Here is a 576716-nt window from a genome sequence, read left to right as displayed (position 1 = left end):
TTCACACCATAAGCCAAAATTATAAAGCTCTGTGAAAACAATATATTTATAAACTTTGGGTTAAATCTAAGAGTTTGTGAGTGTTTACAGGATATTCTTTATAAACCTTCAGGTTATAAATATATTGAGTATAAAGAATTTTTTTTAAACAAGTCAAAACAAAAGCATGAACAATAAAAAAGTGGGTTTTTAAAAGTGTATTTAAATTGAAAACTTCTGTTCATTGAGGGATATAAGGTATTTGGTAAAGAAAAGTCACAATAGGGCAAATATGTGTATAATTTGTGTAAATAATAAAATATCAGTATCCAGAACAGATATAAAAACCTCCTACAAGTTAAAAAGAGAAGAAAACTTTAAGAGTATTGAGTAAAAGGCTTAAACAATTCTTCACCTAAGAGAAAACCCAAATGGTCAATAACATATGAACAATTTGTTTAATATCATTAGTAGCTAGAGAAATGCAAATGAAAAGCCATGATAAAATACCAACATATTTACAACAGCAGAAAAATTAAAAACATTGAATAATATTAAGCCTTGATGAGAATATGGAGCAAGTGCAAACATGCACAGGTGGTAGAATGGTAAATGGGCAGGATCATTTTGGAAAACAGTTTGACACTGTCTAGTTCATTTGAGATGCACATATTTAGTGACTGAGCAATTTCATTCCTGTCTCAGAGAAGCTCTTGTCCAGGATACATACACAAGTGTTTACTCTGGTGCTGTTTGAGATAGCAAAACGCTGGAAATAAACCAAATATCCATTCACATGAGAACAGATAAATGAATTGTGGCATATTCATCTGATGAAATACTAGATCATTGAAAACGAATGAATTACAACTGGAAGCAAAAACTTAATTGATTCTCAGGTACATAATGCTGCAGAAAAATGCACTAAGTATGTTTATGCTTGTATGAAGTTTTGAACCATGCACAATTAAATAATGTATAGTTTAGGGTCACACACTCTGTAGTGAAGTAAACATGTGAAGGAGAATAATTCTATAACAACATTGCATTCCAAATAATGGTTACCCTTGAGGGATGTGGTGATTAAACTCTTTACTTTGGAAAACACAGGGCTTCAAAGGTGACGGTAAATTTTGTTAATTAAATTGTACATGGGTACCCAGATATTTGTGTTGATTATTTGCCTTATGCATATTTAATAAAAAAGATTTTGTATCTGTTCAATATTTAAAAGAATTAAACTACTGAGTTCAGTTAGAGGTATTTTGATACATCTACTTGCTTTCTGAGGATTATTTTAAAAATTATTCACAGTCCTTTCAAAACTAGGTAGTAAAAAATTTAAAAAGCCAATGGGAGAATGGATACATGTATATACATGGCTGAGACCTTTCGCTGTTCAACTGAAACTACCACAACATTGTTAATTGACCCCAATACAAAATGTTTTTGGTCTTAAAAAACTTTTTAAATGTAGAAAAAGTCAATGATTTTTAAAAGAGCACTTTTCTGAAAAATTATCCCAAATATCTGCTTCTCTTGTTGGATTTCTTTTATAGGCATACCCAGACTGTGTCTACTTAATTCCTACCAAGTTTTGGAAAAATTTATTGACTCAGTCATCATTGAATTCTGGGCTGTACATCCTCATAGACAGAGTACCCTTTGCCAGGAGCACTTAATGTGTATTCTCTATATCCCCTTCTCTTTCCTCATGTAACTCCTTACTGCTTACCTCGCAGAACTCAGATATTCTTTATAAGGTTACTTTCTCTGTTGAAGCTCTGGAAAATTCTTAAAGAGGTGGGAATATCAGACCACCTGACCTGCCTCTTGAGAAATCTGTGTACAGGTCAGGAAGCAACAGTTAGAACTGGACATGGAACAACAGATTTGTTCCAAATAGGGAAAGGAGTATGTCAAGGCTATATATTGTCATCATGCTTACTTAACTTACATGCAGAGTACATCATGAGAAACGCTGACCTGGATGAAGCATATGCTGGAATCAAGATTGCCAGGAGAAATATCAATAACCTCAGATATGCAGATGACACCACCCTTATGGCAGAAAGTGAAGAGGAACTAAAGAGCCTCTTGATGAAAGTGAAGGAGGAGAGTGAAAAAGTTGGCTTAAAGCTCAACATTCAGAAAACTAAGATCATGGCATCTGGTCCCATCACTTCATGGCAAATAGATGGGGAAACAGTGGAAACAGTGACAGACTTTATTTTTTTGGGCTCCAAAATCACTGCAGATGGTGACTGCAGCCATGAAATTAGAAGACGCTTACTCCTTGGAAGAAAAGTTATGACCAACCTAGACAGCATATTAAAAAGCAGAGACATTACTTTGCCAACAAAGGTCTGTCTAGTCAAAGCTATGGCTTTTCCAGTAGTCATGTATGGATGTGAGAGTTGGACTATAAAGAAAGCTGAGCACAGAAGAATTGATGCTTTTGAACTATGTTGTTGGAAAAGCCTCTTTAGAGTCCCTTGGACTGCAAGGAGATCCAACCAGTCCATCCTAAAGGAAATCAGTCCTGAATATTCATTGGAAGGACTGATGCTGAAGCTGAAACTCCAAAACTTGGGCCACCTGATGCGAAGAACTGACTCATTTGAAAAGACTCTGATGCTGGGGAAGATTGAGGGCAAGAAGAGAAGGGGGTGACAGAGGATGAGATGGTTGGATGGCATCACTGACTCAATGGACATGAGTTTGAGCAAGGTGTGGAAGTTGGTGATGGACAGGGAAGCCTGGTCTGCCACAGTCCATGGGGTCAAAAGAGTCGGACGTGACTGAGCAACTGAACAGAACTGAACTGACCCCACCTCATACAGAAGGAACAATAAAAATATGTTGACTAATTGAGTAAGTAATATGTGAAGGAATAATGAATAAGACTAACACCCTTCCCTCAAAGAGCCTGTAGTCTAGTAGACAGAGGTAAATACAAGTCAGTGGCATACCCTTCCACATTAGTAATAAAACAGAGTAAATTAAAAAAACAAGTAAAAAGAAATTATAATTATGTGGCATGATAAAGGTATTAGCTAAAGCTAAGGTGGTAATTGTATTGCAATATATAAATGTATTATCAATAGGTTGTACACCATAAACTTGTATAATGTTATATATAAATTTTATCTCCACTACAAAAGTAAAAGTGAAGGGTGGGTTTTGGTGCTTGTTGTTGGCAATGAATATATTATTAACTACAATTAATAACTTGGTCCCCTTAAAAGAATGAGTCGTTCTTTTTTAAAGAACATATATCTTAACATAGTCTACTGGACATACCAATGAATACTACTGATACCACAATCAGCATACTTAGCACCCAGATCTTGGTTTCTTTTTATTTTATTATTTTTTAAAATTTATGTTTAATTGGAGGATAATTGCTTTACAGTGTTCTGTTGGTTTCTGCTGTATACAGATCTTAGTTTCTAACTAAGATTTCCTATGAAAACAAACTCAGGCGTTTTGGATAAATGGCTGATTTATTGTGTGTTCCAAGAAATCAGTTCTGTTTTTCAATATGTATATACATTCTTTTTGTTAAAGTATTCTTTTCCATTATGGTTTATCAGGGTTTCCCTTGTGGCTCAGCTGGTAAAGAATCTGCCTGCAATGTGGGAGACTTTGGTTCAATCCCTGGGTTGGGAAGATCCTCTGGAGAAGGGAAAGGCTACCCACTCCAATATTCTGGCCTGGAGAATTCCATGGACTATATAGTCCATGGGGTCACAAAGAGTCAGACACGATTGAGCAACTTTCACTTTATCAAAAGACATTGAATATAGTTCTCTGTTCTATACAGTAGGGTCTTGCTGTTTATCCATTCTATATATAAAAGCTTACATCTGCTAACCCCAACCTCCCATTTCATCCTTCCCCCAATCCCCTCTCCTTTGGCAACCACTAGTCTATCCTCTATGTCCACGATTCTGTTTTTGTTTCACAGATAGATTCATTGTGTCATATTTTAGATTCCACATATAAAAGATATCATATTATATTTGTCTTTCTCTTTCTGATTGTATGATCTCTCGTTGCATCCATGTTGAAGCAAATGGCACTATTTCATTCTTTTTAAGGCTGAAGAGTATTCCATTGTATACATGTACCACATCTTTTTTATCCATTCATCCGTTGAGAGATGTTTAAGTTATTTCCGTGTCTTGGCTATTTCAAATAGTGCTGCTATGAACATAGGGGTGCATGTATCTTTTTGAATGAGAATTTTGTCTGTATATATGCCCAGGGTTGATGGATTACATGGTAGCTCTATTTTTAGTTTTCTGAGAAAACTCCACGCTGTTTTCCACAATGGCTACACCAACTACGTTCCCAGCAACAATGTGGGAGGGTTTCTTTTTCTCTATACCCTCTCCAGCATTTGCTGTTCATAGACTTTTTAATGATGTCCATTCTGATTGGTGTGATGTGGTACCTCAATGTAGTTTTGATTTGCATTTCCTTAGTAATTAGCAAGGTTGAGTCTTTTTTCATGTGCCTATTGGCCACCTGTATGTCTACTCTGGAGATTCTATTTAGGTCTTCTGCCCATTTTTTTTATTAGGATGTTGGTTTTTTTTCTGTTGTTGTTGTTGAGTTGTATGAGCTGTTTGTATATTTTGGAAATGAAGACCTTATCACTTGTGTTGTTGGCAAATATTTTCTCTCATTCTGTAAGTTTTTTTTTTTTTTTAATGGTTTCCTTTGCTGTACAAAAGCTTGAAAGTTTTATTAGGTCCCATTTGTTTATTTTTGTTTTTATTTTCTCTTGTCTTGGGAGAAGGAATTAATTCTTGAGCCTGGAACATCTTGTGTCAGAAAGTAAGGAAGGACTTTAAGACTGATGAGGACATAACAAAAACACATCAAAGCCAGCCTGAAGGGCTTTCCCCTGGCCACATTTGGAACAATTGGACCTTGAAAGAATGATGGTAATGAATATAATGCAGTGAATTAGAAAATAACTCGTGAGACCATAGTCAGGATGAAAAAGACAGGGAAGAAGGAAAGGGAGGCTCTTCTTTACTGGTAAAAAAAAAAAAAAAAGAAGATATAGGGAAGGAGGAAAGGGAAAGCTCTTCTTTACTAATGTATTCTGATATATGTGGTGAGAGTCACCAGATTGGAAAAAACAGTCACCATTTTGCAGCCCCAAATGTAATAATTGATTCAGGCAAGGATCATCTGGGCACATTTCATCCATGCTGAAGTTTTAGAGTGAAAAATTATTGGGAAACAGAATATGAACACAGTTTCAAAGTGCCAAATTGTCATATATACTTAATTACAGAGGTGCAATAGTACCATATAATGAAGTATGGCGCATCTCACCTTTCCCAAGTGATTGAACTTAATGTCACCAATAATAGGAGAAACAAACAATACTTGCTATCTGATGTCATGTACCAAGAAGAACTAACATCATGATATGACATTCTTGTCAAAAATACTTCATCTAAATCTATTCATGAGGAAACCACAGAAATATTCACCTGAGGGTCATTCTACAAAACAACTGGCTTCAACTTTACTGACTCTTAAAATATGTCATCAAGATGAAAAACTGCTCTGAAGGAGATCAAAGAGACTTGGCAGCCAAATGCAATGTGTGGTCTTTGTTTGGTCTCCAATGAGATCATACATAAAGGACATAGAGAAAACCAAAGGATTTTGAATATTGCTCCATTTTAGGTGATATTATTAATATATTAGTGTTAGCTTTCCTGAGTGTGTCAATGGCACTGTGGTTATATAGGAAAACGAACAGGTTTTTAGGAGTTTCACGCTGAAGGGTTGAAATACAAGGAGAGGCAACCTGCAGATCCAGCTAGTTTTCCTTGTCTGTCTTTACTTGTCTCAGCAGAGGCCCTGGAGATGTGGGTAAATGAGCCTTTAGTTGATTCCAAGGCATCCACTCCAGCCATCCAGTCTTTCCTGCTGAGTTCCCAGATATCACGGGATAGAGATAAGTCACCCTGACTCACTCTTCCTCACTGAGTTTCAGTTCTTCAGAATCTGTGAATCTAATAAAATGATTCTTTTAAGTCTCGATGTTTAGAGTTAATCTGTCATGCAGTGATTGTAATGGGAACAGAGAGATAAGGGGTAGGTAGGTTCTATTGATGGATTAATTGGAGTCTAATATTAGTGCTTCCTTTATATGATAGGTCCTTTTTTTTTTTTTTTTTTTTTTTTCCGGCCTAGTTCAGGGATAGCTCCATCTACATCCCTTATTGTTCTGTTGATACCAGGGATTCTCTGGGTTTGACCAGAAGACAGGAATAGCACCTTCCTAATTATCTTATCTAAGTTCTCCTTGATGACTGGCCTTTTCAATCTCTGTGATTAATTCTAAGTATTCGATTAGCCTGGAGGTGGGTGATGTACTTATGTTTGCAAAACCACTTTTTTTCAACCCTTTTCTAGTCTCAGACAGATGATCTTGCCCCTCACTTTTAGAATATAGGGGCAGGTTATCACCTGATTACATTCTCAGCTTTAAAGTTTAATCTCTGCACCACAGGAAATACTTGGCTACATGAGGATTTAGGTTTAACTTCCTCAGGATATATTTGAAAATCCATATTGCTCTTCTTTTTTATCTGACCGAAAGCTTTGAACCAGTAACTCTGTGTAGACAAAATGCTAACATATTATGATTTTGAGATATTATAATTCTGATGCTTAATATTCTTCATGAGTTCATGTGCTAAATTTCAAATGTTCTTTTCATTAGAGATGCTCTTAACTTATATTAAATGTGTATACGTACATGCCCAAATCCCCAATGTGGTTTCTTTTTTTTTTTTTTTAGTATTTAAAGTTTTAATTCTAGAGTAGTTTTATACTTACAGAAAAAATTGCAAAAATAGTATAGAGAGTTTCTTTGTACTCTATGTCCTTTGGAAACTATTGCTGACATCTTATATTACTATGGCATGTCTGTCATAACTAACAACTAACTCTGGTGTATTTTTATTACCTGAACTCTTTGCTTTGGTTTTTTATTGTCATTAATTTCCCCCTAATGCCCATTTTCTGTCTTGCATTCCTTTTTAAAATAACACATTACATTTAGTCATCATGTCTCCTTAACCTCCTCTGTGTTGTAACAGTATCTCAGATTTTTGTTGGTTTTTATGACCTCTACAGATTTGAGAAGTACCAGTCATGTATTTGGTAGTATGATCCTTGATTTGGGTTTGTCCAATCATTTGTTTTTAATGGTTAGATTTGAGTTATGAAGTTTTGGAAAGAAGACCATAGCACAGCATATCAAAAGTGAATGCTACCAACATGCCTTTCCACTGCTGACGTTGACCTTGGTCACCTGGATACAGTGGTGTTCGTCAGGTTTTTCCACTGTGTAGTTAGCTCCCTGCCCCCTTCCCACATGCTTTCCTCTGAAGGCAAGTTCACTGAGTGGCCCACATCTCCAGAGTAGGGAGTCATATTCCACCCTTTTAGGGAGCAGCATCTCCATAAATTATTTTTAATTCTTCTGTGTGTGAGATTTGTCTATTCTTGCCCATCCATTTATCTATTCTTTGATTCATATGAGTATAGGCTCAAGGATATTTACTTAATACTTTGGGTTATAATCAAATTCTATGTTCTTTATTCTGTCTTTCATGTTGTTCCAACATTTGCCAATAGGAGCTCTTTCATTTGGCTTCTGCTTCCTTTTAACATACTCCCATTATTTTGTTTTTGAGAATTCCCTTCCTTTTTGGAATGAGAAAATGCTCTAATATCAGGTTGCATATTCCCTGCCCCAACCCTGAAATCAGCCATTTCTCCAAAAAGCCCTAGTTTCTTTTATTTATCTCAATGTATTTTTATGTTTTTACATTATGTAAACAAGCACTATTTCTGGGTTTTTTAAGCCATTTTTTAAATTCTCAGTGTGCGTAATTGGTAATCTGCTGTGACAGTCCTGCTATCAGGGAAACTTCTAGCAGAATGAAGAACCCCTCCCTCCCTCTAATCTTCGCTTGTCAACCCTAGTTTCAATTATGATTGCTGTAGAGATTGAAAAATATACAGATTTTCAGGCTCCTCCTGAGGCCAATTAAATAAAAATGCTGGAATTGGAGCTCAAGCATGACTTTTTAAAAACATCTTTACGTAATTTCTCATTTGTAATCAAGCTGGGAACTACTACGTTAAGTCTTAATTCCATCAAATTCGTAATGGCTACTTTCAACTCTCAGTGTTCTTTCGTTAAGAACAGACAACGGGGCTAATTTTATTATTCAGAAAGTCTCCCAAAACATGTAAAATGAAAAAATTGAACATTCATGTTCCCCTACAAAGCATTTTGTTGCTCTGACAAACCTGTCATATGGGCTGTGAAAGATAGGTATTTTAATGTAGCAAACAGTGAAACTTTGAACAATTACCACTTAAAGTCTATAAACAATAGTTTTAGAGAAAAGCAACAATATTCTCAGAACTTGAAAAATATAAATCTTGTATATTGATTAGTATATTAATAATTGATTAATCATAATAAACTAGTAATTGATTAATCATACCATTAACCCAATGGTAACATTTATAATTGATGGTTTTCTATTAAAGAAAGAAAAAGATATTAATTTGATCAGTTAATCTAGTGTTTAATAACCCAATAGTTGGAAAATTAAACAACAATTTTTAGCACGTTACTGGGGTAATAGCAAATGAAAACCTCCCTTTCCTGATAAAATTTAGAAGTAATGGGCTCTAATGAGAGTTTGTCATGATTTGGGGTGAGCCAAATTCTTCTTACTTTCCACAGTTGAAGTAGCTGGGCCTTGCATAGGCATAGCTGGGTTTTGGGGGTCTGAAGGACTTTTCAAGTAAAACAGTACAACTAAAGACCTTTAATTATCGAAAAGTGCCACAAAGGGGCCTGTGCAAATGAGAGATCCTGCAGGTATCCTGGTTTCATCTAGAAAGGAGAGAAAAGCAAATGAATAGGGAGGCGAGTTCCTTGCCTCAAGACCTAGGTCAGGTCTTTGCAGGCAACATTTTTCAGTCACACCCAACTACAAAGGAGGCTGGGGAATGTAGTCTCCTGCAGAAAGGGCATATAGATCGGGAAAGTGTCAGTTGCTCAGATGTGTCTGGCTCTTTGCAATCCCACAGACTAACCCCACATAGCCCTCTAGGCTTCTCAGTCCATGGAATTCTCCAGGCAAGAACACTGGAGTGGGTAGCCATTCTCTTTTCCAGGGGATCTTCCCAACCCCAGGGATGGAACCCAGGTCTCCTGAATTGCATGTATTCTTTACTGTCTGAGCTACCAGGGAAGCCCAGATAGATTGGGAGACCACTGGCAGTCTGCCTCTTGGACGGAAAGGATGAGGACTCAGGAGTACAGACATTACAGAGGTTCTCAGTGGAAGGAGCTACTTCAAAGAGGCCAGCTGTTCCCAAGATCAAAGGTGAAAGTCCCAGGAGTGAGATTCCGATGAGCAGAGAGGAGGGCATATGGAAACAGGCTTGCTGGGGTGGGAAGGCTAAACAAAGCCTACTGGGCAAGGAGTCTCCAGGAGCTTTCAGGTAAGGGAGTGTGAGAACCAGAGCCTCAGAGATTATCATCTGACCGTGATTGACATCTATGGGGTAGAGAATTCCCCAGAAGGAAACTGGAGTGTTGTTAGGAGAGGAGACACACAGTTTTTATGTCCAAATGGGAACGCATGTTCTCCACACCCCCTTTGAGAGAGAGAGAGAGAGAGAGAATGAACTGGTAAACATATAATTATGGAATGTGATTAATTCTTTAATAGAAGAAACAGAGGATGAAATTTTCAATTATTTCTGGGATGACTGAAGGTGAGGGAACAGTGGTGAATTATAAGCTGAATCTTCAAAAGATCGGGAGTTTTCTAATTAGACGAGAGAGGGAAGTATGCCCAAGCAAAAAGATCATGGACCAGGATAGGTTTTGAATAGGGCCATCTTTTAAAAAATAATACAAGTTTACAACTCCAAAATTAATATATGAAAATGAATTTGTTTCTACAATGAGAAAACATATTCACAACAAATTACCAGTCTTGGAAATTCTCAGTCCCTTTCTTCTGAGATCCCTTTAGGTGATTTAATGGAGATGGCTTCCATAGACATATTTCTGGATTGTTTCTCTCCCTTCCTAGAATGTTCTAAAATACTCAACTACCTTCAGCAACTACAGGGAAAGACTGGAGGCTTGTGTCTCACTAACTTCAGAAGCAATAGGCCTTCCTTGGTTTGTGAAATGGTGTCATGGTTTCAGGAATTACAAATGGTTTGATTTCCTGGGATTATAGCTGGAGGTAAACACCCAGGCCAGTATCAATGGTAAAGTATTTTACATGTCATCCTATGGAGCTCTATCTTGTAGGACATGGATGCTTTGAAAGATTTTATGTGAAAAGTTACATGATTACATTTACATTCAGAAAGATGCTTCTGAAACATTTAAGGCCTAGGTAGAAATCCAGAGAAGTGAGTTTAGTAAGTATTAATGCTTGTTGGGAACCATTTAAAGTAGCCTAAAAATTAAAAAGATTCCTGAATAGTGAAAGCAGAAGGGATGGATTAAGGAAATAATCACCAAGTAGAATTGAAAAGAACCTATAAGAAAAAGAGGCAAGTATGCAATAACTGATGCAGTAAATAAAAATAGATGTCATTTGAGGACTGGCGGCCATTAATATTTATCTTGTATTTATATTTATATGAGATGAAAAGGTAAAATATAGCAGTAAGGTAGAAGTAGGTGAACACAATTTTAGAAAGGCTAGATTGTAATCTTTCTAGCAGGAAGAAAGCCTCCATCTAATTAGATAATGTGCTCTTCTAGAACAAGGAAGTTATTTTAAAGAAACAGGGAGTAAAAGATACTACATAAGTATAATTATTATTCAATTTGATACATAGTATAATATCTATGTTGTATCTTAATAAGCATGACAGCACTTATTACAGCTTAGCGAGGGAAAATAAAAATTGGTCTTTGCAATTAACCTTATCCACATGTAAATGAGATTAATTAGTAGTTTTTCCTTTCTAATCTTTTGGGGAAAGCAGATAATTGTAATTATACTGTTTATGCAAATTGTATCCAAATGTGCAACAGGACACAATAGTTTGCAAATTAAAGTTCAAATAGAAAAATTATTCTAAAATTTACCTTTAGAATACTAAGAAAGCTAATTAGAGCATATGAATGAAATATTACAAACAAATATGAATATTTTTCCCAAGGGAAGTAGCTTTTTATTTAACGTTATTAATGCTTTTGCTCCCCATTTGAGTTATTCAATGAGGCTTAACATGTGTTTCAAATTTTTCTTTTTCTTATAATGAAGTAAGTTTGAAATTCTAAGTAAAAAGTTTTTAAAAGTTAATATATTTTCTTCACAAAAATAGATTTTGGCTGAAAGACAGGAAAAGCTCGATCCCCACTTTCCGGAGAAGCGAGTAAAAACAAATTTGATATTGTTACAGAATTAAGATAAGAACTTTTGTGTTCTGATTTCTGGTTCATTGTTCTTTCCCACACATTCATGACCTACAGGAGAGGGAAAATCATTTTCTCCATTATTGGGGTTATAAGATTTCTCTTAATAATCTGTTTCTTTTTTTCTGTCTCCTTTTATTGTGGGGGAAATGAAATGCATATTTCATTTGCAGAATAACAGAAAACAGTTCTTTTGGTCAGTTTCAGAGAAGATCAGAATAAAATTTCTGTTCATGCTTTGAGTGAAACGATTAAGATATGCATTTATTGCTTTATTTAGTGAACAAACTTTAATATTTACTGTGATGAGGTCTAACATAGACCCTAGGGAAAGGGCAAGTACAATGCAGTTCCTACCCTCGGGGAGAAGGTGTGGAGACAAAGAATGTACATGATATGCAAACCTAACAGAGGTCTATACAGCAAAGTGCACAGAAGTAGAACAAGTAACTGGGGAAAAGATGTGCTAAAGAATGGTTGATGGAAGAAAAAAGTAGGAGACGGGGCATCAGGTAGACAGAACAAATGCAAGAGACGCATGTTGTGTCTACAGATAGGATTGTGTGCGGCGCAAAGACTGATGGGAATGTCAGGGTCAGTTGAATTCACTGAGTCCTGCTGACACAGTGTTTTTTCAGACCATATCTGTGTACCTCTCAGAGTTTAAGTCATCATCTTATTTGCTTGAAACAATGAAATAGCCACCCTGTCTGTCTCGCTGAAAAGATACTTGTCCACCCATCAATCCTTTTTCTGTAGTGCAGCCAAAGTAATCTTTATATAAAATGCTACAGATTATGTCATTTACCTGTTTTAAGCTCTTTAATTTCTTATTGTCCTTAAGATAAAAATAAAATCTTTAGATGAATTGTAGGCTCCTCTACAGCCTTTCTTGCCTACCCCTCCACACATGTATGTGCTCTTGCTCTTCCGTCTTATATCTCTTGGGGTTCCCTAATTTTTGTATTCTCCTATTTCTAATGTAAGTTAGTCACTGGATAATTGGAGTGAAGGCTGCCTTGAGAGATTCATTTTATTTAGGAATTTATTCATTTATTTGCAAAGGTTATGATCAAATGATACCCTACTCCATTTTTCTTGCCTGGAAAATTCCATGGACAAAGGAGCCTGGCGGGCTGCAGTCCATGGGGCCACAAAGAGTCAGACACAACTGAGTGACTGAGAACACATTATCAAAATAGCCTCAAGATGAGCCCCTTCTAGGGACTAAGCCGTTGTCACAGTCCTTTCTGATTTGGGAATAACCTTAGATACTAAGGTTTGGTATCTTTGGCCTGCTTGCTGTAAGCCCTCCTCTGGATGCTGAGGTTATGATAAAAACCCATTCTCTTCCTGAAAAGAGATGGTGACAAATATCCATAATTTGAGAATCCTGAATCCCTGTAATTAATAACTAGTATTTTAGGAATTGTCCTGTAGAAAATATATAATTTCATCAGTCAGGGTTAAACTGGAGAAGAAGAATCAGCATGTGTGTGTGTTTATCTACCTAGATTCATATACATTTTCTATCTACCTACACACATATATATGTGTTTCTATATGTGGTGGGAATCCAACCTCTGCACTCATATAGTTCCTTAGGAGGAGTTAGACTTCTATGGTGAAGAGTTGGGTGTCCCCTGTGGTTGAACCTGAGTTTTGGGGAAGATGAGAACAGTGTAGGAGCATCTCTGCAAGCTGTTAAGTGCAATCATGTTAGACAGTTGTGGAGGACTAAGACTTACTGAGACTTGTAGCAAAAAGAGCCAGGGTAACAGTCAATGATTAGTCATCTGAGCTTCCTGGGTAGCGTTAGTGGTAAAGAACCTGCCTGCCAAAGCAGGAGACATAAGAGATATGGGTTCCATCCCTGGGTCAGGAAGATCCCCTGGAGGAGGGCATGGCAACCCATTCCAGTATTCTTGCCTGGAGAATCCCATGGACAGAAGAGCCTGGCAGGCTACAGTCCATAGGGCCACAAAGAGTCAGACATGACTGAAGTGACTTAGCATGCATAGTCATCTAGTACTGATATTTTGGACTTTATTTAGTATAAGGAGCAATGAACATGATAATAAGGGATCATGAGTATTATCTATGCATTGAGGATTATCATTTGATCTAAAAGTGGGAGGGAACATTGGGTGACCTACCTGCAGTCTTATATGTATATATATATATATATAAGAAAGTTGCTCAGTCATGTCTTGACTCTTTGTGACCCCATGGATTATACAGTCCATGGAATTCTCCAGGCCAGAATACTGGAGTGGGTAGCCTTTCCCTTCTCCAGGGGATCTTCCCAATCCAGAGATTGAACCCAGATCTGCCACACTGCAGGCAGATTCTTTACCAGCTGAGCCACCAGCAAAGCACAAGAACTGGAGTGGGTAGCCTATTCCTTCTGCAAGAGATCTTCCTGACCCAGGAATTGAGCCTGGGTCTCTGGCATTGCAGGTGGATTCTTTACCAGCTGAGCTATCAGGGTGCCCTGTGGCTAATCTGAGGCAAGTTTTATTTCATTCAGTGTGTTAAAGAAGTATGGCACAGATATTTTGAATCCCTACCCCCAAATTACCAGAAAATTGAGAATCCTTATCCCACATAAATTTCTGAAGTCTGCCACAGTGATGATAACCCTGTTGGGGAATTGGTGTGTGGGGTATAAGGGGAGCATCTTGAACATCTTATCTTATTTGAATCTCATCAGATGACTGTCACACTGTTGAATTTGAAGGGATTCTACAAAATACCTATAAACCTCAAAGCAGAAATACAGTCTCATTGACAGAAGGTTCAGGATTAAGTAAAGGTTCAATGCAGCCTTATTGGCTGAAGGACTGGATTTCTTTGGAATTACCCATGAGGATACTGAGACAGGAATGAGATTAAAGATGATTTTAAAGGCCCCTCTTTCAGACATCACATTTCCAAAACTATTGGTCTTCTTTCTGAACAGGGAGCAGCTCACTGTGTCTGGGAGTGGAAAAGAAAGACTTGGACATGAGAAAAATCTCTGTTTTCACAAAGCTGGACAGAGAAGCTGAAACCCAGACTGAAGCACTGGCTTAGGTGGTGTAGGATGTGTGCAAGGCTTGTGGGTGCTCAGTTGCTCAGTCGTGTTGACTCTTTGAGACCCTATGCACTGTAGCCCTCCAGGCTCCTCTGTCCATGAAATTCTCCAGGCAAGAATACTGGAGTAGGTTGTCATTACCTCCTCCAGGGGATCCTCCCAACCCAGAGATAGAACTTCCATCTCCTGCGCTGCAGACCTGTTCTTTACCACTGAGCCATTTGGAGGCCCCTTGTATACAAGGCTATTCCTCTTCTAACGGAAAAGGTAAATGACCAGAGATGGAGTGTGCTGGATGGAGGAATTTGGTCTTTGACTACAACATTTTTTTTCAGACTAGTGCTTCAGTGTCATGTATTAGGAACTGAGGAATGCTAAGGATTGATGGACACTCTTACAGGCTCCAACTGTGGAGGCCATTTCTTTCCTCAAAGGGGATGAAGTTTTACTGACTGAGATGTTGCAACATAGCAGAACTAGTCCTCAAATTTTGTTTCTGAGCATTAATCACATGGTTTTATTTCATAACAAAAGGGCCCTGAATCTGTACTCTATGTCTTAAGATTTTTGACATAGCATTAAATATTTTAGAGTGAAATCTTATCAGAATGAACCATTATACCCATGGGTCTGGGGCTCTTTATCCCCTTTAAATGTGTGGCAGAAGGTGCAAATCCCCCCAGATCTGTATCCAACCCTAGTGACCCGCAGACAATAACACAAGGGGATGTTCCACCACTGAAAATCACAGGCTGCTTTTGCCCATCTTGAGATATCTGTAGGTATTTTACAACTTTCTGGCCTGATGACCGGATCCAAATCATGCACATTTCTCTCTGACTTTATTGCCAGAACCCACTCTCTGGTACCAATTTCCATTTAATATTCTTTGGATGAAAGCACAGAGAGTGATTCTAAGCCTCTCATAAAAATGATTGGCTGGTACCTGCCAAAACTGAACAAAAAGCTGAACAACCAAGTCTCAGAATATACAGAACCACTGCAGTTCTGGGGATCTCAGCCTAAGAATTTATAACCTTTATTCTTTTTAGCACCCGGTGTCAGACACCATCAGAAGATACATTGAAAACAAGGTTCCTGGTGGAAAGAACCTCGATTACTCTAACTTGGGTCAACCTGTCTTTAAAGCAGGAAGGCTGGGTATAGGACCAGGATGGGAGAGGAGATTAGGAGTATTGACCTGAAAGTGAGTAACTACTTTAGGTTACTATGTTTCCTTGCATCGCTGAAGATGAGTCTAGTGATCCACTTTAAAGACAAATATTGTATATTAACACATGAGTATGGAATCTAGAAAGATGGTACTGATGAACATATTTGCAGAGCAGCAACTGAGACACAGACGTAAAGAGCAGATTTGTTGACGCAGTGGGGGAGGGAGTAGGTGGGGCAAATTGAGAGAGTTGCCTGGAAATGTAAACATTACCATATGTAAAATAGATAACCAGTGGGAATTTGCTGTGTGACATAGGGAGATCAACCCAGTGCTCTGTGACCACCTAGAGGGATGGGATGGAACAGAAGATAACAGGGAGGTTCAATAGGAAGGGGACATATGTATACCTGTGACTGATTCACACTGATGTATGGCAGAAACCAACACAATATTGTAAAGCAATTATCCTCCAATAAAAATTTTTTCAAAAAAGCAATGGAATATTGTTGGGCCATAACATTTTGTGGGCCATATCCCTTAAGAATTGGAGTACACACACATACATATGTGACAAATGAATGTGACTATGTATATCATCCATTATGGAAAAAATTTGTCATTAATAAGCCCATGCATGTGTGCATGCTAAGTTGTTTCAGCTGTGTCCGACTCTGTGACCCTATGGACTGTAGGACCAAACTCCTTCGTCCATGGGATTCTCCAAGCAAGAATACTGGAGTGGATTGCCATGCTCTCCTCCAGGGGATCTTCCCAACCCAGGGATCAAATCAGCATCTCTTATGTCTCCTGCATTGGCAGGCAGGTTCTTTACCACTAGCACCACCTGGGAAGCCCTTAATAAGCCCGTATGCAAATACAAATTATGTGATTTTGACTTCATCCTGGATGATGGTGATGGTGATGATAATTATTTATACTAATGGCATCAGTGTGAGTAATTCCTAATTGTGTGGTGTCTTGCAAGCTAATCTTTCTAAAATAATTTCTTCCTTCATAAAGCAGAGATTACTATTGTAATATATCTGGATAATACATATAAATTCTGTTTCTGAGATTGGTAGCTGTCATTCCTTTAGACTAGGAAATGACTCTCCATTATTCTGCTTTCTTGGATTTATGAATTTCTCAACCTATTGTTTTCAAACATCATTTTTTGATCTGGCCACTGTATTTCTGAATCCAGCATGTCAAAATTGCCCATCTTGAATATTATTTCCCATAAGAAGATTATATCTTTTCAAGTGATATTAGAAAGAAGGTATGCTATTATTTATGTATGCTTAGAATGATTCTTGGATAATTGCCAGACATGCATTTAAAGTAGAATATTTTCAAAATTATATTTCTACATTATAGTATATAAACTTTATGGCATGCATTAAGTAAAGATGATGATTGAAATATGTATTATTGAAGACATTTTTATGGCATGCTTTTATAGTGCTTTATCTGTAAAGAGCCTAGATTCTCAATCTATTTGCCCTAACACATGCATATAAGTAATCATATCATATGTTTATATATTTGTTTAGTCTTATTGTCACTGTAATATTTCTTAGTTAACTGTTAGCATCCAAGCTATTTTTTTTATAAGCCCCTAAAGTCAAGGATATTTTGTTAATTTTACATGTACTACCCTAGTTGAAAATTATGATATTAGTTATCCAATGCATGCGAGCTAAGTCTCTCCCGTAGTGTCTGACTCTGTGGTAGCCTGCCGGGCTCGCTCCTCTGTCCATGGATTCTCTTGGCAAGAATACTGGAGTGGGTTGCCATGCCCCGCTTCAGGGAATCTTCCCAACCCAGGGATCGAACCTGCATTTCCTGTGTCTCCTGCATTGCAGGCGGATTCTTACTGCAGAGCCACCAGGTTATCTAGTGCTATATAACAAATCACGTCAAAAATTAGTGACTGTATTAGAATGATCTTTTGGTTGCTGGGGTGGAGGAGAGAGGGATAGGGAGTTTGGGAAGGTCATGTACGCACTGCTATATTTAAAATGGATAACCAACAAGCACCTACTGTGTATTACATGGAACTCTGCTCAATGTTATGTGGCAGCCTGGATTGGGGGGGAGCTCGGGGGAGAGTGGGTTCATTAATATGTATGGCTGAGTCCCTTTGCTTTTCACCTGAAACTATCACAACATTGTTAATCGGCTATACCCCTGTACAAAATAAAAAGTTAAAAAAAACTTTAATGGTTGTATTCATTTGCTAGGGCTGTCATAACAAAATAGCACAGGCTGAGTGGCTTAACCAACAGAAATCAACTTTCTTGCAGTTTGGAGGCTAGCAGCCCAGGATAAAGTGTTGTGATAGGTCTGATCCCTTTCGAGGGCTCTCCTTGGCTTGCGGATGGCCATCTTCTCACTATGTCCTCACATGGCCTTCCCTCACAGAGCCTTCAGTTAGCAACTTACTGATATCCCTTAAGAGTTTTAGCAATCACAAGAGTAATTATGAGTTGTAGTTTTATATTTGTTTTCATTTAAGGTAAATTTCCCACGTGCAATTTTAAAAGAAGGGGTTTTCAGACAGCTGGTGGGAATATAAACTAGTACAGCTGTATAGAAAATAAGATAAAGATTTCCCAAGAAATTGAAAAGAAAAATTACCTTATCATTCAATTACTCTACTTATGGGTATACATCCAAAGGAAACAAAATCACTGTCTTAGATACCTGTCTTCCTATGTTCAATGCAGCATTGTTCACAATAGTCAATGTATGAAAACAACCTAAGTAGCTGTTGACAAATGAATATAGATATAGCAAATGTAGCATCTATAAACAGCGGGATATTATACAGCCATAAAGAAGAAAGAAATTCTGATATTTGCAATGAAATGGATGAAACTAGAGGTCATTGTACTAAGTGAAAAGAAAGAAAGGCAGAGAAAGAAAGACAGATGCTACATGGTTTCACTTATATATGAAATCTAACAAAAGAAAACAAAAGCAGAAAAAACAAAGCAAAACAGGCCAACCTGTCAAAACAGAATATAAAACAGTTGTCACCAAGGCCTGGGAGACGGAGAAAGAGGGAGAGGTTATAAAATGAGTACAAACTTACAGTCATCAGAGAAATAAGTTTTTAGGATAAAATATATGGCATGGTGACAATAGTTAATTACACTATATTGTACTCTTGAAATTTGCTAAGAGGGTAAATGTTATGCACTCTCACCCCTCTCCAGAAAAAAAGGAAAAAGAAAACAAAGGAACTATGCTGGGAGATGGATGTTGACTTGATTGTGGGCATCCTTTCATAATGTGTCCATAGGTCAAACCATCATATTACACACTTTAAATATATTACAGTTGTATCAGTTGTATTTATCAACTATACCTCAATAAAACCAGAAAATGTTTTTAAAAAATAAGGGATGTATAGTAAAAAAAAAGAATGTAAACAATGCCATCTATGTACACTGCATTGAACGACAATGGATTTGACCTAGAATTCAAACCATATTAATCAAAGTATACTAATCTGTTGGGCCTTTATTACCTACCAATCTGCCCCTGTTCTAGGCATCTATCACTATTCTGTTTTGATAATGTTGTAGTATATTAATTTCCTTATTTTTAGAGCCCCCAGATTTGTTTACTCCATGCTTTGCAGACTTGATCTCCAGATTGAACCTGGGCACATTTTCTGATCATTTTATTATTCTGAAGAAAATAAATTAAGTTCTACCAAAATACGTGTACTATTTAGATGCTGGAAATGTAATTTGCTTGGGGAACTTGAATTTCCTAGGTAATTTCTCTCACTCTAAAACTCACCTGACTCTTGAGGAAACTCTTAGCATCACTGACACACTTTATACAGAAAACCAAAACTGATGCTCCGGTCTCTTCACGCATTAAGATGCTCAACTTCTTATTCCAATTAATTTTTTGTTTTAATATTTGGTTATGTATAGCAACAGAGTATTTATCAGTCATGTTATTAGACTTTGTCCTCTACAACTTAAAATTTTTTTCCATATTTTCCTTTTCTGAAAACTAAAACTAATTGTAGTTGTTTTGGAGCAATTCTTTTGTGGATGAGTAACACTGTCTTATTATAAGGATGTACCTTCAACCTTGAATTTTAACTGTCATGTTGACACTAGAATATTTATTTTTCTTATGGAACTTTGCACGTTATTAGGTTTTACCCTATTTCCATCTCCCTCTACTATGTCCTTGCAAGTATTATGGTGTCAAATAGCTGCTTTATTAAATTTTACATGATAGACCCGAGAGTCAAAACTTTCTAATAATATATACTGTCATTGGCACACGATGTCTTGAGTTTTCCTGTTAGGGGTTAGAAATTCAGTTTCTTTTCCTCTGGAATGGAAGGATTATAGCTGGTGTTACATATTTTGAATATTATCTTTTTATTCCAAGTAAATGAAACCCTAAACTTTGCTTAAAGTGTTGTATACATTACTTCTGCATATGTTCTAGTGCCTTTGAGAGCCCATTTACATATTATTAACTCTTGGATAGGGTTTCTTTGAAAGTAATGATTCTCCATCACATTAGAATTTCACATTAGTAGAGTCAAGGAACACTGTGTCCTTGGAATTTCTCTCAAAGCACATTGGTCCTTCTTAGGCAAGTGGCTTGTTGAAGATGGGTAGGAGAGTTGGGGGATTAGAGGGATGGGGAAAAAGGTAAAGACTTTAAGGAATACAGAATATAGGGCATTTCATTTTTTTAAAAAGTGGATGCTTATTTTCCTACATTTTCACTGAGTCTACAGTTTTCCAGTATGCAGAGTTCTCTGCTTTCAGAGTTTGACTGACTCTGAAAATAGCTTCTTTAATATGTGTGCCAGTGGTTTAGTGCAGTCATATTTTTTCTCAGTTTTAGTATAACATGCTTGCCAGATTGCCTTTGAAGCCTTTTATGTTTTTTTTTTTTTTCTTCAAACTTTGAAGAGTGGGATGATACCTATTTGATCTACGACTCATCGTGTTTCTTGCTGTTTGGGGACAAGTTCTTCCTATTCACATGGATACAAGGACGCAAAGAAGTTACCATGTTGGTATGCAACCCAGAGGGGAGAATAGCATTGGGATTAAAAGATGCCAGTCCAGTGTGGCTACTCATTTGAACAGAGAAAATGTACAGTTGGAGGTGGTATGTAGTGGCTGTTTTTCATCCTGAGATTTGGGGAGTAGAGCCCGCCTGTTTAGATGGTGGCAGGTGAGGTTAATGGAGCACAAGTTCAGAGAGACACAGGCCAAAGACGGAACGTGCAGGGGTTTGAGTCAAGGTTAAGTTGGTTCTTAGCCTCAGGGCATTTTTGTTTTCATGAGTTTATTGTTGCAAAATAAAGTCTATACTTTGCCTAAGCCAGTTTCCTCTGATATCTGCTATTATAGATGTCCAACCTACAGCATGCCCTTGTTCTCTTTGCTTTGGTTAAGAAACCTCTAGTTATCTATTTTTACTCTTCAGTTAGAATACGTTTTAGTATTCATTACCATTCATAATGGTGTGCTGTTTATTATCTTTTTAATGTGGTTCCCGAAGTGCATTTAATACACTTCCTTAGATGAAGGAGATATTTTTCTTACAGAGGTTACATATACAATATAATGATTTAAAAATTCATAATCATTTGACTAATTCAATATGACCACATTCACCCAGTCTATATAACATGTCTTTGGGCACTGAAAATAAATTCGGAAACAGCAGAGGGAAAGAAATGAGACATTGCAATATGAAAAATCCAGTTTAGAACAAGCACGATAAGATTATTTTGATAGTAAAAGCCTTGAGTCATCTATGTTGAACAAAGATAAGAATGCAGAAGTGCTTAGTCGTTAAGACTTCAAACTTATTTTTCAAGACCGTCAAGATGCTGCTGCTTTATGAGAACCATGATTAATGTATGGGATTGTTTTCAAGTTTAGTCAAACTTATTTTATATAATTGAACTAATCTTTATCTGTTCTTATCAGAATTGTTCTTTCTCAACAGTCCCCGTGTTTCTATGTTTTGGAAAACCATGGAGTTATTTGGTTCTTGTTTTGTTGACATACTGAAGTTATAGAGAATACAGAGATGAGTAACAAGGGTCTAAGGTGTTGAATTAGATAGTACACCAGTCTCTGTTTCCCAGCTGGTGGGCTATGTGCAATTTCTTGTTATGAGTCTAATTACTGTAGAGATCTTATAATGGGCTAGATTTCAACATGAATTTAGCAAATTCTTCCAGTTCCCTTGAGAGGCCTTTGACAAAAGCCATGGTAATATAGCAATTGACTCATATTCCACTATGATGGCTGATGGTGATATATCACGCAACTGATGTTCCATCAGCAACGATCAGGCAGGTCTGAATCATGACTTTTATCCCTTTTTTTGTTTGCTTGTTTTGTTTTTTAAAGATTGTGTGTTTCCTTGGCCACCTCTTCACTTACTTTCTTTAGGTCTTTTTAACAAATTACAATGTGATACAATGAAAAGAATTCTTGACTAGCATCAGACAACCTGTGTTTCATCCCTGACTGTGACCTTCTAACTATTTGACTTTGAATGCTCCACTGAACCTGTTTCCTCCTCTATCAATTGAAAATAAAATACCCATGTCACAGAGTTGTTGTAAGAATTAAGTGAAATATATATGGTATGAATTGCTTCATAAGATTAAGTTATGATTCTTGACAATGGTTTTATTTTCCCCTTAAAATAATAGTAATAAATAAATCTGCTTGTGGTTAAGAGCATGGAATCTGGACATACTATCTAAGTTTGAATCCTGTCTCTATTACTAGCAATCTGACTTGGGAAAGGCATTCCACATCTTTGTGTCTTACTCTAAAAAATGAGTATAAGAATAGCACTTCCTCATATAACATTGTGAACATTAAAGGAATTAATACAAAGCAATTGCAAATTTCTCTGTGTAGTAATTCTATATGTGTTTATTAAACAAAGAAACAAGCAATCAACTAAATAAGTAGAAGGGTTACCTGCCTTCCCTCAGTTGACCTGGGAAGTCCCAGATTTTGAAATAGACACTAAAGCACAGGGAACTCTTCTGCCATGGGGGTTGCTTCTCATTCTTTAAGACTTCTCCCAGGCAGCCCATCCAGAGCCTTGCCCAACAGCTTGTGACTTTAGAGAAAGTGGGATCCCACTCCCTCTGCATGGAATTCAGACAAGAGTGTCCTTAGACTCAGCTCTTCTGTCCCACAGCATCCATCTCCAATGGTCGCAGCTTCCTAGTGAGTATGAACCTGGACTATGAGCACTGTCCTTCCTTGTGGGCCCTTTGCCTTTCCTGGAATTCAGACTTCCAGTTTGGATTTTCCTTTGCACCACCAAGATAATAAAGCATGGATTATCTCCTCCCCTCCCCACCTCACCCAAACAATGCATTGCTCTTCCTTGCCCTACCCTGTTGGGTGATCTTCCTTGATTAATTCTCAGGCTCAAGTGGGTTCATTATACTCCCTTCCCCTGGATAGCTTTCTCCCAAGATAAAGCCTATAAGTCCTCTTGCCGTACTTCTAGGGAGCAGAGAGTGTAACCAAATGGGATAGCTTTCCTCAATGAGTCCATGTTGGCTTTTTGGAAAGACGGATCCTGGATCCTGTAAGCCCCCTTTTGAGTTGTTCAATCAGCTTTTGCCAGTCAGAAATTATCACCTATGTTTCTGACCAATACGTGTTGATATTGTCAGGTCATTCTGGATAAGTATGTGAAAAGTGAAAATGTAGTGTTAGTTGCTCAGCCATGTCCAGCTCTTTGCAACCCCATTATATCCAGCCAAGCTCTCTGTCCATGGAATTCTCCAGGAAAGAATACTGGGGGTGGGGGTGGGGGTGGCCATTCCCTTATCTAGGTACCACCTCCCAAATATAAATTATTCTATGCATAGTTACCAGTGTTGGTTTAGATGCATTCTTACTTGCAGTTCTTAACTGAGGTCTGGGCCTTCCCAGATAGCTCAGTTGGTAAAGAATCCACCTGCAATGCAGGAGACCCAAGTTTGATTCTTGGGTCAGAAGAGCCGCTGAAGAAGGGATCGGCTAACCACTCCAGTATTCTTGGGCTTCCCTTATGGCTCAGCTGGTAAAGAATCCGCCTGCAATGTGGGAGACCTGGGTTTGATCACTGGGTCGGGAAGATCCCCTGGAGAAGGGAACAGCTACCCACTCCAATATTCTGGCCTAGAGAATTCCATGGACTGTATAGTCCACGGGGTCACAAAGAGTCGGACACGACTGAGCAACTTTCACTCACTGCCTCAACTGAGGTCTAAGGTTTAAATTCCACAGCTGCCTAAATACTTTGCTCATGGAAGAGAAACATCTTTAGTAGCAAATGGCATTTAGGAATCTTTAAGAGAGTGCCTTGGGAAATGTAGAAGGTCTGGACAGGGTGAGGAAGAGAGAGGAAGTGATGTAGGGACAGTAGGGAGAGACTCGTAGAACTGGAAAAAGAGAATCGATATAGAAAACCGACCAGAGGAGAAGCATTGGGGTTCACTAGAGAAATGAGTCTAGTTTGTTGTTGCTGAAGTTTGTTAAATTCCTCATTAGCTTTTGCTGGAGAATCTTTAATTGAAGCAACTTTTGAATCAGAATTTTGTTTCAAGGTTTCTGCATACCAATTAAAAAACACTACTCACTATACTTGAGATGTCTTATTCCTTTTTTGTAATTAAGATTTAATAGACATACAATATCATATTAGTTTCAGGTGAACAGCATAATGATTTGCTAGTTGTATATATTGCAAAATAATCACCACAATGTATCTAGTTAACATTAATCATAATTAAAATGTTTTTCTTCTGAGGAAAACCTTTAAATTCTCTTTTAGCAACTTTCAAATATGCAACAATAGATTATTAACTATAATCACTATGCTTTAAATTATATTCCCATGAGTTATTTCTTTTATAGCTGGAAGTTTGTACCTTTTGACCCTCTCACTCCTTTTACCCACCAACTATTGCCCACCTCTGCAACCCGTCAAATCTGTTCTCCCTATCTATGAGCTTGGTTTTTTTGTTTGTTTATAGATTCCACATGTAAGTGAGATCATACTGTAATTATTTTTCTCAATTACTTATTATAATTTACATTGTAATTATTATAATTACATACTATATAATTATTATATAATATAATATTATATAATATAATAAGACTATTTCACTTGAATAAATGTCTGATTTAGTTTCACTTAGAATAATGCCATCCATCTACAGTCCATCTATGTGATCACAAATGGCATTTTAAGGATGTTTTTCAAGCAAACTATTTTGTTCAGGTCAAATATTTCTCAGAGTGACCATGGAAGTCTCAGTCACCTTGCTACAGTTATGCCATTTACAGAGAGAGATGTAGGCATTAAGAATGTAATGAGAGAATATATAAGTTGTGGGAATTTTCATTACGAGAAGATTTGGATTTAGATGACCTCATGAGAGCTGGCAATGGTCAGCTGAAAATGATGTGGGTACCCTTTGTGTGTTGGGTCCCCAGTCTGAGGGTTGGCTGCCTCTGTGGACAGACCACAAAAATCTGTACCCTGGTAGGTGGACAGCCAGGGAAAACATGCTCTTGGTATGGTGGCTCAGCTGGTAAAGAATCCGCCTGCTACGTGGGAGACCTGGGTTTGATCCCTGGGTTGGGAAGATCCCCTGGAGAAGGGAACAGCTACCCACTCCAGTATTCTGGCCTGGAGAGTTTCAGGGACTGTATAGTCCATGGGGTCCAAAAGAGTCAGACACAACTTAGCAACTTTCACTTTCACTTTCAGTACCAAAGATGAACTCTCAAGATAAAGGATCAAACATAAGAAGCACCAGTCAGGTTTTATTGGTGTCCCACAGCAAAGTTTATCCAAATGAACACTGGTCAGTGAGAACACAAACACAAACCTCTCCTTGGGGCTGGCTTAAACAACAAGCTTATAGGGTCTGTCTTGCCATCTTTTGCTTGTTTTCTGCCTCTTCCTTATGACAAATAACACTGTTAGGTAATACAACACAAAATGGAAGCACAGAATAGAATAAAAAGGAATGTTCTGATTCTACCTAGGAATGCCAAATAAATTGGAACCAGTAACAAAACCTGGGTATACCTACCAAACTGAGAAGAACTAGCAAGGAACTCAGCTCAAGTGCAGTGGACTCCAGACCTAGTTCTGACTTATCCAATCACAGACTTGTCAAGCCATGAGCAGCAAGACATAAGGAACCTCTCTGGGTTCTGCTCCTTGTCAAATGCCTAGGTCTGCTACCACCAGGTGGTATATACTGTATCTTGATGGAGCTTCTAAGAAAAGCTGTGGAAATAACCATGCAAAAGACAGCAGCATGAGGCTATTTATTCAGAGATTGCCATGGCAAGGGTGTCAACCACCATCAATTGTGTTTGGCAGTCAATGGCAAGCAAAAGTGTAGGAAGACTTTGTGGAGGCAAAACAGAGGAGGCTGCAGGTTATGTTCTGATTGGAGGGTGCTGGCATGGGAGAACTGAAGGTAGGCTTGCCAGAACTGGCCATCTTATGTGATTGGTCTGGAGCCTATACTTGTTTTTTCTCTGGTTTATCCTGAGTTGGAAGTGGGGGCAGGAAATAGAGAAACTGACACTGACTAAGTAAGCCCTGAGTGTTCTGAACCAATTACTGTAAAGGTTGTAGTTTGATTTCTTGGACCAGCTGTTGCAGAGGTTGTGGGTTGAATTTTTGTTGTCAAATATTGTACTGTCGCTGTCTTTGTATTCAGTCTCTTATTAGCTTTCATGGTAAGCTTTCTTTTGGTCATATGGATACAGTGCAAACCCATGAAACTCACATTTTCAATATGAAATTCATCATTTTCATTAAATTTACCAACTTCAATGCATCCTATAAAACTATAAATCTAGGGGTTGATCTTTTTTTCTCCTGTGTATTTTTTATCCATATTTAATTGATCACCAAATTCTTTTTTTTTTTTACCCCACCATTCCCTGACCAGGGATCAAACCCCTGCCCTCTACAGTGGCAGCAAGGAATCTTAACCACTGGACCACCGTGGAAGTCTCCACTGAGTCATATTAATTTCACATCTTTAACCTCTCTCCAGTCTGTACACTTACCTCCATTCCAGCGCTCACTGCCTTGGCCCCAAGTTATTATATTTTCTTAGGGCTCATTACTATAGTCAGATTTCATTCTCTTTCTTAGATTTAGTCTCAGGTTTAATTCTCGGTATTTCTGACAAAGAAGCCTTTTTGAACACACACATTCTTGAATGACTATAGGTCCATATCCTTGCCCTGGCTTATCAGTCATGCGTAACCCAATTACTGACCAGCTCTCTAATGTCATCTCTCCTTACTCCTGTTCCTACTCTGGGTTGCATCATGAAGAGAAAATTCAGTTCCCCACTTAAGTCCTGTTTCCATCATCCATGCCTTGGCATAGTGTGCACCCTAACTTGAATTCTCCTCTCACTCCATCTCACCTGCCCCATTCACAGATTTTGCACAGATAAATAGTACTTCCCCTTGAAGTCTGGGCTGAGGAATTCTCTCTTCTCTTAAGTCAGTCACAATTTCTCCCGGTGGAATGAAATTGCTCTCTGATATGCTATCATGGCAACCTGTACATACATCTACCATAGTTTATGGGCTTCCTTGGTAGCTCAGCTGGTCAAGAATCTGCCTGCAATGCAGGAGACCCCAGTTTGATTTCTGGGTTGGGAAAATGCCCTGGAGAAGGGATAGGTTACCATTTCAGTATTCTTGGGCTTCTCTGGTAGCTCAGATCGTAAAGAACCTGCCTGCAATGTGGGACATCTGGGTTTGATCCCTGGGTTGGGACGATCTCCTGGAGGAGGTCATGACAACCTACTCCAATATTCTTGTCTGGAGAATCCCTATGGACAGAGGAACCTTCTGAGCTACAATTCATGGGGTCCCAAAGAGTTGGACAAGACTGAGCGACTAAGCACAGCACAGTATCATGGTATATATTATATTTTCTATTTATTTGATTATGTTCCACTTAGAATATTAATGTCTGTACAGTAGGGATTATTTTGCAGAGTCCTCTTTCTTGAACTACAGTGCCTGGCTTTTAAGAGGTGCTTAATACATTTTTGTTGAAAGCATAAATGAAATGATGAAGTTGTAACTAGTTGCTGGATAACTTTGGGGCACATCAGTGCAACTTGGATTTCCATCCTCTCTTCACATGTGCCTTTCTTCAGAAAGCGGTTTTCTCTGACGTGTGGCAGAAGGAAGGTGCTGTTTTACTGCATCTCTGACATTGCTGCTCAGCGCCCTGCACTGAGCTGGCGGTCCCTCCTCTCTCTCCCGAGCATCTCTATGTGCTGACCACTTGCTAGTCAACAGCCATCACACTAGGAGACAGACTTTTTGACTTAATAATCTTTCTTCTCCACAGGAGAGCCGAAAAGGAAACCAAATGGAGCGTGCCTTATTTCTCCTCTTCCTATCTTGCCTCTCTACAACAGAATAACAATTTAGGAAGGAAGAGCTAAAGTTCTTAACGACTTGGACTTCCCCGAGGGCCCATGTGGGAAAGCATCTGAAGGGCAGTGGGATCATGGTGGCTACACCTTGCCTTCCATTACATTCCTCTGCTGGTTCTCAAACCCTCGCCCACATCCAACCTTATGGAGAGCTCTCTGTGAATCTCTCTCCTTGGGAGACTCATCTTGTCCTTAGGGCAACATCTCAGTCCCTAGATCTAATGTGTCATACCAGCATTTCGTAATCTTTAAATAACTGGAGTGGAGGAGGAAGGCCGCCCTAAGTAATTCCATGTAGGAATACTGTTTGTGTGTTTGTTTGCTTTTAGCACAACAGTGTTTTAAGACATCTGCTGTGATGTCTCTTAGGACTATATCACAGCATCATGTGTGTTTCAGATACCCACTTTGGTATTTTGTTTACTTAGCATTTACCTTCGGCGAAGACACCAGGGAATGGCTGCGGTTAGTCCACAACCTTTACTTGCTAAGGAGCATCAAGCAGTTTCTAGGTTTGCATTTCATTGTTCTGCTTCCTGATTTTTTTCTTCTTTGTCCCCTGGAAGTCAGCGTAAAAGGGACTGAGCATTGTGTCAACCTGTCACTGTGTTTTTCATACATGTGCTCACTCCCTAAAAAGGCAATTAAAGGCTGCTTCCTTAGAGAATGTTCATACAATAACAAACAAGCAAAATAAACAAACAAAACCCACAAAGAGTGATGTTCGTCCCTGTCATGCAATCTAGAGACTGCTCATCCTTTTCAATATTCCCAAGGGCATGAGAACAGACACGTCTGTGTGCTTATCTATGGCGCCTCTTGTTTGTTAGAGCAGAGCACGTGCAGCACCATTTCCAAGGACAGTCTCACTTTTTGTTTTGCGGGGTTTTTTTTCTTTTTTTTTTTAAAGAAAGGAGGGAGCTATAGTGTAACCCCATGTTGAGAACAGGAATATTTTTGTAAGCAGAACCGTTATGCTGAATCAGTTCAGTTAGCTCAGCCACTCAGTCCGGTCCGACTCTTTGCGACCCCATGGACTGCAGCATGCCAGGCCTCCCTGTCCGTCACCAACTCCCAGAGCTTGCTCAAACTCATGTCCATGGAGCCCGTGATGCCATTCAACCATCTCATCCTCTGTCGTCCCCTTCTCCTCCTGCCTTTAATCTTTCCCAGCATTAGAGTCTTTTCTAATGAGTCAGTTCTTCGCATCAGGTGGCCAAAGTATTGGAGTTTCAGCTTCAACATCAGTCCTTCCAATGAACACCCAGGACTGATCTCCTTTAGGATGGACTGGTTGGATCTCCTTGCAGTCCAAGGGACTCTCAAGAGTCTTCTCCAATACCACAGTTCAAAAGCATCAGTTCTTTGGTGCTCGGCTTTCTTTGTGGTCCAACTCTCACATCCATACATGACTACTGGTAAAACCATAGCTTTGACTATACGTATACAGAATAGACTGACTTTTTCCCTTACTTTTGTTTAGTTGCTAAGTTGTATCTGACTGTTTTGTGATCCCATGGACCTTGCCAAGCTCCTCTGTGTGTGGGATTTCCCAGGAAAGAATACAAGAGTAGGTTGCCATTTCCTTCTCCAGGGGATCTTTGAGATCCGGAGATCGAACCCATGTCTCCCGCGTTGGCAGGCAGAGTCTTTACCACTGAACTACTGGGGAAGCCCTTTCTTACTCTACAAATGAACTGTATTGCTCTTTAATACAGTTATCCCAAAAAGGCTTTTAACATTTGGGTGAAGGGTAAATTTCTCATCAGACTAGGATGAAATTATTTAGCTCTCCTGCATGGGGATGTGGTCAGTTAGGAGTGAGTCATGCTGGTGGCGGTAATTCATCTTGTTCCGTCTGCATGATGTTCATGCTCAGAGGCTAGATAACAATGTTTAAATAACGTCTAGTTGTCTTCTGAGAAGAATGTGGTATGGCTGGATCATATTATTAAACTGTTAAAAAATTTTAAGGACACCTAGTATATTCTTTCTCCTACTATTTTCGCTTCACCATCTCAGCAACTTGAGTTGTGTTTCAGCTGTCTCAAAAGAGGAGTGCACATGGCTGAATCTTACAGTTGGATAGAATTCCTGGCTTTTTATCTCCATAAATTATTCTTATTAAGAAGAACTGAGTTTGCAGGACAGAAAAATAGGACTTCTTTTGAGATTGGAAACAAACTCCTGAACATGAGAGGGAGAAATGACGGTGAATTTAGGAATAGCAGGGTTTTGTTCTTTCTTCTGGTGGAGCTCTTAGAACAGTTAATGGTAACTTGTGCAGAAATGACATGATAACACTGCCTTCGCCTTGGCTATCTCTCTTGGGGGGAACGAAGGAAAACTTAGATGCAATTTCCTTTAGCTAGTGGGAAGCAGGCTCAGATTCTTTTTTATTTCAAGAAGATGTGATAGAGCTGCAATATGTCTGGGACATAAAGTTAGGGGACTAATTGTAAATTAGCTTGCCACTTAATAACTCAGTAAAATAGCTTGGGCAAGTTTCTTAATTTCTCCAAAAGTATGTATCTGTAAAAGAGGGAGAAGAAACTAACCTTGAAAAATTGTTTTAAAAACCAAAGTAAATGAGCTAACATTTGTCAAGGACCAGCCATTATTAAATGCCATCTATTATTATGTTATTACTTTTACTTGTTATAAATTGACAATTATGTTTATGTAATAGTTTGATAAAAGGCTTGTTTGATCTGATGTGAACCTTTCATTACTATGCTGTCACCCTGCCTGGGTACAAATTTACATTCTCTGCAAATTTTTAAAGCTATAAATACAGTTTTATTGAGTGAGAAGCTCATTATTGGAGATAATGTCTCAAATTTGTGAAATTGACTTGGTGTTTAAGTCAAGAATTTAGGTAATCCAGCTTCTTTAAATGGCAGACATTTACTCATACTAAATTTGAATTTATTGCCTGTACATCTCAAATAAATTTATGAGAAATTCATTAAAAAGTGTGAAAATGTCAACATAGAATTGTAATTGTTGTACTTGCTGCATACTTGAAATGTCACAAAATATCAGGATTATATGAGCTACACACATTAAAAGCATCTTTAGGGAATAAACCGTTTCTAGTATAAAGTCACATGTCCTTATTCCCCCAAGGACTTGTTGTTCAATAAATGCTAATGGATGATGATACAATGTAACATTTTGTGAAATTAATTTTCTCAGTTTCTTTTTTCTGGGCAAGTGCATGGAAACTAGGCTTCCAACGGTTCTGTTTTTTTTCATGTTAAAGCTACATTTGCCTTTAGAGTGATTCTCTAACTACTTAATCTTTAGTCCCCTTAACCAGAGTTTTATAACTATTGATACACAACACATGAAAAATGGGTTACGAGTGTTCCTGGAGAGGATTCTTTCCAGCTCAAATTGATGAGTGGAGTCTCAGGATGGCAAGAGCTCTGTTGTCCCTCTAGCTAAAGTAGCTGCTTCCATCTGCATCCGTGTTCTGTACACAGATTATTATTAGCATATATACATATGTGTGTGTGTATATATATATCTGTATACGCTATGAAATGAAAAGTGTAGAAATTCTGACAAATAATTTTTTAAAAATCACAATTTAATTCTAACTAATTAAAAATATCTCATTTAGTCCTTTTTGTGTGTCTTTCCATATCTTAAACATTTGTAGAAATGTTAGTTATATTAGTTTGAGGTTTCTTTTCCTTAGATTTGGATACTTTTTTTTCTATGAAAAATAAAATGATAAAATCTAACAGCATCTTCCCTAAGAGTGAAAAATTAATAAGAACAAACAAGACCATGTAATTTCAAGATGTTGTACTGAAGTTAGTTAAAAGCTAACTTCCACATTATCTTAATATTTAATACTTTATTTTTATGATGATGTATTCATAGTCTAAAAATACTTCCCATTTATTAAAATCTTATCTTAGAATTAAATATTTTAGAAAAGTTGTGTAGAATTTCATAAAACATCCTCATAATGATATTTTGCACATTTACTTGCATCATGTCTTACTTTTCTGCTTTTACATAGTTTTATTTCAAATGGAAAAAATGGTAAAACAGGACACAATAATTTGTGAAGGACAGGGATGAGCAAATTTTTCTGAAGGAGTTTATTGAATGGATTATAGATTCAACATCTGTGAGAAGGACCCAAGTAACTGTGGTTTAAATAGATTATTTCTCTCACAACAGAATTCAGGGCAAACATAAATGATACTGAATGCCAGGGATCCAGGCTTCTTTATCATTTACTGTTTCAGGATCCTCAAAAAATTATTTTCACTTCTTGTTTCAAATGTCTGTTCCAACTCCAGCCATTATGTCAGTGATCTAGCTGTGGATGTAGAGAATATAACAATTTGTTTTCGTTGGTTAAGCTTGAAGTTTCACACTTCACTTTTTCTCACAATCTGTTGATCAGGATTTAGGCACATGGCCATGAAATGGATAGAAATGCAGTCCAGTTGAAAATCTGATCACTATGAAAGGGGAAAAGGGACATCATAAAGTGATTAGCAGTCTCAGCAGCAAAGGACTACTGTGGAGATCTCTATAAATGATCACCTATGAGACAATGGACATATTTATTGTGGACCTTAATATGCACTGGTTTTGCTGGAGGGCCAAAGGGCTTATGGATGCCGCATATATGGTATCTTTTCCTTCAGTCTAGTGTACGCTCTTTGAAAATAATTGTTTTCCATCCCAAGGTTATTTTTGCATAATAAAATAAAAATAAGGCAAATAAGGCAGTCTTCTCTTCAAGGAATTTATCCTCTATTAGTAAAAAGATAAAAATAAAAAATTAATGTCATGTGTTAAATGTACTGATAGAAGTTATGTATAAACAGGTGGGATAATAGTGATTAAAACAACTACTTGGTTCAAAGAAAATTTTTCAAGGATATATATAGTACTTGGGGCTTCCCTGGTGACTCAGATGATAAAGAATCTGCCTGCAATGCAGGATACCTGGGTTCGATACTTGGGTTTCAAAGATCCCCTGGAGAAGTGAATGGCAACCCCCTCCAGTACTCTTTTTTTTTAATTAATTAATTTATTTTAATTGGAGGTTAATTGATTTGCACACACTCACACACATAGAGTACTTGAGTTGGATTTGAATGTGAAAACATTTTTAAGTTTTTATCTATTTCTTGGACAAACAGCAATGACACACAGCTTTAGCTTGTTAAGGAATTATTTCTCATACTGAATGATCAGTCAGTAATACAAGTGGAACACAGGAGGGCATGTGAATAGTGAGATAATTCATATAGCATTCTTGGTCAAGGGTATATCATATTAGCAAAACTAAAGACCTTAAGGATTGAATTTTTATAAATAAAGAATTAATATAGAGGCATATAGTTTTGGAAATGTATTTTATGTTCAATGAACTGAGCTTATGATTTTAAATAATCATAAAACTCTTTAAATTAATCAGTATTAGAAGACTGAGAGCTATTAATATTTCCAATTATAGTGTGGACACTTTCTAATTTCAGTTCAACAAATTAAAAAATAAAATGATAAAAAATGTAGTAATTGTGTACTTTATAAATAAGCCCTTATTTTCACTGCTTAGGAGTTTAACCTCAATTACAGATAATGGCATATAGTCAATAACAAGATACTGTTATTCAAAACATATGTGGCAGTGTTAATGTAACACTCAGAGGTAAATTCATAATGAAAATATTTTCCATGTGCTAGTGAAAGATTGAAAATAAATAAGCTAAACATTAAAATGTGAAGAATTGAGGAATTTTTGAAAAGCTATGTAAGGGAAATATAAAGAAAATATTAAATTAAACAATAGAAATACTTATTAAATGATGAGTAATTCCAAGAGTTAATTTTTATTAAAAGTATGAAATATCAAATAAAATAATTTTTCTGATGAATCTAATAAATTTAGAGAGGGATTGCAGGAAACATATTTGGGAGGAGAACAGACAAAACAAATTAGAGAAAAATTTTTGGATCCTAATATTGTTTTCAAAAGCATGTGTTATCTTACAATGTGTTAAAAAAAAGTTTTAAAACATGAATTCTAGACGAATGAAAGAGTCTAATTTAATTCTGGGAAATATAAATTACCAAAATTGATTTAAGGAGAAATCAAAAGTCTAGATAAAAAGATAGTTAAAGTGTTTTAAGTTATAATCTCTAAATAATTTCCAGGTACTCTCTGGGTTAGAAAGTTCATTTAAAACACAATCAGTTGTCTTAAGAAAGACAAGTGGAAAGACAAAATACCACAAAATTTAGATTAAATTGCTTATTCCTGCACTAGAAAATCTGAGACCCTTGATGAAATGGATCTTTTTTATCTTTACAGAAGCATAATGATAGGAAGTTCTTTTCCAAAAACTTATTGATAATTTTCTTGACAAAGACTTAATGCACAAAGTAATCCTCATCAAACTATTGAATATTTTGACTTCTTCTAGTTATGATGAAGTAACAGAGAATAGATTTAACTTCATACAGGGAAGGGGGTCCAAAGGCAGATCATGCCCATCTCCCTGAGCTGAGGACCAGAATTTTAAGGGCAGACTTTCAGAAAGGGGGCAGCTCTCAACATTTAAGTGAAAAAAAGAGAAAAAACAACACAAAATTCTTCTAGAGACTTGAAAAATATAAAACATCCTCTATCTCTTTTGATGTACTCAACATAACTTGGAGAGCAAACTTAAAGGAACACTACTGAATAATGTCTATTCTAGTCATTTGACTCATGAATACTGATGCAGCAATTCTAACTAAAATACCAACAAACTAAATCCAGCAACATATTTAACTCCATACCATGTGGTAGGTTGATTATATATTTTTTCAGGAATGCAAAGTTTGTTCAATAGTCAACATTCCCTCTAGTCCCCATGAACAAAATAATGGGGAAAAATATCATAGCTGCCAAAATAACTACAGAGAAGCTTTGATAGTAGATATTTGGTTATGAAAACACTTTTATAACATTAGGAATAGAAGGGAACACTGTGAATATGATAAACTACAATTCCTGAACTCAGCACCATTCTTAGTGGTAAAATGTTGATAGCTTTCACTTTGGGAGTGAAACAAAGCTGGAATGTTTGCTATTAATTGCCTATCCTCAATATTATACTGGAGGATTAGGAAAATACTATTCAATAGAAAAGAAAAAACTATTAAAAATGGATAATTTTGACTGTTTTAAAGGTAAGACCTTGCATCCCTTAAGATAATCTTTTAAGAAAGTGAGTATTAAGCCAAGTAACAGAAGATATTTGTGACCTATATAAGTACACATGGCCCAGATTTTATAAGTAATGCATAAAAATCAATAAGGACAATATATCTGGTAGAAAATTGGGCAACAAATTTGAACAGACAATTTGTAAAATGTCCACATTGTGCAATAACTCTTCAACAGCATATGTGGTGCTATTTTATTAATAGTAATAGTGAAGCATAAAATAAAACCACAGTGAAATCCCACTAGATCCTACCAGAATGGCTAAAATTTTAAAAAGCCAGAAAATGCCAAGCTTTTTTTTTTTTTGCCAAAAATGTGAATCCATAGGAATTTTCATACAGCTTTGATGAAAGTGTAAACTGGTGCAACTATTTTGGAAACCAGTCTGTTGTTGTTGTTGCTTGGTTGCTAAGTCACGTCCCACTCTCCATGACACGTGGACTGCAGCATGCTAGGCCTCCCTGTCCCTCACTATCTTTCAGAGTTTGCTCAAGTTCACGTTCACTGAATCGGTGATGCTATCCAACCACCTCATCCTAAATATAAAATTTATGCGTTCATTCCTTATTACTCAAAATTCTATATTAGGAACTTTTCCAGCAGAGGTGTAAACAGATTTTTCCTAGAGGACACACACACAAATCCTCATAGTAACAGTCATAATTGCCAAAGTTAGAAATAATCTGAATATCTACTATATGGTGGGCCCATGAACTATGGTTTATAATTACAATGGAATACTATTCAACAAAATGAATGAACTTAAGATACAGGTAAAAATATGGAATAAAATGAATGTTTATTATAAACATATTGTTGAAAGAAACCAGAGTCAAAAAAATGCGCTCTACAATTTCATTTATATAAAGTTAAAAAATGGGTTAAATAAGCCATGTGTTTAGAATTGCATCCTGAAAAGTGTATAGAAAAGGAAGAAAAGGACTGCAATTAAAGGTCTATGGGAGAGAGTGCATGCTAGGCATTTTTGAGTGTCACAGGCAATGTTCTATTTCTTCATCTGTTTACATGGGGGTTTCAGTTCAGTTCAGTTCAGTTGCTCAGTCATATCCGACTCTTTCCGACCCCATGAACCACAGCACACCAGGCCTCCCTGTCCATCACCAACTCCTGGAGTTTACCCAAACTCATGTCCATTGAGTCGGTGATGCCATCCAACCATCTCATCCTCTGTCATCCCCTGCTCCTCCTGCCTTCAATCTTTCCCAGCATCAGGGTCTTTTCAAATGAGTCAGCTCTTCTATTCAGGTGACCAAAATAAGTTTCAGCTTCAACACCAGTCCTTCCATGAACACCCAGGACTGATCTCCTTTAGGATGAACTGGTGGGATCTCCTTGCAGTCCAAGGGACTCTAAAGAGGCTTCTCCAATACCACAGTTCAAAAGCATCAATTCTTCAGCACTCAATTTTCTTTATAGTCCAACTCTCACATCCATACATGACTACTGGAAAAACCATAGCTTTGACTAGACAGACCTTTATTGACAAAATAATGTCTCTGCCTTTTAATATGCTGTCTAGGTTCGTCATAACTTTCCTTCCAAGGAGTAAGTGTCTTTTAATTTCATGGCTGCAATCACCATCTGCAGTGATTTTGGAGACCCCCAAAATAAAGTCAGCCAGCCACTGTTTCCCCGTCTATTTGCCATGAAGTGATGGGACTGGATGCCATGATCTTAGCTTTCTGAATGTTGAGCTTTAAGACAACGTTTTCACTCTCCTCCTTCACTTTCATCAAGAGGCTCTTTAGTTCTTCTTCACTTTCTGCCATAAGGGTGGTGACATCTGCATATCTGAGGTTATTGATATTTCTCCCGGAAATCTGGATTCCAGTTTGTGCTTCATCCAGCCCAGCATTTCTCATGATGTACTCTGCACATAAGTTAAATAAGCAAGGTGACAATATACAGCCTTGACGTACTCCTTTCCCAATTTGGAACCAGTCTGTTGTCCATGTCCAGTTCTAACTGTGACCTCTTGACCTTCATACAGATTTATCAGGAGGCAGGTACGGTGGTCTGGTATTCCCATCTCTTTAAGAACTTTCCACAGTTTGTTGTGATTCACACAGTCAAGGATTTGGCATAGTCAATAAAGCAAAAATAGATGTTTTTCTGGAATACTGTTGCTTTTTCGATGATCCAATGCATGTTGGCAATTTGATCTGTTTCCTCTGCCTTTTTGAAATCTAGCTTGAACATCTGTAAGTTCACGAACTGCTGAAGCCTGGCTTAGAGAATTTTGAGCATTACTTTGCTAGCGTGTGAGATGAGTGCAATTGTGCGGTGGTTTGAACATTCTTTGGCATTGCATTTCTTTGGGATTCGAATGAAAACTGACCTTTACCCAGTCCTGTGGCCCCTGCTGAGTTTTCCAAATTTGCTGGCATATTAAGTGAGCACTTTAAGAGCATCACCTTTTAGGATTTGAAATAGCTCAACTGGAATTCCATCACCTCCACTAGCTTTGTTCATAGTGATGCTTCCTAAGGCCCACTTGACTTCACATTCCAGGATGTCTGGTTCTAGGTGATTAGAATTGTTTTTTAATCATACCCAGAGCTGAATTTTTTATATAAACACCCATATTTTCTCCTCTCTAGTTTTACATTTATCCTTGAAAGATTGTTTTATAAATATTTTGTACTGTGTTGCTTTTGAGGACGTTTGTCACAAGTGGGCATAAATGGATTTAAGTAGACATGGCCCACGAAACACTTTTCTGGCTTGTGTTCCACAAAACCCTGAGCAATTGAAGCAGTTTTGCTAAGGTGCAGAGACACTGGTTTTGTAAAGAAAAATAGACAAAAGGAGAGAATTCTGGTGTCTGCAGTGTCCAAAGTTCGTGTGTCCTGTGATTAAAGAGAATCATTTTTTGCACCATTTTTTCCCCAAGTACAAGGAAATTGAAGCCCTGAGAGTGATGAGGCTTCACTTATTGCTGCTTCAAGGAGAAGGGGCTCAGACTTAAATGTATGTTAATTGAATAATGATTTTCATTATGTATTTTGTGAAGGGCACAGGCAGAAGCCTTTAAAATTTGAGTTAATTTTTAACTTGGGTGGTGAATCTACCTGCAATGCAGGAGACCCGGGTTTAGTCTCTGGGTTGGGAAGAACTCCTGGAGAAGGAAATGGCTACCCTGTCCAGTATTCTTGCCTGGAGAAGTCTATGGCAAGAGGACCCTGGGGGGGCTACAGTCCATGGGGTCACAAAGAGCCGGACATGACTGAGCAACTAACACTCCCACTTTGGATTGTGATTGCATAAAAGTCTGCTATGTAGGATCTCTACTGTCCCTCTGCTTTGGACCTTGCTTCTCCTAGTTTTAGTCTGTGGTCTTTTGAAAATTATGTCAAATGCAGGGATTAAGTGCTGATGCTTCATTTGTGATGTACTACAAAAGATACAGAGGTTTGTTTGGTGAGGGGGGGGTCTCTTATACCTTACGCAGCAGTCGCCAACTTTTTGACACCGGGGACTGATTCTGTGGGAGACAATTTTTCCACGGATGGGTTGAGGGGAGGGTTTCAGGATGATTCAAGCACATTACATTTATTGTGCACTTTAGTTCTATTATTATTACATCAGCTCCAATTCAGACCATTGGGTATTAGATCCAAGAGGTTGGGGACCCCTTCCATGTTATCCCCAGGCAAGATCCACAGAGAAACTGCCTTGAGGTAGAAACTTGGCGAAGAAGGAGAGGGAATTTATAGAACTGATGTGTTTTTGTCTCTTGTCCCCACTGGGCAAAGTTCACTGCGTGAAATATCAATTCCCTTGCACTTGTAGTTTGCATTATTTGGCCCCTTTGGCAGCTATGTGGGAAGCCAGATATTATTCTCCTTGGTTTCTCTTGAGTGCAAGAAATTTTTGAGGAGCTGGGTTCTCCTAGACTATGGTTGTTCCTGTGACTGTGATCGAGTTGGAAATGCAGTGAGAGCAACTGCTGTGAAGCAAATAGGAGACGATCCATGGGGCAGGAGAGGCCATGAGGATATGTGAGAAGAAAATATTTTAAAATAAAAAACAAAGTCATACATATTTGGTATATACTTTATCTTATACATAAAAACTTACTTGAAATAAATTCCTCTCTCTAGCACACATCACTTTAAAATGTGTTCTTGCATGCTGATAAAAGAACTGTGCTAGGAAAAGTAAATTTTATTTCTGAGACAGAAAACAAATCAATTTGTAGCTTCATATGGGTAGAGACAGAAATTAGTTCATAATCATCTCTTTGTAATAGCTTCTTAAAATTTATGTTTGGTTTCCAAAGGATTGTACCATTTATTATTATTACTATATAAACTGTTTTGATACATTAAGTGCAAATTTCTATTCATACTGCAAGTTACTTATTTTCAATCACTGATGCTTCAATATTGTGGTTTTAAGGAGTTTTGAGAATAATTTCCTTTTTTCCCATCATGTTAGTTTTTGTTAATGGGAAAATATCTTGAAATACTTTCTTCACTTGGTTTCCAACACCACACTTGCCTGGTTTTCCTCTTAACATTGTGGCCACTTGTTTTCATTGTCTTTTGCTGGTTCCTGTTCATCTCCTCTATCTTTATGTATTGGAGAGTCCCAGGGTAGCGTGGTTGGACATCTCTTTTCTAGTCATACTTACTACCTAAGTGATCCACTCAAGTCACATGGCTTTACATATTATCTACATGTTGATGACTCCCAGGTGCTGGATTCCAGAAATGCATGTGCAACCATCATCTACGTTATCCCCATGACCACACCTGGTCAAAGCTTTCAACATTTTTTAAACAACATCATGGTAATATGCTTCAGATGGCCTCTCTGCTTCAGCCCTTCCCCATCCTCTCCCCTGTTTACACTGCAGACAGAATGATTCTGCTGAAATGTAGATTTTCTTAAAATTCTTCCACTGTTTTTTTATCTCACTCAGGAGGTCTGACAGGATCTAGTCCTTCGTTACCCTTCTGATTGCATTTTCTCCTCTTGTGTTGACTTTCCTCAGCTACTCTGAATTTCCAGCAGTTTTTTGAATGCACCAGGTACCTTTATACCCAGGGTCTTTTATTTGTTGTTCTCTTTGCTTATAGGCAGGACTTCCCTGGTGGCTCAGATGGTAAGGAGTCTGCCTGCACTCCTGGAGACCTGGGTTCAATCCCTGGGTCGGGAAGATCCCCTGGAGAAGGAAATGGCAACCCACTCCAGTATTCTTGCTTGGAAAATCTCCTGGACGTAGGAGCCTGGCAGACTATAGTCCATGGGATTGCCAAGAGTCGGACGTCACTAGGTGACTTCACTTCACTTCTGTTGTAGATGCATATCAGTTACTATGGGGAAGACAAGTAGACAGAGGTTTCTCACAAAGTCTCTACCACTGCCTCTGTCCTCTCTTCTCCTCAACCCCAAAATTTAAATTTTCAAAAAATTCCAATACTATTTTAAATTTAACTAAAAATATTTCAGAAATTGAGTGCTAAAGAGTAAGAATGAGGGGCAGAGAGAACTCAGGTGAAACAGCATAAACTACGTCCACTTGATAGAGTAAGACTGTTTCCTGGAAATACAAGATTATATTTCATGATGTCATTTTTAGCATTATCATTAATGAATGAATTAATTTTTAACCAAAAAACCCATTTGTGGTTGGAGGCAGCAATATTACTTAATGGTAAATATCATATATTTTTTGGAGTCAGACAGATATTGGGCTTAGATTCTGCCTTGAGGCTTTAATGGGCTGCTAGCAAGAACTTACAATTTAACTTCTCTTTAAGAGTCTCATTCTAACAGTCTCAGTTTCCTCATTGGCTCCATGGGCTAAATATTACCCAACTCCAAGGACTGGATTGAGGTTTAAATGACTCGGTACTTACAAAGATCATTGCACACTTTGCAAGCACTCAGTAAGTGAAACAGTAATAATTCTACCTAATTTTACTTTCTGAATTTGAAGGATTTAAACAGCAGCAATTTGCAACTCCTAATTAAACTCTAGTTCTGGCAAGAATTATCAATTAATGTAGAGACTATTAGGTTTGATATGTGTGTGTTTACTCTGTTGCGTCTGACTCTTTGTGGCCCCACAGATATAGCCCACCAGGCTCCTCTGTCCATGAAATTTTCCGGGCAAGAATATTGGAGTGAGTTGCCATTTCCTCCTCCACAGGGTCTTCCCAACCCAGGGATCAAACTTGTGTCTCCTGCATTGGCAGGCAGTTCCTTTACCACTAGCGCCACCTGGGAAGCCCCAAGACTGGATGTTTGAAGAATGCCAAAGTAAAACCAGGGCTTCCCTGGTGCCTCAGACAGTAAAGAATCTGCCTTCAATGCAGAGACCTGGGTTTGATCCCTGGGTCGGGAAGATCTCCTGGAGAAGGGAATGGCAACCCACTCCAGTATTCTTGCTTGGAGAACTCTAATGACAGAGGAGCATGGTGGGCTATAATTCATGGGGTTGCAAAGAGGAAGGCATGACTGAGTGACTTGCAAGCAAAAGTAAAACCACAGAGATAACTTTCAAGTCCTAAGGGAGAGAAGTAGCTGTACTTGAAGCAATCAGACTGTCATGATCTGAATTCATGTGGTTAATCATGTGGCAAATCTCAGTGTCCTGAATGATGAGTCATCCAGACATCTCCTGATGTGATGATGTGAACTTTATCTTCTATGGTGTATTCTGAATCCACCAACCATTTTGAGTCAAATTCAAGAGAAAAGAACAAACTAAATTACCCTACAGCACATCTAGAAGGTGAAATATTCTTCAGGAGAGCTGGCAAGGTCTCCTCAACAAGTCAATACTGGGAAGGAAAATAACAGAAGGGGGAAGTGTGTTAATTTAAAAAGAAGATATTCAAGGACTGTTAAAAAACAGATGCCAGTATCTGTTCTGGTTTAAATAAACCAACTGTAGTGAATATTTCTGGGTTAGTTGGGGAAATTAGAATATGTACTGTAGATTAGGTAAGATGAAAAGTTAATGGTAAGGAAATGTAAAGATTAAGCAACTAAAAAAACATGTGGGGTGTGTGTGTGAGAGATACCAAAATGTCTTGGAAGTTTGACCCTAAGGTCTAGTCCAGAGTGTGTGTGTGGTAATATGTGGGTGGTAGAAATATGGCTTTTTTTTATCTTCTTGCTATTGTTTATCTGAATTTCCTTACTTTTTACAATGCACACAGACTGCATTTAGACAATAAAGAGATATTGCCTTTGTAATCAAGCAAATTTTGAAATATTTTTTCGAGATAAATATCAATAGATATATTAAGGGACCTCATTGGCAGTGCATTTATATTGCATAAGTTAAGGATCATTTAAATTGAATGCACAGGCTTGAGGGAATGTGAGGGCAATTATAAACTTTTTGCGAGTTAGGTGCAGTCTGACCCTAAAACATCAGCCATTGTCAGTTACTCGGATCCCAACTCAGCCATCGCTGTTTTTCATTGTTTGGTCCCTAAACCATGTCCAACTCTTTGTGACCTCATGGACTGCAGCATGCCAAACTCCACTGTCCTCCACTATCTCCCGGAGTTTGCTCAAATTCATGTCTATTGAATGTTATCTAACCATTTCATCCTCTGTCACCCCCTTCTCCTTTTGCCTTCAATCTTTTTCCAGCATCAGGGTCTTTTCCAGTGAGTCAGCTCTTCACATCAGGTGGCCAAAGTATTGGAGCTTCAGCTTCAGCAACAGGACTTCCAATAAATATTCAGGTTTGATTTCCTTTAAGACTGACTAGAATACAGCTAAGTGTACAGTAGAGAAATTAATAAGCATCATTGATTCTAATTACTAAGGAAATTATAATTTTACTAAGATTTCTGTAAAGAACATATTTAGTCTGGCATTTAAATAATTAAATAAACTCAAACAACACTATAAATTGTTTTTATGTCAATCCTCTAACAATGAATCATATTTTTTCATAAAGTAATTACCAGCAAATTGTAATGTATCTAACTTGTCATGGTTCTTCAGAATGTATTTGCTAACAGGTTGCTGTTAGAAAATCACAAAGCAACCTCATATTTATAATGTTTTGAATTATAGTTTCCTACAATTTACTCTTCCCCTTCGAACTAGTTATTTTCTATCTTGTTAAAATGTAGCATTGCTAACCTTCACATACATTCCTTGCAATTTTCAATTATTTTCTACAAACCATTGGTAACCATTCCATTTTTTTTTTTTCATGAAATTATCATTGAAGAACAGGTACAGAGTTCCAATATGGGATACTGTTGTGGTTTTGATTTGCATTTCCCTAATGTTAAGCATCTCTTCATATATCTATTGGCCACTTTTATGTCTTCTTTCGACAAATGTCTATTCAATTCCTTTACCCATACTTTTGTATCAGCTATCTGTGTTTTTGCTATTAAATTCTAGGAGTTTCTTGTTTATTTTAGATATTAACCTCTTACCAGAAATTTGGTTTGCAAATATTTTCTCCTAATCCATAGGTCTTTCCTTTGTTGTATAGAAATATAGATATATTTGAAGAAACCTGTAAAATACAAGTTTAAGGAAGTGCTTATTGCTTATTATTATCTGTGTTTATATGACTGTTTCAGAATATTGATCAAGCCTCACTCACTCAATTTTTTAATAGATAAGGTCCTTGTCATCTAATCTTATCTTTGTAGATCTGTTCTTTAAGACAGCTGTTCTCAAACTTAAACATGCATCAATACCTGGAGGGTCTGTTATTAATGAAACCTGGATTGCTGAATCTCATCCTGAGTTTCTGATTTAGTAGATAGGTGGGGCCCAAGAAATTATTTTTTTCAGTTTGTTTGCTGATGGTGCCAATATGAAGCCCATGCTTTGAGAACCACTACTGTAAAGGAGGGGAAAAAAAAAATCAAATTTCCTTTACCTAAACCACTAGAATCCAGCTCATGGCCTTCCTTTTCACTGTTTCATTTTCTCATCCAAAATGACATCCAAGTTCTTAACTATCAGAACCCTTGACCTCATGGTTAATATCACCTCCCTGAAATGTCAGCCATGAGGGAAACTTCCTATCATAAAACATAGCTCCCAGTCACTCAAAAGTGTCTAATTCAGCTCTTCTGAACATTTTCTGTGTCTCCTTTTTCTGCAATGATTGAAACTTGCTTTCTGCTACGGGAATTAAGACATTACTCATCCCAGTCGTTTTTGGCTGAGGTCAAACTTCTCTCGGCAAACCAAAGTTGACTCTTTCCCACCATGTACTAAGCGGTCAGCTGCTTCAGTGCTCCTGCCAGCATTTCGGACTCCCCGCTGTGCCCTCCCCATCTCCAGCCTTGGATGCCTCCATGGTAAGCCTTCTGCTTGCAGACTGCAGACGGCTCCCAGAGAAAGTCCTGTGGCTTCATGCAGCTGGCGCCTTGCTGCTAGAGCCTGCTGTACAGTTTCAACTTGGCCAGGCCCTCCCGCTCAGCTTTCCTTTTATTTATCCCTTATTCACTCCCTGGATTATTCTTCGTAACTTTCCAGGACTTGTTTTATTTTTTTCTTTAAGACCTCAGTTTCATCATATCTCTCACCTCTAATTTGATCTACCTACCTATTCATGTTTATCCGTTCCTCAAGTCTCTGAAGAAGATATATCTTTCTCTCAAAAATTGTCTGATGTTTCCAGCAGATGTCTGCTGTTTCTTGGCTCTCATCTCTTTATACTTCTAAAGGAGCTTGTTTGACTCTTATCTTTTCTCCCCTTCGCTTTCATTCTTCCTGCTCTCTTCTAATTTCCCCTTTTCCCAAACTTGGACTCCTTTCTTTCTGCTTTGAAAGCTGTCTCAATCATCTCTATAAACATGAAATGTTTAGTGCATCCTGTTTCCTCTTCCTAATAGCTCTCTATCTATGTTATCAATCATGTTCTTTGAATAAATGGTTCTATTCAGTGCAATTCATAAATTTCCTAACACCTTTCCTTCAAACTTTCTGGCAATTTCAATGGGCATCCAATCACTCCGTGAAATTGCTTTTTCTGAAACTAGCTGTGGCAAATTCCATCTCTCCTCTCTTTCTATCGTAACTGCACTGAATGTCTGTCCTCAGCATTGATTCTCCTTGATTTCTCTGCTGTAATTGTGTCTACTTACTTTTCCATTTTCTTAAAAACATACTACTTTTTTTTACATCTGAGATACTATATTCTATTGTTTCCAGTTCTCTGGGCATTTCAGTTTTGTATTTTTTTCTCCTAACCTTAACTGTTCTCTCCACCACCTTCCCAGTCCAAGCTTCATCTTTGGCTTTCACATTCCATTACGCTTTGCAGGATATAGCCATCTAGTCTAGATGAATGAGCATCCCTGATGGTGCTAGTGGTAAAGAATCTGTCTGCCAATGCAGGAGACACAAGAGATGCAGGTTTGATACCTGAGTCAGGAAGATCCCCTGGAGAAGGAAATGGCAACCCACTGCAGTATTCTTGTCTGGAAAATCCCACTGACAGAGGAGCCTGGTGGGCTATAGTCCATGGGGACTCAAGGAGTTGGACATGACTGAGCACACACACACTAGACATTTGACTCAAAGTCTTAACTTTGGCCCAAATCCTTAACATGTCTAGATACTCACTGAATTCTTCCTTTGAAAATGTAAATATTTCCTATCAAAATATTCCCCTTCTTACCCTCTCTCCCTTTGTATTTACTTACTTTTTATTTATTTGGAGCAGCATCATTCACAGTCAATATCTTGAATTTTTTTTTTTTTTTTTTTGACTTGTTTGTTGACCTGTGCCTTCCACAAGCTGCTGATCACTGGGCTCATTTAGTGCTTTGGCTCTCTAAATCTTTCTTTCCTCTCTAAAGTTATGATCTTTGCTTTTTTTTTTTAATTGTAGTGGTTTTTGCCATACATTGACATGAATCAGCCATGGATTTACATGTGTACTGATGAATCTGATCACCAAGAAGAATAAAGAATCATGACAGATTTTCAGAACTCAATGACATGATACAAGCAGCATGACAACTCATTCATTGAGTTCTGAAAATCGTCATGATTCCTTATTCCCCTTGGTGATCAGGTTCATCAGCCTTTGGTTGAAGTAGGTATCAACTGGCCCCTCAAATGTCCTGCACCCCCCACGTCCCCCTCAAAAGAGCTGCACCTGTGGTCAGGATTATTCTCTCAGCAATCCTAAATACTTGTGTCCCCCTTCCATGTCTTACTCCCATCCCTGCCTTAAACTAAATTGTCTCTCTTTTTTTTCACCTTTCTTCATACTTTTCTTTGATAATCAAATGCCTGTGCTTCTGTTAGGATGAATACTCCTTTTGCCTGAAGCTTTTACTTATTACTGCAACCCACTGCCATTGTTCCACTACTCAACTTCTATAACTCTGTTAGAGTCTATCATTAAATTATGTACTCAACCGAGCCCTTTGTAAAGATTTCATATATGTATATCAGTTTCCCAGTGAAATATAAGTATCAGATTCTTGAGTTCTATTCACTGCAAATATGCATTGAATGGGCCCTCTATGGCTTATTCCATCCGGACCTGGCTCCTAGCCTTGTGCTGCATAAAAAAGGGGGCCTGAGATGGATTACTTTCCTATTATTTAGAAAGATAGAAGGGCTTACTTTCTGACTCCCCTTAGGCTTTCTGCATGGCCAATTTGCATGATTGACTTTTTAAACCACAAAGTACTAGGTAATCATTATTTGCAGTTGGTTCTTAGCTTAACACTCATAACTATCAGCATCATTGTTATCAGAAACTCAGCCTAAAGGACTAAATAACTGCCTCAAGGCACAAACCTTTGTAGCATAGATTTTGTAGACTTTTAAAAAACTAGAGCTGTAGTCTGATTCTTCGGTCTCTGAGTTTAGCACCTGGGGCCTAGTCAGACCTTAACAGTGGTGTCTCAGCACAAATTTCCTTCATGAGAATGAATTATGTAATATTTTAAAGCATTAGCTCAAAAGAACCTAGAAAGAAGAAAATGTTGATTGCTTAGAACAGCACATACCATTAATGGTACATTTTAATTTAAATAACAGTTGTTGTGTTTGTAAATCATGTCTCACTCTTTGTGACCCCCTGGGCTACAGCACACCAGGCTCCTCTGTCCTCCGCTATCTCCTTGAGTTTTGCTCAAATTCACATCCACTGAATCGGTAATCCTACCTAACCACCTCATCCTCTACAGTGCTCTAACCAAAGGTAAGTGAAAAAATATTACTTGGTAGTACAAGCCATATCTGTTTCGAACTTTAACAAATAACTTGTAGATTAAATATTTTAAAAATTAGTTAATTTATTTTAATTGGAGGCTAATTACTTTAAAATTTTCTGGTGGTTTTTGTCATACATTAACATGAATCAGCCATGGGTGTACATGTATCCCCCCATCCTGAGCCCCACTCCCACCTCCCTCCCCATCCCATCCCTCTGGGTTGTCCCAGTGCTTCGGCTATGAGTGCCCTGTTTGATGCATCAAACTTGGACTGGTCATCTATTCGGTGGTAAGAGATATTAATTTATTAATGAAGGTAGAATGAAATAAAACTAAATGTTATAATTTTTATTTTTCTGATATAAGGTAGTTCAGTTTATGAATGACAAGTGACATGGGAGAGTTTTATTACACTTATGTTAAAATGATCAGTGGTTTTTTTCCTATGTTTAAATAAGAAATACATAAAGATATTTCTGGAACGACCTGAAATCCTGCCACTGACTTGTCATGGCCACTGGATGTCACTAAGACCAATGACATGGATATGAGCCAAAATGTTCATGGATGGTTTAAATACTAGTATTTCATTTGATTTTAAATTTACTTTATTCTCCAAAGTGGGAAAATTCAAACTTTATTAGGTACAAGTGATTTATAAGGAGATAGAGAAAGGAAGACTAGGACGATAGTAAAAATAAAATATTAAAAAATTGGTAAAGGAAAACGGGAGATATGAATTATAACAAATCTCAGTGTGACGCCAATAGAGAGGTTTAGCTCTAGTAGGGTAGCCGTTTGTCTTAACTGATGGAGATACAACTTTAACTGAGCACTTAAATAATCCTGCCGAGGGAACAAGCCAGATAGAAATTGTATTTGGTATTAAAACTAAGCTGGACCCTGTAGGGGTCCTCCAAGGTACAAAAGCCCTCTTCTGGGTCCCTCATTTCTTTTTGTTTAAAAAAAACAAAAGGTTTTAGTCTCCTTGGCTTTTCCTGAGTTCCAAGGAGAAGGCTCAAACAGTTACTAATTAGGGATGTGAGGGAATGCAAAAACAAAGGAAAAGCAGTTAAGCCAGATAGCTCGAACAATAGCTCAATAAAAAAGAGTCCTAGTTCCCCCTCATCTATTTCCCATGAAGTGATGGGACCAGATGCCATGATCTAAGTTTTCTGAATGTTGAGCTTTAAGCCAACTTTTTCACTCTCCTCCTTCACCTTCATCAAGAGGCTCTTTAGTTCCTCTTCACTTTCTGCCATAAGGGTGGTGTTGTCTGCATATCTGAGGTTATTGTTATTTCTCCCGGCAATCTTGATTCCAGTTTGTGCTTCTTCCAGCTCAGCATTTCTCATGATGTACTCTGCATATAAGTTAAATAAGCAGGGTGACAATATACAGCCTTGACGTACTCCTTTGCCTAGTTGGAACCAGTCTGTTGTTCCATGTCCAGTTCTAAGTGTTGCTTCCTGACCTGCATACAAGTTTCTCAAGAGACAGGTCAGGTGGTCTGGTATTCCCATCTCTTTGACAGTTTTCCACAGTTTATTGTGATCCACAGAGTCAAAGGCTTTGGCATAGTCAATAAAGCAGAAATAGATGTTTTCTGGAACTCTCTTGCTTTTTTGATGATCCAGCGGATGTTGGCAATTTGATCTCTGGTTCCTCTGCCTTTTCTAAAACTAGCTTGAACATCTGGAAGTTCACGGTTCACATATTGCTGAAGCCTGGCTTGGAGAATTTTGAGCATTACTTTACTAGCATGTGAGATGAGTGCAATTGTGCGGTAGTTGAGCATTCTTTGGCATTGCCTTTCTTTGGGATTGGAATGTAAACTGACCTTTTCCAGTCCTGTGGCCACTGCTGAATTTTCCAAATTTGCTGTCATATTGAGTGCAGCACTTTCACAGCATCATCTTTCAGGATTTGAAATAGCTCAACTGGAATTCCATCACCTCCATTAGCTTTGTTTGTAGTGATGCTTTCTAAGGCCCACGTGACTTCACATTCCAGCTCAGACTTTATTTTTTTGGGCTCCAATATCACTGCAGATGGTGAATGTAGCCAAGAAATTAAAAGATGCTTACTCCTTGGAAGGAAAGTTATGACCAACCTAGGTAGCATATTAAAAAGCAGAGACATTACTCTGCCAACAAAGGTCCGTCTAGTCAAGGCTATGGTTTTTCCAGTAGTCATGTATGGATGTGAGAGTTGGACTGTGAAGAAAGCTGAGCACTGAAAAATTGATGCTTTTGAACTGTGGTGTTGGAGAAGACTCTTGAGAGTCCCTTGGACTGCAAGGAGATCCAACCAGTCCATCGTAAAGGAGATCAGCCCTGGGTGTTCATTGGAAGGACTGATGTTAAACTGAAACTCCAATACTTTGGTCACCTCATGCAAAGAGTTGACTCATTGGAAAAGACCCTGATGCTGGGAAGGATTGGGGGCAGAGGAGAAGGGGATGACAGAGAATGAGATGGCTGGATGGCATCACCGACTCGATGGACATGGGTTTGGGTAGACTCCAGGAGTTGGTGATGGACAGGGAGGCCTGGCATGCTGTGATTCATGGGGTCACAAAGAGTCAGACACGACTGAGTGACGGAACTGAACTGAGATCCCCCTCAGGGACTTCCTCAGTGGTTTAGCAGTAAAGATTCCACCTGCAATTCAGAAGTTGAAGGTGGGGAAGATCCCCTGGAGAAGGAAATGGCAACCCACTCCTGTATTCTTGCCTGGGAAATTCCATGGACAGAGGAGCCCAGTGCGCTACAGTCCATGGAGTCGCAGAAGAATCAGACATGACCTAGTGGCTAAACAACAGCAAAGTTCCCCCTCAAGAGATATACATAATCTGACAGATACTTTGGAGTTGTTACCAAGCTCAGGCTGAGGCTGGTGGCTACATTCTGACCACAAGCACCTATAGATCCTAGACCGGTTGAAATCAGAAGCTTGATGATTGAAATTCTTAAAACATAAGCTCAGTGTTTCACCACCAACCAATCATAAGAAAGTCACGAACCCTTCAGCCCTAACCTTATATATTGTCTTTAAAATCCTTCCCTGAAAACCAGAGGAGAATTCTAGTTTTCTGAACGTAAGAAGCTTGTATTCCTTGCCTGTGTGTTGTCACTTCAGTTGTGTCCAACTCATCGCAACCCTATGAACCATAGCCCACCAGGCTCCTCTGTCCATGGGAGTCTCCTTGCTTGGCGCCATGCATAGAAACATGTACTTCCCTTCACCACAACCAAGTGTCAGTAAATTGGCTTTGCTGTGTGGTGTGTGAGGGAACCAAAGTTCAGTTCAATAACAGTATTTGGATTCTTGGTCTCTTAAACAAGGTTAAGTTCCTTTTTTTTGGTTTTTGTTATGGGTTGAATTGTGTCCATCCCTAAAATTCATATATTTAAGTCCTAATGCCCAATAACTCAGAATATGACCTTATTTGGCCATAGGGTCTTTCCAGAGATGATCATGTTAAAATGAGATCAGTAGTGGATATCCTAATCTGAAATGACTGGGTCATCATATAAAGGGGGAATTTGGACATAGCAATATGCACAGAGGGAGGACCATATGAAGAGACACAGGAGGAAGATGGCTGCCCGCAGGACAAAGAGAGAGTTCTGGAACAGGTCCTTCCCTCATAGCCCTCAGAAAGAATCATGTAATTATCATCACAGCCTTATAAATAAAAACTATTCTGTCTTTTACTCAGGTAAAACTTAGAGAGATGTGAATTATAAAAGGCAGAGTTTATCTCAATATAAAACTACACTTTCATGACCAGAACACTTAACTATTTTTCTTTACCATTAAATTTACTATTAAAATTAAAAGGAACACTTACATCTTTATGAATAATTAGCATTACTTCTAATCATATTTACATAATACTAAAGACTTTTCTATTTGTGTTTCTAATTTCAATAAAAATATAAACTATAAACAATAAATCTAAAACACATTGTAAGTCATAATCCAAATAGAAATATTATTGCCCAAAGAAAATTGCAAAAATTTACATCATGTAGTAGATATTTTTTAGAAGTTGGCAATGGTAATTATTTGGATTAATAAAGTTTCAGTAGTAGGGACATTGTGAAAATGGTGCAACATTTTTTAAAATCAAGTGTGCAACAATGAGGAAATTAATTGATGGAAGTTGTTAATATAATTGGATTTTATTCTTTGAGCTCTCAGATTCATGCCTGGTAGTGGGGAAAAATACAATGAGGCATGTGAAAAAATTGCATACTATTACAGGATATGTAAAGGCACCATTACTATTTCTCCAATGATAGGTTAGAAACCTATACGCACTTAAATATTAACAACAATGAATAAATATTTTAGGGTTTTGGGAGTTCCATTAAAAAAACAAATTTGCTCCCAATTACCAAAATTAAACTTACTTACTAAAAAAAGGTTGAGATGACACAGGAAATGCAAACTGTTCTGCCTTTGCAATTTCACTGCCTGCTCTGCCACCTGTTACTAATGCTGATGCCAACTAGCTAAGTTTATGCCAATGCCCAATCCACATCTGAGATTTTTCTTGCAATCACTGCAAGTTTGATAGCATCTGTGAGCTTTTTTAATGTTTGGGCTAAAAGGGGGAATTAACAATGGACTTGAGCACATAATTCAATGTACTCATATGTGTATATAATATTGCATTTATGTAAATTTTTCAATAACACCTAAAAATGCTAAGTGGAACATAGATCATCTTGCTCATCTCAGTTTGCCCACTACATTTTCATCAACAATACTTGATCTATATTTAGACTTCAAAAACTTTGCAGTTGAAAAGTAGGTTCACTTTCCTAACCTGTTTCAGGGCTTCCCTGATAGCTCAGTTGGTAAAGAATCCGTCTGCAATGTAGGAGACCCCAGATTTATTCCTGGGTTGGGAAGATCTGCTGGAGAACTTGGGCTTCCCTTGTGGCTCAGCTGGTAAACAATCTGCCTGCAACGTGAGAGACCTGGGTTGGATCCCTGGGTTGGGAAGATCCCTTGGAGAAGGGAAAGGCTACCCATTCCAGTATTCTGGCCTGGAGAATTCCATGGACTGTATAGTCCATGGGGCTGCAAAGAGTCAGACACGACTGAGTGACTTTCACTCACTCACTCAACTTCTTCCAAACCTGGCTCAGAGGGTAAAGAGGGTAAAGAATCTGCCTGCAGTGGAGACCTGGGTTTGATCCCTGGGTTGAGAAGACCCCTGGAGAAGGAAATGGTTACACACTCCTGTATAATAATTCCATGAACTGAAGTGTTTGGCTGGGGTCGCAAAGAGTAGGACATGACTGAGTGACTAACACTTTCACTTTCTTTCCACTGAATTGAGTATCAAGAAAACATTTCCCTGTAATATTTGCATCCATGTTGATCAAGCTGATTTACCTCTTTTAGAAGAAATGATTTCATTTTGAAACTTCGAAGCAAAAGGATATCAATTTCAAAACTACACTTAAGTCAGTTAAATTTATTAATTCATGCCATTTAATTAATGACAGTATTAATTATATGGACTTCCCTCCTAGCTCAGTCGGTAAAGAATCTGCCTGCAGTACAGAAGACCCGGGTTCAATCTCTGGGTCAGGAAAATTGCTTGAAGAAGGAAATGGCAACCCACTCCAGTACTCTTGCCTGGAGATTCCCATGGACAGAGGAGCCTGGCAGGCTACAATCTATGGGGTGGGAAGAGTTGGACATGACTTTTTAGTGACTAAACCACCATTAATTATATAAAATTCAAAGGAATATTATATACATTAAAAAGGAACTCTAGATTTACCAATGTCAGCAAAACATTAAGATTTTTCTGGTATATATGTTTTCTACATGTATAAAATTTTATAAATAAAATTGTTCAAATTTATTTCTGCTTAGAATCATACATTTTGTTTTAAGGCAGCAGGTAATACTAACTTTGCAAATTCATGATAATATTTCTATTTTATTAAAAATTTATACTATATAAATAAAATATCAATATTTACCTTGAAAAAACAGTTTAAGTAGTGCAAGAAGCTCACTGAAAACATAGAATATATTCTCTTTGAGAAAGAAATTCAACACTCATCTTCTCTACTGGAGAGTTTTACCTGACATCGGGGTAAAAAAATAACATTAAATACCAAATATTGATTAGATCATCTGTCAGAAACTTTATGGGTGGAACTAAAGGTAACTTTTGATTTTTTAAGAACTTTAGAAACTCAGCATTCAACATCATACATTTGTTGAACAATTCATTCAAACTTTTTTTTTATGGGAGAAAGTGACAAAAATGTATGTCTTCATGAGAGAACTCTGTTTAATTAAGTTTATCAAGTGTTAGTCATAAACATGAGATGTTAATCTTCTTTTTCTATTTTATAAACAAGATAGAAAGGACAGTCTAAACTTCTACATTTATATTTCTACAAAAGTTAAACCCAGTCTTCAGTTCAGACATGACAATTTCAGCTGAAATGCTTTCCTTACAAGTGGATTAGCACTTGCCTATTGTGTTACGACAAAACCGGTTAATGATCTGCTTTTGTTCAGAAATATCAAAATTAAAACTAGAACCCTCATATTGTCGATGAGAGGCTGTCTTAGGCATTCATAACAGTCTAGAAATCAATATTTACAAGAACCATCTGAATGTTGAAAAAAAAATAGCTCAAGTTGTAACTAAATGACAGCTAATTCCCATCCAGATTTGAACAAGAATCTGGATGTTTGGCGTCATGTAGGAAAGTTCCAGATGGTTGACAAGACTTCGCACTTTTCATTTGGATGTTTTTCCCAAGAGTTTCATTCAGTTTTAATGTTCATCCATGGAGACAATTAGTGACAGACACATAACTTTCAGGCATAGTCTTACAATCTATTAACAGAACATGAGTCATATTTGGGCATGCCATCCTTCAGGAGATTAAAATAACGGTAGGAATTATTTTCATATTTGAGTTCTTTGGTAATCATTATTAAACTTGTTCCTTACAGTGACCTCGAGATACCAATTAACTCCATTTCAAGTGATATTCAGTGTCTGAAAGACAAAGGGCACTCAATAAAAGTTTAATTAATGTATAAAGAAAAATAACTAAAGATAGTTTCAATGGAAAATATCTATAATAGTTAAAATCTACAGATCAAAGTTAAAGGGGGAAATAGAAAATTAATAAGGTGTGTGAGGAAATTTAAATATTTGAACTACTAAGTAATATGTGGAGATGTTGTTTAGTCTGATTTGCAAAATTTGTCTGTCTGGCCATACTATATAATCATTGATCTTCTCTATTTGCTTTGTGCTGTGAAGCGGCAGACATGGCCTGAAGTACAACAATCTGGGGGTATTCCATTTTACCTTCTGGAGTGCTGGCTGACAGCAACTGGACTGGGATCTCTTTTTTTTTTTAGCACATGACATGAAATGTTAACAGATTATAAATACTGTTTTTCATGGGAATAGAAATGATTGAAAAGCAGTTCCCTTTTATGTCAAAAGCTATTAAACTGGGGACGTGTTAATAAACAAGTTACTGTTCTAACAAAATTTAGAGTGCTTGTGTAGAAATGCTAATTTAGGTTACTGAACAGGGGCTAGAATTGGGAAACTGGATTCTGGGCAAGATATTCAGTATTCTTAAGTATCAGTTTCCTTGTCATCTCTAACACTTACTTAGGAGTACATGCACTTATGAATATACAACTTGTGCTGATCAGATGGGTGTGAAAGTTCTTTAAACAAACCTGCCATTCAAAGCACAAGATGTCTGTCATTAATATGGAAGATTGTAGAACTTTCTGCACTAGACATCTCACCTAATTTCCCTCTAGATTAATACTGTGATGACAAGTAGGGGAACTTTGTAATCCACTGGCCTCTTTCACCTCCATGTAAATAGCCCAAATGTTCTGATATGCAAGCATCAACTTTCCTGAGAATGGCAGCCAATGGTGAGATTGCTGACTGGCAGTTCCAGCCGAAGGCAAACTTGTGGAATGAATCTCAGTAATTGGCTCTTACTGCATGCTTAGCTACCCATCTCACAATTTTATGTTTTGTTAATGAATCATCGACACCTCTTGTTAGCTCCTGAGGTTTGGTGTTGCCCTACTGGCAGCCAAGAATCCCAGATTTCAATTATTTTGGCTGGTAACTCACCACATATGTTTTTGGCATTGTTAACTGAAAAGGAAAAAGAACAAGTTGTGCAATTAAACCAACACTGTAGAAAGGGGTAGTGTATGGTTTTTTATTGTGACCAACAAAATCACAGATTTTCTTGTCAGTGGGATATATACTGCAGGTAAGTTGCTATTTAAAGACATTTAAAAGATACAGATTCTAAAAATTTGTATTTTTTCTGTAAGAGAAAGTAGTTTCACATTTTTTTTTTGAAAACAAAAAAGTAGACTATAGTAATCCAATCCTTGGAGACTCAAGAATGAATTCGAAAAATAATATGCCTCTGGTGTTTGCTAGAAGCAAGGAGAAAACTTGTAAAATAATACAACTGATAAATGTTAACTAAGACTGTTATGTGTTGGAATCTTTAGGTTTGCTAGTCAAGAAAATGACAAGTTCAAATATGCTCATCTTTATTAACAGTGAATAATTAAAAAACAATGACACTAGTAAAATATAAAACTTTTGTTTCAGAAAAAAGATTGAATTGTCATAGTAACACCACCAAATCACCTGAATCATTAAAGCAGGATCAATATGGACTCCTTCCCTCTTCCTCACCCCAAACCACACACAGTCTACTGTAAGTTCATTCATGTTTGCTTCTTTAATAGTTCTCACATCTGTTTCTCCTCTTCACCATATCTTTTCTGATGAAGTCACATGCTCATCTTCTGCTTGTAGGGCCCCCACAATTATTTGTGACATAATCTTCTGGTTTGTCCTTCCTACCTCATTCTTCTTTGAAAACTATTTCCATACAGTTTTCCTATTGTCTTAGTAATTGGATGCTTGTGTCCACATCTTTCCGCGATTTTAGCCAACCATCTTTTTCAGCATTATCATTTAATGCTCCCTCTCCATCTCTTTCTATTCAAACTTGGCCTTTTTCACATCTCCATGTAACTTTCTGTGTACCAGTCCAGTGGAAGCATTTGCAACTTCTTCTTGCATGCCATGCTCTTTTGTGGTTCAGGCTAATCTTTTGTGGTGGAATTATTCTTCCAATTCTGTTTACTTGGTGAACATGAACTCTAAGGTGGTCATCTCTCCTAGACCACATTTCTTGATCCCCTGCTCCTCAAGGGAAGAACCAGCCATATTCTTCTGTCATGTGTTTTGTTGTATTTTGAAATCATTTTCTGAACCTGTTTTAGTTTCTGTTTTATAGTTTCATTAAGAACATATTCATTGGCTATTTACCATGTGGAGTCCACTGTCTTTATAGTCCTGGCATTGAGTATAGTCCTTGGCATGCAGTAGGTACTAGAGGAGTGTAACATTTGAACTGAGGAGGGAATGGTGATGTGGGTCACAAAAGAGAACTGTGACACGAGGAGAAAATGTTTTTGCAAAGAAAGGGCTTTGTAATGGAAGCTTGGCTGGGAATTTCAGGGTATAGGGGAATTCTGTCTGGATATATGGGCTTTCCTGGTGGCTCAGATGGTAAAGAATCTGCCTGCAATGCGGGAGACCTGGGTTCAATCTCTGGGTGGAGAAGATCCCTTGGAGGAGGGGATGGCAACCCACTGCAGTATTCTTGCCTGGAGAATCCCTATGGACAGAGGAGCCTGGTGGGCTACAACCAATACGGTCTCAAAGAGTCGGGCATGACTGAGCAACTAAGTGTGGTACAGGGATCTGAGGCTGAGCGATACAATTATTTGAGTTACGCAGAAGCCAAGTCATGGAAGAATTTATGTTGGAAATTTGTTTCTATAGGTTATGAAGAGAATTTTCCAAGTATGTGAGTGCTATGACATGAAACCTTTTGGAAATATCAGTATGGTGGATGTATTTGGGGTGAGCATACTGGAGAAAGACATGGAGAAGCAGAATGATGCAGAGGTATAAGGTAAAATAAGCAATAGCTTGATCAGTTAGTAGCTCATTGCAGGATTCTAGAGAAGAGATAATTATGTTGAAGTAGGGTAATGGCAGTTGAAATGGAAGAAAAGGGGGTAATCAAAAAAGACTTAGATAGTCAAGAATTCATGCCCAACTCTATGCTTCATTATGATAATTGGAGGATAGAGGAACTTAAAATGACTCTCAGGTTTCTAGCTTAGACCACTGGATAGAAAGAGGCCCTTTATTTAAGACCGGAAATCGTGGAAGAATGGCAGATTTGGGGAAGGATTTGCATTGTGTTTGAAGAATGTAAACTTGTAGATGTTTATGGGCCCACCAGTTGGACATATCTAGTGGGCAATTAAGTATTATTGGTCAGAGATCATAAGAAAGATCTGAGAAGGAAAAAAGAGACTTGGGGGTCATCACAGTCTATAGCCTGAATTGATATGTATAAGGAAACTGCCTAGGGATAGCTTAAAATATGAGAGGTGAGTTGAAAGAAATGTGGAGAATGTATTTAGAGTCAAAGAACTAAAGGAACAAGACAGAGATTGAGAAATTCCTATGCCCCAGTGTCTAGAAATCCAGAAATTATTGGTTTTAATAAACCAAGTTAAGAGATATTTTAAAATAAAGGTGTGGTCTATAGTGCCAAAGAATGGAGAGAAATAAAGTAAGAAAAGAAAAATTTGAAAGTCAATTAGATTTTAACCATCAGACACCCTGAGATTTTAGAGGGCGCTTTCAAGGGAGTGGTTGGGATATGGCTCTTATGCAATGGGTAGAAGTTCAAGTGGATGTCAGCTACTAGGACATGTGGTAAAATGTTTATTTTCTAAAAATGTTGATGTAAATAAAAGGAGAATTGGGGTGACATCTTGGATAAATTGGCCAATTTAAGGGAGGTATAAACAAGGTCAAGTGAAATTTTCTTCTCTGAACCTCAACCTTTGGTCTCTTGCTCTAGGTTTTAATTGCTCCTTCTCTATCTAATTTTCTGCTCTCTATTCCTAAAGGTATGACAGATTATTTTCATCTTCAGTTTTATTCTTTTCTCTATTAGCTCATCTTTCAGAGATTTCCCAATCTGTAGCTTTCTTCCATATTAATTTCATTAAAAATATTTTATTTCAAATTCTAGTTCTTGATCCTAGGCTGCTTCTACTCTATAGCTTGAGCATTTTCTCCTGGATAAGATTTTGGAAATACCAAGTTAGCATTCATAAAGTAGAACTCTCCCCAATATATTTGACCCACTGCTTTTGTTATTTCCTGTTTTCAAGGTAATCATTCCTTCATTTGTGTTAAGACACCAGGTTCTATCTGGTGTCTTTTCCGTTGGTCCCATTTTTTTTTTCCAGGTCTTTTCCGTTGGTCCCATTTTTTTTTTTTTTTTCTCTTTCTATTGTCACTATCCTCATTAGTTTCTTATTATTCTTGCTGGGATACTGACAACAATCTCAAAAAAAAAATTATCTGGCAGGTTTGATGGTCTCTAATGCATTATTTTGATTATATCTGTTCATTAATAGAGAATCATGAATGTAGACTGTACACAATACTGAATATGTTAAGATTGGCTTTCCAAAAAGTTAATTACCAATGATGGGAAAGAATTTCATAAATAACTTACTTGAGAAAGACTTACTGTATGTGGGCAGAGAATTAGGCCTTGGGAGAACAATAATAACTCACGCTTTATTTATTTATTTATTTTTTTAATAACTCACGCTTTAAATAAGCATCTATTTAAAAAAAATTGACCTAGTTAACAGGATCATTTACCTGTGATCACATTACTATGTACAAAGAATAATGAAGAATTTGCTTTTACTGCTACCCAGATACATCCTATTTGGTTAGGTCATCCCAAACTGTCAGACTATCCTTGATGTCAAAAAAAGGAAGAGGGAGGTTATTAAGGCTTGTGACTGTGAGTGTCTGTGTGTCTGGCTCTTCTTCTGTTTAAATTCCCATTTGTGATCCCTAAGCCACAGTGCAGAGGATTTAGCTTCAGAAATATCTGGCCAAACAAGCGCATATCTAGTTAACAGCCACTTTTCCATTCCTACTACTTCCTTTGAATTTGAAATGCAACATGGGCTCTTTCCTGTGTCTCCATCCTAAAGGCCTTTAGACATGAACTGCATTGTTGCTCTTTCCTGGATCTGTAGCCTGAAGGCCTTTGACTTGACATGCAGGACTGTCCCTTCTCTGGGTCTCCAGCCTATTGGCCTACCCTGTTGATTCTGGATTTGCCAGCCTCCTTAATCATTTGCACAAATTTCTTAGAATAATTTATTGAAATAAATTTCTTAAAGTCTATCATCTACCTATCTTTCTCTGTCATCTATCAAACCTGTGCCTTCCTTTTCTCCAGAGGATCCTGAACTAAAACACTAAGCAAGAAATATTGCCTCTCGCCAGATAATGTTGTGTACAGGGGACCTCATTTTTGTCATCTAATTTGTTCCAAGACATAGGTCACAAGCTCAAGTATGGAAGTCAAGAAATGGTTCTGCTGATATTTGCAACAATTATTCTTTGGTCTTGCCTTTTCTTGTTCATCTTGCACATTGCAGCCAAAGGGGCTTTTTAAAAGCACAAATATGATATTACCTTCTTCTGTAAGATTATTTAATAACTCATCATAACCTTACAAAAATCCAAACCCATCTGTGTGGCACACCCGGCCTTTTGCATTCAGGCCACTGTGCCTCTCTGGCCTCTTCACTCACCCACCTCCCTCATGATCCAGCCCTGGGGAACTACCTGTGGCATTACACCTATTCCAAGCCTTCTTCCTCCTGTAAATCTTTAATCTTCAATCTGTTAATTCTGCTTAGAATACTTGCCCCTCATTTGTCTATCTGTCAGGCACCTACTTGGACTTTCCGGTGGCTCAGTGGTAAAGAATCGGAGACACACGTTTGATCCCTGGGTCAGGAAGATCCCCTGGAGAAGGGCATGGCAACCGACCCCAGTATTCTTGCCTGGAGAATCCCAAAGACAGAGGAGCCTGTGGGCTACAGTCCTTAGGGTTGCAAAGAGTTGAATGCAACTGCAACTGAAGCAACTTAGCACGCATGCGCCTACTCATTTTTCAGTTCTTACCTCAAACACTCCAAATGACATCAGTTCCTACTTGCTGTGGCCAGTGTTGACTATTTTCTATTCTGTACCGTCACAGAGCTGTTTTAGGCAGCTCATGATATCTCAAGTTCTCTCTGCCATCTATCTTTGCACATTCAAGGCTACACCCTGTACTGGAAGTGACGACCAACACTTGTTCACTGCAGCCTCAGGACTCCACGTGGACAGTGGTCACAGCCAGGGCTATTTATAAAAAAATGTATGCTTGTCTAGTCAACAGGAGCAATCTATACACCACTGAATCAGGCAATGATTTTAACAAAGGCACTCTGTATGTGAGAAAGTCTGTATGTATTTAAGAACAAAGATTGGGCTTCCCCTGTGGCACTAGTGGGAAAGAATCCGCCTGCCAAAGCAGGAGACACAGTTTGATTCCTGGGTCAGCAAGAAATCCTGGAGGAGGAAATGGCAACCCACTCCAGTATTCTTGCCTAGAAAATTCCATGGACAGAGGAGCCTGGCTGGCTACAGTTCATGGGGTTGCAGAGTCAGATATGGCTAAGCACGTTTGCATGCACATGAATATGGTGAAACAGCAAAAGAAAGTGTTTTCAGCTTGCATGGAGAAAATTTGGTCATATTAAGGGAGAGCTCGGATGCATCAGTAATATCAGAGATCAGGGTAAAATGCAAGTATCATCACAGGAGACTCCAGACTTAAGATCCCTTCATGATTCTTGTTAAGGAAATGAGTTACAAGTTTGGAGTCATCTGTACATTATTCACTCAGAGGCTTTGTAAGACTTCCTTTCATTAAAAAAAAAAATCTATTTTTCTCTAAGAGATTGAAGACTCTATTAAGGAAAGGGAACATTGCCTGAAAAGAAGAAAACAAGAAATACTGGGTTGGCCAAAAAAAAAAAAAAAAAATCATTGGGATTTTCCGTAAGATCTTATAGAAAAACCCAAAGGAACTCTTTGGCCAACCCAATATCTGTTGAGTAAATGAAGGAAAGGATGTAAGCAGATAATAAAAGCTTAACTAATCAGCTTTCGGTTGATTGTGGTAGTAACTGAAAATTAGTCATTTCAATTAGTAATTGAAAATTGAACCTCAATAATCTGTGCAGTGCTGATAATTGAAAGGGTTGACTTTTTCCTGTTCCTATGTATCTTCTCCTATTGTCCTTCCAGCACAGGAGTCACTTTTATGATATCTGGTTTGACCTTGACAACCAATACAAGAGGTAAATGTTATCTTCATTTTATAGATAAGAAAAATCAGGCTCTGAGGAGACAAATGATTGTTGGAAGTCTCACATCTCATAATAGCAGGGTTCCGCATCTCATATGCTCTTTCCAGCCTGTATGTAAAGACTGGCCACGCCTGTATAAAGCCCTTCACTCAAGTTAAACTGATCCACTTAGCACCCCTTAATGCTTCTGCCCTTTAGCCCTTTGTATTCATGATTCTTTACTTCCTTCTGTCATATCTTTTCTCTTTCATCCTTTAGCACTTTAGTAAAATCCCTTTTATGAAAACGGCTTAGCTTTAGTCCAGGGTTTCTCAACCTTAGCACTGCTGACATTTTGGCCAGATAATTCTTTTTTTGTGGGGAACAATCCTGTGCATCATAGGATGTTTAGCAGCATCCCTGGCGTCTAGCCATGAGACACCAGTAGCACTCCCCCGCCCAACTGTGACAGTCAAAAATACTGCCAAGCCTGCCTTGCTCAGCATCTTCAAGGGAGCCAACTACTCTCAGCTGAGAATTTTGTTCTCATATATCCCTGCCTGTAAGTCTTTGCAAGTCTTTCTGAGGCCTCTGCAAAAACCACAGCCCTTTATTGGTAATCTTTGTATTTAAAATTAAACACTCACGTCCTTAAGACCTCCCTCTCCTGGTTTTCTTTATATTTTCAGTGTTGCGTTGCTATTTAACTTTTCATGTGTAGAACTATCTCTCCAACTTTCCTAAAAGTTTTTTTCAAGTGGAAATGAAGCCCTTTCTGAATCTCTATAAGACTTTTTGTTTTGCACAGAACACCAATTTGATAATCTGTTTATTTTGTGGCATGGAAATTTGAATTAACTAATGATGCTAAATTATTTGACACACCTAATGATTAATGATGCCCAGCAGCAGCTCAAGTCCCAGTTGTCAAGTCACCTGGGAGGAAATTGACAAATGCCAACTACTCTTTAGTTTCCATTCGTGAACTGAGTTAATTCCTTGAACAATACCAAAAATCTGGATTTCTACATAGTTTCTCTATTATACTGTAAAAGGCAAAAGATTTTTTAAAAATGAGGTGAATTGATTAAATAATGAGATCATGTATATACTTTCATGGAAGAGCATAGTCACTGTTTGCTGGAGAAAAAAAGACTTTTTAAAAGCTGCAATTTTTTAACCTTATTGGAGAACACATGAGCATTTCTGCATTTCCACAGGTGTGAAAAACAAGCAGATTATAACTTCTTTCAGGTGCCTGGGCACATGGCCCATTTTAGAAATCTTAGGTTTAGGTTGTACTTATGATTTCACCATCTCATATAGCCACTTTGTTTTGTTAATGTGGTGAATATTCCTTCAGGACAAGAATAGAAGACTTCTATGAAATCTGTTTTTATTAAAAATATACAGAACATAAAATTTGTCATCCAAATCATTTCAAGTGTACAGTTTAGTTCTGCAAAATATCTTCACATTGTTGTACAATCTCCAATCATTTTTCACCTGGCAAAACTGAAACCCTATAGTGAGTAACAATTTCCCCCTTCCTTTTTTCAACCCCTCCCAACCATCATCCTACTTTGTCTCTCTATGGATTTGACTACTCTAGATACTTCACATAAGCGGGGGTCATACCTTATCTGTCCTTCTGTGACTAGATTATTTCACTTAACATAATATCCACATGGTTCATCCATGTTGCAGAATATGTCAGAATATCCTTCCTCTTTAAGGCTGCATTATGTTCCATTGCATGTATAGACCACATTTTGCTTATCCATTCATCTGTTGATGGACACTTGGGCTGCTTCCATCTTTTAGCTATTGTGAAAAATGCTGATATAAATAGTGTATACATATCTCTTGGAGACTGCTTTCATTCATTTTGGGGCATAATCCTAGAAGTGGAATTTCTGTATCATATGGTAGTTCTGTTTTTAATTTGTAGTAACCATCATACTGATTTCTACAGAGACTGCATCATTTTACATTCCTACCAAGAGTGAGCAAGGATTCCAGATTTCACCACATCCTTGCTGACTCTCGTTATTTTTTTGGTTGTTTGTTTTTGGACAATAGCCAGCAATGAGCAGTATCTCACTGTGGTTTTGATTTGCATCTCCTTAAGGATGTGTGATGATTTGAACAACAGATGATTTGAGCAATGTTTCTTGTGCTTGTTGGTCATTTTTGTATATCTTTTTTGGGGAAACGTCTCTTCAAGCCCCTTGACCACTTTTTAACTGAGTTGTTTGTTTTCTGTTGTTTAGTTCCGGTCATTCTTTACATATTCTGCAGAGTAACCATTTACGATATATAATTTGCAAATATTCTCTCCCATTCCATAGGTTGCCTTTTCACTCTGTCCATTGTGTCCTTTGATGCATAGAACTTTTAAATTTTGATGGAGTCTGATTTCTCTATTTTTTATTTTTTTCACATCTTATTTTTTAATAAAATCAGGGATCTCCAGGGGTATAATCCGGAAGCAGAACTGTGCTAAACACTATCGCTGATGGACTGCAGGCCTGCGGAGCCCTTGGTGAAACCAGCCTAAATAATACATAATACAGTATAATCTCTCTATTCTGATTCATACAAAAATTACAAAATATTCCCTGCCCCAAATCCTTACATTATGAAAATGAAATAAAACCCTAGAATGAGGTGGTTTGACAGATGTATTAGACTGAAACACGCAGCAAAGCTGCGCTCCGGCCAGCAGCTTCAGGCCGACGCGGTGGTGCAGGTCCGGGGGCGGGGGTCTCTTCTGGGGCAGGATGCCAGGCCCCCTGGAGCGCCAGGCCCCCTGGAGCCGCCGGCCCCGCTCACTGGCGCAGGCGCACCCCGAGCAGGGAGCCACAGCACTCAGCAGCCCCCACCTCTCCGCTCTGTCGTGGGCAGGCGGTACTGTTTCAGGCTGGGCTTCATGTCCTTCTGCGTGTCTGTCGTCTGGGCCTCCCTGACGCACTTCAGGGGTCTCACAGCGGTGGCACCTTCGGGCGAACACTCACTGCAGTGCCGGGCTGGAGTACGAGGATGGCTTGGCCGCCCCCGACAGCTTGAGCCCGGGCAGCTCCATTAGGTAGGCCGGTCCCTGTCTCCGGAAGTGGTCCTCCTCAGGCCTCGGGAGGGCTGTTTCTGCTTCCGGCCCTCCGGCGCCGTCTGCCAGGTGTTGCTGAGTAGTTCCGGTGCGATGGGGGCGCTCGGAGAGGAGAGCGGGGGGCCTTTCGCCTGTCCCTGGCCAGAGCTTGCTTCTCAGCGGGCCTCTGCTCCTGCAAGTAGGGGTGTTGCAGGGCCTGGTGGGCAGTGATTCTCTCCTCAGGCTCATAGGCCACCACTTCCGTGCAGGAGGGAGAGGCATTGCGGGGACAGCTTGGTTGTCAGTAGAGGTATCCCTGATCCCTTTTAAAAAGGAAAATCAAAACTCACAGCTCTGGACTGTTTGAACTTGGTGAGGATCTGCTCTGCAGGCGTGCCCATGACGTCGTGGATCCTTGAGATCTGGACCAGTTCATTGGCTCTGGGGAAGAGGGGCTGCAGGGTGGCCATCTTGTAGAGCACGCAGCCCGCACTCCACAGGTCCATCCTGTAGCTGTGGAAGCCATCGGTGAGGAGACACTCAGGGGCCCGGTACCAGCGGGTGGAGAGGTACTCCACCTATGGCTGCTTAGAGTAGAAGCTCCGGCACGACCTGAAGTCCCCTAATCTCAGGACATCCTGCTTTATTAATATATTTTCTGGTTTTACATCTCTGTGAAATATTCCATTTCTGTGCATGTGATCCAGAGACTTACACAACTGGTACATATAGTGCGTATTTTTTTTTCCCCCTGATAATGGGTGTCTTCTCTCATAAATATTCATGTCCATAAGTTCACATGTTAGTGCAAGAGAACCAGATTTTCTGTCAAAAACCACTTTGTGCAGCGTGAGAATGTTTGGGTATGGATTCAGGCATCTCAGTGCTTGTACCTCTCGCAGATTGTTCACTTGCTCAATACTTTCAAAATTGTTGTTTCATTTGTTTACATGCATAGTAGTTTCCATCTTGCAGGTATCTGCATCTTAGTAACTTCAGAAAACTTTCCCTCCTGTATTTTATTAATTGGTTTATAGTTCTTCATCCTGGATGCGGAAGTTGGCAACAACCCCTTGCCGATACTGGTTGGAGAAGAAAGGGTTAGAAAGTGGAGGCCCTGGCTTCCACTCTTTAGAGGCAGGGTCCCGAACATGGACCTTCATGGTGGTCCCTAGATGGAGAGTGTTAGGATCCGGCTGCCATGTGTATCTCTGTCACCCTAGCCTGATTTATCTCTTTATACTTTTATTGCCTATATTTTTGGTGTCAGATCCAACATATTACTTAAATCCAATGTCATGAAGGACTTCTGTCAAATTTATCTTCCTCACAGAACCTAGAGCTCATGAATTACTTCCATTTTTGTTGACTGAATGTTTTAAATGTTAAGTACCAACCAAATCTTCATAAAGTTTCCTCACTCCAATTCTACTATTTCTGTCCATGGAATCCCCCAGGCGAGAATACTGGAGTGAGTTGCCATTTCCTTCTCCAGGGGATCTTCCCAACCCAGGGATTGAACTCTGGTCTCCTGCATTGCAGGCAGATTCTTTACCAACTGAGCTACTAGGGAAGTCCTTTCACCAACCAAATCTTCATAAAGTTTCCTTACTCCAATTCTACTATTTCTAGAAACATTTCTATTGTATAATCTAGGGGAGAGTACGCTCTCTCTCAGTCTATCTTTCCCTCTCCACTCTGGCTTTTGTGTTCTCTTGTGTACTGAGAATGGAACCCCCTCTATTCTCTTTAATAGCAGTCTGTGTATAAAAATAAAAGAATTATACTATTACCTAACATTTTGTGAGAATTAAATGAAGAAAAAAATTTATGTGTAGGTTTGGTGATACTTGGAAACAGTAACTGCTCATAAACAATGGTGGTTGGTTATTGACGAAAAAGAAATCAGACTTACAGGACCTAGAAATTCCTTAAGACTTGCTGATACTAACATCTGCACAACACTGTCAAGGTATCATGTTTTTGTTGGGAAGATAAGTTTAAATTAAAACATGTGTATAAAAAGAAGCAAGATCATCAGTGAGTAAAGCAAGTACTGATGTCTGTCAAGAGTTCCAAGGAGAGATTATTACAAAATCGAGCAGCACGATAAAGTTTCATGGAGAAGATGAACTTGGGCATCATCTTGATGGACAGCTGAATTTAGATAACAGGAGAGGAAAAGAAGGATGCACCAAGACAGCAAACACATGAAGGATGGTTTGTCTGTCAATCGGTCTTCAGAGGATGGAAGGACTTAAACATCACACTATGGGTTTTGTACTTCATCTTCTAAACCAAGGGTTGGCAAACTTCTTAACTTTTTCTGTTAAAGGCTAGACAGGAAATATTTTAGACTCTGTACTTACAAGCATTCTCTGTCAGATATCTTCTATGCTATTTTTTTTCAACAACACTTTAAAAATGTAAAATCCATTTTTAGCTCTCAAGCTGCACAGAAGCAGGTCACAGACTGGATCTGGTATAGTTTGCTGACCGAGAGACTCTATCAAAGATTTTTTTGAACAGTCACTTGACATGACCAGAGGTACATTTGAGGAAAATGACTGAGGGTGGTGAGAATCACCTTACATATCTTTCCTACCTAGATTTTGTATCTTCAGAGAAAACATGTTTTATAAATTAAACTGGAAGGACAAAGCTTTATATTTTCTGGCTCTGTATATAGAGCAGAGAATTCTACCATCACTGAGAAGACTACAGTGTTATAAGTTCTTTAGGATAACATTTTCATTGCATCTCACCCTCTTGCTGGCTACAGCTGGCATCATAATTGCTATTAATAGCATTACAAATGGGTACATTGTTGGCACTTAATGGCTACTTTAAGAAGTGAATTTAGGAGGTGAAAATGCTTTATGAACTCTATAATAAAGAAGTTTTACTGCAGCTAGTTAAGAAACAAATGTTATGAGAAGAGCAGATTCTTCTAGTATGTATCATAAAATATGACAGTCTTTATGCTAGCAACTTAATTCTACAAGCTTCATGTGTTTGCCTTTAAAGGTATTTCCATCAAAATGACGATATGGAACCAAAGCCATATATTGTCCTTTTCCTGAGCTCCATATCAGTCAGTGATGACCAGGGAGATTTGGGGCAGCTTTATAGGAAGACTGATGAAGCATTTTGTTATATGAACAAAATTAAGGTTTCTTATCTTTTAATGCAGTATAGGAGAACCCAAACATTTTGAGTTTGTGATAGTTAATTTTATCCATCAGCTTGGCTAAGCTACAGTACCCGGATAAATATTTGGTTAAATATGATTCTAGGTGTTTCTGTGAAGGCATTGTATATATATGTATATATACACACACACACAGTTGGTTTTATTTCTCAGTTCAGTTCAGTTCAGTCGCTCAGTCATGTCTGACTCTTTGCGACCCCATGGACTACAGCACACCAGGCTTCCCTGTCCATCACCAAATCCCGGAGAATCCTAATACAGAGGGCACATGTGTGTGTATGTGTGTAGTATCTAACTTAGATACTAGTTGTGTGGTGTACTGGCATATACATAATTAATTTATGGCAATGGAGGGGTGAGCTGGTAGGTAAGAAGTCATCCCTCAGAGTGGTTGGAATCAGAGTCTGCTATTTGCACGTTCTTATACACTGCATGTATTAAGCAAGTGGACAAAGAGAATAAATAACAATTTCAACTATAAGTTTTCAAAATTGAAGTCATATGAACAGATGTTGAAGTATTACAAGCTGCGATGGGTATGATGTCAAGTATCCTTCATGGAGGGGAGCTAAGTCATGTGTTCTTCAGAGGGTCATTCAGGGTAACTATCTTGATAGTTCACCCCATGGACTGTAGCCTGCCAGGCTCCTCTTGTCTATGAGATTTCCCAGGCAAGAATACTGGAGTGCGTTGCCATTTCCTTCTCCAAGGATCTTCCCAACCCAGGGATCAAACCCACCTCTCCTTCTTGGCAGGCAGAGTCTTTACCACTGAGCCATCTGGGAAGACCTTCATGATGGCTATTAAGCCATTAAAAGAATGTCTATAGTAATGAGTACATAGCTTATATAGTCTAAATTCATAAATATCTATCTCGGAATAAGAAAAACTTTCATCTTAATCACAGTTTCTTTGACAGAGTGCATAAATGAAAGAAGCTAAAAGTTGAATTTCACCTACATGTTCTTTGGGAACAGAGTTCAGGTCATGGATGTTTTCATGAAGAAGACAGACAAGCAAGAACTTGGAGAAATGGCGAACTTGGAGAAATGGCCTCTTCAGAGACAGAAACATATGTGATGAGATCTATTGTGAGACATTAGGCAGATAAGGATGGAATCAAGCCCTGGGGGTTGTGAAGGGATGAAGGACCATAAGTGTGATAGGGGCTGGGGGAGAAAGGTGCTGCCTACTTGCTTTACCTTACTGATAGTTGTGTCTATAATCCTCCAAACACTTTGACTAAGCAGTTCTTTGATGAACACCCCCAAATGCTTCATGTGGAACTTAAATGAAACTAATATTACAAAAGGAAAGCATTTAGTTTTGTGCTGATTCTCTCTATCTAGTCTGTTACTGAGGCTGTAATTTCCCAGTGTTATCTATCCTTGCTTCTAATGTTTTATAGATTTTGTTTTTCTGTTAGAGCAACTAAATTTCATTGGTAGAGTCTGAAACACTTAACGGATTTTTAATCATAGAACTATCTTTTGCACAATCTCCTTGAGGAAAGTAACACCATTCTGGCATTTTATATTGTGGGAAGAGAAGCAATTTTATTTCTTCGAACACTGAAGCTGACAAAGAACCCATTGACTCACAAAACAGTCCTAAAATAAACTGTATTGCTATTTGAACCATGGGTACAATTACCTGTTTTCTACTTGTATTCGGAGGGAATTCAAATAATGGAGAAGAAAAAATATTGAATGTCAAAGTGCATTTGCCTTTGCAGAAATAGTCTGAGGTGTTATTAATGAGGATCTGCAAATAACCACAATTTTGCACAACTCAACATTCGTAAATAACTACTGGTTAAATCGAAGGAGCAGTTTCAGCTTTCATTATATCTTGCATATGAAGTGTACATGTTATCTTAACATCAAAGTGTGTATAGCATTACTAAAGGAAGAAATCTGATGATGGCAGTATTTTGAACCACAAGTTATCAATAGATCACTTAGTGGTATGGCAGCATTCCAACCAGGCAGAGTTTCTTTTATGCTGCAAACAAAGGTTGTTCCTTTGCCCGTGTTTGAAATCTGCACTGATATACATGATTAGTTCTACTAGGCTTCTGGCTGATTTAAGTTGATGAGTATTTCTGTTGATTTATATTGTAATATTATTATACCTGATGTGAAGAGCCAGCTCTTTGGAAAAGACCCTGGGAAAGACTGGGGGCAGAAAGAGAAGAGGGTGACAGAGAATGAGATGGTTGCATGGCATTGTTGACTCAATGAACATAAGTTTGAGCAAACTCTGGGAGATAGTGAATGACAGGGAAGCCTGGAGTGCTGTGGTCCATGGGGTCAAAAAGAGTCAGACACAACTTAGCGATGTGTATGTGTATGTGTGTATATGTGGGGCTTCCCTGGTGGCTCAGTTGGTAAAGAATCTGCCTGGTATGTAGGAGACCTGGGTTTGATCCCTGTATTGAGAAGATCCCCTGGAGGAGAGAATGGCAACCTACTCCAGTATTCTTGCCTGGAGAACTCCATGGACAGAGGAGCCTGGCAGGCAGCAGTCCATGGGATCCCAAAGAGCTGGACACAACTCAGTGACAAACATGCATATATATGTGATTAGTTCTACTAGGCTGCTGGCTGATTTAAGCATATGAGTATTTCTATTGATTAGTAATGTAATATCATTATTATTATATATGCATAATATATGTGTGTATGTATATGCATGTATATGTATGTGTACTGCATTGGGCAAAATGTTCATTGGGGTTCTTCTCTATGGTGTTATGGAAAAACCCAACAAATGTTTTGGCCAAATTTACATAAATTTTTTAAGTTGATGAATAACTTTTTGGTAACAGTATATGCTTACCTGGCTGTATTCAGAAATCTAGTTATTAGCTGGTAGGGGATAATGCTCCTTGTATAAATCAAATATTGATTACTTCTGTTAAATTGCCCCCTTTTAGGCTTTATTTATATTTTAATGTTTCAAGTTTGAAATTGGCAGACTAGCCGCCATGAGTTAAAATGGCTCTGTTTTTGGCTTCGGCGACAGTAGTTTAAAATTCCTGCAACTATCCACAACCTCAAATAGTTTCAACATGTAATTTTCTGTTGGATTCTTGCTATTATCCAAATTTGAAGTCGAATGTGATTTTGGATGTTGCAACTTTAATTCTAACTTGAACCCCATTGAGCCAAAGAAATTTTTACGTTTGATTTTATTTTTCTCTGCTTTAATTTTTGTTCATTGCTTTTCAGCCTTCATGGCCACTAGTGGCGTGTTGAGCTGTTGCTTGAGGCACATGCTGCAGATCACTGAATAATGTAATTATAGTCTGCTGGCTGAGCTCGCAACTCCTACTGCAGGCTGTATCTTGCAAAAGTGGTGACTCATGTGTACCATGTAGCACAGTGGGCTCAGAAAGATCAAAATGAGATCTGTTGAAAGTAAAGAGTCTTAAATTTGAGCTTAGATTTCTGATAAAATCCAAATTTGGCAAATTGTGTTTAGAAGCATTGTACAAGATGTGACAAATTGCTGAGCTACATGATCTTTCATATTTTGGTATCATACCATTGTTTGCTGCTGCTGCTGCTAAGTCGCTTCAGTCGTGTCCGACTCTGTGCGACCCCATAGACGGCAGCCCACCAGGCTCCCCCGTCCCTGGGATTCTCCAGGCAAGAACACTGGAGTGGGTTGCCATACCATTGTTTAGATGATTATAAATAGCATAGAAAAATGGATAATAAAAGATATATGGTGTTTTGGGTAAAGTTGTCTTCCAGAAATTCTTGGTACATTTTATGGAAGTCTTAAAATGCTCTTTTGAACCACTCTGGACATATTGGGCTTCCCAGCTGGCTCAGTGTGGAAAGAATCCATCTGCAATGCAGAAGTCATGGGAGACTCAGGTTCGATCCTCAGGTGGGGACTATCCCCTGAAGGAGGGCATGGCTACCCACTCCAGTATTCTTGCCTGGAGAATCCCATGGACAGAGGAGCCTGTGGGCTACAGTCCATGGGGTCGCAAAGTGTCAGAAACGACTGAGGCTACTGTGTATGCTCACACGCTGGATATATTGGTAGGAGGGAATCCTAATTTGGCCTTCTTTTAAATATTTAATGAACATTCACTGCTTGTGAAATTTTATATGTAAAATTGTTTTTCTGCTCCTTAGGGGTAACTTTGGGATGATACAGGCTTTAGCGTTTGGTTCCAATGGATTTCCACTCATATTCCATATCTGAAACTGTAGAATAAACAAACATCCTAACCAGGTGGCTCAGTGGTAAAGAATCCACCTGCAATGCAGGAGACCCAGGAGATGTGGGTTTGATTCCTGAGTCAGGAAGATCCCCTGGAGGAGGAAATAACAATCCACTCCAGTACTCTTGCCTGGAGAATCCCATGAACAAAACAGCCTGTGGGCTGCAGTCTATATGGTCGCAAAGAATTGGAAACAACTGAGTGACTGAGTATGCAAACAGAGAAATATATCTGTTTAAAAAGCTGGTGGATAGAGTTTAAGGAGAGTCAAGTAAATTATAATATCGAGATTATATCAGTTACAGTGTAGGTGGCCTAATTTTAAATAAGATGAATACAAATTTACAGAAGTATCTTTAAAGAGGACTCAGCTGAGGGGACTAGTCAGTATTAATGGCTTCAGTAAGATTAAATCTAGTAACCAGAGGAACAAAATTTTAGTTGTAATTTAAACGAAGTTTTTCATGATTTGGAGTGACATAGATATTTTAATATCCAATCCAACATGCCACCTACAAGTACAACAGAAATAGAAACACTGTGTTCTGTGTGCCAGGCCTTCCTTCAATGTTCTCTAGATATTCTATTGTTTGATGGAGAACTTTTTCACTGATCCCCTGCAATACATTTCTGTGTAGATATATTGTTATACAGACATGTATTGTTATCTTATGGATTTTACTTTTCTAGTATTCTAATCAGTTCTTCATCCTTGTGCATGTTGTAATCACATGCCTTGATGTTCAATGTGCCACTGATGTGAACTTGTCTGCTGCCTGTCTATGAATAATAGTATCAAGGATAATGGCTTGAATGGAAAGACCCTAAAAACAGCTTGAATAGAAAGACCCTAAAAACAGCTTGAATAGGAAACTTGAAATAGTCTTAACTTTTGCAACATATTGATATAACTTGGTCTACTTATACAGCCCAGTGGATTCAAAATGCTGTAAACTTCTAAGGAATCCTTTCATTCAAGACTACCTAATAGTTTAATAATTTTATGTTAGTGAAAGCACAGAATAATCTAAGATTTATTAGGCTGAGTGAACATAGTTAGAATAGCTTCAGAACTGATTTTACCACCTAAGTTACACTTTTAGGGTTGTAATTTAAAAAGGTGGATTGAGAAAATTTCAAGAACTTGATTTGAATGAGATCATCTAAGATTGGGTCAAAGAAAATCAGGGTGCATTGAGTGGAAATTCTAGGGAGAAAGAATGAAATAAAATTCAAATTATAAAAAAGACCTTCAAGGAGACAGCTAAAATATCCTTTAGTATTCCGAGGTTGAAATCTAAAGGACTTTAAAATTTGGGGGTCTACTTTAGCATCATCAGTCTAATATTATTCAAAGGAAAGGGAAGGGAGGAAATTTGTGAAACTTTTTGGAAAATAGTGCAGGACACTACACTAGAATGAGCGATGCATGTGTCTTTGCTTTGGGTATAAGGTGTGGTGATCAGGAGGACAGCATGTTAGATTCAGCAAAGATTGAAACTTATATATATATATTCTTTTAAAATGAAACAAGTAAATGTCATTGGGGAAAGTTTTTCTATCTCACAGACCTTTATATGTCACTGTAATCTCTGTCTGCATGGCCCAGTGCATACAGTAATTGGGCATCATTTCTTGATTTTAGCCTTTCTGTGTCTGAGAAGAACATTTCTTTCTTTGCTGTGGTTCAGGGATTTTTCTCTTGAGATTCTGGTTCTCCTCCAAACATAACACCTTCCACGTCAGTGTCATGTGCTCTAGATGTGTCTGCTTTTCTGTGGAGAGGTCTGTAACTTTTCATCAGCTTTTCGGAGGCATCCATGTACCCCTTACAAAGCTCTGCCAGTATAGGGTACAGACAGTATCTCTGAGTTTGTTCACACCTCTGAAACTAATTGTGGCTCAGCTGGTAAAGAATCTACCTGCAGGAGACCCCGGTTCAATCCCAGGTTTGGGAAGATCCCCTGGAAAAAGGAAAGACTATTCTCTCCAGTATTCTGGCCTGGAGAACTCCATGGACTGTATAGCCCACAAAGAGTGGGACACAACTGAGTGACTTTCACTTTCTGAAACTAATTCTTTTCATTAATGGATTTTATGTTTATATCTGGCTCTTAAGGAAACTCAACAGACTTTCTTATGGCTTCCCAATTTTTCAGTATCAACAGTCCCAAAGAATGATTATTTTCAATCCTACATACATATATGAATCACCTGGGAGACTTAAAGATGTGTGGTTCCTGGGTCCCATGCCCAGAGATTCTGAATAAATAAGCATCTGGGAACTGGCAAGGGGGTGGGGACAATATTGCATGTTTTTAAAAGCTTCTCTATACATCTGTGTCTCTTTTTCTGTTTTGCATATAGGGTTATCATTACCATCTTTTTAAATTCCATATATATGCGTTAGTATACTGTATTGGTGTTTATCTTTCTGGCTTACTTCACTCTGCAAAAACCAGTACAATATTGTAAAGCAATTAGCCTCCAACTAATAAAAATAAATGGAAAAAAAATGATTAAGAACAGAAGATAAATAAATAAATAAATAAATAAATAAATAAAAGCTTCTCTAGCCTAGTGGAACCGGCAGTATAGCACAGTGAGCTCAGCTCAGTGCTCTGTGATGACCTAGGTGGGTGGGAAATGGGGATGGGGTGTTGAGAGCCAGGACCAAGTAGGAGGGGATGTGGCTAAGGGGATATAGCAGAAACGAACACAACATTGTAAAGCAATTACATGCCAATTGAAAAAAAAATTAAAAAACAAACTTTAGAAACATTTCCATGACAATGGGAAAAAAAGAAAGCTTCTCTAGATTATTCCAAACTGCAGCCAGACTGAGAGAACCACTGACCTAAAGTGTTATGGAGCTTCACATTTGAATTAGTCGAGGTAAATTAGGAAGAATTCTGAAAATTAGCATGGAAATGTCTTTCTATGCTGCTTGTGGTGATCTGATTTGATTATGCAAATAAAGAGGAAAAAAGTGACTGTATCTATTATTTATATATTTCAGTGTTTAACACCTGCCTAAGATGGTGTTGCCTCTAAATTCATGGTAAAGTTGTGTTAATATGAAGAACTGTATCTTTTCCTTAATAAATCCTGTGTAAACAATTAACATAAATACAGATTACAGAAATTTGACTGTTCAGAAACATTTAACCAAAAATAAATATTGAATCATGCATGTTATTCATGAAACATTCGTCAATAAAATATTACCCTCCCCCATCTATTTCTGGAATCTGACTAGTTTTCAAATTAGGTCATTGACAAATCTCCTACAACTATGCTGAGATTTTAAAATAAATTGTTTCTAGTATTTGATGGAACCTGAAGTTGAGTACATTTTTATGTATATTAAAATATTTAAAAATTAAAAGACTACAAAAATAACATATTTCTAGATTTCATAAGTAAGATTCTTGAAATGCAGGTGAAAATTTTAACTTTTCTAGGTTTAGTGTTTTAGCCTGAAGCCCCTCCTTCCAGTCTTATACAAAATCCATATTTATTTTTTTCAATTTAATTAACAGAAATTTCTGCTTTGAAGAAAATATTTTCCCCTTTCTCTCCCTGTTTCCATTTCCCTTTAATTTTTAAATCAAGATTCAAACCAAGTATTATGCATTGATGAGCTAAATAAACTGTTCTCTAGCAAAGAGACTGCATTCTAATTAGCTGTGGGATATAACTAGTACATTCTCTGGGCCAGTAAGAACTGAATTTACCAGATGCCAGCAACTGATAATCTGGGCCATTGCTAGTGGTAAGCAGGCAGAAGTGTTGTGGAGAAATGGAAATAAAGGAGTATCCTTACCTCACCTCAGGTGGTGCTAGTGGTCAAGAACCTGCCTGCCAATGCAGGAGATGTAAGAGACATGAGTTCGATCCCTGGGTCGGAAGATCCTCTGGAAGAAGGCATGGCAACCCACTCCAGTATTCTTGCCTGGAGAATCCCATGGACAGAGGAGCCAGGTGGGCTACAGTTCATAGGATGGCAGAGGTCAGACATGACAGAGCGACTTAGCACCCACATCCTTACTTTAGGAGGACAAGGCTGTCAGGATTTAAGGGAGGAAATTTCTGACAACTTAGTTACTTGTACTGTTAAACATGTTAAAGGTTCAATTATCAATATACAAGACTACCAGACCAAAAGAAATTACAGAGGATTCTGCATCAATAATCACGTATTATGACAATTAATCCATGAAGTACAAAGCTGCCATAGATGTAAAGTATCTTAGCTGAAAACCAGAATCTTGGCTGTAAGTCAAAGTTTAATTTTTTGATAAAAGCCTGCAGTTGGCTTCAGTATTAGTCTAGCACCAGGACACCATGGACCCGTGATAAAATTTTATTACTTCTTAATAAGAAACCAGACCATGAAATAGTTTAACTCTACCTCATTTTCATGAAGTTCCAATTTATCTAATGCAATTGCAGACACACATATGCGGATCAAAATGAAGATCTAATAGCCTTTTGAGCTATTTTTTTTAAGATCTGAAATAGAAAGCAGCATATTAGATTTGATTTTGAAATAAAAGTACATTACTTACAAATAGAGCAAAAAGTTTCATGTTTGACTAAATCCTTAGAGAAATTTCTGGTGAACAGAAATGGGATCTAAAATGGGGCATTGCAGTACCCTATGAAAATAATCCCTAGGGTCCTTCAAGTTCATTTTATAATACTTGAACTTTTTACCAGTTGGTAAACAAAGAAGTGATAGTTACTATGAATGCTTTAAAATATTCAGAATTGCCTAGTATTCAAAGTATAATAGTATTATCAATATGTACTATAAAACCTTATTAACTGCAGCTTTATGTGCTAAATTGCTCCGGTCATGTTTGTGCTACTGGTGGGGAATTTATGAAAATACATTTATTCAATTCCTGCCACAAAATTTATGAGTTCTGGATAAGCAAGAGTCTTTGAGCAAATATATATGTATATATATATATTTTCCTAGGTATATATATTCCAAATATGTATTTAGACATACATGTATGTCTACATACCCATATATGTAGACCTAAATTTAAGTTTTAATTAGAAGGCAGGTGATGCAAACAATTCTAATTTTCTGAACAGTCAACTCAGGATAGATTAGAAATGGTTCAACATAAAAAATGTTTGAAGGGACTGATGATGTTTATCTTGAAGAAAGGATTTAGTAGGACTATAAGAGCCATTATTAAATATTTAAAGGCCTTTCATCAAGGACTGATATTATTAGGAGTATGTCTTTGTGAGAACTCAGGGAGTTATTCTTCAGTGCTCTGAACATGTGCCTAGCACTTGATCAGCCCTTGGTAGGTGTTACTATGTTTTACTATTAAGTATTTTAATCACATAAAGTGAGATAAACCTCATTCCAGAAAATTTAAGGGACTGATCACAGCTCACTCTCTAGCTTCTACAGTTGTCTGTGTTTCAGTATCCTATATGAGGGGGGGAAATGGTAGCTCAGACGGTAAAGAATCCACCTGCAATATGGGAGACCTGGGTTCGAAGCCTGGGTTGGGAAGATCCCTTGGAGAAGGGAAAGGCTACCCACTCCAGTATTCTGGCCTGGAGAGTTCCATGGACTATATAGTCCACGGGGTCCCAAAGAGTCAGACATGACTAAACAACTTTCACTTTCATATTCACTCAAAGGTATGCAAGGGCTTCCCTGGTGTCTCAGACAGTAAACAATCTGCCTGCAATGCCGGAGATTCGGGTTTGATTCCTGGGTTAGGAAAATCCCCTGGAGAAGGGAATGCGTACCCACTCCAGTATTCTTGCCTGGAGAATTCCATGGACAGAGGAGCCTGGCAGGCTACAGTCCATGGGTCATAAAGAGTTGGACAAGACTGAGTGACTAACACTTACTTAAAGATATTTGAGGTCCTAAACCCCAGTGAACATGAATGTAACCTTATTTGGATGTAAGATCTTTGCAAATGTCATCAAGATGAGGTCATTAAGGTGGACCCTAATGTGAGATGACTGGTGTCTTTAGAAGAAGGAAATTTGGTCACAGACTCAGGAGAATATCATGTAAAGACATGGAGACACAGAAAAAGGATGTCATATAAAGACAGACACACAGGGAGATGGCCATGTGATGATGGCAGCAGAGATCAAAATGCTGCAACTGTGCTCCAAGGCATGCCAAGGATTGCTGATAGACACCAGAAACAAGAAGAGGCAAGAAAGAATTATCCCCTCCAGGTTTCAGAGGGAGCTTGGCCCTGCTGGCCCCTTGATTTGCACTTCTGACCTCCAGATCTTTCAGAAAATATATTTCTATTGTTTTAACCACTCACTTTGGGGACTTCCCTGGTAGTTCAGTGGCTAAGACTCTGAGCTTCTAATGCAGGGTGCTGTGGTTCAATCCCTGGTTGGGGAACTAAATCTCATATGCTGCAACAAAAGATTCTGCATGCTGCAAGGAAAATAGGAGATCCTGAATGCTGGAAGGAAGACCTGGTGTAGCAGGAAAACAAAAACAAAACCAAAAACCCACCAGCTTCAGGTATTTTGTGCTAGATATCAGATGTATTTAATATTCCTTATCACTGGAGGGTTTGTAACAAGGCTAATAGAACCATCAGTTAAGAGTGTGATGGGAAAGAGCCCTTCCCTGTGTGGAAAGTAGACTAAATCTAGTCAATGTGACATATTTTAATTAAAAGCCCATAATTAGGAATGCAATGATGAGAAGTCATTGGTTCTTTTCCTCAGTTATTTCATAGTTTAGATCACTTCTAAAGTTTACATAACTCTATTGTATTATTTTATGGTAATTAAGGTGTATTAACTGTGGAAAATCAAATAGCTTGTCAAATTGCAGATAAATTTAATAATAAAAGCATACAAGGAAAGACCTAGTAGAATGAGTTTGCTTATCAAGAAAGGATTTTGATCCTAAAATGTCAGGTTATTAAAGATGAATCTTTTAATATGATACAACTTTTCTTTCTTAAAAAATTTTTTTTTTCATGTAGGCCATTTTTTAAGTCTTTATTGAATTTGCTACAATATTGCTTCTGTTTTATTTTTATTTTATTTTATTTTTTTGGTTGCAAGGCATGTGGGATCCTAGCTTCCTGACCAGGGATCCAACACCCCCTGCATTGGAAGGCAAAGTCTTAACCACTGGACCACCAGAAAGTACCAAACACAACTTTTTTATACAAATTATTTTCCAGTGTCAAAAAAAGGCTCCTTCTGATACAAAGTTTGATACATGAATATAACTAAAATAGCATCTGTGGTTTGAACACAGTTTATGTTTATGCAAGCATATTATTTCTCTGCATGTAAATAAAAGATTATATTTTCAAACTCTGTTAGTTGGAAAGTGTACATATAATAATTAAGAAAGGTTTAGAATTTTAGTTTTAGAAAACTAAACATTGTGGACTACACATGCTTTCACTGGTTCCACGTGAATTATTTGGTTTTACAATTTTTATCATGAAAATTTAAAAATATACCCTAAATTGGAATAATGTAATCAGTTCTCATGTAGCCATCACTCTGGTCCAACAATCAACACTGTAGAGTGTTTTAAATAACCATTTTCATGATTCAAGGACACTAAGCCTGGCATCAAATGAGCAAACCATAAATTTGTTAATACTTAAAATATTCCACACTGAGAATAATGCCAGGCTCATGGGAGACTCAATACTTTAGTGTTAATAATATTGCTGTTTTATAATCCAAGAGAGGTCTCTGCTTGCTTTGTAAGAGTGCATTTTGAAAAGTTAAAGGAAAGGCTGTAGATAAGTTACTATTGCAGTTGTCTTCAAAAATCACTCACTTATGATGTTCAGCAAGGTGAAAGACTATTGTCATTTCTCCTGGCAGGCACTTAGTCAAAGTAGGTTAGAATGTAGTGAGACTTTTTAAAGCATCATGCTTTTAAAAATCTCTCTCCACTTCAAAACACTGCTTAACTTAAAAAGTATATGGTTGAGATCCCAGGGCTTTTAAAAATATTATTATTCAACATTTTCCTCTATCGTCAAAATTAGTTTTCAAGCTGCATAGTTTTCCGTTGTGTGAACTATTTCTTATTCAGCCTTTCCCTGTTTTGGGCTGTTAATGGTCATTTCAGGTTTTAGCTATTATACAGAACACTGCTCTGGGTGTCCTTATGCATGAACTCTAATTGCATTCTTAATTATTCCTTATGACACACACCTGTAGGTGTAATTATATCTATAAAGATCCTGAAACATAATACTAAACGGCTTTCTAGAAGGATCACAGTATTTTAATCTCCAACCACCACAAATCCTTAGTAGCAATAGGTATTATTTTTTTAATCTAATTTACAGGGGAAGCCTTACATTTTTGCACGTTTTTTTTCCATTTATTTTTATTAGTTGGAGGCTAATTACTTTACAATATTGTAGTGGTTTTTGTCATACATTGACATGAATCAGCCATGGATTTACATGTGTTCCCCATCCCGATTCCCCCCTCCCACCTCCCTCTCCACCCGATTCCTCTGGGTCTTCCCAGTGCACCAGCCCTGAGCACTTGTCTCATGCATCCAACCTGGGCTGGTGACCTGTTTCACCCTAGATAATATACATGTTTTGATGCTGTTCTCTCGAAACTTCCCACCCTCGCCTTCTCCCACAGAGTCCAAAAGTCTGTTCTGTACATCTGTGTCTCTTTTTCTGTTTTGCATATAGGGTTATCATTACCATCTTTCTAAATTCCACATATATGCATTAGTATACTGTATTGGTCTTTATCTTTCTGGCTTACTTCACTCTGTATAATGGGCTCCAGTTCCATCCATCTCATTAGAACTGATGCAAATGAATTCTTTTTAATGGCTGAGTAATATTCCATGGTGTATATGTACCACAGCTTCCTTATCCATTCGTCTGCTGATGGGCATCTAGGTTGCTTCCATGTCCTGGCTATGATAAACAGTGCTGCGATGAACATTGGGGCATTTTTGCACGTTTTTATTCACAGCTTTATACTATTAGTAAGGTGGAGTATGCTTTTTCCTGTAAATAGAGCATTCGTATTTCATACTATGTATTCATTTTTTTTTTTTTAGTTTCTTTTTCTCATAAGGTCTTATTTTTAAAAATTACTTATTTATAAGCAATATTTAGATAATATAGGTATTCACCTAAAGGGTTATTCTGGAGATATATTTATGCAGGTAAAGTTCTTTTCTCTTTTTGGCCATTTCTTGTGGCACATGTTATCCTGACCAGGGATTGAACCAGTGCCCCCTGCATTGGGAGCTCAGAGTCTGAACCACTGGACCATCAGGGAAGTCCCTAGCAATATATTTATGAGTAGAGAGTTTTTTAGTTTATTTTTCTGTAAATCTTTAGACTCATCATCAAATGAATATTCAGTAGAATTATCTGCATACGTGATTCCTATGTATAAAAGCAGCCCAATAATTCCCTGTAGTGGATGAATAATGAAGTCTCCTCTCTATATATTTCACTCCCACCCCCACCCCCACCCCCACCCCCACCCCCACCAGTATCCCCACTCCCACCAGCATCCCCACCCCGGTGTGACCGCTGAGCAATTGGATGACGGACTTCGACTCTACGGGCAGCCCCAGGGTCTAATTTATCACAGTAATCTCGTTCTCCTTGCTAGGTAGGGATTGGTCAGGGTTCTAGGTCTGAGCCAATAAGGGCCTTGGATCTGATGACGGGGGGAATTAATTCTGCAGAAAGCAGGTGAATTAATTTGGCAATAAGATGTGAGTGTGAGTTCTCTGGACGCGACTTGGAACTGCTTGGAACTGCTCTGGAACAACGTGGAACCGCCGCTCCTAAGAGAGCATCACGTACTGAAAAGACCATTTCCTTTTCCCTGGACGCTGTCGTGAGTGGATGTGAAGTCCGAACAGTGGTAGTGGTTTAACAGCCAGCCTGAGGATACAGCGGGAGCAGACAGGAGGGCAGAGCCGGGAGGATAGCAGGGATCCAAGATGGAATCACGGGGTTAACCATGACCAGAATCGCCCGACCTCCAGGTAGGAACGCTGTTAATTTCCTTCGTGTTTTTTAAGCTTGAGTTGAATTTTCAATTAATTTCAAAGCAAATATTGAATCGATACTTATGTAAAATTACCTATTAAAGACAATCCAGATTTTACCTTGGCCTGTGATATCTCCGCCCATTTCCTGACTTATTCCCTGTATACTAGCCACGCTAGGGTATCAATTATGGCTTCCAGTTTCATTGTTTAAAATGTTTCTCAATCATAAGTTATAAAAGTTTAATTTTTCTTGAAGTTCTAGCTAAAATCTTAACGTCCTCTAAAGCAGGGGTCCCCACCCTCCCGGGTGTCAGATGGGTACCTCCTGTCAGCTCAGCCACAGTATTAGGTTAGAAACAAAGAATGCAATAAATGTTAATGCACTTGAATCATCCCTGAACAATCCCCTTTACTCTGGTCTGTGCAAAAATGTCTTCCATGAAACCAGTCCCTGGTGCCAAAAAGGTTGGGGATTGCTGCATAGGGCAGTCCATGATGACTTCAGCTGAAATGAATCATATGCACCTGTAAGTTATTACAACATTTACTCTGTTTTCTCATTTGTTCATTCATTTACCCAATGCCTAGTTTATGCATCTTAATTCTCACCTGTGTCACATGCTAGCTCATGGAGTTTATTCCTGTCCTATCCTTTCTACAAGACTGTTGGCTCCTTGAGGACAACTGTTGCATCTTTCTGTTTTTACCTATTGTATAAAGTGTAGCAATATCTAACTTTATTTTCTATTCCTCAAGGGTGTACATTTTTAAAACTCTGTGATATGAGAATAGTTGTTCTCTTTTATACAAAGGTGAAGGAAGTAGAAAGTCATTTCCTAAAATTAACCAGCAAATTATTTGTTCTATTGTAACCACTGATAAATATAATTTATAAACTGGAGGTGCAGCTACTGACAAGTTGAAGCTGAGTCCCATTGTATCCATGCTTTGAGTACTATATAGCATATAGTCAGCTCTCAATAAATGTTATTTGAATATGCAAAATGGGGCCTCCATTGAGGAAAAAGTAATGAGAACTTTGAGAATCACTGGAATGATATTAATTAGATGAGCAGATTTAAATGAGTTCTGACTTGCTTAAATAACAAAGCAAAATCTGCATGATTTAGAGCTGTGATTGGTTTCATGGGCTCTGTAGCCCATGAAATAACATGTTATTCAAAATTCACAAGTGATGAAGTTCCAGGTATTTTTAATGAGCTCCTGAAGATTAATTTTTACTCAATGCTTTTTATATGCCAAGCACTGTGCTCTAATGCTCATACATTTTACTGAGACAATGATTTCTGAGCACTAAATACATTGCCAAAGTCTCATGGCAAACAAGTAACAGAGCTGCGGCTGCGGTTCAAGCCTGTCCACCTTCAAGGACCTTGCTTCTTCCAAGGCGCACTTATGTCAACTGAGCAACTGCCAAGCAATCTGTGGTGAGGACTGTTCTGTGTAGTTTCCTGGGGGCAGCAGGAGGGACTGGATCAGGCCAGCCTCGGTGGCCTTCAATCCCTTAACTCATTCTGTATTCATTCAATCTGTAGTTACCAAGAGGCCATCCAGTGTTGGCTACTTCAGTTCAGTTCAGTCTCTCAGTCGTATCCGACTCTTTGCGACCCAAAGAACTGCAGCACGTCAGGCCTCCCTGTCCATCACCCATTCCCAGAGTTCACCCAAACCCATGTCCATTGAGTCGGTGATACCATCCAACCATCTCATCCTCTGTTGTCCCCTTCTCCTTCTGCCCTCAATCTTTCCCAGCATCAGGTCTTTTCAAATGAGTCAGGTCTTCGCATCAGGTGGCCAAAGTATTGGAGCCTCAGCTTCAACATCAGTCCTTCCAATGAACACCCAGGACTGACCTCCTTTAGGATGGACTGGTTGGATCTCCTTGCAGTCCAAGGGACTCTCAAGAGTCTTCTCCAAGACCACAGTTCAAAAGCATCAGTTCTTTGGCACTCAGCTTTCTTTATAGTCCAATTCTCATATCCATATATGACTACTGGAAAAACCATAGCCTTGACTAGACTTACATTAACTGTGTGTTAAGCTTCCAAAATGATTAAGGCATAATTTCTTCTCTGAAGGTGCTTTCAGAGTAGTAAATAAGGCAGATGTTCCTGCTGCTAATGTAGGAATCACCAGAGTCTATGCTTTTCTTTCTCTGTTAACACTCACTAATCCTTTATCATAAGCTCCCCTGTTACAACTGTTGATAGTTCTTTCCTATTCTTCCCGGAATCTTTATGTTGGTAACTACCAGGTTGACATGTATAGTCCTAACCTCTCAACTGCATCACAGGCTTTAACAGCCTACTCGCCATGTCCAACTGGGTGATCAGTAGATAACCACTTTGTCATTTCCAAACCACAGCACCAGAATCCTCATCCTCCCACTCCCAAACGTGTCCCGTCCTAGTCTTTTCCATCTTATCTGAATAAATAATTTCTTTTTACATCTCAGAATAATTTCATTTATTCAGTTGCTCAAGCCAAACATCATGGCCTCCTGACACCTTTCCTTCTTGTATGTGTCACATCTACAAAGCAAATCATGTTGATGCAACCTTCAAGTTATATTACAGTCTCCATGGCCGCAGCTCTCAGCCCATCTGGATGGAGGCCACAGCATCAGCACCCATCTATTTCCCCTTTCTCAAAGCCCTGATGCCTGTCGTCTTTTCTTCACCCAAAGACCACAGAAATTCTTAAAAAATAATAAGAAAACAACAACAACAACAAAAAACCAAACCAAAATAGTCAGAATCATGTTATATTACTTTATAGTGCCAAATGATTTAGCTGCATTCTGTTTCACTCAAAATATAATCCAAAATTCTTATCTTGCTTAAAAGGCTGTCCCAGTCTGACCCCAGGCTACTGTATAATCTCATCTCCTGCTACTCTTTTTTTTGTTTGTTACCTCAGCTTCAAAACTCTCTTTCTTACTAACCCTTGAACAGGTCAAGCTTGAACACTTATCTGGGGCTCTTCCTGGAATAATATCCTCTGATATCCATAGGACTCACTTCCTGACTTGATTTAGGCCTCAGCACAGAGACCAGTTGTTTAAATATTTCTAGGAAAAGCCTATCTAAAACATAGTGCCTCCCATCACACCCTATCTGTATATTCTGCTTTATTCTTTTTCTTAGCAGTTATCATCACCTAGAAGGTATCAAATTTTGTTTTCTGTCTTTAGTACAATAGAATAGAGACTGGGAGTTCGTTTTTTGAGTCCACTTGGCTAAGCTATTCAATTAAACATGAATCATGTGGCTATGAAGGAATTATTATGATGGTTAGCATCTGTAATCAGCTGACTTTAAGGAAAGATGCCAGCCTCCTCTATAATCCAGGTGGGCCTGGCCCAAACAGTTGATGATCCTTAAGAGAGCTACTGAAGCTTAAATATGAAAGAAATTCTACTTATGGACTTTAGCTTCTCTTGGAGAGTTTTGAGCCTGCCTTGTAGATTTGGGACTTCGCAGCTCCCTTGGTTTTGCAAAACTTGATGTCTTGAGACAGATCTCATTATAAATATGTATTTTAACACATATGTATATGCTACATGTATTTATATTTTAAATATATTATAGAGATTTATATATTTAAATATAAATGTATTTTTATATGACATATAAGTTATACATGTTTATATAAATTTCTGGGGGTGGGTGTGTGTATCCTACTGGTTCTGTTTCTCTGGTAGACCCTGACTGAAGGAGAGACTATGCTGAACATTTTTGCCCCTTCAGATCTCTCTCTGCTCCTCTTCACCATATCCTGTAGCCCTGCATGGCCCTGCTCTGATTGCACTGGGGTCCTCCTTTGCCTTCTAGTTGGAGTAAGCTGATGGGAGTGAGTTGGAAGAACTTGAGATCAGGAGATGGGCTATTTATTCACCAGAGTCACTCCCAGCTGTCACTGCAGGCTGATAGTGACCCTTTATTGAAAGCCGCACCTCGTATCAGGCAGCCCCTTTCCTGGGTCTTTTCCCCCGTTCTGAAAACTGCTCCCTTCCATGCTCCTTTCAAACCTTGAGATATTAAGTACTTCCCATGACTATTTAGTTCAGTTGCTCAGTCGTGTCCGACTCTTTGCGACTCCATGGACTGCAGCATACCAGGCCTCCCTGTCTATCACCAACTCCTGGAATTTACTCAAACTCGTCCATTCAGTCGGTGATGCCATTCAATCATCTCATCCTCTGTCGTCCCCTTCTCTGCCCACCTTTAGTCTTTCCCAGCATCAGGGTCTTTTCCAATGAGGCAGCTCTTTGCATCAGGTGGCTAAAGTATTGGAGCTTCAGCTTCAACATCAGTCCTTCCAATAAATGTTCAGGACTGATTTCCTTTAGGATGGACTGGTTGGATCTCCTTACTGTCCAAGGGACTATCAAGAGTCTTCTCCAACACCACAGTTCAAAAGCATCAATTCTTCAGTGCTCAGCTTTGTTTATAGCCCAACTCTCATATCCATACATGACTACTGGTAAAACCATAGCCTTGACTAGATGGACCTTTGTTGGCATAGTAATGTCTCTGCTTTTTAATATGCTATCTAGGTTGGTCACAGCTTTTCTTACAAAGCAGCAAATGTCTTTTAATTTCATGGCTGCAGTCACCGTAGGCAGTGATTTTGGACTGTATAAAAATAAAGTCTGTCACTATTCCCATAGCTTCCCCATCTATTAGCCTGGGGGTATTGCATTATCCTTTGCTAATTACCTTCAAAGCTGCTCACATCTTTGTCAACAGTCTTTAGATTGTACTCTTCCCTCTCACACTGTTCAGATAAGCTGTGTGTGCATGTTTCCTGCTGGGACTGTAAATGATACAGAAGTTTATCTTCGTTTTCTTTTGTTTCTTACTACTAACTAGGACTTCCCTGATAGTTCAGTTCGTAAAGAATCCACTTGCAATGCAGGAGACCCTGGTTTGATTCCTGGGTCATGAAGATCCACTGGAGAAGGGATAGGCTACCCACTCCAGTATTCTTGGGCTTCCTTTGTGACTCAGCTGGTGAAGAATTTGCCTGCCGTGTGGGAGATCTGAGTTCCGTCCCTGGGTTAGGAAGATCCCCTGGAGAAGGGAAAGGCTACCCACTCCAGTATTCTGGCCTGGAGAATTCTATGAACTGCATAGTCCATGGGGTCACAAAGAGTTGGACATGACCAAGTGACTTTCACTTTCACTTTTCACTACTAAATATATCCCGAGTATCTCGAATAGTAGGGTCTCCATAAATATTTGCTAAATTGATGACCAGATGAGCATGTAAGCTTCATTTTAGTCACTCTGTGATAAATACATTTTATTGTCTCAGAAGCAGCCCATGTTTACTTCCCCATCTCCCACTGAGAACAACTCTTCTCTCTCCCTCTACCTGTGTATTCAACCATTGAGATGGAGGTTAAATGTGAACTTTAAGTAAACATTCCCAGTTATTCCAATGGCCAGGATTCACCTTTTATCTCTTAAACAGAACGTAGAGTTTAATCATATCTAGCTTGTACTGGTGATTGTAAGTTCCTTGAGAGCAATGATCAGTTTTTAACTGTTTCTTTTATAAAGCCCAAATAGTGCTGATTATTTATTCAAAATGGCTTAGAAATAACATCCTTTGGTATTATTTCTGGGGACATGGAATCATTGGAATTTTCTCAGTTGATTTTGTGAAAGTAGTTTCTTCATCTTAGTGTGGTGAGAATTTTAAAATCTGTATGCATCTTGATTATAGGCACTACGTTTTATTTTAGGATATAATGCTGCATTTAAAAAAAACCTTTTAAGGCCAACTTCAATCTGTGACTGCACATCCTTCTGTAAGAAAGAAAAAAGCAAAGGCATTAAGTAACAGCAAGGGTAAATTGTGCTCTCTCTCACTTAATGGACAAAATACTATTTTTTAAGAATTTAGGATGCTACGTAGCCTGGAGCTTAGAGCAAAGTGTTGTAATCTGGGTTTCTGATTTGAATTGAGCTGTTATTTCTGAGAGGTCATTTAATCTTTTCTGTAGTTCTGTCAATCCAGCAAGAAAGCCTGCATATTTACAAAGCAATAATCAATTATACAACAAAACAAAACTAAACATACTATGTCTGGGTTAACAAATCATGCTTCACTAAGCTTTTAATAAACCTAATGCCTTGGGACTTCCCTGGTGGTCCAGTGGTTAAGAATTCACCTTCTAATGCAGAGGACGTGGGTTCGATCCCTGATGAGGGAACTAACATCCTACCTGCTGTGGGGCTACTGAACTTGCATGCCATAATGAAAAATCCCAAGTGGCGCAATCAAGAGCAGATACAGCCATAAATAGATATTAAAAAACAAACAAACAAGAAACCCACTAATGCCTTTAAATGCTGTTGTAGTATTAAAATGATATTGTCAGAACTTACCAGATACACAAAATAGGCAGTCCTAAGTGAAAGATTCCCTGGAGGAAGGAATGGCAACCCACTCCAGTATTCTTGCCTGAAAAATACCAGGGATAGAGGAGCCTGATGGGTTATAGTCTATGTGGTTCCAAAGCATCAGACATGACTGAGCATGCACACACATGCAAAAATGTCAGCCTATGTTTATGTGGAATAAATATGCCTGGAGAAAATACCCTTCTTGTCCATATTCCTAGGTTTCCCCCCTGTGAATAATAAAAATTCCTCCTCCCCTGAAATCATCAGAAGGACTAAGTGGTGCAGGGCTGAGCTGCTCTCTATAATATGCTTCGAAGGAGAGCAAATGTGTTTTGTCAATTAGTAGTTATTGCCTCTTTCCTTTTATAAAGATCAACTAGGGCTGATTAGAAAACTAGAGAAAAGGAACTTTTAACAGCAAGATGAGGACATTAAAGCCAATATTGTAGAGAACCAAATGGAAAGCTTAAGAATGGCATTATTGATTGTTCAGCCTGAAAAAAAAATACGGTAATTATTCCTCAAATAGCAGGAAAAATGGACCAGATTGTCTACTGTGTCTCTTCCAGCTCTGTGATCTTACCTAACTCTCTTGGGGTAATAAAATGTGAATGATACTTTCAGATGAATTTGGAGGTGTCTATATCTGTGGTGCTTGAATCATCCAGGCTTTCAAAAAACAGCATGTAATTTCTCAGCCATGTAGCTTACAGGACCAACATACCTGGTCTCTTACCTTAGACCTTATAATTTAATACAGTACCAGTAAGTTGAACCTAGAGGAAATCTGAGTCATGCTTTTGAATATTTTCATAACTTTTTGAAAGCAGTCTACTCAAACAAGTTATGTTTCTACTGACATTCAAATTTGAAACTAATGTCTCTCCATTTATCCTATTAACTTTTCCTTCATTGTTACTAACATGAGGATTTGATATTTTCAGAAAATACTATGTATTCCCAACACCACCTTTTATATTTCAAAAATTTACAATGTCTTTCTGAAACTCTCACGGTATTATCCTGTTAGGTGTCATTCCACTAAAACCATGTATCACTAATATATCACAGTGATGTTGTGACATTTTCACTTGCAAAATGTTTAAGATTTTCCAAGCAGACACCATCAAGTGCTCGCCTTCAATACAAATTTCCCCCTGGAGTTCCTTCCACAGAAAGCAATCTTCTTCAGTAGCCTGTTAACAGCACATTTTTTACATGAAGAGGTAAAGCCAATTGTTGGAAACTAATCCATATTGGAAACAACAGGGAGTGCACCTTACTGGGATCAAACAAAGCATTACTGAAATTTTATAAGGGATCACCAAGTCACGTTATTTCTAAAGCATCTGAAAAATACAACATTTAGCTGGAGAGAGAGGAGATGGAATCAGAGATAAGAAAGGATAGTCCCATAATCTTGGCAGGCCCATGAATGATATGGAAAATTCTCCCAAGCTGTAGGGCTTTTAGTCTGACAGCCCTGATATGTCATTCTTCCTGAATATACACATCCTAATTGGAGATGTGGCATTTTATGCACATGCACGCATGCAGTCAGCATAAAAGGGCAATACATGTCTTAGAGAAGATTCATTTTACAGAGATAATATTCATGGGGAAGGAATTGAGCAAAACACATCACAAATCACCTTTTTGTGGTTCTATGAGTGAGAAGGAACTTCCCTCCCTGTATTATCTATTGAGATTAAGGAATTCCACCCGCCCCCCCCCCCCACCATTACTTACCTTTAAATACTTATTAATTTATGAAGTGAATAAACACACTTTTGTGAAAAATATGAGTTTTGTTTATTATATAGCAGATCTTATGGACTAACATTATGTTCTTTCAGTAAATAATTTCTCGTTTGGAGCATATTAACCCAATACAGATGTTTTCCCTTTCTTCAGGGGGGAATACAATTGTTTTTCCTTATATTGTTTTAGTACAAAGAATGCTACAATGTAGAAGAACTAGGTAATCTTCTATCCTAATGACTTGATTTGATGCCTAAAATGGCAATTCTGCCTCCATCCATGAAAGGGGGTGGGCTTAGGGTCTGTCATTCAAAGTGCTAGGGAACACTGCAGAGTGGGTGACCAAACAGCTAGATGGTCAAGTCTCATCACTTACTAGTACCTTCTGGTCCAATGTAGTCACTGTCAAATTTGCAGAGAGGTATCTTTTATCTAAGCTCTTGGTGTCTGCTTAGTTGCTCAGTTGTGTGTGACTCTTTGTGACCCCATGGCTCTCTGTCCATAGGGATTCTCCAGGCAAGAATACTGGAGTGGGTTGCCATGCCTTTCTCCAGGGGATCTTCCTAACCCAGGGATCGAACCCAGGTCTCGTGCATTGTAGGTGGATTCTTTACCATCAGAGCCAACAGGGAAGCCCTTTATCTAAGCTAGATGGTCCCAAAAACCAGGGCCAATTATGACTGAAGCAGTGAAGCTTTCAGCTGTAATTCATGCCTGTTCCAAAGGCCTCTCTCTCTGTACCAATTCTGCCAGTCTGTAATTCACTTTAAATAATTTTAGAACCACTCCATTGTGTGAGACTTATTACAAATTGAAATGAAGATGTACCCTTGAAGTAGAACACTTTTAAAAATTATGATTTTAGTATTATGTTCTGGGCTCAGGCCATGAATGATGCTTTATGAGAAAAGGTGGAGGTTTTTTTTTAAAAACAATTACTCCTAAACTAAAATTATGAACCATCTGGAGAAAGTTTAGTAATACAGGGATATTATCCAAACAATACACAAAAAAAATATGTTTTGAGAAAATTAGCATTTTTGCCTTTGTTTGAGTATCTGGATAATTGTGTTAAACTCTAGCCAGAATTAATCACTAGAAACATAGTCATCCTGAGTTTTCATGATTACTTTCACTGTAATAATTGCTTGTCAAATGTCAAAACCAATCTGGCTTGTGTTCTGACTTTCTGCTCTTATGTACAACTTTTCTTTTGTTATATTAATTTTCAGACATGCTCATTTAGATCCACAAATAACTTAATTCATTCCAAAATTATACTCCCGAGATTCTTTCCTCTGAGCCTCCTAAAAGGTCTTCTTGCTGCTAATTCAATCTCCCCAAAGCATTTTCACAATCAACAAATATGAATCATGCTATAACATTTTGCTAAATCTAATAATCCACATTTTCTCAGTCTTGGATATCACTCACCTGCAGTTATCCCAGTGAAATGGACTTTTGTAATTCTTACAGAACCAGATAACCAGATTATGTGAATTAAAGTTGGAAGGCAGGGGCCATGTGGTGTGAGACACAGTGGCTATTTAGAAGATAAGATCTTAGAGGCCGATTAGTCTGAGACTCTCTCTTTGTTTTTACAAAATGAAGATACACTGGTTATTCTGTGGATTATGTGACTGTGTTGAAAAAATTCCAATCTCAGGATATTTCCATGTACACTTATTTCCTAATGAGCTATTTATGTATGGCAGCTTCTTCCAGATGTAATTTAAAAATACTGTCACTCATTTTATAGAATAGAATAGTGCTTAGAAGAAGCCAATGGATGTATTTTTTCTGCGTCATATTATCATCCTCAGTTGTCTTCATTTATTTAAAAAGTTGCTTTTCCCATATGGGTCATTACATAGTATTGAGTACTTCTCAGGTGGCGCTTGTGGTAAAGAACCCATCTGCCAATGCAGGAGACATTAGAGACGTGGGTTCAATCCCTGGGTTGGGAAGATCCCCTAGAGATGGAAACGGCAACCCACTCCAGTATTCTTGCCTGGAGAATCCCATGGGCGGAGGAGCCTGGTGGGCTGTAGTCCATGGGGTCGCAAAGAATTGGATATGACTGAGCAGCTTAGCATAGTACTGAGTGAGGTTCCCTGTGCTGTGCAGTGGATCTTTGTCGGTTATCTTTTTCTTTATGTAGTAGTGTGTGTTTTGCAGATAGTATTGTGTCTCCTGGTTTATCTCTCCTCCCAGTTCCCTCTTGGTAACCATGAGATTGTTTTCTGCATCTGTTTAGACTCTATTTCCGTTTTGTAAGTGGGTTCCATTTGTACCATTTTTCTAGATTCCACGTATAAGTGATCCCATACCATAAAAAAATAGCAAAATAAAAATGAAAAGTTTCTGATTTTTAAAATATTTTGTGTATAAAATACAGAGAAATCGAGTCTCTACACCTAAATAGTAGTCAGATATTTAATGGGGGCAGGAGGAACCCTCTTATATTTTCTCTTAAGACAATGCTACAATAAATCACATAATACCAAAAATGTAAGTTGGGTTTTGGTTTGGAATTGCATCTTACATGTTTAAAGAGTGAATATTGACAGCATAAACAAAGCATTCTCTTTCAATACTTGAATTCTTGCTTCCTGGGATTTTGCTGAGGTTGCTGGCATTTTGTATTGAAAAGCTTGATCTTTGATGAAATGCAGAAACATTACAATTCAAAATATTCCAGTAAAGGACAAATTGGGCAGTGTTTTTGATAGAAACAAACAGCAAGGTTTAAAGGTGTTGTGTATTTTTAGAAATACGGTTTACTCATCCGTTCAACATTAGACATTTCTCACACACTAAGTGCTCAGTAGGCAACGGGGATAAGAAAAGATGAAGAAAAATAGGCCTCTGCCCTCACTGAGTTCAACCTCTAAGGCAGTCTTTTTGGAAGGTGGGTTCTTTGCATTAGTTTAAAATGTAGGATGCTTGTTTAAAATGTAGGTTTCTGGCTTTCCTTTCTATCCTTGAATCTAATAGGAGAATCGGCACATGTTAACAAACTCCCTTGGCAATTCATTTGTGCCCCAGATTAAAGGAGACCTTGAATATTATTTAAACAGGAGTCAGAAGTGCAGTCTACCACTCCAATACCTGGGGTGAGCTTGGGACCACCATTCTGCCTTTTTTTACTTCAAATTTTTATTCCATAAAATGAGAGTGAAAGAGGTGACTTAGAAAATACTTAAGATTCCTTTGTCCACATTCATCTAAGGTAAGGGATGCTATTCCATATGGTACTCCATCCCAGGTACTCTGGTACCTGGTTTCCCTCTTTCTTGCAGTGTTACATCTTGCTGTTATTATTTCTAAAAAGGGACAACACAGCAAAACAACAAAGAGAAGGAAACGAATCAAACATCTGACTTTTGAGTTTCAAAAGCCCATATCCTGGCAAAAGACATTATTAGATTTAGAAGAATATGAAATAAATCAGAGGCATTGTTCTTTCTTGAACTCCCCAGATCAGATGAAAATTTTCTAGGCTGGTAGGAGAGAGACCAAATTACTCAGATTAAAAGACAGGACTAGGATATAGTGAGATACACTTGGTTATAGAAAAATGATATTTCATAGGTCCTGCTTTTATACTCTGGGATTCATGTCTTACTATACATTGTAAACATGTGTATGTTAATCACTCAGTTGTGTCTGACTCCTTGCGACCCCGTGGACTGTAGCCTGCCAGACTTCTCTGTCCATGGAATTCTCCAGGCAAGAATACTGGTGTGGATTGCCATTTCCTTCTCCAGAAGATCTTCCCCACCCTGGGATTGAACCTGGCTCTCCTGCATTGCAGGCAGATTTTTTTTTTTTTACCATTTGAGCTACTGGGACTCATGTCTAACTATACATTACAAACATAACACCCTGTGAATGCTTCCCTATCCTTCTCAATTCAGTTCAGTTCAGTCGCTCAGTTGTGTCCGACTCTTTGTGACCCCATGAATTGCAGCACGCCAGGCCTCCCTGTCCATCATCAACTCCCGGAGTTTACCCAAATTCATGTCCATTGAGTCAGTGATGCCATCCAGACATCTTATCCTCTGTCATCCCCTTCTCTTCCTGACCCCAATCCCTCCCAGCATCAGGGCCTTTTCCAATGAGTCAACTCTTCACATGAGGTGGCCAAAGTATTGTAGTTTCAGCTTCAGCATCAGTCCTTCCAATGAACACCCAGGACTGATCTCCTTTAGGATGGACTGGTTGGATCTCCTTGCAGTCCAACGGACTCTCAAGAGTCTTCTCCAACACCACAGTTCAAAAGCATCAATTCTTCTAGACCCAGGTTAAAAGTTTACATTTTTGTGAGGTCTTCTCTTTTGCTTCTATCAAACCACAGACATTTTTCCTTCTATATTCCCACTGGACCTTAAACCTATTTCTGTTATTTTTCATATTTCATTTTATGATCATTGTTGCTTGGATGTCTGACTTGTTCTGAGTCTCTGAGAACCTCTTTGGGATATTCCATCTGGCTTTTTGCCTGTGTGTTTTCATGAATGCAACAGATGACCACGTAGTTAAACTTCTCAGCAAATATGCCCAGGGCTTATTCCCATCAAATATGTGAAGTGTTTTGTAATATTGGAGAGACAAAGTGAAGTTTTACAAAATGAAAATTAGGGTGGAATGTTAAGAGTTGGGAAGTGGAGAAAGCTAGTAAAGAAAAGATCAGAAAGCATCACTTATCTTCCTAGTAGCCAGAATGAAAAGAAAAAATGTTTAACTGAATAATTCTCATTTATTAAATGATGCCAAGTCACTGGAAATAGCCAATATGTGTTGATTCTGAACCCAGAAAAATATATCATATGTATTATTGAGATGGAAGTTCATAATAAACTCTCATCATGTATAAACAATAATAAATGAAGCCATGTTCACCACTATGTCATATAGTGTCCAGGTAAAATTCAAGGTTCAGTGTTCAGTTGTTCTGAGAAGATATTTCTGTGTGGGAAAAGTTAATGTACTGTAATAAATGTATTTCTTTTTCATAATCTGACCTGATAAACAGGTGAAAACTAGAGAACCTGAGGGGAAAATGGCTAGCCTGTCCTTATCTGGAGCAGCATTATCTCCATGGGCTTTCTGATGGGAATCGGTCAAGTGTAGATGTTCTGTCTTACTGATTGAAAGGCGGCCCACTTGCTCTAGAATTTAGGCAACACTGACATTTGATGAAATAATTAAAGAGCTGAACTAGTGTTTCTTATCCTTGGAAGTCTATAACAGGAACACCTTCAGGAAGTGCCAAGACCTTTCTCAAAAAGCCTTTTCAGAGAAACACAAATGCTGTAAAACAATGCAAAATAAAATCTAGGATTTCCTACCATTGAGAATATACAAGACGAATTTAGCTAAGGGGGTGGAGGTACCAGAGGTTACCAGAAAGCTGCCTTTATTGTGATTGTGACCTTGATAGGTTTCATTATTCATCCTGATTGCATCATCATTCATGAGTCTGAATCAGGCTTCTCACTCATACATTCTGTGCATAGTAAATTTCTGTGTGCTCAAGTGTTTATATACAAATTCATGTAATTTGGTCTCCTGCAGTTTTTCTCAAATCTGTTTACTGCCCCTACAACCACAAGGTTATATTGCAAATATTTGGCTCATTAAAAAAGCATTATATGCTTATTCTGTTGGTGAACACTGAGAATGTGTTTATTCTTTCTTTCAGCCAATAATGAAGAGGTTCAATAAGATAACGACAAGGATCCTAATCCTAGAAATTTATATAGATAAAAAGATATCAAAAATATTTCCAATAGAGTTTTAACAGTTCAGTTCAGTTGCTCAGTCATGTCCGACTCTTTGCAACCCCATGAACCGCAGCACGCCAGGCCTCCCTGTCCATCATCAACTCCCAGAGTTTACCCAAACTCATGTCCATCGAGTCAGTGATGCCATCTAACCATCTCATCCTCTGTCGTCCCCTTCTCCTCCTGCCCTCAATCTTTCCCAGCATCAGGGTCTTTTCAAATGAGTCAGTTCTTCACATCAGGTGGCCAAAGTATTGGAGTTTCAGCTTGAACATCAGTCCTTCCAATGAACACCCAGGACTGATCTCCTTTAGGATGGACTGGTTGGATCTCCTTGCAGTCCAAGGGACTCTCAAGAGTCTTCTCCAACACCACTGTTCAAAAGCATCAATTCTTCTGTGCTCAGCTTTCCTTATAGTCCAACTCTCACATCTGTACATGACTACTGGAAAAACCATAGCCTTGACTAGATGGACCTTGGTTGACAAAGTAATGTCTCTGCTTTTTAATATGCTGTCTAGGTTGGTCATAACTTTCCTTCCAAGGAGTAAACATCTTTTAATTTCATGGCTGCAGTCACCATCTGCAGTGATTTGGGAGCCCCCCAAAATAACATCAGCCACTGTTTCCACTGTTTCCCCATCTATTTCCCATGACATGATGGGACCAGATGCCATGACCTTAGTTTTCTGAATGTTGAGCTTTCAGCCAACTTTTTCATTCTCTTCTTTCACTTTCATGAAGAGGCTCTTCAGTTCTTCTTCACTTTCTGCCATAAGGGTGGTGTCATCTGCATATCTGAGGTTATTGATATTTCTTCCGGCAATCTTGACTCCAGTTTGTGCTTCATCCAGCCCAGCGTTTCTCATGATGTACTCTGCATATAAGTTAAATAAGCAGGGTGACAATATATAGCCTTGACGTACTCCTTTTCCTATTTGGAACCAGTCTATTTTTCCATGTCCAGTTCTAACTGTTGCTTTCTGACCTGCATACAGGTTTCTCAAGAGGCAGATCAGGTGGTCTGGTATTCCCATCTCCTTCAGAATTATCCACAGTTTATTGTGATCCACACAGTCAAAGGCTTTGGCATAGTCAATAAAGCAAAATAGATGTTTTTCTGGAACTCTCTTGCTGTTTTGATGATCCAGCGGATGTTGGCAATTTGATTTCTGGTTCCTCTGCCTTTTTTAAAACCAGCTTGAACATCTGGAAGTTCACAGTTCACGTATTGCTGAAGCCTGGCTTGGAGAATTTTGAGTGTTACTTTACTAGGGTGTGAGATGAATGCACTTGTGCAGTAGTTTGAGCATTCTCTGGCATTGCCTTTCTTAGGGATTGGAATGAAAACTGACCTTTTCCAGTCCTGTGGCCACTGCTGAGTTTTCCAAATTTGCTGACATATTGAGTGCAGCACTTTCACAGCATCATCTTTCAGGATTTGAAATAGCTCAACTGGAATTCTATCACCTCCACTAGCTTTGTTCGTAGTGATTCTTCCTAAGACCCACTTGACTTCACATTGCAGAATGTCTGGCTCTAAGTGTGTGATTACATCATTGTGATTATCTGGGTCATGTAGATCTTTCTTGTACAGTTCTGTGTATTCTTGCCACCTCGTCTTAATATCTTCTGCTTCTGTTAGGTTTTAACAGTATCTCAGAGCTTAAACAGAAAATACTATAAGAAAACAAAAATCATAAATATGATTTTAGTAAATATGATGTAGTAAAATCATATTTATTAAAAAATTAAGATTTTTTTTGATGAAGAGGATTAAAAGATACATAAGACTCTATGGAAATTTATAAAATAATATTTTATTAAAATAATGCATGTGACATTTAGAGATTCCTACTGGTTATTAAAACTAGTTCTTATTTCATTCCTCAAACTAACACCTGTCCTAATTTGGGATTTATTTTTTTCTTTTAAATGGACTTTATTTTTGGAGCAGTTTGAATGTCACCACCAAGTTAACCACAAAATACTAGATAGTTCCCATATATCACCCTACCCTCCACACACTCAGAAGCTCTCCCACTGTGAGCATCTAGCACCAAGAGGGGTACATTTGTTCCAATGAATGAAGCCACACTGACACATCATTATCACCCGAAGTCCATACTTTACATTAGATTCACTCTTGGTGTTACATATATCCTGTGGGTTTTGACAAGTGTGTAATGACATGCATCCACCATTGCTGTATCAGATGTAATAGTTTCATTGTTGTAAAAATCCTCTGTGTTCCACGTATTCATTCCTCCTTCCCCCTTGCCCCTGGTAACCACTGATATTTTTACTGTCTCCAGAGTTTTGCCTTTTCTAGAATGTCACTACAGTTGGAGTTATACGGTATGTGGCCTTATTTCACTTAGTAACGAACACAAATTTGAGCTAACCTTGGGAGATAGTGACGTACAGGGAAACTTGACATGCTGCAGTCCATGGAGTTGCAGAGAGTCGGATACAACTTAGTGAACAGAATGTTCACTGAGGTTTCCTCCTTGTCATTTTGTGGTTTGATAGCTCACTTCTTTTTGGCACCGAGTAATATTCCATTGTTTGGATATACCACAGTTCAGTTATCCACTTGCCTACTGAATAACATCTTGGTTGCATCCAAGTTTTGGCAATCATGATAAAGCTGCTATAAACATCTGTGTGCAGGTTTTGTTATGGACTTAAGTTGAAAGGACTTTCAACTCCTTTCGGTAAATACTGAAAGAATATGATTGCTGTATCATATGGTAAGAGTAATTTTGTCTGGGAAGAAACTGCCAGATTATCTTCCAGACTGGCTCTACCATTTCGCATTCCCATCAGCAAAGAATGAGAGTTTCTATTGCTCCACATCCTTGCCGGCAGCTGGTGTTGTCACTGTTCTAGATTTTGGTTAGTCTTGTAGTTGCGTAGTGGTATCATACAGTGTACTTTCTATTTCCCTAATGACATCTGATGTGGAGCATGCTTTCGTCTACTTAATGGCCTTCCGTATATTATCCTTGGTAAGGTGTCTATTCAGATTTTTGTGTATTTTGGATAACAGTCCTTTATCAGGAATGTCTTTTGAAAATATGTTCTGCCAGTCTATGGTGTGTTTCTTAGTTCTCTTGGCATTATCTTTTACAGAGCAGAAATTTTTAATGTCCAGTTTTTCAGTTATTTCTTCCATGAATTATACTTTGGATGTTCTATCTGAAAAGTCATCACCCCATTGAAGATCATCTACATTTTCTCCTGTTATCTTTGAATTTTATAGTTTTGTGTTTTACATTAAAGTCTGTGAACCAGTTTGGGTTAATTTTTGTGAAGGGTGTAGGGTCTGTGTCTAGTTTTTGTTTTTGGAATGTGAATGTCTAGTTGTTCCAGTACCGTGTGTAGAAAAGATTATAATTTTTTCACTGTATCACCCTTGCTCGTTTGTCAAAAATCAGTTGATTATCTTTATATGGGTCTATTTCTGGGCTCTTTATTGTGTGTATTGATCTATTTGTCTATTCTGTTGCCAGTACCACACTGTCTTGATTATTGTAATAGGACATTTTTAAATAAAAGGGAAAAAGTTATGGGAACATGGTAAAGTAAAGGTTACAACAAAAGTAGAAATTCTTGCATGATTTCTACATCTAGATTAAAGATTTATGTATAAATATCCTGAATAATTTTCTTTACATTTCAAAGAAAAAGGTTTAGTGATTCCCATCTCTTCTCTTTACTGTTCTAATTTTCTCCTATCCCATAGCAAAATTCCACAAATACATTTGTTTACACTTGTTGGTTCCCGATTGAACTTCTCTACTCTCTTGTTTTTCCAACAGCTTATTTTGAAAAATTGCAAATCTATATGAAAACTGGAAAGTTAGTACAATAACTAATGTACATATGCATATAGCCATCACTTAGAATCACCAGTTGTTAACATTTTTCTACATTTGTTCTCTCATTTTCTGATTCTGTCTCTCTCTTTCATACACACAATGTTAATTTTGCCAAACTGTTTGAAAATAAATTGCAACTATCATAACATTTCACCCCTAAATACTATGGCATGTATGTTCTAGAAATGGTATATTCTTCCATGTAACTACAATACTGTAATTGCATAAGATAAAATTAAAAATAATTCAGTAGTACTATCATAATATGCAGTCCTTTAAAACAAATAAATAAACAAAAGAAGTCAGTGGTAGATTTATATATATAGAAAGAAACTGGTGGTTGCCAGAGGCAGGAGTGTGAAGTGTTGGGGGACAAAGGTGAAGAGGATTAAGAGATACAAACTTCCAGTTATAAAATAAGTATAAAGAAGACAGATAGCATAAAGAATACGGTCAATAATAGTGTAATAATTTTGTATGTTGACAAATGCTTACTGGACTTGTGAGGATTAGTTTGTACCATTTTTGATTGTTGGATCACTATGTTGTATGACTAACTTACTGTTAATAATCAACTATACATCAATTAAAAGAAGATAAAAAATTAAGGCAAGACTGAGAAGAAAAATCAAAAGTACAAATTTATTTTTCTAAATTGTGGGATAGAACATTTACAGTTCATAGTGAAGATTTGTGTGGACTTGTAAAAAGTCTTTGTCTTCGCCTCAGATGTCATTTGACTTTTGGGTCTTTGGAGATAGAAGCAATGTTGTTAGCTATTTCCCCCTATTTCCAGGAGAAGAGGGGGTTTATCTTAGGTAGTATTTTTCAAGAGAAATAGCTTGAAAAACAAACAAAGCGATTCTTCCCTCCCCCACCAAAAGAAGTTCCTCATTTTGAAAATGAATAGTGTTGCCAAAAGATACTAGAAATTGTTATTATATGTATGCCTATCATATAGAAAAATATATTCAACTTAAAACATATGTCCCATTCATTTAAGGTGATTCTTATTGACTTGCTTTTAAGTAATATTTTTGCTTTAAAGTGACATGTGTTTGTCACCAGATTAAAACTTTCTTAAAACTATCATGCATAATTTCTCCTTGAAAATTCAAGATCATGAATTTTGTGGACCTTATCAGTTTAAATGATTTCTTTAATGAATTAATAATTCAAAAGAAGGTTGTGTTGGAAGAAATTGATACACTATTGATTGTTACTTGATTTTAAGTCAATAACTAGAAAGGGACACTTTTATTGATGTGGATGCTTCCAGAAATTTCTGTGTGATAATTTTTTTTGCAGTTTCCTCAGCATTTTGAAAGTGAAGGTCTTGAGATTACAGTTCTAAATAACTCACTGTTCTAGGAAAAAAAAAAACCCACAAATGTCTCAATATTCTAATTTTGGTCCATTTCTGTTGAATAATATAAAGGGAAGTGAGCCTACTGCCATGTGGCTGGTAAGTTTTTATAGCATCTTAGAGAGTCAGGCAGTTGGGCGTGCCAAGCTCACACAATTTCATGACAGTAAAGTCAGAGGTGTGGTCAGAAACCCTGGTATGGGTAAAATGAACCATAATGAATACAGCTCACATCCTGTGAACACTGACCCTATGTTCTAATTTTGAGTAATAAAATCCAACTGCATAACTGACTGCCAGACACACTGTCCAGGCTTCTCTGATTCTTCTTCCTGATCAGAAGGAGAGAACCATATGTCTTCTCTGAGCCACTGGCCCATGTTATTAAGGAAAAACACAATAAAACCTGTGCCAGCACAAATTTAGAGTTGCCCACAACATAACCTACGTGATTGTGTCTGAGAAAATAGAAGCAAAATCCAGTAAGTAAATGCCTTTCCCTATTTCAAGGAAAATATAATTCTTGTAGGTGATATTTCCCAAGAGAAGTAATTTGAAAAAACAAGTAGCCCCTCCCCCAATTCATCACAATACTAATAGACTTCAAAGAGAGCTACTGTGAAATGTACATATGGAAATACTATATTGGCAGGTAGTTATGTGCTATGTAATCCCTGATCTGTTTTACTTATTAGGACAAAATGAATTTATCCTATATTTTTTTTCCCTGAGAAAATGATAAAATATTAAGCCGTGCTGCTCTTAAGGACCTTATCCACTTAATTAACTCATTAAACATTATTTCATTTTGCAGTTCTATGCTCTGAGAGCTAAGGAATATTTCGGCTTGCTTTTGTTGCATAACAAACCACCTCAAACACGAGTGGCTTAAAACAGCAGCATTTGTTGGCTGGCAGTTCTGTGAGTCAGCGGAGTGGCTTTGATCGGGCCAGCTTGGTTGAAGCTGGACCATCTAGAAAGCCACACTCATATCTGTGCCCTGAGCTGCACAGCAGGGCCTTTCCTTGGTATATCATCCTGGAGGAAGTCCGCTTGGGCCAGTTGACATGGTGACAAAGGAGTTCCCAGCTGCAAAGAAAGAGCCAACCCCACAATGCAAGCCCTGTTCATTCCTCCGCTTGAATCCTGTCTGTTGTGGCCTCACTAGATCCTCACAAGTCTCATGAGCAAGTCAAATGGCAGGAAAATAGACTCCATCTCTTGACTGGAATTAGTGGAAAATATTATGGCTGGGTTTTTGTTGTTGTCTTGTATGTACCAGAGAGAAATGTTGAGAGAGAAACAGAGAAGCCTTGCCTCCGTTTTTCTTTTCCTTAAACATGTAGGCTTTTTTTTGTTTTGTTTTTTTGGATTTGGAATTGACATGCCTTTGGATTGGAGTGGAAGAATGGGGGCATTCTCTGAGCTGCAGCTATAAACAGTGATTCCTGGGAATCTGAAATCTAGGTTAGATCAGGGAGTCTGCTCCTAAAATAGCACTTGAAGATGCTGCCGTTAGCCATTAAGAAAAGATACCTCTGTCCCACTCAATACCACCACATAGAAACTGTGTTCAAGACATAGAGTTGTCCTTGGCAGCCAACATCAAGCTGGGCCTCTGGTAGATTCCCAGCAGCCTTGCTGCAAACCCCGAAAGGTCTACTGATCTTTACCCTATGGCTAGCTGTTCTTTTCAAATGGCTCAGAGATGCTGAATCTGTAGCTACTACCTAAGTTGGTCACACAGATCAGGGGTGGTTGGGATGCTTCCTCAATGATCAGCTCTTTCTAGGAAGGAGATGAGGAAGAGCTGCAATGTGGACAGTGAGCATTCTACATCATGAGGCCTCTGCACTACCCAGGCTTCCCCTGGCCAGACTGTGATGAGAGTTGCAGAGAAGGAAAGTGTACTGGGTTCTAGTCTTTGTGCCTTGATACATCTCCAAAAGGTAGAAATGTTTGTTCTATAAGCATGCTTACATGTTTTTAATAGAGTAGATATAGTTACTCTTCTTCCCACCAGAAATTGGCTTAAAGCTCAACATTCAGAAAACTAAGATCATGGTATCTGGTCTCATCACTTCATGGCAAATAGATGGAGAGACAGTGGCTGACTTTATTTTTCTGGGCTCCAAAATCACTGCAGATGGTGATTACAGCCATGAAATTAAGACGCTTACTCCTTGGAAGGAAATTTATGACGAACCTAGACAGCATATTAAAAAGCAGACACATTACTTTGTCAGCAAAGGTCCATCTAGTCAAGGCTATGGTTTTTCCAGTGGTCATGTATGGATGTGAGAGTTGGACTATAAAGAAAGCTGAGTGCTGAAGAATTGAAGCTTTTGAACTGTGGTGTTGGGGAAGACTCTTGAGAGTCCCTTGGACTGCAAGGAGATCCAACCAGTCCATCCTAAAGGAGATCAGTCCTGGGTGTTCATTGATAGGACTGATTTTGAAGCTGAAACTCCAATACTTTGGCCACCTGATGCAAAGAGCTGACTCATTTGAAAAGGCCCTGATTCTGGGAAAGATTGAAGGCAGGAGGAGAAGGGGATGACAGAGAATGAGATGACTGGATGGCATCACCGACTCGATGGACATGGGTTTAGGTGGTCTCCGGGAGTTGGTGATGGACAGGGAGGCCTGGCATGCTGTGGTTCATGGGGTCGCAAAGAGTCAGACACAACTGAGTGACTGAACTGAACTGAACTTCCCACCAGAAGGGAATCCTGGCTTGGCTGGGGTGCAGGTTGTGTAGAATACAGTGTAAATGTTGTTGTTGTTGCATCACTAAGTTGTGCCAGACTCTTGTTGCAGTAGCCCACTAGGCTCCTCTGTCCATGGGACTTCGCAGGCAAGAATAGTGGAGTGGGTTGCCATTTCCTCCTCCAGGGGATGTCCCTGATCCAGGGCTCAAACTCATGTCTCCTGCATTGGCAGGTGGGTTCTTTACCACTGAGCCACCTGGGAAGCCCAGGGTATAAATAGAAATCAGAGTTTAGGGCTGCAGGTATGGGAGAGGTCTGGAAATTCTGGATTACAACCATAAAAGGAGAGTGGAATTAGCATTATTGTGGCCTTACTTTGGGTGAGGGGCCTTAATTACACATACCTCTTTAATCTCCCCTATAAACCAGAGTGACATCTGTAAAGCATTAGGCTCAGGTTTTAAAAGGGTTAAAAGAAAAAGCAGCGGCAAGGGGACCTTTGCACGTTAGTATCCGGTGCTTCCCTCTCGTTCACCTGTAGCCTTCTTTCCCAGGTGTGGCTATTACACCTGCAGCCTCAGGCTCAGAATGTTTTAGTGCCAAAGAAGAATCACTCCATGTGATGTTCTTCCTCGATTTTTACTGTAGTTATCATAAATTAATCATAAATAGCAAATCAACTTTTCTGTACAATGACCAAGCTTCTCATTCTTATACCTAGGGCTCTGCTTTGCCCCCATGATGCTTAGTGCCCTTGTGTTTCATCCTCCCATCCCTCTGTGACTGGGGCCTTCATCTCCCTTCAGAGGTTACCCCCTGAACCCTGGAGTGGAAGCTAACATCCAGTTTCTTGCTCTTAGACTTGATTCTTTCTGCTTCTTTGCTTTGAATTCTGGAGATGCCTAGCTCCTTTTCTCCATTACTCTTTTCAGGAATCCCAGAACATCTTGCATGTAGGATTGTGTGCATGCTAAGTCACTTTATTCACGTGTGACTTCTGTTCGACCCTATGGACTGTAGCCCACCAGGCTTCTCTGTCCATGGGGATTCTCCAGGCAAGAATACTGGAGTGGGTTGCCATGCCCTCCTCCAGGGGATCTTCTGGACCCAGGGATCGAACCCTTGTCTCTTACATTTCCTGCAGTGGCAGGCGGATTCTTTACCACTAGCTTTCACATAGGATTACCCTTTATTCAAGTTGGTTTCCAGAACTCTCACTGTTTAATAGTATTTATTGTCAGATGTCATCAATGTGCTTTGTCTAGAGGCTGGGTCTCTTTCCACCATTCAAAGCTCGGTCAGTTCTCCTATCACCTGCCTCATTTTCATGCCAGGGTTGGGTTCAGGTGTGAGGGTGGCCCCAAACATCTGTGCCTGCCATGAATGATGTGCTGTCAAGATACATAGGAGCATCACATTTACATCTTTACTAGTTATATGCAGAGAAATGTTGATGAAACCAGAGAAGTGTATTTTGTAAGGAAGTGCTACTCAGGGAAAATACTCAGAAAGTTAAAAGAACAAATGAATTCATTTTCAATCATGAAAGATAAAACATGCCTTTTTAAAAAGGTCTGTATAACCCCACAGAGGAGGTGTTTTTAGTTCTTTCAAAAGCTCGAAGTATTTACAATAAACCCAACTAATTAAAAAATTTTAGGGCTTTCTGACTATTAATGAGCTTGTATTTTATTTCATTAATTTCACATAAATGCCTTTTCAGATCACTCATGACCTAGAAGAGTGGTCCAAGGTATTTACAAATTGGATGGATCACTTGCACACTATTAAAATGATCAACGTTGCCTTGACTTCTTTACTTGTTCCCATGACTACCATATAAATTTCCTAGCAATCATTTAAACGGCCGCATAAAATTTTAGATGATTTCCTTTGGAAGGATAAGAGACCTTGAATTAATAGGACCACTCTTCTGGATGTTTAGGGTAAAAAAGGAATTATTCCCTCTCCTCTTTGAAATGGTAAGACTTATCACTATACTGTGTCTTACACACTGTCTTATTAAGGAATAGCAATTGCAGTTTGCCTTGTTTGGTTACTTTTTTTTTTTTAACTTTATAAGAATGGGCAAAAATGCTGAATTCTCTAAATGCAAAGAGATCTATTGCAGATTTCACTGAGAAAAATTATAATTATGACCTTCTACCTGGTTTTACAGTTATCGTATTTTAAATAAATTAGCCAGCCAAATGACACTGCAAATTTTACTTTTCATTTTGTAGTTACTTCTTTAAAAAGCTTATGTAAGCAGTTTAATGTGTCCACAGTTTTCTCCAAAGTGTGATTATAAAAATGAGCTTGTAAATTAGAAATTCTACTTTTATAGTGGGATGTCATTTTAAAACTTCTTTATAATAATAAGGAATTAATTTCTACTGAAAATTAAACACTACACAATCAAGATCTGCCTTATTGTAAATATTCCAATATCTGAATGAAAACAGATCACTCACAGATTTTTAGAATATGCAAAAAATATTCTTATATTCTTATAATGAAAATCTTTATATTTGAGTAAAATTTCTGTAGAAAAAGTTCTATCTGAAATATTTTTCTAATGTTATATGCATTCAATTTAAAAAAATATGATAAAAGGCATAAAAGAATGAGAAGAATAAAAACAACATAATTTGATTTAATATAGGATGAGATAGTATAAAATTATAATTGGCCTCTAATTTCAGTTATTTTAGAATAAAATATACCCAAATAAGCATCAGCATTTCTGAAAAAGTTGATGATAAAATTTTCCACTCTATAAATGTTGAGGCAGTAAACAATGTCTTATTTTCTCAAATTTTATATCACAGTCCAGAAGATATATAGCTATACATCTATATATTTCCCACGGCAGGCAGCTACAACTCCTGAGGCAACATATAATATTAATTCAGTTTAGCCTCCTGAATTTCAGGAAATTTTGATGCAGACCACATACTTATCTTATGTTTATGGTTTTTAGCCAAAGGATTAAATGATTTATTTCTGAAATAACTGTTTATCTCTTTCCTTTTTAAAACTAAACATTTTTTTCTATTTACATAACAAATAATGAAAAGTGAGCAAGTCTATATATTTATAGAAACATGTTACTAACTACTGACATTACTGTGTACTTTAATATACTTCTTTCCATGTTAAAAAATGAGATTATTTGTTTAATTTGAATAATTTATTTTAACAAGAATATTTTGTGATTTAAAACATAGTTTTGGAAAGATTAATCCAAAGAGACTGACCATATTTTGAAAACCAAAACACTGTCTCTTCCTGTTTTTCTAATTAAAAAGAGATAAATTATGATAGTAAAATTTATACTTTTCAGGCTTTCTGTTTGCATTAAGAAGTATGTATTTTTTGATCCCAGACTTGGGAAACGTATACTGTGATAGGAGTAGTCTGATGAGAAAGGGTATGAGGATAATTTGAAGAGCATTGTAAAGGTAATTGAATAAAATATCTCAACTTATACTCAGATTCTGTAATCAGATATTTATTTTGAATGGTTCTCCTGTAAAATACTTAAGACTGAATTATTTTATCCATGTTTTTTGAGGAAGCCACTGAGACTGTTTATTCTTACTAGAAGATGTAATCCATTCATTAAGATTAAATTTTTAGAAGTTGTGAAAAAATGGTTGTAGATTGGGAGTTGTATTTTTAGGATTCTGACTGCAAATAATAGAAAAAAAATTAGTTTAAGTAAACTGTAAAGAATTTATCAGACTTTAGGAATATTTCATTAATTCTTTTATCAGGAGTGCAACTAGACCTGGAGCCAAGACCTCAGACGCTGTGAAGGTTCTCTGTAGTTTCCTTTTGACTCCTTTCTGCATTTCTGATTCTGTTTTTCTCTCCGAAGACCTTAGTTCCAATGACAGGATGAAGGCTGCTATTCCATATTCTCAGAATTTTGAAGTCATGTGCTCAATGCAGTGGAAAGATTGGCTTCAGTGGATCAGCCCAACTCTAGTTTCCCTGGGACTGATTGTCCCATCTTGAATCAGGGGTCTATCTATGGTCAATTAGAAATAGTCTAGTCACGGAGTAGGGGAGTTCTCAACCCCACAGGAGAGAAATGAGGAATAGTTAACAGAGAAGAGTCAGTCTCCATGACTGGACAGATGCCACAGAACATTTCTTCTGTGAGAACTGTGGGTCCGAGTAGGAAAAAGATGGCATGACAATGCATATAAATTTTGTGTAAATTTGACTTTTTTATCCCTGGAATCAGTGTTTTTGCTCATCTTTTCCCAGATATTCCTCATTTCTTGTGTTTTGAACTCAGTTAAGAAAGGTATTTACTCATCACAGTGGCATCCATCGCAGGGAGGAGTTGCCTAAATAGGTTTAAAAAGAGTTGTTTTTTTTTTTTAATGTGCAGGGAAAGATGTACACATAGTAAGGGAGGTATAGCAGAAAGAAATCAGGCCTTGTAGTCTGAAAACCTTTTGTTATGCCACTTACTAGCTGTGGTCATTGTCAAGTTATTTAGTTTCTTTATTGGTCAAGATGGCTAAGATAAGAAATGGTAACATGTATCTTCCAAAATTTCAGCTGTATTATTCCCTCTTACATGGTCACTGGGTGTTTGTTGCATCATGTCATCCTCAAGCTGAGACTCAGTATCTGGAAGTTCTCATTAATCATCACAAAGGGAGAAAGAGCTCAAGAGGATCATTTGACATCAATTATATCTTACAATGCATTGCCTGGAAATAGTTAGATGGCCATACTTTACTAGAAAGAGAACCAGCAATCACACCTAATTATGTATTTAGAAGGCAGAGAATTGCACCATGGAACAGCATGAATGACTAACACAGCTTTCCTGAGATTCAGTTTTTTCACACATGAAATAGAAATGTTGGGAATAAAACATGATGATGTATGTAAAACAACTGTTAGGAATAGTGCCTTGTACATAATAATTTTAACAAAAGGCAATTAAGAATTTCATCAGTTATTATCATTAGGATACTTAGGGCTTCCCTGGTGTCTCAGACCGTAAAGAATCTGCCTGCAGTGCAGGAAACCTGAGTTCAATCCCTGGGTTGGGAAGATCCCCTGGAAAAGGGAATGGCTACTCAGTCCTGTATTCTTGCCTGGAGAATCCCATGGACAGAGGAGCCTGGCAGGCTACACTCAATGGGGTCACAAAGAGATGAGCACGACTGAATGACTTCTGCAGTTTAACTCACACTTTCACTCACAGGATATTTAAGCTCAGGGAAATCTAAGTATGTTCTAATGCATTACAAGAAGAATTTAAGAGATTCATAGGGATCCATGGGTCATAGGTCAAATCAGGCCCACCACCAGTTTTTATAAATAAAGTTTTATCGAAATGCAGTTCAGGCCCATTCATTGTGTATTGTCAATTGTTATTTTCACTCCAAAATGACAGAATTGTGTAGCAGCAACAAAGACCATATGAACTATAATCATTTTACAATCTGTACCTTTAGATAAAAATTTTATGGGTCCTTATTCTAAAGCAAGAACAAGTAGTAAACAAAGTTACCTGTCTTAGTTGTGTGTTTCCTTAAAAGTGGAACCTGAGACAAGGCCCTGGATGCAAGCAGTTTATACAAAAGGTGATCCAGGAGGCAGCGGTAAAGGAGCAGGTAAGACTGCACAGGGGTGTAATGAAGTTAGCGTGCAGGTGTGTAGCTGAAGTTGCTACTTTAGCCTGTGCAACATTTGATTGATTCCACCAGGTTGTCCCGAGAAGTAGACAGAATGTCTACCTGAGTTTCCTAAATTGCCAACCTAAATGGCAGGAGGCAGGAGCCTTTACCCACAGGCTCCTGTCCATCAATAGTTAGGGGTTGTCACTGGAGACTAACCCAGTACTTCTAGGTTGTGTTTACTTGTGGGGAAAGTGGACCCCATAAATGTTGACGAATATTCTGGGCAGAATGTAGAACTATATGGAGCCTGCTTGAGAAGGGTGGCCATCAGTGGGAACTTACACAGTGCTGTCCATCCCAGCTGAGGCTGAAATCAGAGTTGGAACCTTAGACATGGTACAGAGAGGCAAGAGGATGCATTTGCCTTATCTGATACCATGAAGGGGTCTCTCTTCTATCTGTTTTCATGTGTTTCTTGAGTAAATTAGATTGACCATAGTTGTGATGTGTAGTATAAGCAGTAGTGTATGTAGGAGCTATGAGAAAAGATGACTTCATCATTTGCAGAGTATGAAGGAATTGTAGTCTAAAGTGAAAGTGTCAGTAGCTCAATCGTGTCTGACTCTTTGTGACCCCATGGACTGTAGTCCACCAGACTCCTCTGTTCATGGAATTTTCCTGTCAAGAATATTAGAGTGACAAAATGGCTATACTACCCAAAGCAATCTATAGATTCAATGCAATCCCTATCAAGCTACCAACGGTATTTTTCACAGAACTAGAACAAATAATTTCACAATTTGTATGGAAATACAAAAAACCTCAAATAGCCAAAGTAATCTTGAGAAAGAAGAATGGAACTGGAGGAATCAACCTGCCTGACTTCAGGCTCTACTACAAAGCCACAGTCATCAAGACAGTATGGTACTGGCACAAAGACAGAAATATAGATCAGTGGAACAGAATAGAAAACCCAGAGATAAATCCACGTACCTATGGACACCTTACCTTTGACAAAGGAGGCAAGAATATACAATGGAAAAAAGACAACCTCTTTAACAAGTGGTGCTGGGAAAACTGGTCAACCACTTGTAAAAGAATGAAACTAGAACACCTTCTAACACCATACACAAAAATAAACTCAAAATGGATTAAAGATCTAAATGTAAGACCAGAAACTATAAAACTCCTAGAGGAGAACATAGGCAAAACACTCTCCGACATAAATCACAGCAGGATCCTCTATGACCCACCTCCCAGAATATTGGAAATAAAAGCAAAACTAAACAAATGGGACCTAATGAAACTTAAAAGCTTTTGCACAACAAAGGAAACTATAAGTAAGGTGAAAAGACAGCCCTCAGATTGGGAGAAAATAATAGCAAATGAAGCAACAGACAAAGGATTAATCTAAAAAATATACAAGCAGCTCCTGCAGCTCAATTCCAGAAAAATAAATGACCCAATCAAAAAATGGGCCAAAGGTCTAAACAGACATTTCTCCAAAGAAGACATACAGATGGCTAACAAACACATGAAAAGATGCTCAGCATCACTCATTATCAGAGAAATGCAAATCAAAACCACAATGAGGTACCATTACATGCCAGACAGGATGGCTGCTATCCAAAAGTCTACAAGCAATAAATGCTGGAGAGGGTGTGGAGAAAAGGGAACCCTCTTACACTGTTGGTGGGAATGCAAACTAGTACAGCCACTATGGAGAACAGTGTGGAGATTTCTTTAAAAACTGGAAATAGAACTGCCATATGACCCAGCAATCCCACTCCTGGGCATACACACAGAGGAAAGAGACATATGTACCCCAATGTTCATCGCAGCACTGTTTATAATAGCCAGGACATGGAAGCAACCTAGATGCCCATCAGCAGATGAATGGATAAGGAAGCTGTGGTACATATACACCATAGAATATTACTCAGCCATTAAAAAGAATTCATTTGAACCAGTCCTAATGAGATGGATGAAACTGGAGCCCCTTATACAGAGTGAAGTAAGCCAGAAAGATAAAGAACATTACAGCATACTAACACATATATATGGAATTTAGAAAGATGGTAACGATAACCCTATATGCAAAACAGAAAAAGAGACACAGAAATACAGAACAGACTTTTGAACTCTGTGGGAGAATGTGAGGGTGGGATATTTCAAAAGAACAGCATGTATACTATCTATGGTGAAACAGATCACCAGCCCAGGTGGGATTCATGAGACAAGTGCTCGGGCCTGGTGCACTGGGAAGACCCAGAGGAATCGGGTGAAGAGGGAGGTGGGAGAGGGGATCGGCATGGGGAATACGTGTAACTCTATGGCTGATTCATATCAATGTATGACAAAACCCACTGAAATGTTGTGAAGTAATTAGCCTCCAACTAATAAAAAAATAAAATAAAATAAAATAAATAAAAAAAAAAAAAAGAAAAGTACTCTGCGATGGATTATATAGGGAAAAATATCTCTAAAAAAATTACTGGATATATGTGTATATATAACTGATTCACTTTGTGTACACCTGAAACTAACACAACTTTGTAAATCAACTATACTTCAATAAAAAATAAAATTAAAAAAGAAGGCACAAATGTTTTTGTTTTCAAAATAATTTTCTTTAAAAAATTAAGAAGTAAATACAACTAGACACACAATGTAAAGAAGATAAGAGTGCTTTATATTAGCTGGCATAAAATGATCTATAATATTAAAACTGTATACAAGGACTTATTGCTTATATTTTTAAAATGAATGAATGAGTATGGAGTTCAGATGATGTGCCATGTCTAAGAAGTCCTGTAGAGTTCTTCCAAAGATCTTTCTAGTTAAGATGAAAACTGCTAAGAATTTTTATCCTAGTTAAACACACATGTACCTCATGTTGGCCCCTCACCAGGCCTGGGCACCATGCAGATCTGTACAATCTCCTTCCTGCCCTCCCACATATTAATACATACCTGTCTGTATTTCAAGGTTCTAAGTCAAGTCTACTTTTCCAGGAGGCCCTTTCACAACAGCTACTGCCTACATTAGAGATGAATGTATATTGTTTTTAAAATTTCATTAAGTAGATGATCTAGTCATAAAATTAATATTCTGTGCTGCTGCTGCTAAGTCGCTTCAGTCATGTCCAAGTCTGTGCGACCCCATTGACGGCAGCCCACCAGGCTCCGCCATCCCTGGGATTCTCCAGGCAAGAACAGAGGAGTGGGTTGCCATTTCCTTCTCCAATGCATGAAAGTGAAAAGTTAAAGTGAAGTCGCTCAGCTGTGTCTGACTCTTCGAGACCCCATGGACTGCAGCCTACCAGGCTCCTCCGTCCATGGGATTTTCCAGGCAAGAGTACTGGAGTGGGGTGCCATTGCCTTCTCAATATTCTGTGCTAGAACTTTACTTTTGACTGTATATATACATACGTATATTAATACAAATTTAATATTAATGTAATATTTATGAATTTAATGTTTTAGTATTATAGTAATGTTAAATTACATTATATAATTATATTAAATAATATATTAACATCATTCAATATATTAATTACTGTAATAATTGCATTAATTTTATTGATATTATAATAAAACAGTAATATTTAATAATCTATACATATATTTTAAATATTTGGTCTCCTAAATTGTTCTAAGTCCCTGCAAAGGAGCAGCCATGTCTTGTCTACTTTTTCTGTCACCTCATTGAACCTGTTGCTAGGTTGAATGTTTTATGTTGGCTTCATATACACTGTGCTTGTGCACACTAGTCAAGAGTTATTTTTAATGCATGCATTGATTATCTCTACATTGCCACAGTTGCCATGTTAACACAAGTCTAAAAGCGCCTTTGTCCTATATTCATGTGCAATTAAACAAAAAGTGTGATTTTCTTTCACGTATAAGATGATAAAATTGTCTTCTGAAACAGACAACTATACATATTTTTCTCTGAATTTATCTTGACTGTCTCTTAAACTCAAGATCTGCTCATTTCTTTCATAGGGAAACTAAGTGAAAAACAGTGTTCCTCAAATTAGCTGCATCTAAAAAAATCTTTGTAGATACTTATTTAAAATGTAGATTTTCTATCTCCATCCCAGACCCTACTGAATTAGAGACTTCAGAAAAGAAAGGGCCTGGAATCTGGATTTTATCAAGTAATTGTTAGTTCTTATATGCCTGCAAATCTGAAATGCACCTGTATATGGAAAACTGAGGATTGCTTTTTAAACAGTAAAATGGACACACTAGTACTCAATTTATACAGTTACAGTGGTGGTGGTCAGTGTGACTAGATATTAGATCTAGGATCGTAGAAAACCTTTGTTAAACTGCAGTTGAGATTTTCCTATTTCTTATCATAATAAACTTACTTTGAAAATATAAAAAACAGCTAAGTAAATCAATATGCATTTCCTTTAGAAATCTCCAATTTCACAGTTATTCTATTATTATCTGAGTTTATTGACTCATTCTCATCTCTATTATGTTTTTTGATGAAGCTAGTTTTGGTAGGATCTCTGGCTTCCCAGGTGGTGCAGTGGTAGAGAATCTGCCTGCCAATGCAGGAGACACAGGTTCAATCCCTGGATTGGGAAGATCCCCTGGAGTAGGAAATGGCAACTCACTCCAGTATTCTTGCATGGAGAATCCCATGGACAGAGAAGTCTGATGGGCTACCGTCCATGGAGTCACAAAGAGTCGGACGCGACTGACCACACACAGTTTCAGGAAGGCTTATATCTTTTCTTCCAGGAATTTTAACATCTGATAAGTCAAGAAGATATTAACTAATATTAGTCTGTCAATGGTACAAGTTAAATTTTGTGTCCACTTTTATCATCCTTTTACCTTGAAAATTACTTTTAATGAGTTCTGGGAATTTTAACAGGAATCATTTTCTCTTTCTTACTCAAACGCTCTCTTTCTCTGTCTGCCTCCCTACCTGTCATCTCAGGGCTATCTGAAATGAAGGTTATCCTAAACAAGGTAACATTCTTAGCTGCCAAACTGTTTTATATTCAAACGGATATTTACAGCAGGTATTCCAGTTATTTATTAATTTCTGTGAAAACTCTTAAAGGTCTGGCCTCCACCTATTTTCTTGCAGAGAGTGAGACTCTGTTTTTATTTATTTATTTATTTTTTGAGCTTCCTGAGGAGTGTCTTATTTCAGGTTACTTAAATATAGACATGGAGTTTGTTCACATAGCTAACTTAATTAACTATGATGAATTGAATGAGCTAGAATATTTTTTGGTACCCTAGGAAGCTCCAGTCAATCTTATCAATTTAATTCAGGAGTAAAAATTGAAGCTTTAAAGGTTCCTGAATTTATCAGAGTTTTATATATATATAAATATATATATATATATATATTTGTATCTCAACTGTCAAAAACCAACAGATAATTTGTCCCTGTATGTGTCTATGTAGCTAAGTATCTCTGTATCTATCACTTACTTAAGGATATTCAAGAAAGCTAAGCAAAAAGAATATAATGATAATATATTTGCTATTTAAAAATATTAACATTTTCCTACACTTGTCCTCTAGTAACTATTTAAATCTAAATCCTTGAGTATAATTTTTCATCCCTTTATAATGGTATAATTATAAATACACTCAAAGCATACAAAGCCAAGCTCCTGATTATACTGAAGGTTGGTTATGAAATACATTACAGCTTTCCCTGTATCATATATCTGGTCAAACTCTCAGAAAAAATTACTCAAGTGCCAAATGTATATTACCTTTTCATTTTAAAGTACTATTGCCAGAGGTTAGCGCAGCTTTTCTGGGCGTTCTAAGATTCTGATCCAAGGCCATGAAAAGAAACCACCATTTGCCTGATCGCATCTTGCACGTATGCTGTCAAGCCAACAGCAGTAACACCCCAGGGTACCCTGAGGGATCCATGACTCTGATAGTTCATATGGGAACTAACGTGAATTCTGGGAAATTTACTAAACATTTGAAGGATATTTTTTAACTATTAGTAAATGTTGGAAATCCTGGATGACAAAAGTAGAGTCCTGTTCAGTTCTGCAAAAGGTAATGTGTGACTCCATCTTCAGTGTTGCTAAGAATATTTCTTCAAACCCTTATGGTCTTGTTAGCGCCCTCATAAATGGTGAAATCACTGGGCAAAGGTAGGGAAAATGTATTTTGGAAAAAGAAACGTACTTAATTTAGTGTGAAAGAATTTAATTGACCAGGTATCAAAGATTACACAAAGCTATATAGAAAAAATTCTGCTTAGTTCATATTGAATAAAATACTTCAGTTATTTGAAGTCTTGGTAAGTTTAAGCTTGGGCAAGTTTCTTTTGTTTGCACTTAGTTTGGCCGTATTTTATTTTTAAAAATATTCTTTATTTGTTTGGCTGTCCCAGTTCTTACTTGCAGCACATAGAATCTTTGATCCTTATTTGCATCATGCAAACTCTTAGCTGAGGCATGGTCGATCCAGTTCCCTGACCAGGGATTGAACATAGACCCCCTGCATTGGGACTGCAGTCTTAACCACTGGACCACCAGGGATGTCTGGTCATATTTTAAATTTTGGCAAAAATACCTACGTTTCAGGCTTGACATGAAGGCTGAATGAGATCATGTAAGTCTGTCAGTACACTATCTGCCACAGAATAATGAATGGTACTGTTACATGATAACAGTGCTTGTTCTTTTAAAAAACATTTCACACAGTGGAATAGAATTGAACATATTGAAATAAATGCTTTGATGGAAATGTTTTGTTGGATATTCCCAGTTTTATTTTTTGAGATACTGCGATATATCTCAGTCCCAAATATTTTTTTTGCCTTTGTGTAGAACTTGTCTCTCTAGTCATTTTTACTCATGTTTATTAATAAAATGTAATGGAAACTCTAAGTCTCACAAAAATAATCTCAAGAGGGCCGATGTTGTTCTCAGACACTTCAGGTGAGAGGAAAAAAGAAAAACTGATAAACATGAAGAGAAATTAAAAAATTCTTGTATCTTTGGAACTTTGGATTAATGTAGATCATGTCATTTTAAGTTAAAGTTACTATACACCAAGATTTGTTTTAGAATATAAGTAACATAAATATTAAAAATTCAATATCTTCATATATATCTACTTGTATGCTTAGAATTTTTTGGAAATTTAGTGTCAGGCGCCACAGATTTTAATCAGAAATAGTTAATTTTATTCATAAAATTACAAAAATAAAATCATTTACATTGACATTACTTCTGATGACAAAGTTTAATAAAAGAAAAATCACTATTATATTTTGGGACAGTTTCCAGTTAAGATATGGAACATAATTTTCATAAGTTGCTTTTATCATGTTTTTAGACTAGTCTAAAACTAGAAGAAAATCTATGACCAACCTGGACAGCATATTAAAAGATAGAGACATTACTATACCAAAAAAGGTCCGTCTAGTCAAAGCTATGGTTTTTCCAGTAGACTTGTATGGTTGTGAGAGTTGGACTATAAAGAAAGATGAGTGCCGAAGAATTGATGCTCTTGAACTGTGGTGTTGGAGAAGACTCTTGAGAGTCCCTTGGACTGCAAGGCGATCCAACCAGTCCATCCTAAAGGAGATCAGTCCTGAATAGTCACTGGAAGGCCTGATGCTGAAGCTGAAACTCCAATACTTTGGCCACCTGATGCAAAGAACCGACACTTGAAAAGACCCTGATGCTGGGAAAGATTGAAGGCAGGAGGAGAAGGGGACGACAGAGGATGAGATGGTTGGGTGACATCACCGACATGATAGACATGAGTTTAAGTAAACTCGGGGAGTTGGCGATGGACAGGGAGGCCTGGCGTGCTGCAGTTCATGGGTTTGCAAAGTGTAGGACACAACTGAGTGACTGAACTGAACTGAGACTAGTGATGATATCATTTGTTGCACTTAAAAATGTAATTAAATAAAGAACTTTATTCTTAAAATGTAGTGATGGCCACATTAACTTTTAAATCATTTCTAGTAGGAAAAAAAATCTGTATGTAGGCTACAACAGGCAGTCAAAAATTGTTAAAGAAATCACATTTTTTAATCAAAAGAATAAGGTGATTAACATGTAGTCAGAATAAAATGCTAAGGAAACTGGTTGAGTGAAGCAGAATTGAAAAGAATTAATTCTGGTTGTTTTTTTATTTGATATTTCTCTTCCTTTTTCCTTTTGAGCCTTTTTTTTTTTTTGCATCAGACACCATACAAAATAACTCAAGCTATTTTGCGTTTTCACCACACAGAACAGCAAAAATTTAGCCTCACAGGATTTTAATATTTATTTTCTGAATTATTTATTCTATAACCATTCTAGTCATTGCCCAAACGTTAAGTTCATATACTCTCAGGTTTCAATAAATGAACAAAATATCACAGAGGACATTTAAAATATTTTATGGCTTTATCATGGGAAGAATGTAGAGAGAAGGATTCCACAGTGCCAACCAAACACTGCAGGATGTGAAATATTTTTAAAGCTTATAGGACAGGAAATTATTAAAGAAAGAAAGAAAGTGAAGTCACTCAGTTGTGTCCGACTCTTTGTGACCCCATGGACTGTAGCCTACCAGGTTCCTCCGTCCATGGGATTTTCCAGGCAAGAATACTGGAGTAGGTTGCCATTTCCTTCTCCAGGGAATTATTAAACAAGTATATGAAAATTTAGTAGAAAATAGAAAGGATTAAAGCTATTAATGTAAATTAATATGTGAAGGTCAAGTCAGGACCACCCCTAAATAGCACTCACAGAAATTTCTACACCCCTTATGCAACAATTCCTAGGTGGCACATAATTCTAAAGAAAGAAAAGATGAGAAAAGAAAGAAAAGAATTACTTATTTAACACTTGTATGAAAAAGGAAGTAAAGAAACTAAGGGGAGGGACTGAGATGATTAATTTTTAAAGTTGTATTTATGATTTAGGTGAAGCCTAAGAACACCAACTTGAAGGCCATTTGTGAAGGAGTATTATCTATTTTTGGCTTCCTTGGTGGCTCAGTGGTAAAGAATCCGCCTGCTGATGCAAGGAGACGTGGGTTTGCTCCCTGGGTTGGGAAGAGGGGAGAAGGAAATGGCAACCCACCCCAGTGTTCATGCCTGGAGACTCCCATGGACAGAGGAGCCTGGTGGGCTATAGTCCACGACGTTGCAAAGAGTCAGACACAACTCAGTGACTAAACAAAAACAGTAATCTATTTGGAAAGAATATTTAAGGAGAAAACTGAAGTAAAGTGGATGATTATGAGCATCTCCAAGTCTCTGGTTCACTTATCCATTGAGAAAAATAAAGAGGGATTTTCAAGATAAGTGTCTATTCTTGGATTCCAATTTATAGACTGCAATTTCTTAGGGAAGTTTATCTGTACATTGAAAGTATAGAATATGACAGACAGTAAACTACAGGAATTGGGATGCAGTTACAGGTTAAAGTGTATAATATTAAATTTTGTTCACATAACTCCTAGACCAGAACAAAGTCACTTAGGTAGCATATCTTTAATTATGTGTGGCATTCATTAGGGCTGTTTACATGGTTCCAGTTTTTATTCTGGGAACAAGGGAGAATTTCATTTTGTCTCTCCTTTGGAAGTTGGATGTGGTCAAGTAATTTGTGTTAGCCGATGAAATCTGAGTAGAAATATGTGTCATTCAAGGTGCAAGCTTAAAGAAACCAGTGCAGGATCACTATGTTCCCTTCTCCAAGACTAACATTTTAGAAGCACGTATAAAGATGGAGGGCTTCCCAGATGGCGCTGGTGGTAAAGAACCTGTCTGCCAATGCAGAGGATGTAAGAGATGCAGGTTCGATTTCTGAGCTGGGAAGATCCCCTGGAAGAGGGCATGACAACCCACTCCCGTATTCTTGCCTGGAGACACACATGGACAGAGGAACCTGGTAGGCTGTGGTCCATATGGTCACCATGATTTGTACAGGACTGAATTGACTGAGCTGGTGATAGACAGGGAGACCTGGCGTGCTGCGATGCATGGGGTTGCAAAGAGTTGGACATGACTGAGCAACTGAACTGAATTGACTGAGCGTGCCTGCACATATACATGCATGCATGCAACCTCTCTCATCCTGGGTGCCTGAAGAATGGATTCTCCCACACAGCAATCGTGTGAGGTTTTAGTCTCTTTAAATTGCCAAGAAGCCATGAAGTTGATATAATAATAATAGTACCTATATTCTAAGATGGTTATGAGAATAAAAAATAACTCATCTTTGTCACTTGGCATGATGTTCAGTAAATGTTCACTATTTGCACTACTGTTAAAAATGAAAACAAATGTAAAATGCTTAAAGCATTCTTGGGAAGTTTTATATTTTTCTTCCTACATGGTAATTTTTAAAAGTGAACCATCTTATTTATCATACTAATTTTGTAATATTTTTCCTTTTTCTTACATTGTTACTTGCCTCCAAAGGAAGAGAATTCAAAAGTCACAGTGTTTCCAGCTATGCTTAACATAGAATGATCTCATTAGACCGGAAACTAGCTGAGGTACCAACATTGGTGCTTAGATAGTTCATTTAGTGGTGTCTAGCAGAAAGGGCAGAGGAAAGAATTATAGTGGCTTAGTCTCTGGCTGTCTAAGGGGTTTATGGTGTTCTAGGAAACTAGAAGTGAATGGTCAAGAATTATATTTCCAATACTACCAAAAGAACAAGGGAGTTTATTGCTGAAACCTTGTAATTTGAATCTACCTGTACCTCAGAATCATTCAGAAATATGATAAAGAGTCAAGGTCATCGCTCTAGAGGTACTTTAACTGTGAATTTTACAATTGATAAGAAAAGAGTTAACAGTTTTGGAAAAGAAAGAGTACACATAGTAAGATATAATGTAAGCTAAGAAGGACAAGTTCCTTTTCTGTAGTAAATAATTTCAGTCTACACTGTAGACTTTGGACAAAGCTCAAGGATTGGCAGTAGAATGCATTTGGTTAGGAAGCTGCTGTAAATAAAGTCTTTTACCCACGCTGTTGCTGTTGACATTGTTGACTAAGGTGTTGCAATGCAAAACAGGGCTACATAAATCAATTTATTAGCAAATCATTGATGAATAGAGACGCTATGACTTACATATATTAATTGATTACGGTATGTAAGAGAGCTAGTTTATTTCCACATCACTTTTAAAGTGAGACTTTCTATAACATGCCGTCTGCTCAGTTATTTTCGTCACCTCTGTGTCTTAATATTTAGAAGAGCCTTGTAAATTTTTCTCAGATTTTTCCAGTACATACAAACATTTTACCAGTCCACTCTTCCAGTGGTGATTAATCTGTTAAATGAGATGAATGAAACTACTATTTAATCTTGTTTATTGTACATACAGTTCCTCTCCTGTGCTGGTTCTGAGAAGAAAACAGAACTTGATTCACTTTGGCACTACCGAAGTCCTCAATTGCCTTATACTCTATTCGGTTGTTTTTCTCCTCAACTCGCTAATAAAACAAATTTACTAAAGTGGGTTGCAGGCAATAGCTTTAGAGTGTTAAAGGCAACCACGAGGGCGGCTCAAATATTAGACAACCAGACTTTTTCTGCCTTAGAAAGCAGCACTTTGGACTTCTGTTATAAAATAGGCTGTTAGCATTCTGGAAACTTCTTGGCATAGTTTTACAGTTTAGGGCCCACCTTGCTTTTCACAGTGATTAAACAGAAGGTCGTTTATCTCTAAACCTTCATTTAGCTTACAATTCAAATGTACCCTTGATTAAAAATAAAATACTCAAAAATAACTGACATTTGCCCAGTACTTTGGGACTTTCTAAAGGCCATTACATAAGGTATTTTATTGCAGCCTTACAACAGTCTTGTTTGTGCAACATTATTACTTTGATTTACATAAAAAATAAAGTTCAGAGAGGTTAAGAGATTTGTTCACACACATATAAACTGAAGGATCCCAGGCTTAAATTTTACTCCATGTCAAATTTTGTACATATTCTACAGTACCAAATTTCCCCTTCATAGCTGTACAGAAATATAGAAATATAATGAGAGGCGCACATGACATTTATATTTTTCCTGGAGCCATATCACAAAAGGTAAGAAGTAATCATTGGAATAAATTTTAGTAATATGTATGTATTTAATTTGATCCCAAATATAAAAAATACCCTCATTTCAATGTGTAATCAATTTAAAAATTGATAATGACATTTCATGCTTTTTTTTTGGTACAGGATCTTTGAAATCCAATGTGTACTGAAACTGCATCACAGTTTGGATGCTAAATTTTTATGAGACATCCTTAACTTGTATATAACATAAAATTTAAAAGTTGAAAATGCAGATTCATATACTCGAATTATTCTAAGCATACTTAAATTTTTTTCCAACAATGAAATTCAGTGTTAGTTTTCAAATTTAAATTTAAAGCTTAGTTCTTCAGTTATACCAGCCATGTGGGAAGTGCTCCATAGCCACGTGTGGCTGCCATATAGACTGTGACCTCATAGTGTCTGATTGTGTATTAGCAGTAGAGTTTAAATGCTTCATAGTGGTGTTGGAGAAAACTCTTGAGAGTCCCTTGGACTGCAAGTAGATCAAACCAGTCTATCCTAAAGGAAGTCAGTCCTGAATTGGAAGGACTGATGTTGAAGCTGAAACTCCAGTACTTTGGCCACCTGATGCGAACAACTGACTCCTTGGAAAAGACATTGATGATGGGAAAGATAGAATGCAGGAGGAGAAGGGGACGACAGAGGATGAGATGTTTGGATGGCATCACCGACTCGATGGACATGAGTTTGAGCAAGCTCCAGGAGTTGGTGATGGACAGGGAAGCCTGGTGTGCTGCAGTCCATGGGGTCACAAAGAATCAGACACGACTGAGTGACTGAACTGAACTGAATGTTTATTTCATGTTTCACTTTCAATAATTATCAAGAAATAGATAACATATTAAAGGTGGGTACTCAAATATCGAGACGGGTTGATTTTCTTTCTTGGTTTCTAGATAAAGTTACAGACTAAGGTTTTCATGGAAATATGTAGATCTAGAAGAAAAAAGATTTCTTTGTAGGTCAACTAAATAAAGAATATTTAGGAAAATACCACTCATTACCTTTACGCCCTCAATCAAAATCCTGGCTTTTGGCAGTCAGTTCATACATCTTTGTTGACAACAAGCATAATTTGCTTCTCCCTGCGAATTATTGCAACCTTTTTAGCTCAGGGAATGCAGAGTTTATAAGAATCTTAATGAATTATTATAATATAAAATGTGTGTGTGTGTGCTCAGTTGTGTCTGACTCTTTGTGACCTCGTGGACTGTAGCCCACCATGTTCCTCTGTCCATGGGTTTTTCCAGGCAAGAAATACTGAAGTGGATTGCCATTCCCTATGCCAGGGGATCTTCCTGAACCGGGGATCAAACCCATGTCCCCTGTGTCTCCTGCATTGTATGAAGATTCTTTACCCACTGAGCCATCCGGGAAGTTCACGAAATGTTGGAATGTGAAAAAATAGATGAAATTTGCTTCACAAGCTGGAATAAACTTTTCCTTGCTTGTCTCTTCCTCTTGCGGTAATTCCTTCCCTGCTTAAATGCCTCAAGTTTCCTTGTTGCCCTCAGTCTTGAAGTCAGATGATTTTGGACTTAAGAATCTTTCCTCTTTTTTCTCTTCACTTGACTCATTCTATGATTTATTTCTCTCAGGAAGAGATGTTATAAACTCTTTCTCTAAAGGATTGTCTCCTTTCTAGAGATATTAAAAATGAGATGCGAACTTCAGGTAGAAGCAGGCTATTAAGTAATATTTGGGGAACAGGAGAGGTGTGAAGTAGAATCAGCGTGTTAGGAACTCCGTCCTGCCCTCCACTGGAAGCCTTCAGCCACTTCTGGTGGAGAAACTTTAGTACAGAAGATATTGCTTCTTTTTCTCATTTGAGATTTAATATTGCACAATCAATTTATGATCATTGTTAAGCTAGATAAAAGGAAGGCACCTTTAGTTCATAAAATTCAGTTCACACATCTATCTCCATAAGACAGTGATATAATATCCCATTGGTTTGGCTTGTAGGGTGCCTTGTTAGAATTTACTCTGTGCTGAGAGGTTTGTCCTTTGTGAGTACATTTCTTTTAAAATCCATAATAATTCATGACTAATCACTGGCCATTCCAAGATCCATCAGAAGGACTTCCTCTTGATTAGTAGTTATAATCTTCTGCCAATAATACACCATGTAAGTTTATGAAAGGGCTGTGGTTGCCAGAAATTGCTGAGTTCCAAATATTATGAAATATTCTGTCTAGGCTGTGGAGCCAGTGTACCATTTCTGGGAAATTATTGGCAAACTATTATGGCTACTTAGAGTCAGTCTAGAAGCGTATCTAAACTCTTCTTGAAAATTGTGCTTACTATTTGAATAGTTACAAAGGATATTTTAAAAACACATGTCAGATAGCAAGAACTAAGAGATATTGAACCAAAGTTAAAAAAAAAAAAGAACAAACCATTATCTTCAGATTCCCTAGTGTATCCATCAGAGGTAATCACTACCTGGCTTGTACTTTAATCATGACCTTATACTTTGTGGTTTTTTTTTTTTTAATGGCTTTACTGCATATGTTTATTTCCCTAATTGACATATGGCTTAGTTTTCTAAGTTTTGAAAAGTGAAAGTGAAAGTCACTCAGTTGTGTCCAACTCTTTGCAACTCCATGGACTATACAGTCCATGGAATTCTCCAGGCCAGAATACTGGAGTGGATAGCTTTCCCTTCTCCAGGGGATCTTCCCAACCCAGGAATTGAACCCAGGTCTCCTGCATTGCAGGCCGATTCTTTACCAGCTGAGCCACCAGGGAAGCCCTAAGTTCTGTTTTGAAACTTCATATAAATGAAATTATACTTTATGTTTGTTTGCAATTTGCTTTCTTTTTGTTCAAGAATAAGTTCTCCTACTGACACTAAATAAATGGTTCTAGTTGTTTTTCATCTTTTAGAGTACTTGGGTTGGTGAGGATTAAGTGTTATTTTTATTATGTTAATTTTTTCTTATTTATGTGTAGATGTTCTTTATGTATCTGAGTACTTATGTGCCACAAATACTTCTAGTCTATGGCTCTTCTTTTTATTTTATGATGTTTCGATGAAGAGTTCTTTAGTCATCAAATTTCTCACTATTTATCTTTTGCTGTTCTTATCAGTGCCTTGATTAAGAAGCCCCTCCCTCCTTTTCTGGAGATGATGATTGGACTTTACTGTCTTTCAAAATTTTGACTTTTACCTTTGCTTTAATTTGCCTGAAAACAGTATTTGTGGATGGTGTCAGGTAAGGGTTCAATTTCATATTTAGTCCTCACAAGGATACCCAGATATGTAGATATCTTTAATCAAAGTGTTAACTTTCTTTTCCCAGATAGCTGCAATACATGGTCTGCCATTAAAAAAAAAAAAAAAAATCTGTCATTTCTGGGATCTCCATGATCAAATGTGTTGATTTTTCCACTAATACAAAAATGCTGTTATTTAAGGGTATATTTTTGTTATATTGTAGGTCAAGTCTCACCTTTCTCTAATTTTTCAGAATGTTATGGCTATTTATAGATTTTTGTTTTTTGATATACGTTATAAAATTATCTCGTCACATCCCTTCTATTTCCTCCAAAGTTGTGATTTTGATTTAAAATGTCTTGATTGGAAACATCTTTGACTATAATATAGATTAATTTGGGGAAAAGTGTGAAATTTATAATACTGTCATCCAATCCACAATTATAGTACATTTTCTAGGTTATTTAATTCTCTAATGCCTTATAGTAATGCTTTGCAAGTTTATAAGTACCATGCACACCTATTATTAGATATATTCCTGAGGGTGTCATATATTTTGATGCTATTGAACATGATATATATTCATAATTTTAAATCTGCATCTGAATGAATGTTATATATATGATAACACATATCTTTTTATATTGTAAAATGCCCTTTTTGTTTCTAATACACTTCTTGCTTTAAAGTACAAGCAAGAATATATTATAAATAAATTTTCAAATGGCAATATTATTGTTTACATTCATTTAGATTTACTAACATATTTCAGTTCCGTTCAGTCACTCAGTTGTGTCCAACTCTTTGCAAACCCATGGACTGCAGCACACCAGGCTTCCCTGTCCATTACCAACTCCCGGAATTTGCCCAAATTCATGTCCACTGAGTCAGTGATACCATCCAACCATCTCATCCTTTGTCATCCCCTTCTCTTCCTGCCTTCAGTCTTTCCCAGCATCAGGGTCTTTTCGAAGCAGTCAGTTTTTCTCATCAGGAGGCCCAAGTATTGGAGTTTCAGCTTCAGTATCACTTTTCTTTATTCTAAATTTCTTGTAGCATCTCTGTTTTCTTTGAATAATTTTCCTTCTGCCTAGAGAACCCCATTTAGTGATTTCTTTCAGTTCAGTTCAGTTGCTCAGTTGTTTCCGACTCTTTGTGACCCCATGGGCTGCAGCATGCCAGGGCTCCCTGTACATCACCAACTCCTGGAGTTTACTCAAACTCATGTCCATTGAGTTGGTAATGCCATCCAACCATCTCATCCTCTGTCATCCCCTTCTCCTCCGTCTTCAATCTTTCCTAGCATCAGGGTCTTTTCTACTGAGTCAGTTCTTCGCATCAGGTGGCCAAAGTATTGGAGTTTCAGCTTTAGCATCTGCCCTTAGAATGATTATTTAGGACTGATTTCCTTTAGGATGCACTGGTTGGATCTGCTTGCAGTCCAAGGGACTCTCAAGAGTCTTCTCCAACACCACAGTTCAAAAGCTTCTATTCTTTGGTTCTCAGCTTTCATTATAGTCCAACTTTCACATCCATACATGACTACTGGAAAAACCATAGCTTTGACTAGATGGACCTTTTTTGGCAAAGTAATGTCTCTACTTTTTAATATGCTGTCTAGGTTCATCATAACTTTTCTTCCAAGGAGCAAGCGTCTTTTAATTTCATGGCTGCAGTCACCATCTGCAGTGATTTGGGAGCCCCCCCAAAATAAAGTCTGTTATTGTTTCCATTGTTTCCCCATCTATTTGCAATGAAGTAATGGGACCAGATGTCATGATCTTAGTTTTCTGAATGTTGAGTTTTAAGCCAACTTTTTCACTCTCCTCTTTCACTTTCATCAAGAGGCTCTTTAGTTCTTCACTTCCTGCCATAAGGGTGATGTCATCTGCATATCTGAGGTTATTGATATTTCCCCTGGCAATCTCGATTCCAGCTTGTGCTTCATCCAGTCCAACATTTCTCATGATGTATTCTGCATGTAAGTTAAATAAACAGAGTGACAATATACAGCCTTGACATACTCCTTTCATTGATGATGTCTCTCTTCAGTTTTTTTTACTCTGAAAATATTTTTATTTGCCTTAATTTTGATGAATATTTTCACTAGGTTGGCAGTTATTTTCTACTGGAAAATTGAAAATAGCATTACGTTGACTTCTGAATTGCTTTTTTTTTTTTTGGTTGAGAAATCAATCTGTAGAGTTTTAAGTCATTTGAAGATGGTATTTAATTATTTTGCTTCTTTTAACACTTTTATTTTCATCAGATTTATTATGATCTACATAAGTAACCATTCATTCCTTCTTATTTATAGTGGTTTGTAAAATTTCTTGGATCTATGCCTTGATAAGTTTTATCACTCTTGGCCATTATATCTTCAGATATTGTTTCTTTTTCATTACTCTCTCTTCTCCTGGAGTTTCATTTACATTATGGTAGAAGTTTTGACTATGTATCCTGTGATTTCTAAGTTTCTTTTAATATTTTTAACTTTTCTTCTCTTCAAGATTCGTTGTTATTGTCTTCTAACCTGTCTTCAATTTCATTAATTTTCCTTCACAGGTTTCTAGTTCTCTGTTAACAAAAAGTGTACACCCATTAAACTTTATTAATTTTTAAAGTATTATTTTCTTATTGAAGTATAGTTGACTTACAGCTTGATACTAGTTTTAGGTATCAGTTCAGTTCAGTTCGGTCGCTCAGTTGTGTCTGACTCTTTGCAACCCCATGAATTGCAACACGCCAGGCCTCCCTGTCCATCACAAACACCCGGAGTTGACTCAAACTCATGCCCATCGAGTCAGTGATGCCATTCAGCCATCTCATCCTCTGTCCTCCCCTTCTCCTCCTGCCCCCAATCCCTCCCAGCATCAGGGTCTTTTCCAATGAGTCAGCTCTTCGAATGAGGTGGCCAAAGTATTGGAGTTACAGCTTCAGCATCAGTCCTTATGAACACTCAGGACTGATCTTTAGGGTGGACTGTTGGATCTCCTTGCAGTCCAAGGGACTCTCAGGAGTCTTCTCCAACACCACAGTTCAAAAGCATCAATTTTTCAGCACTCAGCTTTCTTCACAGTCAACTCTCACATCCATACATGACCACTGGAAAAACCTTGAACAGATGGACCTTTGTTGGCAAAGTAATGTCTCTGCTTTTTAATATGCTGTCTAGGTTGGTCATAACTTTCCTTCCAAGGAGTAAGCGGCTTTTAATTTCATGGCTGTAGTCACCATCTGCAGTGATTTTGGAGCCCAAAAAAATAAACTCTGACACTGTTTCCCCATCTATTTCCCATGAGGTGATGGGACCAGATGCCATGATCTTAGTTTTCTGAATGTTGAGCTTTAAGCCAACTTTTTCACTCTCCTCTTTCACTTTCACCAAGAGGCTTTTTAGTTCCTCTTCACTTTCTGCCATAAGGGTGATGTCATCTGCATATCTGAGGTTATTGATATTTCTCCCGGCAATCTTGATTCCAGCTTGTGCTTCTTCCAGCCCAGCGTTTCTCATGATGTACTCTGCATAGAAGTTAAATAAGCAGGGTGACAATATACAGCCTTGACGTACTCCTTTACCTATTTGGAACCAGTCTGTTGGTCCATGTCCAGTTCTAACTGTTGCTTCCTGACCTGCATACAGGTTTCTCAAGAGGCAGGTCAGGTGGTTTGGTAATCCCATCTCCTTTAGAATTTTCCACAGTTTACTGTGATCCACACAGTTGAAGGTTTTGGCGTAGTCAAGAAAGCAGAAATAGATGTTTTTTCTGGAACTCTGTTGCTTTTTCGATGATCCAAAAGATATTGGCAATTTGATCTCTGGTTCCTCTGCCTTTTCTAAAACCAGCTTGAACATCTGGAAGTTCTCGGTTCATGTATTGCTGCAGCCTGGCTTGTATACAACATAGTTATTCAATATTTTTTAGATTACACTTTATATAAAGTTATAAAATATTGGCTATCTTAACTGTGATGTACATTACATTGTCACAACTTGTTTTATTTCTATTAGTTTGTACCTCTTAATGTCCCTCCCTGCAAACCTCTCCCCACTGGTAAACTCTAGCTGGTTCTCTGTATCTGTGAGTGCATTTCTGTTTGCTATTTCTGTTTTTGTTTATTAATTTTATTTTTAGATTCCATGTATAAATGAAAACATGTGGTATTTATTTTTCTCTGTCTTATGTCACTAACCTTCCAGGCCTATCCATTTTGTCATTGATGGTAAAATTTAATTATTTTTTTATGATATTTATATTTCTTTGTGTACTTGTGTATAGTACACAAGTACTATTCAGTCATAGTATTATTCAGTCATAAAGAAGAATATTTATCTCCACACACACCACATCTTTATCCATTCATCTGTTGAATACTTCCACACTGGTAAATAATGCTGCTATGAACATGGGGATGTATATTTTCTAATTTGTATTTTCGTTTTCTCTAGAAATACCTAGGACTAGTATTGTTGAATCATATGGTAGTTCTACTTTTAATTTTTAAGAAACTTCCATACTACTTTCCATAGTGGCTCTACCAGTTTACATTCCTACCAACAGTATACCAGTGTTCCCTTTTCTGCACATCCTAGCCAGTTTTAGTTATTTCTTCTCTTTTTAATGATAGCTATTCTGACATGTATGAGGTGATATCTCATTGTAGTTTTGATTTGCATTACCCTGATGATTAATGATGTTGAACATCCTGTCCCCAAATAGTGGGCAGATGCCTTTTAACTTTTATACTAGCTTATTTAATTGATCAATTCATTGCCTTTACTATATGTGCTTTACCGGTGAGATTTTTCAGTTCCTATATTTTAAAATTTCTTGTTATAGCCTTTTTGCATCCCCTTAAAAAGACCTTTAATATTTCTTGCAAGATCAGTTTAGAGGTGATGATCTCTTTCAGTTTTTGTTTGTTGGGACAACTCTTTATCTCTCCTTCAGCTCTGAATGATCCTGTACTGTGTAGATGTCTTAGGTTGTTTGTTTTTCCCTTTCAGCACAATATATCATGTCTCTTTTTGGTCTGAAAAGTTTGTGCTGAATAATCAGTTGATAGCCTTAGGGGGAGTCCCCTTGTTTTTGTGACTCTGTATTTCTCTTGCTGTTTTTAAAATTCTCTGTTTTTAACCTTTGAGATTTTAATTAAAGTCTTTTTGGTGTGGGTCTCTTCAGGTTTGGTGTGCTGAGTTGCTTCAGTTGTGTCTGACTCTTTGCAACCCCATGGGCTGTAGCCCGCCAGGCTCCTCTGTCCCTGGGATTCTCCAGGCAAGAATACTGGAGTGGGTTCACATTTCCTTCTCCACTCTTCAGGTTTATCTTTTTAAAAAAAATTATTTTATTTTTGGCTGATCTGGGTCTTCGTTGTCCTGCTCAAGCTTTTCTCCAGTTGCAGTGAGCCGTGGCGGGGTGGGGTGGGCACTACTCTCTAATTGTGGTGAGTGGGCTTCTCGCTGTGGGAATTCTCTCGTCACGGTGCACAGGGATCTAGTCTGCAGGCTTCAGTAATTTGCCGTTCCCAGGCTCTGGAGCACAGGCTCAATAGCTGTGGCACCTGGGCATAGCTGCTCTGAGGCATGTGGAATCCTCTCCGATCAGGGAGTTGAACTCTTGTCTCCTGCATTGGCAGGTAGATTCTTTACCACCGAGTCACCAGGGAAACCCTCTTCAGGTTTACCTCCTTTGGGATATTCTCTGTGCTTCCTATTCCTGGACATCCCTTAGGAAGGTTAGATACATTTTCAGCCATAATTTCATCAAAAAAGTTTTCTGTCCCTTTCTCTCTTCTCCTGGGATCTCTAAAATACAAATGTTAGGATGCTTGATGTTATCTACAAGGTCCCTTAGATTGTCTGAATTATCTTCTTTCAAACTTCTTTTTTCTCTTTTTTGTTCTGATTTGGTGATTTTTCACTGTTCTTTTCCCACATTGCTTAGGTGTTCTTTTGTGTTAGTTAACCTGCTCTTAACTCCTTCTAGTGCACTTTTAATTTTTTTATTATATTCCTCAGCTCTGACTGGTTCATTTAAAAATATTTTCTAGCTATTTATTGACATTTTTGGTGCGCTTCTCTATTCTTTCCTGAGTTCAGTGAGCATTTTTCTTACTATGGCTTTGCACTCTTTATCAGGTAAATTATTTATCTCTGTTTCATTAGTTGTTTTTTTTTTTTTTTTCTTTTTTTCTGGAGTTTTATCTTGTTTTTTGTTTGGAATACAGTCCCCTGTCTGCTTATTTCATTTTCCGACCCGGAGATTGAACCCACATCTCTTATGTCTCCTGCATTGGCAGACGGGCTCTTTACCAGTAGCGCCACCTGAGAAACCCCAATGAAATTAGGCAAAGCAGTTACCTATCCCAGTCTTGAAGGTGTCTCCTTGTGTAGGAGAGTCCCGATGCTGTCTGTGTGTACCCACTGGCTTTGGTTCGGGAGCTGGATCCGAAGTGAAGGGGATACATTATCTCCCAGGTTGCTCTGGCAGCCGCCACGTTGATGGGCGGCAGGGCTGGAGTAGAAGGGGCTAGAGGCAGAGCCAGGTGTGTCCCTGGGCTTTTCCCAGGCTCAGTCCAGTCCCTGCCCTCCTGGGAGGTGGGGTGGGGGCTGGAGGAGGTGTCCTGAGGAAATTGGGCTTTGCTTCAGAGCAGTAGGCGTCTTCACCTTAACTGAAGGCACGGCAGGGGCCTGAGGGCCTTGGGCTGCATTTCTAAGTTGGCTCTGCTTTTCCTGGTGCATATGCATGTGTGATGGCGATGGCTATTCCTGCCTTGGTTTGAGGCTTCTTTGGGGCCTGGTGGGTTACAGCTGCACTTCTGAGCTGGTTCCACTCTTCCCTCATTGTATGTGCATGTGATGGCAAAGATGCCAGAGAGGAGGGGCCGGGGCAGGAGCGTGGTCCCGCCTGGGTGTGGTGTGCTGCGGCAGTCCTGGCAGGCTGGCCAGGGCACCAGGCAGATTTCAATCTGCTGCCTCTGCCCTGGGACAGGGAGCAGGCAAGTGCATGCATGCACTATTTCAGAGCACATCTCAGGTTCTTGCAGCCCTATGGGAAGCCCCACTCTGTTTTCAAACCAGCTAAGGGGCCTTTTCTTCCTGGTGTTGGACTCCAGGGCTGGCATGCCTCATATGGGACTTGAACCCCTTGCTCCTTAGAGATGACCCCTGAGCCCATAGTATCCTCCCCCTTTTCTGGGTCACGTGCTAGAGGTATAGGTCATGACTAGATTTCTTCTCCTTCCTTCTTAACGAGACTGTGGATTGTTCTATCTTTAGAGTCTTGGTTGTAGAAGAGCTGTTGAGTTAGTCTTCAGATCATTGAGTTGCTCTACATGTGGTTGCAGTTTTGATGTGTTCCACTGGGGGAGATGAGCTCACAGTCTACTTACTCTGACATCTTCATCCTGCCTCCTATATTGCTTAATGTCAGCTTTGTATATATCCATTCAAGAATGCATATTTGATTCTTTTTTCATAGTTTTCAGTTATGAAATAACACTTTCCAAATTATTATTTTGGTTTTTAAATAGAAAAAATAATTATTTGTTTTTGTTTTAACTCTAACATCTAGGTGACCTGAAAGTGTTTTTATATCTTCTCATACTGGTGCTTGATCATTTGGTCTTGTGTCCTGGTGTTTTGGGTAATATTTTGGTGATGTTGAATATGAGGGACGAAAAGTTTTCATGGTAATATGAGTTTCTGGATGCTTTCTTGTCCCCTAGAAGGGAACAAATTAGACTGAGCCTCAGTCTTAGGAGATCTGCTCTATTTCTGGTTCAATTCTACTCCTAGCGTGTAGCCTTTCATTTGTTCCAGCTGAAAGCCTGAAGTATTTATTAGACGATTTTTCCTCCATGGAGAGCTCAGTTACACTAATTGCTGCCTCCTTAGCCCCTTAAGATTGCAGAAAGTTGTGTTTATAGCAAATCAGAAAACATGTTGAGACTAGAAGTGGGAATAAGTGAAATTCCAAGATATTTGCCCCTTAAATCTTCTGTGTTAGTGTGTCTTAAATGTATTTGGACTAATAGTTTTTATATTTTTTATATATAATAGTTTTTATATTTTTTCTGGGTTGGTCTACAATAAGAGAACCATTATTACCAGAATGAGAAATACCCTCTGTAAACTTGAGACTTATATGTTCTGAAATATTATGGTGCATTGTTATGTTTGTGTGTGCAGATCATTTATAAATGTTTGTGTTTACCTCTTTCATATTACTAATGATTTATTATGATGTGTCAAAATCTATCAGTGTGATTATGAATTTGTTTCTCTTGTTTTATTAATGTTTACTTTGTATATTCTGAAGTTATATATTATGATGTATAGTATATAATATACATACTATATATATACTATATAGTATATAATTACATATAATATAATCTATATTATGATAGAATCCATACATTTTTCTGGAGAATTAAAACTTTTAAAACTTTTCTCATTATTTAGTATCCTTCTTTTACAGTTAATAATATTTTATGTAATCTTGTATTTGTTTCAGACAAAGGTATATTTATTTCCAAGAAAACGTTTTCCTCTTTTTTGTTCTTTTTGGATTAATCAGGTGTATTTTCTCACTGAATTAATTATAATCCTCAATTCATGGCACATTATCATTATTACCTGTGGCTGTGTGAAGAATCTTATACCATGCACATATTTTTATATTTATTCCTTTTTCCTTATTTTTTCATCATGATTTACTTCATAAGAATCTTTTTTATTTTATTTGGTCTTATTGACTGTAGATTGTTTCCATATGCATGTATTTTTAACTTAGATAAATGTTATTATGCTAGATATCTTCATCTTTATATTTTTTTCACTCAGCATGAAAACTTTAAGATTTGCATTTTTACTCACTGTGCATCTTGTCTGACTTCTAATTACTGCCTAGAATTTCATGGTGTGCATCCACCACATTTTAACTATCCATTCTTCCTATTGTCTCTCAACACACAAAAAATGCAGCAGTGAAACTTATTCATATATAAATCCTAGAAATCTGTTTACTCTTCACATCCATTTTCTTGCCTCCTCCATCATAGTCTCTGCATCAGGAGACTGATAGGTAGGAACTGCATCAGTGTGTTTCTTGGCCACCTGTTACCTGGTAGGATTCGGCTAACGACAAACCCTGGCAGGACAATAATGATGGAGAGGGAAAGGATTCCGTGTATTTATTACTTTGTGTAGTCGTCTCTGGCTGACTTTGTCACCTTATTCACTTTTATAGTTCCTCTCACGGCTTTTTAGTTCCTCTTCACTTTTCTGCCATGAGGGTGGTGTCATCTGCATATCTGAGGTTATTAATATTTCTCCCGGTAGTCTTGATTCCAGCTTTTGCTTCATCTGGCCTGACATTTCACATGAGGTACTCGGCATATAAGTTAAATAAACAGGGTGACAGTGTACAGCCTTGATGTACTCCTTTCCCAATTTGGAACCAGCCTAGGGTTCCATGTCTGGTTTTAACTGTTGCTTCTTGACATGCATAGAGATTTGTCATGAGGCAGGTAAGGTGATTTGGTATTCCTGTCTCTTCAAGAGTTTTCCATAGTTTGTCATGGTCCACACAGTCAAAGGCTTTGGCATAGTCAGTAAAGCAGAAGTGGATGCTTTTCTGGAACTTTCTTGCTTTTCTATGATGCAACAGATGTTGGCAATTTGATCTCTGGTTCCTCTGCCTTTTCTAAATCCAGCTCGAACATCTGGAAGTTTTTGTTTCACGTACTGTTGAAGCCTTGCTTGGAGAATTTTGAGCATTACTTTGCTAGTGTGTGAGATGAGTGCAATTGTGCAGTAGTTTGAACATTCTTTGGCATTGCATTTCTTTGAGATTAGAGTGAAAACTGACCTTTTCCAGTCCTGTGGCCACTGCTGAGTTTTCCAGATTTGCTGACATATTGGGTGCAGCACTTTCACAGCATCATCTTTTAGGATTCGATTCCAGCTCAACTGGAATTCCATCACATCCACTAACTTTGTTCATAGTGATGCTTCCTAACGCCCACTTGACTTTGCACTCCAGGATATCTGGCTCCAGGTGAGTGATCACACCATCATGGTTATCTGGGTCATGAAGATCTTTTTTGTATAGTTCTTTTGTGTATTCCTGCCACCTCTTAATATATTCTGCCTCTGTTAGGTCCATAGTGTTTCTGTCCTTTATTGTGCCCATCTTTGCATGAAATGTTCCTTTGGTGTCTCTCATTTTCTTGAAGAGATCTCTAGCCTTTCCCATTCTAATGTTTTCCTCTTTTTCTTTGCATCTATCACTGAGAAAGGCTTTCTTATCTCTCTTGCTATTCTTTGGAACTCTGCATTCAGATGGGTATATCTTTCCTTTTCTCCTTTTTCTTGTGCTTCTCTTCTTTTCTCAGCTGTAAGGCCTTTATAAGGCCTCCCCAGACAACCATTTTGCCTTTTTGCATTTCTTTTTCTTGGGCATGGTCTTGATCCCTGTCTCCTGTACAATATCACAAACCTCCATCCATAGTTCTTTAGGCACTCTGTCTATCAAATCTAATCCCTTGAATCTATTAGTTATTTCTACTCTGTAATTGTATGCTCCTATTTATTGAAAATTTTTTGTTTCAGTATTGAGAATTTACATAATTTTTTTTCCTCCAGTAATGATTTACATTTGTTCCTTCCAGCAGTCTGAGGCATTTCCAATCCATGATCACTTTAAGTCAAATTCTTTCTTTTTAAAAAAAATTATTCATTTATTTGGTGCACTGTGTCTTAGTTGTGTTATAAATTCCCTGACCAGGGATTGAGCTCAGGTCCCCTACATTGGAAGCATGGAGTCTTAGCTATTGGACCACCAGGGAAGTCCCTAAATCAAATTCTTAAGTTGAATTTTTTGCACTGGTTGGAAACTGAGGGAAGACCCACTGTGGTTGATTCCCCGCAGTGGATGCTATCTCAGTCTCAGCACTAAGTTTTCCCTTGGCCAGTTTTCTGAAAATATTCCATAGTAGACATTTGGGGTTGAGGATTATACCTAAATCAAAGATGAAGAACTTTAAGTTCCCAGGAATATTGGGAAGTTTACTAGCAGCCCCTCTCCCTTGGATATTGCTTGGGATTTTCTTCTGGCATCCATTTTCTCAAAGACTATGAAAACTCAAGTGGAATTTCTCTTGGTCAACAAAATCTTTCCCTCCATTTGTAAGTAAGCTTCAGTGCATTGTTTAGTTCTCTGAGATACAGCTTCTACTTTCTTTTTAACCTCTTTATATTTCTTGGTGCTTTTGTCAGTTCATTAGTGTGCTTTCAAAGATTAGAAAAATATTTTATTCAGCGTTTTTAGTTGCTTTTCAGTGACAGGAGCAGGCAAAGAATCTAATCCACCATTACTCCTGGAAACACAGTTTTAATTTTGTGGGGCCTTGGCAGTACTATATATATTTCAGTTATTCAAACATTTATGTGATTGGCATGATTAATATTTAATTTGTTTAGAACAATATTTAGAACCTATTACTAAGAGAGACACATTTCTTTCTGGTTATTCCAGTTGTTCTTTTATCATTGCTATGGGCAATGGATTCTCCTGAAATGTGGTTTCACAAGGCAGTTTTCTATATTTGTCTTCTGTGATTCACTAACAGCTTGTTTGATTTTCATAACAGAAAATAATTCTCTCCATATGCCAAAAGACAACTCATTTAAATAAGCCTGGTTCATGGTTTATCAACTTGATTACATCAGCTCTTTGAAAATATAGGAGTTTATACTATGGTTTTAGAATAAATTGCCTTCTCTGGTGTCATTTATATTATACTAGAAAACAAACATGTAATTTGTAATGCTATGCCATTATACTAATAGAACAAGGAGGGATTTATCCCTCTATTGCATCAAAAAGTCAAACGCATAACAAATCAGTGTCAATGATGAAAGTATTTCTTGTGCATTGTCAGGATCAAAGTGAACTAAATGACTTTCTCAAGGCAAGGCTATTGTCACCTTATCAGAGTGAAGCAGAGACATGATGTAGGATGCAGAAAACTTTTGTATTTGTACTTGTAATGCCTATTTAAGTTAGGTATCTTCATCATGTAATTCATATCAAAGGAGTGCAAAAGCCTTTCCAAAATCAGAACATGGAGCATATGTTGATCAACTGTCCTTTTTTTTTTTTTTTACAAAAGTTGTATATTCTTACCTTCGCTAGTAAGTTTGTAGAGCCTGTGACAACAAAAGATGGTATTCCATTTGTTCTTTCCCACAAAGAATAAGAATAATATGAACTTAATATCAAATGTATGTACCTGGTTAGAAATAGACATGTAATGTTACATCTCTTAGTCTGATATTGTTATAATTTTGAAGTCTCTACCTAATTTTGAGTCTTCGATGGTTGTCATTACAGATAACTGATAAAGAAATATGAATCCGTTTCTACATTGGTTCTTTTCTACACATATTCTTTTTTTAATATATATTATATTTTATTGAGCCTAATTCTTTCCACAAATGGACAAAGAAAATGGTTTTGTAGTTATTTATTGCACATGGCATAATCACCATGAGAACAGTTACTCAACTGAAAAACTTTACACATTAATATATTTAATTGAACTATAGTTGGTTTAGAATATTGTGTTAGTTTCAGGTATAATGTAGGGTTTCAGTAGTTTTGGAGGTTATGCTCCGTTACAGGTTACATAAGATAACAGCTATGATTCCCTGTGCTATCCAGTATATCCTTGTTGCTTATCTGTTTTATATATACTAGTTGGTATCTGTTAATCCCATACCCATAACTGGTGCCTCCCCCATCCCCTTACCCTTTGCTTGCCACAGTTTTCTGTATCTGTGACTGTGTTTCTGTTTTGCACATACATACATTTATATTATTTTTTAGAGTCTACATATAGGAGATATCATACAGTACTGATCTTTGTCTTGCTTCACTAAGGGTAATATTCTCTAGGTCTATCCATGTTGCTGCAAGTGGCAGTATTTCCTCCTTTTTTGTGGCTAATATTCCTTTGTGTGTGTGTATATATATATCACATCTTCTCCATCTAATTGACTGTTGATGGGCACTTGGGTTGCTTCCCTGTGAATATTCATATTGTCAAAAAACAAACATCCAAGCAAAGCCAAACTGAAAGCTTAAAAAATAATTAACTTAGATTCATTATAACTTTATGAGTGTTTTGTCCTTCAAAAGTAAAAGAAGGCAGGGGCAAGAAGGTACAGCATTGGAGCTGGGTGCATGGAGAGTGAGGGCAGGTGGTCTGCCTGTAACATGTGAACTTGTGGGCCCAGCTGGCCCCCTCTATCCCCACAGAGAGAGCTCCCTCCTCTACTTAAAAATAAAAGGAATGGAAGTCCCACATTATTCAAATTCTGTACCAGCTTCAACTTTTTAATCTTACTGAAATCTATGAGATAATTGTGAAATAATTAAACACAGTATGTTTAAACTAGAATCTAATGCCTCTCACCCCTCCCTGACCCCAAGACTGTATCCATCATGTAAAACTAAACTTTCTTGAAATCACTGGGAATGCCTTTTTGGTATCTAGAGAAAAGCACACTAGGAAAATACAGGACAAGGGGAATAAAATGGCATTTGAAGTATCCTTGGTTTTATATAAAATAATAATGATGATGATGGAAGGACAAGAAGACATGATTATATTTTATTTGACATCTAGAATAGCACTGTTCCTTCTAATTTCCAAGTGGAATTTGTAGATTATGCACAATAAGGAATGTGTACAAAAAATACTATCTTATGGGTAATTTATTTCTGAGAAGTGTAGACAGAGTATCAAAAATGTCCCTGAGTTTTTTCTTCTGATTTTTTTGTAGAGTGATAAAACTATTTCTTACTTTTCACAATGCAAAATATCCTAATATAAATAAATATAAAGCATAGTTCTTATCCTCTGACAAGTTATAATCCAACTGGGAGGAAAATAATATGTAATTTTTATTCATGGAGATATCTTTGCCTAAATGTGTCCAGGTTGCTTTTTTTGACCAGCCATGAGGATAAAAGTTTGTCACTGAGGATGTTGGAGTAGAAGGTAAAGGAGGCTTGAATCCTCAATGACATTAAATACAATATCTAAACTGAGAGTGGGCAAGCTTTTCCTATAAAGGTTTGCAGCCTCTCAAGTCTGCTATTGCAGTAGAAGGCAGCTATAGACAATAGGTACATGAATGTCTAGGACTGTGCTCTTGTATGAAGGGCAGTGGTTTACCGATCTCTGCTCTATGCCCTCCTTGCACTGCCTACCACCATTTTTCATTTATCTGTTGAGATAAACCCTTTGGAGTTCAAGCCACCAGCATATTCATCTGAATCAGATTTAAGATAAAGAGTAATAAATAGCAACTGAAATAACTGGTAGAGATCATGTTGTGCATGATCTCCAGTTCCACCTGGAACTGTTTTCTTGAAGATGGGATCTAAAGTCCATCTTGAAGAAAGTCACTTTTGGTTCGTGAGAAAAGAATAGCATTTGGGGAAAAGAAAGAAATATAAGCGGAGACGTCAGAAAGGGCAGCATGTGCACTGAGGACTTTTTGACTAGGGTGAGGACCTCAAGTAAGAAAGAAATAAAAAAACAAAATTGGAATTCTATTCTGTGGTTTTGCTGTTTGAAGGCATTGAAAGCCAGGCTAAGAAATACAAAATTTCCCACTCTTGAATTACAACTCACTGTCTTTGTCCCTTCTTTGGCTCCTGTTCTTCCCCTTCCTCTTTCCCAGCTCTATTTCTTGATCAGTGGGTCAGCCTTGGATAAACAATAGGTAAGGTGACCTAATGATGTCATCAGTGAAGGGTTTACGTAGAAGTTGCTGCACAGTTATTCTCCCTTGCTGCTTCTTCCAGGGGTTTGAAAGGCACTTTCCATCTATCTTTTGCCATATGCACGAATACTGTAAGATTGTGTATTTTCTTTTAAGAGATTTTTAGGTATGAAAAGATAGTGCAGAGCAAGGCACAGTGTGAGATAATTTAGAAAAATCCAAAGGCCCTCTTCCTGTAGCCTCTGTATACCTCTCTGCCTAGTCAATTCCAACTAGTTTAAAATCTCATTTTATGTTTACTTTTCACTTTCCAAAATTGGCATGAAGTGAAAAAGTGAAGTCGCTCAGTCGTGTCTGACTCTTTGTGACCCCATGGATTGTACCCTACCAGGCTCCTCTGTCCATGGGATTTTCCAGGCAAGAATATTGGAGTGGGTTGCCATTTCCTTCTCCAGGAGATCTGCCCAACCCAGGGATTAAACCCGGGTCTCCCATACTGTAGGCAGACACTTTACTGTCTGAGCCATAAGATTAATTGTTATATATCAAGTACTAAGAATGATACTTTTTTTTTTCTTTTTTGGGCTGATGTGGTTGGGTTTAATTCTTGACATAGAGTGATAATGCAAGGATGTATTTAAAATTTATCCCTTAATAAAAGCCTGTAAACAGAATTCTTGACCTTTTCCTTCTCTTTTAATTGCTGAATTTTCTTAACTTTTAGTAACACACACGAAGTCAATTATGTCTGCTTAAATAACTTTAAGTTGGCCAGTCTTATTAGAGCATCATTTTTCCAATAGTCATGTACAGTATTTAATTGCTTGAAATAGTAGCTACACAGAAAAAAATCATGAAAAACTTTGGATTAAGACAGGGCAGAAGTGGAACTATGAGTTCCCTCCTTCCAGTTTTTTTTTTTTTTTTCCTTTTTGGCCAGATTTATTTTAAATAATTGCACTTGAGCCCTTTTCAGAGTTGCTTCACATGAAAGTAAATATGGGAGGAGACCCACCTGGATCTTCTTTATTCCTCAGATCAAGCCCTATGTGTGAAGAAAAGAATAGTGACCTCAAAGTAATAAGTGCTGCAGAGACAGTTTTTGCCTGACTTGTGATGAAGACTGCAGTGGGCACTCAATAAATGCTTGCTGAGTGGCTAGTCCCCAGGATATTGCTATCCTTAAATCATTTCTCTGAGGAGTGGATGTATCGCAAAGTGGTAGGAGTTAGTGTGTCCATGTGTCTGCCACATGTTCACTGGGTTGACCTGTGATACTCCATCACACCTATTCTACGGCTTTACAGATGAACACATCTGGGGTTAGGTTCTTAAGTACAAAGAGATACCTACTGAACCAAAGCTGCCTTTGCTTTAAAATCTCCTGAATGTACAGACTTCATTTGACACTTCTGTCTTTTGGCAGGACAGTCCTGCTTCCTGAATAATATTAAATAGTGCGCTGTAATAAATGTGGGCTTGGTAAGTGAATGGCATCCTTGTGTGTGCTCTCTCCAAGCCTGGGAAGATGAAACTGACGATTTATAGGAGAATAATATGGTGCCCAGTCCCTGTACAGAAATTAAGTATATGGCTTTTTAGTGGGTATTTCAGGAGGCTGTCATGCTTAAGAATTTTGAGAAATGATGATCAGATAAAGGACTCTAAGAGGTGTTAAATAATGATTTAGATAGGAGTATAGGAACTAAGAGGGGAAAATCTTGAATGATCCACTTTAAAGACTATTAATTGAAGGAGAAATTAGATTCTAAAGGTTATGATTATATTTTATATGCCATACAAAAACTCCCACTAAATCTACTTAAAAATTCTAGCCGGGGAAGAATGGAGTAGCACAATTATTATTAGAAAAATCATGGAGAACAAATGCAGCAGTTTCATTTAGTACTAAAATCCTATCTGTGCTGAGTTAAATAGCATTTGTCTTTTGGAAAAAACCAAAAATGTTGAAAGCAGTGCTAATTCTAGTTTGCAGAAGGCCACTTTTGTTCTTAGAAGAATAAAGAGCTAAAAACAAAAAGAAACATAAAGAAACCACAAACCATGATTTTGCCAACATGAAAATCTGATACTTTCATATGGACGACGTAAGCATATGTTTATATACAAAGAACACAGTATATTCAGTATTCACTAAAATATCTAAGCATATGGGCAATTCAAATGTTATTGTGATTTTAAAAACAGTATGCAAGAAAAACAAATCTCTAACCATGTAATAATCTTGGTCAAATTATATTGCCTTATATAATACAAATCTGAAATACAATGAAATTTGAATCATAAATCATTCCTATTGAGATGTTAAAAATTACACTTAATTGAATGATTTTATTCTCTTAAGGAAAATGACTTATTTCATTTTAGTGAAATAAGGATTCTCCTATTTTCATCATAAAATAATCATATGATTTTATTATATGTTACCTTTATGACATAAATATAGAATATAATATAAAAGTACTGTAAATTATCAATTTATAGCCATATCATTATGAAATAATTATTAAATTTTTAATAATAATAATAAGCAATAGTAATGCTTAAATGGATGGCTATTATCATCTTTACCCAGTATCTTGCCTAGTGTTCTTGCTTCCTTGGTGCTTTTTATTATAGACACTTTTTAGTCACTTACATTTTGCCTTCCATCCTAGATTTTATGCTTGTTGAAGGTATGACCCGTGATTTATTGTTTTTGCCACCTTCACATTGTATTAATAAAATACCTATTTTAAAACATGATTTTTATTTTCAGGTAGCTTCTTTTATCATAACTGAAGTGTCACAATGGAAAATTTACTGACTGCTCAATTGGCTTCTCATTAACTAACAAATTTGGAGTTAAGATACTAAGTCTTCTTGGCTCAGTATACGCTTCCCCTTCACTTCCTTTACATTTTCCAGTAATTCTGTTTCCTTTGACTTCATCTTTTATTCTCCACGCCGGTTCATCCATGGCTCTTGGAAGGCGGTACAATGACTGGCTTAAAATTCACCTTTGCTTAGTGTCAGTTCTTGGCTCTAACTGTTGTCTCCTATGGCCTTAGAGTGAAGTTTGTTAATCTCTCCTTACCTGGACACTGCCTACAAATCATGTTTACAAATTGTACAGAAAAAACATACACACATATAAGTTTGACTGAACAATTTAGATTTTTATAACTAATATAAAACTATCAGTTCAGTTGCTCAGTCATGTCCAACTCTTTGGAACCCCATGGACTGCAGCATGCCAGGCTTCCCTGTCCATCACCAACTCCCGGAGCTTGCTCAAACTCATGTCCATCGAGTCAGTGATACCATCCAACCATCTCATCCTCTGTCGTCCCCTTCTCCTCCCGCCTTCAATCTTTCCCATCATCAGCGTCTTTTCCAAGAAGTCAGTTCTTCGCATCAGGGGGCCAAAGTATTGGAGTTTCATCTTCAGCATCAGTCCTTCCAATGAATATTCAGGACTGATTTCTGTTAGGATGGACTGGTTAGATCTCCTTGCTCTCCAAGGGATTCTCAAGTGTCTTCTCCAGCACCACTGTTCAAAAGCATCAATTCTTCAGTGCTCAGCTTTCTTTATAGTCCAACTCTCACATCCATACATGACTACTGGAAAAACCATAGCTTTGACCAGATGGACCTTTGTTGGCAAAGTAATGTCTCTTCTTTTTAGTATGCTGTCTAGCTTTTCTTCCAAGGAGCAAGCATCTTTTGATTTCATGGCAGCAGTTACCCTCTGCAGTGATTTTGGACCCCCCAAATTAAAGTTTGTCATTGTTTCCAGTGTTTCCCCATCTATTTGTCATGAGGTGATGGGACCAGATGCCATGATCTTAGTTTTCTGAATGTTGAGTTTTAAGCCAACCTTTTCACTCTCCTCTTTCACTTTCATCAAGAGGCTCTTTAGTTCTTCTTCGCTTTCTGCCATAAGGGTGGTGTCGTCTGCACATCTGAGGTTATTGATATTTCTCCTGGCAATCTTGATTCCAGCTTGTGTTTCATCCAATCTGTCATTTCACAGGATGTACTCTGCATATAAGTTAAATAAGTAGGGTACAATGTACAGCCTAGATGTACTCCTTGCCCGACTTGGAACCAGTCTGTTTCCTTGTCCAGTCCTAACTTGCTTCTTGACCTGCATACAGATTTCTCAGGAGGCAGGTGAAGTGGTCTGATATTCCTATCTCTTTAAAAATTTTCCATTGTTTGTTGTGATCTACACAGTCAGAGGCTTTGGCATAATCAATGAAGCAGAAGTAGATGTTTCTCTGGTATTCTCTTGCTTTTTCGATGATCCTTATGAAAACTATAAGGCAGAAAAACAAAGCTACAGGGTAGGACATACCATGCATGTTACATAGGATCAAAAAAGAGAATGTTTTTACAGTCTTACTTTTTTTCCTCTCTTGTTTCCTTGAATTTTGTAGTGAAAAATTATGTAATTCTTCATCCTTCTTGACATTGAAACTCTTTTTTCTTATGAAATGACCTTTAGAAACTGTACTATTCCGTAGAAGAGTAAGTTTATAGATAATTTAGGAGGAAATGATTAAAGATAGTATCAGGAAATAATTGTTATTGCACTATTAATGATACTTAGGTAGGCTCTCATTTTTCATAAAATCAAAGCTTTTTATCAAGAAGTAAATATTTGGCCATTTTAAATACATGAGAAAATGTACATTTTTGAGCTACTTAGACATTTCTCTCTCCCAAAATATCCTGGAGGATTTTGACAGTAAATGCCAGAGTTATTGAAAGTTTTAACTTTTACCTTGTTTTGTTGTTATCTAGATCCTTCAACTAAATATGGTTTAAAAATAGAGTATTTTTTGTTTTTAAAAAGACTATTTCAAAAGTTTAAAAAATTACTTTAATCTTGCATTAATTCAAGACATCTGTATAAAATTTATTCAATCTTCCTGAAAGTATTCATTTTAATTCTGTGATTAATAAAAAATAAACTCAATAAAAATATCTAAGTAATATACTTTTAAAATTAATTATATAATGCCAAAAATAGTTTAATTTTTGTTCTTTGATCAGTGTTGTGACTATTTGTTTAATTCATGGATTAGTATAAACAATATTATTTTGTAGGATTTATTTATATGATTGAGTGATATAAAGTAAGGTGTCTTATTTTGTTTTATATTTTGCAGTAACTTTGGCCTTTTAAAAATACATTGAGATGTTAACATGCATATTTACTTCTCTCTCCTTTTTTTAGCAAGGCCATTTGTTGCAGACTTTTGTTAGCATCCCCTTGCAATATTTACCTTGAAGTTGGCATCCCCGAAGTGATGGTGTTAGGAAGTGAGGCCTTTGGGAAGTAATTATTAGGTTTCAATATGGTTGTGAAAGTAGGGCCCCATGATGGGATTAATGTCCTTACAAGAAGAAGAATTGATACCTCAATCTTCTTTTCTCTACCATGTGAAGACACACAGGAAAACAGGCTTCTGTAAGCCTTGATGGGAGTTCTCAAAGATATCAACTTTGCAGACACCTTGATCTTGGACTTCCCAGCCTCAAAATATATAAGGAATAAATATCGCTTGTTTAAGCCACACAATAGATGGTCTTCTGTATGGCAGCCCAAGCTAAGAGATAATTTTACATAATTACATAATTTTGTAATTATAAACTGAAGTGAGCAAGTGTGACTCCTCCAGCTCTGTTCCTTCTTAAGATTGTTTTGGCTCTTTGGGGTCTTTTGTATTTCGATACAGGTTTTTAAATTATTTGTTCTACTTCTGTGAAAGATGCCATTGGTATTTTGATGTACATTGCAGTCAGTCTGTAGGTTGCCTTGGGCAATATGGTCATTTTGACAATATTGCTTCTTCCAATACAAGAACACAGTATATCTTTCTATCTGTGTCATCTTCAGTTTCTTTCATCAGTGTCTTGTAGTTTTCAGAGTCTGGGTCTTTTCCCTCCTTAGAAGGTTTATTCCTAAGTATTTTATTTGTTTTGATGAGATGGCAAATAGGATTGTTTCCTTGACTTCTCTGATACTTTGCTATTAGCATATAGAAAGTGAAAGTGAAAGGCTTCAGTTGCGACTGACTCTTTGCAACCCCATGGTCTATCAGTTCAGTTCAGTCGCTCAGTCGTGTCCGACTCTTTCAGACCCCATGGACTGCAGCACGCCAGGCATCCCTGTGCATCATCAACTCCTGGAGTTTACTCAATCTCATGTCCATTGAGTCGGTGATGCCATCCAACCATCTCATCTTCTGTGCTCCCCTTTTCCTCCTGCCTTCAATCTTTCCCAGCTCAGGGTTTTTTCCAAGAAGTCAGTTCTTTGCATCAGGAGGCCAAAGTATTGGAGTTTCAGCTTCCAATGAATATTCAGGACTGATTTCTGTTACGATGGACTGGTTAGATCTCCTTGCTCTCCAAGGGACTCTCAAGAGTTTTTTCCAACACCACATTTCAAAAGCATCAATTCTTCAGTGCTCAGCTTTCTTTATAGTCCAACTCTCACATCCATACATGACTACTGGAAAAACCATAGCTTTGACTAGACGGACCTTTGTTGGTAAAGTAATGTCTCTGCTTTTTAATATGCTGTCTAGGTTGGTCATAACTTTTCTTCTAGTAACGAGTTTCTTAATTTCATGGCTTCAGTCACTATCTGCAGTGATTTTGGAGCCCCCCAAAGTAAAGTCTGCCACTGTTGCCACTGTGTCCCCATCTATTGCCATGACGGAACCAGATGTCATGATCTTAGTTTTCTGAATGTTGAGTTTAAAGCCAACTTTTTCACTCACCTCTTTCACTTTCATCAAGGGACTCTTTAGTTCTTCTTTGCTTTCTGCCCTAAGGGTGATGTCATCTGCATATCTGAGGTTATTGATATTTCCCCACTATCAGTTCAATTCAGTTCAGTCGCTCAGTTGTGTCTGACTCTTTGCGACCCCATGAATCCCAGTACGCCAGGCCTCTCTGTCCATCACAAATTCCTGGAGTTGACTCAAACTCATGCCCATCGAGTTGGTGATGCCATCCAGCCATCTCATCCTCTGTTGTCCCCTTCTCCTCCTGCCCCCAATCCCTCCCAGCATCCGGGTCTTTTCAAGAAGCCAGTTATTCACATGAGGTGGCCAAAGTATTGGAGTTTCGGCTTCAGCATCAGTCCTTCCAATGAACACCCAGGACTGATCTCCTTTAGGATAAACTGGTTGGATCTCCTTGCAGTCCAAGGGACTCTCAAGAGTCTTCTCCAACATCACAGTTCAAAAGCATCGATTCTTCGGTGCTCAACTTTCTTTATAGTCCAACTCTCACATCCATACACGACTACTGGAAAAACCATAGCCTTGACCAGACAGATATTTGTTGGCAAAGTAATGTCTCTGCTTTTTAATATGCTATCTAGGTTGGTCATAACTTTCCTTCCAAAGAGTAAGCATCTTTTAATTTCATGGCTGCAGTCACCATCTGCAGTGATATTGGAGCCCCAAAAAATAAAGTCTGACACTGTTTCCACTGTCTCCCCATCTATTTGCCATGAGGTGATAGGACCAGATGCCATGATCTTAGTTTTCTGAATTGTTGAGCTTCAAGCCAACTTTTTCACTCTCCTCTTTCACTTTCATCAAGAGGCTTTTTAGTTCCTCTTCACTTTCTGCCATAAGGGTGGTGTCATCTGCATATCTGAGGTGATTGATATTTTTCCTGGCAATCTTGATTCCAGCTTGTGCTTCTTCCAGCCCAGTGTTTCTCATGATGTACTCTGCATTAAGTTAAATAAGCAGGGTGACAATATACAGCCTTGACATACTTCTTTTCTTATTTGGAACCAGTCTGTTGTTTCATATCCAGTTCTAACTGTTGCTTCCTGACCTGTATACAGGTTTCTCAAGAGGCAGGTCAGATGGTCTGGTATTCCCATCTCCTTCAGAATTTTCCACAGTTTATTGTGATCCGTACAGTTGAAGGCTTTGGCATAGTCAAGAAAGTAGAAATATATGTTTTTCTGGAACTCTCTTGCTTTTTTCAATGATCCACCAGATATTGGCAATTTGATCCGCTATACAGTCCATGAAATTCTCCAGACCAGAATACTGGAGTGTGTGGCCTCTCCTTTCTTCAGGGATCTTCCCAACCCAAGATCAAATCCATTAGTGTATAGATTTGCAAACAATTTCTAGATGTTAATTTTGTATGCTACAACTTTACTGAATTCATTGATGAGTTCTAGTAGTTTTCTGGTAGCATCTTTAGGGTTTTCTATGTATAGTAGCATATCATCTGCAAACAGTGGCAGTTTTGCTTGTTTCTTTCCAATGTGGATTCGTCTTATTTCTTTTTCTTCCCTGATTGCTGTGGCTAGCACTTCCAAAAATATATTGATTTAAAGTGGTGAATAAGATAGTTGGATGACATTATCAACTCAATGAACATGAGTTTGAGCAAACTCCGGGAGAGAGTGAAGAACAGGGAAACCTGGTGTGCTGCAATCCATGGGTTCACAAAGAGTCAGACATGACTGAGTGACTGAACGTCAACAAAAGTGGCAAAAGTGGGCATCCTTGTCTTGCTCCTGATCTTAAATAAATGCTTTGACTTTTCACCATTGAGTGTAATGTAAGCTAAGAGTCTGTCATTTATGGCCTTTATTATGTTGAGGTATTTTTCCTCTATGCCTGCTTTCTGGAGAAATTTTTTTTTTAATCATAAATAAATGTTGAATTTTATTGAAAGCTTTTTTCTGCATCTACTGAGGTGATCATATGACTTTTATTCTTCAGTTTGTTAATATGGTATATGACATTGATTGATTTGTGGATATTAAAAAGTTGTTGCATCTCAGGATAAATTCTACTTGATGGCTGTATTGTTGAATTTGGTTTGCTAATATTTTGTTGATAATTTTTGCCTCTACTGAAGGTCTGTCTGAGGAATTGGCATTTTAGTTGGAACTGGATGGTAAAAGAATGGGATGATAGCAAAGAATGTTCTAGAGAGAGGGAAACTAGTGAATCAGGAAAGAGAATGGGTATAGATATAAAAGATGTATAGGGATAGACATAAAGCCAGTGTGGTTGAAGTATAGTGAACAATTTAGGGTGATAGAATGTGGTAACAAAAAGGAAAACAGGGTTTAAATTATGCAAAATCATGTAGGCTATAAGACGGAGTTTATATTTTTATAACTGTGGAGTGTCATAAGTGGGGAGAGGGGTTATTGTTCATTCACTAAGTTGTGTCCGATGACAGGACATTATTTAAACTTTGAAAGATCATTCTGTTTTCTGGGGAAGGGGAACAAGAATAGAAGCAAGACAAATTAGGAGGCTCTTATGGCATTCCTGGTGAATGATGATGATGGCTTGGCTCAAGATTCTACCAGAAACAATAATTAGTTTTAGTCCAATTCAAAATACATCCTTGGGTCAGTGGCTGATCAATTAGAATTAGTGTGTTAGGGAAGGAAAGAAACCAGGGACAAGTTAATTCTGAGCTTTAATGTGTTTTTCAGTTAAGATGTTCACTTGATACAGCTGGATATAAGAGACTGGAGGTCTTTGGTGAGGCAGGAACTGGAAAAATAATAACTTAGCTAAAATGATTACAGAGAGGGGAACTTTGATGAGCTGTTTTTTGTTTGTTTGTTTGTCTGTTTGTTTTTTCTGAAGAATTGAGAGTTGACAAGATATCTTTTTGGCTGCTGACCATCTTAGACCTTCACAGTGCAATATAGTATGTATTCAAAGCACATAACATGTCCAATGAATGCTTCCTGATTAAGTGGTTAATTAGTAGCTTATCATTCTTATACTCTTTACATTTCAGTTTTGATTGAGACATCTCTTTGGGTAAAGAGCTTACCTGGGCAATTTCTTAATCTATAAAATGAGTATAACAGTATATTTCTTGCAAGGTTGTCATTAATAAGGACTAGACACAGTAGGTATCAATGTGTAGTGACTGTTTAATATTATTGTACATTGAATTCAGGTCAATGTGAGTCTAACAGTAAGGCAGTCTGCGAAATTGTTTCTCTGAATTGAAAGAGCTCCAATTGAAATTGCCTCAGCAAAAGCATCATTTCAGGAAATAATGCTCAATAGTATAACTGAAGAAAATGGCTTCTGAGTCACCTGTGGTTTATTTGATCTTTGACTTGTATAGAATACTTGTATTGTTGGCTTCAAGAAACCCTATGCTAACACATTTGATATGTATTTTTATTAGTTATGGTTTTCCAAAGAAACAGAACTAATAACATGTGTATTTGTGTGTATATTTTATAATTAACCTTAAATTTAGATAATCCAAGGAACATAGTATGAATTTCCATGGTTCTAGTGTTTCATAACTCAGTAACCTTGTTATATTTTATCCATATATAAGAGGGGGTCAGTTAGTTTTGTCTAGATGCTATATAAATAAAAGACAAAATAATTTTAAGTGAATGAAAAAGAGATAAGGCAATTAAAAAGGGCAGGTAGAATTGAGAAACACCTGTTGAAGATAATATAACATACCACTATTTTTGTAGAACAAACTTATTGTTCCCAGTGGGGAAGGATGGGAGGAAAGGGTAGTTAGGGAGTTTGGGATAAACAGGTCCACACCTCTGTATTTAAAATAGATATCAAACAAGTGATAGAGTCAATTCCTAGGCAGATTGATAAGAAGTCCGGGGTCCCAGAAGAGGAGAAAGGAGTCTGGGGCTCTCGGAGAGGAAATAGGGGTCTGGGATTCTCAAGGAGGAGGAAAGGACATTTTTTTCTACATTTCTTAGTAAGGATTACATAACAACAATGTATCCTGCTTGAGGACAGTTTCTCCTTCTTGAAAACCTTCTGACTAATCCTGTTATCTTAAAGTGTGTGTTACAGGAATGGATCTGGTAAAATCTTTCTGTTGTTAGTTCTAATCCTGTCATTTTAAAATGTAAATTATGGGAGTGGGTCTAATAAGATCTTTACAACCTTGAGACATTTTTTTAATTTATTGTAATAACCAACTAAAAAAGTATATAACTCCCTTGCTTAGACTAGCGAGGGGGCACTGTCCATCTGCCTTCTGATGTCTATGTCAGAAACTTTCTCTGTCCCTTTTCATACTTTAATAAAACTCTGCTACACAAAAGCTCTTGAGTGATCAAGCCTGGTTCCTGGTCCCGAAGCTAAATCTTCTTTTTTGGAGATCATGAATCTGACATCGTTCACTGTAAGCTATCATCTTGGAGGCTCGTCATATTGGGGGAATCTTCAGGACAAGGTAAGAACACTCAGAGCTCTAGCCTCTCTGCTTTCTCAGTATACACGTTTTCTGCTTTACTAACTCTTCGGTGTGCTAGTGTGAATGAATGACATGACCTGCGTGAAGCAAATGATGAGTGGTTTTGCGGTGCCTTGTAATGACTGAAGGCAGCCCCAAAAAGGGGAGCCTTGTCGGGGGTTTATACTGACCTGCCAATGCCAAGAGACACCCACCATCCCTGCGAAGGGAGCAGCCAGAAATGGGCAGTGTGTGTGGACTGAAATTTCCTTTCTAGTTCACCTTTTCCTGGTCTCTGACCATTTCGTAATTGCATGGGAAATTAAAACTACTAACCTAATCTGTCAGATTATAGACTTTCAAGGGACTTCTGATCCATGCTGTTGCTATGTTCTTTTACTTAGACACCATGCATGGAAGCACCTAGCCTTGCTAGGAGCTGAAAGTTACAGGAGCATGTTTGGAAACGAAGTGGAACTCTAGCTTCAGCAGCGTCGTCTCTCTTGGCTGCATGCCTCAGGGGCCAGCGACCTGAAAGTGAGTCTTTGTCTTGGCTGTGCCTCTGATCTATGTGGTTAGAAGCACTGCTGGTGACCACGAGGTGTTTGAGGACACAGATCAGGAATTGCGGGGTCTGGTCAGATTGGAAGTGCAATGGGCTTCTTCCTTTGGTGGTGCTAGCTCTTAGCAGACCAGAGAAAGCTCTCCAGTGGCTTCTGCTTCATCTCCTTAGATTTTCTCTTTGTGGAATCTGTGGAAATGAACTGGAAGGATTGGCCCTAATAGCTTGAGGACAAAAAAATCACTTTTTCCTCTCTGGCTGACCGTCCACCACGTCTTTTGCCATCACATATACTCGTGTGGTGACTCTCAGAAGGGACATCTTGGTGGTTGTTCATCCCTTGGTGACTCACCATTTCTACTGCGGTCAGGACTGTACTCAGTAATGTGCACCGGCAGAGGGAAGCTGGATGCTTCCCCTAGTAGTCCTAGTTTGGGAAACACTTCAAAAGACTACTCTGCTCCACTCCAGGCGGCATCAGAGGAGGATAAGAAATCAAACAAAGGTCTTGGTGGTAAGGAGCTAAATCAGTTTGGGGTGCCATCAGACCTACCCCTGGTGCATTTCCACCCGCCTCGGTGGTAGAACCGGGAGGGTCGAGTAAGGCGCCAGTGTCAGTAAGGGACAGACTGAGTCTGACCAGGGAAGGAAAGCTTCGGTGGGAAGTCTGTCTACATCCCCATCTAGAGCAGGGAGGGACACCTCTGGTGGAAAGAAGCCATGGCTGTGGATGCTGCTTTTTTCTCTCTTACAGATGGGAGCTAACAGTTCCAGAAACACTCTTTTAAAACGTATTTAAAAAAAAAAAAAAAAAAAGCTGGGCCAAGTTTGATCCCCAGAGTTTATAAAAGACATGCCTGATCTTCTGTGATACTGAGTGGCCACAGGATCCTTTGGAAGATGGGGAACGCTGGCCTGTTGAAGGGTCTCTTAATTATAATGCTGTTTTACAATTAGACCTGTTTGGTTCTGTAGAAAACAAGAGAAGTGGGTAGAAGTGTCACATGTGTTGTTCTTTATCTCTCTGCAAGACATGCCAGACTTATGTCCTAAGGGTGCAGATTTGGGGTGTGAAACCTTTAGCTCCCTCCTGTCCTCTTACTTTGCCCTTGTATCTGGGGCTCCCAACTGAACAGGCTGAGAATCAGGGCACTCCTCCAGGAGGGGTTGCCTCAGTCTCCAAAAAAATTCAAACAGTACCAATTGTGGTCAAGACTGTTTAGAGGATCCAAAAAGTCCCTTTACGGGACTAGCTTTACTTTACTCAAAAACTTGAGTTTTGGGGGAAGCTACTACTTTTGGAGATGAATGACTTGAAGGCAAGGGGAAAGAAGGCACACAAAATCACTCTTCTCCCTCCTGGGAGCCAAGCGGTTCCCATAACAGAGCCACTTTGCCAGATGTATTCTTGAAGGACTCGAGCAAGCGTGCACTGTATAAACTATTCTACGTTTCCTAGATAGACTACAGGAGGCTCTGCAAGTTTACTGACGTCGATCTCGAAATTACAGAGGGAGAAGTAATTTTAAAAGATAGATTTCTTACTCAGTTGGCTCCAGGTATCTGCCATAAGTTACAAAAACAGGCATTTGGACCAAATCAGTCTTTAGAAAAACTGTTGCAGCTGGCCCAGATGATATATTATGGTAGAGAATATTAGGAGGAGAATGGGGAAAAAAAAAAAATCAGGCAAAAGACTGAAGCCCCAACAATGGCTGTTAGACCTGCTCTGAAACAGCCTGAGAAAAATGCCCAGAGGGACCCAGGTGAAAAGGGATGGACTTGCTACACTATGGAAAGGAGGGGCGTATGAAGAGGGATTGCCCTCAGGCATCTAAGCCACCCCTGGCTCCATGTCTGCTCTGCAAAGGACTAGAGAAGAGATTGTCCTCTGAGGTGTAGGCCCCAGGGGTCAGACTCGCAAGAAAATGGGGCCAAAGGTGCCCAGGGTCCCCACACAAGCCCCCATCCTAATAATACCCGAGGAACCCTGGGTATTAATAACTGTGGAGGGGCAGTCAGTCGTTCCTTTTGGACACTGGGGCAACTTTCTCTGTGCTCACTGAAGTCCCTGGTCCACTTTCCTCCTGATCCATTACTGTAATGGGACTGTCAGGACGAGCCAAATGCTACTATTTCAATCATCCTTTAAGCTGCAACTGGGACTCTGTGCTATTTTTCTCACGGGTTTCTAATCATGCTAGAGCCTCCCTTACCCATTCTGGGGAGGGATATACTGAACAAGGTCCATGCCTCTGTTTTCATGAATGTAGAATCTGCTCTTTTAAATTGAACAATGTAAATCCTAGAGTTTGGGCTGATGGAAAAACTATGGGTTAAGCACAAAATGCTAAAGCTCTAGCAATAGAATATTACACTGTTCCTGGAGACCCCAGTCTTCAGGAAAGGTAGAAAAAGGCTAATGACATTATTAAGAGGCATTTGCATAAGCTAACTCAGGAAACACAAGACAGCTGGTTTAAAGTTTTACCAATACCTTTAATGAGGGCTCGAACTGCCTCCCCAAAATGAGATTATCTCAATGACAGAGTTTTTATGCACAGATAACAGATATTGTCATAGATCCTAAAGCCTTAGAATTAGCTGTGTGACTCACCTTTCAGCTTTTCAACCTCCTTATCAATTGAAGGCCTCCCATGGTGAGTTTCTCTTCAAGGAAAGGACTTTCTTCAAGTCTGTGAATACCTTCACCAACAACCATCTTATGGATCACCTCTTCTTGATCTGATGACATATAACAGTCCTAAGATAGACTAATGTAACTGTGGACATAATGTGACTTTTAATTTTTATGTTTTAACTTGGTTTAATGACTATTTTGCCTTACATCTATAACTGTAAAATGGGGTTTGTTTCTAACTGTCTGAAAGCTTTTAAGTTACAAATGTCGTCCAGGCTCCTATGAGTGCCACAGCCTCCTCCAACTATTACTTGGGGCCCCTGGATCAGAGACCCTCAATATGAGGGTTAGGAAAATATGTTGCCTCAACATTTTAAGGACAATGCCCCATCACAGCAGGAAGTAATTATGGAATAAGAATGATGCCCCTTTGTCTTGGCAACATAATTCTCCTGAAAGAAAAGGGGTGGGGTGGGGAATGAGAGAATAAATTCCTAGGCAGGTTGATAAGAAGTCCAGGGTCCCCAAGGAGGGGAAAGGGGTCTGGGGCTCTTGAAGAGGAGATACGGGTCTGGAATTCTCAAGGAGGAGGAAAGGACAAATTTCTTTTTCTACATTCCTTCAGCTCAGTTCAGTCACTCAGTTGTTTCTGACTCTTTGCGCCCCCATGAATCACAGCACGCTAGGCCTCCCTGTCCATCACAAACTCTCGGAGTTTACTCAGACTCATGCCCATCAAGTCAATGATGCTATCCAGCCATCTCATCCTCTGTTGTCCCCTTTCCCTCCTGCCCCCAATCCCTCCCAGCATCAGGGTCTTTTCCAATGAGTCAACTCTTCACATGAGGTGGCCAAAGTATTGGAGTTTCAGCTTCAGCAGTCCTTACTACATTCCTTAGTAAGGATTATATAACAGCAATGTATCCTGCCTGAGGACAGTTTCTCCCTCTTGAAAACCTGACTAATTCTATTATCTTAAAATATATATTATGGGAAAAGAAAAAAAGAAAGAAAGTGAAGTTGTTCAGTCATGCCTGACTCTTTGTGACCCCATGAACTATAGCCTACCTGGCTCCTCTGTCCTTGGGATTTCCAGGCAAGAATACTGGAGTGGGTTGCCATTTCCTTCTCCAAAAGATCTTCCCGACCCAGGGATTGAACCTGGGTCTCCCACATTGTAGGCACACGCTTTACTGTCTGAGCCACTAGGGAAGTTCATGTTTTGGGGGTGGGTCTAGTAAGATCTTTCTGTTGTTAGTTCTAACCCTGTTATCTTAAAATGTAAATTGTGGGGGTGGGTCTAGTAAGATCTTTACAACCTTGAGACATTCTTTTGATTTATTGTAATAGACAATTTAAAAAGTATATAACTCCCTTGCTTAGACTAGCAAGGGGGCACTGTCTGTCCCCCTTCTGATGTCTATGTCAGAAGCTTTCTCCGTCCCTTTTTATACTTTGATAGAACTCTGCTACACAAAAGCTCTTGAGTGATCAAGCCTGGTCCCTGGTCTTGAAGCTAAATCTTCTATGGAGATCAGGAATCCAACATCATTCACTGTAAGTTATCGGAAGGATCTATTGTATAGCTCAGGGAATTCTGCTCCATCTTATGTGGTAGCCTGGCTGGGAGAGGAGTTTGGAAGAGAATGGATATTTCTATATGTATGGCTGAGTCCTTTTGCTATTCACCTGAAGCTATCACAACATTATTAATCAACTATACTCCAATATAAAATTAAAGGTTAAAAAAAAAAAAAACAAAACCAGAACTCTGGGCTGTTCCAGGGACTTTGTAGGTCGCAACTGATTTACAAAGTGTGAAACTTGCAAAAGGTCGGGAAAGTTGATGATTGAGATGACCTAGTAGGGAACTGTACCTTTTTTTTGGGAATACATATTAAATACAGATTGCTTGACAGCTTCCTGTTCACAGATGCAGAGGAGAAACTTAGATTAAGCAGCTTGTCTGAGGAAACCCAGCTTAGGAAGAGTAGAGGTGCTGATTGGAGGCCTTACTCTTTCTGTATTATCATACTAGAACACCATCTTGTTAATCCTCTTTTTCAGTTCTTTTCTAAATGGTCAGTAGCTCACTCTCTTAACAGTTAAATCCTTGGAATAAGGAGCAACAAATAAAGTTCCCACCATAACATAAATAACAATAGATTCTACTGCCAATAACACAGTATCTTTAATTCACATCTTTCTGACTCAGGAAACACACAATGCACTCAGATTCTCTCACTCTTTTTTTCTTTCCACCTAAATACTGTAATTTTCGTTATTTCCAAAGTAATATTACCATGTTTCTGCTGAATGAAGTTTAAAGTATTAACTTTGCTGGATTTAGAATACATGTTTTCTGCTTTATTCTTTCTCCTATTGCCACAAAGATGAGAAGGGTATTAACTGAAAGGAGATAACACTTTGGTGTCCACTGCATGTAACTTAAATATTCTGGGCTCCCACAGTGATATTTGGCCTGAACATTTTGGTAACTAAATCCCAATGTTTATAAAAATAACATGCAGTAACTTTATTCTCAAGACTCTCTTATATGTATTTTTCAACCTCTCTCTTAGTCACTTAGTTGTGCCTGACTCTTTGTGACGCTGTGGACTGTGACCTGCCAGGTTACTCTGTCTATGGGATTTCTCAGGCAAGACTATTGGAATGGGTTGACATTTCCTTCATCATGTTTTTCAAAATTCTTCCACAGCTTTTCAGGCTTATATCTTAAGGTCTGCAGTATTATATTCTAGAGGCTGGATAGCCAACCTTCTTTTAATTTCTTTTTAAATCTTTGAAAATTGCAAGTTTGTTTTAGTAGATATCTTCCATGATGAGACAGAGGGAGTGTTAGACTGTGAAACAAAAGGTCAAATTCTAGTTCGTTTCTAACACTTTTTTTTTTTTTGCTTTGTGACTCTCCCAGCTCAGCAGTCTATAAACTTTTATCCCTGAGGCTGTTTAGAGGAAGTAATGTGTATCACCCACAAATTTTGTTATACTCTGGGAAGCAAGATTCAAATTTAAATTAGAGCTATAAAGTTGCTCTTTTTGATGCTTTTGGTCATTGTAAGTGCATGAAGATCAGAGGAAGGTATAATCTAGGTAGAGGAAATATAAGGTGCTCAGGGCCTATTGAAAAGGGAGTACCCTTTGGATTATCAAGGAATTTAAAGAAGGCTAGTATGACTGGAGCACCATAAGTGAAGAGATGGGTGAGAGTTGACAATGGGAAGTAGGCAGGGGTCAGATCATATTGCACTTTGTATGTCATGGGAGAGAGTTAGGATTTTATTTTATGTGAAAAGAAAGGTTTATACACAGCAATGATCTGACCTGTTTCGTGTTTTCAAGTGGCTCTTCTTTAGTTAGAGTATGGGTTGTAGAGGGGTCAAGTGTAAACCTAAGGAATGAATGGGAGGTTACTGCAGATGAGAGATGCTGGTGGCTGGAATTAGAGTGGTGGGCATGGAGGGAGAGAGTAGCAGGAGATTTGGGAGTAAGGTCTGAAGCATTGCTGATAGGATGTAGTGAAGGATTGAGTGTGGTTTTTAAGTAAACAAGAAAAAAATATCTAGTAACTAGAGAGGTGAACATACTAATTTTGAGATGCAAATTTAGTTAGAATACTGTTGAAAAACATCTAAAAATAACAGTGGCTCAAATAAGATAGGCTATTTCTTTGCAACAATCTGAATATAAGTAGTTCCGGACTGAGGTGATAGGAAATGATGGGAACCTAGGGGTCTATTATTGTTTTCTTCTGTTATCGTCAACAATGGGCTTCCCTGCTGGTGCACGCAATGCAGGAGATGTGGGTTCAATCCTTGGGTTGGGAAGAACCCCTGGAGGAGAAAATGGCTACCCACTCCAGTATTGTCGCCTGGGAAACTTCCATGGACAGAGGAGCCTGTGTGGCTACAGTCCACGGGGTCACGAAGAGTCAAACATCACTGAGCATGCATGCACATATATCTTCAACATTAAATTTTTCCCTCTGGTTTATGATAAGTGCTTTGGATCCTTCTATCACTTTCCAAGCAGTGGAAAGGAAGAAAGGGAAGAAAGAGGGTGCATTTATTTTCTTCTTAAGAAAAGAAAACTCTCCAACTCTAGGGAATTTCCTGGTGGTCCTGAGGTTATGACTTGGTGCTTTCACTGCCAATGCCCTGGTTCAATCCCTGGTCAGGTGCCTAAAATCCTAAAAGCTCTAAGGTACATTCCCTCCTACGCCCCCCAAAAGAGTACAACTCTAAAGTTACATTTATCAATTCCACTCTTATCCCACTGTTCAGAATTATATGATCTCACATACCTGCAAGCAGGGCTTGGGGTTAGGAAACCGTGTCTTTAACTGGGTGGCCCCCATGACTCAGAAACATGACACCTACATCAATGTGGCATAACTAGGACTAAGAACTGAGGGCATCTGTGTCAACATGACTTAGCTGTTTGTTTCAGCCCAGAAGAGATAAGACTGTAAATCAATAAATAACTTCACTGTCTGCTTCAAGAAATTCTTATAAATCAATTTGCCTGAGACAACAGTCTGCTGCTCATCTGTTCAAACAGGTTGCTTATCAAAGTATTTCAGTACTTACTAAGACCCTTCCTTCCCTTACTATCTCTGCCAATCCTGAACAGCCCTGTCTTGAACTTTGATCCCAATCACTTCCCTTCTTTGGAGCTTTAAATCAGTTGAGGCCAGAATCCAAACTCTATAAATATCTCACTTCTAAAATCCCCCTTCTGATACCTTAAAACTTTGTCAAGATGGTATTTCTTTCTCCCTTACCAATGTGAGTTTAAATAATCTTAGCTTTTACTTTATTAAAGCTAGTTATTTTGGAAGTTTCAGCTATATTAAAGTTCACTGGAATCCAGCTAAGATGCCTCTCAAGGCCACAGTATAAGACCTGGGAACCTCCCCTGGCCAGAATGGTGGGGCAAGTCTTGAGTTGGATCTGAGTTCCAATTATTTTTCATTGAGCCACAAATGATAAGTTTATGTTGGGTCGGTCAGAAAGTTCATTTGATTCTTTCATACAATCTTATGGAAAAACCCTAATGAACTTTTGGCTAACTCAGTTGAGAATTCTTTGGTTAATAATTGTATTGATGAACTCTCATCTGTGGTTGAAAGTTGCCTTCTACAGAAGTAGACAGTCTGTTTCTGTATGTTTTAAATTTACTACAGTGAATGTATAAGAAGAGGATGGGTATAGATTTGATTGTCTATGAAAATAAGTTCAGAAAGTCTTGCTTTTTACCCTGGGTCATCTTATCTAGATATTAGGAGATGCTCCTCAGTCTTGTTTTTATACCCCCTACAACTATTTGGTTTAGTCCCATCTCCATACAGGCTGGAGTTCAGTCAGATTCTCTATCAGGGTGATTAGTCAATTGGTTACATTCTGGAGATGTGAAGTTGCACGCTCAGTGCTCTTACTAATCACAACAGTACTCTATAGACTGTCTTAGTCTGAATCTAAAGTTTGTTCCTCCCCTGGGTCACACCCATTACATGTATTTATTCTGTAATTTTACTCCATGTGACTATTGTACCAAATGGAACAATCTCACAAGCGTCATTTAGAATAATAACAGCCACTTTTGTAGATCTTTAACATGAACAAAATTTACGTGAGAAGTGTTATACTGTGAAAAGGTAGTAAAATTCCAAACATCCAATGGCCTTTAATTTTTTGATTAGTATGTAGAAACTTTCAAAGTAAATTTAGATTCTAAAATATCTTTCTTAGAAGAGTGTTTGGCAAAGGCAAATGAAAAGTGTGGAAAATCTAAGGAGATTTCTTTTAATCTCCCCAAATCAAGAGCTGAAGCTGCTGAGATAAACATTATTATTATCTTAAGTTGGCAGAGGAGGAAGCAGGCTTAAGGAGCAGATAACTTATCCAGTGACTGTCAGTGTGGTATACGTAATAATGACCTCTTCTCACTCCAAAGATGTCCATGTCCTAACCTCTAGAATCTGTGGATATGTTACCTTACATGTCTAGAGGAACTTTGCAGGAGTGGGTAAGGATTTTGAGATAGTGATATTAATCTGGATGACCTAAGTGGCCTCAATTTAATCAAAGGAGTCCTTGTAAGTGAAGCAGGGAGGTAGGAGGGTCAAAGTCAGAGAGAGGTTTAAAGATGCTACACTGCTGGCTATGAGGATGGAGGCGAGGGACATGAGCCAAGGAATGTGGGTGGCTTTGAGAAGCTGAAAAAGGCAGGGGAACAGATTCTTTCCTGGAGCATCCAGAAAATACGCAGCTCTGCTCACCCCTGCAAGCATGCCCAGTGGAACACATTTTGGGGTCTGACCTCAAGAAATGTGGATAAAAATTGTATTGTTTCAAACCACCAAGTTAGTGGTGATTTCTTACAGAGAAAGTGAAAGTTGCTCAGTCTTGTCTGAATCTTTGCGACTCCATGGACTATTCAGCCCATGGAATTCTCCAGGCCAGTATACTGGAGTGGGTAACTGTTCCTTCCCCAGGGGGTCTTCCCAACCCAGGGATTGAACCACAGTCTCCCGCATTGCGGGCAGATTCTTTATGAGCTGAGTCACAAGGGAAACCCGAGAATACTGGAGTGTGTAGCCTATCCCTTCTCCAGCGGATCTTCCCAACCCAGAAATTGAACTGGGATCTGCTGCATTGAGGCAGATTCTTTACCAGCTGAGCTACTTACAGTAGCAGTAGATAAATAACACAGCTTGTAAATGTTGAAGCAGGTATTTGTCTGGTTTAACATTGAAACATATATTTTCAATCAGCCCCCATATCTCCCCCCAAATGAAAAGCACCAAAGAAGCAAACCTCACAAAACCAAATGGGGCTGAAAACAAAAAGGAAGCCAAGGCAGAGGAACCAAAAGTAAAGTCCAGTTTAAAAATATGTGTTTGTGTTGTGTGTGTGTGTGACTGTGATGGTAGTGAGGGGAAGCTATGTAGTGAGGGAGCTATTTTATTGTTTAAGGCCTCAAATACACATTGGTTTTATTGCACTCTGTTCAAAGTGTGTAACTGGGATGTTCAAGTAAAAAGTATCCAATCAGGGGAGGCACTATCCACAATTTTCAACACTACAGAAATTGTTTCTTTTGAAAAATGCCCCTATTTTTAACTGATTTGCATCTCTCTATTCATTGCAGGAAAGCTCTTGCTAAATTTAATGTGATTCAGTTCAAAGATATTATCAATATAAAAATTTATTTATCATGTTTTCACATTCTCCTTTATGTCCTCCTGGTTAACAGAAGGATTTTTGACATTGGCTACTTCAGGCAAGTGGAGGTCACATGATAAACAAATTGGAAAGGAGTGTATTTGGTTTTCACAATATTATATCCTTGTACACCCACAATGACACAATAACAGCCTGTCTAATTATTCAGAAGACCTTGATCACCAGTGTTCTCAAGGTTCTGTGAGACTGATGCCTGTCACCTCTGCCCTCATTGCTAGAATTGCCTACAACAGGCTATAACCAGCACCCTCTTCACTCAACGTCCCTGATTTCAGTTACATTCTAAAAAAGCTGGAAAAAGAGAAATCTTACCTTAGATCCTACTCCATATTTATATATGCTGTTGGTCTGTCCCTTTCTCCATGACTTGTATTGATGAAAACAGACTTAGAGAATCCAAATTTCTACCAAATGTTTATCTTCATCTCTTAATCACTTATCTTTTTCTCTGGTTCCTAATTACATCTAGCGAAGATACTTGAGCAAATCAATGTATGGTATCATGAGCATTATGTGTATATAAATATTTCTTTATACGAAAATGTAAATACAGAATGTATAAATTTGTACCAAATCTTGTACCAAAAATACAAGGTTTTGGTTTAATTTAAACTGCTATAAAGACACCTGCAACTATTTTCAGTGATGGTGCTTATGTTAACACCCTGCATAAGGTACTCTTTCATGAAACTACGGTAATAAAGAGCCACATATTCTCACTAAAAAAGCAAATTCTAATCCCTTTCCTGCTCTTTCTATTTTCCAACTGAAATTTTTGGAAGAGTGTACATTTGCTTCTCTCTCCATGAAAGAAACCAAGCATGTAGTCTGGGGCCCTTTTCAGCACTGGATATGGACAGCACCAAGGATGACAGTCTATCCCAGACAGGAGTTGTTCTCCTCGGATAAAACAGATCCGGAGGCAGACGTTGGGAATTATAATCTTCCTTAAGTAATCTCCTTGCTGCATTGGCCACACATCAGAAGCTGCTCTTCAAATCACTGTGAGCAGGGAGAGTAAAATGTTGTTCTTGTATAAAATTTCTTTTTTGGTTCAGCAATGCATGCAAATGATATAAAATTCCCCAAAGTGCAAAAATATATTCTCTAGTCAATTAATTACCTTCCACAGAGCTTGCCACTGTAACCAGCAGGCACATATTTTCTTGATTGGGCACATCAAAGCCTTTTTGTGCTATGTAATTCCAACCAGCATTTGGGCACGATGGATGCTCAGTGGCTCAGTCATGTCTGACTCTGACTTCATGGACTGTAGTCTGCCAGGCTCCTCTGTCAATGGGATTTCCCAGGCCAGAATACTGGAGGGGGGTGCCATTTTCCATTCCAGGGGATCTTCCCAACCCAGGGGTCGAACCTGTGTCTCTTGCATCTCGTGCTTTAGCAGGTGGATTCTTTACCACCATGCCACCTGGGGAAGCCCCTTGGGCACTATGCTTGGGGCCATTTTAAACAGGAAAATCACCAACAAAAAGCATAAAAATACAAAGAATGAGGCATTAAGCAGAGGCCCCCCAAAATACTTCTTTACAGTATGAGAAATGAAATAAGGCAGAGAATCACTTTGCTTGACTTCAGCTCTGGACATGTTCACTAGAGGGTCTCAGATTTTTTTTGCTGCCCTGTCCATCTCCACATATGAATGCAGAAGTTCTTGAGTATTGATTTTAGAGTTACAAAGAGATTTTACCAAGTAGGTGAATCCACAAATGTGGAATCTGTGAATAATAAGGATCAGTTTCTTTAGCAATATACCTTGGCCATGTCTTTTAATAGTACACAAAATAGTTCACAAAGTTCTTTTAAATAGTTACATTTTATTCCATTTAGAAATGGAGCACAATGGATTCAACCAACTTCTTGTTAATCAGGATTTAGAGTATTATTTTTTGTTACTGTTGTAAACAATGCTACAAAGAAACATTCTTATAAATTTTATTTTGCCTGTTTGTAAGTGTAACCGTAGTATATGTTTCTAGAAATTGGAAACCCAGATCAGAGCATACCTAAGTTTTCCATTTTGATATTTTTCCTTTGCTATTTTGTTACTTTTAAATCATAAAGCAACTCCCCTGGAATATTGTTTTCCAGATTTTGTAAGCAAACATGTCATCTTTTAATAAGAGACATATAGCCTTCCTTTAAGTAGGAATAACATTCTCAGATGGAAAGCCTAACACTTGAATTGATTTCTATCCTCTAGGAGAAAAGCAAGATCCTTTTGAATTGATTTTGATGCTGTGAGACAAAAATAAGTTAAAAAATAAAGAAGGTGTGTTTTGCCTCATTTCATATTGGTTACTGGGATTTGGTAAAAGTCCAATGTGTTTCAAGCAGAACATGATGATTAATAAGGGATGACAAGGTTCAAAGGCAGTCACACACCCAGGCAGCTCCCATATCACCATGCTTCTTTTGGCAATAGACTTGTTGGTACTGGAGAATGGTAACAAGAATTCCATGAGTGTCCAGGGAAGCAGATATGCTGCAGTCTTCCTGTCAAATAAAAATGTGGAAGGAGATATAGAATGACCTTGTGCACATTATAGCTGGCCTATTGAGGACTGTAAAGTTACTTATAACTGTGAGAAAAAGAGTATATTTTGGCATTACTTTTTATCAAGGCACTCTGTTTCAACATAAACCCAAGCTGGATTTGCTAGTGATATTTGACCTGAATGTTGACTTTTCCTTCACTTGACCTGTATGACTGAGAGAAAGGGGGAAATTTGGCTCTCCTTCAGGGAAAGAGAGAACTTGATAAGATTCTCACTATACAGGGGTCTGGAGGCATAAAAGGTTTGAAATTCAAGAAATGTTCTTTAGATAAGAAGCCCAAAGCAAAATGTAGAATGTAGATTTAGGTAGGTGATAAATTCATGGGCTATTTATGCTAAGAAAAGAGTCAAATCAGAGCCAGGTTGCTGGAATCAGATGAACCACCAGAAAGAGGATGAAATATCAGAATTAGGTCATGAGCCAGAACAGACAGTCTTGGAGGACCAGGAAGGCATTGAAGTTTTTGAAAATGAACAAATGTCATGAAAATGAGCATGACGCATGTGGGTTATTAACTATAGATCTACTAAAAACGGAAAACAGTTTTGTAAAAGAAACGAAGGCAATTTGCATAGGTTAAAAATTTAATACAGTGGATCCACACATTGGCTTGGAGCAGGCAATGGCAACCCACCACAGTGTTCTTTCCTGGAGAATCCTATGGACAGAGGAGACTGGTGGGTTATTGTCCATAGCGGTGCAAAGAGTTGAACACACATTGACTAATGAACTGTCTCATCCTTGGTGCATTTAGGTTTCTGTCAGAGTTAAGAACTGATTTCTAAGTCTGACTCTCCTGGCTTCTCCTGGTTGAACTGAAGCGGGTGCACAGGGTAGTGAAATAGTCTCAAAAGCTTAAGGTACCATATTTGCTCAGTCTTAGAGAACTTCTATTATATCAATCTTAGAAATTATGCTTTAACAAATCCTTCAGAATTCTACTGCCTCTAGGATCAGTTAGAAACTCCTGAATATGTCACAGAAGGACCATCATTTTTATCCTCAGCCATCATTCTTGGCTCAGTTTCCAGCTCTCCACCACATCTTCCTTGATCTCTAGCCACTCGAGAACATTTAAATTTTTTTTTTTTTTTTTTTTTTACTGTGCCATGTTCTCTCTTGCCTAAGATGTTGTACATTCTGTCTCTTCTCACAACACCTCACCTCCAACACCTCACCCTTCCTGTTGTCCACTTGTGAGACTACCTACCAGTCAAGCATTCCTCCTCTTTGGAGTCTCCCCTGACCATCTAAGGAAGCTAGGGGCTTCTCCTCTTCTCCGTATCTTCACAAATCAATCTGTTAATCTCATCCTTGTGCTATTGATAGTGATGGAAACTGAAGCTCAAATGACAGCAAAAAGGCACCTGCCCTGAATATTGTTTTCCCAAGCCATGATCACTGACAGGTCTTCTCCAAGGGGTTTAATTGTCTCTACTTTCTAATATGAAGTATTTGATCCCCGGTCTCATTCTCTCTGAGTGGGATAACGTGTATGCATGATTTAAAAATACAATGATAGCTGAATTTATTTTTAAAGGGAAAAGGTCAATAACCTTGAATTAAATTCCATCAAATTATATATTTCTAATGTAAGAATTATTCTTATCTATCTCCAACTATATATCTAAACATCATCTGGTAATCTTATTTACATTCCCAGTCATAATCATTACAATAATACCTGGAGCTTGTGTGATTTACGAACTACTCAGAAATTCCCTGCTCTTTTTCTTCAAAGCAAGCCAATAGGATAGTTGTCTAAGAATTATTACAGACAAGAAAGTGTTTTGTATCCAAAGTAATATTGTCAATGGTGGCAATGGGACTTGAACACAACTTTTCTCATCCTTTGTATCCTGATCTCTCTATTATATTAAGTAAATAAACTTCCTGTTGATTGCCCACATAAATTCTCAACTAAATTTCTACAAATTGAGTATTATATGCTATCATAATAAAAAATGAGCACTTAGAATTTTCTATGGGCATGAAATCACTCTGAAAACTCAAGCAAACAAGAAACAGTACATTTCTCTATTTTCCATAGATGAGTTGATTCCCGTATTAAGCCCAATATCCTGCCCAGAGAGCATGGAATTTAATCTCAGTAAATCTTGGGCTTCCCTTCTTTTTCAAGGTTATGTAAGAGGCCCTCCTCCTTTCCTTCCCAGCACTAAGTGATATAAATATAGTTTGTGTGGGGGTTGAAAACATGGCTGAAGGATGTCTTTCTCTGAGCTCTTCAAATCAAACTGCCTCTACTTTCCAACTACTTTTTCAACAACTTACTAATTTTTCTACAGACTTAAGCTTTGGAAAACCAGAAATGTTGCAGGTTACTCATTTTTTGAGTTCTTTTATGTACTTTCTTTGCTCTGAGCTGGTTCCCTGTTTGCAATAGGAAGGAAGGCAGATGAAATATGTGTGGTGAGGGGAAAAGGGAAAATACAGCAGAAAAAACAAAAAACAAAAAACCCCTGTAAATCACTCAGAAATCTCAAAATCACAGTATCATTGCCAGTGTTTTAACCTTATAGTAAACCACTTTTCTGCATGATGAGTGCAGGAATACGGTATAAGACTAGGAGAAAAATAAAGTATATGCAGTGGCATAATTTTTAAGACATTTCAACCTCAAGCCATTGCCTCTGAAAATATGGTTATCACATCAGATATTGACAACCACATGACTTTAAAACCTGGACTAATCGGCAAATGTGCTCACGATATTTTAATGAAAGTTTAGTCATTTAAGAAAATCTGTTTGGCTTCTGAGCTCCCATAATTGATTTTTTTTAGGAAAGAGATGAATTCTTTCTAAATACTTGATGCTTTTGTGCTGTGTCAGTGTTGAACCCTAGGGCTTCTTAGTTCCACGATAAACTTGAGTTTCCTCATAAAACTTTTGGGTGGGAAGGAAACTTCCATGACAGTTTCCATGTAGGAGGATATTTTTTGTCTAAATACTCTCAACCTTGGGTCTTAACGTTTATTTCTCCCCAAGGAGGTGAGGAGAGTTCTTTCACTGTTGAGTTTGGCAGAAGTGGTGGGAATCCATCCCCCATCCTACTCTCTGGGGTCAACCTGCCTGTAGAAAACAGGCCTTTTGACCTCTGCCATGAATTAAGTTTGACAGAGAAGGGCTCCATGTGGGGAGTTTTGCCTTGCTCAGCCTCTGAGTGTGTGGGTGAATTGTCCAACTCTGGGCAGCCTCAAGGGAGCAGTTACAGTTCCCTTTGAAAGCCACATTAATCAGTTTTAGTTTTATCAGTAACACAGATGATTTTTTAAAATCTTCTCTCTGTCAGACTTTCTGTCTTATTTCTTAATTGGTTCACCCTTTGGGTGTGGAAAAACAACAATATAATTAATTGGGCTTCTTCTAAAATATTAACTATCGCTTTGAACAAGCTCTTCACTTTCTAGAGTTAGAAGCTGTGCTTCATATGGAACAAAAGCAACTGGCTGAAAAGTTCAAAGTGAAAAAAAAAGAGAAATTAATCAATTTTTCAACACATTGCCAAATAAGGATGACTGTATTGTTTTCTATTACTTAATTGAATTTATAAATTGAGGTCACCTAAATCTATCATTCATTTTGTTGTCATAGTTTCAGTGTCCTATACAGTTAAAATCGTTTTGGGTATTACTTTTAAAATTTCTAACTAACAGGCAGGCTCACTTATTTCATAAATATTTTTGAACATGGCTCTGAGCTCCCATGCACGTTTATAACCTTAAACCCAATCATTTCTTTTTCTCTTCTAGCTCTTCCTTCAAACACGTTTCCTACAGTGATACTGGTTAGAATAGTCTTTGCTTTTTGGATATTTTCAATAATACTGAAAGTGGAGAATAAAAAAATTGACTTGTCCACTCTAGATTTTATGAATATGACTGCAGCACCATTTCAGTACTAAATAGATATGACCTTCCCCAATATTGGTAAGCTATGATCTCAAGACAGAATTTTCAGCAGAAATCCCCAATGTTATTTGGTCTTTTTTGGTACTAATTAGAAAATGATCAGTTTGAACAAAAATAATAATGAGAATCTAATTTTATGCATTTTTGCTAGGCTTACAGATAGTCCAAATGTAGAGAACAAAGTCAATGCAGATAGGAGGAAGTTAAATTGATTTTCTCAATAACAGTTAACATTGACTTAAAGACAACCAAAATTTTTATAAAGTGATTAGCAACTGACTATGGCTATAATTTCAGACTTTGCTTATACATATATAAACCATGTATAACTTTCTTAGATTTCTCAGATTTTAGTAATAGTACTGTGTTGCTTGGTCTATGAATGTAATGGGAAAATAACATGAGTAGGCAATTAAGACTGAGGGCAGGAGGAGGAGGGAACAACAAGGGATGAGATGGTTGGATGACATCACTGACTTGATGGACATGAGTTTGAGCAAACTCTGGGAGTTGGTGATGGAAAGGATAATTGTGGTATGCTGCGGTGCATGGGGTTGCAAAGAGTCAGACTCAGCTGAGCAACTGAACTGATACAATTTAAATGGTTTTGTGCAGGTATTTTACTCATCTTATCTTTACTTACTAACTTTTCACTTAAGATGACATCATTGAAATGAATCACTGGTTTGTTCAGTTTTTACCTAATAGCAACTTAAAATCCTAATTTTTTAAATGTGTTGGCTATCTAAGAAGTGAATTTTGGACTGAAGGCCTTTTTCTTTTACCACCCTACCCACCTGACCATGCACTCCTTCAATACTCATCTGTTCATTTTCTTGGTAATGAGATTTTTATTTTTATAAAAATTTCCCTCATTTGTGAGATCAACTGTGATTATTCATTAATTATGATTAGCCCTAATAAGTTAGTAGTGGAGAAAGAGCTCTCTCTGCCATATTCTTTAGAAATGGGCAATTTAGCAGTGAGATTTTAAAGTGTTATATCAGGCTAATAGAAGACTTGTTTGTGGCATTTAGAATATAATAGGCCAATAGAATAGGTATTTGAGTATTTAAAGATTTATAACTTTCATGTTATCATCTAGTCAATAATTCATACATTGAACAAACATTTCTTCAGTATCAAGTATTGCCTGACACTATTGTACTAAAGGTTAAGGTTTCAGAGCCTCATACAAATTCTCAGGTCATCTATTTTAGTATCCATTCCATCCATCCATCCATCTCTCCATCTGTCCTTCTGTCTACCCATCTATCAATCCAATGAGTTATCCATTAATGTGTCAGTCACTTATTCAGTATTTGTCTTTCCTGTCAAAATATAAGTTTTACAGGGAAGGTTCCAGTATTACATGCTTGTGGTGGCTTAGATGGTAAAGAATCTGCTTGTAATGCAGGAGGCCCATGTTTAATCCCTGGGTTGGGAAGATCCCCTGGAGAAGGGAATGGCAACCCACTCTAGTATTCTTGCCTGGGAAATCCCATGGACAGAGGAGCCTGGTGGACTACAGTCCTTGGGGTCACAAAGAGTCAGACACGACTGAGTGACTAACACAACCTAACACAGTATTTCGAATATGGTAGCTTATTAAAGATTTGTTGACACAATGAATGAGTATGCCAAGTCTTGCCCTTAGTGATGGGAAAATATCAAATAGCACACTGCCTTTGCAGTACTATATCTTAATACCTATTTAGGAAATTATAGGAAGTTGAGTCTTGTCATCTGAGTGATTATTTCCTATCTCTTTACTGTAAGCCAATATTAATTTTCCAAGTGAAAGTCTCTTAGTTGTGTCTGACTCTTTGCAACCCCATGAATTATACAGTCCATGGGATTCTCCAGGCCAGAATACTGGAGTGGGTAACAGTTCCCTTCTCCAGGGGAATCTTCTCAACCCAGGGATCGAGCCCAGGTCTCCCACATTGTGGGTGAATTCTTTACAAGCTGAGTCACAAAGACTTTTTCATTAAGAGTAAAGAAAACCAGTGTCTACTGTTTAATTTCATAAGTTTATAAAGAATGTTTTACGCATCTGACTTATTGCTAACACTTTTGCTCTTTCTTTTGCTCTTCTAATCAAGTTAATATAAATAAAATACTTTATGTGCTAATAGCCTTTTCTTTGCCCCTCCACTTTCCTTCCATCTTTCCTTCCTTCTTTCTCCCCCCTAAAGTCACCATTAAACTGGAATAACTGAGTATAGTTCTGAATTCATACTTGGTTTTAGAATATATTTGAAGGCTGGATGAAAATCTGGCCGCCATCATTTCTTAAAAGGTTTTATGTCACAGTCACATTTGTATTTATCTACTGATATTGGAATATTGGTAAAATTCACATATTATACCAAACAGTTAAAGGTAAACCTGTCACAGAGGTTGCACTGATCCTTAAATTGTTAGTTCAGATGTGAAAAATTTGGCAGACTAAGCCACCTCCCCAGAACCTCCCTTGGCAATTCATAAAGCTTAATGTCTCATTGTGCACATGTTGGAGGTGTGTCTGCACTGAGGCTTGACCAAAGGACACACCTAATAAAACACATATTTGCATTGTTTGTGTTCACATTTAGAGCTGGCCCAAGGAATAAAGGCATCTTCAGTGTTGTCTCGGAACAGTTTTGATTTTTCTAGTTAAAATCAAAGTGTTTCCAAGAAGCTGCTATGATGCAATGACAAACATCTGAGGAAACAAAATGTCTGTTACTAGGAAAGTACCATTAGTAGAACAACCACTTGCCAGGTGTCAAGTTGAATTAGACCACAGTTAGAACTGGTAAAGCCTCAGGAAAAATGCTGAATTGTGGGGGGTGGGGTGGGGGCTCTTGGTGTTTTGGCCCCTTTGGACCTTTGCACAATTCAGTGACTTTTCATTAATTACGTGGTCAGTGCTGTAGACCCTGGTAACCTGAAAGAGCCTGCCTACTCCTCAGAGGAAAATATAATGGAAACATTTACAAAGTATTTGCCAACCAAGTACTTGTCAGAAACATTTACTTCCTACTTAAGTCAGTGTAAAAATAAAGGAAGTCAAGAAAAAAAATAGGATTTTTTTTTTTTTCTGACTGGAGATCCTTGTGTGCACAATGCAGAACATTTGAAAGGATTTGAATTGCTCGCATGCAAATTCTTTTCCTTCCTAGCCCTGGAATCCACTTAGCGTATGCAAATTTGGAAATGGTATTGTTAACACTGTAGACTGCCGTGAATCAGAAGTAAATCTGATTTCTTGTTTTCTACTCTTTGTTTAAGAAAACATGAAAAAATGAGCACTTCTGCAGTTCATCATAGAGATGAACGGGTTAGATATTCTATCCATATTGTCAAGTGGATCAAAGGAGGAAAATTTAAACCTAATTTGGATAAATAGAAAAATATAAAAGGTTAAAGCTAACTCAAACTTTTAGGGCATTTGTATAAACAAAATAATCAGTTTGGATGATATATCCGCACTAGGTAGTCACAGATATTAGCTTTAATTAGATACCATTAAATTTCCAGAAGAAAAGAACATATATATCTGGTGTACAGTTCTTAGCATTTCGTATTTCTCTTTATAGCACTCATGAGTTTCATTATTTTTCTAATCTTCTGTTATCTGGCAAACTAAATAGAGATGTGAATTTGATCTATTTTGCTTATCTTATTTCTAGTGCCTGGCACATAAAAGGATCTCAAGGTGTTGATGAATTAATTACTATTTTGAGAATCAATTCTCTTTACACTTGTTGTCATAATAGTTTGTTGTTTTCCACCTTGTTTATGTTAACTCTAGACTTCTTTGTTTGTTTCTTTATTTTCTAAATCTTGCTATATGATCTATTACCCAGTTCCTACCCACTACTACTGATCATTTGTTAGGTAGGCAGCATGTCCTCAGTTCAACTAATTATCACTGTTATAACTTCAAATAGTAATCTTAAATGTATAGTTAGTATATTTCCTAATTTATAAACTTCTGAAATTAAACAATAGACACTGACTTTCTTTATTTCCAAAGATGATGAAATTTTCCACTTCTTTTTTCCTTTTTTGGCTCCTTTTTTCCTGTTCATACTGTAACTTATTCATTTGTGAGTTTTTTTATTTGAATATGTTGGTTGCCTAGATTGGTTTAAACATTTTTCTCTCCAGGAAATGTCTGACTGTCTGTCTGTCTATTTTCACAATCCCTGAATATTTGATACTGTCTGTTTAATCCCTTCAAATATGATTAATAACTGGACCAGTGGAATAGATAATTTGTTAAAAGACTTTTCTCATCAAAACTTTGTTATCTGAGATTACTGAAAATAGGCAGTTCAGTCACATTTTTCTTCTCTGATTGGTAGATGATCTCTTTTTTCCCTATTAGGCAAGGTTTTCTTCTTGCCCCTTGAAGCTAAAGAATGTCATCATTAAGGTATATCTTTTTGTATCTCTTTTTGTGTGTGTATGATAGGGAGGCCCGTTCAACTGTAGATTCGGGTCTACCTTAATTTCTTGTATTTTTTTTTCCCTTATTTAAAAGTGCATTTTGCTTCATTTGTACACATCTCTTTTTTAGACACATCAAATAACCATATGTTAACTCATTTGTTTACCTTCAATATTCTTCACCTTTCTTCAAAATTCTACTCTTCTATTTATCTTTCTGTGTTTTTTCTCAGAATATCTTCCCTGTCAAAATAGTATATATTCTCTTCTCTATAAAGTTTCTATCCCTTCCAAGTAAGTCTGCCATTGCATTATTATCCACTGGATTTCTTTGCTCAGTCAAAAGCTGTTTGATCAGTCAGTACCTGCTTTATCTTGTTTTCTTGCTGAATAACCCATTCTCAAACTTTTATTTCAGTGTCCACATCTGCCTTTATGTCTTTGATAACATGAATCAGTTATATTAAAATTTCTTCTGTTTTCTGGAATAATGAATTAAATTTCTCAAAGTATGATCTTAACCTGCATTTCTTCATGGACTCTTTTTCTCCTTCCCCACACCCAAGACACAACTATAACCCATCCCGCCATACCTTTTAACTGTCAAATAGTTTTATATTTATTTGGTTTAACTCATCTTACAATAGAGACATTTCCCTTGAACTGTTATGTATTCTATTTCCCTGTTATCCAAACCTTGCTCTTAAACTGGAACAGAGCTGGATGTTGACAGTTTATATCATTTGTTCAGTATCTCATCTGTGTAATATGTTAGAACAGTACTTTAAGCTGTGAATGATTATTTGGGAATGATTGTCTCTGGGCTTTTCTAGAATCGTCTGTATTAAGAATTGCCTTTACAAACTGCTGACATACAATTTTGAATCAGAGAAAGTTTCTTAAAGTTTTCCATAAAATCTTTCTACTCAACCACACTGCTCTTATTGGTAAGATTTTTATTTGATTATTATAAATCAGGTTTGCAATAGCTATTACGCTCCATGGCTTCTGTTTTGGAGTAACTTTAAAACTATTACTGTTTCCCATGCTTGGTGTTAATAAACAACAATGTTTCCCTTAAAACTGTTTCCTAGCTATACTACTTTACCCACTTCTCAGATAAAATTTTTGCTTTTGGTAAACAATGGAATAACAGGGACAATATTTAACCTCCCATCAAAAACAGCTAGATAATAAGAAAATAATATGAAGAGTTTTTATATATTGGAAGACATCCAGTGCAATACTGTGATTCTTGGGAGTGGGTAAGGAGACAGGGTTAACCCTAAAATCATCTCTGCTTTCTCTTTGGAGGCACAATCTAAACCTTAGATCAGGGAGAAGGATCCCAAAATAGATCGTGGTTGAAAGTTGTGGGGGTAGATGTTGAAAACAAGGTATTTACATAGAACAAGTGTTCCATAAACCTGCCCAAGTACCGTATTGATTTTATTCTGAATATTAAACTGAACATGCGAAGGATGAAACTCCATAAGGTTGGACAAAGAAGTACGTGTGAGCTGTGAGCTGAATTGGTTTCAGATCTTGCACAGTGGGGTTGAAAGATATTTAATTTTCCAGTAGCCAGAGTTGTGAGTCCTCATTGATCACTCAGGGCATTCACTTGACATCCAAAAAGTTATTCCTTAGAAATGTGGCTAAAGATTCCATAGAGTATAAGCTATTATATAAGTACTATATACTGATATGGAAGTATATAGTACTTCTCTAGAAGTACTCCCAAAAGTTAATCTTGAAAGGATCAAGCTTAACTTTAAATAACAAAACTGATAAGCAGAACAATAATCAACACCTTTTAAAGGTAGTGAACAAAGACAAAACATTCAACCACATAAAGTTTACAGTGTCTGATTTTCAAAGAGAAGTCACTCGATATTCTGATAGATGAGGCACTTTAACATAACATTGGATGATTGTATAGAAAAAGATCCACAATTGAAAAATGAAGGGTTTACCAATATGTTATTACAAATATACTCAACAACATAAAAGAAAATATGATGATAGTTGGGAAATGTAAGATATAAAAAGAACAAAATAAAATAAAACTTACAGGAAAAAAACAGTATCTAAGATGAAATAGTCATTGATGGTATTAGTAGAAGGTTAGAAACTCCAGAAGAAAATCAGTGAACTTAAAATCCTAGCAACAAAAACTGTGCAAAATCAAGCACAGTTAAAAAAAAATTCTGAAAAAAATAATGAAGAGATCTTTAGTGAATGTGTGACAAAATTGTGTAATAAGACTCCATAAAGGGAGAGTATCAGAAAAAAGATTTAAAGTGTTATATAGTATAATAAATACTTGAACCTAATAATACTAATACTTTCATTAGATGTAAATAATCTAGCCACTTCATTAAAAATAAGAGATTGTCAAATTGGATGAAAAATCCCAGTTGAACTGTCCTCAAGACACTCTCTGAATATATGAAGAAACAGCTAGATGAAAATTAGAGGGATGAAACAAAATATACAAGGTTAACAATAAATCTTAGAAACACTGACTTCACAACAAGGGATGAAGAGATGAATTTCAAATGATAGAAGGTCAGTTTATTAATTAGACACGTGTGTATGTGTGTTTGTGTGTGTGCTCACTTGCTGTTGTGTCTGACTCTTTGCGACCTCATGGAGTATAGCCTGCCAGGCTCCTCTGTCTATGGGAATTTCCCAGGCAAGAATACTGGAGCGGGTTGCTGTTTCCTTCTCTAGGTGATCTTCCTGACCCAGGGATTGAACCTGCATCTCTTGCATCTCCTGCATTGGCAGGTGGTTTCTTTACCACTGTGCCACATGCTGCTGCTGCTGCTAAGTCGCTTCAGTCGTGTCCAACTCTGTGCGACCCCGTAGACGGCAGCCCACCAGGCTCCCCCATCCCGGGGATTCTCCAGGCAAGAACACTGGAGTGGGTTGCCATTTCCTTCTCCAATGCATGAAAGTGAAAAGTGAAAGTGAAGTCGCTCAGTCGTGTCGGACTCTTAGTGACCCCATGGACTGCAGCCTACCAGGCTCCTCCGTCCATGGGATTTTCCCGGCAAGAGGACTGGAGTGGGGTGCCATTGCCTTCTCCGGTGCCACATGGGAGACCCCATTTAATTAGTTAAACTTAGTAATTCTAAATATGTGTACAATTAACAGTAGAGTTTTAAAATGTGTGAATTAAATACTGACAAACTGAATGTAAAAACAGCTAAATCCACAATTATATTTGGAAACTACAACAGTCTTCTGCCAGCAATCAATAGAACAGGTAGACAGAAAATCAGTAAGGATATTGAAGACTAGAACAACATTGTCACCAACTTGACCTAACTGACATTACAGAATATTTCACCTAGCAATTGCAGAAAACACATTCATTTCCTTTGTGCATGGAAACACTCTTCAAGTTAGGCTATATGCAGCTATTTGAAAAGTCTCAATAAATTTAAAGGTCTAAATCCATACAAAATATGTTCTTTGCTCATTATAATTAAATTAGGAATAGACACAATAAGATACCTTGTTGTTCAGGTAAATAGTGTTCGATTCTTTGCAACCCCTTGGGCTGTAGCATGCCAGGCTTCCCTGTTCTTCACTATGTCTCAGAGTTTGCTCAAACTCATGTCCATTGAGTCAGTGATACAATCCAACCATCCCATCCTCTGTTGCCCCTTTCTCCTCCTGCCCTCAATCTTTTCCAACCACCAAGGTGTTTTCCAATATTCTAGGAAAGAGCCACATACCCAGAAATTTAAAAACATGTTTCTCTAACTAATGAGTCAAAAAAGAAATCACAAGGGAAATAAAAATATTTAGAAACGTGCAAAAGTAAAAATATAAACATCTGAAATTATAGGATGCAGTTAAGTTTTGGTTATTTTTTTTCCTGCTTCTATTAGAAATATTAGAGAAATTTTAGAGCTTGAAATATTTATAGTAGAAAAGCAACAAGGTCCAAAATAAATTACCTATGTTTTCAACTTACGAAGCAAGAAAAGAAAGGGCAAATTAAATTCAACCTCAATAGAAGTAGGGATGTAAAAAGAAATCCATGAAAGAGAAAATGAAAAGACTCAGTCTAAACAAAAGCTTTGAGAGTGATAAAATAGAGAAACTTCTCACCAGATTAAAGAAAGGAAAAGAGGAAGGCCACACACCACCAATATAATGAATGAAAGAATGTAACACAGATTCAACAGATATTGTAGGGATAAAAGGAAATATTATGAGCCACTGTATGTTAATAAATTATAACACCCTCATGAAATGAGCAAATTCCTTAACAGACACAAATTACTAAAATTGACTCAAGAAGAAATAAAAATCTAAATAGCTTTATATCTATTAAAGAACTTGAATTAATAACTAAATTCTTCCCACAAAGACAACTGCAAGCTAGATGCATTTGTAAATTCTATCAAACAATTAAACAAATAATAACACTAATTTTACCAAACTCTTTCAGAAGATAGAGCAGGAAGGAATTCTTTCTAGCTCATTTTATAAGGGCAGCACTTACTCAGATGTGAAAATCTGCCAAAGATATTTATAAAAAAGAAAACTCTATACCAAGATCCCTCAAAAATATGTATAAAAGCTTTTAAATTCTAGCAAATCAAATCCAGTAAAAAAAAAAAAAAGGTTGATAATATCAAGAAATTGACCAAATAATGTTAAATCAGGAATTTAATTTTGCATTTAGAAATATATTTCACCACATTAAACAGAATAAAGGAGAAAATCCATGTGATTGCCTCAATAGAAGCAGGAAAAAAATAACAAAAACTTAACCAATTTGTGAGAAAAACTATCACCAAATTAGAAACAGAAATTTTCCTCAATCTAATAAAGAACTTTTATGTAAAAATATAGCAGTGACCCCATGTTTAGTCATGACATTGAATAGTTTTCCTCTAAAATTGGTTAAACAGCAAGATGGTCCTTTCTCTTGCTCTTATTCAACATTTCAGCAATAACATATAAAAAAAAAAAGACATTCAGATTGAACAGGAAGAAGCAAAGGTGTCTGTTAATTGTTGCTTAAAAAACACTAAAAAATAGTCACTAAAGCTATTATATTTAATAAATAGGTGTAACAACATTAGAGAACAGTAAGTTAGTATCATTTACTAGCAGTAAACAATTGGATATAAAATCAATTGAGATAGACACAAATTTTTGACAGGACATAAATGCACAAACCATAAAAGTGTAAACTGATAAAGGTGTTTTAGTTAAAAAAATTCTCACGAAAGATAGTTAATATAATGACAGGCAAAAAATATTTCAATACATGTATCTGATGAATTATCTGTGTCCAGAATATGTACAAATTCTTACTACTTAGTAATAAGTTGAGCCAATTAGAAATAGGCAAAAGATTGAAAATACTTAACATAAAATACTATATACAAACGACAGACTATCACTTGGAAAGTTACTCAACATCATTAGTCTTCTAAAAAATGCAAAGTAAAGCCACAAATTCCATTCCATACTTACTATAATGATTGAATGAGAAGGTATAATATGTACCTATGTAAAAACTTGGGCAGACGTATTAGCATTTTTCATGATGCCCTTCTTTGGAAAAATATCTCAAACGTTCTTCAGTTGTTGGATGGATAAGCAGATGGCTATACATACAATGGAGTACTACTCAGCAGTGTAAAGGAACAAACACACTGATAAATGCAGCCATATGAATAAATCACAATTAAATCCTGCTGAGCTAAAGAAGTTAGATTCAAAGTCTGATGTAAAAATTTCATTTACATGAACCTTTGCAAAAAAGGCAAGCTTCATCTAGAGTGAAAGGAAGTTGTTCAGTGTTTACCTGGGGCTGGGGGCAGAAAGAGAAGGATTGTTGGCAAGGGGTACCTGGAACCTTTTGGAGTTATGGAAATGCTCAATATCTAGATTATTGATATTACCCAGGTGTACAAATTTGTCAAAAGTCAGTGGCATGTACACCTAAAGTGGATGCATTTTATTTTATATCAAGAAGACTTAAGATGCTGTCTTTAAGTATACTTGCAGGTACAAGGTATCAGTAAATATTCTGGAGGTGGAGAATATAAGTGGACTTATTTATAAGCATGCACAGTGCAGACTAGGGACTCTTAAAAATGATTCAGTAGCATTGTGGGGTGTGGAGGTTGGAGCTGTAGCAATTTATACAGGTGGATTACAGAACCAGTAAACTGTGATGTGGTAAAAAATCTGATCTGACCTCATTCATTTCTGCAGGCCAGTAAGGCCTGATGATATATGAGTCACATCCAAGGGTACAAAATCCTTTCTTTTTTCCCTTAACTTAAAAAAAGCGGTAGTTAATAGATTTTCTAGTGTAATCTAATTGTGGTCCTCTCCGGAAATAGAATAATAAATGTATTACATATCTTGAAGCATCTGTAGTGTGTTATAAATTTAATCTGCACAAATACCTATGATTAGTAGGATAATAAAAATAATTTGGAATGGTTAAGCAATATATTGAAAGTTTATTACAGAACCATAATTACAGAGCTAGAAAGAACCTAAAAATATCAAATCCAATTTATTCATTTCAAATATAGTGCTAGCAGGCTCACTGGGAGTGGTGGTGGTGGTGGATTGCATCATGGTCCTTGATTTTTTTTCAATCTTTCTATCTGGGCCCTTTGACATGTGGATTTTTCAGTTTCTCACATAAAAGTGAAGTGTATTCCCCAACCATTAGCTTCTGCATTTGGTAGTCTTCTGCACATGTGGTCATGTGATTTGCTTTGGTAAGGCAGAAGTGACAGGGTGCCAATGTCAGGCCTTGAGTGAATTCGGAGTGGTTCTGTTGTGTTTCTGTTATCCCCATATAGAGAACATGCCTGAGTTAACCTAACCTAGTAGAAGTAGATGAGACAGTTGAGCAAACTTGCCCCAGTGGAGCTGTCTCATCTAAGCCAGCTCTAGAATAGCAAATCCCTGCTGCTGCTGCTGCTAAGTCGCTTCAGTCCTGTCCGACTCTGTGCGATTCTCCAGGCAAGAACACTGGAGTCGGTTCCCATTTCCTTCTCCAATGCATGAAAGTGAAAAGTGAAAGTGAAGTTGCTCAGTCGTGTCCGAGTCACTCAGTCGTGTCCGACTCTTCATGACCCCATGGACTGCAGCCCACCAGGCTCCTCCATCCATGGGATTTTCCAGGCAAGAATACTGGAGTGGGGTGCCATTGCCTTCTCCGAGCAAATCCCTAGGCCACCTTATATAATTTATTGGTCGATTTAGGTGTGTGCATGTGTGAACTCTGGCTTTCCAGGAGACTTAGCTGGTAAAGAATCCACGTGCCAATGCAGAAGATGCAAGTTCAGTCCCTGGGTCAGGAAGATCCTCTGGAGAAGGAAATGGCAGCTCATTTCCATATTCTTGCCTGGGAAACCCCATGTACAGCGAGGCTGGCAGGCTATACAGTCCATGGGGTCACGAAAGAGTCAGACATGACTGAGTGACTGAACAAAAAAGCAACCTGCAGAAACGATGTCATCTTATCAGTGGTTCCTCATTACTTTTCCATTGTCTAATAAAAGAAGTTATTTGGAGAGCATCTGAGGTTGGGATAACGTAGGCCATAGGGTTAGAGTTCAGTTCAGTTCAGTCGCTCAGTCATGTCCAACTCTTTGCGACCCCATGGACTGCAGCGTGCCAGGCTTCCTTGTCCATCACCAGCTCCCACTGGAGAAGGGAATGGCAAATCACTTCAGTATTCTTGCCTTGAGAACCCCATGGACAGTATAGGGTTAGAGGTGCTCAGTATACTCTAGTGTTTCTCTATTAAATGGAGAACAGACTTTTACTGAAGTATATAAGAGTTGAAAGCCCAAAGCGAAAAAATGTAAAAAACAAAAACAAGTTGGCTTTGATGCATGTTTAATCTATTAGAAGGTAAGTATTTTCAGGTGACCTTTAGTCTGGACTTGGAGGAGGCCTAAGAAGTCAGTGTAAAGCATAGGAGACCCTAGCTAGGTCAGCTCAAATAACCCCACTGTAGACTGAACTAAGCACAGAAAATTCAATACATTAAAGAAAATGATTTTAAGAAATCACAAGTTTTCTGATCAGACAGAATAAAGTATCTCTGATTTAAGTAATGGGCTTCCCCGATTGGTCAGAGGTAGAGAGTCCACCTGCCAGTGCGGGAGATGTGGGTTTGATCTCTGGATCGGGAAGATCCCCTGGAGAAGGAAATGGCAACCCATTCCAGTATCCTTGGCTGGAAAATCCCATGGATGGAGGAGCCTTGCAGGATACAAAGAGTTGGACATGAATTAGTGCACGCGTGCAAACACACACACATGTACATACATTCATTCATACATACATACATGCTTTTAAAGCTGCTATTCTGCTACTAATACTATTTATCTCTTATATATTCTGCATTTGGCATTACTTCATTTTTTATTTTTTACCACTGCACCACCTGGGAAGCTCCTTTGAAAGCATATAAAGGATAATCCTTACATATTTGAAATCTGACATCAGTAAACCAAAGGGAAAGGAATTTTACAGTCAACAAAACTGAGAAGGAAAAAAAAAAAAATAGTCTACAGTCTGGTGAATCTACCAGGAACCCTGAATCGTTAAGACTTGGAGCGGGGAATGCTGACACCTCAACAGACTGACAGTGGGTAAAATGAACTAAGCTCTCTGGGTGAGGCTGGAGTTAGGGAATTAAGGGCGCAAAGGGGTAAGCCTCAGTGGGCGTGGCTAGCTGCTGCCCTGTGCTTTGGGCATTAGGAAACAAAGCCGACAGGAGCTAGCTAGAGCCAACAACATGACAACAAGAACAGAAAGGCATTTGTGGAGGAGATACAGAGTTCTCTTTTAGAGATGAAGATGGTGGAGGACAGTTTGGTCTTCAGCAGGTCTCATGGCTGGTCCGTGCAGTCGCTCTGAGCCTCACGCTTCCCAGGTCTCATGGCCTGTTGCCTCTGATTCTCTGCATGTTTGTGTCATTCTCCATTCTTTGCAGTCTGGCTTAACCCTCTCCTCTGTGATCTTAGCAGATAATGCTAATCTCATTTTCACTGTTTTTGCATGATCTCCTTGAGTAGACAGTCAGGTTGATCTAGAATCTCAAATTGGAAATTTCCAGGAGATATAATTTCACTGGTTTACTTTTCAATGATGTGCCCACTTCCAGTCTATCCATTATGCCCAGAGAGGATATCTGCATAGTCAGGTTGTATAGACAGACTGCCAGGGACTCTGCAGGTCAGGTACCATAGGAAGAAAGTTGTCGTGGGGTGGGAGACATTGTCTGAGGTATTTCCCTAGTATTTTTCCTTGGCTGCTCAACAGAAAAAATAACATTCTTCCCACATATTCACAGATGTTCTTGACTGCATCACTCCACCATTTCGTAATATACAACAATCCACAGGCCTAGGCAGCTGTAGTGTCCAGAGGAAATGCTGGCTTCCTTAGTGGCTCAGCTGGTAAAGAATCCACCCGCAATGCGGGAGACCTGGGTTCTATCCCTGGGTTGGGAAGATCCCCTGAAGAAGGGAATGGCTACACACTCCAGTATTCTTGCCTGGAGAATTCCATGGACTATACAGTGCATGGAGTTGCAAAGAGGCAGACACCACTAAGCAACTTTCACTTTCATAGAAGGAGAAGAGTAGAAGAGAAAGCTGTCATTAAAAAATTCCTACTAGCAAAGGGGGCTAAGCTGACATTTCCAAACTATTTCATGGAATTGTATATCCGAAGGATAAATAGCATGATGAAACAGGCACACAGGAAGGTAAATGAAAGGATCACTGTTCATTGTAGCAATCTGTATTAATTGGTTCATAAATATGAACTCTATTTTTTCCTTTACTGAGTGGCTTTTTCTTGGGTAGCGTCTTTAGGAACAATTGGAAAGATTTGGGGTAGAGTACTCTTTGGAGGTGGTAAAGGCACTGCTTTATATATTTGTAATCAGTCCTAGGACATGTAGAGGAGCTGTAACCCACTGCCCTAAGATTCCTCTTTTGTATGCGTGCCTGCTCAGTCGGGTCCAACTCTGCAACCCCATGGACTGTAGCCCACCAGGCTCCTCTGTCCATGGGATTTTCCAGGCAAGAATACTGGAGTGTTTTGTTATTTCCTCATCCAGGAGATCTTCTGTACCTAGGGATTGAACGCATGTCTCATGTCTCCTGCATTGGCAGGTGGATTCTTTAACACTAGCACCATATGTGAGCTTTGGTTTGCTGTAAGACCTCAAGAATTCCTAAAAAGCCATAAGCAGGGATGTGAGTTAAAAGCCAGCTTTGGACCATGCGTGCGTGCATGATACATTGCTTCAATCGTGTCTAACTCTGCAAGCCTATGGATTGTAGCCCACCAGGCTCCTCTGTGCATGGGATTTTCCAGGCAAGAATACCGGAGTGGATTGCCATGCCCTCCTCCAGGGAATATTCCCCATCTGGGGATCTTCCCGATCCAGGGATCGAGCTCAAGTCTCTTTCATCTCCTGCACTGGCAGGATCTTTACCACTTTTGGACTATAGGCAATAGAAGACTTCAGTTTCTTAGCAGCAAATTTGGATACAAGTATATTATTCATCTTCTCATTGGCCTTAATCCTACGGCATTATTGCAAATAAAAATGTGGGGATAGTGGAGACTATTTATATTCCATCTTTAGAGATCGAGGTGTTTTGTTGCTTGCTTGTTTGGATTTATTTAGGTTATTTTCATTACATTCAAGCTGGATACTTGGAGGGCCCTAGTAATGATCTCAAAGTTGGATCCTTTTAGTTATTTCTACTCTAATAGCCAAGCATCTACCTTCTGTCAGTCAGTTCATTAAACTTTTTTTGCAGTGTGTAAGTGGGGGAGAGTGATTTATTAGCAAAGATAATTCTAGAATTTGACAGATAAACTCCCAAATTTCAGTCTAACACTGTAGAAGTTTCTAACTCACAAGTCCAGTTGATTACTAATGGAGAAGACAGTCATTCAAGAATTTAAGCTAATTCTGCCATCTTAAAATATTTGCTTGCAGGGACTTCATGGGATTGTATCTCCAACTAATAGATGTGGGAAGAGAGAGATGATTGGTCCTGAGGGCTTTGCATTGCCTCTTCCAATTGAACAGAATTCAGTTACATGACTGCACTTAATAACAAGGGAGGAAAAGTTTGGTTGTGTGCCCTAGAGGAAAATCACATTAATTTGGTCAGTAGCAAGCCACTCTCTGCAACTGTTGAATCAGTAGTCTTTTTTGGTGACCAGGTATCTGTGTTACTCTTTTCCCCACACAGGGAGATTACCCAGAGTCCCACTGGGCTTGTCATCTTCATTAGACTAAAATTTGGCATCTTCATTCAATGACGTTAGAACTAAAGACAAGTTATCTAATCAACCTTTCCCCCACATAACCAGCAACAGATAATAGAAATCGAACTCCTATATGGAAACAGAAAAAAAATAGTAGAAATATGGCAATAATTGGTTCATAAAAGTTACAGAATTTTATCTGAAGAGTAAGGAAATGTCCTTGATTAGAACCTGATTCTGCTCCTTTGGAGAAAATGCTTTGTTTGCTTTCTATAAGAACTTAGGATCCATCTTCTGAAGATGCTTTCTTTTAAATTTTCCTTCATGGTCACGTCTAAAATTGACACTGAAGATTATTCTCTCATTAGTGGCCACATAGTTTTCAGACTATTTCCTGCTAGTGCAAATTTGAGAACCCCAAATTTACATTAAGCTTGATACAGATGAAGATGAATTAAGTCTGGGATTTGCTTTTGGAAATACAATTCCCTTATAAGTCTAGTAGGCTGCTGGTGTACTTGCTTGAGTAGGTTTCATATATCAGTGACCACCAGCCAATTCTTTCCTAGATATAATATCCAAGCTTGATTTATGTCTTCTTGCCCTCATGCCTCCTTCTCAGTTTGTATCTGGCCACTTTAATGCCTTCTGAAAGAGTAGATGGGATGGCTACACTTTGAATCTGATGATTTTTGTAGGGCTGAATATTAAGGGATTTTTATAGCTCAATATTTTTTTTTTTAGTCTTAACTCTTCTTGGGGTTTGAAGTAGGTGGTGCTTTAACTGTCAAGTCTCCAAAATTTTGAACTCTTTTCTTCCTCCATCTACTGCCTAGATTCAGAGGATTTAAAAAAACGAATCAAAATTAGGGCATAGTAGAGCTACAGATGGATGGGCTTTCCCTGGTGGATCAGACGGTAATGAATCTGCCTACAGTACAAGAGACCAGGGTTCAATCCCTGGTCTGGAAATATCCTCTGAAGAAGGGAATGGCTACCCATTCCAGTATACTTGCCTGGAGAATTTCATGGACAGAGGAGCCTGGCAGGCTATAGTCCATGAGGTTGTAAAGAGTTACTGATGGATGGAGTTTGTGTCCCTGGTATCTGTAGGATATCTTCCTAAACAGATATTTGCTTGAGTGAGAAATAATCTTTTAGCATGTTAAGCCTGAGAAATTTTGGTGTTTGTCACAGCAGTTAGCCTATATTTACTGATTACATGGGCAAAAAATAGAATTTTCTTACCATAAATTTATTGATCTAGACATCAGCCATCTCTTTGTATATGCACTAATTTTCTCTATGTTCAGTGTAAAAAAGCCTGGAATAGAGTTTATCTCTTTCTGGTTTGGTATACTCAAATTTCTGAGAGTTACCAAATAATGTTTCCTATTCTTCCAGTATAGTTCCAAAGAGTGCTAGCTGCCAGCTTGGTGCAGGGGAAATCCTCGTAGCTATGCTGTTTTGGCTCAGCCAATATAACACTTTCTCTTAGAGCCTGTTGGAGGAGAGGCAACAGGTATTTCCTGGTATGAGTGTGTGGTGAGGATTCAGAGGTATTTTATAGAAGGCAAAATTAGAAAATATAGAGAAACCTTGAAACTACAAAGTCATCAGGAACTGGAAAAAAATGCATAAGCAGAGCAGTGTCTTTTGCAGTCACCTGGTCTTTGCCTTTCTCGCTCTCTCCATGTCAGCTTTAGTCCTGTCTTCTGCTGACACTTTTCCTACAGTTCTTCATCTGGCTGCCCTGAAGTTCCAGAGTTTCCATTACTTCCATCCAAGTGAATAGCTCAGACTAGAAAGAACCTCTAAGTTCCAATTGTCAAATCCTAGAGTGAGAATGCTATCAGTCTCAGTCATTTCAGCTCAGTTGTGTCTGACTATTTGCGACCGCATGGACTGCAGCACGCCAGGCCTCCCTGTCCATCATCAATTCCCGGAGTTTACCCAAACTCATGTCCATTGAGTCTGTGATGCCATCCAACCATCTCATCCTCTGTCATCCCCTTCTCCTCCCACCTTCCCTCTTTCCCAGCATCAGGGTCTTTTCAAATGAGTCAGTTCTTCACATCAGGTAGCCAAAGCATTGGCGTTTCATCTTCAGCATTAGTCCTTCCAATGAATATTCAGAACTGATTTCCTTTAGGATGGACTGGTTGATCTCCTTGCAGTCCAAGGGACTCTCAAGAGTCTTCTCCAACACCACAGTTCAAAAGCATCAACTCTTCGGTGCTCAGCTTTCATTATAGTCCAACTCTCACATCCATCCATGACTACTGGAAAAACCATAGCTTTGACTAGACAGACCTTTGTTGGCAAAGTAATGTGTCTGTTTTTTAATATGCTGTCTAGGTTCATCATAACTTTTCTTCCAATAAGTAAACATCTTTTAATTTCATGGCTGCAGTCACCATCTGCAGTGATTTGGGAGCCCCCAAAGATAAAGTCTGCCACTATTTCCACTGTTTCCCCATTTTTTGCCATGAAGTGTTGGGACTGGAGGCCATGATCTTAGCTTTCTGAATTTCGAGCTTTAAGCTAACGTTTCCACTCTCCTCTTTCAATTTCATAAAGAGACTCTTTAGTTCTCTTCACTTTCTGCCATAAGGGTGGTGTCATCTGCATATCTGAGGTTATTGATATTACTTCTGGCAATCTTGATTCCAGCTTGTGCTTCATCCAGCCCAGCGTTTCTCATGATGTACTCTGCATGTAAGTTAAATAAGCAGGGCGACAGTATAGAGCCTTGACATACTCCTTTCCCGATTATGGAACCAGTCTGTTGTTCCATGTCCAGTTCTAACTGTTGCTTCCTGACCTGCATACAGGTTTCTCAAGAGGCAGGTCAGGCGCTCTGGTATTCCTCTCTCCTTCAGAATTTTCCACAGTTTATTGTGATCCACACAGTCAAAGACTTTGGCATAGTCAATAAAGCAGAAATAGATGTTTTTCTGGAACTCTCTTGCTTTTTTGATGATCCAGTGGATGTTGGCAATTTGACCTCTGGTTACTCTGCCTTTTCTAAATCCAGCTTAAACATCTGGAAGTTCACAGTTCACTTACTGTTGAAGCCTGGCTTGGAGAATGTTGAGCATTACACTGTTAGCGTGTGAGATGAGTGCAATTGTGCGGTAGTTTGAGTATTCATTGGCATTACCTTTCTTTGTGATTGGAATGAAAACTGACCTTCTCCAGTCCTGTGGCCACTGCTGAGTTTTCCAAATTTGCTGACATATTGAGTGCAGCACTTTCACAGTATCATCTTTTAGGATGTGAAATAGCTCAACTGGAATTCCATCACCTCCACTAGCTTTGTTCGTCGTGATGCTTCCTAAGGCCCACTTGACTTGACATTCCAGGATGCCTGGCTCTAGGTGAGTGATCACACCATCATGATTATCTGAGTTGTAAGGATCTTTTTTGTATAGTTCTTCTATGTATTCTTGGTACCTCTTCTTGATATTCTGCTTCTGTTAGGTCCATACCATTTTTGTCCTTTATTGAGCCCATGTTTGCATGAAATGTTTCCTTGGTATCTCTAATTTTATTGAAGAGAGCTCTGGTCTTTCCCATTCTATTGTTTTCCTCTATCTCTTTGCACTGATCGCTGAGGAAGGCTTTCTTATCTCTCCTTGCTATTCTTTGGAACTCTGCATTCAAATGGGAATATCTTTCCTTTTCTCCTTTGCCATTCACTTCTCTTCTATTCACAGCTATTTGTAAGTCCTCCTCAGACAACCATTTTGCCTTTTTGCATTTCTTTTCCTTGGGAGTGGCCTTGATCCCTGCCTCCTGTACAATGTCATGAACCTCTGTCCATAGTTCATCAGGCACTCTGTCAATCAGATCTAGTCCCTTAAATCTATTTCTCACTTCCACTGTATAATCGTAAGGGATTTGATATGGTCATACCTGAATGGTCAGGTGGTTTTCTCTACTTTCTATAACTTAAGTCTGACTTTGGCAATAAGGAGTTCATGGTCTGTGCCACAGTCAGTTCCCAGTCTTGCTTTTGCTGACTGTATGGAACTTCTCCAATTTTGGCTGCAAAGATTATAATCAATCTGGTTTTGGTGTTGACCATTTGGTGATGTCCATGTGTAGAGTCTTCTCTTGTGTTGTTGGAAAAGGGTGTTTGCTATGACCAGTGCGTTCTCTTGGCAGAACTCTATTAGCCTTTGCCATGCTTCATTGTGTACTCCAAGGCCAAATTTGCCTGTTACTCCAGGTATTTCTTGACTTTCTACTTTTCCATTCCAGTCCCCTATAATGCAGAAAAGGTAATGGCAACCCACTCCAGTACTCTTGCCTGGAAAAATCCCATGGACGGAGGAGCCTGGTAGGCTGCAATCCATGGGGTCGTGAAGAGTCAGACATGACTGAGCGATTTGACTTTGACTTTTCACTTTCATGCATTGGAGAAGGAAATGGCAACCTACTCCAGTGTTCTTGCCTGGAGAATCCCAGGGACAGCAGAGCCTGGTGGGCTGCCATCTATGCGGTCGCACAGAGTTGGGCACGACTGAAGTGAGTTAGCAGCAGCAGCCCCTATAATGAATAGGACATCTTTTTTGGGTGTTAGTTCTAGAAGGTCTGTAGGTCTTCATAGAACTGTTCAACTTCAGCTTCTTCAGCATTACTGGTTGGGGCATGGACTTGGATTACCGTGATATTGAATGGTTTGCCGTGGAAACAAACAGAGATCATTCTGTCATTTTTGAGACTGCATCCAAGTACTGCATTTAAGACTCTTTAGTTGACTATCATGGCTACTCCATTTCTTCTATGGGATTCTTGCCCTCAATAGTAGATATAATGGTCATCTGAATTAAATTCACCCATTCTAGTCCATTTTAGTTTGCTGATTCCTAAAATGTCAGCGTTCACTCTTGCCATCTCCTGTTTGATCACTTCCAATTTGGCTTGATTCATGGACCTAACATTCCAGGGTCCTATGTAATATTGCTCTTTACAGCGTTGGGCTTTTCTTCTATCACCAGTCATATCCACAACTGGGTGTTGTTTTTGCTTTGGCTCCGTCTCTTCAATCTTTCTGGAGTTAGTTCTCCACTGATCTCCAATAGTATATTGGGGACTTACTGACCTGGGGAGTTCATCTTTCAGTGTCCTATCTTTTTGCCTTTTCATACTGTTCTTGAGGTTCTCAAGACAAGAATACTGAAGTGATTTGCCATTCCCTTCTCCAGTGGATCACATTTTGTCAGAACTCTCCACCATGACCTGTGTGTCTTGGGTGGCCCTACATGGCTTGGCTCATAGTTTCATTGAGTTAGACAAGGCTGTGATCCATGTGATCATATTGGTTAGTTTCCTGTGATTGTGGTTTTCAGTCTGTCTGCCCTCTGATGGAGACGGATAAGAGAATTATGGAAGCTTCCTATGGGAGAAACTGACCATGGGGGAAACTGTTCTGATGGGTGGGGCCATGTTCAGTGAATCTTTAATCCAATTTTCTGTTGATGGATGGGGCTGTGTTCCCTGCCTATTATTTACCTGGGGCCAAGCTAAGAAGAGGTGGCAAGAATACACAGAAGAACTGTACAAAAAAGTACTCCATGACCCAGATAATCAGGATGGTGTGATCACTCACCTAGAGCCAGGCATCCTGGAATGTGAAGTCAAGTGGGCCTTAGGAACCATCACTATGAACAAAGCTTGTGGAGGTGATGGAATTCCAGTTGAGCTATTTCACATCCTAAAAGATGATGCTGTTAAAGTGCTGCGCTCAATATGCCAGCAAATTTGGAAAACTCAGCAGTGGCCACAGGACTGGAGAAGGTCAGTTTTCATTCCAATCCCTAAGAAAGGCAATGCCAAAGAATACTCAAACTAACACACAGTTGCACTCATCTCACATGCTAGTAAAGGAATGCTTAAAATTCTCCAACCCAGGCTTGAGCAGTATGTGAACTGTGAACTTCCAGATGTTCAAGCTGGTTTTAGAAAAGGCAGAGGAACCAGAGATCAAATTGCCAACATCCACTGGATCATCAAAAAAGCAAGAGAGTTCCAGAAAAACATCTATTTCTGCTTTATTGACTATGCCAAAGCCTTTGACTGTGTGGATCACAATAAACTGTGGAAAATTCTGAAGGAGATGGAAATACCAGAGCGCCTGACCTGCCTCTTGAGAAACCTGTATGCAGGTCAGGAAGCAACAGTTAGAACTGGATACAGAACAACAGACTGGTTCCAAATAGGAAAAGGAGTACGTCAAGGCTATATATTGTCACCCTGCTTATTTAACTTATGTGCAGAGTACATCACGAGAAATGCTGAGCTGGAGGTAATACAAGCTAGAATCAAAATTGCTAGGAGAAATATCTATAACCTCAGATATGCAGATGACACAACCCTTATGGTAGAAAGTGAAGAGAACTAAAGAGCCTCTTGATGAAAGTGAAGGAGGAGAGTGAAACAGTTGGCTTAAAATTCAACATTCAGAAAACTAAGATCATGGCATCCAGTCCCATCACTTCATGGCAAATAGATGGGGAAACAGTGGAAACAGTGACAGACTTTATTTTTCTGGGCTCCAAAATCACTGAGATGGTGATTGCAGCCATGAAATTAAAAGACGCTTACTCCTTGGATGGAAAGTTATGACCAACCTAGATAGAATATTAAAAAGCAGAGGGATTACTTTGCCAACAAAGGTCCATCTAGTCAAAGCTATGGTTTTTCCAGTGGTCATGTATGGATGTGAGAGTTGGACTATAATGAAAGCTGAGCACCGAAGAATTGATGCTTTTGAACTGTGGTGTTGGAGAAGACTCTTGAGAGTCCCTTGGACTGCAAGATGATCCAACTGTCCATCCTAAAGGAGATCAGTCCTGGGTGTTCATTGGAAGGGCTAATGTTGAAGGTGAAACTGCAATACTCTGGCTATCTGATGCAAAGAGTTGACTCATTTGAAAAGATCCTGATGCTGGGAGCGATTCAGGGCATGAAGAGAAGGGGATGACAGAGGATGAGAGGGTTTGATGGCATCACTTACTCGATGGAGATGGGTTTGGGTAGACTCCGGGAGTTGGTGATGGACAGGGAGGCCTGGTGTGCTGTGATTCATGGGGTCACAAAGAGTCAGACATGACTGAGCAACTGAACTGAAACTTCAGTATTCCTGCCTTGAGTACCCCATGAACAGTATGAAAAGGCAAAAAGATAGGACACTGAAAGATGAACTCCCCAGGTTGGTAGGTACTCAATATCCTACTGGAGATCAGTGGAGAAATAACCCCAGAAAGAATGATGAGACTGAGTCAAAGCAAAAAGAACACACAGTTGTGGATGTGACTGGTGATGGAAGCAAGGTCCGATGCTGTAAAGAGCAATATTGCATAGGAACCTGGGATGTTAAGTCCATGAATCAAGCCAAATTGGAAGTGATCAAACAGGTGATGGCAAGAGTGAACGTCGACATTTTAGGAATCAGCAAACTAAAATGGACTGGAACTGGTGACTTTAACTCAGATGACCATTATATCTACTATTGAGCAAGAATCCCTTAGAAGAAATGGAGTAGCCATCATAGTCAACAAAAGAGTCTGAGATGCAGTACTTGGATGCAATGTCAAAAATGACAGAATGATCTCTGTTCGTTTCCACGGCAAACCATTCAATATCACGGTAATCCAAGTCCATGCCCCAACCAATAATGCTGAAGAAGCTGAAGTTGAACAGTTCTATGAAGACCTACAAGACCTTCTAGAACTAACACCCAAAAAAGATGTCCTTTTCATTATAGGGGACTGGAATGCAAATGTAGAAAGTCAAGAAACACCTGGAGTAACAGGCAAATTTGGTCTTGGAGTACACAATGAAGCATGGCAAAGGCTAATAGAGTTTTGCCAAGAGAATGCACTGGTCATAGCAAACACCTTTTTCCAACAACACAAGAGAAGACTCTACACATGGACATCACCAGATGGTCAACACTGAAATCAGATTGATTATAATCTTTGCAGCCAAACATGAAAAAGTTGGATACAGTCAGCTAAAACAAGACCGGGAGCTGACTGTGGCTCAGATCATGAACTCTTTATTGCCAAATTCAGACTTAAGTTGAAGAAAGTAGGGAACACCACTAGATCATTCAGATATGACCTATATCAAATCCCTTACGATTATACAGTGGAAGTGAGAAATATATTTAAGTGAGTAGGTATGATAGATAGAGTGCCTGATGAAATATAAGGAAGGATATACCCATTTGAATGCAAAGTTCCAAAGAATAACAAGGAGTCAAAGCAAAAAGAACACACAGTTGTGGATGTGACTGGTGATGGAAGCAAGGTCCGATGCTGTAAAGAGCAATATTGCATAGGAACCTGGGATGTTAAGTCCATGAATCAAGCCAAATTGGAAGTGATCAAACAGGTGATGGCAAGAGTGAACGTCGACATTTTAGGAATCAGCAAAAAAGAAAGCCTTCCTCAACAATCAATGCAAAGAGATAGAGGAAAGCAATAGAACGGGAAAGACTAGAGATCTCTTCAAGAAAACCAGATATACCAAGGGAATATTTCATGCACAGATGGGCTCAATAAAAGACAGAAATGGGATGGACCTAATAGAAGCAGAAGATATTAAGAATGGGTGGCAAGAATACACCGAAGACTGCAAGGAGATCCAACCAGTCCATCCTAAAGGAAATCAGTCCTGAATTTTCATTGGAAGGACTGATGTTGAAGCTGAAACTCCAGTACTTTGGCCACCTAATGCAAAGAGCTGACTCATTTGAAAAGACCCTGATGCTGGGAATGATTGAGGGCAGGAGAAGATGAGGACGACAGAGGATGAGATGGTTGGATGGCATCACCGACTCAATGGACATGAGTTTGAGTAAACTCTAGGAGTTGGTGATGGACAGGGAGGCCTGGCATGCTGCAGTGCATGGGATCGCAAAGAGTCAGACACGACTGAGCAACTGAACTGAACTGAAGTGAAACTATGGTGGAAGAAATGAAGATAATGGTGACCTCTTTCAAAGGGTCCCTTGCATGCAGTGTTACTGTCGGTGCTCCCAGCCCTGTGGCAGGCCCCTTCCATCCCAAGCCTCCACCGGAGACTCCTGGACTCTTACGGGCAAGTCTGGGTCAGTCTCTTGTGGGGTCACGGCTCCTTTCTCCTGGGTCCTGGTGCACACAAGGTTCTGTTTGTGCCCTCCAAGAGTTTGTGTCCCTGTCCTGTGTGAGTTCTGGCCGCTCTATGGTGGGGTTAACGGCGACCTCCTGCAAGAGCGCTTATGCCATACCCAGGTCTACTGCACCCAGAGCCCCCACTCCTACGGCAGTCCACTGCTGACCCACACCTCCACAGGAGACGCTCAAACACAGTTTTATCTCAGTCTCTTTAGGGTCTCTGGGTCCTGGTGTGCACACGGTTTTTTGAGCCCTCTGAGCATTTCTGGCATATCAGTCTAACTCGGTCCAACTCCAGTGTCCATCCACAGCTTGTAAGCTGAAAGGTGGGTTACATAGTGTGAACTTGGTGGCAAGAGGCCCCGCCCTTTGAAATGTCAGGGAAATTCCCAGAAATAAAAAACAGTAGGTTACAGATCAGACGGATACTTTTTAAGATTTACATGCTAATCAACCACAATACCCAGGGAACTGTTACACTCATATTCAATCTGGGATGATGACTGAGGTCTGCATTTGAGAGAAAACAATTGTCCCATTGTATACAAATAAGTAGCTATGGAATTGGAGACCCTCTGGTGTGGTAAAAAATATTTGATTTCGATTTAAAGTCAGTCAACCTGAGATAAGTTATGGCTTTGCTTATGCCCGAAGTATGGCATTAGACAAACCATTTAACTTCTTTGGGTCTCATATTTTAGTGTTTGAAATTGGGTTAAGGGTCTCATGGTTTCTTTTGTAGATTTGATAGGCCCTAACTGGTTATTTTGATTATATAGTTTGATAAATACTAACTGTTGCTGTTCAAATGGGGATAGTTTTATTTTTAGGCCTCAGGCTGTCTTTCTAATGAACTGAGTGAACAAATGTTTTCCAAACACCAAGTTCATTAACCTTATACCAGTCTGTATACACTAATTACAGTGCAACAGGATCTTTCCCAAACAGGCACTAGTTTCTAAACAATCCAATGTGGAAAATATATAAATTAAACCTTAATTCATTATTAAAGCCATATTTGCTTAGATCAAACAACTGCCAAGTCTGAGAGCCTTATCTGCACAAATGAGATTTGTCTAAATGTGTTTTTAATCACTTTATTTTCCCTGTACCATAAGTGTCTTATCTAACCTAAATAAATGTTGGAACTAATTCATGGAGCAGTCAAACAGTTTCTTCCACTGTATGTTGATAGTGCTCAAGGACTCTTTGATTATGTCTCCACACTGTTTCAAAAGGATCAGGGGTGAAGTTGGTGAAGTGAGTGGTTTGCCTTGGTGTTCAGTCGCTAAATCCTATCCAGCTCTTTGCGATTCCATGTACTACAGCACTCCAGGCTAGTCAGTGCTTCACTATCTCCCTGTGTTTGCTCAAACTCATGTCCATTGAGTCAGTGATGCCATCCAACCATCTCGTCCTCTGTCTCTTCCTTCTCCTCCTGCCCTCAATCTTTCCCAGCATCAGGGTCTTTCCAATGAGTCAGCTCTTCACATCAGGTGGCTGAAATATTGGAGCTTCAGCATCAGTCCTTTCAATGACTTTTCAGGGTTGATTTCCTTTAGGATTGACTGGTTTGACTCCATGCTGTCCAAGGGACTCTCAAAAGTCTTCTCCAGCACCACAGTTTAAAGGTATCAATTCTTCAGTTCTCAGTCTTTTTTATTGTCCAGCTCTCACATCCATACATGACTACTAGTAAAACCATAGGTTTGACTATACGGATCTTGGTAGGCAAAGTAATGTCTCTGCTTTTTAATATGCTGTCTAGGTTTATAATAGCTTTTCTTCCAAGGAGCAAGCATCTTTTAATTTCATGGCTGCAGTCACTGTCCACAGTGGTTTTGGAGCCCCCCAAAATAAAGTCTGTCACTGTTTCCATTGTTTCCCCATCTGTTTGCATGAAGTGATGGGACCAGATGCCATGATCTTCGTTTTTTGAATGTTGAATTTTAAGCCAACTTTTTCACTCTCCTCTTTCACTTTCATCAAGAGGCTCTTTAGTTCTTCACTTTCTGCCATAGGGTGGTGTCGTCTGCATATCTGAGGTTATTGATATTTCTCCTGGAAATCTTGATTCCCGCTTCTGCTTCATCCAGCCCAGCATTTTGCATGATGTGCTCTGGTATAAGTTAAATAAAAGGTGCCAATATACAGCCTTGTTGTATTCCTTTCCCGATTGCAAACCACAATTCAGCAATGTTTACAACATTCACAATGTTGTACAACCGTACCTCTCTCTACTTCTAAAACAGTTTCATCATCCTAAATGAAAATCTTAGAAAGATTTAGAAATATCATTTTCATTCATTTATGACTTCAAAAATGTGGTAGGTGTTAGACCCACCAGTAGAAATTGTTATTTTATATGCAATTTAAATGTGCAAATATTATCATGTCATAATACTTAAAATATTTTTGTAACTGTATTTCAGTATAAGTAGTTTCCTTTGTAATCCTCTATATTTTATTTTATGCTTTAAGTTACTTTATTATTGGGGTATTTGTTGATTTACAGTGTTGTATTTTGGATCCCAAATGGTTTGAGTCGTGCAGCTTTAATTCTCCAATCCAGCCAGTTTACTAGCAACTTGTTGACTACCAACGTTAACCTGAACCTGTTATTAGAGTTCCCCATTATCCACTGTTATGGCTAGAGTTTGGTTATGGTTACCCTTGCCTCTTAAATGTCATGTCTTGCCACTAGATTCAGGATATTTTATTGTCTATTATTGCTTAACTCCCTCTACTTTCCAAGAAATCCCATACAGATTTTTTTGTCATTTCTCCTTGTAATCCTTTCTCCATACTTTCTACTAAGTGGACACCTAAAATTTTAAATACCATGCTTTGTGAAGAGTTGCAAATTAAGAAGAGTGATATATTAACCCTTCTTTGTGTCTCAGCTCTTCAATACTTATCTCAAAAATGATACTCAGCAAAATGTACTGCAATGGTTTATTTTCATGTTTAACATTCCACTAGATCATATGGACTATCGAGAGAAAAAAAAATTAATCATTTTTTAGTATGTACCCAGTCCCTACGAGGTTATCTGGCACTTACAGGGTGTTCAAAATATTCTTGTTGAATAAAGAAATAATAATCTTTGTTCAAATTCCTGAATAAAGAAATAATAATCTTTGTTCAAATTCCTGAGAATTAGGGTGTCAACTCCAAGAAAACAATGTTTCAGACAAGAAAAAATAAAATCCCTTAAGAAATTATGATGTTTAGATTTAAATCTTATCCAAGCATTGTTTCCTTCATCTATACTCATAAAATGATAGCACAAATATTGATCATTGGGTTTAGAGTTGTTGCTAGCATTAAATATTTGGAAAATCGTTGAAAGATTTTGTCATCTGGTGATCAGTTCCATGAGTAAATAACTTTGTATAGAACAACTGACACTTGGACTTTTATCCAGATGTTTGGGAATAATGGCAAGCACAATCACTGCTCCTACACAGCTTTGCATATTTGCTTATCATATTTGCCATGATTCAACATTTTCTCATGAGAAGAAGAAAAGAAGTCTAGCTATTTTTGCCAACTAGCGTATATAAGGAACATGAACCTATAAAACGATAAGAAATAACAGTTTTTTCTTCTTAGTATTAAATATGTAGAATAACAACTGAAAAAGTGTGTGTGTGTGTGTGTGAGTCACTCAGTCTTGTCTGAGTCTTTGTGACCCCCTGGACTGTAGGCTGCCAGGCTCCTCTGTCCTTGGGATTCTCCAGCCAAGAATACTGGAGTGGGTTGCCATTTCCTTCCCCAGGGGATCTTCCCTACTCAGGGATCGAACCCAGGTCTCCTGCATTACAGGCAGATTCTTTACTGTCTGAGCCACCAGAGAAGTCTAGCTATTTTTGATAACTAGCATATATAAGGAACATGAACCTACAAAATGATAGGAAATACAATTTTTTCCTTGTTAATATTGAATATGTAGAATAGCAACTGAAAAAAGTGTGTAGTAGGGTTCTTTCTAGAATGAAAGAATGCTTGACAATTTAAAAATATTGTATTTTATTAGCAGATGGTAGTGGTTGTCTCACCCCTGCCTCAATATTTTTCCTCTTAAGGGTGAACAAAATAGAACATTTTCTTTTGACTTTTTAACCCTTTAGGTAACACATACTTATACTGTCCTGGTTAAACCTTTAGAAGACTACTATAGATCATCAGTGTGCTCTGCTATTTTGGCTTGGAATTGTAACTGTGATTGCATGAGTATTTTGTGCTTAATTCTAGCTCTTTCATGGTAACTTTAACTGTATTAGTCACAGATTTGAGTTAGTAATTCTTTAAATTGCTCAGAAAAATGACTGATCCCCCCAAATTATAATTTAGGGAGAAAGGCCAAGGTACTTTAGCATGACGTGTTGTACTTAGGATCTTCTGAATCCTGTAAGTGTAAAGGAATGTTTTGTCTTTTCCTGTCTGTGTAGGCCTCTGAAATGGTCCTACCTTGCTGCATTTCTATGTTCTTTTGTAGTACTGATGATCTAAAAGTTGCTTTTAGGTGTTCGACCAAGTGAAGATACATTCTATTGGTGCATTGGTCCATTCAGGTGCTGTAACAAAGATGGTATAGACAGATGGCTTTAGCATCTAACATTTATTCTTTACAGTTCTGGAGGCATGAAAGTTCAAGATCAAAGTGCTAGTAGATTTGCTTGCTGATGAGGAGCCTCTCCTGGTTCATGGATGGCCATCTTCTCACTGTGTCCTCACATGGGGAAAAGGGTGAGGGAATACTTTGGGGTCTCCTTTATAAGGGAACTAATTTCATTCATGAAGGCTCTACCCTCATGACCCGATCACCTGGCAAAGTTCCCACCTCCTATTGCCATTATATTGGGGGTTAAGATTTCAACATACAGATTTTGGAGGCGGGGCATTAACAGAAAATCCAGTAGGTGATAAATCATGTATTAATATTTACATGATTAATATTGATATTAATCATGTATTATATTTACTAAGTTTGTTGAGGAAAGCTTAAGGAGTAAGGGCCTGATTCCAAAATTTCCTTAACTATTATGTTTTTTATTTTTTCTGAGCTTTGTATACAATTAAAGAACTATAGTGTTGAGCTTTTTTCTTTTTTAGTTTAATGTTTTACAGAGTCTTGCTGTCTCAGTTTGCATGTTCTTTCACCAGTGTAATGATCTAGGGTGGGAAGAGCGGGTGAGGTGGGTACCTAAGGGGACCCAGGTTATATTCAGCCATGAAGGACAAAGTAGACTTGGTATGATATTCTCGACTTCAGAGGTTTTTAATCAGGAAAGAGATCTGTTCTAGGTTAAACGCCACTTTGTGGCTTCAGCAATGTAGATATCCTCGAATGACATCTATGGCTGGAAATATTCATTCCTGAGTGTTCTTCTTTATGCTCCTTGTAGTTTTCACTATCAACTGCAGCCTTGGCTGCTAAGAGTGCTGTCAGCAGGTACTTTGCCTGGCAAATGCTGCTTTCCGTTCAGTGGCCCTGTGTTACCTCAATAAACCCAAATTGCCTATAGGGCAATTGCCATAGGAGATAAGACTTGGATGCCAGAGGAAAAGGAGAATGGATTATAATTGCCTCATGTAGCACTTTGTTTTACCTCGATATTTTTTCCCTGTGGCAGGTAACTAATAAGGATATGACTGAATGGGTACATTTTACTTATTTAGTTGTTCGTTCATTTTTGGCTGTGCTAGTTTTCGTCGCTCTGTGGCTTTCTCCAGCTGCGGTCTCTGGCCTCATTGCAGTGGCTTCTCTTGTGGAGTACTGGCTCTCGGTACTGAGTACCAGGCTCAAGAGTTGTGGCAAATAGGCTTAGTTGCTCTGTGGCATGAGGGATCTGCCAAGATCAGGGATCAAATCGGTGTCTCCTGCATTGGCAGGCAGATTATTTACCACTGAGCCACCAGGGAAGCCCCAGGTACACTTCTTGTGAGAAAAATTTTGATAAAGTTCCTAGGTATAGAATCAGGTCTTCCCTGGTAGCTCAGTCGGTAAAGAATCCACCTGCAATGCAGGAGACCCCGGTTCAATTCCTGGGTCGGGAAGATCCCCTGGAGAAGGGAAAGGCTACCCACTCTAGTATTCTGGCCTGGAAAATTCCATGGACGGTATAGTCCATGGCGTTGCAGAGAGTCAGACACGCCTGAGCGACTTTCACTTCACTTACAGAATCAGTGAAAGCTTTATCAAGTTCTCTCTTATTTTCACCCACTAGAGATTCATAGAATGAAATTCTTCTAGATAGAATACTATTAAATTGTAGCATGAAAGTTGGTTTATCTCCTGCAGAGGCAGCTGTTTAGAGAGAAATTGACCAACTAAAGAACATTCTTTCAAGTCATGCTTGCAGAAGACCTAAAACACTAGTTAGGAACAAAGAGACGAACCAAAATATTTAAGTCAAATGTAGACACACTCACACACACATCAAAACACAGAGCTTGTGTCCTAAAGCAATTCCTCCTGAATTTTTCACATCATGGCACACATAGAAAATGATAGCATTTGTATAGCGCACTCAGATAAAAAGGTTTGGCTGCTGGTTGAAGTAGGTGACTGTGACAGAATTCTGAAAGGTGAAGGATAGGACTAGTTAAGAAAGGTTACATGCTTATATGGCGCTTCTGAATAGACAACCAAAAGACAGTAAATACAGTTTATGAACATATCCATAGGGAAACAAATTTGTCTCTTTGAAATGTTTTCATTAACAGCACGTTTTTTTGGGTTAGCTCTCTAAAATGAGTACGTCACTCTTGAGAGGCTCCTCCTGTTACACTTGTTTACTGTAAATAGTTCAACAATCATCAAGATACAAGCTAGCAGGGGGCTGTGCATGGGATGAGGTTTAGTGCCATCAAAGTAGCCATGTTTACTCAATTTGGAAGATAGCAGGGTAATTTTCCACTTAAATTCCTGTCTGGGAGTCTATAATAGAAACTGTTTTCTTGTCAGTGGTTTTTGCTGCGTTAACATTGTAGTTGTTTCAGGTTTGCACTGCCAGCCTCACTTTCCTTTCATGAATTAGACACTTAATTTTATGAATTAGATTCTGCAATTGTGCAGCATCTTTGAGAATGTATCTTAAAGGGAATTTTCTGTTTTCCAAGACAAGGTTTTGAAGCGCCTCCCCTTGTTCAGGTAAGTATTTCTTACAGCTGTATTGATTTGGGTCTAATGACCCAATTGGTGTCATTTCTCTGTATTAAGGCTCTTTTATGGCTTTTGTCTCAGGCTTTTAGTCTATGCTTCATTAATGATGCTTTCTAAAGGTTACAGACATTTTCTATTGAAAAAAACTCTTCCTTAATTCATCATTTTTAAGATTTGCAAGTATATTTTCTAAGCATTAAATATTAGTAGTATCATTAATATTACTACCAGGATATTAGTGAAAAGTGAAAGTTGCTCAGTTGTTTCTCTTTGCAACCCCATGGACTATACAGTCCATGGAATACTCCAGGCCAGAATACTGAAGTGGGTAGCCTTTCCCTTCTCCAGGGGATCTTTCCAACCCAGGGATCAGACCCAGGTCTCACACATTGCAGGTGGATTCTTTACCAGCTGAGCCACAAGGGATATTAACAGGATATTAACCAAGTGTCAATACACTGGACAGGCTAGAGTACACAGAGAGAAATATTCTCTCTCTACAACCAGCTAAAATTTTGTAGGAAACATTATCTCCTTATCTCCCATTTAGTTGAGAAAACGAAACTTTTGGCTGGATGGAGGAGAAGCTCTGACACTTCATGCGTAGTGATTATTTCTTCAAATGTCTGTGGTGTGAGGAGGCCACTTGCCATACATCTGGGAGCATAATGAAGCAGCTGGCTCCAAGACTTGTATTTTGTTCTGTTGGCAGTAGATTCAAATTCTCCTTCCTTTTGGTGTGCGGTTTTTGATGTGGCATGCAGTGTTGCAGTAGTGGTAGGAGACACAGGAAGAAACATCCTGGCGTGTGAAGGATACAGGTGGACTCTGACATTTACTTCTGCAACCATCTACTGTCTTACCTGTAACATAGTCTTGAAAAATGCATACACAGGCTCCCTGAGCTTGTGCGTGGTAGAGAGCAACTGGCCAAGGTTCTTCTTCAGAACAGGTAGAAGACAGGGAACTTTGGACCAGGTATTTCCAATTGCTGTGTCTTCAATTCCACATCAGTGAAATCTTTCTTAGGAGTTTCATACACAGCTTAGTAACAGTCATGCAAGTCTGCTCACCGCTAAATTGTTCATCAAAGACCGTCGTGCTCACTTGGGACAGCTCCCTGGCTCTTGAATATTATAGTGATTCTTTCATGGAGTGTGTCAGGTCGTTTGAGTTTTCTTTAACTCTGTTCTCTTCCTTATCCCAGATCCAAGTGCAAGCATGCCTTTGTTTTATTGCACTTTGCTGCATTGCCTTTCAGAGATACGGCATTTTTTATAAGTAGGTTTGTGGCAACCCTGCGTCCAGCAAGTCTATCAGTACCATTTTCCCAGCAGCATTTCTCACTTGTTTCTTCATATCACATCTTGGTAATTCTTTAAATATTTCAGAACTTTTGTTATTATTGACATTTTATTGTTATGGTTATCTGTGGTTAGTGATCTCTGATGTTACTATTATAATTGTTTGGGGGCACCAAGAACCATGCCCATTATAAGATGGCAGATTTAAATGATAAATGTTGTTTGTGTTCTTACTGTCCAACCAGCCAGCCCTTCCCCATCTCTCTCCCTCCTCTTGGGCCCTCTGTTCCCTGAGACACACCAATTTGAAGTTAGGCCCATTAATAACACTGCAGTGGCTTCTAAATGTTCAAGTAGAGTTCCAGATCTCTCGCTTTAAATCAAAAGCTAGAAATGATAAGCTTAGTGAGGAAGGCATGTCAAAAACCTAGATACACTGACGGCTAGGCCTCTTGTTCTGGTTAGTCATGTTGTGAATGCAAAGAAAAAGTTCTTGAAGGAAATTAGAAGTGCTACTCCAGTGAACACACAAATGATAAGAACATAAAACAGCCTAATTGCTGATATGGAAAAGTTTTAGTGGTATGGATGGAAGAGCAAACCAGCCACAATATTCCCTTAAACCAAAGTCTAATCCAGAGCAATCCTACCTCTATTCATTTCCATGAAGGTTTAGAGTGGCAAAGAAGCTGCCAAAGGAAAGCCTGCCGGTGGCAGAGGCTGGTCTGTCGGGTGTAAGGAAAGCAGCTGTTTCCACAACAGAAGTGCAAGGTGAGGCAGTCAGTGCTGAGGTAGAAGGTGGAGCTTCCAGAAGTTATCCAGAACACCTAGCTAAGACAATTAATGAAGGTGGCCACACTAAACAACACATTTTCAGTGTAGATTACACAGCCTTATATTGTAAGAAGATGCCAAATAGGACTTCGTAGCTAGAGAGAAGTCAATGTCTGGCTTCAAGGCTTCAAAGAATAGGCTACCTCTCTTGTTAAGGGTTAATGCAGCTATGGGGTTTAAGCTGAAGCCAGTGCTCACTTAGCATTCCAAGAATTTGAGGGACCTTAAGAATTATGCTCAATCTACTCTGTCTGTGCTCTATAAATGGAGCAACAAAGCTTGGGTGACAACACATCAGTTTACAACACGGTTTACAGAATATTTTAAGCTCACTGTTGAGACCTACTGCTCAGAAAAAAAGAATCCTTTCAAAATATTACTGCTCATCAACCATGCACCTAAGCACTCAAGAGCTCTGGTGGAGACATACAATGAATTTAATATTTAATATTTTAATACCTGCTAACAGAACATTCATTCTATAGTCTAGGGTTCAAGGAGTAATTTAGAACTTCAAGAAATACCTTACCTAAGAAATACATTTCATAAAGCTATAGCTTCCATACATAGTAATTCCTCTGATAGATCTGGGCAAAGTAAATTGAAAACTTTCTGGAAAGCATACATCATTCTAGATGTCACTAAGAGCATTTGTGATTTCCTGGAAAGAGGTCAAAATATCAACGTTAAAAGGAAGTTGCAAGAAGTTGATTCCAACCTGCATGGATGACTTTAGGTGTTCAGGACTTCATGGAGGAAGTAACTGTCAATATGGTAGAGATAGCAACAGAACTACAATTAGAAGCGGAGTTGCAATCTCATGAGACGACTTTCATAAATGAGGGGTTGCTTTTTATGGATGAGCAAAGAAGTGGTTTCTGAAGATGGAATCTACTCATGCTAAAGAATGTTGAAATGACAACAGAGGATTTAGAGTATGATTATATAATTAGTTGGTAAAGTAGTGCTGGACTTGAGAGGATTGATTCAAATTTTGAAAAAAGTTCCACTGTGGATGAAATGCTATCCAACAGCATTGCATGAAAGGAAGGGTCGATTGATGTAGCAAACTTACTGTTGTCTTACTTTAAGAAACTTCCAAATCACCTCAGACTTCATCAACCACCATCCTGATCAGTCAGCAGCCATCACCATTATTGAGGCAAGACCCTCCACCAGCAAAAATTCACTGAAGGCTCAAATGATGGTTAGCATTTAAAAAAAAAATAATGAAGTATTTTAAATTAAGATCTTTAAAAGACATAATGTTATTGCATACTTAATACAGTATAGTGTAAATCTAACTTTTATTTGTACTAAAAAACCCAAACACTTGTATAACTCACTGCAGTAATTGCTTTATTGCAGTGGTCTTGAGCCACACCCGCCATATCTCCAAGGTGTACCTATAATCCAGAGCCTTGCCATTTTTGTCTCTAAACATTTTTTCAAGAATGTCCCCTTATTCTCCATCTGCAAATGCTATCTTGGGTGACACCCCCATCATCTTACAAGCTGATCGCTGAAACAGTCTTTTAACCAAATTTCCCAGCTTCAACCTTTCTCCCTTCAAATCTGCGAGATGGACCTAAAATAGAAACCTGACCCTGTCATTCTTTTGTTTAAAATGCTTGAGTGGTTTCTGTTGCCTGGAGGATACAATCTGTCTCTCTTTTTTTAATTTTTGGCTGCTCTGGGTCTTCATTGCTGTGCACGGGCTTTCTCTAGTTGCAGCGAGCGGGGCTGTTCTCTAGTTGCCGTGCATGGGCTTCTCACTGCAGTGGCTTCTCTTGTGGAGCACAGGCTCTAGCTCAGTAGTTGCAGCGCATGAGTTTTGTTGCCCTACGGCATGGGGATCTTCCTGCACGAGGGAGCCAACCTGTGTCCCCTGCATTGGTAGGTGGATTCCTAACCAGTGAACACCAAAGAAGTCTCTAGTCTAAGTTTCTTACTGTGCAGATCAAAGCTCCGCATATAGACCATCCTCCCCTCTGATTCACCTCCATTCTCTGCTTCAGCAGCACTGAACCCGTGTTGTGCAATTTCTGTCTTCATGGCTTTGCTCCCAATGTCCTATCTGCTTGGACTAGGTCTTTTCTTGTATTCATGTTTGAATCTTTCTCATCCTTTAAAACTCTCACAGTTATCAACTCCTCCAATGATGCTCGGGCCTCCCTCCCAGGCAGAGTTGGATGCTCTTACTCCGTGCCCCATGTGCTTGTAATGCACTTGCTTTATAGTGACACTCTCTCATCCGTGTGCTCATTTTCACCACTGTACTGCAAGCTCTTTGAGGACAGAGGATCTGTCTTATTCTTTGAATTCTTGGCCTCTTACCAAGTACATGACTCATTAAGAACACTCAGCACATATTTGTATAAAGAATGAACTAAAATGCCTTCTGTGGGTAGATGAAATTCCTATGAAGCGAAGCGAGCGAGAGGAGAGAAACCTGGAAGGAGCCTTTAGAAATTCTGACAAATTATGTTCTTTATTGTATTCTATTTCATCTGTCTGGTCTTCTTTTTACCTTTAGATCAAGGGCTATAGCTGATTTTGTGCTTTCTCAGAACCACTTCAAAAATGGATGGTATGGTTCTCAACACATACGCTGTGTATTCAGTGACTCTTTGTGATTGACTGATAATCCTTGGGACACCGCTGAGATATTGCTCTGTGTCAAGACTGAGCAATGTATAAGAAAAATTGGTTCAGAGCAGAGATATAAATACTCAACATTATATGGCAAGGAATGTTATTGTGCTTTATAGAAAAACATATGAGAACATTTGTGAAAGCCAGAAAAATGAAAAGCAGAAAGATCTATCCCTTTGGTCTATTTATCTTATAATTTATCATCCATCTGTTATCTTCCTCATCTATCTCACTTTACCCATCATCTGTTTTCCCACCACTGAACATTGCGTTGGTTTAATTCAGTGGCATATATTTTATTTCTGTAGCACCAGTTGGATGTATTTGTAAATAGGAGGGCAAACTGAAGGCCAGCTCTAATTATTTACATAATCCTACTACTTATATAGAAGCCAAGGTCATTATCTTCTTCATCTCATAACTAAGTAGGTAGACAACTCTACCTGGTGAAACAGGAGCATTTATGTCAATCTTATATACCTAGAAAATCAGAACTAAGTGCTCTCCATAAAATTGTTCCATGTGAAATTGGCATCAATTAATGCACCGAGCTGTTCTTACTCCCAGATGGAAATGTCATTTAAGAAATATGAAGATATTACCTCATTGTACTAAGAGAAAAAGCTAGGCATCAAGAGGATTCTTATTCAGGCACAGATAGCTATTAAAACCTCACCTGAGGTGCCCTCTAGCAGGGCCTCTGTCACTTCCTGTCTTATCTTTGACAGCCTGTCTTAATGCAGAGTCTTAAGGCCAGAGACAGGCCACAGCTCAGGAGGGGTGAACACTGTGTCTATTGCACTAGATTCTATAGTAAATACTTTTATCCACGAATTCCCAACAGTCACTAGCTTTCTTTATCACCGTATATGTCTATGAGGCTCATGGCCGTTGACATCTGTCAATCAGGAAGGGTTCACTCTCCCCGCTTGCCACTCACAAGGCGCTTATAGCATTGAGGCAACACAGTTCCATTGAATTGTATGTTTGGCCACAAAGGATGTTTCACATTTATCTGAAGAGCAGCAAGCAGCATGAAATGAGGCATGGTTAGTTCCAGTTATACACTTGATCCTGTCAAAAGAGATAAAATTCCTTGCTAGACTATCTGAAGCTCTTAATAAAAATTCCTGGAGGCCTGTGAACTTCTCGCCAGCATATGTAAATTTAGGAGAAAGAAATAGTCACAAATCTGCCATGCTGAAAGGGCCAATTGGGGTTCTGGAGGAACACTGGAAGAGCTATTAAACAGTGGTATAGTTCTTTTCTCAGAATAATGAATATATTTACTTTTCCCTGAATATTATCTATATTTCCATAAAATATATGATATATATGAAAGAAAGGAAAAGCTAATCTATAATGAAGCCATGGATCTTGAAAACCTCTTGACACACATTATAAGGAAAATCTGGCAGACACAGGGACATTTTGAACAAAATGAAAGAAAATACTGAAATTCACAATAACTGCAAAGTAGGGAATATGATGTTCTCAGTAAAGAAAATGATAGAGTTGGGGATCATAAAAACAGTAGTCCCTATCTTGGAAAGATAGGAATGAGGCCCAGGAAGGAGCCAAGAGTGAAGTGGAGTGAAGGGCACACTGCCTGAGGCCTATTTTCTTTTTTAGGAGAGCATGGAATTGGGCCTGAAAGAACTCTTTGAACTTCTCTATCATCTTAACTCTTCACTGGGTATAAACAGAGAGGTGGCCTGGGTGATGTCAAATGATGTTCTAGAGGAAGCAAAAAGAAGATAGGCATTGATGAAAGAACAGTAGGACATCTGACAAGAAATAGTTTCAGGAGGAAGTAATAAATGTCATGGCTGAGAGATGAAGGATGTCATCTAAAGCCAAGAACTGACCAGCTCTGTGCAGAGGACAGAACAGACTTGGAACTTAGAGACAAATGTTTATACATTAGCTGTGTGTTGCCCCGAGGCATTTATCATTTCCATTGTTTTCATGCTTCCAACACTCCACAGGCAGTTAAAGATGGAACCAGAGAAACAAAATAAACAAACGGTATCTAGTTTTCCAGCTGGAGACATAGAAGAATGATTCTAAAGACATGTTGCTTAAAGAAGAGGCAAGTCAATGAGGTTCACCCACACTATCTTTCTGTACATTGTAAATCAGATGCTATGGCCTGCGTTTAAGGATGATTAATAAATACAAAAGATCTGGAATACCTAAAATGGCACACAAACAAATGCAGAAATGGTTAACATTCAAAAGACTATGAAGATTGAATTTCAGAAGAACTTAGGAAAGAAAAAATTGTTAAAAAATTATCTGCATTCTCAAGGAAATTAAAGTGAGTATGGAATTTCTATGTAAAAAGAGATTATGTAAAATGGAATAACAGACAAATTCAGGAGAAGACATTGAAAAGAAACATAATGAAAATACTTAAAAACCACATTAGAATAAATTAGAACCTGTACAGTTAAAATAAAAAAAACAAATAACAGTAAATACTAAAAAACAAGAAAGTCATATAGGAGGTAGGGAAGGTAAGATCATACAGTCTGCAAAAAATTTTTTTAAATAACAAAAATGATTAGAGATAAAATGAGAACACACATGGAATGGTTATGTAAATACCTGTGCTATATATGGATAACTAATGGATAGTTAAGATTTCTTAGGAAGAGAAATCAACAATGAGGTTATAAAAAAAATTAAGGAAATATAGACAAAAACTTTAAATAAAGGGAGATTTAAATATGCATATTTATCATTATCTGGGCTTCCCAGATGGTAAAGAACCTTCCCAGTGGTAAAGAACCTGCCTGCCAAAGTGGGAGACTTAAGATACCTGGGTTCGATCCCTGGGTTGGGAAGATCCCCTGGAGAGGGCATAGCAACCCACTCCGGTATTCTTGTCTGGAGAATCCCATGTTCAGAGGACCCTGGCAGGCTACAGACCTTAGGGTCACAAGAGTTAGACATGACTGAAATGACTTTTTGTTATTGTTGTTCAGTTGCTCATTCATGTTCAACTCTTTGCGACCTCATGGACTGCAGCACTCCAGGCTTCCCTGTCTTTCACCATCTCCTGGAGCTTGCTCAGACTCATGTCCATCAAGCTGGTGATGCCATCCAACCATCTTGTCCTCTGTCATCCCTTTCTCCTGCCTTCAATCTTTCCCAGCATCAGGGTCTCTTCCAAGGAGTCAGTGCTTCTCATCAGGTGCCCAAATATTGGAGCTTTAGCATCGGTCCTTCCAGTGAATATCCAGGGTTGATTTCCTTTAGGATTGACTGGCTTGATCTCCTTGCTGTCCGAGGGACTCTCAAGAGTCTCCTCCAACACAACAGTTCAAAGGCATAGATTCTTCAGTGCTTAGCCTTCTTTATGTCCAACTCTCACATTCATGCATGACTTCTGGAAAAACCATAGCTTTGACTATGCAGACCTTTGTTGGCAAAGTGATATCTCTGCTTTTTAATATGCTGTTTACTTTTGTCATAGCTTTTCTTCCAAGGAGCAAACGCCTTTTAATTTTGTGACTGTAGTCACCATCTGCAGTAATTTTTGAGCCCAAGAAAATTTTATCTACATCATTATCTATTGATTTAGAAGAAATTAGTCCAAACCTTAAAGACTTAAAACAATAGCAACTTAAAAAACAAAAAAACAAAACAAATAAAACAAAAAAAACTCTTGTTTTCCTGAGTGTTTCTGGCTCAGGACTCTCAGGGGTAGCTAAAGCTAGAACAGCTGAGGCTGACCAGTCCTCTCTCTTTATGGAGATTATGGGCTACCCCTGGGGTCTCGTGGTGATCTAGTTTAGGACTCTACAGAGCATCAGGGCCTCAGGACACTTGGACTGTATATCCTGTGGCTGAAGACTTCTAAGAGATAATGCTTTTAAGAGAATGAGGCAGAAGTACAAAGCATTTTCATCACCTACTCTAAAAGTCACTTGGAGTCACATCTAGTCACAAAGCTGCCAACATTTCAGATAAAGGACCATATACTCTACCTCTGTATAAGTGATGGTGTCACATTTTAAGAAGGGCATGTGTTTTAGAGGATATTGTTATGGTGATTTTGAAAACATAATGTCGCCCATAATGAAAAGGGTTGCTATGAATGTAGTTTAGAGAAGGAGAAATTAATAGAGAATAATGAGCAGAGACATAACGGAGTGAAACTTTAGAACTGTAAGATTGAGGAAAGAACACTATAATCATTCTGGAAGAACAAATAATCACATGCAAAGGGAAATTCAGGATGCATTGAGATTTCCACACAGTATTGTTCAAGGACAGGAGATGATGCAACACTTTCTTCAGAGTTAGGAGAAAAGACTTTTGTCCCAATAACTTATATCTGGTCTATATATACAAGTGTTGTGTATAAAAATGACAGGAAGAAATGTTTAAATATGTAAACATTCAAAGTATATTTCATCTGTTAACCGTTATGAAAGATCTTCCTGAAGACCAAAACTAGCCACTTTAAAAATAGAAGAATGAAAATTCAAAATAAAGAAATCATGAATAGATTGTTTTGTTTGAACGTTAAAGTATAAAAATCAGCATTTTCCCCTTATCTCCTAGAATTTATCCAAAAGCACCAAGGAGAACAATGAAGGAAAGATAGAAATACCATGTCTGGTGAAACTGGATGACAACTAACGTCCAAGGTCACGAGGTATAAAGAACAGCAATAAATAAAGAGCATGGGGGCAACTTTTGGAGATGACGAATATGTTTTTAGTATAGGTTGTAGTGATAATTTCACAGATGTATCCTTATCTATAGGCTCATTAAGTTGTATATTTTAAATATGTACAACTTTTTGTTCTGGTTGTACATCAATAAAATAGTTTTTTTTTTAATTTTCCATTTATTTTTATTAGTTGGAGGCTAATTACTTTACAATGTTGTAGTGGTTTCTGCCATACATTGACATGAATCAGCCATGGATTTACATGTATTCCCCATCCCGATCCCCCCTCCCACCTCCTTCTCCACCCGATCCCTCTGGGTCTTCCCAGTGCACCAGCCCTGAACACTTGTCTCATGCATCCAACCTGGGCTGGTGATCTGTTTCACCCTAGATAATATACATGTTTTGATGCTGTTCTCTCAAAACATCCCACCCTCGCCTTCTCCCACAGAGTCCAAAAGTCTGTTCTGTACATCTGTGTCTCTTTTTCTGTTTTGCATATAGGTTTATCGTTACCATCTTTCTAAATTCCATATATATGCGTTAGTATACTGTATTGGTCTTCATCTTTCTGGCTTACTTCACTCTGTATAATAGTTTTTAAAAAATATCTGGAAGAATGGCTTAGAACAGAAATCATGCAGTGGGACGAGTAGAAAGATGCCAATAAATGATGATAGAGAGATCAGAAAAGAGCTTTGAATCAGAAAAAGAGCCAGCAAAAAATACAGAATCAAAGATGAAAGTCATGCAAGGTGATAAGCCCAAGTTCCTTATTTTCAGCATTAGATAGAGTGATGCATCTGGTGTTGGTTTTATTTGACTCAGTGTGGTCCCAGGAAGCAGAGGAATTGGGACTATAAATGAGCAATCCCATGGACAATCCATATGTGCAAGTGATATTGTTTCTGTTGAAGCAGAAAAGAGATTGAATTGAGAAGAGGTCCGGTGATGCCTGTCTTCATTGCAGGGGGAAAATAACACCCAGAATCCTTGATCACAAGAAGAATTCATGCTTATCCTGAATATTGTTTTCTGTCTGATATATACTCCTGGCTAATAGTTGATGCAGGAAAAACTCACCTTTTTCAATGTTAGAATTAATATAAGAAAGCAATAGCACAGGATCTGTTCAAAGACAGAATTGGAAAAGAGGAAGGAAATTCATCTCTATAATATTAAAAAGAAATCAGTAAATTAACTCTCCTATCAAGGGTACAAAGCAAAAATGCAAAAACTCTGGAAAGATATGTTGAGATAATAAAAATTATCAAGTAACTGAAATCAGGGAAGTATAGAAAAAACACAAAACTATTAAGCATATTAAGCTGAACTTAAGAAAATTCATTTAAGAACAGACTCTTCTTAAAACAAAGGCTACAATGGAAAAAGTAAATGAAATTAATTAGAAAAGTATATTCATATGAGAATTGTACAATTAAGGAAAAAATTACATTTAAAATGTGACTGGTTTGGAAGTTGTATGTATAGTTGGAATCCTCTACAAAGAAATGGAAACAGTGAAACAGAATGAATATATAAGGATATGTTAATAACCATTTGAAATAAAAGTAAATGAACTTGCAAATTGAAAGGTACTATTGTGTTGTTCCCAGAAGAAAATGATGGTTAACAACAGGCGTATTTTAGGACAGTTATTTATATGATTGTTTTCTCTTTGTGGTATTTAACCTGCTCCTTTATCACTCCTATTTTTTATAAACTGGAAATTAGATTTAGAGGCTTGACAAAAGAAGTTTTTTAACTTGCACAAACGTGGGGACTATTTTCCCATGAATTCTTTTTGAGGAATGTACTGGAAGAAAACTTTAGTTTATCAAGATGTGACTGGAAAATTTTCAAAAAAGAAAAATCAGTAATGATCATTGGATTTATTTTAGTATTGCTTACAGTAGAGGCTAGGGCTTCCCTGGTGTTTTAGCGGTAAAGAATCTGCCTGCAATGCAGGAGACCCAGGTTTGATCCCTGGGTCGGAAAGATCCCCTGAGAAGGGCACGGCAACCCACCCTAGTACTCTTGCCCAGAGAATCCCTTGGACAGAGGATCCTGGCAGGTTGCAGTCCTTAAGGGTGGCACAGAGTCAGATACGACTGAAGCAAGTAAGGGGTAGCAGCACAGTGGAGGTTAAGGCAGTGTAAGAGAAGGACCCCACATTCACTGATTTACGTTGGATCAGTTTTTGTTGTTGTTGTTCTCTTTTCATGAAATGATCCAGGGATGAGTAGTCAGAGCTGATGCAGAAGCTGTACTCTAGGGGATCTAAGTCTGCGCATCATACCTCTTCACCACCTCCCAGGCTAACTACAGACTTCATCTGCATGGCTTACACTGACTATCCTCAGTCCATGCTTCTAGGGGAATATGGATATCAAGAGCAAACAGCTTCTTCTTTAAGGAAATATCCTGGAAGGAGAACACATTGCTTTAGTCCATACTCACCTGGCTTGAACTTAATCAAAAAGACACACTTAAGCAGATTGGAGGCTGAGAAATGTAGCCTACTGTTTGGTGACTGTGAGCCCAGCTAAAATGAAAGGATCTCATGATTAAAATGGAAAATGGTGACGTTACTGTGGGGCCACTAGCAATCCTTTCTATAATTTGAATGTATTGATAACATTAAAAAGTATAAGGATGGGGAGACTGTAGAATATGAAAGTTAAATGCACTGGCAATGTACAAAATTAGAATTAAAAGGGAAGAGAAGTAATACATACTGTCAAACAAAATGGAGTATTATCAGATAAGATTACACACGAAGTTATAAGCATAAACACAGGATATATTGAAAACGTTAAAAGAAGAGAGTTAAATGTTTGAAAGTAACAAAATCAGAAAATATAGCATAAGCTAAATTAAACAATTAAAATCAAGTAATCTTGTGAATAAATGTAAATAACTAGACATATCAAAGAAGACTTTCAGATTAGATTACAAAGCAAAAGCATGTACCATGTTGTTTATAAGAGAATTGACCTCCCAATAATTTAGAAAGTTTGAAAATTAAATGTATAGGAATAGATACACTGAGCAAATGCCAAAAAAAAGTTATGATCTTACTTTCATTCAAGTTTGAATTATGATCTTACTTTCATTCAAGTTGGAATTAAAGAATTGAGACAAAGAGAGTGTGCTAAGGTGTGCAGTTAACAGGGAAGAAGAATTAACATAAATGTCTATGAATAAACAAACCTAACATTATGCATAAATTAGAAATTACATGAGATACAAAGAGAAATGAACATATTAGCAGTAAAATATAAATTTATAGATTTTGGTCTATGACATGTAAACAAAAATCATGTGAAGATATGATTTGAAGGCTCAAATGGTATAATTAATAAGATAGATATACTTGAAATATATCAAATTTTGTACCTATTAATAAAATTTTATATCCCTTTACCTATTCTTGAAGCAGTCATAAAAATAGGCCGTGTATAGATTTCAAGGAAAATCCTAATAAATTTAAAAGTGTCAATTTAAGAAAATACTGAAATATTTCAAATAAATTAAAAACAGTGATAGGAATACATCTCAAAATCAATTAAATACACAGGAAGTCACTACTTTTTCTAAATTAAGCAAATACATCTATAAAATAATAAAAAATTCTTTTACTGATTCTTGTTTTAAGAGAAAACCTAATTCTAAATTGCAAAACACCTGGACTATTAAAAAAATGGTAACACTACTAATTAGAAACTTAGCAATAGAGCTAAAGGAGATCTTAGAGAAATTTTATGTTACTAAATACTTATATTAGTAAGCAAACTATAATAAAAGCTCAGGATTTAACTAAAAAAGTAGGAAAAGAAAATTTTAAAAAGCTTAGGATATCATTCATGATGTTAGTAAAGATAAAAGTGGAAATCAATATTTTGAATACATGGAAAACTGGATCCAAGGAATAGATCCAGAATTGTGTTCTTTGAAAGAAAAAGTAAAGCAGATAAACTGCTAAACTGAGAGAAAAATGGGAGGACATACAAATAGTTAAGATAGAAATGAGAACCACAAGTACAGAGAAAGCAAAATTGCTCATTTTAGAGTATATAGTTAATTCTACTCAGAGATTAAAAAGAATTGAGAAACTAATTTTTGTAGGAAAATTAACCAAAACTATCTTTAGAAGTAGAAAAACAAAAACATATGTAAAGACAAATTATCACTGAAGACATTGAGAAAGATGTCAAAGCATGATTACCCAGTGTAACACTAAGCTTATGCAGTTTCAAGGGAGAATTCAGCCAAACCCTTATAATCAATATCTCCAGGGCTATTTGAACAATTACAAGACACAGAAAATTCTTTTATGAAGTAAAACATTAATTAAAAGAATAAAGCAAACTGCCAACAAATTATTTCATGAATATAAAAAAAAATTGATTATAAAGTTTATTTAGAGAGGCAAAGGCCCAGAATAGGCAGCGCAGTATTGAAGAACAAAGTTGGAATTCTGACTTAAAACTTACTATACAGCTGTAGTAATCAAGAAAATGGTGGCATTAATAAAACAATAGACAATAAACTCATGCAAGAGAATAGAGAACCCAGAAATGGACCCACATAAAGATAGCAACTGACATTTCACAAAGGAGCAAAGGCAACTCAATGAAGCAAATATAGTCTTTTCAACAAATGGTCTGGAACAACTGGACATCCATATGCACAAAAGACAAAAAAATAATCTAGATATATTTATATCCTTCACAAAAATTAAGTCAAAATGGATCATAGACCTAACTGTAAAACATGAAAATATAAAAATGCTGTAAGATAACATAGGAGAAAACCTAGATGACCTTGGGTATGGTGATGATGGTGATAACTTTTTAGATACAACACCAAAGGCATTATACATGAATAAATGATAAGCTGGACTTCATTAAACTTAAAAATGTCTGTTCTGCAAAAGACAATGTCAAAAGAATGAGAAGACAAGCCACAGACTGGGAGAAAATATTTGCAAATGACAAACTGATAAAGAACTGCTATTAAAAATAGACAAAGAACTTTTAAAACTCAAAATTAAGAAAACAATAAATAACCTGATTTTTAAAAAATGGACCAAAGACCTTAACAGACACTTCTCCAGAGAAGATATACAGATAGCAAATAAACATATAAAAAGATGCTCGACATAATATGTGTCATCAAGGAAATGCAAATTAAAATGAGTACCACTATATACCTACTGAAGTCTCGAACACTGACAAAACCAAATACTGGCTAGGAGATAGAGTAGGGACAGTAGTAGAAATACAATATAGTGAAACCACTTTTGAAGACAGTTTGACAGTTTCTTACAAAATGATACATAATTCTACCATATGATCCAACAGTTGTTTTCCATGGTATTTACCCAGAGAAGCTAAAAATGTATATACATACATAAACCTGCACACACAGGTATAGCAGCTTTATTCATATTGCCCAAACTTGGAAGCAACCTTGAAATGCTTAGTAACTGAATGAATACATAAATTGTGATTCATGCAGGCAATGAAATGTTGTCGTTGTTTTAGTTGCTAAGTCATGTCTGACTCTTTTGCAACCCTATGGGCTATAGACTGCCATCTTCCTCTGCCCATGGGACCTACTAGGCAAGAATTTTAGAGTGGGTTGCCATTTCCTTCTCCAGGGCATCTTCCTGACCCAGGGATTGAACCCTGTGTCTCCTTCATTGGCAGGTGAATTCTTTACCACTGAGGACCTCCATCAGGGAAGTCTGAACCAGGGAAGCTAAAAAACATGAGCTGTCAAGCCATGAAAAGACAAGGAGGAAACATAAATGCATATTACTAAGTGAAATAAGTCAATATTGAAAGTCTACATACTTGTATGATTCCAACTGTATGGCATTCTGGAAAAGGCAAAACTATGGAGACAATAAAAAAGTCAATGGTTGCCAGTGGTGTGGGGGGTAGATATGAATACAGAGAAAAAAGACTTTTAGGACACTGAAACTACTCTGTATATTATAATGATAGATATAAGTGATTAAGTGAAAATTGCTCAGTCGTGTCCGATTCTTTGCGACCCCATGGACTATATGAGACTGACGCGCTACCTACTGCGCTAACGAGGCACCTCCCATGGACTATAGAGTCCATGGAATTCTCCAGGCCAGAATACTGGAGTGGGTAGCCATTTCCTTCTCCAGGGCATCTTCCTAACCGAGGGATTGGACCCAGGTCTCCTGCATTGCAGGCAGATTCTTTACCAGCTGAACCACCAGGGAAGCCCAAGAATACTGGAGTGGGTAATCTATCCCTTCTCCAGCGGAACTTCCTGACCCAAGAATTGAACTGGGGTCTTCTGTGTTGCAGGCAGATTCTTTACCAGCTGAGCTATTAGAGGATGATAGATAGATATGGGTATTATGCATTTGTCCAAAACCATAAAACATGCAAAAACAAGGGTAAACCTTGAGGGAAACTATGGGCTTTGGGTGATTATGATGTAGTATCATCCTTGGAAAAAAAAACAAACGTGCCATTCTGGTGAGTGACGTTGATGATGGGGAAGCTATGCATGTGTGAGAGCAGGGGGTATATGAGAAGTTTGCATCATTTCCTTTTGATTTTGCTGTGAACCTAAGATTACTCTTAAAAATAACGTTTTTTTTTTTTTTAAGCAAAGAAGAATAGCAAAAAGAAAACATAAACCAAGGAAGTTTTATATTAAAAAACTACAAACCCATCTCACTATGAATATGGAAGCAAAATTCCAAAGTGATCAGCAGTTGGTATAAGACCATCATACCTTTGCAAAGTGCTATTAATTCAAGAAATGAAAGGACAATTCAATAATGACTAAAATTAATCATAGTAATTGATTTAAGCAGCAGCAGCCTACCATAATTTCCATGCTGAAAAAGTATTTTTCAAGATTATATGTCTATTCCTGATATGAATGCTTAAAAATAAAGTCAGAATTGATGAATACTACCTCAACATGGTAAAATAAGCATCTCAGACAAAAGGTTGAACCAATCTTTGTTGATAAAACTTTGGAAGTATTCTCGTCTATATCAGTAGCAAGCACATATTTGATTATTACCACCATTAATTGTGTAGACACTAACCAACATATTTATGTAAAAGAAAGAAGCTACAAATTTAGGAAAAAAGAGGTTATTACTATGCACAGATGATATGATTGTATTTTTGGAAACCTTAAATTTTTCAGCTAAAACTACTACTTCAGTCGGGAGTCAGTAAGGTGGTGAGGTACAAAATTAATATACACAATCAATAGCCTCCACTGATACAAACAATAAGTTACATGATATCATGCAATAAAAGATCTCATTTATATTAGCAACAGTAAAAGACAGAATGCCTAGTATATTAGCTTTTTATGGTGGTCATAACAAATTAGTGTTTTAAACCTAGTCACAAACTTAGTGATTAAAACAACACAAATTTATTGTCTCATACTTCTGGATGTCAGATGTCTCACTTAGAACCATGATGTTTCTAAGTGATGAGCTAAAAGCATGTCAGTCCTATTGCATTCCTTTTGGTTGCTCTAGGGGAAAACACATTCCTTGGCCTTTACAGCTTCTAGAGGCAACCCAGATTTCTTGGCTCAGAACCTTTTTCTTTCACTTCCAAAGCCTCTTCAGTCCAGTTCTTTTTGCAATGCTAGCTCTCTTTGCATCTCCTCCTCCGGCTTATAAAGGAACTTTGTGATTACATTGGGCATACCTGAGTAATCATGATAATCTCCATATTTCAAGGGCAGCTGATAGCAGTCATGATTCCATCTGCAACTTTTGTTCCCCTTTGCCATGTAACTCATATAGTCAGTTTCTGAGCATTAGAATGTAGACATCTTTGGGGCAGGAAGGGGCATTGTTCTTCCTACCATATCTAGTAATAAAATTAACAAAAAAAAGTGCAAAGTGGTTTATTATAAGAAAACTTTGTGATGCCTTAGAGAGCTACAAAACAGTGCTTGAGGAATTTGAAAGACATACTGTTTTCTCAGTAGTGCAGTAGCGTTAGTCGCTTAGTCGTGTCCGACTCTTTTGAAACCCCATGGATGTGGCCTGCTGGGCTCCTCTGTCCATGGGATTCTCCAGGCGAGAATACTGGAGTGGATTTGCCATTCCCTCTCCAGAGGATCTTCCTGACCCAGGAATCAAACCTGGGTCTCTTGCATTGGAGGCAGATTCTTTACCATCTGAGCTACAGGGAAAATCCACTGTTTTTTTCATTAAAGAGAAACAGTGTGTACTTTAATGGGAATAAACATTACAAAGTTATCAGTTACCCCTAAATTAATTTTTACATTTAATGTGTCATAATAAGAAACTAACCTACTCAATAATTTTAGAAAGAGACAGGTAATTCTTAAAATACATATGGAAAAAAAAAAAAACTAACAAGAATAAATAGGAAAATTCTGGAAAGGAAGAGTAAGGAGGTGTTATCAAATGTAGGTTCAGTGATTCAAACAGTGTCACATTACTCATAAATAAATAAACACATCAATGGAATCACATTAAAAAGTCCAGAAACAGGCCCTAATCAAATAGGAATTTACTAAATGATAAAAATCACAACTTGGTGAAAAAAATTATATCTTAAAACCAAACATGCTGGGACTCTTGGTAGTCATCTAGGCTGAAAAATTTTCTTCCATGTCTCTTATTTTATACCAGAGTACCTTCCAAATGAACAAAAATGTAAAGCTAGAAATAAAACCATGATTTACTATAAGAATCTATGAATAAAAGTTATAAGAACAAGAAAGATCATTCTATGACAGAAAAACCAGAAGCAATAAGAGAAGTGATTAAAATTTTCCACTACTTAACAATAAAAATAGCAATCAAAACAGGCCTAAATTCATCACAACTAAATTAAAAATTCAGGGTAAAACTATTTGTAACTCATAGACAGTAGTCTAACTTCCCTCACATGTAAAACATTCCTCCAAATTGAAAAGTGAAGACCAATAAACAATATTAAAAATTTAAAAGTCTATAAAAAGATAGCAAAGAAAAAGGAAAGACAATTTAGATTTTAGGTATGTGGAAATATGCTGTAACAAACTCATAGAGAAAAATAAGGAGTAAATCTATATTGAGATACCACTTGTCACCTTTTAGGTCATCCACAATGCAAGAAGTTAATAGACTCTGCTGTGGGTGAGGGTGAAGAGAAAAGCCACGTCCATTTATTGCCTGTAAGAATGTAAATTAGTACAGTCCTATTGTGGGGGAGGTATTGTCTACTAAACCTGCACATCACAAACTTGAGCATCCAACAATTCAACACCGACAATGTATCCAGTTATGTACAAACTGAAACCATTAGTAGCTGCAGCAATCCTTTTCTCTTTTAATTGGAGGGTAGTTGCTTTACAATATCGTGCTGGTTTCTGCCATACATCAGCACGACTCAGCCACAGGTATCCCTCTGTCACCTCCCTCCTGAACCCCTCACCCATCTCCAAACATTCTAAGTTGTCACAGAGCACTGTGTTGAGCTCCTGGTGTCACAGCAAATTCCCACTTGCTCTCTATTTTACACGTGGTAATGTATATGTTTGGAGAAGGAAATGGCAACCCACTCCAGGACTCTTGCCTGGATAATTCCATGGACAGGGGAGCCTGGTGGGCTGCCGTCTATGGGGTCGCACAGAGTCGGACACGACTGGAGCGACTTAGTAGCAGCAGCAGCAGTGTATATGTTTCCATGTGCATGTATATGTACATGTTTTCATGTATATGTTTCCATGCTATTCTCTCAATTCGCCCCACACTGTCCTTCCTACACTGTGTCCACAAGTCTGCTCTCTGTGTCTGTGTTTCCATTGCTGCCCTGCCCACAGCAATCTCTACTTTTAATACCGAAATATTTCATGAAACCTAAACAGTTCTCAGTAGGCGACTAGTTATATAAATTATGGTACACCAGACAATGGGTATTATTTAGCTATAAAACATAATCATGAAAGTATTTATGTAGAGTATGGAAAGATCTCCATGACATATTTTTAAATGAAAAAAAGCAAAAATAGACTAGTATGTACAACATTGAGTTTTGTGAAAACAAAGAATGCACTTACAAAACACTTTTTATCCATTTTAGTTAAGATCACTCTTTAAGGCAGGTACTGTCACTCCTTTTCTTATACCACAAGCAACACATCTGTATTATTTCCTGTTCCATCTTCAGTACCTACCACAGAACTTGACACAGAGAGAGAGAGCTCAATATTCGGACAATAAATGAATAAAGGATTTCCTGTTTAAAGATGAAAAAACTAAAGCTCAAATAGGTTAAACAGCTTGAACCATGTCATACAAGCCATGTCATAAGTGGAAGAGTCTCATTTCTGGTTAAACTGTCTTTTTGATTATATGAGTTTATGTATACCATATGCATACATGCCCCTCACTCAAGGACACAGACTCATCCCATTAGTCATCTGTGAAGACAGGAACTGGCTGGAGGGAGTTGGGGATTTGAATGTATTAACATATTTCAAAAAATGTACATGAAAACACAACTCATGAATACGAATGCTGACAAATAAAACACCAGAGATGAGCACAAAATTCCTTTAAAATAGAAATAATATGAATGAATTATGTAAGTAAACGTGGTTAATATTGTTACACAAAGGACAATTCTTGAATTGTATCTTAAGATAGTTATGATTTGAAAATAACAGGCTGAAAGGAAACCTCAAATATAACTACAAAAGCTAGGGTGGAAAATTACAAGAAAGAGAAGCAGTGGGCTTACTCTAGTTTCTAAGTCTCTCTTAGATGGTATGGTAGCCTCTCTACAGATTTTCTGAAGATGGTACAATGATACATAGGGACATAACTATTTTATTTAAATTATAATCTCTAATAGTATTAAAAACTATTTCCACTCCTGTGAGCAATGAAAACAAAGCATAACAAAAAATACCAGTGGAAGGAAAGGACTATTATATGAATAGTGAATGCACAATAAACCCATATGAACTTATAAATAAATTCCAAATTATGTTAGCAAGTTTTCCAAAATAACTCAGAAATTTGAAATAATGGTCTAAGATATAATTAGCATATGTAAACAAAAAGGGAATATCAAGGTTACCCAAAATATAACTTTAGAAATCAAAATTATTAAATGGGACCATGGTACCTTTAAAATTGTGATAAGTAAGTCCTCAATGAACCTTTCTATTCCACCGACATATGAGAATACCTGAAGAAAATATTGTGGGAAATGAAATGAGAAACAGATGGAAGAGCAACGGGAGAGAGAGAATTTGAGATAATTTTTTTGTCCTTGAAATATCATACACACACACACACACACACACACACATATGGTGGTGCTACATGAAAATCTAAGCAATCCTGTGTAAGATTGATATGTTCTAGTCAATAAGTAAACACATATATTAAAAGCTGTAATAAAAAGAGAATATTTTTTCAATGGCCCCTGGAGCATTTTACAAACAAAATGTAATCACATATTAGCCAAAAAGAAATACTCTTTAAATTCCAAAAAGGAAAAATACTTTAGATCATATTCTAAAACCACAATCTAATAAAATGAAAAATAAATGTCAAATTTTTTAAGAAAGAAAAATACCAAAGCATTTGACATTATAATGCCTTTCTATTCTAAAGAACTCTTGTAGCAAAAGGAACTAAAACCCCACAGTTTCAGAGTATTTATTAAATAGTAACAATAACCTCAATATTTTTATTGCAGGCAAAAATAATGAATAAAATCTATTAAGTGGTGAAAAAACAACACAGTGAACCTAAGGAATACAAATGGAAAAAAAATTAATGAAGAGAAAAGCATAAATTAATCAGGAAATAAAAATGATAGAATTGCCAACAGCTTATTTTTAGGGAAAAAGAGAATTCAAACCACTCACCCATGCAAGAGAAAAAGAGAAAATGTTGCATAAACATAAGGACATTCGATAGGAGAAAAGAAAATATTGACTACATTAAAGAATTTTAAGATAATACTTTATTTCACCCAACTGTGTTAGTGAATTGATATCCAAGATAGTTAAGTTATATTGTATTCAAAATTGGAATATTTAAAATGGACCTAAGAATGGGAAAAAAACATGAAACACAACAATAAAAATAACCAGAGGGAAAAACTCAAAAAATTTGTCTAAGAGTTAGAAACATTACTCAGTTCAGATAACTGTATGTTTTAACTTTGTCAATCTATAATCTTGGAACATCTAATTTTTATGTCAAATGAATGATTCCACCAAAACAGGCAAAAAGAGAAAAAGTTCTGCTTTCTGTTTCTTGTTGTGAAGTCATGTGTCTAAGATGGCAAAATTCAACAAATATGACACAATTCTAAAGACTAATATTTAAAAGCACACAATAGAGCTTAATATTAAATATAACTCAATATAACTCCAGTAGGGTTTATCCTAAGGTGTGCAAATATGGTTTAATATGAGGAAATTTTTTAGTATAATTTACCATAGTTAATAAAAACCATGTAATTATTTTGATTACACAGGAAAGGCTTTGGATAAAATTCCTTCTTTGTTCCTGATAAAACTTTACATATACATTATAGTAAGCAAACACTCCAAAACTTTAGACTCTTTTGGAAAAAAAAAAAAAAACCTGCAAGAACTTCAAACAAAGCTTTGAAACTCTTTGTTAAACTTCTAAACCTAACTTTCAGTTTATAGAAAGTAGAAGTGATAATGGAGTAAGTTAAACAACACCTACAGAAAGCAATCAAATAGAATTAAGTTTTGGGAAAATATGTAAGACAATTTATAAATATATATAATACACATATAGAGCTAGCAATTATGTTCATGTATATGAGTCTTAAGTGTTCAGTGATAAAACATTGTTAGAACTGAAAAATTATTAATCACTATTATTTTTTACATTTTTTGGTAGATACTTGCCAATGTCATTAAGCATGACAAAAAATAATTGGCAAATGTTTAAAAGAATAGGGAGAAAGTAATTATTTAGAGAGGTTATGCAAGAAGAAAGAAAGAAAGAAAGAAAGTGAAGTCGCTCAGTCATGTCCAACTCTTTCTGACCCCTTGGACTGTAGCCTACCACGCTCCTCCGTCCATGGGATTTTCCAGGCAAGAATACTGGGGAGTGGGTTGCCATTTCCTTCTCCAGGAGATCTTCCTGACCCAGGGATTGAACCCAGGTCTCCCGAATTGTAGGCAGACGCTTTACCATCTGAACCACCAGGGAAGTCTTGCAAGATGTAAAATTTAGACTAATTCCTTGAAGGCTTGCTTCTCTAGAGAGCTCTGAGGATCTGAGATGAGGTCCACAGGTTCTGTGCTTCTCTGTCAACTACAGTTGAAAAGTTTGAACTCCACTTTTTAGAGGAATGAATGAGTGGAGTTCCAAGGAACTCCACCTTTAGAGGAACTCCACCTTTAGAGGAATGTTTTCTTAAGCACGTAGTTAAAGACTTACAGCTTAAAGTCTGGGACCTCTCCCAGCGCCTGAGGTCCAGCTCTGCTAGATCTCTGTGCTCCGCACTAGAATACAGGAGGCAGGAGGAGAGCTGCTCCCTTGATCATCCTGCTAGCTCTGCAGTCACCTCAATAAAAGCTGTACTATCAATCTTGGGGAAATCCAAGTAAAACAACTAAAATGTTTATAAACAATGATAAAGTGTAATTAGATTTTAATTATTATGAAAATACCATTAGCTTTGCTGTGTACAAATCGGCATCTGTTAGAAAGAAAATGAAAGCCAATATCCATATCGGAAAATAAATATGCAGTCTGTGAAAAGAGAAAAATGGAAAAATGCAGATAGTGGTATGTATGAATACTAATAATCCTTGAGAATCGCCAAGTCTTAGGAATGGATCATAATCCTACCAGCCACAGATGTTATTTACAGATGCCAGCAGGGCAAGTGGAATCTGATTGAACAAGGAGCTTTTGAAATGATAAGAGACTAGAAGAGGTAGAATCTAGATAATCTTGATTCTTTTTTATACTATGAGGCTTCAAAAGTCATACCCTTTTCCCTTCCAATCCTCATGCCCAAATACCATCTTGAATATAAGCTGTTTTTTGGAGAACCTAAGACTAAGAAATCCTAGTGATTGAATTAGCATTGTTTTTCTCTAAGCACAGAACACATATACTGAGAGGGGCTCAAAGCTGCCCATGCAAAGACCAACCCATCTGAACTCTGGGGTGAGATTAAGCTGTCCATCAGATTGGACACCATTGCCTGTTTTATTCTGCCAGTTAGTTGTTGGGGATGCATGAGGAAGACTAGATTCACTGTGTAAAATGGGTGTGTTTACATTTTCTCTGAACAATTGAATTGTAGGGTGAGTTAAGTTTGTTATCAGAGATATATGAATGTTATAAAAGGTGCCAACAAAATATTAAAGAAAACAATAATATATGTCAACACTTTAATATGACTTTTTCAAGATTGGTTAAGATATCAGAGACCTTTCTCCTCTTATTTTTCACATCTTTCAAAATTTTTATAATATTGATTATTTTGGCAATTATAAAATGTAAACATAGCTAAATCTGAACAAAAATAGAGGATAGAAAAAAATGACAGCTAATAATTTTTAAGACATACTGCATTCCAGGTAGTATACTAGACCCTTAATATGTTGTTAACTTATTTAATTTTTCCATCAACTCCATGAATTACGTTATTACTGCTGTTTTACAGAATTGAGGCTTTGCAAGACTAAGGAACTTGATCATGGTCATAAAACTAGGTAAAATTGAATCATAGATTCAAAGTCGGACAGTCCAACTTCAGAGGATCTAAGTTTAACTAACTTGCTCTATTGCTTCCCCTGAGGCACTACAGACCTTCTATTCTATAGACTCAATCTGGCTATTGAACTGTTTTTCTCCCCCCTCTCATCATTTCTATGAACAAAATATCTGATTGGCTCATTTAGAACTCCAAATGTACATTTGGATATATGTATATGCTGGGGAATTGCCCACAAAATTCATTTAATGGAAATTACCAGTGGAAAAATTTGAAAGGAAGGGAGAACCTAATGCCACCTGTAATTTTATTGTTTATCAAACAGCATTGCTGGCATTTCCTCAAAAAAAAAAAAAAAAAAATACACCCACAAGAAAGATAAGACATCTAGACTACCATACTCAAATTACTTCAAATTATGGTAAAATGTGTTTACCAGTGCCTAGAGCTGTGCTGGTAATATATTAGAGGGATCGTATGATTTATTGCTGTTATATCAGTAGCTCTGGTCTTTGTATTGATCACATATTTTCACAGATCTTTCTGGCCTCTCTTGCCCTTTGGGTTTTATTTAAACAGTTCATTTATTGATCATGCATATTGTAACCATGTTTGTAGAGTGATACAAAAATAAGACTGGGTGCCGCCCTTCAGAGTGTTGTAAGCTAGTTGGGAAGATAAGGCATAGTTATACTCTAGGCAGAAGGCACTGGTGTAAATGTCTATGAAAATTTTGTGTTGAGAAAGATCCTTTTTCATCAGAGAATAAAGACAGCTTTATGAAGAAAGCCCCATTAAAAATGAGATATGGGTAGGATTTCAACTGGAGGAAATGGGAGAAATTATGCTGGATGGAAAATCCATATGGGCAAAGGCATGGGGATTAAAAAATGAAACATATGTGCAAAGATTTGTGAGTAATCCAGGTGGATTTTAATGAAGGTAGACTGGTAGAGTGGGAGAAGGCTAAAAACATAGAGAACAGACATATAGACATGGGGTGGGGAAAGAGGGGGAGAATTGGGAGATTGCAATTGACATATATACAGTGCCATGTGTAAAATAGATAGCTAGTGGGAAGCCGCTGTAGAAACTCAGGAAGCTTAGCTCGGTTCTCTGTGATGGCCTAGATGGGTGAGATGGGGGGGAGGGGAGAAGGGAGGGGGGAGGGGAGAAGGGAGGGGGGAGGGGAGAAGGGAGGGGGGAGGGAGGCTCAAGAGCGAGGGAATATATGCATGTATATATATAGCTGATTTACTTTGTAGTACAGCAGAAGCTAACACAATATTGTAAAGCAGCTACACTCCAACTAAAAAAAAAAACAAATGGAAATTGAGAACCCATTCAAACATTACCAAATATCCAGTAAGAGAGTGTGCACTATATTCATCAACAAGGGAAGTCATTTACATTTTTTCAAAAAGTAACTAAATCACAAGTAGAGATTTAACCCTATGACCATGTACTGTTTTCATTACAGAGGAGAGAAACTAAATGTTAAAAAAATACATCAGATGGGGAGGGAGATGGGAGGGAGGTTCAAAAGGGAGGGGATATATGTATACCTGTGGCTGATTCATGTTGAGGTTTGACAGAAAACAACAAAGTTCTGTAAAGCAGTTATCTTTCAATAAAAAAAATAATAAAAAAAAATCAGAAGTTCATTTAACAGCTCAGCTAAGAACCTATAAGGTAAAGGTAGTCCTAGAAAAAGGAAAAAAGAGAGCAAACAAGGCTGCAATGTCAAGAAAATATCTGTGGGACTTTGTGACTGATTGTGAGTCGTGAAAGAAATAAAAGCATATGATTCTGAGTTTGGATAGCAGAAAGAATTTGGTGTTTTTGAAGAAAATAGAAATTTAGGACTAGGAACTGGTCTGAGAAGGAGAAATTGCTAAATTACCTTTGTACATGAAGAATTTGAAATACTGTGGTACTTGGAGATCGATATTAAAGTCCTACAAGGGGTTGGACATATCATAAAACAATTGGAAAGAGTGGTTAATTTGGGGAACTATAAATTTTGGAGTCCTTCGCATTATGATAGTCATCATGTTGAAATGGTCAGGTTGTACAAGCTGGAAGATTGAAAGATAAAGCTGTGAAAAAATTTGAGGAATGTCTAGTTTTCAGCAGCAAAAGGATTAGAAGCAATTAGGAGAAGAGACAAATGAAATGGTCAGAGACTGAGAAAGAAAGTGAGAAATAATGGATATGTTAAGAGAGAGCTCTTCTTTCTTTTATGAAAGAGGAGTTGGTCACTAATTCCAAATGCTGGAAAATTTTCAAACTAGAGAAGGGAAGGCATTGGAGAATAGGAATAAGTATTATTCGAAGTTATTATTTACAAATACATCAAATAGGCTAATTGAGAGAAGTCAAAATGCAAAAGTTTGTGCCATGAGTTTATTACTCTCTGTTTCTTTCATTCTATAACTTGTTTTGTGTGCCGTGTAGTTTTGTGGGTGCTAATCTTATAATCTAATCTTTACTTAGATTTAGTAGCTAATAATGGCCTACCAGTTTTATTTTGTTTCAGGAACACATTTCACAAATGATATCAATTTTTTCAAGGATAGTAATGGTGAATAATTATTTGTTGAGAGGAGCTCTATTTAAAATATAGTGGAAATTTTAGATTGGAGATATTTTAAGACATGAAGAACATAAAATTTAGGTGTCCTTAAATCACAAATACTGTAATGCCTATTTCAACTGCTTGATAATCTACTTAGATTCTGTCTACTCAGAATATTCACACATCAACTATCAACTATCTTTGCACCCAAAACATGAAAACATGGGGTCACCATATCTTAAGAGCGATTAATTTGCTAAGCAAAGGAAGAGATTGTCTCTTGCATTCTTCTGACTAGGTGGAGATGAAATTTCTGAAACAACAAGCTATTCACTTGAGAAAAGATCATAGGTTATTCATTAGATGGTTAATTAACAGAGAAATACATTCTATTTTATAGATTACTCAGTTGAGATTTTTTTTTTTTGAAACCTTAGCAACTCTATTTTGAAATAGTTTCAAGATTCCAGGTAATTATTCAACCTTCAAAAACAGTGGTTAAAGCCTATGAAATTTCTTCCTGAAGATAAATATAGACTTTTAATTGTGTGTGTGTGTGTGTGTGTGTGTCCGTATGCATGTTTGGAGATGATAGGATATTAATAAAAATGAAGTGAGTTAAAAAGTGAATAATTCTTAAAGAAATCAAAACCTTCATAAAGGTGGTTTCAATATACTTTTATTAAGGACAAGTAGGAGAAAAGTAAGAATATAATAAAAAAGTCACAAAGGTCAATAGAATTCACACTGAATTTGAGAATTCTAGTTTTTTATTTCCTCTACTGCTTTCTGCAAATGGACACTGGTCTCAACTTCCTTTTTAAAATGTTATTATTTTATATTGTGAAGAAATGAAGGAATGCCTGTATGATTTGATGATACACTAGAGAAGTAATTCAGTAATTTTAATTTTAAAAAGTACATTCAAAATAACTTGGTGGGTTAATCAGACATGGGCATAATATCCAGTGGATTCAATTATAATCCAGAGGAATACATTTATACATCACCAATGACTATGATTGCTCTGCAGCAAGACTTAAATATGATTTCTAGCCTTGAGTTAATATTTTTCTTTGATTTATATGCAAAGTATTTCCCATAAAATAATTGTTTTCTTAACAGGCTTAATTGTTTTCTTTAACGAGCACTTTTAAAGGATAATTTAATAAAATAAAATTTATCCTTTTTAAAGTACAATTTATTGTTTTGACAAATATGTAATTTCTGTAATTACCACCATGATCATGATAGACAATATTTTGATTTTCCGAATATTTCCCGTATATCCTTCTGCAGTTAGTGTTTTCCCTATACCATTGGCCTCTGACAATCACTGATCAACTCTGTCATTGTACTTTTCCTTTTTTATATTTTCATGCAGATGAAACTATACAGTTTGTAATCCTTTGTATTGCCTTCTTTCACTCAGCAGGATGACTTTTGAGCTTTATCCATGTTGTTGCCTGTATCAGTAGTTTATTCTTTGAATTGTTGAATAGTATTCCATTGATAAATATGCCATGATTTGCTTTCCCGTGAGGAACATGTGAGAATTTCAACTGCTCCACGTTCTTGCCAGCATTTAATATGTTCATTTCCCAATGACTTTTCTCTTATTTCCACACTTGCCGCTTTCCTTAGGATGCAGTAGCATTCCTCTTTACTTAGGTAGTAAAATTTTGAGTTTATTTTCCTATCTCTATATAGCATGTGTGCAAAGTTGCTTCAGTTGTATTTGACTCTTGCAACCCTATGGACTGTAGCCTGTAGGCTCCTCTGTCCATGCAATTTTCCAGGCAAGAATACTGGAGTGAGTTGCCATGGCCTCCTCCAGGGGGATCTTCCCCACTCAGGGATCGAACCCACATCTCTTATGTCTCCTGCATTGGCAGGCAGGTTCTTTACCACTGGCGCCATCTGGGAAGCCCATCTCCCAGATGGGAGGCCCACCTTCTAATCATATCTGGCTAAATATTCTTTCAATGGCTCGCCATTATTTCACACTGAGTCCTGTTTCTTTAGCAGCACATAGAGCACTTAGTCTGATTTTGAAGTTCCTTATTTACTTCTACTAAAACTGAGCTCCTCAAAAACAGACGTCCTGTCTTCATGTAATTGTATCCCTTTTAGCATCAGCAAGTCATAGTAAATAGACCAGTGCCATTGGCTAGGGAAACAGTAGTTAGCAGTAGAAAGTTTTTGACAGAGTATCCTTGTTTTAAGAATTATTTTATATGATAGATTTATGTTTTGCATATAGGGTTATGGTTACCATCTTTATGAAGCAAGTTTCTCTGGAAGATATAAATGTGTTAGTTGGTCAGTCGTGTCTGACTCTTTGAGACCCCATGGACTGTAGCCTGCCAGGCTCCTCTGTCCATGGAAGTCTCCAGGCAACAATACCGGAGTAGCTTGCCATTCCCTTCTGCAGGGGATCTTCCTGACCCAGGTATCGAACCCAGGTCTCCTGCATTGTAGGCAGATTCATTACCATCTGAGCCACCAGGAAAGCCAGGAGGGTATCATGAAAGTCATTAAATGATCTGAGTACAAATTGGAGATGTTTAACAAGAGAAATGCTCCGTGCTTGCTGTGAAAATAACTTGTATAACTTACTTAGAGATGCCCTCTGTTCTGAATGGTCCAGAGAGTGAATATTTAGAGTGCTAAGGATTTGGGGAGTTATATGGATGGCTGACCTGGTTCACCTGTGCCTCTCTGTTGCTTGTTTTCTTTAAATCCACTAGTAAAGCTTGATACTAGCTGTGGTAAGCAGAATATTAGCCTATTAAGTATTAATATGTCCACATCTCAAATCTCAGTATCTGTGTATATGTTATGCCCTAGAGTGCTGAAGAATTGATGCTTTTGAATTGTGGTGCTGGAGAAGTGTCTTGAGAGTCCCTTGGACTGCAAGGAGATCCAACCAGTCCATCCTAAAGGAAATCAGTCCTGAATGCTCATTGGAAGGACTAATGCTGAAGCTGCAATACTTTGACCACCTGATGCAAAGAGCTGACTCATTGGAAAAGATGCTTTTGCTGGGAAAGATTGAGAGCAGAAGTGGGGAGACAGAGGATGAGATGGTTGGATGACATCACCAAGTCAATGGACATGAAGTTAGGGCAAACTCCAGGAAATAGTGAGGACAGGGAGTCCTGGCCTGCTGAAGCCCTTGGGGTTGCAAAGAGTCAGACACGACTCAGCGACTAAACAACAACAAAGGGCACAGAGGAACTAAGGCTGCCGATGTAATTAAGATGATTGTGAATCAGCTGATTTTGCCACAGGGTAATTAACATGGATCATCAGGATTGGTCTGAGATAATCACAAGACCTCGGACTGAAGCCTACTTATACTTCTTTATAAGAGGATGCAGATGAGTGAAAACTATAGAAATGGCAGAATGGTAAGGACTCAGACTGCTAACTTTGCTGCTGGATTTGAAAATGGGGACTAACACCACAAGGTGAGGAATGAAAGCAGCCTTGAGATGTTAGAAAAGCCAAGGTTATGGATTCTCTTCTCGTTCTCCCAAGAGGAATGCAGCCCTGTTGACACCTCGATTTTAGCCCAGTGAAACCTGTTTCAGACTCCTGACTTCAGAATGGTAAGATAACAATTGTGTTGTTTTTAAGTCACTGAGTTTGTGGTGATTTGCTACAACAGCAAAAGAAAACCAAAAGTAGATAAGACCTCTGATGCATGTAGTTCTAATGTGATAACCCAATCACTTGTGTTAGTTTAGTAACTAAAACATAAAATAAGGTTTTCAATAATGATTTTTATGGGTTAATGAGTGGTGCACTGTCTCTAAGATTAACTTAATCATTGTTAGGTTTTTAAGCATTTGGTATTAGAAACTCATTTATATAATGGTAGACAGGTTTACTGCTTGAAAAATTAATCTCTGACTGTTTTAAGAAGGCAAATTTGGGTAAGTGTGGTCACTATAACTCAGTTTAATTCAGTAAGTGTTAAACATGGTTTCTGTTCAAAGCATTTTAGCAAGTTCTATGAAGTACTTAAAAAAAAAAAAAAAAACAAAACTAAGAGTCTGTCCTCCATGAAACTATCATCTTTTGGTAGCTGTAGATAATATATGAGAATGTAAGAAGGATTAAAATATATCAATAGCTACAAAAACACTGTAAAAGTGTTGTGAAGAAAAATCTGAGGCTTTGTGAAGATATGCTCTTTGATTTAATAAATAAAGAATTAGTATAACTCGGTAAAAGTCAGAGGTGGGCTATCATGTAGACTCGTGTGGGCAAATATTGTGGAGTAAAGCCTTACTATAGGCTTTGAGATGACTATAGTTATAGGGTGCAACTAAGAAAAGTCAAAAATATTCTGCTTTGGTGGTATTACCAAAAGAGGAGGGGGTCTGGCTGCTTACTGCTTTAAAGCCAATAAGCAGGCCGGGTTGGTGGAAAGGAAAGTTTGCTCTATTTCAGATGTCAGCAGCTGGGGGCAGGGGTGGGTGAACATCTGTCCAAAGGCCGATGTTCCCCATCTCCCCACTCCCCCCGACCCTGGCAACCAGTGGGGCAAGAGCTTTTATAGACAGAAGTGGGAGAGGGGCCTACGTGTAGAAATAGCGCAGTCAGCTCTAACGGTCATTTTCAGGTTGGTCTTCAGTGGTCAGACCAGTGTCATCTTGATGGTTTTATGTATAGTTAGCCTTCAGTTCCAGGGTCCATGTGTTTTTTGAAGCTGCTTCTGGGAATTGTGACAGCTTATGTGGTGGGTACTGTCTGGTCCTCATGTAGTTAAATTCTTCCACCTGAGGTTTCAGTATCTGTAAAGACAACTCACTGGATATGGCTCATAATATTACCTATCACCCTTGAGAAAGAACTGAAGGTCCTTGACTATGCTTAATGACTGTGTTATTAGAATTTAGTCTCCTTTGACTGTTTTCCTTTGTTTACACGTTTCTTACTTCTCTGATTTTCTTTGACTAAGGTTTTCCAAAAGGCAGGCAGAAGATGTAGGGGTGGGGAGGGCAAAGACCACAGGGTCCTGCTCCATTTCACTATCTTGCCAAGCCAAGCCAAGCTGTGTTCTGTGCTCATTAGAAAGTGTGGGTCACAGCGTGCTGTGCCTGGGATCAAGCAGATGACATTCATTTCTTATAGCAGGTGAGGAGCTGCTGAAGATGTTTGAGCAGGGTACTGCTATGATTGTAACAGTATCTGATAGGGTTTTGTGGGCAGGTGGATGTAAGAGTGATTGAAAGTAGAATGACCTCTGAGAAGGCTATTACAATTTTCAAACAGAAATTTATCAGTGCCTCTCTAAGGGTACTGACCACTTCCATTCATACTGTGAGTGATAGCATCTGGAATGCTGATTTTGTACACGATCAATTCTTCTGTGTATTCTCTTACCTGCCCTTTGTAAATATTTTCTTTGCAAGATACACATTACTTTTAAGCTGTGCAATTAAATCCTGAAAATTAACAAGCAGCAAGAAGAAAAAGTAATCTTCTTATGTTAAGGTCTCCTGGATCATGTTATCACTGTAAACTCATGTTTACTAAGTATCTAGGGGAGATGTATGAACTCTACTGACTTTAGTATTATCAATTAACCAAAAGCTAAATATCTGCAGTCATAAGGAACCAAGATCTTAATACCATAGGAATAAAAAGTCTATGCTTTCTTGCACCAGTAATATACCTCTATTAGTAAAGGGAATAAAGAGCTCCATTAGTAAAGAGAAAATGCTATTTTAATATATTAATGGAATTTGTAGTTCTTTCTCATAAAACTAGCTCTTTCCTTCATTCCCAGCCATATAGCAACCAAATGTTTATTTGTTAAAGTCAGTAATAATGAAATTAACATCAGTGTGTGTCAGCTGTACTTCAGACATTGTTCTAAGAATTTAAATATATCAAATCATTTTATTTTTGCAACAATTTTAGGAGGTTCTATTATTAACCTTATTTAGAGATTTAGAAGTAGGAGCACAGAGAGAAGTTAAGTAACTTGTTTAAGATCACAGAGCTACTCAGAGCTGGAGCTGAGATTTGAACCCATTCAGCTGGGTTCAAATTCTTATTACATTGCCTTCCTTCCAACAGAATACTTCTCAGCAATTTTTATTTCGATCCCCCATGTATTGTATTATCTTCCCATACAGTTTCAATACTGGTGTACGTCCATCCTACCTGGCTCATTTGGTAGGAGCAATACTCAGGCCTAACACCGCAAATAGAGAAAGCAATAGCAAAGGGACAAGAGAGGCACGGAGGAAGAAAAAGGCATTGGTTGGTTGGTTTAGTTGCTGTCTGTCCTACTCTTTGCGACCCTATGGACTGTAGCTTGTCAATCTCCTCTGTCCATGGGATTACCCAGTCAAGAATACTGGAGTGGGTTGTTATTTCCTTCTCCGGGGATCTTCGTTACCCAAGGATCAAACCCATGTCTCTTACGTCTCCTGAACTGGCAGGTGGATTCTTTATCTCTGAACCACCCAGAAGCCCCCGAAGAAGGCATAGGTAATTGTTAATATAAGTAATGAAACCCATTCTTCAACACAACTAAAAGTTTGGATACAATATCATTTTATAACAAAATGTTCCAAAAAGAGTTTTAAGATGTTAACTAAAGACTATCATTTTAAAATAGGTGGAAAAATGGATTCCTGAGTGGTTAAGTTACTAGTCCAAGGCCATGTGCTATCCTAACTCATGAGAGCTTTCAGTCTAATGCCATACTTTGATAAAATTGACATGGGGGGCAAAAGCTCTTTAAAGAACTCTGGGTGTATGTGGGCCTTAGAATGATTTCATTGTTTGTCATTAGAGCATGGGAATTATCATTTCTTTTGTTGAGTTGACTTTGTTTTTTATCAAAGTTACAAATTCATGCTGTCTACACACATTCTATAAGTCCTCAGATGAAAAACAGCATCACCTCTTTCTCCAAATTTCCCTTTCCCCATGCTAAGTGGTTTCAGTTGTGTCTGACTCTGCAGCCCCGTGGGCTGCAGTCCTCCAGGCTCCTCTGTCCTTGGGATTTCCCAGGCAAGAATACTGGAGTGGGTTACCATTTCCTCCTCCAGGGGATCTTCCCGACCCGGGGATCAAACCCATGCCTCCTGCACCTCCTGCGTTGCAGGCAGATTCTTTACCACCGAGCCACCAGGGAAGCCCCACCCGTTCCTCAGAGGTAACCGATGTTTTCAACTATTAAAAAAAAAAAATTGCTATTCTCTCCATATCTTTAAATAACATGCTTTTTATCTCTACTCCTTGCTTTTTCAACTGCAAACATTAAGTGTTGACGTCTTACTGTGGAAGATGATTCAGCTTGATCACACACACATTTCCCATGTCCTGTCCTTCCAACTCTGTTACATCATCACTTTGGTTAGATCAGTACTCTGTGTACTTCGCAAATTGGATTGCTTCTTGGTTCTTTTTAGTGCTTGCTTGAATTCAACTTGTTTGTGTCTGCTGATTCATATTGCTTGTTCTATTTGGCAGTTGGCAAAATTGTGTGGCTATCACCTGATATCCCATTTTATTTATCTTTGTATGCTTATGTCTTTACACATATCTCCTTGCTGAGGGATATGTGTTTGTGGAAGGGATGGTAAATGTTCAATATGTTCTTTTCCCAGGTGTCCTTTTATTTCCATAGTATCCATTAGAAATCTGGGGCGAAACTATAATACAGTTTTCACTTACAGAGGATCAATGCCTTGAGGATAATCAAAACTCTGAGTCAGGTAAATAAAGACGGTAGAAAATGAGCTGTGTATTTTGTAAAATGGATTTAGAATGTGGAGAACTCTGCCGTGGTGCCAGACTTGTTAAGTGGCAATAGTTCTTTCATAAAAGGTGATTTGGTTTGTAACACAATATGAAAACAGCTCAAAGACTGATAATTTGGAAATATTTTTTATAAAAGTGGATTAAAATTTTGTTCACATGATGCTGTGCCTCCCTTCTGTACAAATAGTGATACAATTAAAAACCATGAAGCTGAAATTGGTAATCTCTCTTCTAAACTGACTCAAAGAGATATCATATTCAATATAAAAGATGAAAGATAGTGTAGAAAAGACTGGAGTTTATAATGCTTATGGCAAAGTATTGATTTGTATTTGTTAAATTCTCAGTTCATGTAGATAAATAAATTTGGATTAAATGTTCAGTTATTTTGAGGATTTCCTGAAAAAGCAATACTTCTTGGATACTCGTAAGTTATGAATCATTTGAACCTATCAAGATTGTACATATTTTACTTTCTTTTAATGACAGTTGTAAATTTTCGTATGTTGAATTTGGACATTCATATTCTAATACATTATGGTTACACCTTTTAAATATTGTAATGTTCTTGGATTTTTCCCTTTAAATGTTATAATATTGTTTCCTGGAATAAGCTAAAAATTTTGAAAAAAATCATAACATTTCAAGAATTTGTATTTTTTTCAGGGACAAATATGTCTGCAGAACTCATTCATATTTAGATAAAATTTTCAGTCATTCATTTATCACCTATAAGGCAATTAATTTATCCATTTATCTAGTATTTATTGAAAATATTCAATGTATGACATACCTTCATTGACCCTATCGATGTGATGAATGGCATACACTGTGGCCTTCAAAGAACTTTGAGTCTAAGAGAAATGCCATTGTTGATGTTCTTTTAAAGTAAAACCTGGAAAACTGTATTTTCTATGTTTTTACATTTCTAAGAGAATGTTAATGTAAAAAGGAAGGAATGTTGAGGACTTCAGTCTGTGACTTCGGAGCTACTCAAGCTTTAATCCCTAGCTTTGGCAGTTACTGCTTCCCTGATGAGTCAGTTGGTAAAGAATCTGCCTGCAATGTAGGAGATCCAGGTTCGATCCCTGGGTCAGAAAGATCCCCTGGAGAAGGGAATGGCAACCCACTCCAGTATTTTTGCCTGGAGAATTCCATGGACAGAGGAGCCTGATTGACATTTTTATAGGCATGAATATCCTACAGGCTCATTGTTAAGATTAAATAATTTAATATATGCAAAAGAGTGGATGTATAGTAAAACTTAGCAGTTTCCTTTTTTTCATTGATTTTGGCATATGCAGTATTCTCAATATAGCATAAGCTCCCTAGGTAGAGAATCGCCACTAAAGTGCCAACAATTTCCATGAGAACACTGCAAATATTTTGAAAAAAACTTCAAACTAGAAGGGACTTTAGCAATGATGTAATCCAGCTCCTTTGTAATTACCTGTCTCAGTCACACAGCTAACTGAATCAAAGCCAGGGCAGAGCAGAACTCAGATTCCTAAATTTTATGCTCTTCAACCTTTAAAATGTAAAAGATATGAAAAATAATTTTTAAATGATGGTCAATTAAAAATAAAATCAAAATAATTTGGGCATTTCAGGTAACAGTTTGAAATGAACGTCTTGCTGTGTAGTAGCTTTGGCGATTTAAGTGATGGAAAAGAGTTCACCAGATGTTTGTGCTATTCTTTCTGAGCTCTGTTTTGAAATTGTTGTGGTTGATACTGAATGTTCACTCCCAGTGCTCTGTGTTGTTAAATCAGAAACCATAAACAGCACCAGAAAACAACTTCTTTTTTTTTTCCATTTATTTTTATTAGTTGGAGGCTAATTACAATATTGTAGTGGTTTTTGCCATACATTGACATGAATCTCTTACTGCACTTGTCTAACTCAGTTGATAGTTAGCTGCTTTCAGCATTGTTCTCTTTGATACCCTTTCTCTAATCTGTTCCTCCTGAGAAGAAAAATGGTATAGCTGCTTCTGTTCAAATCAGATACCTGCGTGAGAAGAGGGAAAAAAAAAAGCACAATGAACTGTAAGAGCATCTGTTTCTGCGGGGCTGTAATAATTTGGAGAGGAATGGGACACTTCCTAATTGGGGCTTCCTCATAGCAGCTTTTAGAGACAGATCACAAAAAGCTGTAGTTTGAAGAACTTTCTACAAAAAACAGAGATGGAATCTGTCCATTCTCAGGGCACTCCCTGAGTTCAGTTCAGTTCAGTCGCTCAGTCGTGTCCGACTCTTTGCGACCCCATGAATCGCAGCACGCCAGGCCTCCCTGTCCATCACCAACTCCTGGAGTTTACTCAAACTCATGCCTATTGAGTCGTTGATGCCATCCAGCCATCTCATCCTCTGTCGTCCCCTTCTCCTCCTGCCCCCAATCCCTCTCAGCATCAGGGTCTTTTCCAATGAGTCAACTCTTCACATGAGGTGGCCAAAGTATTAGAGTCTCAGCTTCAGCATCAGTCCTTCCAAAGAACACCCAGGACTGATCTCCTTTAGGATGGACTGGTTGGATCTCCTTGCAGTCCAAGGGACTCTCAAGAGTCTTCTCCAAGACCACAGTTCAAAAGCATCAATTTTTTGGCTCTCAGCTTTCTTCACAGCGTTAGCTCCCTGAGTTAGGCTGGGTCTTAACACAATCACAAAACAGACGGAATCTTTTTTAAAGATGGAATTCTTATTGTTGCCTCTTATCCCTGGAAGGTGTTAGGGGAACACCATCCCTTAAAAGGAGCTGGACAGCTTCTTCTTCAGTCACCAAGCCTGTGAAGTTGTTCTGACTTAAGTTGACAGGTCATTGGATTTGGGGACCCCCTTTCTCCCTTGTTTTTGTTTCTCACTGGAATCAAGGGACTTCCATTGTGTGGATATCTAAATCTAAATCACAGTGATATAAGCCCATGCTGGGGCAGCTTAAACATTTGTCCTTTAGGGCTCTATCCAATTCTCATTGCTTGCTATAGAGCAGCCAGAAAATGCAGATTTACGAGGAGAATAAACGAAAGGTGGTCTCCATGGTCTTGTTTCATCCTGCAAAGCCATGATTTTTCAGATGCCTTAAGGATGAATTCCCTTCTTAAAGATGAATTCCCACCCCTTCTGTTGGAATTCTCTCCTCCTTCAGATCTGGGGACCGCGTAGGTTTTGCTCTTCATTTTCTCGAGACCCATACTTGATCAGAATTGAATGACCCTCTTTGGATGCATGTGTATTATATTATCTGTCATGCATTTTCCCTCTGCAGTGAGTTGAAATAAAAGCAATTATCCTATGACTCCCCTCTTTCATCCCTCTCTTGCACTTTCTGAGTACAACTAATCAGAACGAAGCCGACATTAGCATTTTCCGCAGCAGACACTGACCCAGTGTAGAAGCTCCTTTGAAGGAAGGAGCGTGATTGCGGCTCTCGTGTTGCTGTCATTCTCTTGCCCGAGTAAGAAATAGATGAGAAACCACCAATTCTCATAGGGAAGGTACTTTCAGACTTTTCGGTTGATGGTTAAAGGACTCTATTGCTCTCTCAAAACGTACACACTACTGATCTCACTTTGACGGCTGACATGTAAAATATACCGTGCAACTGGCGAGGGAAACCATTTTGAATAAAACAGAATGATGCCAGTGAAGGCTCAATGATTATGAAAACTGTTTCTGGAGCTCTTTTCCCTTCATTGTTCAGATTTATTTGGTCTTGCACTGTCCCATGTACATTAATTGTTGGCTAGAAATTTCCTTGTACAACGTGGGTGGGTCCTTGTAAGCTGGCTGTTGGGAAAATGATTACAAGACTGTTGACTCTCATTCTTTCTGCACGTGGGGGTGGGGAGTAAGTTGATGTAAAGAGCTTTTAGCGTGTCATAGTGAAATGAATTACGTCTGAACCCATGCCTCCCTCATCGCCTTTTTATCTTGATATGTAAGGTTCCCTATTTCTAGCAGCAGGCACAAGGCTTGCAGGAGGCCCTCAATACAGTATGTAACATGCTTATTTGTGACGGAAGTACAAAAAACACATATAATGCTTACACAGATACACACAGATACACACTACCCACATATACACACTTTATTTATTGACAGACTATGTGGCAGGCCTTACGTGTCAGTGAATTCATGACATATCTGTCTCTTTCAATTCATACAGTGGTTCTATTCCTTCAATTGACAAGTATGCCAAGGGTACCTATTCTGAGGAAGGTATTTGTATTCTCATTTAATGTGAGAAGACTTCAACCCAAGATGATTAAATTTTTTGCCTGAGTGATTGCAAAATCCTGCGTTCATGCCTCTTACTCTTAATTATGCCATCATAGTGCAATTCCACCTCCCTACCTCCTCTGACTGGGTACCAGAGCTTCTCAAGCTGATCAAGACATAGGCTTCTGATATATGACCTTGAGCACATTTTGCTTCACTGCTCACAGGTGCAGACGTGGAACTTCCATAGATCTGGTATTTTCAAATATTTTTTTGAATGTTCCATTCAAAAAATGTTCCATTCAATGTATAAAGGAAGCTATTTGAAAGGCCATTTAGCTGAAGCAGGACTGGGATCCAGGGCCCAGATGTTGACTTCTGACAAAGGGACATTTCCTCATCTTGAATCAGAACTAGCTGTTGGTCAACTTGGTTCTTTCCTATGTTTTTCCTTTTGAGTGTTTGCATGCTTTCTAAGTCGCTCAGTCATGTCCGACCCTTTCTGACCCCATGTACTATAGCCCACCAGGCTCCTCTGTCCGATGGGATTCTCCAGGTGAGAATAATGGAGTGGGTTGCCATGTCTTCCTCCAGGGAATCCTCCCAATCCAGCAATTGAACCCGCATCTCTTACATCTCCTGCAATGGCAGGCAGGTTCTTTACCACTAGTGCCACCTGGGAAGCCCTTTGAGTGTTTAAATACCTATAAGAGGAAATTACCTAGTTTTTGTTGGACAGTTAGTTGTGCTGTGATATATGTGTGTTTTAAAAGTTATTGTGCCATAAAAAATTATGTAATGAAACCATAGGGATGATTGAACAGAATGAGCTCAGGGCCAGTGTACTCAAAACCTGTCACTGAAACCTGGTGAAGCTAAAGAAGACCAACCACCCCAGCTCCTCAAAGGCAGGGGCCTGCCCTTATGGTCCCTTCCTGACCCTTTATACTAGCCATCAGTCTGACTGTCATAGTGGTTGAATGATGGGTACGGAGATAGTTATTACAGATAAAGTTTCCATTGCTATCTCTCTCTTTCCTTGTCATCCTCTGGGACCCTGAAAAACCAAGCTCCTGCTTTGCTTGCTCCCCAAATTTCATTTATAGACAATTCAACCTACATTCTGAAGGACTGATAACTAAAGATCTCAGGCTTTGCAGCTAGCATTAGTGAGAATGATCACCATGTAGCAGGCATCAGGTGAAGTTCTTTATAATCATTACTTCATTTCTTCCTCACAACAACATAGGAGGAATAGATGATTACTCTCCATCTAGCAGATACATAAAATTTTAGAGAGGTGTAGGAATTCATTGCAAATCTGTAGAGGAGATCAATAACTGATTTGAAGATTAAAACTCTGAATCACTTGCTACCTGACTGATGCACTCAGGACACTTCACTAAGCCCTGCTGTTTCCTGAGTGGAGTCCTGGGTAACAGGCATAACCCAAGATGTCTTCATTTACCTGTGTACTGACCCTATTCACTTCCGACTTGTAGCTCTTTTTGCCAGATTGGATGTCCTTTTTTCCTTCTCCCTTCCATTTCTCCTGCCACCAGCCTACCTTTCTTAACCAGATGTCTAAGGTTTCTGGGCTTGAGCTTCAGGTGAACAGCATCAATTGTCACTGTGTCTAGCCTGTCTGACTTGACCCAAGAGTCACCTCTGCCACTAATGTGGCCACCTTGTACCTAGCTGGACCTGGACCGTGTTCTCCCATTAAGGGAGCTGAGGCCCGACTTTTGGGCCAGTCTTCCTCCAAGGGCCCTTGCCTTATACCTAATTCTTGATGAGTCTTTTATGAAACATCATTTTTGAACGTGAAATAAGGTTCATCTCCTCTGCAGACATTAGTACTTCCCTACCAGAGTTGCCCCTGAATCTTAAAAACAGACCAAGAATGCTCATGTTTCAAGTAATGTAAAACAAAGGCAAAGTCTTTTTCTCTTTCTCAGGAACCTCTCACTTTCCAACCACAGTCCAGTTCTAGCATCAGAGTTTATTTGCTCCCCACTGCAGTTCAAGGAGCCAGATACCCTCCCTGCAGGTAGGTAAATACTGTGAGTCTTCAAGTAGGTTTGGTATCTATTTTTTCCCTTTATGTTGGAAGGTATTGAGCTTTGAACAAATTTGCACTGAATTGTTCATCACTACAGGGACATTTATTATCTTCCCTATTTCTGTTTTCAAAACCAGGACACCTACTGCCCCTTCACACTTAAAATGATAGCTGTCACACTGTCACAAGTAGAATTAATGAGCATCATCAGGTTGATTTGGAAAAGGCTGGAGCAGGGACAAGATAATTGTGTCATCGACGCTAAGAATGGGAGATCGAAGCCAACGAGTTAATTGATTTGTATGCCAAACCAATCTTTTAGAATTCAAATACTTTTCAAGATTTAGGAAAGGATGGTCAATTTTTCTTGGCAGTAGACCGTGTTTTCTGCTGCATAGAGTAATTGTGTGACAAACTGTCTATCCTCTCTGAGAAAAAGACTTTGCTGCCTTCAAATTGCTCTCTCATGTGCAAGTTAGATTTTTGCATTGCTGTTATTCCTCTTCTTTCTATTAGGATCTGAGACTTAAAAGAAAGTCTTATTCTCTGGGTGATTGTTTTGGTCTCAGTGTTTTAGTGTAGAAATGACTCTTCTGAGGTAGTCAAAAAAGAGGGCAAGCAAACTGTTCAAGCAAAACTAAACAGCAACTCAAGTGTTGGGGAAAGGGGGCAGGGCTGAAATGTACCATCTATACCAGCATCTCTTCTTTTGTCTCCATTTTATACCTTCAAAATAATTATGCACTGCATAATTATTTTCTGGGACAGAGAGACTCCCATAATGTACTTTTAAATGCCCTGAAGAAAAAAAAGACAGTGTGTCAGAATCTAATTGACAGAGAGAAATTGTTTTATGTTGTTTTTATGCATTGACAGCCAACACTTAGGGTTTTTTTTTTTTTTAAAGGAAATGAGTGCGTGTTTTTATGCTCAGAAAATGCTATTTCCTCCCTCATTGTAAAATGAGTGCTTTTTGGACAAAAAATTATTGCCTGTGTCCACAGGCTCCCCAAAGCACAGAATCTTGGTTGACTGATACAATAATAGACTTCCTGCTTTGTAAAGTAAGTCCTATTGAATATTCCAATATCCTTCTTTTATTAAAAGGAAACTTGGAAGTCATCTTTCCTCCCCTTCATTTTACAATAAATAAAAAAATCGAAACTTTGAGAAGGTTATCAACTCGCTGGAGTTCTTACAGGTCTTTAGAGGCTGATTGGACTATGCCATTGTCACATTCTGTGAAAAAGTAGAAATATTAGTTGCTCAGTCATGTCAGACTCTTTGCAACCCCATGGACTGTAGCCTGCCAGACTCCTCTGTCCATTGAATTCTTCAGGCAAAAACACTGGAGTGGGTTGCCATTCCCTTCTCCAGGGGATCATCCCGACCCAGGAATCAAAACTGGATCTCACATATTGAAGGTGGATTCTTTACCATCTGAGCTACTAGGGAAGCCCTACTTCTGATTATATTTTTTTTCTGTGAACCTCCATATACATATGGGCTTATGACTGTTAAATAAAATTTGCCCCCTGAAACTTTGCATTTTAATCCCAAGTTGGAATCAAGACTGCTGGGAGAAATATCAACAACCTCAGACGTGCAGATGATATGTCCTAGTGGCAGAAAGTGAAAAGGAATGAAAGAGCCTTTTGATGAAGGTGAACGAGGAGAGTGGAGGCTTAAAACTCAACATTCAAAAAACTAAATCATGGCACCCTGTCCCATCACTTCATGGCAAATAGATAGGGGAAAAATGGAAACAGTGACATACTTTATTTTCTTGGGCTCCAAAGTCACTGCAGCAGTGAAATTAAAGGATGCTTACTCCTTGGAAGAAAAGCTATGACAAACCTAGACAGTGAATTAGAAAGTAGGGACATTCCTTTGCCCACAAAGGTTTGTATTATAGTCAAAGCTAAAAAGACCCTGATTCTGGGAGGGATTGGGGGCAGGAGGAGAAGGGGACGACAGAGGATGAGATGGCTGGATGGCATCACCAACTCAATGGACATGAGTTTGGGTAAACTCCGGGAGTTGGTGATGGACAGGGAACCTGGCATGCTGCGATTCATGGGGTCGCAAAGAGTCAGACATGACTGAGCGACTGAACTGAACTGAACTGATGGTTTTTCCAGTAGTCATGTATGGATGTGAGAGTTAGACCATAAAGAAGGCTGAGTGCTAAAGAATTGATGCTTTCAAACTGTGGTGCTGGAAAAGTCTCTTGAGAGTCCCTTGGAAAGCAAGGAGATCAAACCAGTCAATCCTAAAGGAAATCAACTCTGAATATTCATTGGAAGAATTGATGCTGAAGCTCCGATACTTTGGCCACCTGATGCGAAGTGCCAACTCATTGGAAAAGCCCCTGATGCTGGGAAAGATTGAGGTCAAGAGGAGAAGGGGACTGAGGATGAGATGGTTAGTTGGCATCACCAACTCAATGGACATGAATTTGAGCAAACTCCGGGAGATGGTGAAGGACCGGAAAGCCTGGTGTGCTGCAGATCCTGGGGTTGCAAAGAGTTGGACATGATACAGAGACTCAACAGCAGCAACAGCTCCCCACTGGTGGAAATGCCCTGATACAGCCCCAATTCTGGACTAAGGAGACATCAAAGGAGGCTGGAGATATTCTTTAGGAAATATCCCAGGGCTTGCCCAAAAGCAGGATTATGAAGATTAAGAAAAACAGAATTCTCAAGATGAAGTCAATCCCTTATACCTTTCTTGTGCCCTTTCCCCTGTTAACTCCATTCAGTTATCCCCACTGTCTTGGGCCAGTTTCCTGGGGAAATTTATGGCTGCCAGGCCTTTTCAGTGAGGGGGGAAAAAAAGTACTATTGCCATTTCAATTTGTCAGTTAGTTCAGTTGCTCAGTCGTGTCCAACTCTTTGTGACCCCATGGACTAAGTGCTCAGGGCTGGTGCACTGGGAAGACCCAGAGGGATGGGATGGGAAGGGAGGCGGGAGAGGGGATCGGGATGGGGAACACATGTAAATCCATGTAATTAGCCTCCAACTAATTAAATGAAAAATAAAGTTTAAAATATATAAGATGTATTTATAGTTTAATAGAATACATATTTTCATATTTACATCAATAAGATTAAATTTACTATATATTTTAAATTAGAAAATATATAAACTAGCATGAAGCATCAATTTCAATATTACTAACACCAATTAATTGTTGAGTGCAGCTTGAAATTTCCTTCTAGCTTTTTGAGTACATTCTATTAAGGATGGACAATTAAGTACTGTTAATTGAAATATCTTTTTGTTTTTCTCTGAGGTGGTTGGCTTTTAATTTGTTATACATTAGGTTTGCTTGTTTTGTTTTAGTTTCCATTTTAGGGCTTGCTTTTTTGTTCATTTCAATTAGATTTTAAAATTTGAAAACGACAAAATGGTCTCCCAACTAGAGGTATAAAAAAAGGCGCACTTGGAAATCTGATCTGTGTCACCACTGCACTTTTCCAACTACAGTATGTATTGTATATAACCATTATTAATTTCTGGATTATCTTTTAGGGTTTTGTGGTTGTAGCAATTATTATTACAAGGATGTATGTATCAAGTTTGATCTTTTCCTTCCTTTTCTTATTAAACATAGCTTGCAATTTCTATTTTCCTGCATTGCATTATATTCACTTGACAGTTTGCTGTTGTTCAGTTGCCAATGTGTGTCTGACTCTTTGCGGCCCCATGGACTGCAGCACATTGCCTCCTGCATAGTATTATGGACCTCTGTCCATAGTTCTTTGGGTGCAGTGTTTCCTAGACCTAATCCCTTGAATCTATTTGTCACTTTCTCTGTATATTCATAGGGGATTTGATTTAAGTCTTACCTGACTGGCCTAGTGGTCTTCCCCACTTGACAATATATTCTGAAAATTATTCATATTAGTATAGAGAGATCTTCCATGATCTTTTTGTTGGTGGGGTGTGAGGTGGTTTTGATTTTCCAAAGTTTATTTCACCAACTCTTTATTAATCATCATTTGATAGATTTCCAGCTTTTGCCCATTACAGATAATGATGCAATGAATAATCTTTTCCCAGTGTCACTTTGTATTTATAGAATGTGCCTTTGGGATAGATTTCTAGAATTGGGGTTGCTGGATGAAAAAGAACATTGATCTGTAGTATTGCTAGGAGTTGGCAAATTCTTCTCAAAGGGGGAATTATTTTGTATTCCACTAGTAATGTATGATAGTGAGTTTTTCTAAAAGTGTTGACAACCCAGTTTATAGTCATTTTAAATTTGCCAGGCTGATACGTGAAAGGTGATAATTCAGTTTTATTTTGTTTTTTAAAAATCGAGTGACGTGAGCATCTTTTTATATGTTTAAATGTGATGATTTAAGGCTTGTTTTGAAGTTCAGATTTTTTTTAACAGAATAGGGTTAGTAGTTGTTCAGTCGCTAAGTCATGTCTGATTCTTTGAGACTCCATGAACTGCAGCACACCAAGCTCCTCTGTCCTCTGCTGTCATGGAGTTTGCTCAAATTCATGTCCATTGAGTCTGCGATGTTATCTAACCATCTCGTTCTCCACCGCCCCTTCTCCTTATGCCTTCCGTCTTTCCCAGCATCAGGGTCTTTTCCAATGAGTTGGCTGTTTGCATAGGTGGAGTTTGGCTCCAATGCCAAAGTATTGGACTTCAGCATCAGTCCTTCTAGTGATTATTCAGGCTTGATTTCCTTTAGGATTGACTGATTTGACCTCCCTGCTGCCCAAGGGACTCTCAAGAGTCTTCTCCAGCACGACAATTTGAAAGCATCAACTCTTTGGCACTCAGTCATCTTTATGGTTCAACTCTCACATCCATGCATGACTAATGGAAAAACCATAGCTTTGACTATATGGAACTTTGTTAGCAAAATGATGTCTCTGTTTTTTAATATGCTGTCTAGGTTTGTCATAGCCTTTGTTCCTTGGAGCAAGTGTCTTTATTTTCATGGCTGAAGTCACATCCTGCAATGATTAGAACTCTACAACAGACTGGTTCCAAATTGGGAAAAGAGTACTTCAAGGATGTATATTGTCACCTTGCTTATTTAAATTATATGCAGAGTACATCATGAGAAATGCTGGACTGGATGAACCACAAGCTGGAATCAAGCTTGCTGGGAGAAATATCAATAACCTCAGATATGCAGATGACACCACCCTTTTGGCAGAAAGGGAAGAAGAATTAAAGTGCCTCTTGATGAAAGCAAAAGAGGAGAGTGAAAAAGTTGGCTTAAAGCTCAACATTCAGAAAACTAAGATCATGCCATGCAATCCCAGCACTTCATGGCAGATAAATGGGCAAACAATGGAAACAGTGACAGACTTCATTTTTGGGGGCTCCAGAATCACTGCAGATGGTGACTGCAGCCATGAAATTAAAAGATGCTTGCTCCTTGGAAGAAAAGTTATGACCAACTTAGACTGCATATTAAAAAGCAGAGACATTACTTTGCCAACAAAGGTCTGTCTAGTCAAAGCTATAGTTTTTCCAGTAGTCATGTATGGATGTGAGAGTTGGACTATAAAGAAAGCTGAGCACTTAAGAATCGATGTTTTTGAACTGTGGTATTGGAGAAGACTCTTGAAAGTCCCTTGGACTGCAAGGAGATCCAACCTGTCCACCCTAAAGGAAATCAGTCCTGAATATTCATTGGAAGGACTGATGCTGAAGCTGAAACTCCAATAATTTGCCCACCTGATGCAAAGAACTGACTCATCTGAAAAGACCCTGATGCTGGGAAAGATTGAAGGTAGGAGGAGAAGGAGATGACAGAAGATGAGATGGTTGGATGGGATCACTGACTAAATGGGCATGAGTTTGAGCAAGCTCTGGGAGTTGGTGATGGACAGGGAAGCCTGGCATGCTGCAGTCCGTGGGGTCACAAAGATTCGGCCATGACTGAGTGACTGAACAGAGCAGAAAGCTTCACAAGAATATAATCCTTATTTGTGAATTAAAAGCAATTGCACTTTATATTATTAAAAAAATGGGGATATCACCTGAAAAAAAACAAAACTGTTTGCTAATCACTGAACATTTGAAAAGTATGTAGAAGTGAAGACAGTTATATCATTTAGAGCTAACATGTTTTGGAATATTTTCTTTGAGCCTTTTCTATTCTTCTGAAACACTGTTCATAGTAATATTTTTTTATTTTACTAGACTTAATTTTAAAGCACTTTTAGTATTAAAGAAAAATTGAGAAGAAAAAGAGTTCCCATGACTTTCCATGGAATATCTTTCCATTTGCTTAGATCTTTGATTTCTTTCATTTAATTTTTGTAGTTTTTCTCACATAGATCATGTATATATTTTGTTAGATCTGTACCTAAGTACTTGATCTTCTGCTGTTAATATGAGTTGTGTTGATTTTAAATTTCAATTTCTAATTGTTCATGGATGGTATTTGGGAAAGCAAATTTACTTTTGTATATTAACCCTGCATCTTGAAAAGTTGCTATTACATCACTTACTGGTTCTAGGAACTTTTGTTGATTCTTTGGATGTTTTTACATAGACAGCCAAGAAATTATGGAAAGAAGTGGCTTTATTTCTCCCTTTCTAATATGTATACCTTTTCTTTTCTTACTGCATTAGATAGGGTTTCCAGTACACTATTGAATAGGAATGGTGAGATTGTTTTTACCTTGTTTCTGTCCTTAGGGAAGATCATCTAGTTACTTACCATTAAATAAAATGCTAGCTGTAAGCCTTTTGTAGAAGATATTTGTTAAATTGAGGAAGTTGCACTTCTATTTCACTTGAATATTTTGTCCTGGATGGCTGTTGAATTTTGTGAAACAATTTTTCTGCATCTGTTAATAATCATTATATAATCTTTCATCATTTGTCTGTTTATATGATGGATTACATTAGTTGATTTTCGATTGTTAAGGCTTGTACAACTAGAATAAATCTCATCCAGTCATAGTGTATAAATTTTTTCATACACTGTTGAATTTGACTTACTGATACTTGGTTAAGGGTTGCAACTATGATCTTAAGAGATATTTGTCTGTGGCTTTCCTTTCTTGGTAATATTAGTACTTTTGTCTTATTTTGGTATTATGCTGGCTTCCCAGAATAAGTTAGGATGTATTCCCTTTGCTTCTATTTTCTGGAATAGATTGGAGGGATTGGTATCATTTCTTTCTTAAATATTTGGTAGAATTCTCTGGTGAAAACATCTGGGCTTGGTGTCTTGATCATTGATTTGATTCACTACGAAAATCACTCTCAGTCTCTGTGTTTTAACTGGTATGGAAGTGGAAGTGAAAGTCACTCAGTCGTGTCCGACTCTCTGCGATCTCATGGACTGTCCATGGAATTCTCCAGGCCAGAATACTGGAGTGGGTAGCCTTTCCGTTCTCCAGGGAATCTTCCCAACCCAGGGATCGAACCCAGGTCTCCTGCTTTTCAGGTGGATTCTTTACCAACTGAGCCACAAGGGAAGCCCTTTAACTGGTATATTTAGCACATTAATATTTAAAGTGATTATTGATACATTTGGGCCAATGTCTCCTCTTTTGTAGCTGTTTTCTATTTGTACTTTTTCCCTCCTTTGCCGTTTATGATTCCTCTGCTTTTTAAAATTAATTAATTTCAGGTAATATTGGTTATAACATTATCTAAGTTTCAAGCGTACAAACTATTTCAACATCTGTATTATATTACAGTGTGCTTACCACCAAAAGTTTGATTTCATTCTTTTACAATGCATTTGACTACCTTTACCCATTCTGCCCTTCCCTTCAGGTAACAACTAATCTATTCTCTGTGTCTGTTTGTTTGTTTTTGTTTTGTTTTTTCACTTTATTTAATATTCCACATGTAAGTAAAATCATATGTCATCTGTCTTTCTCTGACTGATTTTACTTAGCATAATGCCTTCAAGGTCCACCCATATTATTGTAAATGGTAAGATTTTATTTTAATGGCTGAGTTATATTTTACTGTGTGTATGTGTGTGTGTGTGTATCACATCTTCTTTATCCATTCATCCATTAGTGGGCACTTATATTGTTCATATCTTGATATTGTAACTAATGGTGTGATAAATACAGCACTGCATATATCTTTTTGAATTAGTGTTTGAAATTCAGTTTGCTAGTATTTATTGAGAAATCCCAGGTGGTGCTAGCAGTAAAGAACCTGCCTGCCAGTGAGGGAGACGTAAGAGACATGGGTCCAATCCCTGGGTCGGGAAGATGACCTGGAGAAGGAAATGGCAACCGACTCTAGTATTCTTGCCTGGAGAATCCCATGGACAGAGGAGCCTTGCAGACTGCGGTCCATGGGATCACAAAGAGTCAGACACGGCTGAAAGCAACTTAGCACTAGCACTACTGAGAAATTTTGCATCCATGTTCATCAGAGATGCTGACCTGTCATTTTCTGTTTTTGTGTTGTCCTTGTTTAGTTTTGGCATCAGGGTAATTGTTGTCTTGTAAAATGAGTTAGGAAGTATTCATTCCCCCTCTGTATTTTGGGAGAGTTTCAGTTGGATAGTTATTAAATCTTCTAAGAATGTTTGGTAGAATTTACCTGTGAAATCATATGGTCCTGAACTTATAGTTGCTTAGGAGATTTTAAATTACTGTTTCAATCTCCTCACTAGTAATTGTTCTACTGAGATTTCTATTTCTTCATGAATCAGTCTTCTAAGATTGTATAATTCTAAGAATGTATCCATTTCTTCTAGGTTGTCCAATTTTTTGACATATACATTTTTATAGTATTCTCTTATTCTTTGTATTTCTGTGGTACCCCTCATATATCTACTATTTTGCTTCTGATTTACCTCAATCTTCTCTTTTTTTCTCAGTCTAGCTAAAGAATTGTCAATTTTGTTTATCTGTCCAAGGATCAGCCCTTAGTTTCATTGACCAGCCCTTAGTTTCATTGATCTTTCCAGTTGTCTTCTAAATCTCTCATTTATTTCCACTCTGATCTTTATTATTTCCTTCCTTTGACTAATTTTGGGCTTCTTTTTACATTCTTTTTCTAGTTTCTTTAGATGTAACATTCAATTGTTTGATTTTTGTTTTTCTTGTTTTTGAGGTATGCCTGTATCGCTGTTAACTTCTCACTTAGTATTATTTTTGCTGCATACCATAGAATTTGGGATACCATGTTTTCATTTTCATTTGTCTTTAGATATTTTTTTATTTTGCCTTTGATTATCTCATTGACACAGCAGTTGTTCAGTAGTTTAGCAGCATGTTGCTTAGTCTTCACATACTTGAATTTTTTCACCTTTATTCTTGTAATTGATTTATGGTTTTATACCATTGTGTTCAGAAAAGATGTCTGATATGATTTCAGTCCTCTTAAGTTTATTGAGACTTGTTTTGTGTCCTTAAAAATGGTCTATTCCTGAGACTGTTCTGTGTGTACTTAAGAAGACTGTATTCTGCTGTATTTGGATGGAATGTCCTGTATAAATCTATCAAGTTTATTGGGTCTGATATTTCCCTTAAGGCTTCTATTTCTTTGTTAATAATCTATTGATATAAGTGGGCTGTTAAAGTTTCCTACCATTATTGTGTTGCTCTCAATTTCTCCATTTAGGTCTCTTATTATATTTCATATATTTTGATACTCTTCCATTAGGTGCATATTGATTAATGCTTGTTATGTCTGCTTGATGAATTGTACCCTTTATCATTATATACAATCCATCTTTGTCTGTAGTTATGTTTTCTTGGCTTGAAGTCTATTTTACCTAATCTGAATATGGCTACACCTACTTTATTTCAGCTGCTGTTTTCTTGGAGTATCATCTTCCATCCCATCACTTTTAGCTTATGTTTCTTTTCAGACCAGAGATGAGTTTCCTGGAGGCAGCATATAGTTGGGTCTTGTTTTTAATTCATTTAGCCACCCTTTGTCTTTGATAAATTTAATGCATTTACATTCACGTGATTATCAATGAGTGAAGACTTAAAACTGCCATTTTGTTTTTTGTTTTCTGGTTGTTTTATATCACCATTGTTTCTTTTTCCTTGTGTTTCTGTCTGCCATGTCTATGATGTTTTCTCAGTTTCCTATTTTTATGTTTTTTGTCTGCTCTACATCTATGCTTTGTGGTTCCCATGAGAGTTTGTATAAAGCATCTTATAAATAACAGTCCTTTTCCTGCTGATTTTTTTTTTTTTTTTTTTTTTTTACTATTTTTGCCTTTTAATCTTTGTGCTATAATTTAGTGATTAACCACCTTCTGATATTTAGAGCCACAGTTTTCTGATTCTGTCATCTTTCTAAAAGTTTTATGTGCTTATGCCTTTTTGTTTCAGGTAGAAGATCTCTTTTCAACGTTTCTTGTAAGGTTAGTCTACTGGTGATGACTCCCCTTAGCTTTTATTTGTCTGGGAAATCCTTTATTTCTCCTCCATGTATGAAGGATACCTTTGCTGGATAGAATATTTTTGGCTGACAGTTTTAACATTTAATATTTTCTGTGTGCCATTGCACTCTCTTCTGCCCAGTAGTTTCTCTTGAGAAGCCCTAATGAGGGCTTCTTTGTAGATTCAGTCAGTTCATTCACTCAGTCGTGTCTGACTCTTTGCAACCCCATGGACTACAGCACACCAGACTTCCCTGTCCATCACCAACTCCCAGAGTTTACTCAAACCCATGTCCATTGTGTTGGTGATGCCGTCCAACCATCTCATCCTCTATTGTCCCCTTCTTCTCCTACTTTCAATCTTTCCCAGCATCAGGGTCTTTTCAGATGAGTCAGTTCTTCATATCAGGTGGGCAAAGTATTGGAATTTCAGCTTCAGCATCAGTCCTTCCAATGAATATTCAGGACTGATTTCCTTTAGGATTGACTGGTTTGATCTTGCAGTCCAAGGGTCTCTAAAGAGTCTTCTCCAACACCATAGTTCAAAAGCATCAATTCTTAGGTGCTCAGCTTTCTTTATAGTCCAACTCTCACATCCATACATGACTACTAGAAAAACCATAGCCTTGACTAGACAGACCTTTGTTGGCAAAGTAATGTCTCTGCTTTTTAATATGTTGTCTAGGTTGGTCATAGCTTTTCTTCCAAGAAGCAAGCGTCTTTTAGTTTTATGGCTGCAGTCACCATCTGCAGTGATTTTGGAGCCCCCCAAAATAGTCTCTCACTGTTTCCATTGTTTCCCCATCTATTTGCCATGAAGTGATGGGACCAGATGCCATGATCTTTGTTTTCTGAATGTTGGCCAACTTTTTCACTCTCCTCTTTCACTTTCATCAAGAGACTATTAGGTCTTCTTCACTTTCTGCCATAAGGGTCATGTCATCTGCATATTTGAGGTTATATCTTTGTAGGTCACTGTCTTTTTATCTCGCTGCTGCTAAAATTCTTGTCATAGACTTTTGATGTTTTAACATAATGTGTCTTAGAGAAGATCTTTTTGCATTGAGGTAATTAGTTGTTCTCTTAGCTTCAGGGATTTGTTTATCTAGTTCCTTCCCCAGATTTGGGAAATTCTCAATTATTATTTCTTTGAATAAATTTCTGCTTGCTTTTCTCTGTTCTTCTTCTGGGATATCCATTATCTTTGTGTTGTCCTTTCTAATGGGGCCTGATAGTTCACATAGACATTCTTCTTTTTATGAAAGATCCTCTTCTACCTTATTTATTTTTAGATTTCTAACATTGGACTCATGAATTCTATCTTCCATATGGTCTGAGATCCACCATGAGGTACTTGTAATTAATTTTGGTAAAATTTCAGTAAATATTTCTTCAAATTTTCCTCTGACTCTTTCTCTCATTCTTCTCTTTCTCATGTTTCTATATGTGTATATTGCACATTTTGTAATTATCCTACAGTTCTTGGATATTCTATTCAGTGTTTTCATTCTTTATTTTTTCAGATTTGAAAGTTTTATTGACATATCTTCAAGCTCATTGAGTTTTTTCCTCAGTTGTGTTTAGTTTTCAGATGAGCCTGTCAAAGAGCAGTCGTCATTTCTGTTACAGTGCTTTTGGTTTCTAGCATTTCCTTTTGTTTCTTAGTGTTTCCGTCTATCTGTTTACACCACCCACCTGTTCTTGCATGTAATCCAGTTTTACCATCTGAGACTTTAGTATATTAATCAAAATTATTTTAAATTCATGGTCTGATAGTTCCAAAATTGCTGCCATATCTAAGCTTTGTTCTGAGGCTTGCTTTTTCTCTTCAACCTGCATTTTGGCCATTTATTATATCTTTTTTCTTGTTGTTTTTATTTAATTAAAAGCTGGACATGATGCATTGAGTAAAAGGAGATTAGGTAAATAGAGTTTTTATGGGAGGCTTTGTTATGGTTAGTAATTAGGGTGTGTTTATTCTTTGCTGTAGCTATAGTCTCAGATAATAAAATTTCCTTTAATGCCCTTATTTTTATCTCACTGCTGTCTTTGGCTTTCTCTAGAGACTCTTTCTTAAATAGAACTTGAAACTTGCTTTTCTTTTAGCTGTAATCTCCTCTTATACAGAAGCCTATTGTGAGGAGGTAAGGTGTGGGTGAAGGAAAAATATTTTATAATCCCTTGATTGCTGCTGTTAAGTCACTTCAGTCATGTCTGACTCTGTGCGACCCCACAGATGGCAACCCACCAGGCTCCTCTGTCCCTGGGATTCTCTAGGCAAGAATACTGGAGTGGGTTGCCATTTCCTTCTCCAAATCCCTTGATTAAGTCTTGGTATTTTAGTGAACCTGTGTGCTTGGGCTGTGACTGTCACAAATACTGCTTAGCTTTCACCCACACCCCTTCAGTAAGGAAATCTACAGGGTCTGGACTTGTGTATTTCTTTCCCTCACTTCAAGGGCTAGAGGGGGGTGGAGTTTGGGTATTTTCTTTCTAAGGTCAGTCTGGGTCTTGGAAAAGCCTAGTGGGTTTGACTTTGGTAAAATAGTTTTCCTTGAGGGTAGGCCCTTGTTAAGGAGAAGAGAAAGCTCTAGGTATATTTCAAAACAGTTACTTTTTCCCTACTCATGACAGAAACTTGAGGGGAATTTTCTCTAATCTTTCATCTGAGAATCTGGTAGGGCTCCAGGAGGTATGATAAATGTCATGGAAATGTGAGTATCCTTCTAACGACGGGGCCCCAGAAATTTTAAATTCTCAAGCTAGTCCATGCTCAGCCTCTAGTAATTACTTGAATTTACTGTAAGTGTTATCAATTGCTGGCTCCAATAACACTTCACAGGCAAGATGTGATTCTCTCTATTTGCATGTCTCTCCAGTTTTAAGTTTGTAGGCAGTAGTTTCTCATAACCTCAGTTCTCTGATGGATCTAAAAAATTGTTATCGACATTGTTTTAGCTTTTTTTGTGTGTATGTGCAGATAAAAGTGAGGACTTTCAAGCTGTTCACATGTCTGACCAGAAACCAATATATGCCACTAATATTTACAAACATTACAAAAAAGATGATAATCTGGTGTATTTATTTCTAGTTTTTGTTTTCCTGATATTTTTCAGGCTTTTTATTTACAAGAGAAAATCAGAGATATGGAGATTTCAGCACTGCCTTTTAACAACTGAGTGAATCTTAATTAAATGATACAAGATTAGAAGAACTTATTTGGAGTGCAAAGTTTTAGAATTTTTCTTGCTATCTTATATGCATATAAACCTATTTGTGAAATATTCCTAATTGAGATACCAATTGAAGCTTTTTCCAACCAAGCAATTTTCAAATATTTTCATATATGTAAATATCCACTTGATCTTGTGGGGGAAAATCATTCAAATTTTATGACTAACCTTTCTCAATGGCAACATCTATATCAATTATATATTGTATGGTTTCTCTTTTTATGGGTGCTAACATTCACAGTGTTATGACCAGCAGAACCTCCTCTAAAATTATTGGTGATGTTTCTCTGGAAAAATCAAATTAGACTTTGGTTTTAATCTGAACTTCTTAGTGAAGCAATACTCAATTAGTATGACCTCTTTAAAATCCAGAGATAACAAAGTCACATCCATTGGACCACTTTTGTTTCATAAAACAATGGATGCTTCCCAACTGCTGAAGTAATTCTATTAGAGTACATTGGAAAAATCTAAGTTATAAATTAGGCACATGGAGCCAACATCATCATCACTCTTTAGGGACAAAAGCACATATGGAAACACTTCATGGATTCATTAAATATCAATCTGAAATAACATAACATCAATATTGGTAGCTCAAAAATGGTAACAGCTGACAGATGGCAACCAATTAGAGCAATTAGCAATTAACTTGTGTGTCCCTGTCCCACCTTCATCCTCCTCTACTTGCTCCATGAATTCCTGCAATCCCTGGAAATGTGCCTGAGATCCAGTCTCTGCTATAGACTGTTGGGATAATATGTTTGGGGCAGCTATTGAAAATTGGTGTGGAGAGAAAGAGCATGTCACTTTTTAACTTTTGCTCAAAATATGACTGTTCTTTTTAGGGAAAATCTAATTTAAAATACACCCTAAGTTTTTTTTTTTTTTTTTTTTCCCCTAGAATGAAACAGTGCTATAAATATTTATAAAACTTTTGAAATATGTATATAACACATAGTTTCACTATACCAATGGCCATATAAAATAGTTCATTTCAAGAAAACCTTGCCAAATTTTTTTTTTCTTAAAAGCAAAAGAATAATTGTGAAACATAAGTCCACTACAACTTATTCCAAGACCCTCTCTTTTCTTTCGGGTTTCTTAATTGAGCAATGACTTTGTTCATTTCATGACAGTCATCATTGACCATTACCAAAATTTGTGTTCATATACTCAACCATAAGACAAGTAATTTCCTTAATGTTGAATGTGAAAAGACGCTGATGCTAGGAAAGATTGAAGGCAGGAGGAGAAGGGGATGACAGAGGATGAGATGGTTGCATGGCATCACCAACTCAATGGACATGAGTTTGAATAAACTCTGGGAGTTGGTCATGGACAGGGAGGCCTGGTGTGCTGCAGTCCATGGGGTCTCAAAGAGCTGGGCATGACTGAGCAACTGAACTGAACTTTTAAACTGATTTTATAATAGCATTTACAACGATGTTAGGTGTTTCACCTTTGACAACGTAAGCTTCCAAAAAATTAACTTACAAAATCTTTGACAATGTAAGATTCCATGAACTCAATGAAAACAAATGAATCATTATTGGAATTAACTGACTTTCTGGCTTGAAGCATCCAAAGTGACTGACATAACATTGGCATTATTAAACTCTTTGCAAAGTTCCCTAAAGAAATCAACACTGGCAAACCTCTCCTTTTAAAGATCATCTTAAATTATTTTTGCCATTTTAATTGTCCTCAATTAGTAAACGGAGGAACAAGAAGTTTAGAGCATGGCCACAGGGAAAGAAATGTGCGCTACAGTAATTTGAGCCCTGTACAGTTATTCCCTAGAAAAGAAACAATCTAGGTGACGAAATACAACCCTTTCTCTACTCCGAAGCCATGGTGTATCATCTTGAAGAAGTGGGTGAATTTAAAAATCAGCACAAAGTCACTGACAGAGCTGCTGTTGTCCAGATGGGCCTTTTTTCTAATTCACATGATGGTTCCCTTTAGTCTAGGTGTTGCTCTGAATACAAGAGTGAAGGAAAAACCTTTTGAAGGATCAGAAGAAAAATTATCCTTCCCCAAATCATTTCCATTTAGCTTCTAACATACTATATTCCCAGACACATTTAATTAATTTAAATTTTATTTATATAGCACTATCCTCTTAAAGTTCAACCAAGGCTACTCAACATGAAGCATGTTAAGGACTTTTTCATTATTTTTGGCAAGTTTTGTTTTTTTTTTTTGGTCTTTTTGAATGTGCTTCCATATGATTAGCTGTCAAGGAATACTATTGAAAAAGTACTTCCTTTAATTTTATGGTATGAGACACTGATTTGTTGACACATGTAATTTTTCCAAATATACCTTTATTTTTCTTTGAGGGCATCAATTACAAACCCTGTAAATTTATAGGGAATTAGCATTTCAATAAAGAAACAAGAAATCATTATCAGCTATAAACCAATCCAATTAAGTAGTTTTTAGAACTAGTCTTTTCCAAGTCTTTCCTAGCCTTGGGAGGGATACATGAAATTTCGGAAGAGTGAAGAGAGGAGGAGCTTCTTTCTTCTGTTCTTTGGACAAAATTTTGGTTGTTCTTTTTCTGGTTCAGAGAGATACTGAATAACAGCTGAAGATTAACATTAATATGAAGAATCCAGCTCTCAAAAAGAATGACTTTTATGATAAAGCAGCTTTTATCTATAGGAGTCCAAAGATTGAAAACATATACATAGGGCTTTTCCAAAACAGTGTGAACAGCATGACAGAATATATATCATTAACCAGATAACAATGGTGTTATCCAAAATCAACCCTAGCATAGCTTCCTTACACAAAACGTGCAAGATGAGGGCATGATTGTTTTCATTTTCTTCATGTTATTTTGTTCTCTTTTACTCACGCAAGATTTAAAAAAAAAAACAACAACATTGAGTTACTTATCATTCCTTTATTATTTGTGGTAGAGTCATCTTCATTCTGCAAAATAATAATAAAAAATCCCATATGAATTGAAATGGGATACAAGAGCTCAACAGATGTAGCTGTATCTCTCATATGAAAATAAACAGAATGTTTTCCTTAATCAATCAGAATGAATAATGTTGATGGGCTTGGCAGTGACTAAATCAGGGCTGCCAGCTCCAGCTTACCCAGCGTGATTTTGTCTTTCCAACCAGACTAAAAAATGCTCTCCCTCCCTCATGCTGGACGGCTTCATTTCCACTCATTCAATTTAACAAAACTCACCCGGAATTCTGAAAGCTTCGCCTGTCTCGTAAAATGTTTACCAGATATCTCTTACAGGATGGCAGATGTGCTACCAAGTTTCATGGTAAGAAGAACTCAAGTGGCCAAGTCTCCTCTACTGAGGAGCATAAACAGTCACATTGGTGGGAGGTTGTTTATTGTTGGTCATGCTACAAGGTCACGTTTTTCAGCACTTTTGTTTAAAATTTCATCTAAACAGCTGCCTGCTGTAGAACATCCTGGACAACTGGAAGGCTGCCTTTTGTTTAAATGAGCTTTGAGAGTAAGATTGAGTTGGTGACACCCCTTAACTTTCTGTTTTTAGCAGGCGTTCAAACACGTTTGTTTTTTGTTTTGATGTATATTTCCACAATTATTACCATAACAACCCAGTGTAAGCACATTAACAAAAAAAGGAGGCACTGACCTTCTTTACCAATCTTCCTGTTTGCCACATAGTTAACCTGGTAAGACTTTCAGGGAATAAGAGGTAAATGAATAATAAATCTAATATGTTAAGCATTTGTTTGTGTCTTTGTTATTATAAGGATTTAAATATATTCTAGTTTGAAATAATTTACATATATTAGATTATTTATTACTCTATTGTTATTCTATGAACAATAACATTATGAATTATATATTTTATATAATTGTTATTATGGAAATATCTGTTATTATTCACAATTCCATTTTCAAGATGAAGAAAACTAAGCCACAGAGATTTCACTTCCTTAACCAAAGTGACACTGCTTGTAAGTGGTGGCGAGAGATTCCGTCCTCAGCCAAACCTGATTACAGGACTCAAGCACCTGATCTCTACCCTAGTTTTGTGCAGATTGGTTTTTCGCTTTGTTTGATCTTCTTGAAGTATTCTTTTCTCCTCTTTCTGATGGTTCCTGGATCTCAGGGATTATCAAATCTAAGATAAGATTTACTTTTCTGTTTTCATGAGTGGTGTTGGGCTGTGAGTGATGAAGAAAGATGTAGACATAAAAGATTTCCAGTAATTACCTTCCTGGATTACTAGCAGTGAAGAGAAAGGAAGTCAGGCATATTCTTTCTTCTTGAATGCTGTCATGAAGTCACACTTTGGCAGTTCTAGACTGACCCACAAGTAAACTGTGGTTTTCATCATCTTAATCCAGTCTGTAACCATGTTATTTATTGCTAAAGAGAAGCACTCATTCTGTTATGACAGATGGTGCCTGAGATGTCACTAGTGGGCAGAGGGTCTTCTCTGAAAGCCAAGCAGCCTGTGGCCATGCAAAGAAGTATACATCCTAGAAGATGGTCAGTCATTGCCACCTGGTGGTTAAAGTGATTTAACCATCTGTGTAGGCAGAGAAATCAGCAATGCCATGGTAGGCTGGTTCACTCAGTTTTACCGACTTTTGGCAGTGGAGACACTTATTTAGTGACAGATGGTTTTAAATGTTAATCAGAGTTAATTCCTACCCCAAATTCATTTCCAGCTCCCATATTTTTATATCTCCTCTGATTATCTTGCTTTTCTCTTCCTGCTCTACTTTCATAGAGTTGGCAAAAGATCTCATCAAAGCTCTAGAATCAGGACTTTTCCCAATGCAGTCCATTCTGAGATATACTTTATTATTTCAGAAAGTATCTTGATTGCCTGAAGACATACCTATAAATTTTTAAGGACATTATTCAAAGATTTATAGTTTCTGAAGAACTCTGGAATCTGATCTAGGAAATGTATTCTTTAAAAATAGCCTGTTGGTTTGTTGAGATGTGTCAGAAGCCATACGTGTTTTGGGGTCCATAAATGAAAGAGTTATGGGTTAGACATCTAAATCTAAAATGAATTATTAAATTCTTGATATTAAATAGGGATTAAAAGAGAGGAGAACCAACAGAAAAACGTACAAAACTAGTATATATAAATTGCAACCCTTCTGATTTCATTTAATGGCAATGTTATGGTATATGTAAAAAAGATCATGGTGCTTAAAAGAAAAATATACTTTATTTACAAATATAAAGTAAACATCCTAGGTAGTTCTCACATTTTTTTGCCCCAAGGCAAGAAAAGAGAAATGACTAAAGCCACACAAATGTAACCAGCAATCCATGCCCTTCTTTCCTTGGCTGTTTCCTGTCTCCTCAGTGGTGGAAGCATTATGGTAAATCATGTCTCAGATGAAGTCTCTTCTTTAAGGTATGGGAATAACTTAGTCCACGTCTCACTCTTTTTGTGACAAATTACCACCTTAGAGAATGTTCAGTAGCTTTTATTCTGTACTGTGTGGGGTGTCTATTATTAACCCTGTTTAACCCTATTCCTTTGTCTTTTCCTTCTAGTAGGGACAGAGTGATATGAGAAAGTATTTAAAATAAACTCACATTTTCAGTGTTATTACTAGACAATCCCAGAAGCAAGCTTTGAGTCATTAAGCCAAACGACAAACAGATAATATTTTGACAACCGTTTTAGAAACCATACTTATCTCCTAATCTTGAGCTATGGTTTCACTATCTATTTATACACATACACACACACATAAATATATAATAGAACTAGAAAGGTTTTACATATATAATATTATATATAAATAATTTTTCTAGCTCTATAATCTTGCATAAAAATACAGTAAAGGGGGGTTAAATACCCTCTCCCTTGTTGTCAGCACCACATCTCATTGTACATTTTATTTCCACAGGATCCCATAAAGACAGCTATGCATCAGCAGGAAAATATACTTCCTAACATTCAAAGTCAATGATGCAGATAATAGGGAACCAGCATCCTGTGTGGGATACATACTGTCCTCGGTCCCTGGCCCAGATGTTGATAACAACCAATAAACTGTATTATACACATATATTAAAAAAGCAGCTTGAAGGAATGGGCTGCTTAGCTTAGATTTATTAGGAGAGATCTTGAACATGCCATATGGCAGCTTGGCTCTTCCGAGCAGCGCAGCCTTGGAAAGGAATGGATGGAAGTGAGATGGCCAGTCCCAGCACAAGCATGGATACCCCTCCAGGGGAACAAGTGCTTGGCTGAAGGATTTTTCACCAGTCTGTCACTCATGATACATGTCTTAGTAGTCCATTATGCCTCAATATGTTTTCAATCAGAGCTGGGATCTCCATTACCCCTACTGTTTAGAGAAATCTCTAGACATCTGTAGGATGGGAGATGAGAGGAAGAGAGGGCATGTCTGAGATCCATCATGCTATTTAACCTAGCTTCTGCCTTTTATTGAGACACTTTGTGTAGAAATACAAGCTAGAGGATTTGCAATGTTTTTAAAAGCTATTATTCAAGTAAATGGAAAAGTGGCATTGTGTAGGGTGTTTGGAATACCAGAGAGCACAAAATAGATTTTTCTTCTACTGAAGATGACTGTGTGAGAACTACTTTCCCTTATTAAAACATCAGGAGTTCCAAACATAAAGGCTTTTATTCAGTGATCTGTATCTGTTGTGTGCTTCCTTTTCATTAGCATGCAAGATAACTTTATTAATATATTAAAGCTGATAGGGAACAGTCACTATGATATATATGTAGTGACTGCATCTTTGCAAGTTAAAAATGCAAATATACTTTCTAGACAAAAGGTAGGGCAACTTTTATGGTTTAAATTTTTGTAAGTATTTCAGGTCCTTGCTGAGTCCAAGACCAGGGCTTATTAAAAAGGAATGGCATAACATGTTTTGCAAATGCAAACTCAGTGAATAGAGGCATATTTAAAATGAAGCCATGAGAAGAATACACATCACTTTTCTGTTAATTCTGCTAAAATGAAAAATTTGAGTCTAATCATGGGTAATATTGAGCAAATATAATTTGAGGAACATTCTGAAAAATAACCAACCTGTAATCTGCCGAACTGCCAAGGTCATGAAAGTCAGTGAATGACTAAAGAATCTTTCTGGAGTGAAGGAGATGTAAGAGACATGAAAACTAAATAAAATGTAGGATTCTGAAATGGATCATTTGGCTAATAGAGACATTACTGGGACAGTTGGTGAACTTTGACTGTTCACCAACAGTCAAAGGGATCTGTGGCATATATTAAAATAATAATATATTAATGTAAATATTCTGATGTTGATGGTTGTATTGGGTTATGTAGGAGGTGTCCTTTTTGGTAGGATATAGAAAATAAAACATTCAGAAGCGATGGAGTGTCATGTTAAAAATTTACTCAAATGATTCTGTAGGAAGTGTTCTTACTACTATTGAACTTTTCTCTGAATTGCAATTATTTCAAAATAATAAAAATTAAGCTACCTTTATCTCTGATTTAAAAATTTTTTTGTTGGGTTCTTGGGGATGGAAGCACTTGTTAATTCAATTGGTAAAAGCAACCAAGACTAAGAATTACATTAAAGAGATAACTAGCTAATTACTTATCATTACTTTTAGAATATATTAGTGATATAAAGTTAAAATAATTATGAAATAATTGCTTGAGTAAAAATAGCATTTAATATTCTAATTTGTTGCTAACTCATTTGATTAATTTTTAGGTAATATTATTAAACTGAAAATGTCACAGACTGTCTGTGAAAGTATTATGCTATTAAAGTGCAATGCATTCTGTTCAATTCAGTGAAAAGTTTTTCATTAACTTTTTAAAGTGCAATTTTCTCTTTGTAGCAAGGCCAACTTCATCTATAAATATAGTGTCTTTGACAGAAAACTTGTAGTACCATAGGCACTGTCTTGTTTAGCCTTTGAGCATTAACTGATCTTTGAGTAGTGATATTTGCAGAAGAGCTGCTATGGTTTCAAGTTGACAAGCCATTAACTCTTCTTTCCCTAAAGCAACAGCTAAACAATTCACTTGAAAATTTTACAATTAGATTTTCCACTTAACTGTTTACTGCTTATTGCTTCATTCTTCCTCTGGAACCTTTAAATTCTTTAAATATCACTAATATATTTGGCTTTTATTTTTCTGTCCATTTTTGCAGTTGATTGGCAACTAATAGTGGAATAAAAAACTCAACATGGGCATGCATTCAGTTTGATAGTATTCATGTTTATCTTTAATAGCAGTTTATTTTAATGTGGCAGGATGTTTACTTGGGCTTTTGAGCAAATACAGGCTAACTGAAACTTGTTGCTTGCTGAGGAATTAATAGGGTGATTGAATAAAGACTTTTTGCAATAATGAACGAAGTGAAAAATATAACTACACCTAGGCGGAAGTTGATAAAAATCTTAACAACCATTAAAAATTAATGGCTTTTGTTGTTGCCGTTCAGTCACTCAGTCATGTCTGACTCTTTGTGACCCCATGGACTACAGCATGTCAGGCTTCCTTGTCCTTCACTATCTCCCGAGTTTGCTGAAACTCACGGAGGTTGAGTCAGTTATGCCATCCAACCATCTCATCCTCTGTTGTCCCATTCTCTTTCTGCCCTCAATATCTCCCAGCATCAGGGGCTTTTCCAATGAGTCGGCTCTTCGCATCAGGTGGCCAAAGTATTAGGCTTCAGGATCAGTCTTTCCAATGAATATTCAGAGTTGTTTTCCTTTAGGATGGACTGGTTTGATGTCCTTGCAGTCCAAGGGACTCTCAAGAGTCTTCTCCAGCACCACAGTTCGAAAGCATCAATTCTTTGGCCAGCTTCTTTATGGTTCAGCTCTCACATCTGTACATGACTACTGGAAATCATATCATGTCTTTAGTCTTCTGATATGAAGACCCTTAGACTATTTGAAGTTACAGGAATGGTCCATGAAGCCTCAGGTTTTATCCATAGTGTTCCATGGAACCACAAGAACCAGATAGAGACAAAAGCCCATTTACAAATGTCATACTGAAATAAGCCTTAAGGACTTTTCTATGAAGGTCTTTGTAGAATTTTAAAATCTTCTTCATTACTCTCCTTTTTCCCTCCTTTTTTTTTTTTTTTGTATGTTAAGTGGGGACTTCTTTTTGGAGGGGGGGCATTATTTTCTTTTTATAATTTTAACCTGGTGGCCCTGGTAAGGCAAGAAACTCTGATGGGAAATTAGCTTTTAGTTATAAATTGGCAGTTTTAAGCTTAATGGGCCTTATTTTTCTTTGAGCTCCAAGCTGCTGACAACTTGGTCCTGTCTTTCTACAGTTGTGCTTGTTCCAGTACTAAAACTTGTATCTTTCTTTTTCTTCCTCTCAGAGGAACATTTTCAGAGGTTGGGCAGTTTTCTTCTTCCTGTGACAAAAGAAACACCTATGTTCTATCTTACTTCATCCAGGTTTTCTGTCCTGAACAGACTGGAAATAGTGTGTTGCCAGGTATTTGAGAGGACAGGGCAGAACTGTTCATATAGTCATGTTTCCATAAGTCATCTGCTACTGGGTACCTTATGGCATCTGTCATAGGCGTCCAGCTGTGAAGAGAGGTGGATGGAGGAAGTCCCTTTTACTCTCTGGTCTGAAGGATTTCTTAATTCATTTTGAGTGTAATAGGAATATCTAAGTGAGTTGATAATAAAACTTGTAGGAGACATATAATAGTAGGGTTATTACTTTATAAACCATATTTATAATTTTCCAAGTAAAGGGCAAAAAGAAAAAGTGTTGTTTATTTTCTTCGCTTTATATTTTCATGATGGGAAGTTTTTAGATAGATTATGTTTTCCTAATAAGCATTTTACCAATTAGATAGCAGAAATGTGGGAAGAATTTATTTTTGTCTAGTTTTGGGGTATAAGATCAGGAAGCAAAGAAATTATCTGAAATTTAACTTCCTTTTAGTTATGACTAGATCATTTTGGCGTTCAAAATAATTATGTATAGGCTTTATGTTCACACATTTTTGTCTAAAATTATTGACATGTTATTAAAATCAGAAGATACTGGGCCTTATTTTTTTAATCAAACTTTTTCATACTTTAACACATTGTGTACAGTACATTTAAATTCTAAAAGAAACTTCTGTTGTAGAGAATTTTTAAAGCTAAAATAAATACTATTTGAAGAAGAATATGGTCAAAGAAAAGCACCTTCTCAAGGAAATTGTTGTAGCAATAATGTTTTTCAAACTTTTAAGCTCAATAATGTTTACTCTAAAATCTGACACATTTCATCTGGAGGTGGGGTGCGAATATGAAATGTTAATTTGAAAGTTAGTATTTAATGCAGGTAAGTGATTTATTTCCATGAGACTTAAATATCTGATTTTAAAATGTTAAGCAATTGAAATATTGTTTAATATCACTGACTATTTGAACTCAACCAAAATTTTCAAGTTTTAAGTAACTTAAGAGTCCCCAAAACAAATATTATTGAAGTGGAGCTAAACAATTAAAAATTATAGACAAGTAAGAAGTAGATCATCAGAGCTTTCTTCGAAGTTTTAAAAAAATCCTCCTGATTATTAAAACGAAAATGTCGCTTTAACTCTTATAGCTATGAGACAGTTTCTGGTGGTCTGCTTCTTTTACATTTAGAAATATCCAGTAATGTCAAATAATTTAGCTGGTATGATTTCTTGATTCAAGTAAATTAAGAATATTTTTTCTTTGTATGTTTAAACATGCCCCTGGAGGGTCAGTTGGAAGTATTTGCCTGCAGTGTAGGAGACCCTGGTTCAATCCCTGGGTCCAGAAGATAAACTGGAGGAGGAAATGGCAACCCACTCCAATATTCTTGCTTGGAAAATCCCATGGATGGAGGAGCCTGGTGGATTATAGTCCATGAAGTTGCAAAGGAATGAGATAAAACTTAGTGACTAAACCAAGCATGCCCCAACCTCTGAATTAATTACATTCAAATATTATTTTAGTTGTTTTTTTGAATTTAGAACATATTATTCTGTAGAAACAATGATTTAAACAGTGATTTGGATCATGGCATATCTTATTTTATCCCTGTTTTTGGCTGAAAGGTGGTGTGTGTCAAGATGCTATAAGAAAACACCGTAGTCAGGAAGCTTATAAAAAAAATGAGAAATTTATTTCTCATGTATCTGGATCCTGAGAAGTTCAAGGTGCCAGCAGATTGTGTGTCTGATGAGCGCCCACTTCCTGGTTCATGGGCTAACATCTTTTCACGTGTTCTTTCTTGTTGGAAGGTGAAGGGGAATCTCTGGAGTCACTTTTACAAGGCACTAATCTCATTAATGGGGACTTTGCCCTGGTGACCTAAACACCTCTCTGAGCGAGCTAGCGAGGTGCTAAGTTGATTCAGTTGTGTCCAACGCTTTGACACCCTGTGGACTGTAGCCTGCCAGACTCCACTCTCCATGGGATTCTCCAGGCAAGAATACTAGAGTGGGTTGCCATACCTTCCTCCAGGGGATCTTCCTGACCCAGGGACAGAACCCACATCTCTTATGTCTCCTTCCTTGGCAGGTGGGTTCTTTACTGCCAGTGCCACCTGGGAGGTCCTGCTAATATCATGATATCAGGAATTAGCTTTCAAGATAGAGATTTCAGGGGGACACAGACCTTCAGTCCATAGCACAGTGCCAGTACTTTTCTAGCCCTTGTGTAATGTTTATAGCAACGTTTCTTATTATCTTAGAAATATTGGAGGTGCATCTTGATTCACAGGTGCACCTTTTTTTATTTGCCTACTCCCACTCCCCAAGTATTTGCCTACACTCTCTCTCTCTCTCTCTTTTTTTTTTTTTTTGCCTACACTCTTTACTACTTCCCCAGATCATGGAGGATAGTCAAGTGCTCAAACAGAAATTGATGTTAGATATCACAGCTCCAGAATTGTTAGAAAAGGAGCAAGGTCTCTCACTATTGAGATGGAGTAAAGCCTTCTCTGGAGGTTGAGGCAGGAAATATGGGTTTAAGAAATGGAAGAATGGCAGAAGAGTCCACAGAGGAAGCTAGGTTACTGCCGGTAGAAGAAATATGTCAGTATTAGAAGAAGGGTTTTGAGAGTTTTGCTACTCAAGGTGTGGTTCCTTGGCCCGCAGAGCAGCATCAGCATCATTGCAAGTCTTGTCAGAAGAGCAGAATCTTAGGCCCCACTCCAGACCTGTGAAATCAGAGCAACTCCACAGACTGTAGCCCTCCAGGCTCCTCTGTCCATGGAATTCTCCAGACAAGAAGACTGGAATGGGTCGCCATTTCCTCTTTCAGGATATCTTCTGGACCCAGGGATCAAACTTAGATCTCCTGCATTGCAAGCAGATTCTTTACCACCTGAGCCATACTTGTATATTATTTTGATTTAAGAAGAATTTAATTTGAGAAGCATTGCTTGGGAGGAGTGCAAGATTTTATGTCTGGGAGGACAGTGTATGCTCTCACTGTGCTCTAATCAGCCAAGCACACTCATGTATCTTTGAACAAATATTTTAGCATTGTTTTTGGAAACTGACCTAGATCCTCTGGATTATCACTAAATCAGTGGAGCGCTCATCCTAATTTCTTCTGTTTTTTTTTTTTTTTTCCAACTCTCAAGAGTCTCTACTCTTTGGACTTGACTTTTGTTTCTGTATTAACTCTTAGCTTCTGTTCACGGTTTTGATATATTCTCCCTTTATGTGCTTTTCTTAGAATTACCACTGGCATTTATTTTGTTTTCCTCCCCCAATTTGCTTTCTTAGACTCTGTGGGAGACAGTCTAATGGATAACCCCTGTGTTTGCCAGGCATCCTTTTGAGGTCAGAAAGCAGAACATGTGTCTCCTTTGCATCAGACTTGTCAGGGGGTGCAAAGACAGAGCAATAATACTCATCGAAGATTAGAAGGTGTCTTAGTTTGCTCTGGCTCCCATGACAAAGTATCATAGACCAGGTGGCTTATGAAACACAGACATTTATTTCTTAGAGTCCTTGAGGCTGGAAGTCTGAGATTAGAGTGCTAGCATGGTCAGGTAGGTTCTGGCAAGACCACTCTTCTGAGTAGCAGGTGCCTATTTCTCATGGTATCCTCACGTGGTTTGGAGCAGTGAGTGAGTGAAACAGGAGGTCTCATACAAGGGCGCTAGTTCCATTTGTGACTTCATCTTAATTATCTCCCAAGGTTTCTCCTAATACTATCATACTGAGGGCAGGGCTAGTGTCTCAGTATATGAATTTGGGGGCATCACAAAGTCCCTAACGGGAGGCAATAGAGTGAGTTCATATATATTCAGATGAAATATATAAGATGAAAGGGAATCTTGGGATCAAAGGTGGTCAAATGATTTAAAATTTTTTAGATAGTGAGAAGGATGAACTTGGTGCCCAATTCATTTTTATTCTATCACTGTGGTAACTGCTGGTTCTGAGGCTGACTTGTATTATATATTTAGATTAATAAAAAGACTAGTAAGAAGGAAGGTACTTGTTTTAATTTCTACTACCTATATGGCACTGTTTTGGGCACTGTATATCCATGTTTCTATATAGCTAGTATTATATATATGTGTGTGTGTGTGTAGGTGTATGTATTTTCTAATCTTCACGTTAACTCACTCAGTTAGGCATTCCTTTTTTAATTTTTAAAAGAGAAAACTAAAGTTTGGGAAAGTCAGTTCACTTATATCACATACTTGTTATTAACAGAATCAGAATTTGAACCCCTAACTTTAAATCATCTGGAAAAACTTTAAATCAAACTTTAAATCAATTTTGAACTCCTATCTAACTTTCATTATTCCTCGAGATTTATCTCTGATCATAGTTCCAACTTGGGTCATCAATTCATCTTAAAAGGTAGAATAATATAGTGGTTGGAATGCACAGACCCTGGAGGCAGAACCTGATGCAAATTCCAGATTTATGTTTGTCAACTGTGTGATCTCTAGCAAGTTATATAACCTCTTTGTGCCTCGGTTTCCTCAAATGTAAATAGGACTGATAACCAGAGCATTTATCTAATAGAGTTGTTATAAAGATTAATAAAAGGCATTTAGAAGAGTGACTGGTACATGAAAAGTGACTAATAAATGTTACCTAAGTGACTAATGAAATGTTATTATCATTAAAATGCATCATAATTATTATTTCTAAGCATAATTGGGAAGTAAAGATAGTCAATATATGTTTGTCACTTATTCCAATAAATTGTGATACTTGCAAGATCCTTTCCATTGTCTGTCTATACAGGTCACTGATGTATACAATAGTTACAATGATATGTGTTGATATAAATTTCAAGAGAGTTCTCAACTTGGTTGTGATTAGCAAGGTTAAAAAATACAAAATAATTTTTACATATAGAGTGTATTCTGAGGTGCGTTGTGATTATCCTCACCTTAAATAGATTTTGAAACCAATTATTGTTGTTCAGTTGCTCAGTCATGTCTGACTCTTTGCAACCCCTTGGGCTGCAGCATGCCAGGCTTCCCTGTCCTTCACTATCTCTTGGAGTTTGCTCAAACTCACTTCTTGAGTTGGTGATGCCATCAGCTATCTCTTCCTTTTTTCCTTCTGGCTTCAATCTTTCCCAGCATTAGGGTCTTTCCCAGTGAGTTGGATCTTCAGATCAGGTGGCCTAAGTATTGAGCTTCAGCTTCAGCATCAGTCCTTCCAATGAATATTCAGGGTTGATTTCCTTTAGGATGGACTGGATTGATCTCTTTGCTGTCCAATGGACTCTCAAGAGTGTTCTCTAGCACCACAGTTCAAGGCATCAATTCTTTGAAACCAGTAGTTAGTTTATTATTATTATTTATTTGGCTTTACCAGGTCTTAGTTGTGGCATGTAGCATCTTCTTTTTTCAATTGCAGCATGCGAGATCTGGTTTCCTGACCAGGAATGGATCTTGGGCCCCTTGCATTGGAAACTCAGAGTCTTAACCACTGGACCCCCAGGGTAGTCCAGAAACCAATAGTTTCTTTTGAAATAATATGTCAGCCTAGTTTTGAGCCCAAAAGGAGACGTGAACCATAAAATGATTAAACATCTAAACTTTTGACTTCCCAGATAGAAATTTATCACCTGGGATGGTAAATTATATAAAGATTGTATGAATTAGGGATCTTAAAGGGGTTCATGCAAAAGCCAAATCTCTATTTACCAGAGGAGATAGTATAGATATTCTGAAATAAATCCCACATGCACACATGTATTACAAATTTTTGTTTATGATCAATACTACAATCAACAGTCACTCCATTAATTTAAATCATGCTGGCTCAATGAACTCAATGACATTCACAGTTATTTATGTTTGCTCAGTACCAGAAGAAAATTTGCTTGGTATCAGTAATGTCACACAACGAAATGACGTGATTGCATATTTGAAATTATATCCTTCAGTTTCTTTCAAAAAAGAACTACACTGTAAGAATTGTTAAGTGCTTAGGAATGCAATAAAGACTAAAGGAAACCATTGTACTAATACTGTCAAATCAGTATTTTAGGTTTTGTTTTGTTTTTTTAAATCTCAGAATTTGAGTCTAACACCCAGCTGAAAGGTTTCAATAGAGAAAGTTTTCAAGGTCAATCTCTTTCCACCTTGTGGTTTAAAGCCAAGTCCTCTTATTAAGGTAGTCATTATTTTTTAAGTGGCCTTGAAGATTTGTGATCTTGGGTATAGAATATGTAATAAGTATTGATTACTTTTATTCTGTTCTAATTTAATTTTATCTTTGTGTCTTTTATACCTTAATGCTTTTATGCTAAAAATAAGGATCAAATAAGTAAAGTAACCATAAAAGATATTCATCAACTCATAGTTACATGCTCTTCTATTTTTAGAAAGAATTCAATCGAGATAGTTAATTTATATGTTCTCTTAAAAATGTAATTAGTAATAGAGCAGTTAAGTACCAAAATATAATCTCTTGCAAAAGTTGGATTGAGGCAACCCAACCCAGGCCCCTGTCCAGCCATGCAGTCATAATGGATCTCGCGTGCTGATGGTTTTCTGTCTGTCATTTCTAGAGTCTAGCTCTTGTGTCATAGTTCAGACTGGATTCATATTCTGTTACAGTAGGTTAGAGAAGGCAGGGAGAAGGGGAAAAGTGTAAGCTCTCTCCTCTCTCCTCTCTTTTTTTTTGTCGTGAGAGCAAGAGAAGATGGATGCCTCAACTTAAACAGAAAGAGTAAATTCACCCTTCCTGTGCCTTTTCGTCTGCATTAGGTTGAATGATGGCCCACCTGCTTTGGGGAGGGGCATCATCTTTATTCAGTTTATTGATTTGAATGCTAATCTATCACTTCTAGAGACCCCCGCTCCACAGACACACCCAGAAATAATGCTTTACCAGCTATCTATGCATCCTTTAGCCCAGTCAAGTTGACACATAAAATTAACCATCACAACTATGGCTTACATTTCATTGGTCAGAACAAAGTCATGGCCCTATCTAGCTGCAAGTGAGACACGGAAATGAGCATCCTCACTGAAAAATGAGTGCGTTCTATTACCAACGAAAGAAAGGGAGAGTGGATATTGGGTGTTTGTTAGCAGTCTCAGTCACCCATCTCCTCAATCTGCCTGAATAGTAAGTTGTTAAAGGGCAAGAGTGGCAACTGACTTTGTAACATTTTGCAAAGAGAAAACACATTTCCAGAAACCTTGTAAAGAAGATGAAACAATCTCAGGTTACCACACCTGGAGCACTGACACATCATTTTCAAATCAATGTTAAGAAGCCAACATTCACACTTCTAGACTAAAGAGAGGAACAATGACAAGAGGAAGAGTCAGAACATGTTTTATTTTGAGAGTAATAATATAAACACACATCAGCTTCTCAATCTGATAGCATCTCAGAGGGTGGCCTTGCCTTCATGGGATGAGTATCAGAGGGCAAGAGCCAGAAACCAGATTTTTGTCAGGGCATTTGGAATTAACACAGAAAGGATAACTATGCTCTCCAAATTAATAAGAACCTGGTCTATAAACTAGGAATTCCACTTGAAATTATAATATGCAGTTTGTAGCTTGTAATACTTTTGTTCATTGTCTTTCACCGATAAATATCATGCTGCATGGAAATCTCCTTCAGTGAGTAGAAGAGTCCTAGTAAGCAGAGAATCAAAGAACCATAAAATTGAAGAGCTTTCAAGGACAGTCCTGGTGATTTCTAATAAGCATCCTTGTCCCCTCAAAAGGGAACATCTTTCTAGTATTTTCTAAAACATATGTATACCAGTTAGGATCTTTCAGTATGCAAGGAATAGTAGCTTGCTCAGTTTACTTTAGTTACAAAAGGTGGGTATAGAGCTGAGGCCAGGAATTACAGTGAAACAGAATTCCTGTGCTAGGTCTTCTTACAGGAACTTGCAAAATTACACCTTCCTGCTTGTGTTACTCATGCCTGGCTTTGTGGTCTTCCTATTAATTACAATCACAAGCAGTCTTAGATAAAAGCATAACTGCCTGGGCAGTGGTAGTGAAATGTTAATCATCTGTATAGACTTCTGCCTAGGGATGTTCTGTGTCAAGGAAATGTGTTCAAAGGTCCCAAGCTGATAAAGCAGGATGGGGTCAAAGGCTCCTGTGTCAGATGGATGCCTGCAAAGACAGGGGATGCAACAACTGAGCAGATAAGAAAAACAAACTTAATGTATCAAAGAATTTTGCAACTAACTCCTTGGAAACCATGTCCCAGCACAGATGCTAAGTGTGGGTAACATAGGTATGGCAGACTTCACAGATTGGGGTGCAGATAATACCCACAAGCAGCATTCTAAAGTGAAACATAATCATACACATGGATGTCCAGGATATATAGTCTGCTTTCTTCAAGACATTCTTATCATGTAAATATTTGATGGGCTGAAGTACTTAATGGGTGGGATGGGGCAACTAGAAACAAAGAAGCAAGTCTTGATAGCTTTTACAAAGTGGAACTGTTAGGTAGTTAGAATGGGAAAAAGAGGTCCAAGATGGTGGTGACTAAAAGACAAAGAAGGGAAAAGCCCATGAAAATAGAACAAAGGAAGGTCCAAGGACCTGAGTGAGGACCTCAGGTAAAACAAACAGCTCTCCTGGCTAGCCCAGTTTACATAGGGCAGGCTGGTGGTGGGAGTCAGGGGGAGGTTGGTGAGTAGACAAATGTATAAAAAGAGGAAGCCTAGAAGGATTGAGGCCATTCTTCTCTTCGTCTTTTGGGTCTGCCTGCCCTCACTCCTCGAGGGTGTACTATCCTTTGTTTTTCCTAATAAAACTGAGCTATAACACCCATTCGTCCCTCACTTCAAATTTTTGGTGCAGCGAGACAGAACTGAGGAAATTACAAACTCCCCCGACAGAACTAAAATCCACCCTTGCATATTGTAAGCACCACCAAAAATTGCTCTGGGAAGGGCTGCCATATTATCCGCCTAGAGAGTTGGTGACTAAGTGAGAAGAGGGAAATTCAGGGAGATTTTCTACTCACTGGGAGATTCCTCTGCAGAGATTTTTACTATTGTTAGTTTGCTGGCTTTTTAGTTTGTTTAGTACTTGGCCACACTCGTGCTTGGCTGGAACTGGTATCTCTCTCTGCTTACCAACATGCCCAGTCTGGATCTTCTGCAGAACCTAGGAGGATGGGATCTGCTGGGACTGAACAGCTGCCAGATCCATCTGGAGTAACTGGGGAAGGTGGAAGCTGAACTCAATTTGCTTCAGAAAGAGGAACTGCACTCTTGACCCCAGGGTATCTTTTCTATTAAGTTGGAGTTAAGAGAGAGGTCTTTCCTGGTGGCTCAGTGGAAGAGAACCCACTTACTAGTGCAGGAGATGCAGGTTCCATCCCTGGGTTGGGAAGATCCCCTGCAGAAGGAAATGGCAACCCACTCAAATATTCTCGCCTGGAAAATTCCATGGATGGAGGAGCCTGGTGGACTACAGTCCATGGGGTCACAAAAGAGTCAGACATGACTTAGTCACTAAACAACAACAACCAGTGGGAGAAAAGGCATAGCTCCCAGGCTTTAGCTGTGGATGACCGCCTTTGGCTGACTTTACCCAGAATGGAAGGAAACGGGGGAGAGGGAGGGTGGGGCTAGATGGAAGCTGACTTTCTGCTGAGGCTCGCGTTAGAGCAGTTTCCCCCCAAGGCTTACCTGTGGGGCATGAATGCAATCCTGAATGGAATGCCACTACCTCACATTGTTCTTACTGGATTTTTTAAGATTTTGATGCTAAATGCTTCTCCATTTGTATAAACTCTTTGAGCAATCTCCGAAGAATTTGAATGACTATCATTGCTAATTTTGACCAACTCAATAGATGTGCCTTACGAGTCCCTCATAGTGCCATTCTGAAAATCTCAACAGTTTGTTAAAGGAAAAGAAAATTAATTACACTTGTAAACCTGTAAGGCAGACTTTTTTAGGGGGACTATTGTGATAGGCTGTAAAGACCACTGCAGTGGTGCTTTGTAACTGGCGAGAGAGGTTAGACTCAACACAGAATACAAGTCTGATGGAGGTCAGTTGATGGAAACATCATGGGTTTGGGGAATTTCTGGCTAGAGTGACCTAACAGGTTTCTTGCTGAAGGCAGTATTAAATAATCAGAGTCACCTGGGGGGTGGTAAAGGCTGATGACCCTGGAAATTGAGGGTGACCAGACATCACAGATTGAAGATTCTGGCTAAACTGACCTACCAGGATTCTTGCTAAAATTGGACAATGCAGAAACCAATATGGAAACCCAAAGGTCAGGGCCCAGTTGAGAGTTCAGAAAAGGTTGAGTAGAATTTGGTCAAGGAGAGAATCTCTGTGGTCTTCAGAGACAGCTCTTTCTTAGAACTTTCAACTCCTATCCATATTTAGAAGGACAAGTTTTGCTAATTCGTAAGGAAAAGGGCATTTCTCCAAGTTCATGTGTATTTTCTTGCTTCAGATTTATGATTAAGGGAGGCTTCTCAAATTTTTTTCTTTATTAATGATCATTTTTCCCAAGGTGCCTTGGTGTCTCCACCTCTCACCTATGTGTCCAATACAGTAGCCACTAGATCAGCAGCTGCAACACACTGTGTCCACATTGAGACATGCAGTAAGCACATGCTAGATTGCAAAATAATGAATATAAGAGTGCTGGGCATACACACTAAGGAAACCAGAATTGAGAGACACATGTACCCCAGTGTTCACTGCAGCACTGTTTACAATAGCCAGGACATGGAAGCAACCGAGACGTCCATTGGCAGACAAATGGATAAGGAAGTTGTGGTACACATACCCAATGGAATATTACTCAGCTATAAAAAAGAACACATTTGAGTCAGTTCTAGCGAGGTGGATGAAACTGGAACCTATTATACAGAGTGAAGTAAGTCAGAAAGAAAAACACCAATACAGTATATTAACACATATATGTGGAATTTAGAAAGATGGTAATGATGACCCTATATGTGAGACAGCAAAAGAGACACAGATGTAAAGAACAGACTTTTGGACTATGTGGGAGAAGGGTAGGGTGGGATGATATGATAGTATAGCATTGAAACGTGTATTACCATATGTAAAATAGATGACCAGTGCAAGGTCACTGCTTGAAGCAAGGCACTCAAAGCCGGTGCTCTGGGACAACACAGAGGGATGGGGTGGGGTGGGAGGTAGGAGGGGGGTTCAGGATTGTAAAGAAATTATTCTCCAGTTGAATAATTTAAAAAAGTTAATAGAAAATCTGTTACTGATTATTTTTATGGTTATTACATTTGGAAATGGTGGTAATCTGCATTGTTGTTTGTTTGTTGTTATTTACTCAGTTGTATCTGACACTTTGTGACCCCATGGACTGTAGCTCACTAGGCTCCTCTGTTCATAGGATTTTTCAGGCAAGAGTACTGTACTGAGATACCGTTTCCTTCTCCAGGGGTAATCTGTCTACACTGAGTTAAATGTACTGTTAAATATCAGCTGTATCTTTCTACTCTCCTTTTTCTTTTTTAGTGTGGCTACTAGGAAATGTAACATTTCATAGGTGGCTCACATTTCACATTACATTTCTGTTGGACAGTGCTGTCCTAGATCACCCCCAACCCTGTCAGCTATAAAGGGAAGGAGATCATATTTTAAATTTCCACCGAAGGCATTCTGAGCTTGGCAGGCACACAAGTCTAATAAACTCCTTCCCAGCACAGACGTCTTCAAAATGTTGTGGCTCTCAGGTTATATTTCACTATTAAGAGGTCAGATGTGAACTAATAAAAAATGTATAAACCCCCAGCAAATAGTTCATTTGGCACTAACAATTATAAATCTGTATTATTTTCCTATTGACAGATATTTTCATGTTAGTTTCTCATTTGCTCTCATTTCCTCTGATATAGGCAGGGATTAAGGTTAATCAATTATAACAAATAGAATAAATTAGCATCTTTTTGCATCCTGTCAAAATTAGATTTAACACATGTATTTGGACATCTACTAAGTTCAAAGGACTGTTACCACAAAGGATTCTGAAAGCCATTAGTAACCTTTAACCTGCCAGGAAAAATAAGATAAATACACAAATGATTGTAATCTGATTTTGTGGTACATTGATTTAAGGACAGAATTACCTTCAATTTAGGGGAATTAAGGAAGTATAATGGGACCAAAGTTTATGAAAAAAAAATGATTTATATCTTTATTGTTTGTTGGTTCTTGGCTATGCTGGTCATTCCAATTGGAATAAAGCATCTACTTTTTCTGTTCCATCTAAGGAAGGAATTCTGCAGATGACACTACCCTTATGGCAGAAAGTGAAGAGAAACTAAAAATCCTCTTGATGAAAGTGAAAGAGGAGAGTGAAAAAGTGGGCTTAAAGCTCAACATTCAGAAAACTAAGATCATGGCATCTGGTCCCATCACTTCATGGGAAATAGATGGGGAAACAGTGGAAGCAGTGTCAGACTTTATTTTTTTGGGCTCCAAAATCACTGCAGATGGTGATTGCAGCCATGAAATGAAAAGATGCTTACTCCTTGGAAGGAAAGTTATGACCAACCTAGATAGGATATTTAAAAGCAGAGACATTACTCTGCCAACAAAGGTCTGTCTAGTCAAGGCTATGGTTTTTCCAGTGGTCATGTATGGATGTCAGAGTTGGACTGTGAAGAAAGCTGAGTGCTGAAGAATTGATGCTTTTGAACTGTGGTGTCGATGAAGACTCTTGAGAGTCCCTTGGACTGCAAGGAGATCCAACCAGTCCATCCTAAAGGAGATCAGTCCTGGGTGTTCATTGGAGGGACTGATGCTGAAGCTGAAACTCCAATACTCTGACCACCTCATGCGAAGATTGGCTTATTGGAAAAGACCCTGGTGCTGGGAGGGATTGGGGGCAGGAGGAGAAGGGGATGACAGAGGATGAGATGGCTGGATGGCATCACCGACTCAATGGACATGAGTTTGAGTAAACTCCGGGAGTTGGTGATGGGGACAGGGAGGCCTGGCATGTTGCAATTCATGGGGTTGCAAAGAGTCGGACACAACTGAGCGACTGAACTGAACTGAACCAAAATGAAGGAAGGAAAACTAAGAGGATAATCATGTGTTGTGCTGTGCTTGTTGCTTAGTCATGTTCTGACTCTTTGTGATCCCATGGACTGTAGCCTGCCAGGTTCTTCTGTCCATGGGGATTCTCCAGGCAAGAATACTAGACTAGGTTGCCATGCCCTCCTCCAGGGGATCTTGACTACCCAGGGATCTAACTCAGGTCTCTTGCTTGGCAGGCGGATTCTTTGTTGTCTGAGCCATCAGGGAAGCCCAAGAATACTGGAATGGGTAGCCTATCCTGTCTCCAAGGAATCTTTCTGACCCAAGGAATTGAATTGGGGTCTCCTGAATTGCAGGCAGATTCTTTATCAACTGAGCTACCCGGGAAGCTCTCAGTATTTTAATCATGGAGGTGTGTAAAATTTAGTTTAATAAAGATTTTAAAAAACACTGCCTATGATATATTGTAAATAAGTTGCTCCACAGGGCATTGATTAAATAATTGATATTCATATAAAAATACTTTGAATCAGTTATGATTATTTTTAGGATTGTATTTATTGGCCTAAAAAAATTCATATTGTTAAGCAGTAATGACTGCTTAAAAAGAAAACATATAATCATGTCATAAAGTATCCTATCTTTATATATTTATGTAAATATATAATCCCTATATATATCTATCTCTTTACATATGTGTGTCTTCTGCTTAGATGAAGTAATTCATGTCTAACTCTGCGACCCCATGAACTGAAGCCTGCCAGGCTTCTTTGTCCATGGAATTCTTCAGGCAAGAATTCTGGAGTGGGTCACCATTCCCTTGTCCAGGGGATCTACCCTACCCAGAGGTCGAACCTGGGTCTTCCATATTGCCAGAAGATTCTTTACCATCTGAGCCAGCAGGAAATCCCCTTCTATATAGATCTCTGGATCTAAATATAATGTGTGTATATTTATACAGCCATATTTCTACAAGCTAGATTTTTTTTTAATGAGGCAAAATGAACAGAGTTGGAGAATTTTTGATATGCTATCTTCAAGATTTTTCAGTGGAAATATTTTATTTTTTAATCATAAAAGTTGATTAAAATAAAGTTTTACATGTGACCAGATAAGACTTGAAGGATAACATGAATGTAAAGTGTTCATAGTTATACCAGAGTTAATTCTATGAATATACTCTCCATTAAATTTTCTCTCTATCCTACATTGAAATTCATCATTTCATCTCTAAAGTTTCCTGTTTTGTATGGAGATGATTCCCTCTGTTTTAGAAAAAGGTAGCTAATAAGAGAAGTACAAGAGGAGCATTTTTCTTTTTCATCCCAAAGAAGACAAATAACTAACATCTCTGGATTTTAAGAGAAAAATAGAACTAGGAGTTAAAAGTTGCATAGTTCAACTATGGCTGACTTGCCCTCATGTTTTATAATAAAGTGAAATAATGATTTTCTAAAGGGAAGTTGTTTAGAAAGATTTAAAATATTCATATTTTCTCATTATTTTAAAATCACTAGAAGATGCTCTAGTGCAATAAACTAGCTTAATTTTTAAATAACAAAGAACTTCCAATTAAAATGAACATGAACATGATCTATTGATCTTCATGTTTCAAGATATAACCTAATTATAATCTGATACAGAGATGGTAAATCTAAAAATGGCACATAAAAATGATATGGTAGGGAACAATAACAGTGACATAGAAGAAATGTTTCTTTTAATACCTTTAAATGTGACATAAAACATATTTTAAGTTTATTTCCTATAATTTAAAAATAAAATGGTGATGAATTAAAAAATTGTAATCTATGTTGGAAAAGGTTATTTATCAAAGTGTCCCGAATACTTTAGCAAATTGGTAGGCTTATCAAGAAGCAGAATAGTTAATTTGGAAAGAGATGAACATTTATATTATAACCATTACATTCAAATTCTATTACATTATATGTACTATTTTAATCAATGTCATGGTAATGTTAGATTTTATAACTTCTCTAGGTAGCTTTATTTTCATTTTCTGAAAATCACAAGACCATACTCTCCCAAACTGGGATGTTTGCCTGTTTGTTTAGGCCCTGTAGTTGTTACTCTTTAGTTGCTAAGTTGTGTCCAACTCTTTGAGCAGATGGACTGTTCTCTATCCATGGGATTTCCCAGGCAAGAGAACTGTAGGAAGTCACCAATTTTTTCTCCAGGAGATCCTTCCTGACCCAGGGATTGAACCCATGTGTCCTGCATTGACAGGTGGATTCTTACCACTGAGGCATTAGGGAAGCCCAGTTATGGGGCTTCTGCTGCTGCTGCTAAGTCGCTTCAGCCATGTCCAACTCTGTGCGACCCCATAGACGGCAGCCCACCAGGCTCCCCCGTCCCTGGGATTCTCCAGGCAGGAACACTGGAGTGGGTTGCCATTTCCTTCTCCAATGCATGAAAGTGAAAAGTGAAAGTGAAGTTGCTCAGTCGTGTCCGACTCTTAGCGATCCCATGGACTGTAGCCCACCAGTCTCCTCCGTCCATGGGATTTTCCAGGCAAGAGTACTGGGGTGGGGTGCCATTGCCTTCTCTGAGTTATGGGGCGGGCAATTTCTGTTAAATTCTCGGATATACAAGCATGTAGTTTGATTCCATATGGTGCACAGAACTGCTCTTAAATAGCGAGTGTTTGCTGATCTTTTGTTTCAAAACAGTTGTGTTGTTACCTTGGGTAATTCATTTTTCTTTCCAGGTTTTAGTCTTCTCTTTGCAAAATAAAGAAATACATGATCTTCAGGTTTCTATATAGTTTTTTTTTTTTTAATTTTATTGGGAATATAGTTGATTTACAATATTGTATTAATTTCAGGTGTATAGCAAAGTGAATCAGCTATACTTTTACATATATCCACTTTTTTTTTAATCCACTCTTTTTTTGTTTGTTTGTCTGTTTTTAGATGCTCTTCCCATATTGGCCAATACGGAGTACTGAGTAGAGTTCCCTGTGCTGTAAGGTAGCTTCTCATTAGTGGGCTTCCCTCATAGCTCCGTCGGTAAAGAATCTGCCTGCAACGCAGGAGACCGGGGTTTGATTCCTGGGTCGGGAAGATCCCCTGGAGAAGGAAATGGCAATCCACCCCAGTACTCTTGCCTGGAAAATCCCATGGACGGAGGAGGCTGGCGGGCTACAGTCCCCGGGGCTGCAAGAGTCGGACACGACTTAGCGACGAAACCACCACCGTTAGTTATCTAGTTTATATACACCCTCATGCTTGCACTCGGTTGTGTCTGACCCTGTGACCCATGGACTGCAGCCCGCCAGGCTCCTCTGTCCATGGGATTTCCCAGGCAAGAGTACTGGAGTGGGGTGCCATTTCCTACTCCAGAGGATTTTCCTAACCCAGGGATTGAATTCACATCTCTTGTGTCTCCTTCACTGGCAGGTGGATTCTTTACCTCTGTGTCACCTGGGAAGTCCATTTTATATAGCATATGTCAATCCCACTCTCAATTTATCCCTCCCTGCCTATATCCCCTAAATGGCAACCCACTTTAGTATTCTTGCCTGAAAAATCCCATGAACAGAGGAGCCTGGCATGCTGCAGTCCATGGGATCTCAAAAGAGTAGGACATGACTTAGCAACTAAACAACAATAACAATCCTAATCCCCTGATAAGCATAGGTTTGTTTTCTACATCTGTGACTCTACTTCTCTTTTGTAAATAACTTCATTTGTACCCTTTTTTTTTAGATTCCACATATAAGCAATATCATATATTTGCCTCTCTGTGTCTGATTTCACTCAGTATGACAATCTCTAGGTCTATCCATGTTGCTAGAAATGACATTATTTCATTCTTCTTTGTTGCTGAGTAATATTCCATTATATATATGTACCACATTTTCTTTATACATTCCTCTATTGATGGACTTTTAGATTGCCTACATGTGCCTATTGTAAATAGTGCTGCAATGAATAATTTGCAGTGTATATTGCAGTGTATGTATCTTTTCAAATTATGGTTTTCTATGGGTGTATACCCACGAGTGGGATTGCTTCCATATAGTTTTAAAATCAAATGATTTTTCAACATATGTAGTGTGAAAAATTTCACCTAAAAGCATGCCTTGATAAAATGTTACCTCATGTTTACTTAATCCCACAGTGTGCCAGTCAATGTAGATATAACCACTAAATAAATCTTCCCAATATATCAGCCATGGGGTGGGGGAGATATGATCATCTCAATTTCACAGATATTTCAGAGAGTTGCTATTCAAAAGCAAGACTAGTCTTATTTCCAAGTCTGAGTTCCATTTCTCACAAAGTGTCCCATGCAGGCCCTGTGAGCAGAGATAACAAAGGCAGTGGGATACTGAAAGGTGAGCATCACTAAGGCAGAAGACAGAACAGCCAGTGACTTGAGGAAAATGAGGATACATTTGAGTTCCTTTAATTGTTATTACTGTCTTGCTCAGCTTAACTTCAGTTAGTTAATAATCTAAAAGCAAGTGAGTTGTTAAAAGCAACGGAGTTGTTACAGTTCACATTTTTACGTATTTAATAATAAGAATCATAAACTCTTTATGCTTGCATTATTCTCCAGGGAATAGTCTCTTAAAGATCATAGAATGTGTATACATAAGGCTGTGCCAGTGAGGCTTTCTGAAACATATGCCTATGTATGCATCCTCTTATTGCCATAGTGGCCATGTGTGCTCACTCATGTATAGTAAGAGCTTTGTTCAGTACTGATCCATTTGAAATGAAAGATGAAAGTCCATATGGGAAAATAATCAGAAGCAATTTTAACAAAGTTATCTATTGCACTGACCTTCTCAGTCTTTGATTCAAAAGCCAGCAATAATTGATATAAAGGCAAGTTTTATGAAAATGTAACATAAAAGCCTTTATCTGTTATATTTTATCTATTCATAAAGCACTAACACAGCAATAAACATGCAAATGTATGAAAATGTATGTACATTTTATAGATAAATAGAGATAAATGTGTATAAGTATTCACATATTTACATTTAATTATATCTATACTGTAATGAATGTGTCGCAAAAGTAGTAGTAAGGTAGAAAAATTTACTCTAAATTTATTGCAGTTAACCATCTGCGATGAAATTCTCATAGATCCTCATTAATATTTTTAATAAGCGAAGAAAACAAAACACTAAACTTACCGACTCACAACATTTAAAAACTATCTTTTTAGATAAGCTGCAATTGCCCGCTTCTCTCTGCTTGCTCACTGACTGATACAGAGTCTTTTCTCCAACTGTTGCACTTCTGGTCTCCTTTCATTTTCTGAATTAGCCCCTACACTTCAGGGGACCAGCTAACATGCTCCTGTGCCTGTCAGCTTGTTCTGCAATAAATCATCAGAGGCAGCACCATTTGTTTAGCCCTATTTAAGAGGGTCTCCTGGGAAAATGTGCGAGAAGAAAAAATTCTGTCAAATGCACTTTTATTACTTCCATCGCTGACTTCCCCACACTGTGATCTTTCAGACCCTCAGTGGTGCCACTGTATTCACTATTTGCTTTTAAATACTGTGAGACACTACTGCTGAATTACTGAAGACCCTAGATCATAGCTCCTGGAAGATTAGTGAAAACAAAAAGCAATTAATTGCTATATATTTAATGACAGGGTAAATCTCTTTGCTCAGGCATATTGTTCTCTCCATTAAATGAAAGCTCAGCAAACTTTATTCTTCCCTTCATTTATGAAGAGTATTCCACTCAGTCTTATGCAGAAAAGCCACAACACCATATGTGATAAACAAATTAGAATTACCACCATATGCATAGAGTTGTAACTAAAATCACATTTTATGCATTACTTTTAAGTGTCTTTTATGTATTAAGTAATAGTAGGTTATCATATAAGACATCAAGTAAATAGATACTCTTTTAGACTGGGAATTGACAGGGAAATGTAGTGACCATTTGGTTCAAGCACATTGTGTTCCAAATGAGGAACTGAATTCAGAGGGATAATGGGACTTGTTGAAGGTCATACAGACAGTTAGACTAAAACCTTTGAAGTTGTGCTTGTTCTGGTTTCTCCAGCATTTTTCGATGCCTGTGTGTCAATGATTCAGCCAGTCTCCCCATCAGACGGTCACACAAGGGCGTCTGGCATATGGGATCTCTTTAGGATGCTCACATTATTACTAGAGCTGAATTTGAGAAAGACAGGGATGAGAAAAAATATCCGAGAGACTAGATGAGAATAGAAAGTTTATGTAACAAAGGAAAATTTAAACATACCCTGTAAAACCTACAAATAACCTCAAAAAGATAACCTAACCTAATCAGCTTACAAATAACCTTAAAAAAATGACCTAACCTAATCAGCTTACTTTTCAAAAGGTTTTCTGAGTTCAGGGATATTGAGTGATTCAGTGGAAAGGGTTGACATCTCTCTTTAGAAATACAGTAAGTCCCTACATAAGAACCTTCAAATATGTGAACTTGCCCAGTTGTTAAACCTTTTCTCCTGTACTTTTCAAGGTACTGTACTGTAAAATTACAAGTATTTTCTTTGTGTTTGTTTTTTTAATGTACTATTTGTGTGAAAAGTATTATAAACCTTTTATAGCCCTGGTGACTCAGACGGTAAAGAATCTGCCTGTAATGTGGGAGACCTGGTTTTGATCCCTGGGTTGGGACCATCCCCTGGAGGAGGGCATGGCAACCCACTCCAGTAATCTTGCCTGGAGAATCCCCAGGGACAGAAAAACCTGGTGGGCGACAGTCCACGGGGTCACAAAGAGTCAGACACGACTGAGCAAGTAAGCACAACGCAGCATGTGGTACAGTACCATATAGCCTGACTGCGTTAGTTGGGTGCCTGGGCATAACTTTGTTGGACTTAAAAACAGATTGGACTTTCAAACGCATTCTTGGAACAGAACTCATTCATATGTAGGGGACTTACTCTACTTACTTTATTACCTGTTATCAACGTGAACTTAAGGAGATGGTCTTGCCTTCAGAAATCCACACTTGGTGGTGACTTTCAATCTGATACTGAATAATACACTGATTGCTCATTAATGATTAAACCTCATCTTGGCCTGAGCTCTGAGCGCTATCCCAGACTGTAGTCATTCTGAGATGTGGTCCGAAGACTCTGGTCAGGTAGACTTGCTGTTGCAGGGGCTGGCAGTTGAGGTCTTCAGTTTGTTACAGTTGGAGACAAATTCACTTGTAAACACTGGGTCAGGGCTAATAACCCTTTATAAATGCAAGACCACTCTAACTCCCTATAGTTTGGAAATACATTTTCCATGAATAAACTTTGTAGCCAGGATGAGGTTAAGCAAAACATGACAGATGAAACAGGCGGGAGTAGGTCTCTCCTGCAATTCTACTCTCTCTTATTCTTCCTCCTCCTTGCTGTTGTTCAGTCACACAGTCGTGTCTGACTCTTTGCGACCCCATGGACCTCAGCACGCCAGGCCTCACTGTCCCTCACCTTCTTCCAGAGTTTGCCCAAGTTCATGTCCATTGCATCGGTGATGCCATCCAGCCATCTCATCCTCTGATGCCCTCTTCTACCCTCAATGTTTCCCAGCATCAGGGATTTTTCCAGTGAGCCCTCCTTCTTAAGCTCTATTTATTCACACTCGAACTTTTTAAATGCTGTTTCCCTATCGAAAGCTTAGCCACAGGGAGAATTAATAATTTAATGGTGTGGTACTGTCCCATCCTGGGCACACATGCATTTTAAGAGAAGGCTTAATGGGAAAGGCACAAACCTGAAATTGCTAAGGATTACCATGTGCCAGGTGGGTCTTAAATATATGTTGCATTATCTAGTCCTGTTAAGTAATTCTGAGTTAGATCCAGCTAACTCAGTTATACAGATAAGAAGATAAAAAGGAAATAGAAACAATAGCAAGGGACTGTGAGGCATGGGTGTGTGTATGTTGGTGAGAAGGAGAGGAATGGGCGTGTGGGGTGAGTTGGAAAAGCACCATGACTTGACTAATTCTATTCTGGAAGTCTTTGACAATTTCGACCACGATTTTGTAAATTGAAATCCTTGTTTATCCTATGGGGGTCTTGTTATTCTGAAGAAATTACTGTTGGTAAAAATACTTACTGGTCAGTGCCTAGATTTCTTAAAGAAATAGAATAAGACAGGTGCTTGCTAAACACACTGTACTGCTCATAGCATTTGTTTCACAAACTTAGGCTTTTTGTTTGCCTCCTTATTGCTGCTGGCCTTGGCTGGGTAATCTGGCGAAAAGAGAGACTTTGCACTTCTCCTCCTTCTAAGACACTTAGTTCCTTCAGGGCACTGGTGCTCAACGGTGGGTACTGAAACTCACAGAAGTAGAATTTACTTACCAAATTACCCTAGTGATTCCTCTGGGTCAATTCCATTCCTTCTGTCTCCAACCAATTTGCTCCTTAGCTGTTCTCTGATCTGCTTTTAACTCTATGGCACTTCGAATTCCTCTATCCCCTTCCTCTTGCTCTGTGATAAAGGAAAACTTTCTTGGGAAGGTGAGATGCATAATCTCTTTATATATGTTGGGCTGGCCAAAAACTTCGGGTTTTTCTATTAAAATTCTACAGAAAATTTCCCACAAGCTTTTTGACCAACCCAATATTTCACAGTGAAGATGCTTCCAATGTGACAGTTGACAAGTGCAGGAAGGGGAGAGACTCTTGAATCAGATGTTTGCAAAGTTATCCACAAACTTCCATCCTGGCACTCTGTTCCAAATAGTTATTGCCATTTCTACTGTGAAGATGTGAATCATATTGTAATGGAATTCTTCAGTTTTTTTCTGCACATGGAAATAGGTTAGTTTAAGGACTCATTTGAGTGAAACTCCATTTACAAAATGATGATATAAGAGTAATTCAGTGATCATTTAATTCTAGCAAAGGCAAAGAGAGATTTCAAACCTGAGAAAATTTTGTCTATATTTTTCAGAAATGATTGATATACAACAGTCTATAATTAAAAAAAATATATGCCCAGTGTCATACCTAATAACATGAATTATTGCTGAATTTTCATACAACCCATATTTTTATATAGGATACCAAAGTTTGCAACCTAAAGAAATACTGATATCACAGACTGCTCAATGATTTATCTCAAAAAATTACAAGTCTGGGTTGAATGAATTCACTCAGGAAGAAACAATTTTGATTGTATCTGAAGTGTTCTGATGATAAAAACAATATTTTTAGTGATTGAAAACAATTAGCAGTAAACTAATTGAGTCCTTTTCAAAGCATCATTATTGAGTACTTTGGAAGAGCTGAGTATTGGGAGGAAATAGCGTATTAACTTCTGTCCTTTAATTAGAAAAGAACACTCTAGACACTACTTCATTGATAAGATGTTTCTGGACAAATAACAGGATAAAAGACATATCTAAGATTTTTATAAATAATGTTCTGCCACACGCTCCCTCCCTCCTTGTTTCTTATCTTTCTTTCCTTACATTTTTATGCCATCCTGTGTCTTATGGCCAAAGAAATGTTTAAACTCTTAAGTTGCTGAGAAAACAAAAAGAAATGTTATGATTCTGTGATAGAAAATATATATGTGTGTTTTCTCATTTTTGGTAGCTGATTTACTTTAGCAGTTGATGTATTTGAATGAAATTTTCACATGTGAGAGAGTAATGATTAGTACAAAAGAAAAGGTTCATGTTTACATTTTTCTTTTTTCCTATGCTTTTATACTAATCTACAATTTTATAATTATACATTAGGATTGTACAGTTAATTTTACTTGTTTTTTAAATCCTTGTTTAGAGACTTAAATCACCTTTGAATGACTTTTATGCTAACTTTAAGATTTTGTACTACTGTTCTGAAACTGTTATATATTTGAACCAAGAATGTATATGGTTTGTTTAGAGACATTACTCATGTGCTTGATTCTACTCTGACTAGTTGTATGACACCAAACAAAGTACATAATATTTCTAGCCTCAGTTTCCTCATTGGTTAAATGGAGATGATAATATTATTGGTGAGACTAAAGAAGATTTTGTGTAAGAGCATTTATCATGGTGTATATGCAAAGGAAGGGCCCTGAATTTTGGCTCAGATTAACTGATTCTTCCGCAATACATGCAGAATACTAGACTGTTTCAGATTAATTTATATAACAATAACTCAGAAATTCAAGAAAACTCCTTTAATTGATCCCAGTATAAAATATGACTATAACTGTGGAAGATAATTTAAAATACATATATATTCACCTGAATGTTATCCTTTAAGTCATCTCGGAAAGTAGACATGTATTCTAACAACTTTACCATTGCTTAAAAACTTTTTAACCTTACTAATGGAAAACTCTTATAAAGCAAATTCTGAGCCATATTAAAAGAAAACAATTCAATGTTATTGCTTTATTTGACTAAAAATTGAGCCCCTTCCACCCCCCCAAAAAAAAAAATTGAGCCCATCCTTTAGGATTGAGGAAAGTCAAATGATATGCTTTGTCTCCTCTGAAAGAGCCTTGTAAATTATAAAGAGCTATACAAATGTAAGATGGTTCAGAGCAGAGTGTTAAAGAATGACCCCATTGAGAATATTAAAAAAGTATGCCTCAGGCTCTTAAGGAAATTCTGAAAATCTCAAGTGTTTTGAGCTCTAGCTTCATCGTTTATGGTATGTGTATTATCTCCTAAACGTCTACATGGATGTAGACAGCACCCATTTTAGTATGTAAAATTTAATTGATAAAAAGATATTGATTCATACTATCGATTTTGTTACTACTCTGCTTTTAACCATTTCCTACAATATCTAAAATTATCTTTTATCAACTGATTTTATCCAGGTACATGTTAGACTGCTGAACCTTGTTCTTTATTTGGCTTTTTTGAAGACCCTTCAGGTTTGGGTCAGAAGTGTTGCCGTGGCAACCCAACTGTGGCTTGGGCTGGAGAGCCACAATTGGTTGACCTCATATTACACATTTCAGAGCTGTTTAAATAAAGAGTTGAAGTTGAAATTAAAATTTAAAAAAGTGTTAAGTTTATAATATTTGGAGTATGGTGGTGCAAATGCGCTCAAATCCAAGCAGATCATGTTAAGGTGGAGTGGAAGCCTGGGAAAATGGCATCCAGAATTGGCAGGTAGAATAGCACTTCCAATTCAGAGTCATATTTGAACAGACAAGAAAAATCTGGCTTATCTTGGCAGTTTAAAAATACTGTGGTGTAAGGTGACCATCACCAGGTTCTCATCAGTAATTGAAAACCTGAGGGAGAATAGGGTTTGATCATATAGTTTCCTTATTTGGACAGATTGATTTCATCCCACAAATGCTTGTTGTTGATTGAGTTCCCATCATTTCTTTTTCAGAGGTCATTTGAAATCTTTTTGATTTTTAAAAAATTTTATAAGTTCAGCACTTCTCTTTTCTATTCTGTCACTTTGTATTAATTATATTTTCTGGCTATTGACTGGATATGATACTTCCTAATAAATGATGACTTATCTCTTTCTCCTTAAGTACAGTGATTAGCACAGTGTCTGCTGAGGCATCTTATCTCAACTGGGAAGTCAGGGACTGTGGATTAGTGGCTCTGCTGCTATGAAAATATGAAAAGAGCTAAAATAGCGCATGCCATATTTTCTATATCAGTGCATCTTTAGATATCCATAGGAACTTTGGAAATTGTTCAATACCAAGTTTTAAAAAACAGCAAATTTTTGAAATAACGTTTTGAAACTGGATGAATATATCATTTTTTCTAGGAGAAAAGGATCAATATTCTTTAAAATTTTCCACCAAATAATTAACAGCTTTATTAGAGATATTCCTAGAGCAGGCATGTGCTTTGCAACATAGATAAATCCATTAGGAGGCAGAGAGAGAGGAGGGAACAGAGTCACAATACCAAAGATGCATTTTGTATATAATGGGATACAAATCAGATGCTATCAAAATACTCAGCTTTACGTTTGTCAGTGGCTTAGTTACAGTGGATAAAAATTATCAAGCATCTTCAGTGAAATTATGTGAAATGCTCCTTGCAATCTACTCTATAATTTATAGGCTTTCAGTCATTTCTTTCTATAGCATATAAAAATGGAAGAATATCTTGAAAATGCATGCATACTACTTGTCATTGTTTGTTTCTGATTCAGTTAATGAAATTCTGATTCCAGTACCTTAAGAAAAGCTATGTATTATTTTCATCATCCTGCAAGTACACCTTCAATTGAAAACATTTTTTACTTTTAAAAAGGAAGAGGTTGGAATTGAGAATAATAAAATTACAATCTCATTCAAAGTCACTTCCGTGCTCTTCACATTTGCAGGTTTAACATGTTAGCATTTAAGAACATTTAAGTTAGATTCATATTTTAGATTCAAAGAGACATGTTTTCAAATGGTCTATCATGTAAACGTTGATTTTTAGGTACTTTGTCAACATGCCAACTTGGCTTCCAAGAAGTTAGTACCTTCTCATAAATATAATTGTTACGTTTGAAAAGATACCTTATTCCACTCAGAGCAAGAGAAGGGAGAAATCAAGACTCCACTAAGACATGTGTGTCAGGGCAGAAGAGCTGTTACCAAAGCCCAGGAAATAACATCACTACACCCATCAGAGTCAGTGACATAGTTTCAGTTGCGGCCGTACATCCTGCTCCGGTTGTGTCTAAAGTACTACCACCGTCTGTTTGATGGATTTGCTTCACGTCACTGAGGTTCATCTCCTCTGGCATCCCTGTAGAGGCAAATAAGAAAATCACGGAATGATGGATACACCACCTCACCATGATCCTTCTAGAACGACTCTCTACCCAAATTGTGGACACGATTGTTTTTAATTTTTTTTGTGTAGCATTCCCTGTGTGTTTCACCTAACTCTAAAAGATGAATATGACACATATTTCTGCATTTCTTAAATTGGAACATATAAGACCTTGAGTGGGAGTGCTCAGAAACTTTAGGAGAACAAAGTAAAAAGCACTTTCTAGCTTTTTGAGAGCATTTGGACTATTTCTCTAATGTTATCGAAGTAAAGAAATTTAATTAAAATGTCCTGAGGTATAGTATCAGTGCATGGCCCAGAGACGTAACAATAGTAGGAACTGTTGTGAAATCTTTTCTTACAAAAATAAAGCCATGTAAGGACAGATAATTAAATTGGACATTTTTAAAAAGTAGAATTTATACAGATTGTACTTTGTATTAGGCTAAACTATGCACAGATCCTTATTGAAATATATCAAAGAATAATAACAAATATTAAATGATACCCTTTATACACATGCAGAGCTATGGGGATAGGGGTATAGACATATGTCAGTAGAACAAAGAATTTAGTAGTAGGATGGACTGGGGATTGAAGTTAGGGATGAAGTGTTTGATTAAAGAAAAAACATGTTGTACAACATTATAGACTAAAATCTAGTCACATCCTGGTTATTACTTCTGTGTGTTGTAACACCCAACAAACTGAGGGAGGAGGCTGTCTCCCCAGTTATTGGGGATGAAATAATTATTTCATCCTTTAAGATTATTTTCTTAAAGAAGTTTACCTTTCTATGATACACCTAAGAAATTCCTGGTTTATCAGTTATTATCTAGTGTCACCCATGTGCTGAGACTGTGAGACGGTCTGGACTATCTCATGGTGTGCCACTATCAGTCACAGTTAACAGGTTTAAATTCAGTGTTACTAGGGCTGCAAATATTGACATCGTAATTACAGTGAGACTGAAAAAAAAAAGCTTCATATAAGGAAAAGTCAATATTTATGTAATTAGGTCAATACATATATATATAATTCAGAAAGTAAGCTGCACTGCGTTCAGGGATGAGAGCATTAAAACGAAGCTCAGCTCTACTGATCTGACATATTGATTTTACAGTCTGAGCGCTTGTGTTATTATTCATTGTTTGGGTACTTGTTTTGCCCTTCTGTGTCATTAAGCAAGATGAATAAACTAGCAATTCCTTTTTTTTTTTTTTTTTAATAGAGACTGGAGTGGAGTGTGCATATTTTAGTCATGGTTTTATACTCCTTGTTATGTTAGAATATAACAAGGTGCTGTGTGGACTCTAGGCAATTAAAATTTTTTCCAAGATAACTACATAAATTTGAGCTTTAAGGGATTTACTTTTCTTTTTTAAAGCACTGTGAGGAGGTGCCTGGATTGGATTCATGAAAAACTTTTTTTTTTTAATGCCTTCTGGAGTCAGTATTTTCCTCATTCATGAGCCAGGCACTGGTCTGGGCTTGAGGGTACTGTGGTGAGTACAAATATGAAAATAGAAAGATGTTAAATCTTATGTCTGCGAGTCAGGCAATACGAGGAGGGATTATCTCATCTTCAGTCAGATGCCATTTTAACATTGGAGGTAGAGGTATTACCAATAAATGCGATCATTCTAAGGATGATGGTCCCTTGAGATAAGAATTATATAGAAAGAATGAAAGATCTCTTGAAGAGCCTAGCAGTCAAGGCTGCAGTTTCAGGTCAAATCACAACCTGGCCTGAACTTCTGTTAAGAAATCTTTGCATGCCAAAAAGGCCAAACCCACAATGATTTGATGTAGTGATTGTTTTCTTAAAGGAACTTAATTTACTAAGCTTATTATACTAAAGCTCAGCCAAAAACCCATAAAAGAAAAATCAGTTTGATGATTTCTCACATTAATAAATTAAACAAAAATGAAGTAATTTAAAATAAACTTTTCTATGCCTAATGGCAACACACAAAGATGACAATAAATTCCTATTTCTTCCCTTGCTGGCTTGCAGTCTGGTAGAGGTAGACAGACAGCCATGCTATTACAAAAAACAAAGGTAATGTGAAAACTCGGGCACTTGCCTGATGGCTGGTGCTATGAAGTAATATTATCTCACACAAGATGAAGTGTCAGTTAACCTACTGTCCAATTGACAAAGGCAGGACAGAGAGGTGATGACAACCAGTTTGGCAAGGATATAGCCCTTTATTAAGGAAGATTGCCAAAATATAGCAAAAGTGTTTAAAATGTACACTTACCTAGACACCTAAATTCTGCTTTAGTGGAAAAATTCCATGGGAATAATTTTTAAAATATGCTCATATTTATTCACAAAATGTTAATTTGTGCATTGATAGTGAAAAGTCATAAGCCATTAAGTGTCCATTAGTAGGGTACTAAGTTAAGAAAATTGTACATTTACTTATTTTAAAATATTCAAAAAGTAGACATCAGTACAGAAGAATGTTTTGATATTATTTTATACACATACTTGCATGGTCTTTAAGGATCTTTGAACTCAGTCTATGGCTGCCTTTCTTTGAGAATAGGGAATCTATTATTGATTTCTGTATTCACTGAATAGCAGTTAGTAATAAGTAGGAGAATGAATAAGTTGATAACTTTAATCCAGGACAGAAAACTGCAAAACCATAAAAATGTTTCTCCACTTCTAACATTATGTAAGTTTAATGTGTACAATATGTTGATTTGATGTACTTGTATTTTATAAAATGATTGTCACCATAGTGTTAATGTCTCCAGCATGCCACATAACTACCTTTTTTTTTTTTTTTTTGGTGGTAAGAACATTTAATTTCTACTCACTTAGCCCTTTCAAATATATAATTCAGTGTTAATCACTGTAGTCACTGTGCTTGACATTAGATACCCAGAACTTATTTATCTTATACCTGAAAGTTTGTACCCTTGACCAACATCTTATTTACCCTACATCCCAGTTCTTGGCAGCCATCAATCTACCCTGCTTCTGTGAGTTTGCTTTTTTTTTTTTTTTTTTAAGTTATAGATACAAGCGATGTAGCAGAGTATTCATCTTTCTCTGTCTGACCTGTTTCACTTAGGATAATGCCCTCAAACTTCATCTAAGTCATAGCAAATGGCAGGATTTTCTTTTTTCATGGCTGAATAACATTCCATTGTTTTTATATACAATACATCTTTATCCATTCATCTATTGACAGTTAGGCTGTTTTTGTATCTTGGTTATTGTGATTAATGCTGCAGTGAACATGGGAGTGCAGATATCTCTTTGAGATCCTGTTTTCATTTCCTTTGGGTATATATCCAGAGATGGAATTGCTGGATCATACGGTAATTCTATATTTTAATTTTTTGGGAACCTCCATGCTGTTTTCCATAGTGATTGGATCAATTTATATTCCCACCAAGAGTGCACAAAGATCCCCTTTTCTCCACATCCTTGCCAACACTTATCATTTGTCTTTTTGATAATCAGTCCAGTTCAGTCGCCCAGTGATGTCCAACTCTTTGCAACCCCATTGACTGCAGCATGCCAGGCTTCCCTGTCCGTCATCAACTCCTGGAACATGCTCAAACTAACGTCCATCGAGTCGGTGATGCCGTCCAACCATCTCATTCTCTGTTGTCCCCTTCTCGTCCTGCCTTCAATCTTCCCCAGCATCAGGGTCTTTTCCAAGGAGTCAGCTCTTCGCATCAGGTGGCCAAAGTATTGGAGCTTCACCTTCAGCATCAGTCCTTCCAATGAATATTCAGGACTGATTGCCTTTAGGATGGACTGGTTGGATCTCCTTGAAGTCTAAAGGAGTCTCAAGAGTCTTTTCCAAAACCACAGTTCAAAAGCATCAATTCTTTGGCACTCAGCTTTCTTTACACTCCAACTCTCATATCCATACGTAACTACTGGAAAAACCATAGCTTTGATTAGACCGACTTTTGTCAGCAAAGTAATGTCTCTGCTTTTTAATATGCTGTCCACGTTGGTCATAGCTTTTCTTCCAAGGAGTAAGCAAGTGTCTTTTAATTTCATGGCTACAGTAACCATCCTCAGTGATTTAGGAGCCCAAGAAATAAAGTCTGTCACTGTTTTCATTGTCTCCCCATCTATTTGCCATGAAGTGCTGGGACTGGATGCCATGATCTTAGTTTTCTGAATGTTGAGCTTTAAGCCAACTTTTTCACTCTCCTCTTTCTCTTTCATCAAGAGGGTCTTTAGTTTTTCTTCACTTTCTGCCATAAGGGTGGTGTCATCTGCGTATCTGAAGTTATTGATATTTCTCCAGCAATCTTTATTCCAGCTTGTGCTCCATCTAGCCTGGCATTTCACATGATGTACTCTGCATAGAAGTTAAAAAAGCAGGGTGACAATATACAGCAGCCTGGACGTGCTCCTTTCCAATTTGGAACCAGTTGATTGTTCCATGTACAGTTCTAACTGTTGCTTCTTGACCTGCATACAGATTTCTCAAGAGGCAGGTCAGGTGGTCTGATATTCCCCTCTCTTGAAGAATTTTCCACAGTTTTTTGTGACCCACACAGTCAAAGGCTTTGGCCTAGTTGATAAAGTGGAAGTAGATATTTTTCTGGAACTCTCTCGCTTTTTCAATGATCCACTGGATGTTGGCAATTTGATCTCTGGTTCCTCTGCCTTTTCTAAATCCAGCTTGAACATCTGAAAGTTCTCAGTTCACATACTGTTTTTGATAATAGCCATTCTAACCGCTGTGAGGCAATATCACATTGTGGGTTTGATTTGAATTTTCCTGATAATTAGTGCTGTTGAGCATCTTTTCATGTATATGTTCACATTTGTATGACTTATTTGGAAAAATATTTACTTCCTTAAGTTCAATCTCTTAATGTAAAGACATAAAATTACATCACAGCAACACAGAGTATAGAATAAAATATTAGAATTAGATGCAAACTTGGAATTTTACATCTGAGAGAAAAGTAGGGAATATAATAGCAAAGATTCAGTGTGAGAATATTAACTTAGCAAGTACTTGCTACATAAATTTGCTATGGATCTTGTAACATTCAATAAAAACTATTACCCTTGGTCATTACTTGATAGATTTGAATGGTCATTTATACTAAAATCAGCCATATGTATATTGACTGGACACTTGGGTGCCTAACAAATCTGATATGGTTTATGTAACAGTTTACCATTTTTTAAATGATTAATCCATTCTTATCTCTTTTTTTTTTTTTATTTTTTTATTTTTTTCCAGTGGGTTTTGTCATACATTGATATGAATCAGCCATGGATTTACATGTATTCCCAATCCCGATCCCCCCTCCCACCTCCCTCTCCACCCGATCCCTCTGGGTCTTCCCAGTGCACCAGGCCGGAGCACTTGTCTCGTGCATCCCACCTGGGCTGGTGATCTGTTTCACCATAGATAGCATACATGCTGTTCTTTTGAAATATCCCACCCTCACATTCTCCCACAAAGTTCAAAGTCTGTTATCTCTTAGGAAATATAATTGATAGACTCACCCAGACTATTGAGTCACTTTAATCTAGGGTGTATCCTGAAAAAATACTGTTATTTTCCAGTTTTCCTTGGGGGCTTCCATGTAATCCATAACAAGAGCAGAGTGACTGTATGGTTGAAGAGACAAGGTCTGTGATAATCATGAACACCCTTATGGAATGTCATCTCTGTGATCTTCTATTTGATATTCAGGGTCTGACTAATAAATGGGATTGTTATTCTGTTCTCTGTGAGAAAAGGTGTGAAATTTATTTATAGTTCTTTTGGTTGATGCTTTATAACCAAGAGTAGCCTTCCTTTTTGACAAATTATGTGAGAATAATGAAGTAATTTTAATTGTTAGTAAGTTAAACAATGAGTTAAAACATTAATGGGAGATTATGACTGTAAACCAAAGTTTACTTTAAAGTATTATGATGTATTGAGATATTTCAGTTCTGGGTAATATCAGGGATTATTATCACTTGTTACTGCATCAAATGGATTACTGGTTGCTCTCCAACAATTAACAGTAAATAGCTTTTATTTTTTACGATAGAGTTTTTAGCAGAGAAAATACTGCTTGGATTTTTTTTTTTTTTCAGTTTCTAATGTTATTTTTTATTCCATAATGACCATCCAGGTCTTTTTCCTCACTATGTGGTATAGATTTCTGAAGACTTTAGAAAGGAGACATACATCTCATATGAAAAATTCTTCCCTGGTGGCTCAGACGGTAAAGCATCTGTCTACAATGTGGGAAACTTGGATTCGATCCCTAGGTCGGGAAGATTCCCTGGAGAAGGAAATGGCAACCCACTCCAGTACTCTTGCCTAGAAAATCCCATGGATGGAGGAGCCTGGTGTCCATGGGGTTGTAGAGTTGGACACACATTTCTTTTCTTTAATTAGTTTAAGCAGTTTTATATTACTATTGTGAGTTTTTTTAAAACAAGTATTGTGAAACTTCTAGAAATAATTTTTAAATAGAAATTTTAAAATACCATTTTTGTGCAATTGATAATAAAGACTAAATATTGTGTGTGCTAAGTAACTTCAGTCACATTCGACTCTTTGCAACCCTATGGACTGTAGCCCTCCAGTCTCCTCTGTCCATGAGATTCTCCAGGGAAGAATACTGGAGTGGGTGGCCATGCCCTTTTCCAGGGGACCTTCCCACCCAAGGATTGAATCTATGTCTCTTGTATCTCCTGTATTAGCAGGGGGTTCTTTATAAGGTTTATTAAATATACTAGTCCTTATTTATATACTACAGACTTAGTTGTAAGAATTTACAAGTATTGGAGCAATTAAAATTAGTGATTCTGTAAATTATGTGTGAAGAGTATAAGACTGGTCAGATATTGCTAGTTAGTAAAGTCACAAAAGATTTGTATATCCTAAAGCCATGAAATTAAAAGACGCTTACTCCTTGGAAGGAAAGTTATGACCAACCTAGATAGCATATTAAAAAGCAGAGACATTACTTTGCCAACAAAGGTCTGTCTGGTCAAGGCTCTGGTTTCTCCAGTGGTCATGTATGGATATGAGAGTTGGACTGTGAAGAAAGCTGAGTGCTGAAAAATTGCTGCTTTTGAACTGTGGTGTTGGAGAAGACTCTTGCGAGTCCCTTGGACTGCAAGGAGATCCAACCAGTCCATCCTAAAGGAGATCAGTCCTGGGTGTTCATTGGAAGGACTGATGCTGAAGCTGAAACTCCAATACTTTGGCCACCTCATATGAAGAGTTGACTCATTGGAAAAGACCCTGATGCTGGGAGGGATTGGGGGCAGGAGAAGAAGGGGCCGACAGAGGATGAGATGGCTGGATGGCATCACCGACTTGATGGACATGGGTTTGAGTGAACTCCGGGAGTTTGTGATGGACAGGGAGGCCTGGCGTGCTGCGATTCATGGGGTCACAAAGAGTTGGACACGACTAAGCGACTGAACTGAACTGAACTTAGTGATAATATGGGGTTAAACACTGTTAAAAATTAAGATATACTAAAGATATACCTGGACACGTAGTAGTAATATTCAATGTACCAAAAATAGAAAAATTTTAAAGCACTCAAGAGGAAGGGCAGATTGCTTTTAACAGAACAAAATATTATATTAATTTTCAAGAGCAATAATAGAAGCTAAAATAAAAATTCTAACTGTGAAAGAATGTAGAATTCTATACAAAGTTATACAGTATGGAGAAAATAATGGCATAAATAAATGTATTTTAACACTCCCCAAATGATTCTAAAGTATTATTATAAATGTATGTAAAAATAAACAGCACAGATGGAGTGGGATGAAAGTTATTAATATAATAGTGTTCAAAGTAATTGGCAAACATCTAGCTAGGTTACTGTATATAAGCATGTTGGTTAAGAAAACAATAACAAAATGATTAATTTAGATATAATTTTAAAAGATATAATTAAAATATTTGCAAACAATTGTTAAAACATTCTAAAGTATTTGTATGTTCTGGAAAGAAGTGAGAAATAATTACTTTAGGTTTTGTGAAGAAAAATGTATACTTTAATGAATGTTAAAATTTCAAGCCCAAGAACTTAAAAACTTCATATGGAACATATATATTCCTAATCCATTAAAGCAAAGGGGGTTAATAAAATCCAGGAGAAGTCAGGAACGAATAAACACACAAACAAATATGCCCAAAGTGCAAAATCAGATGTTAAAGCCATATGCAAATAATTTAGTAATCTCTAAATGAAATGAACTGCATCAAATTAGAAAACAGACACTCAGTTTGGATTTCAAAAGAAATTTAGCACCATAATAAAATGATACATAAAGGGTGAGAGTAAAAGCTTGGAAAAACACACTGCAAGTAAATAATAACCAAAAGAAAGGTGATGTCATTATATTAATAAAAGACAAAATGAGTTTTGAACATTAAAAAGGGGTAAAGAAAGTCTTCACATAATAACAAAAGAAATAATTCAACATACAGATATAACAATTCTGTGCCTAAGAGCATATTTTCAAAATAAATCAATATTAATAAAGGAAAAGAATTGGATAAAATAACAAAGCAAAATGGACACATAAACATTCAGTGGGAAATTTTAATCCTGCTATCTCATTACCTGAAAGCTCAAGCAAATGAAAATTAGTGAGGATATGGATGACTTGGTCATCCACATCTTTGGGCCAAGAAAAGAACTCCACTGACTTCCAGTCATTATTCTAGTAATAATCCTAGGATCTCTTTGTATCCCCATTCCTTCACATGGAAAGAGAACAGATTGTCCTGATTACTAAGTTGGGATGAAGAGCAAAAATGTTAAACTTTAAAATTTGTCATCCTCTTTTGAATTGAGAAATGTGAGGATGCATATTATCCTGCTCTTCACCATGAATTGAAACTAACTCTTTCTGCAGGGAGGACCCATGATTTTCTAGCTATGCTTCTGACCTGACAGTAATTCTTGGATGAAATAATAGGTATCATATGTCAGGACATTCTCTAGTCCAGTTTTTAACAGTAAAATAGCAGATATTTTTATTTTTATGTGTCTGACGTGTAGTACTTATATTTCAATTGGTTCTAACCTCAGGAGTATAACTTATTACACCAGACCCAAATACCAAGTTTCACCAGTGGTCTAATAAATGAATAAATATAGCTAGCTAGCAAGATTAGATAGCCTAAGGTAGTTAATGACTAGTGGATATACTGTGTAAATATTGTTTTAAAGTATACCTAAGACATTAACAAAAGGGATCACATAGCAGGGCACAAAGCAAATAATAACAAGGAATTTTAAACAAAAAATATGAATTTTTTGGTAACACAATAAAATTAAACATCAATACTGAAGGAAAACCATGATCCCTACAGCAAACCTTATCTAAGGACATAAAATAAGACCTAAATAAAGAGATGTATCAAGCTCACAGATGAGAAAATTTGTTTATATTGTGTCTCTTTCACTATATTCTGAAATTTTATCATGATGTCCTTTGGTGTGGGTCTGTTGGGTATTGGATCCACTGTGCTGGGCTGTCAGTGAAGCCTACAAACTCATGTCCATCTTGGGAAATGTTCTTGAATTCTTTATTGATGACTTCCTGTTTACATTATTCTCAATGTCTGGGTGTCCCATTATTTAAGTGTTGGATTTCTGGGAAGTGTCCTCTGGTTTTCTTTTCTAGTTTCTATCATTTTACTCTAGTTTCTAGGGGATTTCTTAAACTTAAGTGTTTTTTTTTTTTTTTTTTTCTTTCCCTTGAGGTTTTCATTCTTGTATTCAGAGTTTAGATTTACTAAACTTGATATTTTTCCTCTATATATCCCCTTTGTTTTTGTTTGAGACTTCTCAGACTTTATTAAGACACTAATTACAGTATTTTTTCAAAGTACTGTAGTCTTTAATACAAATGTTTTTGTTTTTTTTTCTGCTTGTGGATATATAGGGGGCTCCATGCAACCCCTTAGATAAGTATAATCCCTGATTCATGGTTGTTTAAGAGGTCGAAGTGAAAATTTGGTTAGAACTTTGGGTGTGTGGATAGGGCTCAGTAATTAGTAGACAAATATGATCTTGTTTCCACGTCTGTTGAGGAAGCTGCCTATGACTTCCTTGAGGAAGTTGGATAGGGTAATTAAGGCTGAAAAATCAAATGACTCCTAAGTATTGGCAGCAGTGTCTGCTGCCAGTCCAGGTAGCCCTGTGCATTGTAACTAAGTACCTCACATCCCTATCGACACATCCATGCATGGTCAACAGAACCAAGGAAGATGAGGGGAGAAACAAACTGACAATTAGAAGCATTCATCTGGAAGGAGTACTTAACATTTCTGCTTACTAAGTTTATTGGCCAAAGCTAATCACCTGACTCTAACCTCAAGGGACAGCGATGTGTAGTCCTACTATGTGCATAAAGGGGGTGAAGAAACAGAAATATTGTAGACCAGCAGTCTGTCAGGTCCCCTTTAACTGTCTTTGTTTCTTCTTAAGCTAGATCTTCTCGGCAGAGACTTTTTGATATCTTGCCTAAGAGTAATTCCTTGCCTGCAGGAATTCTGGGAGCCAGGTGAGAGCAGGCTTGGGGGAAAGTATAGGTCTCAACATTCATTATTTAAATATATGTGTATATATGTGTGTATAAATTTTCCAGTTATCTTTTTTTTGAGAATAATACTCCTGCCTTCAGCTGTGCCCCGTCCAGAGACTCTTTCTAGATTATGCTTCCTGTAGCATACTGACATATGGGAGAGATGGACTGATCAATCGGGAGTGGAGAAAGAAATCATTGAATGGTACAGTTATTGACTAGTCCTTCTTTTGTTACGTGAGTTCCCTCTTACCAGAGGTGACAGATGATGCCTATTCCTGTATTTTTTGAAGATGCTGTTGAACAAATTTGGTTCGTTCTCTGCTTTCGTCAACGTTGCTTGTGAATTGCCTTCCCTGGGCTTCCTACATATTCATTACTCATCCATTAGCTTTATTGTTTCCAAGTGTTGTAATCATCACCTCTTCTATTTCCTTGGCTCTCAGTAAATTTTGTATTTTTGTTAAAAGTAATTCTTACACTGTATCTTAGTGGGGTGGCAGGAGGGAGTAAAATTAAATGTGTTTCATCAGTCTATCATCTTGAAGGCAACTTGCTCAATATTTCCAGCATCTGGTCACTGAAACTAGTTTTTTTAACTTGAGAAAATTTTAAAGTGTGAGAAACTTAAAATTTTTTTTTAAATTTTATGTTGGAGTATAGTTGATTTATGATGTTGTGTTAATTTCAGGTGTATAGCAAAGTGATTCAATTAAACATGTACACATGACAATTCTTTTTCATATTCTTTCCCATATAGATTATTACAGAATATTGAGTAGAGTTTTCTGTGCCATATAGAAGGTCCTTGTTGCTTATCTATTTTATATATAGTAGTGTATATATGTCAAACCCAAACTCCTGATTTATCCTGTCCTCTGTTCCCCTTTGGTAACCATAGGTTCATTTTCTGTCTGTGACTGCAGCTCCATCTGGACTCTCTGGATAAGTCTAGGTCTCTTTTGTCCATTCACACTGGTGTAGTTCAGGTGGTTCTGGTGATCAGTGTTCCTGCTTTTATGGTGATTAGTTTCATTAAAACTACTGAGCATTGTTCCATTTTAGCCAGGAAACTTACCAGTAAAGCCTGGCTGTTCACTCCCCACTGATAAAAAAACTAGTGCAAAACAGCCTGCTGCCTTATGGAAGAATGATTGAATGCATGTTGGAAGACTGGAAGGCAGGTTCTTTTGCCTTTGCATTGCCTAATCCATGGTACATTTGCTGTATAATTTTGTAAAGCTTGTTATATGTACCAGGAGAAGGCCTATCTAGCTACAGAGCTCTGGGAATAATTGGAAAATTGAGGCCTACCACAATTTGGGCCCTTTAAATATTCTCTTTTATTCAAACTTTTTGTTAGACCCATAATGCATATCTTTAAGATATTAGGTTGGGCCTTGATTAAATAGATGACATTTTTACTTACTGCTGCTGCTGCTCCTGCTGCTAAGTCACTTCAGTCGTGTCCGATTCTGTGCGATCCCATAGACGGCAGCCCACCAGGCTCCACCGTCCCTGGGATTCTCCAGGCAAGAACACTGGAGTGGGTTGCCATTTCCTTCTCCAATGCATGAAAGTGAAAAGTGAAAGTGAAGTCGCTCAGTCGTGTCTGACTCTTAGCGACCCCGTGGACTGCAGCCCACCAGGCTCCTCTGTCCACTGGATTTTCCAGGCGAGGATACTGGAGTGGGTTGCCATTGCCTTCTCTGTTTCACTTACTTACTAGTATTTGCTAAAAATTAGCTGCATCAAATAAAATGTGAACACTGAGAAGGAGATAGTTTTTCTCCCAATGAAATGTGAAAATTAACTTCAGACAAAATTTGCCTGTTTTACTTCAGTAACTGAAAAATATTAAGTAGCTAATGTTTAGAGCCTAAAATATTGTCAGAATATCTGAGAATGTTGTGCACGAGAGATTGTAAAGCTTATTACGTTTATTAAATGGGAATGAATTATCTTGACTTGGATATCTGAGTCATCATGTGTATTATTATAAATTAATATATTTAACTTAGTATTTCAAACTTTAAATATTTTGCATGTTATTTTTTAAGAAGAAATTCTATTGGCCCAAGGGATAGCTCAACAAAATTATAGGGAACTAGCCAGGGCTATCATCTCTGATAAAAATATAAATATTATTCATGAAAATAGCCAGAAAACACAGCACTTGTGAGGACAAGTATTTAGGTTGTTGAGCGGGGTTGTCTCTCTGTTTGCCCTTGTGGTGTTCTCAATTGGAGGTTGGTATTCAGATGGGACCATGTATGATTTTAAAGCGTATTATTTGCTCTACTTTGGGTTGACAAGACATTATGAAAATAACAGGTCCGTGTGTAAAGAGGGAAGACTCTCATATTGAAAGCAGGTGAATTATGCGGGTGCTGAAAATTACAGGATCACCTTCTCTGACCCCTTATGGAAATTCACCTGTTCTTGCGTTATATCTCCTGGAATAAATAAATAATCCATACTCATTCTCTCTCAAACCCATAATTCATTGGTGCCCCAGTATGTAATTCTATGTGATATATTCTAATAAATGGTACAGTTTTCCAAATACTGTAAGTTTTTTGGCATAAACCTGTCTGACAGCAGTCATGTGAATTCTTTCTGTCCTTGTCTCCATCTGTTGTGCAGTTGTTCACACTGCTGTGTTTTTTACTGTTGTCTTTTCTTGTCATCAACAGTCAGCTTAAGACTGCTTAAATATGTAGTTTTTATAACTTATATTTGGGTTTATAGATTGATCTCATTCACTTAATTTTAAGCCCCTCAAAGTCATGATTATGGCTTTATTTCTGAGTTTTTTATGGGCTTGTAAGTAGCTATACACAGTACCGTACATTTTGCAGAAACAATTTTTGAATATATGACTTACTGAAAATGTTTGATATGTAAATAAGCACTTAACGCTTTTTAATTCATTTAAATTAGAGCTACCCAGACTTCCAGAATTCATCCTAGAAAGCAATGGAGTATAGTAGACAGGAGCTGAGGTCAAGCCCCAGAAACCTGAGAAAATTCATATAGTCATTGAGATTCAGTTTCTTCATCTGTAATATTTACATGATAATAATGCCTTCTCCCAGGATAGATGTGAAAATTAAATGAAATCATAAATATGAAAAAGCACTTTGTGATTTTTTTTACATCGACAAAAATATGGTTATTATTTGAAGATTAGAGGCTAAGGCAGGCAAAGTGAGTTGAATGGCAGAGTTTCCTTGGAAAATAGATGATAGAACCATAAATAGGATGCCAGTCTCCTGATGCCCAGTCAGGACATGGCAAGGGGACTCGCCACCTGGGAGCAGATTACCTGCACTGTTCAAAAAGATATACTGATGCTATACAATGTAAATAGGAACCCAATAAGTTAGAATCATCTCTACTATCAAAGGATTGTCATTATAAAGATAATTCAGCTGCTTATATTCATATATATGTAGTTATTATAAGTACTTAAATTTCAGTGTTTAACCAGGATGATTCTTCGGTTTATGTGTAGTATGAGCCCCTATATAGTTGGCACTTGATAAATATTATTTTGAACAAATAAATTTATATGAAACTGTGGCCTCAATAAATATTAGCCAAACACAAAAAACCAACCTTTGCCACCACTGGCATAAAGAATCCCCTGTGCTCTCCATCTTCACTGTCCTAAAAAGTCCTCTGCACTTTCCCTCTCTCCTCTCCACACTGCTGGTAACCATGGGTCTTTTTAATTGCCTCCATGGTTTTGCCTGGTCCAGAATGTCATACATGGTATCACACAAAATGTAGCACTTTTAGATTAGTTTCTTTGTCTTAGTAATACCCATGTACAATTGCTCCATGTCTTTCTGTGGCTTGATAGCTCATTTCTTTTTTGCACCAAGTAATCCACTACCAGCATGCATCGCAGTTTATTTATCCATTCATCCCTTGAAGGACATCTTGGTTGCTTCCAAGATCTGGCGATCATGAATTAAGCTGCTGCTAACATCCTTGTGTAGGATTACATGCAGGGATAAATTTTGAACTCTTTTTGATAAATACCAGGAGTGTGATTGTTGGATCTTGTGGTAAGAGTATGTTTTCTCAATGGTAAGAGTATGTTTAATTTTATAACAAACTGCCAAAGTGTCTTCCAAAGTAGTTATACCATTCTGCATTGCCACCAGTGATATGAGAGTTCGATTTTTTTCACCACCTCACCAATGTTTGGTGTTGTCAGTGTTCCAGATTTGGGTCTTTCTAATTTTCTGGGCTCCAAAATCACTGCAGATGGTGACTGCAGCCATGAAATTAAAAGACGCTTACTCCTTGGAAGGAAAGTTATGACCAACCTAGATAGCATATAAAAAGCAAGGCATTACTTTGCCAACAAAGGTCTGTCTAGTCAAGGCTATGGTTTTTCCAGTGGTCATGTATGGATGTGAGAGTTGGACTGTGAAGAAAGCTGAGCACCGAAAAATTGATGCTTTTGAACTGTGGTGTTGGAGAAGACTCTTGCGAGTCCCTTGGACTGCAAGGAGATCCAACCAGTCCATCCTAAAGGAAATCAGTCCTGGGTGTTCATTGGAAGGATTGATGCTGAAGCTGAAACTCCAATACTTTGGCCACCTCATGCGAAGAGTTGACTCATTGGAGAAGACCCTGATGCTGGGAGGGATTGGGGGCAGGAGAAGAAGGGGATGACAGAGGATGAGATGGCTGGATGGCATCACTGACTCGATGGACATGAGTTTGAGTAAACTCCGGGAGTTGGTGATGGACAGGGAAGCCTGGCGTGCTGCGATTCATGGGGTCACAAAGAGTCGGACACGACTGAGCGACTGAACTAACTAACTAATAGATGTATGGGGGTATCTCACGGTTGTCTTAACTTGAATTTTCTTGATAATGTGATGTGGAACATCTTTTTGTATGATCAGATGCTATTTGTATATCTTCTTTGAGATGTCTGTTAAGATCTTTGGCCCATTTTTTATTCAGGTTGTTTGTTTTCTTATTGTGGAGTTTTAAGTGTTCTTTGTATATTTTGGATAGCAATCCTTTACCGGATGTGTCTTTCAAAATATTTTCTCCCAGTCTATGGCTTGTCTTTTCATTCTCTTGATACTGTCTTTTGTATCACAAGAGTTTTTATGTATTCTTTAAATCACAATGCTGTATATTAGAGTTCCAGAACTTATTCATCTTTTAATTGCACTGGAAGTTTTAAATATTCGTGAAGTCCAGCTTGTAAGTTATTTCTTTCACAGGTACTGTGTCTCTAGTGTTTTATAGAAAAAAGTTATTTTCCCAAGAATTTTAGTACACTGTTTCTCTGTAGATTTTCCATGGAACCTGTTTTCTCACCTTTTAGGCATGTGTAGGACCTTTGTGCAAAGAGAATCTATTGCCTCAAGAATATTCTGATGTAAAAAAGGAAACTGGGTCTTTAGATGATAGGTGTTATTTTGAGTAAGGGTCAGTTTCAACACAGAATGAGGTGGGAAAAAATAATTTCCAAGTGAAAATCCAGAGAGAATGTATCCATGGAGGTGAGGATGTAGGATACTGCACAGCAAAACATGAGTAAATGGGAACCAGAGGGAAATGATAGTCCCTGAGCATCTCTAAGTAGTCTTACAATATCTCCCTACTTCTGCATACTGGACAAAATATAAGTGTATATTTCTAATGCCAACAATGAATATATCATGAGTAAGAGTGGTGACAATGAAAGTATTAAAAATTGACTTTTTTTTCTATCCAGATAGAAAGCTGGATGTAACTTATATGTACCAACTCAAAAATTTTGTACACTTCTGTTTTCTAAATTTTTGGGAGTATGTGAAGTGAAATTTCAGCAGCTTGTGCAGATACAGCTTCGGGAAGTTTTTTAAATGTTAGTTGAACCATATTTATTGAATGAAACTGTTAGAGCCACATGGTGTAATTTACGCACATGATGAAGGTCTCTCATAACATTCTCATGGATATTAGCTTGTTTGTGGAATACTAAAGCTGGGACACAATCTGATAAGATCTGGGATGCTGCCATTCTAGACTCATCTCATTGTGCAGTGCACAGAGTAGCGTAGTGAGTGCTAGGTAAGACCTCAAAAATCATTTCCACAATAAGATTCAGTTAAGGAAAAAAACGAATCCCGTATTCAACATTAAACTTCTCCCTTAAACAATATCTATACTTTATTATTGTCTTGAGACAGCGGTTATCTTTCTATGTAACACAGTTTCTCAATCTTGTTTATGTAATTTATGGCCAATTTTAAAGGAAAAAACGTTTTTCCACAGCCCCAGTTTAGAAAGCTGGTTTTAACCACAGTGTTAGTTAAATACGTATAATGACGCAATTAGATGCAAACTTTTAATTTATGATGTAAAGCTAAAATGAACTTATAAATTAAAGTCAGTGATTGAATTAACACTAAAATTACCACTCAATGCGATGCATGGCAGTCCTCCCAACTCTAAACCCCCAAAATATTGTGAACACAGATAGTTGGTATGATGGTTAATTTTAGGTATTGACTTGACAGGACCACAGGGTGTCCACATATTGTGTCAAACATTATTTTAGGTGTTTCTGTATGGTTGTTTTTTGGATGAAATCAACATTCAAATGGGTAGGCTGAGTAAAGCAAATTGCCCTCCGTAGTGTGTGTGGGCCTCATTCAATCAGTTGAAAACCTGGCTAGAATAAAAATTCAGACCCTTCATCAAGTAAGAATTCTTCCTGCCTGATGGATGTTAAACTGGGGCTTTGCTTTTTTATACTTTCAGATTTGCATGGAAACATTGGCTTTTACTGGTTCTCGAGCTTACCAGCCTCTGGACTGGACCTTGCAGATTTTGGAAGGTACTGACCTCTCTGTGTGAGTCAATTTTTATAATATGGAATAAATCATCATAATGTATATATAACATATATACATCCTATTGGTTATGTTTTTTCTGAAGAACCCAAATAATAGAGATTTTGGTACCAAGAGTGATTCTGGAGGAATAGGGTTTTGATGAGTGTTCTGCTTGGTTCTGAGATTTCTAGATCGATTCACTAATCTGATTAGACTTAGAGATGCTGATGATTCCATTTCCATTGGTAAAGAGGACATTACTAGTCCTTGTTATGATCTGGCAATAGAGATACACAAAATATTTCCACTGGATACTTTCTTTTAATTACCTACTTATAAGAAGCAAAGATATGGTTAACAGTGTATTTGATACTTTTGAATATAGTGTCAAACTAGTGGATATAAGGGGATTGATTGTGTGGTTGCTCCTAGTGTTGATGGAAAAAGTAGGGGAAAAAAAAAAGATGAGTTCAAGTGCTGTTTAAATGACTTGAAATCTTCTACCTGCACCCTGAAGGATTCTTTCAATTTCTATAGATGCAGGTTTGAATTCATTGAAAATCAAACCTAGAATCTCATCCTGTCACTGGCTGAGCAAATTAAACTTTTGGCCTTGAAGGGTGTCAATTGTTAAAGTGATGGCATTGATTGGAAAGGAATGGGATCCTGAAAGTTGGAAAGGGGTTATGCGGGAAGACCATGATCAATCTGAGGACATTGGGCTCCTAAATCCTGACTGGTTGTCTTTGCCAGTAGAAGCAGTTTCCCCATCCTCAGTGGAACTGGCTTCTCTACCCACTTTTGAGGGAAATGACCCTGCATTGCCTGAGAGAAATACAGTGGCCTCCCCTGAGGCAGTTGACATTGAGACAATGTAATTCTCTGCAGGATCCTCCCCCAACTACTTTATTTTTTACTTCTTGACTTAAACTGGATTCAAGTTCTATCAGGCCCTGAACAAGAAACAAACTGTAGCTCATGAGGAGGTGCCCTGTATTCCAAAAGAACTATTTAAGTTTTCTAATTTATATGGCAGAAAGCTGCAAGGGAACATGTGTGAATATGAGTATATAAGATGTGGGTGAATGGTGGAAGGAACATAAAGTTGGATCTGGCTGAACTTATTGATAGGAGCTTACTAAGCAGACATTCTGCATGGAATGTTTCAGCTTGTGAAGTCTGAGAGGAATTTAATAATGTATTTGGTTGGTTAGCTGAAATATAATCCACAAGGTGAACAACAATGAATGGGTTAGAGATATCATATGGGATTTGGTTTAATGCACAGCAACAGGTTCAAAGGTTCAGGGGGATTCGAGTGTTAGAGTGGATTTGTCATTTAAGACTTAGTCATCCACCCTGGGTGCATCCAGAAGCAATTTTCACCACAACTATGAGAAATAAATTTATGTGGGGAGCTCCAGCATCCTGAAAAGATCTATGATTATTCTTCTGTGTACACCCATCTTTTCAGTGAAAACTGAGGTTGCTGAATCAGGAAACCTAACTGGGAGGGGAGTAATTGGACTTTGAGGTGGAAGGGGCCAAGCAGTGGTACTCAACCACCAAGGGCAGGGTGGGTATGGTTACCTTATTTTCAAAGGACTTATTTTCAGCAGTCAGAACGTTGTAGTCCTGTGGTCTAGTTTATTATGATGCTCTTAGAAGTGAAATAAGTAGGAAACCTACTAAATTCTTGTGTGATACACACACACACACATATAAGCACAGAAATTATTGGTCAAGTGAACAAATCTGAATCATAAAAACAGAGGTATGCCTCTTCAATCAATTCCTAGACTTGGACCAGTTTTTAGATCCAGAACCCTTTGAATGAAGGGGAAGCCAGGTCTCCTTAGGGAAAGATCTTGATATTCAATACAATGCCCCCAATTTTGACTTTTAGTCTTTCTCCCAACTTTCACCAAAGGGACCTATGGCTTTTTACGAGGGTAAGTGTGTATTAAGGAAAAGAAAATCAGATCTCTTAGGTATTACTGACATCGATTCTTAATTGACACTGATTCCAGGAGACTCAAAATGTCAGTGTGGTCTACCAGTCAGAGTAGGAACTTATGGAGGTCAGATGACCCATGGAGTTTTGGCTTGGATCCATCTCACAAGAAACACAGTGGGCCCCTGAACCCAGCCTGGGATTATTTCTGCAGTTTTAGAATGTATAATTGGAATAGAAACATTTAGTAGTTGGTAAGATCCCCACACTAGTTCCTTGACCTGAGCTGTGAGGACTGTAGTGGTGGAAGTCCAAGTTTGAAGCCTCTAGAATTGCCTCCTCTATGAAGGACAATGTGAAATAAAAGCGCTACTGAATTCCCGGAGGGATTGCAGAGGTTGGTGCACTATCAAGGACTTGGAAATATACGGGACTGATGATTTCTTCAACATCCTATTCAGCTCACCTATTTGGCCAGTGTGGAAGGCAGATGGATCCTGGAGAATGACAATGGGTTACTGTAAGCTTAGTCAAGTGGTGAGTTCAATTGCCGCTGCTGTGCTTGGATCGATTTTATTACTTGAGCCAATTAACACATCTCTAGGTACCTGGTAGGCAGCTAATGATCTGGCAAGTGCGTTTTTCTCTAGCTCTGTCATAAGGACCACCACAAGCAGTTTTCTTTCAGCTGGCATGGTGAGCAGTGATGCCTTCACTGTGTATCAGGGGTGTATCAACTGTCTAACCCTGTGTCCTGATTTTTGTCCTAGAGAAAGACCTTGATCATCTCTCTTCCTCAGGGTATTATGTTGGTTCATGACATTGATGACCTTCATGCTGATGGCCCTTAGTAAGAAGCAGCAACTTTTCTAGACTTAATGGTAAGATGTTTACATGCCAGAGAGTCAGAAATAAATACTAAAAAGATTCAGAGGCCTTCTGCCTCAGTGAGATTTCTAGTGCTTCAGTGATGTGGACTGTGTCAAATTACCCCCTTTAAAGGGAAGGATACAGGGGGCAATAATAGAAGTTCTGATTCGGGCATACTCATTCTTCTGTGTGTCACATGATAATTTTTCTCTGTGCATTTATATGATATATTCATTTTTACTGTGGACTATGATGACAGTTTGGACTTCACTTGATGTGAAGGATCAGACCGTTTTATTTTTAATCACTCTGTTCCTTTCTCAGTCATTCAATGTGGGCAAGTAAGTAGTGTTAATTATTTTTCAGTAAGATTCTAAACACAAACATGGATATTGACATTGATCCCTAATATTTAGTTTTTAAGCTGTTTCTTGGTAATTCAGAATGAACATGGATGTTGACATAAACTGGCATAAAATATTTACTCAAAAAATCAACTTTACAGTGGATCACAATTGATTAATTACCCATGGATAGTGCAGTGTTCTGAATTTTTCCATTTGAGAAATACTAAAGTGGAGTGGTTAAAATTTTAAAAAATAGAGTCAGACCAACCCCAGCTTAAATCCTAGGTTTTTTTTTTTTTTTTTTTTTAATTAGCTATGTGTACTTGAGAAATGAGACAGTGAATATATAGCATTTAACAAACACAGTGACCGGGACCTGATGACCAATAAATGCCAATGGTTATTATTAATAAATAATGAACAAGTCCAACCTTATGACTTTGGTGATATTTTTCTAATCCAGTGACTTTCTCTGCCAACCTACTACTCTGGGAGACCTGTTCTATATGTAATATCATTCGATCATTAACGTGAAAAAATTCTGTGTTCAAAACAGCAAGAGACGAGGGACTCTAGGAAACTGTGTACACATTCAGCCTGTTGTTTTCAGACTTCAGCGCATATTACAGTTATCCAGAGCATACAGCTTCAAACACTCAGCTCCTGTCATCAGAGATCTTCATCTGATTGGCCTGAAGTGAGGTCCTTATATTCAGTATTTTTAAAATGTAGATAGGCTTGGGAGGGCACCATTACTTAGTTCTTTTTCCTTCTCTTCTTATTTTTTAAGTATTAGTCATATTTAGAATTTTAAAGAATATACATATATACGTCCAATATATACTTGAACATACCTGTTCAGAAATGTCAAAGTTTTTCTGTAGAGCCTTAATAATTATGCAGTTGCAGAATGATGGAGTATCTTAGGCAAATTATATATGGTAGGCCTGTCAGAGCTAAGTGTTGGGCTCCTTTCCAGAGATGTCCTTTGGCAAGTAGGCACCAATGTTGCTAATAAGAATGTCCAGCAATTGCCAACTAAGTTCTCATCCCCAAACTTTAATGTGCAAACAAAAGAAAATAAAATGATTTTGTTGTAACTCCCAATAGTTTCAAAATACATCTAGAATGTGATTGAATTTGCTGAGTTGTTTTCCTTCTCTTTTTATGCTTCATTTGCTATGCTACCAAATATAATATGGCTGCTACTAATACTTAATTTAATGCTATTTTATTTCATATTTGTTTTCTGGAAAACCCAAAAGTATTTGGGATATCTCAGTAATATTTATGCTTCATGCCTAAAAATCAATAGACCATATTTAGGTTTCATAGGTGAGCTACCATGCCAAGTTATCATAGAGTGGAGATTTTATGTGAGGGTTCTATAAGCATAACCACTATGATAAAATTGAAATAAAAACCATCACTTTTAGAATTTGTGAGCAACAGAAAATCTTATTAAAACTACCACTTATATCACACATATATTTGTATAAATTAAGTGCTGGAATTTAAAATCACTGGAAGAAAATGTGTGTTCAGATGAATGTAACATAAATTTTGATTTTCAACATGTATTGCAATATCTCATCATTCTCCTTTGTTATAAAGGACATTCCTTTTGAATAGTCTCTATGTAGATTCGGATGAGAGGCTGAACGTTGGACCTGGTATTATTTAGAAAATTTGGACTCTTCTCTAGTAAATATGCTTTTCTAGTGTGACAATGTTGACATTGAGACTATTGAATAGAATTAATTAAACTATGAGAAAAAAATCACTGAGGGATAATTAGATTTACCTGACTTAGTCTATCAAATTGAATATTGTTCTTATTTCCACAAAGTGGATGGGGTCCTGTGTTATGAACCTGCAGGTAATCATTCTGATAGAGCCAGGTACTTTCTGCTACATTTTTATAAGACTAGATAATACATATAATACAATTTCACTCTTACAGAAACAGCACATGGATAAAGCTTTATCAAGCATAAGGGTGAGAACGTGGAGGGAGCATCTCAGTCGAGGACACATCAAGCCAGCATTCTCCAGAGGCGTTGTTTTTCATATTTTAAGTATGTGAAATATTCAGTTTACCAAAAGGCTCGTGCTCCAATTTTGCATTTTTTGAAACTCATAGTACAGTGTATTACATAAAAAGCATGTAATTTTCCTTTATGGACCACAGTGTATTCAGGAAGGGGATAAAACATTACAAGCTGTTCTGATCACTGAAAGGCAATTCCAGCAATTTTTGTCCCGAAATTTGCTGAAAAGGAAACATGGAAGCCTGTGGAACACTTATGTCCCCAGTTGTAGCTATGTTGGTTATGCAGCATGCACAGAGAAAGAAAACTAGAGACTCAAAAGTAATTTTCCTCCCAGTTGTATCTTTGAACAACATAGGCACGGAGGATATTGAAGTTCAAGGAAAACTTCCTGCTCTCAAATATTCCAGAGATAAGCCTTCTCATTTGGAAATGCATTGGACATTTACAGGTATACATATTTCAATTCAATAAACATGTGTTGGCTTCTTACATAGTTCCAGGAAATATATAGGTATATTTTGTACTTAATTGCCATATATTCATAATGTTTTATAGAAAATACTGATGAGAATATTCCGAAATGCCACGTTAGTTTACTTGTAAGTCAAAAATCATTAATTGTTTACTTAATGGTGTGAATGTTTGTGTCCAAGTCATCATACAGAATGAAGCGAACATAAGCATTTGCCTAAATGGATAAAATCAGGTACTCAACATACACACACCAACACACACAAATTGTCCTCCTGAAAATAAAATGAAACTGAAGATAGATTTGTTAGGAAATCTATTGTATTTTTGGTTTCTGTTGGAACTGACTCTGGTTAACCCCTCTGCCGGCTTTTCATTATATCTAAAATACTTTCACACTATGTGCTTGTGGACCCTGGTTTATTTCCATGTCTGTTTTATGTGGTAGATGATTTAATTAGCCTATTACTTAATATATCATATAGTAGCTGAGAGTGAGCATTCCAGCAGTAGAAATATCACTGAGTGAATTTCTCAGCTGTTGAAACAACAATACTGGCTATTAAACAATACTTTTGTTCACTATAAATTTCTTCTGGAGAATCAGTGTAAAAAGAAGGTTATAAGCAGAGTTCTTAAATAGGTCCATAACAAAATAATAAACAAGAGTCACTTAAAAAATCAGTCGGCCCATTTCTCTCACCAGCCTGGGCCTTTTAAGTCCTCAGTGTCCTCATTTGTGAGAAGTGAGGCATTTGGAGAAGGCATGGCCAAAGTCTCTTTCATTCTGTCATCCTAAATAGTCATTATTTGAATGCCATTACCACCTAACAGACAGGGGTCAGGATTGGGTAGGTAAGTTCTGACCATTGAAGTCCTGTTCCTCCATCGTTAGATCCTGTCTTCTGTATAAAGATAACCAGTTGCAGTGTTATTCTGTAAAGATGATTACTTTAAAAATAGTTAGGCTGCACAGTTACATCAGCTGTGTAATTTTCTGCCATGTCATTTAGCAACATTGATGACAGATTTAGTCAAATTACAGCTGTTTTTTCCAAGGACAAAGACGATGTCATGCACTTGTAATATTTGGAAGTAATGAGTGATGTATGGTTAATGAACCAAGGAACCTTTTCACTTTAGACATTATAAAATGCACAGCCACATCCTGCTTTTGATCTGTTTGTTCTTTGTGATCTAACCCTTCAGGTGTGAGCTATTTTTAAACGTGCTATCCATCTAAGATTCTCTCTAAGAATACCAAAAGAGTGGAGGGCAGGTGGATGCCTTTGGAAATGTCTTTGTCTTTCTTAAGTCCCATATTCAAGTCTGTACTGTTTATGTACTTTGCTCTCCCTTTTTTGCTCTCACTGACTTCATCTTTGGCATTGATTAAGCAAAGATATAAACCTAGACAGTGTATTAAAAAGCATATATATCACTTTGCCCACAATTCCATATAGTCAAAGCTATGAGTAGTCATGTATAGATGTGAGAGTTGGACCATAAAGAAGGCTGAGCACTGAAGAATTGAGGCTTGTGAACTGTGATGGTGCTGGAGAATATTCTTAAGAATCACTTGGACTGCAAGGAGATCAAACCAGTCAATCCTAAAGGAAATAAACCCTGAATATTTATTAGAAGGAATGATGCTGAAGCAGAAACTCCAATACTTTGGCCACCTGATGCAAAGAGCCAAATCACTGGAAAAGACTGATGCTAGGAAAGATTGAAGGCAGGAGGAGAAAGTGGAGATAGAGAATGAGATGGTTGGATGGTATCACCGACTCAAGGGACATGAGCTTGAGCAAATTCTGGGAGATAGTGAAGGACAGGGAAGCCTGGCATGATGCAGTCCATAAGGTCATAAAGAGTTGGACATGGCCGAGTGACTGAGCAACAACAAGCATAGATATACTTGGATCAATTTAATCCAAATAAACTAGACTCAGTTAAATTCAGTTTAATAAGTATTTGCTGAGAGCTGGGAGGATGAGAGAATTGTATCAGAAAATTAGACTGTTGTTCTAAGGGATTGGATTGTTGGACTGCATAGCATTAGTTGTTTCATAAAAGGAAGTATATCGTTTCAGCATGGAGGTAAAATTCATGGTTAACACAGACTAGGACGGTTAAGAGACTGAAGAAAGATAAATATTTACTGCCTTTAAATATGCTATAAAAGAATATTAAAATTGTAAAAAACTATACATATAATTATGTGATTTCATCCAATTTCAATTACAGAAAATAATTTGATAGATATTGCTTCTTGAACAGTTATAATCCCAGTAATAAGTAAAATACCTGGCACAAAGGAGGTCCTTAAGTAACATTTGTTGAAGGAGTAAATAAATAACTCTATGTGTCCTTCCATTGGGTTTAATTTTCTTTGTCCAGGCCAATTTTTTTCAATGAGAATCTTAGTGATAAAGTCTTATTTTAAAAAATCTGTTAACATCTTCCAAATGATTAGGCATTATATAAAATTTATTTTAATATTTTTATCAGCAATTTGAAAATGATATTTTCTGGCATTAATTTTTATTGATGAATATATTCCTATTTCTCTAATTGTAATACTTTCATAGTTAATTTTTCTTTTCTGGTTGTCATTTTTAGAAATCTCTTTTCTTATGTCACTGTACTTTGTCTAGGTTTAGATTTATTTTATGTGGGATTCATACATTCATTCATTATACATAGTTTTATTAACTCTAGAGAATTTTTATCCTCTCCCTTTTCTCTCAGTTGGGAATTCTTAACATGGGAATATCAGTATCTTTCCATTCTACTGGCCATAACTATAAATATCTCTTTGACAGTTTCCACTTCTTTATCTTTATGTTTTTGATTTTGGAGAATTTTTCTGGTTTGCCTTCTAGTATTAATCTTTTCAGTTTTGTCTGAGTTGAACCTCTCTCATTATTTGAGATTTTATTTTTCAGCATTTTTTTTTAGTTTTTAAAGTTTTAGTGTGTTATCAAATAGTTATTTTTCACCTGTTTGTAATTTGTTGTTTTATTGAAACTTTATTTTAAACACTTATACACCATAGACTCTATCAAATTCTTCTAATAACTGCAGGTCTTATCACGACTGCCATCTCTTGTTTCTAATTAATTATTTCCTTGTGTATTCTGTAATTTTTACATATAAGCTAATATTTCTTGGGATTTGAATCTCAGTAAATTTGTGACAATAGACTTGTAGTCCCCTATAATTGCTTTGTATTTGTTTATTTTAGGAATGCAGAAACATTATCTTGGGGGTTTCTCAATTATGCTAATAATGCAGAATTGAGGTAGTAAGTCACATTTTTGATGCAAGCACATGATTAGAAATTTATATTTTCCCTTACATTTAAACCTTAGTAGAGAAAAGCTTCCTAGTCACCATTCCCATGCTGCTAAGTTGATTTTCTTACAATTTACTCTTTTAAAGATGATATAAAGAATGCATTTCAGAAGCCTTAGATTTTAGTACTGGCTGTTTACCATGTGACCCTAATTCACACGGAGCCTTAATGTCCTTATTAGAAATCTTAGAAAACAGTCTATTGTATCCTATGCTAAAAGAATATCCTTTGTTGGACTCATAGCAATCCTACTTGTCTTTCTGGTTGCCTCTAAGACTCTGACCACTCTTCCATGGGTCATTTTTCAAGATTGTTGATGTACCTGGTGACTTTCAGAGGTGGGAGAATTACTTGTTTCCTAGACAAAGAGATGCTTGCTTACTGCTTGCTATAAATTTGGTCAATCCCCCAAGCTAAGTGTTACTCAGCTATGACAGAACCCACTGCATGTGCAGAATCCATTTGGACCTTTTCACATCACTCCCATGGAACTAAGAACAAAAGGAAAGCAACACAAATATGCTGATGTGCATGACACTTGTTGTCTGCTCTTTGCTCTCTGACCCAAGAGTCTGTTGTTTTCTGCCAGCATCAGTGAATGATAACAGGTTAACACAGGAGTTTGTAATTGGGTAAAATCAAGTTCTGGACCTAACACCTACCTTGCAGCAGTATTGTAAAGGTCAGTGTATTTGTGTATATGAAAGTAATTCAAAACTGTAAAATCCTATTCAATGGTAAAGAATTGTTACTCTAAAATAGGAAAAATATTTAAGGAAGAGGAAAGCTGCACTCATCTCACACACTAGTAAAGAAAGTGATGCTCAAAATTCTCCAAGCCAGGCTTCAGCAATACATGAACTGTGAACTTCCAGATGTACAAGCTGGTTTAGAAAAGGCAGAGGAACCAGAGATCAAATTGCCAACATTTGCTGAATCATTGAAAAAGAAAGAGAGTTCCAGAAAAACATCTATTTCTGCTTTATTGACTATACCGAAGCCTTTGACTGTGTGGAATCACAATAAACTGTGGAAAATTCTGAAAGAGATAGGAATACCAGATCACTTGACCTGGCTCTTGAGAAACCTATATACAGGTCAGGAAGCAACAGTTAGAACTGGACATGGAACAACAGACTGGTTCCAAATAGGAAAAGGAGTATGTCAAGGCTGTATATTGTCACCCTGCTTATTTAACTTCTATGCAGAGTACATCATGAGAAACGCTGGAAGAAGCACAAGCTGGAATCAAGATTGCCGGGAGAAATATCAATAACCTCAGATATGCAGATGACACCACTCTTATGGCAGAAAGTGAAGAGGAACTAAAAAACCTCTTGATGAAAGTGAAAGAGGAGAGTGAAAAAGTTGGCTTAAAGCTCAACATTCAGAAAACTAAGATCATGTCATCTGGTCCCATCTGGTCCCATCTGGTCCCATCACTTCATGGGAAATAGATGACGAAACAGTGGAAACAGTGTCAGACTTTATTTTTTTTGGCTCCAAAATCACTGCAGATTGTGATTGCAGCCATGAAATTAAAAGACACTTACTCCTTGGAAGGAAAGTTATGACCAACCTAGATAGCATATAAAAAGCAGAGACATTACTTTGCCAACAAAGGTCTGTCTAGTCAAGGCTATGGTTTTTCCAGTGGTCATGTATGGATGTGAGAGTTGGACTGTGAAGAAAGCTGAGCACCGAAAAATTGATGCTTTTGAACCATGGTGTTGGAGAAGACTCTTGAGAGTCCCTTGGACTGCAAGGAGATCCAGCCAGTCCATCCTAAAGGAGATCAGTCCTGGGTGTTCATTGGAAGGACTGATGTTGAAGCTGAAACTCCAGTACTTTGGCCACCTCATGCGAAGAGTTGACTCATTGGAAAAGACCCTGATGCTGGGAGGGATTGGGGGCAGGAGGAGAAGGGGACGAAAGAGGATGAGATGGCTGGATGGCATCACCGACTCGATGGACATGAGTTTGAGTAAACTCCAGGAGTTGGTGTTGGACAGGGAGGCCTGGCGTGCTGTGATTCATGGGGTCACAAAGAGTCAGACACGACTGAGCGACTGAACTGAACTGAAAGCTGCTTTGGGGGCTTCCCTGGTAGCTCAGACAGTAAAGAATCTGCCTGCAATGTGGAAGACCTGGTTTCGATCCCTGGGTTGAGAAGATCCCCTGGAGGAGAGCCTGGCAATCCACTTCAATATTCTTGCCTGGAGAATTCCATGGATAGAGGGGCCTGCTGGGCCCCAGTATGGGGTTGCAGAGTAGGACACGACTGAGCAACCAACACACACACACACAAAGCTGCTTTTTAGAGGAAATCAGTCATAAAACTCCTTTGAATGGAAGTATCCAAGACCATTTATGCAATATTCTTGACAAACACACACACACAAACACAACAAATAAAAAAAAAGCCCTGAATTTGTATCTGATCAAATTTTTAAATCTTGCCACCAATTTAAGGAGATATATGGAGAGGGACTATATCAAGCAATACCACAGGAATGCTATCATTAAAATCTAGACTATAGAAAACTCCTCTGGATAATTGACTAAATTTTTAAATAAGTTGTAGAAAAAGGGGAAATGTATAAATTACATAAAATGTAAGAAATGTAGCAACTAATTGCAACATGTAGACTTTTTTTTTATAGTTAAACAATCACCCTAAAAAATTATGAGACAATCCAGCAAATTGTTCCTATAGTATATATTTGATAATATTAAAGAAGAAGTGCTTAAAATTTTAGTGTGACTATGGTGTGATAATTAGTTTCTTCTTGTGCATATATTTTGAAATACCTGTGGATGGAATACTATCATAGAATCAATATATTCTGGAAGTAGGGAGAAATGAACGGGTATGTACATGGAACTAGACTGACCAGGATTGTGGCAGCTGGAGATGAGTATCTGAAGGTTCATTTTACTCTTAACTGTGTTTTTACATACATTAAATTATTTCCATCATAAAAATTTTAAAGATACTACTTTTGTTACTTCGTTGAAAAATATTCCCTTCTCATATCCTATCATTAAGTTGCTGATTTTAAACTTGAATGTATTGGAATATATAGGCTTTACTGCTCTGATGAATTGTTCAATAAGACTGTTAATATTATAAACAGACACAGTGACAATATCAAAAGCCAAATAATTAGTCACAAAAGCCAAACTTAACTATTAACCAAAAAGCTAGGCAACAGACTAAAAAATTGAGAATATAGGGAAATTAGACAAGAAAAATAAGTGAAAGCATACAAATTGAAAAGGAAGAGGTAAAATCATCTCTGTTCACTGATGATATAATTTTATATGTAGGAAAACCTAAAAATTCAACACTAACTGTTAAAACTAATAAATTCAACAAAGTTGCAGGACATAAAATTAGTAAACAAACATCTGTTGTTTCTATGCACTAACAAAGAATGATCCAAAAATAGTAAGAAAATAATTCCATTTATAGTAGCATCCAGAAGGTGGTGGAAGACTTTAATGCTGAATTCAACAAAAGACTCTTGGAAGAAATTAAGAAGACACAAAACAAGTGTTCATGGATGGGAAGACAACATTGTTAATATGTCCATATTATCCAAAGCCATCTATAGATCTAATGTAATAGCTATCAAATTCTCAATGGTACATTTTTCTATTGCCACAAAAATTATTCTAAAATACATGTGCAATCTCAAGGGACCCTGGATACCCAAAACAATTTTAAGAAAGAACAAATTTGGAAGATACGTACTTCTTGATTTAAAGCATAGTACAAAGTTACAGTAATCAAAACAATGTACTGGCATCAAGATAAACTCATAGACAAGTGAAATAAAATAGAGTCCAGCAGTAAACCATTGAACATACATGGTCAAATGATCTATAATTCAACACTAACTGCTAAAACTATAAATTCAACAAAGTTGCAAGACACAGAATCAATGAACAGATATGAGTTATTTCTATGCACTAACAAAGAATGATCCAGAAAAAGAAAAAGAAATGCAAAAAGAAAAAGACATGCAAAAAAGCAAAATGGCTGTCTGAGAAGGCCTTTCAAATAGCTGCGAAAAGAAGAGAAGCGAACAGCAGAGGAGAAAAGGAAAGATGTACCCATTTGAATGCAAATTTCCAAAAGATAGCAAGAACAGATGAGAAAGCCTTCCTCAGTGATCAATGCAAAGAAATAGAGGAAAACAATAGAATGGGAAAATCTATTAGAGATACCAAGGGAATATTTCATGCAAATTGGGCTCAATCAAGGACAGAAACAGCAAGGACATAAAAGAAGCAGAAGAGATTAGGAAGAGGTGGCAAGAATACACAGAACTGTACAAATAAGGTTTAAATGACCTGAATAGCGACAATGATGTGGCCACGCATCGTCTAGAACCAGACATCCTGGAGTGTAAAGTCAACTAGGCCTTAGGAACTATTACTAGGAACAGAGCTAATGGAGGTGATGGAATTCCAGCTGAGCTATTTCAAATGCTAAAAGATGATGCTGTGAAAGTGCTGCACTCAATATGCCAAAAACTTGGAAAACTCATCAGTGGCTACAGGACTGGAAAAGGTCAGTTTTCATTCCAATCCCAAAGAAAGGCAGTGCCAAAGGATGCTCAGATTATTGCACAATTGCACTCATCTCACATGCTAGCAAAGTGATGCTTAAAATTCTCCAAGCTAGACTTCAACAGTACGTGAACTGTGAACTTCAAGATGTTCAAGCTGCATTTAAAAAGGCAGAGGAACCAGAGATAAAATTGCCAACATCTATTGGATCACTGAAAAAGCAAGAGAGTTCCAGAAAAACATCTATTTCTGTTTTATTGACTATGCCAAAGCCTTTGACTGTGTGGATCACAACAAACTGTCTTCAACAAATTCTTCAAGAGATGGGAATATCAGACAACCTGACTTGCCTCCTGAGAAATCTGCATGTAGGTTAAGAAGTAATAGTTAGAACTGGACGAGGAACAACAGACTGGTTCCAAATAGGAAAAGGAGTACGTCAAGGCTGTATATTGTCACCCTGCTTATTTAACTTATATGCAGAGTACATCATGAGAAACGCTGGGCTTGGTGAAGCACAAGCTGGAATCAGTATTGCCAGAAGAAATATCAATAACCTCAGATAGGCAGATGACACCACCCTTATGGCAGAATGTGAATAAGAACTAAAGAGCCTCTTGATGAAGTGAAAGAGGAGAGTGTAAAAGCTGGCTTAAAACTCAAAATTCAGAAAACTAAGATCATGGCATCTGGTCCCATCAGTTCATGGCAAATAGATGAGGAAACAGTGGAAACAGTGACAGACTTTGTTTTTTTGGGCTCCAAAATCATTGCAGATGGTGACTATAGCTACGAAATGAAAAGACAGTTGCTCCTTGCAAGAAGAGTTATGACCAACCTAGACAGCTTATTAAAAAGCAGAGACATTACTTTGCCAACAAAAGTCCATCTACTCAAAGCTATGGTTTTTCCAGCAGTTATGTATGGATGTGAGAGTTGGACTATAAAGAAAGCTGAGCGCTGAAGAATTGATGCTTTTGAACTGGTGTTGGAGAAGACTCTTGAGAGTCCCTTAGGCTGCAAGGAGATCCAACCAGTCCATCCTAAAGGAAATCAGTCCTGAATTTTCATTGGAAGGACTGATGCTGAAGCTGAAACTCCAGTACTCTTGCCACCAGATGTGAAGAACCGACTCACTGGAAAAGACCCTGATGCTGGGAAAGATAGAAGGTGGGAGGAGAAGGGGACAACAGAGGATGGGATGGTTGGATGGCATCACCGACTCAATGGACATGAGTTTGAGTAAACTCCGGGAGTTGGTGATGGACAGGGAAGCCTGGCATGCTGCAGTCTGTGGGGTCACAGAGAGTTGGACATGACTGAGTTACTGAACTGAACTGAACTATAATAAGGGTGCCAAGACCACTTGATGGGGAAAGGATTGTCTCTTCTACTAATAGTGGAAACATGGATATCTACATGCAAAAGAATACCATTAGAACCATGTCTTACATGTAAATATTAGCTCAAAATGAATTAAACATCTAAATATAAGACTTAAAATTATAAAACTCCTAGGAGAAAACATAGAGAAATAGATTTATGACATTGTACTTGGAAGTGAATTCTTGGAAATGACATCAAAAGCAAAGGCAGAAAAGTAAAGAACATACAGTGGGGCTGTATCAAACTTAAACACCTTTGTGCACTAACAGACATAACGAGTGGAAAGGCAAACTATGAAATGGGAAAAAAAATATTTGGAAATTACATATCAGGTAAGGAGTTAATATCTAGAATATAAAAAGAAATTCACAACTGAGTAACAAAAAATCAAATTGCCCAATTAAAGAGTGAACAAAAGGCTTGAAAGGGCTGCCTGATAGCTCAGTTGGTAAAGAACTTGCCTGTGATGCAGGAGACCCTAGCTGCATTCCTGGGTTGGGAAGATCCCCTGGAGAAGGGATAGGCTATCCACTTCAGTATTCTTGGGCTTCCCTGGTGGATCAGCTGCTAAAGAATCCGCCTGCAATGTGGGAGACCTGGATTTGATCCCTGCGAGGGGAAAATCCCGTGGAGAAGGGAATGGCTACCCACTCCAATATTCTGCCCTGGAGAATTCCATGGACTGTATCGTCCATAGGGTCACAAAGAGTCACAAATGCCTGAGTGACTTTCACTTTCAATGGGCTTGAACAGATATTTCTTCTAAGGTGGTATAGAACTATCTAATAAGCATATGAAAAGATGTTCAACATTAGTAATCATGAGGGAAATCCTAATCAAAACCACAGTGAGATCCCACCTCATACTCATTAGGATGACTACTATCAAAATAACAGAAAATAACAAAAATTGTTGAGGAAATGGAGAAATTGGAACCTTTGCATCCTGTTGATGGGATTGGAAAATGATGTAATTGCTATGAAAAGCAGTATGGAGGTTACTGAGGAAAGTAAAACTAGAACTACTGCATGATTGAACCAATCCTACTTCCAGATATATATCTAAAAGATTTCAAAGCATACCAATGTTCTTTATAGCAGCACTATTTACAGAAGGTAGAAGCAAAACAAATGATGAGTGCATAATATAAAGTAATACACACATAGAATGGGATATTATTCAGCCTTAAAACAGGAAACTCTATATATTCCAACATGGATATACCTTGAGGACATTATGCTAAGTGAATTAAGTCATTCAAGAAAGACAAATTCTCTATAAGGTCGCTTATATGAGGTATCTAAAATAGATTCATCAATACAGAAAGTAGTATGGTGGTTACCAGGGCCTGGTAGGAGAGGCAAAAGGGGAGTTGTTTAATAGCTCTTGAGTTTCATGTTTGCCAAATGAAAAAGGCCTGGACGTCTACTTCACAACAACATGAATATATTTTACTATTGTTGTTCAGTCGCTCAGTTGTGTCTGACTCTTTGCAAGCCTATGGACTGTAGCATGCCAGGCTTCCCTGTCCTTCACCATCTCCTGGAGTTTGCTCAAACTCATTCCACTCAGTCAGTGATGCCATCCAACCACCTCATCTTCTGTATGTATTTTGCTATATACATATATATATTTGTACTGTATATATAGTATATACTATATATATTTTACTATGTATATGTGTGTGTGTGTGTGTGTCTCTCTCTCTCTCTCTCTCTCTCTATATATATATATATATATATTTTTTTTTTTTTTTACTATACTGTACACTTAAAAATGGAGAAGGAAATGGCAACCCGCTCCAGTATTCTTGCCTGGAGAATCTCATGGGCAGAGGAGCCGGGCTAGCTATAGTCTGTGGGGTCGCAAGAGTCAGACACAACTTAGTGACTAAGTGACCACCATCACCACACTTAAAAATGCTTAAGATGCCAAATTTGTTTTTTTTTTTCTTTATCACGCAGAAAAGTTTTTTGAAGACTCCTTTTATCTTATAAAATGTAGGTATTTCTGATAAGGGCAACTAATCAAGATGAAAATGTATTAGTAAAATAAAAATAAGTTAATTTGCAGCAGGTTCTTCATACAATTTCTGTTTGTAAAATATAAATACCATGCCATTTTGTATTCATTAGATAGCAAATGTGTGAAGTGAGTATAATAGTAGGTGTGTATAATTTAGCAAAGAGAAACTTTTGGGACCAACATGAAACTTGTAAATTCAAACACACTGAAATGGAAAACTAAGTTATGACATTCTGATCATAAGAAATGGTGAGCCAAGAATATAGCTGGAAGTCTACAAAACAGAGCAAACATTTAGACTGTATGCAAGCCCATATGGCTTGGGAAGATCCTGTGGATAAGAGAAAGGCTACCCACTCCAGTATTCTGGCCTAGAGAATTCTATGGACCATATAGTCCATGGGGTCACAAAGAGTCGGACACGACTGAGTGACTTTTACTTTCAAGCTCATATATGCAAGCTCCATTCTTGGTTATTTGTGTTAACAAACCCTGAATTTATGCCAGTAATATCACATGAACCAATTTTTAATCAACTAATAGGATAGTAAGCTTTTGGAGTGACATGTATGTTTGTGGATATTCCTATTCAGTGAGATCTCAAGTGGGGTTTAAAAGTTTACAGAGAGGACAGTGACTGAGAAGATAAAGTGGGAGAATTTGGATTATGGATAAAAGATAACATAGTTAAATGTTGGTTAGTCTGGCAATTCCTGTGCTTCATTAACAGGGTTTATATCTCTGAAGTATATTTTAAATGTAACAGACACATAAATACATATATAAATCTCACATATAATTGAACATTACAAGTAATATGTGCTTTTCTTGTGACTAGTCAGTATCATAGTATATATACTATCATCAGTGCTCAGTCTATTTTTTCTCTTGGATGTAACGTATATGTTTCCATCTTTTCATGTGTGTACCAAGTTTTTCTTGAATTGCGTGTAAAAGTTATAGAGGTACCAGGTGATACTATTATCTGTAGAGTAGGTTTCCCTTCCATCTGCTGGAGATGGACTTGAGGTCAGTAACCTTAAACCATTCCTACTGACCCTGACTCCCAAAGTCATTAAGGGGAAAGTTCTTTACAAGCAACAACACTATTGTCCATAATCAACTGCTGTCCCACAGAGTAAAAGACCAAGGAAAGTGCAACAAAAGCTTAATAAATGGATGCCATTCCTAATAGAGTCTTTTGCACTGTGACAAGGAACATAGCAGGGATAAATAGTAGAATAGCTAAGACTGATGGAAAGAGACTGAGTTGAACTTGGGTTATGACCTTGCTGAGACCCCTTTTTTCTCTGGTTCACCCAGGCCTCCAGAGTTCTAAAGAGGCTTGTGTATTTCCACAACTCTTCTTTCTGATAGGTTTTACACCCTGGCATTTGCTTCTTAAGATCATTGAGTGTGATAAATAGCTTTTTGGAAGCATTCTTAGGTTTTTGGTTCTATGTCTGTTTTGCCCAGGCTCAGAATTCAGCAAATACCTTGAGAAAAAACTTGGCCATTTTTTTTCTCCTCACAGTGGCATAGCTCTGTCGGTGCAAAGCCTAGGATCTCAGTCTGCTAACTGACTGTTAATGGCAAATACTCCTGTTCTGCAAATCAAAGCTGACCTATAAATTCAGTTCATTTTTCCAAAGTTGTTTGCACTCTAAAATCTTAGCCTCCCAATGACAGGTGTCTCAACAGTGCTCTGCTGTTTTCTAAAAGATGATTTGTGTTTGTTAATATGATTTGTACGACCTGCCACTCCTCGTTGGCAGTGTGGTCTCGGCTTACTATTCCACCTCCTAGGGAAGTAAAAAGCCTTGCTCACTGAATTCTTCCATGTATATGGTTTTTGTTAGATATCTCTTGGAGTGCATTTCTTTTCTCTCAGTAACCTACAGATGTCATTTTGGAAAGTCATATCTTTCACTGAAACAGATAGGAAGTTGAGACCAGTCTGATAAATTTATCCATGGAAAGTAACGCTATTGTTTAATCTGAAAGTTTGTATGATTTTCTTTTTTATCTTAGCTATTAGGTACTTTCCCAGAATGGGCCCAAATATTCAAACTTATTTTCATCAATTAGTCTTAGCTATTCAACTGTTTATTCCTGCTATATTCCTTGTCACAGTGTGAGGATTCTATTAGGAATGGCATCCATTTATTAAGCTTTTGTTGCACTTTCCTTGGTCTTTTTACTCTGTGGGACAGCAGTTGATTATGGGACTAATTTTATAATTTCTATACATATATTGTTGTTGCTTGTGGAGAACTTTTCCCTTAATATGATTTTGGGAGTCAGGGTCAGTAGGAACAGCCTTTGGAGGAATTATATAAAATACCCATTAGGGTGTAATAGTGGTATGCTTCAGTTCTTTTTCAAAAACCTTGTGAGTTATAATTTAATAACATGTTTGGGTAACATGTATATAATTTATTTCCTCCCACTGAAATAGAAAATAACTGTGGAGATTCTTTAGAAAACTAGGAATAAAACTATCATATGACCCAGCAACCCCACAACTAGGCATATACAATGAGAAAACCATAATTGAAAAAGAAAGGCTTATCTTGCATGTGGATGACACAGCTTTACTTCGTGAATTAAAGGCAAGTATAATAATGACTATTTTTTGTCTTAGTAGGCAATTTGCTTTTCATCTATCAACTGCCAGGAAGTAAAATCTGTCTTCGCTCCAATAAATCACTGAGTCTTGGCAATTTTACCTTCTGTCTCTTTAATCCATCTCCCTTGTCCAGCTCCTCTGTCACTAGCCTAATCTAGACCATCATTAGTTTCTTCTTGACTTCTAAGATGCTGCTTCTGCTGCTAAATCACTTCAGTCATGTCTAACTCTTTATGACCCCATGGACTGTAGCCCACCAGGCTTTTCTGTCCATGGGATTCTCCAGGCAAGAAAACTGAAGTGGGTGTTTCAGTTTCATGTCCTTCTCCAGGAGATCTTCCCAACCCAGGAATCAAACCTGCGTCTCTTATGTCTCCTTCATTGGCAGGCAGATTCTTTACCTCTAGCGCCACCTGGGAAGCCTGACTTCTAAGATAAGGCCACCAGAAACTGAAATCAGATTATACTGTCCTGCTACTTAACATATTTCAGTGGTTTTTATTGGTCTTCAGATAAAGTTCAAACCCCTTATGCGTTACAAGGTTCTGTATGAACAGGTTTCTACCTCTGTCTTCAATTTCAATTCTGACTCTTACCTTTTGGTCCCAGTTTGGACATAGCTTCTCCCATGAAACTGTCTCTGACCTCCTTAACCAGAGTAGCATTTTCTCCCATAATATCCCATAACACTGTATATTTCACAATAAATATCACAAAAATAAAATACCAACCACATTTCATTATACAAAAGCTTGTTTCATGACTGTATCAGTTCTAAGACTACAAGTTCAAGATAGAGAGACAGCTTTTATCTATAGAAGTGTGCAGAATAAAGAGAATAAAGAAAATCCAAACAAGTTCTCATGGGATGAATGAATGAATGAATTGATGATGGTTTTCTAAAACTGATTCCAAGGTTAGCCAGATAATCAGAGGGCCAGGTATTTGGATCATAGTGTTTTGACTCAACGTCAGTTTGCTTTTTGCCAAATCTGCTTAAATATCATGCTCTTGATATGAATGTTGTACCACTTCCTAGGAGGATGGTGTCCGTCCTGTAGTCAGGAGGTGTCTGGCAACAATTCTCTCTGGTTTTGGTACAGTCACAGTCATTCCTAAGCAACTGGTTTGCTTTTACCAGATTTTTCAGAATCTTGTAAGTGATCTACTTTCCCTCTTTCTGTTGACTCCTGGAAAGCTCAAATTTAAATAGCTACTCTGTCTTTCAAAGATTACAGAGTTTAAAAGAATCCATTTTTTTTTATAATAACCCAAATCCAGGTTTAAGTTTAATTTTTCAGTTGCTACAACTTCATGGTTAAATGCTATCTCATTGTGCTGTTTTACAGGTATTCCTGGAAACAGTCTTGAGTCTCTCAAATCATGGGGGAGGGTGAGAGGCAAAAGAGGTGAACAGGAACTAAAAAATGTAGAACTTCTTAGCTGTGGTAAATGGATAAACATCAGGTAAGGTGAAAATAAATATATAAAATATAAAATAGTTACTTTATTCACAGACTTGTGATAGCAACATTGCTCAGTGGTGTCCAACTCTGTGACCCTATGGACAGTAGCACTTCAGGCCCCTCTGTCCATGGGATTTTCCAGGCAAGAATCCAGGCAAGATGGAGTGGGTTGCCATTTCCATCTCCAGGGGAGCTTCCCTACCAGGGATCAAATCCACGTCTCTTGCATTGGCAGCTGATTCTGAGCTATGAGGGAAGCACATTAGAGAATATTAATATGGAGTTAAAAAAAAGATTAGTAATACAAATAAAATATCTTTAATCTTCAGGATCCATTATATAATTAATTGGAAAGTTATTCCACTGAGTTAGTGGTTTCTGCTCCAGTTTTTAGTTCTAACATCTTTCTTTGATGCCCAAGTAAATGCCAGAGACAAGAGTAGTTGCTTAAGAAATAGATGTAGACAAATGCCAAGTTGATCTTTAATAATTCACAGTCACACTGAGCTCTGTTTAACCACACTATATATTACATGTGTATTATGTCAATAAAGGTAGATAAATACTTACTAATTATTTTTTCTTGTATCTCTCTTTGAATTTATTTTGCTATCAGTTCATTATTTATTTTAGCTTTGTCTAACTATGCTAACTTATTGTGTGACTTATTGACTAACTTATTGTGTGACATTCGTTGTTACTTTTTTCTGGCCTCATTTTCTCATTTGGAAAATAAATGAGTGGATGGCTCCTAAGGTACTTCAGTAAATAACATATATTTTTTGCTGCCTATCTACTTCAAAAGTGGGCACATGTTTCAAAGAATACTCCACTGAGTATTCAGGGCTTTTCTGCCTCAGGTGTCAAAAATCAACCACAATTAGGTTTGTATATAAGCTCTACAAGTATCTAACTGAGGCTACATTTGTCCATCTTATCAGTGGAAGGGAGATCAACAGGCAAAGACAGTCACATCTTATTAATAAATACACTGTCGAGAGAACTTGGATGACATCTTTCAAACTCCTGGATCCAGACATGTCTGAAGTCAGACATACTCATAGACTTCTCTATTACATGGGTCAGTAAATTCCTTATTTGCTTAAGTTAGTTTCATTTTAATTTTTTTTTTTGTTTTTGTTTCTCGAGTCCAGATTATGATAACCTCCATCTCTATAATTGTATGACCTTTCCACATAAAAACTACTGATGTCACTTCATAATTTAACCTGCATTTAAGTGACTAGTTACCCTCATCATTTCTTTGAGTAAAAGGAAGAGGAGGGTTCTGAGCTCATGGAGCTCATAGACTGGAAATGGAAATAATCTTGAAATGACATATTATGGTACAAAAACTTGGTATTTGAATTAGATTTTTGGAGAATAAATAATCTCAAACTAATGTATATGTCCTAAGTAACCAAAAACTGAACATTAAAAAGCTGCACAAAACGACTCACAATTTATTAAGGTAGATCTCTTTAAGTCAAGAAATGGTGATTCCCTCTAATCTGGGGCCATTAAAATCTGTTACACATCTAATACACAAGCACAGGAGTTTAATTTTATCATTCTACTGATTCAAGCCAAACCTACTCATGAATACGACTTTGTATAATTTTCTCACTGGGATCATTTCCTGGTGTTATTTGCGAACATGAAATCTTTGTGAAAGTAAGCTTTCACCAACCGAATGAGGCTTACATCAAGTCCTAAACCTAGAGCAAACAAGTAGACTGTTCTCAGAACATTTTCTTTGGATTTGTAATCAAACAGATCTACGTCGAAACAGCCAAGTACCACTGCTCGAAAACAGAAAACTCTTATTTAAAAATAAAGAGGCACTTTTTCTTTCTCCAAGTTAAATATGTTCTACTTTTCTGACATAACTCTTTCTCAATTTACCCTAAGACAGATTAACCATATTTTAAAATTATTTGCCGTTAATATTTGGGAAATTCAAGTGTTTTACTATTTCATAATCTAAAAGCTTGTGCAATATTTGGATGTTTAAATTGTTCCCCGTATTTCATAGGATGCCAAGGGTGGCTGAAAGGAAATTGTCTTAAAATACTGACTTTTATGATTCTAAATAAATAAAACTCCTTTTTTACTGATTGTACCAAGTGTTAAAAATCTCATAATGTGCAAAATTCTGTAAATTTAAATAGCTGTGTTCTGAATATATATTTAAATATAGACTTTAGACTTCTGGAATGTGGCTTATTTTGTTTTACATCCATTATTATTCTGGAAATAACTGAAATAGAAAGCAATGCAGATTTGTCGTGTGTGTCTTTTGAGGCTCTGTATTCAGAAACACTTCTGAGTACTGGATCATGGAGCTTTATGAGTTTTTGACTGGGTGGGTAATCATGTAAACCAAGTTGCTGAATCCTTCTAGAGGAGAAAATCTGGAAATGCAAAGGAACATCATGAAGTAAATTTTGTAGCATCCAAGGATATGCACCCAACATTTCCAGCACATCCTATTTCAATTTGTTTTTGGCTTGTGTAGGCCAGTCTCAATGTAGAGACAAAACATGGAAAATGGTTAATCTGATTTGACATAAAATAGGAATTATGACATAGCCAAAGACGTTTACACAAGCACACATCATTAATCAAATATGGAGAGGCAGCTGTATATTCAATTAGGAACAGTGGCTCCTCTGGTTGTTAGGAGGTCATGAGAACCTCAGCTTGAATTTTCTAGACTTGCTTTTAACATGACACTTAATGCTTCCAACTGCCTGAATGACTCTTATCCTTTATATTCTGGGTTGAACGAAAAATCTCAACCTGCCTTACAAGCAGTTGACAAAATAATGTAAATTTTAAAAAATTAATTTCACAGGCAGATTTTACATTGTGTAAGATACAAATGCCCTAGGTAAAATAGATATATATATAGAGAGAAAGTTAGCCAAAATGTTTGTTTGGGCTTTTCCATATGATCTTATGGAAAAACCTGAAAGAACTTTTTGACCAACCCAATATATATATTGGTTGTCTTGTGAAACACTAAGCTTAATTTATTTGGAAATGACCTAGCTGTTCAATGCACTGTCATCACTTGATTCTATGGATAAATAACTTTAAGTGGACTTCTTTCAAGATCTAAGGCAGAATGTTTTATATATTAATTTTCACTTTTGAAGTTATTTTATATTTGAATGAATTATCCAAAGACAGTTTTTCTAAAGACAGCAATGAATGAAAGTATCACAAGATTAAAACTTCTCTGCTGAAAACTGTATTTTGTTTTGACTAACAGAAGATAAGACCTGAGGATGCTATATGTGTTTTGTTCTGCTGAAACCATGTTCTGTGAAAACTAAATATGATAATGGACTTGAGACTTTATTCCATGTCCTCATTCAGCCAATTCAGGATAAAGTGAGCAAACAATTACTTCTGTAGCAAGTCTGAACATCTTGTGATATAAAATGCATTTTAAATAAGTATATCTTAATTTGAAATAATACTTTATGATGTTCCTATGAACTGGCATCTTTATGGCAATAGCTTGTCATATCTAAGCAAACTCACTTTCCAGGAATACGTTTTTCCCCACATCAAAGACCGAAGGAAAATGATTCCTGTTTCAGAAAATCTGTTCTGACTTTGTGATGATTCTCTTTCAGTGTTCTGGACACAGACTCTGGGATACATATGGCCATTTATAGCCTCTTCTGGGCACGAGTGGGGTGCTATGCCTAGATATATTACATCTGTTTCCATTTCTCACTTGGATTCCCTGACTAGATTGGGAGATGACTCTTCATAGTACATTTGCCATGATGAATGTCTCCTGAGGGCGTGCTTTAATTTAAGGCCATGCTTGTGAAGTTTTAGTGGATATCTTTGAATGTGAAGTAGAGTGCTCTTCTCATTTTTACAAAGTTCCAGGCATAGGCTCATTCTAATAGTATGTTAGCTTTCAGCTGAGTTTTCCTACAGTACATGGTCACACTCCACCGAAGATCATCGTAAGACAAATGGAGGTCATGGGGAATCCAGAGCGGCATTAAATGATTCACAGCTGTGTTGGATTATGTGGTGATGTCTCTAAGTGTTGGACTGAGTCTATATCACATCAAACATACAGTGAAAAAGTGCAAAATTTTGCTCATCAGCCACATGGCTTGCATGCAACTGGGCAGACCTGTCAACATAGGGTGAAACATCTGGGAGTCTTAAGTGTGGCTTAACTGACATCATGAAAGAAGACATTCATATGAATAGCTAATTTTAAATAACTAAATGAAAACAAAGATGCTTTTAATGCTAAGCGGTCATAGTTTTTGGCCTCATATTTATATGAAGCGGGGTGGAATGTTTAAGTCACATTGCCATGCAGATGTGCAAGTGGAAAAAAGAAAACTGCTTTTTTTATTTTGTCTGTCATCAAACTAGTCTTCCTTCTGAGCCCTCAGCAGTCAGCGTGGGAAAGGAGTGGAGTAAGCTACAGAGTTAGCATTGACCTAAGAGTCTTGTTGGGCTGGAGCTGTTTCTTTTGGATCTGATGTGAGCTTCCTGTGCTTTGTATGATTATTTTCCTGTGTCATTGGAGGTGTGTGTAGCTAATGAGCCCTCAGCTAACAGGGGAAGGATTGAAGTCCTCAAGTGTGGTGCCTTGCAGCCCCCCTCAGGGTCTTTTGAGCCTCTTCCATCTGCCAGTGGTTGCTAAAGCTTGTCGTCAGTCTGTCTTCCTCCCTCCCTGTTCAGGTTCCACAGTGCTCCCTGGTTTATGTCATTCATCTCGTTTCCGGCTCTACTTCCCAGGCACGTTTCACCCTGGAGGTCTGTCCTGCAGCCTCCATGTCAGTGTTGCAGAGTCTCCATTGACTCTCCAGTTAGGTCTCTCAGCTACGCCAGGTTTCAACTATGCCATCAAGGAACCGAGAGGACTAGGAAAGTCGATGTGGTACGAACTACTGCCTGGAAGTAGAGCAGGTTGTTATGGGTGAACACACAAAGCAAGCCATTCCTGGGCTGTCAAACTGCAAATGAGGGCAGGAGGCTGCTCTCACCCCATTGTTAAATCATTTAGCCAAAGTTTCTTCCTTTCTCTGCCTTGAAGTGTAGAATTGGAAAACTTGAACATGCACCTGACCTACCCAATCTTTATCCAGCCTGATTTACCAGCAACTCCAAGTCTGGGAAGTTGTGAGTTTTTCTTCCTCCTTCTTCTTCCTGAGTGGCCTCCTTCTTCCAATCTCATGATTAAGAATAAATTCCAGAGGTGTTTTTGCTATGCTTTCAGAGGCTTTTGATTCTAAATCATCCAGAATTAGCCATTGCTGTGTTAAAGGTGCAATAATATAACAACAACAGAAAATCCTCTTTTAATAATCCTGTTTTGAAAGGCTGCTTTCTGGATGCCAAATCCAGACTGTCCAAACCTGTCCACACTCTACCTCCTGTGGTCCTCCTGTGTCTGCCTTCTGCCTGTTTCCTTCCTGTTTCTCACTACATGTTTTTTAGATGGGTGAGACCTCAGACTTGTTAGTCCTATGCATGTTCATGCATGCGTGCTAAGTCACTTCAGTTGTGTCCAACTCGTTGCAACCCTAAGGACAGTAGCCCACCAGGCTCCTCTGTCCACGGGATTCTCCAGGCAAGAATACTGGAGTGGGTTGCCATGCCCTCCTCCAGGGGATCTTCCTGACCCAGGGATTGAACCCACGTCTCTTAGGTCTCCTGCACTGGCAGGCGGGTTCTTTACCACTAGTGCCACATGGGAAGCCTATTAGTTCTACACAGATATCATATATTAGTCCTACACAGATATGTGATCAAATGGTAAGCTTCACTATTAAAATAATAATTTTCAAACTTTGAAGGAAAATATTAATGGATTTGACATTAAAAGTAAGGATTTACTCTAAAAGGTTAGCATGAAAATGTTTATAGATAGATGATGGATGGGAAAAAGATATTTGAAATGTCTCGGACTAATGAAGATTAGAATATGCAAAGAACTCTTGCAAAATAACAAAGTCAGCTAACCTTGTAGAAATATGTCAAAGGATGTGAACAAACAAACTATAGAAGGAAACCTTCCCAGATAAGGACATAAGTAAGCAAATGAAACTTGCCTAAACTCATAAGTAATAAGAGAAATATAATATCAATGAGATAGATTTTTACAGCAGTTATGTTGGAGAGAATTAAGGTATAGGCAAGGACAATGAAATTATAGAAGCCTTCATACTCTGATGGTCAAAACAAATATTACATGTACCTAGTGACCCAGAAATTCTGCCCTTTGAGTTGTATCCTAAAGAGAGTCTCAAACATGTCCAACAAGATATTATTAGTTTTTCATAATCATAGCACAAGTGACTGCTACCTTGATGGTTTCAAACAACACATATTTATTGTCTGACAATTTATGTGGGTCAGAAGTCTAGGTTTGGCTTGGCTGGGCCCTTTGCCTAGGGTCTGACAAAGCTGTGATTTAGATGTTGTCTAGGACTGTGGTCTCTTCTGAAACTTGAGGTTCTTTTCCAAGCTCATGTGGTTGTTGGCAGAATCCATTCCCTCACAGCTGGAGTACTTATGGCTGAATGGTTCTGCACAGTGAACAAGAGAATTGCTCTTCAGGAAGGATTAAGTTCCTCTTTTAGGGACTTTCATTATTAAGTCAGGCCCACCCTGGAAAATCTGTCCTTTGATTAACTTAAAACCAACTGATTTGGAACCTAACTACAAATTTGAAATCCTTTCCCTTTTGCTAAGTAAGGGAATCTAATCACAGGGGTGAAATTCCATCCTGTTCTGAGATCCCACCCATATTCAAAGGGAAGATTATACAAGGGTTCTTGAGGTTTATCTTAGGAATCTGTCTTCCACAAGAGATATATGCATGAGAACATTCACTGGAGCATTGTTTGTCCTGGCAAGATATTGTAAGCATTCTGAAAGGCTATCACTGGGGAATGGATAGATAAGAACTGAAAAATGTATTCCAAAAAAAATATGACATTTTTAGAATCAATAGATTTTATGTATTCAGAGCATCATGAATAAGTATGAGAAACAGCACTGAGTGGAAAAGGTATGAAGCAGAATGAGATCGATGGCATAATGCTATTTATGTATACCAAAAATGCATGTACTTTTAAATGATAGAGATTTTTATAAGGATAAAATTTAAAAAATGAAAACTAGTCATGAGCATAGAATAACAGGTCGGTGTGGTAAAGAGAATTAGAAGGGAGAGAGAGTTAGAATATGGTTAATTAAATCAATATATAAAATTCTTGGTAGATAGCATTCTTGGTACTCTGTTTGGTGTGCTTTTGATATTCATACCACATTAAGGTGGTTAGATACTTTGCAAATATATAATTCACGTTATACTGCATATACAATAATATATATCCAACATAAATTGGGGTTATTTTGGTACTTTAGTACCCTGGGAAAATGCCAACTAAAGTTCTAAAAGTGACAATATATAACCCATAATACATATTGCATTTATAACACTTTTGTTTCCTGCTTTAAAAATTATTTTATACCTCTTTTTCTTTTTCATTACTCATATCTTTGTACTGATTTAATCTTTACCACATATAAAATTTTAGGAATATCTGTAGCATCCTTAAAAATTCATTCATAAATATATATTTATATGCACATAAATTATGAATGTTTTACTGTTGAAAGTCTTCATTGTCAATGTTTTTTGGCTTCAACTGGAACATCAGAAATAAAGCTCAGGTACATAGTCTTCTGGTGATTCTGTCTAGAGGAGGGATCTTCCTAGGAATAAGACTATATAGATTTGATCAGAGAGTATAGAGATGAACAGAACTTCAAATTCTCTCTCCAGGAGGTGTCTTAGTTCCCTAAATAGAACTGGATGCCTAATGATACAGTCTGTCTAGCGTGTTAATAGATTCATGAAAAAAGAGTTTTAAAATTTCTACTTCACCTCAGACAAAAACTGAATCAAAAAGCTTCATAATAGTAAAACATTCAGAAAATGTTAGTTCTTTCTGATGCCATGCCATACAAAATATATAGGAATAAAAAAGAATTAAAGTTTTTTTTCTTCCAGATGAATGTAATTAGGGAGAAAGGCTTGCAGATTGTTTACCACAAGGGATGGTTTTCTTTCTGGAGTATATGTATGCTATGTTGGAACCAAATAATATTTTCAAGGTGTTTGCTGTTTTTTGTTAAAATAAGCCAGTGTTCACTTTACTGATACATTAATGTATGGATTAGAAAAGAAACTTTGGTTGTTGGAGCCAGAGGATGGTATTGTCCACCCCTTCCCCCTTCCTTCTTCTCCTTTCCCACTCCTTCACTGAACACCTTATACATTCCAGGGTGCTAAGAATTATGGAGTCATTCACTCATAAGCTTACATTCTAGGTAGCCAGTCCATAGGGCTTTCCATGAACCTGTAACAAGCAAGAGAAGATGATGTCTTAGAGGATCTGGGAGAAGCCAGAGATGATTGAGGGCTCGAAATAGCCAGGAATGACTTCCCAGAAAGCAGAAACCATCAGAACTGGGTTTTGAAAGGTGGGCCAGAGCAAATGGGTCACCTTAGAAAAACGTGTGTAAAGTTGGCTGCACTGTGAGAAGAGGGTTTCCCGAGAGGAGGTGTTTTGTATCCTGGGAGGAGAACTAGTACTGAAAGATAGGTGAAATGAGGGTGTGTAGACTGGTGAAGGGAGATGAGAGGAAACGGAAGCCAGGAGAAGAGACAGGAGCAAGCAACTGTGAGCAACTGTGCTTTAGGATATAAAACTTAACATGAAGAACAACATTAAGAGGAGGGAATAAAGAAGTGGTCTCTAGCCAGGACCCATCACTGTTTCTGATGGGAAGAAATCAGAATACAAAGTAGACAGTGTAGGTAGAATGGCAGCGCATGCGTGCCAAGTCATTTCAGTTGTGTCTGACTCTTTGCCACCCCATGGACTGTAGCCCACCAGGCTCCTTTGTCCATGGAATTCTCTAGGCAAGAATATTGGAGTGGGTTGCCATTTCCTTCTCCAATGCGTGAAAGTGAAAAGTGAAAGTGAAGTCGCTCAGTCGTGTCCGACTCTTAGCGATCCCATGGACTGCAGCCCACCAGGCTCCTCCATCCATGGGATTTTCCAGGCAAGAGGACTGGAGTGGGGTGCCATTGCCTTCTCCCAAGTTGATACTGAGATGAATGCTATTGCTGTGTACAGAAATATACAGAATTAGGAGAAAAAGTTAACTTGGATGTTGGTATTTTAATAGGATAAAGGATGTAGAGTATTTAGAATATTTCTTCACATACATATGACTTTAATATTTTCTACTACTCATTCGACCTCACTGTTGTTTTCTTTGCATGGTTTACCATTAGAGCTCATTGCAGTTTTTAAATTGCAAAGCTCGTAGTTAAGCACAGCTCACTATGTGTTTTAATATGAGTTTTTCAAGATCAATTACACTTTCTGCATGGTTCACATATTTAAAATGATTTTATTCTAGTACATTTCCTTATTGTTGGGCTTTTTAACTGTCCTAAACAGATGTTATGAGCATGGTAGAACATTCCATGGTATTTAATCCTTTTGGAGTAATTTCTCTCTCTGGTCACTTGAGATTTAATATAATTTTCTAGAGATACTCTCTTTTATTTTTATTAAGCTATGTGATAGCAAGCCAACTAGATCCAAATAATTATACCAATAAGTTGTATTTGTATGATCCTTTGTATTTTGCCAAGTCATTTCTTATACATTATGTCATCTGAAAGAAAATAGCATTTTAGATAGATAATGACATTTAGAAAGAATGCTTTATTTACACAGCTGGTTAATTTTTTTTTTTCCTCATAGGGAGGTTTGTTGTAGCCAACTATTTTTCCTGTGCATCTGGTTCACCTGCTTTTACAGGAATATAGTAATTCGCTACTTCTCAGTTTAAGTGACAGCAGCATTTTTGAAATGGCAATTTAATTTGAAAGTAAAAAAAAATGTGTAGTTGTTTTCACAGGGTGATCACTTTTGTCCTTTTACTATCATCGTCATCTTTAACCTTTTAGTGAGAAAAACAGCAAGAAATCTGGTATCTTCTGTGGCATTCTCATGATTTTTACACTTCCTCAGAAAAGCATTCACTGCAAAGAACCCAGTTTCTTTTCAAGCAATAATTTTTAATGAAAAAAATTTTATCTGGATTTTTGACTGTCTGCTGAAAAGTTGTCACTATGACAATATCCAAGATATGAGCCCTAGAAGCTTTACATTGTTTTTAAAATTTCTTTCCATAAAATACATCTGCTTCTCTTTGAAAAACCTGAGGATAATCAGACTATCCAATTTCTGATGTAATCGTCTTCTGCAGATAAAAATACAGGTATTTCATACCCTGGTGACTAAGATGGTAAAGAATCTGCCTGCAATGTAGGAGACCTGGGTTCTATCCCTGGGTTTGGAAGATCCCCTGGAGGAGGGCATGGCAACCCACTCCAGTATTCATGCCTGGAGAACCTCATGGACAGAGGAGCCTGGTGGGCTATAGTCCATGGGGTTGCAAAGAGTTGGACATGACTGACTGACTAAGCACAACAAACATAGCACATGATGTTATTGCCTTGGTAAACAACAGAAACAGCATTTAAAATCCTTCTATCTCTTCTGCCCTCTTAGTTCACCATTTCATATTGGTGATAAATTTAAAATCACTATAAGGTCAGTTTTTTTTAAGTTGCCTGTTCCTCACTTTAAACTTTGTATTGACTACAAATATCCTAGTCATTTACCACTAATAAGGCTAATACAGGGTTTCCCTGGTGGCTCAGACGGTAAAGAATCTACCCACAATACGGGAGACCTGGGTTTGATCCCTGGGTTGGGAAGATCTCCTGGAGAAGGGAATGACAACCCACTCCAGTATTCTTGCCTGGTGAATCCCATGGACAGAGGAGCCTGGTGGGCTGTAGTCCGTGTGGTTGCAAGATTCGGACACCACTGAGTGACTAACACTTTCATTTTCACAAGGCTAATATATTTTATAATCAGCAATGCAGAGTACAGTAAATTTCAAGTCATACTTTCTGGGTTTTAGGCAGAAGTCCCACCATTTAGTAACTTCTCTACATTTCAATTTCTTCATCTATAAAATGGGGATAATAATATATTATGTATCATAGAGCTGCTGTGAGGAATAAATGAGTGAATGTATAAAATGAGTATGTCCAGGGAGGGACTGCCATATTTTCATTGTGAAATAGAAGCTTCCTATGGTAATCATTTTACTATTGCATAAATTTTACTGTGAAAAAAAAGCTTGCATAATAAAACTTTATGAGACAAACAGTATTGATGTTAATAGAAAAAGATGTAATAATCAGGAGGCTGAATAACTTATCTAAAGTCTCGTGGGGATTGTTCACCCTTGCTCCAAAACTTCTGTGATTTCTAATGCATACCTGTCTTATTCTATCTTGGTAATCACATAAATCACAACTTATTTATTCTTTTCCATGGGCTTTAAAAAAAAATTGTGGGCACCCATACTTTGAAGGCTGTTGCAAACAAATCTCAATTCACGATAAGATTATGTTCTACGAATCCATTTCTAAACCCATGGTTGATATTGTTTAATTTTGCCAGATGAAAAAATACTAACGGTGTAAGAGTGGTTCCCAAGAGAATACAAAAATTATTTGATATGTGAAACTCTTCATTTAAAAGATATTTGGCCATTTCATTTTAGCAGTTTCCATATTTGGATCAAGTAAATATGTATGTGTGGGACAGGTCAGAGATGCTAACACACTTTAAAAATATTGGTTTATGAGAAAACTCATTCTAGGGCAAATGATAAGTGTGCAGCATAGAAGATGGAAGAAAACCCAGGCTTCCCACTGTAGCGGCACCAGCTGCTTGTTAAAAAGGGTAATTCTGCCTCTGATAGACACTGGCCGATGTACAAGCATCGCCAGGTGTAGAGTGAGAAAAGACAGGGAGACCATTTGTAACTCGTTGGAACTGTTGAGGTGAATGTGTTGAATTGTGAAGTATACACATGATTATGAATTGGCTATTTTTAGGAGGAAATGCCTACATAATTCTAATTTCACAAATTGTGAGAAGGAAGCACTGGTAATACAGATAAAACCTTTGCCTGAAGTCCCAGGAATCTTTAACAAATGCCAAACGGAGGGAGAAAGTTAATGGTTCTCTTTTGCTCATTCATTATCCATTCCTTTAATAAATGCAGTGCCTGCCCTTGAGAAGTATATAGCCTGGCAGGAAGGATAGTTCAAAGGCAGTGACTTAAAATGCTAGTGCTTTGGGAGTGGGGGCAGGTGACAGGATGTCAGAGGCATGTCAGGCGCAACAAGCCTGTCTGGGTTTGAGGGCGGTGGGTCAGGGACAGCACTGGTCTTAATGGGGAAGATGGCTTGAGCAGAATGCTCAGGATCATTGGGTCTGCCAGTTACTGCCTTTCTGATTTGGACAGTTCCTTAACTTCACTGCCTTTTTATTTATTTATTTATTTTTAACATTTCTCATTGTCAAATAGAGATAATAATAACAAATAGAGCTGTTATGAGAATTAAAGAAGTTAATATATGTAAAATGCTTTAGAATAAGCTTTGCACCTAGAAATTACCCCAACTACTTTAAGGACAATTATTTTCTGCCTCAACTGAGAGTTGAAAAGGAAGAAAAAGATTGTTTTCTAGGCAGAAGAAACATCCTACACAAAAGCCTTCAGAGACGAGAAAGGGATGACGCATTTTGGGAATTGAAAAAAAATTCATTGTGGCTGTGACCTTAAGTTAGAGGCAGGAAGAGGGGAGTGAGAGAAGCCAGGGGATAAGTGAATGTCAAGTAACGAAGGGTTTTATGAGTCTTGTTAATGAGTTCGGGTTTATTCTAATGTTAATGGGAGACAACGAAATGGGGTTTAAGTAAGAGAGCAATATGATCACATTTGCATTTTGGTAGATTCATTCTGTCTGCGAGGAGGTGAGAGTGAGGGGTAAGGAATGGATTTCATAGGGGTAAGACTGAGAACAAGATGCAGTTGAAAGAGAAGGATTGTTTGGATCCAGGGGTGAGAGTAGATTTGGGAGGAAAAAAAGAGTTTCAAGTTGTGCCTCTGAAAATAAAATCGATTGTACATGGTTGTTGCTTAATGTAGGTTTGAAGGAGAAGTTAGTGTTTTTGATGATGTAGAGGCTGATTGGTGGGTGGTGAAATTCACAAAGAAGCATGGCTGGGGTGGTGGGGCATGGTTTTTTATACATGCCGTGTTTTGTGCTTCTGAAACAGTCCAACAGGGGCATGCACAGGCAATTGTATATACTAGTTTGGGTCTCAACAGAGAGTTTGGGTTGGGACATTGATTTAGGCATATATTGATATTAATATTTGATTATTGAACCCTTGGGCACAGGGTAGAACACCAAACTTACGGTAGAACACCAAAAAGTGGATGAAAGTGAAAATTGCTCAGTTGTGACCCCATGGACTTTACATTCCATGGAATTCTCCAGGCCAGAATACTGGAGTGGGTAGCCTTTCCCTTTTCCAGGGGATCTTCCCAACCCAGGGATCAAACCCAGGTCTTCTGTATTGCGGGCAGATTCTTTACCAGCTGAGCCAGAAGGGAAGCCCAAGAATACTGGAGTAGGTAACCTATCCCTTCTCCAGGGGATCTTCCCGACCCAGGAATTGAACCTGGGTCTCCTGCATTGCAGGCAGATTCTTTACCAACTGAGCTACTAGGGAAGCCCAAAGTGGGTGAGCAGCAGGAAATAGAGACTTGAAGGAATAGTGGAGCAAGAGAAGAAAAGCCAAGAGGCTGGTTTCAGGAAAAAAAAAATGTATACACATATATACAAGCATTTTTTAAAATAAGGGTGGGGTTATGTTGACAGTTGTTCAGAATTTAAGTGAAATAAAGACTGAAAAGTGTCCACTGGATTTAACTGCAAATAATTCTGAAAAATATAAGCTAAAAAATTCATCTCCACCCTGTGTACTACAAATAAGATCATAAATTATACTGTGTCTCATATTCTGAATTCTATTAAATCTCTGGGTTTTTTTGTCAGCCAGTATCTACCCCAGAGAGATGAATCTGGAATGATAGATAATACAAACTGTCTGACACCAAGTGAAAACCAAAAAACCTTATGGCTTAAATGAAAAAAAAAAATGAGTAAAAGAAAATTTTATGCATAAAAATAAATTTAAATTTAGATACAAAAACTATTAGAATCAAAGACATTTTATGGTTTACCTAATCAAACAGTCTCATTTTTTAAATGATGGAATTAAAGTTCAGCTGAATTAGCCCAAACTTATTTCCCTTTTATTCTTTTTTTTTTCCCTTTTATTCTTTAGGATCAATTTCTTCATTCCTTTTGAATGTGGGCTGGAGTTTAAAAATTCTTTCAGTGCTTGTGAAGCCCACATACAGAACACTGGATAAAAGTAATTTGAGTCAAGCCATTCTAAGCATGTGCTAGATAATTTTTATATATAAATGAGTAGTAAGCATCCTATACATTTTAAAACCTTTGTTATACTATCACAGCGTTGTTAAATAAGACTGGTTCTTTATGAGGATTGAAGAAATGAAGGAATCACTTTTCATAGGTGAGGATGCAATATGAATAGCATCTCGCATACATAAGAAATATACCTTTAAAACAGTGGTTCTTTCTCTGCAGGATTTTTGTTTCCCTTTATATGTTTTTACTTTTGATGGAATGAAGCAAGCAGCAGGTAACAAACAACAAGAGAGACAGTCCAAATAAGCCTTAAGGAAACCTAATTTAAGCTCTTTTCTCATGTGATCTGTCTACAGTGCTTTAGAAAGAACTGTATATGCCAGTGGGTTAGAGCTATGTATTATTTTTGAATCAATCTTTCCTTTTTTCCAAGTTCCTAATACTTCTCATTCTACCCTAGTCAGACACTTGAATGAAGGAAGTTCTCTATTATTCATCAAATACCTCAAGCTGTTCCTGTCAAGTTTCTAAACTCATTTCCTACAGATATTCCGAAAAATAGAGCCAAAGAACTTCTCTGCCAGGTGTAAGCCCATCTGAATAAAGAACGCAGGAGCCAGATATTTGCAAAAAAAAAAAAACAACAAAGAGACTGAAAACCTGTACTTTTTCAATATCTACAGTTTGTTTACTTCGTACCAGCCGTTAAAAGCTATTTCCAGCAATCTGATTATTCATGTTTACCTCATTCAGCCTCCCTCACTAACAAGGGATAACTCCTTCCCCGGGAAAAAAAGCATACATTCATAAGGAAACCACAATTTCCTATGCTCTCTTTGGTTAGGTTAAGGGCATTTAGTTTTAAGAGTTAGCAAAATAATTTCTATAAAGCATATGCAATAAATAACTAAAGAGTTTAAAATTAACTTTAAAATATAACAAAACAGTATATGCAAGATGTTCATTACCTGGATGGCAAATTTTGTAAAAACTGTAGTTTGTATCCTAAACATTCTGCCATTTAAATTTTTTATTGTTAAAATTCAGAATATTTAAGTTAAACAAGAGATAAGTAGAAAGCCAAAATATTACTTTTCATTAAAACACTGTACTTCTGTGTGTTTTATGAGCAAATGCCATGATTTGAGAGACTGAAGTGTGAATAAAACATACCCCAAATGCTTGCTTTTCTTGATCAGTTTTAGTCTTCTTTCTCAGGCTTTCAGTAAAAGGGTCTGCTTAAAGAATCCACCTGCAGTGTGGGAGACATGGGTTGGGAAGATCCCTGGAGGAGGGAAAGGCTACTCACTCCAGTATTCTGGCCTAGAGAATTAGATGGACTGTATAGTCCATGGGGTCACAAAGTCAGACACAACTGAGCAAATTTCACTTTCACTATATGACTTGAAGAGGGCCCCAAGAAAAAAATAAATATGTTGGTTTCAAAAATAAAATTTCCAAAAAAATATTAGCAAAAAAGAAGTGGTTCTAAAGTAACTATCATAACAAATCTCATGAATTTTATAAAGATCAAAATACCTTCAAGAATTGGTATTTGTTGTTCAGTCGCTAAGTCATGTCCAACTCAACGATCCCATGGACTGAAGCAGACTGGGCTCCCCTGTCCTTTACTGTTTCCCAGAGTTTTCTCAGACTCATGTGCATTGGCTCTGTGATGCCATCCAAACATCTCATCCTCTGTTGCCCCCTTCTCCTCTTGCCCTCAATCTTTCCCAGCATCAGGGTCTTTTCCAGTGAGTTGGCTCTTTGCATCAGGTGGCCAAAGTATTGGAGCTTTAGCATCAGTCCTTCCGATGGATGTGAAAGTGAAGGTCGTTCAGCCATGTCCAACTCTTTGTGACCCCATGGACGATACAGTCCATGGAAGTCTCCAGGCCAGAATACTGGAGTGGGTAGTCTTTACCTTCTCCAGGGGATCTTCCCCACCCAGGGATTGAACCCAGGTCTCCTGCATTGCAGTCAGATTCTTTACCAGCTGAGCCACAAGGCAAGCCTAAGAATCATGGAGAATAGTCAGGCTTGGTTTTCTTTAGAATTGACTGGTTTGATTTCCTTCTGTCCAAGGGACTCTCAAGAGTCTTCTCCAGCACCACAATTTGACAGCATCAATTCTTCATTGCTCAGCCTTCTTTATGGTCCAACTCTCACAACCATATATGACTACTGGAAAAATCACAGCTTTGACTATATGGACCTTTGTTGGTGAAGTGATGGTATGCATTAAATAAAAAGTTTGATTAATATTGATACTTAAAGTAATTTTGTAGGCTTCATGGAGAACAGCCTTATAACTTAGAAAGTTATATAAACAAAAAGTTATTCTTCACTCATCCTTAATCACCAGTCAGTATGTTTCGCTTAAGATACAAAATTGAGGAAAAATTTCCTGATGAAAGAAAAGCTAAATATTAGAATTTTAAAATATGAAAAATGGATAGGCCAGATGAATTCTCCAAACCAACATTTAAAGTCTTAAATTCTTGATTTTAAAGATAACCAAGCAATTTAGATATTAAGCCATAACTTGATTAAAAGATTTACATTTTAAACCATAAAAATTCATAGGTAAATATTTTTACAGTGACTTTTTTGTATCCTTAGATGCAAAGGAGAAAGAAATGTCAATGAATTTTTCATTTCCTCTAAGAGTATACAGTACATCATGGGGAAAATTGTTATAAAAATAGTGAATAATATGAGACAGTGCTAGGGGAGTGCAGAATAAAGGATTATTAACATATGTTAAGGTCAGGAAATGCTTCATGGAGGGAAATTTGAGTGAGGAAAAGGCCCAAGGAAAGGGGGGCAAGCATACAAAAAGCAAATAAAACACTGCCTTTTAAAAGAGAGGTGAGATAGAAATATAGACAAAAGTTGAGGTGGAAACATCTGATATCAAAGGAGCTCTTATCAGGTCATTTCAATTTTTGCAGGAAAATATGAAATTAGTTTACTGGTGGAGAATAACATTGGTAAAGGTGAGTTTATGGGCTGTAAACAGTAAAACATAGTGGTTAAGAGTTTGGGCTTTGGTGTCAAGCAGTATCCTGATTCTGTAACTCATTGTTTATGTAACCCTGGGTGTAACCCTGTGTACTTCACTTTTGAAAAATTGAAGTACAGCTAACTTCAAATATTATGTTAGTTTCAGGTGTACAAAAGAGTGATTTGTTATTTTTTTATACATTGTACAACATGGAAAGACTACCCCCTCCCATGCTCTGGTGAAGAATTCCATAGACTGTATAGTTCATGGGGTTGCAAAGAGTTGGACACAACTTTCACTTTCACACCATACAAAGTTATTATAAAATACTTATAATATGCCTTGTGACTTATTTGTAGTTTGTAACTCAACCCCCTTCATCTATTTCACCCTTCCCCCAGCCCCTTTTCTCTTTGAAAACTACTAGTTGTGAGTCTATTTCTCTTTTATTTGTTCGTTTTTAAGATTCTACATATAAGTGAAAACACACAGCATTTGTCTTCCTCTATTTTACTTATTTGGCTAAGCATAATATGCTCCAGGTCCATCCATGTTGTCCCAATTGGCAAAATTTTATTCTTTTTTATGACAAAGTTTCTCACTTTTATTATCTGTGAAATGATATTATATTATCTGTGAAACTTGGTGAATACCAATAATTGATAGCTGATGTTACCATTATTGTTAGAAATTCTGGTAATAGTTTGGAAAAGGCTCTTCAAAGTTTATAATCAAAATAAATTAGTAATTATTGAAGAATTGTGAAGAAACTAGTTAGATTTTCAGTTATGTTTGGGTTGTGTGATTTCATATTTACTTAGTCTATTACATTATATATATTTGTTCTCTTACAGTATTTTTTTCTATTTTCTGTTATACTTACTTATATGCAAGTTCTGTTTTACCTGGGAGCTGTAAGATCCTAGAAGACAATGACTGACAGTACTAATTGATTTGCAAATTTTCAGAGCATATGGGATAGCACCTTACAAATAGTAGATGTTTATAGCTTTAGTTGAATGAATGAATGAATGAATAAATAAAAAATAGTTGTTGAAGTATGAAGTTTGTGTGGAATCTTTAAGCAGAGTTTAAAGGACTAATTCTTTGGACATTACCACTGTGAGAGAAGTAAGAGGAGGGGAAAGAGCCCACCAAGAAGGGAAATTAAAGAGATGGGAGGAGATCATTTTCTGTCCAAGTTCATTAACGTTGCACTTGTACCAGACTTTATATTTCAACACTCTGAAGATAGCAACAAATAGTTCTTTAAGAGTAACTCAAATGTATATCTATTATTTTTATTGGACGAATGAAAAATGACCAGCACTGTGAAATCAGCATGGACTTTGAATGCATATAGAACAAAGTAAAGAATTTACCTTGAATTGATTTTCCTAGTCTTGTAAATTTGAACCCTCCTTGCTGTTCCCGAAAAATTTTAAAGGCCATAAAGTGGTAGTTAATACTTTTGAAGAAAAATTAATGTCTTCTACTTATCTAATATTGATAGAAAGATTTAATGTGTTAGAAATTCATCCAAAAGCTAGGAAGAGATGTTTTTTAAAGGCTTCTTGGCCTTGCAGTCAAAATTCTCTTTTAGTTCTATGGGGAATTTGTATTAGTTGTGTTTGTGAGAAAATAAGACTTAAAATATGTCCTTAATGATTTTACCACATGTAAAATGTACTAATGAAAGGCTTTAACAATTATGTGCCCCAAACAAAACATTAAAAACATTTTGCTTTATATTTTAGAAAATATATATCATATTTATATTACTTGTACCTTTGCTGTTACATGATAATAACATTTGAATATGTGTAGGTGTGGTAAGCAAGGTGGATCAGAATAATTAAAGATAAATATGATAATTTAGAATAGTCCTTTCTTTCCTCCCTCCCTCCCTCCCTCCCTCCCTCCTTTCCTCTATTTTTTTCTTCCTTTCTTCCTTTCTTTCAATTAAAGCCATTCAGGGGTAGCTTCTTTCTTCTTTTATGAGATGTCATCAGAAGCTCTCAATCTGAAGGCTAGATTGTATGTTTTCTTGTATGTTTATACTATATACAAAACGTCCTCCTGCATACATAAACCTACTCACAGCTAACTAGACCAGGGATCGCAATTCACTGACAAAATATTGGAGGAGAAGCTGGGCAGAGCCAATTAAGTTCACTCTCCCGGATCGGAGACATATAGAGACTAAGTCAACTATCTGTGGAAACTGGACTTGTAAATTCACATATTTCAGGGATTTCGGTACTTGGTGAAGTCAGGTCAGAAATTAGAGAAGAACGACTGGGCTTCCCTGGCAGCCCAGTGGGTAAAGAATCCTTCTGCAATGCAGAAGACCCTGGTTGGATCCTTGGTTGGGAAGATCCCCTGGAGAAGGGATGGGATATCCACTCCAGTATTCCTGGACTTCTCCGGTGGCTCAGATGGTAATGAATCTGCCATGCAGGAGACTTGGCTTGGATCTCTGAGCTGGGGAGATCCTCTAGAGGAGGGCATGGCAACTGCTTCAGTATTCTTTCCTGGAAAATCCCCATGGACAGAGGAGCCTGGCGGGTGGCAGTTCATGGGGTCACAAAGAGTCAGACAGGACTGAGCAAGTAAGCACACAGGCTCACAAAGACTGACAGCCTTCCGCTTCCTGTTTCTCTCAGGAGACCTGGAAGCACTTCCTGCCCTTGAGCTTTGCGAGATACCCTGAACCTTTCAACACATTCTCTTTCTGCTCAAGCTAGTTGCACAGAGTTTCTGGTTTTTGAAATCAAACCATTCCTAAGTTATAGAACTATAAATTTAAGTGAAAAGCAACCGGAAGAAAGAAAGCCAGTACTACACAGAACAGCTGCAAAAGATTTAGTGGTCCTTACTGATGACACAGGTCAAGTTCAATGTAGCTAAATCTTCTTTCCCAAGCTAGTAGCTTTCCTGCCAGAGAACCAGTGAATCTCTAAATCTTAATGTTAGTTTTACTCTTTTCTCTATTCCTCCTGTTCAGTCAATAAGCTTTATTATTTTAATTTATAGTTGGTGAAACTAAAGGCCAAGGGAGGGAAGTCATATAGCTCACAGCCATGGGTCTAGTTTCCAGCAGATGCAGGGTTAGATGGCTTAGGTCCAGGACCTGCCTTATAGCCCTTCCTATCACCTCTTTATTTCTATGTCTATAATCCTATAGCAGAATAAAACAAAATGAAAAATTCTGTGTAACAGACACATTGAGAAAATCTGTCCTTAAATAGAAGCAATTTGGATACATTTCAGGGTTCAGTCTTTGGCCTTTTCTGTAAACATGCATTAACTACTTGACCTGATCCAGTCATATTGACTTTAAATATCTTCTATATGCTCATGACTCTCAAATTATATTTCTAGCTCTCATCTTTCACTTGGACTCTAGAGTTTTATCTCCCACTGTTTATTTGACATTTCCCCCCGGGTGTTTAATGGTTATCTCAAACTTGACAGGTAAACAGCCAAACCTAAAAAGAGTTTAGTTTCTCTCCCTTAAACTATTCTTTCCTGATGTTCCCATTTCTGAAATATGGCCCCTCCATTCATCAGCTATTCAGACCCCAAACCTGGGAATTACCTTGACTTTCACATTCCACATTCAGACTTACAGGCACAGGAGGTCAGCTCTGCCTTCAAAGTATCCTCCGAACCTGACTACTTTCCCCTACTTGGTCACTTCCACTGCAGTCCAAGCCACTGCCTCTGGCTTCTACTGCCCTTGTATAGTCTATGAGCAAGACTTGGACAAAATATGTTTTTATACTCACAAATATGATTCCTGTGACTTTGCTCCTTACAGTATCCCAGTGGTTTCCAATCACATGTGGAAAACAATCCCAAAGTCTACAAGGCCTTCATAATGAAGCTCTGATTACTTCTCTGCCCTGATTTCTTGTCCCAAATCATCTCCTCTGATTCTTTGCCCATCCACATGAGCCTCTTTGCTCTTCCTCTAACATAATAACATTTTCCTTTCTTTGGGCTTTTGTACTGGGGGATTCTTCTGCCTGAATGGCTCTTCTCTGTGTTTAAATGTCCCATCTCCAGGTAGCCTTTCTTTGATCTCCTTTCCTAACATAGTAGTCCCATGCCGTTCACCTTGATCTCCTTACACTGGCATCTCTTTCATAGCAGTTAATCCTGTGTGGCATTAAATGATATATTTTTCATTCATTATTGTTAATCTCTCTTATCAGAATTAAGCTCCAAACAAGAGACAATATTTATTTTGTTCACTGAAGAATCTCCAGAATCTAGAACCGCATCTGTCATTTCATCGGTACTAAAGAAATATGTATTGAATGTATCGAACCTTTCTAATATATATAATTGTTTTTCTTCTTAAACATTTTTTTCAAAATGTGACTTCAGATTTGGAAACATGGCTAAAACTTTTTAACACAGGATGTTTGACATATTTAAAATGTATAATTTATAAAATTTGTTTATGAAAAGATGTTTAGGGTATACAGGTTGTACATGTTTAAGTGTATAAATGACTATTTAAGGTGTACGACTTGAGTAGTTTTGACATATGTATATGCCTATGAAACAGCCAAAACTGAAACTATCCTTCATCCTCAAATATTCCCTCAAACTCTTTTGTAATACCTCTTTCCCTTCTTGCTCACGCACGTTACTCCATCACCAGGTAAACATTTACCTCTTCCTGTCACTGCAGGTTCATTTACATTTTCTAGAATTTTATATAAATGGAATCATACAGTATGTGCACTTTTAATTGTTTTTTTCTCACTTTTTATTTTATTTATTTTTATTTTATTTTATTTTGTTAATTTGGATTTTCTCTCTCTCTTCTTCTTGGTGAGTCTGACCAGAGGTTTATCAATTTTGTTTATACTTTGAAAGAACCAGCTCTTGGGCTGTTTTTCTGTTGTTCAGTCACTTTAATATGCTTTTTCTGTTAATTCTAACTTTCTGGTTTTAACTCTATTTCTTTTTTTTCTTCCTATTTCTCTCATAATGTCTATCTTCCAGGAGTGTTTTCTTGCTGTTGTACTTGTTGTTTAGTCCCCAAGTAGTCTAAGACTCTTTGCTACCACCATGAACTGCAGCATACTGGGATTCCTTGTCCTTCACTATCTCCTGGAGTTTGCTCAAATTCATATCCATTGAGTCGATGATGCCATCCAACCATCTCATCATCTGTCGCTCGTTTCTCCTCCTGCCCTCAATCTTTCCTAACATCAGGGTCTTTTCCAATGAGTCAGCTCTTTGCATCAGGTGGCCAAAGTATTGGAGCTTCAGCTTCAGCATCAGTCCTTCCAAAGAATATTCAGGACTGATTTCCTTTAGGATTGACTGGTTTGGTCTTCTTGCTGTCCAAGGGACTCTCAAGAGTCTTCTTCAACACCACAGTTCAAAAGCATCAGTTCATTGGCACTCAGCTTTCTTTTTCGTTCAACTCTCACATCCATTGGCTACTGGAAAAACCATAGCTTTGACTATACGGACCTTTGTCGGCAAAGTGATGTCTCTGCTTTTTAATACACTATCTAGGTTTGTCATAGCTTTTCTTCCAAGGAGTGAGTGTCTTTTAATTTCATGGCTGCAGGCACCATCTGCAGTGATTTGGGAGGCTAAGAAAATAAAATCTGCTGCTGTTTTTATTGTTTCCCCATCTATTTGCCATGAAGTGATAGGACCAGATGTCATGACCTTATTTTTTTGAATGTTGAGTTTTAAGGCAGCTTTTTCACTCATGACACCTTCATGATCCTTACCTCATCAAGAAGCTCTTTAATTCATCTTCTGTTTTTGCCATTAGGGTGGTATGATCTGCGAATCTGGGGTTGTTGCTATTTCTTCTGGCAACCTTGATTCCAGCTTGTGTTTCATCCAGCCTGGTATTTCATATGATGTACACTGCGTATAGTTAAATAAGTACACAGTATGACAGTATAGAGCCTTGACATACTCCTTTCTCAATTTGGAACCAGCTCATTGTTCCATGTCTGGCTCTAACTGTTGCTTCTTGATCTGCATACAAGTTTCTCAGGAGGCAGGTAAGGCGGTCTGGTATTCTCATCCCTTAAGAATTTTCCTGTTTGTTATGATCCACACAAAGGCTTTAGCATAGTCAGTGAAGCAGAAGTAGATATTTTTCTGCAATTCTCTTGCTTTTACTATGATCCAATGGATGTTGGCAATTTGATCTCTTGTTCTTCTGCCTTTTATAAGTCCAGCTTTTGTATCTGGAATTTCTCAGTTCTTGTATTGCTGAAGCCCAGCTTGAAGGATTTTGAACATTACCTTGCTAGCATGTGAAAACAGCACAACTTTATGGCAGTTTGAACATTCTTTGGCATTGCCTTTCTTTGGAATTGGAATGAAAACTGACCTTTTCCAGTTCTGTGGCCATTGCTGAATTTTCCAAATTTGCTGGCAAGTTGAGTGTGCCACTTTCACAGCATCATCTTTTAGGATTTGAAATAGCTCAGCTGGAATTCCATCACCTTCATTAGCTTTGTTTGTAGTAATGCTTCCTAAGGCCTACTTGACTTCACACTCCAGGATGTCCAATCCTAGGTGAGTGACCACATCATTGTGGTTATTCAGGTCATTTAAACCTTTTTTGTAAAGTTCTGTATATCCTTGCCACCTCTTCTTAATCTCTTCTGCTTCGATTAGATCCCTGCCATTTCTATCCTTTATTGAGCCCATCTTTACACGAAATGTTCCCTTGGTGTCTCTAATTTTCTTGAAGTGATCTCTAGTCTTTCCCATTCTGTTGTCACTTTTTATATTGCTTTTTTATCTCTTGTATGTATTTCCTCTCTAATCTTTATTATTTCCTTCCTTCTGGATGTATATTTTCAGTTCTTTTTGGTGTGGAATGAGAGGAGTGGAAAGTTTTGTCATATGGCATGGATTAAACTTTATGTAAAAGTTAAAGCATTTTTTCCAATGTGGTTGTACTATTTATATTTCCACTAGCTGTTCCACATTCTCACCAACATTTGAGATTGTGAGTCCTTTTAGTTTTGGACTTTCTAATAAGTGTGTATTGAAATGTAGTGGTTTTAACTTATATTTTTCTAATGACCATTGGTGTTGAGTGTTTTTCATGTGTTCATTTAGTATCCTTATATCTTTTGGTGAAGTATCCTTTCAGATTTTTAATTTATTTTTTGATTTATTTAGCTAAATGTGCTGGGCCTTAGTTGCAGCATGCAGGATCTTTAGTTGGGTATGTGGAATCTTTAGTTGCAGCCTGCAAACTGTTAAGTTGTGGCATGTGGGATGGAGTTCCCTGACCAGGGATTGAACCTGGGCCCCTGCCTAGACAGTGTGGAGTCCTAGCTACTGGACCACCAGCAAAGCCCCTTCTTTCAAATTTTTGTCCATTTTCAAAATTAACGTATTTTGTTTTTTACCGAGATTTGAGATTTATTTACATATTATAAATGAAAGTGGTCTGTCAGTAATTTGCAGTTTTTTTCCCCAGTATGTGGCTTGAGTTTTTAATTCACTTAATATTATCTTTCAAAGACCAAAAGTCCTTAATTGTGAAAAAATTTTTTCCCTTTTATGGATTGTGCTTTTGTTGACTTATCTAAGAAGTCTTTGCCTAACCCAAGTTGGAAGGATCTTGTTCTGCTGGCTTTATAGATTTAGGTCTGTAATAAGTATTGACTTAATTTCTGCACATATGTTAAGGCATAAATTAAAGTTTGTATATACATCCAATTATTCCAGGAATATTGTTAAAAATACTTTCTTTCTTCACCAAATTACCTTTCTATCATTGCAAAAAAAAAAAAAAAAAAATCAGTTGACTGTGTGTGTCAACACACACGCACATATTCTGTGCTTTCTGCTCGTTTCCTTTTATCTCTCTATGTTGATACCAATACCACACAATTAGTCACTGTTATTTTCTGCTAGGTCTTTAAGTCAGGTACTATAAGTACACCAACTTTACTCTTTCAAATTCTTCTACATCTTTGGCTTTTCTCTGTTAATTTTAGAATCTGCTTGTTAATTTCTACAAAGCCTGCAGGGATTTTTATGGATGTCATTGAATGTACAGATCAACTGAGGAAGAAGTAACTGCTTAATAATACTGTATTTCACAGTCCATGAACCCATGAACATACCATGTTACTTCGTCTAAGCCTTCTTTATTTTCTCTGAGCAATGTTTTGCAGTTTTCAATGTATAAAACCTCCACACTTTTGACAGTTTTGAATATTTTGATAAAGAATATTGTTTATGTTACTCCAAAGAAAGTTTTGACTAAAAATTTTATTGTTTCATCTTTGCATCTTCCATATATCCCCAACATGCCCTTGTCATTTTGTTAATTTATTATGTGCTGTCATGGTAAAGAATTCCTAAAAACAATTCTAATCCAAATATTTACATAAAAGCACTTAGGAATTATGAAGAATGGGGGGGGGAATATAAGTCGCAGAAATGTTAAATAAAAGATAGTCATTGTCACCTGAAGAAATTTTAAGGAACCCTGAGATTTAACATTATTGGAATTTTCAATTAAGTACAGTTCTGATTTTATTTAAAATATATTTACTTTGAATTGTGCCTGTCATTTTAACTATAATCAGTACTCAAAAAAGACTGCACAATTATTTTTACTCATATTCATGGCCTTATTAAAAATGGTTCACCAGTTTCCTTGGTGAATTCCAATCTTATTTAAACAAAAATGGAACAAGAAGATTTTCTCTGACACTTGCCAGGGTGCCTTGGGGTTCTGACCAGCTATCATTACAGAGCACCAACTCAGAGCAATAAAACCAGGGATCTATGAAAGGATTTTTTAAGACACTATATTTTCCTGTAATAAACTTGGAAACACTAGTATTTAAAATAGGAGTCTTTTAACTTTATTATCATTTTCCCCAAAAGATAAAAATACTAATTCACAATTAGTTCATTATATTTTAGATTTTTTTTTAGCACTTACTAGCAAAATCAGGAAAGAATTATCTGGAGGGGTCTGAGATGATGAAACTTGGGCAAATTAGGAACTATTCTAAATTTGAATTTATAAAACAAGTATTACATACAAATCTTAATTTCCTTTTAATGTTGTTCATGGCTGCTATATATTAATAGAAGGACAATGGATTTTTGTGTGTTGATCTTGTACTCTGCAATTTTGCTAAATTTATTTATTAGCTCTGGCATTCTTGTGGATTCTTTGGGATTTTCTGTGCATAGAATCATAACATCTGCAAGAGAGATAGTTTTTATTTCTCGCTTTTCAATTTGGATGCCTTTATCACTTTTTCTTATATAATTGCCTTAGCTGGATCTGCCAGTAATGTTCAACAATAGTAGTGAAGGCAGACATAGCTGTTTTGTTACTGATCTTAGAGGAAGGCTTTTATAACATTGAGTATGATATTGTGTTATTCATCATGCCCCTTTTCATATTGAGGAAGTTACCTTTGATTCTATTTTTGCATGGTTTTATCATAAAAAATATGTTAAATTTCATCAAATGCCTTTGCTACATCAGTTAAGATTATCATGTAGATTTTTTTCCTTCATTCTATGGTGTATACATTGAGTCAATTGTATTTTGTACACTAATAGTGAATAATCTAAAAAAAAAGTTTAAAAATACCACTTAAAACAGCATCAGAAAGAACAAAATACTTAGAAATAAACCTAAACCAAAGGAAATGAAAGATTTGTACACTGAAAAGTACAAAACACTTCTGAAAGAAATTCAGAAGACAAAACAAATGGAAAGACACCTTCTCCTTATGATTCAGTTCAGCTCGGTCATGACCAACACCTTGTAACCCCATGGACTGCAGCACACCAGGCTTCCCTGTCCATCACCAACTCCGAGAGCTTGCTCAAACTCATGTCCATCGAGTTGGTGATGCCATCCAACCATTTCATCCTCTGTTGTCCCCTTCTCCCCCTGCCTTCAACCTTTCCCAGCATCAGTGTCTTTTCAGATGAGTCAGTTCTTTGCATCAATTCTTCAGCACTCAGCCTTCTTTATGGCTTCTACATGACTACTGGAAAAACTGTAGCCTTGACTAGACAGACCTTTGTCAGCAAAGTGATGTCTCTGCTTTGTAATATGCTGTCTATGTTAGTCATAGCTTTTCTTCCAAGGAACAAACGTCTTAAATTTCATGGTTTCAGTCACCATCTGCAGTGATTTTGGAGCCCAGGAAAATAAAGTCTGTCTCTGTTTCCATTGTTTCCCCATCTATTTGCCATGAAGTGATGGGGCTTTTTTAAGATGCCATGATCTTAGTTTTCTGAATGTTGAGCCTTAAGCCAGCTTTTTCACTCTCCTCTTTCACTGTCATCAAAAGTCTCTTTAGTTTCTCTTTGCTTTTTGCCATAAAGGTGGTGTCATCTGCATATCTAAGGTTATTGATATTTCTCCCAGCTATCTTGATTGTAGTTTGTGCTTCATCCAGCTCGGCATTTCACATGATGTACTCTGCGTTTGTTAAATAAGTAGGGTGACAATACACGGTGTTGTCCTATTCCTTTCTCAAGTTAGAACAGGACATGGAACAATGGACTGGTTCCAACTGTTGCTTCTTGACCAGCATAGAGATTTGCTGTTATGATTGGAAGATTTAATATTGTCAAGATGTCAATACTACTCAAAGTGATCTGTAGATTCACTGCAATTCCTATCAGTTTTCTGAGAGCTTTTTATTTATTTATTGAACAACTGAAAAAGCCTATTCTCAAAATCATTTGGAATTGCAAAGGGTTCTAAATAATTTAAAAAAAATTGAAAAAGAAGAACACATTTGGAAAGCTCTTACTTCCTCCTTTCAAAACACTACAAAGCTACAGTAATCAAAACAGTGTGATATTGGCATATTTTAGGATATACAAACCAGAGGAATAGAGTTGCAAGCCTAGGGGAAAAAAAATCCTCACATATATGATCAGTTTATTTTCAGCAAGAACACCAACTCCTTTCAGTGGGGGAAAGAATAGTCTCTTCAACAGATAGTGCTGGGAAAACTGGATTTCCACATACAAAAAACTTATGTTGGACCCCTCCCTCACATATAAGAAAAAGTTAACTCAAATGGATCAGTGCCATAAATATAAAATCTAAAACTAAAAAACTCTTAGAAGAAAGCTTAGGGGCCTTCCCTGGTTGTTCAGTGGCTAAGAGTTAGCTTGCCAATCAGGAGACATGGGTTTGATCTCTGGTCTGGGAAGATCCCACATGCCGTGCGGCAACTAAGTCTGAGTGCCACAACTACTGAGCTTGCACTCTAGACCCTGGGAGCTGCAACCAGCGAGCCAGTGTGCTGCGGCTCCTGAAGTCCGCGTGACCTAGAACCCATGCTCCACGACAAGAGAAGCCGCCACAATGCTGCTGCTGCTGCTAAGTCGCTTCAGTCGTGTCCGACTCTGTGCGACCTCATAGAAGGCAGCCCGCCAGGCTCCCCGGTCCCTGGGATTCTCCAGGCAAGAACACTGGAGTGGGTTGCCATTTCCATCTCCTACGCATGAAAGTGAAAAGTGAAGTCGCTCAGTCGTGTCTGACGCTTAGTGACCCCATGGACTGCAGCCTACCAGGCTCCTCTGTCTGTGGGATTTTCCAGGCAAGAGTACTGGAGTGGGCTGCCATTGCCTTCACCGCCACCACAATGAGAAGCCTACAAACCACAACTACCAAACAGAATATGCTTTGTAGCACAAAGCCTACAGAGCACAACCTGCTCACTACAACCAGAGAAAAGCCTGTGCTCCAAGGAAGACCCAGCCAAAAAATAAAATAAATTAAAAAAATGAAAAGAAAGCTTAGGACAAAATCTTCATGACCTTGAATTTGGCAAAGGATTCCTAAATATGATGTCAAGAGAACAGGTTAATAACAGCAAAATAGATAAATTGGTAAAGAGACAACCTACAGATTGGAATAAAATACTGAAAATCATATATCTGCTAAAGTTTTAATACCAAGAATATATAAAGAATACCTACAACTCAACAACAACAACAAAACAATCAAATTTCAAAGTGAGCAAAGGATTTAAACAGATAAAATACTCAAAGAAGATATACCAATGGTCAGAAAACACATTGAAATAATTAGTTTCTATTATTAACGGTGGCATTATTCACAAGAGCCAAAAACTGGAAATAATCCAAGTGTCCATTAACAAATGAATGGATACTTGAACTATGTAGGTATAGCCCTAAGAAGGAATGAAGTTTTGATATATGCTGCAACATGGATGAACCTGGAAAACATTACTCAGTGAAATAAGATACAAAATGGCAAGTAGTATACGATTCCTTTTATATGAAATATCTAGAATAGGCAAATTTATAGAGATCAAAAGTAGATTAGAGGTTACCAGCGGGTAAAGAGAGTGGAAGATCAGTAATTATTGCTAAGTAAATGGTTACAGAGTTGTGTTTGGGGCAATTAAGAATGTTCTGAAATAGTCATTTTTAAAATAGTAATTGTGGTATAACATTGTGAATTAATGCCGTTGAATTGTATACCCTAAAATGTCTAAAGTGTAAAATGTATGTTTTACCACAATAAAAAAAAAATCATTTTTCAGGTAGCCCATCTTTTGATTAGTTAATCACTTAGAATTAAGGTTTTCTTATGCTAAGGTGATTTATTTACATAGATCACCCTTTGTGAAATTATGCTTTCCCTAGAGATGTGAGACTAATTTTTGTCTAATAACTTACTATATAAAGATCTTTATGGTTAATAACAGCTACTTACCAGGAATGATTAACAAAGGCACAACTTTGATTACTTTTAGAATTCACTGTTTTAAAAGTATAGGGGTTTTTAATTTATATAAATGAGAGTTTATTTGAGGATTTACTGTTAAGGCAGAATAGGGACATTCACAATGTGATCTAATTGTAAATGAGGTCTCTTATAAAAAGAAATATTCTCTTCCTTAAGCAAATGTTATACAATATATTTTCAATATGTGAACACAGTATCTAGAGAAAATGAGTTAATTCATCTTATTGGTACTATACTAACTACATATATTTTAAATATGTAATATGAGAGATTTCATATTCCAGCACTGTGTTTTTGCTAACTGGTTAGTTTAGTTTATCTATATTTCAGCACAAACATCAATTTTACTTTATAACAAAGATCATTTTAAATGAAACTTTTATGTGATATGATGAGATTGAGACTAAGTCACTCATTAGAAATCCCCACTGGAGCCCACATTATCATGATCCGTCCATCCAACAATATAATAACTGAGTGGACACTTTTTCCAAAGAAGATACACAGATGGCCTAGGGACACATGAAAAGGTACTCAACACCACTAATTATCAGGGAAATGCAAATCAAAACCACAATAACACATCACCTTACACTTGTTAGCATGGGTATCATCAAAAAGACGAGAAACAAAAAAATGTTGTTGAGGATGTGCAGAAAAGGGAGTCCTTGGTGACAGTGTAAATGGTATACCTACTATGGAAAACAGTATGGAGATTCCACAAAATACTACAAATAGCAATGCCACTTTGGGGTGTATGTCCAAAAAAATGAAAAGAGAAGCCCCAAGAGCTATCTGTACTTCCATTTTCATTGCAGAATCATTCACAATGGCCAAGATGTAGAACCAACACAACTGTCCATTGATAGATGAATGGATAAATAAGATGTATATATACACATACACACACAAAATGGATATTATTCTCCCATGGGAAAGAAGGAAATCCTACCACTTGTGACGACAGGGATGGATTTTGAGGGCATTATGCTAAGTGAAATATGCCAGACAAATAATGCATGATATCACTTATACGTGGAGTTTAAAAAAATTTTTTTCAGAACAGAGAGAAGGAAAGTGGTTGCCTGGAGCTTGGAGGTGTGGGAAATAGAAGGAGGTTGGTAAAGGGTATAAACTTTGAGCTATAAGGTCTGAGGATCTAATGTAAAACATGGTGACTATAGTTAATAACACTATTGTGAAACTGAAGTTTACTGAGAAGGTAGAGCTTAAATCTCCTTGCCAGATATATATATATATATATACACACACACATATATATATGTGTATATATATATATACACACACACACATACACATGTATATGTGTGTGTGTCAGGTGATGAATGTGTTAATTAATTAAATTGGAGGAAACCTTTAACAATATATACATCTATCAAGTCAAAACTATGTACATTTTAAATATCTTACAATTTATTTATCCATTTTACCTTAATAAAGCTGAAAAATAGAGAAAGTGCAATTGACGTTTTCTTAAGCATAGTATTCTTTGTTGTAACTTGAGTACATTGTATGTTCCTAAATTAATTAAAAGAATATATCAAACTGTTTATGAAGCAGTTGGGCAATTTAGTGTGTGTGTGCATGAGCGTTTATGTGTGTTTAATTTTCTGAAGGAGAAAAGCAGTTCTTTTTCAAAGCACTAAAAATGCAAGCAAGTAAACTTAGATCTAAACAATTGGGATATGTGTAATAAAACCTGTGCAGCATATTTCTAGAAATGTTTTATTCATTTTTTAAATGATTATATATGTTTTGGGAGAATAGTATATGCATTGTTACAAATGTTAGCTGACTTCTTCCTGTAACCTTGAACTGGTGCTGATGCATGCATATACCTAGTCAGCCCATTGCAATCCCTACATAAACATTTTAGCGATTAATAATTTTGATTTGCTGTTGATATGGTATATATATTCATGTGTACGACTGCTTTCACATTTAAAATAAATCACCCATTTAAAATAAATTAGGTAAAATCAGTATCTGGCATATTCATTCTGGAAAAAGCCAAATCAGTTATCCAGTGTTATGTATTAAAGTTCCTAAAGATAAATCAATGTACTTACAAACAGACACTTAAAAAAAATCCTGTCGTCATTCCAGTTTTACAATAAAGGAAATAATTTTTAGTGTCTGCAACTTCTCTCATGGTTTTCCCTTGGGATGAAAGCCCAAAGATCAAAAATGTTCCCTAACACCAAGTTACTCTATAAACAACGCTCTCAGTCACCCTCTTGCCACTTCTTTTTGCCAGAAGAAACAAATGCCAGTCGCTTTCCAGCCGCCAACACTGAATTTTGAAAAGGAGGCAAAATGATACAAGGCCAACAAATGCCAGAAGGATAACGCAAGGAATCTCACCTCAAACAGAGCACATAGTCAAGCAGTGGCCATGGGAGACCTGACTCTATCTCAGTTTTGATAATCTCCCTTAGGTTTCAAGCATAACTAAAAACTAATTCATTCTTTTCCATACACTGACCTTAGCAATGAGTGATATAGATGACTTATCTACCAAAATGGATATGTTGAGTTTTAACCCTTTTCCTCCTTTTACTTATTTGTCTTTACTCTAGTAGCTTCTCTATGAACTTCCCTGGTGGCACAGACGGTAAAGTGTCTGTCTACAATGCAGGAGATCCGGGTTCGATCCCTGGGTCGGGAAAGGCAATGGCACCCCACTCCAGTACTCTTGCCTGGAAAATCCCATGGATGGAGGAGCCTGGTAGGCTGCAGTCCATGGGGTCGTGAAGAGTCGGACATGACTGAGCGACTTCTCTCTCTTCTCAAGTGTCCCAAACTGCTGAAATCTGTTTTTGTGTGTGGGGATTATCAGTAACCAGCTCTCCTTTACCACACACAGTTATACAACCATGATATTAGCAATAAATATACAAATATAACAATAAAAATCTTTTTACTGTGCTTGCTAAATTTCAGATATTGTGCTAAGGACTTTACATATATGATCCCTTTTACTTTTCACAACAACTCTAGAAAGTATTAGAATCTCTGTTGAGCAGATGAACAGCTTAAAATGAAAAGAAAAAGTTGCCTTGTAATTCACAAGTGGAAGAGCTTTTCCTCAAACCTATACATATCTAATGTTGAAGGCTGCTTTTACTATTAAGTTCCACTGTGTCCTAATAAAATAAATAGCATTTTTTGTCACTTGAGGGCTCTAAGAAAGGTCTATTTTAGCATTAAATATTAGAGGACAAGAATATTTGTGTTTTACTTTAAGTAGTTTGAAGCATGCTTCATATGAGTGATCTGGATTTTGTTGTAACATGCTGATTACTGCAAAGAAATCCTAGTGGGTGGAGAAAATTCTGGGCCCCCAAAGTTGATTTCTTCTCAGTTACAAGAATCTTGAGTTCTCACCACCTGTCCACACCACCACTTCATTTCCTCTAAAGATCCAACTAGGACCTTCTCATTCAGAAAAGTCTTTGCATTGCCTTCCACTGGTTTAGAATATACAATTCTAGGTTAAAATGGATTACGTTTTTGGGTGAAAATATGAATATGGTATCTATGTGTTAAGCGAACCATTATTAAGAGACACAATGTATTAGCTTGCACTATGTAATACCTATCATCCGCTTATTAATTTTAGACAGATATTAGCCCTTTTAATGCAAAATTGGATTCTGTGGTCTTTTCAGATCAAAGTAAATGAACATAATCAAAAAGTTGAAGGATAAAATCTACAAAGAAAAGTTTAAAAGGTAGGCTTATATAAAATTTGAGAAGACAAAGCTGTTAAGGCAAAAGCCTAGCTTATAAATCATTTTAAGAACAGAACAAGAGATTTATATAGAAATACTACAATAAGAATGTAGATATTACACAAAAGAAAAAACTTTCTCAGTTGTAAAGGGAATTGGGCTCTGAAGTGTCTAAAATGGAGATTAAAAAAAATAAGATGTTACAGGATCACTCTGTTGACTAGTTTAATTGTTTAAGACAAAGAACTAGGCCACATCACTTGAGGTTGCTGTGCTTAGGCTTTGAGATCTGAATATTCATAATCATAGAAAGGCCATATTAGTCAGTGGTACATTATTGATACAGTGTTCAGGTCGGCATTATTTCTATAAAACATTTAACTACTCTTTAAAATAAATTTGACATACTTTCCTGAGTACCACTTTTATGCTGGCTCTAACGCAGAATATTTCTTATTTGCTTAATAAATATTAACCTATTTGAAAAAAGTGGTTAAAAAAAAAAAACTTCCAGCCAAGTTAAACAAAGAAATGACAGCATTTCCTTTTCCATTTTCCAAAAGTACTTAACATTTTGGGGAATGTGTTCAAAATCTAGAATATTCCAGCCCACATTCCAGGAAATTCTTTGGCAGTGTATAAATTATAAGCCTCAGACACCAAACACCTCAGTAAAAATGCTTTGTCCTGCTCATCGAGTAGACATGTGAATGTTTTTGAACTGCATTCATTTTGTGAGATCCCAAATACTTTGAAATGGTCATAAGTAATATTTAACCAAGGCAAGTGTGTTGAAAGGCTTTACTTTAGAAGTGGTTTCGATGATGAGAGAGAGATTTTATAGATAGAACATTTAGGTATATAAATGTATGTCCATTCATTTATATACACATATAATTTTAATCATAATTTTGGTAGATGTTCCTTTACAAAAAGGGATTTCTCCTCTTGTTTTGTCACATCTGAAAGTCAGGAGTAATTAGAAATACTTTCTAAGTTTTGAAATGACCTTACATTCTTGCTATAACCTTTCACACATAACAGTATGGAAATTGTCATCATTTAAGAGAACTATAAATGGATAAAAGAATACCAAAAATATTATGTTAGAGTTGGAAAATTTGACATTTCTTCACCCTGCTCTAAAAAAAAAAAACAACAAAACCCTTAAACTAGGGTATTTTTCAGAATTAATGTCAACGTTAAATTCTTGTTTGGCTCTTAACTAGTTTTCTATCATTGAAAGTCAGTAAATTGCTTAGGACTCGTTATCTTCAAATTGAGGGAAATGGGCATTGGAGGACCCTTTACCACTTATATCTGTATCATTCTTTGCCTCTGTTTCTTTTCTAAACTATCTCTTGTATTTTCCCCCAAAAAGGGAGTAACACCCACTAAAAGTTTAGTTATTCCAGTTATACAGGGTTTATTAGTTAGTGGAATTTCACACTTGGAAAGATTTAGACATGCTTCTATCAAAAACATGTGATAATGACAAAGCTTTCACATTCTACAAACTGCTGTTACATGTCTTATCTCACAAAGAGACATCCCACAGACAGTGTCATTAGGGTTAGACTTAAGCAAATGACTCAAAGAGGGGCTGACCTTTGGTTCTTATTAAATGACTTTCATAACTTCAGGAAGTGAGAAGAGGCCACAGATTGTGTATCAGAGAAATGATGGCAGTGTGCCCGTCTTGGTTCTGAGAAGAAAGTTTATTGACGTAAATCTCATAGTGAATATACCAGTGATTGAAATGCCAGTGGTTATACATAGCTTTTACTTCTGAAAAAAGGATATTTTTGTCAGAAGAGTGGAAGCTTTGAACATGCTATAAACAGAATACTTGGATCAAAGTAAATGGTTTTGTAATTTTTCCCTTGTGTGCAAGGGAAAAAGAGAGAGTGGTTATTTAGTTTTGGATAGATTTGAAGAACCAGAGGTGCTATCATGTCCTTGGAACTGGAATTGATAGTAAGGTAAGAACCAGACAACATCTCCAGGTAGGACAGGTTTGAAACTCTAGCAACATGATATAAAGTGATGGAAGCTTAAACCAGAGCTGATATTCTGTCATTTGTATTTCTCTTTTTCTTCTCTTCCCTGATGGCACACATTATTTGAATGCATACTTATCTACAGTTAAATGGCAAAGAAAAGGGGAAAATTGACACGTATTTAGAAAATGTAGGTGGAGAGTGTTGGGATGGTTTATTTCATTGAAATGACTCCATGGTTGTATCAGTGCTAACAAATAAATGCTAACATTTTATAGGACCCAACAAGATGCAGCAAACAATTTTATAATGGAAATCCACTGAAAGGACCCCTCTGAAACTTGGTACCCATTACTACCTCTCACCTCTCATTTCCTACCTGATTTTGCTTACATTTCATCTTAAATACCTTGTGCCTTTAAATTCATTTCCCAGACATTTCTGATCCCCTCCTCAACTTCCACTCCAAATCTTTAAATATCATGTGCACCATTCCTTGCTATATTTTCAGAAAAACTTGAGATTAATTTATCTGATCAGGTATCATGTGTTAATATGGTCATGGAATAAAGAACAATATCTAGCTCATGTAAACATTAAGTCATTTTGAAAGAATGAATATACAGAGCAGTCTGCCATTGTAACATAGAAACATTTTATATTAATATGTGTTCCCTTGGACATAGTAGCTTAATCTGAGATCTTTTTTTTCATTTATTTTTATTAGTTGGAGACTAATTACTTCACAATATTGTAGTGGGTTTGTCATACATTGACATGAATCAGCCATGGAGTTACATGTATTCCCCATCCCGATCCCCCCTCCCATATATATATATACACCATGGAATATTAATCTGAGATCTTTAAGTGGATGCGAGAAAGATTTTCTGGACAGGACAGGAGAGATTTTAAAGTATGTGAAATCAGTGTGAGGTCAGCCACTTTTCCACTTACGTGTATGTCAAGATGTTTATACACCCTCATTTACTCTAGGAAGGGGGAAGTAAGCTACAAGAGGGAATTTTGTTTCACTGAAAGAAAAGTGGAAGTCTTGCCAAGTGTTTCAACAGATTGCTAAGGAAAGAAGAATTGGAATCTTTTCTGAAGATCTTTTTAATTGACCTATTTCTAATGATTTTTATGCAACCTTTCTTGGAGACAAAGCAAAAAAAGAGGTGAGGGATCAAGGATATTACATATTTGCGGACTGGAGTTCATGTAGAACAGTTAATACAAATCATAAAAAATTTTTATCTTATATTGGAGTATAGTTGATTAACAATGTTATATTAGTTTCAGGTGTACAGCAAAGTGATTCCATTATACATACACATGCATCTATTCTTTTCGCAAGTTCTTTCCACATTTAGGTTTTTGCAGAATACTGAGCAGAGTTCTAACGCTATACAGAAGGTTCTCGTTGGTTATCTATTTCAAATAGAGCCATGTATTCGTCTCAATCTCAATCTCCCAATCTAATCCCCCCCTCAACCTCTACCACATGATAACTAGAGTTTGTTCTCTGAGTATGTTTTTGCTTCGTAAATAAGTTCATTTGTACATTTTTCTTGTGATTTGGCATATAAGTGATGTCATACAATATTTGTCTTTCTCTGTATGACATCAGTTAGTATGATAATGTCCAGGTCTATCCATGTTGCTGCAAATGACATTATTTAATTCTTTTTAATGACTGAGTAATATTTCATTATATATGTGTACCACATCTTTTGTTTCCATTTTTCTGTCAATGGACATTAAGACTGCTTCTATGTTTTGGCTATTGTTAATAGTGCTGCAATGAATATTGGGTGCATGTAGACTTTCAGAGCATGTTTTTCTCCAGATATTTGCCCAGCAGTGGGGTTACTGGATCATATGTTAGCTCTATTTTCAGTTTTATTGAACCTCCATACTGTTCTCCATAGTGGCTGTACCAATTTACACTCCTAACAACAGTGTAAGAAGGTCTCCTTATCTCCACACCCTCTCCAGCATTTATTGTTTGTGGATTTTTTGATGATGGCCATTCTGACCAATCTGAGGTGACATCTCATTGTAGTTTTGATTTGAATTTCTCTAATATAGAGATAATAAGTATATTTTCATGTGCCTCTTGGCCATCTGTATATCTTCCTTGGAGAAATGTCTATTTAGGCCTTCTGCCCATTTTTTTATTGGGTTGCCTTTTTTATATGAGCTGTTTGTAAATTTCAGAGGTTAATTCCTTGTCAGTCACATTGTTTGCAAATATTTTCTTCCAATTTGTGGGTTATCTTTTCCTTTTGTTTACAGTTTCCTTTGCTGTAAAAAAAAAAAGCTTTTGAGTTTAATTAGGTCCCATTTGTTCATTTTTATTTCCATTACTCTAGGAGACAGATCCAAAAAAATATTGCTACAATTTATGTCAGAGAGTGTTCTACATTGTTTTTCTGTACGAGTTTTATAGTATCTGGTCTTACAATTAGGTATTTAATCCATTTTGAACTTATTTTTCTATATGGTATCAAAGAATAATGTAATTTCAGTTTTTTACATGTAGCTATCCAGTTTTCTCAGCACTATGTATGTAAGAGACTCTTTTCTCCATCGTATAGTCTTTTTTTTTCCATTTATTTTTATTAGTTGGAGGCTAATTACTTAACAATATTGTAGTGGTTTTTGCCATACATTGACATGAATCAGCCATGGATTTACATGTGTTCCTCATCCTGATCCCCGCTCCCGCCTCCCTCCCCACCCGATCCCTCTGGGTCTTCCCAGTGCACCAGCCCTGAGCACTTGTCTCATGCATCCAACCTGGGCTGGTGATCTGTTTCACCCTGGATAGTATACTTGTTTCAATGCTGTTCTCTCAGAACATCCCACCCTCGCCTTCTCCCACAGAGTCTAAAAGTCTGTTCTGTACATCTGTGTCTCTTTTTCTGTTTTGCATATAGGGTTATCGTTACCATCTTTTTAAATTCCACACACATGCGTTAGTATACTGTATTGGTCTTTATCTTTCTGGCTTACTTCACTCTGTATAATGGAGAAAAGGGAACCCTCTTACACTGTTGGTGGCAATGCAAACTAGTAGAGGCACTATGGAGAACAGTGTGGAGATTCCTTAAAAAACTGGAAATAGAACTGCCATATGACCCAGCAATCCCACTCCTCGGCATTCACACCGAGGAAACCAGATCTGAAAGAGACACCTGTACGCCAGTGTTCATTGCAGCACTATTTATAATAGCCAGGACATGGAAGCAACCTAGATGCCCATCAGCAGACGAATGGATGAGGAAGCTGTGGTACATATACACTATGGAATATTACTCAGCCATTGAAAAGAATTCATCGTATAGTCTTAATTGACCATAGGTGCATGGAGTTTTTTCTGGGAGTTCTATACTGTTGCATTGACCTACATTTATGTTTTTGTGCCAGTACCATACTTTTTGATGACTGTAGCTTTGTAGTATAATATGAAGTCAAGGAGTGTGATTCCTACAGCTTAATTTTTCTTTCATAAGATTTCTTTGGCTATTTGGGCTTTTTGTATTTCCATACAAATTTTAAAATAGTTTGTTCTAGTTCTTTGAAAAATTCCAGTGGTAGTTTGATTGGAATTGCATTGAATCTGTAGACTGCCTTGGGTGTTATAGTAATTTGCGCAGGTTTATTCCTAGGTATTGTATTCTTTCTGATGTGATGGGAAATGGGATTGTTTCTTTAATTTCTCTCTCTGAACTTTCGTTGTTGTTGTTGTTCAGTCGTTCAGTTGTGTCCAACTCTTTGTCACCCCATGGACTGCAGCATACCAGACTTTCCTATCATTCACAGTCTTCTGTAGTTTGTGCAAACTTATGTCCATTGAGTCAGTGATACCATCCAACCATCTCATCCTCTGTTGTCTCCTCCTCCTCCTGCCTTGTCTTTCCCAGCATAAGGGTCTTTTCCAGTGAGTGGGCTCTTTGCATCAGGTGGCCAAAGTATTGGAGCTTCAGCATCAGTCCTTCCAATGAATATTCAGGGTTGATTTCCTTTAAGATTGACTGATTTGATCTTCTAGCTGTCCACAGGACTCTCAAGAGTTCTTCTCTAGCAACACAGTTCGAAGGTATCAATTCTTTGGTGTTCAGCCTATTTTATTGTCCAGCTCTCAAATCCTTACATGACTATTGGAAAAACCATAGCTTTGTGTATACGGACCATTGTTGGCAAAGTAATGTCTCTCCTTTTTCATACACTGTCTAGGTTTGTCATAACTTTTCTTCCAAGGAGCAAGTGTCTTTTAGTTTCATGGCTGCAGTCACCACCTGCAGTGATTTTGGAGCCCCAAAAAATAGTCTGTCAATGTTTCCATTGTTTCACCATCTATTTGCCATGAAGTGATGGGATCAGATACCATGATATTAGTTTTCTGAATGTTGAATTTTAAGCCAACTTTCACTCTCCTCTTTCACTTTCATAAAGAGGCTCTTTAATTCCTCTTTGCTTTCTGCCATAAGGGTGATGTCATCTGCATATCAGAAGTTATTGATGTTTTTCCTCACAATCTTGATTCCAGTTGTTAGTGTATAGGAATGCAAAAATCTTGCATCTATATTCCTCAGTGATATTGGCATGCAATTTTTTGATTTTGTGCTATCATGGTCTGTTTTTTCAGTATCAGGGTGAAGGTGGTCTTGCAGAATGAGTTTAGGAATGTTCCTTCTGCAATTTTTTTGGAACAGTTTCAGAAAAGTAGGTGTTAACACTTCTCTAAATGTTTGATAGAATTTGCCTGTGAAGCCATCTTGTCCTGGACTTTTGTTTGTTAGGAGTTTTTGAAAATCACAGGTTCAACTTCAATACTTGTGACTGGTCTCTTCATATTTTCTATTTTTTCCTAGTTCAGTCTTGGGAGACTGTATCTTTCTAATAATTTGTCCATTTCTTCCAGGTTGTCTATTTTATTGGCATTTAATTGCCTGTAGTCGTCTCTTATGATCCTTCATATTTCTTTTGTGTGTTGTAACGTCTCCTTTTCATTTCTAATTTTATTAATTTAGCCAGACCCATTCACAAAAAGGAAAAGATGCAATATATATCATTTTGTTTACCTTTTCAGAGAATTCACTTTTAGTTTCATTGGTCTTTTCTCTTGTTTTCTTCGTTTCTATTTCATTTATTTCTACTCTGATCTTTATGATTTCTTTCCTTCTACCGACTTTGGATTTTGTTTGTTCTTCTTTCTCTAGTTACTATAGGTGTAAAGTTAGGTTATTTATTTGAGATTTTTCTTGTTTCCTGAGGTAAGACTGTATTATTATAAACTGTCCTCTCAGAGCTTCTTTTGATAAATCCCATAGGTTTTGGATCATTGTTTCTTCATTTGCTTCTAAGTATTTTTTGATTTCCTCTTTAATTTCTTCAGTGATCCATTAGTTATTTAGTAGCATATTGTTTCGGAGAAGGCAATGGCAACCTACTCCAGTGCTCTTGCCTGGAAAATCCCATGGATGGAGAAGCCTGGTAGGCTGCAGTCCATGGGGTCGCTAAGAGTCGGACACAACTGAGCGACTTCACTTTCACTTTTCACTTTCATGCATTGGAGAAGGAAATGGCAACCCACTCCAGTGTTCCTGCCTGGAGAATCCCAGGGATGGGGGAGCCTGGTGGGTCTATGGGGTCACACAGAGTCGGACACGACTGAAGCAACTTAGCAGTAGCATGCATATTGTTTATCTTCCATGTGTTTGTGTTTTTTAGATTTTTTTCTTGTAGTTTTCCAATTTCATAGTATTGTGGTCAGAAAAGATGCCTGATATAATTTCAGTTTTCTTAAATTTACTGAGACTCGCTTTGTGGCCCAGCATATGATCAGGCCTGGAGAATGTCCATAGGCACTTGAGAAGAATTCTGCTGTTTTTGGATGAAATGCTCTATAAATATCAATTAAGTCCATCTGTTCTAATAGGCCTGTGTTTCCTTATTCATTTTCTGTGTGATCTGTACATTAATGAAAGTGAGGTTAAAGTCTGTGATATTATTGTCTTACTGTCAGTTTCTTCTTCTATGGCTGTTAGTATTTGCCTTATATATTGAGGTGCTCCTATGTTGACTGCATATATTTACACTTGTTATATCTTATTCTTGGATTGATCCTTTGACCATTATGTAGTGTCCTTTGTCTCTTGTAATAGTGTTTATTTTAAAACTTGTTTTGGCTGATATGAGTATTGCTATTCCAGCTTTCTTTTTGATTTCCATTTGCATGGAACATCTTTTTCTCTCGCTTAACTTCCAGTCTGTATGTGTCCCTCTATCTGAAGTTTATAGATTTTCTTATGGCAATGTTTTTTAACTAAATTATTATCACTTTAATTTTTGAGTATTTTGTCTTTTAATTTGTTTTCTTAATATCCATCTGACCATAAATTAGAAATATGTCAATGCTATGAAAAGGAAAATTTGCCACAGCCAAAAGTGAAATCTTTATTGTAAAGGTTAAAAGTTATAGCAAGGGAATCATACTTCATTGCTGGTATGAAATTTAAAGATTATATTAAAAACAGATATGAAAATTCCACAAACAGCTGAGATAATATTTCTGTCTGAATGCCTTATACTTTTATATCTTGAGAAGTAAATTTTCTTGAATTACAGTGTAGGTTATCATCATATAGGGCAAACTAACTAATTTTCCTTTCTCAAATACTCTGCAAGATCCTTGATAGGGAGAATATATAATTTCCAGTAGGAAAAACTTATATAAGCGATCCACTTTTTGTTTCAAACTCAGAAACCAAAAAAGTGTTGCATGCTATCTTCCTGCATCAATTTAGTATGAATTATGACAAAACAGAAAAAGTGCCTGTCCTACTGACTATTGTATCTTGCAAACTGCTGAATACCTTTTATATTATGATACTCAATAAATATCATAAACAAATATCCATAAACCATGACTGATATTGGAATTTGATAGAATCACAAATATATACCTAGGCTTCATGTATCTAATTTTCTCATGGGGAGACTTCCTCATCAATACTGTTGTGTATGGTGAATCTAAGACAAATGAAGCAGCATAGCTTGTGGTGCTGAATAATATGCTAGTGTTTGGAGATACGAATTTATCTATCTAATATCTAAAGTTATTAAGAAAGATGGGGAGACAGGTAAGATATGAAGAGGGATGGAATTAATAGTATGCATTCTATAGTCTACATTCTAGCTGTCTATTTTTCTATTACATTTAATGCCTAGCACTTAGTAGGTACAATTTTTTGAGAAGCATTGATTGAACTTACAAAACATTTTCACATCATTGAAAACTGAGATAGAATTAATTTTCTCCTTCCTTTCAGAGATGGAAGAGCTGAGCTAAAAGTATAAATAGCTTATGTAAAGTTATACAACTAGTGAATGGCAGAACTTGACTCAAGGTGAGATTTGTCGGATCCTCCAACCTATGTTCTTCAGTTGCATTTTAAGGGAAGCAAACTATTTGTATAAGAAACAAGGAGAAAATACAGAAGTTGAAAGAATAAAAGATGAATTGTCATGTAATTACTGAACTGGAAGAAATCCTAACTGTTATGTATTTCAATCACCTTATTTTAAAGATGAGAACATAAATCAAGAAACAGGTTAATAAGATTTAAGTCAAAAGTACAATAACAGAATATGCTCATATTTAAGTAATCACAAATTCTATAGAGAGCTGCAGTTCTTTGAGTTTTACAATTATGTTTTTGAAAACAGGTTTTACATTTCCTGGGTAAATTGTCATTCATTATAATTAGCCTTGATATTTTGATCCTCTAATCAGAAACCAAAATAGAAAGCCTTAGAAAAGTTTTCAGTGTTATCACTGTCAAAAATGTGGTCTTTAGAATGCCATTCTTTGAAATGTATTTGTATTTCTTTTCCATCTAATGTGTGGTCAACTTTTGTTAAGGTTCCATGTATGCTTTAAAAAGCATACTCTTTGTATTTGTGGAATTCAAATTTCTCTATTAATATAAATAATTTATTTTTGCTGGTTTTAAACGTCACATTGTCTGTATCTTTGTGGACTTTTTTCCCTACATGTTTTATCATCATCTGAGAGAGAGATTTTGCTATGTTCCTATATTTCTTTGTAAGTTCTCATGATTTTTAAAAACACTTATTCATGATTTTAGGTGCACACAAATTCAAAATTATTATATGTTCTCACCAGCCTCTTCCTTTTTCTCATTATGTAATACCCCTTCTTTTCCTTTCTAGTGTTTTATACTTAATAAATTACATATCAAGATAGAGATTTATATCTTATGCTATTCAGCAATAGATACAAATTTTCAACTAAAACCTCATGTTATTCTTTTACATCTGGAAAATTCTCATTCTTATAATATTTTTTATGCCACTCAATTCTTTCTTTTGTATTAAACATACTGTGGCACTTCTAATCTGTTTTCTGTGTTTAAAATGTTTCATTTAAAATTTTAAAAAAATTATTTCATTAAAAAATGATTTATTGTGTCCTACATGAGTTATCATTTATTACTTTCAACTTACTGCTTTCAATTTGACTGATTTAAGATAATTTTAATTGTATGCAATTAATTTTATTTTCATGTTAATAATTACAGTCTTTGTTTCCTGGTTTTCTGAGGGAATTTTTTTTTGTCCACTTCATCTTGGTTAATATGTGTCTGTTGTTTGTTTAACAATTTATCATTTTTTAAACAAGTATTACTAATGTTATACTTTGGGATCATACCTTTCATATTTGAAAGACAGTTTCTAATTGTTCTTATCTTCCATTTTGTCAGTGAATTAATTTTTCCACTGGCAATTTTGTTGGTCATTTTTCTTTTAGTTTTTCTTCTTCCATGGGGAGTATTCTTGTAGGGCACTTATGTTGGATACAATATTCCCTGTGCTTCAAGTCCAATTGTTGTTGTTCAGTTGCCAAGTGACAACTGTCTCTTTGTGACCCCATGGACTGTGGCATACCAGGCTTCCCTGTCTTCACTGTCACCCAGAGTTTGCTGAAGTTCATGTCCATGGAATGGATCATGGAATCAGTGATGCCATCCAACCATCTTATCTTTTGTTGCCCTCTTCTCTTTCTGCCTTCAATCTTTCCCAGCATTAGGGTCTTTTCAAATGAGTCTGTTCTTTTGCATCAGGTGACCAAAGTATCAGAGCTTCAGTGTCAGTCCTTCCAGTGAATATTCAGGACTGATTTCCTTTAGGATGGACTGGTTGGATCTCCTTGCTATCTGAGGGACTCTCGAGTTTTCCCCAGCACCACAGTTCAAAAGCATCAAAGTCAATATAGGTTCCAAGTTGTTCACTGAGGGCTTCTTCCCTCTCATAAAGTTGGTAATAAAAGATTAACTTGGATCAAGTTCAGCCCAGGTAACTTTTCATGCTTTCTTCAGGTATATATACCCGTATAAAAGCTGAAGTTCCAGTCAGCTGGGCAGCTGTGTTCAGGCTTTTTCCATGAAACAGTGAGATTCTTTGGCTGCCCACGTAGAACAGTGAATCTACTGTACTCCTGCATCACACTCATGGTTCTTGTTTTCCTCGTTACTCCAAAAGTCACTCTTCTTGCTTTTTATATTTTACGGAAGTGCAGTTGACTTACAGTATAGTTGCAGGTGTATGACACAGTGATTCAATATTTTTATACACTATGCACCATACAAAATTACTACAGTATTTCTGGCTATGTTCTGTGCACTGTACATCCCTGTGACTTATTTATTTCATAATTGGTAGTTGTTACCTCTTAACCCCTGTACCTATTTCACACCCCTCTGGCAACTTCTAGTTTGTTGTCTGTGTTGCTGAGTCTGTTTCAGTTTTCTCATATTTGCTCATTTGTTTTTTAGATTCCACATACAAGTGAAAATATACAATATTTGTCTTTCTCTGACTTATTTCAGTAAATGAAATAACTCTTCTTGCTTGTGAATCAAAATATTAGTGGATTGAAGCTTAATGTCAGAGTTCTCACCACTCTGGGTTTTTGTTTCTTTTCTGATCCATTGAGTATTGCCTTGTCTTTGAATATGGCTACATCTGATATTTATTATTTCATTTTATAAATTCTGCACTGTGTGTGCACTGTGTTTGGGATGCGAAAGTTTAAAGCATAAATTCAAAGCAATGTTTTACCAGAATAGTTTACCAAAAGTTTCACATAATTTTCCATACTACTGCCATATTATATTTCTAAAGATCAGATTCAATTTTATCTCTGTTCTGTTTAACACTTCTTCTGGCTTTCTTATCTCAATATTTAAGTTCCCTGACTTTCCTAAGCACAATCTAATCTATTTGTCTAAGCATCTCCTACTATACCTCTCTGACTCCTTAGGCACAAAAAAACTGCATTATCCAACCATATTCCTCCTTTCCAAAATCATACACATCTTTTACTCCAAATATTTCACACAAATTAAAAAAAAAAACTTGAAAAGTTTTTTTTTTTTTTTTTTAATTAGTTGGAGGCTAATTATTCAGCACTTTCTATACCCTACATTTTTATTACTTTCCATCATGGGATTATAATGTCCTTTACGGTAAAAGCCATGGATTATTTCTGTAAATATTTTATATAATTATTATAGGTCAACTGACCAAATTAAGTGACATTTGGAATCAGTCCTACCAATTTCTAATCCAATTTCCAATTCAATATTACAACAGCCATCACTGGGGAACATTTACTATCCATATTTCGAGGACTGATTTTTGAGTCACTGACATCTAGGGAGCACATGTAATCACAGCAATGGAAACTGATACTTCCATAAAACTTCTCATATACCAGATTCTGTGTGAGCACTTATTATATGATAACTTCTTTCATCTATGCAACAACCCTAAAAGGCAGGGACTATTAGTATCCTCATTTTACAGATGAAGAAACAGCCCTGGAGGCTGGTAATGCACAGAGAAGTGTTGTCTGAAGTTACACAGGTAATAAATTATAGGCTGGGGTTTGCACAGATGCAGTCTGTCTCCTGGGTCTGTGCTTTTTGCCACCATATTTTACCACCTCTCAATACACACATGTCACCTCTTAATGGACTAAACAAATGACTGGTAGGAAGAGCACCTCACGTGGCTTTCAGCAAGCAAACCAAACCACTATGTGAAGGATTCTTCAATTGATTGTGTGTTCCATGGACAACTGTAGTTAATGGTTTTACCCTGCCGTGATAATTACAACTCCATAGATGTGACATGTACTCTGTACTTTCTCTTATAAATGTTTGTGGCTGCATGACTTAGGAAAAATAATTTTCTCAACTACCTTGTTCTGTAGGGGAAAAAAAGTTCTTCAAACACAAAATCTAACTTAATTTGGATAAAGGGAGATGGAAAATGAATTAATGGTTGTCATCTCTCTATGTCCTATGTATAATTACATACAAGTGACAAGAAATATTTATTTTCTGAAGTGTCATTTCATATGTTTTCAGACTGGAGAAAAAAGGAGAAGCAGATATTAAGTATATAAATGATTTAATATGGTTTTTTAATAATACCTGTTACATACACATTTAACATTTTGATAATATTTGTTTGAGCTTGTTGCCTGTAAGAATATATGTTTCTAAAGAGTGGTCAGTTCTTTCAACACTAAAGGTATCCTGACGTATGTTGAGAGCCCTCGGTGAGTTTTTCATGTTTTAGTTTGACTGGTGGAAGCATCATCATCTGTTGATCTATTGCAGAAGGGAGATAAAAATAATCCCTGGCTTCCTTCTACATTGAGTGGCGAGAAGAATTACAATGGCTTGGCCTTTGCTAAATGGTTTTCAAAGTAAACTACACACAAGCATGACATTTACTCTTGTCTTAATATTGATGGAAGGATTACCAAAGGAATGTCACAGCTGGAATGACCTTTTAGATAGACTGGTACTATCAACCCATTCATTAATATTATGAAAAGATGACACTTGTGAATGCAGTGACTCTTCTCATATCTATGAATTTAATAATTAGTCATGCTCTCTTTGAGAGTTTTCATCATGGCTAAACTTACCACGCTTGTGGCAGAACACCTTTCTTTATAAACTTTACCCCCATGTAATAGATACTCACTTAAAACATGCAAGCAGGACATACCCACTAATTATAACTATAGCAGAGAAAATTAATTCAGTCAAAATTATGGTGACATTAGCTCTGTCTCTAAGTGTAAACCAACATACTTGTTTTTCTTTTGAGTGAAGGGAGCTCACTGTTATTAAATTGACCAAACATTCCAAACCAATTGTCAGTGATTCTTTACTATCAGAATAGTCAATGTTTCCCATGAAATATCTGTGTGCATTGCTTTTAGATAAGAGTAATTTGATTATAGTTTTGTCCTAAATTCTCTGTTCTTTTAAAAATAACTCGTCTACCATTGTTGGTATTATTCCAAGCATATTTTAAAGACCTGGCTTTAACTCCTAAAAGGAATGATCTTTTCCAGTTACATTGAAGCAGAAATGAAGTATGCTTCTAGTATATTTTCTTTCTTATAATTATTTCCTTGTATGACACATTCTTTCTAAGCTGAATTCTGCATTCACTCTTTTCTTTCTTTGAAGAGCCAATATTCCAGCTTCTTCTCAATTTATTTTAAGATGTCATACAGCATCAACTTTACCCCCAATAGGAAACTAGGCATGGGGCAAAACAAACACAAAATAAAGAAGCCCGAGGTTTGAGAAAATCTCCCAGTTTTATTATGTCTTTGGCCTATCCCTCCTAACTTCTTTGCTAAATGGCACCAGAAAATATTGATAGATTTTTGGCTCTTTTGTTGGGAAGGTGTCATTAAGTCATCCAACTCCTCACTTGTGGTACCTCTCTCTACAACTGGTTTAGCTCTTGGAGCTTGAACAATCCAACCTAGGCTGTTTAAAAGTCCCTTTATTTAAATTGAAGAATTAAAAAATATAGGATTTTCAGTTTAGTGATTCTCACATCATTGTGACTCACCATCAGAGATCAGAACAGGGAAGGTCTCCTATAGGACATTTCTTCCCAACATCAATGATGTTTTACTAAATCAATATTCATGCCCTCCTATATGCGATCAAAATGTTCACTAGTCTAGTGTAGCTGATGAAAAACCTTGTATAAACAACAGGTATAAAATGGTTGATAATAGATAATATATTGATAATATAGATGTAATGGTATCTAATAGGTCCAGAGAGAGGCATGAATAAGGGTGATTGGACATCTTCCTGGAGCAAGTGATTTCTGATAGACAGAGAGCCTGATGAACTATGGACAGAGGTTCATGACATTGTACAGGAGACAGGGACCAAGACCATCCCCATGGAAAAGAAATGCAAAAAAGGCAAAATGGTTGTCTGAGGAGGCCTTACTAATAGCTGTGTCATTTCAGCTTTCAGAGAAGCAAAAAACAAAGGAGAAAAGGAAAGATATTCCCATTTGAAAGCAGAGTTCCAAAGAATAGCCAGGAGAGATAAGAAAGCCTTCCTCGGCAATCAATGCAAAGAAATAGAGGAAAACAACAGAATGGGAAAGACTAGAGATCTCTTCGAGAAAATTAGAGATACCAAGGGAACATTTCATGTAAAAATGGGCTCAATAAAGGATAGAAATGGTATGGACCTAACAGAAGCAGAAGATATTAAGAAGAGGTGGCAAGAATACACAGAAGAACTGTACAAAAAAGATCTTCACGACCCAGATAATCACAATGCTATGATCACTCACCTAGAGCCAGACATCCTGGAATGTGAAGTCAAGGGGGCCTTAGAAAGCATCTCTACGATCAAAGCTAGTGGAGGTGATGGAATTCCAGTTGAGCTATTTCAAATCATAAAAGATGATGCTGTGAAAGTGCTGCACTCAATATGCCAGCAAATTTGGAAAGCTCAGCAGTGGCCACAGGACTGGAAAAGGTCAGTTTTCATTCAAATCCCTAAGAAAGGCAACCCCAAAGAATGCTCAAACTACTGCACAATTGCACTCATCTTACACGTTAGTAAGGTAATACTGAAAATTCTCCAAGTCAGGCTTCAGCCGTACGTGAACCGAGAACTTCCAGATGTTCAAGCTGGTTTTAGAAAAGGCAGAGGAACCAGAGATCAAATTGCCAATATCCACTGGATCATCAAAAAAGCAAGAGAGTTCCAGAAAAAATCTATTTCTGCTTTATTGACTACACCAAAGCCTTTGACTGTGTGGATCACAATAAACTGTGGAAAATCTGAAGGAGATGGGAATACCAGACCACCTGACCTGCCTCTTGAGAAACCTGTATGCAGGTCAGGAAGCCACAGTTAGAACTGAACATGGACCAACAGACTGGCTCCAAATAGGTAAAGGAGTACGTCAAGGCTGTATATTGTCACCCTGCTTATTTAACTTATATGCAGAGTACATCATGAGAAACGCTGGGCTGGAAGAAGCACAAGCTGGAATCAAGACTGCTGGGAGAAATATCAATCACCTCAGATATGCAGATGACACCACCCTTATGGCAGAAAGTGAAGAGGAACTAAAAAGCCTCTTGATGAAAGTGAAAGAGGAGAGTGAAAAAGTTGGCTTAAAGCTTAACATTCAGAAAACTAAGATTATGGCATCTGGTCCCATCACCTCATGGGAAATAGATGGGGAGACAGTGTCAGACTTTATTTTTTAGGGCTCCAAAATCACTGCAGATGGTGATTGCAGCCATGAAATGAAAAGATGCTTACTCCTTGAAAGGAAAGTTATGACCAACCTAGACAGCATATTAAAAGGCAGAGACATTACTTTGCCAACAAAGGTCCATCTGGTCAAGACTATTATTTTTCCAGTGGTCATGTATGGATGTGAGAGGTGGACTGTGAAGAAAGCTGAGTACCGAAAAATTGATGCTTTTGAACCATGGTGTTGGAGAAGACTCTTGAGAGTCCCTTGGACTGCAAGGAGATCCAACTAGTTCATCCTGAATGAGATCAGTCCTGAGTGTTCATAAGGACTGATGCTGAAGCTGCAACTCCAATACTTTGGCCACCTGATGAGAAGAGTTGACTCGTTGGAAAAGACCCTGATGGTGGGAGCGATTGGGGGCAGGAGGAGAAGGGGACAACAGATGGGATGGCTGGATGGTATCACCGACTCAATGGGCATGAGTTTGAATGGACTCCGGGAGTTTGTGATGGACAGGGAGGCCTGGTGTGCTGAGATTCATGGGATCGCAAAGAGTCAGACACGACTGAACTGACTGACTGACTGACTAAGTGATACCTGAAGCATGCTTTGGAATTTACCAGCTGGAAAATGGAAATAGAGGCAGTCTGTGCAGAAAGATCAGGGAGGTATAAACCAGCATGAGCTCTCTAATATGATAATAACAAATAGTAGCTAATACACAAACAGTATGAACTAACAGAAATAATATTAGTAAGAAGTTAGTACAACATTGAGGCTCATTGATAATTTGCTGCTGGGTTACTCTCTAAGCAAATATCTTGATTACAGTTTCTATCCTTTGCTAGAAAAAGAAATGAAACCATAACCATGTGGGGTCTCTGATTTATCTTTAAAATTGTGAGCTATGAATCACAGAAAAGAGAATGTATATTCACAAGTAAGTCTATATAAAGCCCATAATATTTTATGGTTCTAGCTATATCTGAATCAGTGGGTTGAATCTGAGCAAACAGTGGGAGACAGTGAAGGACAGCGAAACCTGGTGTGCTGCAGTCCATGGGGTTGCAGAGAGCTGACTTGACTTAGTGAACAACTACAATGTCTAAAGCTCAGAATTGCCTTTGATATCTTAGATTTTGGGTATGGTAACCAGAAACAAATCCGTCCTTAGTCACAACAGAGCTAATAGCATCTTGATTATCTTCAAGAAAAGTGAAAGAGAAAAGCAGTTTATTACATAGTATTTCACTGTGATAAATGTGTTTGGCCACCTTAGACTCTTGGTACATAACGTCCTCTCAGGTCACAGTGTAGCCCCTCCTTTTGTCAGAAAAGCTTCCTCCTTTCACATTCTTTAGGAGTCAGTTCAAGTCTCATTAAGACCTTCCTCAGTGCTATGCCACAGCCTCCACTCATTCTCTCCAAATTCCTGGACTTTAATTACCTTGTTTGTTTACATGCATCCTCTTTCTGGCATAGAAGTCTCATAGACACAAGAACTGTTCTTCTTTGTATGTTAGTATATACCTAAGACATAGGCAGCAATTCAATAAGGATTTGTGGGAGGACATGAGGAAAGAAAGAAAAATTGTTCAGAATCACTGTAGGGAGATGAATGGTAGTAAATTTCTGATTCCTTTTCTTCTTCCCACATTCATTTCTTCTTTTTTTCCCTTCATTTATTCATTCATAGGTCAATGGGCCAGAATGCCTTTCACACTGTTTTCAATACATAATAATATTATCCCTGAAAATTGTGCAGAAATTAATTTTTGTATGCATTATTTGTAATTATTTTGGCAATTAACTTGCTCTGCAGCATCACAGCTGCTCAATCTCAATTTCTAGTTGATTATCTTTGTTTATCTATCACATTTAACAATTTGTTTGCAAATATTTTTAAATGCCCGGGAGAATTTGCCATTTAAATGAAAATTTATATTAAGTTTGTAATAATGTAATCTTTAGTTTATTTTACACATCCTCACTTGCATTAATTGATGATATTCACCATGGAGCCTGAGAAATAGCAGTAGGGAGAGAAATACTCTTCCCCGTGTTAATTTTACAGATTGTCCTCTTAACCACTCAATCAGTGCTTTCTTATTTATATATAAGAGCTGGAAACATTGATTTGGTAGTGGTTATTCTGTGGGCTTCCCCAATGGCTCATGTGGTAAAGAATTTGCCTTCCATGCAGGAAACTCAGGAGACACAGGTTCGATCCCTGGGTTAAGAATATCTCCTGCAGTAGGAAATGGCAATCCACTCCAGGACTCTTACCTGGAAAAATCCCATGGACAGAGGAGCCTGGTGGGCTGCAGTCCACAGGGTCACAGAGTCGGATGTGACTGAGCATGCACACATGCACTGCTGCTCTGCACCCTCTGGAGCTCTACTGAACAGATCTATGCGTACAGATAGATGAAAATCACACTCTCTGAGTACTCATTATATTCGTGCATACAACATTCAGATTACTGGACGAGTTTGATTCCATAATGATATGCACATTGTATTCATGAAGACATTTTAAAGTATTTAGAGAAAGTTACCAGACATTCAGGAAAGTGTTAATATTTAAATTTACCACACTGTCATGTACGCTCTATGATTCTAAATGGAAAAAAAAGAAATACAGTCAGCCCTCTGTATTTGCAGTTTCTGCATCTTTGGATTTAGCCAACCATGAATGGAAAATATTTGGAAAAAACAATTCCAGAGAGTTCCAAAAACAAAATTTGAATCTGCTACAAACTGGAAACCATGCACACAGTATTTACACTGTATTTCCTGCTACTTTTACATAGCAGTTACATTGTATTAGGTATTGTAGGTAATCTAGAGATGATTTAAAGTACATAAGGTGTGTGTGTGTAGGGTACATGAAAATCCTACTGTATATAAAGGGCTTGAGTATCCATGGATTCTTGGAAACAATCCCCACAGACACTAGAGGACAAGTGTATACACAGAATAAAGCCATTTAGTAACTGTTTGTAAACTCTAGAAATGGAATGAATACATATAAATTCATATATTTACACATACATATGTATATATTGAACATAGAAATGTATATATTCTGCAGATACTGTATCAGTTCTTTTTTTAAAAAAAGCACTATTTGTTACTATAGAAGCTGAAGTATAAATTTCCAGAAATTCATTATGTTTACATAATCCCTTTATTGGTTTCCAGAATTCCAATTAGCCAGAGAAACTTGAAATGAACTTCTCTTTGTGTCAGTTATTACTTTTTTGTCTTGGTTCAATAACTCTGTTGTAAGGAATATTTCGTTTTATTCACCATAGCTACTTAGTTAAGAAAACTCCTATCAAAATTGTGATTCACTTTTTGATGTGAAGATGTGCATGTATGTGTGTGTGCATTTGTATTAGGTTTTCCAAGGTCAAATGTCAATGTCCTTTACTTACATAAGTTTTTTAAAAGAATGATGATATTGATTCACGTAATGTGGATATACAGACTAAAATCAATCCTGGGGTACATTTAAAAAATGTTCCTTTAAAAAAATATCTTCTATGGTTGAAATAATTTCACTTTCAACTTGGTTAAATAACATTCTAAGTCTGAATATATTTTCATGGTGTTTTCAGCTTATTAATCACCTTGCTGGTGATCTGTTGCTGTTATTTAAAGGCAATCATAATAATTATTTTGACAAAGTGTGTTTTACATGGAGAGTGTGTAGATTTTCTAGGAGGACATAATCTGGAGTCTAGATTCTGGACTAGAGTCTGAACTCAAGATTATGATGATATTTTCAGAAAACATCCCCTTGACCTTAAGGTAACGTGCACTCTCTTCATATTAAGTTTTATAAAGTATCTGGGAAGCAAAATCTCAGAAATTAACTAGAAATGATCACTTGACGAGAGCACTTTGAGATTTAAGTAGTAGAATGCAGTGATGTTAAGTGAATTATAAGTTAAATTAAGATATTGTAACAATGATTGACAAATATTTTGCTGATACAAATTTTGAGTTATAAGGAATTTTGAACAGGTAGATTTAAAGGATAATATTTAGTAACTGTATTTCTAGAAAAGTAGAATGAAAGAAAATTGTACTAGACATGCCCCTATGTTAATTAATCTACCTCTAATAAAGACAGGAAATTTGTAGCTTGGGGATGTAAAACAGATTGCTTAACTTCATTCACTGACTTGACTTTGAACTGTCAACTTCCTAATTTTAAAATTAGTATACAGCAGAGGTTATCTTCTATAAAGAAATAGCTTACTAACACTTGTGTTTTGAAGCACTTGGCATTAATATTTCTAAAAATAATGAATAAGCTGTCTGATTTATGAATTTGTCATTACAGTTTTAGTCAATCTGTATCATCTGTTGGAGACCAGTTACTCCTGGGTCAATTGATAAATTAATGTTTTGAATTGGTATTTTTTTTAAAAAACTAAAGCCTTAGCTCTCTGGTGATTCCACAAAACTTCACAGGGAAGTAGTTGTCATTCATATATGGTGGGTTTAAAAAATACACGGAGTAGCAAAACCCATCGATGTCCTCCAGGAAAGAAGGACCATTGCTAATACAGCCTGGGAAATAATGTAGACTCAACGTTTCATTCTTGCCTAAATGATGCTCAAATTAGAGGCTGCTTTTTTCAAACTAAATTATCAGGCTAGTCCAGGTAACCTCTCCCAGCTTTAAGGCATAGTTGGGAAGGAGAGAGGGAGAGGGAGAGAGAAAGAAGTGAGGAGGGAGAAGAGGAGGAATGGATGGGTGGTAATTATACACACACATGAGAATTACCCTTGTATGTTCTAGTATTTCATATTTGGAAACAAAGGCAAATAAGTAGGAAGGATTAAAGTGCTTTTAAAATTATTGATCGGATTTTTACTCTGTTATTTTGAGTGAATGCGATAGAAAAAGAACTGGTGATAGTGAGTAGAACAAGTTGAATACTGTCACCTTATTTAAATTGACCTACATAGAATGCAGACAAGTATCAGTGACAAAACTCAAACCAATCAAAGTAGAGGATGCCAGTGAGGCCAGAATAGACATGATTCCTTCCCCAGTCTTTTGGATACACCAATTCCTTAGTGGGGTGGGATTGGAACTAATATCAGGACAGAATGTCTTTGGAATTAATGTCACATGCATTAAGTACACATTAGCTGATTCATCAAAAATACATGGGTCAGTCCATAATGTAAATCAGTCTAGTTTCATATTTACTTTTAACAAAGACCCAGATTGAAATAACTTTTAAAGAACTGTTGTTCTGAACCTGTTGCACATGAGCAGGGAGCAGATTGTGAACAGATCATTTCAGTAGTGCTTCTTAGAAAAATAATACCTTTAAACCTGATTCATGTCTAGAAATCCACACATTAAAACCACACCATAAGATATAACCTAAAATAGTCAATAAGTAGAAACATTCTTTATAAAACATGTATAATATCATTAAAAACCTGTCAGTAAAAATTGTTAACCTGCCTTATATGTTAATAATTATTTTATTTGAATTTGAACAAAATATTCATGAAGATTTAGTTTGTTTACATTCACTTCAACATATGACTGGAAAATCTGCACTTTCAATGTTGTGTTACAACCTTCAGGCGTTGCTTCATACACATGTAAGCAATTTAAACATCCTAGTAGTTTGATAAATTTGCAATATCCTGTAGCCTTAAGGATGTATTAACAGACATATTTTTTAATGTACCTTTTCCAAAGAAATCTTATTTAGTAGCTCAAGCTTTTATTCAGTGGTGGTGTTGAGCACTATGATAGTGCTTGATGTACAGAGAGTCAAGGACATAATCCTTATCCAGGAGAGTGGCAAAGGTTCAACATAATTCTGTAAATTTCCAGAAAAGGGGAATTTATTCTCTGTAGGGACAAAGGAAGAAGTGTTCAAGCCCAAGTGTGTCAGGGAAGAGCTAGTAAAAGAATGACCTTTGAGTGAGGCATTTACCCAATCGAAAAGTTGGTGTTAAACTTTCCCAATTTCTATGTAAGAGACAGGATTATAACAAGGGAGAGTCGGGGAAGGGAACTGTGTGTCCTACTGTGTAGTCTAGCATATGTGACTAAAATGTATATCATGATGGAAAATCTAGATTTCAGTTGAGAAACTGATAGAGTATAATTTTTACAATTAAAACTTTTTTCCATAGCTAGAAAATTACTATTTGGGGGGGTGTGTGTGTGTGTGTGTGTGTGTGTGTGTGTTAGTTGCTCAGTCTTGTCCTACTCTTGACGACCCCATGAACTGTAGCCCACCAGTCTCCTCTGTCCATGGGATTTTTTAGGCAAGAATACTAGAGAGGGTTGCCATTCTCTTCTCCAGGGGAATCTTCTGGGCCCAGGGATGGAGCCTGGGTCTCCAGCATGGCAGATGGATTCTGTACCATCTGAACTAGAAAATTAATATTTATAGGTATGATAAAATTTGAAAAATATGGAAGAGTAAAAAGAATCTTAAAATGTCACTGAATAGCTGCCTATTCTATTAAACAATGATGGCAAGACACAGCAGTGCTGGCCTCCATACCCCCACCCCAGATGTCTGTTCTAATCCCCAGAACTTGTGAATATGTCAATTTAGAAGGCAAAAAAAACTGATGTGATTAAAATGAGGATTTTGTGACATGGGAGAATATCCTGGATTTCCTGGGCAGGTGTCCTGATGAGAGTTAGAGACAGAGAAGGAGATGTGCCTATGGAGGCCAAGGTGAGTGTCTCTGTGTGTAAGAGAGAGAGATTTAATGATGCTATACCTCTGTCTTTGAAAATGGAGAAAGGAATCTAGAGCCAAAAAAGGCAGGCGGCCTCTGGAAGCTGGGAAAGGCAAGGGAGTGTATTGTTCCCTAGAGCCTCTGGGAAGAAGGCAGTCCTTCTAGCATCTTGTTTACAGGACTTCTGACCTCCAGAACTATAAGATAATAAATTTGCATTGTTTTGAGCCACTACACTTCTTGTAACCATTACAATAGCAGTAGGAAATTAATGACCAGGTAAACTCCAAGTGGTCAGGGAACACATCTCTTTCACACAGTGATGAATCCCTGTTGGGCTTGCCACACAGAACATGCTGAAAACTGATTTGATGATGAATGAGAATTTCATCAAGAACACTCAAACTTACAGCCTCTAGGATTTTTTAGAAACTGACGTCAAAGAAAGTTTTTTAAAGCAGGGGCATGATATGATTAGATTTGTGCTTTAGAACTGTAGTTCTTGTGGATATGACCTAAATGAATGGGTGTGGCAGGAAAAGAACACAATTAAAAGCCTATCCAAAAAATTTAGGCAAGAAGTTATGAGATCTGTACCAAGACGGACGGAGGCTGGGAGGAGAGACAGGAAGGAGGCAGGCACAGGAAGTTGTAACTGAAGCTCTGTGATAGGCATGAGGACTTGGTGATGGATTAGTTAGTTGGACAACAGATTCTAGTGCGATGATGTTGGTTATTTTTTAGTCTCCAGGTGTCACCTGTAAGAAGGCATTAAGTGATTGCTAGCACTAGTTTTCTAGATTACTTTAGGGGAAAAAAAAGACAAGGATCTATTGATAAAACATATTAACATTGACTCACAGTTGACTTATTTGTGGTGAAAATTAAGCTGCAGAATTGTGCCACTTGGCTTTTCTTCAATGCTGAGTACTTATTTATTGGTCACTATTTTATGCTTCTTTTGCCATTTACCTCTTTGTTACTTGAGGAAAATTACACTTTATGCATTTTTACTCTCTTCTGTGAAATGCCATTATTTCCTGAAATGGCTTAGTTGCACTCAATAGTGAAGCTTAATAAAGAGCTCTCTTTTCTTCGTTTCAGACTGTCTTATATAAAACACAACAGCTGCAGGACAAGAACATCAGTGAATGATATTACTCAGTTCACAGCCTTCAAATACTGTGACTCATTAAAAACGCTTATGGGTAAATTGCCTGGTATCTCATTTTCAAGATAAAGAAATGGAAGACAGAGGAAGTATATTGCAATGTCCTTTCAGCCTAGACAAAACTTTCACGTCACATAAATAAGTTAATTTTGTCTTTGTCAGTGCCGACGAGGGGCAACGTGATTTTAAATTATTATTATTTTTAGTATATTTGAACTTTCCATATCGATATAAATTCTGCCTAACTGAAAATAAGGGTTCTCCTTTAAAAGAAATGATTCAAAAATTTTCATTATCAAAGGAACAAATTTTAAAAGTATTTTTCCTTAGGAAAGGCAAAAATATTCTGATGGTAATCAAATCTTTCATTATGTCTCAAACCTGTAAACACTGAGCTTGTCTCCTGTCTGTACTACATTGGGCCACATTCAAGAATAAAACAGAAGATAGAGAGAAGCTACTACCTGGAAAAGTACAGAGTGTAGTGATAGATGTACAAGGTAGGTGCATAGGAGGTAAGTTTCTTCAGTCACATCTGACTTCTTGCGACCCTATAGACTGTGGCCCACCAGGCTCCTCTGTCCATGGGATTCTCCGGGCAAGAATACTAGAGTAGGTTGCCATGCTCTCCTCCAGGGGATCTTCCTGACCCAGGGGGTGGAACCTGCATCTCTTATGTCTCCTGCATTGGCAGGTGTGTTCTTTTCTATTAGCACTACCTAAGAAGCCTGTTATAAGGCAGGAGCCTGATCTAGTTCTGATCAGCAAGGATTCAAAGGGGAGCAGGTGGAGGTGGTTTCACAGTCTGGGAGCTCCAGGAAGATGGGATCTATGTATTATTCAACTTTGGACAACTCACACTTAGGCAATGTCAGAACCTGAAAAGCTTTTCAGAATTTACCTTCAATACAGAATGTGACTTTTAAATCACCCTTGGAGAGGGAGGTGGGAAGGGGGATCAGGGAGGGGAATACATGTAAATCCATGGCTGATTCATGTCAATGTATGACAAAAACCACTACAATATTATAGAGTAATTAGCCTCCAACTAATAAAAATAAATGGAAAAAAAAAGCTACATAAAGATAAATAAATAAATAAATAAATCAACCTTGAAAAAATACACAGAAGCTATCAGTTAGGCAAGAAGGAAAGGTGCCTCAGGTAAAGGTATAAGATACTTGCAAGATGTGGGTTGTTAGAGACCTAAAAGACTATATTTGCCATGCTGGGTAGAGGTGATGTGGCTAGAGAAAGGTGAAGGGGGTTAACCCATGAATACCTTTGTTTGACATGTGAAAAATGTAGGAATTTTTTCCTTGGGCCTTTAAAAGCCACTGGAGTATCTCTGAAAGATAAACTTTGAGATCAAGGAACACTGTTGTAAAGAGAGAATGTGAAATGGCTTGCCAGGCAATTAATCTGGTGGCAAGAAAACCAGGTTGTAAATCATTGTACTTTTCTCAAGAAAACTTATAAGGCTTGATAAGACAAAACATGGAGGGATAAATTTTGTATATTGCAAAATAAGACTTGTGGTTTCCTTAATTATTCACTGAATTTCATTCTAACAACTAAATATACAGGAAAATCATAGGACACATCTGAAAATTTTAGTAGAAAAATCCTTTTTGTACATGTTCAATTATTTTTTCAGAATTTATTATGAAGAAAGTGGACTCTAACCTCAGAAATATATTTCTCTCCCGCTCAATAAGCAGAAATTCCCAGAAACTTTACAAACAAACTGGGGGGTAAAATGTAATACAAAAAACTCTAGCAGCTCATAGAGTAATGCTTCCATCTGCAATTAGGAGATTATAAATTCACAAAGAAATAGAAGTGAGCATAAGAATTAAATCCTACCATTAAAACTCATAAGCTGATAATAAGTATTAAAGACAACGTATATTTCACTCAGAAGTAATATGTGGTTCTAAATTCTGGCAACATTGCTTTTTCCTATTATTTTTCTATATTAGAGGAAAGAGTATTTTAATGGAAAATCTCTATTTCTAGCAATTTGTTTAAAAGAAGATAGACATTTCAATGTAATAGGAATATAATAATAACAACAGGCTCTGAATGCACAGACTTTTAATGAGAATGATCATTACTTGTTTTCCATTATAGTTTGGTGCTAATTTAAGTGCCTGCTACCTTGGGGGACAAAAAAAGGTGATACACAAAAGAGCTGAAACATTATGTGTTAAATATGTATCTTTGATTCGATCTCTCCTGTATTTGGCAGGGGATACATTAACCAGAAAAAACTTTTAATTGTGATAATAAGTATTTCTGATCAATTTAAAACTGAACAACAAATACTTACTGAGCATTTACATGTTCTAGGCACTGGAGCTTATCTTCCACAGAGAAAATCAGAAAGCAATGAATAAATAAAACTACTATATGCGAATTGGTGATAACAACTATGAAGAAAAATTAGGGTGAATGAGATTAAGAAAATTATATTGGGAGGGGACTAAACTAGGCTAGGTGATCTGAGAAGTTCTCTCTTATAAAGTAATGTTTGAGCAGAGAACTGAACAAAAAGTACTCAAGGTATCTGGGATAAGAGCTTTCTATATGCCTACAGCAACAATTGTGCAGGTCCTAGGCATAGATTGTATTTCACCTGTCCATTGATCTGTAGTGAGGCCAGTTTGGTAGCACAGTATGAACAAGGTGGATGGTAATAGGGATTGAGGCAGAACTTTGTACATTACTGTGAGTGAAATGCAGTGACTTTGGGAATTTTTGAAGAGAGGACTTGGTTTCCATCTTAAAATGATCACTCTAGCAACTGTGGGACTAGACTCAAGGAATAGAAAAGAAGGTTGGAAACAAGAAACCTGGAGGTTATTGCAGTGGTCCATGTGCAAAATGATGGTGGCTTAGGCTGCCATGATAGCAGTAGGATTTTTTTTTTTAATGGTTAGAAATATATCTTGAAACTTAAAAATCTAAGATTTCCTATGCGATTTACTCAGTGTATGAAGTTTTTAAAAAAGAGTTCATTGTTTCCAGCATGAGCATCTGAAGAATGATGTTGCTATTTTCTGAGAAAGCTAGGAGAGAAGCAAATGTGTGTGTGTGTGGGGGGGGGGGGGTGGGGTGGGGTGGGCGGGGTCAGCAGTAGAGATGGGAAGAATCAAATTTGCCTATTAGGTGTCAAAATGGAGATGTCACATAAGAAGATGTATATGTGAGTTTGGATTTCAGGAGAGAGACTGAGCTAGAGCTATAGACTTAGGGTCATTTATAGGTGTGGGGTTTGATGACATCATCTGAGGAATGAATGTAGATGGACAGGTAGGAGATTGTCATTTAGAGGTAGCTGTGTCAATCATTAATTCTTCAGAACAACTGGATATGAAAAGATCTTCTGAAAGATAAGTTAGACTTTCTTTCTTGCAATAGGTAGAAAGGTGGTCCTGAGAATCCTATGAAGCCAAGGAGAGAGCATAGAATGCCACCTCAGCTAGAAGGCTCTTCAAATTCCCTGCCAAGGTGGTGTCAGACAAGGCTGAATAGACAGGCTTTTATCCCTGCAAAGATGTAATGAGGTCCCACTCTTTTGCATTTGTGGAGACCAGAGGAGAAGACTTCACCCCTTCCCCACTAAGGGAGTGTCAGTAAAGCTTTGAGGAGATAGGGACATTCACTCCCACCAGTGATAATAACACCCCCACTGTCCTGGTGTTAGTGAAGGCCTAATGGTGGGGACCTAGAACTCATAACCCTACCAGAAGTAATGACAAATAACTGCCTCCCTCACCACGGTCAACTGAGTAAGTGGAGAACCTGGACTTTTGCCCACACCTATGAGTACCCAGGAGGTACCCTCCCCTGCAGAAATGCTGTCAGTGGAAGCCAACAAAACCAGTAGGCTGAACAAGGATCTAGAGTCTGTTAATGTAATACCCAAGGTGTCTGGGCTTCAAATGGAAACTACTCCTCAAACCAAGAACCAGGAAGATTCAAACATAAGGGGGTAGAGGAATGTTAATCAATAGATGCCAATACAGAGATGAGAAAGATGTTAGAATTATCTGATTAAGGTTTGAGATAAGCCATCATGAGAATGCTTCAGTCAGCAATTATGAACCTGCTGGGGGCAGATGAAAAAAATAAAAAGTCTCCAGAAAGAAACAGAAAATGTAAAAAAAAAAAAAAAAAGGGAGGGGGGAGGTCAGCTAAGATATACAGGATGTAGTTTACAGTCAGCAGAAAGGTTATTTTAAATGAAAAGAATATCATGGTTAAAGCTATGGATGTGAGAAGGTTCATAGTGTCTTTTCTGAGTGGAGAAGTTTTAGGATAAGAAAATAAGTGAACCATCAGGAAAATAAGATCTAATGGCATTCTTTAACTCAGTGATTGATCAGTGAGCACTTTTAGTCAAGACTAATATGTACAAGTCTTGGATTAGGGTCTGAAATTGCAAAGGGGTTTAAGCAATGCTTCTGCTGTAAAGAAAATTAAAATCAAGCTAATGAGACAGGACACACATACAAACACATTTAAGGAAAATGTCTTCTTGATGAACAGATAGAGCAGTATAGTATCACTTTGAGAATGAGTAAAAAGTATTCTATCATTTGGGAAGATCCCCCGGTAAAGGAAATGTCAACTCACTGCAGTATTTTCTGAAAACTTCCATGGACAGAGGAGCCGGGCGGGCTACAGTCCACGGGGTCACAAAGAGTCGGACATGACTTAGCGACTAAACTACTCCCTCCACCACTAAACTGTTATTTAACACAGTGCGATTAAACTGAGGTCCTCTGACATATTTTTAGATATATCACTTTTGAAGTTTTAAGTAATCTACAAAATAATGTAAACATACCGTGTGCCCTAGCCTCCTATCTGAAGACTGCAAGATTATTTCATTTGTGTGTTTTATCATTCATTGCACTGTAATCACGTAACACTACTTTATTTTAGTGAACTGATGAGAAAAGAATCCAGGTGGACCTAAGAGGTAAATGACGCATTTGAAACCACTGAAGGTAAATGATGGAAGCACGTGGAAGGCATGAATGTTTTGGAACATTTTGAATGTAGAGAAGTTTGGGGAGGATTACATCACCTCACAATACAGGGCATTATTTATAGTCCTGCCATAATACTGTGTTCCATGAGATGATGTAACCTACCCAACACTTTTCTTAGGCTTGTCAGTTTACAAAATGTAGCAATTATTCCAATATTCACATAGTGGGTGGAATTTTTTTTCATTCATCACAATCATTTGAATTATATTAGCTTCACGATTTTGTTAGTATTAGTTGACAATTTATTTGATTTCATAGTTACAGAGGGTCTGTAAGAAGGAGGCTTTATACATGGGCTAATGACAGTACTTATTTACATTACACTGTAATGAAAATCTCTTAGGTCAACCTTGGTGATCTATAGGGTGTGCTTGCTTTTAAAATGGATTCTTGCATTCTTGAAGAAGGAGAAAGAGTGATTTAAATTGTTCTGCAGAAGACTTGGCTAATGCCATCAGAGGTTTAGGGAGTTTATAGTAGATGGAGTGCAGCTGGGAGAGGGTGGACCAGGCAGGCATGTTAGCTCATCAGAGCAGCCAGGGCTCCGGTGATGAGAATATGAATTATGAGCAGCAGAGGGAAGACAGTGGGAAGGGTGCCCAAGGACTCCCACTGGTCAGTTTCGGGAACTGGTAAATCAACAGAAATGAAGGAGTGGCTAGGGGAAAATGGGGGAAATACTTTGTTTCATAAAAATAAGGTAAATCAAGCAAGAGGAACAATAAAAACCTCCTTCTTCCACCCAGAAAGTTTAAGTGAAATTAGTATTGTGCAAAGAAAACAGTTCAAAGATAAAACTGAATTACATAAGAAGAAAATTTTGCAAAGGAGCACAGAATAGATCAGAGAACAAAATGACATGAATGGAAATCCAAACAATATGTAACAGCCACCAGAGGAAAGGGAATTAATGAACCCTCAAAAATTAGGCTCCTGAAGTGTGGAGTAATGTAGATGAAAATTATAAATTTTCTTAAAGCAAAGCCATTCATCATGATGGACTCCTAGGCAAGTTTTAAATTCTACAGGGTATCAATAATCAGTAAAATATGCAAAACCTACAGTTCATTTTTAATTTACATTTTAGATCAGCCATTATATCTATACTTTGAATTCTATGTGAGAAAACTGCAATTATGTTAGATGACAAGAAAAACATCATTATTATTTTTTTTTTTTAGCTAATGCATTCTGTTAACATTAATCCATCTAGAAGGGAAGTTTTCATGTATTCTCTAGGGAGATGAATGAGCTGGATTTATAAATTTTGGACCCCAGATTGTGGCTGGTTTCTTTACATGTTACTTAAGAATATATCTAGTAAGTGGCAATAATTTTGAGCCAAAAGACACCACAGAAGACTATGATTGCATACAATTCTGTCCTATGGAGATATAAGTCATGGTAGTGTTTACCTCTGGGGTTGGTATTGCTTGGCAACAGTGCGGACAATATTCACTCTTGTGACCAGGGCATCACACAGGTATATATGTAAAATTTCGTTGAGATGTACACTTAAGATTAGAGCATTTTATGTATGCTTCCACATTTCTATTTTACCTCTTTAGACAATGAAAAAGAAAGAAGGATCAGGAGTTAATCTGTATGTAGCCACCAGAGAAAGCAGGAATACATTTATTCCTTTCTAAAGAGAAAGAAAGGACAGAAGCAGTATGGACCTAAGAGAAGCAGACTTAGGAATTAAAGGACTTCAAGGAGATCAAACCAGTCCATCCTAAAGGAAATCAGTCCTGAATATTCACTGGAAGGACTGATGCTGAAGCTGAAGCTCCAATACTGTGGCCACCTGATGCAAAGAACTGACTCACTGGAAAAGACCCCGATGCTGAGAAAGATTGAAGGCAGGAAGAGAAGGGGACGACAGAGGATGAGATGGTTGGATGGCATCACGGACTCGATGAACATGAGTTTAAGGAAGCTCTGGGAGTTGGTGATTGACAGGGAGGCCTGGCGTGCTACAGTCCATGGGGTTGCAAAGAGTCGGGCACAACTGAGTGACTGAACTGAACAGAAGAGAAGCAGAAGATATTAAGAAGAGGTGGCAAGAATATATAGAAGAATTATTCAAAAACGATCTTAATGACTCAGATAACCATGCTGGTGTGATCACTCACCTAGAGCCAGACATCCTGGAGTATGAAGTTAAGTGGGCCTTAGGAAGCATCACTACGATCAAAGCTAGTGGAGGTGATGGAATTCCAGCTAAGCTATTGCAAATCTTAAAAGATGCTGCTGCTAAAGTGCTACACTCAATATGCCAGCAAATATGGAAAACTCAGCAGTGGCCACAGGACTGGAAATGATTAGACTTCATTCCAATCCCAAAGAAGGGCAATGCCAAAGAATGCTCAAACTACCACGCAATTGCACTCATCTCACACGCTAGAAAGTAATGCTCAAAATTCTCCAAGCCAGGTTTCAACAGTACATGAACCATGAACTTCCAGATGTTCAAGCTCAATTTAGAAAAGGCAGAGGAACCACAGGTCAAATTGCCAACATCTGCTGGGTCATCGAAAAAGCAAGAGAGTTCCAGAAAAACATCTACTGTTTTATTTACTATGACTTTGACTGTGTGGATCACAACAAACTGTGGAAATGTATTAAAGAGATGGAACTACCAGACCATCTTACCTTCCTCCTGGGAAACCTATATGCAGGTCAAGAAGCAACAGTTAGAACCGGACATGGAAGAACAGGCTGGTTCCAAATTGAGAAAGGAGCATGTCAAGGCCTGTATATTGTCACCCTGCTTATTTAACTTACATGCAGAGTACATCATGAGAAACGCCGGGCTGGAGGAAGCCAAGCTGGAATCAAGATTGCGGGGAGAAAATCAATAACCTCAGATTTGCAGATTACATGACCTCAATGGCAGAAAGTGAAGAGAAACTATAGGGCCTCTTAATGAAAGTGAAAGAGGAGAGTGAAAAAGTTGGCTTAAAACTCAACATTCAAAAACAAAGATCATGGCATCTGTTCCCATCACTTCGTGGCAAATAGATGGGGAAACAGTGGAAACAGTGAGAGACTTTATTTTCTTGGGCTCCAAAATTACTGCAGATAGTGACTGCAGCCATGGATGTAAAAGATGTTTGCTCCTTGGAAGTAAGGCTGTGAAAAAACTAGACAGTATATTAAAAAGCAGAGACATTACTTTGCTGACAAATGTCCATCTAGTCAAGCTATGGTTTTTCCAGTCATGTATGGATGTGTGAGTTGGACCATAAAGAAAGCTGAATGCTGAAGAATTGATGCTTTTGAACTGTGGTGTTGGAGAGGACTCTTGAGAGTCCCTTGGACTGCAAGGAGATACAACCAGTCCATCTTAAAGGAAATCAGTCCTGAATATTCACTGGAAGGACTGATGCTGAAGCTGAAGCTCCAATACTGTGGCCATCTGATGCAAAGAACTGACTCATTGGAAAAGACCCTGATGCTAGGAAAGACTGAGGACAGAAGGAGAAGGGGACGACAGAGGATGATATGGTTGGATGGTATCACTGACTCAATGGCCATGAGCAAGTTCGGGAGATGATGAAGGACAGGCCTGGAGTGCTACAGTCCATGGGGTCACAAAGAGTTGGATACAACTGAGTGACTGAACAACAACAACAAAGAGAAATAATGGTGATTGAGACCTGGCTTGAAGTTATCCTTACAACTCCTTTTGAAAATTTTGCTGTGATATCTAATGCAAATATCAAAAGGAAGTGAAAGGAACTACTTTTCCACCCATTCAGGAAGACCTTTATAGTTTTACTTTATGAACCAAAAACCAGTGTTTTACCATTTCTTCTGTGTCCCATGCAGTTGACTCTCTGCCTCACACTGAGCAGCTTAACTTAGTTCTTAACAGATGCATACATACGTAATTCTTTCAGTAGATATGCTCACATGAGAATAGGGTGGGAGTTGGGGGTGGGGGGTGAACTGCGTTATCACATACTTTGAGGGGATACTGAATTTTTCTTCCACATAGCAGAGACCATAACAACCAGAGGCAGTGCACTGATTCTGAGTCAGGGGATCTGGAGAAAATGGAGCCAAGTGAGGTTTAAAACTGAATACTCATATCCTCATCAATGCCCTAATGAATGTATAAAGAAATTAAACTAGTCAATTGAATTAATTGCAGGAGGCAACCTCCAAGCCAAAGCAAATGAATTGATTCCACTAATTTGTGCCCTCTATTTTTACTTAAGATGGAAACTTTGATTAAAAAAGATATCCATTTCTCATATTCCCACCTGGATAGATAAAAGGGGATCTGAATAATATGTCTTATTCAGAGATTGATAATAGCTAATTGCTTGGGATATTAAGTTCCTGCTTATATCTTATTTAGAAGAACATATAGCTTTGATAGGTTTTATTTTGTTTAATCTCTGAAACACTGCTGACTTTTAACAGTCTTTGCCCCAATAGACAATAAAGACCACAAAGAATATTGCTGATGGATACCATATCATATTTAAAGTCTATGTATAAGACCATTACTTTGCTGACAAAGATCCATCTAGTCAAAGCTATGGTTTTTCCAGTAGTCATGTATGGATGTGAGAGTTGGACTATAAAGAAAGCTGAGCACCAAAGAATTGATGCTTTTGAACTGTGGTGTTGGAGAAGACTCTTGAGAGTCCCTTGGACTGCGAGGAGATCCAACCAGTGAATCCTAAAGGAAATCAGTCCTGAATGTTTACTGGAAGGACTGATGCTGAAGCTGAAGCTCCAATACTTGGGCCACCTGATACGAAGAACTGACTCATTTGAAAAGAACCCTGATGCTGAGAAAGATTGAAGACAGAAGGAGAAGGGGACGACAGAGGAAAAGAAGGTTAGATGGCATCACCAACTCAATGGAAATGAGTTTGAGTAATCTCCCGGAGTTGGCGTTGGACACGGAAGCCTGGTATGTTGCAGTCCATGGGTTGCAAAGAGTCAGACATGACTCAGCAACTGAGCTGATAAGACCATTGTTAGTTTTCCCCTTCACTCTGGCTGAATTCAATTCAGAAATACAAGAACCCATTTTGGATTTTATATTTATCCAGACACTGTTTAGTGAAGTAGCTCAGTCGTGTCCGACTCTTTGCGACCCCGTGAACTGTAGCCTACCAGGCTCCTCCCTCCATGGGATTCTCCAGGCAAGAATACTGGAGTGGGTTGCCATTTCCTTCTCCAGGGGATCTTCCCAACCCAGGGAACGAACCTGGGTCTCCTGCATTGCAGGCAGACGCTTTAACCTCTGAATCACCAGGGAAGCCCAGACACTGTTTAGTTTTTCTCAAATATATGTATATTGCTGTGGTGTTGGGTAGATGGGGTTAGGTTGAGAATGATCTATTAGGATTTACAATTTGGGTTCTTAATTTTTTATTCTTAAAATTTTTATTTTATATTGGAGCATAGTGGATTAACAATGTTGTATTAGTTTCAGGTATAACAGCAAAGTGATTCATTTATATATACACATGTATCTATTCTTTTTTAAATGCATTTCCTACTTAGGTTATTACAGAATATTGAGCACAGTTTCCTGTGCTATACATTAGGGCCTTGTTGGTTATCTATTTTAAGTATAGTAGTGTATATGTCATCCCCAAACTCCCAATTTATCTCCCTCTCCTACTTTCCCCTTCGATAACCATACATTTATTTTCTAAGACTGTGAGTCTTTTTTTAAAAAATAAGTTCATTTTGTATCATTTGTTTTAGATTCCACATAGAAGTGATATCATATGATATTTGATACAGATGTCATATAATTTGGGTTCTTAAATTTAATCTGAAGAAAAGGAAAAATTACAGGTAGTTAGAGAACTTGAGCAATGATTGAGGTAGACTCATAAATGGTGGAAATGGAAAGAACTGTAGAGATCTTCTATATCAGGAGTGGTAAACTCTGGCCTGCAGGCCAAATCCAGTGTGCACTCTGACTTGTATGGGCCAGGATCAAGGATGAATTTTATAGATGAATATAGGTAATTAATTTGATGAAGGGGACATTGACTTTGTACTCCAACTCAGCAAGAGTATCCTTCCTCAAAAGGGTTCTATTATTTTCATTAGTAGACATATACAACAAAAAATTGTCTTATCTATCACTATTACTGTTTTAAATTATGTCAAGAAAAAGTATTTTTTTCTATTTTTAAATAGATACCTGAGTAATATCCTTGATTCTGCTTCCCACAGAGCTTAAAATATTACCATCTACACCTGTAGAGAAAATATTTGCTGATCCCTGACCTATCATCGTGGTTCTCAAACTTTATTATGAATCAGAATCAGCTGGAGTGCCTGTGTAATCACAGCCATACTGGTCACATTCCCAGAGTACTGATCCACTGTGCCTGCTATGGGGACCAAGAATGTGGATTTCTAACAAGTTCCCAGGCAGTACTGATGCTGTGAGCCCTGACATTACTTGTTGAAAACAACTGATCTAGATCAGTTTCTACACTAGAGGAAACTGAGGCCCAAGAAATTAAATCACCTGTCCAGGCCAGAGCTCTAAGGTGGCAGAACCATATGGCAAATAGAGATTTCAGTCTCAAGTTTATTGTTCCTTTCAGTAGAACCAAACTTGTACAGGCACAATGAATTACATACAGATCAGCAATGAATTAAGAGAGAAAAGTCAAACTGAAAACTATTTGTCTGTGGAATGATGTCTCAAGGGTGCAAACCCTATTGGTTTGCAGGCCTAATGACTTTTGAAAGCTGTTTGCAAGGCTACATTAAGCAGTCATTAGATCTATTCTTAAATTCATCAGGCTGTAAGCAACATGTGTCTGGCCCAGAATCAATAAGAAGACTATGGGGAAAATACCTATGCGGTGAGTTTTACATGGCAGCTTATTAATCTAATGAGACTGCTCCATACTGATGTCAACAAAATCAGCAACCTGCCCATGGCTTCTTATTCTCAATGTCCTTTCTTATCCCCCAAATAAATGCTATAAAGAAGTCTGGGGGAAAAAAAAATCTCTGAAAAAATTTAAGGGAAGAGCTTGGTCATTTTGTCAGCATTGGAGAGTGATTTTTGCAATTAAATTCCACAAAGTGTGTGGCATTGGTCGTGACATATTAAATCAAATTTTCTATGACTTTTGCTTGGAAATGGGAGAGTGAAATTACTTTATCCATTGTAATGATGTAAATTTTAAGTCTTGAATCCTTTCCACATAAAATTGAACAATTTACTCCCATTGAATTTTGGCTTATTAATTGTTATAGGTAAAGAGAAAATCATTACTCAATATTATAGAAAAGAGAAATAAGATCAATATAATATATAATATTCCTGAAAATAAGTACAAACAGAGGTGATAACAACCCATCTCACAGCCAAATGGTTGCAATGGTCAAAGAATGGTCACACTATGTTCAGAGCAATTGTCACTCATAGTATTCTGCCCATGGTAATTATAATCCCACAGTTCTTGCATATACTATTTGCCAATGTTCTAAGCACTTAGATGTTTCAGATCTTCACAACAATTCCATCAAGTAAAGTACAATTATCATTTGTATTGTTGTCACAAGGGATGGAAAAAATAAGAAATTAGGTTATTATTAAAGTAGTGATTCTAAATTAGGAAAGGCTGGCATTGTGTGCCTGATGGGAGTACACATGTAAGTCTCCAAAATGAGATATTTTTTGTGTCACAATTATAGGGAAGGGAGTACCACAAGCATCTAGTGGGTAGAAACCAGGGATATTGCTCAGCATCCTCTAATACATAGGACAGCTCCCACAACAAATAATTATTTGTTCTGAAGTGTAATTGATGTTGAAATTGAGAAACTTTTGCTCTAGAAACTTTGCCTTCCACAATATCTAATTTAGAAGGACCAATACTCCTCCTGAAAGTGACTTGATGTATAAATTTGGCAGCTGCTAGGTAACTCCTCAATATATCTCAAGTAGAGAAGGTTTCTTGTATTTGTTAGACTGGGTGCAATACTAGGCTGCTTTCTTTTCTATAACATTCCAGATTTCACAACTGTAGAAATTAACCAAATATTAAGATTTTATGAGTTTGGAAGGTCGGCTTCTATCTTCTTTCTGATTTATTTTATGGAAAAGAACAATGAGGTTGTGATGGTCAAAGATTTTAGCTAAAACAAACGTTTTTCCCTTCAAACTTCGAAAACTTTCAGCTGGTATAGTATATCTAGTCAGTAGGTGTATGGAACGAAATGCTTATGCTAAGACTTTACCCATTTATTTTCCTTTCTGTACATATATCTGGCAAACTGAACTTTTAAAAATTCTTTTTACACATTTGTCTCACCCTACAGCTCTCACTTATAATAATCACCAATATATTCTCTGAATTTGTGAGTTTTATGTATATGAGACAGAGAGCACAGTATGTGTCCTTCTTTGATTCATTTCACTTAGCACAATGCCCTCAACGTCCATTCATGTTGTTAGAAATGGAAAGATTTCATTCTCTTTGTGGCTGAGTAATATTTTAACTACTAAATATCTCTCTGAGTTAGTGCCATACTGCTTTCCACAGTAGCTGCATCCATTTATATTCCGACAGTGCAAGAGGGATCCCCCTCTTATCCGCATTGTTACCAACACTTACTTCTTGTCTTTTTGATAATACCCATTCTAACAGGTATGAGGTGATATATCATTGTAATTTTGATTTGCATTTTCCTGATGGCGTAATGATGTTGAGCCATCTGTGTTTCATCTTTGAAAGAATGTGTATTCAGCTCTTATGCCCATTATTAAATCAGATTTTTTTTTGGCTACTGAATTTTATGAGTACTTTATGTGTTTTGGTTATTAGACCTTATCAGATTCATCATTTGTAAATATTTTCTCCCATTCAGTAGGTTGCCTTTACATTTTGTGGATGGTTTCCATTGCTGTGCAAAGCTATTTAGCATGATGTAGTCCCATTTATTTTAATTTCAGGACAATATCCCCGATGAACATATGTGCAAAAATCCTCTACAAGATATTAGCATTCCATCCAAAAACAGAATACACTCTTCAAGTGTACATGGAACATTCTCCAGGATTGAGCACATGCTGGGGCACAAAGTGAGCCTAGGTACATTTAAGGAAATTGAAATCACGTCAAGCATCTTTTCCAACTACAACACTATGAGATTAGAAATCAACTATAAAAAAATTTACAAAAAACACAAACACATGTAAGTTAAGTTTAATATGCTATTAAACAACCAGTGGATCACTGAAAGTAAAAAAATACCAAAGGTAAATGAAAATGAAAGCGCAACAATCCAAAACCTATGGGACATAGCAAAAGCAGTTCTAAGAGGAGAGTTTATAGTAGTACAATCTTAACTCAGCCAACAAGAAAAACCTCAAACAACCTAGCCTTACACCTAAAAAAACTAGAAAAAGAACAAACAAAACCCAAAGTTAGTAGAAGAAAAGAAGTCATAAAGATCAGAGGAGAAATATATAAACAAAACAACTGAAAAGATCCATGAAACTAAAAGCTTGTTATTTGAAAAGATAAACAAAATTGATAATCCTTTAGCCAGACTCATCAAGAAAAAAAGAAGGCTCAAACTAATAAAATTGGAAATGAAAAAGAAGTTACAATGGATACTACAGAAATACAAAAGATCATGGGAGACCACTATATGCAACCATATGCCAATAAAATGGACAACCTGAATGAAATCGACAAATTCTTAGAAAGGTGTAGTCTCCCAAGATTGAACCAGGAAGAAAGAGAAAATAGGAACAGACCAGTCGCAAGTACTGAAATTGAAACTATGATTAAAAAACTTCCAACAGAAGTCCAGGACCTGATGCTTCACAGGTGAATTCTATCAAACATTTAAGAAGACTGAACATCTATCCTTCTCAAACTCTTCTAAAAACTGCAGAGGGAGGAATACTCCCAAACTCATTCTATGAGGCCACCATCACCCTGATACCAAAATGAGACAAAGATATCACAAGGGAAAAAAAAAAAAGGCCAATATTATAGATTACCATAGACATAAAAATCCTCAACAAAATACTAGCAAACTGAGTCCAACAATACATTAAAAGGATCATACAACATGAACAAGCACAATTTATACCAGAGATGCAAGGATTTTTTTGATATCCACAAATCAATCATTGTGATACACTATTATCAACAAATTAAAGAATTCAAAACCATATGACCATCTCAGTATATGCAGAAAAATCTTTTGACAATATTCTCCACCCATTTATGGTAAAACAAAACAAAACAAAACAAAACAAAATGCTCCAGAAAGTGGGTATAGAGGCAATATACCTCAACATAATAAAAATCACATATGACAGACCTAGAGCTAACATCATATTCAGTGCTGAAAAGCTGAAAGACTAAACAAATTCAGTAAAGTTGCTGGATACAAAATCAATACACAAAAATCTATTGAGTTTCTACATACTAACAAATGCTCAGAAGCAAAAATAAAGAAAACAATTCCATTTATAATTGCATCAAAAAGAATAAAAAAACACCTAGGAATAAATTTAAGCAGGTGAAAGATTGATTAATTAAAGAAACTGTACTTTCCTCAGTTTCTTTAATTAATCAATCTTTCACCTGCTTAAATTTATTCCTAGGTGTACAGATGAATGGAAAGATATTCCATGAATATCTTGAAAGAATTGGAAAAATAAATATTATTAAGATTGACAACCCCCTACACAAACAAATCGACAGGTTCCATGCAATCTCACTGAAAATTCCAATGGCATTTTTCAAGGCAATTGAACAAATAATCCTAAAATTTGTGTGGAACCATAAATTGATGCTTTTGAACTGTGGTGTTGGAGAAGACTCTTGAGAGTCCCTTGGACTGCAGGGAGATCCAACCAGTCCATCCTAAAGGAGATCAGTCCTGGGTGTTCATTGGAAGGACTGATGTTGAAGCTGAATCTCCAATACTTTGGCCATCTGATGCGAAGAGCTGACTCATTTGAAAAGACCCTGATGCTGGGAAAGATTGAGGGCAGGAGGAGAAGGGGACGACAGAGGATGAGATGGTTGGATGGCATCACCGACTCAATGGACATGGGTTTGAGTAAACTCCGGCAGTTTGTGTTGGACAGGGAGGTCTGGTGTGCTGTGGTCCATGGGGTTGCAAAGAGTTGGACACGACCGAGTGACTGAACTGAACAAAAAACCCCAAATAGCCAAACCAATCTTAAGAATCACACAGCTGCATGTATCATGCTCCCCAATTTCAAACTATACTATCATGCTAGAGCAATTAATACAGTATGGTACTGGCATATAAACAGATACATAGATTAATAAAACAGAATAGAGTGCCAAGAAATGAATCCATACTTATGTGGTCAGTTTACGACGGAGGAGCCGAGAATATGCAATGGGAGAACGACAGTCTCTTCAATAAGTGATTCTGGGAAAATTGTGCAGTCATATGCAAAAGAATAAAACACCAATATCTTTCACCACACATAAACAATAACTCAAAATGGATTAAAGACTTGAATGTAACACCTGAAACCATAAAACTCAAAGAAAACAGGTAGTAAGCTCCTTGACATAGGCGTTGGTGGTGGTTTTTGAATCTGGCAACAAAAGCAGAAATAAATGGGACTACATCATACTAAAACTATTATTATGTAGGTACTTCTTCAAATGTTTCCACAGATTGGCACAGTCATGAGACAGTTTGCTTTCTCTAACCCAGTCTTTGTATAGTGTTAGCTCACAATAGGAAGAGAAAAATGTTCATATCTTAGGTTGTACTTCTAGTAAAAGATGAATTGTATTATGGTATAGCAAAAGGTTTCTAAGTATCAATTTTTCATAAAGAGTGCATTTTGTTCTTCATTATACCTTAGAAGAGCTATTTCCTACTGGAAACATGTCTATTTTAAGCAACTGGTGAAAATAAAAATCCTAGAACAATGTAATAAGTTATTTTCCTCATTTTTTTTTTGTTTCTATAGAAATGCTTTTAGTGTGGGAGTGTTGTAGATATAGTGTTGTTGAAGGTCACAAAACATACATATCACACTTGGCAATAAACAAGAGAGACGATAGGTAAGCTGATGGCTCAGATCTCCGAGAGGGAAAATGCAATAACATGACGCTGCACAGAGCTATACCCTTTCCATTGTTTTTGATTTTGTACCTAGTTCAGAATAAACTGAATTTAAGGATTAGTTCTCTTTGGGACTAAGGGTCATCTTAGCCTAAGTGATTGCCATATCATTTAACTACTTGGAGTGGTACAGTGATTCAAGAGAGCTTTAAGGAAGTAAAGACTAAAAAAAATTAAGACAATTTCCTTTCGTGAAACTAGAAAATGCTAGTTGTACTGCTGTACCTGGTCCCTTAATTCCTCTTAAGACTTATTGTCCTTTCATTTTCTGTGTTACCTGCTATGTTTTTCACATTATTTTTTCCCCCTCTTCTGATATTACATTTTATCCTCTGTAATATTGCTTCAAGGAGATCTAACTCAAGAAAGGAAAACTGAAAATGATATGTGCTGAGTTGCTCAGTCATGTCAGACTCTTTCCAACCCCATGGACTATAGCCTGCCAGGCTCCTCTGTCCATGGGGATTCTCCAGGCAAAAATACTGGAGTGCATTGCCATGCCCTCCTCCAGGGGATCTTTCCAACCCAGGGATCAAACCCAGGTCTCCTGTGTTGCACATGGATTCTTTACTGACCAGGGCAACCCCCAAAATGATATAATTCACTAATGCCCAATATATAATTACCTTGAGTTTAATTTGTCTAGAGTATATCATCATAGGTTGGAGATCTCATCAATACAAAATGATGGAGAGGAAACTTTCTTCTAGAATCTTAGGGATTAGCATTACTATGTCTTTTTTTTAAATCACTTTTTACACTGTGTAGAAAAGAAAACCTTAAAACTTTTCTAAATATTATTTGGAAATTAAAGAGAACATTATTGAGACACTCATTTAGACACTCCATTGAGATTATTCTGATTCAGCCTAACTTTTGTGTGTATGTGGATAGAGCTGAAAAAATATTCAGTCCAACTTCAATACTTGTGGCAATTATAAAGTTCAGTGAACCAGACTCTAACTCAGAGAGAAATAGTCTGGCTCAGGGACTTCTACTATAAAACTCCTATGGATTTTAGTGGATGGAGAATCTGGTCCTATATTCTCCAATACTGGCTATCATTTATGATCACTATGAGAAAGGTGAGTTGAATTGTCTGAATATGTTTCTTCTCTTATTGAATTATACAAACTAGTGGTTCTTGGAATGGCAGGAATCATTCAGCATAACTAGACGTTGGTATACTTTCTACCTATGTGCCTCCTGCATTTCATTGAATTAAAATTATAGTAAATATGCCCATTGAAGTATGTCATTGGAAACTGGACAGAAGCATATTAAAGTTAATATTTTTATGTACTTTAGAAATGTTAAAAAGTTTTGTCATAATAAATAGACTCCTTTGTGTCTGAAGGATAAATAATAATAATCATGCTTAAATAGTGTCTTTACTTAATTCTATCAAAAATCACACAGATCACACAACAAAACTAATACGCTTACAAATACTGTGAGAAATAAAAGAGCGTGCATTGTTTTATCATAAAAAAGAGAAAATGTCTTGTATGTAACAGCATTCTACATATTATCAGGTAGTTAATATGACATGATTTAACCAACTTCCACCTCTACTAGCAATACCTGGCAGTGATATGAATGTGATATAAGAGTATAATGAATATAATATACAAAATACTCAAAGGATGGCCTAATGGTTCCTTAATTAACATCTAAAATGTGCTTCTTCAAATAGTAAGGAAACTTCCTTTAGCTTACATTCTACCAATTTGATATAAAGCAGCTATCCTGTTGATTGGGGTTTCCTGGAAATACTTAGTAATCCAATAGATACCCTGAAATCCCTTAGGCTATAAAAGAATCCAAGGATTTATCAGCATATTTTTGCCTGACCAAGAACTCCCAAAATGCACTTCAAAAGACCCCCACAATCAGTGGTCCAAGTGGTCTGACAAATCTGTTTTTTGTTTTTACTTCTGAAACAAAAACTATAAAACTGCTGTTTTGAAGTAAAGGCTGAAACAGAGTCTTCTGACAAAATAATATTCAGAATTTCATTAGAACTTGAGACGTGAAAAATCAAGATTCTTATCATGTTTACTCATTCATCCATGACATCCATTCATTCATTCACATCATTACAGCAAACATTTAAGTGCCTGCTTGAAAGAGAATCAATCACTGGATGCTTAAAGTAGTTCTTACATTCATAAACCCAATAGTGTGGGAACAGACATTTCTGTCAAAAATTAAAGACAGAAATACCCTTTGAAATTTGAATGTATTCCAAAATCAGCCTTTTATAATTTAAATAAAATAAAAATAATTGCATATTTTAACATGTTCTTGGGGTTGAGTAAAATACAGATGCCATTTTCTTCAGCTTTTCAGTTCAGAATAAAACTAGCAGTATGTTGTTAGTATTTTGGCAATAATGCTGTATATCAGACTAGCTTAAGTGCCAAGTTGACAGTTCAGGGTTCAAACTCAAGGAGCAACTGGCAGCATGTCATTTTTCCATTTCCTACTTTTAGGATCATTTCTTGGGGTCCTTGGGGATGGTCCTGAAAAAGCAAAGGAGAAAAGGAAAGATATAACCATTTGAATGAAGAGTTCCAAATAATAGCAAGGAGAGATAAGAAAGTCTTCCTCAGCGATCAATGCAAAGAAATAGAGGAAAACAATAGAGTAAAAAAGACTAGAGATCTGTTCAAGAAAATTAGAGATGCCAAGGGAATATTTCATGCAAAGATGCAAACATTTCAATAAAGGACAGAAATGGTATGAACCAAACAGAAGCAGAAGATATTAAGAAGAGGTGGCAAGAACACACAGAAGAACTGTACAAAAAAGATCTTCACCACCCAGATATTCACGATGGTGTGACCACTCACCTAGAGCCAGACATCCTGGAATGTGAAGTCAAGTGGGCCTTAGGAAGTATCACTATGAACAAAGCTAGTGGAGGTGATGAAATTCCAGTTGAGCTATTTCAAATCCTGAAAGATGATGCTGTGAAAGTGCTGCACTCAATATGTCAGCAAATTTGGAAAACTCAGCAGTGGCCACAGGACTGGAAAAGGTCAGGTTTCATTCCAGTCTCAAAGAAAGGCAATGCCAAAGAATGCTCAAACTACCACACAATTGCACTCATCTCACACACTAGCAAAGTAATGCTCAAAATTCTCCAAGCCAGATTTCAGCAATATGTGAACCATGAATTTTCAGATGTTCAAGCTGGTTTTAGAACAGGCCAAGGACCCAGAGATCAAATTGCCAATATCTGCTGGATCATCGAAAAAACAAGAGAGTTCCAGAAAAACATCTATTTCTGCTTTATTGACTATGCCAAAGCCTTTGACTGTGTGCACCAAAACAAACTGTGGAAAATTCTTAAAGAGATGGGAATTCCAGACTACCTGACCTGCCTTTTGAGAAATCTGTATGCAGGTCAGGAAGCAACAGTTAGAACTGGACATGGAACAACAGACTGGTTCCAAATAGGAAAAGGAGTATGTCAAGGCTGTATATTGTCACCCTGCTTATTTAACTTATATGCAGAGTACATCATGAGAAACGCTGGGCTGGATGAAGCACAAGCTGGAGTCAAGATTGCCAGGAGAAATATCAATAACCTCAGATATGCAGATGACACCACGCTTGTGGCAGAAAGTGAAGAAGAACTAAACAACCTGTTGATGAAAGTGAAAGAGGAGAGTGAAAAAGTTGGCTGAAATCTCAACATTCAAAAAACTAAGATCATGGCATCTGGTCCCATCACTTCATGGCAAATAGATGGGGAAACAGTGGCTGACATTATTTTTCTGGGCTCCAAAATCACTGTAGATGGTGATTGCAGCCATGAAATTAAAAGATGCTTACTCCTTGGAAGGAAAGTTATGACCAACCTAGATAGCATATTAAAAAGCAGAGACATTACTTTGCCAACAAAGGTCCATCTAGTCAAGGCTATGGTTTTTCCAGTGGTCATGTATGGATGTGAGAGTTGGACTGTGAAGAAAGCTGAGTGCCGAAGAATTGATGCTTTTGAACTGTGGTATTGGAGAAGACTCTTGAGAGTCCCTTGAACTGCAAGGAGATCCAACCAGTCCAACCTAAAGGAAATCAGTCCTGGGTGTTCTTTGGAAGGACTGATGTTGAAGCTGCAACTCCAATACTTTGGCCACCTGATGGGAAGAGCTGACTCATTTGGAAAGACCGTGATGTTGGGAAAGATTGAAGGCAGGAGGAGAAGGGGACGACAGAGGATGAGATGGTTGGATGGCATCACCGACTCAATGGACATGAGTTTGGGTAAACTCCGGGAGTTGGTGATGGACAGGGAGGCCTGGCATGCTGCAGTTCATGGGTTCACAAAGATTCAGACACGACTGAGCTGCTGAACTGAACTGAACTTGGGATCCTATGAAGTAGATCAGTAGAGCATATCATATTAAATCATCTTTTCAACAAGATGCAGTCTTTATTACATATTCACACAGTTCATAGACTAGCTCAGGCCTCCATTTTTCTGGTTAGTTAAAATTGAAGTTGCTAAATAGTTACACACACACAAACATTTTAATTGTGGAATATAACTTGCAGTCAAAATGACTGCCTGCTATGTGTCGTATCACTGGCTCATCTTATTGTTGAGCTACAAGCGTCTAAAAAAAGGATTTATAACAGAAATGCTTACAAGCTCTTAGCTATGGCACTGTGAACAGCAATATCATAATATATTGTAGTGGTAGACACCCAATCAATAGCAGCTCTTTAAAGTCAGAAGCATCGATTTAATCAGGGAGAATCTACATGTTTTCAATGATCAGTGGAAGGTCCTGTCTATCAATGTCTAGTTCAATTCTTAAGTTGCCTCTGACATGTTACAATAGGTTTCATTAAGAGATTTGTGTGCAAGCTAATGTGAAGGCCATCTGTCATTTTAGTATATGATCAATACAGTCCATAACCAGTGTTCAGACTCATTTACTAAGGAGAAAGGAAGAGGTCAGTGCACACCCCAGGGACCTGCCTATTATTTCCACAGCTCTCACTTGCACTCTCTCTTGAAAACATAAAGTGTCTTCTCTTTTTCCAACATGAAACTAAATATAACCACTCAGAAGCTGAATCAAACTGTTATGTACTTGCTCTTTGATTTTTACATTTTTCCTCTTTTTCTTATTAATTTCCCTTCCCTCTGGTTCAAAGGTATAATCCAGGAGAATGCCAGTTGGTTTTAGTGAATGCAGTGCTTTTAGTTCTTGAAAGCTAGTTCCTCAGCCACAAAATAGGGATAATATAACTTACTCTGTGCACATAAAGCTAAGAGACTGTTAAGCCAGTTTAACAAAACATTAAAAATCCATGTGTCAGTGAGGAATATTCATATATGTGATAATGACTGAGGAACCGAATTCTACTATTGTGAGCATTTAGGATGATATCATATTAATAAAATTATGAGATGAATACTTAAATAGAATGTTATCATCAGGATATCCAATGTTGGTCCTTAAAAATCTGCCGTAAGGCCCTCCATATTGAGTAACTAAATGGAACTGCAATGAACTCACATTAAGCTTAAAATGAGACTTGCAGTTCTTGATAGACAAATTGGGTATAGTATAGTATAGATAGTAAAGCTATCTCACACAAATAGAAGGCAGATGGAGAAACCTATAGGAGTTCCTCTGTCTTCACAGGTAACTTCAAAAGGGCTATTGGGAAGATGTATCACACCCATGATTATTGTGTGTGTGTGTGGGGGTGGGGGGAGAGGGGTTTGGGGGAGAATTACTTAAAATGCAAATAATAATTAAATACAGGTAGTTCTGAAGAAAATATTGTTAGTTCTTTAGGTTTATACAGCCTTTCTATTTTGCTCTTATTACTTGAAAACTCTTACTTGAAATTACAGTGAGCAATTTATTTATTTTGTAGTTTCCAGAAAAACTAAAGTCAGAAATTATTAAATATTTAAAATTTCAAATGAAATTTGAAGTATCCCTATGATACCGTGTTCATTATGGCTTAATCTTTCAGCATGATAAGGTGAGATGTACGTGCTGAGTCAATACCCCATTTTGAGGAAAAAATTAGATGACAGTTTGGAGACCAATATTTTTATTGACAGAGAATGAATATTCTAGAACTCAAAACTCAAAAACTGAGGGATTATATAAAGACGTGTTTTTCTGAAGGCTTGTGTTCATCAGTATTGCTGAATGCTTGGAGAATTCTTTAATACAGACATGAGCTCAAATTTAAAAAGAGGGAAATGTGAATGAGAAAAGAACCAATGAGATGTGGTATATACAAATATACACATAGAGGAATACTGCTCAGCTGTTAAAAAAAAAAAAAAAGAATGAAAAATTTACCATTTGCAGAAACATGGATGGACTTGAAGGTCATTATCCTAAGGAAAATAAATCAGGCAAAGAAAAGCAAATACTGCATGATATCACTTACATGTGGAATCTGAAAAATACAAAAACACTAGTGATTATAACAAAAAAAAAAGACTCACAGATATAAAAAACAAACTAGTGGCTTCCAGTTGGGGAGAAGGCTGGGCAAGATTAGAGATAGAGGAATAAGAGGTATAAATTATTAGGTATAAAATAGGCTACGAGGACATATTGTACCATACTGTTATTTATAACAACTACGAATGAAGTGTAACCTTTAAGAACTGTGAATCACTATATTATTAACCTGCAATTTATGTTGTACATCAACTATAGTGAAAGTGAAAGTGTTAGTCGCTCAGTTCTGTCTGATTCTTTGCAACCCCATGGACTGTAACCCACCAGACTCCTCTGTCCATGGGATTCTCCAGGCAAGAATACTGGAGTGGGTTTCCATTTCCTTCTCCAGGGGATCTTCCCAACCTAGGGACCGAACCCAGGTCTCCTGCATGGCAGGCAGAGTCTTAACCGTCTGAGCCACCAGGGAAGCCATATATCAAGTATAGTTAAATTAAAATAAGAAAAAGTAAAATTAAAAAAGAATCAATCACATACTTAAGTCAAACAATCGTTTAGAGTGTAGGCTACTTAAAGGTAACTTTATGTTGAACTTGATGTTTACAGAATCCATGTATGTAAGTAACTAACGTGACTTTGAAAAATTGAATTACTTTTTTGCTTGTTGATGATCAGCCTAGAAAGTTTTTAAAATGCCTGCCACTAGTCAAGAATATCATGAGTTAAAAACTGTATATTCATGATCAATGAAGTGAATAATAGTTATGAGCAAGACTAGCCAAGGACTTATAAATAAATGCTATTTTACCTCCATGACCAGAGGAATCAGCTTGTTCAGAAAGGCAATGCCATCTGGAGTGGCAAGCTGGCTGGAGGGAAAGTTTCAGGACCATGCCAAATCTCTCTAAACCATATGAGTCCATATGAATCCAAAAATGAAAGAAAACACAATTATCTTAGACCTAAGCTTTACCAAGAGACCTTCTGCACCACTGATTCCGGAGGACTGAAATTCAAAATAATTGTTCTGATGTGACTCAACGTTTTCAAACATGCCAGGTGTGCTGTAGAAATGCACCCAGTGCATGGAGATGTCAAGTGTGCTAATGCAGGACGGAAAGTGTTTCTCGCTACTGGCATCTCAAATATAAATAACCACCTAGAAGTAATCAGTAAAATACCTATATTGCATCTATGCTGGGCTAGCAGAGTCCTAATTTGCTCCGGGCAGTGGATGCCATAGAAATAGGGAAGATGCTGGTCAATATTGTGGGTCATAATCTGAAATCCCAGGTGACCAGAGGAGTAAATTTGATCTTTTTCATAAAGAAAGCATCCTATATATCTCAATATATTATTAGTCAGTAATTTTTTTTTTTTTGCATTTAGCAGTTATCAATTTTTGTATTATACATTTTAGGATATTTATATAGTATAGACATACTGTGGAATGATATATCTCTATCTACCCACACCTATCTATCTATATTTCTATATAAAAGTCTCGCTATTTTTTTCTTGGGCAGAGGTGCGATATAGCCTGAATTAGACTTATTATCTTCTCTAGATAATCGCTCAGTCCCATTAGCCACTGCCATAGCTCCATTGACCATTTTTTTCAAACCTGGTATTATGTCATTGCTTTGACTGATTCCCTCAGTATCCTCATGTCTTTACTTTTCTGACCATCATCGCACGAATCCCAATCTTGCTTGTCACACTATGTACTTGGCAGCTTCTTTTTAGCTACTCTGGCTATTCCTGAAACATCTCTACTTGAGCTCTCAAGTTTCTATCTGATGTTTGTTTCTTTTTTTTCTCCCCTACACTCTTCCTAAAGTCAATCTCATTTCTTCTTAAGCACTCAATTATCACTTACAAATCAATGATTCCATAATCTTCAGCCTTGATCTCTCATCTGAGTCCAAAGTCATTCAGCCCCTGTTTACTGAGCATCTTCTCTTTGATGCTTATGGATACTGCAGACTTGTCTCATCTGAAAGGAGCCTCAGGACTTTTTCTCTCAAACATCTTTTGTTCTTACTTTCCGTCTTTCGTGGATGTTGCCTCTATCCATCTAGCTTTTCACACCAGGTAACTGTTATTTAGTCTTCTCCCTCATTCTCACATCTAGATAGTTACCAAATTTAGTGAGATTACTTTTGAAATCTGCCTGTCTGCTTCCTTCTGTCCCATGCCTAGTAATGTAGAGGATTATTTAACTTCTTCTCTGGATCTCTGGATTATTGCAATATTCTTTCCAATCCTTTCTTTGGTCTCTACTCCACTTGCCACCCACCCACCACCACTGTATAACCCAGTTTTACTGAGGCTGGGGACATTTCTAAAGTTCACATTAGACCCTGTTTCTCCAGTGTTTAAAGCTCTCTCAGTGTTCTAACACCTCATCAGGGTAGACAGAGACTTCCCTTGTATGGCCCCGGGTCTCTGATCTAGCTTCATCTGGTACCATAGTAACCCATGCTATATTTGTACAATATGCAGGAGGTTATACTAAATGTCTTGCTATGTTCTGTACTGAGTTTTTGTTCACAGTGCTATGACTTCCAGAAAACCTCCTTGCATACTTTCTTATTCACATTCTCTCCCATCTTGGAGTGGACAGAAGAGAGAGCACATATTTCTTTTAGGCAGTCACACCTTCCTTCTGAATTCTCATATTCCTCTCCAGAAACAGAAACAACAATTGGCTCATTTGTGCTCTTAATGAAAGATACAGATATTTCTAGCATCATAAGCAATACATATCTATGATTACTATATAGGAAGCACCTTGAGAGGTAGATATAAGTTTACCAAACTTTTAAGTCCATATACGTGGTAGTAAAGAAAAGATCACAGTGAATATCGGTTGACATGAATTAATACTTGATCATTTCTATAGTAATGCCTCAAACACAAGTTATTATTTAAACTCTGTCCCTGTGTGTGCGTCCTCAGTTGCTTCAGTCATGTCTGACTCTTTGCGACCCATGGACTGTAGCCCACCAGGCTCCTCTGTCCATGGGATTCTCCAGGCAAGAATACTGGAGTGGGTTGCCATGCCCTCCTCCAGGGGATCTTCCCAATCCAGGGATGGAACCCAGGTCTCCTGCATTCCTGGAGGATTCTTTACTACTGAGCCACCAGGGAAGCCCCACTAAACTCTGTCCCTATGTAGGGATAATTATTTTTATTTACTATTTGAATATATTTACTACTTATAGTTTCATCCAAATTTCTGCTAATTCTTCATCCACAAAATTCACTTGATTTCTCAGTTTCTACTTATATTCTTATTATGTATTTTCATTGACAAATCACACCTGCACTAATTCAAAAGCCAGCCTGTTGTAATTTTTTCTTTCTCACTTGACTGTAACTTATCAAAGAAGAAACAGGATAATAATCAACCAGAACTTGAATCATTAGTTCCTTGCAGGTGTACCCAAAATCTGTATTTTTAGTATTGATTTCTTCCGTTAAATTCAAATACAACTGCTGTTTCCTAAACATCTCTACCCAGATGGCCACAAGTACCCCAGAGTCTAAATCCCAAAATGAGTTTTATCAAAAACTGTCACATTTTCCTATTTCTGACAGTGGCTTGACTATACTTTAAATCTCTCAGACTTAAAAAAATTTTGATGGTAAAATTTTAAATTCTCTGATGTTCCCTAATGATAACCTCCTGAGTCTTATATCTGATACCTAAACAATAGTCTTGCTTTTCCGCCTCCCTTTCTCATCTTCATTTGTTCCACTCTATTTCAGATACTCATTACCTCTTAACTAGTTGAATTACCTATTGGAATTATCTCCCAGATTGCCTCCCTGTTCTGAAACCTCCCTGCAGCAATACAATCTATGATGCTGGATTGATCTCTCTAAAGTACAAGTTGGATTGTGACTTTCAAGTTTAAAAATCTTGTCTAGGCTTCTATTTCCTACTGACAAACTCCAACTGGCTAATGTTAGAGAACTTCTAAAATCTTTCCTCATTCTACCTTTTTAATATTTTAACTGAGTAATGTTGCAATTAAAGACATCTGCCTTTATTAATACCAGAAACTTTACTTGAATGACTACCAGGTAGAAGAAATCATCTTATGCATAAATGGAAAGAAGTAGATGAATTAGGTGGCTTTTATTTAATGCCTTTGAGGAACTTATTCTAGAACAGAGGATATACGTGTATACACGTGTGTGTGTGTGTGCTAAGTTGCTTCAGTCATGTCCGACTCTTTGCAACCCCTGGACTGTAGTCCACCAGGCTCCTCTGTCCTTGGGATTCTTCAGGCAAGAATACTGGAGTGGATTGCCATTTCCTTCTCCAGGGTAACATATATATTCATAAACATACCTACATATAAAAATAAGTAATAGTTCATGGTAAAAGTAGTCTAACTAGAAAGGATATACAATAGATACAGATAATGTAGGGATAGTCCCTGGTAAAATTAGTCAAACTAGAAAGGATATACAATAGATACAGATAAAGTAGGGATAGTCCCTATCTATGAATTAAAAAAACATAAATTTACAAATATTTGAGAGAAGGAGAAAGGCTATTGTGAAATTTGGGCTATTTTTTTTCAATATATCCAGTTTACAACTAAATAGCAAAAAATCCCCTAATACCTAGACTAAAAGATGGAAAAATACCTGAATAAACATTTTTTCAAAGATGTACAAATGGCCAGCAGGCACATGAAAAGCTGATCAGCATCACTAATCATCAAGGAAGTGGAAATCCAAACCACAATGAGATGTCACTGCATATCTGTTAGGTATCATCAAAAAGGCAAGAGATGATAGGTTGGTAAAAATGTGGAGAAAAGAGAAGAACCCTGGTACCCCACTGATGGGATTGCAAATGGTGCAGTCACTATGGAAAACTGTATGGAGATTCCTCACAAAATTAAAAATAGAACTACCATTCAAACCAGTAATCCACTTCTGGTTGTATATCCAAAGGAAATACAGTCACTATCTTAAAGAAATGACTGTACTCCCATGTTCATTGCAGTATTATACACAACACTCAAGGTATGAAAATAACCTAGTCTCTTGACAAATGGAAAAAGAAAATTATATATGTACAAATACTCATAATATATACATAATATTTATTTTTTTTATTTTTTAGTTTCTAAGTCATATCTGACATTATGTAACCCTATGGACTGTACCACACCAGGCTCCTCTATCCTCCACTATCTCCTGGAGTTTGCACAAATCATATCCATATATATTTTATACATACTTTCTACATATGATTACACATATATAATTATGTATATAATAGTCCACTTACATATATATGTAAGTATTTATATAAAAATGATATATATATATATATATATATATAAAATGTTCCATATTCAGCCTCAAAAAGAAAGAAGCTGTGCATTTGTGACAACATGACTCAACTTAAGGAAATTATACTAAGTGAAACAAGCCAGGCTCAGAAAGACAAATAATGAATGATCTGACTTTTATGTGGAATCTTAAAAAAAAAAACAAAAAAACTCATAATAACAGAGAGTAGAATGGTGGTTACCAGAAGCTGGAGGAATAGGAAAATTAAAAAAAAAAAATGATGATAGCCAGGAGCTGAAAGTAGGGGGTCCTGGGGAGTTACTGTTTAATGGGAACAGAAATTCAGTTTTTTAAGATGAGAAGAGTTCTGGAGAGGAATGGTGGTGATTGTTGCACAATAATATTAATCTAGTTAGTAATACTGAACTGTATGCTTAAGAATGGCTAAACTAGGAAATTTCATGATATGTGTATGATATCACATTTTCAAAAATTAGAAACAATAATTTTACTGGCTTCTCATCATTCTCAAAATCTGCCTGCAATGCAGGAGACCCAGGTTTGATCCCTGGGTCAGGAAGATCCTGTGGAGAAGGGAATGGCAACCTACTCCAGTATTCTTGCCCAGAGAATCCCAGAAAGAGGAGCCTGGTGGGCTACAGTCCTTGGGGTCAAAAAGAGTTGGACACGACTGAGTGACTAACACTCACTCACTCATCATTCTCAACCACACTATAGCTTGTTTTAGACAAGCTACATTAGCCAAATATTTTCCCAACACTTTTCTACCTCTGTGCTTTGTTTATTTCATGCTTGAAATTCTAAAGCATCTCCATGTGTGAATATGCCCCCTATCTTTCAGGAGGAGTCCAGTGTCATCCATAAGGTCTTCCTGGTACTCCTAGGTGGTATAGAACCATTACAAAGATCAAGAAACCTGTGTCATTCATAATTGAACTCTTAAACCCCTAATCTAGTATCTTGTGCATACCAAGCACTTGATATATGTTCACAATCATTAAATGAATAAGAATATGAGATCCCTTACAATTTCTAAATCAAATCCCTTATGATTATACAGTGGAAGTGAGAAATAGATTCAAAGAATTAGGTCTGATAGACAGAGTGACTGATGAACTATGGATGGAGGTTAGTGACATTCTACAGGAGACAGGAATTAAGACCATCCCCATGGAAAAGAAATGCAAAAAAGCAAAATGGCTGTCTGAGGAGGCCTTATAAATAGCTATGAAAAGAAGAGAAGTGAAAAGGAAAGGAGAAAAGGAAAGCTATACCCATTTGAATGCTGAGTTCCAAAGAATAGCAGGGAGAGATAAGAAAGCCTTCCTCAGTGATCAGTGCAAAGAAATAGAGGAAAACAGTAGAATGGGAAAAACTAGAGGTCTCTTCAAGAAAATTAGAGATACCAAGGGAATATTTCATGCAAAGATGAGCTCAATAAAGGACAGAAATGGTATGGACCAAACAGAAGCAGAAGATATTAAGAAGAGGTGGCAAGAACACACAGAAGAACTGTACAAAAAAGATCTTCAAAACCCAGATAATCACGATGGTGTGATCACTCACCTAGAACCAGACATCCTGGAAGGCAAACTCAAGTGGGTCTTAGGAAGCATCACTATGAACAAAGCTAGTGGAGGTGATGGAATTCCAGTTGAGCTATTTCAAATCCTGAAAGATGGTGCTGTGAAAGTCCTGCACTCAATATGTCAGCAAATTTGGAAAACTCAGCAGTGGCCACAGCTCTGGAAAAGGTCAGTTTTCATTCCAGTCCCTAAGAAAGGCAATGCCAAAGAATGCTCAAACTACCGCACAATTGCATTCATCTCACATGCTAGTAAAGTAATGCTTAAAATTCTTCAAGCCAGGATTCAGCTGTACGTGAACCAAGAACTTCCAGATGTTCAAGCTGGTTTTAGAAAAGGCAGAGGAACCAGAGATCAAATTGCCAACATCTGATGGATCATTGAAAAAGCAAGAGAGCTCCAGAAAACATCTATTTCTGCTTTATTGACTATGCCAAAGCCTTTGACTGTGTGGATCACAATAAACTGTGGCTAATTCTGAAGGAGATGGGAATACCAGACCACCTGACCTTTGTCTTGAGAAACCTGTATGGAGGTCAGGAAGCAACAGTTAGAACTGGACATAGAACAACAGACTGGTTCCAAATAGGAAGTGGAGTACGTCAAGGCTATATATTTTCACCCTGCTTATTTAACTCACATGCAGAGTACATCATGAGAAATGCTGGGCTAGAGGAAGCACAAGCTGGAATCAAGATTGCTGGGAGAAATATCAGTAACCTCAGACATGCAGATGACACCACCCTTGTGTGAAAAAGTTGGCTTAAAGCTCAATATTCAGGAAACTAAGATCACGGCATCTGGTCCTATCACTTCATGGCAAGTAGATGGGGAAACAGTGGAAACAGTGGCAGACTTTAGTTTTTTGGGCTCCAAAATCACTGCAGATGGTGACTGCAGCCATGAAATTAAAAGACGCTTACTCCTTGGAAGGAAAGTTATGACCAACCTAGAAAGCACATTGAAAAGCAGAGACATTGCTTTGCCAACAAAGATCTGTCCAGTCAAGGCTATGGTTTTTCCAGTAGTCATGTATGGATGTGAGAGTTGGACCATAAAGAAAGCTGAGTGCCAAAGAATTGATGCTTTTCAATTTTGGTGTTGGAGAAGACTCTTGAGAGTCCCTTGGACTGCAAGGAGATCCAACCAGTCCATCCTAAAGGAAATCAGTCCTGAATATTCATTGGTAGGACTGATGCTGAAGCTGAAACTCCAATAATTTGACCACCGGATGTGAAGAGCTGACTCATTTGAAAAGACGCTGATGCTGGTAAAGATTGAGGGCAGGAGGAGAAGGGGACAACAGAGGATGCGATGGTTGGATGGTATCACTGACTCAATGGACATGAGTTTGAGTAAAATCCTGGAGTTGGTGATGGACAGGGAAGCCTGGCGTGCTGCAGTCCATGGGGTAGCAAAGAGTCGGACACGACTGAGCAACTGAACTAAACTGTATATCAACTGTATTCCAGTAAAAATTTAAAAAATAAAAGGCCACAGGATGTTAATATGTAATCCTCTGAGAATGCAGAAAAAAATGTATAATAGCTCCTTCCAGGTTCTTGCTCTAAAGGAAGCAGAAAAGTGGTACAGGAGCTACAGAGGACTTTTGGACCAAGGCATTAACATCTGCATTATTACTTCTATTAAAGTAATACCAGAAATTTTATAAGGAAGTTCCAGAAGGGAGAGAGAAATTGATGGTGCTGGAGAGAGATGATGTAATGATGGTCTTGCAAAGTTGAGAACAACGGGATTTAGATAATACCTCAATACAAACATGTTTGGTTCATTTTGAGAAACAGAAAAGGCAGAGTGTGGATCCAGTGGCAGAGAGACTGGGATATGTAGTATAAACTTGCAGAAAGTCTTGCCCAAGTGTGCTCTTTGTTGAAGGCAATCTTCAAGTAGTCTTAAGAATTATGTTCCTTGTTTAAACAAAGAAAAACCAAAGCCTCCCAGTGGCTACAGCATGTAGACTCCTACTTTAAATTTCTCCTCATGCTCTTAACTCTTAGGTCAACTATTATTTATCCTTATCTAACTCACTGTATTTCTAATTTTCAGTTTAAAATTATAGCTTGGTTCAGGCACACTAATTTGTCAAATCCAGCTGGCAATCACTAAATTTAGAATGGAGAGTGAATACTCTGAGATAGCTTGGAGTTATTTTATACATATGAATTTGCTAAAAACATACAGAAACATATCTTTGTATGTTATTTAAAAGTCTATAATGACTTGCCAGATTACCATTTCATGGCAGCAGTAAATTAATTTAGAATAAATATTATGAAAATTGATTGCAGCCAGCAAAATTGTAATTAATGTAATGTAATCTTCATGGCTATTATGACAAAGCAAGGACCCCAAAAACTGTTCCTGTGTTTTTTTTTTAAACAGACCTCATAAGTAAAAAAGTAAATTTGCGAAATTCTAGGTTAAACTTTAAACTTCACTCCTGGATTTCTGTGATTCTTTTATTTTACTTTATGCATGTAAATTCTCAAAAGGGGGCTAGGCCATGCATGACTTCCCAAACCTATTGGACCATGTAGCCCCCTTTCCATGGAAAACCCTGTAGGATTACTTGTCTATAGAATAGACTTTGAGAATGCTAGTCTTGGTTTGGGAAGCAGAAAAACATAAGCAAAAAATATTCCCTTGAATTATGAGCTGAACAAGAATTGATCTTAAAGAAACCCTTGCCTTAAAGTTGTTATTTTTGAATAGTATCTCTATACTTAGCACATTTTCAGTATTAACTACAACAGGATTATTTTCTAATAGAACCATTCCTACATGTATGTTTTCTAAAATTTTCTATGTTTGATATAATTCATCTGTAGAATGTCTGATGAAAAATCAATAAAAAAATTTAAATATAAAAATACATGGTAATCTCCATATCTAGAAAAGCTATGGGGAAAGAAAAAGGCTGTCATCCTTTAAATGTTTTAAGAAGTGGTATTTGCTGTTGGAAGAGGAAAGGATCTTAGAAATTAGAGTTACATTTATTAAGAATTCTTACAACTATTCTTATAGTTTTAAAAATGTATGTGTAGCAGTCTTATCTCTTTGGAAAAGATAAAAACATCTGTTATCTGACATCAATATATACAGTACAATATGTATTTCAGTATGTCTATGGTCAATTTTATTCCCTGAACAGATAAATTCTAGAGGTGACACAGATTTCCAAAATACAGGAAGAGACAACTTTTAGGAAAACATACCATTTTTCATTTTAGAGTTACATATTTGCCACATACTTCAAAAAGTGGTATTTATTTGTATATTGATATTTTAGATGAAAAGACATAAGTAAAAAACAAACACATCTGCAGCATTCAAAAAGGAAAAAAAAATACCGAAGACATGAAGCAAAAGAAGACATGAAGCAAAACAGATTGTGAAAGTGAAGTCACTCAGTCGTGTCTGACTCTTTGCCACCCCATGGACTGTAGCCCACCAGGCTCCTCCGTCCATGGGATTATCCAGGCAAGAGTACTGGAGGGGGTTGCCATTCCCTTCTCCAGGGGATCTTCCTGAACCCAGGGACTGAATCCCGGTCTCTTGCATTGCAGGCAGACGCTTTACCCTCTGAGCCACCAGGGAAGCCCCAAAAACACATTGTAAATTGTATCTAATTGATATCACAATTCTAAGTAAATACTAAACTTTTATTCAAACTTGCTACATGATCAGTTTTCTTAATTTCATAGTGAACCCAATATCCTGTTTTAAGGAATGATTGATACGACAGCATGAACTAGATTTCCAGGCAATTTCTGATTCAGATTTTTCTTTCAATCAGATTTTGTATACAATTTCTGATATGCCCGAGATGAAGTTGATTCATAAATACCACAGAAGTATGAGCTACTTAAGTGGATATGTCTCCCTTCTGCTTTTTTCTGAACTATTTTCACTATAGTTTCATATTAAACATGGAAGGAATGAAATTTAATTCATGATATATTTATTGAGTATCCTCTGGGCCCAGGTATTATGGATGAAGAGATGAAAATATATATTCACAGTATATTTGCTGCCTAGAAGTTGTCAGTTATCTAGTTGGATAGGGAGATACTCTGTGATATAGATACAATGATGAATTCTTCTGTAACATGAAGCATGCTATGAATTTGCAAGTAGAGAAGGAAGTAACTTGGGAAACACAAAAGACCCTGAATAACAAAAGCAAACCTGAGGAATAAAAATGGAGCTGGAGCAACTAGGTTCCCTGACTTCAGACTATACCACAAAGCTAAAGTAATGAAAACTATATAGTACTGGCACAAAAACAGAAATATAGATCAATGGAACAAGATAGGAAGTTGAGAAATAAGCATATGTACCTATGGTCAATTAACCTATGACAGAGGAAGCAAGGCTACACAATATTGGTAAGACAGTCTCTTCAACAAATGGTGCAGGGAAAGCTGGACAGCTCTATGTAAAAAAGTGAAATTAGGTTGTTCCTTAACACCATACACAAAAATAAACTCAAAATAAAGATATCAATGAAAGACCAGATACTGTAAAAGTCTTAGAGGAAAATACAGGTAGAACATTCTTTTAAATAAATCCCTGCAGACTTTTTTGTTTTGACCCACCTCCTAGAGTAATGAAAATAAAAACAAAAATAAATGGGACCTAATTAAACTTAAAAGTTTCTGCACAGCAAAGTAAACCATAAATAAAATGAAAAGACAACCCACAGAATGGGAGAAAATATTTGCAAACAAAGTGACTGAAAAGATATACAAACACCTCATGCAGCTCAATATTGATAAAACAAATAACTCAATCAAAAATGGGCAGAAGACCTAAATAGATATTTCTCCAAAGAAGACATACAGATGGCCAAGAAGAACATGGAAAGATACTCAACATCACTAATTATTGAGAAATACAAATCAAAATTCAATGAGGTATCATCTCACACTGGTCAGAATGGCCATCATCAACAAGTCTACAAACAATAAATGCTGGAGAGGGTGTAGAGAAAAGAGAAACCTCCTACCCTGTTAGTGGGAATGTAAATTGGTAAAACAACTATGGAGAACTGTACAGAGATTCTTTCAAAACCTAAAAACAGAGCTATCATATGATCCAGCAATCCCACTCCTGGGCATGTATCCAGAGAAAAGCATAATCCAAAAAGATACACGCATCCCAGTATCCACTGCAGCATTATTTACAATAACCAAGACATGGAAGCAAGCTTAATGTCCATTAACAGGAATGGATAAAGAAGCTGTTATATGTATATATTGATGCAATGGAATATTACTCAGTCATTAAAAAGCGTGAAATAATACCATTTACAGCAACATGGGTGGACCTAGGATTACCGTACTTAGTGAAGTAAATCAGAGAGACAAATATCATATGATATCGCTTGTATGTGTAATACAAAAGATGATGCAAATGAACCTACTTATAAAAGAGAAGCAGACTCAGCCTTCAAAAACAAATTTACAGTTACCAAAAGGAAATTGTGGGGGGAGGGATAAATTAAGAATTTGGGATTAATATATATATACACTACTATATTTAAAACAGATAACCAACAAGCACCTACAGTATAGCACAGGGAACTATACTCAATAAATCTGTAATAACTTAGATGGGAAAAGAATCTGAAAAAGAATGGGTGTATCTATAACTATATTCCTTACTATACACCTAAAACTAATACAGCATTATAAATCAATTATAATTCAAAATAAAATAAAAATTAAATTAAAAAAAAATGACTAACAATCTTTGCAGAGGTGGCCTTTGAATAGTTACTTAAAATGTTAGGCCCAGTTCAAAATCTAGTTGTTTAGCAAAGCACTACTGAGAAAATATGGCCTATATAATTATGAATTTAGTCATTTAAAGTTTTTTCACTTATTAATTCAATCCATTAATCACTAAATATATATTTAGTGAGCATATGTATGTATTAGGAATTTCTTTTACAGGCTTTAGTTGTAAAGCTGAACGGGACAGATAAGAACTCTGCTCCCATGCATATTACATTCTCACGGTGGGGGAAGAGCAGGCAAGAATAGATAGGAAACATGTGTATGTGTGTATGTATTATTTATATATATATATATATATATGTACTATATATATACATACACACACACACACACACACACACACACACACATATATATATATAATCACGATGGTGTGATCACCCACCTAGAGCCAGACATTCTGGTATGTGAAGTCAAGTGGGCCTTAGGAAGCATCACTATGAACAAAGCTAGTGGACGTGATGGAATTCCAGTTGAGCTATTTCAAATTGTAAAAGATGATGCTGTGAAAGTGCTGTACTCAATATGTCAGAAAATTTGGAAAACTCAGCAGTGGCCACAGGACTGGAAAAGGTCAGTTTTCATTCCAATCCCTAAGAAAGGCAATGCCAGAGAATGCTCAAACTACCACACAATTGCACTCATCTCACACGCTAGCAAAGTAATGCTCAAAATTCTCCAAGCCAGGTTTCAGCTATACATGAACCATGAACTTCCAGATGTTCAAGCTGGTTTTAGAAAAGGCAGAGTAACCAGAGATCAAATTGCCAGCATCCACTGGATCATCGAAAAAGCAAGAGAGTTCCAGAAAAACATCTATTTCTGCTTTATTGACTATGCCAAAGCCTTTGACTGTGTGGATCACAATAAATTGTGGAAAATTCTTCAAGAGATGGGAATACCAGACACCTGATCTTCCTCTTGAGAAACCTGTATGCAGGTCAGGAAGCAACAGTTAGAACTGGACATGGAACAACAGACTGGTTCCAAATAGGAAAAGGAGTATGTCAAGGCTGTATATTGTCACCCTGCTTATTTAACTCACATGCAAAGTACATCATGAGGAACGCTGGACTGGATGAAGCACAAGCTGGAATTGAGATTGCTGGGAGAAATATCAATAACCTCAGATATGCAGATGACACCACCCTTATGGCAGAAGGTGAAGAAGAACTAAAGAGCCTCTTGATGAAAGTGAAAGAGGAGATGAAAAGGTTGGCTTAAAGCTCAACATTCAGAAAAAGATCATGGTATCTGGTCCCGTCACTTCATGGCAAATAGATGGAGAAACAGTGGAAACAGTGGCAGACTTTATTTTTTGGGGCTCCAAAAATCACTGCAGATAGTGACTGCAGCCATGAAATAAAAAGACACTTCCTCCTTGGAAGGAAAGTTATGTCCAATCTAGACAGCATATTAAAAAGCAGTGACATTACTTTTGCCAACAAAGGTCTGCCTAGTCAAGGCTATGGTTTTTCCAGTAGTCATGTATGGATGTGAGATTTGGACTATAAAAAAGCTGAGCACTGAAGAATTGATGCTGTTGAACTCTGGTTTGGAGAAGATTCTTGAGAGTCCCTTGGACTGCAAGGAGATCTAACCAGTCCATCCTAAAGGAAATCAGTTCTGAATGTTTATCGGAAAGACTGATGTTGAAGCTCAAGCTCCAATACTTTGGCCACCTGATGTGAAGAGCTGACTCATTTGAAAAGACCCTGATTCTGGGAAAGATTGAGGGCAGGAGGAGAAGGGGACAACAGAGAATGAGATGTTTGCATGGCATCACCGACTCAATGGACATGAGTTTGAGTAAAATCCGGGAGTTAGTGATGGACAGCGAGGCCTGGCATGCTGCAGTCCTTGGGGTCTCAGAGAGTCGGACATGACTGAGTGAATGAACTGAACTGTACTGATATTTTAAAAAGATAAAGTTACTGGAAGATCTAAACAGTATTGCTCAGATGGTAAAGAATCTGCCTGCAATGCAGAAGACCCAGCATAATCCCTGGGTTAGAAATATCCCCTGGGAAGGAAATGGCAACCCACTCCAGTATTCTTGCCTGGAGGATTCCATGGACACAGGAGCCTGGCAGGCTACAATCTATGGGGCACAAAGACTTACATGTGACTGAGTGACTAACACACACATATACAAACACACATCAGCAAAACAAGAGCTGCTTTCCTCGAACAGCTCAAGAAAAGCTTGAGAGAGTGACACATATGAACATGCACAGTACAAAAAAAGAGCTAGTTAGTCATAAAGTGTTGAGGGAAAAGTGTTCAGAGCAAAGGGAATATCAAATACAATAGCCCACAAGTGTACTTATACTGCAAGGACCCAATGAAGAAGGTGGGTGATGGGTAACTGGCCTTGGGGTATTAAGAGCTAGGGTAGGGTAGAAGTCTAAACAACAAGGGATTTCAATTTCATTCTACTTTCAGTGTGATCAGGTATGGTAAGCACTACCTAATTTACATTTTACAAAGGTAACTGGCTGCTCTGAGGAGAATGCATGTAGGCGAGGAAATAGGAAGGTGAGCAGGACATCTAGTTTGAGGACAATTAGTGCAATTTTAAAAACATGATGGTAGTTTTCTTGAGTGGCAGCAGTAGAAATAAACAGAAGTGTGAGAACTGAAAATACAGTTTGTTGGCTGATATGAATGACTGTCCTTTGAGAGAGTGGATGGGGGGTAAAAAGACGACTCAATACATTTAGGTTTTGTTTGTTTCTTTGTTTGAATAACTGGGTAAAAGGTGCTGTCGTTCTCTGAGGTAAGGAAGCCTGAATGGTCATTTCCTTGTGCTCGTGTCTATTTCATACTTAATATTATAGGATTTATCACACAATTGTGTACAGTGGAGCCTGTATCACATCACAGCATTCTTTACACCATGGCTAACACTCAACGGGGCAGAAGCTGCTGACCGAGGTGCTTTACTTATGTGTTCTGATTTCATTTTTCACAGTAACTCCATGGTGATGGCACTGTTATAATAACTATGATATAGATAAGAATGCTGACATATAAAGACCCATGATTTGCTTGTGCTGATTCAAGGAATGAATGTCAAGAATTCGGTCTTAACCGACGCCTGGATCTAGTTCCAGACATGGACTTGACTTTCTTTAGAAAAATGTGATGTGGGTAACAGTCCTCTTTCAATCTTCTCTCTGGAGGGATTGACTCTTTGTAGTAATTTTGTAGTTTAAAAGTATTTCATAATATTTTCTCATTCAATACAGTTCTCACATGATCTGTAAGGTATTGAAATTTAAAAAGGAAATGTATAGCGACAAATGTAATTTATCAAGATCATACTCTAAGAAGAATCAATGTTTAAACAAAGTCCACTGGATGGAATAATCTATGCTCAATCCTCAGCATGGCCTGTTGGGTTAAAAGATTGGCCAGATTCTGACTTCAATGGGAAAATCTCTGTCCGGAAGGAAAATGTAGTCAACTGTGCATTATTTGGCTGAAGAAATGGAGATGACATGGTGCTGAAAGCAAATAATTCTATAAAATAAACAGATATTTAATTTAACAGGATGACTATATTCTAAAATATCTTTGTACTATTTAAACAATAGGAAAATAAAAGTTCTTTGAGACTTTGTAAAGACTACAGATGTTACATTGTATGTATTTTGATTTTTAAGCAAATATTTTTCTATGCATCTGTCAACAATAGGTAGTTAAAAGAGAATTTGATAAAAGCATTGATTTGTTGATTCTAAAGCACAGAAACTTTGAAAGCTAAAACATTGTCATTGCCTGTATTTGTCCCTTCTGTATTCAAATATAATATAAATTATTGATAACAAAAAAGGGTATCTTTTAAAGAATGTTGCCAGGGTGATAGTTTCTGTAAATGTTTGTATGCATTTACAAGTGTATGTATGTAGAATAGAGAAGAATAACCAAGTTAATGTTTTTAGGAAGATTCCAAAATATTTGCATTTGATTTGACACATCATGGATAGTTTTCTGTGGAGGAGTCTAGCGAGAAAGACACATAAACTAAAGCTCTAAACCTGCTGCTTCAGCAATTTGTTTTCCACTGAAAACAACAAAGGAAAAGAAAACATTAAGTACACCAAATATGTTAACTGGAAAATAATGCTGTATTTTGTCAGCATCAATACAGTAGCATTCATAAAGCTGTTGGGGAGAACAGGAGAATGACTTCATAACATGTAGAAGGAAGTGATACAGACAAATTTTAGAATTCTACAAATAAAGATTGTTTGTCTCATTTAATTTGGAATTATTTTTAATATCACAAATTATTTTTTAGCAAAAATAATTTTTAAAACATTGTATTTTCTATTCATTTATATAACAAACAGTATTCTCACAGTATCTCCTAATGATTATGTCTCACCCTGGTTATACCTGATTTAGATCAACACTAACAGTATCTGTGTTATTGGAGATCTCAGAAAGGGGTGATAGGCAGAAGGGCTCCATTGGATTAGTCAGGGCTAAACTGGGAATGAGGAAGGGAGTCCCTGAGTCTCAAGATCTGAGAAATTTAGGGTTGGAAGCTACCATGGAGATCTTGCCCAAATCCATCCTTTCGACATGAAGAGACTGAGGGTCAGAGGGCGAGCAATCTGCCCAAGAGACGCCATGTTTGCGTTAGAGCTGTATATGGTGACCACAGACCAGCATCGTACAGAAAACTGAATAGAGACTTAGATGAAATGTGGAGATAAAACTAATGACTTCAGCCCATTTTCCCAGCTGCCTCAGCCATCCTCTGACAGTTAAAGAGCAACTCAGACACTTCACACTTTCAAATTTTAGTAAATACCTAACATTTATAGAAAGGGGTTTCCCCGATGGCTCATCAGGTAAAGAATCTGCCTGCCAATGCAGGAGACACAGGTTTGATCCCTCGGTTGGGAATAGACCCTGGAGGAGGAAATGGCAACCCACTCTCGTATTCTTGCCTGGAAAATTCCATGGACAGAGGAGCCTGGTGGGCTACAGTCCCTGGGGTCACAAAGAGTGGGACACAACTGAGCACATGGCAAACACACATAACTTTTATGGAAGCAGTTTTCCAGTGTAGAAAATTATTTCCCAAATTCTCACACCAAACTTAAATAAATGAATGGATGACCTATTTTAAAAAGAGATAATGGCTCATGATAGCTCAACTGGGACTTCCCTGGTGGCTCAGATGGTAAAGAATCCAGCTAGTTTCCATCCCTGGGTTGGGAAGACCCCCTGGAGCAGGGCATGGCAACCCACTCCAGTATTCTTGCTTGGAAAATCGCCATGGACAGAGGAGCCTGCAAGCTACAATCCACGGGGTTGCAAAGTGTCGGACACGACTGAGCAACACACCATAGCAAAGCAGTAGCTTAACTAAATGCCCTGTTGTAATAATTTTGCTGTTAAGAAAAAAAAGTTGTCCATAATGATTTAGAAAAGGAATAAGGGGAAAACACATGTTTTGTTGTTAAAAGACAAACCAAGACAAAGTCATCTACTTTAGTACCACATGGAGAGTACCTTATGTGCTGAAAGGATTCAATCCCCAGAGAAATATGAACTTCCATTGTAATTAGTGAAATAATCATTATATTCGAAATTCTGAAGGTTGCAGATTTCAGTCACACTCTCTTTTCATTATGTAAATATTGCTTGCATTTAATTTCATACAAATTGTTTTAATCAACTTAACTGAACAAGAGGAAGGTTACAGCTCAGAGGGTATCTAACCCAAGCAATTTACCAAGGATAACATTCACCAATCATGGGTGAATGATCGTAACAAGAGTAGCTTTCTAGCCTATTGGTACCAATGAATAAAGAACAAAATATTCGAAAACAAAAGTGATACACTTACTATAGAAAACTTCAATCCCCTCAAATGTAAGCAAGAAGAAAAGATCAAATTCTACTCTAAAAAGGGAAATGCTTTGCATATCAAATTTTGAAGACAAGCACAGTACTGTTTCAATCCTCTACATTTTCACTGTGGTATCAATTAACTCAACAATAACTTTAGGTATCTATTCTTTTTTTAAAAAATGTAAGTCAATAAATTTATTGTCCATAAAAATCTCTACTATATTATATATTAAAAAAAAGAACATGTATAAAAGGTAAAGCTAAATTTTAGACCACAATAATAAGATAGGATGCAAGCATTATGTGCGTGTGTGTGTGCTAACTCGTTTCAGTCGTGTCTGACTCTTTCCGACCCTATGGACTGTAGCCTGCCAGGTTCCTCTGTCCATGGAATTTCCCAGGCAAGAATATTGAAGTGGGTTGCCATGCCTTCCTCCACGGGATCTTCCTGACTCAGGGACTGAACCCATGTTACTTATATCTCCTGAACTGGCAGGTGGGTTCTTTACCAGGAACACCACGTGGGAAGCCCCACAAGCATTATACTCAATGTAAAAAGTGGTAGTTCCATATTATGTTCAAAAGAAGTATAAAAATACATAACAAGATTATTAATGAATGTTTATAGTGAAGTGCAGATTTTTTTTAAGTGAGGCTTCCCTGGTGGCTCAGATGGTAAAGAATCTGCCTGCAGTGCAGGAGACCCAGGTTCGATCCCGGGCCAGGAAGATCCACTAGATAAGGGAATGAAAACCCACTCCAGTGTTGCTGCCTGGAGAATTCCACATACAGAGGAGTCTGACAGGCTACAGTTTATGGATGTCAAAGAGTCAGACACGACTGAGCAATGATCATTTTCACATAGTTACTTTACTGTATGTATCTCACATAGTTGGTTTATAGTATATATCTCTTCTTGATGCTATTAGTAGTTTCCACTGTAGTTTTTCAATTACTTCTACTTCCCTTAAGTGATAAGTTAAATGATGGCACCATTATTATTCATGATAAACTTGTACTCATTAACTGCTTGAAAGCAAGATTATCAAATGAAGAATCCTTCAATTGTTCCCCTGTGTTGGTACAGTTCAGTTCAGTCACTTAGTCATGTCCGACTCTTTGAGACCCCATGGACTGTACCATGCCAGGCCTCCCTGTCAATCACCAACTCTTAGAGCTTACTCAGACTCATGTCCATTGAGTCAGTGATGCCATCCAACCGTCTCATCCTCTGTCATCCCCTTCTCCTCCTGCCTTCAATCTTTCCCAGCATCAGGGTCTTTTCTAATGAGTCAGTTCTTTGCATCAGGTGGCCAAAGTATTGGAGTTTCAGCTTCAGCATCAGTCCTTCCAAAGAATATTCAGGAGTGATTTCCTTGAGGATTGACTGGTTTGATCTCCTTGCAGTCCAAGGACTCTCAAGGGTTCTCTCCAACACCACAGTGCAAAAGCATCAATTCTTTGGTGCTCAGCTTTCTTTATAGACCAACTGTCACATCCATACATGACTACTGGAAAAACCATAGCTTTGATTAGATGGACCTTTGTTTGCAAAATAATGTCTCTGCTTTTTAATATGCTGTTTAGATTGGTCATAGCTTTTCTTCCAAAGAGCAAGCATCTGTTAATTTCATGTATTGGTATAGAAGAAAGAAATTGGGTGCTGAAAAACCTCAGGAAAAATGAGTAAAATCAGTTCCCAGATAGGATTTTGGAGAGGGACATAAGAATGTGGAAGCAAAATTGGAGTGGGAAGAATTAACTCTCAGGATGAGAGAAAACTAGAAATCAGATAGTCATGTCAGGGAACATTTAAGTGAGGTAGACAGCATTCGAGGTGCAAACAGTGGGTTTTCAGGACATTGAACACCATAATAGTAGATTCACCCTGTGAGTTCATGTGGAAAATCACCATTCTTCAGTAAATTACACAGCAGCCTTTGTAAGGAGGAGTTAGGGGCTGACAGATTCAATCCATCCATTTTTTTAAGATATAAATGATCTCTCAGAAGTTTTCTAGAGCTGATATTATTACTTTAAATCTCAAAATTCCCAAATCTCCTGTTTGCTTTGTTTTCTCTAAGTTATACACAGATATGTATCATAAAACATTCAAACTTACAGTAAGATCAAAGATACTAAGAAGATGCAACTATATGCATTAATATACAGTATTTGTTTTTTTCTTTCTGACTTACTTCACCCTGTATAATAGGCTCTAGGTTCAGCCACTTCATTAGAACTGATTAAAATGCATTCCTTTTTATGGCTGAGTAGTATTCCATTGTATATATGTACCACAGCTTCTTTATCCATTCATCTGTTGATAGATATCTAGGTTGCTTCCATGTCCTAGATACTGTAAATATGTACCACAATGACCATTGGGGTGTATGTATCTTTTTCAGTTTTGTTTTCCTCAAGGTATATGCCTAGAAGTGGTATTGCTGGTACTGATGAATCAATTTGCACAGCAGTAATGGAGATGTAGACATAGAGAACATACTTATGGTCAGTGGCTGGCAGGGGTGGGGGAGGAAGGTAGGAGACGTGAGATGAATGCAGAGAGTAGCATGGAAGCATATACTACCATATGTAAAATAGATAGCCAATGGAAATTTGCTGTGACTCAGGGAATTCAAACTGGGGCTCTGTAACAACGTAGAGGAGTAGGAAAGGGTGGAAGGTGGCAGGGAGGTTCAAGAAGGAGGGGACATATGTTCACCTATGGCTAACTCATGTTGATGTATGGCAGAAATCAAATCAATATCGTAAAGCAATTACCCTTCAATTAAAAATAAATTTAAAAATAAATAAAGGATGCAACTAGAGATCATCACACTGAGTTGATTAAGTCAGAAACAGGAAGACAAATATCATATCACTTATATATGGAATCTAAAATGATACACATGAACTTATCTATGAAGCAGAAATAGAATCACAGACATAGACAACACTGGTGGTTGCTAAGGGGGAAGGCATTGGGGAATGGATGGAATGGGGCACCTGGGTCAGCAGATGCAAGCTTTAATTTAGAGAATGGAGAAACAATAAAGTCCTACTGTATATCACAGAGAATTGTATTCAGTGTTCTATGAAAAACCATGATGGAAAAGAAAAAAGAATATATATATAAACTGAATCACTTTCTTGTACAGCAGTAATTAATCCAACACTATAAATAAACTATGCCTCAATAAAAATATTTTTAATGTCAAACCTTCCCGAAGCTCAGATTATCATCACAATAGTGATGCGGACAAGGGATAATATGAGGGAAAGTTGAGAGGTAAATTTCCTCCAAATATAAAACATTTACATAGTAAGATGGACAACAGTATCAATAACTGTTAGGAGGCAGATTATCCTCAGAAATTTCCCTTTTCATGAATTTGTTTTCATAAAATTTGAGAGCTCTGATGGAATTTTCCCCTTCAGAAACAGGCGATGAGTAAAGTCAAGATTTTGGAAAATCACTGAATTAATGAAGAGAAAGATAAATATTAAAATATAAAATATTTCCAGTGTCTAATTGTAAATATTGTATAATGCATATTTTAAAATTAAATCTGGCTCTTAAAAATACATAGATGACTTTGGTTAATAAGAATCTAACTTTTAAAATGAGGGAGAAAATAATAACTGAGAAGAAAACTAATCAACAAATCTAGAAAGAAATGACAAAATTAAACCAACAAGTACAAATAAACATTTGATTAAGATTTTGTGACTGCATTAATTTTAAACAACATCCAAGTAATGAAAGTATCTAAATATTATAGTTTTTTTTAAAGTTTATTGTCTAAAAGAGGAAAATGATGACATAAACTCAATAGTAAGTTTGAAAGTGTGAAAATTATATAATGAACTTATGGAGACTGTTTTTGGGATTTATTGGACTATGGTATATGAATGTGGGCTGTAAAATTTCTGGTTTTTGAAAATTCTTAAAGCTTTATTTGGAACCAAGAAGGAAATATTTTTTTGAAAGTAAATTGAACAGGAATGCTTTTTCTTTGTTTCTAGGTGTGCATATCATTAGTCTTTTGATCCTTAATAGTCATAGTCAATGCTACATATTTGTATTAAATATTTAAAATTAGAATGTATACTCACACCAAAAATGAGACTTGGTCCCCTCTACACATTCATGTCAAGAACAGATTTTTGTGGTGTTTTTATCATGACCCTATGCCCCACCAAACACTCTCACAGAATTACCTCATCCCTATATCTTTTGTTTTATTTTTGAGTTGTCCATTACAGGACAGCTCTTCAAGTTCAAAGAACCTGTCTTCATATGGAAGCTATAATTCCAAGTCACACTATCAACATTGATATAAATCATTTTTTGTCTAGTACTTTTTTACAACACATTTTCTTTACCCATCTTAAGATCTTTTATTTAGTTTTTCCAATTTTCTTGAGATTAAAATATTCCTCCTGGGATTTTTTCTGATAAGGTTTTATTTTCTTTATAAGTACTTTGGTCTAGTTGTCTGGAAATTTGTAAGATTTATGTCTAATTTAACCTATTTTTAATGCTTTATCAAAGTGATTTTTCCATTAATCTCTCTAAAATTTCAATGGTATCATTGAGTCTGAATATTCACCATCTTTAAAAGAACATCTGTTCTTTGATTCTTAATCCCCTCATCTATTATTTCTTTTTGAAACTGCCTATAATTTGCACAGTATTTGCATATCATTTATATATTCATCAACATTTCTTGTTTCTTTTTCTCATTATTTCATGTTTTACATATTTTTCTCTATTTTAAACTTAATTCTTCATCATGAACATCTTATTTTTTAGGACTACTAAATTTTTACATTTTAGAAATTCTAATCTAGCATTTCAAAAATTTTGAGTTCTAATTGTGTTAGACTTATCCTTGGTTTTTAATGTTTTCTTCTTCCTCTTCCATGATTTCTACTCAATAGGAGCAATCTGTTCTAATTATTCTCTTTGGTTTCTCCCTCAGCTTGCTGAGTTCTCTCTCTCTCTCTCATTTCCCTTTGACTAGTTGTGGAGGTAGATTACCAGCTACCATGTTGGCCAGGTGGTTGCAATTTCTCCTGTAGTCATTAGTAGAAGGCTGAAGAATATATGCTGGTCCTTGTTCCCGTGAGCCTACATAAAATATGTCAATGATCTGAGACCAGATCTGTCCAAAGGTAGAGGAGAGAGAGGTGGTACCTACAATAATACCACAAACGGGGAACAGTTCTCACCATGAAATTTCAAGGCTGTGTTTCATTTCAAATTTCAATTGACAAAGCAGATACCAAAAGCAGCCCATGGGGATCCTCAAGAAGAGAAGGGCACGTCTAGTGAGGGAAATAGAAAAACAAAAGGCATCTAGCCTGTGCAGGAAATGTTTTGCAGGTATACTGTGTGTGAAGTGGGTGGAGAGAGTTGAAGAGGCAAAGCACCAAACCTGGATGAACACTGAAACCTGGGGTAGTGTTACAGAAACAGATTTTATGAGAGGGTGAGTGAAAAGACTGTTTACACCAGTACTGCTTTTAACCAAACATGGGAACTGATTTAAGTCCTGAAACTTTGTATCTCCAGTTCTTAATTTTAACCATTATAAAATCAAGGAATTGAATTTGGTAATCTCTGTTTTTTTCAATTAAAAATCCATGTACAAAGATCACTAAGTATGAATTAAAATGGTTCAAGATTTAAATATATGCAAAAGTGTCAAAGATGGTATTTAGAAGGTAGAACCATATAATTATGCAACATGGCTATTTCAGCCTATTCTGGGAAAACGTTAAGATAGCAATTGAATTTTTATAATAATAATAGGAAATGTTTTATTCCATAAGTTATGATTTTTACCTCTCCTTTTCCTGGAAAGGGAAGCTATTTTAATATAGTCAGTTGTGAAATTTTCTCTAATTTTTCATGCTAAATGGAATTTGAGTTTTAAGCCCACTAAATCTGTGTATTTTGCTTAAATACATTATTCAGAAATAAAATTGGAAGTAATCTATTGACTGACTCAAAGGAAATCAACAAAAATTCATATTCAATTTCTATGTCTATTTCTGTACATAAGGTCAGTTAAAGAATCAAGAAAACTCTATAGAAATTTAAAAGACATTAATAAGAATTTAGGATATAAGTAAATTAAAATCATCTCTGATTGACACATTTAATCAAGATAGACATATCTATCGATTTTTCCCAGAGCCACCTGCAAGAGAAAGTAACTATCTTTGGCTTCAACATAAGAAAGATATTAGTTTATTTATACAAACGAATTTTACAGCAAATGGAGCATTGAGAGATGAGCTATGTATAAGGTAAGCAGTCCTAAAAGGTAACATACTAGAAATTATCTTCTAATTCTATGCTTTCTTAGAAAATTATAGTCCAAAGTCTTAAATGAGAATATGAAAAAATATCAAGGGTCATCAAATGAGCAAAAAACCCACAAAAGGTAAAAATGTAAAGCACTGAAAAACATATTTACATTTTGAAGTACGAAAATTGATTAAGTCAATGAATTGGAGAAGGGAAAACGTCTGTTAGAGAAGATGGAGATGTAAACATGTGGTGGTTGAGGGAACAGATGATATTATGGTAATGGCAGATAAAGAATGGAGGAGACAGTCCTCAAGGAGGCTGGTGTATAAAGAAGACCATCTCCAGTGAAGTCTTAAAAATGAATGGAGAGTCAGCAGAATCCATTAAGAACGTGTTTCTTTTCACAAAGGAGAGGTGGATCCAGACTTCTGCACAGCAAATGAAGCCTGAAGAAGTGTCTACTGAATTGAGAATCTATAAAGAAAGACAGTGGATAATAAAGAGATGAATTGCTTGGGATTTCTACCCAGATTGAGTGGGGCTACTTGTTACATTATTATGGAGCTTGTGAGGCATAAAAAGAATTCAAAGGTAGACATCCACACACAAATTGGTTGGAAGGGAAGCTCTCAATTTCTGGGAGGTCTGTTAGGAGACAGAGCAAAAAGCATTGTGAACAACGGCAACATCTGGACTGCAAAGAGAAATGGAGGAAATAGAATTGTGTTTACATTAAGTGAGCTCTCTCAGTGCTGAGGCCAACATCTGGCTTTGGTTACAGTTATCTGAACATAGTGAAAATGTTTGAATTAACCAAAAAAAAGATTAGACTAAATTTCATAACAGTGTTTACACAGCAGAATAAATGACAAAACAGATACATGGAAAAAAGTGTCTGTTTATGCACACATTTCAAAGAGCATGGATATAGCACCCCAAGCAACATTATCTTAGTGTGGTTGACATAAAACAGGGTTCCACATAAACTCCTAATGATGGCCATTACAAATTGTGTTAAGCCAAGGTGGTTTAAACACAGATATCCCATGTCTTTTGTTTATTACTATGATAAAAAGAGTTTGAGTGCCTTTCTGCTACAATTAAGGGAAAACATGGTGTAGGAAGTATACTTATACTTTATTTTCCCACTATCAATAACATTTCAGGTGACATGTTTATTCCTAGGAATTACAGCTCTCAATAAGTTTCCCCCCCTCTAATTTCTTTCCATAAATGAATGTATTTGGGGGCTTTAATTTGTTAGCAAATTCAGAACAGAGTATTTATCTTTACAGAAGCAATCTCAATTTTCTGTGGCCATATTGATGGGGTCTTTAACATCTCATGGACCACTAATAAAAGTCATTGTTTATTGCTTGACCTTATTTTGGAATCTGGTGTGCTCTCATCACTGCAACACCTGATTTTAACAAGGAAACAAAAGCAAGTAACATATGCTGGGGCACAAGCTGTGATCCTATATCTAGAGAGAAAGTGAATTTAAATACAAGAATAAACAGTTAAATTTGGAAGGCTTTGTCATTTTTTAAGAAATAGTTCAGAAGTCCTGGTTCTGAAAAGAAGCAATTAGGTTGAAAAGGTGTCGAGAACAAATATAAACATTATCTTTCAATGACTTGTGCTGTGCTGTGCTTAGTCACTCAGTCGTGTCCAATTCTTTGCGACCTCATAGACTAGCCCGCCAGACTCCTCTGTCCATGGGGATTCTCCAGGCAGGAATACTGGAGTGGGTTGCCATGGCCTCCTCCAGAGGATCTTCCTAACCCAGGGATCAAACCCAGGTCTCCCACATTGCAGGCAGATTATCATCTGAGCCATTAGGGAAGCCCAAGAATATTGGAGTGGGTTGCTATCCCTTCTCCAGGGAATCTTCCCAACCCAAGAATTGAACCAGGGTCTCCTGCACTGCAGGCAGATTCTTTACCAGCTGAACTATCAGGGGAGCCCTTCAATGGCTTAAGTAGATTTAACCTCACTGGGAAATAATCTCCAAAGATAAATTGATAGATTAATATATTGACAGAATCAATTCCTAGAATAGACTCCCTTATACACGCAAATCGATCCTAGGTTCCAAATTGCCAAACTAATGTCACTTATTTTAAAGAAGGGTTTTTAGTTTGAATTCATAGACTCTGCTTAGCCCCAATCAACTCTGAAACTGAATTGAGAGTTTCTAAGCATTTCAATTTAAGAGAAGCATAGAACAAATATGTACTTGGAAAGTTTATGTCATTAGGCAGTATAATAGTAAGTTTAAAGAGAGATTATAATTTAGGAAATAAATAAGCAGTGTGTGTCTCAGTAGCTCAGTCATGTCCGACTCTCTGCAACTCTCTGGACTGCAGCCAGGCTCCTCTGTCCATGGAATTCTCCAGTCAAGAATACTGGAGTCGGCTGCCATTTACTTCTCCAAAATAAGCAGTAACATAGCTGTTATAGTAGTCGGGCAAAAAAAAAAAGAAAGCTGGACTCTTATTGCAAACTGGTATCTTCTAAAGTTCAGTATCTAAATACTAACTTCAGAAAGGTGATAAAACTGTAGATGCCATGGTTGAATTTATTAGAGGCATTTGTAAAACTTTGCCCAAAGTTTATCTTAAAATCCACTCTACAGTCCTAAATCTGAAGCTTTCGATGTTGCATTTGTGAAGATGTGGTCCAACAGGTGATACAGTTAATCACCTGTAGACCATTAACTACACATTCTAAACATCTATGAAAGTACATTACTGTGACATGATAGAGAAGGCCAATGTCTTATTTTTATTAAGAAATTGGTGGGCCTGACTTCTTTCCTAAGAATTTTCTGCCAAATATTGAAGTACAAATCAGATAGGTTGAGTAAAATATAAAGAGTATAATATTATTTTTGATAAAACACTGTGATTCTGAAGAAACAACATTAACTTATTTCTGACATAGCACAACTTCAGAACTTAAAAAAGCTAATTATTCAATGATAAAAAAGAATGAAATTGGGTCATTTGTAGAGATGTGGATGGACCTAGAGAGTGTCATACAGAATGAAATCAGAAAGAAAAAAAATAGATGTCATATATTAATGCATATGCATGGAAAAAATGGTACAGATGATCTAATTTGCAAAGCAGAAAAGATACAGATGCAGAGATCAAATATATGGATGCCAATGGGGAGGGCAGGGTGGGAGGAATTGGGAGGTTGGGATTGACACATATACACTGTTGATACTTTGTGTAAGGTAGATTACTAATGATAACATCCTGTATAGGACTGGGAACTCTACTTAATGCACTGTGGTCACTTGAATGGGAAGGAAAGTCCAAGGAAGGAATATACATATATGTATGCCTATTCATCTCACTGTATAGTAGAAATGCAACATTGTAAAGCAACTATACTCCAGTAAAAATTAATTAAAAAACTTCTTTGAAAGCAATAATAATTTAACATATTTCTCCATAAAGTGAAATTTAGACTTATGGATTACAATCAATAAGACAAAATAAATCCTATTTGCAGTCTTAAAAAACCACTTATTTTTTCTTAGACTCCAAACCCATTGACAAAACACAAGAAAATTGTTCAATTAAGTCAGTCCTATTACTCAAAATGAGAGTTGGGGGTGTGTGGAAATAGGTTTTTCCAATGTGGTCTGTTATTCTTTAATTATTCCACTATAAGAGTCTCACCATATGGTAGAATATGATTTCAGACAAGATATACACCATTCTGACCTCAGACTGACCTAAAATTTTTTAGCTCTGGAAAATAAAAATGCAGTAAAGGCCTTAAGAAACTAACAAAAAAAAAATAGCACAAAACATGTAAAGACACATTGCCTATTACTTTCTATCCTAGCAACATCCTGACTGAGATGAAAGAAGGGGAAAAATAACAATAGAAAAAAATCTTTTTTATAGGAATATTTATTATGGACTCAAGTTCAAGTGTTCTCCAAAGTTTCCTTCCCTATTTACAACTAGAAAATAGAATTTACTTGCAGGGGGGCTGGGGTCAGTGAGAAGTCCTGCGGTGATTTTTAGTGAATTTATGAATCTGAGAGAATCACATCTGGGTAAAGTGATACATGGTCATTACACCAATATGGCCATAACACTGAAGCACTCTAAATATAAATCGTGATTTTCAGTAGCAAAAAATAATGAGGTACATTTGACTTTTTATCAGGTTTGTCCATGGATCTATGATGAGCTTAAATATTTTCTATTAGAGAAAGAAAATCAGGGATGGCATTTTGTCCAATGAATACTAAGAAGAAAGAGTTATTTGAAGAGTTAAGACACTGTATTTCTAATAAATCAAGATAGATTTATTCCTGTGAATGTAATGCTAAGTTAAAATGAATCTTAACCCTAATTGTTTGAATTATGAAAAATGAATTGTAATCCTTAGTAACAGGCCTGGATGTTTCATACAGCTATCTCTAATCCTCCTAATAGAACTAAAGTTAGATAGTATTATCCCATATTTTTCAAAAGAGAAAATTGAACTTCAGGTATGCTCAAAGTCATTTTGTTAATAAGTAGCAGACCTGGAATTTGTACCAATTTCAAAACCTGTGCTATTTCTATTATGTCTCATATCACTGAAGAACATATTTTTATGGCTTAGCCCGATTATATGGATTCAAAGTGAAAATACAAAACAGGAAATATGAGTCATTTACTGAGCTGCAATTTTTATAATTTCTGCTGGAGAATAACTTTAAAATTGGCAAGTTATCTAAACTTTGTATCTAAGATACAAGACAGTCTTGACTTTAGGCATTCCTAACTAAATTGGCTTTTCTTTGTGTAATTAAATCACACGCCGGAATTCTGGTTTTTATTTCTATCAAAACAAATCAACACTTTTTGTTGTTACAGTAGAGGACTTGCCCATAACCAATTAATCTGTTTTCCTTTTGTTTTATAATTCGAAAGAGAGGTTTGATAGAATGTTTTCCCGCTCATGTTTGGGAACTCTTAACTGGAGCCTATGTATTTCACAAGCCTTCTGAAAATATATGAAATATTTTGTAAAATGTGACTAAGTGCATTTTTCTGGCAATGAGTCCCTTGGATTTCACTGGATTACAAAATAATCCATGACTGTAAAGGAAGATAAAAACTGCAATACTTACTTTCCTAGTAGAGGCTTTTTTTTTTTTTAAATAGTGTCTGCATAAATAAATGAGATGCAAAGTACATTGATGTGTAGTTGTACCCTTTCAAACAAAAGCATTTTCCCTTGAAGCCATACATGAACTTCATACATACTAATAGGTTTTTTTTTCCTTCTTTTTCATCTGTCTAGGTCATTTGAAATAAGCTTACTTATTTAAAAAAAAAAAACTTTGGGGACAAAACTTTAAAAATTATTTGTAACCATGTAGTGTTTTCCCAAAACTGGAAGGAAAGCTGAAATGAAGTCTATTTTATACCAAGATATATAGCCCAAAGTTGTCTTGAATAAAGACTAAAATCAAAAGAAAGATAAATAAATAAAATATGATTAAAAATTAAAGGAAAGAGAGGAGGTTGGCAGTTTAAGGGTTTCTAATCAAAGTTTCAGCTAGGCGCCCATCTGTGTTGTTCAAATAGTCATTTCTCAAATTTACCCTTGAACTGGATAGTTAATGATATTTTTATAATGGCAATGACCCCTAAATAGGACATACGGAGGTTTTCCTTGCCTCATTAAACCTGGAGGAGGTCAATGTTATGAGTCTGTTTGATTTTCTTCCATAAGGTAGTGACTTAGTAGCGTGTGTGAGTAAGGCATTTACTTAATCTATCATGCTAGGATTCTTTTTCCCTAGATAATACTAATCCCAAATTATATATACCCCTTTTATTACAAAAGACTCCAGTCCATCACTTCCACAAGAGTTAGTTCTTTTCTAAGCCTAACTGTTCAAAGGGGATGCAGAATAATATTTTTCTGAGCACTTTAACCAAGTTGGCAGTACATGGAAAGGCACCGACGTGGTTTAAGGGGCTGGGGAGTTTGGTAAATTTTCTGGTCAAGAATTTGAGGTTTTGAAACTATCAATTATTTACTGTCTTGTTTCAGTTAGCCTAACATAACATTCATGCTTTATTTGGACTATAAGTTGATTTTGGGTATGTTTTTTAAAATAGGATTTTTTTGTTTTAACTGTTCTTGATTAATGATGAAATATGTGCTCAGTCGTGTACAACTCTTTGCTGCCCCATGGACTGTAGCCCGCCAGGCTCCTCTGCCCATGGAACTTTCTGGGCAAGAATACTGGAGTGAGATGCGATTTCCTTTTCCAGGGGATCTTCCTGACCCAGGGACTGAACCTGCATCTCTTGGGTCTTCTGCACTGGCAGGCAGATCCTTTACCATTAGCAACACCTGTGTTATTAAGAAATACAAATTCCTCAAGCTTAGAAATAAAGAAGTTACTTCTTCGCTCATTGTCTTACATTCTGCTGCAAAGTCTAACTTCTGCTTATTTGTGGAGTGGTATTATTTTGCAGTTTAAGTGGCCTCCAGCTGTGCAGTTTTTCTGGACATCACATACTTAGGATAAATTATGAAAAGATAAATTTTGCTTGTCTTCTCTGTGCACCAAGAAGAATTTTGGCATTTTACACTCAGTTCTCTGTGCATCTAGTTCTCTGTATAATGGATGGAGTTGTTCTGTTTACAAGGAGGGAAGAAAGATGTTCAGACCATTCCTATCCATTGACCCTTGCTGGATTCTTTCTTTGCCTGTATCCAAGTCCATCTCAACAACAGTCTGGAGACAGAGTATATAAAGCACTTTAAATACCCAGGAAGAGAATCACACACCAAGTGCAGAAAATCAGAACCAGACTCACATTTTTCTACACTTTGCCCTAAGTTTGAGTGTCTCCTTGGGCAACTCATCCTTGATTTTACTGCTTGATAACGGTGGGTAGAGGATAATACTTTGCACAACCTTGCAGTCCTCTGTAAATAGGAACATAACTAAACACATTACCTCTTTCACACTTTAGAAATTTTCCGCACATAATCTTGTCATAATTTTCCCCTATAACCATGGCCACATTCATCAGGCAATAGCAACAAAAACTTACCTATAAAAAAAATCACAATATATTTGATTTCAATATGTATTTGAATTTATGTGCATCATATAATACTAAACATTTCCTTATTTTGTTCATCAGGATTTATTTTTGATGACTGCAAAGAATAACGTTCTGAGGTTAATTATTTTTTCTGTTTATTATTTTAGGATAACTTAGTCACAAATTTTACTCAATCAAATATAGTTCCATAAAAATCAAATATTTTAAAGGCTTCATCTTTAAAGCAGAATCTATTATTGACTTTCTTTTCATAAGATTTCCAAATGCTTCTGTTTTTATGTTTATGAAAGCCTCTTTAAATTAATATTTTTCTCAGTCTAGCTTATTTAATGCACTGATCGCTGCCTATGTGTATGATAAATAAATATAAAGTGAAGGGCAGCCCTCCACTGGCATCTCAGGGCAGTGAAAAGGAGCAGTTTTCCTTTACCCTTGACTTATGTTAAGTATTTAGCTCAGGTTAGAGAAGATAGTTGTCTGATTGTTTGCCCTATTTTTCTTTGCCAGACTAGATAAAGTATGCTTATCTATTAAAAGCACTCCAGAGCAACATTAAGCCAGGACACCTGTGGAGCTTGTCAACTCAGGTTCTCAAACAGGTCACTGGCTGCTGGGGCAGCTTCAAGAACAGAATAACAAGCACTCTTTGGTATGGGAAGCAAGGATCTCACTGCCTTCCTGTGATCTGTGTAGAAGAGAAACTTATCAACAGCTAGAAAGAAAGGAAAAGATCATTTCTCACTGTTTATTAATCAATCAGCCTATAGCTTTATTTTAAAATTCATGTCCTAGAGTCCCATGCTAGTAGCAAAATGTATTATAAATATTTGAACAGGAGCTATATGGTTTATAAGGGCTCCACTTTTCTGAAGCTTGAAGATAATATGTGACTTCAGTTTATAGCAGACAGTACTTTAACTGGTGTTCCAAGCCTTTCCCTTTATTATAATAAAAATCAATGAATTAGGAAAATTTGGGGTATAACTTACTCTTTTGAGTTGTTAGGAGTTAGGAATTGTTAGAATCAATTGAAAGTAGATCATTGGGGATCATAAAATGTTTGAAATGAGATTCTGATAATTTTGGAAAGGTATAAAGTACAATAATTTTATGTTTAGACTCTTCAACTGACAGGCAGAATAAAATAAATTCTAAAGGAATAGAACACACCTAATTGTTCACTGTCCAATTATAGGATCACTATAGGAATTTATGTAGAAATTGTATTATGAGTAATATTGTTTTTTTTTAGAGAACTGGCTTTCGTGTTTTTTTTAGCTTAAAAGTGAATGGTTTTATTATTTTGGTAAATAGCATAGCTTTTTCTTTTACTTGTTTTCTTTTGTTTTCCTCATAGACTAAAAGCCCTCATTTTATATTTGTGCCATTTGTAAGCTAAATGTAGATATTGAGAAGTCAGCTAGGAATCAGATCACTTAAACTTACATTTTATGAAATAATCATTTGGGGGGCTCTATATATCATTTACGTATTTTCAACACATTTTATAGCAATTTGAAAAACATTATTTCAAATGAAAAATCGCAGTCACTACAAAATAGCAATGAATGATTTCCCCAAATTACCCACCTATAACCAATCCTCAATGTTTGTACAAATTGAAGGAAGAAGGAGAAAATGATTTCCAGCCCCAAATTATTTCCCAGAGGTTTTTGCTTCTGGCTTTTTAATACACTTTAAGCTTCTAAAACAAAATAATTTATTATTTGCTCTAACATCTAAATTGATAAGTGTTTAAGGAAACTGATGACTTGGGAAGAAAATAAACATTTGGTGTGTGTTAGGAATAAAATAAGAAAGCTAGAGAATTAAAATGTGGCAAGAGCTTCTCTGTAGAGTGAAAAATCTCTGGATGTATCCTTAACCTGGAAGTAATTTTTGGTGTGTGTTTAGTCACTTCAGTAGTGTCCAACTCTTTGCGACCCTCTGACCCCATGGACTGTAGCCCACCAGGCTCCTCTGTTCATGGGATTCTCCAGGTATGAATACTGGAGTGGGTTGCCATGCCTTCTCCAGGGGATTTTCCAGACCCAGGGATCAAACCCATATCTCCTGCGTCTCCTGCATTGCAAGTGGATTCTTTATCACTGAGCCATCAGGGAAGCCCAATTTTATTTGCATATGTGTGTGAATTAGAATAAAATTATTTAATATCTGAACATGATTGTGGGTCAAATTGATTTTTTAAAAGTATTACCCAAAAGTAAGTTACATATCATATCCATGTTATATACCCAGAAGCAAAGGAATGTGTGTGTATGCTTATATCTACATGTATACTTATACCTATTTTTTGTAAACCAGTGTTCTTTTTAAATTTCTCTTGGATGAATCCTTATGAGTAGCACTCCTGTTACACAATGAGGTGTATACTTAATAGAAAGTTTTTAACTTTCCAAAGTGGCTTCATTACTGTAGATTCTCACCAGCAATATGAGAATTCTAGTTATATCACATCCTCGCCAACTTTTAGTAGTGATCAGTCTTTAATTTCAGCTCTTTTAGTGGGTACATTGTGCTATCTCATTATGATTTTCATTTGCAATTTAACTATTAGTGCTGATAAACCTTTTAAAACATGCTTATTGACCATTTGAATATCTTTTTTGTTATTTCTGTTAAATTTTTGCTCATTTCTTATGTGCATATTATTTTCATTATTTAATTATAGTTCTTTATATAATTTGGATGTCAGTCACAAGGGGTATATTTGGTACAATCTAACGTTTAGGCAAGTGCTGAATTTAATAATTCCCATAAGTTGGATCTCTTGCTTTCCTGCTGGGGCCCCGGATCCTCATCAATAATAGACATTGATTCAATGCCTAGTGCTACCTTACCAAACACGGGTGTTTGCTGAACTTGACCAGCAGGTACAAGGGATGGACTAATATTTTGGAGGAGTAATAATATCCACATTAAAAAAGGTGTGATTTAAGAAGTTATATAGTCTCATGCTTCAGTGCACAGATTTGGAATGGGTCAGAACAGGGCTTGATACTCAGCCCTTCTGTTTATCATGCATACCATATTGTGAGGGTCATATAAGCTCTCCAAACTTCAATGATCTCACCTGGAAGATAGGGGAAACGTATTCTATGCCTCCCTCTGCAGAGTTGTCAGGAGGGGTAAATAAATATAAATGTCTTATCCACAGTCCTTGTATATTAAGTGGTACTAAGGGAAGCTGCTGCTTTTTTATATTTTAGTTTTGTTTATTTCAGTGTACAGAAAACTTGTTTTCAAGCCTAAACTTCAACACCTACCTAATGTGAAATGCTCATCTCTCTGAGCTTTAGTGTTTTCATTCTTCTCTAACTACTTCTCAAAGTTCAATAAGGTAACATACTGGGAGTCTGTAAGCTCTGTATTTTAAAGTAAAAGGTAATAAAGAAAAGGGAACTGTCCTGCATGATTGATGGGAATGTAAAGTGGTAGAGCTACTATACAGAACAGTATGAAGGGCCTTTAAAAACCTAAAAATAGAGCTAACATATGATCCTGCAGTCCCACTCTTGGCATATATCTGGAGAAAACTCTATAATTTGAAAAGACACAAGCACTCCAATGTTCATAGCAGCACTATTTACAATAGTCAAGACATGGAAGTAACCTAAATGTCTATCAGCAGATAAATGGATAAAGAAGATGTGTACACACATCTTTGGACACACACAATATTGAATATTACTCAGCCATAAAAAGAATGAAATAATGCCAATTGCAACAACATGGATGGACCTAGAGATTATCATATAAAGTGAAGTAAGACATATAAAGATATATCATATCAATATCACTTATCCATGGAATCTAAATATATGATAATAACATTTACAAAACTGAAACAGAGTCACAGACTTCAAAATCAAACTCATGGTTACCAAGAGGGACATTGTGGATATGGAGATAAATTAGGAATTTGGGGTTAACATACACACACTACTATATATATGACCTAATGTGTAACACAGGGGACTATAGTCAATATTTTTCAATAACCTATAATGGAAAAGAATCTGAAAGAGAATATATATATAATATATATATATAATATAATAAATATATAATATATATAATAAATATATAATATATATTTATATTATAAATATAATATATATTTAATATATATTAAATATATATTTAATTTAAATATATATTAAATATATTTAATTTAAATTTATATTTAAATATATATATTTAATATATATATAACTGAATATATATATATATATATAAAGTGAATCACTTTTCTTTACATTTGAAATTAACACAACATTGTAGATTAACTATACCTCAATTTAAAAAATCATACAAAAATCCATTGTGAGAAATAAAAGGGTAAGACTAGCCAGACGTTAAGACTCATCAGACATCTTTTACACATAACGTTGTGCCAGATACTGTGTTAAGCATCAGGAATACAGAGATGCTGAAATCACAGTTCTTCACTCCAAGGAGCTACACACCTAATAGGTGTAGAACACGTAGGTATTAAATCTAGAATGAAAGAGATTGAGAGCGGAAGCAATGGCAGCCCTGGCACCCTCAAGGGAGGATCACATTTCCAGATGTGATCAACCTGAAACTGAGTCTTAAAAGTGGAGAGGAAGACAGCAAGGCAAACAAGGCAGGAGTGGGATGGGGGGAGGACAACCCGAGGGCAAAAGAAAGAAAGCCGCCACAAGCACAGGATTTTCAGAGAAATGTCAACAACTCTGTGTTGATGGCTTATCAACCAGGAGGCGAGAAGTAGCTGAGGATGGAAAAGGAGTAGCAGCAGCCCACCTCATGTGAATATGAAAAAATTCACTATTTTCATTACTTTTATAATCAGTGACAGATGATATGAGGAATAAAGCTTTAGACAACAGGCTTCCAGACAGGGATGGAATGATTTCCTCTTGGCATATTCATTGAATTCACTGACCAAAGGCAAAGTCTTCAGTCATGACATCTTACACCCTCTACAGCCCTTATCTTTTAGAATGACAAGGAAGGAAAACTCTACAAGCAGAAGTGTGTGGTGAATTTTAGAAAAAATTTTTCAAGTAAGATATCTGCTATAAGAGTCACGTTTTGCACAACATCTGTTGGATCAGAATCCTCACTCACTAGAATAACTAATGATTTAAGTATTCTACGTGTGTACACACATATACAAGATCCAATTATAGCTGAGGAATTGATATCTGGATAGAATTGGTATGTGTTGTGGAAATCCCTGCCCTTCACTGTAACATAAGTTTTCTGTAATTGTCTTTTACTCTTTGCTTCTTGTTCCCTATGTACACTCTAGGGTCAGCTATGGTTCAAGATGTCTGTAATTTCATTACCGTTTACAGTGGTTAATTCTTAGTACAGTATAATAAGAGTTAAATGAAATTCCCCAGAGTTGGAAAAAAATTTATGAGAGATAAAATTCCAAAGCAACTGTAAACAGCCAAGTCAAGGACCCCATGCAGTCCAGATAGTATTATTACTGATCATGAATGAGGTCACTATATTTTCTTGTTAATTGTTAATTCTCTGTATTATTTGCTATCAGGAGACCAGAGACATACTGATTAAATTATCTTGTTTAGTTAATCATTTGGAATTGCTTATCCCTTCCTAAGCCTCCTTTAAGCTATATGTTTCCTGAATTTAGAGCTCAAGCGGCAAAAGGAAGAAACAGCAAACTCTGATACATAAATAGCCTTGAGGAATTGCTTATTAAGAAATGCTCAAAATATAAGAGTTTTCCAACCTCACAATCTATAATAAATACTTCCAGGGCCACATTTGCACAAGAAACATGCTGCACATACTGTCACTGAAAAGACAGATCTTTTATTTTCCAGCAACATGCCCTGCTAACTCCGAGCAACTCTTTTGAGAATAGTTCTTCATTTTATTTTTTTATTACGGAATGCATAGACATAATATTTGAGCATTCAACCGTAGAAGGAATGGAGTTATTGTGTTGCTTGACCAAGTCTTTTTATTATGTTCTTTGACCAACTCATTTTATTATGTTGCTTGACTAAGGTCTTTTTAGGGAAGCATTGTCATATGGGGTATGGAAAGAAAATTCACATTTAAGAGATGCCTCTGCCAATTACAACTGGAGTAACTTTATATATATCACTTCATTTTCCCAAGGCCCTCCTTCTTCATCTATACAATGGGAATGGTAAACACCTAAACAGAGTACTATTTTGTTTAAATGGATAATGAAGGTGGAAGAACTTAGTCAAGCGTGAAACTTCACATGAATCTAGGGTGCTGTCTTCCCACAATTGTTGGCAGCTTTATTCTTTATTCAGATAACCGAAGTAAACAAAACAAAAAGGAAGACAAAGAAAAAAAAATCCAAACTTAAGTGGGAGTTTCTAAGTCTATCTGGCTATAATTCCTTTGTTCATGTTTATATTAAAATAACATAGGTTGTATATGTGCTCAGTCAGTCAGTTGTGTCTGACTCTGCAACCCCATGGACTGTAGCCTGCTAGGCTCCTCTGTCCATGGAATTTTCCAGGCAAGAATACTGCAATGGGTTGCCATTTCCTATTTCAGGGGATCTTCTCAACGCAGGGATAGAATCTGCATCTCCTGGGTCTCCAGCAATGGCAGGCAGATTCTTTAACACTGAACCACCTGCGATGCCCTAACTACGGGTTACCTATCAACAATTTCCCTGGTTCTACTCTATGCTACAATGCCCTTTCAAAGGCTATATACACACCAGTACAGGAAAAGCATAACATAGTCAAACAGCAAACCTTTTAGTAGCAGAGGCAAGGGAAAGAGGATCTTTAACACAGTGACCCAGGAAATACCTAAATTCAGTGATCTCTGTGAAAACATGTCAGAATGTAGCAGGGAAGCTATCTTCTTCCCATCTAGAGTCAGAATGCCCCTTAAACCTACCTTCAGAGTATTACATGGCAAATGACAGTTAAAAAAAATTGGTCTGCAAATGAGAAATGTGCAGATCAAAAATAAATCTAGGAAGACAGACATCATCTCTTAAATGGGATTAGCTATTTTGAAGAATAAACCTCCTTTTAAAAGTTAATTACCTCCTTGAAGACTTTTTCCTAATATAGTCATATTTTGAGGGACTCAGAGTAAGAACTGTAACATATGAATTCGGTGGGGGAGAAATGTATTTCAGTCCATAAGGTGATTTGCAAATATTTTCTTTTAGTCTATAGTTTCTTTTTGTTCAATGAAAAGAATCTTTCACAGGGCAAGCATTTTTAATTTTGAGGAAGTCCAATTTATCAATTGCTTGAATTCCAAAGACTTTAGTCTATATTTATTCCTAAAAATGTTATAGTTTTACCATTTACAGTTAATTTTGACATCAGTTTGATCAATAAAATTAACAAGCCACAGGCAAGACTAACAATTTGTTTTGACTCAAATAATATCAGGAATGAAATGGGGTGTTACTAAAGACCTTGCAGACATCAAAATGATAACAAAGGAATGAATACTAGGAACAACTCCATATACATAAATTTTACAACTTAGATGGAAAGGGCCAATTTTTCAAAGTACAGCCTATCATACCTAATCCAAAATTAAAGAGATAATTTGAATAGCCTTATTAAGGAAATTTTATTTGCAATTTAAATGCCCCTGCCTAAACATACCCAAACCCAGTTAGTTCATTGGAGAATTCTACCAAACACTTTGGTATTAATACCAAATTCTAATTAACCTGCTCCAGAAAATAGAAGAAAATAAAATACTTCTGGATTAATTTTATGAAGCTGGATTTACCCTGATGCCAAAGGAGACAAAGACAGTAAAAAAGGAAGAACTGCAACCTCTATCCCACATATATTAGCAAATAAATTTTAACAATACATAAAAAGAATTATATATCTGGACAAAGGTGGTTTGTTCCAAGGATGGAAGGTTGGTTCAATATTTAAAACTTCCATCAATATAATCCACCATAATTACAGGATAAAGAACAAAAATCCCTTCAATATGTCAATCAATGCAGAAAAAAGCTGATAGGAAGTAAATCATGTGATGTTTCTCTTTTCTAATGCAAACATTTAGTGCTGTAAAAATTTCCCTCAGGTAAGCACTATGCCACAATATTGGTATACTGTATTTTAGTTTTTGTTCAGTTCAATGTATTTTCAAAAATTTTCTTGAGACTTTCTCTTTGAACCATGGATTAATTCCAACTGTATTTTTGAGTTGGTTGGGATATTCCCTGTTATCATTCTGTATGATTTCAATTCTTCTAAATTTTTTGAAGTTCATTTTATGTCACAAGATTCAGCTTATTTTTGCATATTTTCTGTGGGTACTTGAAAAGAACATGTATCCTCTTTTTTGAAGGACAGTATACTGTAATAAATGTCAGCCAGAGCCGAATAGTTGATCCTGATGCTTTCTTGTTGATTTTCCTTCTAGTTATATCATATCAGTTGTTGAGATAGAGTAATAAAGCCTCCAAATTGTTGATGTGTCCATTAAATACTAAACAAGGAGTTAAAAATAAAATTGTGATATTGAAATATATGTTATATAAAATATGTATTTTCTACCCTACGTACAAACTATGCTTTAACATCCAGACATGATAGAATACTTCACTGAGGCAAGCATTTTGATAAGCTTTAAAATTCACTCATACTAATTCAAATATTTGTGGAATATTAAGTTCAGTTGCTCAGTCATGTCCGACTCTGTGATCCCATAAACCGCAGCAAGCCAGGCCTCCCTGTCCATTACCAACTCCTGGAATCTATAAAAAAAACCATGTCCATTGAGTCGGTGATGCCATCTAACCATCTCATGCTCTGTTGTCCCCTTCTCCTTGCACCCCCAATCTTTCCCAGCATCAGGGTCTTTTCCAATGAGTCAGCTCTTTGCATCACGTGGCCAAAGTACTGGAGTTTCAGCTTCAACATCAGTCCTTCCAATGAACACCCAGGACTGATCTTCTTTAGGATGGACTGGTTGGATCTCCTTGCAGTCTAAGGGACTCTCAAGAGTCTTCTCCAACACCACAGTTCAAAAGCATCAATTCTTCGGTGTTCAGCCCTCTTTATAGTCCAACTCTCACATCCATACATTATTACTGGAAAAACCATAGCCTTGACTAGACGAACCTTTGTTGACAAAGTAATGTCTCTGCTCTTTAATATGCTATCTAGGTTGGTCATAACTTTTCTTCCAAGGAGTCAGCGTCTTTTAATTTCATGGCTGCAATCACCATCTACAGTGATTTTGGAGCCCAGAAAAATAAAGTCTGCCACTGTTTCCCCATCTATTTCCCATGAAGTGACGGGACCAGATGCCATGATCTTAGTTTTCTGAATGTTGAGCTTTCAGCCAACTTTTTCACTCTCCCCTTTCACTTTCATCAAGAGGCTCTTTAGTTCTTCTTCACTTTCTGCCATAAGGGTGGTGTCATCTGCATTTCTGAAGTTATTGATATTTCTCCAGCAATCTTTATTCCAGCTTGTGCTCCATCCAGCCTGGCATTTCACATGATGTACTCTGCATATAAGTTAAATAAGCAGGGAGACAATATACAGCCTTGGCGTACTCCTTTTCCTGTTTGGAACCAGTCTGTTGGTCCATGTCCGGCTCTAACTGTTGCTTTCCTAACCTGCATACAGGTTTCTCAAGAGGCAGGTCAGGTGGTCTGGTATTCCCATCTCCTTCAGAATTTTCCACAGCTTATTGTGATCCACACAGTCAGAGGCTTTGGCATAGTCAATAAAGCAGAAATAGATGTTTTTCTGGAACTCTCTTGCTTTTATGATGATCCAGCGGTTATTGGCAATTTGATCTCTGGTTCCTCTGCCTTTTCTAAAACCAGCTTGAACATCTGGAAGTTCGCAGTTCATGTATTGCTGAAGCCTGGCTTGGAGAATTTTGACTATTACTTTACTAGCGTGTGAGATGAGTGCAATTGTGTGGAAGTTTGAGCATTCTTTGGCATTGCCTTTCTTTGGGATTGGAATGAAAATTGACCTTTTCCAGTCCTGTGACCACTGCTGAGTTTTTCAAATTTGCTGACATATTGAGTGTAGCACTTTCATAGCATCATCTGTTAGGATTTGAAATAGCTCAACTGGAATTCCATCACCTCCCCCAGCTTTGTTCGTAGTAATACTTTCTAAGGCCCACTTGACTTCACATTCCTGGATGTCTGGCTCTGGGTGAGTGTGAGTGATACACCATGTGGAATATTATAACCATATTAAATGAAATTTTAATAAGTGGGTGCATGTGGCAAAATGTTCATATGTGGTTATATTACTAATAAAGACAACCTGTCTGTTGTGATAGACATATTTCTTTTTGATGTCAGGGAATTCTATTATTTTTTACTTGTCTATCTTCTGTATCACAAACATGTATCTAACACCCAAATATAAAATTACATTTATGAAATTGTACTGTACACATAATGTGCCAAACCCAATGATAAAATTTCAGTATATTACATGCTTTTGACTACAGCATAATTAGTAGCTTTCATAATAAAAACTGGTTTTTAAAACTTCAAAACAGGATAAAATGAATTTATGCAAACTAAATCATTATTCAGTCTTCATTTATTAAAATGTTTTCATAATTATCTTATAAAAATAACCTTCCCTGGAATACTATTAGACGTTAATCTAAAAAAAATATTTAAAAGATCTGATTTTTGTTTCTACCCTTCACTATTTCTCAAAACATGGTCATATCTCACAAGTGCTTATTAAAGTCTAGGCAACCAGACTCTATCAGGTCTGCTGAGTTAACATCTCTGAGCCACTGCCTGGGGAGTTCTGGGAAAAGTTCCCCAAATGGTTTCTCTGCATTGTACAGTTTGAGAATTTTTCCCTAATTGCTTAAAACCCAATGTGAGCTACCAGACCATTGACTAATAATTTAAAATGTTAATGGATAGAATAATGTTCTGGCTCTTCTATTTATTTTAATTTGTTCTAATCTCTACTATGTGTTACATTCAAAACTCTAATAAATGTTGTTCTCCATAGATTTTCCATGTTCAGCCTCACATCCCCATTACTCTGTATTGTTATTTCAAAATGTATTACCTTAGGATGGCAAATTATCTGAAGGTAAAAATATTAGTAAACAATATTTGTTTCCTACATTCCTTTGAATTAATAACACCAGTGATCTGTTCAATTTTCACTGCATCCTTTCAGCTATGTATAGTATTTTTAATTATTTACAGAGATGATCCCTATGTTTTCACAGATGCCGTGCCCTGTGTAACTGGGGTAGGATTATGTATGACTCTCCACTACTGTGTGTTTTGGAGCCTTTGTAGTTACTCTTGAAGTGAAAGCTGGAAACTTGTCTCAGTATCATTTCCCCCCACTCCGCCAGTGATATCTCTGCCAGTGGCTGTGAGTCCTTAGAAAGTCCAGGTGTCCTTTGAGAACCACTGAGATTTCATCCCCTTTATGCAAATTCCTTCTTAGATATCTCTGTCTCTGATGTTTTCTTAAGTTCTGATATTGACCTAAAACAATAGGAGAGGGTATCAGTTCAGTTTCAGTTGCTCAGTCGTGTCCGACTCTTTGCAACCCCATGGACTGCAGCACGCCAGGCCTCCTTGTCCAACACAAACTCCCAGAGTTTACTCAGACTCATCTCCATTGAGTCGGTGACGCCATCCAACCATCTCATCCTCTGTCATCCCCTTCTCCTCCTGCCCTCAATCTTTCCCAGCATCAGGGTCTTTCCCAAAGAATCAGCTCTTTGCATCAGGTGGCCAAAGTATTGGAGTTTCAGCTTCATCATCAGTCCTTCCAATGAACATTCAGGACTGATTTCCTTTAGCATGGACTGGTCAGATCTGGAGAGGGTATGGCCAGGACCAAACTGTGAGTCCCATTATTCTTGCATTTAGAATACTCTCTGTAGCAGAGTATATTGTTTTTCCCAGTTATTGGATCACTTCCTTAACAAAGGAGGACATCCCTGCTCATTGTCATATGACTTGAAGTGTCTCACTGATGGTGCATTACATAGTTCCACCCCATTACTAGGCTTGATGTGAAGCTGTAGGATGTGAGAAAAATTATAGAGAGCTAGACTGGATCAAAAACCTTAAGGGACATTCCTTGCTTCTCTTCTTATCAGCTTTTCCTCCAGTCAATCCTTACCCTCTGCTAATGAGGGTCCTAGAATGAGATGATTCGGGGTAGAGCAGCACTGGCTGACCTGCCCTCATTGACATAAAACATGAGTGAAATTAAAGTCTTGTCTTAGACAAATGGTGCGGGAACATCTGGACCTCCACATGAAAAAAGTTAATCTAGACACAGATATTATTTACTTCACAAAAGTTAACTCACAAAGGATCAGAAACCTAAATTCAAAATGCAAAGCTATAACACTCCTAAAAGATAACACAGGAAAAAAAATCTAGATGACCTTGGGTATGACAATTATTTTTTAAATATATAAAAATAGCATGATCCATAAAAGAAATGATTGATAAGCTGGACTTCAATAAGATAAAAATTTTGCTCTACAAAAGGTAATGTCAAGAAAAAGAGAAGACAAGTCACAGAATAGGAGATAATACCTGTAAAAAAATGCATCCAATAAAGAACTGCTCTCCAAAATATACAAATTCTTAAAACTCAACCATAAGAAAATAAACATCTAATCTAGCAAAAAGTGGACCAGAGACCTTACCAAAGAAGATATACAGATGGCAATAAGCTTATGAAATGATGCTCTATACCATATGTCATCAGGGAAATATAAATGAAAACAACAGTGAAATATAACTAACACCTATTAAAATTGCCAAAATTCAGAACATTGACAGGTTCAAATACTGGTAAGGATACAGAGCAACAGGAACACCCATTCATTACTAGCGGGAATGGAAAATGGTACAGCCACTTTGGAAGAGAGCTTGCAAGTTTCTTTCACAACTCAACATATGATGCAGCAGTTGTACTCCTTGGTATTTATGCAAAGGAGTTGAAAAACTAGGTTCACACAGAGACCTGTGCATGAATGCAGATAGTGTCTTTATTCATAATTGCTGAAACTTGGGAGTATCCAAGATGTCCTTCAGTAGGTGAATGAAGAAACAAAGTGTGGTATATCCTGGCAATGGAATATTATTGTGTGTGAAAAAGAAATAAACTGTCAAACCGTGAAAAGACATCAAGGAAAGTTAAATTCATATCACTAAATGAAGCAAGACAATCTCCATACTGTATGGCACCAAGTATGTGACATTCTGAAAGGAGCAAAACTCTGGATGCAATAGAAAAACCAGGTATTGCCAAGGGTGAGGAACAGAAGGGGATGAATAGGTGGAGCATGAGGATTTTTAAGGAGTGAAAATGCTCTGTATGATAGTACAATGATGATTACACGTCATACATTTGTCTCAATCCATAGACCATGGAACATCAAGGTAATCTATTGAGGTAAACTGTGGACTTTGGGTGATAATGATGTGTCAATATATGTTCATCCTCAGTAAAAAAAATAAAATAAAAAGCACCATTCTGGAGAGTAATACTGATAATAGAGGAAGCCATGTATGTTGGCGGTGGGCAGGGGGTTATAAAGAAAATCTTTGTGCTTTCCTCTCAATTTTGCTGGGAACTAAAACTTCTCTTTAAAAAGTCTTATAAAAATCCTTGTTATAAATCTCCAACAGAATGGAGAAATATACTAAACTCTCTGTGGACATTAATGCTATGTTGATGAGAGCCATTATCTTGAGAAAGATTTCCATAAACAGCTAAGTCCCACGGTCAATGATATCTCTGTGATTTTTTTTAACATATTTTACAGTGAGTATTTTAAAGATAGTTTTGTACTTGCTAGACTTCCTAATAACATCTCTTGTCCCCAACCTTACTTTTGTCTCCACAATTTTTTCCAGTCCCACTATCAAACTTTCACTCTGAGTTTTCTGTACAAGAAATTTAGCTCTACCAATAAATTAGAACTGTCTTTCTCATAAACACTATCAGGAAAAGGCCAACAAGGACTTTTGACCTTTCAATTGGAGTATGTCTTTTCCAATTTATGGTGTTTATATCTGCAGTAGAAAGGAGAATTGCTTCAAATGCCCAATATATCATAAAATATATTTTAAGCACCCAAGTACACTTGGTACTCTATTTGAAGCAGTAGAGGGTATATATCCAGAAGAACTGTATAAGAAGGATAAGAATTTTGACAGTCATTGAAACTTCTGAGTGTATCTTAGGGTAAACTGCTTTGTGAAAAGCATAAGCACAGATAAATCCAGGAATCATGGAAACACGTTCTATGAACCTGGGAGAGGCTATGAATTTTATCTAATCTACTCTCATCTTCACCAAATCATCAAATTGGACAAAATTAGCTTTATATCCTCTGTATTTGAAATTGGTTGAAAAATAATCCAGCCACCTGAGTTTGATGTCTGTTGGAAATCAGAAAGAGGTATTAAAAAAAATGGAGAAAGAGACATAGAGAATAGACTCGTGGACATGGGGAGAGGGGAGGAGATGGTGGGATATATGGAAAGAGTGTCATGAAAACTTACATTACCATATGTATAATGGATAGCCAACGGGAATTTGCTGTATGGCTCGGGAAGCCGGAACATGGGCTCTGTATCAATCTAGGGGGATGGGATGGGGAGGGAGATGGGGGGAGGTTCATGGAGGGAGGGGATATATGTATACCTATGGCTGATTCATTATGAGGTTTAACAGAAAGCAACAAAATTCTGTAAAGCAATTATCCTTCAATTAAAAAAATTAATTAATTAAAAAAATACCTACTCACATAACAGGGCCTATGACCATTAACCTCACTACATCTTTGGAAATACTCTGCTCTCTGTTTTGTTCACAAATTTCCAGAACTAATTATCCACTGTGCTGGTTTATCCCTGCACCACTTGATCATCCATGCCCAAGAGCTTCTGAGGTCTGGAACCTGATTGTCTTTTGTTGGCTCATTGCCTCTGCTCAAAATCTAATTCAGTGAACATTCAGAAAAAGAATCAGAGAGCCAACCAAGCAAAAGCCTTCTCATCTTGCCACTGAGATTGGGTCTCACCTCTGGTGATGAACATTTTTATTCTTTCCAGCCATATATACTGTATATTTTAGAGAACTGTAGCCCGAGTTTAGAGTCACTAAAACTGCTTTCATTAGAACCTGGCTGGTCTTTCTTGGATTAAGGGTGTATGTAGTTTCTTCGTACACATGTATACACAAAAATGAAGAGCTTGCATTTTAAATAATTATAAAGCATTACTCCCACTCTGATTATGTGGGGAAACTGGCTGTGTTTCCCAACTGAACTTAGTAGCGCAGTTTCTTCACTAGCACAGTGCAAATTATGTGCTGCCAGCAGTCACTCTCATTCTATTTGCACTCTTGGCTGTCAAGCAAGTCCAGGGCAACTGGAAAAACAACAAGGAAACAGATTCTAGAAAACTAGCAAACATATGTTCATTGAGTTCAAACTGCATTATGAAAGAAGCAGGTGGACAGTCAAGGGTGAATTTATTCCCTGGAAGAGTCAACTTTCCTTATCTACCTCTCAAGGACTTCTCTTTATGTTTTGGACTTTTTTTGTGACTTTTTTGTGAACTTAAAATACAGATATTATAAGGTAGCAAGATGGTAAAATAAGATGGAACATGAAACACAAATTACTGCAAGTGAGCAGAGTTTAACTAAAATGTTTTATAGTATGTTCTGTGAGTACTTCACTTTGTCTTGGGATTAAAAAATGTATGTATCAGTGGGTGCTTCATTACCAGGGGGAGACCAATATTTCCCTGAAGGTAGAAGAATTCTATTGGCAGTTCAGCTCTTCTTGCCAGAAAGTTCATGAGCAGGCAGAGTAACGAGCTGTCTAAAGGTCATTTTGGCTGAGAACAATAAATTGAGATTACTAACACTAGGGCAAAATAGAATCTGAGTAGACTTCCCTGGTAGCTCAGATGGTAAAGAATCTGCCTCCAATGCAGGAGACCCGGGTTCAATGCCTGAGTCAGGAAGATCCCTTGGAGAATGGAATGGCAACCCACTCCAGTCCTTTTGTCTGGAGAATCCCATGGACAGAGGCGTCTAGTGGGCTACAGTCTACGGAGTCACAGAGTTGGCTATGACAGAGGCTAACACACACATACAGAATCTGATCATGGCAGCTGGCTCCATACTTTCTTAGAGACTTCATCACTGTTTCATAATAATGTTATTATGAAAAAAAACTTCCTGTTGAAAAATCTCCACTTTTGCTCAGATTATCAGACCAATACATTTTAATAACATGCTAGATATAATCACCAATGAGGTAGAACAAAAATGAGCCTGTCATATTTATATTAAATTTGTATACAATTTGAATTATTTTAAACTTCTGGATTGTATATATAAGACATTTGCAAAATGCCTATGCTCTACAAATATGAAAAGTGAAACAATGTTACAATAAAGGAAGAAGACATGAAAGGAACTATTTTTCTAACCATTTAATTGGATATTAGTATTTACTGATGGATTATGTCTGGGTTAGGAATCTGAATTTGAGCAAGGGAAGAGGGCAGTGTAAACAAGAACCTTCCTATTTAAAAAGCTTATGATATCATTTTTGATGATACTTAATATGAGAGAGAAAGATGCTTAAAACAGCAATCTTATACAGTGCTGTCCAGTACCAACACATTGTGAACCACAAGTGCAACCTGCATATTATTCTGAATTTTTGAATGGCAACATTAAAAAAGTAGGTGAAATTAACTGTAATTTATATTTATTTCACCCAATACATCCTCATATTGCTATTTCAACATATAATAGATACAGAATATGATTAATGAGATAGTTTACCTTCCTTGTTTTTCAATATCAATTTTCCAAGTCGTGGTCACTTGGAAAATTACAGCCCATGTCAAGTTGAACTAGCCGTATTTCATGAGCTTCACAGCCACGTATGGTCAGTGACTACTATATTACATAGCACTGCCCTACAAAAACTTTTTAAGTATGAAATTTCTATTTTATTCAACCTTTTTTAAACTACACTATAAATTGGCTTGAGAAAATAGCAGGAAAATGAATTTTCAATAGAAATCAAAATTAGAATACAGAACCCTGTGGGAAATAGTACCATATTTATCTTACTACATGTGTGTGTGTATATGTGTGTGTCTGTGTGTGTGTATGCGAGTACACGCTCAGTCTTGTTCAACTCTGCAACCCCATGGACTATAGCCTGCCAGAATCCTCTGTCCATACAATTTTCCAGGCAAGGGTACTGGAGTGAGTTGCCGTTTCCTACGCCAGGGGATCCTCCTAACCCAGGGATCGAACTAGCATCCCTGGTGCTTTCTGCTCTGGCAGGTGGATTCTTTACCGCTGTGTATTCAAACCTTATTTGAATAGATGGTGAGGTAAAAACTACTTGAAATCACTTTTAAAATATGAGATGGAGTTTGTTGAAAGGACAAAAAGTGACTACTAGAAATTATTTCACCTACTCTAAATTTAATCAGAGTAGAGACACCCTGGATTTTTAGACATAGTATCAATTCTAGTACATCCCATATATGCATACCTCACTAGCAGACTAATGAGCACGGTTTTAATCCTCAACACATCAAGATTTTTTAAATGCTTACTAAGTGCATAATACTTATATAAGCATACATGTTTATGTATTGTTTTCTTGGTTCACTCAAACTACTTAAATCTAATTGGAAATGTAAACTTCCAATGCCAAGGAAAGAAAAACTACTTTTTGGGTCATCTAGCCAGCACTACCTGTATATTATGGCACAAACAGTCCTCAGTACATAGTCCATTATTTTACATATTTTATTTTCTAGTAAAGAAATTGTCAGAGTATAATGTTAAAGAGAATTATGTACCAAACATACATTTTATTCCTTTTATGGAACAATGATATTTAATAGCATAAGAGGTGAAGAATAAACCAATAACTTTAAAGCTCTAAAAGCTTATTAAGTGTTAAATTGCAATATGTATCATAGTGTTTGTACTATTTTAGGTGATTTGCTATGTCCCAAGTATGTTTCAGTTCTTTAATATAAATGGGCATTTCTAGGAAAACATTAAAACTTACTGAACAGAACAATCTACCATTAAAATCTACCATTTTGCATCAGTTCAGTTCAGTCCCTCAGTCATCTCCGACCGTTTGCAACCCCATGGACTGCAGCATGCCAGGCCTCCCTGTCCATCACCAACTCCCGGAGCCTACTCAGACTCATGTCCATTGAGTTGGTGATGCCATCCAACCATCTCATCCTCTGTCGTCCCCTTCTCCTCCCACCTTCAATCTTTCCCAGCATCAGGGTCTTTTCAAATGAGTCAGTTCTTTGCATCAGGTGGCCAAAGTACTGGAGTTTCAGCTTCAGCATCAGTCCTTCCAATGAATATTCAGGACTGCTATCTTTTACGATGGAATGGTTGGATCTCCTTGTAGTCCAAGGGATTCTCAAGAGTCTTCTCCAACACCACAGTTCAAAAGCATAAATTCTTCAGTGCTCAGCTTTCTTTATAGTCCAGCTCTCACATCCATACATGACTACTGGAAAAACCATAGCTTTGACTAGATGGACCTTTGTTAGTAAAGTCTTTTGCATATCCTTCCTCAAATTAATAGTAATATTGATAGTATATTGCCAAACCCCTGAATAATCTTAAATATCTTTATAAATGGGTAATATACTCATAAATTCTTTATATATTTTAAATAATTTAACAATAAATACTTTCAATAATAGTTTATAATTTTTTATATTCATAAAATTTTATCAGGTAATTAAAATACATGGTTGAGTAATTCAAAGAGTTCTACAAGATATTGAGAAAAACTCTGGCCTTTCTAGAGACAAACATAATATAGAATTTTTAGAGATGTATCTTTTTATTTCTAAATAAGCTACTTATATAATTCTTAATTTTTTATATTATATATTATTTTCTTTCCTACATTTGAGGAGGGGAATTGAGCTCTTATATTCCCTGGACACATGTACAAATTCTTTAGTATTCCCAATGTTAATTTATTCTTTCAAAAGTATTATGTCTCTATTATATGCCATGTATTAATACTATTGTCAGTTCTATGGTGACAGCATTACAGAGAGATGATTGCATTTTCTGCATTCATGGAGTTTACAGATTTTTAAAAAATTTTTAATTGAAAGATAAATGCTTTACAGAATTTTGTTGTTTTCTGTCAACAAAACAACAGAAATTAAGCTTATTTGAAATCACTTTTAAAATATTAGATGGAGTTTGTTGACAGGACAAAAAATGACTACTAGAAATTATTTCACCTACTCTAAATTTAATCAGAGTAAAGACACTGGATTTTTGGAGGAAGGTTGAAAGAGTTTATGGATTATTGAAGGAAGGTAGAAATAAATAAATACATTTTATATATAATACATAGAAGATGCTAAGTGCTATGGAAAACAGTAAGTGGGGAATAAGGAAGGGGAGTATTTATATCTAATTGTTCTGTTCTAGATAGCTCATCCCATTATTGGGCAAAATCCCCAAAACCAAATTGCATCTCGCATTTCAAGTGACCTTGAGCTCCCTTGATCACGCAGAGTTTTTTTTTTTTTTTTTTTTGTAGCTTCCTTACTCTGGACCCCGTGTCTTTGCCCCAGACACAGGGCAAATGGGTGGAGGGGTGGAGGAGAGCTTTCTATTGTGTTCTAACATTATCCCTACTCTTAAAACTTTGCAAAAGCCATGAAATGTCAGTTCCAATGTTTTTCCATTCAGTTTATGTTTTATCTCTATTTTGTTGAACGTGAAAAAGCTGAAATCATCTTGAAATGTTATAAAGAACTGGATACACTCTTTATGTAAAATTGATGCAATCTGTATTAAACAGTTTACTAACATATAAACTTACAACAAATATTTGTTTTGTCATGCACTAATTCAGTAATTCTCTTGGAATAAAACTACATTTTTTGACATAATTGTGCTTTGTAGGCCTTCTCCTGTGTTCTGCTTATGATTCTATTATCTTTTAGATGAGCACTTTTGTATATTTAATTTAGAAGTTTTACATTAAAAATAAAAGAAAATCTTTTCATATATATTTCCTCTTAAAATAAGATTATAATAACATGAGCTCCAGTATATATAGATCTTCACAAAACATAAGCAAGTATGAATATTTTATCATAACTACTTATGAAGAAATAGCAAGGCTCCTATTACATGTACTATAACAAATTAATATACAAAGTCATAAACACATACTGTTTCTAAAGTAGCAATGGGGAAAAAAAGAGAGAAAGAGAGTACAGTGTTGTACCCAGAAGACATTGGATTTATTGCTACCACAGAAGAAATTTTGGGGAGGGATGAAGCTTCTTGCTAACATATCATAACAACAAAACCAGGCAGAGGTATATGATCGGGAATCTTCAATTAATTCAATCTATTAGTCTGTAATGCAGTGTAAATGCAGAGACAAGATAGCACTTGTTGGTTTTCCATTCATTCATTCATCTACTATCACAAATGTATGGACAGTATGTTAACCCCTGGGAATACAAAATGGTTACAACCCTGTCCTCACGTTTCTCAAGGCCAGGAGAAACGGGCATATAAGCAACAAGTATCATATACTGTTAAACTGGACAGTTGAAGAATGCCTCATGGACTGTAAGACCACAAAATAAAATATTGTCAATTTATCATAGAAAGATCACTAATGGAGAAGAGAAGACTGAATTCAGTCTTAAAGGAAGGGTAGACGTTTCCAGGTTAACAGGAAGAAGAGAATGCTATTCCAGACTGCAGACTGTGTGCAAAGAGGTAACAGATAATATGATGGATGGAAGAAACGAAGGAGATCCAAGTTGTTCCATATAAGGTGTGGAGGATTAGGTGGAGAGACTTGAGACAGAAGGGAGAGATGAGTTGGGTCAGCTCATAAAGAGCTATGGTCAGTCTAAAGCTATGGAGTTTAGATTTTTATCAGGAGACAAGTGTGTAGTTGCAGGTTTTTGTGAGTGCACCATGATGGAGTTTGCATTTTAGAATCACTGTCCTGACTGTGGTGTAGAGGCTGGATTATGGATGAAGTTGGAGAGGCTGAAAGGGGCAGGGATCACATATTAAGTCAGGGAGAAAGAGAATCAAGGGTGCTTATTGGTGAGAACAGAGAGAAAACAGATCTAAGAAGAGGTAGGGGCTTTCCTGGTGGCTCAGACGGTAAAGAATCCACCTGCAATGTGGGAGACCTGGGTTCAAGGGCATGGCAACCCACTCCAGTATTCTTGCCCAGAGAACTCCATGAACAGAGGAGCCTGGCGGGCTACAGTCCATGGGGTCACAAAGAGTTGGACACGACTTAGCATAAGAAGAGGTCGACTTGACAGGTTAGGAGCTAATCTCAATAACAATGGAAGCAACTGTTGATTGAGAGTTCAAGTTCTAAACGTCATTTTAACCCTCACTACAATTAATTTTGAAAAAAACAATTCATCCATACACTGGCCTGCAAGGGAGATAAGTAGATTCCTGAGGGTTACACAGATTTTAAGTTGCTGAATGAGGATAAAACTGGATGCCACTGGACACGGAGCTAGTGTCTTTTTGATTATACCATCTCAGCCTCCAAATTAGACCAGAGATACAAGAGGGACAGAGACGTGACTAGACTAGCTCACAGTTCTCTGTTTTGGATATTGTTACTTGTTTGAAGGAACGTAATGCATTTAAGTGGAGGTACCTGAATAATATCCGGATAGAAATGACAAACAAACAGCTGGGCATATGGATCTGAAGAAATCTCCTGATAATACTATTTTTTAAATGCACTAGAACCAAGAAACACATGCAAAAATAACTCTGTTGCTCTCTGTGTCTTCCTGATGCATTATATTGGCCAGGTTAGTACATATTTCCCTCCATATTTTAAGAATAGAATTTATGATACATGTCCATTAGTTACTTCCTGAAGGATGAAAATCTTCAAGATTTTGACTCATCATGTTATTCATTACTATTATCTTCCACAAATATATGTTGAGTGCCCATCAGGTGCATTGTGCAAATTATGCTATGCAACATGATTGGAAGAATGAGGTCCCTAAGTGATAATAGTCATTGTCTTCAACAGTTGGCTTCATTTTCTCTTTACACCAATTTATTTTTCCGTTATTCACCTTATTACATATTCTTTTTCTCAGCTGTTTCAAATCCTCTTTTGAATAAGAAGGACCAAAAAAGAAAACACACAAACAATAAAGATTTGTAACCTTATGGCTAACACAGACATAGTTATTGCCAAAGCAGAAATATAAAAACAAAAAATTTTGTTCTTTTATTGGTATAATTTTTGTCGTGATATGGCAGAAAAATAAGTGGCCAAAAGGACTTGGATATGAGCAACAAAAAGGAGATGCCAGGCAGAGAACAGATAAAACAGGATGGAGAGAAATTATTCTTCAGACTGACTCTACCAGGGCAATTCTTGGCACTTTCCTATAATTAATTATTCCCTGGTTTAGCAAAGAAAATATAAGACTATCTCAAATTTCCTCAGGGATAGACAACAATTTTCCATTTTATTAGCCCTGGAACAACACAAACAGAAGGTTTAGTGATAATGTTATATTCTATGCTTGAGGCTTGTTATCAGTGCATTATTTTGTCTGTTCTAAAAGATGGTATTTAGCTCAGCCAAGTGGCCAGAGGTCACTAAAACCCTTTTCTCTTAAAAAAAAAAAAAAAAAAAAGAAAACGAAAAAAAACAGGAGAGACAGAGAGAGATCCTTTTTCAGAGAGTAATCCATGTTAATTCATGGACCAGTGGCCCTGAGATTCATTAATTAAATTAATTAGATTTCATAGCATTTACTCATGAAGCATGATGAAAAAAATTAGAAGGAGATAGGAAGCACATACACTGCAGCATATGGTTTTGTTAGTGTTGGGCCCTTGAGAATTATTAAATGATAGCTTGACACAGTTCAGAATTAACAAAATCTGTTCTCTGATGGTGTGTATTTTCATAACTTAGGTAAATTATGTAAATTAACTTACATCAAAATGTGTGCTCTGTTGTCTATAAGCATGATTTCACAATTTATAACATAACAGTAGTTTCACTAAGCCATCGAACTATTTTTGTAGGAAATTAAGTAATATAGTTCTAGCATACTGGGAAATATGGCTAATAAATATGGGACCTATTTCATATTTTGAAGATTTATAGGAAATTAAATATGATGAAATAGTAAACCCAACTGACGTCATATTTTGAGGACAACAGGTAAATCAAATCCTCATTCCTGTAGAATTTACTAAAGAGTTTTTTATGGCCAAAAATGTATTGAGCATGCTGCCTAAAATATGGTATGTGCAAATATAGTAAACTAGAATGACCTCATCCGATCTTACCAGCTCTATGTTCATGATCTAAATTTCTGTGTGTTCATAGTCCCTGAGCTCAAATTTACCTACCTAACATCTTCATTTGCTTTCTCCATTTTAACATGTCTCAAAACAAACTCCTTTCTTCCCCAAACCCTTTTATTTCCCCCACCTTTTCCATCTTATCACACCTAATTAAATAGAAACCTTACCTTCCTTTCACTCACACCATTTGGCCCACATCCCATGAGAAATCCATCAGCAAATCCTATCAACTCTACTTTTAAGATTTCCAAAATGTTACCACCTCTCACCACTACAACCCTAGTGTAAATCATCTTGTATCTTTCCAGGGTGGCTGAATAGCATCTTGACCATTTATCTGTTTCTACCCCTGTTGACTACACTCAGTTCTCATCTCAGCGGCCAACAGATCATATAAAATATGAGTTACATCATACTCTACTCAAAGCTTCCATCTCACCCTCAGTAAAACCCAAATCTCTATATCACATAGTCTGCCATTGTCTAGTCACCCCTTTGCCTTCCATCGATGGACTTTTCTACTGTTTTCACCTCAGTCTTTCTGCTGCAGCTGAGAGACCTCTTTGCTGTTCCTTGAACACACCCTCATCCTATCCTGACCTTTGCTTTTGCTGGCCCTATTACTTGGAACATTCTTCCTTTTTACATCCGCTTGATGACTTCTATCATCTTCAAGTCTTTGCTGAAATGTCATCTTTTCTTTAGTAATTTAAATTAGTCATTTAAATTTAAATTTAGTTTAATTTAAATTTAGTAATTTAAAATAGAAGCTTCAGCCCCGAGCCTGGTGCTGTCTGTACGCCTTCCTTGTTTTAGTTTTCTCCATAGCACTTACTGTCATCTGATAGAACTAAGGCACAATAAAATCTATTTTTTAACTATTTTATTTCTTGTGTTTATTTGTTTGCTTTTCTCCACAACCAGGTGGTTAGTGGGAACTATTGCCTATTTTATTCACAGTAGTATTCCTAATGCCAAAAGCAGCATTTAATTTATGCAACCACACACTAAACTACTGCTGCTGCTAAGTCACTTCAGTCGTGTCCGACTCTGTGCGACCCCATAGACGGCAGCCCACCAGGCTCCCCCATCCCTGGGATTCTCCAGGGAAGAACACTGGAGTGGGTTGCCATTTCCTTCTCCAACACACTAAGCATTCTTTGAAAAAAAGAACTAAGCGTGGAAACATGGTCAGATGTTAGAAAAGAAAACTAACTCTCCAAAGAAATGTATTTAGATACCTGCGAAGTTATGATATAATTACTTTGGGAAATATACTTGTTTCTCTTATCACAATTAAGGAGAATCTTGTCAGATGTGCCTCACTATCTCCAGGTCTTTCTATTCAAAGCTCTTTCTTTCCCTTCCAAATCTGAAGCTGCTCCAGGACCAACCCTGCTGAGGATTAGCCAGTGTATCTGTTCCCAGTGTGGGGAGTGCTCAGCAGACAGTGTAGGTAAAGAGTGAATTTCCAGTGTTAATGTGGTCTGGGGCATGTTACAGTCAAGGGCTCACACCAACCTTTGTTCAGTGACACGTACTTTCCTCCTGAGCAGGTCTACTCCTGCCTGAGTCTCTGATCCAGTTTCCCTCTCTTTGGGATAAGGTCCCTATGTTTCTCCTCTTTTTGAATCCATTCATCTCCATGAATATAAGGTTAAGTGTACTTTTTGACCTGCTACTGGAGCTCCTCAAATTCTCTCTTCCCTTTTAGAATTCTTGCCTTATAAATCCTGGAGCAAAACCAGAATTTAAGACATTGTTTAATTGAGCTCCATTTCACTAACAATGGATGAACTGACGCTGTACATTCTCCTGTAAAATGACAGCCTGCTTTCTATTGATATTATGCCCGTGTGGGTTGGCTGCCTCAACTTGGTTTAATGATAGCCAAAATTCAGATGTTCCTTTTCACCCACCTGTTTAGTTCAGGTGGATGTGATTTAACTTTACTATTTATTATTTTAACTTATTACCTAAATCAATGATTTGATTTTTAAAAGAGAAGTCTCATTTCTATAAAAATATATTGTGTTTTGGACAGATTAGAAAAAGTTAAGTTCAATGATAATTATATATAGCCAATTATATATAATATCTCTCAGAGTGGAGGAATATAAAAATGAACAGGAAATTACAAGATTATAATAATTTGAATAAAATCATTATTTTAAAGAGTTTGGCATTCCTCTTGTTTTTCTTCTACTTCTAATACACTGAAATGGAAAATTACAATAGTTTTATTAAGATTCATACAAAGCAAATAATGTATATATCTCTAGTCAATAGAGTGATAATCAAATAGTTCTGCTGCTGCTGCTAAGTCGCTTCAGTCATGTCCAACTCTGTGTGACCCCATGGACTGCAGCCTACCAGGCTCTTCCGTCCATGGGATTTTCCAGGCAAGAGTATTCGAGTGAGGTGCCATTGCCTTCTCTGCAAATAGTTCTGACCTTACATCAAAAAATTGTCCAATTACTATGCAGTTGTATATATTTTAGTTTCCCTTTTTAACTGACATTTCACTCTAACCAACAGCTGGTCTTAATCATACTAGAAGAAAAGGTCTCTACACTTAATGTGTTCTAATTTGTCGTTTTATCTTGCATCCTCAACTAGATTAATTCTTTAGGAGAGAGTCCTCATAATAGATCTTACATTTTCTTCCAAATTAGTTATTTGCAAGCTATCCAATAAAAAGTAGGCTGAATGATCTTGGGCTGGACAAATTTTGGTCTGTTGGATGCTCATGGTCTCTATGTTTTCCATAAACCCTTATCCACAGTATCACATTATAATTGCTCTCATTTCTTCTCTTGAAGAAGTCTTCAAGAAAATATAGTTCCATGCTTGGATTTTTCCAATCAATTATTTAATCTGAATCCACATTATATTACTACAATGGCAATTGGATCTCCTGAAAAATTTTCACAGTGGGAATAGATTTGGAATAACGGCTGAGTATTACATTCTGTGAACTATCTCTATTGGCTTTGGCTTATAAATAATCACCATATGATATCTGGACAATAAAACAAAAATGCTATTCAAACTATTCTCATTGCTTTGGATCCCAAATGTTGTTTGGGACCAACTATTAATTGTCGATGCTTATATATTTACATGATAGTGCTCTTATTTCAAAAATCTTGGCCAACAAGATTTACTTGAGTTTTAACCACAACATGTCTTTGGAAGCAATGTAGTGCTTGTTACTTAATGCAAAAAGTATCTAGTCAGAATTTGAAAACATAAGTTATTGAATAAAATAGCACCATTTACTTTCAAAACAGGAACAGTATATCAATGGAAAGACATAGGCTGTTCTGTGAACAACAAAATGGCCTTTAGGTGACATACATATAATAAATGTTCACACTTGGCATTATGTAGGGATGGCAGTAGCCATCTCTCATAAATAATGTGTGTAAATCAGTAGGACAATTAAAGAAATACCTCCAGCTTGTTCATGGCTTGGGACCAAAGTTCAGCTTTATGGGTATTATGTTTTTGACAAAACACCCAGTCTTACACCAGACACAAATTTCTTGTTTCCTGAACAAGGAACTCTATTAATGTAAAGCATATGCTAAGTAAACTGTAAGATTCATATAAGACACTGTATTTAAGATAAGAGCTGTATTTATTTTGGATTAAAAAATGACATTGTTGTACATGTACTTGCTTTAAAAGTTAAAAAAAAAAGTTGGAAAAATAAATTGATCAAATGCTCAATGCATCCAAGTATGAGTGGAAGTATGAATCATATTATAGGGTCACTTTCCTTTGCATCTTGAGGACTGTCAAATGGAGTAAGAAATAGGCAAAATTTTTCTTAAATCATTTCAGTTAACAGATTTAAACAAGACTTGGCTGTGATTTTTGAAGCAATGGGTGATTAAAATCAAACTACTTGGTGGAAAAAAAAAAGACTAGGGATTATTGTAGTGTTGGGAAAATTTGGTATTATCAGTTCAGTTCAGTTCAGTTGCTCAGTTGTGTCTGACTCTTTGCGACCCTGTGGACTGCAGCATGCTAGGCTTCCCTGTTTATCACCAACTCCCGCAGCTTACTCAAACTCATGTCCATCGAGTCGGTGATGCCATCCAACCATCTTATCCTCTGTCATCCCCTTCTCCTCCTGCCTTCAATCTTTCCCAGCATCAGGGTCTTCTCCAGTGAGTCAGTTCTTCGCATCAGGTGGCCAAAGTATTGGAGCTTCAGCTTCAGTATCAATCCTTCCAATGAACACCCAGGACTGATTTCCTTTATGATTGACTGGTTTGATCTCCTTGCAATCCAAGGTATTGCATTATAAATTAAGGTGTTGTATTATAAATTAACTTTTCATTAATGGAAGACAAATGAAATAATAAAAGGTTGATTTTTCTATATGCAAAATTGATAACAAAATATGTATAATATGATTTTATTATATCCAGTAGTTTCCTTTAACTCTCAAATATTATTTGTGCAATTCCATTTGAATAATTTCAAATGATACTCATCAGATAAACAGTTATGGCCAAAAAAAAGTCAATATTTTGAGCTAGCATCAAAAAGGGTGTATGTTGGTGTAGTTTATTTGTTTTATTTATAAATAAGAGAAAGTAAAAATGATAATAATGAAAGCTGCACACTCACAGTTACATATTTTATACTTGTTTTTCCTCTATTCCAAAAGGCAGGTATGTCCAGTGAATAAAAACTTATTTAATTGCTCTTTACTTTTTCTATATTTTGATCAGTTAGCAAGGTGTCAAAAAATTGTTGCTGCTGAGTTTCTGTTATTTTCTCTCTGAAGTATAGTGCTCAAAGAAATACATAATTTGAGTTTGTGAAGAAAGTTTTTTTCTTTTTTCAAGGGCTAACTTCTTTCTTTTGTATACCCTTTAGTAGAAGTACATTTTAAAATTTAATGAAAGAAGTTGAGAGGATAAAACCATCATGACATAAAACCTTTTAGAAATTAATAATGTTCTTTATTAATAATGATATGATGACCTGCCATGCTATCATTCCATTGTTTGATTATTCTCCAGTGACAAAAAAACTGTTGGTCTTTGTCCTAACTCAGCACAATGCCTATAGTTTTGCCATAGAAACCTTCATAAATTTACCTGCTTTGAAGCAAAGCAGTTTCAGTGTTAACTTTGCAGAGGGCAGCCAAATAACCTTCAAGAATGTTTGAAACACAAAGGCCACTCAGCTAAGTGTCCCAGCAAAAAATCTGAACTGTGAGAAAGGCACTTCCCTCGTGGCTCAGATGGTAAAGAATCTGCCTGCAATGCAGGAAACCCAGGTTCGATCCCTGCGTTGGGAATCCCCTGTCGAAGGGAATGGCAAGAAATCTATGGACAGAGTCCATGGTGTCACAAAAAGTCAGACAAAACCAAACGACTAATGCTCCCATTCTTTTTTTTTTCACAAAGGTACTTCGTTGACCCATAATGCTAAAGTTGCTCACGAAATAGGCTCACACTAAGCCATAGACAAAGCCAGTGAGAAGAATATGTGAGAGCTTGAATGTGAGGTCCCAAGTTTAATATCAACTCTTTTCCAGTGGGTTTACTGAGGCTAGGAGAAAAGCAGTTATCCACCAAAACAACAACCAGAACAAAAAACCCCAAATCCCCCCAAAACATACAGCCACTCTAGTAGAAGTTATGTGGTTAGTAATCCAGTCCAGATATTTGTCATTTAATAGGACCTTAAATAGGTGACCCAAATGGTTTATGTTTCATCTACCAGATGTGAGCATGAAAATATTTTTAATTAATGTTGTATTACTATATTTAAATATCATCCTTTGAAATTGAAAATGGAATACTAGTATTATTAATATTTTCCTCATTCTCTTATTTAATAAATAGTATGCTTTGTTCAGAAAAGTGTTTAAAATTGCTTGCTTTTCTGGAATTATTCTTAATCCCATTCTCTGAAATTTCTGTGCAGTAAAATATCTTAACATGAGGTCAGCAGTGTGTCTGTAGGTTCTAATTTTAGAGGAAGATGTCACTTTCTCATTTTCTTAGAGTATTATTTTATCTACTTTGGAATAATAACTGAGTTTATTAAGATACAGTTTTTCAGGTTGCCATTTATTCTATCAGGTTTTTCTGTTAGTTCCTCAAAGTGTAAATACAGAAAAGTGATACAAAAAAGAAAAGAACACCATTAAGAGTAATTCACTGAACCATCAACTTGCAAAGCAACAGAAAGTTTTGATATATTCAGTTTTTCTCACTTCAAATGTAGCACTGTCTTTAAAAACTCTGCTAAAATTTTTCATGCTTATGAAGGGAAATGAATATATAATTTTCTGAAGGCTTTTCTAGGGCAAGATTGTAGAAATTAACAAAATGAGGTTGAGAGAGAGACTGAACTAAATTTAGGGCCAAATTAAGCTATCCTGGAAGCAAAAAAAACCCCGGAAATCCTAAACTTATGAATAACTAGTGCTGACTTCCTTCTCTCTGCTGAGTGGTTGTCAGATTTTTTTTCCTTTTTGGTCATGCTTTGCAGCAGTGGGGATCTTAGTTCCCCAGTCAGGGATCAAACCTGTGCCCCCTGCACTGGGAGCCTGGAGTCTTAACCACTGGATCGCCAGGGAAGTCTTAACTGTCAGACTTTCTCACTGAGTTATCCTCAGTCACTGCTTGGATCATCCAGTCAGTGAGTGGCCCTATCCTATATTCCACATTCCACAGCAACAACTTGATAATTAGAGTCCAGCCTCTTAGCATTTCGAGACAATTTTTTTCTTTAAGTCCTCTCTGCCTCCAAAGGCTTCAGGGTCTTATCTGGCCTGCACACACAACAGTTTATTTACCCTTAAATACTATTATGTCACTGTTGACTTCCCATGGGCTAAAGCACAACCCTTTTCAGCTTTACCCTGACCAACTTGGGAAAATGTAACTCCCATATTTGCAGTCTTATAGACACTACGTTTTATTATTTTTAAGAAATTTTATTTTTATACTGTTATTTTGGCTAAGATTTTTCTTTTTTTAAACTTTTTATTTTGTATTGGGGTATGGCCGATTAACAAACAGTTATGATAGTTTCAAATGAGCAGTGAAGGGACTCAGCCACAACATATACATGTATCCATTATCCCCCAAATTAAAATTTTTAGAGGTTACTTTATATTTATAAAGATTACTTTATGGGTTTGGCTCAGTTTCAGATAGCTCCTCGCTCCCCTTGAAAAAAAAAAATAAAGCTAAGCAAAGATTACTTTACATTTACAGTTTTTACAAAATATTGGCTGTAGTCCCCATCTTGTAGAATACACACTTGAGCTTATCTTATACCCAGTAGTTTGGGCCTACCTCCCCCCTCGCCACCGGTAACCACTAGTTTGCTCTCTATATCTGTGAGTCTGTTTCTTTTTTGTTATATTCACTAGTTTGTTGTATTATTTTAGATTCCACATATAAATGATATCATTCAGTATTTATCCTTCTCTGACTTACTTCATTTAGCATAATGACCTCCATGCCAAACAGCCCACTTGCAATAGTCTTCCCAGTCTTTTTTGTTATTTATGTGAATTTTATCCTTTAATATCAATTGATCACAGTAGCTAATCATAATATCTCCTGATCAAGAACATCTAGAGCTTTATATAGTTTTTTTATACTATGTAGACTTATCTTTACATGTATATTTATACACTATGAGGATTATAGCTCTCATAGAAAACATCAATAGCAAAGTGACCTATATGAAGGTACCCTTCCTCTCCCCTTTTAGAAATGTAAATAAAGTATGTGTGTGTAGTCAAATATACATATATATGTATCATATATTCACAATCATGTATTTAAGTTTTCAAACGTTTTCAGATTTTTATTGATTGTAGTTTCTACTACGTGCAAGACACTGTGCTAAATAAACATGTCATATACTCGAGGAACACTAGCTAGTGATAGTCATAAATATGCAAGTGAATAATTTAAAGCAGAATGAGATTTACATAATTATAGCTTTGTATAAGGTGCCTGACTTGAAAAGTGATTGACTAGGACAAAAGTTTTTGATATATTGGGGGAGTCATAAAACTCACACTAATATTTAACAATGATCAATAAGCATTTTACATGTGACTAAATAAAATATTATTGTTTAATTGTATTCCATCTTCAAAACAAATCTTTGCGTTAGGTATATCATTATCCCATTTTATTGATGGGACAACAGATGCTCAAGAAGACTAAGCTACTTTTCCTAAGTCATTCTGTCACTAGTTGTCAAGGAAGGTCAAGAAAGCATTTAAAACATCCTTTGATCTTCTGCTGAGATGTAAACAATATAATGTCAGCTAGAAAAAAGCACTCCAGGTAGAGGCACCATCATGTGCTAAAACACAGGAACTTTACTTATATAATAAAAAATACATGTATGCGCTGCTATTTCAAAGTGTTCAGAATTTCAAGATACTGTGCTATTCCATCACCTAATATCTCTCAGCTCTGAGTCCACTACCCTGTATTCTGTGCTGTGAAGCATGCAAACACTTGACTCCCCTGCCAGCTGATATTTTCTTAGGAGGAAGCATGAGAAGGAGAATGGAAGGCAGGACGAGGGCAGAGGGGATGACTTTTCTGCTTATACTTCATGTCAGCTTCTCAAGGCAACAAAAGACAACCACGACTTCAGCCTCTAGTTTTCTTTTGATCACCAGCCACTGTGGCCGCCTCACAGGTGCCTACACCAACTCACAGCGCCCCCTGGTGGTCTGAGCACCAGCTACATGGCTTCACCTATAGAATGACGGGGACCACTTATCACGACCTGCCATCCAGACTATATTCTGGGACCCTGCCTCTTTCCTTTTGTTCCCCCAGCTCTGATGTGGCAGCTGCTTCCTGCAGTTATTAATTTATGGACTATTTTAGCACCCCTTCCTTGATATTTCAGCCTTTGAACATCGGGTGGCCAATTCCCTGCCTGAAATGCCTACCAGAGTTTCTGTTTTCCTGACTGTATCTTGATAGATACAGATCCCTTTATTTCAGTGTCTTTAATAATCCCTTGACACAAATGTCATATCTTCTTTACTGCCTACCTACCAGGTTCTCCTTTTCTTCTTCTATTAGTGGAAACCCAAGTTTGCTTTTATACCTGTAGCCATGGTGGGCTCCTCTGTAGATCCAGGGTGGAAACATGAATTCCCTGAGTTAGATCTGCCATAGAATACAGCTTTGATGTGAGGGGGTCTATGATAGGGGTTCCAGAAGGAGATTTATCTCACTCTGAACACTGAAAGAAACACCTTCTCTTCAAGCTGTTTAAATATTTTTTCCTGAGACTAGGAAAGATTGAAGCTAGTGTGCCATTTCTTGTTGAAACGAACAAAAGCAGTTGGCACGTTGAGGAGACTAAGAAGAACCTAGGCATTTGATAGCACCACTGAGTCACAGAATCCATTTTTTGTAAATCAAATGTTTGCAATTGCTGAATTTTTCTATTATGTACAATGAAACATTTTCATTGTTGGTTAAAACACTTTTGGTCAAGATATCTACTCCTTGCTATAACAATCCTAAATTATAGAGGATATTTCTCTATATAGATTTACATATAGATATAGATACAGATAGGTCCATGGGCTTCCCAGGTGGCTCAGTGGTAAAGAATCCGCCTGCAATGCAGGATATGCAGGTTTGAACCCTGGGTCAGGAAAATCCCCTGGAGAAGGAAATGGCAACCTACTCCAGTATTCTTGCCTGGGAAATCCCATGGACAGGGGAATCTGGTGGGCTACAGTCCATGGGGTTGCAAAGAGTCGGACATGACTGAGCAAATAAACTACAACAACAGACTGATACATGCATATATGCAGATACAGGTGTCTATCTATGTATAATATATATGCAATATATACACATACATAAATGCATATTCTTTGGTCTTACATATTTTAATAGCTAAGACTAATGATAACTCTTACTAGCTATTCACTGATGGCTTAATAAACATGTTTTTGCCTTTTGCCTATGTAATTGTTTTTAGTATAATGAAAGGCAAGGTATATAGGTATATCCTCAAACAGAGGAAGTAATATAAAGTGACCAACCATGGAGAATAAAAGCTAGAAAAGTAAAATGAGTAATACTCACAAATTCTAAAGTAATAGACAAATGGTTTCACTGTCATTGAAAGGGCTTCCAAAGAGAGTTATGAACATTTGTTTGACTTATACACAATTTTAAGGATCATTTTAGCGAGTCCCCTTGCCGAGTGCCTCCTCAGATCTGGGAACTGTCTTAGGTGACACAGGAGAAGAGGGGAAAGCATGGGTTGCTAGGCCTTCCCATCCAGGCTTGTTTATTTCTGAATGCTCTCACTGAGGACTCAGTTCTGCTTTCATGGAGATTTTTATGCTACATGTACAGGACAGAATGCAGTGACTAGGGAAGACCTGAGATTTCTGGTGAGTCTGTTAAATAAATAATACTAGTTTTTCAGCTTCCTTACTGCTTTCATCATAGAATCTGCAACACTCTAAAATACTAGTCAAACTTCAGAACGCCCCTGTGCTGTGCTTATGGGTGTTCTTTCTCTGAGATTTACTGAGGAGCAAACTGATAGATCATAGACTGCCTGCAAAGTCACCTGGAAAATGCAGATCAGACCAAGGAGCAGCCTTTTTGCCATAACAAGTAGTCATGTTTTTGCTACAGGACTGCAAGATGGACTGGATGAAAGCATCGCATATGTGGAGAGGCAGAGTAGTGTGAGGTATTTGAAAACCTAAAAGCTGATCTTTAGGAGAAAATAAAATAAAAAGCTAAGGACGAGCAGATACATGGTAGAGATAGCTCTGGATACTTGAAAGGGAGAGCTGATATTTTTTGACCTTGAATGCTGAGTAGACTTTAAAAAAAAAAACTTTCTCTGGTCCATTTTTGCCAACTAATGCCTCTATAAACTTAGTCACATACATAAGTTGCATACCTAATTCCTAAGGGAATTACAACCTTTATATCATTAGTTCAAGTTTAGAAAAAAAGAAAGAGAAAGCAGTCTAAATGGAGACATAGAAAGGATTCAGCAGAATAAAAAAAAAAAAAAACAATATCACTGAGAAATGAGTCCTATTAATAATGGTTTTAAACATAGTTGGTGAGAAAATACTTTTGATTGTTCCCAACCAAGACAGACCTCTAGACCATGAATAAAAACAATGTTTAGGGACAACCACTCATTCTTGGAGTCAACTTTTGGGTTTCTAGTAGACCTTCCCACACTTTGGCTTCCTCAGTTGTTCACTGTTCAGTATACTCAGCATTTTCCCAGCCTCACTGCTTTGACATCCATATGGACTAGCTTTCTGGCTCACAATTTAGCTCCCTTGCCTTGGTTCTGGCAACTTCCACTTTGGTTTGCCTCCAAAAATGATCACCGCTTATATCCTACAACTGCCTACACATGTGCACAGCACCCATTCATTCATTTCTTTATAAAATCTAAATTTGGTGAGTGCAGCCAGATACCAAGGACTATGATCAGTTGTGAACAAGGCTCTGATTTTCTGGAGTTTACATGTTAAGGGGAATGGACTGAAGCATTAAAAATTATTCAAGGAAAAAAGTATTAGTCTAAATGCTGGACTGCAAGGAGATCAAACCAGTCCATCCTAAAGGAGATCAACCCTGAATATTCATTGGAAAGACTGATGCTGAAGCTCCAATACTTTGGCCACCTGATGAGAAGAGCTGACTCACTGCAAAAGACTCTGATGCTGGGAAAGATTGAAGGCAGGAGGAGAAGGCGGTGACAGAGGATGAGATGGTTGGATGGCATCATCAACTCAATGGATATGAGTGTGAGCTAACTCCGGGAGACGGTGAAGGACAGGGAAGCCTGGTGTGCTGCAGCAGTCCATGGGGTTGTAAAGAGTCGAACACAACTTAGTGATTTAACAACAACAACAAATATTGTGTAGGAAAAGCATGTTAAATAATGTTTATATATAATAATGGCAAATAACAAAGTTTATTGTCTAGAGTTTCAAGAACATTATCCCAGGAGTGATTTCCAGACTAAGCTCATGACTTGAATATGCAGCAGGTAGAGTAGCGACTACTCCTGGGTAGGACACTTTGTGCAAAACTCTGAGTTGGGAAGGATCTGTTCTGAGGTATGAGAACTGGCTAAAGACCTGGAGCAGACCATCGTGAAACAGTGATAGAGAAGGTTTAGTGGACAAAGGCTTGAGTGGCAAAAGGAAATATGAAGAAGAAGAGATGGATTCAACTGCTGTGTACACCATGGTGACATCTAAGGAGGGGGAATGAAGGGAGAAAGGGGTCTAGCATGACTCCAACCTTCTGGATGCTGAAAGGACCTCGGCAGTTGGCCTAATGTGCTCCAGACCTGTGATGAGCAGGAAATAGGTGCCCAACCACGCTAGCAAGAGTAATGAAAATGTAGCAACATGGCTCCCCTTGTCCTTTGTCTGTGAAGGTGTGTGGGTACGTTCATGCAGCCACGAGTGCCTATGTTTATATATGGTGTGTGTTTATGGTGTGGAAATAAAAAAATGGCAGTGGTCACAGGTGGGTGGTTTTTGACTGCAGGGGAGGGGGGATAGTCTCAGTGAACAAAATGTGAATGAGATCCATAGTCTTGAAGTAAAAATAAAAATGGAATGGAATGGGACCATGAATTAGATCCTTAAGGCAGAGTTGGCCTTGGAAGAACATGTGATAGGCAGCTTAGACAAACTGCTGGTTATTATTACAAAAGTGACACCCTTGTCCATACACAGAAGTACATTACTGTAAGTGGTCTTTGATATAATTAAAAGGCAGGGCATTAATTACTGAGTATTGTATGTAGAGAGAGCCATCATTTGATGAATATTTTATTGCAATTATGGTGGTATTATTATCCTGGCAATAAATGAAAATTAAATGTGCTATAAATGTTCTACAAATTAACAAATGGTTTTATATACAGTATAAGCAGTTATTGATGCGTAGCCACTACTATTTTCAAATTTTAAACATTTCAACTCAAATTCATTAAAGTATTTTAATTGATTCAGAAATAATTTCCATAATTATATTTTGGATAAGGTTTACATAGTCAGTATTTTCATGAGAAAAAAATGTTTAAAAGCTAAATATATAACGTTAAACTCTTATTGCAGACCAAAAATGAATTAAAGCTTATCTCTCGCAAATTATATTTTCCCTTAATGTCAAATAAAATATTGTTGAACTAAATACTACCTTTCCATGAAAAGAAACAACAAAAATCAAACAAGGACTTAAGCCAAGGAAGAATCTAAAACTTTAAGGCACTGGTCAGTCAGAGGCAATTTTAGCATTAACTGTGCATTCTCTTAAAGTGACACACAGCTGTTTAAAGACTGAAACATGCTTTTGCCGGATGTGATATTGCAATTCTAAAGGAATGCTGACAAGGTTTGGCTTCTAAACTGCCTAAAACCTAGCCTGAAAATGCAGATTGTTGCTACTCTTTCAGCCCTCCACAGTTTAGATACTTGGATATTTTGGTCTCAGCATTTCTGTTATACCTAGTATGATGAAATAGGAACCAGCAAATATGTTTTCATTGTTTTAGCATGATTTATTTTGTCAAAGTTCCCAACTAAATTTTATAGTATCAGAGCATCTATAATGACAGTAGTTAACAGAGAGTAAAAGAATTCCTGAATTTGTTCCATAATTAAATTTATTAATATTAGATTTATTTTAAATTACTTAACCAGTTCATTAAAATTATGTGCACACACATGCATATGTGCACAAATGTCTACAAATTAATACATTTTCAGGAAATTCATAAAAAATGTAGAAACAAATTTGCAGAAACTGAAGTTTAAAGGAAACACATTTTAAAAATTGAAAGCAAAGACCATTTATAGTTTTAAACAAAATTTTAAATATGTCTTCAGTGTGTCTAGCACTCATAGGAACATAGCAATTACTCCTGATTGATTTTACTTCTGGGTATTTTTTGCTCATTTGAAACTTCTAGGAAATATACCTGCCAAGTTTACAAAGAAGTTAGAGCAATTTATGAATTCATCTACTTTTAGGTAAAGCATCTGAATTTTAAAAAAGTATATGTGTGTGTGTGTATATATTTTTTTTCACTTCAGTCATTTCTGACTCTTTGTGATCCTGTGGACTGTAGCCTGCCAGGCTTCTCTGTCCATGGGATTCTCCAGGCAAGAATACTAGAGTGGGTCTCCATGTCCTCCTCCAGGGGATCTTTCCAACCCAGGGATCCAACTTGTCTCTCTTATGTTTCCTGCATTGGCAGGCTAGTTCTTTACCACTAGTGCCATCTGGATATATGTATACACACGCACACACTTTAGACACAATCAAAGTAAAAAATGTAGGCAAGAATATACAATGGGGCAAAGAGAGCCTCTTCAGTAAGTGGTACTGGAAAAAATAGACAGCTATGTATAAAAGTATGAAATTAGGACACTTCCTAATATCATACATACAGTACAAAGATAAACTCAAAATGGATTAAAGGCCTGAATATAAGACCAGAAACTATAAAACTCTGAGAGGAAATCATAGGCAGAACACTCAATGATATAAATTACAGTAAGATCCTCTATGACCCACCTTCTAGAGTAATAGGAAAATAAATAAACAAACAAGTGGGGTCTAATTAACCTTGAAAGCTTTTGTACAGGAAAGGAAACTATAAGCAAGGTGAAAAGACAACCTTCAGAATGAGAGAAAATAATAACAAATGAAACAACTGACAAAAGATTAATTTCCAAAATGTATAAGCAACTCATAGAAATCAATACCAGAAAAACAAAAAACCCAATCAAAAAGTGGGAAAAAGACCTAAACAGACATTTCTCCAAAGAAGACATACAGATGGCTAACAAACACATGAAAAGATGCTCAATATTACTCATTATTAGAGAAATTCAAATCAAAACCATAATGAGATATCCCCTAACACCAGTCAGAATGGCCATCATCCAAGAGTCTACAAACAATAAAGGCTGGGGAGGGTATGGAGAAAAGGGATCCCTCTTGCACTGTTAGTAGGAATGTAAATTGATACAGCCACTATGGAGGACAGCATAGAGGTTCCCTAAGAGGACTAAAGAGGACTAGGAGATTCCTTAAGAGGGCTAGGACTAAAACCACCATATGACTCAGCATTCCCACTACTAGGAATATATCCTGAGGAAACCAAAATTGAAAAAGACACACATACCCCAACATTCATTGCAGCACTATTTACAATAGCTAGACATGGAAGCAACCCAGATATCCATCAAGAGATGAATGGATAAAGAAGCTGTGGTACATATATACAATGGAATATTACACAGCCATAAAAAAGAATGCCTTTGAGTCAGTTCTAATGAGATGGATGAACCTAGAGCCTACTATACAGAGTGAAGTCAGAAAGAGAAAAACAAATATTGTATAGTAATGCACACACACAGAATCTAGAAAGATGGTACTGATGAATTTATTTGCAGGGCAGCAGTGAAGACACAGACACAGAGAAGAAACTTATGGACATGGGGAGAGGGGAGGAAGGAGAGGGTGGAAATATATGGAGAGAGTAACATGGAAACTTACATTATCATATGTAAAATAGATAGCCAATGGGAATTTTCTATATGACTCAGGGAACTCAAATCGGGACTAGGTAACAACCTTGAGGGGTGGGATGGGGAGGGAGAAGGGAGGAAGTTTCAAGAGGGAGCGGACATAGGTACACCTGTGGCTGATTCATGTTGATGTTTGGCAGAAACCAACACAATTCTGTAAAGCAATTATCCTTCAATTAAAAAATTAATAAATTAAAAAAAATTTTTAAGTTGCAAAATAAAATAAATACTTGTTCACCTTATCAACATGGCTGAATGGCAAGGGTTCACTCCAGCATAGATTACAGGCATCCTCCCTAATCTTCCCAGACTACTCCCAGCTCACAGATGAACATATGTCCTTTGCTATGGACTATTCTCTCTCGATTATGTGGAAATCCTCAATTTCATAACCTTTGTAGCCCATGAAGGGAAAACTCTCATTCTTTCATTTCTCTACGGTGCCATCTTACCTGTTTGCTTTTTCTCTATTTTTCCATCTCTGTGTCTCTGAAGGTCCATTTACTTATAATGAGAAAGTGCTTCTAGTTCCAACCATGGCCTCTTTTCTCTAGTTTTTATTTGCCAAGACCTCTCTGCTTTACCTGTCCCCTAACTCCTGTCCCCTAACTCTAGAATGCATCTGTTCCCTCTTTTTAAAATAAATTTGGCTTGGAAAGACTAGTCTTTTTATGAGCACAGAATACATTTGTGTATACACACACACACACACACACACACATATACACATATTAATATATTCCTGTTCACTAATTCCCAGGAAGCTATGAAAAACTAGATCAGAAATGTACTTCCTTTCAACAGATGTCAGGCAAATTTGGGGACAAAATATCTTTCTGTGACCATATCATAAACTTTTATTCTCACATACTGAGAATTAAGCATAATGCCACCTCTGAAGTGGAGAGGCATGAAGTATTGGGCAGACATTTTTCCAATTAGAGAACTCAGTTGAATTCAGTATTAAGGTGTGACAAATGAGATCTTTTCTTGAATCAGAGGAGGGAAATATAAGATCCATAATACAGCTCCTCTGTCAAATTTTGTGATTAATCATCAAATTACACTAGTCTCCTTGTAAAATCCTGCATTTCAGAAGCATGTATATTCCTGGGAACATAGATGTAGAGATCTTAGTCCAAATGCCTAAAGACAAATTTTAAATGCTGAGACCAAGATCTACACTTTAGATTTCATTAAAACTACTCTCCAGGATAGGAAATGTAAATTCTGCTTCACTTGTCTACTTCAAGTTAATCTTCTTATAAGAGCATCTGTCTTACAAAATATATTTACACATCAGTTTAATAAGCTGAAATCAGAATGTTTATAAGAATTGATGTATATACAAAATACTGTTTATATATAACAAGGACTTATTGATAGTATTTCTCAATCAGAAGTATTATTTATAATTTATATAAGGAAACAGAAACATTGACATGCTAGCAGATTTCATCTTTAAATATACCCCAGTTTTCCTTTCTACTTTATCTCCCAATTTATCAAATTAGTAATATTGAATTTGGTAAATACATGTGTAAAATTACTATTTTAATGCATAGTAAAAATCAATGGTAATGTCATTGAAGTATTGGTGGAAGGATACTGAGCAAGAGACTAGGAAGGAATTCATTGTTAATATACTGAAAGTTACAAACAAAAAATCCATCCCTATTTTCTTAAAATAACAAAATTTATTTGTAATTTCCTAGAAGAAGATGGATAAAGTAACTAAAAATTTTTTTTCTGTTAGTAAATCATTAATTTTTTAAATATAAAGCAATTCTAACAACAGGAAGAAAGCACATAATATCGCTCACATTTCAGTGATGCCTTCTCATTTCCCATTGAGTGATACTTGAAATGTTGTATGGTTGGGCATCTATACTTTATAGCAACGAACTAATCAGTTGATGCTTCCCTAGATCAAATGTGCTAATATTTCACTTATAGTGTGCTCAGTAGGAAAATTATTGGAGATATGTCAGCTGATATATGGAATAGGTAAGCTATTTGGCATAGTCTTCCTTGCCAAACTCTACAGTGCTACTTCATAGTTTATTTACCTGCCATTCAAAATCCCTCTTCTGTTAAATTAGGGACACAGACTGAGCCATATTTCTCAGTGCTTTAGAAATCATCCTTTTAGAGGGATGGAATTGAATTGAGGTAGTCTGATCAGTATACATCAAAACTTTAGTGTCCTACAGTCAACTCTCCAAAATTTCTGACTTACTCATAAACTCAAAATCAATCCCATATATTCAAAAATGGCAGATATTAATGACTGAGAACCTTTTCATCTCAGGTGATTTGATTTTCTTGTAGTAGATATATTACTGCATAAGAAAGTGGAGCAAGCACCAGGGCAGGGATCAGGAGATCTGTCCTTCGTTAGACACACAGTGTGTGAGGAGCCTCTATTTTCTCTCTGTAAATGCACTTACTGTTTTAAGGTGTTACTATGAGGATTTTATTTTTATTAAATTGTATATAATTTCACCAGAATTACACAGAAATTTCATCTTCCATCCCTTCTGTTCACACACACATGAAAAACTAAGCTGTTCTGCTGAAATATCCTGTTACTGCTCCTTTCTTTTCATTTACTTTAAGGCCAAATTACTGTTAGTAACGAGAAAAAATATGGCAACGGTGAATACACATCCTCTGCAAGCCTCCATGGTAAACTGTGTTAGCACTTGCGAGTGCATCTTTTAGAATTTTTTAATGCATGTATATTCTTACTATATGATAAGGCCATACACTACTAACTCATTTCACCATTCTTTTGCAACAAAATATTTATTGGTCATTTTCATATCAGTAATTCTTTACAATATTTGCATAATTTTATGTAGAACAGCCACTTTATAATATAATTAACTTCTATTAGTAGAATTTAACATAATTTAAGACCTTTGCTATTACAAATATGCTGTAATAAGCATCTTCATATATTTATCTAGATTTTTATTTTAAATTATTAGCAGTGGCATTGCTGAATCAAAGAAAATGAGCATTTTAACTTCCCAGCTATTTAATTGCTGTCCAAAACTTTGTACAGGTTATATTATACTATCACCGATAGTTTATTAGCATGGTTCCTTCCTTTATATTTGCCAAAACTGGATATTTTACACTAAAACTTTTGCTGATCTGATATTATTATTTTTGCTATTTCTTTGGTTACACCTGAGGTTGGGGAGTTTTTTTCTTTCTCACATAAATACTGGTTATTTGTAATTCTTTGGGAGATTAACAATTCTTTAGTAAGTAGCCTAAATGTTATAATTCCAGTTTTAACCACCTACTTTATTTAAATAGTGAAAGAATAATAGACTACCGATAAGAAGAATTTGGAAATAAAGAAAATCTATCAAAACAATTGAATAAGCACATGCAGAAGGAAGGGAAATGCTATTAACAGATTAAATAAGATAAAGACTAAAGATATTGGATCTGGTCATTGAGATGGGTCCAAAGCCCATCTCAAAGCATCTTCTATTTCAATCCTCAAACCTAATAAATTTTCAGCTATTGCCAGTCCTTCCTTCTAATATTTCTTATTTCCTTCCTTAGCACTTCTCCCATCCAAGTACTAACCCGCCTGACCCTGCTTAGCTTCTGAGATCAGAGGTGACCTGGCACCATTTTCAGGGTGGTATGGCCGTAGACTCCCTAGTCCTTCTTACCCACCATGGTATTTGATTTCTGATGATCCTTTTTCTGAACCAGCCCTAACCCAACTAATCAAATTTTCATTCCTCTAGTCATCCACAATCGGAGAAGGCAATGGCAACCCACTCCAGTACTCTTGCCTGGAATATCCCATGGACAGAGGAGCCTGGTAGGCTGCAGTCCATGGGGTTGCAAAGAGTCAGACACGACTGAATGACTTCACTTTCACTTTTCACTTTCATGCATTGGAGAAGGAAATGGTAACCCACTCCAGCATTCTTGCCTGGAGAATCCCAGGGACGGGGGAGCCTGGCGGGCTGACGTCTATGGGGTCGCACAGAGTCAGACATGACTGAAGCGACTTAGCAGCAGCAGCAGCAGTCCTCCACGATGTCCCTAGAGCAATAGTTAAAATTCTAAATCTGATGGCATCACTGCTCTGGTTTCTTCATTTGTTCACCATTTTCAAAAGATAAAACAGACCAAGTTCCTCTGTGTCACTCAGTGAATGTTTCGAGTGCAGATTTCTGCCATGTTACCTACCTGCCAGAACCAGTCCTCTGCTCCGCCCTTGTATCACCTTTTGTCTTTTGATAATAATAAAGAGTTCTTTGTAACTCTTGAGGAGACATAGAAAGAAAGCTGAGTGCCCAAGAATTGATGCTTTTGAACTTTAGTGTTTGAGAAAGCTCTTGAGAGTCCCTTGGACTGCAAGGAGATCCAACCAGTCCATCCTGAAGGAAATCAGTCATGAATATCCATTGGAAGGACTGATGCTGAAGCTGAAACTCCAATACTTTGGCTGTCTGATGTGAAGAACTGACTCATTGGGAAAGACCTGGGATGCTGGGAAAGGCTGACGGCAGAAGGGGACGATAGAGGATGAGATGGATGGTGGATGGCATTACTGACTCGATGGACATGAGTTTGAGCAAGCTCCAGTAGTTGGTGATGGACAGGGAAGCCTGGCATGCTGCAGTCCGTGGGGTCACAAAGAGTTGGACATGACCGAGCGACTGAACTGGACTGAACTGAGGAGACATAAAAGACACAGGTTCAATCCCTGGGTCAAAAAGATCCCCTGGAGGAGGGCATGGCAACACACTCCAGTATTCTTGCCTGGAGAATCCCTTGGACAGAGGAGTCTGGTGGGCTACGGTCCGTATGGCTGCAAAGAATCTGATAGGTTTGAAGCGACTGAGCACGAACATGTTATACTTTCACATCATAGTAGTTTTTCCCATTCTATTCCCTATGAAGAGTTTCTTTTTGCTTCCTGCCTGAAAAAATGTCTTACTTCTTAAATTCTGGTCAGAGGTTACTTTCAGGATCCAGACATCCCAGTTTGATTTCTCTCATCTGAGATAGGTATTTCTTCCCTTCTATCTCAGTGGACTATGGTAACATCACTACTATAGCAGATATTATGTTCAATTGCTTTGCACACCTGTTTTTCTACTTGGTGTGGGCTTATTTGCAGTAGTTACGTCTCTGGTTTGAATCAAAGTATATTACTAAGTTTCTTTTTCTTTCTATTTTTTTTAGAAGCAGACCTTAGGAGTAGGAGAGGAGAATTCAAGGGCAAGTCATTTATTAAAGAAATGCTTCCAGGATAGCCAGATAAGATAATAGATGAAGCAGGGCAAGAAAGAAGAGGAGGCCAGGTAAGGATTAACTCCACTAAAAAGCCCACAGAGAACAGGCTGCAGCCTGAGGCTAAGGGGAATCTTTGGAATGTAATCTAAGTCTCAAAGCTGCTAAAATCCAGGTACAACTGCATCTGTTAGTCACAGGTTAGTGGAAGCCTCAGGGGAGGTTAACTCCCAAGCACTTCCAGAAGCTGGAAGGGCTTAGTATCTCCAGAAGCTGAATGTATCTGTTCTATAGAGAAACTGCATGCAGGCACTTGATAAATTTTGAATGACCCGGTGACTAGAGATACATGACAAACTATGAAACTAGGGTTGCTTAGAAGACAGCGGAGAGGCTTTTGATGAAGAGAGCAGTACCCACAAAGTGATAAATTAAGTAGATGGGTTTAGAAGCATTGTGAAGACTGATTAATAACAAGAGAGTCTAAATGCTGGAGCATTATTTAAGAGCAAATTGCCATGGTGATAAGGGCCTATTTTAGCATGGAAGTAGCAGTAATGGAAGATTAGATGTGCTCTTGATTGATACTGCAAATGAAGAGTCAGTCATTCTCGATGACTAACTGGACATGTGAGACAAAGGCAACAAGAAAATGAGTGAGGTGTTTTGAGCCCAAGTAACAGTGATATTAGTTATAGAAAGGGAAAACTGGAACATACTGGGGGTTGAGTTAGGGTAGTTGGGGCAGGGGTAATGATAAAACTCAGATCCTAGACATGATGGGTGTCAGCAGGGACAAGCAGACAAGTATTCAGTGGGCATATTGTAAAAGTGAGATTTCATCTCAAAGATATGAGCCAAAAATGTGGATTTAAGATTTAGGATTGAACATGGAGAGTTGAATAAGGGACAGGGAGGGTACTTTACGAGAGACTATGGAACAAAATTAAAGACCAGACCTATGGCAGAATGCCACGTTAGAGACTGGAAAGAAAGACAGCAGAAAGGGAGAGGAGAAGCAAGAGAACAAACTCATTGTAATACAGTTTCAAGAGAAAGGTTCAAAATGGACAGAGTAGCTTAAGCCATAAATGCTCAGAGAGTTCAAATAGAAATAGAAGTGAAAAAAACCCTGTGTATAAAATAGAGGATATGCTTAACGTCCTTAGACAGTTTATACTGGGTGGTGAAAACTCAAGTCAAATGACAAAGCATATACCAATAAGAAGGGCATGCATTCTTATGTTTCTCTAATGGAAATGTAAACTGCTACAATTTTTCTGGAAATCAATTTGACAATAATGACAAACACACTTTAATCAATGGATACTCTTTTCTAGCAATCCCATCTTAATCTCAGTAATCCTAAGAAACAAATCAGATTTAAAGCCCATAATTTAGGTCCATAGGCTATTCATAATCCTGTGGGCAATAGTAGCAAAATATTGCAAACTGTTTAAATATTCATCAATAGTAGAATATTTAAATCTAGATAGAAACAAAAGAGGAACTCTTATATAATCATTATAGGCAATTATTTTAGAGACTACTTAATAATAGAATTCTTTGATAAATGTTAGGTTAAAATGGAGGGCTATAAAAGTACCTATAATAGTGTTGCAAAAATTTATTTTCTCTGTATTATATGTGTGCATATTTGCAAATATACATAGACAATCTCAGACACAAATATGCATACAGTATTTATGTGTATACATACAAGATAAAATATGAATGATGAGTAAATCTTGTTTAACTTATTATAATTATCTTTATTTTTCAAAATTTTCAAGGTAGACAGGTTAGTTTTTATTTTTTAAGTGGACAGTGAAAGTATAATCATAATAGAATCATAGCATACTGACCTTTGGTGTCTAATGTGGAAGTTACTAGAAATGTGGCTATTTAGCTTTAAATATAAAACAATTCAATTTGTTAATATGGTGTCTCACATTGATTGATTTACATAGATGAAGAATTCTTGTATCCCTGTGATAAACCCCACTTGATCATGAGACATGATCCTTTTAATATATTGTTGGATTCTGTTTGCTAGTATTTTGTTTAGGATTTTTGCATGTATGTTATAAAGTTCTTCAGTCTTATTAGCTACATTTCAACATCTCAATGGCTATAAATTGTTGGTTGATATTTTATTATATTACAATAATGTTTTATAGACTATTTCCATCTCCACAGGCAATTGCATTATATAATCTCTGAGGCAGTTTTTTTCATTTTAAAAAAGAGACTAACAGCAATGTTGAAATTATAATAATGCAATGACCAAAACAATAACCTAAATTAAGAACTCAGTAAGCTACAGAAGAGAAAACTAATTAACTGGAAGACAGAGAAGAAGGAATAATTTATAATGATGCAGACAGACAAAAAATGAGAAACAGAGAATACAGAAGAAGGGTATGGTAGTATATAATGTTACATTACCATTACATGTATGCATGTTTACATAAATGTTCATAAAGGACAACATATATTTCTCAGTATATCTTTCAAAATAAATGGCATGTGTATGTTCTCCAGGATGTTCAAGGATGTTCTCAATAGTGGTTTAGTTGTAAGTCATGTCTTGACTCTTGTGACTCCATTGACTGTAGCCTGCCAGGTTCCTCTCTCCATGGGATTCTCCAGGCAAGAATGCTGGAATGGGTTGCCATTTCCCTCTCCAGGGGATCTTCCTGACCCAGGGATTGAACCCAGGTCTCCTGCATTGCAGGCAGTTTCTTTACCTACTGAGCTATGAGGGAAGCCTGTTCTCTATAGCATTCATTGTAATCAGCATGAGAAGAGAAACATCGAAAATTTGTACAGTCACTATAGAGAACAGTATGAAGTTCCCTTATAAAACTAAAAACAGAACTACCATATGACCCAGCAATTCCACTCCTGGTCACATACCCGGAGAAATCTATAATTCAAAAAGATAAACACCCCAGTGTTCACTGTAGCACTCTTTACAATAGCCAGAACATGGAAGCAACCTAAATGTCCATCCAGAGGGATGGATAAAGATGTGACTCATATATAAGATGAAATATTACTCATTCAGAAAAAATGAAGATAATGGCATTTGCAGCAGCATGGATAGACCCAGAGATTGTCAACTGATGAAGTAAGTCAGACACAAAAAGACAAATATCATATGATATCGCTTATATGTGGAATCTAAAAAAAAAGGGTACAAATGAATGTATTTATGAAACAGAAGTAGAGTCATAGATGTAGAAAACAAGCTTATGGTTATCAGGGGACAAGGGTGGGGGCGTAAATCAGGAGACTGGGATTGACTATACTACTATGTATAAAATGGATTACTACTAAGAACCTGTTTATAGCACAGGGGACTCTGCTCAGTACTTTGTAATGGCCTATATGGGAAAATAATCTAAAAAAGAGTGCATGTATGTATAACTGATTCACTTGCCATACACCTGAAAGTAACACAACATAGTAAAATCAGCTATACTGCAATAAAATTTTTTTAAAAAAGACAATATCTATCATCAACACAATAGGTAAATCATTGAATATCCATAAAAGAGATCCTGTATAGCACCCAAAATTGATGAACTACATATATTCACTTAAAATGAACAAACTGGGAAAACAAAATTTACAACCCAAGAGATAAAATACACTTAAATTTATATGTAGCCATGCAGCCATGAAATTAAAAGACACTTACTCCTTGGAAGGAAAGTTATGACCAACCTAGATAGCACATTAAAAAGCAGAGACGTTACTTTCCCACAAAGGTCCGTCTAGTCAAGGCTATGGTTTTTCCAGTGGTCATGTATGGATGTAAGAGTTGGACTGTGAAGAAAGCTGAGCACTGAAAAATTGATGCTTCTGAACTATGGTGTTGGAGAAGACTCTTGAGAGTCCCTTGGACTGCAAGGAAATCCAACCAGTCCATCCTAAAGGAGATCAGCCCTGAGTGTTCATTGGAAGGACTGATGCTGAAGCTGAAACTCCAATCCTTTGGCCACCTCATGAGAAGAGCTGACACATTGGAAAAGACCCTGATGCCAGGAGGGATTGCGGGCAGGGGGAGGAGGGGATGACAGAGGATGAGATGGCTGGATGGCATCACCGACTCGATGGACATGAGTTTGAGTAAACTGGGAGTTGGTGATGGACAGGGAGGCCTGGCGTGCTGCGATTCATGGGGTCGCAATGAGTTGGACACGACTGAGCAACTGAACTGAACTGAAATGAAATTTAGAAGAAGACATGCACACACACAATCTAGTCATGTTGAAATCCTCTCCCTGATTTTTCACTGTTCAAATAATAAAGACTTAAGTCCTTTAAGTAGCTCACACGTTCCTATGCGGTCAGTCAGTTCTCGTCTGATCCGTGTCCGGCTCCACCTGGCTCTGTGTGTTCCAGCCACACTGACTCTCTCCTCTCTCCTGTCTCCCATTAGCCTTGTCATCGATGCTTTGCACTGCCTCCCCTCAACTGGTCCAGTCCTCCTGTCCTCTTCTACCTCCTAAATAACCTAGAGATCAGTTCCTCAGCGAGCACCAGCTGCTTCTGTATATACAGCAAAACGTGTTCTTACACACCCTCCCAGAAGGGCATTCCTTCCTTCCTTCCTTCAGGACACCCTCCAGTTTGTAATTTCTTCCTCCGTGCAATTACTTGGATAATGTCTGCTTCCCTGAGTCAGTAAGCTCTGTCAGGGATACAGTTTTCCCTACTGAACCTTCAATGCCTATGACACTGGCTAATAACATTGTTTAACGAATGAATGAATGAGATTTTAAACAAATTAGTTGTATGATGACTACAGGATGTACAAGTGGATAGGTCCAGGAAGCAGCTGGAAATATGGATCCGATGTTCCTAGGAATGCTCTGTCTAGAGTTAGTGATCTGGGACTCATGAATAGACACATGCTAGCATAATTGATGGGGCTTCCCAGGTAGTTCAGTGGTAAAGAATCTGCCTGCCGATACAGGTGACATGGGTTCAGTTCCTGGGTCAGGAAGATCCCCTGGAGAAGGAAATGACAACTATAGTATTTTTGCCTGAAAAATCCCACAGAAAGAGGAGCCTGGTAGGCTACAGTCCATAGTGTTGCAAAGAGTTGGACACAACTGAGTACCTGAATATAGCATAACTGACAAGATTTAATTGCCCTGGAAGAGGCTATAGAAAAACAAACAAACAAATAGTTACAAAACCTAAGCCCCCTATAATGGAACACTGATCTACCATTCACACAACCCCTTCCCAAGATCTCTACCCAAGATCCCAACACTCTGGGACACACACCTTTTCTGAAGGTTTTTCTTTTCTTTTCCCATTTCCCTATTTCCTTATGCTTCTCCCACCCGCTAAATTGCCTATCCCTTCCCTCTCCGATCCATAACTGAAAGTTGCTCATACCTCTTTTCAAGTAGATATTGATCCTATTGCTTCTCCTTCCCTTGCTTAATTTATGACCCTTAATCGACATGCAATATCTCCTGCTTCCTATTAAAAACTTACTTTCTCTCTCATATAAAACATTAAGATCTTTCAAAAAAAGTCTGAGTCATTATCCTTTACCTTACAATATTCTCCACAGTACTAATTCTGAAGTTTAAAGTACATCCTTTAAAACCAATTTTTTTTGTATTGTATTTGATTTGGCACCAAAACCTGATCTAATCTAAATTTATTTCATGGCAAATCTGACTTGAAATGATGAGAGTTCAAAGGTGGTGCTGTCCTGATTTTGGATAGGTATGACTTTAAAATAGCATGCTCATCACATTATCATTCTAAAATCTGAAAAGAAGTTTTAAATGTCAAAATTCTGAAACACATGTATCGTCGAATGCTTCATATAAGATTGTAGGTTTATACTTTGTATTGTGTCTTGCACTTGGTAATATTTGATAAATATTAACTGTCACCAAGTAGAATGCCAAATCAATAATTATTGTATGGTTTTATGAAGCCTTGCCAATTTCATACAATGTATAGAATTTTTACCTCTTGTGGGATGCTGGAAGCTAGCTGATATAATTATGAATAATGTATGTGTTTTGCCCCAAGAAGGTTCCTCTCGACTGATTAATGCTAACACAGACAATAAGAAGAACTGTGGTGACAGCCTGGTAGAAATTCCATGTCGGATAATGTCAGGATGGAGAAATGCTGTAGTAAACATAAGAGCAAAATTCTGTAATGTTATACATTGCAGTAAGTAGTTTTATAGTTGTGGAAGGAAGACAAAGAATCTATTAATGAACATGTTTGTTTACAGAAGTATGACTCAAACTAGTGTGGAAAAAATAGATAGGAAAGCAATTCAGATGATCTCAATTTTATCAGTTTTCCAGCAAACACTCAGGTTGAGTATATAGATTCTAGTAACAATGTGAAGAGTTAAAAGAATATTAACATTAGAAGTCAAAGATGGAAGAGTGAAGAATCAATTTCCTGTTTTCTACAGATTTATCTTGGAGAACTTGAAGTATTCATAGAACAGAGTGTGTAGGTACATTGAAGTTATTAATGCTGATGCTACTGAAACGAATGGTCTTGAAATTGCTCTGTGGCTTCAGAGAATCCATCTATCCTTTCCTCCACTGTTTTGAATTACAAAAAACAAATCAACAGATCTGTAGAAAACTAGTAGTTCTGTCTTCCACCCACTCCTCTTAACTATATCTCTAATTCACTTCTAGACACTGATATTTTTCTTTTTAGTATATGCTGCTTAATAGTGCTTACACCCTGGTCCCTGGACACAGAGGAAAATTGAGACCCAGGTCCAGTCTGAAAGCAAACAATTATAAGAGACTTATACAGAGAGTGAGACAGATGCCTGGGCTCAGAATACCAGGGGATGTATTTTCATTTCTGGAACAGCATTTCTAATACTTATTTAATTAGTGTTTCCATGAAATATTAATATATGGGTTTTTCTTTACATTTAAATAAATTTATCATAAACTTTAATATCTCTCAAGAGAGCTGATTTGCTTCCAACTTATGTCCTTATGTTTATTATTAGCCTGTATCTTTTAGGGTTTCCACCATTATCTGAAAAGGTAAGGAAAGTATTATGAACTAATGAGAATAATTATCATTTGTTATTTAAAATTTACTTTAAAAGTGGTCTTTTACTATTCCTCAACTTCTTTGGACATTTTTCTCATGTAATCTTGATTTGGAAACACCTAACTCTATGTAATACCTAGAATGACTTTACTATTTGAATTTGACAATGTATCAGCCTGCTTAGTTAAACAATAAACCAGTCAATAAGAAGATTCATAAAGAGATGGAAGCTGTATATTTGAAAGAATAAAAAAAGGTATGTTTGAGTGAGTAGATGTATAAAGAAACTAAACGTAAACAATAAATCTATATGCTTGAGCATAGACCATCAAACCTGCCTCTTTATCTCACACCCTGATCCTACTCTTCATCTTGGGCCTCCAGTCTCAAGAAAATTCAACAACACTCCAGTAACTTCCAGGAATCTGAAGGATGCCTTTGGATGCCTCTTCTCACTTCCCATGCCATCCCTTCCCCCAGTTTAAATATCTTTTAAGTCTATTCATTTGTTTACCCTTTCTTTTACTGTCAATTTTCTATGCAATGCCTCATTATCCTTTCTTGGAATCTCTAGTCACTCAGCTGATGTCCCAGTCATTACAGTCTGGCTCAGATTCTTCCCACTTGAGATCAAGTGCTCTCTACTGAACAACAGATTATATCATTTTGCTCTTCAACGTCACACTCTTCAGTGGCTTCCAAATGCCTTCAGCAAAATGCTCAGTGTGATATACCCTATGGCTTCCCTGATGGCTCAGATGGTAAAGAACCTGCTGCAATACAGGAGACCCTGGTTCAATCCCTAGGTTGGGAAGATCCCCTGGAGAAGAGAATGACTACCCACTCCAGTATTCTTGCCTGGAGAATTTCATGGACAGAGGAGCCTGATGACCTACAGCACATGGGGTCACAAAGAGTCAGACACAACTGAGTGATTAACACACACATTTCTGTAGCTATGTTTCTCTCTTCGTAACTCAAGTATTACATGATAGCCACACTTGAAGTTCCTCCTAGTTCCTTGAAGTCTGGGACATTGTCTTATGCAGCAGTATATTCCCATAATCAAACACAATCTGCTATTTAGTAGACTTTCAAAACACTGTTGTCAATTTTAATTTTAGGTTGATGGGTTTAATAGATAAATACATGATTGTTTGGCATCCTGAGTCTACTTTTTTCTTTCCTTGTTTCATTTTAGACTTAAGTGAGTTCAGGTACCTGTAGGAGTTATTTGAAAACTCATCATCCAGACCCACTGGAGACTGAAATACTGTGATGGAAGCACCTGGTTGGTGGTCGATTCTGATTTTCCTCAATGCAAACTGGCAGATAGAAATACTTGCTAATAAAGACTGAGGTATATTCTTTTCCCTTTGATAGCTCAAAAGTGATCATCATCTCTGTTTCCAGAATATTCCAAAAAGGAACAGCAGTGAATGAGAACTGGTTTAGTACTTTGTTTTATTCTATATTTGTTTCCTAGGGCTGCTGTAACAAAGTGCCATAAATCACGTGACTTAGGACAACAGAAACATAGTCTAACCTAGTTCTGAAGCAGGACACCCAAGTGAAGCTCTCAGCAGGCTCGGCTCCTTTGTGGGCTCTGAGGGAAGATAGGATCTATGCCTCTCCCCAAGCTTCTGCTGATTGCTAGCAGTCTCTGTGGGCCTTATCTTGTCTGTCTTATCTTTAGTCTCTGCATCCATCTTCTCATAGTCTTCTCGTCTGTGTATGTGTGTCTGTGTCCTAATTTCCCTCTTCTTGTAGGGACACCAATCATATTGGACTTTGGAACTGTCCCAATCCAGCACAACCTCATTTTAACTTGACTACATCTGAAACCATCCTCTTTTCAAATAAATTTGAACCTGTTTTTGCCATAGGTTCCAGGTCAATATGAAGATTTAGGGGAACACAATTAGACCTAGTACACAGGCACTTCTACATTTTTTTTTTTTTTTTTTGATGATAGAAAGTAAAAATATTGTGTTGGCAAAAAAGTTAGTTCAGGTTTTTCGTTAACATGGAAAAACCCAAATGAATTTTTTGGCCAAACCATAGGTAAGTATGAATAAAATAAACTTAGGAAAATTATTTTAACCTAGTATGGGAACACTGTTTTTAAATCATCTTTTTTGTTAAACTACTATTTCAATAGCAAATGTGATATAATCCAAGACTGTAATAATCTCCATTGGATATTTAAATATCATCCTATAAGACTGACAGAAGGGTCTCTCAAGTTAGTAATCCAGAAATGACCAAATTAAATTCTTCTTCTGTTATATGCTCACCAAAATGCAATACGTGGTTTCCCATACACACCTTATTTAGCAGTAATGATGTATCATATTGAAATATCTTAGTGATCTTAGGAGTCAAAAAGTGAGTGACTAGTCTGGTGATTCAGTCAAACAATTTTTATTGCCTCATCTAGAGGAGGAAATGGAAATACTGAGTTAGAAGATTTCATTGTATGTTTTTTTTTTTACCAAATTTACATCATGGCTATTAGAAGCTGTGACACTCCTCTACAAACAAGCATTTAAAAAATTGTTAGGACATTCAATCATAATTGAGATACTAACTCCTATTTTTTTGGAAGGCAAGAATCAAATATAGCATGATTCTGGAATAGTTTATAATGAAAAACAAAAATATTGTGAGTGGATTGAAACAGTCAACAAATATTTGTTTAATGCTGACTATGTGCTGAGCACCATGCTATACACAGGAGATACTGCAGTGAAAAAAAAAGATAAAAACCATATATACAAACAAACACACACACATATATATGAAATATTATCCAACCACAAGAAAGAAGGAAATCGTACCATTTGCAACAACAAGGATAGACCTTGAGGGAACTATAGTGATTAGAGTTAATAATATAGTATTCTATATTTGAAAAGTGCTAAGAAAGTAAATATTAAATGTTTTCATCACACAAAAAAGGTCATTATGTGATGTGATGGAGATAAGAGCTAAGGCTATGGTGGTAATTACTTTACAATATTTAAGTGTATCAAGTCAACACATTGCACACTTCAAATATACAGTTTTATAAATCAATTATATCTCAACTAAATTGGAAAAAATGTTCTCAAGGAGCTCACGTTGCCCTGGGGTATGCTTTATAGTCTCTGTCTGCTCCTCTAGATTCAATCCTCTATCCTACTGTGCTTGGAGGTCTGGCCATTGACCTCTAAGAAGTGTTTGACCCCCTGAATCTCTGGCTTCTTGTTGGCTTGACCAGTGAAAAGCACAGGTAGCAGATCAGAGGTGAGAAGAGAAAGCCACCTAGGTTTTATTTCTCCTGAGCCTTCCCTTCTGGAGTATATCTTGTCAGTGTCTGGTTTCTTCTGTTTACACAAAAGCTATGGCTATTATGGGATCAAGTATCTACTTTTATGCTTGCTCCTTCAGGCGATGGAAATAGCATTCATCCAGCTAGCTTTCTCATAACCAGAGGAGTTCTTTAAATCTGCCCGCATATTTGTAAATCACCTTTTTGTTAAAGTCTCTCCAATTACCCTCTCTGAGTGTGCCATCTATTTCTTGAAGGGCTCTAAATAACTGGAGCTAGAAAGGGAATAAAATACATAAGGCATTTGAGAAAAGACCTTTTGGCAGAGCTGTCAATCACCCATCCATACCCTCTTGATCCTCCCCTTTCCCACTTACACTTCCTTTCTGCTGCTCCAAGTGCTCTCCAGCCAGGAGAGTCCTCCAGGCTCAAGGATGGAGTAGGCGGGGCATGCTGGGACTTGATTCATTTCTTATGACCCTTTTCCCAGCAACCCTCAGCCAGTGACTGACGGGATGTCATTGACAAAATCCTCAGCTCCTTGGAGTTTTGGTTGGGATTGTTTACACTGCCCCCAGCTGCCCCCAGTGGTCATTTGTTGAAATGAGACATTCTCTTGATATCCTTTCTTTTCCTGTTGTCCTTCTCCTCCCATCACAGAAACACACACACACACACACACACACACATTCTTGCTCATCGATAACGATAAATTCTGGAAGGTCTGAGGAGAGGAGATACCTGCCCTAATTTAGGTTTTTAAGGCTCTCTCTGGGTTTTCTGTTGAAATAGACTTGAAAAGGCTTTGAGGGAAGAAGCAGAGAGATGCGTTTGGAACAATAGTTTACTTCAAGAGCACAAGATGGCACAAATCCAGGAGAGAGATGATGAGGGCATATGCAGGAGAGGTGTAGTAGCAAAAGCAAGAATTGCCAGATTATGGGTATTTTTTGAGATCTCCCGATCAATATTTATTGAGCCATATTAAGCCTCAGGCCCTATTCTGAGAGATACCAAGATGGATATAGCCCTAGTCCTTATTTTAGGAATGAAATAAGGAAGCAGATTAGGAAAGTCAAGCAGAATATGTAGATTTCCAACTGCAGAGCCTGACATCTGATGCCCAGAGGTCTGGCCTCCCCACTACACTGCTTCTGTCAGGGAGGCTGTTGTAACTTCAGATTGAGTGGAGTGGTAAAAACAAGGTCATCTGCAGAGAAATGACAGTGAGAAAAATAGAGAGGAAAGCAGAAGTAACTCGGGTAGACAATGCTTTCAAGTAGTTTGGCAGCAAAAGAAAAAAGAAAAAGAGACAGAAATGGAGTAAATAATGGGCATAAGGTAGGCCTTTTGTTTTGTTTTCTCATTTTTCTTTTTAACCCAGGAGGCGCTTATTCTTGTTTACGTGCTTCGCAGAGGATACACTGGGAAAAAATATTTGATGTTACAGGAGTTAAAGAAAATAATTGATTAAGGAAGGCTTGGTAGCAGACAAGATGAAATATACACAAAAAGTCTGTTTTAAATCATAAGTCATTTGCAAATACCTACAAATACGTGCTCATTATTAAGTATTAAATAAGAGAAGCAGCTATGGAAAAAAGTCTATGGCTGTGTGGATCCCATTTGTTACAACCCTACATGCCACTGCTATCCTTAAAGTAATCACTTCAGGATATAGCCTTACAAATATTTGTGTGCATGTATATGTGTGGGTTTACATTTTTTTAACTTTTATTTGTTTTTAATTGAAGGATAATATCTTTACAATATTGTGTGGGTTTCCACCCTACATCAACATGAATCAGCCATCAGTTCAGTTCAGTCGCTCAGTTGTGTCCGACTCTTTGTGACCCCGTGAATCGCAGCACGCCAGGCCTCCCTGTCCATCACCAACTCCCGGAGTTTACTCAAACTCATGCCCATCAAGTAGGTGATGCCATCCAGCCATCTCATCCTCTGTCGTCCCCTTCTCCTCCTGAGCCCGGTCCCTCCCAGCATCAGGGTCTTTTCCAATGAGTCAACTCTTCGCATCAGGCATGATGCTGCTAAGTCACTTCAGTCGTGTCTGACTTTGTGCAACCCCAAAGACGGCAGCCCACCAGGCTCCTCCGTCCCTGGGATTCTCCAGGCAAGAATACTGGAGTAGGTCAGGCATAGGTATACATAATATCCCCTCTGCCTGGAACCTCCCTCCCACCTTCCACCCCATCCCACACTCCTCTAGGTTGTCACAGAGCCCCAGTTTGAGTTCTCTGAGTCATATAGCAAATTCCCACTGGCTATCTATTTTCCATCATTGGAAAAGTCCTTGATGCTGGAAAAGATTGAGGGCAAAGGGAGAAGAGGGCATCAGAGGATGAGATGGCCGGATGGCATCACCGATGCAATGAACATGAACTTGGACAAACTTCAGGAGATGGTGAAAGACAGGGAAGCCTGGCATGCTGCAGTCCAAGGGGATGCAAAGAGTTGGATAGGACTGGGTGACTGAACAACAACATCTATTTTACATGTGGCAATGTATATGTTTTCGTGCTTCTCTCTCCATTTGCCCCACCCTCTTCCCTGCTGCCCTCCCCACCCCATGTCTATAAGTGTGTTCTCTATGTCTGCGTCTCCTTTGCTGCTCTGAAAGTAGATTCATCAGTCCATCTTTCTAGATTTTATATATATATATATATATATATATATATGTATACACACACACACACACACACACACACACATATATTTACACCTTAACATACAATATTTGTTGTTCTCTTTCTGACTTACTTCACTCTGTATAATAGGCTCTAGATTCATCTACCTCATTAACACTGACTGAAATGTGTCCCTTTTTACATTTTTGTATGAAATGAGTTGAAATGTGTTTGTGGCTTTCTTTTTTCACATTTTTCAACATTTTTTTCCATATCAGCACACATGAATCTATTATATTCTTGATTTTCAACTTATGACATCAGCTGCATAAAAACACTACCTTAAACTTTTAAAATAGTTTTTAGAGTTATAGGAATTTGTGAAGATTAGATGGAGCTATTCACACATACCAAACCCAGTTTCCCTTACAATTAATATCTTTCATTACTATGGTACATTTGTCCTCATCAAGGAATAAATACTGATGCATTATGACTAACAAAAGCCCCTGATCATATTTCTTTAGTTTTTCTGTAACACTGTCTTCCTGCCCAGGATCCCATCAAGGGTCCCATTTTACATTTGGTTGTCATATTCTCCCATACTCCTCTTGGTTACAACAGTTTCACAAATCTTCATGTTTTTGATGCCCTTGACAGTTCTGAAAGGTGCTGGTTGGATATTTTGTAGACTTTCCCTCAATTATGACGTGCATGATATTTTTTCTCATGGTTAGACTGGGACTGTGTGTTCAGAAAAGACAAGGAAGGAAAATGCCATTCTCTTCTTGACAGAATCAAGATCATCTATCATAAACAAGACTTATCACTGTTGATGTTAACCTTGATCTCTGGGCTCAGGTAGTGTTTTTCAAGTTTCTCCCAGTGTAAACTTGTTCCTTTAACCCTCCAGTTCTCATACCACAATCTTTGGAGTTTGCCCTGCTTAGTTCATACTGAAAGAAAGGAGATCCATTTGTTATCAATTAAAAATATCAATATGGATTTACAGATACCTTATACTTTGGGTTGTAACCCAGTATTGCTGCATTCAGTTAAGTAAAGGCCTTGCTCAGATTTCATTACTGCAGCTTTAACTATTGGAAACTTCTTCACTTGTCTTCTTTGTATCTTTTAACTTATCCTCATTTGTGTGTGTGCTTACTGGTACTATAACATGCTATAAACTCATTTGCATATTTTCTGCCCCATTCCCAGAATCAAGCATTTCTCCATGGATTGGTTAATCCTTTTACTGGGGAATAATGTTAAAAGTCAAATGTTGGAGCAGATATAAAGAAAGGGGAACCTGCTTGCACTATTGGTGGGAATATAAATTGTTAACAGCCACTATGGAGAACAGTATGGCAATTCCTTAAAAAACTACGGATAAAACTGTCATATGACCCAGCAATCCCACTACAGGGCATATACCCTGAGAAAACCATAATTGAAAAAGATACATGTACCCTAATTTTCATAGGAGCACTCTTCATAATAGCTAGGACACAGAAGCAACCCAGATGTCCCACAACAGATGAATGGATAAAGAATATGTGGTATATATATACAGTGGAATATTACTCAGTCATAAAAAAGAATGAAGTAGAGTCTGTTATACAGAGTGAAGAAAATCAGAAAAACAATTCTTTCAGTCTGGTTGCAATTTTTCCACTCACAGTCAGTCTTTCATTGTTTTCGTCAGTAATTTCTGTGTGGTTCCTTTTCGAAGGAGGTGAGGCTGTGAGTCAAACCTTTAAACTTTAGCTTATAGTTCAGAATTGTGATATGAAAAATAAATAAAGTTCCATTTTTGACATAAAATAAAAATCAAGAGGTGGGTACTGGGTGTGCTCATCCCTATTAGAGTGCAATTGCTTCTAGGGCCTCTCAGTTGGCAAAGCAAGGAAATATATGTGTTTATACTAATCTGTGCATAAACATATGTCTAAAAATATGTGTATATGTAACCATCTCCAATGTTGAAGCTGAAGTTCCAATACTTTGACCTGTTGATGTGAAAAGCTGATTCATTGGAAAAGACCCTGATGCTGGGTCTTTTCTGAAGGCAAAAGGAAAAGAGGGCAACAGAGGATGAGATGGTTAGATAGCATCACCAACTCAATGGACATGAACTTGAGCAAACTCCAGGAGGTAGCAGAGGGAAGAGAAGCCTGGTGTGCCACAGTCAGTGGGCTTTCAAAGAATAGGACATGACTTACTGACTGGACAACCAAAGAACTACTTCTATCTACACTAGGGCTAAACCTGAGGTCATACTGATGTCTCCAACTCTAATCTACTGTAACCTGGATGGTTCTAGCCTCTGCTGGTTACTTGCTTGTACCGCTCCCCCCCCCCCCAACTCTAATAAAGAGAAATCTGGCTCCCATCATTTTTATCCATTTATTTACATATTCCAGTAAACATATGTACTGTTTTTGAGAACTGTTAATTTCTATCCCCATGTGAAACACTTGATTGATCAGTCCACAATGCTTATATATAGTTCTTTTTGCCTTTAGTTTTTTTAGAATCCACTCATTTACAGAGTTGCTTTATGTGTGTGTGTGTGTGTGTGTGTGTGTGTGTGTATAGATAGATAATTTGCATACATTTTTGTATTACAAAGCTCAATGGATTTTGACAAATGCACAGTATTATGTATCCATAATCCAGTATCACCCAGTATTATACAGAACAGTTTCTTTCTCTAAACAATGACCTGTTCTCCTATCCAGTACCCCCACTCCCATTGTGAATCACTAGATACCACTGGTCAGTTTATAATCTCTATGAGTTTGCCTTTTCCAGAATGGAAATAATCATAATAAATGGAATAATGTGGTATATAGTCTTCTTGCCTTAGCTTCTTTAACTTATCAGTATCTATTTTAGATTTATTCATAACTCAATGCCAAGATAGCTCATTTCTTTTTACTGCTGAATAACATTCCATTGTATGGAAGTACCACAGTCTGTTTAACCATTCACCTTATAAAGATCATCCTGGTTGACTCCAGTAAAGCTGCTATAAACATTCATTTATGGAGTCTTTTGTGAGACTGAGTCATCAGATAACTTAGAAAGATGTAGAAGGATGACTGTGGGTTCGTAGGTTTTAGCTATGTTTAGCTTTGTGCCAATGATCCAGCAAAACCACTCCTGAGCATATATCTGGAGAAAATCATAATTTGGAAAGATACATGCACCCCAATGTACATTGCAACACTATTTACAAGCCAAGATATGGAAGCAACCTAAATGCCCATCAGTGGAGGAAAGAATAAAGAATATGTGGTACATATATACAGTGGACTATTACTCAGCCATAAAAAAAATGAAATAATGCCATTTACAGAAACATGGATGGACCTAAAGATTATCATACTAAGTGAAATAAGTCAGAAAAAAGCAAATATTATATGACATCACTTATATGGAGAATCTTAAAAAATTATATGAATCAACTCATTTACAAAACAGAAACAGACTTAGACTTACAGACTTTGAAAACAAATGATTACCAAATGGGAAAGATGGGGGAGCAGATAAATTATGAGCTTGGGATGAGCACATACACACTATTATATATAAAATAGGTAAACAACAATGTCCTACTGTATAGGTCAAGAAAACCAATTTGAAAATCAACTCAGTAATCTGTAATAACCTATGTAGGAAAATAATCTGAAAAAGAGTGGATACGTGTACATGTATAATGAGATCACTTAGCTGTACACTTGAAACTAATACAACATTGTAAATCAATTATAGTAGTGTTAGTCACTTAGTTGTGTCCACTCCTTGTGACCCCATGGACTGTGGCCCGCCAGGCTCCTCTGTCCATGGGATTCTCCAGGCAAGAATACTGGAGTGGATTGCCATTCCCTTTTCCAGAGGATCTTCCCGACCCAGGGATTGAACCTGGGTCTCCTGCATTGCAGGCAGTTTCTTTACCCTCTGAGCTACAGAGAAGATCCATTATACTCAATATCAATTATACTCCAATATAAAATAAAAACTAAATTAAAAATAAACAAATTGTCTTCCAAACTGACCATATCACTTCACATTTCCACCAGCAATGAAAATTCAGTGTGTGATAATCTTTGTTATTCATGCAATATATCAGTTGTATTTCTTTTTTATCCATTGGTATGGCAGTTTTTACAAGGACTGTCATAAATTTACTCAAGTTTCAGTCCCTCAGGTTTTTTCTTCCCCTGAGAAGTTACTAAATTCCTCAACCATGAATTCTACTATGTGGTTTTTCAGGACATCTGGCCAGTTTCTGTCTCTTGATTTTCTATTGAGTCACAATTATTATTTTCATACCAGATCTTCATAAAACAATTATTGAACTATTACATTCAAGCTAACAGTTATTTTATCTAAGATATTTGGAAGGATTTCTCATCAGATGATACTTTACATTGAAGTGTATAGACTCTAGAAATCAGAGACATTTCTGAGAACAGAATCCTACTGTGGGTGAATGAAATTTCTTAAAAAAATTACAGTTAGAGTATGTCAAATGTAAAATCAAAGCTACAGTAATCAAGACATATGGTACTGGCACAAAAACAGAAATATACATCAATAGAACAAGATAGAAAACCCAGAGATAGACACATGTATCTATGGGCACATTATCTTAGACAGAAGAGGCAATAATATATAGTGGAAAAAAGACAGTCTTTTCAATAAATGGTGATGAGAAAACTGGATAGTTATGTGTAAAAGAACACTTCCTAAAACCATACACCAAGGTAAACTCAAAATGGATTAAAGACCTAAACTTAAGGCCAGAAACTATAAAACTCTTAGAGGAAAACAGGTAGGACACTCTATGACATAAATCGCAAGATTCTCTTTGACCCAACTCCTAAAGTAACAGAAATAAATATGAACAAACAAACAAAAAATGGGACCTAATCACGCTTAAAAGCTTTTGCACAGGAAGCAAACTATAAACAAGATTAAAAGACAACTCTCAGAATGGGGAAAAAATGATGGCAAATGAAGCAATTGACAAAGGATTCATTTCCAAAATATACAAGCAGCGCATGTAGCTCAATATCAGAAAAACAACCCAATCAAAAAATCGGCAGAAAACCTAAAGAGACATTTATCTAAAGAAGACATACAGATGGCCAACAAAAATATGAAAAGATGCTCAATATCACTATTATTTTGGAGATGCAAATCAAAACTACAATGAAGTATCACCTCATACCAGTCAGAATGGCCATCATCAAAAAATGTACAAACAATAAATGCTAGGGAGAATGTGGAGAAAAAGGAACCCCCTTTCAGTATGGTGGGAATGTAAATTGATACAGCCATTAGGGAGAACAGTATGCAATTCCTTAAAAAGCTAGGACTAAAACTACCATATGACCCAGAAATTCCACAACTGGCCATATACCCTGAGAAAATCACAGTTCAAAAAGACACATGGGCAAACCCGCAGCTTTGCCCTGGGAAGGTGCATCATGGGATGAAGGGGTCAGCATTTTGTGAAGTTCTCCAGGAGATTCTGAAACAAAACATGTTTCTTACATGAAATCCTGCCTTCGAGCAGTTGTTCTCTGGAGACATTTACCAGCTACAAACTGGAAATTCCTTCCGTGAGAAAGATCAAGCCGTAACCTTTGGCGTGGGAGCACTGACTCCAAGACCCTAGACTACCAGAGAACTAACCCTTCAGTTCAGTTGCTCAGTCATGTCCGACTCTTTGTGACCCCATGAACCACAACACGCCAGGCCTCCCTGTCCATCAACAGCTCCTGGAGTTCACCCAAACCCATGTCCATTGAGTCAGTGATGCCATCCAACCATCTCATCCTCTGTCATCCCCTTCTTCTCCTCCCCTTAATCTTTCCCAGCATCAGGGTCTTTTCAAATAGGTCAGCTCTTCACATCAGGTGGCCAAAGTATTGGAGTTTCAGCTTCAAAACAGTCCTTCCAATGAAGACCTAGGACTTATCTCCTTGAAGTCCAAGGCTTTCTTTATAGTCCAACTCTCACATCCATACATGACTACTGGAAAAACCATGGCCTTGACTAAGTGGACCTTTGTTGACAAAGTAATGTGTCTGCTTTTTATATGCTGTCTAGGTTGGTCATAACTTTCCTTCCAAGGAGTAAGCGTCTTTCAATTTCATGGCTGCAATCACCATCTGCAGTGATTTTGGAGCCCCCCAAAATAAAATCAGCCACTGTTTCCACTGTTTCCCCATCTATTTGCCATGAAGTGACGGGACCGGATGCCATGATCTTAGTTTTCTGAATGTTGAGCTTTAAGCCAATTTTTTCACTCTCCTCTTTCACTTTCATAAAGAGGCTCTTTAGTTCTTCTTCATTTTCTGCCATAAGGGTGGTGTCATCTGCATATCTGAGAACTAACTCTAGGGAGTATCAAATAGAACTCACACAAACGAAACCACTTGAATACAGAACACAGCATCACCCAACCACCAGTAGCACCTTGTGCAGGATGCCTCATCTAAACAACAAACAAAACAAACATACAAACCCAATTATCATATCCGTTCAGTAACTCAGTCATGCCCAACTCTTTGCGACCCCATGGACTGCAGCATGCCAGGCTTCCCTGTCTATCACCAACTCCTGGAGCTTACTCAAACTCATGTCCATTGAGTCAGTGATGCCATCCCACCATCTCATCCTCTGTCGTCCCCTTCTCCTTCCGCCTTCAATCATTCCCAGCATCAGGGTCTTTTCCAATGAGTCAGTTCTTCACATCAGGTGGCCAAAGTATTGGAGTTTCAGCTTCAGCATCAGTCCTTCCAATGAATATTCAAGACTGATTTTCTTTAAGATGGACAGGTTTAATCTCCTTGCAGTCCAAGGGACTCTCAAAAGTCTTCTCCAACATCACAGTTCAAAAGCATCAATTCTTTGGCGCTCAGCTTTCTTTATAGTCCAACTCTCACATCCATAACCCAGTCATCAGCAGACAGGATTACCACCTCACTCAGCCTTTCCAATCAGAGGAAAAACAGACAAATGAAAAAAATCTCAGCACAAATCTCACCCTATAAGAAGCTTACTCAAACCACTGGACCAACTGTAGGAGGGCAGAAACTAAAAGGAAGAAAGAATTCAACCTTGAAGCCTGAGAAAAGGAGACCTCAAACACAGTAAGTTAAAAAAAAAAAAAATAACGAAAAGGCAGAGAAATATTGCACAAATGAAAGGACAAATTAGAAACACAGAAGTCCAAATAAATGAAGAGGAAATAGGTAAACTACCTGAAAAAGAATTCAGAATAATGATAGTAAAGATGATCAAAAACCTTGAAAACAAAATGGAGAAAATTCAAGAATCAATTAACAAAGACCTAGAAGAATTAAAGAATAGACATACAAACAACACAATTACTGAAATTAAAAATACTCTGGAAGGAATCAATAAGAGAATATCTGAAGCAGAAGAATGAATGAGTGAACTGTAAGATAAAATGGTGAAAATAAGTTCTGAAGAGCAGAATAAAGTAAAAAGAATGAAAAGAACTGAGGATAGTCTCAGAAACCTCTGGGACAATGTCAAACACACCAACATTCGAATTATAGGGGTCCCAGAAGAAGAAGAGAAAAAGAAAGGGCATGAGAAAATTTTTGAAGAGATTATATTTGAAAATCGTGATACGTATATAAAATGGAATATTACTCAGCCATAAGAGGAACAAACTTGAGTCAGTTGAACTGAGGTGGATGAACGGAGAGCCCATTATACAAAGTAAAGTAAGTCAAAAAGAGAAAAAGAAATATTGCATATTAATGCATACATACATATATGCATTCTATATATATATGAAATTGAGAAAAATGGCACTAATGAACCTATTTTCAGTACAGTAATATAGAGACACAGATGTAGATAATGGATTCATGGGTGCAGCAGGGGAAGGAAAGAACAGGATGAATTGAGACAGTAGCACTGAAACATATATATTACTATGTGTAGAACAGATAGCTAGTGGGAAGTTGCTATATGACACCGGGAGCTCAGCCCAGTTCTCTGCGGTGACCTAGAGGGTGGGGAGGGAGGGAGGTTCCAGACAGAGCGGACGTTTGTGTACTTATGGCTGATTCATGTTGTTGTGTTGCAAAAACCAGCACACCATTATAAAGCACCTATCCTCCAATTAAAAATAAATTTAAAAACAAGAATACCAGGCCCTGTGACATTCAGTTTGTTATATATTCTGGGCTTCCCTGGTGGCTCAGACAGTGAAGAATTTGCTTACATTGCAGAATCTGGGTTTGATCCCTGGTCAAGAAGATCCCCTGAATGGCCACCCACTCTAGTAGTCTTGCCTAGAGAATTTCATGGACAGAGAAGTCTGGCAGGCTACAGTCCATGGGATCACAAAGTGACAGACAGAACTGAGTGACTAACACTTTCTCTTCTTAGTTATATTAGAATTGTACAATATATATTTCAAAGTGGGAAATATTGGAAAACACTGAATGATATACCTAATGTATAAAAATATGAGTACTCAAGTATGAGAGAAATTGTATACTCCTAGAGAATCAAAGGATCAAACGTAAATGAAATCAGTGGTAAGAAACAATATTCAAATCAAATCTTACAGATGAACTGATTATGAGAAACAGCAACAAAAACAGTTCAGGTCAACTTTGAGTTCCCACACTTAGAGCCCTGTATATTTTTCTGCATCATAAAACTGACCATGTCATTTGTAAAGAGTTTGAGGTATAAACTGAGTAAATGGGCCACAAAAAGCATTTCTTCAGGTGTTCAATGAATTGCCATAGATTAAAAACAGTAATCATAAGTTGAAGTCATAGAATTTTATAGTTCAAAGAAAAGGAGCTATGAGAATAATGAATTTAACCTTATTTCACTGACAAGGAGACAGAATGAAACCAAGTGATTTTTCCAAATACACAGAGTCAGGGATTGACTTGTCCAGAAGGATAATCTGAATTTCCTGATTAGCATCAAGATTTGTTTTTTTCCCCACTACAGATTTTATTTCAAAGATACTTAATTAATCTCCTGCAATTCTACTTGGACCTGAGTCCATTTAGAAGAAAAGTAAGTTATACTATTAATAGCATTAGATTTAAAATAGAATGTGATTATTCTATCATCAACAGTTTACTTAGTATGTCATATATTTGACAGAGGTTCTACATCAATATTAAAACAGAGGTTAATAAACAATTGAAAATTACCAAGGATTTCACTGGGGATAGACAAATATACAAAAGTACGTTGAATAAATGCAAGTCAATATGAATCATAAAAGTACAACTTATCATGACAGATAATTAGAAAAAAATATCAAATTGTTGGAAGACTGAGTATAAAGGGAAGCATGAATACTTAAGTTTCCTATGAAAATCTACAAAACTTAGAAAATAATTTATGGAATTATTTAAGCCATATAAGGATTAAATGTTTACAGGAATCTTCATGTTAACAACAAGATTATAGAAATAAATATTTGTGATTCTCAGTTTTCTTATTAATTTAGAAATATGTCACAACCTGCTTTAGATTAGAGATATACTGCATTTTCTAGATATTATTACAATGTCAAAAGTGTTTACCCAAGGCTCCATCTGTAAAGACCATGATAACATATGAAACAGAAGGAAGCTCAGTGCATATTGAAAGTTCTGGCTGGTGAGTAGATTCACTGGACTCCATGGAAAAGTAGTTTTACTAGAAGCTCATACATAACAGTGGCAGAAAAAAATTGCACCCCCAAAACAATTTCAGAGCTACTCAGTCAACTGATGTATTAAACAGTGACAGATACCCCAACTTTGATCATGCTTTCATTCAACAATAAATAGTATGAAATAACATGACTTTAACTGGAACTACTATTCTAGTCTATATAAACCATTTAAAAAACAATGACTGGAATTTTGTTGTATTAAATATATCAAGGACTCAATGTAACTACCTTGATATATGTAGCTAATCTGGAAACAACCACAATGAAATCTAGACGTAAACTTATTTTATTAGCTCAAGTAAAATGAGTTTTATTATAAGCTGCAGGGTTGGGCAAATCCAAATAGAGGAAATATATGAAAATAACTACAATTACTTAATGAAAGGATATTTATCTGTTGATAGAAATGAATAGTGGGTACTCAAATCTTCACTAGGAGGAAGGTTTACTTTGTCTATTCTACAAAAGTGTGTAATAGTCCTAGTACTCTATGTCAGTAATTAGATCTTATATATTTTCATAAAGAGATTAATATAGTACTAAAAATATGAATTGAAGGATGTATTTTAAAATAACCACAAAAGATTAGACATGTTAAAAAAGACTAAACATAATGCTATTGATCAGTATAAATAATGTAGAAGACCTGTTTGACTTATTTCACTAGTAGCGACTTTGCACAGTCCTATCTAATAACAGGTGCAGAGATACAAGAAGTGAAAAGCAAAGTGTTAGTTGCTCAGTCATGTCTCTTTGCTACTCCATGGACTGTAGCCCACCCTGCTCCTCTGTCCATGGAATTCCCCAAGCAAGAATAGTGGAGTGGGTAGCCAGTCCCTTCTTCAGCGTATCTTCCCATACTAAATGGTGAAAAACTAAATGTCTTTCCCCTAAGGTCGAGTACAACGTTAAGATATCTGATGTAATAATTTCCATTCAACATTTTACTGGAGGTCTAAGTGAATACAGTAAGGGAAAAAATATAAAAAGCATGAAGTTTAGGGGGAAAAAACCTGTATATTCTCCAGAAAATTTAAAATAACACAATTTTTCAAGGTCAAAAGAAGCCAAGTCAAGATACCAAAAACAATTTATACTTGTATATATGAGAAAAAAAATATTGGGAAATTGAAATAAGAAACATAATACCATTTATAACATATCAAATCATGAAATTATGAATAGACTTAATAAAATATGCAAGATTTGTATGTTGGAGATGAAAAGCATTTGATGAGAGAACTTAATACAGACCTAATGCAATGGAGTGATACCCTATGTTTATGGATTGAAAGGCTAAGCATTGTTAAGATTTCAGTTCTTCCAAAACCGATCTATTGATTCAGAATAATCCCAAACAAAGTCCCAGTATACATTTTTTATAGCAATTGACAAGTTGATTCTAAAATTTACATGGGAAGCACAAAGCCTTGCAAATAACCAAAATGATTTTTAAAGGAACACAAGCGGAGGACTTTTTATACTACTTGATTTTGAAAAGATTCCTCTAAGAATGAAATCTTGACATTTGCAACAACATGGATGCACCTAAAGGGTATTATACTAAGTGAAATAAGTCAGAAAGAGATAGGCAAATGCCATGTGATTTTACTTAGATATACGATCTGAAACAAAACAAAACAAATAAACAAATAAAACAAAATAGAAGCAGACTCATAGATACAGGGGCTTCCCTGGTGGCTGAGCTGGTAAAGAATCCTCCTGCAATGTGGGAGACCTGGGTTCAATCCCTGAGTTGGGAAGATCCCTTGGAGAAGGGAATAACTACTCACTCCAGTATTCTGGCCTGGAGAATTCCATGGACTGTATAGTCCATGGGGTCAGCAAGAGTCGGACATGACTGAGCAACTTTCTCAGATTCAGAGAACAAACTGCTGGTTGCCAAAGGATAGAGATAGGAGTTGGGTCAAATTTCTGAAGGGGATTAAGAAGCAAACTTCTAGTTATAAAATAAAAAAGTCACAGGGATTTAATGTATAGCATAAGAAATATAATCAGTAATACTATAATAACTTTGTATGGTGACAGATGGTTACCACGCTTACCATAGTGATAATCCCATAATATATGTAAATATCAAATCATTATGTCATACACCTAGTGTATGTCATACACCTATTGTGAGTCAACTATATTTCAAGAAAAAAAATGAAGGTGGTGAATAAATTTTAAAGCCTGTTTAGAAGTCAGAAAAAAGCTTACTATATGATCTATGTTATAAAGTTACACTAATCAAGATAGGATGGTATTGATGTAAAGAGAGACACAGGCCAATGGGACAGAGTAGAATGTATAAACATAGGTCTACATATATATGGTCAACTAATTTTCCACAGTAAGTGATTTTCAGTGGTGAAAGAACTGTCTTTTCAATAAATGATGCTTAGTAATGGGCATCCTTATGCAAAAAAAAAAAAAGAAGCCTTGATCCTTCCCTTTCAACTTACATAAATATTAATAGACCACAAATATTGAAATAGATCACAGGCCTAAATGTAACATACAAAACTATAGAAACTGTAAAAGAAAATTCATGAAATCTGTATGAACATGGTTAATATTTCTTTGACAATGCAAAAAATATGGACAAAAGGCAAAAAATTGCAAAATTAGGCTTCATACAAATTAAGAACTCTTACTCTTTGAAGATCTCCACTAAGAAAATTAGACCAACCCTATGTAATGAAGAAAATATCTGCAAAAAATTTATTTCATATGCATCCAGAACATAAAGTTCTCACAGCTCAATATTAAAACAATGAAACAATTCAGTAAAAAAAAAAGAAAGGTAAAAGATTTGAACATATGATGTACCAAAAAACAATAAAGATGACAAGTGCAACATAATCATTAGGGGAATACAAATTAGAAACCACAATGAGATACCACTACATATTAGAACATAAAACAAAAATAAAGATATAGTAACAATGATAACAAAACCAAGCTATGGCAAGGATATAAAATAATTAAATTCTAACAAATTTCTGTTAAGAATGTAAATTACTAAGCCACTTTGGAGAACAGATTGACAGTTTATCTTACAAACTCACATGTGTACTTACTATATGATCCAGCAATTCTACTCCTAGATATTTGAGGAAACTGAAAAAGATACGTCCACATAGAACCTGTACACAAATGTTTATAGCAGCTTTAGGTAGAATAATTCCAAATTCCAATCAACCATAATGTCCATTAACTGATGAATAACTAAACCTATCATGGTAAAGCAACACAATAGGACACTGCCAATAAAAGGAAGGAATGAACTATTGGTACAGGTAACAAAAAGAATGAATCTCAAAAGCATTCTGCTAAGTGGAAAGAAACCAGATTCAAAAAGCATACCTAATGTATTATTCCATTCATATGAAATTCTGGAAAACACAAAACTATAAGGACAGAAGTCAGATCAATAGTTCCTAGGAGCTGGGTGTGAAAGAAAGATATTGATTACAAAGAACCACCAGAGAGGTCTCTGGCTTGGTGAGAGTGTTCTATATTTGATTGTGGTGTAGATATACAACCATGCATTTATCAAAGCTCATTGAGCTGTGCAAGTTAAATTGGTGAGTGTCACCTTATCAAATTATGCTGCAATAAAACTGAATAAAGAGAGAATCCCAACCATTTATTTGTGATGGTCTATTTCCCAGTCTGATAACCACATCCACATCTAACAAAGATTTACCTGATCTAGTTCCCACCTGACGTATACTATCTCCTCTTCCCATTTATTGGGAGTATCTGTGGATTTTATTTCCAATTTTTGTCAATGAGCTCAGCATTATACATATATACATACGTAAATATATGCACATACAATTTCTATATTTATCCAGTATCTTAATTGTAACAGAAAGCATTTTGAATTTACTCAATTGGCCATGTCCCTGAAAAACAGTTTAATTTTATACTGTGTATGTATGTTATATAATAATATATATGAATTATATTACATTTTATATATATTAATTCCCATAACAATGCTTTAAATAAAACAGAAGGATAGAAAGTGAAAAATGAAGATCTACTTTTATACCCAATTAAGTCCTTTCACTAGAGGAAATGCTGTTGTTACTATATATGCTCCCAGAGATTTTTCATAAAATAGGATAGCTGTATCTGTATATTGGGCAGCATATATTTTTCACATGACATCAGGTCTTAGAAAACTTTATGTCAACTTATATAGATAATACTTCAGTCTTCATAATTGTGGCATGTATGACATAGTGCTTATGTACTATAATTTGTTTAGTCATTTCTCTGCTGTTTGGCACTTGGGTGTCTTCTAATCTTGATCGTTTGCATTGCAATGGTAAAATAGATTCCACTGGCTATTTACTTCTAAAACTAGCAAAAACGGTTCAGTTATAACACCAGTCCGAGTTCCATGCATGAAACAGGGACTCAAAGCCGGTGCACTGGGGCAATCTTGAGGGATGGGATGGGGAAGCAGGTGGGAGGGGGGTTCAGGACGGGAAACACATGTACACCCATGGAGGATTCATGTCAAGCTATGGCAAAAACCACCACAATATTGCAAAGTAATTAGCCTCCAATTAAAATAAATTAATTAATTTAAAACAAACAAACAAACTGAAAACATCTTGGGCTCAGCTCTTAAGCAGATATGTAGCCTACTATGCAAGAAGCATTGTGCCTCTAGAGAGAGAGAGAGAGAAATAAATCTGAGAAACCAGCATGGACGCCCTGCTTCTTAAACACTAGATGAAATTGCCTTAAGTCTTCAATTCATATTTTCTGGAAAATCCTACTCAGAGTTTTAGCAAATTATCTAAAGATGTAATTTTGTGGTCATCCCTCCTTCTAAGTTTCTGCTTCTGATTTGGTTTCATTTTCACAGCTATGTAAGTGTTCCACGCCTATGGTTTTTATTCTTTTAACCCAGTCAGGAAACAGCATTTTCCTTCATGTTCCTAAAAACAAAACACTTACATATGTTATATATATTTTAACATACTCAAGTTTTGGAGAGTCACAAAAATGTGTGCTGCAGCCACTGTAGCATTGCAAATACCTTAAGTTGTGTGTTAATCACTCTCCTTAAAAATACAATACCTCTTGGCGTGGTCTGGATTTTGGCTTTAGTTTTCTGTCCTGTGGTACAGACTGCCTCTACTTTCTCTCTCTCTCATTTATCCTGTGCTTCTTTTCTACCTGCCCATTTCCTTTTGGGGAAAACTCCCACATCGCCCAATGCTCTACACAGACCAGTTAAGGTCCCCTAGCTAAGTTGTCGAAGCACACATTCAACTCAGGACACACAGCAAACCCCAGGCCTGGGCTAAAACTAAAAATGTGGCCCACCTACAACAGTTCTGCCCCATTCCGTTAGTAGACACAGGTGGTGTCCCTTACATCTCTATGTGGATGGAAGGGTAAGGGAGACACTTGCCTTCAAAGAATTCACAGTTCTAATAGTGTAAGACCTGTTGAGCCACCACTGGACGACCATGGAAGAAGAGTGGTCCACGGAGTTGGGTGGTATGACTTCTCCTTGAGGCATGAAATTCTGTGAAGATGAGGCTATAATTGAGGATGACTCAGAGGTGAGACTGGCTTTCCATGAAAAGACAAGAGCTCTATGAATTTCCAAAATAAATAAACCATACAACAAAAATCCCTGGCAGACACCTACTTTATACTGCTGATCAAGAGCTCACTCAAAGAAACCTTACCAGTTCCACTGCCTTCAACAATAAGTTACCAGCCCAATGTAGGTTGATTCCTCAACCCACAGCAAATACAGATTACTATTTGGGTGGACCAAAAACATAGGAAAAGGAGAAATAATGCAACTGTCATGATATGCTTACAATATACATTCCCAGCTTTTATTTCCTGAATGTTACTTTCTCTGTCACCATCCACATTGAAAACAAGACTGTATAATTTAAACATGGTTTGAAGGGCCAAGCCTCTGGACCCTTTGAGGAATCTGATAAAAGAAATAATGAAGGAAATTCTGGTTCTGAAAAATGTCAGTTGCCTTATTTGACTTGGATTCATGGCAGTGAAAGCACAAAGCAAAGTAAAAAGGTAAATAAGGAACATGCATCAATGAAAGAGAAGTGAGAGATGTCACTGACGCCCTTTCTACCCAAACTGCTAAAGTCTTCCATTAGGAAAATGGCACTTCACCACACTGATAGAAAAGGATGTTTTTGGACTCAGAATTCTGTCCACAAAATACCTGACACTAAAGAAAGATAAAATTCAAAAAATCTATAAGAACAAATCTACTATAGGAGAAAATAGAAAAATGTGAATCAAAATGTTCCTGATGAAGAAATTCTTTCTCTAAAACTGACCATGAAGTTGAAGAAACAGTGATACGACTCTCCAAACTTAAATACCTGGAAATTCAAGAGATAAAATGAGAAATAAATTATGGAAATTTAACACTGAGATTAATATTTTCATTTAATCTGTAGTCTGTATTCCCAGTCCATGACCACATGTTGGGTCACATGCTGCATTTATAATTTTCATATCTCCCTCACCTCTTTCAGTCTCTAAGAGTTTTTCAGCTTTTCTCTGTCATAATATTGGCATTTTTTAAAACTTCAGGCTGCTTTTCATTTTAATAAACTTTAACAATTTAATTAAAACAAATTTTACTTTAATACAATTTCTAATTTTATAAAATTTCTTTCTTAATTTGAGCTTGAGTAGCATATTAAAAAGCAGAGACATTACTTTGCCAACAAAGGTCCGTCTGGTCAAGGCTATGGTTTTTCCAGTGGTCACATATGGATGTGAGAGTTGGACTATGAAGAAAGCTGAGCACTGAAAAATTGATGCTTTTTGAACTGTGGTGTTGGAGAAGACTCTTGAGAGTCCCTTGGACTGCAAGGAGATCCAACCAGTCCATCCTAAAGGAGATCTGTCCTGGGTGTTCATTGGAAGGACTGATGTTGAAGCTGAAACTCCAATACTTTGGCCACCTCATGAGAAGAGCTGACTCATTGGAAAAGACCCTGATGCTGGGAGGGATTGGGGGCAGGAGGAGAAGGGGACGACAGAGGATGAGATGGCTGGATGGCATCACCGACTCGATGGGCATGAGTTTGAGTGAACTCCGGGAGTTGGTGATGGACAGGGAGGCCTGGGTGCTGCGATTCATGGGGTCGCAAAGAGTCGGACACAACTGAGCGACTGAACTGAACTGAACTGAACTGAATGTGTCCTTCTCCTAATGGTGGCTCAGACAGTAAAGAATCTCTCTGCAATGTGGGAGACCCAGGTTCAATCCCTGGAGAAGGGAATAGCAACACACTCCAACATTCTTGCCTGAAGAATTCCATGGACAGAGGAGCCTGGTGGGCTAATGAGTGGACTAATGAGTCCATGGGGTCGCAAAGAGTCGGACACGCTGCGCAACTAACACCACCGCCACTAATGAATTCTCATGATTAGAGAACACAGGTTATGCAGCTCCAGCTGGAATATGCAGAGTGATATGTCCTTCTCAGGGTATCACATACCAAGACACATGATGTCTATATGCCTCTTAATGATGAGATTAATCTGGATCACCAGGTCAAGTTGCTGTTTGCTTTCTCCCCTCCTTAGTTTCCTTTTCCCCCTTGTTACCACCAGTCAGTCAGTCTATGGTGAGACACTGAGAATTTGCAAATAGCCCACTCCTCATCCATCTGTTTCCATAGATATTGTACTCTGTGATTATGTGCCTTGCCTGAACTCATCTTTATTATCATGGTTTACAAATTATATATTTGTTTACCCCATCACTCCCTTCTACAATTATCGTCTGCACACTAATTTAAGAAAATGTTCACATTTTTCTTGTATTCACGTATTTTCTACTCCATTCAGTGGGTTACAATTCATCGAGGTGCTCATTTATGTTAGTGCTCAAATTGTCATTTGCTTTAGTCAATGGGAACCCTGTCAAGCCAACTCTGTTTTTTTGACTGGTTTCTCTTATTCGTCTATGAATTTTTTTTTTTACTTTTGGGCACACGAAGGTTTTCCAGTTATATCTCTTGTACCTTCTTTGCCCTAGTCCTAGAATCAGACATTCCTCTAAGAAGCTCTTGTTTCTCTAAGTAGGCATGGGACCAAAAAAAACAAGATCTGGACACACAGTTTGCTTGTGGCTACTAAGCAGTTCAATGCTTCTTTCTGTAGACAGAGGTAGGGGGATATATCTGTCTCAGACTCAAACTCTAATCTGTCTCCTTAGCTACATAGTTGATCTCAGGGTCCCTATTTCAGTGAGAACAGCAATGAGAACTATGAGAGGGAAGTTCTCATGATTTTTTATAGCGTCATTTCTGGAAGCAGTGCGTAGAAGAAATAAGTCTTGGCTGCATTTTACTTCTGGAGCTTAAACATATACTTTGCCCATTTTTATCTTTAATGTTTTCTGTTCAGATGCTTACCACCTGCACCCATTTGCTTTACAATGCCTCCTGGATTTTACTAGGTCCTAGAGGATTCCCCGCCCAGGTGCAAAATACAGTCTGTGCTCAGTAAGTTCTGGAAGTAAAAATTGTCAGAAAGGATTGAAGGGATAATCTTTGAGGAACTGGTTTAAAAATGCCCAGACCACCCCAGAGAAAAATGAACACTGTATACAGATTATGTTATCATGCCCACAGATCACTGTGATGAATGAGACTCCATAGACAAACTTGAATAGTGCACTGTTCTGTGAGCAATGCATTTGCCATCTCAAGAGAGTCAGGTACTCACAGGACTTAAATCAGGCAGGATTTCACAGCATCTGTGATAGAGTCCTTTTAAAAACCACTTTAGAAGGTCATTAGATTTTTCATTTTATCTTCAGCATGAACAGAAAAGGTGGGAAACATGGCTTAGCTCCAATGGGACAAAAGAAGATTTCATACTTTTTTTCTGATATTCTTTACAATAGAGTCTATTCTTTCATGATCAGTGTTATCAAAGAAAATAAGATAATAATGGAACAAAAAGCTATTTAATGTTCAACACTGAATTTAGTGGCTGATAAGTCGTGGCAAGATTTTTTCTAAAATCATTTGGAGATGATGCTCAATACATTTGATTCTGTGGCTGGGGTGACTCTGTAATTTCTATGCCCTTCATATAAAATGTCTTACTGAACATATTAAAACATATTAAGAAAAACATAGTGATCTATGGTGCAAGATGTTACACAACATGTAACCTGATATTTTTTTAACTGTCTTCCACCTATTTATCCACCTATTTATGGGCTTCCCTGTGACTCAGATGGTAAGGAATCTGCCTGCAATACAGGAGACCCGTGTTCAATCCCCGGGTTGGGAAGATCCCCTGGGAAAGATCCCCTGGAATGGCTATCCACTCCAGTACTCTTGCCTGGAGAATTCCATGGATATAGAAGCCTGGTGGGCTACAGTCCATGGAGTTGCAAAGAGTCATACACAACTGAGTAGCTAACACTTTCATTTTCCACCTATTTATACTAAAAACTTACATAATGACACAGGATGGCCACATACTATAATTATTGGTGTATAATAAAAGACTAACAGAGAATTATGTCAAACTAGAAAGTCAGAATTTCATGCCCTTTATGTCCATAAATTCCTGAGATACAAAGTTTTCTCCATGAATACTTTCCCTATTGTCTCCTCTTTCAGCTGAGTTAATAAGTGGTCATCCCATGGGCCTTGCTCTAGCTATGGACCAGAGTGGGTGGTAATGGTCGCTAAGAGAAAAATTACTCTGGTACTATCTACCTCTGTTTTATGGAAGTTTTAACCCTCAGAAGACAGTAATTCATAAGTAGATATAAGAAAGAAGAAAAGTTTTCATAGATTTCAAAGAGAGACCAAAAATATCTGGAAGAAGAGGAATATTAAAAAAAGCAAGCAGTTGATCATTTATCAGGGATGGTTACTTAGAAGATGCTGTGAATTCTCAGACTGCTGCCAGGTGGGTGGCTTATCCTTGACAGAACCATCTTGGGTGTCATAGTGTTCAAACTTTGCAACCAGACCTGCCTCTTGAGAAACCTATATGCAGGTCAGAAAGCAACAGTTAGAACTGGACATGGAACTACAGACTGGTTCCAAATAGGAAAAGGAGTACGTCAAGGCTGTATATGGTCACCCTGCATTTTTAACTTATATGCACAGTACATCATGAGAAACGCTGGGCTGGAAGAAGCACAAGCTGGAATCAAGATTGCCGGGAGAAATATCAATAACCTCAGATATGCAGATGACACCACCCTTATGGCAGAAAGTGAAGAGGAACTAAAAAGCCTCTTGATGAAAGTGAAAGAGGAGAGTGAAAAAGTTGGCTTAAAGCGCAACATTCAGAAAACTAAGATCATGGCATCTGGTACCTCATGGGAAATAGATGGGGAGACAGTGGAAACAGTGTCAGACTTTATTTTTTGGACTCCAAAATCACTGCAGATGGTGATTGCAGCTATGAAATTAAAAGACGCTTACTCCTTGGAAGGAAAGCTATGACCACCTAGATAGCATATTAAAAAGCAGAGACATTACTTTGCCAACAAATGTCTGTCTGGTCAAGGCTATGGTTTTTCCAGTGGTCACGTATGGATGTGAGAGTTGGACTGTGAAGAAAGCTGAGTGCTGAAAAATTGATGCTTTTGAACTGTGGTGTTGGAGAAGACTCTTGAGAGTCCCTTGGACTGCAAGGAGATCCAATCAGTCCATCCTAAAGGAGATCAGTCCTGGGTGTTCATTGGAAGGACTGATGCTGAAGCTGAAACTCCAATACTTTGGCCAATGAGTTGACTCATTGGAAAAGACCCTGATGTTGGGAAAGATTGAAGGCAGGAGGAGAAGGGGACGACAGAGGATGAGATGACTGGATGGCATCACCGACTCGATGGGCATGAATGTGAGTAAACTCCAGGAGTTTGTGATGGACAGGAAGGCCTGGCGTGCTGCGAATCATGGGGTCGCGAAGAGTTGGACACTACTGAGCGACTGAACTGAACTGAACTGAATCACTCCCTTTAGCACTTCACTCCGTGAGGATTTGGTACTCTCCCTAGCCTTCTCCTGTAGACATATCAACAGAAAATTTCCTTTGCTCTCACTTATTCCATGTGAACTTGCCTCTTAACAATTCTCAGTTCAGTAGCAAGTTCAAGAAAACATGGGACTTTGGACATTCACTGGACCAAAGAGAGTTTAGTTTACCAAATATATAAGATATCTAGTAATTATTCTTTCAAATAGCATTTTATGAAATTCTTTCTCCTCTCCTTTACGGAAATCCAATTATCATACGGTAAAAAATCTGCCTGCATTGCAGGAGACCGGGGTTCAATCCTTGGATTGGGAAAATCTCCTGGAGAAGGGAATGGCAACCCAGTCTAGTATTCTTGCCTGGAGAATTTCATGGACAGAGAAGTCTGGCGGGTTATAGCCCATAGGGTCACAAAGAGTCAAATACAACTGAGCAACTAACACTTTCACTAACACTTTTAAAGCATTTCTTGGTAGAACCAGAACAGCTCTTAATCTAGGTAGAATTTTTTCAACTAGTGAGACAGTACCCTTCTGGGTATCCTACCTGATTCAAGGGTTTTGCCCCCTGGTTAGTAGAAACACAAACTATTCATGGCCTTGAGTGAGCTGTGAGTCTTTTTCTACTTTCTTCATCCCAATGGTTCTTTCCTTGAATGGTTCTTTCAAGCTCAACATTCAGAAAACAAAGATCATGGCATCTGGTCCCATCACGTCATGGCAAATAGATGGGGAAACAGTGGGAACAGTGGCTGATTTTATTTTTCTGGGTTCCAAAATCACTGCAGATGGTGATTGCAGCCATGAAATTAAAAGATGCTTACTCCCTGGAAGGAAAGTTATGACCAATCTAGATATCATATTAAAAAGCAGACACATAACTTTGTCCACAAAAGTCTGTCTAGTCAAGTCTATGGTTTTTCCAGTGGTCATGTATGGATGTGAGAGTTGGACTGTGAAGAAAGCTGAGTGCCAAAGAGTTGATGCTTTTGAACTGTGGTGTTGGAGAAGACTCTTGAGAGTCCCTTGGACTGCAAGGAGATCCAACCAGTCCATCCTAAAGGAGATCAGTCCTAGGTGTTCAATGGAAGGACTGATGCTGAAGCTGAAACTCCAATACTTTGGCCACCTGATGTGAAGAGCTGACTCATTTGAAATGACCCTGATGCTGGGAAAGATTGAGGGCAGGAGGAGAAGGGGATGACAGAGGATGAAATGGTTGGATGACTTCACTGACTCAATGGACATGGGTTTGTGTGGACTCTGGGATTTGGTGATGGACAGGGAGGCCTGGTGTGCTGCGGTTCTTGGGGTCGCAAAGAGTCAGACATGACTGAGCGACTGAACTGAACTGAATATCCAACTAAGGATAAATAGCATATCTTTTTATACATATAAAAATAAATACTGCAAAGAAGTCAATGTTTTAAGGATTTATACATTTATCAAGATCTAAATTAAATGTCAGTTTATATGTTTGCTTCTTTGACTCAGATAATATGATTTTTAACATTTTATCAGAGAGCAAAAATGCAGGAATAGGATATATCTGAATAATAAAAGTAATATGACTTGTTTACCTGCTTTACCTGATATTAAAACAATTTATAAACTCCTAGTAACTAAAACATTTTTTCTTAGTGCATTTGTTTATAGATCAATAAGACAGAGATTTATATATTTACAGATCAATAAAACAGAGCTGAAGTAGATTAGTATATATGAACATTATATATATATTTATGTAGATTAGAATATATATGGAGAAATACATGTATCATATATACACGTATTTTAGTAGAAATTTAGATTTTCTTCTCCAAAAGAATGAAAGGTACTGGTAATGTCATAGCTAATTTGCACTTTAGGGTCAAATGCTAAATTTATTTAAAAAAAAATCTTGGAAAGTATGTTTAGAAGAAAAAATATATTTTGAAGATCTTTCGGGTATTAAAAAATTAATACCAAATGCAGCTCTGAAATTTACCTCTTTAAGTTTATCTGAGCTTAACTGCCAAATTTAGAATTAGAATTCAGACACTGTTGCTTTATATACATTCTACAAATTAGCCAAAGTGCTACTACACAGGAAAAAGAAGGGCATGATTTTATTTCATTACAAAAAGAAAGAGTTTGTAATCTTCTTATGGTTTCATTTTCACTTATAAATATTTGCTCTTTCTCAAGCTCAGCAATAGATATTAACTTTCTTCTCTGTTATGCCAGCTTAGTTTATCTGGAGGAAAGATTGCTTTACTTGTAACTTAATCAGGTACTAAAATTCTAAGAAAATCAAGTCATATTTCATCCTTGTAAGGTTTTTATTCTCTCCTTCCTTTGACATTTGAAAGTGTCAACCAACACCTTCGAATGTTATTGCAGACAGACAGAAAGACAGAGAAGGATGTATTATTACATTTGTGATATCATCTTCCAGGTGTCTAGGTGTCACACATGATCTTTTTTCTCAAAACAAATGCATGTGTGGATGAATTTTACCGTTATGACATACCTAGTATGTTCTCCTTGATATGATGTCACCTTTTAAATTTTATTCCATTTAAATTTAGACTCAATTGAGAAAGAAAAATAAACCCTGGCTGTCTGGAAATGCAAAGAGCTCATGTGAAGTTGTGAAAGCACATAACATATTTGATTTCGTGAGTAGAGATTTACTGTTACTTTTTAGAATAGAACAATAAGGAAAAAATTACAATTTTGTTCATGGGATAAATAATACATCCTCTGACATTAATAACAGGTGGATAAGCATTTATCATTTGGTTCTCTCACCAATCTTCTAATGTAAAGTATTACTATTTATATTTAAAGAGAAAATTAGTGAAAGATCAACTGAGTTTGTGAAAATCTCACAGATAGTACACAAAATACTATAAACATACTCTTTTATATTTCACATATATGGTGATTTTCATATTAAAAAATGATGTTTGGTCCTCAATATGAAAAGAGAACTTTAGGTGGCATATCCTAGATATTAAGGGAGCGTCCATCACATGTTTAATTATTGGCAACTGGACTTTTGTCATAAACAGAGAAATTAGGTGAAGTTCTTCCATACCAGAGGGTAGGTATATTGACGTATAATATTGCTTTGTAACAGTTTGGCTGGGATGAATTGAGGCACCTATGGCCACTAATCCTTATGGGATACAGCTGAAGTGTTCAAATTGTTTTTGGTAATAGAATCATGTTTCTGTAATGTTCTAATGTCTCCACTGTTATTATATGAAATGTGGTTATCTCGCATATTTTCATTTAGTATAATCAAAGTATTTCCTTAATTTTAAGATGTATCAATAAATTTCTCACGAGAAAGATGTTCTGCCCAATATCCATTTCAATTAAGCTGAAAAGTAAAATATGATATTAATAATATGCCAATAAAGATATTTACAGAAATATCTTGTTTTTCTAGTGTAGGTTTAGATTATCTTTTTAAAGAGACTAAAGAACATACTTGTAATTACATAATCATTTAGTCTTGTATTATACAGTCAATTCTTTCTCTTTGGTTTCTGCCTCAGTATCATTAAAAGTGTTTTCAGTTTAAATATGTTAATACATTCAAGATGACTTAGAATGCATTGCACATAATAATTGCTCATTAAATGCTAGCTGTGCTAGTAATACCTATTTTTTTTTTAATCTTCCAATCTCTCTTTCCCATTCTGTAGTAGTCTTATAAATTCTATTTTACACTTAAAGTATGTAAATGCTTGCCCTTTTGGTCTCCCTTTATTCAAATATCAAGCAAAAATTAAAAGTCTCCTGAAGATATTTCACTACAATAAACACATCTCATGCTCCAACAGATTTACAACTGTACTTTCTTTCTATTGCTGTTTCTCTCACAGGTTTCTCTTAGGACCTGTCTTCAAGTATTTGAAGATACAGATACCTATCTTTCAAGAATTTTAATTACAGAAAAGTCACCAATCCCTGCATTGTACTGTCACTATTAGCTATGAATGCAGTTCTGTTCATTTTTTGGTACTTTACAACTTGTGCATTTTCTAATCCCGCATTTCCCTAAACATCAGTCACAGGTACCATTTGTCTAAGGGCAAAATATATATATATATATATACACATACATATTTAAAATTGGGGGAAAATAGAATAGAATCACTGCTGACACCTCTTTAGGTGGTCCATGTTTCATTATTTATAGTATTGATATTTTTGTGATCCTCATAACTATGGATTCAACAATGTTCCCATACATTCTTAACTGCCATCTGAGATTTTTCTGCTTTCCTAGACTTATTTGTTATATCACAAGTTAAATCACTGTGTTTTATATGTACCAGGTTGAAGTTCAGTATACAAATTAGGGGCCAGGACCAGAGCTAAGAACAAATGTGCAAATCCCTCAATACTCTATACAGAACAGACAGCTGGCTAGAAGCAGTTGGGACATGATAGCTCCTAACTAAACCTCACTAAGGGAGAAGCCAAATCATCCTGCCTCCCCAACCAGCCATGCCTTTGCCTGCTTCCAGTCAATTGCACTAGCTTAATAAGAATGAAATATCCGTGTCTACCACAATTCACTTCGGGTCAACAGAAATGAATATGAGTTATCACTTCCAGAACCAGGTAAGGGAGCACTTAGAGACCCCTGGTTAAAAATCCAGAGATCTCACGGAAGAGAATCCTAGCATCTCATTCCCTGACTGCTCTTCCATGTGCTGAAGGACCAATCTGTTCTAGCAACAGTGGGAGAAGAAGTCTTTCCCACAGCTTACTGAAATTTGAGATTGTGTGCCTGTCATTGGCAGGAGGGTGTGCAACAATAAGGCTTGAGGTGAATCTGATAGAATACAACTGAAAGGGAGACGGGCAAGTATTCCCATCACTTTCTGACTCCTTGAAGTCCTCTTAGGATGTGGAGACATTTTCAGAAGTCTTCTTTGTTCCATGAGGAGAATATGGAAGTTTGAAAAAAAATGGCAGGAGATACAGGGTAGCCCAGTGTTTGCCAGGTCAACAAGATTGATTCTCAACTTGGAATTGGAGCTGGAGATTTGACTACTTGGACAAGGCAGACAGAAGTCCAACCTCCTTTTTAAGGTGATCTTCAGTGATGAAGGGGGCCCCAAATCAAGCTCATCATTTCAGATAGGGTCACTTTGAATCCCAACCATGCTGGGAGCACATTAACACCAGAAAAGACCGTCATCAGATAAAAATGGGATTGAATCTTAAGAACTGAAAGTAAGACCTACTCAGTAGTTTATATGTGATTGGCAGGTGATGAAGACAATTTAGTTGTGGCCCTTTCTCTCTCTAGTGTTGGGTAAGTGGCAGAGATGTCAGGCTGAGGCTGAGAGGAGATTACCTAGGGCTTAAAATAACTCAAAAGTAGGCAGAATTAAACACCTCCAATCTGGAGACTTCAGTCTACCTCACCAGTGTTGTACTAGAAAGTGTCAAAAAGAACAATACACTGTCTTGGAAGACAATATATGCCAATGATTGGAACTCATTTGTGCTATTTCAGAACTGCCTAAACACTTCGGGCAGGCTGCAAGAGGGGGAGGCAGACACTGATAGGGAAGTAGAGATAGAACAGATATCTTTTTAAAAACTCATTTCAGCTCTAAAATATATTCTAAAGCCATTCTAGTGCATCACTTGAAAGATTTCTAATTACTACTTTGTAACTGTTCCCTGACTTAATTTGTTGAGACTGAAAACAAGGAGGGAACCTTCTTATATAATTCAAAACCAATAATACATGTCATCATGACCTGTTCATGGAATTGTTGCTGCTAATGAAGATAGAAATAGCATATTTTACTTTGTTAAGTTGCAGCAAATATGGTTGTACCATATAATAGAATATATGAGCACATATTTTAGAAGTACTCTTGTCCTTTCATGTATGATAAGGAAGAAGCTCTTTACACGTAGGTCATTTTGCCTGACCACTGATTATTCCAAGAGCACAGTGGCTAAGGGATGCAACATGATGATGGACAGCTGAGGAAAGTGCAACCAATAAACAAACCCAAGCTATAACATGGTTCTGTAAACTATAGCTGCCATGCTGAGTGAGTAATTATGCTGTTGCAGAAATGATAAATAATGCCATGCTATCTTCACAGGGAAAATGAAGTATTTCCTGCCCCTCAAATTGCTAAAGGTGAAACTTGCTTTCTGGACCCAATCTGTTAGAAGGGAAATAATCTGACAAGATAATTCTTCTTAAAAGGGCTCCATGTTTTTCTCTATGGCATGAAAATAGTTTATCAGTTTTACCCATACCTCCTTGTGATGTAGTGAGTGGGAAAATGAAGGCATGAGATTCAAAACAAGATTTTTTCCTAAAAAAAAATCAGAATCACAGAATAATCCTGATTATGATTGGCATGCTAATTTAGTTCCATTTGACTAATGAAAATTACTTTTTAAAGTTTAATTTAATGGGGGAAGAAATAATGGATTATTATTTGATCATGTTGTGGAAGGCTAAATAGAAAATAGTTCGAAATCTGTGTACAAATTGTGTATTTTCTTGCATATTAATGAGTCATGGAAGCTACTAGTAAGTCTAAGTTAACATCATACATTAATATTATATTTTTGTGATAAGTGTCAATATGGTAAGGTACTTTTGCTCCCCTCTTATTTCCATACATGATTAGTAGAATTATACGTAACACACCTCAGTTAGGCTACCTCTCACCCAAGGCAGCATTAAATCAGCTTCCCATCCAAAAAGGCATCAAGCTCTAGATAGAGATTCAAGGTGAACATGGATTTTATGAAAGATGTTTTAAGGAAGCAGCAATGAGGCAATTCATAACATGGCACAGAGCACACGGTGCTTACAATCCTCTTTAGCCCTCTCTTTTCACATAGCCACAGCTCACATTTGTCGTCTCATTTAAAAATCCTTCACATCATGTGGAGTCCCTCTGGCCTTGTCTCATCTGGGCTGTGCCTCTTACTCTCCAGATCCTTAATATTCCATGCTGCTAGGGGCCTCCCACAGCACAAGTTCTTGAAATGTGAGCTCCATTTCCTTTGACTGCTCTGTTGGGATCCTGATGAAGGAACTTCCCCCTTCAATGCCAATATTTTCAACAAAATTCATAAATTATTCTTGAAGGATTTTTCTTGAAGACTTTTTCTTCAGTTGGCCATAGAGTTTAGCATTTGTACTCTTTAACTTTTTAACTTTGTCAAGATAATTACTACATAATCCTTAAATATTACAACTACAGAAAATAACTAATAGTTTTATTTAATTATAAAACATGAGTGATTTACTTTGATTGAGTTTGCATGGTGACAATTAAAGCAGAATGCATTTTTCACTGCAATGATGTGGAAAGATACTTAGAAGGGATTTGGAATTCCACAATCCTTGATCTGATCCCTGTGATGGACACAAGCTTCTTCTATGTGACTTGAAAGAGCTACATAGCAGGGACACAAGAAAAAAAGATTGTGTACTATTAAAGCCTTGTCTATTATGGTTAACTAGCCCTTATCTCCTTAGTGACATCATCTATAATCTCAAGGACTTCTCCTGCCCTTTGGACAAAAGGCTTAGATTTTATGCCCTATACCTACACGACAGAGAATGAGATGGTTGGATGGCATCACCGACTCAATGGACATGAGTTTGAGTAAACTCTGGGAGTTGGTGATGGACAGGGAGGCCTGGTGTGCTGCAGTCCACGGGGTCGCAAAGAGTTGGACATGACTGAGCGACTGAACTGAACTGAACCTACACTTAATCTTGGCATTTAGGTCTTAATCACCCCCAACAATGAGAAAGAGCCAGTAACAATAGAGAAAAAGAATGTTAAGGAAAGTAGAATTCTTCTCCCTAAAGCTGAGAACACCTGACTTAACGTCAACTGAGAGAATCCTGCCCAGCCCTTTAAGGTCTTGGTTAGTATGCACGGAGCAAGTTGACAGCAGTCCTAACGTGAAATTGCCTTAGGATAAATATTTGTTCTTTACCACTGAAGTCCACATTGATACTGCCAATTTTTTGTCTTTGACCTATATCATCTTATTTCTCCTCTTGGTAGAGTTGGAATACTGAGTTTACACTACACATGAAAATGTGTGACTTATAATTATAGCCACTTCTTAAAAGAACTTCATCTTTAAACAATTTCAACTCAGAAGTTTGGTGGCCAAAAATAATTTCCCAATGATACTCTACGGCCTTTTATTCTAAGTGGCCAAGAATAGTCATATCCCAACTGATATGTATTTTATAATTATGCATTCTTTTCTGAAAATTCAGTGTTATGCATTTCTTCCTGGAAGATAAAATTTACAACTTCAATTCATGGAAATCATGAATATGGGAATTCATATTTATATCAATAAACTCTTAATGCTTTGTATGGGAAGGCTTAATTAATATATAGGAATTCGTATCATCAAACTCTTTCAAAGCCTTGTATTAGTAAACTTATTTGAGATAACACCTCGGATTTTATACTAAAATTAATCTAAATTCTCAGTGGACATCATTATACTGTCAACATCACACTGATACAGTCATAGAAATAGAAACTGGATATCAAAAGCTTAATAATTTCTGAACATACTATGATTAAAAAAGTAAGCAGTGTGTTAGACGCAAATAAGGAGTTTTAAATGCTTGAGAAGGGAAATCTAAATTTATGTCAAATATAAGTACCTCTTACTGGAAGACAGTTCTTCATGGGTTTCTCACATTTCTGCATCCTTTTCAAGCAGAGACACTTACTGTCCTTTAGACTATCTTGTCAAGGATGTGTGCATAGTAAATAACCTTAGGAAACAGTGTGTAACTTCAGAGCAAAGGCCAAATTTGCTCACAGCCTGGAAGATCATGATAGTGCCTAATTGTTGAGCAAAGGCAAGTGTATTTGCTTCCCTTTATATAAAAACAAAATGTGGGGACTCTAAAGTCAGGGTACTTCTCCTGTAACAGAACCCATCTTGTCAGCATGTTACCTGACCTGCTCCATATTGACTTGTTCGAATTGGGTCCTAAAGAACTGACACTAATCTTACAAGCACTTTTTGCTACTGTTGTCATGAGAGAATGGTCTCAAATATCTGCCATCATCCATGAAGCTATGGTTGGATGACTTCCAAGTAGGATAAACACTCAGATCCTTCATAGTTCTAGATACGCTTCATACTGAAAATTGTGTAAATAGACATGGCAAACATAAAAGCTTGGGCAAAGTTTTAAGAGCTTTCCTAGATCTGAGGATATTTTCCACTGGATTTAAATTTGATTATTAACAATAAACTTTCTAGGAGACATGACTGAAAAGAATTGTGTTGCTAAGTTTGCAGTGCTCAAAATCAACTAATTTGTTCAACTCTTTTAAAATGAGGAAGTGTTTCTATACACAAGCCATGCAAACTTGCTCATGTTTCTTTTTTTAGCCAAAATTTTATCTCACATTTGAAAACAGAGTTTGATCCTTACTGTAGACGTTAGGATTTTGTCAAAACAACCCACTGAATTTACTTGGAGATGAAAGAATACTTCAAGAATTGTTAAAGGACTTCCATGATGGCCCAGTGGTTAAGAATCTGCCTGCCAATGCAGGACACCGGTTCAATCTACAGCCCAGGAAGATCCCACAGGCTGCAGGGCAACTAAGCCTGTGTACCACAACTATTGAGCCCACATGCCCTAGGGCTGGTGCAACACAACAAGAGAAGCCACCGCAGTGAGAAGCCCTCACACCATAACTAGGGAGCAGCCCCCACTCACTGCAACTGGAGAAAGCCCGTGCAGAGGTGAAGACTCAACAGAGCCAAAAATAAATAAATGAATACAATTTAAAATAAACTGTATTTCTACTTAAAAAATTGTTTAAAAAGTTTTCCTTTTTTTTTTTTTTAAGTTTTCCTTTTTTTAATGTGAGAATTACTTGTTGCCTAAAGTCACTTTTAATGTTACAGCACACTGTATATGAGAAGGTTGTAAAGTGTGTGTGGGTATCCGGGAGTGGTTATTTTGTAGGATGAGAAACTTCCACAGCTCTCACCGCTGTTTACCAATTCCTTCACTTAACTCTGCTTGATGTGTGTCCTATGTAGCCTTCAAAGCAAATGTTCTAAATACTTTTAACTCTCTCAAGTCTTCATTACACGTCTTTCTTATTCTGAGCAGGTGAGTCCTCTGAGGACACAACTCTTATGGACAGCATTTTGTCCTGAAATCTTGCTTTTTACCTAAACATTTGTTCTATGCCTTCTCACATAATTCCTTTGCCTCCTATTTTGTCATGGGAAGAAATATTCCTCCAATTTCCATGCCTGAATCTTCCTTTCCTTCCTCCTCCTCCAGACCTCAATCAACAAAGTTTTACAGGATATTGAAAAGTCACTCTTTTATTTTTCTCTGTTTTGCCACTTTCTCAATGAGGTACTAAATCATTTCTGCCAAATAGTTTCAGAGTTATGAAACTGATTTTGCCATTATTAGCCCATTGCTCACTTCCAGGTTAGATTTGCAAGACTAGGATGATTTCTTTAGAGAGTAGCTAGCATATGAATATGGGGAAGTTCAGAATGCTAGAGAGTAACATGGAGTGAGTGGAGTGCTTCTCTTCACTTTAATCCAAGTATAACACTGAAGGTCCCAATAGGAAACAGAAAACGTACCTCGAGTGCTAATTAAGAACAGTTTAATAAGGGAATAATTTAAAAGTTATGGAAGAGGTTGTGGGAAAGGAAAAATGGAACATGAAACCATCTGGAATGAGCAATGGAGAGGAATTATTACCATCTCTAAGCCTTAAGGGAGGAAGAGAATAGTGATTCTCAGAACCCAGAAGGATTGGAGCTCCAAAGCTGTAGGGGAGGGCTTCCAGAAGGAGGTGTGCCTTCAAGAGAGGAGCAGAGCTACAGACAACCTGCCATCTGGCAGGGGTAGCAGAGGGGAACAAGTCCCGTGGCTTCTATCACCCCACACACCTCCTCTCGCGGAGCTGACCTAACCAGAATCCAGAGGAAGGGAAGGGCACACAGAGCATGCTGGAAATGAGTGAAGGATAGACATGAAGGGGCAAAGGGAAAACAGAAAGCATCAGCTAAAAGGCCTTTTTGGAAGAATACATAGCAAGCTTGATATACATTTGCTCATTATCATTATTATTATTACTACCAGTGGATGATAGGTAGGGATTTATACTTAGTTCTTGTATTATAAAACCTAAATATTAGAGACTAGCTTGAATGGAAAATGAGGAAAGATGACATTAGGAGTGAGATGCTTCAACTTCACTGAAAGTGCAGGCAAAGTCTTGGCATGTTTTCTGTGTGCTAGATGTAGACCTCACAAAACAAACCTAAGTGAATGTCTTTCATAAAGATTTACCCAAGAATATCATCATAGATGACCTTAACAGAGGATTGGATCTCTGGAAGCTAACACTTGAGACCAAAGTCATAAACATCCTGCATGATATGGAGGCTGGGAATGGGAGTGGAGGCTAGGAGTGGGTTTCAGTCAGCAGTGAGTTTCCAAGGAGCTCAAGAAGCCCATGGGAGAGTCAGCTTTGGCTATTTGCTTCAACCAAAAGGTACTGTTGTTATGATGTGAACACTTCGGTTATGCAAAACTTTATCTGCCCCCTCTCTTCCAGTTTCACTCCCTGGACCTACGTGGTGATGATAGTCACTGGGTAGAAAAGAATAATAAGAAAAGACAGGAGAAAGAGAAATTGATGCCATCTCACTTTCCCACTAAATGTTTCTCAGCCTTAGGTAGAAATGAATGGTGGAATAGGAATTTTTTATTAGCTGAGTTTGGATTTAACATACTGGATTGGAATAGTTAATCCTTCTAAAATGAGAATGTAATTTAAGACTTGAGTGTGAAAAGAGAAGCTCTACTATCCTTGTGAGAACCTGGGATTGTATGCAATAGGTCTACAAAGCTTATTCAGTGGTATAGGAAGAGAAAGCCACTTTGTGATGTTCTCCATTACAAGTCCAACTCTTTCAGTAAATCATAACATTTACAACTATTGTAAATTTACATTCCTTTTTTCCTGAGTTCCCACATTCTCCCCACCAACATGCTTCAGTCTCACACGGCAAAAGGCTTCTCAACTCTTGATATTGCTAATCCATCTGGCCATATTTCAGTTCCTTCCTTTCTTTTCCAAATACTTTGAAGTGATAGATTTTGTTGCTATTCGCTCTCCTGACTGTATTTCTTTAACTAAATTGATCGGGTTTTATTTAATTATTTTAATCTCTAATTTACTCTGGGTATTACCTCTATACGAACATTACTAATGAACTAATATTTTTTAAAATGCATTTATAGTAGATTACTGGAAGATCTTTTTTCCTGAGAACCCTGAACTGGATCGCTCTCAAGACTGTGATTCTAGAGCTGATATTCTACTTATTTGATAATTATGTAAGTCCCCCTTGTCTGATAGAATTTCTGGGATGATCCAGCAAATCTCTTTTGTATGATTTTGTAGAAATCACTTAAATGTTGAATCTAAAAAAATAGTACAAAGGAACTCATTTACAAAACAGAAGTAGAGTCACAGAAGCAGAAAGCAAACATGATTTCCAGGAGGAAAAGCGGGTAGGGAGGGATAAATTGGGAGATTGGGGTTAGCATATGCACACTACTATGTATAAAATGGATATTTAATAAGGGCCTACTGTGTAGCATAGGGAACTCTTCTCAATACTCTGTGATGACACATATGGAAAAAGAATCTAAAAAAGAGTGGACATACATATATGTATAACTGATTCACTTTGTTATACTACAGAAATTAACAACATTTTAAATCACCTATAATTCAATAAACATTTTTTAAAATCTTTATTTTTATTAGGTATTTTTCTGAGTTTTTTTCTTAAATTCTTGGTTTTCTAAGTCCTTTTCTTTTTTGTCCTCATTTATTCAGTTATTTTTCTTTATTTCATAACAATTTAACAAAATTATTCATGCATTTCAAAAATAATCAAGCAGTAATGAAAGATTAAAAATAAAAAACAATTATTTTTCATTTTCTAATCCACTTATGCTCCTCAAAGGTAATATTAATTCATTATTGTTTTTCTGGTATTTTTTACTATATGTCTCATCAATTTTACCATCTTTCTCATCAATTTCAAAGAACTGATGCTTTTAAACTGTGGTGCTGGAGAAGACTCTTGAAAGTCCCTTGGACTGCAATGAGATCAAACCAGTCAATCCTAAAGGAAGTCAACCCTGGATATTCATTGGAAGGACTGATGCTGAAGCTCCAATACTTGGCCACCTGATGTGAAGAGCTGACTCATTAGAAAAGACCATGATGCTGGGAAACGTCAAAGACAGGAGGAGAAGGGGATGACAGAGGATGAGATGGTTGCATGGCATCACCGACTCAATGGACATGAGTTTGAGCAAGTTCTGGACAAAGTGAAGGACAGGGAAGCCAGATGTGCTGCAGTTCATGGGGTCACAAATGGTCGGACACAACTGAACAACAATCATCTTTCTAAATAAAATTGTTGTGATAACCTGATTTATTATTTTGGAATTACATGCTGTCTTCCTCCTTGTATACTAGTTAATATAGTTACTACTAATAAACAAATATTAAATAATATAAAAATTAAAGTAAATCAATAAATTAGTATTAGCATTTTGAATAGTAAGTTTTTTAAAATTTGGAGTCAATTAGCATATTATTTCCTTTACAATTCAACACAACTTCTGACTTTTTTCTACAGACAGAAATTTTATATTTTGTTTTAATTTTCTTTTCACTTTTTAAAATATACTATTCTAATTACCAGTCAACCCTTGTCCTACTTCAAATGATTGAGCAGTCATTTATCTATGATCTCTCCTACAGCTGATGTCCCAAAAGCATTTTTATCTTTAATAGTAATTACTTTATTTTATTTTAAAATTCTTATCTTTCATTTTAGAATTTGTATATATGATTCACCTATGTTATTAAATTGAAGTTACACAAGAGAAGAACCTTATCTAGCTCATCTTTGTACTCTATACAATGTTTATAAGATGTGTGTTATTTCAATTTAAATGAATTAGTTGATTTACAAGTACATGCTATCTATGCAAATAATGTATCAATCTAAAAATAGTTGGTGAGATATCTCATAAAGCTGCTTATGCAATAAGTACTAATATTTTAAAGTTTGTTTTTCTATTGTAAGTGATAAATTCTCTTTAGTGCCTATAGGTATGAAGACATCCATAATAAAAATGCAGTTATCAGAGCTGTTGGGAAATTCAATATGAAATAAAAATGAAATATGCCACTTTAAGAATAAATAAGGAACACATGGTAGTTATTACTAATTTTTTTAGAAGTAATCTTGACTACCAATTCTTAGCATATTATCTCTGTGCATAAACAATAATGTGTTTATTGATATAGTAAAACATCTTACACAATTGCTTGACAAGAAACCCTATAAGTATCTTAATTTTTAAAATACAAATAAGTGATTTGAGAAATTAATGATCATTATTCTGAATTTTTTTTTAATTTTCTATTATAAAGAGACAGCTGATTTTTAACACAGACATGACTGAAATTATTCTTAGATCTGAATATGTGAGCCAATATAGACAGAAAGTTAAATTTAATAAATTCTTAAATTGTTTTACTTTAGTACTGTTAATAATATAAATGAATGAGTAACAATACTCATCTTTATTTTGCATGGCTGTCTCTAGTCATTTGATCATTGAGGACGTGAATATTAAGCTACTGTTAGATTACTTTCCTTTTTATATTATTTTTTAACATTTTCTGACAAAGTTACTCTATCTTTTGAGTTATTTTTTAAAATTCTTTTATTGAGATTCACATAAAGTAAAACATACTATTTTAACCATATTTAACTAAAGAGCCAGGGGCATCGAGTACATTTATATTGTGCAACTCTCACCATCATCCCTCTCCCTAATTTTTCACCTTTGTAAACTAAATTCTATCTCCATTAAACACCAACTCTGCATTCCCCTTCCCCCACCTCCACCTGGCATCTACCAATGTTCTTTCTGACTGTATGAATTTGATTATTCAACATTATCTCTCTTAACACATAAGTTGAGACCCATGAACAATCCTTATGACAATCTTTAGAAAAAAATGAGTAAAGGAAAATTAAAATGATCCATTTACAATGTTAAGCCTTCGTGGCAGGGGTGGATGCCAAAACAATGCCAAAATTTATCATCTTTTTTTCTATTTTTCCTTGCAACAATCCGTCTTTAGCTTGTCAGGGATCAGATTATTCATGAGGATCTCTTATGAGGAAAAGAATATTACTTAACTTGGCCTGAAGGAAGCATGTTAATAAACCCTTAGACATGATCATTTGTGCAAAAAAACTGTAATTAAGATATCCATGGAAATTTGCCTTAATTTTAGAGGTTATTTAGTAAGAATTAGAAAGGACCAAGAAAAAAATAGGTGCAGAGAGCCTAATTTTTGTTCTTAATGTCATTGGTGAACCATTTGCTGGACAAGTTTTCATTAATTTCACCATGGCAATCACCATGTGAAGAGTTCTTACATGCTGCACATAACTGAGGCATTAGATGTTATTTTCTTTTAAACTACTGCCAAAAAAAGGGAGGGGTGCAATTTTAATCTAAATGCCTATAAATTATGTAATTCCTTTAGCTTGAATCTAAATTTTGTAAATCCTAGAAATTGGTAATAATTATAATCCTTGTTATGTTATTGCCAGTCATTGCAACTTATGTAAGTTTCCTGAAAGAAAATATAGTACAATTTTAGGATCATCACAGTTTTGGTTCAGTAATGAAGATGTATGGCTAATGCCTGGAAAGGTAGAAAAATATCAGAAACATTTATCAAATGAATCTCTTGTGAGAATCTCACAGGCTGGGATATAGGGACAGAAGGTAAGAGATTTGAGTAGGATATTTAATAAGAAATCCAACTAGGAGCTTTTCAGAGGAAAAAAGAGTATGAGAAATAAAGCCCCTGGAAAATGGCAAGTAGAGAAAGACTAAACTGAAGCCTGGGAGACCAGAAATCTAAGGTAAGGCTTGAGTTATGATGAACAATAGATTTCAAATGGAAAGGAGAGCTGAAGGAATTGAAAGTTGGATTGTCAGTTGGAGCTTAGAATGACGCCACTGGCTTCTGTGGAGAGTAAAGTCTAGGAGGCAATACTTGAGGTGGGGAGATAAAGTGGAAGAAATTGCAGCTGACCGGCTGTGAGATGATAGTCCTTGAGGAGAGAGATAAGAGGGGCAATAAGGAGAAGTAAATGTGTTTGTGATGTTCCTTGGAGGTAAAGTCAATTTAATTCAGTGTACTCAGGGATGGGATATAGACGGAAAAGTGGAATCAATGATTACTCTTGTTACTGGGTTGAACAACCAGAAAATAATGGTGCCAGAGTAGGTTATCATTGGATGGGGAAGCCTGAGACTAAATCCCATTTTGGTGGAGGTGGGATCAATAGTTATGGTGTGATTATCTTAAATTGGATAGGGGGAAAGGTCAGGTCTTTATTTCAATTTATTTTCTAATTTCTTTTTATTTTCTTCTTGTGATTATATATATGCCTTTTCTGCTCCCCTGCCTCCGTTCCCCACTGTTAGGTTACTGTGTAGCTTAACTATTATAAAGTTAGTGTTCAATTTAAAAATCAGCTCCTGGATTTTTTCATTGGCATTTTTTTCTTTTTCTAATTTGCTAATCTGTATGTCTTCCCTCTAGTTGATTTTGCTTTCCAATGCTTTTTAAATTAAATGCTTCTTTCATTTTTATTGTACTTGTTCAGCAACAGGAACATTTAAAGTTGTTTTGTATTTGTCTTCAGAGCAGTTTCTCTGAAATTCATAAATTTTAATATGAAATATTTTCACTCCCATAATTTTAAGAATACTCTGCAAATTCAGTTTTAATTTTTTACTTGGCTTAGATGTGTTTAAGGGAGGATTTTAAAATTAAACAATTGCAAGATATTTATCAGTGCTTTAAATGTTCATGATTCAAGTCTTACAATAGCATGTGTATTCTTTTTCCATTTTTGAGTTTATTGTCTGATTTATTAAAATGTTAGATAATACTTGAAATAGGGTATTCTGCTTTTTATATAATATATAACCACATGTTTATATATTTTATTCATTTTGTTTTATTTATATTTTCCTGATCTTTATTAATATTTGGCCAATATGTTATCTTTCATGGTCTTAGAGAGGGACATTAAAGTATCTTAACATAGTTTCCTGTCTTTTTCTCTCTTTAATTCTTATATTTAATACAGTTAATGTTTTAAGTATTTTGAAGCTACGCTATTTGGTACATAAGAATTCATTACAGATAGTCTTATAAAATAATTTTATGTCATGTTCTTGTTACAATGTCTATCTTTATAGCTGAAAATTTGAGTAATAAAATAGTATAATTTTTTGCATAAACATATTCAATATTATTAACAGTATAACAGATCTAGAGGTGGTAGTTTAAAAATACACTTACTAAAATATGTAACAGTCAAATTTATATAGTAAATTCCTTGCTAATTTTACTCAACATTTAAATACTGAAAGTATAAAATGTTCATAAATCACTGCACACAGTCTAGGTTATGTTTATAATTGATATCCCACGGAGCAGATGTAGACTTTCCTTGTATCACTTCATGCATCCAGAGTATGCTAAAGTCTTATTAAATAAGCATCTTTGATTTAAAGATATAAATTCATTATCAGAAGGCTAAAAACACAGAAAACACACTTTCTCTATTTTTATATGTTTAGTCTTTACTGAAGAGAGCACACAAGTTCATTTTTACATTAAAGTACCATAGATGTAATAAACATACTTTTCTTCAGAAAACTTAATTTCATCTCATTATTCCTCTGGGTTCTTCTGGGGAAAATTGAATCTTCATTTATATCAGTTTTTTCCTTTGCCTTACAGGCCTTTTTGAGTGTATATGCTGTTGGTGGGGGAGGTTTCCTTGGTAAAGGTGTTTGGAAAACACTGCATCCCTCCTACCCTCTATTTACCTTCTCAGAGACCTCAAGTGAACATTAGCATACCCAAGACTCTAAAAAGTCTCTTTCACTGGCATTGTGAAATTTAACTCAAATCATTTTTTAAAAATGTATTTTAGCATCACAGAGAACACACATTCAAAATGCTAGCTGGACATATTTATTTTAAAAGCCTGTTCAATTTGGGTGTATAGCTTTATAAATCCTATCTTGATCAATCTGAATTGTAAACTCAAATAAATAGCCTGAGGTCAGGCTCCTTTTATGATCACTGTTGTGGGTTCCCCGCCTCCCAACCCTGTACTTCTGCTACCTCTCTTGTTCTGGGGAAACGCGGGCACACGGATCGTTCCACATTTCCTACACTATACTTCGCACATTGCTGGAAATGCAAGTTTCCCTTTATGTGCCTGAAGTCATCAATACATCTGATTTTAGATGGTTGGATAGTATCACCAATTCAATGGACTTGAGTTTGAGTAAACTCTGGGAGGTGGTGAAGGACAGAGAAGACTGGCATGCTGGAGTCCATGAGGTTGCAAAGAGTCAGATAGGATTTAGGGACTGAACAACAAGAAGGATCTTTTTATTACCATTTGACTTAGAGTATTCCCATCATTTATGAAAATGTCTACATTGTCAATATAGTTGCCTTTGTTGTCCACATAAAACAACTGCTGTAGGAAAGTGAGCGGTGAACTTAAAATCAGAAGGCAAAAACTGAGCCTTGAAGCTCCACCACTGCTCAGCCAGGCGGTGCTTGGAAAGTCACCTAAGTTACCTGACTCTGCTTCCTTAAACATAAAATGGAGATAAGCCTATATATGCCTTTGATCCAAGAGTTGCCATGAAAATAATGGTACATGCATTGGGGAACATGATGGTGTCAGGTACAAGTTGACACAACTCTAATTTTTCTCAGAAACAGCCTTCTCTGTCAAATATGTTTTATCCCCTTCATTAACAACATATCCTCTTATTTGTATCAACCTTATGATGAATACAATAGAAAAATCTTATGATGTAAGATTTGTATCATTTTCCATATGTATTCAAGTCTCCAGGAAGTTAATAATAAATTATTCTAATGATAATGACTGAAACTCAATATTTATGGAAAATTCACACAAATGTAGATAATAGCACAATTCTTGATGCGCTTTGATTGTTCTGAAATGGCAGTTTTCAATAAATATTGAAATTAGGTGATAATCGCTAACATTATGTATTATTTATCAGCATTCAGATTGCCATGAACAGGGATGCCCTTTTACACATTAACCTTCCTTCAAAGAGCTTAGAGAAAAGGGCTAATTCAAAATGCAGTATTATTTTTCATGCCTTTTTCATTTTTCATTATTTATTGTAGAGATGTATGCATGCTCTTAAGGTAGTAAGGGAGTTTCCCTTTTACCCAGTCATGTTTAAAATACCTCTGAGCTAAAATTATTCTCCCTGGTACCCAATGCAAATAAGCTGACCATGCAATTTTCATGGTTGATTCTTTGAAACTTTTGTAAAACTTAAGCTCTAAGTTTAAGATCTCATAGAATTAGAAATAGTGGGAACATCCTGTTTTATATCCTGGCATAAAATAACACACCAAAAAACAAGTTCTCTGCCTCTGGAAACAGTTGCTTAGTTACACTGCCTGAGAGAAAGAGTCATATTTCATTTTTTTAAGAGAGGACACTGAATGCCTTCAGTATTTTAATAGTAATTAGAATTTCTCCTTCAAATTTATTAGAGAAGTTTTTTGGACTAACTCCTATAAATAGAATGTTTAAACATTCTGAAAAATTTTTTAACTTTTTTAAAAGGTTACTTTAAAATAACAGGGTTATAAAAAGCTATTTCCAAAGAGAAAGAACATTGGCTTGGTAAATATAACAGTAAGAATCTTGAACACTACTGACCAATTCCATGTTGTAGACGTTTAAGATTCTATAGAATTTGGAAGGTGGACTTTGTCAAAGGAAAATATTTGGAATGGATTACTTTAATGCAACTTAAGTATGAAATGTCTTTGCTTTGGGCATCTGTTTCATGAAATGTTGGTTGTAAAGATGCTGGTTATAAACTCCAGTCTCAAAAACTGTTTCTAGACAAAGTAAAAAAGAGAACAAAGATGGAAGACATCTGACTCCAATGAGTGACCCAGTCATGAGATTACAGATATGACCATGGGATAAGGAAGGGAAAGTCCTCTCTTTTCCTCATACTACTTACCGGAGTAAGTCCCCTACAACTATCAGTCTATTGGTGGTCATTGTTTTAAACTGCATTTTTAATACATTTGTTTTTACTGCAATTTAATCCTGTCTGCCGTTTTTCCTAGTTCTTTCTTCAGAAGCAAAATGTGACTTTAAATTAAATTGTTTTAGACTTTCAGATACCTCTTAGAAAGGCTTGGACTACCCAGGGACTTGTGTTTTGTAGAAGCCATTGCAAATGATTTCTCTGAGCAGAGAAATGTACTCAGATTAAGGAAATATACTGGTTGTCAAATCCTCTTTTTCCTCTTTAAAGGGTCAGGATGTTGTTTCTAGATTTGCAGTAGCAAAACTTGTCTAAGCTATCTTAGCATGTCACAGTGAAAATGGCATTTTTGTTTAGTGAGACAAATAAATATTGTTTATTACCTCAGAACTATCATCAAGATAGTTTTAAAGCAAGAGAGGATTCCTCCAGTTCTGTTTTCTTTTTTTCCCTTAAGATTGCTTTTGCTATTCAAAGTCTAAACTAAAAACAAATCTACCATATGACCCAGCAATCTTACTACTGGGCATATACCCCAAGAAAACCATAATTAAAAACAAATAAACAAACAAAACACATGTACTCCAATATTCATTGCAACACTATTTACAATAGCTAGGACATGGAAGCAACCTAGATGTCCTTGGATAAAGAAGGATAAAGAAGATATGGTACATATACACAATGCAATATTACTCAGTCATAAAAAGAATGAAATTGAGTCATTTGTAGAGATGTGGATAGACCCAGAGACTGTTACACAGAGTGAAGTTAAGTCAGAAAGAGAAAAACGAATATTGTAAATTAACACATATATGTGGTATCTGAAATAACTGGTATAGATGATCTTATTTACAAAGCAAAAATAGAGACACAGACACAGAGAACAAGCATTTGGATAACAAGGGAGAAAGGGGTAGGGTGGGATGAATTGGGAGATTGGGACTGACATATATACACTGCTGATACCATGTATAAAATATTAGCTAACTAATGAGAATCTTGGAGAAGGAAATGGCAACCTACTCAGTATTCTTGCCTGAAAACTTCCATGGACAGAGGAGCTTGGTGGGCTATGGCACGGGATGGCAAAGAGTCGGACACGACTGAATGACTTCACTCACTCAATGAGTACAGTTCCAGTAGGGAACTACTGGAAGCTCTATGGTGAACTCAGTGGGAAGGAAATCCAAAAAAGAAGGGATATATGTATATGTATAGCTCATTCACTGTGCTGTAGAGTAGAAACTAACACAAAATTGTAAATCAACTATACTCAAATAAAATTTTTTGAAAATAAAGCAAGAAAGGTGTTCATTTTTTTGATACTCTTCCTATCTGAAATTAGAAAACATTTATAGACTATAATCAAGATTTCATTGAGGAAATTGTGAATTATATTATAAACTGGGTGGTACGGCCTTGTGAAGTCATTCAGAAACAATTAATGAGCTGTCTGGATTAACTGTACTAGGGTGAAATCAAATGCTCCTATTTATGTTCTTCTACAAAACAGTTGTTCTTTGAAGGATCAAATATCTCTAACAAGGATGAAACCAGAGAGTGTTTATTTTACCTGGCATCAATTCTAGTTCAGTTCAAAGTTCAATAGACACCTTGCTTTCCCCCCTCCCCACCCCCTTTTAAACAGAAAAGTCAACTTTGCCCAAGGAAATGTTAAGGTTGTTTTTACATTAAAACTTCAGTTTTAATACCACTCAAGTCTTGATATATTTTAACTGTGTGAATCTTATGTTTTCTTTACTTAAAGGCATTAATAAAATCCATTTTAGGATTAGATGCCTGTGCCTCATAGCGTTTTCATGCATGAAAGCTGGTCAACACAGCAGGAGCATAAACCTTATTATTGGGACTTGTTCAGGTCCATTACATTAACTGGTCTCATCACTAAGCATTGTGATTTTGCTTACACACTGGAAATGGAAGTTAGATAAAGTTTTATCTAGTGAAGCAAAAAATCTGGCCATTTCACATGTTTTTCTTCTACCTTTCTTTTCAGTTTTTGGACAAACCTGTAAAATAGCTATTATTTTCCCCTTCAGAAAGCTGAAAGAAAAGAGCTACTGATATATCCAAGGTATTAAGTGCCAGAATCTAAATCTCCTCTAATCACCCCCCTCGTTCCCACTTCATCTTTCCTCTCACTCTTCCCTCTTCTTTTTTCTTTCTTGCTATTAAATATGCAAGTGTGTCTTCATCTGGGAAAAAAAAGACTTCACTTAAATAACAGTAGTATGATTACCTGAAAATCTGGAAATTTAACATAAAAATACTTCTATCTACACATGTCCATAAAATTTTACCAATTATCCTAATAAGATCCTCTGTAACACAAAAAATTGACCATGGTCATGCACTGTATTCAGTTTCCAAGCTTTTATGTCTCATTGCTATTGAATAGTTTCTCAGACTTTTGTTGTCTTTTGTGACATTTGCGTTTTAAAAAACAACAGGCCAGTTATTTTGTAGAATGTCCTTCAATTTGGGGTTGTCTAATGTTTCCTCACGCTTAAGACTCAGGTTATATATTGTTGGCAGGAATACTACACACGTCGATGTGTTGGTGTCTTCTTTTAGCACACCCCATCAAGAGGTACATGATGTCAACTTGCCCTATTATTAACTTTGATCACTTGGTTAAAATGGTATCATCCAAATTTCTCCACTGTAAGTTACTATTTTTCCTTTTGTAATAATCCCTCTTCTTGATACATTTGTTAAGTACTACCATGTCCTAAGCCTTTCGCTTATTCCAAGGGTTTTGAAAACAGGGCCTTTTTACTGCACTCAAGTTGCTCAAAGAGTAGTGGGAAATCAGTATTGAAATACAAACAAACTAGCACACAGTAAGATAATTCACAAAGAATAATACACAGAATCTCCAGCAAGAGAAGTAAATCATTAACACTTCGGTGGGGAGAGAAGTAAGGGGAATCTTACTATAGAAGCCACTTAAACATATTAAGAATGCAGCAGTAGTTTTTTAAGGTGGGAAGGAAAATTCAGGACAAAGGGATTGCAGATGCAAAGTCATAGAAACCTCAGATGAGTTATATATAAAGACTAGAAAAACTGATGTAAATGCAGTATGGCTTGAGTATAGAAAAAATGGAAAGAATTAGGCTAGGCAATGTGAACATAGCTAAGTTATGAAGATAACGATCAGCATGTAAAGCAAATGAGTATTGAGATTACAACTCTATACAACAATGTCTCACAGACGGGGTCACATGATAGAATTCTAGGCTCAAATTCATTATATACATAATGCACACATTTGGATGAAAATTTTTCTACTTTAAGTTGAATTCAAATGTCATTAATTGGAGCATCCATCCTTCATATTGGACAACTCCTCCCAACCCCTATTACATTTAGATTTAATAGGAAACTTATTAGAAGGAGAATCATTTAAGATTTTATTTAAGAATTTCTAGGCAAAACCAATGAGCTAATGGAAGAAGCAATGAATTCCAATCTGTGCTGGGCAAATACTTGTACATAACTAATTTGTATGGGTTCTAAGCTTTCAATTTGTTCAATGAGGAAGTAAGACTGTATGATCCAGGTTTCCTTAAAATTAAAAAATGCAGGAGGAATTCTACTAATTTAACTATACACAAAAGTAAAATTGATACAGTTATTTATTTGTTTGTTTATCTCTCTGTCACAGTGTTGAACTGAAAATTTTCCTTTGCATAGGATAATATTCAAAACATTATTAATGCAAGAATTTTTCAATATCTTCAACTCAAAGTGATACACCACATTAACAAACTGAAGAATAAAACAAGCATGATCATCGCACTAAATGCAGAAAAAACTTCTGATAAGGTTCAATATCCATTCATGATAAAATTTATTCCAAAAAGTAGACATAGAGGTAATATACTTCATTCAACATACTAAAGGCCCATATGACAAACCCACAGGTAACAGACACAGTGGCAAAAAGCTGAAAGCATTCCCTCTAAGACCAGGAATAAGATTAAGAATGTTCACCCTCATCACATTTATTCAACATATACACCTATATATAAAGAACTGTATAAAAAAGATCTTCACATCCTCGATAATCACGATGCTGTGATCACTCACCTAGAGCCAGACATCCTGGAATGTGAAGTCAAGTGGGCCTTAGGAAGCATCACTACGAACAAAGCTAGAGGAGGTGATGGAATTCCAGTTGAACTATTTCAAATCCTGAAATATGATGCTGTGAAAGTGATGCACTCAATATGTCAGCACATTTGGAAAACTCAGCAGTGGCCACAGGACTGGAAAAGGTCAGTTTTCATTCCAATCCCAAAGTAAGGCAATGCCAAAGAATGCTCAAACTACCGCACTCATCTCACACGCTAGTAAAGTAATGCTCAAAATTCTCCAAGCCAGGTTTCAGCAATACGTGAAACGTGAACTTCCAGATGTTCAAGCTCGGTTTTAGAAAAGGCAGAGGAACCAGAGATCAAATTGAGAACATACGCTGGATCATCGAAAAAGCAAGAGAGTTCCAGAAAAGCATCTACTTCTGCTTTATTGACTATGCCAAAGACTTTGACTGCGTGGATCACAATAAACTGTGGAACATTCTGAAAGAGATGGGAATACCAGACCACCTGACCTGCCTCTTGAGAAACCTATATGCAGGTCAGGAAGCAACAGTTAGAACTGAACATGGACCAACAGACTGGTTCCAAACAGGAAAAGGAGTACGTCAAGGCTGTATATTGTCACCCTGTTTATTTAACTCACATGCAGAGTACATCATGAGAAATGCTGGGCTGGAAGAAGCACAAGCTGGAATCAAGATTGCCGGGAGAAATATCATAACCTCAGATATGCAGATGATACTACCCTTATGGCAGAAAGTGAAGAGGAACTAAAAAGCCTCTTGATGAAAGTGAAAGAGGAGAGTGAAAAAGTTGGCTTAAAGCGCAACATTCAGAAAACCAAGATCATAGCATCTGGTCCCATCACTTCACAGCAAATAGATGGGGAAACAGTGGAAACAGTGTCAGACTATTTTTTGGGGCTCCAAAATCACTGCAGATGGTGATTGCAGCCATGAAATTAAAATACACTTACTCCTTGGAAGGAAAGTTATGACCAACCTAGACAGCATATTAAAAAGCAGAGACATTACTTTGCCAACAAAGGTCCGTCTAGTCAAGGCTATGGTTTTTCCAGTGGTCATGTATGGATGTGAGAGTTGGACTGTGAAGAAAGCTGAGCACCGAAAAATTGATGCTTTTGAACTGTGGTGTTGGAGAAGACTCTTGAGAGTCCCTTGGACTGCAAGGAGATCCAACCAGTCCATCCTGAAGGAGATTATTCCTGGGTATTCATTGGAAGGACTGATGCTGAAGCTGAAACTCCAATCCTTTGGCCACCTGATGCGAAGAGTTGACCAATTGGAAAAGACCCTGATGCTAGGGGGGATTGTGGGTAGGAGGAGAAGGGGACGACAGAGGATGAGATGGCTGGATGGCATCACCTACTCGATGGACATGAGTTTGTGTAAGCTCCGGGAGTTGGTGATGGACAGGGAGGCTTGGCGTGCTGCAATTCATGGGGTCGCAGAGTCAGACACGACTGAGTGACAGAACTGAACTTATATCAATTTTCAGATTATTTTGTTCTGTGGCCATAACTATATCAAAACTACAATTTGACAGAAGAAGAAAAAAGATCCAACATTCAACCAATCTATTCACTAACTATCGGCACCCCTCGTGCAGAGGACCTTCTCCAACACACACTGCAAGCATGTGTGAAGATATAATGCAGGAGATACTAATGCGACTCTTTGTGATCCCATGGACTGTAGTGTGATCAGGGTCCTCTGTCCGTGGAATTTTCCAGGCAAGAATATGGAGTGGGTTGCCATTTCCTACTCCAGAAGATCTTCCTGACTCCAGGACTGAACCCTCAATTCTGGCGTCTCCTGCATTGGCAGGCAGATTCTTTACCGCTAGCGCCACCTGAGAAGCCACTAATGTGACAAGATCTCTCTTAAAAATAATAAGAAAAATATTCCAAAGTTCAAATCGTTCAAAAATACTAAATTAAAGTGCATCTTTCAACATCATGCTGGGGGTACTTTCTAACAACCCATTCATTGTTTAATTCTCTAAGAGAATGTACCTGTTTGTGTTTGCTATTTCCTATTTGTTTATAGCTCAGATACTGTGAGCGATGCACTGTTCTAAGAACTTTAGAAATACTATCTACTTTAAAATTCACAAGCCCATAAGGAAATTATTATTAACTCTACTTTATCAGATAAGGTGAGTATGTGAAAGGTAAGTGGGTATTCTAATATGAATAACAATACATTTACCCCACTATTGATGCATGTTTATTGAGCACTTATTATGTTCCAGTTAATCTTCTAGACAAAAATGGAACAAAAATAGCCAAAACAGATACTATTTTTATTCTCATAGAACTTACATTCTAGTACATATAACAGAAAAAGGGGGAAAGACAAAGAATAAATAACATACAAAATAAATAGGCCTAATACCTAAGGGAACTTGGACTGTAATTTAGTTCTGCCTGCTTTCACACACCATAATCTTAATTACTTCACCTTATAATGAAAAGTGTTATAAATGAAAGGAAAGTCATGTTGAAAATCTAGGTGACTATAGTTATTGATTCTCTCATGTCCCATAGGCAGCTCACCTTGAACTACACAAATGAGATTTTATCAAGGAAAATTATCTGATTACTTTTTCCTCAAATCTAAAAATTCCTCAAATATTCTCAAATCAGGTTAAATAAACACATGTAATCTTGAAAACTACTGTGCACAATTGCAGAGGCAGTATGAAGCTCAATCCAGTAGATAGGAATTTTCTTCTGTTTTCATATCAAGGTCTTCTATTGGAAGGGAAAAAATAAAAAGGGTTTGCTCTTAACTTTTATGTCTGATATTCCTAATTTTCTTTTCTGTCCCCTTCCATTCTCTTATGGTATCAGAGTATAGGCAGCATTTTAAGAATCTTAAATGACAATGATTACCTTTCTAGTATGAGCTACTAATTTAATCCACTGTGAACAGAACTGTAGGTATCACTTGTAGGTAAGGAATTTGACTACATTGCTCTCTACAGTCATTAAAAGTAACTGTGTTGGTCTTCAGGAAGAGTAGGATAAAATGGGACAGAATTTTATATTTCTTTTAACAGGCTATCATTTTCAAAAGATAAAAAATCCCTACATTTGCTTTTCTGATTTTATTCTTTTTGGTCCCACTCAAAGTATTAACATCCAGCTACATTTTCCATGCTTCCCTGGTGGCTCAGAGGTTAAAGCGTCTGCCTGCAATGTGGGAGACCTGGGTTCTATCCCTGGGTTGCGAAGATCCCCTGGAGAAGGAAATGGCAACCCACTCCAGTACTCTTGCCTGGAGAATCCCATGGACAGAGGAGCCTGGTGGGCTACAGTTCACGGGGTTGCAAAGAGTCGGACATGACTAAGCGACTTAACTACATTTTCCACATAACCAGGTAAAGTCATTAAAACCTTTGAAAGTTTTCGAACATTAAATTCACCTATAAAATGTAAATGTTGTCAACCACTGGAATTACTTAAAAGATAATTTTCCTTAAGATTTGATGGAAATTCCAAAGAAAAGATAACTTTTCTAAAGAAAGTTTCACATGAATTGAAGTCATTACTTCACAGTGGTAATGTGTGAGTTAATAGTTGATAAAATATTTATAAGATGAAATATGCATTTTGCCATACTATTAAACTTAAGATTTACTCATAGTTAAGATGTTAGTCATTCTATTCCTGAGGAAAGCAAAAACAAAATAAAATTCAAAACAAATGGGAAAAAAGCAAGATAAGTAAACTCTAACATGAAGTTGCCTTTCTATTAAAATAACAAACAGCAAAAGTAGTATTAAATATCTAGGACTTGTTATTTATCCAGGTTCTCATAGTTAATACAAATTTTCATCCTCTCTGAACACGATGAAAGGAAGTAGTAGACAAGAGCCATCTGCAGGAGAAAGTCCCAGACTCAATATTAATCCATAAACAACCTACACATCTATAAAAGTGAAATGAAGGAGTAATGCTTTGATACAAATTTGATCCAAATTAGACTAAATTACCAAAAAGCTGAATTTCTTTTTAAAATAACTTTATAGAAAATAAATTTTAAAAATTTCAACATATTTGAACTCAAAATCTATTTTCTCTCATTTTGTTAGATTTACTGTAATATATAGTACTAATATCAGAGAGCATTACCTGATTTTCTAGCTCTTTTATATTACTGATTAAAGATTAATATTATAATACCATTTTTTAAAGTTTTTCATGTTCTTTTAAAAAATCGAGACAAACTATTTTTTTTTTTCCTTCTTGGTATCCTAACAGTATATTTTCCAAAACTAGTGAATACAGCTGCTCATTTATTTTTCAGATATCTCTAATGCAGAAATGTTTCAAAGGGATAAATTACAGACAGAATTCTAATTTAACTATTTGCAAAATACTACTCTTTGCCAAAACTGATTGAACTTCAAAACCTCCCTAAAATATCATACATAATTTATTTTAGGGCAGAAAACAATAAAATTCAGGACCAGAGCTAGAGCAATGGTATTTTAAATGAGCCATCGTGACAAGCAAAGAATTTGCTTGGAGATGAATACACTTTTTATCAGCCAAACCATTTCTAGAAAGTATAAATCTGGTAATGCTATAGGATTAATGATGATAAGAATACTTCTAGTAGACCACAGAAAGCAGCACAAAAGAGCAAATAATTCAGCATATTTGACTTCCCTTTTTTTTTAAAACTGTGCATTAATTGTTCCTTAATCATATATTCCAGTCACAAAAGTTTAACTGCTTTTTCACGTACATACCACCGTGTTTTGATTAACAATTCTCTAATCAAGTTTGCATAGAATTCATGTGTGTTCAATAATTCAGCTATGCATCTGGGAAATGTAATGGGACCCAGGGTGCTGGTGAACATTCAGTGGGGGCTGAAAGCACTAGAACATTTTACGCCCACACTGCTCTCTAATTCCTTAATGAACAATCAGCAAGATTCCATGAAAGCACTTACTGCTACCCTCTCTAGATGAATAGAGAACCACAAATGTGGATGAGGAAAACTGATCTGATCAGTCTATTCCACGCCACGCTGTGCTGGGTTCCAGGAGAGATACTGGCCGGGCAAAGGCAGCCACTGTTCCCCCATCACAGGAACCTTTCCTAAATAACCCCTATAAACACATGTCCAGCCACCACTGTGGTCAGTCTGGGGACCCACCAGATGTGAGTGTTGGGGGAGGTAGCCTTGAGCTAAGATGGGAGGGTGAAGAAGACTCAACTATGGGGCATTCTGAAGAGGCTCTGAGGGGATTGGTTTGGTTTGACTTTGATCTGGTTTTCTTTCAAAGAAATTTACTCAACCTACATTATACAATTAAGAAATGAAAAAATCCTATAGAGAATATCTGGATTTTTTTTTCTTTCTTTTTTTTAGCTGAGGTGTCAAAAATAGAAGCAAATGTTTTAAGAGATTAAACCTAACAGGCACAAAACAACCTGCCTATGAACACTCCAAGCATATCAAGGACTTAGGGACCTCCTTTGTGGTTGTATTATTTAGGAGAAAGCTAGATGAGTTTAATGAAGAGACTCATTATTAATTCATTTGCTTGAAGAAGAAGATACATCTCCCATGATTTGAAGTGAGCATTTAGGTCATTGGAAGACTACTACATGAAATCATTCAGGAATGAAGTTTCCTTCCACTATATTACAGCATCATTCAGGGACCTGTCATCATCTGTAGAGAAAAAAGCAAAATCAATGTGGGTCCCAGACAAGAAGGGCTCTGCTGGTGGCTGAGTGGTAGAGAATCTGCTCACCAATGCAGGAAAAGCGGGTTCCCTCCCTGGGTCGGGAAGATCCCATGGAGAAGGAATGGCAATCCATTTCAGTATTCTTGCCTGGGAAATCCCATGGAGAGAGGAATCTGAGAGGCTATAGTCCATGGGGTCCCCAAAGAGTGGGACACGACTTAACTACTAAACAACAATAAGAGCAACTACCAGACAGGAAGAGGATATAGGAAATATAAGATGTATATCACTGTTTTAAGGACCAGGTTTATAAACAAAAAGCATCACTTCCAGACCCCTCCACTGAGGGTCACATGAACACATTTAACTTTACAAGAAGCTGGGAAATGTCGTTGACCTCTGTGCTCCAGAAGAAGAGAGAATGGATTTTTAATAATCTAAAGTTTCCACTTTATACAATATTTTTTTTGACAGAAGTGAATAAATTTAATGTTGACTAAAAGATCATAAAAAATTTTGAAAAAACATCTTTTTTGAACTGATATTAAGAAGTGTCTCTGCATTTCCTAAAATATATTTAGGCAGTCACATGTGAAAAGTTAGCATTGTTTCAGAAATATTTATTTAAGTGTTCAGTGATTTACCACAATATTGTTAAATATTTGGTATATGTGTTAGCATTATAAGGCTACACAAATAAATGGCATAGACTGTAAGCAGCCGCGATAACTAACACAGTCAACTCTCTTTTAAAAATTGAACTCTCACACTTTCCCATTCTTGGGAATCTAGAACTTTCTAAATTACATATATATATATTTTCCTCAAAGTAACCCTTTTTGGTGGAATAGATTTGAAGCAAAGCATTCTGAAATTGTGCTTTGTACAGACTAATTTCACACATTTTGGGGAGCTAATTTTGTCAAGTTGAGTCAAGAAGTGAGTAGAAATAACCTGTTTTATTTTAATCAGGAAAATGACTTTTTAATGAACATTTACAGCATATGTTAAAAGTCTGGTACTTCTAAGGAATTTTATCTCAGTGAGAGTGAAAGTTGCTCAGTCGTATGCGACTCTCTGCAACCTCATGGATTATACAGTACCATGGAATTCTCCAGGCCAGAATAATGGAGTGGGTATCTCCGTATTATTAGTTTTTAAGTGTCTACAAAGAAGATGATATTGATCACCATGTGTTTTCATATTACACTTATGTTTCAATACTTCATGTACAGATTTTTCTAGATGATTCAGTTACTCCTTTTTCTCATCAACATTCATGGTTTTCTATTCATCTAGAAAGTGTGGCAATAATTCATGGAAACTTGCTGATTCTTTTTTAATTAATTGCTTATTGTTTAATTGGAGTATAATTGCTTTACAATGTTGTGTTACTTTCTACTGTACAATAAAGTGAATCAATTACATATATCCCGACCCTCCTGAGATTCCCTGCCCTCCCAGATGCCGTCCCACCCCTCTAGGTCATCACAGAGCACCAAATTGAACTCCCTGCGCTAGACAGCACTTCCAACTAGGCGCCGATTCTTCACTAAGGAATCTGCGTGCATCTGGGGCCTAAAGTGTTAGAGAGCTGGGGTATAAAGAAGCTAGTGCTTTATAGTCCTTAGAAATCAGAGGTTACAAGGTGTAGATGAGACCACGTTTCCAAGTAAAAAAAAAAAAAAACAAAACTGCCTTTGTAACCCTTTAGTTATCATGAGAATTGGAAAAGTTAGTTGAGAAAGCAGTCCAAATGAAAGGTTCCTGTTTACTCAAATCAGCAGAACCCTAGGCAAAAAGAGGCCAACCAGCAAATGTTTTGATATATTAAGGCTACCGAATATGTGTTGATGAATTACTCTTGTGAAAGCCACAGCAGGCTCAGGAATTATCTTCCATAGTGCCCCTATAAAGATATTCATGTGTATATGTATATTCCCTTTAATAAATGGTAATTTAAATCATTAAAATACATAAAACAAAATTGAACCAACAATTATTTTCAAGACACTGTGTTCTGGGGAATGTAAATATAAATACCATGATTTTTGCCACCATAAAATGGAATTGAGATATTTATGAAACTGATTTATAAGAGGTCTAAGTAGCAATAAAAATGCAAAAAAATATCTTTAATAAAGAAAGCTTTTGGAAAATGAAATAGTGAGTCTGTCCCTTTCATTGTGATCCACAGATTTCTGGATTTATCTCCCAAAAATTTAGCCTCTAAAATTTAGCTAAATTCCTCTTTTGTCTCTGTATTTATAAAATCTAACAACACTAAGATGTAGCACATTAATACAATCTTATAAAACATTTTACTGTGTTGAAGCTTTAAATGTTTGTTTAAAATATGCACACTGGAATCTTATTATGTTCCAAGAGCTATGAAATGCCTGTGGAAGATATACTAATGAATAAATTTTGGTCTGTTCCTTCAGAAGTCTGCTCTTAGAACGTACAAGTAACTGTATTATAATGAAATAAGCTTAGCATTGGAAATGAAGGAGAAAAATTAAAATCAAGGCACATTAGACAGTTTTTGAAATGTATAGTGTACATGAAGATAGAGGTTAAAAAGTTTATGGAGTCTGTGACTTATAACTATTGTTGTTTTAGAAAGATATTACATAGTGTGTTTGGGATAGAAGTTATACTGCAATAGGTTGAAGTGAAAGGGTGGGAGGATAAGAAAAGGACAATATATTTCAAGAAATTTGGAGTTACAGAGGTAAAATAATGAGACAGTTGCTCATAGGGAAGTTTAACGTCAAGGTAAGGTTATTTTTTTTTTAAGGTAAGGTTATTTTTATATTGGAGTAAATTTGAGTAAAAGTGAATGGATAGAAAAATTAAAGAAAATATTAAAGTAAAAAATTAAAAGCCATGATAACAAAAGTAATAACAGGAAACATCCAATCCTCTTAGAGAATTGAATATCCCATGTTCCAATTCTCTAAGCCAGAACCCTGGACATCATTATTACATCCTCCACTGTACATTATATAAATCACCAAATCCTGATGTCAAATATCTTAAATATATTACAATGCAACCCTCCTCTTAATCCATAAAACTTCTTCATTATTAAAGACTCCTTATAGAGATAACTGCAATTACTTCCTAACTGGTTTCCTTGCTTTCCTATTATGTTCTTCAATCTGTTATTTACAATAAAACCAGAATAATCCTTTCACTACAACCCTGCTTAACACCCACTCTCAGCCCTCTACCACTCCCCCTACCAAAGGTTCCATTTTGCCAACAAGTTAAATTCCAAACTCATTAATATGTCTTATCAGCTGTTTCATTTTCTACACCCAACTAATCTTTGCAGACTCATCTCTTGATAAATCCTCCTCCACATCTTTGCATTGAACTATGTTTAACTCCTCAAACACATGCGCTGTCTTTCAAATAAAAGCCTTGTAAGACTTTTTCTTCTACCCAGAAAATTCTTTCCCTTTTTCCTACTCCCATCCTCAACCTCCCTTTTCCCATCTCACTACCATCCTGTTTAACCCCTCTGGGGCTGGCTAAGTCACTTCAGTTGTGTCTGACTCTGTGTGACATTATGAACTGTAGCCCACCAGGTTCCTCTGTCCATGGGAGTGGGTTGCCATTTCCTTCTCCAGGGGACCTTCCCAACCCAGGGATTGAACCCTGGTCTCCTGTGCTGCAAGCAGTCTCTTTACCGACTGACCAGGGAAGCCCACCCCACCCTAGCTAATGCATAGGCATCTCCTCCAGAAGCTTTTCTGATGCCCTAAATGCAGATTAGGTTCACATTTATGTTACAGTTACACTTAGTACATAATATTATAATCACTTGCCTAGTAGTCTGTATTTCCCACTATATTTTAAGCAATAAGGTTAAGAGATGTGCCTGTCATGATGAACATTTAACCTCTGGATGTAATCCTTTGCTAAACAACTATTTATTAAGCCACTTACAATGAAAATGGCCTTTATTATTTTACAAAGACCTATACAAGAAAATCTCTAGAATGATGATAATAATGATACTTATTACCAAATAGAACTAAATAGCTACAGTGTCACAATTTAGGATTAGTTTATATTTGGGGTTAAAATTTGGCTGAAAAGTTTTTCCTATTGTCCATCAAAAGGCAGAAAAGGAATAAAACATAGAATGTTTCCTCTTACCATGATAATTGTTTATGTGTCAGTTTAGTTTGAGATAGTATCAAAAGCATGTCTTTATATACCTTCTACATGAGCCAAACACTAAATTTACATTAAAATTGCACTTTTTATAATTTCATAATTATCTAACATAGATAAGATAAAAGAATTAAGGGGGATCAGAACTATAAAAAACTTTATCATCTAAAAGCTAAAATCCCCATGAAAAACTAGTTAGAAAGCTTTTAATGAAACAAACCAAAATATCCAAGTTAGAGATGATAAACTAAAAAAAAAAATCTGGGATTCCAAACACATGAGAGATTGGTGACAGGAAATTAAAACAACAAAGCACATTTTGCTATGGTCTAACCTCTCCAGCAAATATTGCATCCATATGCATTTTATATTCTATAGCTTGACTGTGAAATTTAATTAAAAACAATTATACACATAGCTCCTTGAGGCTACTGAGGATTTCACAGTTGGAATTTTTTTTTCTTAAGCATCTGAAACTTGAAAAAGCATGCATCACTAGTAGTTGTGTCTTCAAAGTTTAGTTTGAAAAGAATCGACTTCTTGTCTTATTTAAATATACTCAGATAAGCAAAATTTAAATGAAATGACCTAGGCACCTTGACCTAGAACTGAGTCAATACACCAAGTGAATAAACTGAAAATAGTTTCTGTGGTTTCAAATTTGGCCTTGATCTTTCCTTTCAAATGAAACTCCAAAGAGAATACAATAGACCCGTCTTTAGTACCACTAGAATATAATTCTGCAAGAAAATACTGGGTGAACAAAAACAACAAAAAACCCCAAAAAGGTCAGTTACTGTAGTACAGGGTCTAACATAATGATCCATCCATTAGACTATTCAGTCTGTGTTCCTTTTTTTCCCTTATTTTCTTCTGACTCAAAATTAAACTTACATGCGAAAATGCCACTGTATGGAACCCTAAAATGAATATGGAATCTGGTTTGTTTCCTCAGCATTATTTGGAAAAATTGCAGCCCTTTGCTTCTCTTTGACACTGTCTTAGATTTTCTGTGAAATAAAAAGCTTGATGCTGACTCCTCAGCCTACTACCCAGACACACTCCATGATCTCTGTGGAAACGTAATTGATTTCTTTTTGTTTATTTGATAAACTCAACACTTTAGCTGGGAGGATGTCAGGCTTAAATGCAGTTTTATAGTCTCTTCTGAGGATGCACTTAGTCAAATATCATGTAGATAAAATATCTGTCTGGCTCCTGAATGTCTTCAGAACAGGGAAGTAAGTGCCCTGGTTACAATGTGTTGTTTCTCCAAAGATGCACTAAGGTATTTCCTTTCCTCTGCGTCCATGCTGAAAGCATTGTTTTCCCCCTGGCATTGTATGCTGAACTCCAGGAGGGAAGAGTGTGGAAGGATAAGATATGCTTCTGCAATTTAGACTTAATAAAAGTAGATTCTAATTTTCTGAAAGAATTAACAAAAAGTAAAATAGGACCTGACACTCACTGTTAAATTGCTGTAAGCAGGATTCTTATGGAGTGTTGGTGATTTACTAAACATATATATATAATTTTTAAAGTGTACTGAATTCTCCAAATATTTACACTACTGTTGAAAAACAAACAGGGGAAGCACTTGTCTTTTCCTATTCACAGATTGTAGAACTTTTTTGGCAAGAACAATGGCTCTGACTGGAGAGCCTCAGAGCCATTGTTCTTGCCAAAAAAGTTCTACAATCTGTGTGCCTTTTGAGGATCCTTTAAATGATTAAATTTTCTTTTAATGTTGTCATTAAACAGGTAGAGGAACAAATTATAAATAAGGAGTCTGTATTTTACAATCAATATTATGATTCTAGATTTACATGGAAATATGTTGCTACCAACCTTTGAATAAAAATACATTTAGAAGAATATCTTCTCTTTATATTTTTCTAACATTTAGTTGGGGCATATTATGTGTCATCTTGAACATTCACACACATTCTCATTTCATACTGTATTTATTATACCTTATCAATATTACAGGGCTTTCAAAATAAGTGGTCGCTCGCTCTCTCTATATATAAATATATATATATATATATATATATTTTAGAAAAGAACTGGCTGTAGTCCCCAAAGTGTTGGAAGGACCAAAGGACTGAGTTTTAGTTTGAGTTCTCTGCCAATAAGAGATGTAGCCTTGGTTTGTCTTTAAAATTTGATGGTTAAACATTTTTTCATCTGCACAATTAAGAAGGTTAGATTATGTGATTCAAGGTATTCAAGATATAGTCCTTTGAATGAATGAATGAATAACATGCACATTGTGAAACAAGTAGGGAATTTTTATGTAAGAACAGAAGATAAAAGTAGTGATAAATCCTGAAAAAAGAAAGATTAAACTATTCTTTTTTGACCTTGTCATCTTTGATGTTATGACTATTTTGAGAGATTCCAGGGCCAGGATTCCATTTCAGAGTGAGAGAGAATGAAGCTTACTAAGGCTGTGTGAATTTTTCAAAATTACCAAAAAGATTTCTCTATAAAGTAAAATGAATGCTGTCTTCTGGCTTCCAGATAAGGTCTAAGCACAGCTCATAACCATGAATATATATATATACAATGGGAAAGTCTTACTGAGACCATCGTTCGTGACCACATACGACATTAATCACAATCTAATATAATTGTGCACAAGCTCTAGGCAGAGAGATTTGGATGAGCACTGTATGACTGTACTGATGGATGCACTGGCCTGAAGGGTATAGGTGTTTGGTTTGTTTTTAGGTCTCCACTTAAAACTTTGGAAAAGGGGACATAAGAGTTATAACGGCATTGTGTGCCTGATTCTGAAGGTCTTCTACGACAATTTATTGAAAAAAGAACAGTATGTGAATTTAATAATGATCTGCAGAAAGTGTGGTAAGGCAGCTGGATCTCTGCCTCTTTGAATCGAAGTAATGATTTGGAAAACCGAGATTTTTTTTTTTCATTTATGTCATCAAATATCATTAAACACCTAGATGCATGTGTTGTTGTGCTCGATCTTCTATCTATCACAATGAGCCATATGTTTTCACACCAGAAATTATAATAATGTCTGCACACATTTTAGTCGCATCCAACTTACAAAAACAGAAACACACAGTACAATGAACTGGATTAAAAAAACAGTAATTATTAGCTATATATATTTTTTACTATTAATGGCCTCTTAGTTTCAATAGAAAACTCTAAGGTTAGAAGAAGATGAGAATGGGGACATTGATTTTTTTTCTTTCATTTTTTTGTAAAGGAGATATTGTCCTCTAGATTGAATTTGGCTTTTCCTGATATAGAAAGCCTCTTGAGAGAAGTTTCATATCTAGTAGCAGAAAAATTGGATGGTGTCAATGAAGATAAAGGTAAGCCTAGATGGAAGAGGAAATGGATTATTGTGAGAGGATCACATCCTTAAAGCTGAAAGTGATGTTTTTATTCTTTATTATTTTTTTGAAGGTAATGCTTTTAGATTGATTCATAGTAGGACGGCAGTGGTGTAGGCCTGGCAGCCGGCTTTGTGAAGGTAAAGCTGAGAAACAGTCAAGGAGTTGGCGTTTGGGGTGTGTTACCATTCTCTAAGAATTTTACTTAAAATATGTTTTCAATAAGACTGTACTCCTGCCTCACTTAAGTCTGGTTGATGCTGTAAAAGAAGGCAGAAGGAGAAGGGGACGACAGAAGATGAGATGGTTGGATGGCATCACCAACTCAGTAGACATGAGTTTAAGCAAACTCCAAGAGATAGTGAAGGACAGGGAAGCCTGGGGTGCTGCAGTCCATGGGGTCGCAAAGAGTCCAACATGACTTAGCAACTGAACAACAACAACGTGTCCAGAGACTAAACCTTTTGTCAGACTTCTCCAGAGAATGATTTTCTAGGCCTCTGCTGAGTTCAAACAGATAATTTCCTATCTGCACAAGTCTGGAGAGTGGAGCCTGGTGTCTAGGAGATACTTAAAAAGACTTTCCATCAGTCCTCCTGCTTTAAATCCCATCCCACACTCCTGCCATCCAAGGAAACTGATGTCCCAATTTCTGAGTTTTCTTGGGGGTTAGCAGCGTACTGACTTGATCTTGCTGACATTCTGAATGTGGGGTTATATTTCGGCTCCTGTATCAGTTAACTACTTCATGTGTCCCCAGATGATAAAATTTTGTTGACATCAATGTTCTGCTCATTGTCTCCTTTCTATACTCTTTGTCCTTGTAGTTTATGCCCATTTAAAAAATTCTATTACATACATTTTAGTAGTGTTTTGGGAGATATGGGGATGGATGTATTTAACTATAAGTTCTCCCCACTCTCTCTTTACTCCCCTCCAATCAGAGTTTTATCTTCACAAATCCACTGAAATGACTTTTTAAGGTTATGTTTTATTTGCCCTTTCAGGGCATGTGATGTAGTCGATTACCTCCTTCTTAATATTATTAACTTAGACATACCCTGCAGGTGTTCTTCATGTGATTAGTTGTTTCTTTTAGTCTCCTTCACTATATCCTTCTTCTAAAGATGTTCAAGGTACTCAGACCCTCTTCTCTCCTCATTGTAAATTTATTCTGTGGTTGATCTCATCCAGTCCTCTGAGGCTCAATATCATGTCTATGCTAGTGAGTCCCACCTTTATTCTTCCTGCCCATCCTCTCTCCTGAGCTCCTGACTATTGATATAATTGTGCATCCACACAGTCACCTGGATGCCTAATGGTCATTCAAATGCTTTTTTCCCCAAAATCAAGAAAACTTGATTTTCTCCCTTCAATATCTCTACCCGCAGTCTCCGATAGCTCAGTGCATGGCCTCAATATTCACTCAACATTTACACATTCATTCCCATCAGCAGGCACCTCCATCTCTTCCTTCAATGTATATCAAGCTGCAATCACTTTTCCACCATGCAGTCAGTCACTGTCATGCACTCCCACAAACGTGTCCATCTTTTACTGTTTTTTTTTTTTTTTTTTCTGGCTGTAGTCAGTTCTACACAGAGATGGTTTGAAAACTTCAACCAGTCCTGTCACCCATGCTAAAGTCACTCCAGGAGTGCTGAATCTCCTTGAGCTGGTCTCTCCTGGCCCTTACCCTTTTCCCCATCACCTACTCCACTTTAGTCCCAATAACCATACTGCTTTCCCTCCATCACACCACAGGTATTCCAAACTCGGGATGCACACAAGCGCTGCTATCTCTGACCAGAAAGCCCTCTGCAGATTTTGACCGAGCTCATTCCAGCTTGACTTCCAAATATCTTTTCTCAAGTGGTGCCTCTCCAATAAGCTCTTCCTGGATCAGTTACCTCTTTTCCAGTCATTTTCTACTCCCTTCATTTTTCTTCATACAATTTATTTACCTCAACATGATTTAATGTATTTACTTTTTAAATCTCCTTCCTGGACTATAAACTCCACGAAGGTGGAGAATTAGTCTGTGTTGTTCACTGCTCCATCCCCAGTACTTAGGGATATGGTCTCAATGCATATAGAGAAAAAACACACTCCTCTTGTGACTCACCTCTCTTCACACATAATACTTCTGGTACCACATGTGTGGGTTTTCCAAACATCAAGCGATTCTCTGTGACATTATCAAGGTGTTTGACAAATTGACTCAATTCTGATATTATCCATCTGGAGATAGGATCTAATTCCATAGATTAAGGGCTCAGTCCTACAAGATTCCCCTCTGCTTACCAAACACACGTCAGATGCCAACTGCAGGTCCCAGGTTGTCACCAGTATTTCTAACAGACCAGATATAAACAGCAGTTTCTATGACCCACTCCTTGGGGCCCACAATTTGCTAGCTTCACCCCTGAAACACAGGGAAACACTTATATTTAATTGTTTACTATGAAAAATATAATAAGTGTATGACTAGAGAGACAGATGAAGAGTGTCTTACAAAGAATGAGACCTGGAAGGGCCCTAAGCACATGAGGTTTTGTCCTGCGGTATTCAAGTGCACAGACATTCTAAAATTTAGGTGTGTTCACCATCCCAGAAGCTCTTCAAACGCTGTACTACTGGGATTTTATAGAAGCTTCATCACATAGACATGATTGATTTTAAGCTATATTTCCAGCCTCTCACTCCTCTCCAAAGAATGAGGGGTTAGGGCTGAAAGTTCCCAGCTTATGATCACAACTTGGTCTTTGTGGTCACCAGCCCACATTCTGAAGCTATCTACAAGTCCATGAGGGTAGCCTCAAAAGACATTCTTATCATTTGGGATATTCCAAAGGATTTAGACCTCTGTGTTAGAAATCAGGATCAAAGATCAAGTGTCAGAATGAAAGATGCTCCACAGGGAGTTCTACTCAATTTTCTGTAATAACTTTTATGGGAAAAGAATCTGAAAAATAATGTGTGTGTGTGTATATATATATATATATATATATGTATAAAACTGAATCACTTTGCTATGTATACCTGAAGCTAACACAACACTGTAAATCAACTAAACTCCAATATGAAATAAAATTTTTTAAAAAGAACAAAAGATGCCCCAAGTGTTCTTGTTATTTAGGAAATTACAAATTTTTAAATATTTTATATATGTAATTTTTCCCTATTACTTCACAACCCACTTAGGGCATGCTTCGTAAGTTTATAGAGAAGAAAGCTCAGCTGAGGTTTTGCTTCAAAGCCTGTCACCAGTCCTTGTATGATATAGATGAATCAGCAGGCCTAACATGGTGTCAGCCCCTTTGGAGCAAAGTGATCCTCATCTGAGGCTAGGAGTTGATGAACTGGATGAAGGACTTGGCAGAGGTTCACATTTACTGACAAAGAGAGCATAATGGAGTTTGACTTGGTTGGTTCTACCCTCTATTACTGCCAAAGACAAAGAAGAGACCAGCCAACAGTGGACAGAACACCAGAGAAAAAAGGCACTGCCCTAGAGATAATCAGACACCAGTCATAACACACTCTGGAAGCAACAGAGACCTGAGGCCCATGCCCAGGAACAGGAAAGCACATCAGGCTCCCCAGTAAGGACACCCAAGTGTCATCATAGGGAGACAAGCTTTGAAAGGGGAAGGTGATCTGAGACACAGCGTTTTGCAAATGAGAGAATGAAGTTTTCAATACTTGCATGCTCTTGGTGGAAATGTAAATTGGTTCAGCTGTAACAGAAAACCAAATAGACAGTCCCCAGAAAATTACAAATAAAACTACCATATGATCCAATTCTGGGTGTATAATCTAAGGAAAGGAAATATCTCAGAGAAATAGCTGCACTCCCAAGTTCATTGCCACATGATTCACAGTAGCCAAGATAGGGAAACACCCTAAACGCCCGTTGATGTATGAATGGATTAAAAAGTATGATACTGTAATATATATATATATGAATATTATTTAGCAACAATTAAAGAAGGATATCCTGTCATTCACAGCAATGTGGATGAATCTGGGGGGCATTATTCTATGTGAAATAAACCAGACACAGAAAGGCAAATAATATATGGTGTCATATATGTGGAATCTAAAAAAAAAAAGTTGAACTCATAAAAATGGGGAGATGCTGATCCAAGGGTACAAACTTTCAGGTACACAAGATGAACACATTTTGAGGATCTAATGTACAAATGATAACTATAGATAATAATACTGTCTTTTATACTTGAAATTTTCCAAGAGTAGAACTTGGATATTCTTATCACCACAAACACCCGAAAGTAACTATGTGCAGTGATGGATGTGTTAATCAACTTGACTGTGGTAATCATTTCACAGGTATATGTATATGAAATCTTCCTGCTGTATACTTTAAACATATACAATTTTATTTTTCAATTATACATTAATAAAGCTGAAAAAAAAAATCTGATTGAACCAGGTTAAATTGATCTAAACATTACTTTTTTCCCCCCCTAATCACCACATAGGGGTTTATGAAGGTGTCCTGAAGAATTATTTTTAAACACTTATATTTATTTTTCATGCTTTCAAATTGTGGTGTGAGTTGACTTATGGGGCGCTTCTACACAATTCTGTATTTTGATATAAGTTTTACTACTTTGATTCAGGACAAACATGTAGAAAGGACAGTGCAAGGTATAAGCCTAGCAAGAGAAAAACATGATAAAACCAAATGCATTATATTGCACAATGTATTACATTACACAGTGTAATCACTTAATGAGATCATGGCCAAATGAATAAAGAAAACTATTTGAAAAGGTTCATCTAACACATTGGCCTTGACAAACACAATTTCCAACAAGTAAGCTCAGTGAAAAAACAAACAGTGGGAAGGTAGTGCAGATAGCTAGTGTCTGTTTCAGAGAGCAACACATGGAACGCAGAATCTGCAATAAGAGCGTGGGCTGAGACCTTGACCCTGAATCCTGAATTAGTGGAAGAGCGCTCAGTTCTAACACTTCCAGAACTGAAAGTGAACAGAAAGAGAAGAGGAAATGAATTCAGGAGGCATGTTTGGGTAAATTGTGGAATGCCAGACTGCCTGATAGCAGAGTAGATAACCATGAGCTTGATAATGGATGGGAACCAAGGAAGTGACTGGTGACATCATGAAAGCTTTGTTCAGATAATTTCATTTGGTTCTTCAGGTGTATATATCCTTGTAGAAAGCATGTAAAATCCAATGCTTGTAATTTTATGTTATTTTTTTGCTTAAATAGAAAAAACAAAACATACTTCACAAGCATGGAATAATGATGAATGTAGCGTTTCCCTAGAACACAAAATACTAATTCCTAACACTGTGTGGATTGATCACTGGTTTAAATAATTTTATATGAGTGGAAGAACTTTCTTAGGTCACCAAAGTCTTAATTACCTTGTACTACTATTATTTGCTGTGAGAAATCAGACATGGGATTTAGGAGCAATTTTTAGAAAAATAACTATTTATTTTGGATTGGAGAATAACATATTTACCATAAGAGCTAAGTTTCATGAATTGTTTCTTTGCTCATTAACAATTTGGCTCAGATGGTAAAGAATCTGCCTGCAATTCAGGAGACCTGTGTTCAATCCTGGGGTCAGGAAGATCCCCTAGAGAAGGGAATGGGAACCCCTTCCAGTATTCTTGACTGGAGAATTCCATGGACAGAGGAGGTTGGCAAGCTACAGTCCATAGGCTCGCAAAGAGTCAGACAAGACTGAGTGACTAACACACAAAACAGGAAAAATGCCTTTTATGCTTTCAAAATAAAAGGAACCAAGTTCTAATCCAAAATACAGGGCATAAAGGGATAGGAATGGGATTTAATTTGTAGAATAACTCTAAAAAATAATATTTGTGGATAAAAGAATACTGCTTTTTTATCCTCCAGAATTAAGAGAGAGAGGAGAAAATTATAGTCCTACATATAAATGCATGCTGCTTCCTTGTTGCACTTAACTTGTGATTCTTAGGATTTCAACTAAATCCTCTTATTTGCAAGGACCAGAGAAAAGAAACAACCCTTCAACCTCTTCCACGTCTTGTTACAGATGTCAGAGGGAACACTTTCCAGCACTCCTCAAGGTTGAAAACAGCCTCATGGTAACAGTGCATCATTAAAGCTAACTGGGACCTATGAGGAATGCATTTGGCAACAAGAGTCAAACAATGTTTACTCAACAAACTTGGAGACATAAGAGACAAATTCAAGCTTCTGGCTGCTTTGACATATTTACTTGTAAACGTTTGCACATCACATAACTCCATGAATCCCCATTTCTTCATGTTAAAGTAAAGGAATGTTAATTCCCTGCACCTCCTGAGTTTTGTAGGGTGAATTAAAATATCATACATAGGGCCATTTGTAACTTCATAAACATACAAATATAACCGTTATTAACTTTATCTTTAGGTATCAGTCTCATATGAGGCATGACAATTCAGGTTATTGAAGTGGAAGCCAGAAAAAAAGTGTATAGTCCTTTTTTTTCTTTTTTCTTGGTCACACTATGGAGCATGGCGGGGGGGGAGGGGGGGTCGGGGGGGTGGAATCTTAGTTTTCTGATCAGGAATTGAACCAGTGCCCCCTGCAGTGGAAGCGCTGGACTGTCAGTGAAGTTCTATTTTCTAAACCAAGGTATGAAATTCAGTATTTTACTTCAGAGTAGAAAAAACAGCCATATTCTCAAACCATACACATTTCCCAATTCTCAGGTAAATCAGGAGATCTTAGAGAAGGATTCAATGACTCAAGAAGGAAACAGAGTGTGACTATAACTGTGTCCTGTGTGTGAGTGTGTGTGTGAGAGAGAGAGAGAGACAGACAGACAGACAGACAGAATGAGAAACCCGCAAGCCCCGGAGTTGCCGCCTGTGTAGCGGACAGGGAAGGAACCTGCCCGGCTTGTGTCACATTGTTCCTGGTCTCTCTCTGCTCCCAGAACTCTTGGGGTTAAGGCAAGTCTGAGTCATGTTCACGACTGTCTGGTATATACCCTGGCGCTGGCGTATATGACCATCCATTAATGTTGAAACTTCACTGAGTAAAACTGAACTCGCCTATTTTTCTGTCTTCTTTGTCAGCTCTGCTTTCTCTGCTCATTTCTCCAATTCTGCCTGTACATTGACACCAAAGTGGCTGCTTCAAGTGCCAAAATTCATCATGACAACACCAGGCTAAAAATCCACCTTCACGTCCTGGGCTTCTAAACCCTTTCACTATTTATCCACAGTCGGCTGTTCTGAACTGATTTTTCATACTTTTCTCATAGGCTCGGCTCTCTGTTCATGCTGGGGTTACTTGCAATGCTAAGAATACTACATAGTCTTTTATTTCTCTGGACATTTGCACATGACATGCCTTCTGCATGATAGCCTTCACCCTCATCTATCTATAAGAATTAGCTCTTGATTTTAGATTTTCTTCAGACCTCTCCCTGACATACACGGGAAGCTACTTGTCCTGCTTACCACCCCTCCCCGGCCCCCACAGCAAAGGCAGTCATCAGAAACTTTTCACAGCATCCTCACGGGGTACAGGACTGGAGTAGGTCTTCATAGCCCTTGAGAGTTGTTTAGCATTGCCATAGAAACCACTTTTGCCGAGGCTCAGAGAAACCACATTTGCACAGGCTCAAAATACTGCATTGCTCACAGGACACACACAGACATTGTATTTTACATACATGGTGTCTCTTGCAACACAGGGATCCTCTTTTCTATCTCTGACATCATCACATGGATGGAACTCATTCTCCTCTCTTTTACATAATTTTATGCTTGCATGTCTTTTCATCAAGATTGTGGACTCCTCAAAGACAAGCATGTTTCACGTTGTACCCCCACCACGAAGAGCAGTGAATGACACAAAGACAAACACCTATCAATACATTGGTTGGATGAATAAATAAAGGCAAAGTTAATTTAGTCAATGCTGTTATGCTTAGATCTAAATAACAGAAAAATATAGAAACTTATAATCTTATGGTATAATACATATTTCAAAAATACAGAAACTTATAATCTTTATACTGTCTGTATATGAGAAAAACCAAGAGTGAGAGTGTTGGTACAGTTCTCCATACATCTTATTATCTGATCATTGGTACCTCTGTGAGGCAGTGAAATAAGCACTAATATTTCTCAAGAGTGAGTTAAACATATTTATAAACCATTAAGAAACAATGGAAAATATTTGTGTTGACAGATAAGACCTTCTTTGCAGAGAAAGAACCTTGTACTTTTCTAGTGGGTAAGTGCCCCCAAAGGATTTTTAGGAGGTAAATATCTAAGATGGGACAGGAGAGGAGCAAACAGAAAATGTCACTTGCAAGGGATGTGGGAAAAAGTAAGGATGAGAATAATGTGGATTTTAAGACATTCTTATTTTAAAATCAGGTGGATAAAACTGATGTAGTTTCTGAATGTAAATGCAGTTTGTATTAAATTTTACAAATGTGAAGATACTAGTATCATTGGATCCAGGTATTGAGAATCTTATATACTCAACTGATGTGCTAATGAATCCATGTTAAAATAGAGAAGGCCAACACTGTAAGTCTAAGCCACTAGTATCTCATGCCTGGACCACGGCCACAGCCTCCCAGCTCACTCCTTCCTTCCTCCTTTGACCCAGCAGCTTGGTCTGTACAGCTCTCACGGTAGCCACAGTGATCCCTTAAAAATCTCAGCCAGGGCCCTTCAGTCCTCCGCTCAAAGCCTTTCATTGGCCTCCATCTCACTCAGAATAAGAACTTACCAAAGCCTACAAGGTTGTGCACCCTCCAGCCTCTGACCCCTTCTCATCCAAATCCTTTGTGTCTCCCTGGTCTGTTTGAGCAATATGGCCTTCTTTCTCTTTCTCAAACATGCCAAGCATACATCCACACCAGAGGTGTGCATCGGCCCATTTTCTGTCTTAAAGGTTCTCCTCCCAATTGTTCCATGATCCATTCCTTCACTTCAATCACCTCCATTTTTCACAGACACCTTCCTTCCTGAGCACCTGCCTCCTAAGTTCTTGCCCCTGTTTTGCTTTTCTTCCTAGAATTTATCACATAAGGTGTAGTAGTGAACCATATACATTACCATATGTAAAATAGATAGCCAGTGTGAATTTATTGTATCAGGCAGGGAACCCAAAGCAGGTGCTCTGTGACAACCTAGAGGGGTGGGATGGAGTGGGAGGTGGGAGGGAATTTCAAGAGGAAGGGGACATATGTACACCTGTGGCTGATTCATATTGATGTCTAGCAGAAACCATCACAATATTGTAAAATAATTATCCTCCAATTAAAAATGAAATCTAAAAAAGATGTATTACACATGGACTTGCTTCTGAGTTTACTGTATGTCTTCTTACACAAGAATACACATTCCATATGAGCCGGAAATTAATATGTCACCCTGCTGACTGCCCACCCCCCACTGCACCTAGAACAGTGGTAGGCACACCTGGTCCTGGCTCTGAAAATATTTGCTAAAGTTTGAAAAAACAGTGTAATTGATTGTGCTGATAATTGTTCAACTGTATCAATATATCAAACACCATTGCATAATGCACTTTAAATGGATTTAAATGGAAGACTCATACCAGGTGAATGCACTTTATGTATCTCAATAAAGTTATTACAAAAAAAATCAGGAAAGGCAAAAATTGAGGCAGGATTACGTGCTTTTCTATTTTTCTAATAGCTTCAAGGTTTTCACAGGATGTACAGGGCTGTTCATTTGTAAATAACACATCTTTAAGGTAAATCGTTTACCAGTGGGTGTTCATCAGTCCAATTTCTTCAGGCTACACTTTAAAAGTCCAACCACAGAGAGAAGTTGATTTGCATGTGGGATTTTAAAATTATCATTTGAAATGTCTATACATGTGTTGAAGACTAGTGAAGAAACTTCAAAAGGTAAATTATATTTTTGAAATATTTTAATAGCTTGGTTTACAGTGAGAGGTAGTGGGGAGAATTTTATCACAGACTGCATTCAGAAAAAGGCTAGTTGTCATATGTTTGCAGTTTGCTGGAAATGTAATTGCAAAACCAATTTAACAACATCATTATTTATCAGACATGACATATTTTGGAGCTAATTTTCCTTAGTAAAGATCTCCTAGAATTTATATCACTTTGGAGATGAAATAATCATTTGTTCAGCTTTTATTTAGCCATGGCTATAAAAAGAATTTCAAGCTAAAACTTCATGGTTGAAACATTCACCTTTCTGGTTCCATCCTGAAGTGAGAAGGGCTAAATAAAATATCCTTATGAGAATCAAGTGCTAGGTCAATGGAGGTAAATTACTGCTTTCATGTTCACACTTGACAGGCCAAAGAGCAAGCTTCTGAAACACCTATTTCAGAATGAAACTACATCATTAGGCTACTAACAAACATGTAAAATACAGTTTTATAACCTGTAGTCATTTTTTAAATATTATCTTTTCTGTGAAGATGCTTAATAGAAAGGATAAAAATTTTACATATATTACATATATATATATGTGTGTATACATACATATATATATATATATATATATATGTTATATATGTCTTCCGTGGCTCAGATGGTAGAGAGCCTGACTGTAATGTGGGACACACAGGTTCAGTTCCTGGGCTGGGAAGATCTCCTGGAGAAAGGAATGGCTACCTACTCCAGTATCCTTACCTGAAGAATTCCATAGATGGAGCAGCCTAGCAGTCTACAGTCCATGGGGTCATATATACATTTACATGCATGTAATTTTTTTAAAATATGAAACTGGATACTTTCATATCCTGCAGGTTGGCACTTTCTGCCATATTTATTGTAGCAGTTTTTACTTTTTAATATATAATTTCTATTTCCTTTGATTTGCCTACAACATTTCCCCCTTGGGCATACTGTTATTAACAGGGCTCCAGATACCACTTTAAGTAGTTAATATCACTTGTTTTATCTGTTTATATACATGCAACCTCCCCTGTGGACTGTGAACTCCTTAAATGGACTCTGCCTTATTCATCTCTATGTCCCAAGCAATTACTGCAGTTATTTGGAACAGAGTACTTGCTATGGAAAACTAAGGTTCATTCTGTATTCCAAATTTCTTTACCAATTAAAAAAGGAGTCCATTGAATGAATCATCTTATAATTACACATCTGACTTGGGTGTTGGACCAGATAACTTCCACTTGCTCATCTAGGTCCACTCCATCCTTTTAAAGTCTGCTCTCTTCTCTAGAAATCGAATCTATGAGAATGGCAACAATAGGCTTCCTTGCTTCCGGCTCCTCGTTGGGCTTAACCAAAGTGACTCCTTGGGCAGGTTTCAGAGACTGGAGTAAATGAGGCTCAGCGCTTACTTATCTGGATCCCTTTCTGTCTTATAACTTTGGTCTGAATGTGTCTTTCAAGCAAAGGTGACAGCTCCTCTCAAATCCTTTCCTCAAGATGGTCTCTCTCTAGCTTCCAAAAACTCCTCCACTACTGTGTGTGTGCTGTGCTTAGGAAAGGAAAGGAAAGTGAAGTCACTCAGTCGTGTCTGACTCTTTGCAACCCCATGGACTGCAGCCTCCCAGGCTCCTCCGTCCATGGGACTTTCCAGGCAAGAATACTGGAGTGGGTTGCCATTTCCTTCTCCAGGGGATCTTCCCGACTCAGGGATTGAACCCGGGTCTCCCACACTGCCGGTGGACGCTTTAGTTGTGCCCAACTCTTTGTGACCCCATGGATTATAGCCCACCAGGCTCCTCTGTCCAGGTAAGAATACTGGAGAGGGTTGCCAATCTGTACTCCAGGGGAATCTTCCAGACCCAGGAACTGAAACTGTGTTTCTTGTTTCTCCTGAAATGGCAGGTGGAATCTTTTACCACTGCACCATCTGGGAAGCCTAATCAGGCCTGGAGATTGTAATGGCTTTGTAGTCACTAGTAGGGGAGACTGCACTCATTCCTGTGTTCTTCCTACATCCCATCATGAAGCTTTGGAAACAGGTCCTTAATAAACTTTCTCCAACTACCCTTATGTGTGTGTAACATCTATTTCTTGTTGGTGCCCTGGCTGGTACAGATGTTATGGAATTACTTCTCATAATATCAAGATAATTTTGGCTATTTCAGTATATGTGAATAGGTATTTTTATATGTACATGCATATAGATTATGCATCAAGCTTATTTGTGCTTATATTTGTACTAATCTTAATTATTAGTAAGATATACTATTTCTGATAACACAAATGCTACCTCAGTGTGCAATTTAATGGACTAGTGAATACAATTCCTGCATGGACAATCATCATTCAATTATGTCTGCCAGTCTTTGAAAAAATCACTATGTTTTGGATCTGTGCTTAGCCAGAAATCTTACTCACATTGGACCATTCCATTTTTGAGATGTATTTTTTCACGTTTTAAAAGTTTAGCTTGTCACCTTTCTTCACTTTGAATTTCTTTGATTTGCCTACAGCATTTTCCTTTTGAACACAGACTGTCCTTAACAAGGGTTGCACACAGCCATTACATTTCAACTTAAGAACGCATAAAGTTATCCAAATTGAGCAATGAAAATGACAGAGGTCTCTTTCACTTCAATAATAAATTCCTGTCCTTCAAACGTGTGGAGGAAGCCCTTGGAATGTTGTGCTTGCTTTATTGAGACTATTCAATTCCCTTATAAAAGAAAAATAAACAGGAATGATGAAACTCCTAAGAATGTTAAGCACCAATAGTGAGAAAGTTAGCAGCTTAGCAGAGAGAGACAAATCTCAGAGGATGTGTTAAGTATGGGTATGAATAAGCAAGCAGCTGCGACACACAGGCAGAATTCAAAAGATATGTGAGAGACTGGAAGCAGGAGAGTGATTTCTCAGATGTGCTAATAGCAGAAGAAATGGCAAACATGATAAGAACGTTTTTTTTTCTAGATAGGCAGAATAGAGGGACTAAGTCATAAGACATGATTCTCTCAGCTCAGTCATGGTCTCCCTAAAGTGGCTGCCTGTTCGTAGCATACATAATAGTCCTCTTCTGGCCCCACACATTTTCTGCTCAAGAAAAGCAGATAAAACCCACCTGTTCAGGGTGTTCACCTGTGAACTCTTCTGTGGCAGGACACACCTTGCCTGCTTCTCTCAAGCACAGCACACATTTCCTGTTGTCCCCATCTGCTCAACATCAACTCTAGTCTTCCAAACGATACCGCCAATGGGGAAGGGTGAAGAGTCAGAAAGAGATAGACACAGGCTAAAGAGGAGAGAGAGAAACAGAAGAGGAGAGAGGATTCCTAAAGTTGCTAATCTAGAATCTAGGATTCAGGGAGAGTGGTCCTTCTATCTGCTTGCATTCTACCTGACTTCCTCTTATTCCTCTCTTTCTTGCAATGATTTTAAAACTAATTCACTGTCTGTGTGATTGGAGAATATTAATTTTGACTATGAGCCATCTGTTCCACAGCCTCTAAGATAGCTTTCCTCAAAGTGTTCTGGAAGCTACTATCACATCAAGAGAATTGTCCGTGTAACAGTTGTACTTGCACTGTGTAGAACTTGCATGCCATTAGTTTTATTCAGAACTGCCACAGGATTTTAGTGCTTCTGGGTGAATTCTCTGCAGTTTATCCCTAATGGTAACCATGTAACGTATTTTCAAGATGGCTGAATGATGCCATATATCTGCATGGTTCTCAAGCTCATAGCTTGGCCCCAGTTCTCTTCCAGAACAAGCCCCTATGCTGACTATCCTATTCAATGAAGGCAGTGGTTTGCAAATGAAGCAGCTGACAAGAGGTTAATTTCCTAAATATATAAGCAGCTCATGCAGTGCTATGTATTAATAAAAACAAAACAAACAACCATATCGTAAAATGTGCAGAAGATCTAAATAGACTTTTCTCCAAAGAAAACATACAGGTGGCCAAAAAGCACATGAAAAAAAAAGGTCAACATCACTTATTATCAGAGAAATGCAAATCAAAACTACAATAAAGAATCACCTCACACTGGTCAGAATGGCCATGATCAAAAAGTCTACAAACAATAAAACCTGGAGAGGGTGTGAAGAAAAGGGAACCCTGCTATACTATTGGTGGGAATCTAAATTGGTACAACCACTACAGAGAATGGTACAGAGGTTCATTGAAAAACTGAAAATAGAACTATCATATGATCTAGCAATCCCACTTCTGGGCATATACCTGGAGAAAACCATAATTTGAAATGATACAATGAACCTCAATATTTATTGCAGCAGTATTTATAATAGTCAGGACACAGAAGCAACCTAAATGTCCATCGAAAAAGGAATGGATAAAGAAGATGTGGTGTGTATATATATATATATACATACACATACATACACATATACAATGGAATATTACTCAAACATAAAAGAATGAAATAATGCTATTTGCAGTAACATGCATGGACCTTGAAATTATCATGCTAAGTGAAGTAAGTCAGAGAAAGGCAAATATCATGTAATATCACTCATATGTGAAATCTAATCTATACCTAGGAACTTATTTGCAAAACAGAAGCAAATAGACATTGATACTTATGGTTACCAAAGGGAAAAATGAGGGGGAGAAATAAATCAGGAGCTTGTATTAACATACACACAGTATTCTAGGTAAGATAGATAACCAACAAGTATAGCACAGTAAACTCTACTCAATATTCTGTGATAACCTGTATGAGAAAAGAATCTGAAAAAGAATGAATACATGCATAACTGAATCACTTTGCTATGCACTTGAAACATAGCATTGGAAATCAACCATACTCCGAAAAAATTTAAAAAAAGAAAGAAAGAAAACAGTAGTTATCAAATTTGGCTGCTCATTGGAATTAGCTCAGAGGAGTTCAAAAAAATAAAGATATTGGAGTTTTTCCCCCAAAGATTCTAATATAATCCGTCTGAGATATGACCTGTGTACCAAGATTTTAAAAACCCCCTCCACCCCGAAGGATCCTAATATTAGCATGTTTTGAGGACTATTGCATCTAACCAGTTGATGTAAGAGTACTCAGCTTCCTTAGGAAGTTTCTATATGCAAACAGAAAATGTAATGAATGAGGTTCAAAAATTTCACCCCAGTGGTTGTGTTGTTGAGTTGTTAGTAACGTGACCTGGGGAAAGACTGCACGCTTAGTCAACCCAGAGTTCAGGTCCAGAGACGTAGATTCACTCAGGCCCCACCGGTCTTTTTCACCAACAGATAGGAAATATTTGCTCCAGAATATGTGGGGATAACTTTAGGGGTTCTGTAGCTGAAAAGACTATAAGGAGAGGAAAATAATTTCAGCAATCTCTCCCTCAGTTGGAGCCTACTTTATTGACTTAATATCTTGGGCTGAGAGAACACTGTTGATCCTTGAACACCACAGTTTGAACTGCACAGGTCCACTTACATAGGGACTTTTTTCCCCCAATAGTAAATACTACAATACTTTACTACCTGATCTGCAGTTGATTGAATCTGCAGATATAGAACCCCAAATAGAGAGAAGCTATAGATAAAGAGGAATGAGGATACAGAGGGCCAATTATAAATTACACTTGAACTTTCAACTGCATGGAGGGTTGATGTCCACAACCCCTGCATTGTTCAAAAGTCAACCATACTAGGAACAAAAGACCCTTCTTCCTAACTCTGATATTCCAGAGACAGTGTCTGCTTTCAGCATTCTCCCGGGCTAACACAAATGGAAATGTTGCCTTCTACTTTTCCTGTTACCTTTACCTTGCCACCGACAAGTCCATTTGCATTACCTGCAACAGAAAACAAGAATGCCTGTCCACCTCTACTAAAATGGGTGGATGAAATTGGGAGTCAATGATCAATCTTCTTATAGGTAAATTTAAAGTTATGCACAGCTTCACTACATTTGCAGTCACCAGCATTTTCACAGATAACCTCCATTGCAATGACATCATCTGTCTTTACTGACTACAAAGTACACATTGTTTGTAAAGTCTTCTAAAAAATAACCAAAGTAAATCCACAAGATGACATCATTTCACTTGAAAAAATGACTAACAAAGAGATTTTCTTTATTCTCAATGTTTCACTTTTCCTTATTCTTTTTTTCCTTTTAATTTGAGGATACTTGCTTTGCAGAATTTTGTTTTATTCTGCCAAGTATCAACACGAATCAGCCATAGGTGTACATATGTCCCCTCCCTCTTGAACCTCTCTGACTTCTCCCTCCCCATCCCACCCCTCTAGATTGTTACAGATCCCCTGTTTGAGTTCCTGAGTTGTAGCTTTGTTAGACAGAGTAACTTAATGAAAACCACATGAATTTTGGAAGTGGATTCTAAGTTGGGGTTTGCATCTTTGTTTATTTACTCCATAACCTCAAGGAAATTATTTACATGTCTGCAAAACAAGGCTAATAATATCAAATTCTCAATGTCATTGCCAGGAATATACACATATATACATACACAAACATGCATCTGTATATACATATATAACTATATCTATGTATCTTTTATAGTTCTCCGTACACATTAGTGCCTCAAAATGATAGTTACTAATAGCTTGCTAACTCTGGGCTGAAGCAAGACTGATGACCTGGGCGATGGGCTGATGGAAACAAAACCCTTATCAATTATTTTGCAGACATACCTTCACAGCTATTTTAAACAAAAGACACCAAAATCTCACAAGAAAAGAATTCAAAAGACAAGAGTGGCAGGTAGAACATGGATTTGAACATAAGACACCATTGGAAACCTTCCCTACGACTGATGACTAAAGGTAGATGACTTCTAATGTTTAACATTGCAGGTGGAGTTATATAGTCTACTATACTGGAAACTTTAGTTAAAATCTTAATGTGTCTGACTGATCCGCTTCATTTTGAAGTTTACCTCGCTTCACTTTTCAAAAGTATTTATTTCAGTGAAGGACACAAAAGACGATTCGGATATGGTTCTTGACCTCACTGAATTTGTAATCTCAATAGGGAAATGAGATATATAGAAGTGGCTGAGTTTAGATGTTGCTACAAAAGGATATCTAACTATAAGTTGCTAATTGACATAGATAAGTACGGATAAGGTCTTGAAGAAAGAGATCAATGTGGGTTGGAATTGTTCAAAAACTTTTACTAGGAGACATGTGAATGGAGCTGGCTTTAATACATTTTTGAGGGTTAAGGGATGGAGGGTATTTTCTGATATCAAATGATTTGAACTCCGGTTTCCTATCACATAGGGATTCATTAAATTATATTTTACTTGCTCTAATTTTTCTTTGAGTTGCAGGGTTATTCATTTTTAATGCCTG

At 37.2% G+C, this 576716-nt stretch overlaps 1 long non-coding RNA gene and 1 pseudogene across 4 annotated transcripts; one reads left to right on the top strand and one right to left on the bottom strand.

Moving 5' to 3' along the window:
* Nucleotides 1-64996: 64996 nt before the first annotated feature.
* LOC133049353 (MAPK/MAK/MRK overlapping kinase-like) lies at nt 64997-66255 on the bottom strand (annotated as a pseudogene).
* A 164687-nt stretch (nt 66256-230942) lies between these two features.
* Nucleotides 230943-535237, top strand: LOC133049277 (uncharacterized). 4 transcript variants are annotated; one of them, XR_009691278.1, is made up of 4 exons: nt 230943-231213; nt 307877-307952; nt 310675-310785; nt 534838-535237. It is a non-coding gene; the product is annotated as an uncharacterized LOC133049277 (long non-coding RNA). The 4 variants fall into 4 exon arrangements; XR_009691277.1 differs by lacking the exon at nt 534838-535237 and adding an exon at nt 313085-313897; XR_009691276.1 differs by lacking the exon at nt 534838-535237 and adding an exon at nt 313085-313897 and having other exon boundaries at nt 307877-307968.
* Nucleotides 535238-576716: the final 41479 nt, after the last annotated feature.

This window comes from Dama dama, chromosome 30, assembly GCF_033118175.1.
Source record: "Dama dama isolate Ldn47 chromosome 30, ASM3311817v1, whole genome shotgun sequence".
In the NCBI taxonomy this organism is placed as follows: Eukaryota; Metazoa; Chordata; class Mammalia; order Artiodactyla; family Cervidae; genus Dama; species Dama dama.
The sequence above is the reverse complement of the archived record's forward strand: the minus strand, read 5'-3'. Positions and strand labels throughout refer to the sequence as shown.